Here is a 570,354-nt window from a genome sequence, read left to right as displayed (position 1 = left end):
TTTAACATTTGTTTTTAAAACTTTAAGTTCTAAATTTCTCCCTTCCTCCCTCCCCATCCACCCTCATTGAGAAGGCAAGCCACTTGATACAGCTTATACATGTGTAGTCATGGAAAGCACTTCCATAGTAGTCATGTTGTAAAAACTAAGTATATTTCCCTTAATCCTACCCTGCCCCTCATTTATTCTACTCTCTCTTTTGACCCTGTCTCTCCTTGGAAATGTTTGCTTCTGATTATCCCCTCCCCTAACCTGTCCTCCCTTCTATCGTCCTCCTGCTCTCTTGTCCTTCCCTCCCTCCCCCCCATTTTCCTGTAGGGTAAGATAGCCGTTGCCCTGGGGCTGTGCTCTGTGACTGGAGCTGAGATCAAGCTTCTTTCTCACCTTGGTCACAGACTTTTCCTACTGACCTTCTAAGTTGTCTTTGCTATTTGTCTTGGGCTGGAAATTTGTTTCACTCTTTCTTTTTGTGGGTTCTGCTGCTTTAGAATTTGTTTAGAGCCATTTTTTACATGTATTTGGAGAGGTTTGAGGGAGAGCTCAAGCAAATCACTACTTTTACTCCGCCATCTTCAAAAATGCTGATTTTTTCTGTTGCCTTTCTCAATTTTTCAAAGTAATCGACTTCTCACTTCTCAAAATCTGCATTTCCACATTTACCTTCTAATGAACTATTTCCCTGCTGTGTTTGTAGGTACACATAAAAGGTTCATTAGTAATTCAATGTGTTAAGAAACCTTTGGTTCTTGCAAGTTATACCTGAGTGCTGTGCTGTGGTATAAGAAAAAGCAAAATCTTGTCCAGCTGACCCAGCATTGAATTAGGAGAGAGAGGATCTGGGTTAGAGATCCAGACAACAATACAGCCAGCTGCTTGACTCATTACATTTATACTCATCATCTTGAATCCTAGGATAATTCGGGGGAGGGAAGGTTAAATATTTTCTTATTATTAAAATTACAACCTTCATAAATTTATCAATTACTTTAGAGAACCCATTCTACTTTTTTACCATTTTTTATATATATGTACATATACATATCTTACATATGTATAAGGTATGTACATAAGATTTGTGTGTTCCTATCAATGTGTGTATGTGTGCGTGTGTATTTTCAAACCAACTCTCCCAAGTTGAAATAAATTTCAAAGTTATGGGCACTAAAATTTATTAACAATGTAACAAATTATAACCAAATTATTTACAATGTTTTAGCTGTAAAAAAGCTCATAGTCATAACTAGTCCAGAGTATCACCATAATAGCAGATGACTTCTGATCACTTCCAAGAACATAGTCACTTAGGATACCAATTCAAGTCTCTTCTCAAGAATTCACTTCATCCTCTTCAAGAGACACTATAAAAGTTACATCAGGAAAGATCTCTTCATCCTCTTTCTCTTTGTCCTCTACAGCTTCTCTCAAGCCATAACTCACCAGTTTCTCCAAAATGACAGGGACATTACCAATAACTGAAGGTTCCATCTGGTTCTTCAAGTTACAACAACTCTAGCCTCTTCAGATTCCCTCCCCCAGCCCTTCATCAGGGCTGGTTGTCACTACCATTTTTTATACCAACAGGAATCAATTTATAAACAGGGAAATGACAGGAACTGATCAGAGAAGGAGTTCATTTGAAAATTGGCTTGGGCTGTCAGTGATAGGGACAGTGATAGGCCCCTTCTACACCTTCCCTCTCTGAGAGGAAGGGGAAACAAGAAGTGAAGAGTTTGGAGCGATAATGGTGATTGGCTTCCCCCACCTCTTTGGACAGAGAGGGGAAAAAAGATGCTGTGGCTTGGCTTTTGTGTCTTACCCGCTTCACCCATTGTCACGTCGGCCTTCCTGTTCTGGCTATGTGTTCTACTTATGCCTGACCTGCATCAGGAAACTATTCCATCTTTACTAAGAATCATCAGCAAAGAGAGCTAGAAGGCCCATGCACTACCTGGACCTCTCCTGGTGTCCTGCTCTACTTCCACATTAACATCATGGGCATGGGGGAACTCTGGGTTACAATGCCAATTCAGTGACATTCAGATACTTTGTGAACCATGTATTTCCAGGGTAATGCCATGAAAATTATGAGCTGACGGTTGTAGATATCATCCCCTTTGTACTTAAATTCAACTCAATCTAACCCACTCTTCCCTGAATCTGAGTTGTTTGCTTCCCAAAGCCAGCTGATTCCTTTTTCTTTTTAAGAATAAAAATTATTATTATTGGGAAAACAAAACAAAATAATACATCCAACTCTATTTGTAGTCTTCCAGGCATACTTATCTACCCCTCATATAAGGTGAAAAGCATTACTTCAATTTTTAAAATTGACTCCTTGTAGGAAAGTTCCAAGTTTAGAATTTCTTGCTAAAAGTTTCAACCAATCACCCCTCTTAATGAAAGTTCACTTTGAGGGAACCAGATCGTGAGAATGTGAGAAGGCATGAGAGATAATAACTTAGAATTATGTTTAAAAGCTTAAATTTTGATAGTATTTCACCTTTGAGGTTAGGTTACAAAAAACCCCACAAACAAACAAACTTCTAAAATCCATTGAGGTAAACAGTGCTTAAGTGACTTCCACAAATGAGATCTTTTGCATTAAAAGATGAATGTTATTGACTCAGGCAATCTACTCCCTGGAATTGAGTTGGGGTCTTGACATTTTTTTGAAGGCCCGAGGGCCAACACGTGACAACTTGAACCAGTAGATGGCAGCATAATTTTGATCATGTAAGGACTGATTTTTGTAGAACATTGGCCTCACATGGAATAAGTGACTTTAGGTGGGACCTGGCTTGAACAGCAAGGAACATGTGATCAATTGGAGAGCGAGACGATTGTTTGAGGTCCACCGTATTCTCCTTGTTGATTTGTCTCCAACAAAATGACACCATAGCCTTAAACATTCCCCATGCTATCCCTTCTCAGCTCTGGCCTTCTTGGGATGCATAGGGCATTGGCTTCTCAGAGCTTACTGATGTGACCAAGACAACCACTCAGGTAGGAAAGCATCTTCAAACTCTGTTTCTCCTCACTTCCATCTATTCCTGGCTACAGCAGACACTGCTCAGTGTCTAGAGCAAAGACCAGTGAGTAAAACCACATGCACAATTTTCTTTTCCTTTTCCTTTTCTTTTTTTGGTGTGAAAGACTGGACAGGCATGGATTATGATTACATTATCTCTTCCTCCCTCAAGTTTGGCAAACATGCCCCTCTTCTAAACTTCCACAGTAGGCTCAAAATTGTGTGATATTAATCGTTGACATCAGTGCCTCACTTTCCCCCATGCCACATGTCAAATCAGTTGTCAAACCACATCATTTCTAGCCTCACAATATGTCTTATGTATGTCTCTACTCTATTCACCCAGCTTCTTCTAGTCCAAAGTACTACAATAGATTCCTAATTGGTTCTCTGCTTCTAGTCTTGCTAGTCTGATCCATCCTACACAAGGCTACCAAAATGATTTTCCTCAAGCACAGGTCCGACCATGTCATTGTCTTGATCTATAAACTCCAGTGACTCCCTAATGTCTCTAGGATGAAATATTATTTCATCTTTATTTTCCCTTCTTTCATTTGAATGTGTAATTATCAGTGTAGTAATTTGTGTATGTAATGTATAAATAAACTCATATTTGTAATAATGTGGGTATGTTCTCAAAAAATGTTTACTGATAGGAACGCACAATAAAAACAGGAAGAGACCGTTTTTGTAGAAGAAATGCTAAAAGCCTCATGACCCAGCAGCTCACAGCAATTCTCCCTTCTCACTTGAAAGATACCAGGGAAAGATAGCATTTTCCCATTCATTTCAATGATATATATTCAAAATTAATTCTAACTCAGTGCCCAGTTAAAAAACTTTTCATCATTGCCCAGTTACAAATCAGAAAACAGTTACTGAACATCTGTGCAGCCTCTGATTCTGAGAAAGTGACCCTCTATCATGCCTAGAAGCAGACGTTGAATGTAATGGCACCTAGCATAACATATTATGCATTTTCAAAGGTCTTTGGTCCTCATGGCCTAGTGCACCCAATATATAAGCACAGTTTATATCACAATTTTTTAAAAGAATTTATGTACTTATTTATTTAGTGTTTTATTTTTCCCCAACTACACATAAAAAGTTTTCAACACTCATTTTTCAAATTGAGTTCCAAATTCTCTCTCTCTTGTCCTGCTTTCCACCCTCATTGACAAAGCAAGCAATTTGATATAGGTTATACATGTGTAGTCCCATGAAACATATTTCCATATTGGTTTTGTTGTAAAATAAAACAGAAACCAAAATGAAAATTCAGGAAAAATAAAGTTTAAAAATGCTTCCATCTGTATTCAGATTCCATCAAAATTCTTTCTCTGGGGATGGATGGTATTTTTCATCATAAGTTCTTCAGAGTTGTCTTGAATCATTGTAATGCTGAGAATAGCTAAGTCATTCAGAGTTGTATATCACAATTTCTAAGACTCTTTCATGAGCATTTGCATTTCACAAAAATAAATGTCTACAAAAATTAATAAAGGTGATTCGCTATTTTGTGGTAAAGAAAGAGTTGGAAACAAAGTAAATGCCCATCAGTCGGGGGAAACACTAAATAAATTGAGAGACATGGGTGTTATCAAATACTATTGGAGTGTTCACTATGGAGAATACAAATAGGCATGGAAAGACATATGAACAGATACAGAATGAAGTGCACACAATCAAGCAAACAATATACACAATCACTACAATATAAATGGGAAGAACAACATAAATAGAAAAAAAATGAGCATTGTAACTTTAAGGATCAAGTTGGCCCCAAAGAACAGAAGAAACTGTAAATATGCTTTTCTTCCTTCTTTGGAGAGGGGAGGAATATGAGTATGGAATGTTATATGTACAATCTGACTCAGTTAACGTGTTGGTAAACCTTGGTAAGCTTTTTTGTCTATTTCTTAGTTATAAAGAAAAAGAATAGCCAGCATTTACATGGCCTCTGCTATGTACCAGACACTGTGCTAAGCATTTTGGACATAGAATTCCATTTTTACCCTCGCAGCCATCCTGGGAAGTAGATAGTAAAGTTATAGTCATTTTACAGATGAAGAAACTGAGGTAAAAGGAGGTTAAGTGACTTGTCCATGGTCATGTAGCTTTCAAGAATCTGAGGACAGATTTGAGCTCAGTTCTTCCTGACTCTGGGCCCAGCATTGCATCCACTATGCCACCTAGCTGCCTTTATTACAAAGGACAGCTCACTAAAGTGAGGGGAGGAAATACTTTTTTTTTTCTTCAGAAATTTATATGTACATATATATGCATATATTGTATATATAAATATTATGCACATATATTCACAAATAAAGACGAATAAAACATAACAATAAATGTTTTTAAATAGTTAGATGGTTGTAAAGATAGGTACCATTTTGAAATAATGCTAATATTATAATTATACTAATAGTAATAAATACTAAAACTTTAAGGGTTCTGGGTCTGGACCAGCTCTCTGCATCCTCATTATCTAGAGCCCTTTACCTGCTCCAAGTTTCTGTCACTCTTCCTCCATGTCACCCTTAGGCTTCCATAACACCAAAAGACCATATATCATTGCTGTAAAGGTGCCTTTGGGGTCATCCAGTCCAACCCCCTCATTTTAAACATAAGGAAACGAGACTTAGAATGCTAAAATGACTTGCTCATGGTCACCTAGGTAGGAAGTGATAGAGGCAGGATTGGACAGAGATCCTTCAACTCCACAGCCAGTCTTCTTTCCACTGAAACACAGTGAGGCTATAGTGGTGCACATTAAACATGATAAAAAAAAAAAAGAGAGAGAGAGAAAGTAAAAGTAATTTCCCCTCTGACCCTCAACAAAGAAAATCCTCGAAAGCTCAAGTGATGACACAGATCAGAAGGAAACTGAATGCACATTAAACATGATGAAAATGGAAGTAGAAAACGTGGTCTCCCCCCTGAACAAGTGGAAATTCAGCTTGCCAGAATACAATGCGATGACATCAGCAGCTCAGAATGCAGAGGGAAGCCAAGACAAGAGACAAGCCAAGACTGCAATGTACTACCAAGGGAGAATCAGTGGATTCCAAATGAAAACAGAAATTGTCAATCTGTCCTCTACTACAGTCTAAGGTACCCCAACAGCTAACTCACAGCACTACTTGCACCCTGTTTTCCACATAGCAAGTCTCAAAGGGAAATCTATGGGGCTGAAATTTTCCATTTTACTTCACTATATAAAGAAAATAAAAATTGAGCCCACCTTATTATTAAAAGTCATCCCCGATTCACTGAATATATAGTCATACCAATCTTGTTTTTGATCAAATTTGGTTCTATCTTACCTAACAGGCATGAATCACAGAATACAGGAATGTTAGAAGGGTAAAGTACCTTGGAAATCATATCAGTTCCATTGTTCAGTTCAATAACCTAATCATGGAATGTTCTTAGGTTCAGACATATACACAGACATACATGCATACATATATATGTACATACATGTTTATATACATATATACACACATATATTCATGTATATACACATGTGTACAAATGTGGGTATGCATGTAAATATATATGCGTATATACACATATACATATACATACATGCACAAACATCAATACATCCATATATATATGGATGTAGCTGCCTGTTATAGGCAAGGTACCATGAAAGGAAAGACACAGAGAAGGTATCATGAAGGAAATTACTCTTAAGTTGGGCACTAAACAAGTAAGATGCCGATAGATAGAAAAGTGGACGAAAGCAATTCAGAGACACACAAATACAAGGAAATAGAAGATGGCAGGATGGGACTAAAGTATTCAGATTTGGACAAAGTAAGCTAGAATACTTATCACCTGAGTATTCTTTGAGAAGTCACTGAAATCTGTGAGACTCTTACTTTTTCCTCAATAAAATCAAAATAATATTAGTTTAAACTACCGGGTGTTGACAAGAGTTTGCAGGAAGCATTTTTGAAAACCTTAAATGTCTGCATAAATATAAAGTATTATTATCAATGCAATTATTACAATGGTATAGGCAAAAGTAGATGAGGACAGACACTTTGGTGAATATAATGGGGGTGGAAAGAGCTATTTCATAGGTAACTGATAAGACTTGGTGCTTGTGCTACAATGTGCCAGATGCTGGAGAGATACAAGATTGCCAGGAGGAATTCCTTTTACACACAAAACTTATCCAGAATATAACTAATGGTAATTTAGTTGCCTTTTTACAAATAATCCAGATGATGACTTTTTGATGGTGTCTTCTAAAACTGATGTGGAAACTAAGTAAAAGAAAGCAGAAAGTGAAGGGAAATTACATTCTAAGAAGTGAAAACCACACTCAGCACTATTTAAGAGAGAGTGGCTTAGAGGCTAGATAACTCAAGAAGCTGAGACAAAGGCTCACTGGTCTCCCAGCTCAGCCAAACCCAAACCATCCTCAGTGTCATCATGACCTCCGGGACCTTTTTGCCAGTTGCCCTGGTGCTGCTCTGCTCCAGCACCCTCTGCTCCCTGGGCTGTGACCTGACTCAGGGCCTTCTGGAAGACTTCTCACTTCTGAACCAAATGAGCCCATTTTCCTTGGGACCATGTTGGAAGGACAGGACCAACTTCAACTTCCCAAAGGAAGCCACGGAAGGCAGCCAGCTCCAGAGGGAAAATGCCACAGTCATCGTTCATGAGATGCTCCAGCAGATCTTCACCATCTTCAGCCTGAGTGCCACTCCTGCAGCTTGGAATCAGACCCAGCTCATGCAACTGCTCAGTGGCCTGGATCAGCAGCTGGAACAGCTGGAGAGGTGTCTTGGGCAGGATGTGGAGTGGGAAGAGCCTTCCTTGGGAAGTGAGAACCCCAGGCTGGCCCTGAAGAGCTACTTCCAAGGAATAAGCCAGTACCTGCAAGGTAAAGAGTATAGCCACTGTGCCTGGGAAATTGTGAGAGTAGAGATCAGGAAGATCTTTCTGTTCATGAACAAGCTCACAAGAAAATTCAGGGACTGAGGATGAAGAAATGGACTCCAAGAACACATCAGCTCCTTGACCAATATCATGTTTCCTGAAACCCAGCATTCAAGAGTTAAAAAAAGACTGTAATTTCTGCATCAACTGAAAAAACATCTGAATTCATTGAGTTGTTTTTATTTTTTCTTTTGTTTTCTGTGAGGCAATTGGGGTTAAGTGATTTTTCCAAAAAATATAAGGCCTAAGAATAGAGAGAAGTTTCATCTGTGCTCAGAAGCTGAATAGTAGTAATGTTTTATAATTGATACTGATATTTATTATAGTTATATGATTTTTATATTTATATTATATTTATAATTGATATGTATTTATGCTGGTCAAATTAGTATTTATTGAGGAAAGTATATTTTTGTATAGTATTAATTATATCCCATTCTTATATTAAATGTAATTTTAAAAAATTTTGCCCCATTATTTTTACTAAATAAACTCTCATTGAAAAGCTGACTACATGTTCCCAAGGAATGGATAATAGATTCAATGGAACAATTCAATTCAAGCAACATTTATTCAACACTTACTTTAGAACAAGGCACTAAAGGAGATGCTGGTAACATAGAGAAGAAAAATTATCCAGTTACTTCCCTCAGAAACCTAATAGTCTAAAGGAGGGTTTCTTGGCTTTGAATTCACAAGGTCTGTGGATAAATTTCAAGATGTTCTGGAATCTACATAAGAAAAATACTACATTTTTATTTTCTCTAACCTGTAATTAAAATTTGTCGTTATCCACTATCAAAAAAAAAATTCTGCTTTGGAGTCCATAGGTTTCATTGTCCTTTCCAAGGAGCCCAAAACACACACAGAAATAAAGAATCCCTCACAACATATACCCAATTACACATGATTTAAGAGAAGATGAAATCTAGGCAAAAAGGGAGAGTGCCAAAAAAAGTGGTCCAATAAAATTTTCCGAAAGAGAGAACACCTTTAGCTGAGAGAGTGAAGGGCAGCTTCCTGGAGGAGGCGGCACTGAAACTGGACCTTGAAAAAAAAAGAATATTCTAGAACTATTCTTGTGAGATGTTCCAGCAAATCTTGTTGTTCAAAAACAAACCTCAAAACACAAAAAATGGTTTTTAGAAATTATAAAAAATAAAATTTACAAATAATAAAGAATTTTGTTAAGTTGATTCAGCAAAGGAGGGAGCCAGAAAAGGTGTGACTCCCTCCCCCAAATCTATTTTAAATTTTAAATTAGAGTTCAAACAATGGTGCAAGTTGGGTGGCCTGCACATGGATAGGTTTCTTGAGATATGCATCAGCACACAAGTATAAACATTCAACAAAATTTGGATGTAGCCAAAACAGAAGCTTTTGGGGAGCCCAAAACACAAGCTTTTTGGGTGAACCGAAAGACTCAGGTGAGCAGACCCAAAAGAAGCATGCTGGCTTCCCTGGACAGTTTCTGAGGTCAGCATGACCTACAGTTTGGGGTTAGACAATTTCTAGACACATAAAGCTAGGTTCAAACACCATTAATAAGTAATCAAGTATTTTTCCCAACAACCTTTAAGCATTTAAACCAGAATGCTTCTTCTGCTGCTTGGAATATATTGCTCAGCAGATTGGATCAGCAGTTGGAATAGCCAGAGAGCAGTTTTGAGCAGGAGATGAAGCGGGAAGAGCCTTCCTTGCAAAGTTAGAACCCCAGCTTAGCCCTGAAGAGCTATTTCCAAGGATCAAGTCAGTATTTTAAGATTTAAAAGTACTCCACCTAAGAATTTATCTGAGTCAAAATCAGGGCAGGCACTTTCTGTTATGAGGAAATTAAAGAAGACAAAAACAGCTTTCTAAACATTTCAGTTCCTTAGCTGAGTAAGAAATGAGAGTACAGGAGAGGATGGGTGAATAGTGTGGCTTAGAATCCTTGAAGGGGAACAATGTGAAACAAGATAGATATATGGAGGCAGATTGTTGAAGGCTATAAATGCAAGCACAATAAATTGATATTCTATCCTAATGGCAATAGGGAGCCATTGAAGGTTTGGGAACAGAGGAATGACATCATCAGAGCATTGTACTAGGAAGATTGTTTTGGTATATGGGCTATATGAGCTAAGATTGTTGTCAAGAAGAAAACTCAGACTGCTCTTACAATAGGGGAGAACTGATGAGGGCCTGAACTAGGTGGTAGTGTGACTTTAAAAGAGGGAACAGAGGAGCAAGGATGACCAGGAGAACCTCTGATCAGATGGATGAGTCTCATGCTATTAACCTGGTGTGATTACAGGGAATGGAACTTTGTCAGGAGGTGGGATAACCCCCTACATAGCTAGTTATTGCCCTAGTACCTTGCCTTGTATACACTGAGACATCCTGCTTGGTCCCCAACAATTGAGGTTACCTTGAAGGTGATTAGAAACTGAAAATCAGGGGAGAAAGGATCTTGTCAATGGAACCTCCCTCTGTCTCCCCTATGGTCTGTAAGAGTCAGCAATGGAAACGACTTTGCCCCCTTATTATTTTACTCTGATTTTTTTCTCTCTTGAATTTCTAGGTTGTAGTGCAACAACAAGGGATGGAAGAATTTCTCTTCTCCCCTCCCCCCACCAAACCATGGCAACTCACAGGGAAGCATATAACAATGGCAGATTCATTTGCTGAGATAACCTTGATACTAGAATCCCTCAACCTCACACTTCTAGCTGTTTTCCTCAGATTTTATGTTTCTCTTCCTGAATACAGGTGAGAGACTAGCTAACCGCCCATTCACCCCCACCACCAACTATTCCAGCTTTGTGGTTTCTATCCTCCATTCTATGATTAACAAGCTTATAAACACAGTACCAATCTCTCCCCTGAGTGTCAATCCTGAATCACCAATTTCCTGTTGGATATTTTAAATTGGGTGCAACAGAAACATCTCCAATTCAGCTTGTCCAAAAGAGAACTCATTATCTTTTCTCAAATACCTGACCTTCTTCCAAATTTCTCTGTTTTTGTCAAAGACACCCACATTCCCCTAGCTTCACAAGTTCATAACCTCAGCTTTCTTTGCCTCCTCAATCTGTCTCACTATGCAAATAAAATTCAGTTGAAACTTCCGTTTTTATTCCTCTGTTATGTCCAATCCCTTCTTTGTTGGTATTGTTGCTATTTGTCCTTCATTTTCAAAGAAGACCAATGATATCATGGGGTGATGTCTTAACACTGCCTTAATTCATCCCCTCATACCTCTATCCTAGATTGTTGATACCAATCCTAATTACTCCCCCTGTCCAGAGTGTTCCTCTACTCCAGGCCAATCTTCAAGGCTGCCAAGAGTGATTTTCCTGAAGTGCATATTTTACTATGTCACCCATTACTCAATCAACTCCCCTGGCTCTCTATTGCCTGTAGAGTCACATGGAAGACTCCACTATTTAGTGTTTAAAACATTCACAAACTAGCTCCAACCTACATTTCCATCCTCATTTCACATTACTCCCCTTCCCACAATCTGTGAAAACCAGACTGGCCTTCTCTTTGTCCCTCACATACCATCTCTGTCTCTATGCCCTTGCACTGGCCACTCACCCTCCATGTCCTTCCTCCTCACCTCTGCCTCATAGAATCCTTCTCTTTAAGACACAGCTCAAACACTGTCTTCGATATGAAATCATTCCTAATACCTCCAACTGCGAATACCTCCCCTCCAAACTACCTTGTATTTAAAACTGCTTTGTATTCATTTGTATTTATTATAGTTATATTTATTCTGTAGGTAATTATATACATATATCTTATCAACCTTGTTAGAAGGTAAGTTCCTTAGCAATAAAGATTGTTTCACTCTTTTAATTTGTACCTCCAGTGCCTAGCACTGTGCTGACATGTAGTGGTGCTTAATGAATGGTTTTTGGTTGATTAATGATAATCTTGAGTTTGAGAGTTGAGTTTCGGAGTCTGGCACTAGCTGTGCAGGCAGAAATGTCTTTAATAATATACATTGTTCATATAGAAGGTGGTCAACAGTATGACTGTTGAACTAAAGCCATGCAATGAGGGGGCTAGGAGATCTGAACTTTGCCAACCTTCCAAGAAAACTATTGTCAATTGCTTAGATAGTACAGGACTAAAATGAACATGAAATATCTCTTCAGCAGTCCAACAAAAGGTCTTTATCTTCCAGGAGTAATGCAATATGTGAAATGGGTTGTTTGAATACTTTCTAAGCGGAAGAATGGCATAGTGGATAGAGAGCTGGCCACAGAGTCAGAAACCCTCAAGTTCAACTTCTACTTCTGATTCATTCTGTATTTCTGATCCTGAAGAAGTCACAACTTCTCAGTGCTCTATGCAATTCTTGGAGTCTATAAGCTATAGAGTTGGTGCTTATTTGCACTGGTAGAGGGAATTTATCCACTGGAAATTCCATTTTCCAGTGAAATCTCTGTCCCATTTCAAAATATATCCTGTATTATAGCTCACGTTGGCTTGAAAATCCTTTATGTCATGCATTTTCTGTGATCAAGGAAATTTTTAAAATGTTCCAAACTAATACTCAAATTATACATTGAGTATTTTTATGTAGAATGATCATATTGTCCATATGTAGGGAGAACCTAAATATGAGCTATACTTAAGCTTTGTTTTAGAGGTGTTTTCTTGAGGAAAAAAATTAAATTATTTTCTTATTTCCCTTGATATTCTAGATCTTTTTTTCTTCCAAATGAATTTTGTTATTCATATTTAGCTATGAAAAGTATCTTTTTGGTTGTGGCTTGTCCTTCATTCTCAAAGAGGACCATGAGATCAGGAAGATGATGCCATGACTTGCAAGGGAATTGTTTTTAAGTGAGGGAGGTTGTGCAAAGTCACCAGCCTCTTTTTCTCCTCTGGAGCCATCTGAGTCCAGTGACCAGATATGGATCAGGACAACTGGAGATGGCCCAGGATGTGGTGGGAGACCTTGGCCTTTTTAAGCTAAAATCTTTCTGAGTTCTCACTTTGACAAAGGCAATGCCCATTTGGTGATTAAGGGGTGGCCCTTTTAATAAAAAAATCCAAATGGGAGGGGAAGTTTGATAAGCATGGCATTCAATTTGTAAATTAACTTTTATAATATTGTCATTTTTATAATATTGACACAGCCCAGTCATGAGCAATCATAAGCATTCCTTCATCCATTTAAGTTGGTTTTTGTTTCCCTAAGGAATATTTTGTAAATGAATCTATTGAAAAAAATAGAGTTTCCTTTAATAGATTGTCTCCCAAATATTTTATGTATTTTGATGCTATCTTGAGTGAGAATAATCTTCTTTATCAATGCTCCTTAGAATTTGTTAATATCGTATAGAAATACTGTTAATTTGAGTGAGTTTATTTTGTATGCTAAAAATTTGTTGAATTTATTTAGTTTGGTCAGTTACTTTACTGATTCCCTAGGATTTTCCAAGTAAACTATCATATCATCAGTAAATAGGGTTAGTTTTGTCTGCCCTTTGCCCATCTTTATGCCTTTAATTTCAATCTCGTAACTACTGCTAGTAGTTCAAGAACTGTATCAAACAAAATCAGGAAACGGGGCATCCCTTCTTTACACCTATATTTATTGGGAAATCTGGTAAAGGAGTCCTTAACCTGAGTTTATGGAGAGGAATAAAGTATAGGAATCCTGGAAATAAAGGAAGAAGCTAAGTTTTAAAGTGATTTAAATGACAAATAGAGCATTTTATACTCATATGTGATCGCAGGGGGAATGAGGAGTCATCAAAGATTATTAAGCAGAGAAATAATATGGCTAGATCAGCACTTCAGAAAGATCACTTTGGCAGCTGAATGAAGAATCCATTACAATTGAGAAAGATTTGAGGCAGGGAGAAAAAAACCAAGAGACTATTGTATCAGTCTAGCCATGTGGTAATAAGGGGCTACACTAGGGTGGTGGCTGCGTGAGTAGAAAGGAGGCAAAGTATATGGTAGATGTTGTGATGACAGAAACGCCATGACTTAGGCAAGAGATTGGATATGTTGAATGAATGAGAGAGGGCTTTTGAAGGATACAATGAAGTCACGATTGGGAGGATAGTGATGCCCTTGAGAATGATAGAGAAATTTGGAAGAAAGGAAGGTTTCAGGGAAAAGAAAATTAGTTCTGTTTTGGACATGTTGAGTTTGAGATGCCTACGTCTATTTCTTATTGAAGACATCTAAAAAGGTTTTTGTGATAAAAGACTGGAGCACAGACTAAAGTTTAAGGCTAAATATAAAGATCTATTAATCTTATTCCTGGAGAACATAATGGAACCTATGGGAGTTGATGAGATCACCAGCAAGACAGCACAGGTATTCTTAACTTTCTGTATGTGTCTGTGTGTGAGAGAGGGACAGAGAGAGAAGGATAAACATGGGGAAAATAGGATGAAAAGAAATACACAGTTGATAATCATACCAGTGTTTGTGAATGGGATGAGCTCACCTATAAAATGGAAGCAGATAGCAGAATAGATTAAAACCCAGAATTCCACAGTATTTTGTTTACAATAAACACACTTGAAACAGAGAGACCCAAAAAAGGTGAAAAATAAGGGGCTGGAACACAGTCCTATTATGCTTCAACTGAGGTAAAAACAAAAGCAGGGACAGTAATCATGATCTCAGGCAAAGCAAAAGCAAAAATAGATCTTATTAAAAGACACAAGCAAGGAAACTATATTTTTTTCTAAAAAGTATCATAGACAATGAAGTAATATCAATACTAAACATATTATACACTTAATAGCATAGCATTCAAATTGTTAAAGGAAAAGTTAAATGAGTTATAGGAGAAGATAAACGGTAGAACTATACTAGTGGGCAATCTCATATTTCCTTTCTTAGAACTAGATAAATCTAACTGCAAAATCAACAAGAAAGAAGTTAAGGAGATAAATAGAATTTTAGAAAAGTTACACATGATAGACTGGAGAAAACTGAATGGAAATAGAAAGGATATACCTTTTTCCCAGATGTATATGGTACCTTTACAAAAATTGACCATTCACTAAGGCTTAAAAACATCACAGACAAATGCAGAAGATTAGAAATATTAAATGCATCCTTTTCAGATCACAATGCAATAAAAATTACATTCAATAAAGGGCCATGGAAACAATGATTAAAAAAAATTAGAAAATAAGTAATCTAATCCTAAAGAATGAGGGGGTGAAGAACTAATCAAAGAAGTGATCAATAATTCCACAAAAGTAAGTGACAACAATGAGACAACTTACCAAAATGTATGGGATTCAGCCAAAGCAATACTTAGGAGAAATTTGTATCTCTAAATGCTTACATCATTAAAACAGAGAAAGAACAGGTCAATGAATTGCACATGCAATTTAAAAACAGAAAAAAGAAGGGCAACTAGGTGGCTCAGTGGATAGAACACAGGCCCTAGATTCAGGAGGACCTGAGTTCAAATCTGACCTCAGACACATAACACTTAGCTGTGTGACCCTGGGCAAGTCACTTAATCCCATTGCTAACTAAATTTTTAAAAAATAGAAAAAAGAACAAATTAAAAATGCCTAATTAAATAGCAAATTGGAAACCATGAAAATCAAAGGAAAGATTAACAAAATTGGAAGTAAAAAACCATTGAGATAATTATTAAAACTAGGAGCTTATTGCATGGGGGGAAATAATAAAATAGATTATATTTTAATAAATAACATTCATTTTTAAAACAATAAACAATAAAATTGATTATAGAAAGGAACAAAGAAAACTAAATTGCTAGCATCAAAAATAAAAAGACTGAATGCAGTGAAGATGAAATTAAAGCAATTCTAAGGAGCTATTTTGCCCAATTATATGCCAATAAATTTGACAATCTAAGTGAAATATTTTAATATTTATAAAAATGTAAATTGCCCAGATTAACCAAAGAGGAAATAGAATACTTAAATAATTATATCTTAGAAAAAGAAATTGAGCAAGCCATAAATGAGCTCCACATGAAAAAATCCCCAGGAGCAAATGAATTTATAAATTAATTCTGCCCAACACTTAAAAAACAATTAAGAGCAAAACTATTTAAACTGTTTACAAAAATAGGCAGAGAAGGAGTCATACCAAATTCCTTTTATAATATAAATATGGTATTGATACCAAATCAGGAAGAGCAAATACAGAGAAAGAAAACTACAGACCAATTTCCCTAATTCTGAAACAAAAAATTTTAAATAAATATTAGTAAGGAGATTGCAGCAATATATCACAAAGATCATGCACTATAAGCAGATTTGATTAATACCAGGAATACAGGGCTGGTTCAATATTAGGAAACCTATCTGCATAACTAATCATACAAAAAATAAAAACAACAAAAATCATATGATTATCTCAATAGATACAAAAAAAGCTTTGTACAAAATACTGAACACATTCTTATTAAAAACACTAGAGAGCAAAGGAATAAATGGAGCTTTCCTTAATGATAAGTAGTATCTATCTAACACTATCAGCAAGCATTGCCTGTAATAAGGATAAGACAGAAGTCTTCCCAGTAAGATCACTGATGAAGGAAGGATGCTCACTATCATCACTACTACTCAATATTGTACTAGAAATGCTAACTATAGCAGTAAGACAAGAAAAGGAGATTGAAGGCATTAATTAGAATAAGCAATAAAGAAACAAAATTATCACTCTTTGCAGATGATATGATGGTATGCTTAGAGAAACCCAATGAATATACTAAAGAAAAAAAACAATTGAAACATTTAATATCTTTAGCAAAGTTGCAGGATAGAAAATAAACCCACATAAATCATCAACATTTCTATATATTACCAACTAAGTCCAGTGAGAAGAGATAGAAAGAGAAATTCTATTTAAAATAACTGCAGGCAATATATAGTACTTGGGAGTCTACCTGCCAGGACAAACCCAGGAACTATATGAACACAATTACAAAATTCTTTTCACACCAATAAAGACAGATCTAAACAACTGGAGAAATATTCATTACCCATGTGTAGGCCAAGACAATATAATAAAAATGATAATAAATTACTTTATTAATTCAGTGCAATACCAATCAAAGCATAGAAACATCGTTTTATAGAATTAGAAAAAATAATAAAAAAATTTAATCTGGAAGAACAAAATATTAAGAATATCAAGGGAATCAATAAAAAAATATGAAGGAAGGTGGCCTAACTTTACCAAATCAAAAAGTGTATTATGAAGTGGTAATCATCAAAATAATCTAGTGCTGGCAAAGAAATGGAGTGGTAGATCAGTGGAATAGATTAGTACACAATGCACAATAGTAAATGATCATAGTCACTAGATAGTATTTGACAAACCCAAATATCCAAGCTTTTGGGAAAAGAATTCACTATTTGACAAAATTTTGACCAAAATTGCTGGGAAAACTAGAAAGCAGTCTGGCAGAAACTATGTATAGACCAACATCTCACACTGTATACCAAGATAAGGTCAAAATGAGTACAAGAATTAGAAATAAAGGGTGATGCCATAAGAAAATTACAGAAGCATAGAATACTTTAACTGTGAGATTTATAGACAATGGAAGAGTTTTTGAGTAAACAAGAGATAGAGAGGATCATGAGAAGTAAAATGGGTAATTTCGATTAAATGAAATTTAAAAGCTTTTGAACAAACAAAACCAATGCAACCAAAATTAAAAACAAAGCAGGAGCTGGGTGGAGGGGAGGATTTACTACAAGTTTCTCTGATTAAAGGCCTCATTTCTCAAATATATAGGGCCAGAGCCAGACTTATAAAAACAAGAGCCAGTCCCTAATTGATAAGTAGTCAAGGAATATGAAAATTAGTTTTCAGAAGAAGAAATCAAAGCTATCAACAGTCACATGAGAAAATGCTCTAAATCACTATTGATAAGAGAAATGCAAATCAATACAACGGTGACTTACCACCTCAGATCCATCAGATTGGAAAATAAGAAAAGAAAAATGACAAATGCTGGAGGGGATATGGAAAAATAGGTACACTAATGCACTGTTGGTAGTATTGTGAACTGGTCCAACTATTGTGAAGAACACTTTGGAACCATGCCAAAAGAACTATTAAACTGTGCTCGACACAACAACACCCTTACTAGGTCTGTATCCCAAAAAGATCAAAGGAAAAGAAAAATAGCCTTTATGTACAAAAATATTTATAGTAGCTCTTTTTCTTGTGGCAAAGAATTGGAAAGTTAGGGGATGCCTATCAATTAAGGAATGGCTGAACAAGTTATGGCATATGATTGTGGTGGAGTATAATTGTGCTATAAGAAATGACAAGGGGGGTTGTGGTTTCAGAAAAACCTGGGAAGATCTATATGTAGTGTTGCAAAATGAAGTGAGCAGAACCAGAAGAACATTGAACAGAGTAACAGCAATATTGTAATGATAATCAACTATGAAAAGCATAGCCACTGTGCTTGATACAATGATCCAAGACAATTCCAAAGGACTCAAGATGAAAAATGTTATTCATCCTCATAGAAAGAACTGATAAATTCTGGATACAGATTGAAGCATATTATTTTTCACTTTCTTTATTTTTCTTCCTTTGTTTTGCAACATGGCAAATATAGAAATACTTTGCATGTCTTCAAAATTATAATCAGCATCATATTGCTTGCCTTCTCAATGGGTGGGAAAGGGCTGGAGGAAGGGAGAGAATTTGGAACTCAAAATTTTATATACAAATGTTAAAAAAAAAAGTAATTTTGTTATAGAATATCAATCAAGAGAATTTCTACACCAGCAATGAAACCATAAGATCTGATAAAGACTAAATAAAAACAACAAAATTACCCTGTCACTAAAGAGATTGAGTCTCTATGTTCATTCCATATTCTTCCAGAGAGTTTAGATTAAGTTTAGATTCTGAGAACTGATTGAGAATTGTATTGTGTCTCTACTCCATCTTAGTGTCCCCTGAAACACTCTCATCAGACACCCAGAAGGTCTTTGGTGGAGTTTAAAAGTTGAAATTTTGAGAGCCCCTCCACTACAAAATTCTGTTTTAAATTCTGGATTAATTTTTTTGAATTTATTTTACGTTTAATTGATGGAATAAAACAAGCATTACATAACATAGTATAACAAAAATGATGATTGCACATGAAACTGCAATCTGTTATGTACAACTTGCTATTCCTTTTAAATAAAAATTCCTTTAATTTCACTTGTAATAAAGTTATCATGTAACTTTATTTTTTCTCCTTTCTGCCTCCCATATCCTCTGTAGAGGTGGCTACCAGTAGAAACAAATATTTATATATATGTGGAAAATCATTCTATACATACTTCCATTTTTCAGTTCTTTCTCTGGATGAAGATAGCATCTCATGTGTCCTTTGTAGTTAATTTGGGTATTTATAATAGTCAAAATGGCTTAGTCATTCAAAATAGTTTTCTAAACAATATTGCTGCTGCTTTATACAATGTTCTCTTGATTCTGCTCATTTTACTCTTCATTATTTTGTGCAACCCTATCTATGTTTTTCTAAGATCATCTATCTCAATATTTTCTTATAGCACATTGGTACTCCATCACAATCATATACACAACTTGTTGAGCCATTCCCCAATTGACAGGCATCCCTACAATTTCCAGTTATTTGCCATGACAAAGAGAGCTGCTATAAATATTTTAGAACATATAAGTTCTTTTCCTTTTCCCCTAATCATCTTAGGAAACAGAATTAGTGGCGGTATTGCTGGGTCAAAGGGTACAGGCAGATTAATAAGTCTTTGGGCATAATTCCAGATTGCTCTCCAGAATGGTTGCATCAGTTCATAATTCCACCAACAATGAATTAGTGTCCTATTTTCTCACATCCTGTCCAATATTTATTGCTTTCTCCTTCAATCATTTCAGCCAATCTTATAGGTATAAAATGATATCTCAAGTTTGTTTTCATTTGCATTTCTCTAATCAATAATGATTTATAGCTTTTTTATATGACTATAAATTGTTTTGATTTCTTCATTGGAAAACTGTCTGCTCATATCCTTTGACCATTTATCAATTAGGTAATGACTCATATTCTTACAGATTTTTGCAAAATTCTTTATGTATCTAATATATGAGACCTTTATCTGAGAAACTGTCTATAAAAATTTCCCCCCAATTTTCTGCTTTCCTTCTGATCTTGGCTACATTTGTGTCATTTGTACAAAATTTTTTTAATTCATTGCCTTAAGAAATCAGAAAGCAAACTGAATGTGCAATTATGCTGCTTTTTTCAATTAAGTCTACTCTGGAGTTGTTTTTTACCCTTCCCAAACATCCCCATAATGTAATATCAAGACAGAAGTAACAGAAAAGACTGCTGATGCAAGGGAACTCAAAAGTGAAAGTGAATTCAGTTATGGTGATGAGATAAAGCAAAGATGCAATTTTGGCTCAGAAAGAACGTCTCACTAGTGTTTCAGAGAAGGAAATGCAGCTTTCTAAACAAAATTTAAAGAAATATGTTTCTGACATTACTGAATCAACAGGACTTGACAACAGATTGTATATGCAAGGTGAAAAATAGAGTGAGGAGTCCAGGATAAGATGAAGATTATAGCTCTCTGAATTTTCTCTGTCATGCCATGGATATCTCCTCTCCTTTGAGGTTCACTCTACCCCTGCACTTTTTACCCCTGCAGCCTATTTCTCAAGCTGGCCAATCCTGCATTTCCTCTATTTTAAGGAAAAAACTCATGCCAGTCACGTCTTCATTCCTCTCCAGGCTCCCCTCCTCACTCTCCAAACTTTTCCTACCATACCTTCCCCAATTTCAGTTTCCTTTACAATGTAAGCTAAGAGAGACTGTCTTTATTTTTGCTTATACCTGTATTTCCAGCACTTAGCACAGTGCCTAGCACATAGTAATTGTTTTAAGAAATGATTGTTGACTTGACTTGGTGTCCTTAACAGAAATAGGGAAGTTTGTGAAGGGCCAGGAGGAGGCAATGAGTTCTGTTTCTAAAATACTGAGTTTGAGAACATCTAAAGGATGTTCTCATTAGATGTAACATCTAATAAAAAATGTCCAATAGACTGTTGATGGAACTCAAGAAAGAGCCTAGGGTTGGATATTTATACAAGCTGAGAGTCATCAGCATAGAAAGGATAATTAAATTCATAGGAACCAGTGAGGTCTCCAAGTGAGAGAACAGAGAGAGAAAAAAGGAGGGCCAAGGACAGGGTGTTTGGAGGCACCCACAGCCACAGGGAGTGATATCGCAGCAGAGGAGACAGAATAGGAGCAGTCAAGAATTTGGTGTGGAACCAAGAGAGATCAGTGTGACAACAATGCAGAGGGGCGAGAGTGCCTGGGAGGAAAGGTTGGTCAGCAGCATCAAATGCTGCAGAAAAGTCAAGAAGGCTCAGAATTGAGAAGTAACCATCAAATTTGAGAATTAAGTGATCATTAGGAGAGACTTCTAAGCCACATGACCATAGTAGTAGTAGACTATAAACATTCTCTCTGATCCTTATGACCTCTCAAAATCTTCCAAAATAACAATCATTCATAAAAGATAAAGAAACTGAAGCTCTCTTTACAGACTAAGATACCAAGAGTGCCCAAGGAAGTAAAAACCTGATAATTGGACTGATTTCTAATCCCTAACAAACTCTCTCCTCACCCTCTTCTCTAGGCCCCACACACGTAGGACCAGGACCAAACAAGAGAACCCTTGGTTTTATGCTCTGGGATCCACTCGGCAATCTCCTTGCTACTATTATAGTCTTGGGCAGCATATACAAACCCCTTTCTCCTTCTCTCACCTAAACAAGCAACAAGCAACATATTCAATACTACCCTACCTCCTCACCCCCTTTCTGTTAGAGACAGAGATATAGGAAAGTGGAAGCATGCTTCACTTCAAGAGGCAGCATGGTATACAGTGTCCAGCCAGAGAACTAAAGAATAGATAGTAATATGGGGGATTTAGGAAAGAGGACGTGAAAGGAATTTAGGAAATGGGACAATGGAAATTTAATAAGGATTTATTAATTTACTACCATGTGCCAGGAACTGGGTTAGATAGTCAAGATACAAAAATAAAGATGAAACAGTCCCTACCCTCAAAGCACTTACATTCTATTGGATAAAAATATGCATTCTCATAAGTAAATACAACATCTGTAAAAAAGAAATGGAAAGAAATTTCCTCTAACAAATAGGAGAAGTGCTTCTTGTAGGAAAAGGTGCTTAAGCCTTGAAGGAAGGTAAGGATTCCAAGAGATAAACCTGAGATGGGAGAGTATTCTAGACATGTAGTATGGAGGAAGAAGATAGAACATCATGGACTATGGATGTCAATCAAGCAAGTAGCTGCCTCATAGAGCACGTGAGGAGAAGTAATGAGTAATCAACTTAGAAAGAAAAGATAGAGCCAGATTTTTAAAAGCTTTAAAATGCCAGAATTTTTATTTTATCCTGTAAGGAGTCACCAAAGTTTCTTGAGCAGTGGAGGCATAGGATGAGTTTTGTCCTTTAGGAATATCAGTTTGGTACCTCTTTCCTTTTTTTGCACAGGGTGTTAAACATTGCATACACTGTCAAATCGGAATGACATGTTTGGTTTCACTGAATTGTTTTTTCTCCCTCTTTAAAAAGAGTGTAGGAAAGGCGTATAGTCAGAAATCAATACGATGTAAAAACAAAGTTGTAAAGGAATTTTGGTGTGGTAGTTAAGACTTTGAGGTGGGGAGATCAATGAGGAGGCTATTGGCACTAGTTCAAGTGAGAGGTGTTAAGGCCCTGAATTAGGTTAGTGGACAAGTCATGAAGACTATCTGTACCTCAAGTAGCTATCTACTGAGTAATAGACAGGATCATGAGTCCTTCAGGTAATTCCTTAATGATGGTGACAATAATGATAACTCACATTATATAGCACTTACTCTTTATACATTTCCTTCTTAACCAGCTGAGGCGGTTGTGATTTTTGTTGGGTCATCTAGATCATGCAGTGGTTAGAGCTCCATCAGGAAGACCTGAGTTAGAATATGGCCTCAGATATGCACTAGCTGTGACCTTGTTTGTCTTAGTTTCCTCTTCCGCAAAATGAGCCAGAAAAGGAAATGGCAAGCCACTCCAGTATCTTAGCCAAGAAAAACCCAAAATGGTGTCACAAAGAGTCAGACGCAACTGAAAGTTAAGGTCTTGAACTAGGTAATAGACAGGACCATGAGTTCTTCATGTATTTCCATGATGGTGATAACAACAATAATTCACATTATACAGCACATATTGATTATAGATTTCCTTCTTACCCAGCAATGATGGCGCACACCTATAATCCCTGTTATTGTGGAGGCTAAGGCTGATGCACTGCTTGAGCCAGAGAGAGCTGCAGCAGGACAAAAGTAGGTATCCACACTGTCTATCACTGTTTAGCCCCTAGCTGGGGGTCACCAACCCACCAAAGTTAGGGTGAACTGGCCTGGGTCAGAAATGGACCAGGTCAAAGCTTCTGTGATAATCAACGGTGAGATATGGCCAGCCAGTTCATTTAGCCTGGACAGAATAGGGAGACTCAGTTTCCTTAAAAATAAGTAAGTGCTTTCCTCACAAATACTGTATAAGAAAGGCAGAGGAGTTATTATTTTCAGTTTCTAGAGGAGAAAACTGAGATTTTAGAAGCTAATAAGAGTTCCCCTGTCATATCTGAGCCAAACTAAGGGCACAGAACAGACCAGCTTTCATTATAGTTATGTGGTTACTTCCTTGAGAACTAAAAACAGCTCTGGAAGGTCAATTTTTAATTCATTTGGTTCTGCTCAGTAATTCTTGCTACTGGGCCAGCAAGTAAGGACTTGCCATTCTGTGTGTGTATGTGTTTTCCTCCCATTCTGATTTTGTTTCCTTTTCATTTATTGCATCACCTCATTGTTATCCTCAGCTTCTGTCTTATATTGAAAGTGGCTGATTATGTAACCCCACATTTCCCTTTTTGCTGATTCTTTAAAACCCCAGAGAGAACTTCCATCTGATGTTACATTTTACCTTTGGCTGCTTTACTTTTAGGTAATGACCAGAAACTACTAAAGAGTCTAGAGAAAATTGTACACACATTCAACAGCTGGGGATGGGAAACAAGCAAATGACAAGTTGATCACTTCAAAGGGCAGAAGTAATGAAACTATAAATAGCTAAAGACATAAGGAAAAGTGAAAAACTCGAGGAATCTATTAGAATGGAACAGAAATCAACTGCAAACCTTTCCTTTCTCTCACATTCCCCACAGTTACAGTTGAAAAGTCCAATCCATTTTACTTCATTTTAGAGATGAGAAAAATCAGAGAGGTCTATGGCTTCACTCAAGGTCATACAAATAGGTCTAACAATAGGAACCATGTTTGAGCCCAAGAAGATGAGCCACTGCAACCACTCCCTTTCCATGAAGGGAACCATCTGCTCGGGACCCACACATGTTCTGGATAGTGTTAAGTCCCGAGAAAGCCTGGCCTATAATTAGAGAGGTCAAACTCTCCTCATAGCATTTAGTGAATTACACACCTATCCTGGGGGGGAAATGTTTGATGTTTAAGTTTTCTATTATTTCCAAGACCATCGCGAAAGAGATATAAAGGTCCTCAGTATACAACACAAATCAAATATGGGACAGGTATTTATTTTCTACACACAAAAGAAAATCAATAACACTCAAAATTTCCAAAAAACTTAAACAGTATTCATTAACAATTGATACCTGTAATTATACTCCCCCTGGAAATTGATGCTTAAACCTTATTAGAAGGTTTTAGAGCAATTTGTGGGACTGCCAGATAAGCATTGTTAAATTTCACTTGGGCTCTGGACTGTCCCTTTAAAGTCCATGTCTACTGTCCAACCAGTACTCCTCCTCTTCTTGTCTGTGGCAATCTTCTCATCAGAGAAGTTTATGCATCAGCATGAACTTCCCTTGACCCATCAGAGGGATTCAGGAGCTCTTTACTTCTGTAACTCAAAAAGTTGCCTCCCAATGTGGATATGTCTATCTCAAGATCAATATTTGGTCATCTATTCAGGAAAGGAATCACAAGGAAGAAAAGGCAGACAGGAATCCCAGCTGAAGCGAGCCTAGTTGAGTCCCATTGTTATAGAAGACATGTGCAAGTGGTCACTAGATAGCCCAGAGTGGGAGAAAGGAACCACATCTCTACATCCTGTCATGGGAAGTCTAATGAAAGAGAACTATTTGTCCCATGGGATAGTTGAAAGAAGACAGTGACAGGGGTGGAATCACTCCCATTTAAAAGATCTACTGAAGCCACTATACATGGAGGGTAGCTCTGCATATGTCCCCATTATATAATGAAATAATCTGCCAAGGAGAGACTTCAGAAAAGCAGCAAAGTCCAGAGGGACAGAAGACAAACACATTGAAATGAAAAAGGGAAGGCCTTTAGATGCAACATTAATCTTTTATATCTTAGAAAGGGTCTGAGGTTTGAATAGCAAAAGAAGAGATCATCAAAGTGAATTCCCTCTATAGCTTTGTCTGCAATCTTACCTTTGTCCTTAGCCACTTACCTGTATATGACCCTAAAAGGAATCTGGGAGGAATCTTACTGAAAAGAGCAGGAGCTTCCCACTTCTTGGCTGGAGGCAACAAACCTCAGTCCTTAGGCTCTGAGAGAGTCAAAGAGAAGAAAATTTTTTTGATTCTAGGCTAAGTGTTATTGCCCAGGCTGAAGAAAGCATTGTGTCACCTGGCCAAGATGGTTGATTGGCTCGTTGTTAAGGAGAAATAGCAATGGAAGCTCATAAACTAGTCTTATGAGGAGAGCCATCTATACAGATGTAGCCCTAGTACTCTGTAAGCGGTATCACCTACACTCTGAAGATCCATCTTACCAGCCAATGTGAGTTGGGTAAGAAGAAGGAAAAGGAAATAGCAGAAGTGGGAAACAAAGTCTGACAAGTCTTGGGAGGCTTACCACCTCACCACAGACACAAATATAACAGACCTCTTTATGGCTTCATGATGGGTAATATATAGCTGCCTCAATGCATTTCTGTAAAGAGTCACCAACCTCTACAACCACCAATTCCCTATTATTAGAGACTTGGGCCTTTTTTTCTAATTAAAATGAATGCTGCTAAATTTTAAAATAGAAAAACAATGATAAAAATATTAACAAGTTATTCTCCCTGCCCTCCACTATTCCAGATTCTGGCTACTTTCTAGGCACATTTGAGAAAGGGAGAAAAGTTTTGCTGAAGTTTTCTAAATGTCCAGAAAGAAACTGCTTCTAACTTTTACTTTCAAAATGTGGCTTCTCTTCTCTGAAAACCTCAGAAACTAGCAGAAACTACTTCAGGGACAGAAAGCAAATCTATAGCAAAGAGAAACAGAAGAATTAAAAATGTTCTCCACAAAAAACCACAGCACACACACACACATAAAAGGTTTGAAATAGAAAAGGATGAATGAAAGAAAAAAAAATTTCAAATTGCTATCAGGGAGAATTAAATTATTTACCTTAGTCATTGTAATAAAAATAAAACTAAATGCCTAAGAAGCAGGACATCCAATTTGAAATATCCAATAGGCAGCTGGAGATAGACAACTGGAGCTAAGAAGGGCAGGATTGATGGATTTAGGAGTCATCTGCATAGAAATTGCAATTTAACCCATGGGAGCTAAGGAAGTCAGTAAGAGTAAGAGAATGTGCAAAGGATAAAAGAGGGCCCTGGACAGAATCTCAAGGAATACCCATTTTAGGAGGGATGACGTGCATGATGACCTGGGAAAGGAGACCGAGAAGAAGTCAGACAAGAGGGAGAAGTATCAAGAGAGGACATTGTCACAAAAACAGAGAAGAGAGAGTGTCCAAGAGCAGAAGGTATCAACAACACAAAGTGCTACAGAGAGAAGGAGACTGAGAAAAAAGCCCATTCAATTTGGCAATTAAGAGATTACCAGAACCCACATGTACATCATTATTTGTAGTAGTTTTTCTGTGTTGGAAAAGAACTAGAAATTAAAGAGGTGCCCGTCAATTCAGGAATTGATGAACAAATTATGGCATATGAATGTAATAGAATACTACTGAGTGATGATGAGGAAAGGGATGGTTTCAGAGCAACCTGAGAATACTTGAATAAGCTGATATATAGTCAAGTGAGCAGAGCGAGGAAGACAATTTATACAATTACAACACAATTATGAAGGCCAATAACTTTGAAAGACTTAAGAACTCTAATCTATGTAATGACTGACCATGGTTCCAGAGGACCCGTGATGAAACATGGTACCCATCTCCTGACAAAGAAGTGAGGGACTTACCATAAAGATTGAGACAGATACAGAGCATCCCTGAAAAAGGCTTAGTGCAGTTGTAAGCTATTAAAGCTTTGGGGACCTCCTGTGGGCAATATGGGAATTAACTGTGCATATTTGTTACAAGGAGTTTGTTTTGTTTTATTTTTGTTTGATTTTCTTTCCCCAGGCAGGGGAGAGATAGGAAGGGAAAGAAAACAGATTATTGTTAATTAAAAAAAATTTAAAAAAGATCACTAGAAACTTTTGAGAGTATAATTTCAGTTGAGATCAGAAGTCAGATTAAAAAATGTTGAAAATTAGTGAGGCCATGTATACAATCTATATCATATACCTTGTCTTCTCAGTGAGTGAAAGAAGGGCTGAGGGAAGAGAATTTGGACTTGAAAATTTTCAAATAAATGTAAAAATGTTTTTTAATAAGTAAGAGGCGAGGAAATGGAGGCAACAGTTGCAGACAGTTATTTCTAGTAGTTTAACTGTGAAAGGGAGAAGAAATGTCAAATGTTAGACTGAGGAGAGGGCAAGCTCTAGCAAAGGTTTTTTTTAGGGGGGTGGGCTAGAATTCCAGAAACTTGGGAGTGTTTGTATACAGCAGGGAAGGAGCCAATAGATGGGAAGAGACTGAAGATTATAGAGGAGAATATATGTGGACACAATCTGCTGGGAAAGTGTGAAGCAGATGGAATCAGTGGTCCATGTAGAAGGTGTGGCCTTGCAAAAGAGAAGGGTCACATCTCAGACTTCACAGGTACATAGGCTGTGGCCCACTTTCTGACTCCTCCCCAAAAAACAAATTAAAACAAAAACACCTAGAAGATTAGCATCTACAATAGAATTTGATGTATCTACCTACCTCCTCGAGGAAATACTTGAATAAGTAAGAAAGGATCAATACCCAGGACCTAGTTGCAATTTGTACCAGACAAGTAGAAAAAACTACTGAAGGCCAACTGGCAAGACTAAAGGTGGGGAGGAAACCCAGCAGAAGGCCCACGCTGCCTTTAGAGTTAAGTTCTGGGAGGATTTAAAGGCCCTTCAAGACTCAACTCAGGTGCTGCCTCCCATGAGATGATTTTCCCAATTCCTCCACTTGGGGGTGAATCCTCAACTTCCCCCTCTAAAAAACACATAAAATGAAATATTCTTGCTTTATTTTGCAAATATTTTGCATTTGTTAAATCTATGAATATGCATTATTCACATGCATATAACCCCACAGAATGTTTCTTATTTCATTTTTGTCTTTGTTTCTCGAGCATCTTTGCAGTGTCTTGCATATAGTAGATGCCTAATAAATGCATGTTGAATTGAATCAAAGTACTGTTGTCCCATCCCCCAAATCTCTTTCCACTTTTTTCCCCTTTCCAAAAAAATGCTTTTGAGAAAATATTCTTCACACTATCCTATAATTTGGGATCTGTTGCTCTATGTTATACTAACAAATACAATAGATAGGAGTGTTACTTTAGTAATTTTCAATCGATCGCACTTGTCTTTGTGCATCTATTACATCCACAAAATTCACTCCATAAATTAATTCCACTAATAGGCATTAAGTGCTGACTGAGGTCTTAGCAAGTGGACTGAGAATCAAACCAAAGTAACGTATAGACCTTAATAGAAAGTCAATAGTAGATGACCCTAATTTCCTTTTTCTCCAGTTGCTGGACTGGAAGGAAAGAGAAATGCTGTGTATTTCCAAAAGACGTTTAATGATTTTATTTTCCCCCATAGGATAGTCTTGTCAACCCTACAGAGACATGGTATTACTTTAATCAGAGGGGCTGGCTAATTGATCTGTAAGTCAAGAAAGATATGATAGCTAATAGCCCTAATGAATTGACCAGCCTCTCTACAACTGAGGCTAGTTGTAGGTAAAAAGGTGACATGTACCAACCCCTTGACCTTGGTCCTTGAAGAATAGACTACACATACAGTTACTGGGCTCATTCAAAACCTTCACAACCTGGTAAGACTGAATAGAGCTTGAGACCTATTTACATAATCTTTAGGAACCCAAGGTCTGCTCCACACCCCATCCCACCATGATGAGGTATTGGAATAGAATTTTAATGAATTTCATAGGCAACTAAGCAGGATCATTGATGGTAGATGGATATATATACAAGACAGTTACAAGGACTAGCCACATGTCAAGATCCATAGCCTCAGTTAAGAGATTCAGAATGAAACTTTCCATGCAGGTTTCTATTTCCATAAATACCCAGGTATTTTAGTATCAGTAGAAAAGGGTAACAGAAACTCTGGGAAACACATCCTCCTCTGCCAATAATTGTACAACAAAAAGAAATAGACCAAGTAACCATACTCTTTACAATAGTTGAGGTTGACTCTATGAGTAGCCAATAGACACAAGAAATATTCGTTACTACCCTGGAATGAGATGATGGTGACTACTCATTCAGAAATTCCAGGGCCCAATGTGGGACTAGCTCTACAAGCCAGGGGCAGGGGGTAGGGTGGGTGTGGAGGGTGTAGGATCTACTCCAGATCTCCTCTTTTTGTGAGTCATGACTGCCTGTTGTTAAGGCTGTAGATGTAGAAGCACTTGGTGTCTATTCTTCTTTCTAGGAGAAGTAGAAGTCTGCAAGGAGTCCCTATTTGTATCTTGTCCATGAGCTACAGGAGCAGTTTGGATGAGATCTGTAAGTCAGCTGCAATGACTTTGGAGATCTGTTGTGGTTTAGTCAATTCAGTCATGGCCAATGCTTTGTGACCCCATTTGGGGTTTTCTTGGTAGACACAGTAATGGTTTGCCATTTCCTCATTTTATAGATGAAGAAACTGAATGAAAGAGGGTTAAGTGAATTGCCCAGGGAAACACAACTAGTAGGGTCCAAGGTCAGATTTGAACTCGTGAAGATGAGTCTTCCTGACTTCAGGCCTAGAACTATATCCACTGCACCATCTAATTGCTTTGGAAGTAGCCTGACACCATGAATATGGCCTAGTGGACTATGAGGAGGCAGGTGAATGATGACAATGTCGACTTAGGGGATCAAATTGAACTGTCAACTCAGACACTTGTTGGCTACATAGAATCTTGCCTCAAACACTCAGCAGCTGTGTGACCTTAGGCAAATCATTTAACTTCTTTGAGCCTCAGTTTCCTCATCTATAAAGTGAGGGAGTTGGATTCAATGACCTCTAAAGTCCTTTCCAGTTCTAAATCTATAATTTTGTTATTTTAATCAGCAGCAAATTACTGACCAGCATCTCTGTTTCCTCATCTATAAACATGAGGTGGTTAGACTAGTTAATCTCTAAACTCATCATACATTGGATCATAATTTTAGAACTTGAAAGACATTAGTAGGTATTGTACTTTAAGGTTTACAGTGTGCTTTACAAATATTATCTCATTTGATCCTTGCAATAACCCTGGGAGGTAGGTGTGTTCTTATTAGTATCATTTTATAGATGAGGAAAATGAGGCAAACAGGTTAAGTGACTTGAGCAGGGTCACATAGCTAGTAGGTATCTGAGACCAGATATGAACTCAGGAAGATGAGTCCTTCTAACTTCTGAGTTGGCACTCTATCCACTGTACTACCTAGTGGCCTTCTTTTCCAAATCTTAATATTTTGTGAGTCTAAGGGTCTACATGAAACATCACTATCCTATCTAGTATAATTAAAAGGGAACTACTCAAATTTTAAGTAACTGAACTTTACTCCTTTAATCATTGTAAAATTTTCAAAGAACTTTAAAATAGAATTTTTAAAAAGTTATCCAGCCACATCATTCCCTTCTTAAACTAAATATCCTTAATTTTAGGATCTTTGATTTTGTCCATTTGGAGTAGATCCTGTTGTTTTCGTTCAGTCTTAGCTTGAGTATTCATGATTCCATATGGGGTTTTCTTGGCAAAGACACTGGAACGGTTTGCCATTTCCTTCTCCAACTCATTTTATGGATGAGGAAACTGAGGTAGTAAATAGGGTTAAGTGATTTGCCCAAGATTACACAGCTAATAAGTGTCTGAGACTGGATTTGAATTCAGGTCTCCCTGTCTCCAGGCCTGGTGCTCTATCCACTGCACCACCACCTGCTTCCTAGGAGCAGGAGTAGGTCTACACACCCAGAATTTGGCAACTAGTAAATCACATCCAAACCAAATGTACTTGTATATTTTTTGCATACTGATGGATTTGAACAACTAATTTTGCAAATGAAAATTTTCTTAAGTTAATGTGTTAATATGGAATATGTTTTATGAAAGAAGCCAAAGCAAAATGTCAACCTTGCTGTACTAAAGGAACTACTCTTTATTATAGACAGTATCTCTGTCATGCATGCTTTCACTGAGGACAGTTGATTCTGATAATTAGTTCCTTCTCTGTTATTAAATGCTCACTGAAAACCTACAAAACCCTTGTGGTTTTTTGGTATACTCATGTATAAAGCAGCACAACTACATAAATTTCTAAGCATCTAAGAGAAAACAGCAAAACAGTAGGAAAAAATGTAGATGACATAACAAAAGTGAAAATGAGAACTGAAAAGTGGGAAATTCTTGTGATCAAGAAAAATAGGGATGGCATCTCTCAATAAATAGCTGACACCCATGGAGGAAAGCCATTCACCCTGCAGACCTTGGAAGTGTCTACACAGCCAGCTCCTTACAAGTTCACTATGGCCAACAGCAGTGTCTTACAATTGGCTCTTCTCCTGCTCCTCTCTGCTGCTGTCTCTTCTAAAGGCTCACTTCGCTTCCATCAAAGAAGAACCAATCACAGGAGTTTGAGTCTCCTGAATAAAATGATTGGAAAACTTCATCCAGAATGTCTACCGGAGAAAATGGACTTCAGGATCCCTCGGGAAATTGCACAGCCTAAGCAATGCCAGAAGGAGAATGCCACCATGGTCATCCATGAGGTGCTCCAGCAAATCTTCCTCCTGTTCAGTGGCAAAAATGCCAGCCCTGGTGTGGATAAGACCATCACTGAGACATTCCTCAGTGGAATCTATCAGCAAATGGTGCATCTGGAAATGGCTTTGGAGGAAGAGATGGACCAGGCCAACAACACCTGGGGGAGTGAAGACAGCATCTCGCATCTCAACATTTATTATCAAGGAATAACGAACTATCTGAAAAGCAAAGAGTACTCCAGCTGTGCCTGGAAGAGAGTCCAGGTGGAAATCAGAAAGAATTTTTTCTTCCTTTTCAAATTGACGGAATGTCTAAAGAACTGATGGACTTGGAGTTTGTACTTCAGAAACTAGACAGCATGGACAAATGTTACAAGTGTTGCTGAAACCATCTCTTTTTTGTTTGGAATAGGTGGTATCCAACATATTGGATTTGAAGTGAGCACAGGACATTTTGCAGCTTTATTTATTTTTAAAGTATGTATTTATTTAACAGATGTATTTAAACTATTTTTTTACATTTGGACAATAAATTATTTTGGAATCTAAATTTGTTCATTTGCTTTTTCAACTGAATTCTTTTTTCATTAAGTTTAAAAATATTAGTTTATCAACTATTGTGCACTAGGGATAATGCCTCTGTATATTTTTTTACCTCAGAAATTTCTTATTCTTTAAGCTTCTTTTTCTGGAGCTTTCTGGAGCTCTTCATTTTATCTTTTCAGAGAAAGAAACAGGAGCCATGAATTTAGAAAGCAAAGTCAGAGGAAGTTCTTTCCAGACTTTCTCTGCCATATTTAGGCTCAGAGAGCTCTAAAATGCATATCTATCTTTTGAAATATAAGACATGGTCCTTGCCCTCAAGAAGCTTATAATCAAGGGAAACCTTCTCCTCTCCCCAGCTACTCTTCCACCTTCCCACACATGCTTCTTACTAGTTGAAAATATGGTCCAACCCTTAAGGATCTACAATGTGTGTAATGTACCATAAAAAGACAGAGTTATTATAGTAAAGGGAAGGACAGAAATAAGAAAGAAAAAAGAAGGCTGGTTACCTTCTGCTCAGGGGGCTATGGGGCACTGAGGCTTTTAAGATTTCTAAGGTAAATAGAGGTTGAGAGGTACACTGTCCCATCCAGATTCCCCACAAGTAGCAGATTTAGACTGGCTGGTAGAGAAGAGCAGGGCAGCATGACTCCTGAGCTTTACCTCAGAGACAACCCTTGAAAGATCAGACTGAGGAAGAGACTAGAAAAGGACAACTTGGATTCAAGTCTCTGTTTTGCCAATTGTCATCTGACCTGGGAGAGATCATTTGTTTAAGTTATATGGACCATAATTCCCCCCTCACCCCACAGAAATTGTATGGAATACTTTCTTTACAAGATTTTTGTGAGGATTAAAGAGATAATTCAATGTGCTTTTATAAATAAAGATTTATTTAAATATAATGGCAGGGAGGCAGAGCCAAGATGGCAGAGAATAGGCCTGCAACCTAACTGAACTCTCCCAACATTCCTTTCCAAACAATTTAAATATATCTCCCCAAATCAAATTTTGGAGTGGCAGAGCCAACAAAAAAGTTATAGAAGCTTTAAACCTTGACCACCCTCTGAAGGACTAAAACAGTGCCTCTCTTTAGTAGGATGTCCATCCGCTGACAGTGACCTTAGGACCTCACAGCAGCAGACTCAAGAAAAATGGAGTAGCTAAGTGGCACAGTGGATAGAGCATAAGGCTTAGAGTCAAGAAGACCTCAGTTCAAACCTAGCCTCAGCACTTACTAGCTATGTGATCCTGGGCATGTTACTTAGCCTGCTTGTCTCAGTTTCCTCATCTGTAAAAATGGGAATAATAATAATAGGTTGCTGTGAAGATCAGATGATGTAATAGTTGCAGAGAACTTAGCACAGTTGAGCACTATATAAATGTTGGCTATTATTATTGCCCCAACAACTTCCCTCTAATATTTTTCCTCCTCCCATATACCACTTAGAAAACTGTCTGAGGATTCTAGGAAGATGGCAGAGCAGGTTAGAAAATTCCAAGCTCTCCAGATTTCCCCCACAAAATAGATAATAATAGCACCTCAGGGCAAACATAAAGCAATAAAAAATAAATTAGAGTAGAGATAGAACAGTGGTCCACCTGGGACAATCAGAGAAGATCTGAAGAAAAATCCCGGGATGAGGTTTGGTTACTGTGAAGAGTAGACACCTCCAGGCTAGGTCCACTGAAACAAGGAGGGCTGGTAATTCTGGAAACCTATTTTCATCAGGAATGGGTTCAAGAGAGAACAATACATATACATCTAGAAGAGTACAAATTTTTTCTAAATTCAGAAAGAATTAAAATGCTAAAGGGATAGGAAGGGAGGAGAAGGGAAGGGAGGGATCTTTAGAGGAGAAGGAGGGGATATAGAAGGGTGTTTAGATTAATGGGAACGGGAAAATAAGGAACAGATCCTTGGAGGGGAGGTAGGTTAAGTAATAGGAGGGAAAGGTAGCAGGTAGAAGTAAAGTAGAGGAGTCAGAAAGGATAGAAAATAAGAGATATGCACAAACAAGCTAAAGATTGGGAGTAGAATTTGTTATGGAAAGAGGAGCAAAGGGGGTAATCATTATCTCAGACAAAGTTAAGGCTAAAATAGATTAAATCAAAAGAGAAAATAGGGAAATTACACTGTGTGTCAGCCATATTTATTAACATTGCTTTGAACTATTTAAAACAACTAGATGGTGTAAGGTGGGAATACTGCTATGGTGTATTAAATGACAAGTTGGTGGACTTGGAAAAATATGGAAAGACTTGGAGTGATGGAGGAAGAGGCTATCTACCATCAGAGAAACAGAAGAGAAATAAGTATAGTATGGTCTCACATAGATGCATATGAATGTATATGTCTATGTATGACTATGACTATTAATATCCACCACCTTTCCTGCTGACACTGACCTGTGCCCCCTCAAAGCAGCTTGAAGCCCCACCCATTTTGCCTTGAAGCTACAAAGAATTTTCATGTGCACTGATTGGACAATAAACAAGTATGTAAGCCCCTCTTCTTACCCATACTGCCACTACAAGAGACTTATTGGATCACAGAATCCTACATTATGGAGCTAGAAAGAACTTCACAGACTAAGAAGGCCAACTCCCTAATTTTACAAATAAGGATATTGAGGCCCAAATAATATAAATAATAATAATATAATATAACATATTATAATAATATAAAAATCATAAATCAAATAATAGAAAGAACTATACACAATATAAATGGAAAGAACAATAAAAAACAAATGAAAATGAATGTTGCAGAATTACAAAGAACAAGCTTGACCCCAAAGAACTGATATGAGGTGATACCCCTCCACACACACACATACACATACTCCTTTGAAGAAGTAACAATCCAGGGATGTGGAAGATTGCACATGTCAAGTGGCTTTTTTATGAACTGATTGGTTTGCTGATTTTTTCCCCTCTTCCTCTTTTTCTTTCTTTTTTAAAATTTCTTTGTAAGAAGGAATAATTCTCAGTGAGGGGGAGAAGAAGAACACAGAGGGAACTCTAGGTAGTATGTAAAAAATAACAATAAAAATTTATTTTTAAAAAAGGAGGGAATCCCACGTCTCTGTCTCTTATCCATGCTACTTATCAGCCACATGTTGGGCTTTGACAACATTTAAATATTGTTCTCATTCATTTAGGAACAAGGTGGGGGGGGCAATCTATTCTTAATAATAGCTAGAATTTTATAGTACTGTAAGGTTTGCAAAGTGTTATCTCATTTGGGAGACAGATAATAATAATATTATTATCCTCATTTTGCAAAGGAGAAAACTGAGGCTGAGAGTAGTTAAGTAACTTGCCCAGAGTCACATAGCTAGTGAAAAGTCTTTAGCAGGCTTTTATGACTTCAGGTTCATCCATCAAGCTGCCTTCAATGGAGGTTAAATTGACAAAAGGCATATTTCCTTTAAATTACAAATAGTTCCAATTTTTTGGTGTGTGTGTGTGTTGGCTTACAGAGAAAGTGGGAAATATAAATCTGATGCATGAATAAGTGCATAAATAGTGTTACACAAATAAGGTTACATTTTCAGTAAAGGAATATGCTTTTTTTGTGCTTGACAAGACATTTTGTCTATATAAGCCCTTTGATAAGTGAAAAATAGCTACAGGGGTTTTAGTTATGCATTGACTGAGATAGTGTAAAAGGTTGGATTTGGTTAGTAGGATTTTATTGCTCAGAATTAATTCAGGACAGCTACTCTGTTGGTGTAGTCTGTAAATTCAAATTCTTGATAAATTTGCAAGATCCAAAAAAAGAAAAAAACCCACCAGATGACACACTAAGATGTACCAACAATTTCTTGAAGGGCTATTGACTTTTTAAAAAATAATAATATTTTATTTTTTTCCCATTTTTTAACATTTGTTTTCAAGTTTTGAGTTCCAAATTCTCTTCCTTCCCTCCACCCCCCCCCCCAGGCCACAAGCAATCTGATATAGGTTCCACATGTGCAATCATATAAAACTTATTTCCATATTAGTCATTTTGTGGAAGAACACTCAAGAAAGGAAAGAAGGAAGAAGTAAAGAAAAGAAAGAGAGAGAGAGAAAGAAACAAAGAAAGATAGTATGCTTCGGTCTGTATTCAGACTTCATCAGTTCTTTTTCTGGAGGCAGATAGCATTTTTCATCATGAATCCTTTGGAATTTTCTTGGATCATTCTATTCCTGAGAATAGTTAAGTCACTCACAGTTGTTCATTGTACAACATTGCTGTTACTGTGTATGATGTTCTCCTGGTTCTGCTCATTTCACTCTGCATCAGTTCGTGTAAGTCTTTCTGGGGTCTTCTAAAATCATCCTGCTCACCATTTCTTATAACATAATAATATTCCATTACAATTACATACCACAAGTTGTTCAACCATTCCCCAATTGATGGGCATCCCCTCAATTTCCAATTCTTAGCCACTATTGACTTTTTGAAAACAAAAAAATTAAGTCTTGAAAAACATGGACACAATCCATTATTTTCCTTATCATTGAAAAATAGAGCATCCCTCAAGTCCTAGTGCAGTTTTAAGCTTTAATAGTCACTTGAAAAACTTCATGTATGCTATGGTCAGAAATGCACAAAACTACAATCTAATTCAATTCTGCCTCTATAAACTGCTAGCTTTCTAATTTAATGATTCATTTATCTAACTGTTCTCAGAATCATTTAGAAATCTAAAGTATGGTAAAATAACACCTCCCCTCCAACTATTCTGGGTACAAAAGAAAGTGGAGAGGGAGCCTAGCATGATAGATGGAGGGTGTCCTCAGAGCCAAATTTAAGTCCCACCTCTGATATACATGCTAGCTAGCTCAATAACCTTGGCCAAACACTTAACTTCTCAGGCAACTCTCTTTAAAACTATAGGTGCCAAAGGAGGTACTAACCTGCATTACTAAAGGGAATTTCCTCACTTGGGAGTTCCTTTTACCTATGAAATCTCTGACCCAGTCTCTAGTCCCTATAAAAAAAGCAAACTATTCCCAAATGGCTCGGGAAGCCTGTCCCAGAACTTCCCCAACTCCAGCAGCAACACATAGAGAGTCCAGCAAAAATAGTAATCCAGTTATACATTCTACTTTATTTCTCATTTTTTTCCTAGCTCAATAAATACCATTTGGTATACAGTACTAAGAACCCCTAATAAAAATACTAGCCCTAAGTTGCATAAATAAAGTTTAAGAAGAAAGCCTGACAGAAGTTAAACCATCCACTGAGAAAAAAAGTGACAGCAAATAATGCTAATCATTGTCAGAAATTAGCAGCTTAGGGATTTAGTCTTGACATACATGTGAATCATAAAAAGAAGTTCCTACAGAAGATTATAATCATTACTTCTCAACCTTTTGGCTAAGATCAAGTGAAAATTGTCACTATGCATTTATGAAAGTATGACTAAAAAGCCTCTTGAATTATTAGAAAGATGGGATTTCTTTTTTTTTTTCTGAAGTCCCATGTTGTTAGCAGCTGTCTTAGTCAATACTTTTTAAATCAACCATTAGTGACTGTATTGCTGTATTTTTAAAATGGGAGTATTTTTAATGCAGTTATAAGGCCCAAACTTGATTCAGGGAGGAAATGAGTAGATTTTTAATTTTTAGATGTAGATGTTTTCCCCTTTGCTCTTTTGCTTGCTGCAGTATTTCACACATTAATATGACATACATGTGGCCACATATGTAGCTGAAATGGTTCATGCAACTATGAGGACTAGTCATGGTTTTTGCTTCCCTTCTCAAACAAATGAGAAATAGGAATGCCTTTAGGGACAAATCTTGTTGACTACACTAACCAGTCTTCTCACTTAGGCATCTGGTAACTGTAGCCGCTCTCCATTTAGATGGGGATTTCCTGTCCATAGAAGGAATGCCAGGAAACTCCCATCTGCCCCAGATCTGCCTTACTGAAAAATTTAAAAAATGCATTCTCTCTCTCTCTCTCTCTCTCTCTCTCTCTCTCTCTCTCTCTCTCTCTCTCTCTCTCTCTCTCTCTCTCTCTCTCGGCAGGGAAAAAAGAATCTGTCAGTACCTCAAGCCAGAGATTTCATCATACTGTCTGGCCAATCTGTATTTCCTTTTCTTAACCACTATTCTCACTCTGCTAATAGTATGAAAGTCAGATCAGAAGATTGGATTCGGTTTCCCTTTTTAACTCTGTTGCCAGAGTAATTCCTTGACACTTGCTGTTTTCATTACTGCATGGGAATATTTGAGGTCTCTGACCCTAAATCTGTAAGTAAAAATCCAGAAAAAAAATTTCTTCTTCCAGAAAAAAAATTCTTCTCTCACTTTTTAAAGTTCTTGGGTCCTCCTTCTTTCTTAGGAAAATTCTAAGTTAACAAAAATTCCTGGAGGCAGAAGGAAAATAGAAATATTTAGAGCTAGAAGGGATTCTAGAGACAATCTAGTACAACTTCCTCATTTTACAGTTTTGGAAACTAAGGCAGGGAGAATTTTTTTTTTAATACCTTGCTTAGGGTCACACTAATTAACTAATCAGTGACTGAGGGAGGATTTGTACTCAGGGCTTCCTGACTTCAACTGTAATGGTCTATCCACTATACCAGCCTGCCTCATAAACTATTGAACTGGAAATTTCTGGGGTCAGTTAGGTGGTGCAGTAGATAGAGCATTGGCCCTGGAATCAGGAGGGCCTGAGTTCAAATGTGACCTCAGACATATAACACTCACTAGCTGTGTGACTCTGGGCAAGTCATTTAACCCCAACTGCCTCACGAAAAAAAAAATGGGATAGAAATTTCTGATGTAGATAAGAAAGAAAGAGGCAGGTTTTAAGAGGCACAATGTGAAAGAAAACTAAAGAAAATAAAGTAAGGAAAAAATAAAACTATGTCCCTCCTACAAATTTTTATCATTAGTTGTTCATATGCAGACATAGTCAAGTTGATAAAGACAGACTTTATCAGCACATTCAGTTCAGCATTTATTCATTGTCCCCTATGTGCTTGGCACTGGGAATACAGAGATGAAAAAGATCCTATTTGAAATATGTTTCAAACATATATTACAAAACTGTCCCATAGCCATATTAATGTGTGAAATACTGCAGCAAGCAAAAGAGCAAAGGGGAAAACATCTACATCTAAAAATGAAAACCTCTGCTGGGCCTGAAAGGCTAGAGCACTGTCCACTTTAGTTCTAAGGCAGCCATCTGTTCTGGACCTATAAACATGGCGGTTAGGTTTATTCCTTGGGGAACCTAGCCTCTAATGAAAGGTTTTAGGCTCCTTTTTCTCATACTATTTGGTCTTTCTGTGCCCAACCATGGAGCATTGGGTGGGATTATTTGTAACTTAGATCTGGCTCATGATCTCCCCAAAGGGAGGAGTAGAAAGATGCCCACTGCAAAATATGGGACAGCTACTTATTTTCTACATGCAAAGTAAGTTCATAACACAAGACTCTCCAAGGCTTACATTAACTAAGATTTAAATCAAGCACCTACTATAAGTACTGTTATACAGTCACAGGAAGTTAACTTAAAAACATCAAAGCAATACCTTTAGAGTGACTACTTCAAATGTTGGAGGTTGCCTCCAAAACTGGATACATTTATCTCAGGATGACTGTCCAGTCACCTACAATTAGAGAGCAAGAAAGAGAGAGAGATACTGAGAGATAGAGATACAGAGAGAAAGGAGAAGGGAAGGGAAGGGAAGGGAAGGGAAGGGAAGGGAAGGGAAGGGAAGGGAAGGGAAGGGAAGGGAAGGGAAGGGAAGGAAGGGAAGGGAAGGGAAGGGAAGGGAAGGGAAGCGAAGGGAAGGGAAGGGAAGGGAAGCGAAGGGAAGGGAAGGGAAGGGAAGGGAAGGGAAGGGAAGGGAAGGGAAGGAAGGGAAGGGAAGGGAAGGGAAGGGAAGGGAAGGGAAGGGGAAGGGAAGCGAAGGAAGGGAAGGGAAGGGAAGCGAAGGGAAGGGAAGGGAAGGGAAGGGAAGGGAAGGGAAGGGAAGGGAAGGGAAGGGAAGGGAAGGAAGGGAAGGGAAGGGAAGCGAAGGGAAGGGAAGGGAAGGGAAGCGAAGGGAAGGGAAGGGAAGGGAAGGGAAGCGAAGGAAGGGAAGGGAAGGGAAGGGAAAGAGGAGGATGATGATGATGATATACAGTTCATTTATCAAGCTCTATGTGGTACCAGGTACTGTGCTAGGTGGTAGGAATACAAATGCAAGCAAGCAAGACTCTTGGCCTCAAGGAGCTTACAGTCTAACAGGGTAAGATAACATATAAAGGGAGATAGAGAGGGAGAACAGAGAGTATACACATGTTGGCATGGTGTAGAAATGGCTGGCAAATGATAAGGAGACCTGATTCCAGTTCAAACAAGGCAAAAAATTCACCTGTCAGAGCCCTCTGGTGGCAGAGGGAAGAGGAGGCAGGCCAGAATGAATGCAAGCAGATTACAGACACACAAAGTTGAAATGACAACCAGAAACCCTGAGTGGAGTTCACCTAATTGAGCCTCCTTGTTGCAGCTACCACATGGGAGCAACCCTCATAAGGCTGGGTGGTGGGCAGAGGACAGTAGCATTCTTCCTCCACTCCTCCAGGGATAGACTCAAATAATCCCAACAGAATCATCAGGTAAGAAGAGAGAGTGGCAGAAGAAATAGCTCTTTTTAAAGATCTACATCATCAGCTCTTCCTTCTCGGTGGCCAAGAAGGGAGTTACTTCATCACCTCAAAGAAGAAGTCCTTCACAGCAGATTCACACATGTCCCTGAGGTCCCCAGAAGTTTCATGGTGAGTTCTGGAACACACTTACTGGGATATCCCTATAGGCCCACTCCCACACACGATCCTTAGAGCAAAACTTCCAATTCAATCCACACTACATACATAGTATAGGTAAAAATAAAATAAATACATGGTAATTTAAGTTAGGGATGGAGATGGGAAGAAGGAAATAACAGGAGAGGAGAAGGTGAATCAAGAAAGTGTCACATAAGAGGTGGTGGCACTTCAACTGAGCTTTAAAGGAAACTAAGGATTGCAGGAGGTAAAGATGGGAAAGAAATATATTCTAGGCCAGGTCCGCTTGTACAAAAAAAGAGAGGAAACAAATGGAATGTGACTATGAGGAATATCAGATTGACTAGACCAAAAAGTATGTGAAGATGAATAATGTGTATTAATACTGGAAAGATAGGTTGGATTTAGGTTGTAAAGGGTTTTAAATATCAGAAGATTATGTGATTGTTTGATCCTACAGGGAACAGGTAACCTCTGAAATTAATTGAGCAAGAGAGTGACATGATCAGATCTATGCTTTAGGAATATTATTTCAGCAACAGTGTGGAGGATAAATTTGAGAGAGGAGATACAAAGGCAGGAAAATCAATTAGGGAGTTTTTACACTAGCCTAAATGAGAAGTGATGAGGGCCCAATCTGGGATGGTAGCCATGCGAGTTTAGAAAAAAGGGATAAATGAAAAAGATATTATAAAAGTAGAATTGACAAGACTCAGGAACTGATTGGATATATGGAGTGAAGGAGAGTGCTGAGTAGAGGCTGACTCCAAGGCTGAGAATCTGGGTGACTGGCATGAAGGTGTACCCTCAACAGAAATATAATCAAATCACTCAGAAAACCTTCAGTGGCTCCCCATGGCCTATAATAAAGAATTCCTAATTCTGACATTCAAGGCACTCCATATACTAACTCCAACTTACTTTTCCTGTTTTATCTTATATGAGTGTATAGAGGTAGAAAAATTTTGCTGTAGTCAAAATAGAGGGAAAATCAAGGGTTTATTACTGACATATACAGAATAAAGATGAAAATATCAAATTGTGGGAGAAGGAGAAGGACAATGGTCTTGTTTTCCTCCCTTAGCTTTTCTTCTAACTCCTAGGTTCATTTTAAGTCAGCCACACAAGATCTTGGCGTTAAGGTAAACCTTGGCACCTTTACCTAAGCCTTGTTGGTTTTTTTGGCTAAGTCCCCAAAATGCTTTTTAAGGACAACAGGATCCAAATAAGGGATGTTAATGGTAGTTAAAAGGAATGTCAAATTGTTGTCTGAAACCATAGACTTTGAATCAGCATTAGACATGATAAGCCTGAATCTTTGCCTGGACATTCTTCTTGCTGCCACGCAGGGTGTGCTAGATCAGGGCTTCTTAAACGTTTGCCACTTGTGACCCCTTCACGACCCACAGTATAAGAAGCATGGTAGCTAGATTAGAGCCCTAGACTACACATGAAAAGAGTGGGAGATGCTATGAGGGAGAGACTTTCAAGCTATTGTACCCTAACTAATATAGTGGTAGAAAAACATGTGCTACCCCTGAAGAAGCTAGATGCTGAAGCCCCACAGGTAATAGTAGAGAGCAGTTCTACAGACACAAGATCAGAAGAAATGCCCAGAAGAAAGTGTTAGAAAGTAGTGTGATGACATCATTAAAAGACAATAGCAGCTTTGTAGCATTAGGAGAATGAACTTCCCTCATTCCATATATGATTACAACACACATGTCCCTGTCTATGTGCTCTCTACATGTGTACCCTGGCCATATGGGCCCTTGGCACATCCAATTTCATGTCTTGTTTCTTGTCGCATGTCACATGTCACATGTATGCCCTCCATATACATTCTTTAGTCACGTGTGTGATCTCCCCAGCTGGTGGTATGGTAACCTGTAGGAGGGCATACTCCATTTGTGCATGGGGTAATCTGTTCAATTTTGCTACACTATTTGATTAGATGCCTTTTGTGTTCTACCTAAGTGGCAAAAATAAATACATCAACTGAAAGCTTGTGAGTTCTAGTTTTGAAGGAATAATGACCTAAAGAATCCCTTGAACCTGTATCTTTCCTGAGAGCTCACATGCAAGGTGATACCTTAAGTATAAGCCATTCTTCTTTACACAGTATATATTTAAGCTAAATTTGACTGTTCTTTATCCTCCACTCTTGTCCTGTACTCCCCTATATTCATAACTTTGTTCAAGACATTCCTCATACTGAAAATAGACTACCTCTCCTGACAACCACTTAATTCTCCATAATTATACAGTATAGAAGAAAGTATGCTTTACATTTGGAGACAGAGAACCTATTTTCAAAGCCCGACTCTATCATGTACTCTCTCTGTGACTTTGGACAAGTCATTTATCCTCTATGGGTCTCAGCTTACTAATCTAGAAAATGAAGAAAGTAGACTAGATTACCACATGGGGTCAAGACCCACAGTTCAAGAAGCCCTGGACTGGATAACCTCAAGATCCTGTCCAGCTCTAAACCTATGATCCTATGATCCTTACTTCAGGGCATAACTCAAATGTCAATTACTTCCCTAAGACTTCTCTAACCCTGATCCCAAGTTCTTCAACTTTCTGATAGCTATTTGGCTCCTATCTCACTGTCCCTAATATCTTAGTAATTTATGTACTTGCCCTCTCCTCCCTTCTCTGACATTAAAATAGGAGATCCTTGAGGTCAAGCCCTTTGTTTTCCCAAACCCTATAGCACACATATCTACAAAATAAAGATAACCAATATTTGCCTTCAATATAAAATTTTGTTCAGCATAATTTAAAAGCCGTTAATGATTAGGTATTTTTAAACGTTCATTTTTTAGTTCTGAAGCAGGGAGATAAATAATCTAAGCCAATATATAACCAAGATCAATAGATATGAGCTGGTAACACAGGAAACCTTTGAGATAACTATAAAGATAAATGAAAAATAAGTTCCAAGATCAGTGAACTTCATCCTATTCATCCCAGGATGGAAAATTCTACAATGATAATATTAGAAGAAATAATGAACTGCCTGGAAGTAATTCAGTGTGGGAGATTTGTGCACAATTTGTATGTGAATTTGTGTGCCTTAAGCACATGGCAGTTGAAGGCAAACAACTCTTACTTTATGGGAAAAATTGAGACTATTTACTATGAGCTCCTCCCATACCCCCTTGATGTCATCCCTCACTTTCTCCTCATTTCCCCCAGCCTCTAACAATGAAATGGGCCTTCTCCTTGCCAAAATGAACCTTGTATGTTCCCTTGACCCTCTTTCTTCTCATCTTCTCTTGCAGATTTCAAATTCATTCATCTGGAAGCAGCATGAAGTCAAAGGACCTGACTCAAATATGTTCCTATTTTCCAATTCCCTCACTAGAGACTTCAGGGAATCTCCTCTTAGGTAATAGAGGGGATTCTCTCTACTTATCTTTGTCTCTGTATCTTTCCATGTGTCTTTGCATGTGTAATTCTGTGTCTCTCAGTTAAGATGAGATATTTCATTCCCAATGGGAGAGCTGGTACATAATAATCTGCATAATTTCTTTGATTTCTCTTTTATTAGCTTAGACCAGTGAGGTGTTTTGCTATTTACTATTCAATATTTGTGCTGATTTTTGTCTAACTAGCATTTGGTGGGAAGAAAATCAGGTTTGCATACAGCTTAGGACCCTTCTTCCCCATTAACAGAGAGTGATCAGGAAAAAGAGCTTGAATTTAAAAATCATTTCCCCTAGATTTTTAATATTTAAGGAAGCAAATAAACATAATTCTACCCCAGTATTCTCTCTCTGAGTGGAGCAGGGCAGACCAGCCTCATGACCCTTTCCCCTGCTCCCTTCCAGGCAGGAACAAAGCCTCCCTTGATGCTGGATTATGGTTCCAGATATTCAATCCTTCCTGTCCGCCACATTTTGACAAACCCATCCAACAAGCCCAAGCTCTCCTACCTTTCTCAGCCAAATCCCTAGAAAATAAGTTCATTTCCTCTCTTTTCATTCAACCCTGCTGGTTCCCGACTTTATGCCAAGTGAAATTCTCTCTCTAAAGTTACCAGTAGTCTCTTAATTGTTTAATCTGAGGATCTTCTCAACTCTAAGCTTTCTTGACTTCTCTATTGCATTTGACACTGTTGACTATGCTCTTCACCTCTCCTTTCTGGGTGGCCATGACATTAAACTCCCCTGATTCTCCTCCAACCTGTCTAACCAACCACTCCTCAGTCTCTTTTACTGAATCATCACCTGTATCACACTCCTACCTGTGACTATTCCTGAGTCTTTTTTTTACTTCTCTCTCTCTATTTTCTTTCTTATCAACTATATCAACCTTATCAGCTCCCATGGATTTAATAATGATAGCTATGCCAATGACTCCCAGATCCAACTACTCAGCCCCAGGCTCTCTCCTGGGCTTCATTCTTCCATCACCAGTTGCCTAGGTATCTCAGAGACATCTCAAGCTCAGCAAGTCCAAAGCAAACCTTAATTACTTTTCCTAAAAATTCACTCCTCTTCCAAACTTCACTATTCACAATCATTCTTCCACTCTCCCAGATTTATAACTTTATGTATCTTGACTCTTCAATCTCCCTCACCAAATGTCAAATCTTGCTTTTTCTACCTTCCTGACATCTCTTGCATCTTGGTTCAGGCCCTCATCACCTCTCACCTAGACAACTTCCTAATCAGTCTCCATGCCTAAGTTCTCTTACCACTCTAGTTCACCCTAAACACTGTTGCCTAAGTAATTTTCATTAAGCTCAGAAAGGACCATATCACTCCCTTACTCAGGAAATTCCACTGGCTCCCTGTTGCCTCTGGGATAAAATATAAACTCCTCTACTTAGCCTTTAAATCCTTTCCCAATCCTGGAATGAGCCCATCTTTCTACTCTCATTGTACGTTATTCCTCCTGCCATACTCTGTGATCAAACCAAACTGGCCTTCTCTCTGCTCCTCACACATGAAACTTCATCTCCCATCTTTATGGCTTTGCATTGGTCATCCCATGCCTGAAATGTGTTATTCCTATCACTCCAATCCCATAGAATCCTTTTCTTCCTTTGAGAAGCAGCTCAACTACAACCTTTTACATGAAACCTTACCTGATCCCTCTAGGTAATGCTTTGTTTCCAAACTACCCTGTATTTAAGTATTTTAAATTTATTTGCACTTATTCTCTTTATAGTTATGATGTATATACACTTATATGCATATGTATATATTTCTCTGCATATGGATGTAAGTTCTCAAGAGTAGGAATTGTTTCATTCTTTACATTTGTATTTCCCAGAACCTACCATGGTGCTCAATAAGGGCTTGTTGCTTGAATAGTTGAGGAATAACCAATGATGTAGTGATGGTCTGAGAGGGGATATGGGATGAAGGAGACTGAGATTGGATTATTTAAAGCAAAACAAACTAATAAACAATGAGATAATATAATGGAATGCAATGAAAGATCACTATCCTGTTGCAACTGGTACAATGGATAAGTCCGTACCAGAGGGTTAAGCAAACAGTTATTTTATTCAAATTATATTGCAATATCTTCAGGTAGAAGCAATTCTCAAGATAATTTGAGAGAGATAAAATTATATAAAAACTACCATCAAAGAGGTTTTTAAAAATTCAACTAGCAGGAAGCTTTAAAAAAAATCAGTCAGCATGGAGGTTGCTGGGAATTCCAAACTACTTTTATATTCCTTTTATCCAAAAAACCCATAGCTGGATCCCAACCATCTAAGAGGCAAAATTAATCCCAACTACCACAAGTCTACACCATAACTTCCTTGTTTGCAACCAGCCTGGCTGGGATTGTGGGTGGATGGAGGAGGATGCTAACTGACACTTCAACTGTTTCTGTTCCAAAACAGAAGGAAATACAAAGAGTCCTCATGACTGAATGTTAATGTTATACACTTGCCCATAAAATGAAAAAGGGGTGCAAAACACATTGGAAAACAAAACAAAACAAAATCCAACCAATGTTTCCACATTAAATAAATACATCTAAAACATAAGGAGTCATACAGAGTTAAAATGAAGGATGCACACATAATTCCTTATTCTTCAGAAAGCAAGAATGGGTGGCAACCCCGATTTTGGATTCCATAATTGTAAACTAGATAGCATGAAGAAAGGCAAACAAGAAAGTACATTTGACATGGATAATGAAATAACACAAATGTAAAATATATGTACACTTTATTATACATATGCTGAATGATATGACATCTAAATATTTAATGGAAAATCTAACTATGTAGCAAAACAGTAAGACAATAATTGTAGATATCTTCTCAAGACTCTTTCAGACATAGTGCTATAGTTGCTTGTCCTTCATTTTTTAAGAGAACCAATGATATCACAAGATTATTGTCTTGACTTGTGTATGAACTGAAGTGAAGCAAAATTGCACAAAGTTATCAGCTTCACTTTCTCTTCCATTGAAGTCCAGTGACAAGAAAAAAGCCAAACAACTGGTGATGGCCCAGGATGCAGTGAATGATATTGGTGTGTTTAATGTCTAACCAAGGTCTAAGCCCTAAGCACCTACTTCAGCTGCCTTCATGGCTGTTGGAACAAATTGTTCTCATAGGTCCATTCTGCCAGAGGAAGTCTTCACATGCTTGGGGGAGACACCCCTCCTTCCTCACAGACAGGTTTGGGGTCTATTTGTTATTCTCAACCTGTTTTAGCCTATCTGCTGAGACAGTTTACCAGGGTGTGGCCACTGCTCATACTACAGCTTCTTAGAGCCACAGATGAGAGTTGAGTGCCAAGTAGACATCAAAGGTGGATGAGCAGCCCTGAAAATGGCTTGGTAAGCCCTCAAACCAGAGGCGCTAGTCTTCCTTAAACACTTTCAGGCACAAACAAAAATTAAAAAAGGAAAAAAAAGAAAAAAACTAGATATGTTAGCTGTTTGGCTATTATCAAATGGGAATGTTAAGGACTACACTTGTTTTTCAGCTTCCTATGGCATTATTACAAAAATTATCATTTTCTAGGGGATAAAGAACTCATAAATTCATAAATGCAGAAATATTTTATGTGTTTTTTGTGTATCATAAGACAATAAAAATTATAATCATTAGGAAAATGCAAGCAAAACAAGCAGAGATAATGGAAACTAAATAATGAGGTGATTAAAAATAAACCATGGAAATAATAGTGAGTGCATTAAAGAATGAATTCTAGCAGCAATGAATAATTACATCAAAGAAAAGGATAATAATGAGAAAATATATCATAATTTACAAGATACAGCTAAAACAGTCTTTAAAAGAAAGTATACCTCTGAATACATATTAATAAAAGTGAGGAGGAGACTAATGAATTTAGCATACAATAAAGAAAACTAGAATCAGCTAATAAGTAATTAGCAGATTTGACTTTTTTAAAGAGAGAGTGATGGCGGAGTGCAAAGGAAAGAGTGAAGGGGTTACAAATCAGGAGATAATAACATTTTAAATATGGTAAAATGCCTGTTAGATTTTAAGGTTTGTAACTGCCTGGTAGATTATGGCTAATGCTGGATTTTCTGAGTTCTTTGAGATAATGTTGATTTTGGTATAGGGGTATATAGAATTTAAATTTAAATATAAATTTAAATTTAAATATAAAATTTAAAATCATATTAATGAAGGAGGGTTTTTTTTTCTTGGACCTTGGGAAAAGGACTCTTGTGACTCCCAAAAGGCATTTCCTGTTGTGGAAGGGGTGATCCTCTATTTATGAGACAAAGGAAGTTCTCATACCTAAGCCTTGGCTTTCAAAGATTATCACCAGCACCTTTTGTTCTAGCTTTTGTCTCCATAATGAGATCACTAGCTCTGGCCTTTTGGCTCTGGCCACATCTACCTGGGTTCTCTGTGTTGTTAATAATCAAGAAAAAGTAAACCAAGCCAAAGAAACAGAGGTTAACTGCTATAGGCACTAAATCAAGGGCAACAGCATAGCATGTTGGAAGGACTTTCAACCAATCTGTGGTACTGATCAGAAAATTTACCCCAATGAATGCTCACTTTGTAACTCTAACTTGGAAAAAAAAGATCGAGGAACAGAAAGCTGCGTGATGGAAATTGTAATAAATGTCTGAAAGAAGAATGGTCCATGTGTACCTTGGAATATATACTCCACTGTGGCTCTGATGGCCAAGGTTACACCAATAAATGTGCCTTCTGTAATGCAATTTAGTCATTATTGACAACGCTGAGGACCAAGGACAGCATGTTTCCCGTCTACAAGAAGCTTCCTTGTTTGGACCCCATACATAATCTTTTGGTTACCTCTCACATGGTTTGGACTGTGGTCACTGATATTCCTGACTGTTTGCTGATTTACTACAATAAAAATTTCTCTGCATGAGCAGAGAGAGAGAGAGAGAGAGAGAGAGAGAGAGAGAGAGAGAGAGAGAGAGAGAGAGAATATGAATAAGTAAATATTTTTAAAAGATAAAATACCTATTCCCAAAGAATCTGACCTCAAAAAGAGAAGCAAGTGTGACCTCCCAAAAGGGGGGAAAAACTTGGTTTGAATGGATTTACAAGTGAATTATATCAAATATTTAAATAGCAAGTAATACACAAGCTATAAAAACTATTTGAAACAATAAAATAAGCACCTTACCAAAATCTTTCTATGAAACAAAAATCAAGCAGAGAACTAAAACTTTAATCTCATATGACTAATGAATATTGGTGTAAAATGTCTTCAAATATTTATAAAAGAGCTCCAGAGGGTGGAGAGGGAGAGTGGGAGTGGGAGGATGACCTGAGTGTAGTCAGCATGGTGAGAGGAGAGGTAAAGGAGTGAGAGGAATGAAATGAAGGGTTAAAGAGTAGCCAGATGAAACAATAAAACTTACATGATGTTTCTCACTGTCCCAAATAAGACAATCTTTCTACCTGCTTTGCAGCGTTGTCTCAGGCCAGTCCTAGACTGACCATAAAATCACATTGTGATCTTGGGAAATCCTTTAACCTCTTTGCCCATATGTTTTCTTTTTGTAAAATAAAGATGACACTGCTTTGTCCCTACTTGTCTTCAGACAGCTATTATAATTATTATAAATTATTATAAATTATTATAAATTATTATAAATTATTATAAATTATTATAAATTATTATAAATTATTATAAATTATTATAAATTATTATGCGTTTAGTTTTTCGCGTGTGACTTCTGCGGGGGGGGGGAATAGTATAATAATAGTATATTAAGGATAATATATATATATATATGTCTAAAGATCATTGATTTAATTGCCTCTTAAATAATTGAACTAATATTAATTAAATCTTATCAAAACAATAAGTGTATCCCATATTATCATTTGAGTTAATAAATATGCCTTCAATTCATTCATATAACTTCCCCATTCACGATAAATGAGGTATAATCATTGAATGTCAGTCAACTATTACGTGTAGAAATTCTCTCCATTGATGGAGAGCAGCAACTTATCTGTATCTGATAATTTTACATAGTTGTCTGGGGCACTGAGAAGTTAGGTGGTCACACAGGTCAGTCCTATATGCGTCAGAAGCAGATTTCAACCCAGGTCTTTAATCTTGACTCTAAGACTAGTGATCTATGCACCACATCACAATACTTCTCAAAGTTTTTACTTTACAGGAATCTTCTTTTTTTAAACTTAAGGTCAATATCTCTCTTGTGTTCTGTAAATGTAAATTTAACATTGCCATCATCATAAAATTGTCATTTAGTGATTTATACTAACTCTAACTTTACGCATTTTGGTTACTAAGAGGCACTACAGTATGTAGAATCTGCTTCTAATAACACTAAAATAAATTATGTTAAGATATAGTGAGAAGATCTAGCCAACAAAAGAGGCAATGTTGTATGGTGGAAAGAAATTTGGACCAAAGGTCAAGCAACCTGGGTTCGAATCCTAAATCTACCAATTACTAGCTTGTATGGCCTTGGACAAGTCATTTAACTTTTCTGAGACTCAGTTTTCTCATCTATAAATTGCAGATAATGGTACCTGGCCCTTTCGAACTCACAGGGCGATTATATCAAATAACAATGTATGTGAAAAATGCTTTGAAAACTATATAGTGCTCTGTGAATATAAGATATTCTTATTACCTGAGTGCTGAAAAGATTGTGCAACTGAATAACATCTTTTAAAAATAATAATTGATTCGAATGTCTTCAAATGTATACAGTGATGGAAAACACAATCAAGGGTGTGCTATCTTATTGTTAAATTTTCAGAGTGAGCATTTGCATTTCATTGATTGGCAATTGTGTCTAATTGGGTTTGGTTTACTGTTTTGTTGGTTATCTAGATTTAAGAAAATTCTAGTAATGCAGATTGAACTTAAAAGTATTTGTGCATATATCCCCCTTCACCCCATTACTCTGTAACCACTGCTTGAGCTCAGGAGGTTTATAGGAGAAGGCTCATGGAAAGAAGTCATTGTAGTACTGGAGGCCTGGTGACTAGGAGATAATACTAATACTAATAATAATAATAAGCATTTATTTAGCACTTTAAGGTTTACAAGGTGCTTTGCATCCATATCGCATTTCAGCTTCATAAGACTCCTGAGCACCATGGATTAGATAGTTGAAGATCTAGCTTCTCACCCCAGTTCTACTAGCTGTGTGATTTTGAATAAATTACCTAATTTTTCTGGGCTTCAGGTTCTTCACCTACAAGGAGCATCTCCAAAAGCCTTTCTAACCCTAAAATGACAAATTCTATGAGTCTTATTTGTTCTCAAAAAGTCCAAGTGGAAAAGATTTATTCTAGAATTCCTTGCTAGTCTAATCACCTGCCTTCTCTTTCACCATGCTCAGATTTCAACAATTATGTAAGATTGAAGACAAGGATTCAGGTACCAGTTAGCCTAGAAGATATTCAAGGTCTCTGAGATTCTGTGCTTTGCTTGTTTTCCTGTACAGAGAGCATTATCAATATGCAGTTTTTATCACTGCATTATGACAATTACAAACAACCCCTTCATTGTGACTAAAGAAAGAAGAGGAGGAGAAGAAGGAGGAGGAAGAGGGAGAAGAGGATGAGGAGGAGGAGAAGAAGGAGGGGGACAACAAAAATCTAGGAGTTAATAGAAATAAAGGGATCTAGATTTATGGCCTAATCAAACTACCTAACATTCCAGATAATAATAGCTAACATTTATATGTTGTTGTTCAGTCATTTCAGGCATGTCTGACTCTTTATGACCCCATTTGGGTTTTCTTGGCAAAGATACTGGAATGGTTTGCCATTTCCTTCTCCAGCTCATTTTACAGAGGAACTGAGTCACATAGTTAAGTTACTTGGCCAGGGTCACACAGGTAGTGTCTGAGGTCAGATGTGAACTCAAATCTGCCTGCCAGGCCAACCTGTCCCAGAGAGAGACCTCTAGATAACATGATTCTATGAAAACAGAGATGAAGCTTTGCATCAGCAGAGAACCACATTCCAATTTCATCTGCTATCTAAGTAACTCCAGCTAAATCATTTAACCTCTATGAGCCCCAGTTTCCTCATCTTCAAAATGGGAATAACAATGCCCATATTACCTTATTCATGAAAGTGTTATGAGGATAAAATCAGATATTCTAAATAAAACATATTACATACTTTAAATTTGCGGTATAGAACTGCAATAAGACTTTTGGGACACCCCACATAAATGTAAGTATTATTAGAGGTCTGTTTTTGCTATCTTTTGGCTTGAAGAATTCAAAAGAAATCACCTATCATTTTTATCATGTCATTTAATTTCTAATTAACATTTATTTTTCTACATATTAGCCAGTGAATAGTAGATGAGCACTTATAAGGGAGGGAGGGAAGATCCTTCTTCCTCTATGGGTTGGACTACCTAGCTCCCAAGGTCTCTTCCACCTCTGAAATTCTATTATTCTGTGATTCTTTGTGTGTGGTTCTTTCTACCACTTCCATTCAGTCAGGTTTCTTGATTATAACTTATCTGCACATTTTTCTTTACCCTACTCTATTCATGCTTGCATGGTATTTTAGATTGATACCTTTTTTTAAATGACAAAAGTCCTTTAAGTTAATTTCCAAATTCTGGATATAAAACAAAGAAGAAGGGTATTTACTAAATAAGTCATGAAAAAAGATGTTTTTGTGATACTTAATTCCATTATGGGTTCTGTCTAAATTAAAAGCATGTCTCTATGGCTTTGAAAACCCAAAGAACAACCATGAGTTACAAATCAGAAAATAGAACTGAAAGAAACAACTGGAAGAACATGAGGTTATCATTTTCATGACCACGGGGAGGGGAAGTGGGTTTCCACAACTGACTAAGAAAAGGCTTTACAATGTCGCTAGTATCACTGCCATTGGAATATATTCTTCTGTCGTGCACATGTTGCAAAACAATATATAAATAGATCTTAGTTTCTGTTTGCTGTTCAGCTAAGCAGGTGATTTATTGATCTGAGACTAAGGCTGCTTTGATTGCATGCCATTTAATATTTTACATATGTTTTTAAAAATTGTGTTCTCACAATGATAGTGAAAGACACAGTGGTACTGTTAAAGCCATCCAACCATAAAAATAGATCCCAGAGGTGGCGATGGAAATTCTAAAGAATACAAATTAGAATAATTATAATAACTGACATTTATTTAACATTTAAAAGTTTCAAGACTCTTTACATACATTATTTCATTTCACCCTCAACTGTATCCAAGAGGTAGCGATATATGTCTTATCACCCTTATTTTACAGATAAGAAAACTGAGGTTCATAGAGGTTGAGTGACTTGCCCATGGCCACACTGTCAGCATCAGAGAAAGGATTTGAACCTAGGTCTCCCTGACTCCAGATCCAATACTCTATGCAGTATATCATGCAGCCTCTAATTCAGAATATTGATTAGAATGCACTCTCCCTGAATTTTCAGTCTCTTCCTTAACCTTATTGAATTGTCTTATTTTTCATGCCTATAAGAAATGGTGCCTGAGGTTTTAAAATAGATTTTTTTAAAAAGATGTAGTCTTATGTAATGGTAAAAGCCATGAATTGGAAGTCAGGAAAAGTAGGTTCTAGTCTTGTTCTTACACTTCTAGCTCCCTAAGTGATTTTTTCAAATTACTTCATTCTCTGAGTTTCTGAATCCTCGTTCACAGAATCACAGAACTTTAGAGTTTGGAAGAGGCTTCAGAGGTAAACTAGCCTAGGGTATGCAGTAAGGAATCCCCACTCTGACACACCCAACAAACAGTCACCTAACCTCAGCCTGAAGACCTCCAAGAAGGGAGAACTCACCACCTCTCGAGGCAGCTCATTCTACTCTGGGATAGTTCTGATTGTTAGAAAATTTTTCTTGAAATCAAGCCTAAAGTGGTTTCTTTACAATTCCCACCTATTGCTCCTGTTTATGTCCTCTATAAACAGAACAGGTAATCTCATCCCTCCTCCACAGAACATCCTTTCATGTAATTGAAGATAGTTCTCTCTCTCTCTCTCTCTCTCTCTCTCTCTCTCTCTCTCTCTCTCTCTCTCTCTCTCTCTCTTCTCTCTCTCTCTCTCTCTCTCTCTCTCTCTCTCTCTCTCTCTGTGTCTCTCTGTTCTCTGTCTCTCTCTGTCTCTCTGTCTCTCTCTCTGTCTCTCTCTCTCTCTGTGTATGTATCCCCTGAGTTTTCTGTTCTGTAGGCTAAACTTCCCCCTGTCCCTTGAATTGATCTTCATATGAGAGAAACTCAATGTCCTTCACTATCCTGATTGCCCTCCTCTGGACACTTTTTAGATTATCAATATTTATAAACCCTGGGAAAAAATGACACACTGCCCATATTCAAGCTTTTTCTCCATTAGAGATAGAGTCAGGAAAGAAGGTACATTGTATGTCCATAATCAACTACATTGATATTACCAAGTTAAACTATTGTAAGTACTAAAGAGAATGCAAAATTCCCCAAGAGGTTTGAAGGAAGAATCATTTCTTACTATAGGGATCAGGGATAAAAGAGAAGAGGTCTAATGACAGACTGTAGTGGAGGGGTGATCAACTGAGTTCCCCCCAAGAAAAAGAGACAAGGTATGGTTGTATTCATAGCTTGGAAAGGGCTTGAAGCTTTGAGTGCCCCACATTATTTTGCAGATACTATTTGCAGGTAATAAAAGGTACAAAACTGAGAGTGGTCCATCTTCATCTTGTAAGTGTTTATACTTTATTGATCCTTTAAGAGGTAGTTATCCCTTCTAAATTGTAGGAGAGGGGATGTTAGGGGAGCAGCTCCCCTGTGACCTGGAAAATCCATGTAAAATTTATACCAGAGAATTTTGATTTTTTTCTTTTTCTTTCATGGAGCAAATTTGGGTTGATATCATATAATAGTATACATATTTTTATGCATTTCTGAGTTTCTAAATTTTTCTATGTCATCTGCTGGTTTTGCATGTCATCTGTGACTTCTGCAAAACTTCCAAAAATTTCCATTTAATTTCTTGTATCGACCCATGATATATCAAAACAGTGATGGGAAAGTTGGAAGGGATAACTGTATAATGAAATTCTTCCATCAAGCTTGATTGGCTGGGTGAAGGACCTACCACACCCTTGTTGGCCTTTAAAAAGTAAACTTTCTAGCTCTGGAGTCACTCAGGAGAGCTGCCCCTGAGAGTTGAGAATTGTATTCTGAGTCAAAGTTAAGCTATGGAGAAAAGCAGGTCCAGAATCCCAGCAGAGCCCAGAGATGCTGTACCTAGAGGGAACAGTATAAGAACAACATGAGGAGAAAAAAGTCATCAGGACCTCATAGTGCTGGAGGAATTAGTTGTCTTGGATAAGGATTCCCTAACTAAGTGCCTTTCTATTGTGGTTGCTCGGTCACGTACAACTCTTCGTGACTCCATTTGGGGTTTTCTTGGCAAAGACAATCAAGTGGTTTGCCGTTTCCTTCTCCAGCTCATTTGATAGTTGAGGAAACCAAGGCAAACAGGGTTAAGTTGACTTGCCCAGGGTCATACAGCTAGTAATTGTCTGAGGCCAAATTTGAACTCAAGAAGATGAGTCTTCCTGGCTCCAGGCCTGGATATATCCACTGAGCCACCCAGCTGCCCACTGCATCTTTCTTAATGTACTCTATGTATCTTTCCACTTTTCTCACTGACACTGTGTGTATTTGTTGGACTGTGAGCCTAAGATTTATGGAAGGAATGTTCTATTTCTCCTATTAAGGCTGTGCCATTTGAATAAATGCCTTTTCTTTGTGTTAATTGTGTCATTATCCCATTACTGAGATAATCTTTCCCCCACAAGTAGAAGTTGGAGGAGGTGCTCAGAGAAAGCATTTTCAGAGTTTTGAGGAGACAAGTATACTCAGAGAGCAGGAGGCAGAGTATCCAGAAAAGGTCCTAGAAAAGAGATCAAACATGCAGGAGGCTGATCCATCACAGCCCAGCATCTCAAGTACCACCTCCTTCATATGGTCTTCCTTACCTATTCTAGTCTGCATTTATCTACCTTTCCTTCAAATGCCTATTACACTTACAATTTTTACCAAATAATTTAATACTTAAATATTTAAAAATCTTGTATTGTTTACTTTATTTTGTGTTGTTTTAGTCTTGTCTCTCCAGTTAGATTATAAATTCTTTTCAGGATAATTGAATTTAGAGCTGGAAATGGCCTTAAAGATCATCTAATGCAACTATTCATTTTGCAAGTGAAAAAACTGAGTCTCGGAGGAGGTAGTAAATGGTGGAGCTAGGATTTGAACTGATGTATTCTGACTCCAAATCCATTATTATAGCTACTATGCCATGACAGGAATCTTTATGCTAGGGGTGGGGAACCTGCAGCCTTGAGGCCACATGTGACCCCTTAGGTCCTCACTTGCAGCCTTTTGACTGAATCCAGACTTCAGAAAACAAATCCCCATCATTAAAGGATTTATTCAGTAAAACTTGGACTTAGTCAAAAGGCTGCACCCAAGGACCTAGAAGGCCACATGTGGCCTCGAGACTGCAGGTTCCCCATCTCTACTTTATACTCTTCTACATCCTGGGACAGGTCAGTGGCACGGTGCATAGAGTGCCTGTCCTTCGGTCAGGAAGACCTGAGTTCAAATCCACCTCAGATATTTGCTAGCTGTGTAACCGTCAGCAAGTCACTTAACTCTTTCTCAGTTTTCTCATCTGTAAAATGAGCTGGAGAAGGAAATGGCAAGCCTTTCTAGTATTTTTGCCAAGAAAACCCTAAATGAGGTTAGGAAGAGTAGGACACCGCTGAAATGATTCAACAATAACAACAAAAATCTGGCAGAGACAGCACTCAAGTACTTTAATTCAGCCTAGGTCTCACCTGGAGTCAGTGGGTAACTTGTGAGAATCTCCTATAGATATTTTCAACCTGACTTACTGTCATGCTTTCACAGGGCAGCTGTAAATGCATTCGTTACTAGAGTTAGATGCTATAATTAACACTGTCTCCCTCCGACAGGAAGGAGCTACACCACGGAAAACCGGAACAGACCCAAAGGGGCATTAAGTTGATCTTGGGAGAAACCCAAAGAGTATTGGCAAAACTAGCGAAGGAGTGTTGAGACATAAGTCGCAGAGGAGGGCGAAAGCAATTACTCTATTAGAAAATTCCTTCACTAATTTGTGCAAGATCTTTGCTAAATATACCTTCTGACACTGGCTGCTTATTTGCTACCCACTTTAGAATGTTCTGGTTTCAGCTTTTCCTAGGGCTTTATCTATTTCTCAGAAATAACTGAAGCCAGTTGTGATATGTGAACATAATGGAATGCTGCTGAGTTATAGGAAATAAGGAATATGAAGATTTCAGAGATGTTTGAGAAGTCTATAGAAACTGATGTTAAGTGAAGGAAGCTGGACCAGGAAAACAACACACAATAAGGATTGTAATATAATAATGTCAACGGAAAGAGCAAAAACGTGAAAGCTGATGTTATAATTATCATAACCAAGCCTGTCCCTGGAGAAGAGGTAAGAAAATGTATCTTCTTCCCTTATTTGTAAAAGTAGGAAACTATGTATGCGAAATATTGCATATGCCATCACACTCAGTTGACATCATGGTTAGTTTTGCTGAATTGCTTTCTTTTTCTCACGCTAGTTTATCTTCTTCATAAAAAGGGAAGGCTTGCTGGGGATGAGAGCGAAAAAATTTGTCAAAAGAGGTGAAATAAAAATAAAATATGTAAACGCCTTTTTAAAAGAACTGACTGAATCTGAAATTTACATAAACTCAGGGCAAGGCAGAAAACACATTGGCTCTGAATAAGAGGTTCTGGGTTCAAATTTCCTAACATCTCTAGTTTAGCAGGCTGGGGCTAGGGATGTAATAGAGATTTCCAGCCCCTCTACGTCAGCTTCTTATGAGTCTTTTTTCACTTGAGCAACTTAAAGGGAGGTTGAAATAACACATTATCTCTCTAATGCTGGAGTCTAGAAGAGCCCAAATCTCTCTTTTTTCCAGTTCTCAAACTCCACCCTCATGCAAGCATAAGGCATTTAGTAATCAATGTCCCATCAATGAGGGTAAATTCCCATACAATCAACTGTCTTAGCTAAGGTATACACACACACGTGCACATGCACACACACACACACACACAAACACACACACACACGCACACACACACACACCCCATATATGTGAGTCACAGAACAGAGCAAAAAAGAAAAATAATCTCATCAAATAATGAAACAAAATATGAAAACCTTTAGGAAGCAGCTAAACAGTCATTAGGAAAAAGTTCATATCTCTAAATACTTTCATTAACAAAAGAGAAGAAAAATGTATTCATGAATTGGGCATGCAAGGAAAAAAATTAGAAAAGCAACAAATAAAAGCTCAACTAAACACAGAAATAGAAATTTGGAAAATAAGCTACAAAATGGAAAACAAAATTATTAAACTAATAAATAAAATTAAAGAGTTTTCTTGAGAAAACTATTAAAATAGACAAATAGTTAATTTCATCCAAAAAAGAAAGGGAAATTAATTATTCAAAAATGAAAAAAGAAAATTCAAGGCAGATAAAAGGAAATGAAGGAAATTGTTCAAGTTATTTTGTTTAGTTGTATGACAATAAAATTGATGACTTAAATGAAGCAGATGGATATTTGTAAAACTATTAAATACTCAGAATAAATAAACAAGAAATAGAAGGTTTAAATAACCCATTATCAGAAAAAGAAACTGAAAAAAGTCATAAAGGAACCCCCATTAAGCACTCAAAGAATATCTATCTTCAAATACATAAGTTGTTTACAAAAATAAAGAAACAAGACAGCCTACCAAATTCCATCTATAAAACAAATATAATCCTGATACCTAAATCAGGGAAGTAGAGGAAGAAAACTATACAGCCCAATATCTGTAATGGAAACTGATGGAAAAATATTGAATAAAATATCAGCAAAGAGGCTACAGGCAGCATTGAAAAGATTATATGCTGTGACCAGATTGAATTTATACCAGGAACTTAGAGTTGGTTCAATATTAAAAAATTATAAATGTGGTAGACCATATTAATAATATAAGTGACAAAAATCATATGATTTTATCAACAGATGCGGGAAAAATCTTTTGACAAAATTCAATGCCAATTTATGTTTTTCAAAAACTTTTTTTAAAGCCCAGGAATAAATAGACCTTTCCTTAATATGATAAAAAAAAAAAATCTACGTAAAACCATGAACTAGTATTGTCTGTAATGGAGAAATGATAGAGGACTTCCCAATAAGATCAGTGGTATAGCAAGGATAGAAATGGTCATCACTATTATTTGACATAATTCTAGAAATGCTAGCTATGGCAATGACAAGAAAAAGAAACTAAGAGAATGTATGTAAGCTAAGAAGAAACAAAACTACCACTCTGCATTAGATATCATTATTAATTTAGAGAACCCTAGAAAGTCAACTAAAAATCAATACAAACATTAAAGTAACAGGGTTAAAGTAAAGCCACAAAAATTATAGATTTTCTTTATGTTGTCAGCAAGACCTAGCAAAAGAGATTTTTTTTATTTCTTTCCCTTTTTTTACAATATATTTATTTTTAGTTTTCAACATTCACTTCCACCACATTTTGAGTTCCACATTTTCTCCCCTTCTCTCCCCTCCCCCCACCCCATGATGGCATGCATTCTGATGACCCCTTACCCCAATCTGCCCTCCCTTCTATCACTGCCCCTCCCTTTTATCTCCTTCCCTTTCTATTTTCCTGTAGGGTAAGATAAATTTCTATACCCCATTGCCTATGTATCTTACTTCCCCATTGCATGTAAAAACAATTTTTACCATTCATTTTTAAAACTCTAAGTTCCATTTTCTCCCTTCCTCCCTCCCTACCCACCCTCACTGAGAGGTCAAGCAATCTGGTATAGGTTATTTATGTGTAGTCATGCAAAACACTTTCATATAGTCATGTTGTGAAAGACTAACTATATTTCCCTCCATCCTATCTCACCCCCCATTTATTCTATTCTCTCCTTTGACTCTGTCCCTCCTCAAAAGTGTTTGCTTCTGATTTACACCTCTCCCAATCTGCCCTCCCTTCTATTACCCCCTCTCTTATCCCATTCCCCCCTACTTTCCTGTAGGGTAAAATAGATTTCTACTAATTATGTATGTATGCTATTCCTTCCTTAAGCCAAATCCGATGAGAGTAAGGTTCACTCATTCCCTCTCCCCCTTCCCTTCCAGCTTTTTCTTGCCTCTTTTATGTGAGATGATTTACCCTATTCTACCTCTCCCCTTCTCCTTCTTCTATTACATTCCTCCTTCACCCCTTAATTTTATTTTTTAGATCTCATCCCTTCATATTCAGCTCTCCCTTGCCCTCTGTCTATGTATATATATATATATTCCCTCCACCTATCCTAATAATGAGAAAGGTCTTATGAGTTACAAATATCATCTTTCCATCCTACATGTTTCAAATTTAATAAGTCCCTCATGATTTCTCTTTCCCCTTTACCTTTTCATGCTTCTCTTGAGTCTTGTTTTGAATGTCAATTTTGCTACTTAGCTCTGGCTTCTCAAGAATGCATTAAATTACTGGCCCTGAATTCAGGAGTACCTGAGTTCAAATCCAGCCTCAGACACATAACACTTACTAGCTGTGTGACCCTTGGCAAGTCACTTAACCCCACTGCCTAGCCAAAAAAAAAAAAAAGAATGCATTAAATTCCTCTACATCATTGAATGTCAATCCCCCCTCCCCCCCATTGATTACACTGTTTTGATGGGTAGATGATTCTTCACTTTAATCCAAGCTCCTTTGACATCTGGAATGTCATATTCTAAGCCTTCTGACCCCTTAATGTAGAAGCTGCTAAATCTTGTGTTATCCTGATTGTGTTTCCACAATACCTGAATTGTTTCTTTCTGGCTACTTGCAATATTTTTCCTTGACCTGGGAACTCTGGAATTTGGCTCTAATATTCCTGGGAGTTTTCCTTTTGGGATTTCATTCAGAAAGTGATCGGTGGAGTCTTTCAACTTGTATTTTACCCTCTGGTTCTAGAATATCAGGGGAGTTTTCCTTGATAATTTCTTGAAAGATGATGTCTATGCTCTTTTTTTGATCATGGTTTTCAGGTAGTCCAATAATTTTTAAATTATCTCTCTTGGATCTATTTTCCAGGTCAGTTGTTTTTCCAATGAGATATTTTACACTGTCTTCCATTTTTTCATTCTTTTGGGTTTTTTAAAAATAATTTCTTGATTTCTCATAGAGTCATTAGCTTCCATTTGCTAGATTATAAGTTTTTAAAGGCAATTGGGGTTAAGTGACTTGCCCACAGTCACACAGCTAGTAAGTGTCAAGTGTTTGGTCTGAGGTCAAATTTGAACTCAGGTCCTCCTGACTTCAGGTATGGTGCTCTATCCACTACGCCACCTAGCTGCCCCTTAGATTCTAATTGTTAAGGAATTATTTTCTTCATGAGTTTTTGGACCTTCTTTTTCCATTTGACCAATTCTGTTTTTTAAGGCATGCTTCTCTTCATTGGCTTTTTGGACCTCTTTTGCCATTTGGTCTAGTCTATTTTTTAAGGTGTTTTCTTCAGTTACTTCTTCAGTATTTTTTGGGTCTCCTTTACCAAACTGTTGATTAATTTTTCATTATTTTCTTGCATCATTCTCATTTCTATACCCAATTTTTCCTCTACTTCTCTTTCTTGATTTTCAAAATCCTTTTTGAGCTCTTCCATGGCCTGATACCAATTCACATTTTTCTTGAAGGCTTTGAATGTAAGAGCTTTGACTTCGTTTTCTTCTTCTGATTGTATGTTTTGATATTCCTTATCATCAAAGTAAGAGTCTATTATCTGAGTTTTTTTCTGCTGTTTGCTCATTTCCCCAACCAATTATTAATCTTTTTAACTCTTTGTTAAGGTAGAGCTCTGCTTCCAGTGTGGAGGGAGTCCTATCCTAAGCTTCAGGGGCTTTGTGTAGCTGCTTTCAGAGATACTTCTAGGGACCTATAAGTTTTCAGTTCTTCCAAGGTGGTATGATCCAAGGAGAGGTGTTTATTCCTCTCCTGGCCTGTGCTCTGGACTGTGAGTGACCACAAGCACTCTTTTTTGCCCTGGAACTGTGAGAAGGTTCCCTCTACACTGCTGCCACAAGCTCTACTATGTCAGTGTTCCTCCTTGCCCTAGGACTGCCAACCCAGAACTGCCACCCAGATCCAAGTATAGGTAAAACAACAGAATCCTGCCTCAGTGCCAGCGAAGAGATCCCTGTAATCTCCTTCTGATCAATTGTTAGATCCCCTTACCATCGGTGGGCTGAGAGCTCTGGAAGCGGCTGCTGCTACTGCTGCTACCACTGTCACCACCACCCCTGCTGCTGCCCAGGGCTGCCCCAGGGCCAGCACTTGACTGCACTCCTCTCTCACCGAGGTCTGACAGACCTTTCCCACTGACCTTCTAAGTTAGTTGTCTTTGGCGTGTGTGGGTTGAGAAATCTGGAAACTGCCACAGTTGCCAGTGATTCAGTCCTCTGAGGCCTGCTTCGGGTTTGCTGGGGCCCAGTCTGTGCTGGTGCAGCCCATGCTGGACTATGCTCCTCTCCCAGCCCAGCACAACAGACCTTTCCTGTCAACTATCCAGGTTATCTTGGGCTAGAAATTTGTTTCACTCTGTCTTTTTATAGGTTCTGCTGCTCTTCAACTTGTTTAGAGTCATTTTCTGCAGGTATTTGGAGGGGTTTGGGAGAGAGCTCAGTAGAGTCCCTGCTTTTACTCTGCCCCCAGAAGAGATTTTTTTTTTTTAAGAATTCCATTAAAATACCAATAGAATGCATAAAAAATCTGGGCATTCACCTACCAAGACACACAGATTAATATAACTACAAAGCACTATAGAAGACATATCTGCAGAGATACATTTAATTGGTGGTGGTTAGACAATGCTAATATAACAAAAATGATAGTGTTACCTAAATTAATTTGTTAATTTGTTCCATAGCAATCAGACTACCAAAGGGTTACTTTATAGAGGTACAAAAAACTTATGCAAAGGCAGCTTTGAATCTTTGCACAGATATGTTACTACCCTTAGAGACTTAGCAATAGTTCAAGGTAGCCACTGCCTCAGCAAGGTAGACAATCCATTTTTTGAATTATGAATGTGAATAAGTAAAGCAATTCTTTCTGACATTCATTCCATATTTTACTATCTCCAAAGTTTGTGGGTGATGTGTAGGATGTTATTTCCAAGTTACAGGGTAAGATCTTTCCAATCTTAGACTTTGTTAGGGCAGAAATGTGACTCTTAGTCTGTGTATTTTTTATTTTGTCATCTACATGACTATTCAATTATATTGATTTCTAAGACATGATTGCATTGTTTGGCATTCAGGGCAGGAAACAATGGCTTTGGTGGCATTATCTCTAGCCTGAGGAGTCATGGCACCTGGAGTTATATGCTTTCTAGAGTAAAAAGTATTAGCCACCATGGTCTGAATGAGCACGGACCCACTTTGGAACTGTCACTTAATGAAGGTATTTTCTCTCACATTCTCTTGAACTGATGGAATCTTTTCCGAGTGATGTGTGCTAACGTAACCCACTCTGATAGTGAGCTTCTTGGCTGCCATTTCTAATTGATTCCACTGATCTGATCCCCTTGTGGTACTGCCTTGGTCATTTATCCTTGGGTCTTCAGTGTCCTGGTCATTCAGATTCGGAGTCAATAAATATTTACTGAGTGCCCACTATGTACCAGACACTGTGCTAAGGGCTGAAGATACCAAGAAAGGCATAAGATAGATCCTGCCCTCAAGGAGCTTGCATTCTAATTGGGGAAGATAACATCTAAAATGAAGCTGAAAAGCTTGGAGTGCCATGACACCATGACATGATGGGAAATGACCTGAGGAGTTATGAGTAACAGAGTGGATTTCATTGTGTAGATGATGAGTATCTGGAGATCCTGAAATCCAGGTCAGCTGGGTAGGAAATAATGAGACATGGCAAGTTCCATGGCTATCATCCATGAATCTGTTTATGTGACTATTTGGTTAGAGCAAGTCTCAAGGGTATCTTCACAGATCACCAAGCCACATACAGTTCCATACACTTAGATCACTACTCAAGTGTAGTTCTTACTTTCTAGCATCAAATTCCCTTTTCTAACCTTACTGATCTCTGTGAGTCAGGCCCATTTTTGGTTTGGAAGATCATAGGGTCATAGATTTGGAGCTGGAGTGGATTTTAGAAGCCATCAAGTCCAATTTTCTCATTTTACAGGTGAAGAAAATGAGGTAAAGATTGGTTAAATTATTTGTCCGGGATCACATAACTAGAAAGATTCTGAGGCAGAATCTGAACTCAGCTCTTCTTAACCACAAGTCTAGTGCCCTATCCACTATACGACGCTACCCTTAGGCATATAGGTTTTCCCATGGTGGGATCGATTGGGTCAGTGGTGGGGCCAGAGGTCATGTAGCTTCTCCCTTGCTGCCTCTTCACGTAGTGCACTTACTCCTGATAGGGCTGGGTCTGGCCCTCCCTTAAATGAACGACTTCTGTTTCACTGTAGAAGACTCTTGTTTATACCTCACTTGAAATCACTGTCTTATGTGGGTAGGGATTTTACAGAATCATGAAAACTGAGAGTCACAAGAGCACTGAATGGCCACTTAGTCCAATCCATACACAAAAGAATGCTTCACTATAATATACCCAACAGATGGTTATTCAGCTTCTTCCTGCAAACCTCCAAGGAGGGAGGCCTTCCACTTCTCCCCGTACAGTTATCTACTCCACCTCACAACTTTCCCTATTGTGGTTTTGACACGTCATGGGTTGGCATAAGAAATTAAATGGGAATTTTGGAAGGAGTTTTGCAGAAGCCACAGACAATATGTGAAGGATGACACCAAAAAAGTTTAGAAGCTCAGAAATGCATGAAATATATGTATAGTATTGTATAATATCAATACTGCATGAAAGAAAAAGAAAAAATTCAGACTTCCTCCCTGGTACCAAGGGAGGGCCAAAAATTTGTGCTCCTCATCCCATCAATATGGAAGAAATAACTGTAGTCCATTCTACTTTTGAACAGCTTTAACTGCCAGGAAGTTTTCCCTGAAACAGGAATCTAAATTGTCCTTTTTGCAACTTTCACTTATTTTTCCTGATTCTGCCTTCTGGGACTAAACTAATGAGTCTAATACCTTCTTCACTTGACAATACTTTAAATAAACACTCAGACAGCCATCATATCCCCTCTGAGCCTTTTCTTCTCCAGGCTAATCAAGCCCAATTCCTTCAACATTGAATTTCAAGCCAGATAGTTACGCTGTGTCCTTGATTCTCCTTCTCTGCAGTGAGCAGAGTCCACTAACGTGGCAGGAGTTATTTCTGAAGGTCAGTTTATTTGGTACCTTTTCCCTGGAAACTAGAGCTCCAAAATCTCATTTATTTAGAGCCCATTTGGGAGGTTATGATAGAATCCATTCTACTTGACTTGGGGAGACATTCACCTACAAAATCATAAGCCCATGTGGTGCATAAGAGCCTAAGAGTAAAGCTTGCTGCCCCATAACTTTAATTGTCTTCTCAAGACCCAGTCAAACTGGAGGCCTTTCTACTCTCACAAGAGATTGGGAATACTGCAGTATCTAAACAAGATACTAAAACTTAAAGAACCCCGAGTAGGCACTGGACTTCCCTCTTATTGGTGAGCAAGTCCAGCACTAGCAACTTGCCATGCACAACAGTTGGCATATTCTGCTTTCACCTGCCCGTTGCACCCTTGGAAATTTCACTGAGGTTGCTGGTCCTTAGATTTTCTTTTCTTAGGTTTACTTCCCACCAACAGGCACACATTTGGTGAAACACTGCCTCATGATGTTCCTAGACCAGTCATCAATATAATGACAATGGATAACCAGAAGGCGAAGTTCACTCCCTTCAGAGTCTCCCTAAACTATATTATAACAGTAGGCCAAGTAATGAAGGTCCTCTCAGATAAAAGCAAATTAATTCTCTTGCTATTAGCCAGATAGATGGAGAAACAAATTGGCCAGGTCTCAGACCCTACACCATTCTCTTGGAGCTAGTGTTAGTCTACTGTGTTAGTCATATCTACAACAGCATCAGCAGTCAGGGCCACCACCCTGATGAATTCACTATATTCTGCAGCAAGCCTCCCTAATTCAACTGTTTGGAGAACAAACCATACTGGGTTGTTGTATTAAGTTAGTGGGGCACAGTATTCCAACCACATTCATGTCCACTATGATTCCTGTATTTTCTTTTACTCCTCACAGATTGATAGTGTTTTACATCAACTTTCTGGGATGGTTTGGGTCAATAGAACATCTTTTAATGGATGTCCCACTATTATTAGAATAACCTTAACTGGGACCACCACAATCAACCCCACCCCTTCTCCAATATCTCTATGTTTAGTGTGTGTATACATATATACATATTTATGTGTGTATGTATGTACATGTATGTGTATGTGTGTACAAGTATGTGTATGTGTGTGTGTGTGTGTGTGTGTGTGTGTGTGTGTGTGTGTGTATTCAGTTTGATTTGCCATTATTATTGGGACAAAAATCTGCTTGCTTCCCATAGCTGGCTTCTTACCAATAACCCAGGGTAGTCCTTCCTATAAACCTCCCCAGTTGAATAGAAATGTCTTACTTCACTCAAGTGGGATTGTCCAGGACAATGGTAACCTGGATCTCAGTTTCAAGTAGTCCACTGCAGCCCTGTTCTCTTCCTCTAATTCCCCATTCCACCTGATAAAGACATGTTAGGATAGATGAGATCTGGGAAAAGTGACTGCACCCATCATAGTCTGTTGGCTTGAATTCCCAAAGGTCTAGATAAAGAGGATTTGAGGAGGCTGGGAGGGAAAGGAGATTGCCCTTCTTTTCCTTCTTCCACTTCTACAAGTATTTCTGCTCCAGTGCGCTAAGTAACTAAATACCCATCAATCTCCTTTTTATATATACATTATGTTTAGCAGACCTACAGCTGCTTCACATGCCATCTAAACAATTTCTCAGGATATTTCCCATTCCCCTGCCCTCAGCTACTTTTATCTTCTCCATTTTTTCTAGCCTAGTCTGCAGCCCTTGGCTATCCAGCTTCTAGTTTGCCAAATAGACTACTCCAGGGTGTTGAGAACTAACATGTGAGCCCATGTTGAGTGGGCCTCTGCCGTTAAATTTTGCAACATTGTTCTGGAAGTGAAGAAATCAGTGGGTTGCTCAGGTCATTGTGACCATTCAGCCACACCGTGACTTCTCCATTTAGAAAAGGAAATCATCTCTGATAGTCCATCTCCATTGAAATCGCATTAGGGAGTCACCCCTAGGAGACTGTCTACTTCCATTTGGGCCTTAAGATTAGTGTCCTTGGTGAGGTTTCCTATTTGAATTTCCATTAATTCAGGTGGCTACAGCTCATCCCATGCCCCCATATTTAAAACAGGCAATGGACCAGAGGTTCGCCCAAGTACTGCCAATGTTTCTCCTGAAAATACTTCCACTCTGAGAAAATGACTCTGTAGGACTCCATAAACTTGGAGGTGGGGAGGGGCTTCCCTGACCCTTCTTAAACCAGGAAGCTTCCATTGGCCAAGCCTCCACTATCCTAGCAGGATAGGGAAGATGAATTTTTCATGGAAAATGCCTCCCTTCCAACAATTTGGAACTATGCCCAAAGGGCTACAAAAATGTGCATACCCTTTGATTCAGCAATAGCACTTCTAGGGCTATATCCCAAAGAGGTCAAATAAATGGGAAAAGTCCATTTGTACACATGTACAAAAATATTCATAGCAGCTCTTTTTGTGGTGGCAAAGAATTGGAAATTGAGAGGATGCCCATCCATTGGGGAATGGCTGAGCAAGTTGTGGTATATGAATGTAATGGAATACTATTGTGCTATAAGAAATGATGAACAGGCTGACTTCAGAAAAACCTGGAAAGACTTATATAGTCTGATGCTGAGTGAAGTGAGCAGAACCAAGAGAACTTTGTACACAATAACAGCCACGTTATGCAATGACTAAGAATGTTAGACTGAACCCTTCTCAGCATTACAAGGATCTAGGACATCTCCAGAGGCCTCGGGATGGAAAATGCTGTCCACATCCAAAGAAAGAACTATGGAAGTCGAATCGCTATCACTTATTTTTACCTTCTGTTGAGTTTTGTTTCATCTTTCTGATGGTTCCTCCTATTGGTTTTAATTTTTACTTACAACTTCACTAACGTGAAAATATGTTTAATAGGAACTTAATGTAAAGCCTATATCAGATTGTGCGCCGTCTTGGGGAGGGTGGGGGGGAGGAAGGGGAAGAAAAACTTTCAACTCAAAAGCATATGGAAGTGATTGTTGATAAATCAAAATAAATTAATAAAAGAAAAAAAGAAAATGCCTCCCTTACTTAGGAACTGGGTGGGGAAATGACCTGGCAATCTCTACCAGGTCCGGGGTATCTTGATTCCCATTCCTCCTACAGTTTGGGGGGTTGGGGGAAGGGGGAAAGGGTGGGAGTCCCCTCTGTTTCATCCCACTTGGGGTTTGACCTTCTTCCTCAGAGCTCTTTTGGGTGGTCACTAGATTCACTAATTAAGCATCAACAATCAGAGATCTTTCCTGAAATATTTTATTCTCAGCCCTTGCAAGGCAAGATTCGGAGTTGTGAGGAGCAGCCACGTAACTCTTTTCTAAGATTATTCCTTCCCATCCAACTGCCAATTTTTGTGTGCCCATATCGAGAAACCTTCTTAGTCAGTCATCACCATGCCCACCCATTCTATTGATGAGACTTGTTCCAGACAGTTTCAGACCACCTCATATTACCTTATCACTGTGTATCATATGCTAGTTTATATGACCACCCCAGTAAATGAAGGGTCTTGCCTTCCCTGGTTCCTCCCCACTGCTGGTAGCACAGTGGCTAGAACACTGGGCCTGGAGCTAGGAAGACCTGAGTTCAATTCCAGCCTCAGATCCTGACTAATTATGTGATTGTGGTGAAATCATTTAATCTCTGTTTACCTCAGTTTCCTCAAGTTTAAAATGGGGATAATAATAGCATCTACCTTTCATTGTTATTGTAAGGATCAAATGAGATAACATTTCTGTGACTCCTTTACTCTAATAAAACGATAGTATTTTCTCTTCCTAGAAGTTCCTGAGTGGGAAACATTTTTAGGTATCTAGAGATAGGAGGAGGTTCCTTTTGGAAGAAAGAGAAAAAGTAGGAGAAAAAACATAGGACAGTTATAACTTAGAACAATCCTATGGTTCAGGCTCAGCACTAGAATGAAATGAGACATTCATAAATCATCCACTTTCAAGAAAAGATGAAGTTTACTTAACAATACCATGGAAAGGTTGCTCAACGAGGGTCTAGCACTGGTTGCATTAGATGCAACCCCCCCCATCTTCATATGCAAATGTATCTGGTCAGGAGGGTGTGTTGAGTCAGATGAGTGTGGTGAATCATCAAGGGGGACAGCCCCCAAGTCTGAGGGGCATTTACTCACTGTGGGATGGCTTTTTTATGCCCTCAATGACTGGGAAGCCACATCAACAGCTGGAGCCATAGGCCCCTTAATCAATTAAATATCAAGGAGAGATTCCCTGCCTTTTAGGGTTAAAAAGAAAAATAATCAGATTAAACCTACATAGCAGAGATCCAAGTAAATAATGCTCCTGCCACAGAGAAGAAGGGGTAATAGTCTTTAAAAAGGATGCATCAATCAAACTGAAGACTATTTTTATCTACATCACAATTTTGCAGAAGTAATTCATTCGTTCACTCACTGATTCAACAAACATTTTTCCCATTATATGTCAGCTTTTTGAGAATTTCTTCTTCTTGCATGTTCCCTGATCTCTTTGACAGAAAATACTGAACTAGCAAAAACTAAATCATATCAGAGGAACTTTTAAATACAATTATGCAATAAAGTACAATTAACAAAAACAAAGCCTTGAAATTCGTATCACCAATTTAACAATACATATTATCAGGGAAATTCATCCTTGATTGAGACAAGAACAATTGACAAACTTGTGATAAAAGAAGGATGTAGAAAATTGATCAGAGGGGCATATAATTGGTATGATGGCATTATGATGAAGTTTTTGCTTTCCCAAAATTATAATTTGACTACCCAGGAAAAAGTTTTTGTAAGATAGTTCTCAAATTGAATGTCTGTGTCATCATGTAACGTTGCCACAAGGTGTGTCTTCATTCTTGAGATGCAAATAACAAAAAGAAAGGGAAAAATTGGGAGATTCTGAAAGCCAGAGGATATTGAAAGGAAAAAAATTTTCTGTAAGCACATAAACGAAGAAAATATGAAGGACACGAAATTGGAAGGGCTCTTTAATAAAGACAGAGTTAAATCAACTGTAGAGGCTGTTAGCATGAGCAACCACTCGTTCCTGAATACCGCCGTAGTCCTGCCCTCCTCTACAGTCAACTTCTTTCTGGATTGTCACTTCCTCCAAAGCAGAGACACCTGCAGGATTTACACCATTTGGATACGTTGGGAGGAAATTAACTTCTGAAATCTCTGAAAGACAAAACCAAATTCAAACTCCTCTCGAAAGCTGCCATCATTGACTGGTTCCAAAATAAAAGTGCCTTTGCATCCATCTAGAATTTTCTCAGGCAGGTCTTCAACACTTTCAACATCAATGCTTCCCAATCTTCCTGGAAGGAAGTCCACATCCAGAGATTCCAAAATGGAATTTATCAGCAAACACAACCAGATTGAGAAGTGGATGAAGTGGAAAATGAGGCAGAACAAGTTTACCTTATTTCAGACAGAGGACTTTAGACTGGGCCTAGAGAATTACTTCTAAGAAATAAACGACTATCTCAAGGACAAAAGTTAAAGCAGCTATACCTGAAAAATAGTCTGTGTGAAAATGAGAAGGTGCTCTGCTTTTCTTGATCACTTCATAAGAAGGCTCAGGTACTAAGAAATGAGTAGCATTTGACCGTTAACGTCTGGCCTAGAATAACTAATGTCACTCCATAAGCCACTCCAAAGCAGTGTCATATCACTAAATAATTTACTATTTACTTACTCTTTTCAGATATGAAGTATTAGAAATTCATTTGACTAGATTAAGAATTTTATTTATGTGTTCAATTATGCTCTACGTAATAATGCTATCTGTTATTATTGGAATAAGTGGATAAGAACAATTTATTCCAACAGACACGAAGGCAGCTGAAGCAGGTGCCGTGGAGAGCTTAGAGCTTGGTCAGGCATTCAGGCATCAAAGACACCAAGATCATCCATTGCATCTTGGGCCATCTCCAATCATCCTGATTTTTATATTGCCACTGGACTTCAATGACTCTGCAAGAGGATGGTGAGGCTGATGACTTTGTGTAACTCTGACTCGCTTAAATTCAGTTCACGGCATGAGTCAAGACATAACCCTGTGATGTCATTGGTCCTCTTTGAAAACAAAGGACAAACAACAACAACAACTAATGGATAGTGTTATCACATGAGAGGTGTTATCCCTTTTCATTCAATTAAATATTATTTTAAATGAGATACCGTTTAAGCCTTCTCTTATTGGGTAACTATTTACAAATCAAATGTCCTGGACTGTTAGATGAAATATTCTCATAACTTTCTAAACTGAAAAATTATGATCTCTGGATATAGGTGCAAGTATAACATAACGAAATAATACTGTATTTGGTGTAAGTAAATCCAAGTTTGATTCTAACATTGTACTTAGGAGCTGTGTGACCTTGGGCAAATTGTTTAATCTCTTTGGGCTTAGTTTCCTTGACGGTAAAATGAAGGTTTTGGATTAGATGACCTCTAAAGTCCCTTCTGGCCCTAAATCTATGATTCCAAGATGGCCTGTTCTCATGACTTCCTCTTCTTTGCCATCCAACTCCTCAGTTCTCTACAATTTGGCTTCTGTCTTCACCACTCTACTGAAACCGCTCTTTTAAAGTCACTGATGGTCTGCTTATCACCAAAGGCAGGCCCCTTTCAGGTTTACTTGTCCTTGACCTCTGCATAGTGTAACACAGCTAACCACCTCATTCATCGTCTTTTGTATTCCCTCTTCTCTAGTGTCCATGAAACTACACAATCTTCGTCCTCCTCCTTTTTGGTTCATATCTTCTTATGTCTCTTTATTGACATACCATCCTCCTCCTTCCTTCTAAACACTTATACCACCAAAAACTGTCTCCTGAGCCCTTTTCCTTTTCTCTCTTTACATTCTCTCATTTATTCCTATGGAAGCCTTCATTGCCTTTATGAAGGAATAGGAAATGGATCTCTGATTTCATTGGTATAGAAAACTCCCAAATGAGAAAACTAACTCTATCATTCAGGCCAGCCCTTCTTTGCAACTTACATTCTTAGAAAGTTGCCTATAACATTGAGAGGTTACATGACTTGCCCAGGGTCACACAGTTATATGTGTCAGAGTAGAGACTTGAACCCAGGTCTTCCTGACTCTAAGTCTGGCTCTTGATTCAATACACCTCATTGCCTTTCTATGCAGGTGTTTCTCAAATCTCTCCCTCAGTGAGCCCTCCCCCACTTAAAGCTCTCCCTTAAGTTCTGGTCTTATATCTATCTATTGGATACTTGCACTTGGATATCATACCATCACCACAAACATAACATATTCAAAATAGAAGTCATTAGCTTTCTGCCTAAGTCCTCCCTTCCTCCTTCCTTAAGTCACACAGTCTCAAAACTCATTTGATTCTTCCCTGTTCTCCAAATCTGCCCCCATATCAAATTAATTAGCATGTCTTATAGATTTTATCTTCACAATATCTCTCCTATCCAGTATCTCCTTTCTACTTCCACTGCCACCATCTTAGTTTGGGCCTTCAATACCTCTTGGTAGGAGTATTTTAATAGCCTCCAGGATGTTTCCTCTCAAATTCATTCTTCAAAGCATTTCCAGAGAAATTTTCCTAATTCTTAGCTCTGACCACTTGACTTCCATGCTTAAAAGCCTACGATGGCTTCTTTTACTTGGTCCTCCATAATCAGATTCCATATTTTCCCACAGTCTTATCACATACTATTCAGCTGGGCAGCTAAGTGGTAAAGCACCAGGTCTGGAATCGAGGAAGACCTAAGTTCAAGTCCAGCCTCAGATGTTTACTAGTTTGATTCTGAGGAACTTCTTTTTGCCTCAGTTTCCTCATCGACAAAATGGGAATAACAATAATAGCACCTGCCTCCCAGGGTTTCATGAGGATCAAATGAGATAATATTTGTAAAGCACTTATCACATAATAAGTGTTATATGAATGTTAGCTATTATTATTAATATTATTATCTTCCTACAACCTATTTGCCATCAACCTGAAATACTCAGAATAAAGGATTGGGGTATGGAGCTCAGAAAAGACGTCTAGTCTGTATATATAATTATGATATATAGATCTCTATAGAGGTATTAGTTAGAGTCATGAGAATGAATCAGATTGATGGGGAGAAAAAGAAAAGGGAAGGGAGGGGAGGGGAGGGAAGGGAAATGGAGGGAAGGAGGGGAGGGAAGGGAAGGAAGGGAGGGAGGGAAGGGAAGGGAAGGGAAGGGAGGAAGGGAAGGGAAGGAAGAAGGGAAGGAAGGGAGGGAGGGAAGGGAGGGAAGGGAAGGGAAGAAGGAAGGAGAAGGGAGGGAAGGGGAAGGGAAGGGAAGGGAGGGAAGGGAAGGGAAGGGAAGGGGAGGAGGAGGAAGGGAAGGGAGGGAAGGGAAGGGAGGGAGGGAAGGGAAGGGAGGGAGGAGAAGGAAGGGAAGGGGAAGGGAGGGGAGGGAAGGGGAGGGGAGGGAAGGGCAGGGAAAAGAAGAGTAAGGGGGAGGGAGGAAAGAAGGAAAGGAGAAGGAGGGAAAAGAAGGAAAAGGGAGGGAAGGGGAGAGAAGGGGAGGGGAGGGAAGGGAAGGAAGGGATTTTCAATTAGAAAGTCATTAGTAATCTCAGAGAGAGTAGTTTTAGTAGATTGTTCAGGACAGAAAGCCAATTCCAATGGGTAGCTGACAGTGAAGAAATGGATGTATTGGGCATAAACAACTTTTCTGAGAAGTGTATCAGTGAGGAAGAGGATAGCAATGAAATGGTAGCTGGGGTGTGGGAGAGGAGGAAGACAGGAAGACTTTTTTTCCAATTAGAGAAGCCTAGATTAAGAGGCAATGTGTCAGAGTGGAAGAAAGATCTGGATCTGGAACAAAATTTTAACTTGTAATTTTGATGCCCAGGGCAATTTAATTAGTGATGGGAACCCGGGACACTAACCCATGAAGATGAATATGGGAAAGACAGAAACCCAAAGACAACATGAGAAGCAGGAAAGGGCAGACCATGGAGGAGCCTATCTGGAGTGTGTGACCTTGGCAGGAGAAAAGCACATGCTTTCTGATGGTTTTGTACTTTGCCTAATCATTCCTGCTAACTACAGTAGATGTAAGCTCAGTTGTCTCTTTGATTTAGAAGTTTAAGTGCTGCAAGCACCATTTAAATTTTGACACTCTGCCACAAAGCTCTAGTCATCCTGCTCTAGTCATACTTTTTTTTAAAAAAAAATATTTTAGCGGGCAGCTGGGTGGTGCAGTGGATAGAGCACTGGCCCTGGATTCAGGAGGACGTGAGTTTAACTCCAGTCTTAGACACATAACACTTACTAACTGTGTGACCCTGGGCAAGTCACTTAATCCCATTGCCTAACCAAAAAACAAACAAATAAAATGGAAAAACAATAACTTACTTTAAAAAAAATTTTAAATCATTTTTATGCTTTATTTGTTTTTTTTTAATTTATAGAATAAAGCAAGAATTTCCATAACACTATAATTTTAAAAAAGATGATTGCACATGAAACTGCAAATGTTATGTACAACTTGCTGTTCCTTTTAAATATATAATAAAGTTATCATGTAAATTTATTTTTCCTTCCCCCCCAGTTCTTTCTCTAGATTCAGATAGCATCTTCCTTCATAAGTCCTTTGTAGTTAATTTGGTATTTATAATAGTCAAAATGACTTATTCACTCAAAGCTGTTCTTAAAATAGTATTATTGTCAGGGCAGCTAGGTGGCACAGCAGATAGAGCACCAGCCCTGAAGTCGGGAGGACCTGAGTTCAAACCTGGCCTCAGACCAAACACTTGACACTTACTAGCTGTGTGACCCTGGGCAAGTCACTTAACCCCAATTGCCTATAAATAAATAGATAAAATAAAGTTGTTGTTACCGAATACAACATTATCTAGGTTCTGCTCATTTCGCTCCTTATTATTTTGTGCAAGTCTATCCATGTTTTTTATGTTCACCATTTCTTACAGCACAGTAATATTCCACACAATCACATACCACAACTTATTTAGCCATTCCCCAATTGACAAGCATCTCATTCTAGTTATACTTCAGATATGAAGCCAGGACCTGGATTCAAATCCTGATTCTTTTACTTACTAGCTATGTGATCTTGTATAAGTCATTTTAAATGATTCACATGTACGTTTGAAATTAAACTGGTTTTGAGAATTCCATCACATCTTTTTCAAATAGCTAGAAATCTTAGGTGGTACAAAACCAAGATCTGGAATAATGAATGTGGTGCTTAGTTATTTAAAGTTCTTGAGGCTCTGGGCCTCATTGCCCTTTTGTGAAATCAAAAGGCTGTAATAGATATATTTGAAAGCCCTTACAGCTCCAGAATCTGAGATCTTCTCTACAGGGAGATGGCAAGGAGCCAGTGGTGAGGAAAGTGGTGAAAATGCATGAAAGAAAAAATGATGACTACTTAAGCAAGGTCAAGGAGGAAATAGGAGGCACTGGTAAAGAGATAAGCTTTAATAAAGAGTAAGTTCTTCAGGATCTTACAAAGCTTCAGAGTCAGTCCTATGACTATTTTTGTCATGTAGATGTGCTAATGTGTCAGAGCCTTCCAGCTAATAGAATGCTGAATAGGATAAAAGCTCGCTATTTTTAGAAGTTCTGTTTTCTACTAGGGAAGGCAGTTAATTAAAACCAAATACTCCTTGGCTCTTTACAAGTTACTTAGCACCATATTCATTATTCCAAATTTTGGTTTTGCATCACCTAAGAGTTCTTCCAGTTATATAAAAAGACAAGATAGAATTCTCAAAACCAAAATAGTTTTGATTCACTTTAATTTCAAACATGCATGTGAATCATTTAGTACTGTTAGAATTTAGGAAGCTAGGTCCAAAAAAGCAAACATGTCTTCCCTTCAAATATTTCACTATAATGTCCTTTCTAAGCCTTTTCTTCTCCAGGATAAATATCCCAAGTTTCTTCAAGAACTCTTTGATTGGCATGGATCTAAATCCCTTCACCATCTGAGCCACCTTTTTCTGGGTATGCCCCAGCCTGTCAGTTTCCTTCCCCAAATTTTCTATGTTCAGACCTGTAATGAATTGTCATGGGGAATTCCCAGTGAATGGGAATTCTTTGCCAATGTAAATCAATTCTATAGTATTATAGGGCTAGAGGGCTGGGGCACTGAGGACGTTAAGCAACTTAGTCAGTCTCACCCAACTAGGGTGCTTCAGATATGGGAGCTTTAAACCCAGAACTTCTAGACTCTGAGGACAGCCATCTATCCTCTGGACTAGTGGTGTCAAGCTAAAATAGAAATGGAGGCCACTAAACCATACATATGGATCCCTGTGGACCACATACTGACTTAGAAAACCACACATGTTTACATATTTCTTTTTCTTTTTTATATGTACAATATATCACAGTGGATAGAATGTCAGGCCTGGAGCCAGGAAGACTCATCTTCTTGAGTTCAAATTTGGCCCCAGACACTTACTAGCTGTGTGACCCTGGGCAAGTTACTTAATCCTGTTTGCCTCAGTTTCCTCATCTGTAAAATGAGCTGGAGAAGGAAATGGGAAACCACTCCAGTATCTTTGCCAAGAAAAAAGCAACTGAAATGACTGAATAACAATGATATCAAAATCTGATAGGAATTAACATTTTAATTTAGTTCAGGCCATACTTGGGAATGTTGTAGACTGAACTCACTTAGCAAGCTGTGTATTTGACACCTCTGCTCAATACCATATCACCCTTGGGTGGAGAGACTGTTACCTCCCTATTCTGTATACTACTACTGTTGTTCAGTCATGTCCGACTTTTCATAACCCCATTTGAGGTTTTCTTGGCAAAGATGCTGGAGTGGTTTGCCATTTCCTCCTCCAGCTCATTTTACAGATGAGGAAAAGGAGACAAACAGGGTTAAGGGACTTGCCCAGGGCCACAAACCTAGTGTCTGAGGCCAGATTTGAACTCCCACACTTTATCCACTTCTCCATTTGTTAGCCCCATACTCCTCCTCCTCCTTCTCCTCCTCCTCCTCCCACCACTATACCTGCAAACCACGTTAACTTTTTTGACTATCATGTCATAGTTGGAAAGGACAACAGAAATCATCTAATCCATTGAGTACCTGAGGGCTTCCCTCTGCAGCATACCTGGTGAAAAACATGCAACCTCCCGGAGCAAACCATTCCATGTTGAGATAGCTCAGAGAGCCAGGAACTTTTACTTTTTCTTTAGGCTCAAAGGGGGCCTGTCTATAACTTTCAACCATTACTCCTAGTTCTGAGACCCAACCGAACAAGTCCAATCCTTGTTCTAGGAATTAGAATTAGGGGTGTGCTCGTGAATGTTTAACAATTGGCTTTCAGGGTGTGGGATGCTGTAACGCACAACACACTTTTAAATTTAATCTGCATCCTTAATATTTTCTCCATCGCTTTCTTAAGTCTAGATAATCAACAAAATAACTAATCAAGCCCTGATTTGTACCATTTGATGATTTTTGAGGTATAAATGCTTATACTGAAAATTTAACAATTGGCTCTGTCCAGCTGATTCATGCTCATTCCAATACACCCCTGATAGAATCTTTTGAATTCTGAAACATATTTATTTTGTTCTATCAAGTCTTCCCTTCTATAGGCTACATATAGCTTATTCCTTCAACCAATCTACGCGTGCCATGACTTTGAAGTCTTTCAACATCCTAGTGCCACGCCTCTAGATGTTGTCTTGTATATTAATGTCATTCCTAAAATATGGCACCCTGAACTTGACACAAAACTTCAGACACAGTCTTACAAGAGCAAAGTACATCTGTATTACCTCCTCATTGGTCTGATAGGGACACTACCCTCCCTCAATAGCTGTGTATGATCCATTAGCTTTTTTGATTGACATTCCACATTTGACTTATATTGGGCATCAATTTCAACCCTAATATCTTTTTTAGCTGGGCTACCAACTAGTCATTTCTCCCCATCTTGTACAGGTGCATATCACAGCAAATTTCTACCTTCCTTCCTTATTTTCTAGTTATCCTCAGTCCTTTTTCCATGTCATACTTATTACTTATATTGAGACTGAATCCATTAAAATCCCCAAATAATTTTCACATGCCCTTTTCTCCAGACATATCAACATCATCATCATTAGTAACGTTCACATAGCACTTTTAGAATTTAAAAAGTGAATTACATATATGGATTTGTATTATCATTACTATTATAGTATTTACATATAGTAATATGTAATAGTACAGCAATAGTAAAATTAGTATTATAGTATTTACATATATATAGTATTATCTCCCTTGATCCTCACAACAGATAGATGCTATAATTATCTCTATTTCATAAATAAGGAAACTGAGGCATAAAAAGGTAAAGTGACATGTCTAGGGTCACGTAGCTAGCATCTGAGGCAAAATTTGAACTCAGACCTTTCTCTCCACTGTCTATTTTCACAGTCCCATCTGTTTCGATCCTTTCTTTTCAGATCCAAACACTGATAGTAATAGTTGTCCTTTAAAGTGTTTTGTAAAGTTCTCAAAGCACTTTACATATTTCCTTTGAGCCTCACAACAACCTTTGAGTAAAGTACTGTGTCAATTATCTCTATTTTACAGAGAAAGAAACTAAGGTTTACAGAGGTTAAGAGACTTGCCCAAGGTAACATAACTAGTGTCAGAGGCAGGGGTATGGCTCGTAAACGTACTAGCTTCGGTGGTCATCACATACTTTTCAGTTTAATCTGCATCATTTGGGGGAGGGGGAAACAATTGGGGTTAAGTGACTTGCCCAGGGTCACACAGTTAGTAAGTGTCTGAGGCTGGATTTGAACTCAGGTCCTCCTGACTGCAGGGTTGTGCTTTATCTACTGCAGCCCCTTAGTCAGCATTATTAACATTTTCTCCATCACTTTCTTAAGTTTAGACCATAAAAAAAAACAATAAATCAAGCCTCAATTTGTAGCTTCACATGCTCACATGCAGTTTAACAATCAGCTCTCACAAGCCAGCTCCAGCACACAACTGGTCAGAGAGCTTAATCCAAAGTGTTCCTGATTTCAGGTCTATTATCCTATCTACTAGTCCATGCAGTCTGTATTGTTCTTAGTATTTTTCACAAGTCTCAGAACTTTAATCTTCCTGACGCCATTTTTTTTTTAACAAGGCTATGCTACTTTTTGGTGTTTGACCTCAGGAATGTGACTTTAATTCTGCCTTTTGTACACTATCTTTCTAAAATCCAAGGATTAAATGAGATAATATTTGCAAAGCACTTAGCATAGTGCCTGATGCATAGTAAGTACTTAATAAATGTTTATGTCCTTCATTTCTTCCTTCACTATTCCAAAGGTCAAAATCTAGGGCAGCTAGGGAGATAGAGTGCTGGGCTTGGAGTCAAGAAAACGCATCTTCCTGAGTTCAAATCTGGCCTCAGACACTTACTAGCTGTGTGACTCTGGGCAAGTCACTTAATCCTGTTTGCCTCGGTTTTTTCATCTATAAAATGATGTGAAGAAGGAAATGGCAAGCCACTCCAGTATCTTTGCTAAGAAAACCCCAAATAGGGTCCTGAAGAGTGAGACTTGACTGAAAAACAACTGAACAATTCTAAAATCCAAGTTTCCATATGTGATATTGTGACATCCACTTCTTTAGATAGTTGATCCTTTTCTTCTTTATTGGGATCGTTCAACTCTATCTAATCAGAATTTTCCTCTCAACTTCTTGTATCTTTTGAGCTAATTTTCTGGCTTTTTGCACACCATTTAAAAAATCTACCTATTTTTCCTCTGAACCCTGAAATCTGATATCCCAGTGTCTATATACTACTAAGTACTGGCATTTCCTTATTTGTCAATCACTCCTCCCCACCCTGCGATCCGCCTTTTCACATCACTGAGCGGTTGCTCTTCATGGGTCAATATCAGATCCAGAATAGTCATTCTTTTCCTTATTTAGCCTCACCTGGCCAGGGCTAGGGACAAATGCAGGGATGGGCCCTAAGGGTGGGAGTATGACTGTCTGGGAGATCTGTAGTTAGCCTTGGTTACAAAGGAGAATGAAGCCAAAAACAGAGGTACCAGTGGTTAGAAGGAGCTTTCATTTATGTAGTCTTTTAAAGTTTACAAAAGCTATTTTTTGTTCACAATAACCTTGTAAGATAATCTTGTATAAGTATTGTCTTCTCCATTTTACAGATGAAGAAACTGAGTCCCAGAGAGGTTAAAGGATCTGCCTGTGGCCACGTGGGTAGCAAGTGTTAGGGTCAGGACATAAATCTAGGTCACCCAACTCCAAAATTCAAGGCTGTTTTTTTCTATGGCAGATAGCAAAATAAATAGCAAACGTAATAGAACAGGAGAACAATGAAGACACCGGTCACGCACCAGGTACACAATTCCTGGAATGAAGTTAAGAACAAATCCAGAAAAAATACAAGTAGGTCAAGAAGCAGCCTCAGAACCAGGACTCTTTCCACTGAAGCAGCCAAGGTGCTGCAGCTAGATGGAGTCCAGGTCTTGGAGTCAGCACGTTGCTCAGTTGTCTCAATCATGTCTGACTCTTCATGACCCCATTTGGGGTTTTCCTGACAAAGACACTGGAGTGGTTTGCCATATCCTCCTCCAGTTCATTTTACAGAGAAGGAAACTGAGGCAAACAGGGTTAAGTGATTTGCCTAGGGTCACACAGGCAGTACCTGAGGCCACATTTGAACTCAGGTCCTCCCAACTTCAGGCCCAGTGCTCTATCTACTGAGCCATCTAGCTGCAGCTGGGCCCAAAGCTCTGGGCCTGGAGTCAGGAAGACCCAGGTTCAAATCTGACCTCAGACACTTACTAGCTGCATGACCCTGGCAAGTCACTTTACCCTGTTTGCCTCAGTTTCCTCATCTATAAAGTGAGCTGGAAAAAGAAATGGCAAACCACTCCAGTATCTTTGCCAAGAAAAACCAAAAAGAAGGTCACAAAGAGTCAGACACAACTAAAATAACTCAACAACAACAACCACAACGTATGTGGTCTTATGAGCTCATGCTTCCAATGCTGCACAGCCACTGATATGCTCTGGTTATGGCCCCATTGACTTTGTTCAATGAGCAGAGCTCCCCAACTCTGTTCTTTTTTTCCTATTGCTCAACACTAGCTATTTGCATTTTTTTCATTGCACTCACTTATGTCACATTCCTGTTTGAAACCTACATCTATTGCTAACAGAAGCAAACAAACAAAACCCTACCCTTGTCATGTTTTCCAAACCAAAAAGAAATGATTTGTTAGATTATTTGCTATTTTGTTTTTAACACTACAATTTTATTAACTAAAATATAATGCGTAAGAAAGCCAGTTTAGAGTTCTTCTGTGTCCTTTCAGTTCAATTCAATAAGCGTTTTGAGTTTCCTACTGTGTACATGTGCTAGATGCTAAGATGATGAGGACAAAGATATAAAAATGGCATCTGTCCTTAAGTGAGAGAAATTATTATTAATAACCAATATCTTGGGGAGATTCAGAGCTCTCTCCTCCATCCAAAATCCTGATTACTGCTAATGAGATTGAATTAACTCTCCTGATCTTGATCAGACCCCACCCACTCAATCTTAATAGGAATTTAATTTAAGGTGTGGAAGCCCATTGTGTTCTATTCAAACTTGGGTAGAGACAGATCCTTTTGTCTAGACAGTCCAAGTCTGAGAGTGGTCTGAGTAAGAGAGATAATTTCTCTGTCCAAGGGTGACTGATGTCATCCTCGGTTCCTCATTGAACACCTACTGTATAAAGTGTGAGCCCTGCCACCATGATTGCCTTTGGTCTAAGAGATGGCCAAATGACCATCCTTTTATTAATAACCTGTTGGCCTTACTAATAAAATGATTAAATTACCCAGAAACTATGTCTCTTGAACATTTTTAATTATCATATAAGGAACTTACATTCTGCTTAGAGAAAGATACCATTTACATAGCTAGGTAAACAAAACTAGGTCTGATTAGTGCAAACAATGAGTCCTGTAGCATTATTCAAATTCATATTATTTGTAGTTATTTCATTTTTCCTCGTATTACACATGAGGAGATTAAACCTAATGATCTATAAGGTGCCTTGGGCCTTCACTTCAGCCAGGCAGTCCTTTTAACCCTCCCTATTTCTTTCCTATCTCACTCTGCACAGAAGTTCTTCCAGACTTTCTCTTCCTTCCTCAAACCTCCCACATCTCCTTGCCTCTTACTTTACCAAGAAGATAGGAACCATTTGAGGTGAGCTCTCTCTTCTCCCATTCTCTTCATGTCAAATTCAATTCCCTTGACATCATCTCCAGCTCTCTCTTCCTTTCATCAGACTGATAGAGATGGCCTTTCTCCACGTCAAGGCCAAGCCCTCTACATATGCCCTTGATCCCGTTTCCTCCTCCCTTCTCTAGCAGACTGCATCGTCAATCATCTCTCTCTCCTCTTGAAGCTTCAACCTCTCCCCGTTGCTGGTCTTTTCCCCTCTACTTCATTCAAACACTCTCAATTCCTTCCCAACCTTAATTGCTTCACTAGACTCTACCATCCCCTAAAGCTATCATCCTATATCTCTCCTTTCTTGTTCAAACTCCTTTTTTTAAAAAATGTTATTAGGGGCAGCTAGGTGGTGCAGTGGATAGAGCACCAGCCCTGGATTCAGGAGGACCTGAGTTCAAATCTGGCCTCAGACACGTAACATTTGCTAGCTGTGTGACTCTGGGCAAGTTGCTTTCCCCATTGCCTGGCCAAAAAAAAAAAAAAACAGAAGTTATCTATACTTTCTGATTCCACTTCCTTTGTTCCATTCACTCCTCAGTGCTTTGCAATCTAACTTTTGACCACATCACTCAACTACTTTTTCCAAAGTCACCTGTGACCTTTTCATTCCAAGAGTCTTCTCTCAGTCCAAATTCTTCTTGACGTAAGTGATATGAGTGGTGTTGTTGATCAGTTCCCTGTATTTCTCTCTGCGTTCTCATAACATTACTCTCCCCTGATTTACCTGCTACCTGCCTAACTGTTCCTTGTCTCTTCTGCCTGAATGCCGTTGGTGCTCTCCAAGGTTCTGCCCTAAGCTTTGCTCTCTTCTCATTCTGCTCTATTTTCTTGGTCACCTCATCAGCTCCTGTGGATTTAATGATCATCTCTATGCTGATGATTTCTAGGTCGATCTATCCAGCCCATCTCTCCCCTAAGCTTAAGTTCACCAAATTGCCTATGGATGTCGCAGTAGCATATCAAACTCAACACATACAAAACTGAACACTATCTTTTCCCAAACCCTCCCTTCTTCTAAATTTCTCTCTTTACTTTGAAGGCATCATCATACTTTCAATCTCCCAGGTATACAGCTTGGACTTTTTCTCACTTACCTACATATCCAATTAGTTGCCAGATCTTGCCATTTCTACCTTCCCCACATCTCTCCTATCCGACTGCTTCTCTCCTCTCACTCAGCTCCCACCTGAGTTCAGGTATTCATCACTTCTCACATGGATCTTTGCAACAACCTCCTAATTGCTCTCCCTGCCTCAAGTCTCTCCCTATTCCAGTCCCTCCTATGTGAGGCTGCCAAAGGCATTTTCCTTAAACACATATCTGATCATGTGACTTTCCTATTCAGTCAACTCTGGCTTCCTATTGCCACTAAGCTAAAATATAAAAGCCTCTGTTTAGTTTTTTAAAATGCTATACAACCTGATTACGATCCATTGTCTAACCTTGTTGGACACAATTCCTGCTACCATATTCTGGGATCTAGCCAAACTGTCCTTTTCTCTGTTCCACATACATGAAATTTCCTCTCCAATAGAGGTGGTGAGTGGAGGGTTAGTCTCACAGTCAGGATGGCCTGGGTTCAGGTCCCCCTCCTAAAATATACCGGCTTGTGTAACCTTGGGCAAGACTTTATACCTCTCAGTACCTTAAGTAACTACAAGATTATGACTCCTTCTATCAACGTAGATAGGTAACTGCTGAACAAACTAACAAGCATTATTTAGGCACTTACTATGTGCTAGGCCCTGTGTTAAATGTTGGGAATACAAATATAAGCAGAAAGAAAGACAGTCTTTATCATCAGGGAACTTACATACTAATGGGGAAAGATAAAACATAAAGGAAGCTGAAAAAGGGGTGGGGGAAGGAGGGATAAAAATACTGTTTTCAGATGCAGAAAGTCTGGAGTGCAGCCTGCTGAAAAATGAAAATATGGCTGGCTTAGGTACCCTCTTTAAATGGAGATTTTTTTGGAGGATCGATCTAGTGAAAAGGAGGATACTTCCAAGGTATGAATTTCAGGACTGGAGTTATCTTCTAGGCTAATGAGGTTGCTGGAACATGGCAAAGAGGTCCAGAGTGCAGTCTGTTCTACAATTGATAATCCTAGAGAGTTGTTTGATCCACTGAGGTATATAAGGGGGTTTCACATAGTCATAGGTGTTGGAAACACAAATTGAACCTGCATCATTCCGACTGAGTCCAGCTCTGTATCTACTGATACATCAAGTTCACTGTTGAAGGAATACGTTATACTTAAAAGTAATATTGACAGATAGGTAGCATAATGGAGACAGTAATGGACTTGGTCAGAGAGACCATAGTTCAAATTCTATCTTGGACATTTGCAAGTTATATGACCCCAGGCAAATCATTTAACCTCTCCTAGCCAAAGGTTCGTGATCCATAAAATGGGGATAATAATAGTGTGTTGTTGTGGAGATCAAATGAGATTATTTATTATATATTACATAATCTCATTTGATATGATTATATAAGATATAATCTCATTTGATGTATCAAATAGTCTCATTTGCTTTCCATATAATGTATAGATATTGCTTTGTAAATCTTAAAGCATTATATAAATATTAGTTGTCATTATTATTGAAAATTATTCTACACTTCAAAAGAAGTGAATGTTAGGTGGGGGATACTAAATGGGAAAAAAAATCCTTTTAAATGATACTAGACACTTTTTCTGCTGTGCTATTTTCAAGTGATTCTTTTGGCTAAGTCCAAAGGGTGAAGACACTAGTTCATTCTCAGTATCAGTGCCATGGACTCTCTTTTATGCTTCCCCCTTCCCAGAAATGGACTTGGGGGGGTATTATTGTCTCTGTCCTGTTTTGTTTGTCCTCTTCATTTTCAGGTAGTGATCCCTACTGGACTGGGAGTCAGAGCCATAGAGGATTGCAGGTGGGATGATGCAGCCCTGAGAAGCTAGGGTGCCTGGGATTTGAGCCCAAGGCAGGGTTTGTATTTGAAACCGGGACTGTACTCTATGGAAACTGAGTTATGCAGTGAATTTTATTTCCTTCCTTTCCCTAGAGATGAGATAGTATAAGAAGGTGAGGTATGCCTCCCATGTGTCAGAGGGGTAAGTTTGCAAATTTGTGCTTGTACCTTTCAATAAATATTTCTGTGTAAAAAACTTAAAAAGAATAATACTGAGAAATGTAAAGAAAATTATGCAAGTGGGTTTGTGCTTGTTGCATATTGTTCTCTCAGGCACCCTGCAATGCTCCAGACTCCCATTACATATACACGTATATTGTATATATTATATTTGTATACATACATATGCATATATGTGTGTGCATGCATGCCTATATATGCCTATCCATGTGTATGTGTTTTCTATACATACATGTATTCTATAGTGCACAATATGTACACATGCATATATATTTATATGTATATGTGTCTATGTCTGTGCATGTATATGTATATATTCCTTGAAGATCCCAAGGGAGTCTTCCTGAAAAGTACAGAATTAATTTCTTGAAAGTATTTGGTCACCAGTATAACAAACACATGACTAAGTACTCGTTTGTGTGCTAGATACACATGTGGTAGTAAATGCCTACATGGTATTTGCTTGGAGTATTTGACCACAATGTTCTGTCACATAAGGTAGAAAATCAAGTCAAGGGGCTTTGAAACATCAGCATGTAACATCCACAGTAGCCACCAGGTGGCAAACTAGTCAAGCTGTTCCTTCCAGTGAACCTTAAGTACTTAACCACTCTTGAATAGGTTTCAATATCCCTGATGGTCAGTAGAGGGCAAACAAGTCCACAGAAAGGTCAGCTGCTCCCTTGACCACGGTGGCCCCAGCTTTGACTCTCAACTAAGTTGTGGTGTTTTAATGTCTTTGCTGCTCAGTGTCCTGATCTAGGGTATTACATACAAAATCCTTAGTTTACAGCATTTCATCAAAATTGATCTGTGCCCACATCTTCCTTTAAGATTCTTCTCTCCTCCCAACTTTAAATGACCCATGTCCTGGCCCCCAATGTCTTGTTAAATAGATTATCAAATATCTTGAGGGGGTATGGGGGAATAGGAACTGCAGATTTCACCCAGGGCTGGCCACCTATTAACTGGTACCACTTCTACCCCCTGCTTTGCACCTTGTCAGCAAGCCTAGGGGCTATCTAGCCCTTTGCACAACACCTAGTGACTTTTTGATTTAATTTTTTTACAATTCCTTTTACCCTTACATTTCCCTAAAGTCATCCCCAGCCCTCTGCATTTCCTTTTCCTGTCTGATGACTTCCTAGTGGGTAACAACAGGGAAAGAGATAGAAATTAACCTGGGAAGAGAGGAACAATAAAAAAAGATGGGAGTAGATATACTGCCATATTTTGTCGATTTCCCCAAATCATTTGTCCCAAACCTTCTTAAACCTACAATAGCACTGTTTTTTCTTATATTTCAGGCTAGGTGTTCTTAACCTGGGGTCCATGAACTACTTAAAAATTTGATAACTGCATCTCAATACCATCGATTTCCTTCATAATCCTACACATTTTATTTTATACCTTTAAAAGCATTACTTTGAGAAGGGGTCCATGGACTTTGCCAGATTGCCAAAGGGGCACACACACACACACACACACACACAAATAGTTAAGAAAACATGCTAATGGTATATAACCTTGTCCCATGTTTAATGGAGTAAACTGCAGAGAAGGGATTTTTTTTCATTGAATTCAGAAAATTGAGACTATCCAATGTGAACTTCCTCATCTGTCTTCTCTACCTCTTAGTATAGTATTCTCTATATTCAGAGACATGCTAATAAATGTTCAACAACCTAAAAACCTACAACATACTTTTAAGTTTAATGTTCTTTATTAATGTTTTCTCCATTACTTTCTTAAATCAAAACAATCAACAAAATAATAAATTAAGCCCTGATTTTTAGCATTTTCCCCTTTGCCAGTTTCTTAGGTGTAAATGCTCACACCAAAAATTTAATAATCAGCAGGAGATTCAGTAGATACTGGCTCAAGCACACCCCTGTGTCTCCTCATTCTTCCCTTCTTTCTCAGAGAGGGGAAAAGAAAGAGGTTTCCCTCTCTTCTCAAGCAAACTCTGTCCTCTCCCAACCCATCTTCTTTCACCCCATCTTGGATTTTGGTTCCACAGTTACTCCCTCTGTCTCAGCCTTCAAACGGACACTCTGCTATGACTTCTTCACATAGGCATGGGTTTCCCCATTTAGAAGGAAGAAAAAATAGGTAACTGTGCCAGCTATGATTTTCTTGAGATGGGACTCTTTGCAATGTCCACAGAGACAATTCTAAATAACCTGTGGCTGTGTTTCGAATCAGTTTCTACTGATGGTCCAACCTCCATGCTCCTGTTGGAAACTAGACAGAAAAATATTCAATTTACCTAATATAACCCTGGTTTTTTCCCCTATTACTGAAAAATAACATGGGAAAATCAAAGCTGAATGCTCAACTTTGATATTCAAAAATATTTAGAAACCAACTCCATTTTGAACAGTTTTTCAAGTAATAATTTTCAAGTAATAATCAAAGGTCATTTAGTCTGATTCAAGTATTGTTAACTGAAGAAGGAGAAAAGATATGTGTGGGGTTTTTTTTCCTTCTTCCCCTGCTTCTAGATTTCCGAGGGAAAGGTTGTAGGAGAAGAAAGAGAAAAAGAGAGGATTTAAGCTGAATAAGAAGGAAAAGGAAATTGTAAAGGTCATTATAAGGAGTTTGGACTTCTGAAGGATGCCAAAGATTGGATTTAGAACAGAGAAATTTGGAAGAAATAGAAGAAAAATTGAAGAACCATTTCCAGGCCTGGCTTAGAGGAGATACAGGATTAAGGCTCTGAAGAGAAGGGTTGTTGGTAAGGTAGGTAAGAAAAGGCAAGTAAAACAAATGAGAGATTAGGGATAAAGAGAAAAGGACGTAAGGTATGACTGCAAACTTGAAGTAAAGGAAAGGAAATTTGGTTTGGTGATCAAGTTGTTCAGAGGTGATAAAAGGCTGTAAAATTCTTAAGAGACGTGCTTAGAAGGTAAGGAGTAAATGCTCACAAGTAGAACACAAAAACAAGATTGAGACTCTAAATCAGAGTGGAGACATTACGTTGTTCAGTAATTTATGTTCAGTGTGTGATGTTTGTGTTTCTGCCATAGCCAAGAGTCTAATATCTATGTTCCAAGTATAGGCTGATCTCCTTCCTAAAAGAAAATATGAAAGAACTAAAAAAATACATCCCCCCACTTCAGGTTTTGGGATGGTAGAGGAAAGAAAGACAGAAAGGAAGGAAGGAAGGAAGGAAGGAAGGAAGGAAGGAAGGAAGGAAGGAAGGAAGGAAGGAAGGAAGGAAGGAAGGAAGGAAAAGAAAGGAAAAAAGAAAAGGAAGGAAAAGAGAAAGAAAGAAAAAGAAAGAAAGGTGCTTCAGTGGGAAAAAAAAAGATCTGAAGTAGAAGAGAAACTTGACCCTTGTCAGGAGGTTGGGGACTATAAGAATGTCACATAAAAGAGAAAGGGAAGGGGGAAAGGACCATTGTATGCTTGAAGCTAAAATAAATATATAAAAAAATCTGAGGCTCTTCCTGAAGAGGTAGGAACTGGATGCTCTGAGAAAGAAATAGCTGCTTGTCCCCCAAAGGAATAATAGAGCCAAAAAAATTATCAGGTGAGACAAGGTCTAATAATAGTCGAAAGAAGAGTGGTGATTGGTGTCTCACTATTCAGGGACATCAGGGAAAGTATTTATCAACCTGTTAACAAGGAAAGGTCTGTACTTTCACAGGGTATGTATCCAAAACATAACTGGGAATCTCCCCAAACATGTAGAAGAATGACTTTTAAGCACTTCTAATGAGTCATATGGACACAAATGCTATTGCCAGAAAGAACCTAGAAATTTTTCTGAAAGGTTATTAAGTCTTAGGCAGGAAGGTGGCAGAAGATGTTAATAACTAATTGTACTTTCCTCTCAGCTTCCCATTCAAGGCAAGAAATAAAAGGAAGAAAATTTAATTTAGGAAGTGTAAAGATGATTAAAAGTAAGATTGTGCTATGATTTTTTTTTGCAAACTGTCTCTTTTTTCACAACATAACTAATATGGAAATAGGTTTTATGTAATTATACATATATAACCTGTATCAAATTGCTTACCATCTTAGGGATGAGGGAGAGTAGGGAGGGAGAGAAAAAATTTGGAACTCAAAATTTTATTTTAAAATGAATGTTAAAATTATCTTTACATGTAATTGGAAAAAATACTACTTAAAAAAAGAATAAGGTTGGGTCTAAAAAAGAGAGTTTTAATTTCTGGACTATGGTTTAAAATATAGGTTTGGCAGAAACCTGACCTAAGATGGAGTTCACCTAAAGAATGGTAAACCTGTATCTGCCTGGTGTTTTAAAAATCTAATCAAAATAGATTAAAACTTAAAAGGATTGGAGGAGAAAACTGCCTGTGTGTGTGTGTCAAGATAAATGAGAGATACAGAGAGAGACAGAGACAGACAGACAGACAGACAGACAGACAGACAGACAGAGAATACAATGAAGGAAAAACAATAATAGCTGTGGAAACCAGATCACAGGAGAAAAAAAAAACTGAGAAAAGGTCCAGGAGTAAAACCTGTAACTTCAAATGTCTATACACAAATGGCTAAAGTTAAGGCAATAAGCAAGAACTAGAGGTCCTAACGCAAAAAGGCAAATTAAACTTCCTATGCGTCCATGAGAATTTGTGAGACAAAAATCATGACCGGAATATAGCCCTTCAGGTATACACCTTATTATATCTGTGGACATGCCTCATTCAAAATAAATAGGACACATTTTTTTCAAATTTTTACCATTTTTATTTAAAGTTTTGAGTTCTGAATTCCATCCCTCCCTCTCCCTTTCCCTCTCCCTTCCCTGAGACAATAAGCAGATACAGGTTATACAAGTGCAATCTTGTAAAACATTTCCATATTAGTCATTATGTGCAAGAAAAGTTAAATAAAAGAAAAAGAATGAAAGATAGTGAAAAATAGCATGCTTCAGTCTGTATTTAGACAATATCAGTTCTTTTTCTGGAGGCGGATAGTATGCTTCATCCTTAGTCATTTGGGATCGTCTTAGATTATTATATTGCTGAGAATAGCTAAGTCATTCACAGTTTTCATCATACAATGTTGCTGTTCCTGTGCATAATGTTCTCCTGGTTCTGCTCACTTCACTCAGCATCAGTTCATGTAAGCCTTTCCAGCTTTTTCTGAAATCATCCAGCTTGTCATTTCTTATAGCACGGTAATATTCTATTGTAATCATATACCACAGCATGTTTAGCCATTCCCCGATTGATGGGCATCCCTTTGATTTCCAATTCTTAGTCACTGCAAAAAGAGCCTACTACAAATATTTTTGTACAAATAGGTCCTTTTCCCTTTTTTTGGTTGTCTTTGGGATATAGACCTAGCAGCAGTATTGCTGTATCAAAAGGTATGCACAGTATAAATAGAATATATTAAAGGGGTGGGGTAATATTGTATATAAGAAGGTACACTTGTGAAAAAATCCAGAAACCCAGAAGGAGGAAACATGGTAGAGAGCGTGTGGGTATTTTCTCTCTTTGTATATCAAGAGAGTGCAAGATTTATTTAATTTGTAATAAGTGCAATTATTAAAAAAATGAATGAGTTATCAAAAATAAAGTATGATCTATCAATATTGGCATGACCTGAGTTGCTGGTCATTATGAATAAAATACGTCTTTGGCAATATGGGGGTGAGGGGAGGAGATCAACAGAGGCAGAAAGAAGTGATTTTGTCATCTGAGTATAATTACAGACTACTTGGACAGAAAGAGGAAATAGATTAGGAGTTTTGGAAAGAAAACACAAGCCTGGCAGAGAAGCATGATATAGTAGCAAGGCTAGACTTCTTTATCCAGGTATCTACTAGAAGATGAGAGAGAGAAAGAAACATGCAGGCAGATAGGCATAGAGGCAGAGATACAAAGAGACAAAGAGAGAAGCAGAGAGATTCATAAATAGACACAGAAACAGTCAGAGACTCAAAGAGACAGAGAGAAACAATGAGAGACAGATGTAGGGCAATTACCACTTCCTCCTAGAGAATGTGACAGAAGGGAAAGCCAGGAAATAGTCTGACATAAATCTTAGATTATAGGAGAGCAGATTTTGAAGAATTCAAAGGATACTTCAGGAAGACCCCGTGGACTAAAATTCTACAGAAGTCCACTAAAGAAAGATGGAGAATCAGTCAAGAATGAAGTTCCAAAAACACAAAGGGAAACAATTCCAACAGGAAAGAAAATGAAAAAGAAAAAGAGTAGATGTCTACTATTGGGTGCCCAGGGAACTAAACTAACTGTGAATTTTTAAATATAGATATAAACAAAGGAACTAAAGTCAGGTAACAGAAGATTACTATAAGAATGCATCTGCTCTATTTAAAAAAAAATAGAACAGGGAGTGCTAAAGTCCCAAATGAACTGAGTCTGTAGAAGAAAACTGAAGAGAATTTAAAAAGGGGGTGAGGGGTTTTAAGCTATTTAGCTTAATTTAACTAGAGCATTAAATAAAGGAGAGAATCACTGCTTTAAGTAGTGGAGATAACTGACAACAGAAAGAAGGTAGAGCTACTGAATTCTAATTTTGCTTGTCTTCTTTGCCAAGGAGAATGAGCTTGGCATGGAAATGACAGAACAAAAATGGAAAACAGAGTTGCTACACAAGATAAATGAGGAGATAATAAGAGGGTACTTGGCTGATCATACCTACTCATCCCTAAGCTCCCTGGAAGTAGGTGTCCTCATTTTCACCTGGGACCATTTCTCACTCTGACATTACACACGTCACACCCCTCCAATCCCCATTCCCATTATCCACCTCTTCCTCTGGGAATTGTAATCAAATCAAAACTCACATTGCCTCTTGAAAGGGCCTTATTTGTTCCATTTACTATTTAGGTGTCTTCCAGGGGTGAGGAACCTGCGGCCTCGAGGCCCTCTAGTTCCTGGAGTGCGACCTTTTGACTGAATCTAGACTTCACAGAACAAATCCCCTTAATAAAAGTCTAGTCAGACTAGGTAAAGCAATCTCCCCTGATCACTACTCCTTAATTTGTGAAGTCTTTCTCCTGCTGGAGTATAAGATCCCTGAGGGGTAGGGACTGCTTCATTTTAATACTTGCATCTCCAGTGTGGTAGGAGCAACACCTGTTTTATGTAGGCTGGCCCTTTAAAGGGGACGGGAAGAAGAATAGCTGTTTTAACCAGGATCAGCTGGTCCTTTGAAAGGACAAGCCATTTTGCTTCCTTGCCCCCTGGAGAGGTATAAAAAGCCAAGCCCAAGAGGAGTTGAAGTCAGAAGCTTTATCTTACCTGTCTTGGCTCCCGTCAGAGAAATGCTTTCCTGACTATTTGATGTATTGATTCTTCAGGAAGAGCTAAGTGACGTTCTTTTACCCTTATACCTTTTTGAATTGATTCTTTTAATTCTCACTTAGTAAAGTTGGTTTTGATTGTGCTTTGTGCTCCAGGAAAGCTTATCGCGTTTTAAAACTTGAATTTGCTTGAGGCTTGGCCTACAAAACCCCACAGTTAGCACAGTGCTTGGAACGTAGTAAATGCTTAATAAATGGTGTTCATTTATTCATGATTTCAAATCTCCAGAGCAGCTACCATAGGGAGACAGGGAATTTTCAGAATACAGAGACAGTTTTGAAGAAAAGGTTCTCTGGTTTTGGCTATAATGATAAAAGGCTGTCTGAATTCAGCCAACAGAAGTATTAACATTTCTCCAAGCCAGTGGGAACCACTTCCTCTATAAAAATTGCCCAGTGGGGCAGCCAGGTGGCGCAGTGGATAGAGCACTGGCCCTGAAGTCAGGAGGACCCGAGTTCAAATCCAGCCTCAGACCAAACACTTGACGTTTACTAGCTGTGTGACCCTGGGCAAGTCACTTAACCCCAATTGCCTTAAAAAAAAATTGCCCAGAGAAGTTTGTGACTCCAGGTAGCCCACTAGAGGCAAGCTAACTACAAGGAAGCTGACATTGCTAGACTCTTAGAAGCTTCTAACTCAGACCTGCACAACTTGTAAACTTCTTTGGGCACAACTAGGATAGACTAGAGGCAGACTGACAATGGTTGGTTGCCATAGATCATGTGACAAACAGGCGTGTGCAGTGGCAGCCTTACTTCCTCCCCTCCCCCACAGAAAGCCTGAAATCCTATGGCAGGCTACTTGGGGCCATATATTGTGCAGGTCTTCTCTGACTGCATGTGCCCAATGATGCCAGAATATTCTTCAACATGCAAGAATGCTTAACCTAGGGTACATGACCTTTTAAAAATATTTTGATAAGTATTTCAATGTAATCAGTAACCTTTATAATTTTGTGTATTTTGTTTTATGCCCTTAAAAACATTATTCTGACCCACAGAAATCATCAGCATTTCTATATATTACCAACAAAGCCCAACAGCAAGACATAGAAAGAGAAATCCCATTTAAACTTACTGTAGACATTATAAAATATTTAGGAGTCTACGTCCTGAAACAAACCCAGGAACTCTATGAAACACAATTACAAAACACTTTTCACACAAATAAAATCAGATCTAAATAACTGGAAAAACATCAGTAGCTCATGGGTAAGCCGAGCTAATATAATAAAAATGACAATCCTACCTAAGCTAATTTACTTATTCAGTGCCATACCAATCAAACTACCAAAAAATTATTTTATAGAGTTAGAAGAAATAATAACAAGATTCATTTGGAAAAACAAAAGGTCCAGAATATCAAAGGAACTAATGAAAAGAAATGCAGGGGAAGGTGGCCTAGCAATTCCAGATCTTAAATTGTATTATAAAGCAGCAATCATCAAAACTGCTTGGTACTGGCTAAGAAATAGGGAGGCGGATCAGTGGAATAGGTTAAATATGCAAGACACAGTAGTCAATGACTATAGTAATCTATTACTTGATAAACCCAAAGACCCCAGCTTCTGGGATAAGAACCCACTCTTTGAAAAAAAACTGCTGGGAAAACTGGAAAAGAGTATGGCAAAAACTAGGCATAGACCCAAATCTCACACCATATACCAAAATAAAGTCAAAATGGGTTCATGACTTAGATATAAAGGCTGATACCATAAGTAAACTGGGAGAACAAGGAATAGTTTACCTATCAGATCTATGGAGAACAGAAGAATTCATGACCAAACAGAGATAGAGAACATTATGAAAAGCAAAATGGTTAATTTTGATTACATTAAATTGAAAAGTTTTTGTACAAACAAAGCCAATGCAACTAAGATTAGAAGGAAGGTAGAAAATTGGGAAAGAATTTTTACAACCAGTCTCTCTGAAAAAGACCTCATTTCTAAAATATATAGTGAATTAAGACAAATTTATAAGAACACAAGCCATTCCCCAATTGATAAATGGTCAAAGGATATGAACAGACAGTTCTCAGATGAAGAAATTAAAGCCATCTATAGTCATATGAAAAAATGCTCTAAATCGTTATTGATTAGAGAAATGCAAATCAAAACAACTCTGAGGTACCACATCACACCTATCAGATTGGCCAACATGACAAAACAGGAAAATGATAAATGTTGGAGAAGATGTGGGAAAATTGGAACACAAATACATTGTTGGTGGAGTTGTGAAATGATCCAACCATTTTGGAGAACAATTTGGAACTATGCCCAAAGGGCTACAAAAGTGTGCATACCCTTTGATCCAGCAATAGCACTTCTAGGGCTATATCCCAAAGAGATCAAACAAATGGGAAAAGGACCCACATGTACAAAAATATTCATAGCAGCTCTTTTTGTGGTGGCAAAGAATTGGAAATTGAGAGGATGCCCATCCATTGGGGAATGGCTGAGCAAGTTGTGGTATATGAATGTAATGGAATACTATTGTGCTAAAAGAAATGATGAGCAGGAAGACTTCAGAAAAACCTGGAAAGACTTACATGGTCTGATGCTGAGTGAAATGAGCAGAACCAACGGGACTTTGTACACAATAACAGCCACTTTATGCGATGACTAATGTTTAACTGAACCCTTCTCAGCATTACAAGGATCTAAGACATCTCCAGACGCCTCGTGATGGAAAATGCTGTCCACATCCAAAGAAAGAACTATGGAAGTCGAATCGCTATCACTTATTTTTACCTTCTGTTGAGTTTTGTTTCATCTTTCTGATGGTTCCTCCTATTGGTTTTAGTTTTTAATTACAACTTCACTAATGTGAAAATATGTTTAATGGGAATGTAAATGTAAAGCCTGTATCAGATTGTGTGCCGTCTTGGGGAGGGTGGAGGGGAGGAAGGGGGAGAAAAACTTTCAACTCAAAAGCATGTGGAAGTGATTATTGATAAATCAAAATAAATTAATAAAATTATAGTCTCAAAAAAAATTTAAAAATAAAAACATTATTCTGAGAAGGGTCCCACAGGCTTCACCAGACTACCAAAGGGTCTATGACACAAAAATGATTAAGAACCTCTAATGAATAGGCTGCTATTTTTGCATTTCTCCTATTGCTGGAAATATGAATTTATCTCCATTCAATAAAGTTTTTTTTTAAGCACAAAAATCATTTTCACTATCCTGGCTCTCCATTTCTCATGGCAAAAAAGTGGAGCTCCCAAGATGAGGCCATGCCATCTTTGGAAGTAAAAAGAATGGAAAAGGAAAAGGGAATTTCCTATAAATTAAAATAGAAAAATTATATCAGTCATTTAGCAACAGTGCCTGCTCATGAGTAGAAACCTTTTACATCCTTGTGTGACTGATGCGGACCTTGGAAACACAGTTTTCCATACTAAATTTACCCTCTAAATTTCCATACTAAATTTAGCACAACTAAATTAAATTGTTACCTGGAAGGCAATGGGAGGTGGGGGAAGGGGAGTGTAGGAACTGAGACTGGGAAATAGAGCCATAGAGCTGAAGGCAGAAAGGGGTTTAGGATGGGTCCTACTTACTGCTTTTTGCTGCCTCATTGAGCACTTTCCCAAAACAGAGGGAAACTAGCCTCCCCTACTTCAGGGCCAACCTAAAGGAACTCGATCTGGGAAAGAGGTCAGGGGAGAGCTGAAGGCAGAAGGGCATTAAAAAAAAGTTTCTTTTGCCATCATATTGTGTTTCTTGCTGTCTTACTACTCCTATGATTTGGACTCAGGTTCCCTCTGCCCAAGACTACAACTACATCCTCAAGTACTGAAAAAAAAATGGCAGTCAAGATTTTTTAAAATATATTTTATTTTTTTCTCTAATTACATGTTAAAACAATTTTTAACATTTGTTGGTTTGGGGTTTTTTTTAGGTTTTGAGTTCTGAATTCTATCCTTCCCTCTTCCCTCCCTAAGAAAATAAGCAGATATAGGTCATACAGGTGCAATCTTGTAAAACATTTCTATATTAGTCATTATGTATAAGAAAAGTTGAATAAAAGAAAAAGAATGAAAGAAAGAAAGAAAAAAAAGAAAGAAAGAAAGAAAGAAAGAAAGAAAGAAAGAAAGAAAGAAAGAAAGAAAGAGAAAAATAACATACTTTAGTCTATATTCAGACAATATCAGTTCTTTCTCTGGGATCAGATAGTATGCTTCATCATTAGTCTTTTGGGATTGTCTTGGATCATTGTACTGATGAGAATAGCTAAGTCATTCACAGCTTTTCATCATACAATATTGCTGTTACTATGTACAATGTTTTTCTGGTTCTGTTCACTTTACTTTGCATCAGTTCATGTAAGTCTTTCCAGGTTTTTCTGAAATCCTCCTGCTTGTCATTTCTTGTAGCACAATAATATTCTATTGTAATCATATACCACAGTTTGTTCAGCCATTCCCCAATTGATGGGCATCCCTTCAATTTCCAATTCTTGGCCACCACAAAAAGAGCTGCTATAAATATTTTTGTACAAATAGGTTCTCCTTAACTATTTTTTATAAGGCAGATGAGATTTTTAAGCCAATGTTAGAGGTATTTGAAAGACTGTACAGAATGAGAGAGGTACCTCAGGCCTGGACATGAGCAAATATTTTCTTGAGCATCAAAAGAAGGAAAAGAACAGATTCCACAAATTATAGACCGATGAGCTTGGCTTCTGTTTCTGGGAAAATTATACAGACTGAATCTTGAAAAAAGTGATTAGTAAACATTTGGAAAGGAAGTGATGATGACAAAAACCAACACAGATTCATTAGGAAGAAGGCATGCTAGACTTACCTTGTTTCCTTTTTTGCAGAGTGGCTGAACTGGTAGATTAAGGAAATGCTAGAGATATAGTTTACAGAAACTTTAGCTAAGTATTCAAAAGAATATCATATGCTATTTTTATGGGGGAAAGATGGAGGGATGTATGGGTAGATAAGAAAACAATTAAAGTGGTTCAGACCTGGTTGAATGACAAGACTCAGAATTAAGGGTTGCGTGTCAACTTGGCAGACAATACATAGCAAAGTGTCCCCTGCTATCTGTTATTTTACACTTTTATTGATGACCTAAGTTAAGTTATAAATGGCATGCTTATAAAATTTGAAGTGATACAAAGTTGGGAGGGATAGCCATCACATTGGATGACAGATTTGGGATCCTGAAAGATCTTGAAGACTAGCACAGGAATTCTTAATCTTTTTTGGTGTCATGGACCCCACTGGCCATCTGACAAAGCCTTCTCAAAATAATGTTTTAAATGCACAACATAAAATATGTAGCTTTGCAAAGGAAGCCAACTGAACTTTTTAAAAAAGCTCACGTACCCCCAGGTTAGAAAACCTTGGACTACAATATAGGAGGAAATCTAATAGGATGAAATTCAGCAGAGGTCAATGTAAAGTCTTATGTGTGGGTGCCAAAAATCTATTTCACAAGTAGACAAGTGGAGGAAGCATAGCTAGGTACTATTTGGTATGAAAATTATCTGAGAGTTTTAAGTGGACTTCAAGTTTCAAATGTAAAAAAAAAAAAGGCAATTTTAGGCAGTAAAAGAGACATTGCTTCCAGGAATGAAAAAGATGATGGTACCCTCTATATTCTGTGACATATAAGATATGACAAATCACATCTTAAATTTTGTGTTCACTTCTTGGCACCTCCTCGGCAGGAGGCATATTAAGCTGAAGTGTGTCCATAGGAGGATAACACATATGGTGAAGGATTTTGAGGCTGTATCATTAGGATTGATTGAAGGACATAGCAATATTTAGCCTAGAAAATAGAAGATTGGGGGGCGTGGGGAAGAGAGGACATGATAGCTGTCATCAATTATTTAAAAGACTTTTGCGAGGCAGACGAGTTACATTTGTTCTGTTAGCTCTCAGAGAACACAACAAGCAACAAAGAGTGAGCATGATTCTGTAATACAGATATATATTGTAACAAGTTTTGTGACATAAGTGTAAAGACTACGCAACATTTTTTTTTTCAGTGAATTATGTTTTCAGACTGAGGGAGGGTCTGGAGTGTGATTTCAAAGGTATATTGAGTTCTTGATGAGGAAATGTTCTCTACAAATGCAGATCAACCATTATGCAATTCATAACCTTGGAGAATTTTCCTCAGTCATTGAGAGTTAAATGACTTGTCAAACCAAACATAGCCAGTATGTGTCCAAAAAAAAAGGACTTGAACCAAGGTCTTCCTGACTCCCAAGGCCCAATAACTAACACAATAATTCCATTAGTACTGCCATTCTTTTTCTCAAGAGTAATAGTTTCTTTGTTTTTATAATTAATTTATTTTTATTTTTCAACATTCACTTCCATAAGCTTTTGAGTTTTAAATTTTCTCCCCCTCCCTCCCCACCTTTCTCCCCAAGACAGGATGCAATCTGATATAGTCTCTACATATACATTCATATTAAACATACTTTCATATTAGTCATGTTGCAAAGAACTAGAACCAATAGGAGGAACCACAAGAAAACAGAAACAAAACAAAACAGAAGAAAGAAAAAAGGAAATAGTACATTTCCATCTGCATTCAAACTCCATAGTTCTTTCTCTGGATGTGGATAGCATTTTCCATCATGAGACTTTTGGAGATGTCTTAGATCCTTGCATTTCTGAGAAGAGCTAAGTCTATCGAAGTTAGTCATCACACAACGTGGTTGTTACTGTGTACATCATTCTCTTGATTCTGCTCACTTCACTCAGCACAGTCCATAAAGTCTTTCCAGGTTTTTCTGAAGTCCACCTGCTCATCATTTCCTATAGCACAATAGCATTCCATTACATTCATATACCACAACTTGTTCAGCCATTCCCCAATTGATGGGCATCCCCTCAATTTCCAATTCTTTGCCACGACAAAAAGAGCTGCTATCAATATGTTTGTACATGTGGGTCTCTTTCCCATTTTTATGATCTCTTTGGGAGACAGCCCTAGAAGTGCTATTGCTGGATCTAAGGGTATGTACATTTTTATAGTCCTTTGGGCATAGTTCCAAATTGTTCTCCAGAATGGTTGGATCAGTTCACAACTCTACCAACAATGCATTAGTGTTCCAATTTTCCCACATCTTCTCCAACATTTATCATTTTCCCATTTTGTCATGTTGGCTAATCTGATTTTTTTTATGTGATGTGGTACCTCAGAGTTGTTTTGATTTGCATTTCTCTAATCAATAGTGATTTAGAGCATTTTTTCATATGACTATGGATAGCTTTAATTTCTTCATCTGAAAACTGCCTGTTCATATCCTTTGACCATTTATCAATGGGGGAAAAGATTAATGGTTTCTTAAAGTAGTAATTTAGTGGCTTTAAATTTAGCACAATTTAAATGGAAATTATATGTATGTATTCAAAAAACTTTTTTTATAAAAATTTGGTTGTGTTTTGGTGAAAATTATTTGAAGAGTTATATGGTTTTATTGGGACTAAGCTATAGATGAGAGGAAATAGAGCAAAGTTAAGATTTTTGCAGCCTACAGTCAGAATTAGAGCAAAGAGTTCTCCAGATCTTTAGGCCATGACTTTAACTCCTGAGACACTCCTAAGCCGAAATGTGTGTAAATCTGTATTTAAAATTAACCACAGTTGCTAGATAACTAGGACAGTCAAAAAAGATCTCATGTAGAGGTTGGCAAGAGGAAATATCTAGGCTTCAGTTCAGTTTCTACCTTAATAAATGTCAATTGAACTGGATAATAATAATTTCTCATACCAAGGTCCAAAAAAAAGTTAAAACAAATTTATACAATGTTTGGAGCATAATAAATACTAGAGTAAAGTACCACGTCTAAATTGTTGTCAGTGTAAACCAGCTGTAAGTTTCTGTGGAGTCTTTTGAGGACTAAGAGATGTCTGTTTAGACAGAAAAGCAAAACAGTGCTAAGAGAGCGATGTGAGAAACTTAAGACCTCTACACAAGAGAAAAATGAGGTGGAAAAGAAGCCTATATTGCCTTCTACCAGAAAAAAAAAATGGTATTCAAATATTCCTTGAGGGAAGGAGGAGAGAACATATGGGGTTCGCAACAATCCTAAAACAGTAAAGTAGGAATATGGGAACAGCAACCCAAATAATCCCAAACTACAGGCAATTCAGAAATTATTTGTTTTCTTTTTGAATATGTTACATGATTATTTTGTTGGATATTTATCTTTCTAACTACATTTTTATAAACTGGTATTTAAAATAAAATAAAATTCATACACTGAGTTTTACTTCAAGGGTTCTTAACTATTTTTGCATCATAAGCCCCTTTTGCAGTCAGAGGAAGCCTATGTATCCCTTTTCAGAATAATGTTTTTAAATGCATAAAATACGTAGAATTACAAAGGAAACCAATGATATTGAAAAATAGTCATCAAAATATTTTTTTAAAAAAACCAATCATGAACCCCAGATTAAGAACCTCTATTTTACTCAAACTCGCAGTAGCATGGAGGTAAATCAGGGCTTTTTGAAAGTTAAATCAGAGGAGCATGAGGTCTGGAAAGTTTTGCCATGCTGGAAAAGCTTCAAAAGACTCTTAATAATAGACCTTATCTGTTCTCTGAGGACCAGCTTCACTATGTACAGAGTGTTTCATCACAATAGGCTGGCCATTTGGTGACAAATTATCCCAACATGGCACTCTCTAGGAATAGGGTCTCAGATTTGTAACTTCACTAATAAAGGGAACTCCCAAGTACGGAAACTCCTTCTACAAATATAGGTCAGCACTCTTTCTGCAACCAAGTCTGCAAGTTGCCTAGAAAGTATCTTGGTTAGACTCACATAGCCACTACATTTCTTAGGTCAGGACTGGAACCCAAGCTCTTCCTGACTCCAAGGACATCACACAACACAGCTACATGTCCAACACAAAGAAAAAAATAGCCCTTGTCCTGTATGAACCCTTTCTGCCCCAATGATGGCAGTGGCAATAAAAGGAGATAGAGGGTGCTACAAATCAGAGCTTTTCTATTACTCATAAGCATTCATTTGACTGCTGATTTTGACATTCTTGTTCAGTGCCCAATTAGTGAACATCCTTCTGGAGAACGGAATTATGTAAATCTTGACATTCTTGCTATAAATTAAACCAGAATATAATGAATGAATGAAAAAACACTTATCAAGGGCTTGCTATGTGCCAAACACAATAATGAGTTCCATGTTACAAATACAAGTACAAATATAAGCAATATAATATAGTCTTTGCCCTCAGGGAATTTATATTTTCATAAGGGAAGATAAGACATATAGGAGAGTGATGGTCAAGGAGCAATGTTTTGGACGAGGAAGTCAGAGAAAATGGTGATTGAAGTCATAGGGCACATGATTGACATGTCCTCTCTACAAAGTCTCTGGCTTCCTTTAATCCTCTAGTCAAATCTCATAGGTAGGAGGCTTTTTTCTGATCCCCCAACTGCTAGTGCTTTCCCTTCTTCTAATCTATATATAGCTTGCATTTACCTTTTATTTACACAGTGTCTTCCCCATTAGAATGAGCCCCTTAAAGACAAGGATGGGTATGGAGAAGGATTTTTTTAAAAAGTTAGAAAGTATAGTTTTGGAGTAAGAAAAAGATATTAAAAGCTTATATATTATACAATCTCATGTCTAATCTAACAGACAAAAGAAAATACTTCTCAGACACTTGACACTTACTAGCTGTGTAACCCTAGGCAAGTCACAACCCCAATTGCCTAAAAAAAAAACACCTAATTACTAATGTGAGAGCCATTTCCTAATCAATAGTCTATATATGATCATACTGTTGACTTGTTAAAGCAAAGATCAAAATCAATAACAAATTAGAAAGGCAAATGGGGCAACTCCAATGTGACCTATTTAAACCAGCAATGAAAAATGGGAAGTGAACAAAAGAACAAATATCAGCAAAGACTTAGGATTTCCTAAGAAAATTTAATCAATGTAGATAAATCATCACAACAAGAAGATTAGACGAGCTCATAAACTACCTCAGGAAGCAAGCATCTGATGCTTTTCCCAAATAGATACGGCAACCAAAGGCAACACTAGTTTGGAATATAAGCTTATTTTGAAATCTTATGGAGGAAGATGACAGAAGATGAGCAGTGTTGTTTCATAATACAATCCAAAACAGTGTTGGAAAATAAGTTTACAGAAAGCTTAGTGAGAAATCCAATTAAACTAGATAATCCTGAGAAGATCTGAAGATAAAACTGCAAGGAATTAAATCCAATTCAACAACAAATATTTGTTAAACTCCTACGCTATGCCAGGTATTGTGCTAGGCACTGGGGTACAAAAACAAAATGAAAAACATCCCTGCCGTCATTGTAGTGGAGAAAACTACATACCCCCCCCACACACATACACATAAACACATATGTATGTATAAATGCATATTGTATATGTGATAAAGTAATTATTAAAAATATACAAAGTAATACTGTAGGGAAAGCAATAAAATATAAATTGTATAAAAATTTCTATATCAGACTCATTTTCTCCATCAATGTCAATGAAGTTACCACATTTAGACTTTTATATTAGTCCCTGATTAAAAAGCAGAAGTAGTACTAAGAAAAAAAAAAGTTGGGAAGAACAGCTGGACTAGACCAAGTATACACAGAGGAAATTCATTCTGGAGGCAGTATAATTTTGAGGCTTTTGATCAAATCTCAAGATATGAGACAAAGAAGAGAATACCAATACTTAGAAATATTCACGTATTGCCAAGATGGAGGAGTACAGACAGCAACCCAGTTGAACTCTCCCAACATTCCCCTCTAAACAAGTTTAAAATAACTCCTCAAATAAAATTTTGAAGCCACAGAGCCAAAAAAAGGTCAGAGTAAGACATTTTTCCAGCCTAAGACAACTTAGGGGGTCAGTGGTGGGGGAAGGGAATGTTGGAAGTGGCCACACCTGTGGCAGCAGCACCTGGGAGCTCTCAGCCCAGACTTGGTAAGGGGGTCAGACAACTGGTCAAAAAGAGATTACAGGAGACCCCTTGCTGTTACTGAATGCAACTAGCACTGATTAACAGCTCTTGCCCATAAGCTGTTATGACTCAGTTCCAGAGTGGAGAGGAGCACTTGTAATCTGTCACAAGGAAGCTGGGGGCCGGTCATCATTCCAATGGAAAGAAGAAGACTGGCACTTGTAGCTGCAGGAGAGCAAGGGACCTGGTCACAGTTCCAGGGCCAAGAAGAGCACTAGTGCTTGTGGCTACAGTGCTTGTGGGGAACAGGGACCCCTCCTGGGTAAAAACCAGAGCATAGACCTGAAGAGCAGTGACCACACCTCTTCCCATATCACTGAAGCTTGGAAGCATCAAAAACTTGCAGACTCCCAGAACTAGCTCTGAAAACAGCAGCCCCCCCAAAAAAGCCTGAAGCTTGGGAGAGTGGCTGTCACACCCACAGGTTAGCAGAGCCCAATTTTAACATAAAGTTTAAAGTCAAGAAATAGGCTGGGAAAATGAGCAAACAAGAAAAGAGCTACTGTAAAAAAGCTACTACAGTGGTTGGGAAGTCTAAGACATAAACTCAGAAGAGTTTCACATATTAAAAGCTTATGTACAAATATAAGCAATATAATATAGTCTTTGCCCTCAGGGAATTTATATTTTCATAAGGGAAGATAAGACTTATAGGAGAGTGATGGTCAAGGAGCAATGTTTTGTATGAGGAAGTCAGAGAAAATGGTGATTGAAGTCATAGGGCATATGATTGACATGTCCTGTCTACAAAGTCTCTGTGAAAACAATGTGAAAAAATAACCAACAAAGCCTCAAAGAAAAATGCTAATTATACACAAGCCCAACAAGAAATCCTAGAAGAGTTAAAGAGAGAACTAAGAGTGGTAGAGGAAAAATTGAAGGAAGAAATGAGAATGATGAAAAAAAAAATTATGAAAAGAAAATTGATTGTTGTCCTTTGTGCTTGAGAAGGACCAAAATTACATCACTACATTTTGGTCAAGGTACAATGTGTCCAACTGCAGCTGCTCAGACCAATATGAGCTAAGTCTCTACCACAGATCAGGCACAAATAGTCTGTATGAACATTTGGAGTGGAGATGTCTCTAATTTGCACATCTCACAAAAAGAAAATAAATAGCTTGATAAAAGAGGCACAAAAAAAATACTGAAGAAAACAACACTTTAAAAAACAGAATTGGGGGCAGCTAGGTGGTGCAGTGGATAGAGCACCAGCCCTGGATTCAGGAGGACCTGAGTTCAAATCAAGCCTCAGATACATAACACTTACTAGCCGTGTGACCCTGGGCAAGTCACTTAATCCCATTGCTTAGCCAAAAACAAACAAATAAATCAGAATTGGCCTAATGGAGAAAGAAACACAAAAATTCACTAAAGAAAAAAACTCCTTACAAAGCAGAATTGCCCAAAGGGAAAAAGGGGTACAAAAGCTCACTCAAGAAAATAACTCATTAAAAAGTAGAATTGGGTTATGAAAAAATGATCTAAATCACTATTGATTAGAGAAATGCAAATCAAAACAACTATGAGATACCATATCACACCTATCAGATTGGCCAACATTACAAAACAGGAAAATGATAAATGTCGGAGAAGATGTGGGAAAATTGGAACACTAATGCATTGTCAATGGAGTTGTGAAATGATCTAACCATTTTGGAGAGCAATTTGAAACTATGCCCAAAGGGTTATAAAAACATGCATACCCTTTGACCCAGCAATAGCATTTCTAGAGCTGTATCCCAAAGAGATCACACAAATGGGGAAAGGACCCACATGTACAAAAATATTGATAGCAGCTCTTTCTGTCATGGCAAAGAATTGGAAATTGAGGGAATGCCCATCAACTGGAGAATGGCTGAACAAGTTGTGGTATATGAATGTAATGGAATACTATTGTGCTACACGAAATGATGAGTGGGATGAGTTCAGAAAAAACCTGGAAAGATTTATATGGACTGATGCTGAGTGAAGTGAGCAGAACCAGGAGAACATTGTATACAGTAACAGCCACGTTGTGTAATGACTAATGTTGATAGGCTTAGCCCTTCTCAGCAATGCAAGGATCTAAGAAATCTCCCAAGGTCTTATGATGGAAAATGCTATCCACATCCAAAGAAAGAACTATGGGGTTTGAATGCAGATCAAAGCATACTAGTTGCTATTTTTTTCTTCTGTTTTGTTTTATTTCTCTTTTTGTGGTTCCTCCTATTGATTCTAATTCTTTGCAACATGACTAATATGAAAATATGCTTAATAGGAATGTATATGTATAGCCTATATCTGATTACACACCATCTTGGGTAGGGAGGGGGAGAAAAATTAAAACTCAAAAGCTTATGGAAGTGATTGTTGATAAAATTAATTAATAAAAAAAAAGTACAAACAATTAAAAAAAAGAAAAAGAAAAAAGGAGAATTGGCCAAATGGAAAAGTAGTCACAAAAGCTCACTGAAGAAAATAATTCCTTAAAAATTAGTGTCATGCAAGTGGAAACTAATGACTTTATGAGATATTAAGAAATAATGGAAGTCAAAAGAATGAAAAAATAGAAGAAAATGTGAAATATCTCATTGGAAAAGCAACTAATCCAGAAAATAGATTTAGAAGAAATAATTTAAGAATTATTAGATGACAAGAAAGCCATAAAAATGTCTAGACATCATATTTCTAGAAATTTTAAAATAAAACACCCCAATATCTAAAATCCAGAGGGTAAAATAGAAATTGAAAGAATCTGCCCATCACCTCCTGAAAGATATCCCAAAATAAAAACTCCCAGGAATATTATACCCAAGTTCCAGAGCTCTCAGGTCAAGGAGAAAATATTTTGAATAGCTAGAAACTGTTGAAATGTCATGGAGCTATAGTCAGGATTACACAAGATTTAATAGTTTCCACATTAAAGAAGCAGAGAACTTAGAAAATGAGACAAAGGAGCTAGAATTACAACCAAGAATAACCTACTTAGTAAAACTGAGTAGGATTCTCTTTTTTTTTTTTTGGCAGTTGGGGTTAAGTGACTTGCCCAGGGTCACACAGCTAGTAAGTGTCAAGTGTTTGGTCTGAGGTCGGATTTGAACTCAGGTCCTCCTGACTTCAGGGCTGGTGCCCTCTCCACTGCACCGCCTAGCTGCCCCAAACTGAGTAGAATTCTTCATGGGGAGAAATGGATATTTAGTGAAATAGAGGACTTCCAAGCATTCTTGATGAAAAGACCAAAGCTGAAGGGAAAATCTGATATTCAAACACAAGATTCAAGAGAGTAATGAAAGAGTAATCAGAAGAGATTCAATAAAGTTAAACTTTTATATTCCTTTATGGGAAGATAATACATGTAACTCCTTAGAACATTATCATTACTAGGGCAATTAGGAGGAGTCTACATAGACAAAAGGCATGAGTGTGAATCAATTATGTTGGGATGATCTTAAAAAAATGAATCTGTAAGAAAGAGAGATGAACTAGGAGAAAGGAGCGGTAAAATATTAAAAATATCACAGAAAGAAGAGCTTTTATAGTTGAATAGGAAAATGGCATGGTGGAGAATGCTTAAATCTTACTCTCATTGGGATTGGTGCAAAGAGGGAAGAATATATATATATATATGTGTATATATATATATATATATATATAATATATATATATATATATATATATATGCAGATTCATTTGGGTATAGAGTTCTAATAGAGAAATAGTAGTGGAAGGGGATAATAGTCAGGGGAGTGTGATAAAAGTGAGGATGGATTAACTGAGGCAGTGGTCAGAAGCAAAACAGTCTTTTGAGACAAGAAAAAAGGATGGAGGGAAATATTCAGTAATCACAACTGTGAATGTGAATGGGATTAACTCACTTATAAAATAGAAGCAGATAGCAGAATAGATTAATTAAAAATTAGAATCCAACAGTATGTTTTTTAAAAGAGACAGACTTGAAACAGAAAGACACAGAGTTAAAATAGCGGGCTGGAAAAGAATCTATTATGCTTCAGCTGAAATAAAAAAGGCAAGGGTAACAATCATAATCTCAGACAAAGCAAAAGCAAAAATAGACCTAATTAAAAGAGATAATCAAGGGAAACTACATTTTGCTATAAGGTACCATAGAAAATGAAGTAACATCAAAAAAAATTTATAGGAAGTTTCTCTGATAAAGTTTTCATCTCCCAAATGTATAGGAAACTGTGTCAAATTTATAAAAATAAGACCCATTCCCTAATTAATAAATAGTCAAGAGATACGAATATGCAATTTTCAAAAGAAGAAATCAAAGCTATAGTCAAATGCAAAAATGTTCTGTATCACTAATAATTAGAGAAATCAAAATTAAAACAGTACTGAGGGGCCACCTAACACCTATCAGAAATGGCAAATGCTGGAAGGGATGAGGGAAAATAGGTATACTAATACACTTTAAGTGGAACTGTGAACTGATCAACCATTCTGGAGAACAATTTGGAACTATACCCAAAGAACTATAAAACTTACATGCCCTTTAGCCCAGCAATACCACTACTAGGTCTTTATCCCACAGAGATTAAAGAAAAAAGGGAAAGGACCTATATGTACAAAACTATTTATAGCAGCCCTTTTTGTGGTGTTAAAAGAGATGGACATTTAGGAGATGCTCAATTGGAGAATGGCTGAACAAGCTGTGGCATATGATTATGAAGGAATATATTGTGCTATAAGAAATGATTGGTGGAGTAGTTTCAGAAAAACATGACTTATATGAACTGATGCAAAGTGAAGTGAGAAGAACTGAGAGATCATTGTGTATAGTAACAGCAATATTGTAATGAGAATTAACTGTGAATGACTTGGCTACTCTGATCAATACAATGATTCAAGACAATTCCAAAGGATTTATGATGAAAAAAATACTGTTCACCTCCAGAGAGAGATGAGCTCTGAGCGCAAATGGAAATATGCCTTTCACGCTTTCTTCAGGGGTTTTTGTTTTTTGCTTTTTGTGATATGGATAATATGGAAATATATTTTGCATGATGTTTGCCTTCTTAATGGGTAGAGGAGTGTTAAGAAGGAGGGAGAGAATCTGAAACCCAATTTAAAAGGGAAAAAATGTTTAAAATAAGCAATACTTTTTAAAAAATTCACATACTGATATTTGTATTTCTCTTTTATGGCAATAAGTTTGGACTGATATACCTACTTTCTCATATCTACCAAAATCTATGTAAGTAGAATTTGCACCCATATCAAGGGCATCTGTGAAGAAGGTATGAAAAGAGGACAGGCATTTTGTAGTCAATTTTCTCCAGCAGACATTTTTACAGTCCCGCAATTGACTAAAAGAAGCAGATCCCACCATAATCTTTATTTATTGACTGTATTGATTTGAGCAAGCAAAGCACTGACTTATACACTATTCCTGTCACAAGATGTCTTTTCTGAATAATATATCAAAGTTATACAAGATTACTCAAAAAATTTAACAGTGACAATTTTGTTCACAATAAACAGAGTGGACATAAAAGGAATTATCAAAAACTGTTCTACAGCAGGATCTATCATACCTATACTTTTTAAGGTTTTAAAAATAGAATTTAATTTCATATTTTGTCTAAGACTTTTTTCTGTATCTGTTGAAATAATCATATGGTTTTTGTTGTTTATGTTATGATATGTGCCAGGAAAACTAAGAATTCATAGGAAGTAGATGAGTATCTACAAAAATATAACACATCCAAATTAACAAAAAAAAAAATCATATAATCTCAGGGGGGAAACATCAAGTAAGCCAGAAATGGACTGCCAAAGGGTGGGGTAAAATAACCAACACCTAAGCCAAAGAAATTTATAATCAAATTCTCTAAACATTTAAAGAGTAATTAATAGTTATGCTTCATAAATGGTTCTCCAAAACAAGGTAAAAGGCACACTACCAAACTCCTTTTATGAGACAAATATGACCATATGTAAACAAGGATGAGACAAAGCAGAGAAAGAAAACTATAAAGCAATAATACTAATGAATATTGGTACAAAAATTATAAATAAAATTCTCACAAGGAGACAATAGCATTACAGGCAGAAAATTGTTCACTAGTACCAACTTGGATTCATATTGGGATTGCAAGTGTAGCAAGTATTCTCTGATTCTCTTTTCCAGAGCCAGGCCTGCTGCATTAACCCTCAGAGTTCTAAGGTATCTCTTTTTCTGCTATCATTGGTTCAAGGCTCCACCAGCTCTGTTCCTTTCTCCCTCCTTCCACTCCCGCACTGTAAGGAGTCAGTGAGTCGTCTCCCAATTCTATTTAACTTGACACTTGACACCTATTATCTTTTACAAAGGATATTTATTTAAAGATATAGCCAGACAAACATAGGTCTTCCCCAATACTTCAAGAGCATCCTCTCTCATACACTGCTTCACTCCCCAAGGGGAATAAACTCAGACTTAGCTAATCCCATCAAGTTCATATCCAGAAGTGACATAGCTTCCAGTTGAGTCCTTGGCTCAGCTACCATTGGGCTGGGATTCCGATGGTAACTCTCAAAAGACCATTTCTTGTTCTTCAAGGCATCATTACAGGGTTGGCTATAAAATATGGCCTCGATACTAACTCCAGGATTCCTGTGGCTCACTCTCCTTACTTACAGATTAAACTGCTTTATCTGAAATAGAAAAGAACAAATATGGAGGCCAAGGACTGAGGATGATTTCTCTAAGCACATGATCTTGATGGAGAAAAGTCCTTTACAACTTTGTTTCTCACCTGACATCATTAGCAAAAGGAATCTAACTACAGAGTAGCTGAAAGGACTGAGGCAAGAGAGATGGCAAAAGCTAACTAATTTTTTGAATGCCTTCATGGCCAATCAAAGAGTCTCCCACCATATGGTTAGCAGACCAGAACCAGTGACAGAATCCCTATGCACACTCTAGAGAGCCTCTAAGGCATTTTCCTTACATATTATTGTGACTCTCTCAACATCAGACAGCATCTCTATGTGGAAATCACCATTCAAGGCACCCTGTGCATGTACTAGACTTCCATTTCACAAGGATGAATCAACATTAGGAAAACAATTAGTATAATTAATATTATATTTGATAAAATTAAAAACATATGATTACTGTAACACATGCAAAAAAGTTGATAAAATATATCACTCAAGTATTCTTTAAAATCCATAAATAAAATGCATGACTACAACAATGTAAATGGAAAGAACAAAAAAAACAAACAAAATTGAATGCTGCAAAATGAAAAGTACCAAGCTTATTCCCCCAAAAAAAGATATATAAGAAAACTTCCCTTTGCTTCTTTGAAAAAGTTGGGGACAGGGGCAGGTGGGTGGTGCAGCAGATATAGCACTGGCCCTGGAGTCAGGACAGCCTGAGTTCAAATCTGGCCTCACACTTGATACAAGCTGTGTGATCCTAGACAAGTCGCTTAACCACATTGCCTAGCCAAAAAAAAAAAAAAGTTGGGGATAATGTGAATGGAATACCACATATAACATCATACTTTTTTTTTAACTTGTCTTGTTTTGCAGAATTTTTTTCTTCCTATTTGAAAAAAAAATCTTCCTTATATAACCCAGGTTTAAGCCTAGAACATTTGGAAAAAAGCAAACAAACAAACCCAGAAGCCTCTTCTCATTGGTGCAGAGACTGATGGCAATGCTACACATGCTTCTGTGAGAGCTACAGTTGGAGTGAAAGCATTTAAGAGGGGATGTACTTTCCATCCCTTCTTCAATAAAGAACAAAACATGGCTCCAGACTCTCTTCAGAAAGACATCTGGGGAGGGGAGAGAACAGATTTGGGAAGGCAGACATGTAGGAGAAAGCTACCTCCTCAATATGTGTACCTGATTTCTAGCTTGCCTTACTAAAGACTTCAGAGAATTTCTCCTTGGGTGAGATCAAGGCCTCTCTCACTCACCTGAGATGAGATATCTTACTTCAGTGGCAGAGTTCATTCGCTCTGTGCATTGTGTGATTTATTCCAATCTGTATAACCTCTTTGATTTCTATTTGCTATGTGCTTGGATAAATGGGTTTATTCATTATTTGTGATGGTCTTCTGTATAATATTTGATGGTACAGACTCAAGCCCTGTGGATGTAAACTTGAGGTACCTTTTTCTCTTTAAGGGATAGTGACCAGGAAAGTTGTTTAGTCATTTTTCAGTCACATCTGACTCTTTGTGACCCCTTTTGGGGTTTTCATGGCAAACATACTGCAGCAGTTTTCCCATTTCCTTCTCCAGCTCCTTTTATAGATGAGGAAACTAAGGCAAACAATGTTAAGTGACTTGCCCATGGTCACACAGCTGGCAAGTGTCTGGGGCCATAGGTGAACTCAGGAACTCTTCCTGACTCCAAGCCTGGCAGTCTATCCACTGCATCATCTAGCTGCCCCTAGGGAAGCAGCTTGAACTGACCAGAGATACTGCTTAAATTTTAAAAGAAAATCATTCCCCTAAATGGGCAATATTTTGTGGGACAGAGATATGTTATTATAATCTAATACCTTTCTCTCCCAGAGAAGAATAGAGTAGCCAGCTCTCTCTATGTAGGAATGAATATCTCCCTGGAAGAATGATAGACAATATTCCAGAGATATCTCTTCATTCCTCCCCATGAGCTACATTTAGACAGCCAACATAGTCATGTTTAATCTACATGAGCAGCACATACTCTTACACTTAAAAGGGAGGACTCTTTGGAAAGGGAGATGAGAAGGACACAGTGGGAAATGTAGATGTCGTAAAGATGAGATATCAATGAAAAAAGGATTTTAATCTAAAAAATATAGGCAGGGAAGGGCACTTTAGTATAATCAAAAGCATAGTGTCTCTTCTGAATTGTTTGTAATGAAGAAGCACTATAAAGTTGCCTAGTTCAAAAAGGTTAAAGCACAGAATTAATCTTCTCTCCACTATTATTTAACATAGTTTAAGAAACTTAGCTATAGCAACAAGGTAAGAAAACAATGTTAATGGCATGAACATCAACAAATTGGTATAACATTGTTCCTATTTGCAGACAGCATCATGTGGCACTTTAGGATAACCCCAGAGAATCAGTAAAACACACACACACACAAACACACACATGCATGCACATGCATACATACACACGTAAAACAGGATATAAAATAAGTTAATGTGTAAAGGAAAGCACTTTGAAAACCTTAAAATAATATGCAAATGCTAGCCATAAAATAAATTTCCAGCAATCATTAGCATTTCTATCTAAAACTAATAAAATTCAGGAGGGAAATGAAAAGAATAAATCCATTCAACATACTGATAATACATATAAAGTATCTGGGAGTTAACCTGCCAACACATGCATAAACACACACACACACACACACACACACATACACACATACACACACATACACATACACACACATGGTTTACAAAAATACAATTACAAAGGTCTTCACAGAAATTAAACAATTATTTAGAAAGAGATTTACTGCTATTGGGTTGTGCCAATATAATAAAAATGACAATGTTATAGAAATTAATTTGATGGCAGTGTTACCTTAAAATTATTGAGGGGATTCTTTATAGTACCAGCCAAAAAATAATAAAGTTCATTTTGAAGAAGAAAAGGTCAAGAATCTTCAGCATCTCTGTGCTTTAAACTCTCACTCACCAAAACTATTTTAAAAAAAAAACAAACAGAAAAATAGATCAGTGAAATAGATTAATTAAGCAAGACACAGAAATAATCAAAAATAGTAGCTCAGAGTTTGATAAGCCCAAGAACACAAATAACTGAAAAAGAATTCCCTTTTTGATAGGAGTTTCTAGGAACTTGATAAATAGTCTGACAGAAGCCACATTTAGAGCAATATCTTACAACATATAATGTAATAATCTTAAAATTGATTCAAGAGATTAACCTAAAAGTACATCATACAAAAATTTTGAAACAAGATTACATAATTTTTTTCTAGCTATGGTTAGTGGGAAAATTCTTAACCAAAAAAGGACAGGAAAAGAAGAGAAACTACAGAATGGGAAGAACATTTGTATCAAATATCATCAATAAAAATCTGGCTTCTAAGATATGGAGAGAATTGATAAAAATTATAATACCAAGAGCCATTTCCCTCATAAATTAGGGATCAAAGGATAAGAGTAGACAATTACTATGGCATATGTGAACAAGACATCACATACACAGAAAAACATTAGAAACATAGAAATGATGTATGTGATGAATACAGAGAAGCATGAAAAGATCTACACAAACTGATGCAGAGTGAAGTAAGCAGAACCAAGAAAACAATATACACAGTAACTACAACAATATAAATGTAAAAAAAACAACAACCAAAAAATTAAAAGTAAATGTAACAAAATTATGAAGTTCAAGTGAGATTCAAAACCTATATGATGTATAAGACACTTCTAACCTACCACTTTATGGAAGTGGGAGTCCGTAGGTGTTACATATTGTAGATTTTGGGGCTTTTTCAATGTATCTATTGTTTGCCCTTTTTTGTCTCCAAAAAATATTATGTGTCATATGGAATGTCATATAGGAGGGAGAAGGAGAGGGATACATGGGATGCTATGGTGATATAAGAAATAGAAAATATCAATAAAAATTATTTAAAAAAACTATATTGCCTAGTGTCTAGTGATCTCTCCTTTTTTTAGGCAAGTCACTTAACCAGACTGAACCTCAGGTTCCTTATCTATAAAATGAGAATAAAAATAATTATACTATTTCATAAGGTTTTGAGGATAAAATTTAGTTTACATGTAAAATGTTTTGTAAACTACAAAATGTTATTTGTGAATATCAACTAGTTTTCTTCAAATTTCTTCCATTACTCTCTTATGTACATACAGTGTTCTAACTTACATTGTCCTTCCTAGCAGGTTGCAGGTTCCTTGAGAAATATGTCGTTCATCTTTGATTCTCTAGCAATTAGCATAGTTCCTTATACATAGTAAAGCAGTGGGATCAAATTCAAATAGAAATTAATCTGGGCTGATTGACTTAGATTGACTTAGAAAACCTCAAATTAATATTATCTATGTTGTATTGTATCTTTTTACTTGGTTAAGCATTTTCCAGTTACATTTTAATCTGGTCCCAACAGCACTCGGGAACTTGAGAGTTTGATACCTCTATAGTAAATGGTTAGAAAATATTAGTAGGTTAATTTTTTTTTAAAAAAAATACCTATTTTAGAGGGGAAAGAGTAATAAGGTCCTCTGTGTATTAGGCCAGGAGTCCGCTGTTAAAGACAGAATTTTTCTGTCATTTTTCTAGACCATTTCTTCCCTCTGGTTTAGACCTGTGAAGTTATATAACTGTGCAATATCATACAGTTTCAATTGTTCAAGGACTTCAGCAAACATTAATAAGCAGGATTAGCTTTGCATATTTCACATACTGCCCCTTGTATTTTTCCTTATTCAAAAGACTATTGTAAATATAATAATATTGCAGTTCTGTTGTGCTGAACATATTGTTCCACCATAAGCAAATTCTTAAACTCCTGTTTGCTGTATTTTTAAAGTCTCTTATCTTAAAACAACAAAAGCCAACACTTCCTCAAAGGATGCCCATAGTATACTGCAACTAATTTTCCAAGATAAGAAGGTCAAGTTCTTTTTTAAATGTTCCTATGAACATCTCAACATGATTCATTATTTTAAAAAGCTAAACATTTAACAAATAATGTTCTTCATCAAAATTTATTTGCTGTATTAACTGCCTGTGTGTTACTGCTTTAAGAAATATATGGTCAAAAAAAAAAAAGAAATATACGGTCAATAAACAGACATGAGATAATCTTCTAAAAACTTTCATTTTTTTAGAAGACACATTGACATGGGCAAAAGATAAATGGACTTATAATCATAAGCAAAATAAACCTAATTAATCATATGGGAAAAGAAAACATTAGCAAATAAGCTTTGAACAGGTACAGAAAATGAGCTTGTAAGATATGCAAGAGAACTGGTGAGGTGTTCAAGAAATATCTTACAAGACATGTTAGGCTCAAATAAGAGGACGTATGTAAAACACTCTGGGAAATAGGAACCATTATTATATAAGGAAGGCAGAAACCTGTAGAAGAGATGTAGCTTACAGTAATGCAGAGAAAAGGGCACAATCCTATCTTTATCTCTTCAAAGTTGCTAAGTGAAGTTCTGGAATAATTTGCATGGCCCTGGTTCTAGATAAGAGGGATATGATTGGAGTTTTAAGGAATTTTCCCATCCAGATCCAAATATTAGGTGGACCTTGACCTCTTGCTAGGGTGAAATAATGTCAAAAATACAGATTTCACCTGAAGAACTCTGGCATAACCTGTGGGCCTGACTCATAAAAGTGCCAAAATGGCCCTAGGTATGGGTTATTTCTCAAAAGAGCTATAAATACTCCCTGTGGGGATGAATTAGTTTAGCAGCCATAAATAGCTCAGTAGAAACAGAAGAAACAGTTCAGTAGATTACATAGTACTCCAGTGCATATAGTAGCAGCTCAGTAAAGATGCAGCTTAGCAGCTGATTCAGAGGTAAATAGTTATTCCTGTTGGAATGCAATCCTAGGAGCACAAATTGTTCAAGAAAATCTATTCTCTCCATTGATAACATGGGAATTCATGGGAGACTGTCACTGTGCAGATGTTTCCCCTCTTGTTTTCTACTTTTCTATTCTGTTTAAATGCCTTTTACTTTGAATTAATGTATAAACATCACTTTTAGAGGGCATCAGATAAGAATTTATGAGCTCTATATTTGAATAAAAGCTATTGCAAAAACTCCCCTGAACCTGGGTATAGCTTTCAAGGGGACCACATTAAAAGGACCTCAGGCTATTATTATAGAATTTAACCTAAAAAAAATATTACGAGGAAACAGTAGAATAACAGGGGCAAAAGGAAAACTGATCAGATTTGCCTGAGGGAGGAAAAAAGGGAGAGTGGAGGTTAAAGGGTGTAAGACGCATAGGGGCAAATCAAGGGATAGTCTAAGAGCAGAGAATAAGAGCTCCTGACCTAGAGGAAATTAGCATGGTTGAATCTGGCATGATCAAACAAAAAGCAGAGAAGTCTCTATTAGTAGCAGTGTATAGATTAGCTGGAGGTAGATGGTACTAGATACTGAACTATGATGAAGAAAGAAAGAGGATTGGAGTAGGAGACCTAGATTTGGATCCTGGCTTTGCCACTTGCTATCTGAGACCTTGGAAAAGTCACTTCACTTTCACAGGGCTTAGTACTCTTTTCTATAAAATGAAAGGGTTGGATGGGATGCTATTTAAGGTCTCTTCAGCACTAAATCTACAATCATATGATTCCCTGAAGAGAGTGTAATAGTTGGGGGCCTCTATAACATGGGCCTGGATTCAGGTTATAGTTGTTTGTATGAAGGGGGAAAGGATTTAATTAGATAATTAAATCTGTCAAAAAAAAATGAGTGCTAGAGGAGATAGAAAGGAAGTGCTTAGAGGAGGGCAGTGTTATGGTGCACTCTGAAAATTCAACCTTTGCCCTGAAAAACTAAAATAAATCTGGAGCTAAAAGTTATCTAATTAAAAGCAACACCACAAAGTGGATTATGGTAGTTGCTACACTTGCCTAGAGACCTTTGCCTTAATCAAATATCATATTAAGTAATTGACAACGGTGTTCAAAAACACTGATCTTATTAACAAGAAACAAAATGTCTAAGTCGACAAGGGACGCGATAATTACAGAAGCATGATAGATGGGCAGATAGCAAAGAGCCAACAGTCAAGGCATTCGTCATGCATGTTCAATTCACATCAGATTCTTGTGAAGATAATCTGCTTTGTGAATTAGCTATTGTAAATTTTTAATCCTGTCAGCCTATTTTTTCCCCTTGCCACTCATTATTTCGAAGGCTATTACTTTCCAATGATATTCACTCAGAAATGCAAATTAATTTTAAGCATTAGCCTAAGGAAAACCTAATTAGGCAAGCAAACCTGCTTTCCAAAAAATCAAATAATTCACTACCAAGTCAAATATAAATTGCTTTGTATTTTAATAATCAACTACATTATCAAACGGTTGGAATTATAGGTAGTTCTTCCTTTAAATTCACATTGTGCAAATTTGATTTTATGTGAAGAATTCTGAAAGATACTATTGCTTGCTATCATCAAATACATGAGAGGAAAAAAAGAGTCACTGTCCAAACGTCTTAGGGTAGCTTTATTTAAAAAGCTGCACAATGACTATACATGTATAACCTATATCAAATTGCTTGCTTTCTCAATGAGGTGGGGCAGGGGAGGGAAGGAAGAGAGGGAAAAAATTTGGAACTCAAAAGGTTTTAAAAAATGAACGTTAAAAATGTTTTTATAAGTAATTAGGGGAAGTAAAATATTAAATTTAAAAATTAAATAAAAAAGTTGTACAGACAAACACTAATGATGAAGGTTAGGTGCAGTGGGTGGGGAAGGGGCAACATACTACATGCCTATGTTAACTTTACTATACAGGACTGTGCATACTTTGTCATTAACTTTACCTTTCATTTCATAATTCTGTTTATCATGGTACAGTATATAATTTTGGTATATTTTATGGCTTGTATAAAGGTATTGTTTTATATATGCTTTTGTGAAATGGGTGGGTAAGGCAAATTTGCATTATGTAAAAATCACTTTAGGTAGAGGTCTGTGGAAGGGTTCACTCACCTTAAAACTATTGGTATCTGGGTCACTGGTTCCTTCTGGGCAATTTCAGTCTGTCGGTCAACAAATATTAATTAAGTGGCCTACGTGCAAAGCCTTTGCTGGGATCTAAACGGCAGAAAAATAGCATCCTCTACCATCAAGGAGCTCACATTCTACTGGTGGAAATAACACATGCACAGATAAGTAGATACAAGATAGTTTGAGGATGGGTGGAACAGTGACAGAGGTGGGAGGAGAATCACAAAAGGCTTTAGCTTAAGACAGTTTCCTCAAGTTCACTGTGCGCAAGTCCTGCATGAAACAATGGCCAAGATTATTGGATATTTCTGGTACAGCACTTCCCGACACACAACCAGATTTTCCAAGGAAAACAAAATTCAATTCAAAGTCAAGAAAAGCAAAACTAAATCAGTGAGATCACCTCAACTTATGGTGAATACAGCTGAGGGATTATTAAATAAAATTTGTGCAAATTAGGGCATATGAGTTAGCATGTGTTGAATCTCAAAGACAGAGTGATCGGAAATCATCACCTTCTATCTGCATAAGCTGATGACACAGTTAAGTTTTATTGTCATGCTATATGCTGCATTTGACCACTAAGCATGTAAACTCAAAGTTAACAATCAGTGCTATACCAGTTACATTTCTCAATGCCATTCATCTTGATAAGTGTAATCATGGAAATCAATTGAGTCAACTAGATTTAATTAGCTTTTTGAAAGGGGTATTTATTAGTAGTATAGTAGGAATAGTTGTTACAAAGCATTGCCCCCCAAGTCTATGGCATAGTATCCCAGGACTATTTGCAAAGTCCAGAGAAAAGTGGGTTAGAGTTTGGAGCACATGTGACAATCATCTCTACTCCACTTTAAGTAACTAATTAACAAAATGCTTCACCTTGATACCTTAATCCAGTGAGAACACCTCTATTAAACCAATCAATTGAGCACTTTAGATTTGAACAGTTTCAGAGTTCTTAAAAGCCACTGAATGAAAGGTGACATTGCCCAAGAGGCCATCTTTGGAATGGTTAAGGACATTTGGTCACAGCCTATGGGGCTTGTATAAAACCAGGAAGATGGTTTGAAATTGAGCGTATTTGACAGCACAGACAAGAGCCTATCCAGCCAAGCCTCTGAGACAGAATCGCTGTGGGTTTGGGGAAGTATATTAGTGAGCCTCAATCTCTCCACCCCTTTGACTAGAAGAGGACCTTGTGAACTTTGGAGGGTTGGGGGATTTGCACTTCTTGGCATCTTAGCAGTGTCCTTGTGACAGTAGTGGCCAGCAACAATGTTGGCATTGGGAGCTGAGGACAAAATAGACGCACCAAAGAACTACAGCTTCAGTGCTCTACAAGGAGTCTAACAGAAAAGCAATATAATACTCACGGGGAACATCTTGAGGTCACCAGCAGAACCTTTTTACCACTTTTGGAAAAAAACACATCTGTGACATCAAAAGAATTACTTGTTTCATATAACACTGACTACCAAATTACTAAGAATCATTACGTCAGATTTATTAAGTACTTGCTATATGCCAGGCACTCTGCTAAGTGCCAGGAATACAAAGAAAAGCAAAAGCATAGTCCCTTTTCTCAAAGAGTTCTCAAGGGGAGACAACAAGCAATTAACCATGTACATACAGGTTATAGATAGCATAAATGTAAGGCATTGTCAGAGGGAAGGTCCTGGGTAAGAACCAGGAAAAGCCTCCTACAAAAGGTAGGATTTGAGCTGATTCTTAAAGGAAGCCAGGGAAGCTGGAGCCAGAGGTAATTAAAAAAAAAAAGCATTCCAGGCAGGGGGGACAACGAAGGCAAAGGCATAGAAATGAAGCATCATGTATGAGGAACCACTGGAATGTATTGAGTAGAGGGGAGAATGGACGTGGTCAGACCTATACTTTAAGAAAATTAATTTGGCATCTGAGTGTAGGTTGGACAGTAGTGGGGAGAGACCTAGAGCAAGGTCAATTAGGAAGGTATTACAATAGCGCAGGTGAGAGGTGATGAGGGTAATATGGTGGCTATGTGAGTGGAATGAAGGGGACATGTATGAGAGATGCTTCCAAAGTAGAAGTGCCTAGATTGACAGCAGATTCAGTATGTGGTGTGAGGAAGAGTGAAGAGTCAAAGACGACACTGAGATTGTGAGCCTAGGGGATTGAGAGGATGGCAGTGTCCACAATAGTACTAGGAAAGTTCAGAAGAAAGGTATGTTTGGGGGAAAGAAATGAGCTCTATTTTGGGTAAGTTGAGTTTGAGATGCCTATAGGCCATCTAATTTGAAATGTAGAATTGCAATTGGCAAGGCAGAACAGCAGTTTAGAAGAGAGAAAAAGGCCTGATATATAGATCTGGAAACCATTTGCTTAAAGATAACTGAACTCTTGAGAGCCAATGAAAGCACTAAGTAGAGAGAAAAGATACTGGATTCCAGGACAGACACTTGTGGGACACCCACGGTTTGTGGCCATGACGTGGATAAAAATCCAACAAGAGAGAAAAAAAGGAACAGTGAGAAAAGCAGAAAAACCAAGGGAGATGAGTTTCATGACAAACCTAGAGAGGAAAGAGTACACAGGAGATCAGCAGTGTCAAAGGCTTGAGAAAGACCAAGAAGGATAAGGGTGTAAAAAGGCTCATTTGATCTAAGAAACATTTATGTTACCTGCAGTAATAGATATGGTCAAAATTATGCTTGGAAAATCACATGGTCAATTGCTTGAGAAACCAATATCTTCCTATTTTACACTACAAGTGGATGAAACACACAGCACATATACAGTATGCTAGTAGTCTATATACAGTATGTTAAAACAGATTAAGGAAAATTTGTTACTTTGCAAACCTATTGGTGACAATGCCACATCAAGGTAAATTTGCAATATGACTAATGGAAACACAGGTTTTTATCAGTTAAAAATGTAGCCTTTTGTGCAATTTGGACCATTGAATGCTTCAGACAATCATTTATATTGAGAAATATCAGTGAGAAGCTACATATAGATTTTCAGGGTCTTACAGGAGTAATGCTTTAAAAAAGCAACCCATTAAAAGTATGACAAAATTGTGCAATGAAATGAAGGCAGATTGTGGGGCATTCCCATATTATTACAAAACACTGGCTTTCTTTTGCCTAATAACTCATAAGGGTATTTGAGCTAAAGTAACAACAACAACAGCATCTGACAGACATAATCATAGAGCAAATTCATTTTAAAACAGAAATTTCCTCTGGAAACTTGCATAATTCTTGGGTATTTTTGAAAAACTGAGTATTCTAAATTAGTGCCAAGTCCTCAAATGCATATTCTGATCTGCAAAGATAAAATGAGTATATTTATGAAAAAGTTAATTGTAGATAATAAATTTATAAAATAACACTTTTATTTCTCAGTGTAAAAAAGCCTGTCCCACACATGAGATAGAATTAAAATCATTTCACCTTTCTACAAAAGCAGTTTTGTTTTATTTTAAAGTCCTAGATATATAAATACATTTGGTCTTATTTCATCTGAACAAGATTAGTAAAGAGATGTATGTTAAAAAAAAAAGGTATTTGAAGCTAAAAATGTTCATTTTTAGCTACAGATGTTTGTCAAATTGCATTACCATTCATAATAATTATTGTGTGAAACAATTTCAGCTATATTTGTTTTTAGACAAAATATTTCTCTCAATTAGGGTTTGAAAATGAGATATTTCACACAAATATGGAAGATGGAATGCTAAGTTAGGGTGACAGCTAATAGTCTAGTTAGCGATAGCATAGCTCCAACATAAAGTACACAGAGGGAGGATATGGAATAAAACTAGAAAGGAAAGTTGAAGACAGATTGTGGAGGATTTATAGTATGGACTAAGGAGTTTTGTACTTCAGTCTAGAGCAGGAGTTCTTAACCTGGGGTCCATGAACTTGGTTTTTAAAAAATCTCTTTTGACAACTATATTTCAATATAATTGATTTCCTATGTAATTTATTTTGTGCATTTAAAAATATTATTCCAAAAAGGAGTCCATAGTCTTCACTCAAGCTGCCAAGAGTCCATCACACACAAACATACATACATGCACAAACACATGTTAAGAACTCTGATTAGAGGCAATATCTTTGTAAAAGCTTTTTGAACAGGGGGATAACATGGTCAGAGTTATACTTTAGGAATGAATTTTGTTGGGGATTCAGGAGTTGTGATTTCACTGGTATGGGAAACTTCTGTTGTGCCTCCACTAATGCAAATCAACAACTTACCTGTGACAAAGTCTGTTGAATTTATTGCACTACTTATTGATGAAATGACTTGCCTATCCCAAAGAGATAAAAAAAGAAAAAGGACCTACATGTCCAAAAATGTTTATAGCAGGTCTTTTCTAGTGACAAAGAATTGGAAATCAAAATATCTCATCATTTGGGGAATAGATGAACAAGCTGTGGCATAAGAATGTGATGGAATGCTATTGTACTATAAGAAATGATGCTGGAAAAACCTACGTGAACTGATTCACATAAAGTGAAATGAACAGAATCAGGAGAACATTGTACACAGTAACAGCAACGTTGTACAATTATCAATTGTGAATGACTTAGCTATTCTCAGCAGCACAGTGTTCCAAGACAATCCTAAGATGAAAAATGCTGCCCATCTCCAGAGAAAGAACTGATGTAGATTGAATGTAGATCAAAGCATATTTTTTAACTTTATTTTTCTTTTTGTTTTGGTCTTTGTTTTCTTTTACAACATAACTAATATAGAAATACATTTTACATGACTGCACATGTATAATCTATATGAAATTGCTTGCCTTCTCAATGGGGGGTAGGGAAGGAGGAAGGGAATTTGGAAGTCAATTTTTTTGATGTTAAAAATTATTTTTACATGTAATTGGAGAAAAATAAAATATTAAATCATTTTAAAAAATAAGTTACTTGATTATGGTCACACAATTAGTATATGTAACAGAACTGAACCTAGGTCTTCCCTAACTCAAAGACTGGCCTTCTACCCATTGTACCATTCTTCTTCACCCTAGGAAGATGATTTTATCATAACTGAGAACTTACCCTTTATCAGGCAGAGTTGTACCAATGCATTTATCTTTCCCAGTTAATTTCTGTGAAGTTTTAGCATACAAATGTAGCTGTTTGACTGATTAATTCACCAAGGCTGATAAGGTCCTAGTGTATACAGCATATGCAATATTCTCTGCTTGGTACTACCCCATGTAAGGTTGCATCTGGGCATGCATATTGGGGATCATCCCTATGTGCAGATATTCTCTGTTTTCTGATGGCTTTCTCTGGGATGATGAAGAGTCTTTTAATTGTTGCTGAGTGGAGCCAAATGTACACACAAAACGCAGGAACAGATGAAATTCTCTCTCTCTCTCTCTCTCTCTCTCTCTCTCTCTCTGTCTCTCTGTCTCTGTCTCTCTCTGTCTCTGTCTGTCTGTCTGCCTGTCTCTCTGTCTCTCTCCCTCTCTCTCTTTCCCTACACCAACTGAGGAAGATAAAATGCTATGGATCTTCAGTTTAGGAAAGAGATAGCAACAGCTTCCAAAACATATCTGTTGAATCCCTTCAGTATGCTAGATACTGGGCTAGATAGTGTGGGAGGACACAAAGCTTCATAAAATGTTTGTGACATAGAAAAACTTTTAATCTAGTATTCCCTATAATCTAAGAAAATAGCACAAATACAAATAATTACAATGAAATACAGTATTTGACAAGTACCATACGAGAGGGAAAAATAGGATGTTATAGACATTTAGGCGAGGGAGAAGTCACCTATGGCCAGGAAAGCCTTCAAAGAGGAAGTGACATTTTAAGTCGGGCCCTAAAGAATGGGTAGAATTTTTTAAAAGGGGTTTCAGGCAGAAGGAATGACCTAAGCAAAAAACATGGAAGTCAATAAGTATTAGGCATGTTTAGGAAATAGTAAGTAGGCCAGTTTATATGGAATATAGACAGTTCTTGCTTTACATAAGTGGACCATTTACAGACCTCTACTTAAAGTGATTTTATATAATGTGAATTTGCCTACCAACATGGGAAAGGGAAGGAAAAAAGGAGGGGCCCAGCACATAGTTCTAGAAGACATGGGGTCCAGGGACAGAGAAGTGAAAACAAGAGGACCACTGAAGGGGGTGGGAAAGAGAGGCTGCAGATGCCTGGGGGCCAGACACAGACAGATGGACTACATGCAAGGCAGGGGCAGATATGTGGTACCCAAGTGCTTATTGAGGGAAGACAGCCATTCTGGTGGGTGAAACGGGCAAAGGTCTCCTCTCTCTGTGCTGAAAGTCTCAAACTAAGACCCCAACCAGAGAGGAGGTCATGGTCTATTCTTCTGTTTTCACTTGGAGAGTTTTTTTTTTTGTAGGGGGAAGAGAAGGGTCAACGAATGCCAAAGGGAGTAGCAGGAGTGAAGAAAGAGAGCATAGTAATGTACAATAATGTAAATATTGGCATTTTTATGGAATACAGATTTCTTTCAGAATTCTTTACATAGTTAAGTTTGTGTAACGTGAATTTACATGAAGAGAACCGTCTGTATAGTGTTTGTATAAGGAAGTAATTGGAAATAATATGAGTCCACAACCTGATGGAAGTGGGTGAACTAGAAAGAGGTGTGGCAGTCATGCTCACAACCACTCCAGCACATCCTATACAAGAGACTATATCCGTGACTCAGGAACAGTTGCATCACACAGATACTAACCCTATCCATAGTACTGCAAGATCCCAACATTCAGGGTTCTCCTAGATCGTCACAGATACTGTGATGATCTTAGGAGCACAGAGTGGCTATTGTACGTCACGCACATTGGTATTGCCTTTATTTGCCATTTCCCCATCCTCCCATCACAACATGAGTATGAAGGGAGTATTAGATTATCATCTCATTCTTCTCACCTATTTCAATGGAGTTCTCATAAAAAAACAGTCTGGGAATTATTACATTAGTAGATAAAATAACTGTTCTTTGTAATTGAATTAATATTGAGAAGTAAACTCATCTTCTACAGGGTTACTCAAAGCATTCTCTGTGCAACTCCAATAGCAGATAAGATAACAGGAAAGTGTACCTCATCCTACTTTCAAGTGTTTTTTTATCTCCTCTTTTAGGTCTTTGTGATTTTAATGTTTTTTTTTTAAATTTTATCCCATTTGGAGATTGAGTATTTGGGATTCTGACACCTGTTACAATATTTTTCCTAAGTTTCTACAAATTGATGTCACACCTGGCTAACTGTGGAAAGCAGTTCAATTTGTGATAATGGTCCAATTCTAGTATATTGATTGAGTTCTCTAGGACAGAGGTATCAAATTCAAATACAAACATATCAGTAAAGGTCAGATAGTGATGTAGAAAACCACAAATTCACATTATATATGTTGTATTATATTTTTATTTATCTTGCTATACATTTCCCAGTGAAATTTTAATTCTCTTAGCCTGCACTTAGATATTTTGCAGGTCTCAGGAAGGAAGTTTGGCACTTTTACGCCAGGATATTTTGAGGATTGTATTTATACCATGGTGGGTTATTGTCTGTGAGTCCAAGATAGTGAGCTTCTGCGCTATAATTCTGGCTGATTCTATAATTCTAGATTGTACTTTGCTAGGTATTCAGTAGATGCCAAATTTTTACAGCTTGCAGTAATGTGTTATTCTGTTTCCTTTGTGTCCTTGCAAAATCTACGCTGATCACTAAGTCTGGGTTCCCTAAGAATAATCTTTCCATAATTTCTGGTAGAAATGACCTGGTCCTGAATTGCCATGAGAAATTTCTCCATTTCTAGACAAATTCATATAACTGAACCATTTCTTTAATATTTGTTGTTGGTGTTACCCATGGAGGACTTTTTGATTTTACTGTTGCATCTTAGTTGTTTCATAAGCTCCACCTGGGAACAAGCCATTTTTCTTATTATATTTGACAAATCCAATAACATGTGCCTTTACAATTTCAGCCTTTACAAATATTTAGTAAGATGATATCTGCTTATTCCAAAAGTTTTGACTTGCTTCTCATATACTCTAAGAATGCTTATCAATCCTCTTCCTCTTTTTTGGTGTGGAAATACTACTCTACCAATGCTTCAGGGCAATGAGATGTGTTTTAGTAATTTCATATGGATTTTCAAATCTGTTATGGTCCATATTATAATTCTAAGAGTGTAAATTAAGACTGCTACTGCATAGATGTTAATGGTTTTAAATGTGTTCTTCACATTCAACTTGGGATGCCAGTATGCCTCTTTTATTTATTTATTTTTTTTGGCAAAGCAATGGGGATTAAATGACTTGCCCAGGTCACACAGGTAGTAAGTGTCAAGTGTCTGGTCTGAGACTGGGTTTGAACTCAGGTCCTCCTGACTTCAGGGCCGGTGCTCTATCCACTGCACCATTTAGCTGTCGCTAGTGTGTCTCTTAATGTAGTCGGCTACAGCTTTTCTCCTCAATATCTTTATGCTTGATGTATCCTGCTTGGAGGAGACCAGAAATTGTCTACCCTCCTTCCTTCTGATTTCTTTACTTTCTAGCCTCTGAAATAAAGTTTTTGATTAATATCGAATTATTTGTGGTGTTCTTCGCACTTGTCTTCAGGGGGGTTTCCACATCTGCTACAATGAACCACTTAAAGCCTAAGAGTGAGAAGCAATTACTTGCCTAAAAACAAGCTCCATGTTCTTTCCATAAAAGCAGCCCTTGAGGAGTTTCCATGGGCACCTCAGAATCTCCTTGCTCAAGCAATAGGATAACCTGCATTCTTTGCCCAAAGGACTCACAGCTGAGTGACAAATCTGTATGACTCTGAGCAAGTCACTTACCCTTGTTCAGCATCATATTCTGCATTTGCAAAATGGAGATTAGAGTAGTACCTACCTGACAGGATTATTGTGAGGACCGAATGAGATGATATGTGGAAAGTGCTTTGCAAACCTTAAAGTATTAACTGTTCTTGTTGTTGTTGTTGTTGTTCACCTGGGGACATTAACTCAAACTGCCTCCATATCTATTCCACTGTGTTGTAGCTTGCAGTAACACTGGTTGATGTGGTGGTGGGTTGAAGAGGGACAAAGCATTAATTCAATCTGCCGTAGATCTGCTGGTGTCCTGGTGCACAGATCCAACTCCTTGTATCACCTTATTTTTTTACTTTACTTTCCATTGTTGATTAAAGGAATCTAAAATTTCTAGTATGCTTCCTTCCTCCCTGTCCCCATTCTTTTGCACATCTTTCATTTTATTATCTTTAATTGGGCAACATGGCATTCAAACTTTCTATTGGCCATTCTAGCCAGACGCTGATATAATAATGTTCCAGTCCTGCTCTGCAGATCTTTAATAACCTCCTCAGGTTGCTTCTGACATGATGGTTTATGATCCCTCTCCTTAGGGGTATTCCTGGATGATTCCCTCTGGATAGCTCCTTCTATGTTCTTACCACAGTGACAGCTACATCTATTGTGTACTAGTTCTAAAATGCTTTGATATTTTCTGTCAAATACAGTGAGGATAACATGTTCATTCATAGTGGTTATAGTAGATACCAGGTTTTTCAAACTGCTTTTTTTTTTTTTAATAATTAGTCTTAAACTCCCTCCCAAAAAGGCTTTTAAGAATTCCAGTCTAAGTACGCCCATTTCCTTTTCAAAATCCTTTGGAACTTCAATGCCACTTTTGTCATCTGTTTCATTATTTGGTTTCATTTTTGGAGTTTATATTAAGTGAGGATTTTTCAGTCACCTGAGATTCTTCAACTTTTCTCTCTTCAGATTTCAATAGCTCCTAAATTTAATATTTTATTTCATCTAAAATATGCTTAAGGACGTAGTTATTTTTATGATTGCCCTACAGTAGTCAGTAATATTGTTGTTACTTGGAACTGAGGGCATTGTTGAAACTGTCACAAAATTTTCTTGACCTCTGGGAGAAGTATATCTGTTAGCAGGGGTCCTATGATTGTGAGTCTGGTAAGAGTACAAACTAAAAGTAAAAAGATTTATTAGAATGCTAAGGAATCTGCTCTTGCTGATAGCAAATTCAGATTCCTGGGGTACAAATTTGGTTTTTATAACCTTTTGGGTCTGTTTAGAGTACATAGGCAATCAGTAACATTCTATGGCAACTTGGGGTAGAAAGGTAAAGCATTTCACATGAGAGGGAGGGGGTAGAGACAAGTGGGATCAGTGAAGGGATAAAAGGGGAGTACTTAGAATGTAAGTGGCAAGATTTATTATCAGAATAAAAAAACATTCCTTGTTCAAGGGCAGGAGACAAAGAGAAGAGATTAAATACTTTTACAATTGCAAAAGCAGTCCTTTTAGCAAAACTGTAATATCTCCTATCTGAGAGCAGCACAAGAATAAATGACGCAATCCATTTTACCAAGTCCTTCCATAGGGGTTTGGGAATTTCTAAAATTAGCCCACCAGGTGGTTGGAGGATTTATACATTGTTAGTAGAAATATATCAAAATTTTGCAAATAATTCTGGTTCCTATTTTCCTATATAAAACAAAGCAGGATGAAGCCCTTGCTTCAAGATGAATTTTGTTATTATATAGTACTGGTACTAGAGTGATTTACAGTGGGGATTTTGAATGCCTTGAAACCCCAGTGGTTGCTGTGAAAGCTTGGCAGAAATCCTCAAATGATGGTGAATATATTGCAACCACATCTGGCTAAAATTCTTTGGAACAAAACAGAAATACCAATACTTAACTACTGGAAATGCTTCAGTACAGATGGCTCTTACAACTAAAGTGGGAAAACCATGAGTGCAAGTGAAATGGACCAAATACATTTTATCCCTACTCCTGTAGCCCCTGATACTAGAAAGTCTGAGACTAGTGGATCTCATGAGTTTAAGAATTTTGAGCTGCAATAGGGCCAAAGCTGATAGGGTGTCTGAACTAAAATTGGCATAATATTATTAGCTCTTAGGAGTAGCAGAGTGCCATCAGGTTGCCTAAGGAGGGGCAAACCAGCCAAGATAGCAAATAAATCAGGTCAAAGCTTCCGGGCCAATCAGCAGTAGAATCAGGCTTATGAGCGGCCATTAAAACCAGCATAGGCAAGAAAGGAAGAATCAATCTCTAAAAATTTTTGTAAAATGTATCTGGCTTTCTTATGGTACCAGAACACAAAAGAGCACCAATCTCTCAGCTTTTCTCCACATTAGGCTGATCATTATTTGTAATCAGGTGACTTCTACTCACTTCTAGTGATACACAGAGGTCCAAAAAATGCTTCCAGGAATAATCAAGAAAACATTGGTAAAAATTATAATGTCTTGGGCAAGGAATTAAAGATCTTAGTGGCATAGGTGGTGTTTTCATCAGTGTTGCCCATTGAAGGCAAGGGCTTTGGAAAGTCAGATTTGGGAAGCAACAACCACTTAAGGAAATAGAGTTTTAGAAAGAGATTTTGACATTTTGATTTGAGCTTAAAAAATGGAATATCAGGTACCTGACAAGGGTTAGTAAGAATATACTTTCCTGGAGTCTTACAAATCTAATCAAAGGGACTTTAAACTAAAAAGGAAGGGGGGAGGAGAAAATTTCTAATGTACAGTTATCACTTCCATATTGCAAGGATTTGCCCTCCCCACCCCTCCAATCTTCAAAATCCACATAAAAATTTTTGGCCCTCCATACCAAAGAAGAAATCTGAATTATTATAGCATCAAAAGATAAAATATGTTGATATTATCGGATGCTATACATACATTTTATGCATTTCTGAGTTTCTAAACTTTTTTGTGTCATTCGCTGGCCTTTGCATGTCACCTGCGGATTCTGCAAAACCCCATTTAATTTCTTATGCTGACCCACAATATATTGAAACTGTGATGGGGAAAGTCACGATATGGAAGGGATAATTGTACATACGTCAAGCCAGACACCATAAAAAGTAGACGTAACATAGGAAAAATAATAGCAGTAGAGATGCCCAGAAGTTCATAGAAAACAAACTCTAAGGAAAGAGCCTGTTGTGAAATACATGGCCTCAGATATCTATATACAATTTAGTTTAGTTCAGTTTAACTAGCATGCATTAAAATACCTGCTACGTGCTAGGGACTGTGCTAGGTACAGGCACAGAAACAAAAACGAAATTCTTTTATTTCAAGTTTATTATATTTTATACTGAGAGGAAATGACATAGGTAAATAATAACAATATTAGGCAGGTCAATATGAAATACATACACGGTAAATACAAACTGAGTGGGGAGGGGAGGACAAGAGCACCAGCAATTAGGAGGATTAGGAAAGGCCTTCTAGGAAGTGACTGAGCTCAGGCATAAAGGGCACTAGGGAATACTGTCACTTTTGATTCTGTTGCTCAATCTCTCCTCCTTGAATCTCTCTTGTCTCTACGTTTTCAGGACATCACTCTCTCCTGGTTCTTCTCCTACCTATCTGACCACTCCTTCTCTGTCTCCTTTGCTGGATCCTCCTCTAGATCATGCCCTTTAATCATAGGTATCTCTCGGGGTTCTGTCATGGGTCCTCTTCTCCTTCTTCACTTGGTGATCTCATCAGTTCCCATGGATTTAGTTACCATCTATATGCTGATGATTCTCACATCTACCTTTCCTGCTCCAGTCTCTCTACTGACATCCAATCTCACATCTCCAATTGCCTTTCAAACATCTAGAACTGGACGTCCAGTAGATGTCTTAAACTCAGTATGTCCAAAACAGAACTCATTATCTTTTCTCCTCAAGCCCTTCCTTACCTTTGCTGTTACTACAGAGGGCAGCGCCATCCTCCCAGTCCTTCGGGCTTGCAACCTAGGAGTCATCCTCAGCTCTTCCATGTCTCTCACCCTTCCATGTCCGAGGCATTGCCAAGGCCTGCTGATTTCACTCTTGCAACATCCCCTGAATATGCTCCCTTCTGTCCTCTGACACTGCTACAACTCTAGCGCAGGCCCTCATCACTGATTACTGCAGTGGCCTGCTGCGGGGCCTGCCTGCCTCAAATCTCTTCCCACTCTAATCTACCTTCCATTCAGCCATTAAAGTGATTTTCCTAAAACACAGATCTGATCATGTCACCCCGTTCAATAAACTCCAGTAACTTCTTATTGCCCCTAGGAGCAAATACAAAATGCTCTGTTTGGCATTCAAAATTGTTCAAAATCTAACCCCTTCCTACCCTTCCCATCTTTTTTTAAAAAATTTAGTTAAATTTATTTTGTTTTTAATTTATGAAATAAAACAAGCATTTCCATAACATAGTAGAATAAAAAAAGTCGATTGCACATGAAGCTACAAATCTATTAGGTACAATCACCATTCCTTTTAAATATGTAATAAAGTTATCATGTAACTTTCTCTTTTTTTCTTTTTTTCTTCTCTCCCCCCCACCTTAGGCTACCATTAGACACAAATATGTTTTATATGTATATAAAATCATTCTATATATAATCCTATTAATCAGTTATTTCTCCGGATCCATATAGCTTCTTCCTTTGTATGTCCTTTGTAGTTAATTTGGGTATTTATAATAATCAAAATTACTTAGTCACTCAAAGTTCTTCTTAAAACAATATTGCTGTTACCATATACAACTTTCTCTTCATTTTGCTCATTTTACTCTTCATTATTTCATGCAAGTCTACCCATGTTTTTCTAAAATCAGCATGCTCATCATTTCTTATAGCACAGTAGTATTCCATCACAATCATATGCCAAAACTTGTTCAGCCATTCCCCAATTGACAGGCATCCCCACGATTTCCAGTTCTTTGTTATCACAAAGAGAGCTGCTATAATTACATTAGAACAAATAGGGTTTTTTCCCTTTTTTCCTAATCATCTTTGGAAATAGAACTAGTAGTGGTATTACTGGGTCAGAGGGTATAGAGCCCAGGGGTGGGGAACCTTCGGCCTTGAGATCACATATGGCCCTGAGGGTCCTCAAGTGTGACCCTTTGACTGAATCCAAACTTCACAGAACAAATCCCCTTAATAAAATGATTTGTTCTGTAAAACTTGGACTCAGTCAAAAGGCTGCACCCAAGGACCCAGAAGACCACATGTGGCCTCCAGGCTGCAGGTTCCCCACTCCTGGTATATGCAGTTTAATAACTGTTTGGGCTTAATTCCTGATTGCTCTCCAAAACGGTTGAATCAGTTCACAGTTCCACCAACAGTAAATTAGCATCACAATTTTTCCACATCCCCTCCAACATTTGTCGTTTTTCCCTTCAATCGTTTTAGCCAGTCTTCTTTCCTGTCTTCTTATACCTTACACCATGACATGTACTCTTTGATCTAGTGACACTAGTCTCTTGGCTGTTCCACAAACCAGACCCTCCATCTCTTGGCTCTGGACCCTTTCTCTGGCTGTTCCCCTGTGCCTGGAATGCTCTCCCTCCTCATCTCCACCTCCTGGCTTCCCTGGCTTCCTTCAAGTCTCCTCTAAAATCCCACCTCCTACAGGAAGCCTTCCCCAATCCCTCTTAATTCCAGTGTTTTCCCTGTTAATTATTTCCTATTTATCCTGTAGATAGCTTGCTTTGTATATATTTGTTCACAAGTTGGCTCTCCCATTAGACTGTAAGCTACTTGAGGGGCAAATGTCTTTTGCCTCTTTTTGTATCCCTAGCACTTAGCACAGTGTCTGGAACATAGGAGGTGCTTAATAAATATTTATTGAATTAAACTGAGTTGAAGTGAGCAGTGAGGTCATTCCAGGTGTAGTGTATAGCCTGTATGCAAAAACGAAACCAAAAACTACCGAGTTAAGAACTGATGTGTAGAGGGGAGCATCAAGCTGGCCAATTAGCAGGAATGTAAAATTTTCTGGGCGGAGTGGATAGAGCACTGGACCTGGAATCGGGAAGATCTGATTTTAAGTCTGACCTCAGACACATACCAATTGTGTGGCCCTAAGTCACTTAACTTCTATTTGCCTTAATCCACTGAAAAAGGAAATAGCAAGTGGTTTCTTTGCCAAGAAAATCCCATGCAGTATCATGAAAAGGTAGACACAAATGAATGACTGAACAACAACATGGCTGATAGGGAGCCACTGATGTTTCATGAGTGGGGATTTACGTGGTCAAGTGAGAACTTTTTATAGATGGGGGAGGCATGGGCATGTTTGTAGGCAGTAGGAAAGCAGCCAGTAGACAGAGAGAAATTGAAGCTAGTGAGAGTAGGAATGATAGAAGAATCATGATGAAGTAATTCATCTTCTGGCAGAGAGGTGACGGATTCAGGGATATGGATTGAGACGTGTGTTTTTTTAGATATGGCCCATGTGGGAATTAGTTTTGTTTAACCATTCAGATTACAAGGGTTTTGTTTTTCTTTTATTTTTTTCCAATGATGGGCACATGGGAGGAAGAGAATATAGATTTTTGTTCAAATTTAATTTAAAAAAAAAACCATGGAAGTAGAACACTTGTGGTTGATGACAAGATCAAAGAAAAGGCCATTTCTGTGAGTAGCTGAAGTAAAGTGGAAGTGTATGTTGTGAAAAATTAATAACTTGAGGAACTGGTAAGTTAAGGCATTTGAGAGAGCATCAATATACATGTTAAAGTCCCCTGGCATGAGGGCAGAAGTTGGGATTGAGCCAGAGATGGTAAACCAGGCACTGAATTCATTGAGGGAGGTAGACTCATGTCCCGATGGGCAGGTCAATAACAACTTCTATGATCTTGATTGGCTGATAAATATGAATTGAATGGACCTCCAAAAAAGGGTTGTAATGGGTTATAATGATATAGGTGATAACTGTGAACAATGAACATTCTAGCTCCTCCACTACAAAGTGGGTAGGGAGGAAGGCAGAAATGAATGAAATTCAGTGAGAGCCAGAAGATGGAGGGAGTAAGAAAGGAAAGGCTTAAGATGAAAGCACCTTTAACGGGAGCAGGTGTGCCAGAGAACACAGTGGGAAGATGAATAGATCTAATGGAAAGCATTGCAGGGGGTGAGAACAATGAGAGTATGGAAAAATGCAGTGAGGGAATGGGGAATAGTTGTGACTATGCAATGACAGCTGGTGGTCTAGACATTCAGAATCATGAGTGGGAATAAGTTAATCACTGAGGAATGAGTCCAGGCAAGTTTTCTGTGGCTTGAGTGAAGTTCATTGAGAAAGGTAGGTAATTAGATTGTTCAAGGTCCTACTTTAATGTCCAACCTTGTGGCAAGTGGTAAAGTTAGACTTGTAAGGAAAACACTCATAGCAAGTAGAAGCAGACAGCCTAGGAGAATCCAAACAGGGAAGGGGAAGGGAACAGGCATTTATTAAACAACTACTGTGTATCCAAGGAGGCAGAAGTGGCACTTCCAGGTCAGATCTGATCCTGGAACAGCCTCTGGAACACCCTACACCATATCCCTTAGGGATCTGCTGTTTTCAAGGATTCAGAGATCACCTGTTGCAGCTGCCTCTGAGAAGCGAGATGTCCCATAGGCAACCTCAGCATGTCCAAAATAGAACTCCCAGTTCCCCCAAACCCTCCCCTCTTCTGAACTTCCGTTATTACTATGGAGGGCACCACCAATTTTGACAGCCACCCATACTAGCAACTTTGGTGCTTTGAAGGAAGCTAGGGATTCTTAGAGGCAACTGAGGAGAGAATGCATTGTAAGGCTAGGGGTACAACCAGTGGGGGGAGGAATGGAGAGAGAGAGAGAGAGAGAGAGAGAGAGAGAGAGAGAGAGAGAGAGAGAGAGAGAGAGAGAGAGAGAGAGAGAGAGAGAGAGAGAGAGAGAGAGAGAGAGAATGAGAATGAAAATGAACTTCTCATGTCAGAAACAGTAAATGGCTTTAAAGGCCCGGAAACGGGTGTTCTTTAGCCGGTACCTGCTTTCCACTCCCTACCCGTTTTAGCTCAGAGCCCTTACGATTTCCCAGATTCCAAAGACGAGTTTGGGACCTCTCTCAACTTAAGATCTTTGGATGGACGATCCATCAAAAGGAAAATTCTCAATTGCTGTAAAATGCACTGAGTTCCTCAGAGAAAATAACTACATAACATCACCATTCACAATCCAATGAACCCTAGAGGAACGAGGGGATTTGGGATTTGGAGCCATTGTACGCCCTGATATAGGGGGCCCGTACATGGGATTACAGGTCATAGATTTAGTCCCGCAAGAGACCTTGGAGATCCCTTTACAGAAGATTTCTTAAATTGTTGTTAGACACTGAAGAGCCAACTTCCCTCCTCTGGAACGAGGAGAGAAGAAGAAATGCCAGCCTCCACAAAACCCACGCTGAAAGTCCAGCTGGTGGGGAGGGCGGCGGGGTGCAGCGAAAAGAAGATGAAAAGGCCCTTCCTTAAAGATCGTGGAGGAGGGGAAGGTAGAGAGGCTGAAGGCGGCCACAAGTTGCACAGAGGGTTCTTGGTGAGGCTGGAGCTAAGGGAAGTGGGGAAAGGAGACAAGGCTGGGCAGCCCGGGGCAGGGGCGGGGTCACGGAGTAGCCCTAGACGCTCCACCTCTTCCCCTACCCTGGACTCCTCTCCTCCCCAGAGGAAGGCAGAACCGAGTCAACAGAGCCCGAGGCAGTGACAGCTCGACCCTGAGCTGGGCGCAACAGGTCTGGCTTTGGGGGCTTGGGAGAGGGTAGGGGAGAAGGCAGGAGAAAAGGGGAGGAGAAAAGAGGACAGGGCAACCCACACAAGGAAGGGCAGAGCGGGGTGGGGTGGAACTGGCTGGGCTGAGCTCTTTGAGGTAGAACAGCGTCGGCCACTCCTGTGGAGTCCCCAAAGTATTAGTAGCCTTCTCGTGAGCAATATGTCTTGAAAAGAGGGGGCATGAGAGAAAGAAATGAAATCTAAGAATGAGCTGAAGCAGACAAAAACAGGCGTAGAGCACAGACTTTGAACTGGCATCTTGGATCAGGATAAGCTGCCAAAATGCTTCCTGCCTCTTGACAGTTCCAAAACCTATCATCCATACCCCTCGCCAAGCCTCCGTCTCTCATTATCCTCCAGGTTGGGCTTTCTCCAGCCCTTCTGCACTTTTAGGCCAAGAAAGCCAGAGGAAGTAGTGGTCCTGGGAACGGGGGAGAGGGTGGGGGGGAATGAGGAGGAGTTGATACTTCTGACAAAATAAACTGTTTCTGGGGCTAAGCAGATAGTGTGAGATTTTTCAGAAATAATGGCCTTTAGGCTTAGTCACTGTGTCATCTGCAAGGGGTCAGCGAAGGTTTGGCACAAGCAAGCCCCTGGTTATCCAGATCTGAACTTACCTGAAGCTAAGTTTCCTATAGAGCCCTTGTTGTCCTGGAGTCCTGGAGTCCTAGTTGGGTTGTCCAGGATAACAGCTCCCAGTTTACACTATCATCCAGTAACTGCTACCACACCATTTACCTTTGTACTCTTATAATAAATGTCTTAATTATTTCTATCCCATAGCCTGTTATTGATTACCTATATTTCTCATAGTATCATGGATTTAGAGCTGGAAGGGGCCATGGAGGCCATTTCATCCAGCCCTTTCATTTTACACATGGGGAAACCGAGTCCCAGAGAGGGATAATAGGATGATACAATTTCCACAGTCATACAGGTAGTAAGGGGCAGAGCTGTGATTCAAACCTAGGTCATTTGATTCCAAATCCAGGTAGTTTTCACCATACTATGCTGTCTCTTTGGCACACCTTGAGCTCCAGGCTGTGTTTTGCTTGTGTTTTAGAGTTTTGGAGGAAAGGAGGGAGAGATTTCTGGGCTCTTTACCTTGCTCAGTTCATATATGACTAATAAATGAAAAATCGTTTTCATATCAGTCTTATCAAAACTCCCTCCACTGATGCCAGAGATTAAATACACTAAAAATAAAAATAAAAATGTAGTACATTCCAAAGCCGTGTATGCATGTGTGTGTGTATGTGTAGTTTATGTGTATATGTACATATTAGGAGGACATATATATGTGTATGTGTGTGTGTATGTGGTTACTGTGTTTTCTACTGTTTAAAGATGTTCTTAATCACAACTCCTTTTTATTTCCATGTGTAATCAATAGTTCATAGGACCATAGATTCAGAACTGAAAGGGACCTTAGAAGCCTTCTAGGCTCACCCTCTATAGATAAAACAAGATTCAATGACTTACCTGAGGTCACACAGGTAGCAAAGAGTAGATCTGGGGACTTTACTCAATTTATCTTTTTTTTTTTATTAATGCCTTTTGGGTTTTTTTACCCTACATCTGTTTCTGAATATATCCCTTTACCCTGCAATCCATGCAAAAGAAAAAAATATATTTTAAAAGAGGAAAAGAAGTGATTCAACAAATCTAACAACACTCAACTGTGTCTGAGAGTATACGAATGCATTTTCTTTCATGTCTTCATATCATAGTCATAAACCAGTCAAGTATTTATGTAACTCAATACTTACCAGTCTAGGAATGGTTCCAACAGGTATTTATTTGCCAGGTCTTCATGGCATGACTTTTCTAAAGTATTTAATGTCTCTGTTTAGTTGTAACAACTTTAGAAAATGTTTTTGTTTTGTTAAATTCTCAGTGAACTGCAAGAGTAGACATTTATCAAGGATTATGAAATAATGTCGCAATGTTCTTAGAATATTTGTGTTTAAACAAACCTAAGCTATTAGAAGGTTGTCAGGAATTATTCCTCTTGCTACCACTGCCATTCACCACAACAGCAAAAGCAGAGGCCCATAGAATTAGATCTAGAAAGTACCTAGAGGTCATCTTGTCCAATCCTTTCATTCTACAGATGAAAACCGAGGCCCAGAGGGCATGCGTGACTTGTCCAAAATAATACAAGCTGCGTGCAGCAGAGCCAGGTCATCTGACTCCAGATCTATCGCTCTTCTCATTGTCCCACACTACAGCTTACTTCAGGAGATCTATGGTGGCTCAAAAGAGACTAATCTCATAATCCCCTCAGAAAAAAAAAAGGAAATGAATGAAGAACGCATATTGCCAACAGCAACAATAATAATAATAGAAGAACAACAATATCAACAACGTAATAGTAGTACCTGTTAGGAATCCCTTCAAAAATTGGTGTGAAATTTGGAGTAACAAAGTGAAAGGTGGATTCAAGATTATTTTTCAAATGAATGGTCTTCTTTTGACATAAACAAATATGATTCCTCTAGCACAATTATTTTGTGGTATTTATGGAATGGGGCAAGCAGGGTTCAACTGCTCCTATTTGCCTTTCTTCACTCTACTACTGACCACTACTATAGGATACCTACCTACCTTTTCATCTATTATATAATGTAGTTCTATCAATACATGTGGATTTTTTTCATTTGGAAAAAAAGTAAGATTCTCATATAATTTTTTAAAAAGTTTACCTTTTCATCACATAGAATTCCTGTTATAAATGGAAGTTATATCAAAGGACTTGTTCTTTCCCCCCGGGTCAGAATCTTAACTCTAGCAAAACACCTACATGCTAGCTCCCATCTTTCTCTTCCCTGGGGATGTTTTCCCCTCAATTGTTCTCTTTTCCCACTTAGTACACTCAGACTCATTTAGGCCTGTGGTTAACGTTGTTTATAAAGACATAACAAACATTTTAAACAAATAAAAGTAAACAGACTTTGTGGTCCCCTCAAGGAAAAAGAAGCAGCCTTCCTAGAAACCTGGCTGGCTGTCTATTGTTATTTGTGAGCCTCTTCTTCCTCTGGCCTCAGCTACAATCCTTGATTGGACTATTGCTTTATTCTTTCAGAAAGAACAAGGATAAATTTCAGCTTCCTTAGTATTTTACTTCTAAGACCTCTCATCTCCCAGGCAAGAAGCTAGAGGCCTAAGAAATCCCATTAAGACAATGCCCTTTAGGCTTAACCTTCATTCAATAACCCTTCTCAGTGCCCTAATGAATGACCTAATCCTAACTCATGGTGGTTTGTTAGTACATTTCCCAGATCTTCATCACTGTAGACTAGGCCAAAACCAGGCAATGATGATACAACTTCAAATGCCCAAACCAAGTCTGGAGTTCAAGATTACCCAGTTTTTTAAAACTTTAAGCCTCTCCTTTTAGTCCATGCAAATAAGTGAATGGGAAAAAGTTAGAGTCAGTCCATACCCAGAGCTTAAATTCATTATTTCTACTTGTAGTTCAGCTGCTTTAGTTTTCACACGAAAATGGGTTACTCAAAGTCATATCTTTTGCATGGTGAGAAAGAGCCTCCTCAAAAGTTTTAGCTCCTTCACAAGGTGCAAATTGATCCACTCATATCTGAAAGGGTCACACTCTTCTGCTTTTTCCTCCATTTTTTGGGAATTTTTCTAAATAAAAATTTTAATTAAGCTTCTCTGTGTTCACAGGTATAGGATGAACACCTACCTTTTCATTTATTATTTAATCCAGTTCTGTGGACACTCATGGATATTTACAAATATGACAGTCAGATTTTTTTCATTTGGGAAAGGTAAGATCCCCAGATTATTTTTTTTAATGTTTACCCTTTTCACATGTTCATATCACACATTTTTTCATTTCTGTGCTCCTCACCTTTTAACTTTAAATGTCTCTCACAAGCATATTGTCAGTTACTACACTTTTCCTCAAAAGTCAAACTTTTTTATTTTGCCCTTAAAATGTCCATCAAATTCAACTGCTTTATGTGTCTCCCTCTTGATCAGGGAATCTGCCAGCATAAAATCAAGTCACCTAGGTGATGCCGTGGGTGGAGTGATGGAGCTACAGTCAGAAAGACCTGGCTCAGATCCTGATTCAGACATGCACAGGTTGACCCTGTTCAGGCTGCTCAACTCTGTTTACCTCAGCTGTAAAATGAGAAGAAGAATAATAACACTAACTTTCCAGGGTTGTTGTGAGATCAAATAACATAGTAATTATAAAGTGCATGACACAGTGCCAGGCACATAGGGAAGTAAGTCTACATAAATGGTAGCTATTATTATTAAAACTGTATATCAGGAGTTCTGCCCTACAGCCCTTTTATCGACAGAATTAGAGAGAACCTTAAAAATTATCTGGTCCCCTTCTTGAGAGAAGACGAGAAGGGAGTAATCATTTAAATCCTCATTGTACAAATGAAGAATCTTGGGCCTAAAGAAGTTATAATTTTATAATCATAGCTCACATTTGCATTACATTTACAAAGTGCTTTTTGTATACTCTCATTTAATAACAGTAGCTAGCATTTATGTAGCACTTTAAGGTTTACAAGGCACTTTTTATATACATTGTGTGTGTGTGTGTGTGTGTGTGTGTGTGTATCAGTTGATCCTCACAAAAGCCCTATAAAGTCAGTGCTGTTATTATCCCCATTTTGTGATGTTGAATCTGAGCCTAATAGAGGTTAAATGACTTGTCCAGGGCCATAAAACTAAGTATCTAAGGTAAGCTTTGAACACAGATCTTTCAGATTCCAATCCAATGCATCATCAGAGGTTCCCAAAGCAGGTGATACCACGCCCTTGGGGGTGCTGGAATGATCCAGGGAGGGTGGTAGTAGCCTTGGGTGCAGTTGGGGGGTTTTGAATAAAAATAAGGGGGTGGTGGAAGCATAAGGAAAAAAAATAAGAAAATTTTGAAATACCATTCATACATGTTTCATCTGTTGTGTAACAGAGTTAAAGTCATAGTGATTACATGATTTTCCAAATAAACACACAAAATGCAAGTCATAACCAATCAGCGGTCAAGTCTGCTGACAGGTCTTAACAAGCATGTGTTAGCAGGCAAGCATATCATGCACTGTCAGGAAGTCCAGGATGAATAGGCAGGAATATATGCATGTAATGACTTGTTTACAATACGATACTATATGGTTACATAACACAATATTGCATCATCAAAATTTCAATGCAGGGAAAAAATCCTCAAATTTATAACAAATTATTAAATTTAAGATGTGTCATTTTAAAAATTATATATATATACATATATATATATATATATATATATATTTGAAAGAATGAAAATTTTTTTAAAAACCATTGAAGGGTTAAAGAAAGTAGATTTTTCAGGAGGGTGCTAAGTAATTTTTTTTTGAAAAGGGGACAGTAGCCTAAACAAGTTTGGGAACCTCTGATACAGCCTAAGAGGTCATAGTATCCCTATTTGCATGGTGATGTTCAGATGAGTTTAAGTGATTTGTCCACATAGCCCATGGCATAGACAGAATACAAGTATCCTTCTTTCAAGTTCTTTCTACTACATCCAACATCTTACCCTTCTTTTTTGGGCTTGAAACTAAATTAAAATAAGAGCTAACTATATACATATATAATTTCGGATTTGTGGCTGACTTCCTATCTCTTTGGGAGAACTCAGTTCTAACTCAGTATTATTAATTATGCATGCTCAGGCACATCATTAACTAGCCAGATCTTTCAGATCTAACTTATTTCCTAAAATTATGTATAAATATGTCAAGTAACCAGAAGTAGTGCCTCAGATTCTGAAAGACTTACTGCCCACTCTTAAGTCCTTGGTTTGGTCCTTAGTTAGCAAATTCTCACTGGAAAAATGATTCATTATTTGTGGGTGATGTACTATAATGACTAATTACATGAACACACTTCAGTCATTAATGCTAACAAATAGGCTTTCCTAAAAAGCAAAGACACTAGTTTTTGGCAGCATTTCAGGTCTTTAAAAAATGGATAATTTAATGACTACAATAGTTTAGCTTCATTTTGGGCTCCACAGGGTAAATGCTGACATAGTTCACAATGCCATGATAATCTTAGGGTTGTATCATTATCTATAAACAAGCATTTATAGTGCACATTTCTGCTAAAACAGTAACAGTGATAAGGAGAACCCTAGTGAGTGATAAAGGATATCTCTGGGTCTCAGTTTCCTATCTTTAAAATGTATATAAATATACTTATCCTGTACCTTCAGAGAGTTGTTAAGGGGAAAATGCTTCCTATACTTTAGAGAAATGAGAATTATTGTTTACAGAATGTAAAAATTAAGAATAAGAAATGTGAAATGTACAAAGCTCTCTAGTCATTCTTTCTTCAGGGATTCTTAAGATGTTTAAACATTTTGAATGTGAAGAGTATTGAATATGAAGAGTTTTAATTCTGAAATATTCTCCAGCCCTGTAAAATGATAATAATAATAATAATACCAACATGATGATGATGATGATGATGTTAATATTTATAATAATCCTATAGTTAGTGTTTATGTGGCACTCTAAGGTCTGCAAAACGCTTCACAAATATCCCATTTTATCCTTACAACTACCCTAGGAGGTAGATGCTTTTATTATCCCCACTTTATTGATGAGGAAACTGAGGGGTTAAGTGACTTGCCCAGGTCACATAACTAATAAGTGTCTGAAGCAGGATTTGAACTCAGGCCTTCTTGATTAGAGGCCTAGTGTTCTATTTACTCTCCCAACTAGCTGCCTACTGTCGCAATTGTGTAAAAAAGTATCTGCCAGAAGGTCTGTTGGAACTTGTAATTCAGCATCTCAGGAATACCTCTCTTCAACAATAAGACCTTGTGGTGTCAGTCTTACTTGACAAATAGCCAGTAAAAATACTTTCTGAAAAATTTCATAGATTTGTGTTTTAGTGTCCAGTTTTATGTTTTTCTATAATTTTTAGTAACTATATTTTTCATTCTGGGGACAGATTCTATGGTAGATACTTTCTATGCTATTGGACTTGTGATGCGCCTTTGCCAGTCCCTTTCTCTGTTGGAGCTGGTGCACATTTATGTGGGGATTGAATCAGATCGCCTTTTGCCCAGGTTTCTGCAGGTATGTTTTAATTAAATCTTTAGAGAATTTAGAAAAAATCTGTTTTATATTATGAACTTCTGCCATTGAAATTGTTAGAAAATCAATCATTACCTTAAGTCACTGCTAACTGGAATTAATTCCATATTAAGTCAAGTCAGCAAACATTTATTAAGAGCCTACTATGTACCCAATACTGTGTTAAGTCCTGGGGAGGTGAAGAAAGGCAGAGACAGTCTCTAACGTCAAGGAACTCACAATCTTGTGGAGGAAGACAACATGCAAATGATAATTTACAAACAAAAGACATAAAAGGTAAGTTGGAGATAATATTGGAGGGAAGGTGCCAGTATTAAGGAGGATTGGAAAGACTACTTGTATAAGGTGAGATTATATCTAGGACCTGAAGGAAGCCAGAAATGAAGAGGAAGAAATTTCATGGCATGGTGGACAACCAGTGGAAACACCCAGATGAAGTGTTGTGTTCAAGAAATAGCAAGGAGGCCAGTGCCACTGGAGTGCAGGGTACCTGGAAGGAACTAAGGTGTAAGGAGATTGGAAAGGTAGGAAAGGGCCAGATTATGAAGGATCTTAAAAGCCAAACAAAGGGCTTTATAATTGATCTTGGAAGCAACAGAGAGCCACTAGAGTTAATTGAATGGGGGTGGGGATGGGGAATGATCAGACGCATACTGCAGGAAGATCCATTTATTAGCTGAGTAGAGGATGCATTGGAGTGGAAAGAAACTTGAGGCAGGAAGACCAAAATCAGAAGGTGTGAGGTGATGAGGGCCCAGGGTCATGGCAGTGTCAGAGGAGATATGCCTTCATTCTAAAGTAATGGCTTTTGGTTGGAGTAACCACTGGGATGCTAGTAGAAATCTTAGCCTGCGGGGCAACAGTAGATGTTGCTTTCTGAATATACAGTTGAGTTGATATGTTGGCCTGCGCAGGAGAGAGATGTTTAACAACCATTTCCACTCCATCTTCTCTATCCCTACCTACTATATATTCTGAGAATAAAGTACCCTTCTGTTCTCTGTCACCAAGCACCCCTTCCTCAGTGAAGTAATGGGCTTTCAGGGCAGAATGGAGAATATCATAGAGAAGTATTAGCTTTGAGTAATGGGAATACAGCTAGAACTAGAGAGGTCATATACACATATCCCTTCCACATCACAACTTTCACCATCACAGTTTCAATATATCATGGGTTGGCATAAGAAATAACCATAAATGGGAATTTTGGGGGAGTGTTGCGGAAGCCTCAGTATTTTTACATAACATCGACCTACATATAACCTATGACCAAATACTTAAACCAAATTTTACAATAAAGTACTGTAAAAACTCCATAAAAGAAAAAAATTCAGACTTCTTCTCTGATACAAAGGGAGGGCCAAAAAATTTCATAAAGATTTTTCAAATTCTGGGGGTACACACCCCAAGCCCCGGTGATGTGGAAGGAATAGCTGTAGTCCAAATTTCTCTTTGTAGAGCAAAGCCCAGAAAGGGGAACTGAGTCTGAGCAATGTCACTGACAGAGGCAAAGCATCACAAACATGATTACATTGCTCCTTTTTGCTAAGGATAGGAGGGGAGAAAATTGAATGACAGTGTTTTCACGGAGAAGGAAGGAGACTGGAAGGAAATGTGAATGTATGCATATAATATGACTAAAACTAATTTGAAAACTAGCTTAGAGATTCCCCTGGGAGTGGAATGAAGGGTAGAGATAATAGATAGGAACAGAGACTGGATCTGTGATTTCACCAGAGAACTTGTAGCTGAAGAAACTCCCTCTACCAGTTTAGGTAGACATCTCTGTAATCTCTACAGTCTTAAAGAGTCACCTAGAGCAATGAGAGATTAAGTTACCTTGCCCAGGGTCACACAATGAGCATGTGGCAGTGATAATGATGTTTTGAATAAGAAGAGGAAGAAAAGGAAGAGAAGGAGGAGAAAGAAGAAGAGGACGAGAAGAAAGAAAAGAGTGCCAGTGAAATATTTCTAAAAATACACAAAAAGAAGGAAATATAGAAGCTAAGTCAGACAAGAATGGTAGTGTGGGTACTACACAGGAAAATTTAATATATACTTTTAAAAAACAAACTGTATGTGATAGAAATTCACACTTTCATATGCAATCATCATTTCTTTGTATATGGAAATTTTAATGTTTGATATTTGTCAAGTTCTTGATTTAAACAATTTTAAACTGACCAGAAAAAAAAAAGATTTTGAGAGTATCCTAAGTTGGGAGAGAGAGGAATCAAAACATATTAGAATTCAGCTCAGTAATAGATCATGGCAGAATAGGTATAGAGTTTTTGCATGTGAGTATCACTTGTGATATTTAAATATTCCTGAGAAATTATCAAAGGATTGGAAGCTATATAAAGTAATAAAATCCTAGAGAGTTTATGACACTTTGTCATTTCTAATCTGTGGAAATTTAATTTTAGAAATCTGCAGAAATGATGTTTTCTATGACATGCATTTCAACTGTTGACATGTAGGAGTAAACGTATAAAACAAATATTACATCAATGTCAAATACGACTATCCAGAAGCTAATTCCAATTAAGAAATATTCTTTAGCTAAGTCAAATTCAGATGTTGTTCTCTTGAATCTATTTCCTTAAAAAAATTATAATTGATATAGATCTGACACAAGAGAGTGATGCTTTATAAAATTTAATTTTACTAGGGTTGTGACAATCAGGTCTCTTTTGCTTTGAAATAAGACAGAATAGAAAGCCTGCCTTCATAATGATGGTGAACATGATTAGTGACTCACGTTATTTAAGAGGCAAACAGCTATTCTATGTACTTGCCTCATTCAGTGGTAGGGAAAAGGAAGAAATATTATTCTAATACCACATAATGATACGCTGCATTTTAACTGTTTTCTATGGCTTGGTTTTTTGGCAGTGTAGTAGAATAATTATGTTATTTTGGTTTCAGAGTAAAGTCACATTTTAAAAATTCAATAGATGGATATATTACAGGTCATGTATATGTAAAGAATATACCTTATACCCTTAAATTGCTAAGTTTTCATTATATTCTCCTATACTCTATTTTCACATTTAGGCTCCTTGGTGGTTGTTTTTTGTTTGTTTAGTTTTTTCTTAAGAGATCAAACTTTCCATTACTACCTAGATAAGTGTTAGGGAAATATAGTTAACCTTGTTATATTGTGTGCCAACCACTTTTTGTATTTTCAACATCTTCTGACTAGCATTTGGGGAGGCAGGTGTTGGTCAGGCAGTCAATAGGCATTTATTTATTATCTACTATGTGCTAGCAGGGTCAGGGAACCTGTGGTCTCTGCCACGTGTGGCCCTTCTTGGTGCTTCGGGGCCATATGTGGCCTCAAGGCCACAGGTTCCCCACCCCTGTAGGTAGGCACTGTGCTAAGCACTGGGGATACAAAGAAATGCAAAAATCAGTCCTCTCCCTCAAGAAATTAACAATCTAATGGGTGAAGAATAGATGAATGAATAGGATGAGAGAAAAGAAAATGAAAGGAAAAACAAGGTGTAACCTTTGGGTTAGGGGGGAAAGAACATTTTCATTATTAGTAGTAGTAGTTATAATGATAGATTTCTATGGTGTTTTTAAGTTTGTAAAGTGCTTTATATATGCTATTTCATTTGCACCTCACAACTACCCTGTGGGGTAGTTGCTATTATTATCTCCATTTTACAGATAGAGAAAATGAAACTGGCAGAGATTTAGTGACTTGAACAAGGTCACAAAGCTGCTAAGTCTGAAACAGGATTTGAATTCAGGTCTTGCTGACTCCAAATCCAATCCTGCTATGGACTGTGCCAGCTAACTTCCTTGGTAGAATATTAACTTTTTAATGGTTCAAGTCTTCTTTGAAAGTTTTCAAATTGACATGAGGCATGGTTAAGGTTTTGCCTTTTCTTCCCCCTTTATTCACATACTTCACTCCATGTTTTTTAGCAGAATGAAATAGGATCTGGGGAAAGCATAAACCATGATTTCCTCGGCAAAGCTTCCCTCTTTTCCATTATTCTAAGAGCCATAGTTGAATGGAAGACTCACTGCTCTACTCCCTGTTCATATGAAATATGCTGAGAATTGAGGCAACACTACACCTCCCTCCTTTTTTAAAAACAGCAAAATTGTGTAATAGTTCTTAGCTACTCCTATTTCCTATTTCTTTTAAAAGAAAAAAAAAGAACAGATATTGGTTAAGTTATTTGTGTAAGAGTTAATCATACTTGATTAGAAAATTACATGGGGCTGGTTAATTTCAAGGAGTAAGCAAAATAAGTCATTGTAATTGTTTTTAGTAGTTGGCATTTAAATATAAGATAAACCTTTGCTGTCTAGCCTTTGTGAGAACTTGCAAAAAACCCAAGGTGAGGCACTCTGTCTGCAGTGTTTTTTATTGTATTTTCTAAGAAGCCAAAGCTGACCCTAGAAATGAAGGCCCCTTTGTCATCTGGTAGAGCTGCCAGATGTGGGTTTTCTTTCTTTACTTTTCAAAGGCCTTACTTTATCTGACAGCTGGGGAAAGCCATTATGACTTTCTAAAATTATACTCAATTTAAATAAGTGTTCTACAGCTCGGTAGAGAAAAAGGGAAACAAAAAAGCCTAAACTTAGCAGAATAATCATCAATATATATTTCATGAGTTTTTTACATGTAGGGATAAAAGAGTCATTTGCAAAACAGATTTTTATTTTGTGTCTTTTCATGGCCTGAAAATGATTTAAAGTAGTATAACATAGCAAGTATTGCACTGGCCTAGGAGTCAGGAAAACCTGGGTCCAAATCCTTCCCATGATGCTTCCTTTTTGACTATAGGCAAGTCACTTCACATCGTCTAAGAGTTGCTTTCTTTATCTTTAAAATTAAGACAAAAATAATCATAATGATAATAGCATTTATAGCACCTACTATGTGCCAGGCACTGTGCAAAGTCCTTTACAAATATTACTTCACAACAACCTTGGGAGGTGGGTGCTATTATTTTCCCAATTTGAGGAAACTGAGGCAATTAAAGATCAAATAACTTGCCCAGGGTTACATAACTAGTAAGTGTCTGAGTCTGAATTTGAACTTGGATCTTCCTGACTCTGGCTGAGTGCTCTATCCACCATACCACCTAGCTGTAGTACCTGGTCTTGTGGTTGCTATGAGGCTCAGATAAGATAATACATGTGAAATATTTGGCCAACCTTAAAGCACTTTGTAATTGTCAGTCAATGTAGCTTATCATTTAAATATCATTGATTTGTTGATCTATAATTATAAATAGCCAAATTAACTACAAAGAAGCCACTATCTGCATCCAGAGAAAGAAAAATAGTTAAATAGAAGTATGTATAGAATGACTTTGCATACACACACACACACAATACTTATTTCTAATGGTAGCCATCTCTAGGATGGGAGAGGCAGAGGGAAGAAAAAAAAGGAAAGTTATATTACAACTTTATCATATATTTAAAAGGAATAGCAAGTTGTATATAATAGATTCGCAGTTTCATTGCAATCATCTTTTTAAAAAATTATACTATGTTATAGAAATGCTTATTTTATTTCATAAATTAAAAATAAAATAGCAATTTTAAAAGAAAAAAATACATTGATACATCCTCATTTTACATCATAGTGACATCATTGAAATATGTAAATATCTCCCTACTTCAAAAATTTGTGATTTAGCTCTACTGGTCTCCCTCTACTCCTACAGCTTTTGAGCCTGCCACAACTTAGTAGAGCAGGGGTTCTTTACCTAGGGCCCATGAACTTTAAAAAAATATTATGATAATTGCACTTCAATATAATTGCTTCCCTTTATAATCCTTTTTTGTTTTATTTTATGCTTTTAAAAATAATATTCTATAAAGAGATTCATAGGCTTCACCAGGCTGCCAAAGGGTTTGCTGGTAAATGTTTAACAAATGGCTCTTTGGGGGGAAAAAAAGTATGCTGGACACACTTTTAAGTTTAATCTACATCATTAACATTTTCTCTGTCACTTTTTTAAATCTAGGTAACCAACAAAACAATAAATCAAGGCCTGATTTGTAGCTTGCTAATTTCCAAGGTATAAATGCTCACACTGAAAATTTAACAATCAGCTCTTAAGAGAGAAGATAAACCAGCTTGGCACACCTTGACACACAAAAAAAGGTTAAGAACCATTAGAGTAGAGAGTGAGGAGTACAAGTTGTTCATAGAGATCTTAGTAGAGATCATTGCCGTGTCCAAGAAAACTTCACCACTCTTAGGCCAACCTGATGATAAGCCTCTCTGAGCTTAGCCAGACTGATCCTCAGATGAGAGACATACAATTCTTTGCCAGGCCTGAGCTTTAGATGCTTTTTCAGGTGTTAGGAATTGCTGAAGTTTGGTCTCTGCTGGCATAGCCTTTAAAAACCCAACATTGACCTTCTACCCCCAGTGACACCTCTTAGTAGGGTGTTAATGCTGAGTCATTTGTAAGAAAATATCACATAGCCCCGGGCATGGAACATGCCTGTAATTCCTACTAACTAGAGAGGCTGAAGCTGAGGCTAGTGGCTCACTTGAGTTTAGGAGTTCTGAGCAGTAGTAGGGCTAAAGCTTACCTGGTATCTGCTCTGTCTGGAACCTTTTTGGTGAGCCTTTGTGGTCAGGGTGCCATTAGGCTGCCTAAGGAGGAAACAGCAGATCAAAGGGTCTATGCTGATCAGTAGTGGGATTGGGCTATGAGTGGCCACTGGGCTACTCTTTCAGGCTGGATAAGATAAGGAAAGCAGGAAGGCAGGAGCAGGAAGGAAGAAGGAAGGAAGGAAGGAAGGAAGGAAGGAAGGAAGGAAGGAAGGAAGGAAGGAAGGAAGGAAGACAGGAAGGAAGACAGGAAGGAAGGAAGGAAGGAAGGAAGGAAGGAAGGAAGGAAGGAAGGAAGGAAGGAAGGAAGGAAGGAAGGAAGGAAGAAGGAAGGGAAGGAAGACAGGAAGGAAGGAAGGAAGGAAGGAAGGAAGGAAGGAAGGAAGGAAGGAAGGAAGGAAGGAAGGAAAAAAAACCACACATTAGATACTTGATTTAATTGTTAAAATAGAAAGCAAAACAAAAGGTTCAAGAGCAGCAAGTAATCATTAGGAGAAATGTTAAAAAATAAAAATGCAAGTGGAAATTTTTAATATCAATTTGCATTTGTATACTTTAGGAAAAATATATTTTCCCCCTTCTTTGCAAAGATATGGGACCATAAGTGTAGAACACTGTATTGTATTGTCAGACTCCATTGATTAGTTTTCTCAATTTTTTTTTCTTTTCTGCATTCTTTGTTATGAAGCATGACTCTCTCAGTGGAGGAAGGACGTATTTAGAAAGGAAGGTGATGTTCTGGAGAGCAGTTTGGAACTATGCCCAAAGGGCTACAAAACTGTGCATGCCCTTTGACCCAGTAATACCACTAATAGGTCTGTATCCCAAAGAGATCAAAGAAAAATAAAAAGGACATATATGTACAAAAGTATTTGTAGCAGCTCCTCTTGTGGGGGCAAAGAATTGGAAATTGAGGGGATGCTCATCAATTGGGGAATGGCTGAACAAGTGGTATCAGATGATTGTGATGGAATACTATTGTGCTGTAAGAAGTGAAAAGCAAGATGCTTTCAGAAAAACCTGGAAAGACTTAAGTGAATTGATGCAAAGTGAAGTGAGCAGAACCAGGAGAACACTGTACACAGGAACAGCAATATTGTATGATGATTAACTATGAATGATTTAGTTATTTTCAGCAATACAATGATCCAGGGCAGTTCAAAAGGCCCTATGATTAAAAATGCTATCCACTTCCAGAGAAAGAAAGAACAGATGGAATCTTAATGCAGATCAAAGCAGACTTTTTAAAAATTTACTTATTTTTCTTGGGGTTTTTTGTCTGTGTTTTCTTTCATAAGATGACTAATGTGGAAATAAGGTTTGTATGCCTGCACATGTATAACCTATGTCAAATTGCTTGCCTTCCAATGAGGAGAGAGGGAAGGAGAATTTGGTACTCAAATTTTTTTAATGGTAAAAATTGTTTTCACATGTAGTTGGAAAAAATAAATTATTTTTAAAAAGGAAGGTGATATAAAACTCCAAATATATCAACAATATTTTTAAAAGATGTGATCTTCTGTGAAAAATTGTCTGAGAGCATGAAGAATGCTTACACCTTTCCCACATTTTCATCAAGGATAGCTTTGATTGAAAGCACAAACCATTTTCTAGGAGATTAAGTTTCAGTTGCTTCATTCTTGGTGATAGTACTGTCTAGACCCTTTTCAATTCTTTTGAGAACTCCTCTTAGATATACCTTGAAAACTGATCCCTGAATGTTTTTAAATTTGTATTATCTCAGATCTCCTTGTCTAGCCATAAACACTCCTGGCTTCCAGTTTTGCATCTCCAGTTACCCAAGATATCTTGAATTAATGTCCCATAGACATCTTAAGTTCAACATATCATTATCTTTTCATCCACACGCTCCTCTCCTCCTAACTCCCCTTTCACCAGCACTCTTAGTCACCCAGGCATCATCCTTGATTCCTCATTCTCTACCCTACCTCATATTCAATCAGACGTCAAGTCCTATTGTTTCTACTTTCATAAAATCTCTCTCCTCTCACACTGTAACCACTCTGGTACAGACCCTCCTTACCTCATTTCTGGACCATTGCAATAGCCTACTGCTTGGTTTCCCTGCCTCAAGTCTCTCCCTAATCTAATCCATTCTCCATTCAGCTGTCAAATCAATCTTCCTAAAGTGCAAGTCTGATCACATCATTTCCCTATTCAATAAACTCCAATGACTCCCTATTGACTCCAGGATCAAATATTTGACTTCAAAAGCCCTTCATCACCTTTCCACTTCCTATCTTTCTGGTCTTTTAAACCTTACTTTCCTCCAGGCATTCTACAGTCCAGTGGCATTTGCATCCTTACTGGTCTTCCAACACGATACTCCATCTCCTGATTCCCAGAGTTATCACTCGCTGTCCTCCTCTCAGCCTCCTCGCTTCCTTGGCTTCTTTCAAGTCTCAACAGTAGTCCCACCTTCTGCAAGAAGCCTTTCCCAATCTTCCTTAATTTTAATTCCTTCCCTTTGAGAGTGTTGTTTTGTTCAGTTGCTTTTCAGGCCTGTCCAACTTTTCATGATCCCGTTTGGGGTTTTCTTGGCAGAGATACTGGAGTGGTTTGCCATTTTTTCCTCCAGCTCATTTAATAGATGAGGAAATTGAGGCAAACAAGGTCAAAAGACTTGCCCAGGGTCATACAACTAGTAAATGTCTGGCACCAGATTGGAACTCACAACGATGAATCTTCCTGACTCCAGGCCCAGTGCTCTATCCACTGCACCACCTACCCACCCCCCTCCTCAAATAATCCTGTATATATCTTGCTTGTAAATAGTTGTTTGCATGTTGTCTCTCCCATTAGATTGTGAACTCCTTGAGAACAGGGGCTGTTTTAGCCTTTCTTTTGTGTTCCCAGTGCTTAGTAAGGCCTTGGCACATAATATGTTCTTAATAATGCTAGATTATTGATTATCTCCAGCAGGGATTCCTTCTGTGTGTACTTGTTTTAGATTATTCAAACTGATTTATCTTCTTAGTTGTAATTGCCATTTCCTCAAATAGTACATTTGATAATCAGGTTTTCGAATCCAAATGCAATGGTTTGAGTTATCATCCCTCATGAGAAACCCTAGTAGGTCTATTTCATTTCATATCTACTTGTGGTCCTTCTGTTCCACCTACAAATTCTCTTAGGATAATCTAGTTTAACTAGGTCTCATGCCAAGTTCTCCGCAGGCTTGTTTCCCCCTCATCTGCTTTTCATTGTTCATTGATTTGTGAGGTGGTACTGTACTTAATCTTCCATCTTTTTCCTCCATAATGTTTTGAAAATATCTTGCACTCTCAGTAATTGTTGCCTGGGGCTGCCATGTTTCTCTGCTAATTTAATTTAATAAGGAGATCCAGAATTTACTGGCTGAAACAGGTCCTGGGTCCTTTCTGCTTCCTTTTTGTGACAATTGTTTTGTGCCAGTTAAAATGATTTGGTGATATTTATATTGCCTTTACTTTTGTCCATTTCTATTTTTGTTTTACTCAACAGCTTATTTAGATACTTCAGGTTAAACTCTGCTTTCCCTCATCTTTATCTTTTTCCCCTAATTTGTCTCTTATTTTTATCTTTGTTCTGTCCAATCAATGATTACAGAGAAGTTTGATTATGAAATTACTCCCATATCAGTAACCAGTCATTTCCTGTTGATTAATATATGGCCAATACCATTTTTCATATTCTTGCTAAGTGCTCACCACAAAAAGTATCTGATATACAGGTGTTGGCTTTTGAATATTCTACAAACTCTTCCCCCTCCTTTCTTTTTTAATCACAAACCACATTTTACAATATAAGTAGCATAAAGTCTGAGGGACCATAGAATCTAACACTTTAAGAGATCTTGAGGCCAAGAGAAGAGAAGAGAAGTTATTTTGCCCCTAATCACACAAATAAAAGATAACAGAGCAAGAATATGGATCCAGGTCCTTTTACCCAAGTCAGGCCTATTTTAATCCTCTTCTTTCCCTCCCTACCCAAAGAACCAACCCTCATCATCATTTATCCGAAAGGAAGACCTAGCTTTTCAAATCACTAGGACCCATCCACCCTAGCAGCTCCCTGAGAGATCCCACATCTGGTCAGGGCTTAGGAGTTCAGAGGGAGTAGGACCTCATCGAGCTGGTTAGAGACCTGAGTTCTAACTGTGTGATAAAATCCATCTTATGGCCTTGGCTCCAGAATATGACCCATGCACCTTCAGTGCTAGAACCAATCTGTCTTCTTTCGTGCCCTTTGGAAGACATTGTCCTTCCTTCTCTTCCTCTTATTTTATCTTTTCCTATGTTTCTTCTTTCCTTTCTTTCCTTCTTCTGAATTCCAGGATCTCTTCACTAGGATGAGTAAAAGGTCAACATGTAAGGGATTGAGAATGGGAGCAGCAGCTATGGTGTGAAGGATCTTGGTCCTCCACTGAGTAGCCTCTCAAAGCCTATGGACCTTTTGATTTGCTGAGGAATTTTTCAGGATGAGGCCCTTATACTCCACTGATTATCCAGAACCGTGAAAATACTAAAGGCAGCAGATCCTGTTTGATGATTTCCAACCACTTCCATGGTTTTTGCTATTTTATCCTCTACCCACCTTTCCAATGAAACTACTGAGTATCAATCAAGGCAGGTGTTGACTGAGGCTGAAGGACCTTGTCATGTTCTTAGTAGATTTTATGGATTTTCTGTGTTTCTTCATCTTCTAACAGATGTTGGCATGGAAACTACAATTATCTTCATGGCAGTAGTGTTTACTTACGCTCAAGGTGAGCACTGCAAAGCATGATGATGAAATGTCCCTTAAATTTTTGTTCCTTATTACCTTTGAGTGCTTAGCAAAACCAAATTTTTCAACTTCTCTATTTTAGGGGTTAAGGAAAATCCCCAAACCTTCCAATTAGCTACCACAGCTTTGTGATTAGGGTTTCATTTGCTGTGAAATTATCAATATGGATATAATTCAATTGCCCAGTAGTATATCAAATGGTTAGTCGTTGGACAAGGATCTTAAATTCACAATCAGAGAATCTGGGAACATCTATTCCAACCCACACCTGAAGAGAAATAGCCTTTACTACAATGTCCATGACGTGGTCACTCTCCCTTGAAAACCTAGAACCTATGGAGGCAGCCCATTGCACTTTCAGAGAGCTCTAAGTATTTCTTTACATCAAACCTAAATTTTCCAATTTGTAACTTCTACCCATTGTTCCTAGATCAATTCTCTTAAGCAAAGCAGAAAAAGATGAATCCTATTAAGGGTTTCAGTTAAATGAATATTTATTAGAGATTCTAAAAGCTGTTATGCTTGACAAATTGTTGTTGTTGTTGTTGCTAGCAGCACTCTTTGCCTCTTCCTTCTCTTTATAGCCACTGCCACTATCCACATAGAAGTGGCAGTCACAGTAGGGGTCAATGGGACTGAGGGTTGTTTCGTATTTTCATCTCTTTCATGGGTCTCTGTGTCCAAAAAGAAAAAAGTCCATTACTTGGATAGCCCACCTTCTGGTGATGCTTCTTGGCACTGATCTTCCAACGTTTGACAGCCTAATGCTTCTCTGGGTTAGTAGATTCTGGCAAAGCTTACATTCAGCAAAAAGGGTTTTAAGAACTCAAAATCTCCATCATAACCTCATTAGTCAACAGAGTAAGACATTTGTAGAGGCAACATAGTAGAGGAGAAATACCTGGGTGGTTAATATATATATATATATATATATATATATACACACACACACACACACACACACACACACACACATATATAATATTATCTATAAATATATAATATAATAATATATAATATAATCTATACATATAATGTATATGTATATGATTGGATTATTAAAATGATATTTATGTGCAGAGGAAAGTAAAGTAATTGGCTGATTGATTTGAAGAGCCAAGGGAAAATGACCAAGTTACTCATTGAAATAACTTAGGTCACACACCTCCCCCCTCCAAAAAAAAGGATGCTTTCAACTCCCTACAATTGAAATATCATTTCGTTCAATAGATAAAACATAAGATATTAAATGAGATTTATGCAGCAATAATTCATCTTTAGTCACTACTCACATCCTTATCTTCAAGTTCCCCAGATGCAAAATGTTTAAAATGCAAAATACTTTTATTGCTGTCGTAATTTTAGGTAGGAAACTGCTGTGCCTTTGCACAGGCTGTCCGCCTTACCTGGACCATTCTCCCTCCTCATCTCTGGCCCTTAGACCTCTAGCTCTTGTCAAGGCTTAGCTCAAGTATTACTTCCTAGAAAATAGCTTTCCTGATTCTTCCAGTTGTGAAGGTTCTTTCCCTCCCTGCCTCCACTTCCCAAACTATTTTTTGTATCCATTTTGTATTTAGTTTTCTTTGTTCATGTTGCTTTTCCACTGGTAGAAAATAAGATCCCTGAGGGCAGAGACTGTTTTGTTTTTGTCTTTGTATTCCCAGCATTTTGCACAGTGCCTGACACAAACTAGCCACTTAATAAATGTTTGTTAAATTTAACTAAATAAACTGCTATATTTTAATTTTGGCCTAAGTTTTAAATTTAATTGTCTACATTAAAGTGTGGCACTGGGATCATTTTAACATCAATTTGAGTTATACTGAAAATATATACTTTTCTTCATTTTAAGATATATTGCTGATAGGATGTATATAATACATAGCTGGTTAATGCTAATTCAAGAGAATCAATATGTTATATCCCTTGGCTAGAGAGACTGCTACCAGTATGCATTATATCAATGGCTTTTCTTGGTTTTTCTGTTTCAGTGTTTGGGAGAGGACTTTGAACAGAACATGGTTTAACTTGTAGTTGGGACACTGAATTAGCCTCAGAAATAAATAAGTTGGCAGAAAAGTAGATTGATTTAGCAACTTTGCCTAGCCTAATAATGGATCTAATTTGTTTTGTCATTGCACAATAACATTCAATGGTTCTGTAACCACTGAAAAATCTGTTTCCTTGTCAAACTAATTTTTGTTGCATGTTATTTTTCCTGATCCTCTGTGCACTCAGTTCAATGACTATGTAGTGGATAGGATCCAGAAGAGCTATAACTATCAATTTTGGTGTTTGGGGCAAAGAGGATGAAACACAGACTGGGGAAAGACCAGAGGTTATGTGTGTGGGAGCAGGATGGACTATGCCAATGTAGAACAACCCTTGGGGACAATTGCCCTCTGGCATTGAATGTGCTATCTGGTAGCTTCTTATTTTGACTAATTATTCCTAAGTGCTAAGCCTTGTCTCTAAGCTGAATTTCTGATTACAAGTGTTATTAGTTTATTTTTATTTTTGTTTTGTTTAAATTCATCTCACAAAGGCAAAGTCCCAGTCACCCTGTCCTAGTTATTGTCTGGGTTACATGACCAAAATACCAGAAACATGAAGTGACTTTTTTTTTTGACCCAACTATTCTTCATTATATAGTTTCATCTTCTGCCTTTTAGGACATTTCTTTGACTATATTTATCCCCACTAAGGAACAGATTAGTAGCTCAGCAGTTTCTCATTAGTCTTTCTTTATAAGAAGAAAGGCATGTCAAAAAATGTAAAGTACTTCCCCTTTTCTGAAACAGGGTGTTTTTTTTCCCTTATCCTGAACTCTAGTCACAACCATAAATGTTATCATTTGTGGAACTCCACAAACCTTGTTTATAAGAATAGCTACTCACATTTGTAGGGCACTATGCAGTCTTCTAAGTATTTTCCTCAGAACAGTCCTATGTGGGCAGATAAATATTATTATCCTCATTTTGCAGAAGAGGAACCCGAAATTCAGAGAATTTAAGTCACTTGCCTAAGATCATATGACTTAGTATGTGTCAGAACTGGAATCTAAACCCAGGTCTCCGGTCTCCAAGTCCTATGTGCAACATGGTATAGTAGAGTGGTTGGCTTGCAATCAGGATGACCTGAAAAGCACCCCATGGCTGGTGCTCTGTTTCATCCATTTGTCCCCAAAATAATATTCTCTACTCCTTCCTTGCCCCAAACTAGGAAATGCTCCCCTATTTTAGGCTAAAACAGACTAATAGTTTTTTGACCTTAACTTAACCTCCTGAACTTCAGTTTCCTCATCTGTAAAAATGAGATAATAATGTAGTAGTTACAACACAAGGTTGTTGTAAAGTTCAAAGGAAATGATGAATGCAAAGTGCTTTGTAAACTTTTAAGTGTAGTATAAGTGCCCATTATTGTTATTTCTACTTCAACAATTCTGCCTCCTGAACAGAACAGGCTCTTATAGTGTTGGACTTGGAGTCAGGAACTCAGGTTTCCGCTTGTTGATTGCTGTGTCCTCTTGGCAGACTTAAAATCACAGCAATTGTGGCAGGTAGGTGGTGCAAAGGATTTGGAATAAGGAAGAGCTGAGTTTGAATGCTGCCTCAGATCCTTATTAGCTCAGTGACCCTGTGCAAATCCCTTAGCCTCTCTCAGCCTCAGTTTCTTCATCTGTAAAATCAGGACAATAATAGCACTTACCTTAGAGGGTTGAGGTGAGGATCAAATAATATCATGTAAAGTGAATTGTGAACTTTAAAGCACGTATAAATGCTAGCTGTTATTATTATTATTGTTATTATTATTATTATTATTACAACTGCATCAAAAATAAACTCTAACAAAAGAAATAAAGATGAATTGAGTTCCTATCTTTCTAGTGATTTTTAGTAAGATGTAGGCATCCTGAATGTTGGTTATTAGTTTTTGTAGTAGAATTACAGCAGTGGTTTTTCATATCATTAGTTATGGTTAAACTTAATATGAAAATCATGATACATTTTCTACCCTTGCTAGATATTTTATTAGTATTCAGTTTTGTGACTTCTGCTTCAAAATCATCTCTGGTTTTTGGTGGTTTGTATATAGCTGTTAGTGGTAAGTCAGAGTGTGTTATTGTGGTTAGTTTTGGTTGAGCCTTTGAAGTTTAATTGCATGAGTGGTTGGGGGTGTGGAGGGGAGTTGATATCCAAGTCTAAAGGTGGAGGAAAAATTTTTTTTCCAGTGTGATGCATGGGGCCACATCTGATGGCCATGGCAATGCCCTCTATATTGGTGGTCAGCCAGAGCTGAATGGGTCCTTCCAGTGAGGTTGAAGTATTTTCTTTCATTGATGGGCTTTCATGCAGATCCAGTCTCCCAGCCAAAGACTGTGACAGGGAATGAAGCAGTAGGGGCAGGATTTTTTATATACCTATTGGCAAATAGACTAAACATATTTCATTAATGCTTTTCGTTAATTCAGCACAGTTTCATATATCAGCTGGAGATCTATTTAATGTGGTACACATGGAATTCTGCCTAGAATTCACATAGGGCAGATGACGAGAATCTCATATAGTATAAGTTCATGCTTCTTGTTCACAGTGTTTTTAATGTGCATGAAAGCCATAGGCAGAATATCAGATCACTTGAGGCTAATTTGTGCACAAATTTTATGTGTTTTTATTTTAGAATTCTAGCGTTCAGTATCTCCATTGGATTGTGGGTAATATGTATAGTGTTGATTCACACTTCAGAAAAATGGAGCCTAATCTTGCATTCCATTCTTCTGAACTTTTGCAGCCAACATCCTGATATGCACGCACATGAATCACAGGTCAATTAGCAGAACCATCATTAGCATCATCACCATCAACAACCCATTAAATAACCATTCATTACCACTGGCTACATTATCTCCATCTTCTACTTTTACTTGATCATCTTGCTGATACCTCAATGTAGCAGTGAAAAATTTAAATATCTCAGCTCCTGTCACTGTCTAGAGTGAGTAGTAATCTAAACAGGAATGAACAATTCCTTAAGAAGTTTCTTAGCAACAGTAGTTGAGCCTACCAACAGTAGGCTTCCATCCACCATAAAAACATGGAAGTAATAATGCCGGGAGCACCTGCGTCCCCGGCTGTGGTCTGATGCCGGCAGAGTGTGAAGAGAGAAAGAATCACGGGCCAGGTGAGAGCAGTGAAGAACAAACTCTGTTTATTGATCTGAGGGCTCAGGCTTATATAGTACTGGACCAAGCAATAGTAACATTATTATTCATGAAAGTACAAATCTAATTAAGTGATTTCCTTACTTCCTTGTACCTTGTCTGTTACATTCTTTCCTGTGTCCTGTCCTGTACCCCATCCGTTTCCTCCCTTCCTGCATCCTGTTCTCAAGAGACGGAACAGGGGGGTGGAGCCGACATCCTGAGTTTCACAGCTGTCAGGCTTAGTACAAGCTGCAGGTAAGACCCGGGCTGGCCTAAGACCTCCAACTCCCAAAGCCAGCCCTTTACATAATAACAAGAAAATGTCCATAGATAAAACACGTAAGTATCTGAATGAAGTCAACCCACAAGTTCACACCTGTTCCCCATCATCAGAAGAGTAAGTCTGCAAGTCTCAATACTAAGGGCACTTGTGAGCCATTTGGTGGCTTGACTCATAAGTCCTTTGGGCTAACTGTTAAAATCTTGGGTACAATGTGTGCTACAGATTGGTGCAGTTGTCCTTATTGTATGTTAGTGCATGTCTACCACAATCTTAAAGGACTTGGGATTTCCCAAATTCCCAGCCCAAGGAGCATCTAGCTGCCTACTATGTAAGCCATCTCAGCAGGGGGTTTGAAGTCTCAGGTGATGAATATTGCAGATTAGTGTACTTTTAGCAGCTGTTTGTCTGCCTTTCCTAGTGTGTCTTTGGGTTTATGAGCTGTTTCTTGGGACCCTGGCTCTCCTTAGCAGAGCCTTACTTGAAAGGTGGCTGGGAGAGAGAGCAGATGCCCTGAATAAACCTTTTGCATAGAACTGAGATGGGGAATAGCCACAGCTAGTTCCAGCTTCTACTAAGGAAAATCCATTAAATGATATATTTGACCATTATTGTCCCTAGATTGGAAGTTTCTGGACAAATGGAGGTATTACATGAGGAATGAAACCCCTAAGCAATTCCCTGAACATATTCTTTTAATAAACTAGGATGTTTATGGGGAGTTCTTCAATCCCTTGAGTCTAAAGATCATTCCCAATGGAATCCCTGATTTCGATTAGTCTACAGAATCAAAAGCTTCTATGTATTAAACCAAGTCCATGGCCAATCCTCTTTTTCTTTTCTTCTTTGGATAGGAAAACATTCATGTTGGTGATGTTTGTTAGGTTCATAATAATAAAAGTTCAAATAATTATAATAAAAAAGTTAATTACAAGTAAAATTTATTCAATATTGGCAAGATGAAGTGAGAAAATCAATAGGTCAACAGAAGCTACTGAATAGACAAAGATTCCTTAGAGTGGTTGGTAGTCTATTCATTTAGTACTGGCCTCTTCAGTCAAAGAGGATGGGAGTAGTCCAAAACTTATATAACTTATCTGAGGGAATGCTATATCAAGACCTGGTAATCAATGATGTTGACTAAGTTTCCAAAACCTCTAAACCTGATTTGTTTTGCAATAAAGAAAAAAATTACTAATCTAGTACTATTATATTAGAGCCAATCATCACCAAGTAAAGATGCAAGATGATTGAGGTGAGGGCAGTGTGGTCTATTCTTGTTCATGTACCGAAAAGTAAGTAGAGGGTGCCAATGTCTGCATGGTTGGTTGAAAATAATCATTGGTTACTGAACATGGGTAGAATGACTGAGCAATCACTTTTTTTGTAACCATAACCACAGTTTTTATATGAATGTAGGCTTGAAGAACAGTTGAACCACTGCCAAGATTTCTCAGTTTTTAAAAAAGGGTTGGGGAGATTCTCATAAATTAAAGCCAATTGTCTGTGGTGTTTCACTGTTAAGTAAGAAGTTGTGGGATCATAACCCACCAATTTAGAAAGACAGCTTAATAAGAGTGTCTGAGGGACACAAAAGAGAATTCTGTAATTTGATCTAAGATTGAAATTAGAGTTAACTTTTGTCATGTGAGGCAACTCATTCTTGAGCAAAATACCTTGGGTTACTTCTGTAACATAAAAGTGAAATAGAGCAAGTCTAAGATTTACTGTGAGGACTGTTGAACTGTGTTAGTTGAAGGTGAGAGGTTTGGGGCTTGGATCAAGGTTCACTGATTGGTAAGTCATGCATTATTAATAAAGGCAAGTAGTAGTAATATAGATGGCTTGTGGGGTGTGTGTGTGTGTGTGTGTATTTTTTTTTTTGCAAGAAAGGGGATCAAGGTTACTGAATTAATTTTGGATCCTATTCAGGCCATCAGTTGGTAGTTACTGAATGCAGTTAGCATTGTGCTTGTGAGTAGGCTTATTATAATAGTTGATACAAATGGAAAAATTAGTATGGAAAGAGAAAAATCCAATGTTTCCAGGGTATGGACTCTGTACTTTAATTTATTTGACCTCTCTAGAATGTGATTGATATAAAGGGGAACACAAAGCTTTTTGGAAGTGGATTTGTAAGCATATTGAATTCTTTAATGAAAGTTTGATTCCTGTTTTTTCTAGAAACAAGGCATTGAAAGCTATGCTTTGTTTTGTTTAATTACATCAAGATAACTTGTCAGATATATTTCTTAAAGTTATGGTGGGAAAATGGATAGTATAATTGTGCTGAGATATCACATACATTGGGATAGCAAAACTGGTGAAAAAAATACAAACAATTATAGATGGTATATTAGTAGATAGAACCAGGAAGACTGGGTTCAAATTCTACCTAGACTTTTAGTAGCTGGGTGACCTTCCCCCCAGCCCATATTGCTGACTCCTCTCCAGAGTACTTTTCCTACCATGCCATAGAAACCTCTTCCTCCTGAAAGCTCACTCTATCCGTAGACAACTTCTCACGTTGGAGGTACCCTCCTACAGTTTCTCCCTGTCCAGAACTTCCATTCTAAGGAGGAGGCCCAGGCCAAGCAGGTTTCATTTTTCTTCAGGCTGCCCTGATGACGCATCTCCATAGGACTTTCTTCATCCTGCCCCAAGTCTTCGATGTTCTTTTATCCAAATTGCCCTGTTCATTTCTCCTTTAATTGTTGTCTTCTTTCCATTAGAGGCAGCTGGGTGGCACAGTGGATAGAACACAGGACCTGGAATCAGGAAGTCAAATCTGGCCTCAGACACTTACTAGCTGTGAGACCCTGGGCAAATCACTTAATGTTTGCTTCAGTTTCCTCCTCTGTAAAATGAGCTGGAGAAGGAAATGCCAAACCATTTTAGTATCTTTGCCAAGAAAACCCCAAATGGGGTCACGAAGAGTCAGACACAACTGAACAACAACATCCTTCCATTAGAATGTAAGCTCCTTGAGGGCAGGAACTGTCCTTCTTTCTGCTTATGTTTGCATTTCCAGCACTTAGCACAGTACCTGGCATATAGAAAGGTGCCATAGTAATAGTGTCTTACACATATATTCCCATTGTGTAAATTAGGTAGGTCATTAGGTAGTGTGTGGATACTTATAATAAATAATAATAATTATAATGGAATCATGGGTAAGATGCTTGGATTCATAGAAAATCCCTGCCATCACTATAATATTGAATATGAAATTGATCACGGTAAAGTGGAGAATATTGGGATTGAAGGAACAAAAGGTAAGCAGCGGGGGTGATTAAAAGGAAGAAAACAAATATTTATTAAGTAACTACTCTGTGCCAGGTACTGTGTTAAGCGCTTTACACATATTATATCATTTAATCTTTCTTAAATATAAGTACTATTATTCTCATTTTGCAGTTGAGGACGCTTAGACAGAAAGAGGTTAAGTGACTTGCCCACAGTCACACAGTTATTAAGTTAGATTTGAACATGGGTCTTCCTAACTCCAGTCTCAGCACTATACACTTCGCCAGCTGGCTTATTGAAGAGGACAGCAAAGGAAGCACTCTAATTCACATAAATATAGAGTTAAATCTTTTTCTTTGTTATCTTTTGTTTTTGCATCACTTATATTTTAAAATATAAAGCTCTCCCCTGTCCTGCCCAGAGACTATTCCCTTGTAATAAGAAATAATAAAGAGGGAACATATGCACATGCACACACAGAGTTGAGCCAGACTAGTCACCACCCCCATTATCTGATAGTACATACAATGTTACACACCTGTAAACTGCCCCCCATTTCTATACAGAAAGGAGGAAAGCGCATTTTTATTATTTCTTTTTAGGGGCAAAGCTTGGTCATTATGACTAAATAGTGCTGTTTCTTATTGTTATTGTTCTTACAATTTACATTATTGTCATTATGTATTATTTTCATAGTTCTCTTTATTTTATAATTATGATTTCAAAAAGAGTTGAAACTCTGGGACTGAAAATGAGAAAATCTTATGTGTAACTTGGCAGAATAATCACCCCAAATTCCGAAGTCCATCTTATTGTTTCTCTTGCAGCTGACTGAGAGAATAATCATACTTTTTGTGGTGATCACCAGTCAAGATGAAGTCCAAGGAAAATATGTCGTGTGCGTTTTATTCTTCCTCTGGAATCTGTTGGATGTGGTTAGGTAAGAAGTCAGAATTATCTCGAAAACCAAAGCCAAATTGCTTCATATGGGAAAAGCAGTTTTACATGCTTATGTTTGGTTATTTTGAAAAGGACAGAAAAACATAACCCTTATGTGAATTATTTTATCTTGATATGAAAATGTATTTTTAGTGCTTTCTATAATGGGCACATCAGAGATAATTAAAACCTCTCAAGATATTACAAAAGCAAATCACTGCATTCAATTTTCCAGAGCAAAAGACTTGGCATGACACCAATTTAGAAAAAAAAAACCTCACAGCTGTTTCCTAATGAAAGGCATTTCTCACTAATGCTCTGGTGCATGCGGCTTCAATAAACAAATCATGGCCTTTTATTATATGTTTCATACAGAAATTTAAAACCAGCTTTCTATTAGTTTAAAAATATTGAAAATATAGTGTCTCATCTTCCCAGTACAAAAGAGCCTTCTCATAGCATAGATTTATTATAAGTATTTGGGGAAAGAAAACTGAACTAGGAAAGTTGAAGCTAAATTCTTGAGCTTACCATTCATTCACTGTCATCTCGAGGAAAGATGCAACTTCTCTGAGGCTCTGCTGCCTTATCTGTAAAATGAAATTTCACAATGGGCCCATGAACTTGCATGAAGAATGTATTTTGTTAACTGCGCTTCAGTACAATTATTGCCTTTATAAGCCTATGTGCTCTATTTTGCTGAGTCAAGTCAACGAGCATTCAGTAAGTGCTTACTATATGCCAGGCATTGTGTTAAGAGTTGGGAATACAAATACAAGGAGAAAGAAAGACAGTTCTTGTCCTCAAGGAGCTTACATTCTAACGGGGGATGACAGCACATAAAAGAAAAGATGGTGGGGAAGAGATGGAAGAGAAAACCTGGATAGTCAAGAATGTTTCCTGGAGAGGGAAGTAGACATGGCACCCTGGTCATCATCCTTAAAGTGGAGGTTCTGGGAGGAAGCTGCCAATAATGCAGAGAGGCCACAGGGGTGTGTGAAGTCCAGGGGAGAGGGAACTTCCAGGGGGAAGAAGTTTCTTTAGCATAGCTGCGAAAGTCCAGGAGAGTCAGGAGCACAGCCTAGAGAGATTATCAGACTGTCAAAGGGGTACTATGACACAAAAAAGTGAAGAATCCTTGCACAATCATTTCTTCTTCTAAGCCTAGGCATTTAGATTTCTCTTAATATACATACATACACACATATGCACATGTATATATATATATATATATACATATATATATACATATACACAATACATATACATATATACATACATACACACACATATAAAATAACCTGACATAACAAGGTGATATCCCAATAACAGTGGCATAAAGGAGTTCTATGTGACTCGGTTTGGAGTAGTATGTAGTTACTTTCTAAAGTAATTAGCACTAGTAAAAGAAATTCTAAGTTTAGAATAATGGATGTATTCCTGTTTGTTGTGTTTACTCTGAAAGATCTGGGAAAGTTGATTCTCTCTTTTGTCAGACAAGTGATGTGGAAATTGGTGTCTCTTTGACCAAGATTTGAGTGATCCAAGTCACTTACCCCAAGACCCTCACTGTAATATAGCCCAACCTCTCATTGTAATATTCATTTTCTCATTAGTTGTTAACCAATCAGAGTTGATTGCCACCCTTAGGAACACCTCCTCTTCCAAGGGTATATACATTGTAAGCCCACCACCATGAGGAGTCTTTGGTCTAAGAGACAGATGGCCAAATGACCATCTTTTTCTTAAAATGCTGGTATTATTAATAAAATGATTAAGTTACCCAGAAATTATGTCTCTCAAATCTTTTTAAATGCCGCACCAGTCTGCTTAATTAAATCCATGTGAATCAGTTAAACTCATTTATAAGGCCCTGAAAAGCTTAAAAAGCTGTTGTAGTTCCAAGTCATCTGACCTACTCCTTTGAACTTAGGGTTTCTCTGCCATGAAATCACAGTTTCCTAGTTAGAAGAGACCTCAGAAGACTATCTGGTCCAACCTAGATCTACACAGAAGTCTTCTCTGTTGAATCCCTGATAAATCTAGCTTCCATTTGAAGAACCCTAATAGAGGGGAATCCATTACTTCCTGAGGTGGCCCACTCCCACTTTTGAATTGCACTAGTTGTTATAAAGTTTTCTCTTATATCCAACTTCATTTTGAAGGCAGCTTCCAGCTATTGCTTCCTGAGGCAAGGCAGGATAGGTCTGATCCCCCTTTTCTGTGACAACTGTTCAGATGCTAGAAGCTGACAATCACATCCATCCTTGGTCTTCTCTAGGCTAAATATACTTACTTATTTCAACTGATTCCTCAGAAAATATACTCTTAATCCCCCTCACTATGCTTGTTATCCTCTTCTGAATCTGATCCACTCTATCAATGTCCTTTGCTGCTCTTCTCAGATCCTTCCCTTCCTAGATCTCAAATCTATTCCACTTCTTGAGGTCAAAAATATTGTCTCTGCAACCAACCAAATCTGCAACTGTTCATCTCCTTCCCTGAAATTCCATTTCTAAAAATCTAGTCCCTTTCTTTTCTGGGCACAGAGCCCCATCAGCTCCACTTATTTTTATATCTGCTCTAGTTTTTAAGCTCTTCTTTAAGAAGAAGAGTGGTCAGCTAACATATTCTCTTTTGACTACATAAGCAATCTTAAAAGCTATATATCAACATGTATGCCAACCCTTTTTCACATACCCTTGTTTCCACTCCCTTCTATCTTCTCTGGCAGATTGCTGTACCTCTCTAATCTTCAGTCTGGCCCTATTTACTGATTCCTTCCACACTGCCTGCAAACATGCCCAAGTCTCCACTATTCAAGGGTAAGAGTGGAGTCAAAACCTATCTCATTAGATTCTGATGCTTTGACTAGGTACAAACACATTTTCTAAATTAAATTAAAAAATCAGAAGAACTAAGGGAACAGTACCCATGCACTTTTTTATATCAATCAAAGCCACTGTATGAGACATTGGGTCATGCCCTCAGCACTTTATATAAAATGGAGAAACTCTCAAAATATGGGAAGAATTGATTCTGAGCACCTGTATTTCAGAGATTGGGGCAAACATGGAGCAGGAAACTACATGGACCTTATGGGCTATTATAATGTCCCCCAGGCTTAAAATGATCTGATTATTGTAAAGGGTGTTACATATTTTTAAAAATGTATCCCCTCACTAGATCCTATTATCCCCTCAAGTTATTATCATACATAGCTCCTCCCTTTCTCACCCAAACTCTTAGGAAAAGCTATCTAAATATACTGGCTTCTATTTTTCATCTCTTGTTTCCCTGGGTGGTGACTCCTTGTCCTGGAACACTATTTCCAGAAAGCTCCACCATTCTTTACTTCACTCTTTCCTCTCTGGCCACCCCCTACAAAGCCCCCTTGCTACTGCCAATGGCGTAGCCTCCAAGCAAGTACCCTTTCTTCTTCATCAATGTTTGCTGTTTTAGAACCGAGATCAAATTAAGTCCTGCTGATGTGTCAATATATTCCCTGATGGCCCAACTCACTGTTTCTGTAAAGTGCTTCTTCCCGGCCACCACTCTTCTACACGTCTTGTTTCCCCCACTGTAATGTAAGTTACTTGAAAGTAGGGATTCTCCTTTCATTTTTGTATCCCTACTCTTTAGCATTGTGTTTAGCACACATAGTAAGCAGCTAGGGAGTGCAGAGGATAGAGCACCAGGCCTGAGGTCAAGAAGACTCATCTCCTTAAGTTCAAATCTGACCTCAGACATTTACTAGCCGTGTGACCCTGGGCAAGTTACTTAACCCTGGTTGCCTCAGTTCCTCAACTGTAGATGAGCTGGAGAAGGAAATGGCAAACCGCTCCAGTATCTTTGCCAAGAAAACCTCAAATGGGGTCACCAAGAGTTGGATATGACTGAAATGACTGAACAACAATCACAGTAAGAACTTAATGAATGGTTTTTTGTTCATTTGTTCAATAATAGCTTACATTTGTAATTACTTAAATGAAGGCATTCTTATCAAATTTTTGAATGACATGATATTGGAAGAGATAATTACTCTAAAGGATGATACAATCAAGACACAAAAGTATCTGAACAATCTAGAATGATGGGTTAAGTTGAATAAGATGAAATTTAACAAAGATAAATATAAATGTCTGTATTTGGACTTAAAAAATTAACTATATAAGCACAGTATTGAGGAAATGTGGTTAAAATATAGTTCACATGGAAAAAAAACCCCAAGAGTCTCAGCTTATTGAGAATTTAACATAAGACAGCAATATGATATGGCAACCAGAAATATTAATGAGCATTAATTGTAACACTGTCCCAAACAAGGGAGATTGGGTCCATATCTAGAGTAATGTCCAGTGTAGGGCAGTGGGTTAGTCACTGAGTGAACTAGCATATTTGTGTTAGTGAAGGAAAATGTAATCAGGATGGTGAGGGAAACTAAAAATCTATATCATGATGTGAAAGAACTGGAAACATTTCAAGAGAAGAGGGAGAGAAGAAGGGACCATGTCAACTGTCCCAAGTACATGAATGGCTGTCATATGGAAGACAAATTAGACTTATACTGTTGACTCCAGAAGACAGAACCAGAAACAATGGGTAGGTAGCAAAGAATCTGATTTGACTGGATAAAAGAAAAAGTTTCCCAATCATCAGAACTGTCAAAAAACAAAATAGTGAGTAGTGAATTTCCTATCCCTGGAGGCCTTTAAGGGGAAAGTAGATGACAGTTTTTCAGAGATTTTATAGATTTTCATATGTAGATTAGACTAAATGACCTCCGTTATTACCTCCAACTATAAGATTCTGTTCTTCCCTTCGATTCTGTGATTGTAGTGTTTTGTAATGTACCTTACATACATTTATCTCAATAATTTTTAAAAAATTAACTCCTTTACTAGAACCAACATTAAACATCAATGCAAATCAGTCCATAAGCATTTATTAAACTGCAACTATGCGCCAGGCACTATGCTAAGTGCTGGGAATACAAACAGAGGCAAAAAATAGTCCCTGCCCTTAAGTAGCTCATAATCTAATGGGAGAGACAATAAACAAACAAAAAGGTGTACACAGGATAAATAGGAAATAATCAAAAGAGAAAAGGCGCTAGAACAATGAGGGGTTGGGAAAGACTTCCTGTAGAAGGTGGGACTTAAAGGAAGCCAGGGAAGTCAGGAGGCAGAGATGAGCAGAGAGAACATTGCAGGCATAAAGGACAGTCAGAGAAAATGTCTGGAGCCAAGAGATGGAATGTCTTATTTATGGAACAGCAAAGAGGCCAGTGTCACTGCCTTGAAGAGTATGTGAGGTGGGTGTAAAGTGTAAGATTGGAAAGTTGGGTTGGGAAAGGATGAAATAAAGGGGCTGGGGCAGTAAATTATAAAGGGCTTTGAGGGGTAAACAGAAGATTTTGTGTTTATTCCTGGAGGTCATAGGGAACCACTGGAGTTTATAGTACAGAGTGACATGGTTAGACCTATGCTTTAAGAAAATGACTTTGGGGGCAGCTAGGTGGAACATGCACCAGCTGTGTGACTCTGGGCAAGTCATTTAACCTTAATTGCCTCACCAAAAAAAAAAAGACTTTGGCAACTGAATAGAGGATACATTGGAATGGGGAGAGACTTTTGACAGGCAGACCCACCAGCAGGCTATTGCAGTAGCCCCAGTATGAGGTGATGAGAGCCTGTACTACAGGAGTGATAGTATCGGGGCAGGATATATTTTAGAGATGTTGCAAAGGAGAAATCAGCAGGCCTTGGCAAACACTGGATATGGGGACATGGGGATGGGTGCTTGGTGGTGAGAAATAGTGAGCTGAGGACGATGCTTAGATTGTAAGCCTGGGGGACTGGGAGGATAGTGGGGCCCTCAGTAGTAATAGAAAAGTTTGAAAGGGTTTAAGGGAAAGACAATAAGTTCATTTCCGAATGTGTTGATTTTAAATGTCTACTTGACACCCAATTCAAGATGTCTGAAAGGCAAGTGGAAATGTGAGACTAGAGGTGAACAGAAAGGTTAGTACTAGATAGGTAGATTTAAGAATCAGCAACATAGAGATGATAATTAAATTCATGGAAGCTGATAAATGAAGTACGTATAGAGGCAGAAGAATAGAAGACCCGGTATAGTGCCTCGTCAAATACCTACAGTTAGGATGCATGACCAGTAAAAGTAGCCATACTTAACTTAATAACTATTTATGTTTAAATTAGTTTGTTTCAGTGTATAAAATACTATAATGCTTTCATTTTCTCTAACTTCATATCAGGATTCTGTTTCCATTCATTCACACTCACTTTCTTCATATGATCCTTGTTAAGATGTATTTCATCCATCTGGTTCAGTATTATATTGCTTTGCATTATTTTATCTCATTTAATCTTCACAGGTGAAACAGTAGGGTGTAATAAACAGAGAGCCAGCAGCAGTCAGGAATACCTGTCTTGCCTCTAAGTGGCTGTGGAATTCTAGAAGGGCTGTAAGCTACAACCAAGTTATCTAGGACTGCTGCTGTGGTAGAAGCTTCCATATTAGGAGTTCCCTAAACTCATAAAATCACAGTTCCAGAGGGGAAAAAAAGCAGCAACTCCCCCCCCAAAAAAAAACAAAACAAAAACAACAACAAAAACTCTTTTATGTTATAGAAGAGAAAATCAAAGCTAAGAGAGGTGAAATGCCTTGCCAGAGGCCACTGCCACCATACTGTTGGTGGATTGGAATCTGGGTCTTACAACTTCAAGTCCAGGTCTCTTTCACTGGTGTTTCCTATGGTTATGTGGCATGTGAAAATAAGTCAGTCTCATAGAACCTTTCTTTGAATTAGTACCCAATAATGTGATTTTTATGTACATAAGTGTGAATGTTGAAGAAAATTTGGAGATATGTAGAGTGAGAAAATGCTTGATATTTCTAGAAATAGTAGTATTACCTAGATTGTGGTAGTTTAGTCATTGCCATTCATGACATTTCAGATATGGATCTGATTTAGTTTCATTCATGCTGTTATAAACATTAGAGACTTCTTCCATGTCTGTGTATTTTCTTCATGTATTCCAAGTATGAGAAATAGCAAGTCCCCCCCTTTAGACACTACTAGTGTATTCTTCTTTTTAATCTTCTTTTTCTCCTCTTCAAACTCAGAATAGAACCAACTCATCCCCAAGACCTCTGTTTTTCTTATTTATCTCCCTCAATATCGTTGGAAGGCATTAAGGTCCTGAAGGGACAGTAGTTTCGTTTTCCCCCTATTTAGAATGATAGCACTACCCCATCATACAGTTTCTTCCGATTCCTCAAATAAATTTATCTTTCTAGGTTTCTTAGGACTCTTGTGTTTGTATTTCAAAGATCCTACTAAGCTCTAGTCTTTTCATCAGAAATGCTTGAAGGGTTTCTATTCTATCAAAAATCCTCACCCCCACTCCCACCATAGGATATTCAGTTTTGCAGAGTTAGTTATTCTTAGTTGTAAACCTACATCTTTTACCTTTTGGAATATTGTATTCTAAGATCTCCTTTGGTTTTTAGTAGAAGCTGACAAGTCTTGAATAATCCTGACTAGTAGTTTGGTACACAAACCATTTCTGGATGTTTGCAATATTTTTTTCTTTGACTTGGGAGTTCTGAATTTTGGCTATGACATGCCTGGGACTTAATATTTTGGGGATATTTTCAGGAGATAATTTGGTGGATTCTTTCTATCATATACTTCCAGTAGATCTTAGCAGTTTTCATTTGTGAGTCCATGAAATATACAACCCAGCCTTTTTGTTTTAATCATGGTTTGTAGGGAGTCCAGTGATTCTTATGTTATATCTTGACCTGTTTTCCAGGTCAGTTGTTCTTTATACCCTACTCCTCCTTCTACTTTCTTTTCTTCTCTTTTGTTTTAATTCTATTATTCTTGCTGTTTTATGAAGCCATTGGTTTCTGTTTGGTCAATTCTAGTTTTCAGGAATTCCATTTCTAAGATGAGGTTTTACCTCCTTTGTCTTTCTCATGATTTATTTTCCAATTCTTTCCTCGAGCTTTTATTTTATTTTTTTTTAACCTCTTGCTTCCTTTCTTAAAGATATTAATGTAATTGCTGTGGAATTATTTTCCTTTGAGTCTCTGTTCCCAATTCTTATGGAGCAAGAGATACAATCATTTTTTTTATACTGGTTGGTGTTTTCTTTGGTTTATTCATCTCTCCTGCTTTAATTCTTGAATTAGGGCTTTGTGCCCCCTGCTGGACTTTTTTTTTGGGGGGGTCAGCCCTATCATGGTCTCACCACGGATTCCCAGGGTTCTTGTACTAAACTCCTGAGGCTAGCCCCCCTGTGTAGTTGAGATTCCAAGTGCTGGCTCTTCTGTTCTGTCTTTGGAATCTCACATTGAGTGTTAGGGACCTCAGATACTCTGGGCCAGGGCTGTCTCAGGCTGCAAACTATGGCACCTTCCTGGGTGGCAGTGCACTAGTCACTGTCTGCTGCTACTCTTCTGAGCTTCCAAGAACCCCACCTTGGAGATTTATGACCAGCCTAGGACTTTCTCAGGGAGCCCGTTGCTCTCTTACTGCCTCGAGATATAGTCTTGGAGGCTGCATGCATCCCATCTTTGGTTATGCTGGTGCTCATTTAGCTGGAGGTGCCCCTTTCCTAGTGGGCTTTGGGCTGACTTTTTATACAGTTTGAGTTGGAAGTAATTTACTATAGTTTCTCATTAAACTTCTTGACCACTATTCAATCTGATACAAATTTCAGGGTTTTGCTGGAGCTGATGTGAGGATGCCGCCTCTCGTTTAGGCAGCATTCTTGTCTGGAAGTCCAAGTGCTGTTTAAAAGTTATGGTTTTTGGGGGGCAGCTAGGTGGCACAGTGGATAGAGCACCAGCCCTTGAGTCAAGATGACCTGAGTTCAAATGTGGCCTCAGACCAAACACTTGACACTTACTAGCTGCGTGACCCTGGGCAAGTCACTTAACCTCAATTGCCTCGCAAAAAAAAAAAAGTTATGGTTTTTAGTCAATAGAACATGAATGTAAATTGAGAAAAAACTCATTTATAGTCTATCTTTTTCTTATTGTTGATTATTTCAAATTAAGCATTTCCATCCTAGTCAAAAAAAAGGACATTGCGAGGGTGGTGGGGTAGTGACGGTGGTGGTATGTGAACGTGTTTATAGCAAAGCAAATAGATTTTGTCTCTTAATTTCAATGTTTATATGTAACACAGTGAACATTAGCTGAGCAAAATTAATACAGCTTCTTAATGTAGTGTATCACCCGGAAGTTTAAGTTAATAGAAAAATAAAGCAACATATTCCAATCATATGTGTAGATAGATAACAAAGCAGCAAAATATTTCCTTATACCTTTTTCCCACAAATACCAAACCAAAACATGTTATAACCATACTTTTTCCTTTCAGATACACATATAGCATGTTATCGGTGGTGGGAATTTACTACCACATTTTGACATGGCTCAGTCAAACACTCTGGATGTTCATTTATCCTCTCTGTGTTCTTGCTGAAGGTAAGGAAACAGTGGTTCATTTTATCATCATTTTTCTTAGTGTAGTCTAGTTATCATAGTTTAATTTTTTAGGGAATTAGATAATGTTTTGCCAACATTTCTGTCCTGGCACATTCCTTATCTTGTTTTAATCTTACCCAGATTCCTTGGTACTACTAGAAACAAAGTGCTTTCCAGTAAGCAAAACCATAGGTTTTTATAATCTCAACTATGTTTATGTCCACTTTCAAAAAACAGCCAAATTAACTTCATTTGTGGAAATCTAAGGACTAGAGGTATTACAGAGAAATATAGATATTATGCTTTTCTCGCATTTCAATGTATTACTATATCAACTTTTAGATTCTATATCTAAATTGTATAATGGATAGAGTGCTAGTCTTAGTCAGAAAGACCTGGGCTTAAGTTTGATCTCTGTCCCTTACTAGTCATGTCATCTTGGGCAAATTACTTAACTCCTTATTTTTCTCATCTATGAAATGGAAATAATAAGTCCAATAAAAACACTGTTACAGGATTATCATGATGCTTTTCTAGATAGCCTCTCTCACAGACTTCAGTGTTACTGTAGCTTTAAGAGAGAAGGAATAGAATCTTGAAGACTGACAATTTAATTGACTTCTTGAGAGAGTCTAATTGTCATGGCTAAGGGAGTCTGTGAAAGAGACTGATGACTAAGAGAATTGTTTTCCTGAGGAAACTTAGAGACACTCCACTTAACTGTCATAGAGAGTCTGTGAGTGACTGGGTGGGTTGGATCATCCTTGAGGGAATCTGTTAGAAACTGAGTGAGAACTGAGTTAAACTCTTATTCTGTGGAGCAGAAACCCTCAGGAGAATTCTGGAGACATTTTGACAGCCATCTAGATAGATCTGAATTGTTAGACTGTAATTTCAGTGTCTCTGGAACAGTCTATTCAAGAGAATGGTTAGAGGTGACTGTGATCACACACACACAAAACTAAAAACTACACCAATACGCCAGAGGGGAAATTTTTACATATGTACGTATACACATTCATATACACATACATAGCCCATGTGTTGCCTCAGTCTCCACTTTCATGCTCTAAAGTTGGCTTCTTAACTGACTACAGTTCCTCAAATCAGAGCCTCTTGGTAGATGACTCATATTTACCTTATTAGTTAATACTCATAACATCTCTCTGCTGGGTATGATTAATAATCCTTCATGATCTTCCCATCAAACCCAATTATTTAAATTATGATTCTATCAGTTATAAACTTCAAGATTCAAAAAACCGTCATCCGCAAATGAGCTGATGGACCATAATGTTCTACAGCCTTCATTAATCCAGTCATTTCTCTGCTTTCAAGTAAGTCCCCTTAGTACACAAATCTCTATCTGGTCCTCTAAATAGTGCATGTCTTTCCTCAGCATTTTATCTGAGAGATAAGAGTTTCTTCATAAATAGATTCCATCAGTGTTCTGTATCCACATGTTCTTTTTCTGACCCTTTCAGCAACCACATTATTCACATATGAAAAGGGTGTTATCTTACATATCTTTACTGAACGAGAAGAGGCTTACAAGGATAGATTTTCTGTTGTTTTTTTTTTAATAAAGTCAGAGCTAAACTATTGAGATAGTTCATAAACTATGGCTTTAGAGCTAGAAAATGGAGGCTATCAAATTTAAGCCTATCATTTTCTAGGTGAGGAAGCTGAGGCACAGATAAGTTAAATGTTTTGCCCAGGACTACCCAGAGTGAGTGGCTGGAGCAGATTTGAACCCAGGTTTTTCTAACTCCAGGTAAAGCTCCCTATCCACTATACCTTGCTATCTCTCACTTTCTTAATTTGTGGTAATTGATTAGGTAATATAAAACATACCCCTTGATTGCCTCTAAATTCAGTATGAGAGAATTAATATGTTAATCAATTAAATAGCAAAGTGAAGTGTTTGTTCCCAAGAGCATCTAAGAGATGTTGCTTTTGTAATGAGTACCAAAACCTCATCCATGGCATTGCTATGAAGGGTGGGGGTGGGGTGCCACAAACCTTGCTGCAAATGTAAAGTTCTTTGTGAACTAAAAAATCCTTGCTACTACTGCTGCTGCTACTAATACTGCTTCTTCAATATTTGCACACCCTTACCAATAGTACTCTATGACTTTGTCTACTACAACTTGGTAGATTTCAATTAGCTGTCACTGAAAAATTGATCATCCTGTACCTAACCTAGTGTAGATCCTGCACTTAGCTGGCATGGAGAACCCAGTAGATCCTGCACTTAGCTGGCATGGAGAACCCAGAACTGCTTTTATGCAACAGTAATCATAGCGGGAGGTTGCTTCTTAAATCTTAGAAAATATTTGAAATAATGCAAATCTTACAGCTTGAAAACTAAGGTATAGCCTCCAAAATTTGCAATGTGACAGCTGTAGTTAAGTATCTGAGGGAGGAGGAGGGTAGCAGCAGGTGTGCTGAATCTGAGAGAAGACTCTCCCTCTCTTCTTACCAAGCTTGGAGTCAGGAAGACCTGAGTTCAAATCTAACCTCAGAAACGTACTAAATGTGACCCGGTGCAAGATCTTCATTTGTTTGCTCCAGTTTCCCCACCTGTAAAATGGGCATAATAATAGCACCTACCACCCGGGGTGATTGTGAGGATCAAATGTGATAATAGTTGTAAAGTGTTTTGCACAGTGGCTGGCACACAATAGGTTCTGCATAAAAGCTGGTTATCATTATCAATTCATTTAGGCTTTTTCTACAGACAAAATAGAGCAGCAGGCATGTGAGACAATACAGCACAATATGCTACTTTTCTTTCTTTCTTTTTTTTGTGAGACAATTGCAGTTAAGTGACTTGCCCAAAGTCACACAGCTAGTGAGTGTTATATGTCTGAGGCTGGATTTGAACTCAGGTCCTCCTGACTTCAAGGCCAGTGCTCTATCCACTGCGCCACCCAATATACTACCTTTTTAACAACCATGATAGTTTGAAAAATCAGTGACTGATTTGCCAAAGCACTAGCCTGCTTTAATGAAATTTTCTAAAACCCCTTTTTTCTTTGTAGTCTCCTACCATACTATGGAGACATGTCAAGCACAGGTACTTTAACATGACTTTTTTTTCTATGTTAACAGCATTTGTGAGCTACCAATCACTGCCTTATTTCGAAACCTTTGGCACTTACTCCACCAAACTGCCCTTTGACATATCAATATATTTTCCATATGTTTTAAAAATATACCTCGTGGTGCTTTTTGTAGGTAAGTTTTTCCTCAGTTTTTCCTCTGTGTTTTGCTGAGAGGTTGGGTTCTTGGTGGTAGAGAAGTTTAAAAAAAAATTTAATTCATGGGCAATTTGGTCAAGGTGGGAGGAGAATGTTCTTTCAGGGAGAGAGCAGGATAATGATATCTATTCCAATGCTTCCCTAAATAGCATGAAAAGTTTGATTGCTCTGGCTGGGAAACCAAGGTAAATAAATTCCTGTCCTGGCAAAGCAGTTCTCAACTTCAGCTGCCTGTGCAATCACACAAAATGTTATTTTGATGACCTTAGAAGCCCAAGTATACTCACCATCTCAGAGATGAAAATATTATCCCGATGGAGAACAGATAAATGTTATATTTTAGCAGGGGGAGGAAGCCATCCCAAATAGGGGAGACAAAGAAATGCTTAGCCCATTCAGATTGTATCACTAGAAGGGGGGAAAGGGGGATTTTCCCACTTGCAGAAAGTCTTGTGAAAACTGCTACTGTAGGTTAGCACCAACTGAGAAATAACCATAGTAACAGCAGGATATCACCAAAGCACTTATGCTATCTTTTAGAACTCTTTCAAGACAATATGAATGGATACTCAATTTTCCTTGCCTTTGCTATTTCTCCCCCCAAATCAGGCATGTATTTTACCTATGATCATCTCTACTCAGAAAGAAAAAATATCCTCAAAACCTTTCATGCCAAAGAGAAGAAAAACTAAGGCTTTGTCATGAAGACCATCTTATGCAATATGCTGCTGCTAACATACCATGTGAAGTACTCAGATTGAAAAAAATGCCAAATGTTTGAAAAATAGCTAATATTTTTCTTAACTTGGAATGAAATGGAAACCCTTCAAAGAACCCTGGGCATTCAAATATGATTGTTCTCTATTTCATACACATTTTGCATCTAATATATGCTTCCTGCCTCACCACCACTGTGGATTTTTGCTGTTGCTGAAAGTTATATTGGATATTTTTGTAGAAGCTTGTTTTTTTTCCCCCCTTGTAAGCTAAACAACTGGAATAAATTCAACTGGAATAGAGTCGCAATTCATTTTTGAAACAGAGTCTAACAGCCTAAATTACTTCCAGTTACATACATGTTTTTCCTTTGCATTTTTTTTTCATGTCTGAGTTCTCAAAGTAAAAACATAGAGCCAGGACAAGTTGAGAGCCAATGTATACGGAAGACATTCATGAAACATATCCTGCTCTTGTCTATATAGCAAACCACTTTATGGGTATGTTTCAAGTTTTCCACAGCTAGTAATCTAAACTCCTATCAGTATTAAATTCACCTGGAAAAGGCTATGCTAAGTAAAAAGAGCAAAACCACTGAATATCCTTCACTACAGAACTAAGAGTTTAAGTTATTTATGGCTAATACCTTGAAGAGATATTTAATTAACCATTTGTCACTTCAGCAAGACACAAATGATATATCTTGTTATATCATGTTACGACACCCAAGTACCACTTACTAGAAAATCAGTTTTTACTTTTTTAGAAAGAGAAAGTCAGTTCAACTGAATTAAATATTTGATAAGAAACAAGCAATTATGCCATGTAATTAAAGATACTTGACTTGGTCTCTGTCAACTTTCAGTTTTCTAGGCATTTTCAAATGGAGAAATATTAATCATCTCATTTAAGATAACAATGTCATCTGTTTCACTTTTCAAATCAATAAAACTTAGCCAGTGACAAAGGGGAAAAAAGGGGGGCTCTAGTAACTTTGTAGGATTCAAATCATTTTCCTGCCAATCCCTATGGGTTCAGTGATCACTTCTACAAATGACTACTCCAACTATAGACCTAGCCTCCATCTCTCTTCTGTGATCTAGTCCCAAATCTCCAGTTGCCTGCTAGACATATTAGGATGGGGAATGGTACTCATTTCACAAAATCACGTGTTTGAAATACCAAAGGAATCTGAATGTGCCTTTGGCAATCCAAGCACATGAGAGATGGATAGCCAATGCTGAACTTCTCATCTTCTCCCACAAGTCTTTTTACCCTTTCTTTCAACTTCTGTATTTATACTGGTAGCATTAGCATCTCTTTGTCACCTAGTTCCAAAGAAAACCACCATTTTTGACTCTTCCCTTTTCTGCATCACCCCATCACATCAGTTGTCAAATCTTATTGGTTATACTTTCACAATCTGTCAGACCTCTAAGCCTCTCTCCACACACACTGCCACTATCTAGATCATGCCTCATTAGCTCTCGCCTGGATTACTTTAACAACCTCCCTGGTCTCTATGCTTCCACTCTCTACTCCTTCATGGCAAAATAATCCTCCTAATATAAGAATAGGGATGGGACAGATGACTTCATGGATATAGGGAACTCCCTAGTGAGGAAGTCAGCATCTTCTTTGCAATTTATATCCTTGGAGAGCTGCCTAGAGCACTGTAATTTAGGTGACTTGTTCAGGGTTAACAGCCCATACAAGTCAGAAGCAGATCTTGAACCCAGGCTTTCTAGCTTTAAGACCAGCTCTCTATTCATTACTAGACCAAGCTGCCTCTCCTTTCTAATATACCTATCTAGAATCACTGAGAGTTAACACTATGATTTCAAGGGGAAGTAACTGGACAGGATTTATTCACAGCTTCATTTCTCCTTATGTACAGTTTTAAGGGAATATTTTACAAATAGCTCACCAGAGTCCTTTCAGAAACGTAAAACTTCTGGAAGAACCAAAGACAAAATAAATTCAACTTCATTTAATCTTGTAATGGGATGAAACACTGAGTTCAGTCCTTTAGATTGTCTTTGTGGGGGGAAATCAAAATGGATGTGGCCTGAATATTAAAAATATAAAATATTAAAAGAGAACCTGATTAGAAGAGTACTTTTCACCACTATGCATAGATGGCAAATTCTTAACCAGATAAGGTAATAGAAACAATTATAAGCGATAAAATAATTTCATTTATATGAAGTTGAAAGTCTTTTGCACACACAAAAAAAATTAATGCGACTAGTATAAAAAGGGAAGCAGTCAACTGGGAAAAAAAACTAGATCAAACATTGCTAATATCCAAGATATATAGGCAACTAACAAACATATTAGAACAAAAGTCATTCCCCAATAAAGTGGTCAAAAAATGTGAACATAACTAAAAAAAACCAAAACTACAAACTATTAACATTCATATGAAATACTCCAAATCATTAATAATATGAAAAATTCAAATGGAAACAACTCATGTTTCATGCCACACCCAGCAAACTGGCAAAGACAACAAAAAAGGTAATAATCAATACTAGAGGGGTTGTAACATTCATACATTGTTGGTGAAGTTGTAAACATATCCAAACATTTTTTAAAAAATCAATTTGGAATCATATGAAGAAAGTGACTAAAATGTCTATACTTTTGACCAAGTGGTGGTGTTCATGATGATAGCATTTATATACTGCCTGTTACGTGCCAGGCACTGCACTTCACAAATATTATCTCATCCGATCAAAGTAGATTCTACTGCTAGGCATATACACTAAGGAGGTCTGTGGTAAAAAGAAGGGCCTCCTAGATACCCATATATATACTTACAGCAGCATTTTTTTTATTATAACAAAGAATTGGAAATAAAGTAGATACCCATCAATAAAGGAACTGCTAAACAACTTCTGGTACATGAATGTAATAGAATATTACTGCAGTGTAAAAAATGATGAAAGCAATGAATGCAGAGAAACATAGGAAACACGAGCGGATGCAAAATTAGATTATATGCTACAAAAACACACATGGAAAGATCTACAAAAACAAAACAATCAAAACTGCATGCTATGGTCAAGCTTGGCCCCCAAAGCCCCTTTTCTGGCTTCTTTGCCAAAATGAATTTTAGGTCAACATATAAATGAATGAATGAAACATTTATTAAGTACTTACTATGTGCAAAGCACTGTGTTTAAGTGCAAATAGAAAAGATAGCCCCTGCTCTCAAGGAGCTTACAATCTAATGGAGGAGAAAACACATATGGAAGGTTTCAGCTGCAGGTTAGATGGGAGTATCTCTTGGTCCTTAAGGTATAGTAGTAGCAAAGCAGATGTTGATGTCTCTTCTTTAATGTCATTATTTAATGCCACTATTCACAAGGCTCTTGGCTCCAAAGTCCTAGGTTGTCACCAACAAGATCTGAGGGGAGATAGTTCCTTGATGGTCACTTGACTTGCCTGACACATGCTGCCTTCTCTTTCAGGGTACTTTGCTGCTTCACTGGGTGGGCTTGCTTGCCCTTTGTGTAGCAGCTGGTTAGGATGGCTGGCCCTTTCTCTACAGGAGTTACTTTCCCAGATGACACCTGGGGGCTGGGGCTGGAGGAAGCAGGCATTAGAGAGAAGGGAAAATTTGCAACTCAACTTTTAAAAAATGAATGTTTTTTAATTTTTTTACTAATTTATTTTTATTTATCAACAATCACTTTCATTAAGTTTTTGAATTTTAAATTTTTCTTCCCCTCCTTCCCTACCTCCTTCCCCAAGATGGCACGCAATCTGATATACGCCATACATATACATTCCCATTAAACATATTTTCACATTAGTGATATTGTAAGGAAGATCTAGAACCAATAAGAGGAACCACAAGAAAGAGGAAACAAAACAGAAGGAAAAAAATAGCAAATAGTATGCTTTGATCTGCATTCAAACTCCATAGTTCTTTCTTTGAATGTGGATAGCATTTTCCATCATGAGACCTTTGGAGATGTCTTAGATCTTTACATTGCTGAGAAGGGCTAAGTGTATCAACGTTAGTCATCACACAACATGGTGTTACTGTGTACAACATTCTCCTGGTTCTGCTCACTTCACTCAGCATCAGTCCACATGAGTCTTTCCAGGTTTTTCCGAAGTCCACTTGCTCAACATTTCTTATAGTAGAATAGTATTCCATTACATTCATATAGCACAATTTGTTCAGCCATTCCCCAATTGATGGGCATCCCCTCAATTTCCAATTTTTCACCACCACAAAAAGAGCTGCTATAAATATTTTTTGTACATGTGGGTCCTTTTCCCACTTTTATGATCTCTTCGGGATACAGCCCTAGAAGCGCTATTGCTGGGTCAAAGGGTATACACATTTTGATAGCCCTTTGGGCACAGTTCCAAATTGTTTTCCAAAATGGTTGGATCATTTCACAACTCCACCAACAATGCATTAGTGTTCCAATAAAATCAATGTTAAAAACTGTCTTTACATGTAAACAGAGGAAAAGATTATTTTAAAAAAAAAGAAAAAAAAATTTTTTTTTTAAATTACCACTGCTATTCCAACCTTCGGTAACCACCACCCTGATCAGTTAGCAGCCATCAATATCAAGGCATGACTCTCCACCAGCAAAAGGATAACGACTTGCTAAAGGCTTAGATGATGGTTAGCATTTTAGCAATAAAACATTTTTAAAAATTAAGCTATGTACATTTTTAACAATATAATACTATTGCACACTTTATAAACTACAATGTAGTGTGAACAAAACTTTTATGTGCACTGGGAAATGAAAAAATTTGTGTGACTTGCTGTGTTGCAATATTCACTTTAATGTGTGGAACAGAACTGCAATATTTCTGAAGTACACCTCTATTTCAAATATACTATAAACACATGAAAGAGAATATTTTAAATATTTACAGAGGATAGGACTTAATATTTTTCTTTTCGGTTTCAAACGTTAGGGAGAAATTCCTAAGTCTCAAAATAATCTTCAGCACTTATGCTAATGAGCAGTATTTACCATATCAGTGACTGCTGCTGGGATCATGGAAGGGGACGAGTGATATCAAAGTCAACTCTGGATATTTCTTTTTAGTTTCCGTTACCTAGCAAATCCCTTCCAACCTCACATTTCATAAGTGCTATCATCACATCCATTCAGTTTCTCCATTAAGAAGGCAGTGGACTAAAACTTGAAACTATCATTTCTTCTAATCTATGATTTTTTTTCAGTTTCAGGAAATGCATTTTTACTTTGTTACACTTATTCATGATATTATGTCTTTGAATTTAAATATCTGATCAACAAATATTTAACCTTAGTTTTAACTGTCAGATAGTTAAGTTCCATAAAGACAGGTGTCCTATCCTATATAAATTTGATACTTTCTTCAGTGCTTAATAATTAGAATCAGCATTAAAGCATCTTGAACATACATGTGCATGTGCAGCAGAAAATGATCACATAAGGTCGTTCAAGAAAATCCATTACTAGACAGTGGAGAAGAAATCGAATTCTTCAGACCAGGAAACACTGAAAAGAGGAAGGATGTATTTGGTAGTGAGTGAATGTTCACTTTAAATCTGAATTGGTAATGTAAATCATAACATTGTAAATATTCAGATTATGTTCTGAAAGGAATGGTTTTTTATACTGGTAAAAATGTTTAAGAAAAAAACCACCTTGTACACATTTCTTTATGTATATATAGACCTTAAGTACATGGGTCTGAGTTTCATGGTGCAAAATATAAAAATACTTTAAAATTCAAGTGAACTATTCAATCAACTTTATTTTTGCCATGTTATCTTCTTCGTTTTCATGATTATTGTTTCTCAGATGTCATATCCGTGTTCTTGTTTTATTGTATGGTCTTAATGAATCTCAATTTTGTTAAGACTTCCTTCTTAGGGGCAGAAACTATTCCTTTATGTGTTCTTCACATAAAGGAGGGGAAGCTAGGTGGTGCAATGGATAAGAGTACCAGGCCTGGAGTCAGGAAGACATCTTTCAAATCTGGTCTCAGATAGCTGTGTGATCCTAAGCAAGTCACTTAATCCTGTTTGTCTCAGTTCTCTCATCTATAAAATGAACTGGAGAAGGAAATGGAAAACCACTCCAGTATTTCTGCCAAGAAAACCCCAAATAGGGTCATGAAGAGTCAGACACAACTGAAATGACCAAACAAAAACACAAAAAAGAGGCTGCCAAGAAAATGACATGATATTTTATGGACACCAGTGAATATAGTTCTCTGTTCTGGGGAGGCAACCACTACAGCAATTTGTTTTGTTTATATAGTTGTTTTAAAATGTCGAATAAGATTCTTGGAGTTTTTTTGTTTTGATTTTTTTTTTTGTCAATGGGTGACTACCAAAGATTTATATTCTAAATGACCAAAGGATGCAGTAAGCTTCATAGGAAAGCAGGTTTCAAGGTGCTCCAGGCAAAATTCATTTCTAGGGGATATCCCTCAACATTAATCTCATAGTCATTAATTTGTTAACAATGTCTTGGGCAGTTTCTCTGCTTTCCAAAAGAAACAAACAGAAGAACCAAGACTACACATATTGGAGATTTTCCTTTTGTTTATATTGTGGAGAGACAGCATTTTATGGTGTAGGAAGTGAGCTGGCCTTTCTCAGAGCTAGAGACTTGAACTCTGTTCAAGTTGGCAATGTGACTTTTAAAATCATTTAAAAGTTATTGAAGATCTCAGAGAAATAGACAACTCCATAAAAATTTAAGTTTCAAAGGTGACAATCTGGACTGAGAAAATTTTATTATCTGGGAGTTCCCTATATTGACCAAATCACAGGCCCAGTCCCTCACCTTATACATTTTGAGATCTCCGATTTGAAAACTATTTAGAACAAAATGAAGTGCCCTAAAGGAACTCCCTTATTCATACTGATAAGTGTGTTCAATAGTATTATAGTTAACTAAACAGAAGGGCCTGGCATATACAATGATATTTGATGTGCTTAAGGATATATTCTAAAGGTCTTCACAAACAGGAAATCCTAAGTCTGCTGTACTCTACTGAACTGTTATGTCTTTGGGGTGGGGTTTGGGCTAGGGGAGTAGAGTGGAGTTAAGGGGAGTTGTTCTATGAAGTTTGGAGTCAGTCAAAGGGCTGCACTTGAGGACCTAGAAGGTCACTTGTGGTCTCGAGGTTCCCCACCCCTAGGTTAGGAGGTACACATGCATTTTCATTTTCTTTTCATCTCTGTCTTTCCTTCCTCCAATTCTTCTCTGAGGGAGTGGAGCAAATTATATGGTAAAACATTGGGGATACTGGAGAGGTTGGACCAGGCTAGTCTAATGTGATGTCTGGCTTGAACGTGGAAAAATGAAATGTCTAGATCTCCCAACTAATGCTGTTATTGTAACACAGGTATAGCAAACCATATAGCATTGATTTTATTGACTCACTGGCTGTTGTTGGGGCCTAGGTAAAATCAAAAAGTAGATGACTTTAGCCTTTATTGCTCTGTCACCTTCTGCCTTTCCTCATCCCTTGGGAATAATCAGTGTTGGAGGCATGCTGTCTTCTGGTTGTCCAAAGTCTCCAAACCCCATACTTAAATTTTAAAAGGCTACAGTTAGTTAACTCATAGAAATGTGTAATTCAATGGAGTATCAGTAGGTATGTTTTTGTGGCCCCTTGCTTTTTCTTCGATGTTTAGTCTTCTAGTATAAAAGCTGTGCAATATCCACCACTACCCCCCAATCCCAATAGAGTTACATGAGGCCCTGAATGCTAAAGACTGCAGTACAAGAAGTAGGAAGGATTAAGGCCTTATAGTTACTTTAGGCATCAGCACCAAAGAAGGGAAGGCGGGAATAGGAAGGTTATAAAGATGCACTGAAATACTTCACCAACAAGGCAGGTTAATTGTGAGCAGGGGCTGCACAGAATCCATGATGGTTTTTCTTGAACAGAATTACTGTGTATCCTATACAAAAGAGAATCCAGTTTTAAACCACGACAGGGCCTGCTAATCCAGAGCACAGACAAGAGAAATGACCAGGCTAAGCATCAGCTGAGTCTGTCAAACTCATATGAACACCTCAAAACCAGAATAATAAAACTAAGCAGCACCATGTGACCTAGGGTAAAAAGCACTAGACTTTTGAGTCAGAAGATACAGGCTCAAGTCCCAGCTCCAACATTTCCTTGCTATCTGGACATGAACAATTCATTTGGACTTCTCTCAGTTTTAATTTTCTCAGCTATAAAATGGGAATAACAATAATTTGCCTTATCTATCTCAACAAATTATTGTAAGTACTTTATAAACCTTGAAATGCCATATAAATCAATGATTATTGCTGTTATTACCAACAACAATAGGCATTTTTCAAGTTATCCCATATTAGTCCAACCATATATTGTTTTTATCTCTTCCACCTATGTATGAATATATTTGCAAACAGATATAGGTATATGTAAGTATGCATATTAGACATAGGCATATATTTTAGGCTAAAAATATAACACTAGCTAATACATATAGAAAGAACAGCTATTAACTTTTTCTCTGTATAAGATGAACACAGAATGTTTAATTAGGAAGGCACCTTTCATATCATACAGTCCAAACCCCTTTCTTAATAGATGGTAAAACTGAGGACCAACCAGAGAGAAAAAGAGGTTGCCCAGGTCACCCAACTAATAGCAAAATTTATTATCAAAACAGCAATATGACCTAGGATCTAAGTCTCCCAATTTCTAATCCAATACTCCTTCTATAATAACATGTGAGCCCAGGTCCCTACTATGATATTGTGGAAATTTAAAAAATATTTTTCAATGACTAAAACCACTGGCGATTCTAATCAAGGCATAATTCTCTACTTAAATGATTAACCTTTATAATAATAGCGCAAACTGAACCAAACAATGAATTTATCAAATGCCCTTCCCCAGTTAAGCCAGTTCAATGTGCATTACTTAATATTTATACTTGTATGTTAATTCAGATAAAAGAGTATTTTAATCAATAGGAATCAGACATCTTGTCTTAGTTAATCAAAGCCATTATAGAGTATATAGGAAATGTGGGTAAGAGACGACACTGCCATCTACCTTGTAACCTGGTTTTTTGCTATTCAGTGTTGAAGTGAAAAACTCTTCATATTTTCCAAATAAATATGATTACATACAATAAATCCACAAGATTACTTTCACTTGGATCTTGAGTGTTATATTTTAAGGCTTTGTAAAACAAAGACTCTACAGTTTGAAATCTGTAAAAGTTAAGGAAAATATAATCTAGGATTCCAGTCCAAATTTGGTCTGTTAATCAAACTAGTCCATGGTGATTCCTGGTATGTATCTTCCAAATATCCAGGCAGCAATACATCATTCTGCTTTCTGCTGTAAGTCTGGAATGGACAAACACTAAGCTTAAGTTTTCTCCTTTTTCCAGCTGAGAATGCTGACTTCTGGCAGAATGGTTACCAACCATATGCCCTGGACCACACTACTTTCTTCTTAAATTCGGGGAAAAACCTCAAGGCCAGAATTGTAGCTAGGGAAACAAAAAACACAAAGCATATTATTGCATTTTGTGGACCTGTATAAGTCAGTTTTTATCTAAAAAGGTACAGGAATAGAACCTGTCCTTTCCTTCTGCAGTCAGCTTTGTTCAGCTTCTGTTTCAATCCCCACTTAGTTCCAGTTATAGATGTAGAATCAGAGTAAGGAAATACTCTAAGGAGAGAAAAAAACTGAACTGCATAGAAAACTTCTTTAACTCTGTAGTAGCAGAAAGAAACAAAGTTGCAGGATCAGAGAGTTAGAATTGAAAGGCACCTTCAAACCAAGTCCCTCATTTTACATGTGAGGAAACTAAGACTGACCTGCCTGTGGTCACAAAGCTAATAAGTATCTTAGACAAAATCTGAACTCGGGTCTTCTCAACTCCAAGTTCAGAGCTCTATCTACTGTAACACATAAAATACAGGAGGAAATTTCTGAGCCATGTAGCTCCATACACTTAGATCATGTTTTTGATAGCTACCTGAGTGACCAACAAGCTGATATGGCACCTAGCATTTGGGTGATGAAAGCAATTTGTGAGAAAGGGGATTATTGTCATTCTAACCTGGTAAGATCCTCACTACTCTGGTGGGGGGACTTCTGCTTCTGGAACCAAGGGCATGTCTCTCTGAAGCATGATGACAGGGGTGGGGAACCTTTGGCCTTGGGGACACATGTGACCCTTTAGGTCCTCAAGTGCAGCCCTCTGACTGAACAAAAGATCAGACTTGAGGACCTGGAGGGCCACACATAGCCTCAAGGCCACAGGTTCCCCAAACTTGCACCACGGGAAGCACAGAAAGCCACGAGCAGTGACATTTCTTCCGACTTTCATCATTATTGCTAATGTTCCAATATCCTCTCATGACCTTAGTAAAGGCAGAATTAACACCATTATAGGCAGTTAGTCATGCAGTACATAGAGTGCTGGGAATGGGGCCAGTAACACCTGAGTTCAAATCCAGCCTCTGACACATAAGCTGTGTGACCCTGGGCAAGTCACTTACACCTCTTTGCTTCAGTTTTCTCAACTGTAAAATGTGGATGATAATAATAGCACCCACCTCACAGAGTTTTTGTTGTTGTGAGGATCAAATGAGATACTTGTAAAACACTTAGCACAGTGCCTGGCACACAGTAGGAGCTTATTAAATGCTTACTGACTTCTCTTCCCTTCCCCCATTTTCCAACTGTTCATTCTTGTAAAATCTGGTACGTTAGGCCCCCTTCAGGTCTACTTCACCCTCATCTGACCTTGTTGAAGGCCAGAATTGCCATTAAGCATTGGCAAAATCTTAATGACCAATAGAGAATCCTACAAAAATGTTGCATAATCAGATTACAAAGTAATGATTGAGGTACTCTAACCTGAATTTAAATAAAAGCTATCACTTTAATTGAACTGATCAGCGGACCAGGTTTGATTATATTACACTGTTTACTCACATGACTACAAATACACATCCTTTTATAACTATTAATACAGGATCTTTCAGGAATCAGTATAAATTAAGGCAGCCCTGCCATATCCTCCTGAGTTAACCTTCTAAAAGTTTTCTTTTAGCCTACGACTCCAAGCGTTTTAGGTTCCCTCGGTTAATTAAGATTCTTTAAAATTTCGGTGTGAGGGCTGTTGAGCCGTTATAAAACCAAGAATACAGCAGTGGCTGAACTCAACAAGTGAATCCAAGTAAATATGGACTTCCCTACAGGAGTTTTCCATGTACCTGACACATACCAGCTGTTGGTTGGTGTTAACGCCCTGAGGCGATATTTGTTAGGGGTAAAAGACTATGGGCCAAGCCTATAACTATTAAAGTAAAATCCAACTCTAAGAAAAATGGGAAGACAAAATCTAGGCTTCTAAGGATAGAAAAAAGTTAAGAATATTAGCTAGAGTATCACAGATTCTCAGCATTGGAAGAGAACTCCTAAGTCTTTAATTCAATGTCTACTTGAGAAATGAATCTCTTTCTAAAAAACCCCTGAAAAGTTGTCTGCCTGAACACTTTTGATGAGGGGAAAGAATTCAATTCTGTTTTTGCACAGCTGAAGTAAAGTCATATTCTGTGCTCCATCAAGCAAAAAGGCCAAAGGGGGAAGATTTTCTCAAGGTAAGTAATTCTGGGCAGCAAAGGCTTATGGATAATGGTAATATTTTATGTCATGACACTGGCACCAGAAGTTTATCACTGCAACTCCCCACAACGTCAGCTGCTGGAAAAACACACGTGGACCACTAGTATTAGAATAGAAACACCTATAAAATTTCAAAGGAAAGGTCCACCATCTTTGCACATGTACTCCTCTGATATGAAGTACAGAGGTTTCTCCAATTAATAAAACTAATCAATCAATCAATTAACAAGTATTCACTAAGCACCTACTATATGCCACCCACTGGTGCAAAAAGCCGGGGATACAAAAGCAAAAATCAAAACAGTCTCTGTTAACAACACATACCCTTATCTAAGTACAGAAAAAAGTAGATCATAAGATGCAGAGCCATCTGTAGCTCATGTTTCCGGATTATAAAGTCGCACTGTGGGACTGCTAAATCTGGTGATATGAGTAGGCCCCAATTAGTGCAAATAAGTGGCACTACCCCTAAAGTGGTCACATCATTCAAATCTGTACTGTATCATTTCCACTGGAGTGCAATAAATTATCCTGTTTTTATACAATTATAACTTTGAATAGTGCACATTTGAATATATAAGACCACTATTTACACTAATCCGTACCTACCTACTGCTGAAAAGTAAATCTAAAACTAATATATTTGTATAGTGATTCACAATTTACAAAGTACTTTCTTATATATTTTGCTTCCCCAAAGTGAAATCAAGATCTCTCTTAGAAAATACTGTAAAATAATAAGATGGAGGACATCATGAGACACCTAATGTTCTTTATCCAGGTGATAGAGAAAGTATAAAAAACAATACCTTTCAAGAGATCTCTGGAACTCGATGAGAGTGCTTCTTGAGGACTTTCCATAATACTGAATAGCCAATCAATGAACTAGGGTAAAACGAAACCTCGTATTAGTGAAGAGATCTCTGCCATCAAGAATCAATTACTTGGGACCAGACAAAAGCCAGAATGTTAACAAACATGAGGATATTTGAGCCTCCCAGCATTCTGAATCTGGCCAATATACAATGCTGGCATGTGGTCAAATTGGCTGTTTCATTCATGAGGGGAACTGACTGTACCAAACTTAAATCTAGTTTCCTGATTCACTAAATTGCCCAGTAAACAGTTGTAAGCATTTACAGCTGGGTGGGCAGAAGCGACCAACTAAGCCAGGTTGATCCTCCAGCCGTGCTCCCATCTAGCTTGTCCAGAACAAGAACAAGACCATAGAATTATCATCTTCTTTCAAAAAGAAAATTACTATTTTATTACAAACTTGACAAACATCAACAAACAACACCATTCCAATGTATAAAGAACATATAAAGTTTATGTATGAAATTGTGAACTTCTGTTACCCTGTTTATTTTTTAACTATATTCAATTTAATGAAAGACAAAAAAGTACCCTACTTGTCCGTGTTCCCTTTTGAACTCTGGCTTTCTTCTGAGTTGAGTACTTTTGCAATATTTCACTGAAGCTCTGTTTTTGCTTTTATTTTTTTTTCCAGCACTATTACTATCCACTAATTCCCTACAACCAACTCCTTCCACCCCCCTCTCCAAATAGAAGCCTTCCTACGTAACAGATGAATACTAAGTATAGTCAAACAAAACAAATTCATACATTGGCCATGTCTCAAAACATGTCTCCTTCTATTCCTCTAGTCCAGGGGTGGAGAACCTGGCCTCAAGGCCACATGTGGGCCCCTAGGTCCTCGAGTGTGGCCCTTTGACTGAATCCAAACTTCACAGAACAAATCCCCTTAAGAAAAGGATTTGTTCTATAAAACGTGGACTCAATCAAAAGGCTGCACCTGAGGACCCAGAGGGTCACACGTGGCCTTGAGACCACAAGTCCCCCACCCCTGCTCCAGTCTATCACCTCTCAGTCTCAGAGGCAGGACATATGCCTCACCATGAGTCTTCTGAAGTTCATGCCTGGTCATGGCATTGGTCAGAGTTCTTAAGTTTTTTAAAGTTGTTTTCCTTTATTGTAGTCACTCTATAAATTATTCTCCCGGTGCTGTTTATTCAAGTTAATAAGTGTTAGGTACCTAATACAGACATTGTGGCAGGCTTACTTCACTGCATCAGTTCATACAATAGATTTCTCTATCCATTTGTGGTAGGAGCAACATCTTCTAAGGCCCTGAGAAGCTAAGATAGTTTTCCCCTAAGAAGCAGGGAAGCTGTGCCTGTGACTTAATTAGGTGAAAAGGCTACGGCTCAAGCCATTGATATGACTTCTGAAAAAGGCCAGTGCATGAAGGGTCAGTGCCACTCAAACCTGTTGGACATTTTATTGCTATGTGAGTGAAGCTATACATCCTGATGCCCAGGACTGATTCTAAATGGACATAAGGGACTGGTAACATCATGTCCTGGACCTGGAGTCAAGAAGATCTGTGTTTAAATCCTGCCTCTGACACTTATTAGCTGTGTGACTAGGCAAGTCACAACCTCTACTGGCTTTACTTCATCAATAAAAATAAAGGGTGAGACTACATGGCCTCTCAGATCCCTCCCAACTTAAATAAGTCTATGTTCCTATAGTCTACCCAAACCAGTTCTGTATTCTTCCTGAATATCTTTTATATGCTATTTTAAAGTAAACTGGTTTTTTTGTTAAGTGTTTTGGCCAAGATGGCAGAGTACAGAAGCACTAAGTCAAGTTCTCCCAATACTCCCCTCCAAACAACTTTAAAATGACACCTCAAACAGAATTCTAGAGTGACAAAGCCAATAAAAAGTCAAAATGAGACATTCTTCCAGCCCAGGATAACCAAGAAGGCTGGAAAGAGAGATCGGTGACAGAGGGATAAGGGTGGCTCAGAGTTCATGTGGATGAAACACCAGTGGTGATACTAAGTGGTAGAGACAGAAGCAGCAGAAACTTTGGGAGCTCTCAAGCCAGAGATAGTAAGACGACCTGGCAACTAGTCAGAAAGAGATTACAGGGTATGCTTGTGCTAGGGCTGGACACTGTTTGGCAACTCTATTGCCTATTCTCACTCTGAGTGACAGTTCAAGGCCAGAGAGGAGCACTTTTGGGCAAAAGTAGAAGCCCTTAGGGGGTAGTATTACTTCAAAAGGATTACAAACCTTGAGGAATAGTATTGTTTTTAGTCCCAAAGGAGGAGGGGCCCTGAGAAGCAGTATTGAGTGCAATCCCAAGGGACCAGGGGCCCTTCTTGGGTAAAGACCAGACTGCAGACCAAAAGAGCAGGGACCATACCACTCCCTACATCGCACCACCTTGGAAGCTCCGAAAACTTCTAAACCCCTAAAACTAGCTCTGAAAACAGCAGTGTGAAAAAGTACAAAGCTTGAGACAGAGCCTCCTTCTTACCATGCCAGGAAAAAAGCCCAATATTAACATAAAGTTGCAAATCAAGAAAAAGCACAGAAAAATGAGCAAATGACAACAAAAAGAATCTGACCATAAAAAGCTACAAAGGTGACAAAGAAGATCAAAACACAAACTCAGAAGAAGACAATGAAGTCAAAACAGCTACAAGCAAAGCCTTAAAAGAAAAAAAAATGTGAATTGGACATAGCCGAACAAGGCTTCCTAGAAGAGCAAAAACATTATTTTCAAAATCGAATAATAGTGGTAGAGGAAAAATTAGGTAAAGAAATGAAAGCAAGGGAAGAAAATTGTGAAAGTTATGAAAATTAAAGACAATTAAAATCTTGAGGCAAAAAAAAGAGGCAAAAAAATACTGAAGAAAACAACACCTTAAAAAAAAAAAAGAACTGGCCAAATGGAAAAAGAGGCACAAAAATTCACTAATGAAAGTAACTCCTTAAAAAGCAGAAATGGGCAAATTGAAAAAAAAAGGTACAAAAGCTTAAAAATTAGAACTCAGCAAATGTAAGCTACTGACTCCATGAGATATCAAGAAACAATAAAATCAAATCAAAAGCTAGAGAAAAACAGAAGAATATGTGATACATCTCCTTGGAAAAAACAACTCACCTGAAAAATAGATCCACGAGAGATAATTTAAGCATTAATGGACTACCAGAAAGCCACAATCAAAGAAAGAACCTAGACATCATATTACAAGAAATTGTCAAAGAAAATGGCTCAGATATCCTTACACCAGAAAGTAAAATAAAAATAGGAAGAATCTACCAATCATCACCTCAAAGTGATCCCAAAATGAAAACTCCTAGGAATACTATGCCCAAATTCCAGAGCTCTCAGGTCAAAGAAAAAATATGCCAAGTAGCAAGAAAGAAACCATTCAAATACCATGGAACCACAGTCAGGACCACACAAAACTTGGCAGCTACCGCCTTAAAGGAGCAGAGGGCTTGGAATATGATATTCTGGAAGGCAAAAGAGCTGGGATTACAATTAAGAATAACCTATCCAGCAAAACAGTATGATCCTTCAAGGGAAAAAATGGACATTTCATGAAACAGAGAACCACCAAGCATTCCTGATGAAAAGACTAAAACTGAATAGAAAATCTGACTTTCAAATAAATACTCAAGGGAAGCACAAAAAGGTAAACATGAAAGAGAAATCACAAGGGACTCAGTAAAGTAAAACTGTGTCTCTTTCTATATGGGAAGATGATACATGTATCTTCTAAGCACTTTCTCATTATTAAAGCACTTAGAAGGATTTGACATGGAAAGAGAGTACAAGAGTATGTCAATTATGTTAAGATGATGTAAAAAAAGTGGATGGACAGCAAAGACAGATCCCTTGGGTGAAGGGAGAAGGGAAAGGAGTTGTAGGGAAAATGATCTCACAAAAAAGAGATATGCCAGAAAGAGATTTTTGCATTGGATAAAATGGGGGTGGGATTGGGGCAAGCAATGCTTGAACCTCACTCACATACCTTGTTTCAAAAAGGAAATACACACACACACACACACACATACATACTCAATTGGGTACAGAAATCTATCTTACCTAACAGGGAAGTAGAAGAGGAATGGTATAAAAGAGAACAGATAAAAGAAAGCAGTGGTCAGAAGTAAAGCAACTTTAGAGGAAAGACAGGATAAAAAGAGAGAAAAGGATAAACAGAAGACAATAGAATGGAGGGAAAAGCATAGTCAGTAATCATAACTGTGAATATGAATGGGATGAACTCATCCATAAAATGGAAGGACAGCAGAAGGGATTCAATACCAGAACCCAACAATATGCTGTTTACAAGAAGTATGTGTGAAGCACAGAGATACACACAGAGTTAAAATAAAGGGCTGAAGCAGAATCTATTATACTTCAGCTGAAGTAAAAAGGCAGAGGTAGCAAGCTTGATCTCAGATAAAACAAAAATAGACCTAATTAAAAGAAATAAACAGTGAAACATCTTGCTAAAAGGGACCATGGACAATGAAGTAGTAATATCAATATGAAGCATATGTGCAACAAATGGCATAGCACCTAAATTCTTTAAAAAAGTCAAAAGAATTACAGGAGGGAAATAAACAGTAAAAATATACTAATGGGAGACCTCAACTTTCCCCTCTCAGAACTAGATAAATCTACCCATAAGGAGATGACTAGAATCTTAGAAAAGTTAGACTTGATAGACTTCTAGAGAAAACTGGATGGGAACAGAAAGGAGCATACCTTTTCTTCAACTGTACATGGTACCTTCACAAAAACTGATCATGTAAATAAAAACCTCACAGCCAAATGCAGAAAATCAAAACTATTAAATGCACTCTTTTCAGACTATAATGACATAAAAATGACATTTGGAGACTAAATAATCTAAGCCTAAAGAATGAGTGAGTCAAAGAACAAACCATAGGAAAAAATCAATAATTTCAGTAGAGAATGACAACAATGAAATAACATTCCAAAGTCTGGATAATTTTTACATCTCTTAATATATACATCAATAAAAGAGAAAAACAGCAAATCAATAAATGGGCATGCAATTTTTTAAAAAATGAAAAAAAAGAACAAATTAAAAATCCCAATTTAATACCAAATTGGGAATCTTGAAAATCAAAAAAAGAGATTAATAAAATTGAAAGAAACCACTGAACTATAAAATAAAACTGGGAGCTGGTTTTATAGAAAAAAACCAACAACAATAAAATAACTGTTGGGTAATTTGATTATAAAAAAAGAAAGAAAACCAAATTAATAGTATCAAAACCGAAAAGGGTGAATGCATCACCACTGAAGATGAGATTAAAACAATTGCCAGGGGCTATTTTGCCCAATTACATGCCAATAAATCTGACAATCTAACTAAAATGGATGAACATTTACAAAAATATAAGTTGCCCAAATTAACAGAACAGGAAATGGAATACTTAAATAACTTTGTTTTAGAAAAATAAATTCAACATGTCATCAATGAGCTCCCTAAGAAAAAATCCCCAGGACCAGAAAGATTCAGAAGTGAGTTCTACCAAACATTTAAAGAACAATTAATTCCATTACTATATAAACTATTTGGAAAAATAAGCAAACAAGGAGTCCTACCAAATTACTTTTATGACACAAATATGGTGCTGACACCTAAACCAGGGAGAACAAAACTACAGAGCAATTTCCTTAATATCAATGCAAAAATTTTAATTAAAATATTAGCAAGGAGATTACAGCAATATATCACAAAGATTACATACTATGACCAGCTAGGAGTTGTACTAAGAATGCAGGGCTCACTCAATATTAGGAAAACTATCAGGATAACTGACCATATCAAAAACAAGAGCAACAAAAATCATATGATTATATCAATAGATGCAGAAAAAGCCTATAACAAAATACAACTCACTCCTGTTAAAAACACTAGAAAGCATAGGAATCAATGTAGCCTTTCTTAAGATGATATGTAGTATCTATCTAAAACCAAGAACAAACATTATCTGTAAAGGATAAGCTTGAAGCCTTCCAATAAGATCAGGAGTAAAGCAAGGATGTCTATCATCACCACTATTATTTAGTATTGTACTAGAAATACTAGCTAGAACAATAAGAAAAATAAATTGAAGGAATAAAAATAGGCAACAAGAAACCAAAACTATCACTCTTTGCAAAGGAGATGATGGCATACTTAGAGAGCCCTAGAGACTCAACTAAAAACTAGCTGAAACAATTAATAACTTCAGCAAAGTTGCAGGATACAAAATAAATCCACAGAAAACATCAGCATTTCTATATGCTGACAACAAAACCCAGCAGGAAAAGATAGAAAGAGAAATTCCATTTAAAATACCTGTAAGCAATATAAAATATTTGAGATTCTAACCGTCAAGACAAACCCCAAAACTATATGAACACAATTACATAACATTTCTCCTACAAATAAAGACAGATGCAAACAACTGGAGAAATATTAACTGCTCGGGTAGGATAAGCCAATACAATAAAAATGACAATTCCATCTAAATAAACGTACTTATTTAGTGTCATACTAATCAAACTTCCAAAGAACTATTTTACAGAGCTAGAAAAAAATTGGAACAAAATTCACCTGGAAGAACAAAAGGTCAAGAATCTCAAGGAAATCAATAAAAAAAGTTAAAGGAAGCAGCCTAGCAGTTCCTGATTTTAAACTATACTACAAAGTGATGATCATCAAAAACAATTTGGTACTGGCTTAGAAATAGAATGGTGGAGCAGTAGAATAGATTAGGTACACAATGCACAGTAGCAAATTATTATAGTAATCTAGTGTTTGATACACCCCAAAATCCAAGATTTAGGGGTAACAGCTCAACATGTGACAAAAATTGCTGGGAAAACTGGAAAGCAGTTTGGCAGAAAATAGGCATAGACCAACGTCTCACACCATGTACCAAGATAAAGTCAAAATGGCTAAATAAAGGATGATATTTTAAGTAAATTAGGGGAGCATGGAAAAAAGCACCTGTCAGATCTATGGATAAAGGAAGAGTTTATGACCAAACAAGACCAAACAGAAACAAAATGAATGTAGCCAAAATTAAAAGAAAAACAGGTAGCTGGGAAAAACATTTTTTGCACTAAGTTTCTCTAATAAAGGTCTCATTTCTCAAATATATAGGCAACTGAGCCAAATTTATAAAAATAAGAGGCATTCCCCAGTTGATAAATGGCCAAAGGATATGAACAGGCAGTTTTCACATGAAGAAATCAAAGCTAACTATAGTCACACGAAGAAATTAACTAAACCACTACAGAAATGTAAATTAAAACAACTGTAAGGTACCACCTCACCTACCAGATTGGCTAACATGATAGAAAGGGAAAATGAAATTGGGACACTGATGCACTGTTGGAATTGTGAGCTAGTCCCACCATTTCGGAGAACAATTGGGAACTACGCCCAAGGGGCAATCAAACTATGCACAGCTTTTGATCCAGCAATACTACTACTAGGTCTGTATCCCAAAAATGTCAATGAAAAGGGAAAATAATCTATTTGTACAAGAAATATTTATAGCACTTCTTTTTGTGGTAACAAAGAATTGGAACTAAAGGGGATGACTATCAATTGGGGAATGGCTGAACAAGCTGTGGTATATGATTATGATGGAATACTACTGTGCTGTAAGAAATGATAAAGGGGATGGTTTCTGAGAAACCTGAGAAAGCTTATATGAACGCAAGCAAAGTAAAGTGAGCAGAACAAGAAAGAACACTGTGCATAGTAACAGCAACGTTATAAGGATGATTAATTGTGAAAGACCTAACTACTCTGAACAAGATTCAAGACAATTCCAAAGGACCTATGACAAAAAATGTTATCCACCTCCAGAGAGAGAACTGATGAACTCTGAATGTAGACTGAAGCACTTTTAAAAAAACACCAAACATTATTTTTATTATTTTATTTTGTTTGTGTTTTCTTTTACAAAGTGGATAATACATAAATGTATTTTGCATGATCTCATATGTAACATCTAAAACCAAAATGCTTGCCTTTTCAAGGCGTGGGGGAGGGATGAGAGAGGGGGAAAAAAGTTAAAATTCAACAGGTTAAAAAATGATTGTTAAAATTTTTTTCCCATGTAATTGGGAAATACATAAATAGATAAAAAAAATTTTTTTGAAAAGAGCATAGGGTGGTTTCTCAGTGCTGTTTGGGCTAGTCTGGAATGAAAAAGCGACATCCCTGAGCAAAAGGGTATGTACAGTTCAAGCACTTTGGGGCTATAGTTATGAACTGCATTCCAGAAAGTCTGGATTGTTTCACAGCTCTATTAACAGTGTATTGGTGGTGAACCTCCCATTGCTACTACAGTCATTCCTTCCACATTGAAGGGGTTAGGAGTGCAGCACCACTCCCTCCCCCACCTCCCTCTACTCCCAGTGACCTGGAAAAATCTGTGTAAAATTTTTTGGCCCTCCACACCAGAGAAGAAGTCTGAATGTTTTCTTTTTCTCTTATGGGGTGTTTACAGTACTACGTTATAAAATTTGGGTTGATATTATACAATACTATATACATATTTTATGCATTTCTGGGTTTCTAAACTTTTTCTGTCATCTGCTGGCCTTCATGTGTTGCCTGTGGATTCTGCAAACCTTCCCCAAAATTCCCATTTAATTTATTATGCCGACTTGCAATATATCGATACCAGAATGGGGAAAGTTGCAATGTGGAAGGGACAACCACATAACAAAACCCTATCTGCTTTTGTTATGTTAGCCGATACGACAGGGGTGAGGAAGACCCTCAAAGATGATTTAACTTGCAATTTTTCTTATTAGTGATTTGGAGCATTTTTAATGTGGTTGGGGATAGCCTGAATTTGTTCTTTTGAAAACTGCTTGTTTATATTGACCATAATCTATTGGGCGATGGCTCTCATTCATCTACATTTCTATTCGTTCCCTCTATATCTCAGATCAGACATTTATCAGAGAAACTTGACATAAGAGATTATTTGTCATCTTTTTCCCTTCTAAGACTAGCCACTGATTTTTCTTTTGTGCCAAAGCTTTTTAATTTAATACAATCAAAATTGTCCACAGTCAATTAAAATAGAATGGAAATTACTTAGGACAAGCATTAATTTTGATAGTTTCATTTTGTGACAGCAACAGTCATGTGTGAATGCTTTCTACATTAAGCTGATTCAGAACATTTAAACTTGATCAAATGAAATAAGACTGAGTTAGGTTCTCCAAATTTAGTTAGTTCTCATCAGTTGAATGATGGATTTTGTCCAATACACACATGATTTATTGCTCTCTTTTGTTATGTTTTAAATTCAATGGTTTCTAAGAATAGACATTACTCCAAAAAAACATGAAAAAGTTGTAGCTTCTAAAGACAAACTTCAATGACCATTAAAAACATTGTAGTGGCAGTTGAGGTGGGGAAATTAAATGTTTCAAGGATCATTCAAGACCACAATGAAATAGGGTCAATTTCACTGAAGAAAAAATGGAAAGTGTGACCAAAATAAAAAATAAAAATAAAATAAAAAAAGAAAAAAATGTTAAGAACTGACAAACCATTGCTACAAAACAGCTTAAGTAATTCTCAGAAAAGAAAAACTTTCAGATAGACCTGGCAGCTGAAGGAGTTGTAACTGTCCCTCTATAGTGTGCTTCCTGAAGTTGGAGGAACAGTGAGAACAGTAAAAAGCAGCTGCTAACCATTGCTATGATGAATAAAAAATGCTTATGGGGAAGATAACATAATAAGATAATAAGATAACATAAAGACTGGGGTACTTCTGATTGGAAAAGGGTATTTTTATTGACGAAGCTCACTCTTTTATTCAAGGCTTCCTACCAAAACCACTGTCTGAAAAAGTTCAGGTGAGCCTGTATGATCTCAGCATATTTATCAGATTGTTAAAAAGTTACTAATTTGAGGGATTTTTTTTGCCCTTGCAATGGGCCCAAAAGTCTTGTCCAAATTGAAGAAATGAAGAACTCTCTCTAATAAATATGACATGCTGAGAAGCAGAATTGTTTCAGAATTATACAAATTTCCAAACGGGGATGGCACACAGCAATACAGCCTAGAACCACACCATACATCACTATTCCAAGTGTCCAAGAGATGGAGATAAACATGCTTCACTTGCTATGGAAACTGTATGATTTAAAAACCACTGAAAACATGGAGCTAGGTGGCAGTTAGAAGAATACTGGGCCTGGAGTCAAGAAGAACTGAGTTCAAATCCAACCTCATACACTTACTAGCTGTGTGACATTGGGCAAGTCACTTAATCTGTGACTGCCTCAGTTTCCTCAACTACGAGAATAACCCCATATCTTTCTATTTCTATTTAATAGCCAGTACCAGATAGTTTTGATAATTACTACCTTATAATGTAGTTTAAGATCTGGTACTGCCAAACCTCCTTTCTTCACATTTTTTTTCGTTAATTCCTTTGACATTCTTGACCTTTTGTTCTTTCAAATGAATTTCATCATTATTTATTATTCTTTCTAGCTCAATAAAATAAGTTTTGGTAGTTTAATTGAGACGGCATTGAATAAGTAGATCCATGTAGGTAGAATTGTCATTTTTATTATATTGACTCTGCCACCCACCCACGAACAATAAATATTGTTCTAATTATTTAAATCAGACTTTATTTCTATAAAAAGCGTTCTGTAATTATGTTCATGTAGTTCCTGGGTTTGTCTTAGCAGGTATACTCCCAGATATTTGGACTGTTGTTTTTGACAGCAGGTATATTACATGTTCTAATTTTTTCAGTTTTTTGTCTTTGTTCAAATATTTCTTGTTGTCTCATGGAATCACTGTGTTGGCTTGCTACAATTCTATTTTTTTCAGAAAGTCTACTACTTGACTACTTACGGGAGGTTTTCTACTTTTTGTTCCAGTCTCCTTCCTTAGGAGCTGTAATTCTTTTTTTTTTTCCACCTCTTGCTTTGTTTTTTTCACATACTCTGGGAATCTTTGTAGCCAAGTCTCTCTTTCTTTTTCTTTTTTTTTTTGACGCTCTACTTGTACTTCCTGTGGACATCTCTTTTCTTCTGGTTTTATGTCTTGGTTTTCTCTTAGTCCATGGTATTTCATTATTGGATTAGAAGGTCTTTTACTATTTACTTATGTTTCTATGCTCAGTTCCTACAACTCTAGTCCCCTTTCTTGCCCTTGCATGGGGTGCTTAGGCCCCAGTTTTATCCCTTTGTCAATTTAGATGCCACTGTCCCGTCATAGTTCTGAATGGTATGGAGTGGTCCTGGTTTTCCTCAGCCTTCTCTTTCACAGCTCACCCAGGTCAAGGATTTGGGCATGGAGAAAGGCCTTGCCCCCAGCCTAAGTCCCTGGTTTCTGCCTGTCTCTCACCAGCCTCATTTCCCACCTGGCTGTACTACTTTGGAACTCCTCTGATTTCTCCATCACACTCCAAGAAGCTGGAAAATCTCATCTTGCAATCTAATCAGCCTTGCTCCTTATGCCTCACCATTACTCTCTGCACCTCTGACTAGAGGGCGGAGCCATAAGCTCCAAAGCCTCCACTTAAGGAGGAAGCTCAGATCACATATCTCTTCATTTTCCACCCGGCTGCAGGACTCCTGGGAATTTTGACTTCTCCACCATACCTGCCACCTCCCCTATACCTCCTACCCTCTAACTTCCTTTTGTGCATTGTCTTCCCATGTAAGACTGTAAGGTCCTTAAAGGAAGAGACTATCTTTCACATGTATCCCTAGACCTTGGTACACAGTGCCTGGCAAACAGCAGGCATTTAATAACTATTTATTGACTGCTGACTTGCCCTTATCCTTGTAACTTTCTCCTTATGGGTAAATCATTTTGCAGGGCTTTGTCCCCTACCGTGGCTCTGACTAGAAACTGGAAATGATGTTGGTTTTTTAGCCCTTATAGAGAGTTTCACCAGCAAAATCATTAGATGGTGAGCTACTAGAAAGTAGGTACTGCTGCTTGCCTTTCTTTGTATCCCCAGTATTCCTATATCAGGCATTTAATAGATGCTTGCTGACTTGCCTGGGAACTGTCCCATTTCTGTCCCCTTAGGCATACTTTCTCTGGGAGCTGGCTCTGTCCCCTGCTCTGGCTCCTCTAGGCCAGGAGTGAGCTCTCACAGGTGTTCAGGCTTCTACCCCACCCGCCCAGAGTACCAGCGAGTCTGTCTTCTCGTACAGCCCTAATGGAGATGAAGCAGGTTACTGGAGTTACTCTTTGGTTTTAGTCAACACTGTTCCATCTGCTGTTCTTTGCTGCAGAGTTTCTTAGGGAGTCAGCCTTGGCTGTAACACTTCATGTCACCATCTTTGCCAGCCTCTTCTAGATATTATTTTATTTCTACCTTAAGGTTTCAAGATTAAGTATGTGTGTGTATGTGTGTGTGAGCATGCACGCTCGTATGTGCATATGCCTTTAATACCACACAAGATAGATGCTGCCTGTTTTTTCAAAAATATGTTTTCTATTATCCCATTTACCAGATCACAGAGCCGCTACATTTTCCTGGCAATGGGGGAAGGTTGCATAGTATAGCCTCTGCTTTGATCCAAGTTTCATTTAGGCCACCACAGAGCTGCTCCCCAGCAGTGACTGCCGAGGGAAAAAAAAGGCTGCCAGCCTTGAAGAGGAGATGACTTTCAGCTTTACCTTTTGTGTCTGCTCCTTCCACGGCTCTTTGCTTAGCAGAAGCGGCATGCTGCTGGGAAGGAGGGTGAGAGCCTCCTGCAAGGTGACCCTGTTGATTGGACTTTGGCCAAGATAAGCAGGAGAGAACCCAGCCATGCCTCCTTCCTGGTGCCATGGCAACCAGCTGGCACTGAGTCCAAGCAGGAGAGGGGCATCGTGGTCACCCCATGCAACCACAGACGCTGCAAAAAGCAGCAACAGGAAGTTGATAGCCTAAACAGGAAACAGGCACAAATTGGGTCAAGTGTTTCAGCAACTCAAAGATAGAGGCACACATACACACCCGCCCAGACTGTTCAGTTCAACACTCTCCTTCACCATCCACAAAAAAGGGGCTCAACTATAGAGGAAATGGAATTTCTAAGGCTAAGGGAAGACAAGTTCTGTTATAAAGACAGTTTAGGGGTTCACTTCTTCTTGGGAAAAAAAAAGACTTGGGCATCCCAGTGAAATGTTGCTTAATTAGAAGTTACAAAAAAGCTAATGATACATTTGAAGAGATGTTTTGTAAAAAAATTCTAATGACTGCAAGGCAGAGTGAGAAATAAGACTTGCTTTTTTTCCCCCCCACCAGAGTAGAGTTATTTTGATTTTAAAAAATGAAAATAAGCCGTATCTGGGGGAAAAAAAAAAAGGAGACTCTTTTCGACCTGTATAAAACACCTAGTATCACTTCTGGAAATTTAGAACACAGACAGAGAACTCCACAAGAAATCCTGGCACTGGCTCAAAAGAATATCCTAGGGCATGTGGTTTTTACCCACTTAGCAAACATGATGCCAAAGAACTTTACCAAGAGTAAAACATACTAATAAAACCACACAAAGGAGAGCAGAGTCAGAGGAATGACAAGAAGTGGGAAAGAGTTGCCTGCATTTTATCTGGGGAAGGGGGAACACAGATTCAAATCTGTTTCTTCTATCCATGTTAAGAAACTAAAAAAAGGGTAAATCCCAAGTCCCTGTGCACCTACCACCTAAGCCTTTGTCAGGTGCACTGACTTTAGACTTGGCCTCTCACTGCTTTTATTCCTTAAGTGCTGCTGTCCTACCACAGGCCCAGAAGTCTGTTTCATTTAAAAGATTTTCAAAAGGCAGCTCTGGATAATTTAAATAGCACAGTGAGAACACCCACTTTCTTCTGGCAGCAGTGTGATGGCACTATTGTTTTTCAAAAATAAAAGGCAGGAGGAAAACAAAAGCAACAAGGCATTAAACATTCTCTCTTTGGAGCACAAATACAAGCCCTAAATTTTAAGGAAGCTACAAATTACTTCTATAGATTGTACCTCTTCAAGAGCCACATTCTCAACAGATGTTGACTTGTAAGCAACATTTCTAATGTAACCCATCAGTTCCAACAGCCACTCCATTCTCTTCAGCACTCCTGAAAAGACAAGGACATTTTCTGACTAGGAATAAGGGTAATAGTTTTCCTTTGAAATGCAAAATAGAGCAGTAATAACCATGGTAACCAAAAAGGAACACCTGGTGAGGACTCCATCATACAATCCCAAGTTCTCACTGTAATAGTGTTGAGCTGTGACGGGACAAAAGCTATTTCTCTGACACTGTGAACATCAGGGTTTTGTTACTAATGTTTGAGGAAGATGGTTGGCTTGGCTTTTGTTAACTAATTTATTCTTTAAATCTACTGCTACTAATGCTACACTATAGTTGAAATTAAGTTACTGACATTTCTTCCTTAGTGTTAAAAAAATATCAAAGTACTCTTTCACTAGCAGTAAAACTTTGACTCTTGGAGTCAAAACCTTGCTGGGGTTAAAAAAGATCAATTCATTCATTTTAGCAAAAAAACAAAACAAACAGCTACTGCAGGGGAAATGAATAGCAAAAACACCAGCATGGAGTCTTTTTTTTTTTTTTTATAGTAATGACTTGGAGACAACAAAGACGTCTCAGGCTCAGCCAGCTTTTCCAAGAACTCAGTCATTCTAGATCTTTTGATGAGTTGTTCTGCCACTTTCTTGTATGTTTATAAGGAATGCCTGTAGAGCCAAAATGGTTGAGTAGATAAAGAGTACTGGAACATTTAAGGCCTGCCTGTGACACTTATTAGGTAAGTGACATTGTCCAAGTCACTTAACTTCCATGTGCCTAAGGCAACTCCCTAGGACTTATCTCATAGATGCGTAGCACTCCATTGGCGTAGGGAGTTCCCATACTGGAAATTCCCCACATTGAATGAATTATATATCTCTCATATTCCAATGTGAGGGATGTCTACTGTGTTTGTCTGGCTAATAAATGTCTGTTTTTAGGTGAGAAATACAGTATTTCATTACAAGTTCATTGGGTAAGCACTAAAACAGACACTGTTGTCAGTCTCATAAAGAAAAGCTACCAGCTTCAATGCCATTCCTGAATGCCACAGCTGGCACCTCAAGACTTATACTAACAAAATTAAACCCCTCAGATCTTCCAAAGCACACTGTAATCACATTTGCTGATTTTTGCCCCATACATTCAGTAACATTTGTAACTGACAGAAAATTGCGACAAGAAAGACATATAGAGGGCAGGTAGGTGGCGCAGTAGATAGAGCATCAGCCCTGAAGTCAGGAGGACCTGAGTTCAAATGCGGCCTCAGACCAAACCCTTAACACTTACTAGTTGTGTGACCCTGGGCAAGTCACTTAACCCTAATTGCCTTAAAAAAAAAGGCATATAGAACCTGTTTAGTACCATGAGATTTAGTCTCTGACATTCTAGGTCACTCTTACTTGCTTAAATCATTCTCAGTATTAAGGCTAAGTCTAGAAAGGGGTTCCTTACTTGACAGCTGTGAAGTTGGTTTTTTTTTTAATATTTGATAACTGTATTTCAATGTCATTGTCTTCCTTTGTAACCCTATGTATTTTATGCATCTAAAAATGTTCATCTAAGAAGGGGTCCCTAGGATTTACTGTACTTACAAAGGGATCCAAGCCTAAAAAAAGTTAAGATCTCCTGCTCCAGGAGTTATTAAAAGAGAAACATATGGCAGGGAAGGTAGAAGAACTCTTTGCATTAGCCAAGTACCTTCTACTCATGTGATGATCCATGTGTTATATTTGTCTAAAAAAAAAACATTTGGTCTAAATCTGATGCACATTTGGGCGTTTTAGAAGGTACATTTTATGAGTCAATCATATGGCAGTCAGATTCTATACCAATCACTTCAATAGCAGCCTTTGATAAGACTGCTTGCTTTATAAATTAAAAAAAAAAAATCCAACCCCCAACAGCCCATATAGCAATGGAAGCTATTCAAGGTTTGAAAATATAAAATGCTACCCTTTGATCCAGCAATAGCACTTCTAGGGCTATATCCCAAAGAGATCATATGAATGGGAAAAGGACCCACATGTACAAAAATATTCATAGCAGCTCTTTGTGTGGTGGCAAAGAATTGGAAATTGAGAGGACGCCCATCCATTGGGGAATGGCTGAGCAAGTTGTGGTACATGAATGTAATGGAATACTATTGTGCTATAAGAAATGATGAACAGGCTGACTTCAGAAAAACCTGGAAAGACTTGTATGGTCTGATGCTGAGTGAAGTGAGCAGAACCAAGAGGACTTTGTACACAATAACTGCCACATTATGCAATGACTAAGATTGTGAAACTGAACCCTTCTCAGCATTACGAGGATCTAAGACATCTCCAGAGGCCTCGGGATGGAAAATGCTGTCCACATCCAAAGAAAGAACTATGGAAGTCGAATCGCTATCACTTATTTTTACCTTCTGTTAAGTTTTGTTTCATCTTTCTGATGGTTCCTCCTATTGGTTTTAATTTTTACTTACAACTTCACTAATGTGAAAATATGTTTAATGGGTATGTAGACATAAAGGCTATATCAAATTGTGCGCCATCTTGGGGAGGGTGGGGGGAGGAAGGGGGAGAAAAATTTTCAACTCAAAAGCATATGGAAGTGATTGTTGATAAATCAAAATAAATTAATAAATTTTTTTTAAAAAAAGAAAATATAAAACACTAAGCAGAATCACTTTGTACATGACCTGTTCAGAAAGGTGAGGGTAAATGGCTATCTGCTCTAAGGTGCAGAAGAAAGAGTCCTCGATTCCACAGCCGAGAGAGCTGGCTTTTATCATTCTAGCTCTGTCACTTCCTATCTCTGTAACTCTAGGTAAATCGATTAACCTCTCTGAATTCCCTTATCTGTTAAACATGGAAAATAATACTTGGACTAGCAACTCTCACAGAATCATTTGATCCTCACATAGGACAATAAAGTGCACTGCAACAAATAAAGCACTATAAATTTAAGTTTTCATTAATCAGCTTATAATTATATAAATACAGAATTATATAATTAGCTTATATTAGCTAGCACTTATATGCTGGCAAAATGCTTTACATACATTATCTCTTATGATCCTCACAATAACCTTGTGAGATAGGTGGCTTTATTATTTCTATTCTACAGATGAGGAAGTTGAAGCTGAATGACCTTAAGTGACTTGCTCAGGGTCCTAAGTAACTATCTGAGGCAGGATCTGAACTCAGGTCTTTTCCCTCCAAGTCCAACACTCTCTCCCTGTGCCACCTAGCTGCCTCAACATTAGTATTATCATCTGATAAACTAAAAAAGTGAAAGCCTTTCACATGGATATTTTCCACTTCTAATCCTAGAAAAGACTGATCATAGATTCAGATCTGGAAGAGATATGGAGGTCACTTAATCCCAACTTCTCATTTTAGAGAATAAGAACCTGAGGAAAAGAGAGGTTAAGTGACTTGCTCATAGACACATAGCCAGTGAGTATGTGAGGATCTGAGCCCAGGACTTCTGGACTCCACATCCAGCACTCACCACTGGACCACACTGCTTCTCCCTGACAGCTTCCTGAAGGCTGGGGTTTTGTCAATTTTCACCTCTATCTCTCCAATCACTGATACGATGCTCTGAACAGAATAATCACAAATAAAAGTGTACATTCCTGTGGTGCTCTAATATTTAGAAAATATAACCCTGCAAAGCAGGTGATACAAATAATATCCCCCTCATTCTTTTCACGATGAAACAGGTTAAAAGAGGTTACTGAGCTCCTTATTTACAGTCACATAGTTAGGACATGCTATAGCTGTTACAGGAAACCCAGTCTCTTGACTCAATTCAGCACAGTTTCAAATGAATTGAAAATAACTGTTCCTTTCTATCTGATGTTTTACTAATCTGCCTAATTAGCATGACCAATCTGTCCCCCATTCCTGGAGAGTTCTCTCTCCTTGTCTCCAGCTCCTGGCCTCCCTGGCTTCCTTCAAGTTTCAGCACAAATCCTACCTTCAGTGAGATCTCCCAGGCTCAATGCTAGTGACCTCCCTGAGATTACCTCCAATTTACTCTGTACGTCACTTACATGAACATAGTCATCTGCAACATTACAATGTGAACTCCTGGAAAGCAGGGACTGTTTTTGCCTCTATCTGTAGCCCCAGCTTTTCACACAGAACCTCCCAGAGTAGCCACTTAATACATGCTTGTTGACTTGACTTAATACAGAAAAAGAAATATAATCTGGGGCCATCAAAAATTCATGAAATCCTCCCATGTATGAGAAGCCTGAACCTTGTCTCCAAAGGACTAAGTATTCCTTTAAGTAAGTTTAAGATAAAGAAACAATATACAAATTAATTTAAAACAGATGATAGGGGGATCCATCACTCACCCTCTCCCTTTAAAAACAAATAAACTTTCTTTTGCTTCAATGTGCCCTCACCTGTGTTTGTATGGCTTATAATCCGTGCATGATATAAACCATGCAACATCATCCAAGCAACTGTTTCTTTGTCTTGACATCGAACTGCGGCCTCAATCACATCATTCCAGTGCATCAGGGGAAATCGACCTTGAGAGACTAAATACACTTTGACAAAGGCAGCCTTCTTTATGTTGTTCTGAAAATGGCAAATCATTTAGCTACCATTAATTTAATCTATCTCTGTTTTTGCTGTGCCCCCAAGGGCTAGGCTAAAAGCAGAGGGGCCAACTCTGAAGTTGGCCACCACTCCAAATGCTAGGACAGTTTATTCCTGGCAGGAGGCTACACTGTGTTTCTGTCTTCTATTAAAATTGTCCATTAGAGATGGTAGGCATTATCTTTCTTCGTAGATATTATAAATGTGTTCAGAGGTTAATTAGTGAGAACATTTGATAAATACATCCCAGAAATAATGAATCCTAGTGTTTCCAGTGCATGACAGGACAACAGGCTCTCAGAGGGGCACAATAACTCTTTTGGGCCATTTACTCCACTGTAGTGGTCACGAGCTAATAGTACTCTAGGGACCTAAACGGGTAACATGCCAACCGTAAGGCCTTTTACTGCCAGGAATTGCTCTAGACACCACACCTCCAACAAAATTACAAGGCTGTGAAAGACAAGGGCTGCATCTCCTATTTCTTTTGTGTCCTTGCAAAGTGCTCAATGCAACTTCTATGTCCAACAACTGGGAAATGGCAGAATAAACCATTGGTTTATCAGCATAATAGAATATTATTGCACCATAAGTAATGATCTCCATGAAGAACTTTCAGAAACACAAAAAGACTTACACAAAGGGTCACAGAATATAAACTCAGAATGTACACACTGACTACAACTATATAAAAAACAACAGCACTAAATCTGAGAACGAAAGGGGAGACAGAAGCAAACAAAATGTTGCTGTTGATATTTTTTTAAAAGTTTATATAGTATATTTAACAAATTATAATAGCTGAGAGTTAATAGAGGCATCTATAATTTTCTTTTAGTTTAACTGTTTTTGGCTTATTAAGTTGATAAGAAAGTTATTTTTAGAAACAACACCAAGTACCTAATGCTTATTTTTGAACACAAATGTCTCTAAAATGTTTGTGGCTTCTGACAAAGCTGAGGACAATCGGGCTAATGAATCTAGATTCTTATATTCAGATGAGAAACTGAAGTCATTTTGAAATTATTCACTTAAAGGCTGGAAGCAAGTCAGCGTCAGCCAAAAAGAGCCACCACTGCACTGATTAACCAATTTGAATCTTCAAACCAGCAAAAATAAATTTGAAGAAATTACTTCCAAAGTAAGATTCTGATACCATTACCTTAGTAATACGGGCAATGCGATCTATCTCAGCATCTGTCATCTCCGAAAGGCATTTTGCTGCATTGATATACAGGTCGACATCACTTCTCTGGCAAACAAATTCCAAGCATATAAAAATGCATTTAGGCACTAGGAGAACAAGTCTATTTCAAATCTTTTAAATAAGAGAAAAACCACAGTCTTTTTGGTATTCCTTTGTACCTATGAATAGATCTGTGAAGATTTTCCACCTTAATCAAATACAAGAGAATTGATAACCCTGCTTTTTAACTGTATTTAATTTCCCCATTGTGCAGTCAGAGAAAAAATAAGTGGGCTCTGATATTCTTCGTTCCTTTGTATATTTCTGACATCTAAAAAAAATGGCTTCTGTCATCTGTGGGCAATTTTTTTTTTTGTCAATCTAAAGAAACCAAGATATAGGTGTGTCTTCAGCCTACCACTATTTTGATAGTATTCTTCCTCCTGAAATTTCTTAAAATATGCATACTTATGGAAATATTCTTGCCTGAATATTCTCTAGGCTTTCCTATTTTGTTTCTAAAGTCAGTTATTCTGCAAAGAGACCTTGAGTGAATTCTCTGGCTCAGCACAGGATGATCTATGTCCAGTCTGCACAAAACCATGGTTCTAAATTTGGAACCTCAACAACCCAGATCTTGAAAGAGAAAACACTCCCAGTAAAGAAAAGAATGTGGCCATTTCTCATTAATTCCCCACCCACTTTCTTAAACATTTACCTCCTTGCCTTGCCAAAAAGGCTGTAAAAAAAATTCCTAAATGTAAATTATAAAGGAATGCAAATATTTTTGCTCCTTACCTGAATCTTGTTTGGCAAAAGATCAAAGATTTTCTCAGTAGCACAGCAGAGGAGACTCCAGAGGTATTGAGCTGGACTGGGCAGCTTCATAGCCTGGCTAAGTCCTTGTAAGGCACTCTGACATAACTCATGATTCTGGACAGCGGGAGTAGCTTCAAAAAGCTGCACCATAAACACTTCAGTGAAAACCTGAAGCTGGTCCTCAGAAACATGTTTCATCCACAGGGGCAGAGACACCAAAAGGTACTTCTTGGTTTTCATCTGGAAACAAAACAGGGCACTTGATGTAAACAGTAAAGACCAGAGTCGAAGGCCTATATTACACAGAACCCTACATTCTGTCAGCTAATAGATGCAATGAACAGTCACAGAAGTTCATGGCTCTTCTTGTCTATCAACACGAATATCTCCAAAACAGTCTTCTTATTGTTTGGATTTAGTTTTCCCCACAGTTTCAAAAATCAGTGGAGTCATTGACACAGGTATATAGGTATAGTTGTTTTTTCCTCTCAGTAATACTGACGTGCATGTGTGTGTGTGTGTGTGTGTGTGTGTGTGTGTGTGTGTGTGTGTGTAACAGTTTTAGCTATGAGTTACTCAGCTTTAAACATATTCTCTTTTTGGCCAGTGGAATAAAACAGTGTTATTGCCAGGCACGGTGGAGTACACATGTAATCCTGTTACTGGGGAAGGCTGAGGCTGGTGGATCACCTGAGTTCAGAAATTCTGGGCAGCTGTAGGGCTAAAGTCTATGAGGTATCCATACTAACAGAGTGAGAGCACACAGAAGCAGAGTGCCACCAGACTGCCTTAGAAGGGTCAAACCAGCCAGGATGGAAAAAAGGATCAGGTTAAAGTGTCTGTGAATTTCCAGCCTGGGAGAGTCCAGGAGACCTAGTCTCCAAAAGGAGAAAAAAAAAAAGGAAATGGAAAAGGAAATAAAATATTGTTTCTCAAAGAACACAGAAGTCGATATTCTCTTTAGTTTGGAAAGGCTACGCTTTCATGAAAAAAAATTCCCTGGAAAGGAAAAGGTTACACAACTCAAGTCCCCGGTTGTCATGGTCATTATCATCATCATCATTAACATTTATATAGCACTTAGGATGTACCAGGCATGGTACTAAGTGTTTTACAATTATTATCTCATTTGATTCTCACAACGACCCCGGGAAGTAGGTGCTATTATTATCCACATTTTACAGATAAAGAAACTGAGATAAAGAAGTTAAGTCTAGGGTCACACAGCAAGTAGGTATCTGAAGTTGGATTTGAACTCAGGTTTTCCTGACTCCAAGAACAGCACTCTACCCACTGGGGCACCTAGATGCTTTCTATTACAGTTTGCTTTTTCTTTATAGCAATATTACTGCAGATGATAGTGTTCGCTCTTTAAATTGAAACATATAGGTCTGGAAAAAATGGATTTTGACCTAGCAGTATTTGAGCCATCTACTGTTTCTATTAAAGAACAATAAGATATCTTGTCAGCAAAGGAACAGCTGTCCTTTCTAACAACTCTGAACAAACCAATGTTGACTAAATGAGATTTTTTGGTAGTAAATTTTGTTTGAATATGAAAAATATGACAGTCCACAAGAAGAGACTCTTAATTAAAGTTAGGCACAGCTCCTCAGATTACCCTACATTTAATTTCTTGCCAAAGAACACAAATGAAGTTGTCAGCTAATTCTTCTAGGAAGAGTCTGCCTAGGGTGGGGTCTAACAACAGTCTTTTAGCTGATCTTCCCTTCTCTATTCTCTCCCTTGACCTCCAGCAAGGAGGTCGAGTGTCCTGTATAGTGACACCAGATTCAATTTTTCTAGATTACCATGTATCGCTCTTCTACATAAAAACTCACAATAGCACAAGTTAAAACCTGACATTTTGGCATTTGAGGCTAGACACGTTTGGAAAACAATGAAGTTTTCAAAAATCCCATACCCATTAAGATTTTTTTGTGTCTCCTTCGCCATTAAAAACTGTTAGAAAGACTTGGAAATATATTTTCAGAATGATTAATAAACTATTAGGAATAAAGCCTTAGGATGCTATCCAGTCACTATTCCCCTAAAGTAGTTTCTAAAAATTAGGCATTAAGATGTGTATGACTTTATAGAAAATGATCAGCTACAGATGATTATAATTTCTGCATATGGAAGACAGGTAAAGTTCTTACATTTAGGAAGAGCAAAGTACAATTCTACTAACAAGGGAGCATTCTGTTTCATAAGAGATGGAAGGAAGGAATGCTTTCTCTAGGTATGATTTTTTTTTTTTGACTTCTGATCAAGAGGCCAGTTAGTCAATAAACATTTAAGCATCTGCTATTTACCAGGTACTGGCTAAGTGATAGGGATAAAAAGAAAGGCAAAAGACAATCCCCACTCTCAAAGGGTTCACAGTCAAACTCATAAACTATGTACAAAGAAGAAATATACAGGATAAATTGGAAATAATCAACAGAGTTAAAAGGCACCAGTATTAACAAATTGGTAGATACTCTTCTATCCTACCTAAGGCCTTAATAGATATCAACAACCATTAAACTCTGTCAAGATTAGAAAAAGAGCTTAATAAGTTGCCTTCTCAAAAGACTCAGCATAGAGAAAAATAGAAGCAAAGGTCTTTAAGGGAAGTTGAGACCTGGTTCCTCCTGGCCATGAGAACTTGAAACCCACAAAGTAACTGAAAGCATAATTATTAATCATAAAAAGTTTAAATTTTCTGGAATCAGATTATTAAACTGTATTTTAGCAATCAAAAAATAAAATAAAATAAAATAAAATATAAATAACAGATATACAATTACATGTTACGTATAAAAATGTAACATTATATAATAAGCAATAAAATAATGAATAAGATCAAATTATATTTTAGCTTGCAAATGAAATAACCTATGTGAATTCTATGTGAATCCAACTGCTCTGACATTTTGTGGGGAAAAAAATGTGATGAATCTTAATAGCAAAAAAAGCTAGAGAACGCCATATTCTGTAGCTGAGTATTGATATGAAAACTAGCCACTAAAACATTGTTTCCATTTCTGTCCTTACTTTAAACACCCATTAGTTAAGCATCTAGTATTTGGTTTGTTTGTTTGTTTTTTTGGGGGGGGGCTAGGCAATGGGGTTAAATGACTTGCCCAGGGTCATACAGATAGTCAGTATTTGTCTGAGGCCACATTTGAACTGAGGTCCTCCTCAATCCAGGGCCGGTGCTCTATTCACTGTACCACCTAGCTGCCCCAAGCATCTAGTATTTGGAAGACACTGTGTCAAGTACTGGGCCCCTCAGGGAACTTACATTCTCAGAAATATTGTGAACCCAATGGGTAGCATTTAGAAACATTTCCAGGGGCAGCTAGGTGGCGCAGTAGATAGAGCACTGGCCCTGAAGTCAGGAGGACCTGAGCTCAAATCTGGCCTCAGACCAAACACTTGACACTTACTAGCTGTGTGACCCTGGGAAAGTCACTTAACCCCAACTGCCTAAACAAAACAAAACAAAACAAAAAAAGAAATATTTCCAATTATTCATAAGGTAGTAAGCTCCCCATCACCACAGGTCCTCGAACAGAAGCTAGATGTCCAGGTACTATGTTAAGTGACAGGCAAAAAAAGAAAGGGACCAGACATACTCCAAGACTTATAATGAATATTGAGGAAGGGCTTTTTAGTCAAGGAAGAGTTAGACTACTTACTGAGATGAGGTTGTTCATTAACAGAAGCAGTGTCAGATAAACCCAGTTTAAAGAGAGCTTGGCAAAAAACAGAACTTAAGTCATCTTAAGAGTACTTCAGAATGAAAATTGAAAGATAAAAAAATAGAAAGATGGAAGAGATATGCAACTATTACTATAACAAATTGATTTTACCATAATGGACAGTGGAAACATAATTGGACCCTAACTGTACAGGCTTGAATTGTGCATATAGAGGATGAAGAAATATCATGAAAGAGAAGAAACATCAAAAGGGCAGCTGAACTTGACCTAGGATATAAAGAAGAGATCTGTGCTAGAGGAGACTGTGAAAGCACTGAAGGATCAGCTGAAGGATGAGAGGTATAAAAAAAGACAACCAAGAAACCTTCAATAATGACTACTCTACCAGCTACACAAAATTTTCAGGACTATCTATACATAAATTGATAGCACTGTTGATGAGGATATTAGTAGGAAAAAATAAAGCTTGAATCACATCTTAACATTTTTTAAAATTTGCTGAAAAAAGCAGAAAACGTAAAGTGTCATTGTGGTCATTGTTCACTGATCATGAAAAACCTTTTAATTCAGTAGCGGTAATGCTTTAAGGGTTCCTTTCTAATAGCGCGTCTGCCATCCATCGAAGTTATTCAAAATTCCTTAAAAGATATGATGAGAGAAATTCCTTAAAAGATATAATTACAGAAAAGATATGACAGAAATAAAAGATACAATGACAGAAATAACCCTGTTCAGTGATCTTGAGATGAGGAATAAAACAGGGAGATATATGCTTACCTAAGATGTTTGCCACTGAATTTCAGAGATGCAGTGTAATGTCCATATTGAAGAGGATTTCTTTGTGGAAGTGAGGTCATATACACTGTCCTGTTTACAAATGACTGCACACTGGTTGCAACTAGCCCTGCAGAACCTCCTGTTAGTTAGAAGTGCTCAGAAGAGCTGGGTCTTACTATCTACATAAGAAAGTATATATAAGTAGATAAAGAATGTAGCCCATCTTCTGTTCATTTTGTTTTCTCTTTCTGGGGGTTCCTCCTATTGGTTCTAATTCTTACTTACAACATCACTAATGTGAAAATATGTTTAATAGGAATGTATATGTATAGCCTATATCAGATTGTGCACCGTCTTGGAGAGGGTGGTGGGGAGGAAGGGGGAGAAAAATTTTAAACTCAAAAGCATATGGAAGTGACTGTTGATAAATCAAAATAAATTAATAAAAAAAATAAAAAGAATGTAGGCCAGACTACAACCTGCATTCTGAAAGAAAGCGTAAAGAGTCTATCAACATATAATAAAGTTGGTTAAGAGTATAGGACAGGAAGTGGAGACTAGGTTGGATTCCTTTCAGGAAATTACAAAGCTCCTTTAATGACCCCTCCACCCCACAAGTTTCCCATGGATATCTGTTGTTGTTGTTTTCAAATTTTTTAAAGTTCTAAATTTAAACACCAAATAAAATGAACATTTCCATATATGTAAAGTACATCAAGAAAAGAGTGCATACAAAATTAGAAATCTCAACTATGTACAGCTTGCTTTTCTTAATAAGTTTATGATAAATTTAACATTAACTTGAAAAGCTACACTTTTTATCTGTTTTTTCTCCAGCCTTTATACTGTTCTCATCTGTGCATTTTAAAAGAATCTTCAATTACTCTCTTTTTTTTTTCCCCTGGGAAATCTCTCTTAATTGAGATGGGAAAAATAAAGAAACACAAGACCCTTCTAACACACATGCATAGTGTCAAGCAAAACAAATTCTTCTTGTGCTGAAAATGTAGGTTTTCTTCTGCTCTGTGAGTCCATTACTTCTCTGAAAGGAGATGAGCAGCATGCTTCACCAATGGTCTTCTGGAACTGTGGTTGGTTGTTACATTGATTAGAGTTCTTAAGTTTAAAAAAAATTTTTTTTAACAATATTGTTACTGTATAAATTGTTCTGTTGGTTCTGCTCACTTCACTCTGCATCAGTTCATACAAGTCTTCCCAGGTTTCCAGAAACTATTTTGTCATTGCCTACAAAGGCACTTTTTTAATATGAACAATTTACCAGTGTTGTTGTATGGTAACAAGAAGTGGAATACACTAGTCTCTGAAGAATTTAGGGTAAATATCACACTGTGCAATGGAAAGGTAATGGCAGGTGCTGGTAGGCTGCAACATGGGACCAATAACGAACTTCAAAAAAAGAACAGGAGTAAAAGACGTCATCAAGGAAATGTACGATAGGAAGATGGGCTGTTCACATGGCAAAGGCAAGGGATGACAAGTGAGTAGGCAAAATGGTTCACTAATGCCCTCATAATGTCAAGAGAAAGCGAAGAATGTCTCTAGCACATCGGGTAGAACCTGCAAATTTATAAGTGGACATTTCCTTCCAGATGTAAAATTCTCTGATTTGCTATGGAAAGATAGAATTATGGCCCCAGGCCATACCTCATGTTGCATTTAGTCACCCACTGGAAAACCAGGGCCTCCCTGAGCATCTTGCTTTTTGTTTTCTCACTGCTTCCTTATACCCACCTACAGATCAACTCTCCAGAGACAATACCCCTCTTCCTTACCCCTACTAGTTCTGGAACTGTGCTATATAGCTAATCTGTCCTTGATTGACGGGTGAATGAATCTACTTTGAGCAAAAAGGGAGCCCAATCATCCTTAACATCCCATTCAGCCATCTACCAGGAAATTAAAGGCTACTTGGCAATTCTGCCATCTCCTCTGACACACAAGGCACATAACATCTCTTGCTTTGGTCCCAACCTACTTTCTACCTCTTACTCTTAAGCCTATCAAATCAATACAACCATTACCAGTAGAAAGGATGTGACAGTCAAGTGCCCTGCAGCTTCACTCACAATCCCTGTGCATCTCCAGATCAACGCTCCCTTTCCTGGCCACCATTCCCTTATAAGTGTGGAACTGGCCACTACTTTAAAATAGAAGTGCAAGCCTGCACCACTTTATATTTGGATTCCCAGACTCTAGCACTGTGCTGAGTGCCTTTTTCACTCATTCATTAATTTGTTTTTAATAATATTTTACCAGTGTTTTATGGAAACAGGAAATAAAAGAGAATAAATTAGTTGTAAAATATGTATGATTCTATGTTTTTTATAAATAAGGATGCAGTAAAATGTTTCTTTTGCTGACTAAAAATGCAAATACACATGAGAATTCATAATTGATTACGGACATATATATGACCACAATATAAACCCCACAGCAATGAGACATGTGGAAAGAACAGGTACTATTCTTGGAGTCAGAGGATCATCTGTGTCACTACTGGCAACACACACACACACACACACACAACACACACACAAAAAAAAAAATCACCTGAGTGAGCATCAGTCTCTTCAGCTGTAAAACTAGGATAATAATGTTTTACATGTTGGAGATCCAGAGTCAATCAATCATTTTGCCATCTGCTACCTAACATCTGGGAATAGAGGACCCTCTGATCTTTTTTTTTTTTTTAAGATATGCCTGTCAAATGCCAACTTTGGAAATTCTTTAGAAAGGAACTAGATTCTCTAACGGCACCCAAACTCTTATTTACTACATACACTCAGACTGTGGATTAGTGGTGGTACTACCCACATCCCCAACAGCATAGCTGCATTTTGAGATGATTGTGCCTGGGTCACCATAATTTCAATGGACAACTGCTGGACTTCTTCACCTAAAAGAGAAGAAAAACCCTTAACATAGTATTTTCTCCAATGACTTAAGACATTTCAAGTTAAACATATGAGACACAATTTTAATTCCCATAGACACAAGGAATATCATTTAAAATGAATATTCCAACAGGCCTTTTGGATGGAAAAAGAAGCCATTTTAAGCACATTCTCAAATCAATATACAACTGGCAGGGTCTCCTTGCCAACAAGAAGGATTCCATGAGATCAAGAATCTTGAACCCAAAATTGCCTTAGACGCTTGATGGAAGAAATGTTGGCCTTAAACCACGAGGAGTTTGACACCTTGATCTTACACCAAAGGGTTCCTTAGCAGTAAGGTTTTGGTTGTGCCTGGAATCACTTAAATATGGCCTCCAGATTCACACATCAGCATAGCTGTTTCCTCATTTCAATTTCTCTGAATTTTGTTTTAAACTAAAGCTGTAACACCTCTCATTCAGGATTTAAGGACTCAAATTGAATAATCCAAAATTAGACATATTCAACACTATCTCCAAAAAATTATTGTGTAACTTAGGGACTGTTTAACCTACAGTCTGTGAAAAAAATTTTTAATTGATAATTGTATCCAAAAATAATTTGTTCTTCTATAATCCTGTGTATTTTATTTTATGGATTTTTTAAAAATGTTGAGAAGGGGTCCAGAGGCTTCACTAGATTGCCAAAGAAGTCCATCGATGACACAAAAAAGGATAAAAACAGTTGGATCTAGATTACTGAGGTGTCAAATTTGCTGCCTTTCAAAAAATTCCTACCAGAACCAGATTAAAATGTCATTGTGAAAGGTTTAATAAAATAAATAAAAATATAACACAGACAATGTAAATTTGGTTTTCTAAGTCAACAGCTCTAAAAACCCACCAATGACCATCAATGTGGCCTAGCACATATCTCACTAGTCAGGTCATACTGCATGCAATGCAGACCATGGTACTCTGAATGCATACTTACCAAAGTTTAATCTCATAAGAGGGGAAAGAAGGGAAGCCCAATTAACAGGAGGGTACTGGTGACTTTCTCCAACAGTTGCTATGGGTTTCAATGCTACTTTTACAAGGGAAGGAGGAACAGACTCAGGACCTAGAACAAAGAAGAAACAAATGAATCACCAACACTTCCTCAAAGAAAGCAATGACCAAAGAGATCTGTAAGAAAAAGGAAAGTAGAAGAGAATACCTCTTCTACGAGTTTCTTCCTTGTACTGAGCAACACTTGCCCCCACTCCCTCCCCCAAGCCTTATGACAGTTTGGAATAGAGAAGTAATATCCAAAGTAAAGAAGGGTGGTGAGTGGCAGGCAGCTGCAGCAGTACTGAACAAATGTGTCTTCATACCCTGTGGACCATCTGGGAGAAAAAGGGCCAATTTGGTTGTCACTGAGAGTCGTAAGAAAGTACCAGCCAAAATACATATTCCCAATATTTCTCTGATACATATTCCTCTAAATGGAGATTCACTTACATTAACAAGCTCTTTTGGGCAGAATTCCAATACACCCACCACCAGGGTTAAAGGTACCATTTGTTTATGTGCTAATATCTTAGGGGATATGAAATTATTTATCTGTGGTTACACTGAGTTAACTGTAGACAGCTAGTTGGAGCAGTAGACAGAGCACTGGGCCTAGAGCCAAGAATACCTGAGTTCAAATTAGGCCTCACATTAGCTGTATGACCCCTGGGCAAGTGACTTAACATCCACTGCCTCAGTTTCCTCACCTGTAAAATGGGGATAATAATAGCAACTATCTCCCAGATTTGTCACTTAGCACAGTACCTGATACAGAGTAGGTACATAATCAATGCTTGTTCCCTTCTATCTTCTCTCTCACTTCCCCCAAGATTAAAACATAAGCCTCCCAATCCAGAGCTCTTTCTACTACACTATATTTGCTCTATCACCTCTGTGGCATTGCCTTATCAAGTAGAGGAATATTTTGGATAATTCTACTTCATTCAAATGGGGATCTATGACCCAACCAGACACTGGATACCTTTAAAGAAACAACAGGTATAAAAAGGCAGTACTGAGAAATAATACATGGGTCATTTTTCTCCAGGTTTGTACACAGTAAGTGCTTATTAAATGTCTTTCCCTTTCATGCTTTTCAAATATGGGACTAGAAAAAGAGGTGAGTTAGTCATGTAGCAAGAATGAGTACATAATCCATAGACAAACAGACTGAGTACCCTATGGGTATGAATGAAAAAATCTAAAAATTCTAAAGCAGCTCCCAATAAAACTGTCGGATGCAGTATGGCCAAATGATGTCCTTCAGGAAACAGGATGGTACCTCATGTAAGTGATTTAAAAAATGTAGAAAGAATAGCTTCACCTGATACAAAGAAGACTTTTACTATTGAGACAAGAAAAGAAAAAGTCACATTGGATAAGAGAAAACATGTAAACATTCAGAATCATGAATGGAGGTCCTTAGAAACAGCAGTCTTGTTGTGCCTGGGATTGTTTAAATGTAGTTCTATCTAAAAGCAACAGGCCTCCCCACCACCTCAGGTACTAGAAATAGCTTTCAAGTCTTGACGGGGTCAATTAGATAAAAACCTGAGTACTTCACAGGAGGTTCCCCTCTTCAGAAATAAAGACTAATTGACCAAAACTTGGCTGCCCAAAGAACAAAATGTTTGTTAACCCATCTGCTGCTGGCACAGGGCAAATAATTCACCATATGCTTTTCATTCTTTAAATTACTAACATTAAAAGTAGATAGTCTTCTAGTAGACAGGCGCAGGAAGTCATCCGATAGTTTCTTCTGTTCTACTCATGCCAAGAATGATGTTTTTATCCTTTAAAAGAGTTTCTTCTTCAAGACAGCTCACCAAAGTTGTCATCCTCCCTACTATAGCCCTGCTAGGCTTTAGTGAGTGACATCCAGACATTTTAATTCAAAGCCTGCTACAGAAGGGAGTTATTAAAATTCAAATGAGCTGAGCATATTGAAGAAGAAAACACTGGTTTGCATGCACACCTCTGTATTTGGCCATCCCATTTAGTCCCTAAGAACAGGGTTCTGTTTTGTTTGTTTTAAATGGGCTTCTGAGGCTGAGGTCAGCCTCCCACGGCCCCCACGCCTCTAAGGTCATCATCAGTAATTTGGAAGGCTGAATGGATTTTCTACTGAATCTAGTCAGCAACTTCGACAAGGAGGCAGTTCTCTCCCACAACCCGTAAGTGTGAAACATCTGATTTCTTTTAAAAGAGTATTTATTGTACCTGTTTTCAAATGGGTTGCAAGCTGAGAGTACAGGACAGACACCAGTTCAGCTGTACCTGAGATATAGGCATAAAGGAGAGCAAAGTTGCTGGTTTGTGCCTTGGCTGCTCACAAAGGATCATGGATTTCCTAAGAATTCACAAATGGATCCAGAAAGTAAATCCTCTCCTGCAAAGCAAATATATATTTGGGCAGCCCAAAGGAGAAAATTCCATTTGCTTAGGATAATAGTTTATCCTTCTTTTACTCTTACAAATTTTTTGCCTCCTTCTGCAAATAAATTCTTAACATCATCATCATACTTAAATCAGAAGCAAACGCACATTTGCTTTATTTAAAAAGATAGATGTGAAAACATCCCATGCTCTTAGCTTTGTTTTTGTCACATCCATAAGCTACTTTGGCTACGTTTAAGACTTTTAATAATTAAACCAGCTCTTTTATAACGTTTTGTTCAGGGCGCTAAACAATGCTGCCATTAGTGATAAAAACTTTTTTTTTAATCTAGGAAACATTAAAGCAAACAGTAACATATCATGGTGAAATAACAGGTTTTCTATACGTCCAGATATCTGAAGTGATTTTTTTCTTAAGCATGTCAAAGTAGTTCACAGTTTGGGAACTTACTTGTATCATTAGACAGACACTAGGCTTTTAGGGATTCTTACGGTGACTGTGAAGGCTGGGGAGTTGACCTCTAAAGAGCCCTACTCAACTCTAAGATGGTATGACCTCTGGAAGCCACATCCCTGGCTGGACAGCTTTCTTCAAACTTCATCTAATATGAAAAATCACATTATTTTCTTGTAAGCCTCAGATTTTTTCAACTCCTTAAAAAAAATATACAGAGCTGTTTTTCCTAGAGCAGTCAAGTCCAGATAGCAATCCTCTTTAATGAAATTCATCCTTCAGCCAGGTTAGTATTCAATTCAACTTATTCCAAAAGCCCTTAATGGAACATTATTATATTTTTAAAAAAGCATTTATTAAGTGCCTACATGGCATTATTCCAGCTGCTGTATAAAGTAACAGAACCAACTTCTGAAATCAACCAGCTTATGATGGAATTAGACTAAGACAAGAACAGACAGAAAAGGTACAGAGGATAGAAATGTGAATTTAACAAACTATTTACATATCGACAGGCATTAAAACACAGGGTTTCAATGTGATAAAAACTGACAATTGACACTGAATACATGTTGATTGACAGATTATGTGTGGGGGATGCAACAGAGACTTTGCTTATAAAGGGAGGCCCAGCAAAACAAAATGTACCTGATATATAATCTCCAACTAAATAGCACCCAAGATTAAGCTGGCAAGAAAAAGAAATCTCTGTTGAGAATTTTCAGTGAAAGTCCACCAAGCCCCAGACACTGTGTGTGTGTGTGTGTGTGTGTGTGTGTGTGTGTTTAAGCTTTTATACAGAAAGATTCTTCGCAGGCTTTCTTGGAAGAGTAGTCTAAGGTTTAAGGCAAGGGAAGACATTTCTCTGCCTCCCTCCCATCCCCCACTCATCATACCCCCCAGAAACTCTATGCTGTTTGGCTCTGGAGCAGCACACTTTTGAACACAATTACTTACTACGGTACATAAGTAGAAAGAAAGATTAAAAACCAAGGAATTTGCTCTCTTACCTTTCTTCCCTCCTTCAATGATAAAGTCAACAGCTGCCCTAATAAAGCTGTTCTCAGGCAAATAGCTAAAGTCAGCAGGAACTGCAGAGACAGAAAACCATCAAATTAGCCAGTGAACTTGGCGGGACTAATGAAGGAAAGATAATGATCTCCTGCTGCCATTTCAACCTAGAGACAAAGCTGAGATGTTTATGCCATTAATCTCTGCACAATACTCCGTGGCTGCGACTAATTCTATTACGTTAAGTGACTGATGTCCAAGTAATCATTTAGGCTTTGCTAGCAAATTAAAACAATGGCAGAAGTTGTGAGGCTGCCAATCACAGAGACTGGATCGTTTTGGTAACCCACTGAGGAGGGTGTGTATTGGAGTAAACACCTCCTTAGTGCCCCACCAATGAGCTCAACAGGGTGACCTCTTAGAGGATGGAAGGAAATTGCTAAGCTGCATTGTTGAAAGCACTGTCAAGTGGGCCACTCTAGGACACAATGAATTGTACATATGACACATGGAAATGCAAAACTTGTATCAATACCAACAACTCATTTCATAAGGTGTAGACAGCTAAGTGACCAATACTAGCTACTGACATGGAATGGGAAGTCACTGACATCTATGCTGGTAAAGTCCTAGGAGTCTCCTAATTTCTTTTTTCTCATTCCCCCATAATTGTTTTATCTAATGGTTCTCTCGTTGCCATGAATGACTCATTTGGAAAGTTCCATTATAAAGAAGGCATCAGTAGCTTTATTTTATAAATGGGTTATAAGTTTTAGAGCTGGAAGGGAATTTAGAAATTATCTATTCTAACCTCATCTGGCATAACAGTAAATTCTATTACAATTCATCACTGTACAAAATTGAATTTGCTATAGGTCAAACACATTCTCAAGAATATAACAAAAAGAAGCCTAATTAAAAAGTAAAGGCCTGATATAGGCTACATGTTATATGTGGATAGTGTTAGATCCATTTCCTATCACTAATCTTATAAAACTTTTCTGACATTCTTACAGTTAACTATTCTAAGAAAGAGATATATTTCCCTGTAAATAAGGAAAGAACCTTAGTGCAAAGCAGAATGGATGAAAGAGGGAAAAACTTATTTATGTGGACTCTCACTTAAAAGGCATTCATTAGTTATCCTCAAACGTTGTGTTTCTTCTTTGTCCTCAGATCCCAATGGCCTAACATGGTACCTGGCTTAATAAATACTTAGTGATTAATTTATTAGGGTACATGTTACTATATGAGAAGTGAAATTAGGTTAAAAGAGTAACTTCTAGTAACAAAACTCATTTAGGAATTGAGTTTGAGGATGCATCAGCACCAGATTCCATAAATAGTAGGTTGGGTTGTGACTCCCTAATGTATTAATGGTGAAGCCATTAACCTAAAATCACATAGCATGAGCCTAAATAAATGCATGAGAACTGTAAGGCTTCAATAAAAAAGCTAGAAATAGAAAATACATGTCAAATTAAGGTCCATAATTTTATCTCAAATGCAGACAAGCTTCAACTCTTTAAATAAATTTATCCCATTATTTTACTTAGTGGAACAAAAAAATCCCACACAAAACAGGACCATATGCAGACAGTTTACGAAACCTGGGGACACTATGAAATCTGAACTACAGCTCAAGTACTCTTACCAGATGTTCTACTCTGACTTGAGGACAAGCTGGATAGATGAAGATGTCCAAGAAGCCAAGCTGCATTTGTCTGAAGTCCAATCACTCCAGAGAAACTGATGACCTATAGAGAAAAATGCAGCACTTCACTAGCAAGACAAATTACAAATGCCTAATAAAAGGACACTCACAAAATGCCACTGCTGATAATCATGGTCACAGCTTCACCATGACGGAAAAAATAAAGAGAATAAATTGTAACATCAGAGAAGGAACTCTGTGCCAATGAATGAGTTAGCCTTAAAGGAATTTCTCCCCATATTTCCCCCCCCCCAAATATTAATAATAAAATAAACAGAAATCCACACAAGATTATAATCCCTGTGATTAAAATAATCCTTCAAACACTAATTAGGGATTATCACATTGTTAATCTATCTTAAGAAAGTATCAAAATGGATTTGCCCATCTATATGCCAACTACTAGTCCCTCCTGATCTTAATTGGTTTTAATTCTTTGATTATCCAGTTATCTTTTCCTTGAGGTCTCAGAATTGTTTCCCATGTTAGGTCTGTAAGAAAAGTATGTATGTGGGAGACAACACTAGATTTAATCCTTCATACATGCCAGTTGAGGGCCCTTAGTTTTCTCCCCTCCCAAACTCTACTTCATTCTTTTGGAATTCACTCAAAAGAGTAGCATACCTAAAATGAAAATCCATTAGCTTGAAACCTGAGCTGGCACACATCACAAAGAAACTGTCTAATACCAAGTAGGTGAAAGTTCAAAGACCTATCTTGAAACATCCTCCAAAGTTTGCATCAATCACATCAAGAGGTTCACATTTTCAGCAAAACGAAAAAGAAAAAAAAATCAATTTGCAGGTAATAGGATATAGACTGAGAAGAAAACAGGTCTTGCCCAGAGGACTCTCAAGTCCAAGGAGAAAGCTCCCATTCTCACCTGAGTTATGGTTCTGATTACTTCATTAAGTTGACTTTGAATGTGAGAAGCCTGAATTGTTTCTGATTTCAGCTATAAATGAAAAAACAAATTAAAGCACGGTTAGAGTAAACAGTGGCATTCCAGATGCATTTACTATCATCTGATAAGCTAGCAGATGCTTTCTGTTTATGTTCTTGCTTCCAAACACAGCATAACATCTCAAAAAAGTTACCAATGAGAAACATCAAGTATAAAGACAAGAGGACAATAACAAAGCAAAAATATTAGCATGAAATGGGGTTTCCCACTGACGGATCTTAAGGTTCTTGTGCTTTGCATTCAATCACCTTTTCTTAGGTCAACAGGCCAGCACAAAGTTTACCAGATTTCAGCTTTACAAACCCAAATAACAAATCATTTTACATTTTTTTTTCATTAGTGCCTTAAATCAATCAATTCTAATAGCAAGAATTTGGCATGCAAGGCAACGTTCCACTCAGCAGCACTCTGGACAGCTTGGCTCATCTGATCCATGAATGCAAGTAAAAAGAAGAATCTTCTTCAAACATTATCTTCAGATTTGTATTTATTTTTATTTTTTTGTTAAATGTATGATTTCATCAGTGTAGAGCATTTCCAGTGAGGAAATTTCCTCTATCAATGGAGATCAGTAACTGTTGGAGACCACGTAGGTCTGGAGTTGCTGAGGGCCAGAGCTAACATATATATATATATATATGTGTGTGTATATATACATATATATATATATATATGTATATATACACACACACACACACACACACACACACACACACACACACACACACACATACATACATACATATATATGTCAGAGGCTAACCCTGAAACAGGCCTTCCAGACTAAGAGGCTGACTCTATTTACTATGCCATTCTGCCCATGTCCTTATGGCTTTAAGAAACCATCTATAAGTTCTCCTTTCAGAGTTGGAAATTCTGAGTCAGCTAGGTAGTGCAGTGGATAGAGCACCGGCCCTGGAGTCAGGAGGACTTGAGTTCAAATCCAGCCTCAGATACATGATACTCACTAGCTGTGTGAAATTGGGCAAGTCACTTAACCCCAACTGCCACACACACACACAGGTTAGAAGTTCAAAAAGATCTTGTCTATCTCAAAAATGAAATAGATGACATTTATCTCCTTGACAGAGGAACATACTGCTGATGCATGCGTATGTGTCCCTGTTTTTTTTGTTTTACCTGCATGATTGCACCTTCAGAACCAACCAAGGCAACCAGACCGTTAACAGCTGCTAGGCACTGCATTGTGGGAGAACCCTAAAAATCAAATAATAAAAAACTTCAAAGAACGAAAATAGTCAAACGATTGAGATTTGTTAAAACTTGACTTACTCATCCTTTTAGAAAGTCACTCCATCCCAATTCCTTGAGCTCATTATCTTACCTGACTGTACAAATAAGCAGCTAATGAAAAAAAAGCATCAGGACTAAGTCAGACAAGTGACAAACTAAAAGCTGTTAACATCTATCAAGTAGGAACCTTTCTAAAATAACAAGAATATGTTCAATACGTTGTGAAAAGTGTAAGAAAATAGAGCACCTTGAACATTAATTTCAGCAATGGACTAGGGTCACAGTTGATGAAGCAGAACAATCTTATGAAGAATCTGATAAAATCTGAAAGCAATAAAGATTTTTCAAAACATAACTTGAAATTTGGTGACTGTAATACGCAGATGAGCACCAGGAAGAATAGCAAAAAGATACATATGCTGGGAAATATGGTTCAGATTAAGAAATAAAAGAAGCTGAAGGTTAAGACTACTAAGAACTCTCACAAGCGCATGTCAAAAAGAGTGGCTTCAAGAAGAGATTTGGAAATTTCCAGACGTGAACACTCAACATCACAAAATGTGAAACTTGCTATGATATGAAAGAGTCAAATTCAACAGCAGTTTAGAAGGAAAAGAAACTGGATGTAATCACAATAACTCCAACCCAACATGTTTAAAATAAAATATTGCCTCTAAAAATGGAAAATAGATAAAAGCAAAGACACTAAGATTACTGCCCTTTCTTAGATGTTTAATCAACAATGAATCAATCAATGGAAAAGCATTTATTAAGTACTGTGCTAAGCACTGGTGACACAAATGTGATACAACCCCTGTGCTCAGGAGCTCATATTCTAATAGAAGACGACACATATAGTGGACCAGTGTTTTGGTTTAGCAAGTCACCAAAATGGTGAATGAAGCCATAGGGGAGTTGATTAACACTCTCTTTCTGGCAGCAAAGGCAAACCTGTTTGGATTACTACTCTAGTGTTAGGGGTGGGAGGTAGGGAGAAGAAATGTATGTTAATGCTGTGCATCTAGGATGGATGGCGAGAAGATAACATAATGGAATATGAAACATAGCTGGGGCTGGCCAGAGATATTATCTTCTGTGTAACACATTCAAGGAAGAAGCACTCACTCTTTACAAGCATAGCCATGATAGCTAAAAACAACAGCTAAGAACCTAAGTTCATCTGTAAAATATTCCACAAGAGTTTGATGGGAAACCATAAGCCGTATTACTTCATAAAGAGTAAAGAAAGTAGAGGAAATGGGAAGAAAGCTGTTGAAACTTTGGTGTGAGACCAGCTAAGCCAATTCATCACATGAATATTTGTAGATTAAGCAAGATAGGAGACAATAAACAGCTGTGGAATGACACAGACTTAGTGTTTCTATAATGAGCTATATACTCATGGTCAATCAGACGATCACAGAACTGTCAAATTTGTATTTCACTAACTTTATATATGACTTGCTATGAGGAAAGGGCAATGTCACTTAAGAAGAATAATGCAGGAAAATAGCCGACCCTAACAAGTGCACATATGAAAACATATCCATGCTGGGCTAATACAATTTTAATGGAACTCAGAGATCAATTTTTCAAGATATTTCAAAAAGGGAAAAATTCTACAAGAATGTAAAAAAATGCTAGATAATATAAAAAAAACAAGGAAGAAAAGCCACTAATGCCTACTTCCTCATCTCTCCAAAAACTTGATGAGACTGGTCTATGTGTACCACACAGGTGTCCTTAACATTAGCACAAGAAAGAAACAGGCACACTTTTGTAGATGATTTCCCAGTAATTTTTTTCACATCATCACAATTATACAGCTAGCTAAGGTATGTAAATAAAGAACTCACTAGGTTGGTTTGCTAATTCTAAAAAAAATGACTTTGTCTTAGTGGAGTAACCCATTGCCTTTGGGTGTATTAAGATCATATAAAATTACATGAAAGATGTGATCACAGAGATTACTATTAAATAATTCTCATTTCATCAAAATCAGGTGAGGCATAAGAGAAAGACCTTCTCACTAAAGGTGTTAACAACAGGAGATTGGATTATCTACAGATTATCTTATCACTCTATTAAAGGGCACTGAGCTCTAACACACTACAGAGCTTCCTATGTGGGCCATGATAGCTGTCTTCAAGTATTGAAATATTGGTTATATGGAAGATTTGCTCTACATGGCCCTAGAGATTAAAAGGAGGAATAAGTTTCAGAGAAGACACTTTTTTTAATGGCTATAAAAAAACAGTATAAAAATAAGCACTATTCAAGAATGTGATGAGCTGGCAGAGGAGGTGGTCAGTTCTTTTTTACTGGAAGTCTTCAAGAAAAGGGTAGGTGATCACTTGTAAGGAAATTATAGAAAGGTTTTCTCAGATGTGGGCTGGAATGTGAGGTCTTTCTTTTCTTTTTTGAGATCTCTTTTAATGTTAAGGATTCTATCATTCTATAGTGATCCATAATCACTCAAAAGAAGTAGGCGAAGGCATCAACAAAGGAAAAATTAAAGAACAAATACTGCATATTTCCCAAGTAAGAGCATGAAGTTGGAAGGTTCAGTGAATTAGCATGGTAGTACACAAATCATGGAAAACAGGATTAGAGTAACTAGTCAGGTATTCATGAATTATCAAAAGAACCAGATAAGAGCTTCTAGCATGCTGAATGGATCTTCTGTAGAAGATTTACAGGAAGACCAATAAGAATTATATGGTATAAGAAAGAGTGGATAAGTTTCAATCTTTACTGATGAAAGAAGCAGCGGTACTAATAAGATCAGGAGGCATAAGTAGATTTGGTGATTAAATGTGTTTCTTTAATTCTTATTAAAGTTTGAAAATGTCACTTTACTACAGTGTTGTATAACTTAGCACCTTCAAAATGTTTTAAGATGGTCACATCCTGTGTGATTTTTTAAAAATACTACATAAGAAATGACTCCTACCTCTGTAAGAACAATTTTTATCCATGCAGGAAGTAGTCTGCTGCTTAAGTCTTCTGCTTTTCCATGTCCACAGACTGACAAACCATGAACAATGTTCCCTAATGCCAAGGAAAAGCCTGAATTCTGTTGGATTAAAAAAAAAAAAGCCAAGGACGGAAAGGAATAGAAGAAAGAAGTACAATGGCATAGATTAGAAATGACCATATATAGTAACAGAGACATTTTCCAGGGCCTGAACTTCCTATCTTTCCATAATTATTTCCTACAACTCCAGCTAAACTGGATCAGTGGCTGTTCCCCAGTCTCATCCTGTTATCTCCTATCTCTATATATTCACGCAGATGGTTTCATTTGCCTGGAATGTACTCACTCTCCATCCCAAACTGGTGAAATCTGTTTTTTTTTTTAAATAAATATTCAGCTCATGAAGGTTTCTTTGATCTCCCAAAATGAGAATCTTCTCTGTATTCTCAAACTTTCTTACATTTTGCTCGGTGCTCCTCTAAGTCTCTATCTTGTATTCTACTTATCTGTATAATTATCATCTCCCTACTCCCTGCAGACTGGTAATGGTAAGCTGACTGTAAGAGTTTTTGTGTTACTTTCATTTTTGTATGTCTGGTGCCCAGCACATAGATGCTTTGCTGCTGCACCTTAAAGAACGTGGACTCTACCATCTGACTTTCAGGGGAAACCTTCCCTATGTATTGTTTCCCCCATTAGAACCTAAGCTCCTTGAGACCAATACTTTTCTATTTGTAACCGTGGTTTTCACACACAGTAAGCACTCAACAAATGTATCATTCATTCCTAGGTTCTTAAGAAATGTTTGTTCAATTCAACTGAAAAATAGTGAGAAAATCAGCAGTTAACAGATGTTACAGGGTGTAGACTCTGGTTCGTAACAGAAACCACACAGCTTAAGCACAAGGAATTTAGCTGTACTAAGTATTCTGTTTTCAGGAAGTAACACTGTACTGTCAGAAGAGCCTAAACCAAACAGGTTTGAATGGCTTAGTCTTCAAAGGGTCAGAACAGACTACCAGGGTGTGCTCTGCCAGGCAGGCTAATTCCTACACATAATTAAGAGAGGTGACCACAGCAATCACAGGGTGACCCTGAAGGCACACTTCAACATTCTGTTGTTACAAGAATCAAAGAGTACATGGGTGAATGGGCACATGGATGTAAAGAGGGGCAGTAGTTACAAAAGGAAAAACAGTGAATTCACCAATGCAAGCTGCAAACCAGCAACTCTTTCTTTTTTTCAAATTTACTTTAAAAAAAATTTTTTTTTTTACTTTTTAGGCAACTGGAGTTAAGTGACTTGCCCAGGGTCACATAGTTATTACGTTTCAAGTATTTGATCTGAGGCCGGATTTGAACTCAGGTCCTTCTGACTTCAGGGCTGGTGCTCTATCCAACGCACCACCTAGCTGCCCCCAGCAACTCTTTTAATAACCAGTGTGGCCCCTGATCAGTATTTTGAAATAATGTATAAAGGAACCAGAATGGATCTATTTTTATGTCTGATAATGCAAAGTACTGAAATACTTTAGAAGTTTTTAAATATCAAGACTATATACAATCTTTCTTTTTTTCAATTTGCCTTTAAGAAGAAAACCAAAGAAAACAAATCTTAAATAATGGAAGGCAATAAGGTGCATTGGAAAAGGTTCTGGATTTGGAGAATAAAGTCGTAGGTACAAATCTCAGCATATGAGTGACAAGAAGTAAGTCACTTAATCTCTCTAGGCCTCAGTTTTCTTATCTTTAAAATGCAAAAATTGTACAAGATGACTTCTGGGGTCCCTTCTAATTCCAAATCCAGTGAGTAAGAAAGTACTAAACCTATGGACAGGAAGATGGCAAGAGCTACTTGTGATATAACCTGATCGTGACCTAATCATTACCTACTGAAGCTATTTATACTTAAAATTATTCATGTAACCAGTCTGGTATCTCTCTCAGCTTTAACAGATATTCTGAAGAGTCTTGCAGTGGTAGTGAAAACAGCAATGGAGTAGGTGTCAGAAGACCTGAGTTTGGATGCTGCCTTTGACATTCATGGGGTCCCTAAGAATAGTCACTTTGTCCGTATCCTCATCTGTGAAATGAGGTAGAATGCAATGATAACTCAGGCACCCCTTCTGGCTCTAGCTCTAAGAGCATTACAATATTTTGTAGAATTCTTACATTCTACAACCAAAGAATTTAAGATTTCAGACATTTTAATCTAACTTTTTTTTTTAATTCTTCAGCAATGCTTGGGAACATGAAAGGCCTTTTAATTCTCTTTCACGTGAAGACAAACATTACTAGGAAGGTATCAGGAAGGCAAAATCTTCAGTGATGAAGTACCAGGCTAAGAAGTAGAAGAGAACCACTATGAGAGGTTATTATGAACCTCAGGATTCTTATCGTTAGATTTCAGGGTGGGGTCCATGAAATTTTGTTTTAAATTTTGCTCCCTGTATTTCTCTTTAATTAGTTTCCTTTGTAATCCTATGAACTTTATTTAATGAATTTAAAAACGATATTGTGAGAAAGGATCCATGTGCTTTACCAGATTGCCAAAATGGTCCATCACACATACACACACACACACACACACACATACACACACACACACACACACACACACAAGATTAAGAATCCCTGCTTTAGAGTGATACACAGGAAAACACATACAGTAACAGAGAAGTCTGAAAATGCAATTAAACTTCCTCAGCTATTTTCTGGATTTAAAGAGATCTCCATTGTAACTTTAGCACTCAAGGAAGCTTAAAATATGCATGAAGGCAGACACCCAAAGAAATAAATAATTCTGAAGGAATCCAGGATATAGCCAATGACCTGTTGGTTATTTTCAACTAATGTCCGAAGCTTATTCATAATATCTTCAGCCTCCACTGCCTCAATAATTCCAGCGCTGAAAGCTGAGGTGCACACACAACTAAGAGAGTAGGCAAGGACCTAAAGAAAGAAAAAGGGAGAAAATGATAAAGATAACTAGAAGAATTAAAAAGGACCTAATTTAATCCTCAGAAACATTCCACCAAATGACTCAACAGGCTAAGGTAACATAAGCATGTAACCATGACAGAGCTCCCTCACAAACAGGGAACTTTATGAATGCTTCAGAAAAAAAAAAAGGCAATGGGGAGAGGAAATAAAAGACAGAACATGGTACATTACATTTCCTCTTTGGTTTGCTGTATGATTTCCTTTATGCCCTAGGCACGTAATATCTCTCTTCATGGTTAGGTTAACACATAAATATGCACATCGTGCTTCAGTGCTTCAGTGGAGCTGATCTCATTGATGAAGGCATTCCCTCCAATGATAATGATCACCAGTCATCCATATCGGCCCAACCTATACCACTGTTGTTCAAGTCCTCCCATGAACGCTCCACAAGATCCATCTGATGTTACATGTATGTTGTATAATAAATAAATACTGGGCAGCTAGATGGCGCAGTGGATAGAGCACCGGCCCTGAAGTCAGGAGGACCTGAGTTCAAATCCGGCCTCAGACCAAACATGACACTTAACTAGTTGTGTGACCCTGGGCAAGTCACTTAGGCCCAATTGCCTAAAAATTAAAAAAATAAATAAATAAAAATAAAAATACATACATTTGGCCAGTACTGTGAAGCCTTATGGATACATACATAAGGCCTACGCCCAGTCACACAATCTTACTATTGAGACAATAAACCTAAAAAAAAGTACAATTAAATAACATGTCATGGTCATGACAAACAGAGAACAAGGAAATTGTAAGCAAAGGCTAAGGGCAAAAAATGATTATGCTTTTGCACAATAATTTGTTACAACCAAATTATAGCTAGAGGGAACGGTTACCTTTCTCAGATCACATTTACTACAGTCAATATTCTGTTTTTATTTTCATACCCTTTCTATATCTGTTTAAAATAAAATGGAAAATTTGCTATAGCTTGCAATTTTTCCAGCACTACAAAGTTCCCTGATTTCTAAAGCTAAAAACTGGACATCGTTCTAGGGGAAAAAATTAACAATTCACTTGAGGCTTCATAAATGAAATGATCTAAAGAAACAAAGAAATTAACAGCAAGACAGCTGCTTTAATTGTGAAAACCATGTTTTCATTTATTAGTTAAATTGCTCCTCTATCTGAAAAATGTCTCCTTTCACTTAAAAAACAATATTATTAAATCACCCCCTACACTCCTTTAAAAATGGAAATGGAGTGCATGTCCTAGAACAAAACTTCAACCCTGTGTGTCCCAAAGAAATTCACCAATTCAACAGAGCCCCATTGCTGAAAGCAGAGGAGCTACCCAGGGAAACACAGAAGCCATTATGCACTCATCAATAGCTCATGGGGCAGCCTGGGATAAAAGAGAACCTGCTTTAATGAGTGGGGAATCTGGCTGGTCATGAGGTCATCCCCTATTCCTTCAAGAGAATGGCACAGGCTCTTTAGTTCCACCTGGGTATAACAGAGGCAGGCATTAGAGAATCCCAGTATTAGCTTTCCATCTAAATATGGTTAACATATGCAGGCTGTATGCCCCATGGACTGCAATCCCTATACCTAAGTTATATACAGGGCAGTCCAATAGGAATGTTTTCACAATGCAATAGAGAATTCATAGTTTGTTGGACGGCAAAGGAATTCCCTGATATTTCTCACATTAGTTAGTTTCATAAATTAATAATTATTTGATCTGCTGTATGTTTGTCTCATTCACAGCCTTAATTTTTTTTCCTGCTTTTCTTTAGGGGTGGTGGTGATGGTAGTAGTTATATTTTGCTTTAGCACAATTCTGAAAAGATACATTTTAGCTTCTGTCCAGATTATATCTCTTCTTACAGAAAGCATCCTGATGAAGCTAACTGAGGCTTTTGCTTTCAATGAAGACTCTCATCTTAACCACCATATTTAAAACTAAGTTGATTTTAAGGGCCAAAGAACTTTAAAAAAAAAATGCATTGCCTAAACATAGCCTGGTGACCAGTCCATGTTCTCTTATATCACAGAGAGCAGCAAGTAAGAGAAGCAAAACATTAGCACAGAAAAAAGAATGAAAGGGCAAAGTGAATTGTAAAATGTAACCCTAAGCCTCTTACCTCTTGAAATGTTCTGCTTTGGTACCCACTCTCATCCAGGTATGCAGAGAGCTTTCGAAGAGATGTAGCAATGTGTACCCGGGACTCAGTTTGACTGCTGTGGCTCATGAGGGAAAGGACAAGTCCTACTCCAAGGATGCAACCAGTGCTTGGAGAAAAGAAGAAAATATGCTCCAAACACAAGAATTCAAGGGATTCTCATTAGGGAAGTTCTTAATGTTGGGAATACTAGGAAAGGAGACTGGATTCTAATTCTGCTGCTTGTAGCGGCTAAGAGAGCAATATATAAGGTCTGGTAGATTGTACTCAAGTTAAGAAGGGCTTTGAGTATGAGCTTGAAGACATATCATTGGAAAAATAACCAAAGTTTGGAGAGACTCCTCACAATAAGTTAAGAGACTGAGGAATATATTTTTTGCCACAGCAACTCATTAAACTAGCTACTATGGCGTAGAAGACCTGCCATCTGCATTAGTATAAGGGGAACTCACTTGAATCAAATCTTTTAAAGCAATGAAGTATTTATAAGTACACATTTTTATACTCTATCCACTATCTCCTGCTCCTCCCATGGACACATTCCCCCTTCCTCAAAAGGCACAGAAAAACTGATGTTTGTTCCATTCAATTAATTGTGTTTATCAAGCACTTACTATGTGCAAAACAAATATGCATTGCAGGAGACATAAAGTTTAGAGAAGATAGGTTTCCTCCCCTCACAGAGCTTACAGATTTATCAGGGAATAAGACACAAACACAGATAATTGTACAACATAAAATCTTGTATGATATGTTCATTACAGAGTCATAAATCAAAAAAAATTTCGCAAGGTCCAAGTGGAGAGGGTGTAGGGTTCAAGTAAGCTTTCATGGAAGAAGGTCAAATGTGAATTGGACTTAAAAGGTGGGTAGGAATTCAAGAGGCAAAGGAGGAGAGGAGAAGCAACATAACAGGAAAAAACAAAGCATCACTATGGGTTACTCTTACATGTTTTGTTTTTTCTACTTATATTTAACAGCTAGAAAGTAAAGGGTAAAGGGAAGAAGCCATCATTTCCTCTGCACAGACGTATATCAATCCTTCTCCACCCTTTGCCTTCTCTGGTTATCACTGAGTCAAAAAATCAACTGAACAGAATACTTGGGTTTGTCACAAGCCAATCCACATGGCAATTCTGTTGGTAGTTCGTACTTTATACTGCAATTCTCCTTTAGAGTCTTGAGCTGTCCTCTTAAGAAAAATAATTAGCATTTTAGAGTTGGCAAAGCACTTTACCTGCTACCTCATTTGATCCTTACAACAAACCTGTGAAGTAGGTGCTATTAGTATGCTCATTTTACAGATGAGGAACATGAAGGTTGAGAGAGGTTAAGGGATTTACCAAAGATTACAGTTATTAAATGTCTGAGGCAGAATTTGAACTCAGGTCTTTCTGACTCCAAGTCCATCATTCTATCCAATATGCCACCCAGATACCATGACTGGTATGATCATAAGTCTGTGAAGGGGATGAAGTAACCATTGGTAATGTTGAACGTTTAAAAAAAAATTGAGCTCACCAGAAATCTTCCTCATTCTCTCAATTTCCTCTTCAGTGATCTGCTTGAAGACATTTTCCAAGGCATTTCTCCAATAGCCAACTTTAAAATACTTATGTATTATATAATTTTACACTAGAATAATACCTATTACCTAAGCACTGATATACTTTTAAAAAAATCATTTTATGTATTTACTAGCTACTTCCCATGATGTCTCTGAAAAGCAATGCCTTAAATACCTTGTGAAAAGAAACCCAAGGGGGGAGTTTTGACAGCCTAGAAATGCAGCTCACCCAAGGTCATACACTGCATTTATAGCACAGTAAGTACTAGAACAAATGAGCCTCTGATTCCTAGCCTTCTGCTCCATATGTCACACCAAGGCACCCTCTTGGTGCCTGTCACGACTCTGTATGGGAATACTTAAGAAAAAGGAACATTCCGAAATGTAATGTTCTTGTCTCAATTTAGTGTGTCTATTTCAGAACAATCTGGCAATCAAAAAATCCTTCAAAAACAAGCTAATGCATCAGTTCATCATTACTGAAGCACAACTGTTGTTAGAATTTACATGAATTAAACAAGAAGCTCAACTAAGATAATGTTTTTGCAAGCAGTTTAATCACCATCTAACATCTGAATGCTGCGTACTTTTGAGACAAATTACATTCTGCAGAGAAAAACAAGAGCCAAGGGCTCTCGTTTAATATGGATTGCAAAAACTCCCTTCACTTTATTCTGAGATCTAGAAAAAAAAACATTTTTGACTTCCATACCAATGTAGCTACAAGCATAAGGATTGAGAAGAGTATCCAACCCCCCTACGAAATTAACTGTCATGTAAAATTTGACAAATATTACACACATATATATTTGATAATTATTTGTATTTAATATTACCTAGTTAAACAATCTGCAGACTTTATGAAGAAAAAAAATTGGAAAAATAAAGTCTGATTCTAATCGCTGGAATTTCCCACCATCTGATAAGCACGGGAGGATTATGCAGAACTTTATTTGGTAAAGTTGAACTGATGATATTGGGCGGGGGGAATAGGGGCACTAGATCTGAGGTTTTATTGGTATAGGTAACTTGAAGGGTAGAAAGTCCCTCTAGAGAGTGGCTGGGACACCTAGAGTTTAAAGATTTGCTCAGAGTCACACAGCCAGAATGTGTCTGGGGCAAAATTTGGACCTAATCCTTCTTGACTCTAAGGTTAATTCCCTACCTACTATAACACCGACTCTAGTGGCATGGTGAACTAAATCAATTAAAAATAAAACTGTATTTATACTTTGACAGGTTGTAAAAGAAACAAAAGAATAGTTAAGTAAAATTTTGGGCTGTAACCCCAATTGCTTCTTTAGTTTAAGCATTCTTAAGCAGCTAAGGTGGCACATAAAATAGAGAGCTGGACTTGGAGTCAGGAAAAAATTAAAATTCTGCCTCAGACACATACTAGCTGTGTGGCCCTAGGTAAGTCACTTAACTGGTGTATGCCTCAGTTTCATCATCTGTAAAATGGGGATAATAATAGCTTCCAACCTCACAGAGTTGTTTTGAGGATTAAGTGAGATAATAAATGTACAGTGTTTTTCTAACTTTTATGTAAATGCTAGTTATTACTATTATTAACCTAACTTCATATATTACACAAAAACATGATTAAGAAATGCCCCCTCTTGGGCTGAAATGATGAAATGAATAAGAAAACATTTGGTATAGGTCCAGTATGTAATTTCAACATCAGGATAAGGGGAAGAAATAAGGTAGACAGCTAAGCATTGGTTCTTACAGTTGTTCAGAAAGAAATGGAGGCAGATATTTAAGAGAGATTTCACTATTCAAAGTGCTCAAGTGAGAAATGCTTCCCCCTATTTCTTTCCTGATGTAAGAAAGAGTAAGTAGCACAGAATTTATAGACAACAGGTCTCTCCCACTTCAAACCTTTTAACCAGGTAAAAGTCAACGGCAGTGATAACAAAAAAAAAGCTGGTTCTTTGAGAAGATGAACAAAATTAATAAACTTTTTACCAATGTGATTAAAAGGACAAAATCAAATTGACAAAATGGCAAAAGAGTAAGATGATATTACAACAAAACCAGAAGAAATAAAAAAGAATGATCAGAATCTACTATGCAGCTATATGCCAACATAATTGAGAACACAAAAAACCAGAATTATTTCAAAAGTAGAAAAAAAATTCTAAGGAAACAGAAAACCAAGAAGAGATCTTAAAAAAAAATCTAGTCTCAAAAAGGAACTAGAGCTATAAAAGAACTACCAAAGGATGAGGGGCGAATGGTGAGGGAAGGGAGGATGCAACTCCTGGTCCTAATGGACTCTGAGAAGAATTCTATCAAGGTTTTAAAGAACAATTAGCACCTACCAAACAAGTTATTCTAAAAAACCCTGAAAGAAGGCACTCTACCAAACTCCTGCTATGAGACAAATGCAGTCCTAACTATATCTAAAGCAGGGAAAGATAAAGCAAAGAAAAAGAACTATAGACCAGTGTCATTAATGAATATCGACTAAAAAATTTTAAATGAAATCATCTCAAAAAGACCAGAGCAATTTATCCAAGAAATCATTCATTATCCCCAAGCTAGATATACCAGGCATGTAAGAATGGTTTAACATTACAAAATCAGCATGATTAATCAACTTAAAAATAAAAACATCCAAAACTGCACAATCACTTCAATAGAATCAGAAAAGGCCTCGACAAAGTACAACCCTCATTAATGCTTAAAAAAACAAACAACGCTACAAAGCATTGATATAAAGGAATCTTTTTTAATATCACAACAAAAACCACCTCTTTAAAACTAAAAGCAAATATTATATGCAATGAGGATTCACTAGGAGTTTGCCCAATAAATACAGGAAGAAGGCAAGGATGGACTTTGCTCTCATCATTATTTTATGAAGTTCTAAAAATCTTAGAAAGATGAGAGAAAGAAATCAAAGGCATAAAAATAAGCATTGAGGAAATTAAACTATTCCTATTTGCTGATAAGATGATAGTTTACTTAGAAAATTATAAGGAATCAATAGATAAACTAAATGGGGCCATTATCAACTTCAGCAAAATTGCAGGCTACAAAATAAACCCTCAAAAATCAAACAGTATTTCTACATATTACAAAATACAGGATGCGATAGTGAGGTGGGAAATGAGTATAAACTGCATAAAATATTTGGGAGACAATTTAACAAAGCACAATTAATGTGTATAGATTTAATTAGAAATTGCTCCTTAAAGAAATAAAGAATAACTTAAATAATTGGAAGGAGAGTCAATGTCCATGTACGGACCATACTAATACAATAAAATTAATTTATATTTTTAGTGCTATACTAATCAAATTATCAAAAGTACATTGCAACAGAACATCAGAGTCGCATTCCCTCTCTTTGAATGTCAGGATGACCACTTGTTGGGAGATTGTATCATAGTATCACAGACTTCTAGAAATATCTTCTGTAAAATTTTCTATAAATCTGTGATACTATGATACAATGCCCAACAAGCGGTTATCCAAACATTCAAAGAGGAGGAATCTACTGCTGCTTGGATAGCATATTCTACTTTTGGATGGCTCAAATTATCTGTAGGATTTTTTTTCAATCAACCAAAATCTGCCTCTTTCAAGTTTCTACCCCTCTCACTAGTTTTGATCCTTGAAAATAAGTAAAATAAACCTAATCTCTCTTTTTGAATGATAGCAGAGTTATAATGTTTTCTGCCTTTGTTTTCTCTTCTTTAGGCTAAAAAATCTTCAGTTGTTTCAACTGATACTCAACTGGCATGATTCCTCATACTTTCACTAATCTTCTCTAGATAGGATTCTATTTGTCAATGTCTTCTTAAATAGGGGCTCCTAAAATGAAACATCATCTTCTAGATATGGTCCAATCATGGCAGAGTAGAGTGTATCGCCTCCATTGCCTAAACTCATGTTAACTCTCTTAAATGGCTTATCTTACTGTTGAAATATTGAGCTTTACAGCCTTTCTTTATATCCTCAGTGCTTAACACAGTGTGCCTGTGCACACAGTAAATGTTTAAAAAATGCTTCTTTGTGAAGTGACTCAGCTTGAAATTAATTGAAACATCCAGAATATTTTCGAACACATTGTGGGTTAGCTATTTATTCAAAATCTAAACTTCTTCAGTAAATTTCCTGAACCTAATTATGGAGTTCCATACTGATGTTAATAAGTTACCTTATTATATTTGGTTCATTATTATAGGCCAAAAAGATCTTCCTGGATCCTAAAACCACAATTCAATCTATCTCTCCTACCTTTGGGTCATCTTCAAATTTTATAATGATGTTACATATTCCTTCATTGAAGTTACTGCTGCAGAACAGGATAAATAAAACTATGAACTATTGTTTTAAAAAATACTTACTGAAGGGGCAGCTAGGTGGTACAATGGATAGAGCACAGGCCCGGGAGTCAGGAGGACCTGAATTCAAATCCAGACTCAGACACATAACACTCACTAGCTGTGTGACGCTGGGCAATTCACTTAACCCCGACTGCCTCACCAAAAAAAAAAAATACTAATTGAAATTGATAAACTATTAGTTGACCTGATAAAGAAAAAAAGAAGAAAACAAAATGAACAAAGCTAATTAAGAGAGGAGGAGTGGAGTTAGATAACCTTGGGGTTTCAGAAGACAGAAGCTCAAGACTTATCTCTCTCTGACATACACTATATGACCTTGGGCAAGTCATATGATCATGTAGTATACAAAGCAACTCTATAAGGCAGAGCAGGCAGAAATAGGTCAATGATACTGGTAGATGGAATTTCCTCCCTAAGAGGTCCACATACAAAGGAACTCTCACCCACATATCCAAACCTCAAATAGAAAAGTAAGTCAATGAAACAGAACAGATAAACAAGAAAGAGATGCAAATGAAAACAGTTCAATTTTTAATAAATCCATGAGCATGAAGTACTAAGAGAAGGGCTCTCTTTGATAAGAATAGCTAGAAAGCAATCTGGCAGAAATTCAGTTTAGTCCAATATCTTGCACCATATACTATAGTATGCTCAAAATGGGTATGCAGCCTGAATCAAAAAGTTTTTTTTTTAAACTGATAAGTGAATGAGATCAAACGTAAAAGCCATGGCTAAGAGAAGAATTATTGACTGATCAAAGGAAGTCATAAAACATAAAACAGGCAACTTAGACTATATAAAATGTAAAAGCTTTTCACAAATAAAATCAATACAGCATTAGAAGAGAAACAATGGAAAGGAAAAATGTTTATATCAAATATCACCAATAAAAGTATGATGTCTAAAATGTACAGGGAATTGATCCAAATATATTAACACCAAGTGCTATTCCCTCAATAGTCAAAGGATATGTCTAATTACCATTAATGTGTCTTTCTTCCTGGAACTACTTGTATTACTTTGCAAAATCCCAGAAGTTCCACAGAACAATTTCAGAAACAATATAGAAAAAAAGTATTTCACTTCCCTACAAACTGATAAATGTCTAAAATGGATTCTGTGTTACCAAAAATACAGAAAAATCTGAAATTTATATTGAAATTTCCATTGTCCCGTATGAAATGGGTACATCTGCCCTAAGACCTGCTTCTATAAACATTTTTTCTAATTCTAATTTTCCTAAAATTCAACAAATTATGTTTATTTTCATAGTCAATCTCCTCTATGAAATCATTCATTCACAAATACGACCTTCTAAGTTATGTTTTATGCTTATAATCAGTGTTCATAAGGAGAAGAGCCTCAAATCTTGATTTCTGAGTTAATCTTGTCTAATTTCAAGTTCCCTAATACCTTAAGGCTTTTATTTTTGTGTTAAGGCATTCGGTTTAACATTAATACTCAATTGTCTGTTTCCACCCTCAGTTTCCTATTTTTGCCAGACCACACACAATTTGGACTGATTTTTGTCCACAGATGTCTCTGTCCCACAAGAACAAAGAGCAACCATGTGTTGATGAATGAGCATCTTAGAAAGAACAAAATATGGTCAGAAAAAGTACAGTAAACAGACAATAGTGGACCTTATGATTGCTAAATTGAGTGTTCTATAAAAATACTAATTAACAAGGATCCAAGTCTCAAACTGTACCAGATAATATGCCAGCAACCACTTAAATGGTGACTTTAGTCAGCTGAAGCACCATCTCTACAAAAGAAGTCTAAGGGCTGACAATGCTGTGTAATCCTTATATGTATGCAGTTAATATCATATGACACAATAAAACTTTTTCCAAAATGACCAAGGCAAGAATTTGAACATCAATCTAACTCTTAATTCTCGGCAAATAAGCCAACAAAATATCTACGTAAGGGCTCAATAAGGAATTAATCAAAATGTACTCAATTCAGCAGATAGTATAGAGACAGAACAGAGCATGTGCAAAAGCATCCTTTCTAAATCTGGCACAGCACATGTGTTAGTTCAGGACTTGGGTGTTTTGGGGATGACCTAACCCCCAGCTGTTTCCATTTGGCTACGAGTGTGACTCAGAGTTGAGCAAGGCTTGGTACTTGGGAGATGACAAAGCAATCCTTTATTGGCCGCTGAACTAGAAAAGCAGACTTAATGGACCCTGAAAAAGGAAGTGACCACCACTGGTGCTGTTTTTCCCTAGCATTTTTTGCTTCTGGAAAGTAACTCAAAAATAATAAACTGCCAAACACATAATGGCGAAAGCTCGTGTCCTGTCTAGGTGAGCCTGTGTTTGATGTTTCCTGATCCTGGGTGAACAGATATCAAGGCTGAGATGGACATGTCCCGCTTAGAGAACACTCAGGCAGATCTGGTGGTCTTGGGTCTTTCTGCAGGAAATGACTCGTGCTAAGTGGAGGAATTCCCAGAAACTACTCCAGATCAGACAAACATCAAAAAGAGAATGAATCCAACTGTGGCTTGGTTTGCCAGAAGACACAGACCTTGAAAGAAACAGTTCAGAGCTTAGGTGGAATATAAAGAGCCCAATTAGCAGTTTTGAAAACTGCTGTATTTTCTGAAAAGGTTAAGGTCTTAGTGTCCTAAGAAAGTCAATCAATCAGTAGGGAAAATAAGTGCCTACTATGTGCTAGGCACTGTGTTAAGGACTGGGGTTAAAAAGAAAGACAAAAGACAGTCCCTTCCCACAATCTAATGGGGTAGAAAACAGGCAACAAAGTATATAAAATAAGCTATATATGGATTCAGTCAATCAATAAACATTTATTATGCACCTACTAAATAGGCAGGCATTGCCCACTGGGGATATAAAAAGAGGAAACAGACAGTCTCTGCCCTCACGGAGTTCACAGTCTAAAGAAGAGAAGCCCTTAGACTTCTTTTGTAGAGATGATGCTTCAGCTGACTAAAGTCACCATTTAAGTGGTTACTGGCATATTATCTGGTACAGTTTGAGACTTGGATCCTTGTTAATTAGTATTTTTATAGAACACTCAATTTAGCAATCATAAGGTCCACTACTGTCTGTTTACTGTACTTTTTCTGACCATATTTTGTAATTATAAGTTACAGAAGCCTTTAAATCTTTCTGTCAATGGGTGCTTACAAGTGTTTTGCATTTAGTATTTCTTTTCAGGGTAAGGATTAAATATCAGCTCTATACCTGATTCACAATATATACCAGGTACCTCTCTCCTCCCTCACTTTGGGCAGATCCTAGCTATGAACAAAACCTAACTTTAACTAAATTGGTCCCAGGGTACTGGGGTAGAGGTTTAGGGAGTTGAAGAGCATGAGAAAAAGGAAGCTAGCTCAGTTCATGAAAAGCCAGAGTTCCCCCAGAACTGAGCCTGGTTCAAAGCAGAGGGTCTCCTTAGCATAGATGGGGAGAAAGACTGTCCTGCTCCTACTGCATTCAGTTGTGGTTATTATTATTAGAGAAGCATGACTTCCATCAAGGAACACAGTGTGGACCTGATAATAGAACTCTTCTTTCCATTTAGAATCAACGGTTATAAGGACACGAACAGTATCATTAAGTTTCCAGTAGATGGCACTCAGCTATAAGCTATATAACTACACTTTCTAAAAGCCCAGGTTCTCAGTGATGCCAGCAGGAGCACTTCTATTGAAGCATGCCAGATTTGCTCTGGGTGGATTCTGAAATCACTCTCTTGCTCTCTCTGGAGTCTATTAAACCCTTCATAGAACCTTCCTGCAACCTCACTAAAGAGGAGATCTTCCTGGATTCATACAATCTCATTCACATGGGGGATAATGTGCTTAGTTACAATGAGCTTATCAAGACCTGAATCCTCAAAAGTTGACTAGAACTAAAAAGGCCCAAAGGGGAGGAGGAGGTATCTTTTGTGGTAGACCACACTGTTTTAATGGAAAACAATAAAATATAGTATCACGTTTTGAATTGCTTTTCTTATTTAATCATGTTTTCCCTAAACACACCTTACACAATATATTATTACACATTATAATATACATATATGCATTTGTATACATGCATATGAAAAACACATACACACACACACACACACACACACACACAAATCAAGAACAACGAAGGGCTAAAATGAGTAATTCTGACTGTGACAGGAATTCAGGAGGGAAAAAATTGGTGTGGCTGGAAATAAGCAGTGCATTTTGTGGAGAGGATAAGATGTTCCCCCAGGTCTTTGAGGATGAGCAGGATTTGGATAAATGGAGATGCTGGAAATTTTTTGATAAACTTCAAGATCTTCTTTTCTCTCTTCCACATAGTTTCAGAACAAGAAGACCTACTAATCCAGGCCAAAGATGAGGAAGAATCAATTAAGAAAGCAGTACAAAGCAACAAAGAGAAATATTTTAAAAGATTTTAATCTGAAAAGTGCCAAATAATACGACTGTACCTTTTTTTTTTAATTTAGTTGGGCAGCTGGATGGTACAGTGGATAGCATGCCTCGCCTAGGAGTCAGGGAGACTCATCTTGGTGAGTTCAAATCTGCCTCAGACACTTACTAGCTGTGTGACCCTGGGCAAGTCCAGTAACCCCGTCTGCCTCAGTTCCTTATATAAAATGTATCTTTGCAAAGAAAACCCCAAAGGGGGTCACAAAGAGTTGTACATGACTGAAACAGCTGAACAACAACATAATCTTACTTTATTACTTATTCATTTTTGGAGAGAATTGCATTGGCATAGACAAGGCAAAAAAAAAGAAAAAAGAAAGAAAAAAGGCATTTATTAAGCACTTACTCTGGGCCAGGCACTATGCCTGGCATATATATAGTAGTTATCTAATGTTTCTTGACTGTGCCTCAGTTTCCTCATATGTAAAATGGAAATAATAACATCACCTACCCCTTAGAGTTTCTGTGAGGATAAAATAATATTTGTAAATCTCTTTTCAGACTTTAAAACACTACATAAATGCTATTTTTTGTTATTATTACTATGACCTAAGAGTTGTAAACACACCCTATATGAATCATTTCACTAAGGCATGGTGTGTGGTAGAAAAAAAAATTGGGTTTTGAGTAAGAAGACTTGGGTTTACGTCCAGAATGCCAATGACCAACTACTTAATTTTACATGAAATCTTAGCTTCCTTTTTCTTCTTCACGGATTTGAACCTTTTCCTGGCCATCCCTCACAGACCATGTAGACTACTTCAGATGTCATCATTCTGCTGCCACCCCAGTCTGAGATTGCTAAAATCCTACACACCCACCAGGAAACATTTCTGATGCTACCTTTCCTGCACGAAGTCTTACTATCTGGAAATTATCACCTTTTGGGGCAGCAAGGTGGCGCAGTGGATACAGCACCAGCCCTGAAGCAGCCTGGAGGACCTGAGTTCAAATCTGGACTCAGACCAAACACTTGACACTTACTAGCTGTGTGACCCTGGGCAAGTCACTTAACCCCAACTGCTTAAAAAGAAAAAAAGAAAACGAAAACGAAAAAGAAAAAAATTAGCACCTTTCCTCAGAACTTTCACAGTGCTTCCTTTGTGCCTCTGTTGTGCACTAATGTTCTTTTTTGCACTAGAATTACCTGTACACACTTTTCCCTACCAGATTATGAGGTCAAAGATCACATCTTATTTCTCTTTGCCTATTCACCAGCATTCAGTACGATGCTCTGGACATGACAATGCTAGTGTGTTCCCTCTGAGATGACCTCCCATCTGCTCTGCATCTATCCTGCACGTACTACATGGTTGTTTGCATAAAAGTCTTCCCTATTGGAATGTGAGCTCCCTGAGGCCAGAGATCGTTTTGCCTTTCTTTGTATCCTGATCCTTTAGTACAGTGCCTGGTACACAGTAAGCACTTGACAGATGCTTGCTGATGACTGATTAAAAGCTGCTTTGCTGAATTTGAACTCAGATTTCCATACAAGATATGTACTATACAGGAAGTTCGTCAAGGGCTAAGTTATTCACATTCTGATATGCAGAAGAACATTTCGATTTCACAAATTAATGAATTCTAGACGTGACACTGTAAAGACTTCTATGTCAGTTAAACACAACAAAAAGACCTTAGAAAGATCAAATTTTATGTATGTATATAGATAGATAGATAGATAGATAGATATTCCCCAAGTCACTCCATTTACAAGATGCCAAAAATGAAATGTAACAATGAACCAAGTACTTTGAGTCACAAGACTCAATATCCTGATGATCCAATATACAGATAAATTCCTAAAAAACATTCCTTAGGAAGACCATAATGCTTAGCTTTACACTATACTCAAGTATATTTACTCAATACTCTTCAGCTTGATGTAATGAAAGAGATGCTGCATTAAGGGTCCTTTTTACTCTTAAATCTTATGCTTTCAAATCCTACTTCTTAAAGTCTAGAGACTTCTCTCATGCCAAAGAATATACTTTGAGTAACATCACGAAGCTTCCACTCTCTACCCTTACTCAAACTATTCCAAAAATTCCAGTTCTTCCACTGAAGTTTTCCTATCAAAATGGAAGAGTAATGACAGTTTCCCCAATTTTAACTCCATCTGAGCAACTCCTACAATCACAATCCACCTAATGCACTCAGCCACTTTCCTCCCAACTGAGATACTGAATTTATCTATTTGTGTCCATTGCTCCTTCTTCTGTCTGATTTTAATGTATCAGTCCATGTGATGGTTATCTAGACTGAAAGCCTCTGAAAGGGAAGGAAGTACATTGATTTAACTCTATTTCTATATCACCTCATCTTGACTAGAATTTAATAAATTTTTGAATGGTGATCTTAGGGGTTGCAGAAAACCTATGATCACGTAGGGTTTGCTCCTATTTTGGTCCTTCTTTGGTATATGTATTGTTACAAACTTAAGGACCCTGTAGAATTTTCATACTCAAAAGCCGAGGCCTTGAAAAGATCAGATCCTGTGCACATATTCCCCAGGGAACAGTTTTCAAGAAGACACGCTGAAGTATAAAAAGGAAGTAAGTACTTTTGAGTGAAAAGAGTGGAAAGAGATTATGAGCAGGTAAAATTTAGTTAAAACAAACTTCTGTGTTCCTCCCCAACAAAGTACAAATCTTTTTGTACAAGTGGACCCCATATGTTAGCTATTATAGTCTAAAAATTGATAAAAGGAAAGTTTTATAATTTCCTAATAATGACAGACCCCTATAAACGTTTTACTGTAACATGCAAGACTTGCAGCAGCATGGGAAATCTTTAGCATTGAATTTGTGATGTAGAGGTAAAAGAAATAGCATACTTGTATTCAAGGCTGGTATCAAAGCAGCAGTTTTCCAGAGCATCCAAAGATGTCATCAGAAGAAGGTTCAACTGTTGGCCAGATACATCACTGAAAAGGGGTAGCAAAAAAGAGATAATCACTGAAAATTATTTCACTACCTAAACACTCCTTATATATTAAAATTTACTGTCAGTGCTCTGCTAGAAGAGCTAAAATAGCTATAAAAAATTGTTCCCATAGAATAAAATCTAGTCCTCTTTGTAAAGAGAAAATCACATAGGAGGCCTTAATACACCTGAACTTTACAGGGTTTATGAGCTATCTGATTCTGGGCAAGTCACTTATCTTCCATGTGCCAGAGGCAACTATTCTCCAGGACTTCTCTCCTAACAAACAGACAAGCTATAGTCTGTGTGTTGGCAGAAGGTCACCCCATGTTAATGAAAACACAGATCTTAAAAAATTTCAAGATCATTTTATTTTTACGACCACGAAATGAATAATAAGTCATCACCACTTGCTTTTATGATTTCTTCTTTCCTTCCTTGTCCCCCTCTCTTTATTTTTTTTACTTTCAAATTAGGCCTGTGATTTCTTCATTTTCTAGGAGCAATTAGTGAGGGTCCAAGGTCACACAGCCAGTATGTGTCAAGAGACAGGACTCAAATCTAGGTCTTTCTGACTATGAGATCAATCCTCTCTCCACTTTGCCATGCTGTTATCATTTTGTTTCACGTAGTCCAACAAACCTTCAAGCTCTTACTTTTGCTCAGCTTCTCCATTCTGAGGAGAGGGTGGCTGTTTATTCAGTTTCAAATCATTGAAATCTGAAGACCAAAGTAGAAGTCAACCTGTAAGCCAACTAATAACCTCCAAGTGAAATGCTATTGGAAAGCTACCAACCTCCCTAGGCTGCCAATCCCCAAGCCCACCTCATGCCTTCCGTTCCCTATAAAACCTACTAACGCCAATTTCAACTTTTAATATGGCAGTCAAGTCTTAGAAAAATGGGGAAAAATTGAAATAACTTGTCTAACTCTCTGCTTTTCAACTTCTTGCAACTTAAATAATGTGGTTCCAAAAACAGTACTGGTGAGCATGAAGTCATCCCTGGTAACTCAAAAACTAAAATTAATTTTTTACTGCCTTCTTCTAGGCAGCTGGATTTTCATCAACACTTGTATTGTCAAGGGGTCCTTTCAGCTTTACTCTTATCCTTGCCTACAACCTTCACTGTGATTTATCACTTACAAAGCTGACCATGATGCATTCTTAATAATTTATTCACAGGCTAGGAAACAGGTGATTTTGCTTGAGGCAGGGTATTTCATTTTTCAGGAAAAGATCCATGCTCTGTTTCTCTTCACTTTCAATACGCTTAACTAAGAATTAAATAAATCTTAAGGTTGTCTGTTTTTTTTAAATAAGACACTATTGAGCATCCTGAATGAATTCTCAAGGGGCTCAACCTGCAAAACCTATTTGCTAATCAACTGATAGCCTCAGGAGGTTTTAATGCAAAATTTCAGAATCCACCTTGGAGATTTTTATAAATAAATTCCAGAACAGTACTTAAATTTTAAGGGGCCTTCTTTCATAGAGACAGCTCTCAGCAAAAGCTGCTCTGTGGACAAGATTATCTTTATATGAAATTGACTTTTGTCCCTAGCAGTTAACATCATGTTCTAACCCTGTTCCCCCAAGAGGCAATTCTGGCTTTCAAGCAACCCATTTGATATTACTGAGTAATTACGCACAGACAACAGCCTTCAAAGTTTTCTGCCTTTAGAAAAATGGAATTATTTTGCCATATAATAACTATGTGCTCCAAATTGTTTCATTTGTCTTTAATGAAGCAAGAAGGTAAAAAAAGTATTAGAACCAAAAGGTAGGTCCTTTAGATTAGATTAGTTAGAAATTAGAAAAGAATTAAAAATCACATTTCCAGCTAGAACATTAATACTAATGCAGAGAAACTCAGAATGAAAAGGAAGAATGTATTAAACAAAGCAAACACATGAACACTGTGGCCAATGCTGTATAAAATCTGTGATTACCCTAACAACGAGAAGTCAAGGATGATATAGGATAGAATACTGGGACTGCGGAATGGAAGGCCTGAGTTCAAATACTGCCTTAGACACTTGGCAGTTATGTGACTCTATGCAAGTCATGTAACCTGTCTGCCTCAGTTTTTCCATCTGTAAAATAGGGGTAATAATAGCATTTATACCCCTACCCACACCCTCTGAGTTATGATGAGGATAAAATGAAAAAACTATTGGCAAAGTATTTTGCAAGTATTAAAGCACTAAATAAGTGTTGGCTATCATTATTACATGTTGCCTCTGGAAGACTGCTTCCTGGTAACATTTCCCAAGATATCCTGCTAATACAAGCTAAGCAAGCTTATGAAGAAGCAGAAGGTACTATGTCAACCAGGGTCTAGTCTAAGGCCATTAATTCTGAGCAGGTATATCCATAAAACAATAAGAACACAATCCTCTATAATAATAAGTCACTAAGTATCTCATCTTAAAGTAGAAGCCACTAGTGTAGCACTGGCTGCCCAGAGATGAGTAATAATTTAATTTTAAGATCTGTTGTTTTAAAAGACCTGAAAAAAACCAGAGAGGGAAGCTAGGTGGGCCTGGAGTTAGGAAGACTCATCTTTTTGAGTTCAAACCTGGACTCAGACATTTACTAGCTGTGTGACCCTGGGCAAGTCACTTAACCCTGTTTGACTCAGTTCCTCTATAAAATAAACTGGAGAAGGAAATGGCAAACCCCTCTAGCCGAGAAAACCCCAAATGGGGTCACAAAGAGTCAGACATGACTGAAACAAATGAACAACAAAACGAGAGGGACAGCATGGCATAGTGGAGAGAGAGTTGGCCTCAAAGGAACCCAGGAAAACCTGAGTTCAAATTCTGCCTCGAACACACTCTAGCCACATGATCCTGGAGAAGTCATGTAACTTTTCAGCAGCATGTCAAAGAACCGCCTAAAACGTATAATTTGAAGAGAAGGTGCTGATCTTCAGAGTACAGGAAATTTCTCACTAAGAGCTCTTTACATCAAAGAAATCACAGGTCCAGTTTGAAAAGAAAGAGGAATGGAGCAGGGGGAGGAGGAGGGAGAGAGGAAAGGAGGGAGGGAGGAAGGAAGGAAGGAAGAAAGAGAAAGGAAGGAAGCCATAAAAATGAATGATGATGACTCTTTGCTATTAATTTCATAGCTGTAAAACAAAATCACTTTGAAATTTTTAAGATCTGTTATAACATCAGCACGAGGTAAATCGTCCAGCAACACAGACCACAATCTGCCTAACACTGAAGATAGGCCCTAGAGAGTTGCCTCTGACACACAGAGGTTAAGTGCCTTGCCCAGGATCACACAGTTAGTTAACAAGTGTCAGAGATAAATCTGAAGCCTGGTTCTTCTGACACCATTCACTATGTCACACTGCCTCTGAAATTTTTAAGGCTTAAAAAATGTCTTCTTTCATATACAGTGACTTATCTAAATCTTCTAATTCATATGTAAAGGCAACTTTATCACTCAACAATTAGGTGAATGTAGACTCCTAAGATAATTGAACCATGTTAAAGAAATAACATCACTCACTCCAGCTGGTCCAGCCACACTTCACAGACTCTAAAACTTGAACTGGTATTCATGTATAATTAAAAAATTACCCTAGATAAACTAAACCAACCAAGTTTTCTACCTGTAGTTCATCCACAGTTAGACAGGTGGCCTTAATCTTTTAATTCAACTTTTTTCCCTTTTTCTAAACTAGCTTTTCTAAAAGCTCAAACTTATTATTTAAAAACATGAAATGCTTCCCCTAAATTCATTTGTTCTTGTTTGTTCCTCAATATTTGTTAGTATATATGTAAATTGAGGACAAAAAAGTTAATTATTTATTTCAAACAGAAAATTCAAGTCAGTGTAACATCATCTATTTAGTTCATCCTGATAAAAACAAAACTGAGCTTGATGGCTTACACAATAAGTAAATCTTGTGTTCTATTAGATGCCCTTAATCTTTATCTTCGTTCAAAGAGAGTGTCCTAAATTATCTCTCTCAATCATCAAAATTTTCATATATTCAGAGTAATTGGCTCTGATTAGCCTAGATTAGTAGATCTCTGGGTATAATCTACAGAGACAGGGCATCCCTGAAACCCTTTTCATGGGTCCATGAGGTCAAAACTATTTTCATAATAATACAAAGGCACTATTTACCAATTAGAAATACTTATCCCTTTCCAACTATGTATCTGTGTGAGGCTGGATTTTCTTCATATACTCCAACCAAAACAACATTATCACAACAGATTGAATATGGCAGCAAATGAGAATCTAGCTATCTTCTACTAAGGTAGACATTAATTTTTTTTTTGCAAAACTATGTAAAACAATGCCACTCATAATTTGCTTTTGTTTTAGAAGATACAGTTATTTTTTCATAAAAATTTTTTATATTAATGTATAACATTAATGTGTAATGTTTTAAAGAAATTAAAATATTTAAAAATTTATCAGTTCTAATTTCTAATACTGTAAATATCAATAGAGATTAATCCACATAAATAATAAGATATTTGGGGCAAATAATAATTTTTAAGCATATAAAGGAATCCTGAGATCAAAAAGTCTGAGAACCACTAATTTTGATGTACAAAGGTGTACTACCCTAGTGTTTGCCTAAAAACAAAGAATCTGTTTATATTAATATGAAATCAGAAATGACTATTCCTAGGAAAATTTTCCTACTTGGTGGAATTTTCTACATGAACCTTGGATCTCTCATGAACTCCTTTATTTAAGAGCTGAACTGACTGTCCAAAAGAGATTAATCAAGCTGAATAAGGCATAGAAACTCTTTACCTAAGGATTACAAAAATGTATATGGAATCAATGATTTAAAAAAAAAACATATTTATCATGTAGTTCTTTTGTGACTCACTATAACACAAAACACTGTAGTAACTGGGGTACAGTAGAAATACATGCTTTGATGGTACACTATGCAGTTTCAGTCAGTAACTGTGCCCCTAACTCTGAATTTACAATGATATTCAGGATACAGGCACAGTTGCCACACAAAGGCTATGAGAACTTTCCTTAAATTAGAGACTGTGTTGTGGTTATCAAATTGATATACATTGGGCTTATATCTAAACATATAAAGTGATTTTAAAATGTTAAATTATTTAGATATCTGCATACTTCAGGATATCTCAATTTACAAGAGAGTAAAACCAAAAAGTTGGGAGTGAAAGGGTGTTAGCTTCCTCTTTGCTGAAAGGTTAGAGCCTCTGAGTAGAGCAAAAAAACAGCTGAACCCTTAGTTTTATTACATACAACACAGACACATATATGCAGATGGATGGATGGATGAGAGGCAGCATGACACAGGGAGAAGAAAATTGACCTTAGGGTCCAAAAGACAGGGGTTCAAGGCCAGCTTCTGACACATACTAGCTGTGAGACCAAAGGGCAACTCATTAACCTCTCAGTGCACTAGGTAACTCTAGGACTTATTAGTTACAGGTAAGCTGCTGATTGACATTAGTGAAGGGAGTTTCCAAACACAGACAATCTCTACTCTGATGAAATCACAGACCCAGACCAACCACTGTCCGCCCTCCTTCATCCCAACTAACAAAATATACACAAATACTAAATTACAGAGGGGGAAGCAGCAGCATTTGAATCAACCATACCTGACTTTCTCCTCACACAAACGAGAGATAAACATCCCCAAAGCAAGGCCCATGTGGATTTGAACAGCCTGAGATTCATCAGCACTTGGTTTCCCAGGTAACCTAGCAGTCAGCATACTCAAGACTTCCTCCACCTTCTCCTTGCAAGACAGAATGAAAACTGGTACGAGGAGGGACAAAGCCATGGCAGCACAGGAACGAGCAATGGCACTCGCTGTGTTTTCACCAGAGTAGGATTTCTAGGGTAAAAGAGGAAGGGAGGAAGGAAGGGAGGAAGGGAGGAAGGGAGGAAGGAAGGGAGGAAGGGAGGAAGGAAGGAAGGAAGGGAGGAAGGAGAAAGGGAGGAAGGGAGGAAGGGAGGAAGGGAGGAAGGAGGAAGGGAGGAAGGGAGGGAGGGAGGAGGGAGGAAGGGAGGAAGGGAGGAAGGGAGGAAGGGGGAGGGAGGGAGGAAGGGAGGAAGGGAGGAGGAGAGGAAGGAAGGAAGGAAGGGAAGGAAGGAGGGAGGAAGGGAGGGAGGAGGAAGGAGGGAGGGAGAGGAGGAGGGAGAAGGAAGGAAGGAAGGAAGGAAGGAAGAAGAAGGAGGAAGGGAGGAAGGGAGGGAAGGAAGGAAGGAAGAAGGAAGGAAGGAAGAAGGAAGGAAGGAAGGAAGGAAGGAAGGAAGGAAGGAAGGAAGGAAGGAAGGAAGGAAGGAAGGAAGGAAGGAAGGAAAAGAAGAAATGAAGGGAAGGAGAGAAGGTAGGAAGGAAAGGCGGGAGGGAAAAAGGAAGGGAGGGAGGGAGGAAGAAAAAAAAGTTAGGTTAGTTATCTTTAGGTCTTTAGGTGGAAGAACATTTTCCTCATGAAAGGACTATATGGCATGACAAATCTTTAATGAAAAGGGCTCCTACAAAAGCCCCAATGTATTTCTGTGGAACGGTTTATTTTCTCACTCACAACTATAGAAAATTAAAACATAGAGCATTTAATACTTATTTGAGAGGATATTTGGGGTCTGTTTTGATCCCCAGTAAATGAGTACCCACTTTCTTATTTGAAAGGCAAATGAGAAAAAGAAAATTTCCTGTACTTAAAAGGTGTGAATTCATTTGCTGTCCAACTGAGGACAGTTTGCATCATATTTCACAGTTAAAAGTGTTTCTGTAGAAAAAATAAAGAGGAAGAGCAGCTGAGCAACCCATACTTGGAGCAGACTACTAATCCATATAATAAATGGAATTCTATCAAGTCAGCCATTTACTGGGAACAACAACAACAACAGAAAATACTACAGTAATAGCAGGAAGAGTTCATGGTTAGTGTGGAGAACTACTGGCACATCTCCCAAAATTTTGGTGGGAACGATTTCCAGTAAGTAGATGGATTACTTCCTATAAAGACTTAATTCCTTTTAATTAAAAAGAAAACAGAAATCCTAAGGGCCTCTAGTTACAAAGGAACAACTATTCCAACTGGAACTTAGAGTTATGTACACTACATGCTATATGTAATTATGGGGAACGAAACTGATAATAATGTAAATAAAATGGTGGAACAGCCACATGAGAACAACTATAAGAAGTCTAAGATAATGGGGTTTATGAAATTATATAGATTCATAAATACATTTCAAGTGGAAGGAAAAACAGGCTCATTTGTCATTTTCCATGATTTTATGCTCTACGTTTTCAGATACAGCCTAAAGTCAACATAGTCCCTTGCAGTTATAGAGTAGTAAGAGATATTCTCTATCTGATGCTATTTAGCCTGTAAGTTTACAACACTTTATATAAAGGATAAGAACCTATCAATAAGCATTAATTAAGTATCTCATATGTACCAATCACTGGACTAGGCCTTAAGAACACAAAGACAGAAAACAAACACTCTTTGATCTCAAGCAACTGATGTCCTATTAAGGGAAAACAATATGTGCACATTAGTAAATATAAACGGTACCCAAAGTAAATACAAGATAATGAATCAGGAGGGCAGAAGGGCTAGTAAGGAGGACCTTGAAAGAAGGCAAAGGCAGGCCTCAGGTAGAAGCTAAACCTTGAAGGAAGATGAGAATTCTAAAACACAGAGAGAGGTGAAGAGAAAATTCTACCAAAGACAGAGTTCAGATAGTGTAAAAGCACAAAGATGGTCCATGGAATGCCATGTGTGAGGAACAGTAAGACAGTCAGTTTGGCCAAGAGGAGTAATATTAATAAGTTAGAAACGGAGGTTGGAAATCAGACTGTGAAAGGCTTTAGATGGAAAGCTGAAGAGTTTGTGTTTTATTTCAGAAGTAAGAGGGAAACACTAAAGATTTTTTTTTAACAGGTCAGGCTTGTGCTCTAGGAATATTAATTTGGAAGGTATACAGAGGATAGACTGGATTAGAGTAATGGCTGTGTGAGCAGAGAGAAGGAAACAGGTGAGAGATGACGCGAAGGTAGAATAGACAAGAGTTGGCAAGTGATCAGATGCAGGGAGAGATGAGGGTGAGGAGTCCACAGTGATTCAAGAGACTGTGAATCTATGTGATTGGAAATAATTGTGTGACTGGTGCAGTTAATAGAAATGGGGGAATTAGAAAGAGGGGTAGGTGGGAGGAAGAAAGATAATGAATTCTGTTTTGGACACGATGAGTGTGAGATGAGGAAATGTCAGCATGAAGATGCTGATGTGGGACAGGTCCTCAGGAGAGAAACTGGGGCTGAAAAAGTAGATCTGAGAGCCATCGGCTTGGAGAGGATAATTAAATCCATGTGTGTGGATGAGACAGAGAAAGTAGGAGAGGAAGAGAGAGAGGGAAAGAGGGAGAGGGAGAGAATGAGAGAGAGAGGTATAAGGAGATAGAAAGGGGCTGAGGATAGAGCACTACAGAACACACTGGTAGGGTGTAGGCTATGAATGACAGGTAGAAGGGGTGCAAAGAGAGAAGGGTTGTGGAAAACCAGGAGGAGAAGTTGGTAAACAATGTCAAATACTATATAGGTTAAAAAAAAAAAGATGAAGCTTGAGAAAAGGCCTTTGGTTTCATTGGTAACTGGAGACAGCTGTTTTAGCTGAGTGACAAGATAATGGGAAGAAGTAAAAGAAATTAGTGTAGACAGCTTTTTCCTATTAGAAAATGAAAAAGAATACAAATATAATACAGTATATAATACAGGTGTTGTGAAAAGGATTACAGATATAAGACAGTAGTCTGAGGGGATGCCAGGGTCAAGTCAAGGTTTTTTAAGAATCGAGAAAACCTGAGCATATTTGGAAGCAAAAGGGATTAAGTCAGTAGATAGATCAGAGAGTGAAGATACATAGAGAGAAGTTAACATGGCCACTCAAGGGACAATTAGGTGTCACCGGCCCTGGATTCAGGAAGACCTGAGTTCAAATCTGGCCTCAGATACTTGACACTTACTAGCTGTGTGACCCTGGGCAAGTCACTCCACCCCACTGCCTCACAAAAAAACAAAACAAAACTAAATAAACATGGCCACTCAAGAGAGAACTATTCAAAATGACCAACTCTAAGACAGTGGGAGTGAAAAGGGTGACTTTTAAAACAGGGGCTGGGGCAGGAGAATGAGAGAGAAAGCAAAAGCACCAAGTTTTACATTTGTAAAGCACCCTGGAAGAATACATTTTATTTGTTCCCAAGAAGCCTATGAGCGTTCAGAATGTTATATGCATTAAAAATTTTGTACAACATCCTGTCCTTGCAAGAATGTGAACCTGATAGCTACATCAAAGAAATCCACATAAGCTTCTAAACCTTTCTCTCGTCATTAATTAAAGCACTAATAGGAACATTTGTAATAAAAAAACAAGTTATTAGGAAGGAATGTCCTTTCTGAATAAAACTGGCCTACCAACTTCGGCACTAACAAATAATTCAATTTCTCCCTTCACTTCTGAAGTCCAGCTCCAGAGCCAACTCTGAACATGAGTACACACCCAGCCCAACTGAAGGCAGGAGGAGTAGAAATATGAAAAATTATACAAAGAACACAGAAGGTAACAGGACTTCAGGTTAAATTCATGATCTTAGCAACAATTTAGAATCTGTTCTCTATTTTTATCCCAACCAGCTGCAATCCTCTCTGCTCAGCTGTTTGTCCCATCACTAAGATAATTCTCCAATAAACGAATGGGGATGAGCTGAGACTAAGATATGTTATTCAGAAAGCAACACACTACCAGCTTGCATAAATGCTTAGGTTTCAACAAAAGAGAAAGCTGAGGAATTAAAAGGTTATGGAGAATGTTTCATTTTGTGACTCTTGATAAGTAACAGGTAACAATGATAAGTAACAAAGTTTGAATTTCAAGGCCCCCAAGCTTGCTTTAAAATTTTTTTTCTTGTTTTCACACATACATGATAGAACCAGGAGAAGACTTGTCCCTTGGGTTGGTAGTGGCTATCCACAATTACCAGCAGGGTATTGAGAACCATAGAAATCCACTGTTTCATGGGAATGAAGTCAGGTTCAATCTAGAGACAAAGGGGGGAAAAAAAGGAAAATTCAGAATAAGAATGGGAAAGAAGAAACAAACCCAATTATTAACTTTTATAAAATCTAGAAGCAGGTGACAGCTCCAGCAGAATTTTAAGTTTAACAGCTAAAGCCTCAACCATGGTGGAAGTCTAAAATTAAGAAGAATAAAGTGAAATGAATTATTGGTTACCAGATGCCCTCACCAGTCTCCATCAGGAAGATGATTTGGTTCTCACCCAACAGAGTCTCTGTTTTGTGAGGGAAAGAAGCTAGGAGTCTGTTATATATATGGAGTACCTTTGAGTCCCAAAACATGTGGCGAAGAGGAGTGTGGATTCAATTCGATAAACATTAAAGTTATTAAGAACCTACTAAATCAAAGGCACTGTGGTAGGTGCTGATGACACTAAGACAAAAATGAAATGGCCCCTGCCCTCAAAGAGATCACATTCTACTAGGAGATGCTCCTTCATAGAAAAGTAAATCAAACAATATAGGCAAAATACTTTCAAAAGCAAGAAAACAATAACAACTGGCATGAGGAGGGGACAAATTTAGTCTTGGCATAAGGGAAAACTATTAAAAAATGGAACGGGCTACCCTCAGCCAATAGTGGGTTGAAGATTCTCCCATCACATGAGTTCTTCAAGCAAAGGCTAGATGACCACTTTTTCTAGATTATGTAAAAGGGATTCTCATTTCAGTTATCCTTTTTTTTTTTTGGTTAGTTGCACCTTGACTAGATAAAAACAGAGAAGTTCAAAAAAGCCAGAAATATGCCTAGATGGTGAGGTCTCGAAACTGAAGTCATGAAACTTCAGGGTTAAGTAGGACAGCCAAAGTAAAGCTCAAAAAGACATTTCATTTTCCATCTGGAGGCATTCATTCTGAACTTCTCCAACTTGTCCACACCTTGCACGTGACAGGTACCTTTCCCATTCCCCCTACTTTTCAGCTTCCTTTTGTACATTATCTTCCTCCATTAAATTGTAAGCTTTTCCCCCTATTTTTTATCCCTTTCCCTTAATACCATACCTGGAATATAGCAGGCAGAAACTTAATAAATGTTTACTGAGTTTTTAATTTTCAAAATGGCATGGTCAGAAAAAAAGAAAATGTTTTCACTGTCCCTTAACTCACCTCTGGTGCCCCATCAGTTTCTGAGGATAGGCTGCTCTCATGTTTACATACAACAACGGCAAGACTGGTTAATGCCAGGAGTGCATTCCCTTTGACCACTGGGCTTTCCCTGTTGATGATAAGAAGATCTAATGATGACTCTAAGACATTAAGTAAGAGGCAGAGAAGGTGCTCCTGAGGACAGAAAAATAGGAAGGGTGAAGAAATCAAGGAAGCCCTTTTATGTTCTCTTGTAGGTTCCGATGAATAGATTTATTTTCTTCCCACTGCCTATTATTGCTTTCCATGCTTGAAGAAGATGATTGTTTTTCTTTTTTTCAACACAAGCCTATGTGTTTTTGTGATTTTTCACTGAGAGAAAAACTAAAACAAAAACTTAAAGTGCACATTTTCTAGTCATTACTTTTTGTTTTGTTTTGTTTCTTTTAATCTGACCAACTTAATGTTTACCAGCAGAGAGCTAGTCAAAACAAGATGACCTCTACCTTTTACTAGTACACTGGTGTGCTGAACTATTGTATGTTGGGCCACTTCAGGCACAAAAACACACTTGTAACTTGACACTTTTCCCAGTAATTATGGTCCTTTCTTTTCCTGTCAATATAGCTCACAATTTGGAGACTTTGGATGAGATGTATAAATGACTCACTTACAGAGTATTAGGAAGTGCAGGCTATACCTCATGCCATTCAAATGGTAATTTTTTATTAGCTATAAAGTCTTAGATTTGACTTGTGAACTTAATGTTGCAGAAAAATGGTCTTTTGTAATCTATCCAGAGCTTGAAAAAGCATTTTTCTTAGAATTCCATAGTTATCACCCAGAAGAAATGCTCACACTGATTGTTAATACTGCTGAGATGTTCTTGGCCTTAAAATAATTGTTTTTGGGGCGGTCTGATGTGGTCCAGAAAATATTCACCCACCATTTCCCCCAAACCAAGAGATGGTAGTTTTGAGTCCCCTCTAAGATTCTGAGTCAAAATCAGTATAGTAAATGGGAAACATAATCAGTTCTACAATTACTCTATGGTTTGAGCTCTGGACTGAAATGAAACTTTGGGCCTAACCTACAGATAGAAGGCCCAATTGTGCCATCCTATACTGCCATGCAGGCCTGGAAAAAAGCCAGTCTCCATCAGACAAGAAATGCTCTGATGAGAACTCAGCTACTTGCCTGTTCCACTCCAGTGGTCAATGATCCATAAGGCTAGGACATAAAAACTTTAAAAATGTAACTCTACATTGCTTCTGGCCTAGTTCTGTGATCAATGCCCATACTGGGAAGGGGCTGGGAATTTTCAAGTAAGTTTCCAACTTTTTTTTTTTGATGATGAAGCAAAATCACAGCACAGGAAGTTTAGCAAAGAATTTAAAAGTCGACTCTTTCTAATCTTCCAAGGCATCACTTAGCTCAACTGGCAAACACATATTGCTAATGAGGGCAAAATCGTCAATATGATCCCCATTCGGTCCAGTTAGCTTCACTAAATGTAAATCTGCTGAGGATCTTTGCAGTGTGCTGCTAATTGTAGCTATGCAGTTCCCCAATGAATAGTGTTGCTAACAATAGGCACAGGTTAGCAACTATGAATGGAATAATAAAAAACTATCACCATGACAAATCAAACAACCAAATGAATCAAAAGTATTCTGTATTTGAAGAAAAATATGATTATAGTATTATTCTTGCAAGCATCTCCATTGTTCTTTTTTAGTGGTCAAGGGAAAATTCGAATAAATTGTATTACACTAATGAAATGGGAATATTATTGTACCATAAGAAACAATGAACAATTCAAAAAAGTTCTTAATTTTTCATGCATCCTTTCACTCAAACCTAGACTATTCCTTTGATGTTATGAAGAACAGCTTGGTGAATTGCTAAAGGATAAACAATTTTGTGAGTTTTGCTCCTCATATACACAATAAACATGCAGTGAATAACTACTAAACAATCCACAAAATAGCTTAAAATCAGTGATTTCCTGCTTCTAATGTAAAAAGTATTATTTTTTTCTTGTAGAAGAAAGTGTATAATGAGTTAGGGAAGAGTCACAGTACAGTGTAAATGACTCTGTGATATAAAGCCAGTCTGTGGTTTCAAATCTCAAATGAAAAGGCTTATGACTATGTGAAGACTAGGTCACTGTAGCAATTTTAACACTGAATCAACACGGCAATCCTCTTCAGTTGTACCCAATCAACAAGAGAAACATTAGGTTCCTTTGACCTACATCCATATTAGCATATGAATATTTTCTCCATCTCCTCTCCTTTATAGGGAGGGATGGAAGCTTCCTCATAGTCTACGAATCCTTACATGCAAAGGAATACAGGTAGGACAGTGGGTAGCACAGATGGCTGGGGTGGGGGTAACAGTAGGCATGAAGCCAACTCCCTTTAGATGTGCACATTTAATTGAACTCCTGGATTGTTTTGCTCTTATCCCAGTCCTACATGAAGGCATTTCTGCAATGACCTATGTGTGCCCATGGGTACACAGAGGTATGTGTGCATATATCATATTAAGGAACCAAGCTCACTTCTCTATTCTACTACTGATCATGTAAGCTTATGTTAAATGAGTAGTTCTCAAAGTGTGGTCTGGGGACCTATGGAGGTCCTTGAGATCCTTTCAAGGGATCCATAAAGTCAAATCATCATCATATTGGTCGACATCATCAGATTTATCTCTAATGTGGTAAATAATGATAGATATAACCAATAATAACAAAAGCTTTTTGTGGGGATTCTCAATATTTTTTAAGAAGGTAACAGAGTCCTCTGACCAAAAAGTCTGAGAACTAACTGTGTTAAACATTCAACTTTTCTCTCACTCCACCTGCAAAACCCAACTTTCAATATCTATACCTGATAATATATGGTGAAAGTTTACTTGGTTGAAAAAAAATTTTTTAAATAAATATAATGGCAGAGTTTTTAAACTGCCTACTATAAGAGAAATAGGACGCACATACAAGTGAACAATATAATAAAGAAACACAGGACAAAGGAGGGGATTAACTATAAAATGATCCTTTTACAATCTCTAACTGATAAATAAGTCTTACTTCGAAGCTGATTTGATAATCTGGTCGGTCAACATGTCTCTAACCCTGTAATAAAAAAGAAAACATTTATTACACCTCATACTATAGTTAAAATCTGTTTCTTCTCTTGTTCTTCAACCAATAAGCACAAGCTGATCTTATCCTTGATTCTTAAAACAACTCATGTATTTAGTGTACAGTGATATGGTTATGGTGATGCCATTAAGAAGGGTTTCATTTTCAATATCTGTCTTTGGCTTAATTATACCAAGAGTTATCTTCAAAAAGCTCCATCCTGACCTTTCCAATGTGTGCTGGGAAATGAAAATCTAAAACAGTTTGTATTAATCTGATCCTCCTGCATTTACAGAAAGCTTTCCAAAGCAATAAATATACTAAAATCTAGTGTCCAAAAATAAAATGGATAATGTGAAAATTGATGTAGCATTTATTATACTTTAGAAAATAACTGGCTAAGCTATCATGTGCTATAATCATATGAATTTATTGGACCAAGGGCCACTGAAGTGCTCACATCTCTTAAAACATTTGAGTAATCACTTTTCAGTACACTGCAGACTTGCATTTGATTCAAGACCAGGCTAGTACTCGCTTCTTACACTGCCACGTGCCCCCATGACAGCAATATGAAAGAACAGCCACATTATTATATTAAAATACAACTACCAATTAACCAAAATTATACCCATGTTTTAGGCCAAATTTCTTAAGGGTAGAGTTTGAAGTTATGTGACAATACTGTCAATAAATAAAGATCAGGTTTAGATTTTTTAAAAAAAAGGCAATTTTCATTCAATGTGAATTTTATGTCTAATTTAAAGGCTTGGCTAGAATACACTCTCTTTAAAGAGTGGGATGTTGTAATTTTTCATCTCTGTATCCCTGGTTCCTAAGATATAATGGGTGATTAATAAATGCCTGTTGCCTTGAACTAAAAATAAATGCCGAATAAATGCTTTTATATTTCAAACTTAAGTGATGTATAATTTACTGCCTTCTCCATATTATTAGAAAGATAAATTTAAGCAATCTCAAGTAGGTAAGGGGATAGAGCGTGGGGATGTTTTTAAAGGTATATAAGTAGGGTTCTATCAATTAAGTCATCGGTCTTTCTCATAGAATTTTAGAACCTGAAGGGGTTTTTGTGGAATTCTGCTAAAAAATAATGAGCTCTTTACTCTTCCTTATTTCTTATATCTCCTCTATTTGAGAAAGGACAGTCACACAGTAGACATAGTAAGAGACTTGGAAGGAAGACATGGGTTCAAATCCTGCCTCTAATATTTACTAGCTGTGTTATCATAAGCAAGTCATTTAAACTCTCTGAGCCTTGGTTTCTTCATCTGTAAAACAGGAATAATAATACCTGAAGAAACTAGCTCAAAGGACTGTTACGTAGTTCAAATCAAAAATAAAGTACTCTGTAAACCTTAAAGCATCACATCTATATCAGCTGTTATTAAGGATAAAGATCACCACAATTAGCAATGCATTTAACGTTGTTGTAATAAAATATGAAATAAGTCTATTGCTGTGAACAGAGATACTCTGTCATAAGTCTGCACTTCAAAACCAGATCTATACCAGAACCTTCTATTTTTTTTAATCTACAGATTTTTAGTAAATGTGGAAATCACAACGAATCAAAATTAACTTCTATATACACCTTTAACTAAAAGTGACCACTGGTCACAAACAAAGCTGCTAAGACTCAGAGTTACATTTGGGGTTGTGCTCAGTAGAACTGCATGACTTTGATTGGCTCCTTTTTCCAACACAAGTTAACAATTTTAACTGCTTTTCATATTCCAGTGCTGATATAGCCCACAAGCAGAACAGTCCAAATTCAGTAGAGTTCTTCTAGACCTCTCCAAAGAAATGGAAGTCTTGATGTGGTACAGCTGTGCCTAATAGACAAGGTTTCACTCCACTGGAGGAAAAAAAACTTGACTAAATACGGAGTGTGAGGCAGTGGTGGAAGCAGAAAAGGTAATGTTCATTAAAGAGCACGTAGAATAATCTCAGTCATTAAAAAATGTCCCTTTTGAGATCTTGTCCAACGTTTCTTAGAAAAATGTAAACAATGAATGAATCTACACTTATAATGTTATGTGTGGGGGAGGTTTGAGTTTTTGTTTCTAGTAAGAATCATCTCGCAGGTCATCTGAATTTTTCTGCATAACACTCGTGCAGAAGTTACATCCCACAACATTAAAACCTCTTAAGTAGCTACCTTTCCCCTAAGTTTTTGCTTCCCACTACAAATGATGAGGAGAAGAAAGTCATTTCCTTACCAGAGCCAGGCTGTAAATTTCTTGTACTGTATCTCCTCAGGAGCATCTTTTCCGTGTTTTAATTGCATGTCCAGCTCTGCCTGTCTTCCCTGAAAAAATCACAGGATAAACCATGAAGAAAACTTTACAGCTGAAATATGCTTAAATTTCCATGGAAAGACTTGAATAATGGACGTAACCCTTCCCTTGAGGGCAGCTTCATAATTGGATCTAACTGTTCTGGATAGATATTTTACTTTGAGAGATCGTGTATTAAGAAAATAGAATTACATTACTATACAGTCATTCCTTAATTTACGTAATGGGTACAGTCTTGAAACACTGCATATAAAGAAAAAAGTCTTATCTAGGAGTTTACTTTGGAGAGTCTCAGTAAAAGCTTATACTATAAGCTTAGTTGTCCCTTCTATCTTCCATCTCTCTTCTCCATAGCTATCGTGACCACACAAATATATATGCACAAAAGACATTCAAACTGCTTCTTTCTAGCTGCTATTTCGAACTAACATGTTATAAAAACAAATATTCTGCTAGGGATACTCTGCAAATTCTACAAAGCAGTGCAATAAATATCTGGAAAACGTGTCATGATCAGAGTGAGTAATACAATTGTTTTCTCTACACATGGCTCAATTAGTAATTTTTCACACATTAAGTTTACTAATGAGAAGAGATAATAAGCACATTGAACATTAAATGATATTTCCAACACTTTGCAAGCTAAATCTTTTTTCAGATTTGCTAGTTCCTTTTAAAACTGATACTTATTTTGGGAAGATAATGCCCAACTTGATTATGGTGAAATTAAAATGTTGGGTGAGTGGGCAGGGCCTGAGTTTTTTGTTTTCTTTTTTTTTTAACAGATGGGAACTTCTTTAGAGGAGTACATGGTAAGAGATACTGAAAACTGTTGGGATAGCTTGAGCCATCAACAATATGGGTGCCAGAGACTTCAATCCTTTTTAAAGAATACTATAAACCAAGGGGCAGCTAGGTGGCGCAGTGGATAGAGCACTGGCCTTGAAGTTGGGAGGACCTGAGTTCAAATCCAGCCTCAGACCAAACACTTGACACTTACTAGCTGTGTGACCCTGGGCAAGTTACTTAACCCCAACTGCCTAAAAAGAAAAAAAAACTGCAAAAAAAAAATTTCAACTTATTGTCTTTGAGTTGAGAAGACCAAACAAGAACATTCTTCGGGCAGCTAGGTGGCGCAGTGGATAAAGCACTGGCCCTGGATTCAGGAGGACCCTGAGTTCAAATCCAGCCTCAGACACATAACACTTACTAGCTGTGTGGCTCTGGGCAAGTCACTTAACCCCACTGCCCAGCCAAAAAAAAAAAAAAGAATACTATAAACCAGAAGAGTAAATGGATCAAATCAATAGTTGATCCAGTTCAGTATTATTTTTTAATAATACATTTTTATTACTTTCGTTAAATATTTCACGACATTGAAAAAAAAAATTTTTTTGAATTTTGAGTTAATTCTCTCCCTCCTTCCTGCTCCTTCCCCTCCCCTTGAGAAGGCAAGCAATATGACACTGATGGTATATGTGAAGTCATGCAAAATACATTTCCACATTAGCCATGTTGAAAAAGAAAACACACAGACACAAACCTAAGAAAAATAAAGGAAGTGGGAAAAAATATGATTCAATCTGCACTTAGAGTTCATCAGTTCTCTCTGGAGGTTGATAGCATTTTTCATAATGATCCTTTGGAACAATCTTGGATCATTATCTTGATTAGAATATGCTAGGTCTTTTATAATTGATCATCTTTACAATACTGCTATTACCATGCACAATGCCTTTCTGGTTCTGCTCACTTCACTTGGCATGAGTCCACATAAGTCTTCCCAGGTTTCTCTGAAACTATTATGCTCCTCATTTCTTATAGCACAATAGTATTCCATCACAATCATATACTACAACCTGTTCAGCCATTCCTCAATTGATGAGCATCCTCCTTCAGTTTCCAATTCTTTGTCACCATGAAAAGAGTTGCAATAAATATTTTTATACAAACAAGTTCTTTCCTCTGTTTTTTTATCTCTTTGGGATAGAGACTTAGTAGTGGTATTGTTAGATCAAAGGGTATTCACAGGCTAACAACCTTGGAGGGCAATTCCAAATTGTTTTCCAGAATGGTTGCAGTTCAGTATTTGTGATGACAGTGGCCTCAAGAGACAGAAAAAAAGCAGTTTCCTTAACATGACAACAATGCCAAAAGGTTAAGAGCATTCCCTAAATATCCATACTTTCCTTTTAGAGAGCACTGTGGAAGTATCATGCATTAATTATCTAATCCTTTCTTGAAACTATATTTCTGTAATATATTATTGCAGATAGTATGTTCCAAAAATGTATTTACCTGACTTAGTAATGTAGCAGTAACTCTTATTTCCCTTAAATTATTCTATTAATCTTCAAGGATGCTCTCAATTTCCAGATTCTGTGATTTGTTGAATATTCTATCTACATCCTTCAAGATTTTGTATATACTTTCACGAATATCATCTTTCAGCCTTCATCCCTACAATATCAAGAACTATAATCTTTCTCATCTGGTATCATACAGAAATTCCTCTATCCCTTTGAACAGGGAATCAAAGATAGGCAAAATGAACTCTCACAAATATTAGCTTTCTATTTTAAATATTCTTTAGTAGTTTACCCTCCCCATCCCCAAAAAGTAAGTTAAGGGGGCATCTTCCCCAACTCCTTTGTATAAGTGGAAGGTCCACATAAGTAAAACATTAAATATATTTCCAGATTTTTTTTTCATATACTAATCATTTTTGCTTTTTTTTTTCTTTCTTTTGAAAATATTCTTTGTTAAATGGGATGGCTGTCTGCCAGAGTTTCGTCCTCCTGGCTTACCCTTTAAGAAAAGCTCAAGTCACTTCCATGATAGGATGAATATTCAGGTAAAATTTCTACATTTATTTTCTGTTTTAATTCTTGGCAGATAGACACCACTAACTGAATAAGGCAATACAATGCAAGAAAGTCCCTGTAACTTTTTAGATTTTGGTTCATTACAAATACAGCTCTAAATCACTACTGATTATAGAAATGCAAATCAAAACAACTCTGAGGTACTACATCACAACTATCAGGTTGGCTAACATGACAAAACAGGAAAATGATAAATGTTGGAGAAGATGTGGGAAAACTGGAACACTAATGCATTGTTGGTGGAGTTGTGAACTGATCCAACCATTCTGGAGAGCAATTTGGAACTATGCCCAAAGGGCTATAAAAATGTGCATACCCTTTGGCCCAACAATACAACTTCCAGGTCTGTATCCCAAAGAGATCATAAAAATGGGAAAAGGACCACATGTACGAAAATATTTACAGCAGCTCTTTTTGCGGTGGCCAAGAAATTGAGAGGATGCCCATCAATTGGGGAATGGCTGAACAAGTTGTAGTATTTGAATGTAATGGCATAACTATTGTGCTATAAGAAATGATGAGCAGGCAGACTTCAGAAAAACCTGGAAAGACTTATATGAACTGATACTGAGTGAAGTGAGCAGAAGCAGGAGAACACTGTACAAAGTAACAGTTACACTGTGCAATGACTGACTTCGATAGACTTAGCACTTCTCAGCAATGCAAGGATCTAAGACTCATGATGGAAAAAGCTATCCCCATCCAGAGAAAGAACTATGGAATCTGAATGCAGATGGAAGCATACTATTTGCTCTCCTTTTCTTTTGTTGTTCTATTTTGATTCTTTTTTCTCGTGGTTCCTCCCATTTGTCCTAATTCTTCTTTACATCAGGACTAATGTGAAAATATGTTAAATATGAATGCATAAGTAAAGCCTCTATCAGATTGTATGCCATCTTGGGGAGGGGGGAGAAGAAGGGGTAGAAAATTTTAAACTCAAAATCTTATGGAAGTGAATATTGCAAACTAAAAATTAATAAATCGTTTAGGGCCAGCTAGGTTGTGCAGTGGATAGAGCACTAGCCCTGGAGTCAGGACGACCCGAGTTCAAATCTGGCCTCAGACACTTGACACTTACTAGCATGACCCTGGGAAAGTCACTTAACCTCACTGCCTAGCCAGACAAACAAATAAATAGATAGATAAATGAATAAATAAATAATAGAATAACAAAATTTATTTCCTGGAAAAAAAAAAGACTGTCTTAAATGGAACCAAGAGAGGTCATCTAGTTCTCTCTTATTTAGAAAAAAAATCATCTGTCTATGCTCTTTAGTGGACCTATTAAAAATTAAAAACTTTACTGAAGTTATTTTTGATGGATCTTATTTTTTTGTACTGAGTTAGACATTTTGTGAAATTTTTTATAATGTTCGTATGCCACATTAAATAGGTCTCTGCCTCTCTTGAAAAAAAGAAATTATTTCCTCCCTTTGTGCTTTGCTTACTTCACTGTCTCCTCCTGGAGTGGTCTTCCCAATCCCTTTCCACCAATCTGCATCTACTACTCAAACTGCTGTTCAGTAAGTTTTTAGTCACATCCAACTCTTTGTGACCCCACTCAGGGTTTCCTTGGCAAATATCCTAGAGTGCTTTGCCATTTCCTTCTCTACCTTATTTTACAGATGAGGAAACTGAAGAAAATAGGGTTAAGTGACTTGCTCAGGATCACACAGCTAGTAAGTTTCTCAGGCCAGATACTACTACAGTTATGACCTAACATAAAACTCAGCTCCTTCAAGAAGCCTTCCCTAATTTCCCTAGCAAGAATACTTCTTTACTTTGGCATCTTCTTAGCATGTCCACATACAATTTAAATTATACTTGGTCATATATTGTTTTTTTAATTATTTTGGTTTCTATATATGTGTTTCACTAAATAACTTGTAGACTCAAGTAAGAAGACTTTGTAATCATTTTCTATGTCTTTCTTCGACCTTAATTCCAAAAAACCTAAAATGATATCGAGTACCTTAAATAACAAACATTTATTAAGAGCTTATTATGTGTGAGGCACTGTGCTAAGAATTGGGGGGGGAAAGTGAAGCAGGCCCTGACATCAAGGAGCTTACATTCTAATAAAATAAATACGTGATTATATGTAGAAAATAGAAAAAATGGATACAAAGTAATTTGGGGAGGTGGGCTAACATCTGTAAAGACTAGAAAAGGTTTCACAAAGAGGGGCCTTGAAGGAAACCAGGAACTCCAAGAGGCAGAGGTGAGGAGGGAATGTATTACTAGCCTGGAGAACACAGTGTAAAGAAACCAAGATGGGCAATGGAACATCAGATGTGCCCAGTAACAAGAAAGGCAGTATGGCAAGAATAAGGAAGGCGAGAAGATGAATACTGAAAATGCAGAAAGGAGCCAGACTGTGAAGAGGCTCAAATGCCAAAATGAGTAGTTACATACTATCCTAGACATAATAAGGAGTAACAGGAGTTTGACTATGGAGGGTGACATGATCAAACCCGTACTTTAGGAAAATTCCCTTGATAAGATTTGGAATTTAGTAAGACTGACTGAAGTGGGGAAAAAGCTTGAGATAAAGAGACAAAAAAAAATTCAAAATAGGTGTGAAACGATGAGACCCTGAATTAGGGTTGTGGCAGTTTAAGTGGAGAAGAGGGAACAGATAGTCTAGAGATGGAAATGTCAAGATCTGGAAAATGAATGAATATGTGGGGTATGTGGGAGTTATGAGATGAGGCGGACATAGAGATCGTAGGCTTCGGTGCCTGGAAGAATGGTGGTGCCATTGAAAGTAACACAGAACTTTGGGAGATGAAGAACATGAGGGTTTCTGTTCTGAATGCATTGAATTTGAAGTGCCAACAGGGTATCCAGTAAGAAATGTCTAATAGGGAGATGGAGATTTGAGACTGGTGCTCAAGATTGGATGAATAGATTTGGGAGTCATCTGCATAAATATGATAAGTAAATCCTTGGGAGCTGAGAAGAAATCAGGAGAGGAAAAAAAGAAGAGAAACAAAGGAAGAGTTGGCTTACTAGAATACAAAAGTATCTAGGAGAGAGCCTTGGGGGATATTCCACTGTTACTGGGAATGACACAGACTATGAATAAGCAAAGGAGACTGAAGACTGATCAAAAAGAAAGAAGGAAAGAGGCTCAAAGGAGAATACAGACAGAGCAAGAGCAATACCCTACAAAATACCGAAGCTATTTGCAGGTCATGGTGGGGACATAGGAGACACTGAGAGACAAAATAATAATAGACTGTAATCAGATAAAGGAACTTACAAATTCCTGATCATGAAAGTGGAGTTCTTGTAAGTGACAGCAATATCAAGGCTACGACCATCTTCCTGCAGATGAGGTAGAGTGAAAAAGGTCATAGTGTTTGGGGATTTGATGAAACATAAATATGCAGGTTGAAGTTCTCCAGTGTATAGGCAGATGCTTCTGTGCAGAGAGCTACTATGTAACAGGTACTGAATACACTGAGAAGGAAGATGAGAGCATCTTCCTGGTTGGTAGATAACAGAAACGTTGGGTGACACATTTGAAAAGAATGAACCTAAGGGAGGTCACTGAGTTACATTTAAAGTAGAGGGAAGGTATAGAAGTGGAGATGGGAAATGGGCAAGGAGTATGCAAACTCCCACTAAAACCAGCGAGTTGGGGGAATGACAGAAGGTACAACCAGCACTGGAAAGGAAAGGCTGGGATGCAATGCATGCAGGAGGACCCAAGTCTCAAAGAAGGGCAGAAAAATGGAAGAAGTATGAGAGCACAAGTTCTAACGTGAGGGGATATTTCTTAATTACATCAGAAGTTCCACAGACATAGTTGAAGAAGCTGGCAGGAGTAGAACATTCCTGGCAAAGGTGGGGGTAGGGAAAGATATGGGGAGGCAGAGGAGCTGTCAGTACTGAGGGTAACTGGAATCAGACAACAGGCAATAGGAGTTGGAGATGAGGGTTTTCTATTCACAAGTCTCAGGCTCATTATTACAAGGGGAGGCAAAGTGAGGGAGTGAGATTACGAAACCACTGGTGAATTTGTCCAGGTAACAGTGATTGAAACGAATTATGCTGCTTAGCACAGTGCCTGGAACACAATAGGCAATTAATAAATGTTTACTGACTATTAATGAAGAATAATTACAAATTATTCAATAAAAGAATATGATAATGTAACAATACATATTCAATAAAATTTTAAAAATCATAAATATAATACGAAGAATTCAGTAAATGTTAATAAATGTAGGCTAGTTCTGCAATGGTAGAAGATCTAGGTTTTAGTCTTAGGTCCACCTCTTAATAGACACAAGGACATGGGCAAGTCACCTGACCTCACTAAGTCTCAGTTTCCTCATCTATGAAATGGATATTTACACTAACCACATCTCACAAAGTTTGTTCTGTGAAAAGTATTCTATAAACTCTAAAACCCTCATAAGGGGACTGACCAAAACACCAAGTTGACAGGGAAGAAACAGATAATGATGGATGCAATGAAAGAAAAAGCACTTATCAAGTGCACTGTGGCCCAAAGAGAAAAGCCAGACAACCCTGTTCTCAACAAGTTCCACTCTAGTAGAGGGAGACAACACACATAGGAGGGTCCAACTTCAGGACAATTGGGAAGGCCTGATGACCCAGATGGCAAGTAGTCCAGTTTGGCTGCAGTGTAGAGGAGAGAAAAGGCTGATGTACAAGCATGTCATTTTAGCTGATAAAATGGTATCTGTTTCTGTCATTGAACCATTTGACAATGGCAAGGATTTTTTTTTGGTGGATGGGAACTTTCATTTATGAGTCTTTAATAGCTATGGTTACCAAGGAGGCAGGGACTATAGCACAGACAAAGGTGATTGTTGGACACCACTGCCACAAGGGATGCTCCCTAGATAACTATGATAGAAGTCTAGCCTAGAAGCAGGGTTGAAGGCCTTGGCAGCCACTACCACTTAAAAGATCCCTGGGTACAGAGTCCTGGGACAGCCTTCAATGGGGTCTGGAAAAAGTAGTCATCATGGTGGTGATGGTTTGGTTGGCCTTGTTCATGGACCTCTCTTCTCTTCTATGGCACTTTCTGGAGGCAGCTGGTCAGTGGCTAATGCTGACTGGCACCAGAATCTCTACAAGGGCTGGCCAAATCTCCCCAAGGGTTGCTCCCTTGGACAACAGTAGCCGTGGCTCAGGCTGAAGGCAGAGCCAATGACATACTGAGCGAATGGGTGGGTGGGTGTCGGTATTGCTATTCTTGGAACTCATGGGCTAGAAGCATATTGGAAAGCAGAGAACACTGGTTTTATAAAGAGTTCAGCCTAGGAACACTCAAGCTCTAGGAAACAAGAGTACAACGAAATACTATCTCCTAGGCTAAATGTATCAAAAGTTGTTTGCCTAAATAATGTCCTAGTCTAATACCACAAAATATGTCTGACACAAGCTTGCAAAAAGATTGTAAAGCCTCTAAGGAGGGAGTGTCCTCTAGGACAGAAATCCTTGGTACTGTGGAGACAGTGAGTCTAGACTGCCCCAGCTCTACTAAATACAATAATTTCTACATGCTAGTTTCATTTAAAATGCACTTTGTACTTCTAAACAACTGTGGTTGCTGTTAGATTCCTTTAATCTTCTGAATAATACTTCCATTGTCACAAATATTACTGCAGATTCAACCTATTAAAAAGAATAGCAAAAAGGTATTCTCTTAAAAAAGAGTGGTAAAAGATAGTTATTTCACCTTCTCAACTAAATCCTATATATAGCCTATTACAGTATCACTCACAACCACAGGGATATAAAAATACTGACGAGTACTGCTAAAAATATTCAACTAGGTTTTCACAAATATATTCAGTCCTAAAATGTCTGTACCCTTTGACAAAGATTCCACAATTAGGAATATACCCAAAAGACTTCAAAGAGTGAAAGGTCCCAAATGCATGCTTTTGTGGTAGCACATAACTGGGGGAAAACAGATTGCCATCAAACTGTGGAATGGATGAATAAATGTAGCAGTACATGAATATAATGGAATATGTTACTATGCCATAAAAACAATGAATACGAAGAATTTGGAGAACCATATGAAAACTTATATAAACCAATGAAGAATATAACGCAGAAAAAGTAAAACAAATATATACAACCATAACAATCTAAATGGACAGAATGAAACCTAACTGAAACATTATCTTCATCTCAAATCCCTTTGCCATTATCTTCCACTCTTTCCTATCTTTCCCTAGTTTGGCAAAGAGATGGCCTTTCTCCCTGCTAAGGCCAACATATATGTGCACTTGATCTCCTGCCCTCTCCCACCCCACCCTCACTCACAATTTTCTCCAGCACACAGTATCCTCAATCAATTTCCGTCTGTCTCAATTTCTCTGTTGCATCCTAACTTCTTTCTGTCTAATAGTTCCTTTCCTACAATCTTTAAATATGTCCCATCTTTAAAAAACCTTCAGTAGACCCTACAAGGTCCCAAGTTTATCAGCTAAGTAGATTAGGTGAGAGTGCTTAGCAAACTTCAAAGTGCTATATAAATGCTAGCTGCTATTATTATTATTATTATCCTTTATCTACATTCTTTCTCAGCTAAGTTTCTCTTTTTTTAATTTTACTAATTTATTTTGATTTATCAACAATCCCTTCCATATGCTTTTGAGTTTAAAATTTTTCTCCCCCTTTCTCCCCACCACCCTTCTCAAGACGGCACACAATCTCATACAGGCTATACATTTACATTCCTATTAAACATATTTTCACATTAGTGAAGTTGTAAGTAAAAATTAAAAGCAATAGGAGGAACCACCAGAAAGAGGAAACAAAACAAAGCAGAAGAGAAAAAAAATGATAGCGATTCAACTTCCATAGCTCTTTCTTTGGATGTGGACAGCATTTTCCATCACGAGGCCTCTGAAGATGTCTTAGATCCTTGTAATGCTGAGAAGGGTTCAGTTTATCAATATTAGTCATCACACAACATGGCTGTTACTGTGTACAAAGTTCTCTTGGTTCTGCTCACTTCACTCAGCATCAGACCATACAAGTCTTTCCAGGTTTTTCTGAAGTCAACCTGTTCATCATTTCTTATAGCACAATAGTATTCCATTACATTCACATACTACAACTTGCTCAGCCATTCCCCAATGGGTGAGCATCCTCTCAATTTCCAATTCTTTGCCACCACAAAAAAAGAGCTGCTATAAATACTTTTGTACATGTGGGTCCTTTTCCCATTCACATGATCTCTTTGGGATATAGCCCTAGAAGTACTATTGCTGGATCAAAGGGTATGCACATTTTTATAGCCCTTTGTGAATAGTTCCAAATTGTTTTTCCAAATGGTTGGATCATTTCACAACTCCACCAACAATGCATTAGTGTTCCAATTTTCCCACATCTTCTTCAATATTTATCATTTTCCTGTTTTGTCATGTTGGCCAATCTGATAGGTGTGATGTGGTACCTCAGAGTTGTTTTGATTTGCATTTCTCTAATCAATAATGATTTAGAGCATTTTTTTCATATGACTATAGATGGATTTAATCTCTTCATCTGAGAACTGTCTGTTCATATCCTTTGACCATTTATCAATTGAGGAATGGCTTGTATTCTTATAAATTTGTCTTAATTCTCTATATATTTTAGGAATGAGGTCCTTATCAGAGAGACTGGTTGTAAAAATTCTTTCCCAATTTTCTACCTTCCTTCTAATCTTAATTGCATTGGCTTTGTTTATGCAAAAACTTTTCAATTTAATGTAATCAAAATTATCCATTTTGCTTTTCATAATGTTCTCTATCTCCTGTTTGGTCATGAATTCTTCTGTTCTCCATAGATCTAATAGGCAAACTATTCCTTGCTCTCCCAGTTTGCTTATAGTATCAGCCTTTATATCTAAGTCATGGACCCATTTTGATTTTATTTTGGTATGTGGTGTGAGATTTGGGTCTATGCCTAGTTTCTGCCATACTCTTTTCCAGTTTTCCCAGCAGTTTTTTTCAAAGAGTGGGTTCTTATCCCAGAAGCTGGGGTCTTTGGGTTTATCAAATAATAAGATTACTATAGTCATTGACTACTGTGTCTTCTCAGCTAAGTTTCTTAAAAAATGCAACTTATAGCCACTGCCTCCACTTCATCTACCCTCTCACTCACTCCTCAAACTTCTAGAATTTAGCTTTCCAACCTTAGCACTCAATTGAAACTGCTCTCTCCTGATGATCTCTTAAAATTGTCAACTTTTTTTTTTCTCAGTCTTCATCCTTCTCAATCTATCTGCTACATTTGACACAACTGACCAGACTCTCCTCTTGGACACTCTCCTCAACCTGGGTTATCTTGGCTTGCCTCCTATCTGTATGACAACTCCTTCTTGGTCTGTGTGGATGAGTCATCATCTATATCATGCTCCTTAAATATGGGTATTCCTCAAGTTTCTGTACTACACCTCTTCTTCTACAATCTATCTTGGAAAATTCATTAGCTCACATGGGTTCAACTATTTTATCTATGCAGATGACTCACAGACAAATAGAATATATAGCTTATATTTATCTATTTGTCTGTGAGTCATCCGCATAGATATAATAGCTAAATATGAGAGTGTCTGTATTTTCGAAAGAGATAGATTAGAAATATAGGCATTTCTGTCCAGTGTAAGTCTCTTCCGAGTCTTACATCATCTATTAGACATTTCAAATTGGATGTCCCAGAGACATAACCATGTACCACTACATTTATTTATCCATTAGTTGGTTTGATGACAATCTATTTCCCTCCCAGTTATTTGCTACCACAAAAGCATGTATTTGGGACCTTTCACTTTTTGAAGTCTTCTGGGTATACTCCTAATGGTGGATCTTTGTCAAATGAATATGACCAAAACATAATTCATTATTGCACCCTCTCCATTACCACCATCTGCCAAATGCCATCCTCTCCCAAACTTCTCTCTTCACCATCCTTTCAGACTCCCAGATTGGTAACCTTTGTCCCACTCAATCTCCTTCCTGACTCTGTAACATCTTTTGCATCTGACTCCTTTCCACTACTCACACAGCTACCACTTTGGTTCAGGCCCCCTTCACCTCTTCCCTAAATTGTAGAGCTAATGATGGAGATTCCTCTACCTTCCAGGTTAAAATAGAAACTCCTCTGTCTAGGTGTTAAAGTCCCTTAAACTAGCTCCAATCTATTCTTCCAGCCACATTGGGAATTACACTCCCTTCCACACTCTGTAATCTAGCCAAATTAGTTCTCTCTCTCTTCCTCATATATGATATTCCATTTCCCATCTCAACGCCTTTGTACTGACTGTTCTGTATCCCTGGAATGAACTCACTCCTTACCTCTACCTCATACCGCCCTGTTCTTCTTTTGGGACGTGGCTCAGGCACATCTTTTATATTAAGCTGATCCTGATCCCATAACTCCTAGGGCCTGCCTGCCTTTACTATCTTGAATTTAACTGTATTATATTAATTTGTAATTATTCACTTTATACTTGTCCTGTATGTGTTTAAATATGTACTTGTTTCTCCCATTAGAATGCAAGAGCCTTATGAGTAGGGATTATTTCATTCTTTTTGCTTATATCCCCAGGTCCTAGTACAGTGCCTAGAAAACAGTAGACATTTAATAACTGCTTGTGGTTCACCTGCTTGCTTCATTATAATGCCCAAACTTCTTGTCCCAAAAGACATGAGAAAACGAACCTCTATTCCTCTGTTGCAGAGATAGGGAATCAGGAGTACAGAACACTGTATATATTGTCGTTGTATATAGTGATGTATTTATTAGTCTTACAGATTTTTTTTTCTCTTTCAAAATTCTTTGTTAGAAGTCTCAATGAGTTAGAGAGGGAGTGTGTGTGTGTGTGTGTGTGTGTGTGTGTGAGTGTGTTGGAGGGAGGGGGGTTGTTCTTGTCCTGTCCAACCCTTCCTCAGCAAAGACTTAAGTGGCTTGCCATTTCCTTCTCCAGCTCACTTTATACATGAAGAAACTGAGGCAAACACGGTTGTGACTTGCTCAAGGTCAGATACCTGGTAAGTGTCTGAGGCCAGATTTGAACTCAGGAAGATGAGTCTTCCTGACTCCAAATCCAGCACTCTATCCACTGTGCCACTTAGCTGCTTCAGTGTGTATATATGTATGTGTATATATATATTTGTGTGTGTGTGTGTGTGTATGTGTACACATACTGAGAAATGAAAATTCTGTAACAACAAAATATGTCAGTAAAACTTTTAAATGGAGGGCACAATGTATATGAACATCAATCCACTTCAGGAATTTTTTAAGCTATTTGAATTACTATGACATTAACACTGAATATTAGTGGATATCTTTTTTTAAAATGCACTAAGCATCAAGGGTGAGAAAGCCATTCATTCAACAACCATTTATGAACTCCCTATTATTTGCAGAGCTCTGTGATCTAAATAAAACATATAATCTACTGTTGAAAAATAAGCAAATTTTAATAGATGTTGTTCAACTGCAAATGCAATGCCAATAACCTCAGATTTTTTTCTTTTTCTGTTGTAGAGAACTGTATAAACCTATAATTGAAAAGAGAAACAGAGAACTGATAAGAAAATAAAAACAAATGTGTTTTTAAATGATAATACCAACAAATGATTTAAGAGTATTCAGGGAAACACACAGAAACATAATGTGAGTTGTAATCTCAACTCATCTGGATGAGAACTAGAAATGGCAAAAAGTAGGTTAGATAAGGTTAAAGAACAATAAAGAATGGTGAGTTACGGAATTGGCAGCTAAATCAGAAATGATTATGCTAAACCACTGAGATCTGTATTCACAATTGACGCAGAAAATATTTGAATGGATGTATGTTTTATCAATATGGATACATTCTCTAACAATAGAGATCATAGTCTACCTCTGCCTTCTCACCCTTTCAAACTTCTGTCTATCTCTGTTTGTAACTCCTCTACAAAGGGTCTACCCAACATTTGGGGGGCCTAGGTCGGTTTATATTATGTAGAATGTCAATACAATACATACACTGCCTATATGTTAACCTTCAGTTTAGGTACATGACCAGCCTTTTCTTATATCTCCTTTTCTTATATCAATTCGATAAAAATGTTCACACTACTTTTGGAAAATTATTTTACCTTGCTAATATGCTATAGCACATTTCTGCCCACCATGCCTCTCTTCCTTTGATTTAAGGGATCCAGATTTTAATCCGTTTCAATTCAACAGACATTAAATGTCTCATTAAGTGTTAAGGCAGGAGCAGCTATGTGGCACAGTGGACACAGGGGTGGGCCTGGAGTCAGGAAGATCATTTTCCTCAATTCAAATCCAGTCACTAAATCCTGTTTGCCTCAGTTTTCTCATCTGTCAGGTGAGACAGAGAGGGAAACGGCCAACTACTCTCGTATCTCAGCTGAGAAAACCCAAATGGGATCATAAAGATGTTGGCCATGACTTTAAAACGATTGAACGACAAGTATAAGACAACGAAGATACAAACATGTGTCTGCTCTCAAGAAGCTTATATTTTTTGAGGCAATACAATGTATAACATACACAGATACAAAAATATAAGGAATTTGAAGAGGGAGAAAGAAACAACACCTTGGGAGAAGGGTAGAGATCAGAAAATGATTCCCAGGGGCCACAGCTTATGAGACTTGAAAGAAACTGGGTAGTGATGAGGACCTTCTACATGTATAAAAGTGCAAAGACACAGAGGGAGGAGATGAAATATGAAGCTTGGGGGACAACAAGTAGTTCAGGTTAACCAGAATATAGAGGGCATAAAAGGTTACAATATAAAAAAATCCAGCAAAGGTAGATATGAGTCAGACTGCAAAAAACCTTCAATGCCAGGTTGAATTATAGGAACTCACTAAAGACTGTTGAGCAAGCAAATATTCTAGTCAGATTTGGGTCATAAGAATATTACTTTAGCAGTTGTGTGGAAGAAGAATTGGAAAGTAAAAAGACTAGACACAAGTAGATCAATTAAGCTACTTTGATAGTCAAGGTGAGAGGTGGAATAAGACAGAGGCCATGTAAAGGAGAAAAGGAGACAGAGGCAAGAGAAGCTGGAAAGGCAGGATTTAAAACACCTAGCAACTGACAGATACATGGGAGAAGGAAATAAGAATTTATTAAGCACTTACTATTTGCCATGTACTATGCTAAATACTTTACAAATATTATTTCATTTGATCCTCATAACAATCCTGAGAAATTGGTGTTATTGCTCTTGTTTTACATTGAGGAAACTGAAGCAAGCAGAGGTCTACTGACTGGCCCAAAGTCACAAAGCTAATAAGTGTCTGAGGCCAGATTTGAATTCAGGATTTCCTGACTCCAAGCTCAATATCTGATTAGCTGAGCCACTTGGTGGTGGAGTAAGGGAGAGGTAGAAGCAAGAGTCACGGGTGACTCTCACATTGCAAACTTCAATGACTAAAAGCACTATAATGTCATCGATAGAAATAAGGAAGTTTGGGGAGAGTGGTGGGGTTAGCAGGAGAAACAATGAATTCCATTTGGGGCCAACATTCAGGTGGAAATATCCAGCACAGAGTTGGTGATGTAGAGTTATAATAATAATATATAATAATTGATTTAAGGGAGAGAGAATAAGACTAGCTATACAGATGTGAGAGTCATCTGTCAATGATAATTAAACCAAAGGGAGCTGATGAGATCATGAATGGATAGTTTACAGACAGAAAAAAAAAAGACGAGCCAAGTATCAAACCACTAAACCATCAATAAGCATTTAATAATCCATGACAGAAGCGATCAAAAAACAAATGGTTGGTTTTAGCTTGAAATCCCTTTAACAACAATATTATTATCACTTTTAACATTTAATACTTAAAGCCTGTTTGACAAGTAAGACATCTAGGGCAATATGACAAGACACAACATGTACTTGTGACATGAAAATAAGTCTAGGGCAGAGGTGTCAAACATGGAGTGCAGCCTAACCAGATTAAAATGCAACTGGGAAATATTAAACAAAATAAATTAAAATACTATAAAACACCAATAATGCTAAAAGTGGTCTTCTTAAATCAATGTGTGGTCTACAGGGATCCTTATGTATGGTTTAACATCCCCCTATTTGACTCTGACACAAGTATTCTGGGGCAATGACAGAATCTAATTGCTACCAGGCTACTTTTTAGTATAGAAAGATTTCCTTCAATCAATCAATAAGCATTTATTATTTATTAAGATCATGTTATTATTGTTTCATATTTTTTTAATTAAGTAAGTCCTTTCTCCACTACAATCCTACTCTGGTGCCTGATCACAGCACTGAGGGAATACTGAGTTCTCAAACTTTATACCAATAAGATAAAAATCTTCATGAGTCCTAGAAAACCTAAAAAATTCTTCAACATAAACCTAACAATGAAATATCTCTGTCACTTGAGGAGTAGACTTATTAATTTAGAAAGGTGACACCAAAAGGTGACAAATGGATCATGGTATTTTTCAGTCACTGCAACTCATGAAAACCTTCAAACTAAGGCACAGAGGGACAGTGATCATTACCCTGATAAAATCTTTGATCCTCGATAAATAAAGCTTTATTTCTGGTATTTTAAAAAAAGCTACAACAAAGCGTACTTCACTAATCATCCAAAGCTATCATCCACTAAATGACAAGGGAATGAAAATCAACAGAGGGGCATCTCACTGGCATTCATTTCAAAATGCTCTTTCCCAGAAGCAATTAGGTTCACGAACAAGGAAATAAATACTGCTTACTCAAGGATAGGAAAAAAATATTCTAAAACAGACATTAGATTCTTTTCTCTAATGAGAGCCTCAAGAATGGCTAAGTGTTAACAAATAATCCTTCTAGAACTTTTAATCAAAAGAATACTCAAGTGCAGAGAGAGAGAGAGAGAGAGAGAGAGAGAGAGAGAGAGAGAGAGAATGCTCTCAGATCCTGATGGTCTATCTACAGTCTACATCTTCTGCCCTTTCCTCAAATAAGGAAAAGGGGAATGAGGGAGGAACAAATGAAGATTAAGGATATAAGCCACACAACCTGACATGGCCAATTCTCTATCATCAAATTATCAACTGAAGTATCACCTACTTATTTTTTATCTCCATATTTTACCAGGACACCCATTTCTTCAAAAGGTATTGCGAGAGACACTGGGAATGGGATTTAAACAGATCTGGGATGGATCTAAGCCAGACCAGTGCTAAGAATTCTTGGTTACTTCCAGGCAGGAAATAGTGAGTTTTCCAGTGAAACTTCACTTGAGAGCACCATGCTTCACATTTAGTCGGTCAACAAGCATTTAATCCAGCATCTACTCGGTGCCAGGGACTGTGCTAAGCCCTGGATATAAACAAAGATGAAACAGAGTCCCTGCTCTCAAGAGTTCCCAGTCTAATAGCAGAGATAACATGCAAACAACTATACATTAGATAAATTGGAGATAATCTCAGAGGGAAGGCACTAAGATAAAGGATGACTGGGAAAATTCTGCAAAAGTTGAATTTAGGAGTTACTGTTTCCCTAATTTTAAAGCAAAGCATTTATTTCTACTCTCTATCTCCTACTTGCTAGAACTGCTTGTAACTCTAATTGTAGCTCATCCAACTACCACAAAGACTCCGTTTGAAATTCTCTGGAGTTTAAATGGGGGGGGTAGTTTTTTTCTTTCCTTGTGCTAGATGAACAGCATTCCAATTTCTTTTAGAATAATTACTTCCTTTAGCCTAGAACACTATCACCTGTTCTGAATTCAACGAAAATTTCATGTTTGTTTGTTTGTTTGTTTTCTTAAAAAGCCTCATCTGACACCTCCACTAAAGCCTTATTCTAGTGTCTCACCTTAGATGTGAAAGATATCCTGGGATTGTGTGGGTAATGCCAGAGAAGAACAGCTCTAAGTGGTTCTACCAAGTGGGAGACGCTTTAAGCAAGGGCCATGAGAGCAGCCTCTGTGACTAAAGATTGAGCTGAGATATGGTCAGAGAGGCTCATCACCAGATTGGACAGAGGGCATTTTTTTTTAACTGCAACTCTACTAAGATGGCTACTAAGTTGCAGAGGGATGGTCAGGAAGCCTTGGATTCAATTTCTCCTAATGAGAAGTTTTTGGCTTTGCATCTTTTATCAAGTTAACTTGACTTCTCAATGCCCATAAGCCATTTCCTAAGATAGAGATCGAGATGGGCTGGTCTGCATTGCTTTAAAAAAAAATAAAGCTTCCCATCAGCCATACTGATTAACTCAGAGGTCTAATAAAAAAAATCTGAAAATTGTTATTAAAAAATAACTCATATTTACTATTTTCACTTAGCTTTAATTTATTGAATAAAACAAGCATTTCCATAACACAGTATAATAAAAAAAGAGATGATTACATATGAAACTGCAAATCTATTATATACAATATATTTCTTTTAAATATATAATACAGTTATCATGTAAATTTCTTTTACATTCTTCAGTCCCTCTCCATTGCTCTAGAGATGGCTACCATTAGACACAAATAGGTATATATAGGTAAAATTATTCTATACATATTTCTATTTATCAGTTCTTTCTCTGGAAACAGACAGCATCTTTCTTCATATGTTCTTTAGCTCATCATTTCTTATAGCATAGTAGTATTCCATCATAATCATATACCCCAACTTGCTCAGCCATTCCCCAACTGATGGACATCCCTGCAATTTCTATTTCTTTGCCACCACAAAGAGAGCTGCTACAAACATTTTAGAACATATAAGCTCTTTTCCTTTTTCCTTAATCATCCTTGGAAATAGACCTAGTAGTGGTGTTGCGTAACTAGTGCACTTGAGTCTATAAAGCAATTACTTCAAAATAATCCTCAGACAGGTGGCACAAGGAAAAAATGTGCAGAACAGACTTATTTTTTCATCAGTGTTGAAAAGTCCAGGAATGACAAATCCCTCCACTGATGTAGATTAGCAACTCCTCTGAAACTTACATAGTCTTAAAAGATATGCATAGGGCTGAGAAAAGTCCTGTGACCTGCTCTTGGTCATGATATGCTTCAGAGATAAGACTTGAAGCAACATCTTCCTGTTTCCAGATGGCTAGCACCCTCTCCACTATGACACCATGCTGCTTTTTCTTGAGTGTTATAGTCTCCTTTTTATAGATGACAAAAATGAGGCTCATTTGGATTAAATGCCTTGCCCAACAATCACATAGCTAAAAAGTGTTGGAGCATAGATATAAACCTCAGGCTCCTTACTTCAGATCTCCTTAAGCTATGATATGCTGCACACATCTCCAATATATCAGTGACTCAAAAGAATCATTACAAGGGGCAGCTAGGTGGTGCAGTGGATAGAGCACTGGCCCTGAAGTCAGGAGGACCTGAGTTCAAATCCAGCGTCAGACCAAACACTTGACACTTACTAGCTGTGTGACCTTGGGCAAGTCACTTAACCCCAATTGCTTAAAAATTAAAAAATTAAAAAAAAAAAAGAATCATTACATTTTTGACAAAGTTAGTTTTCCAAATGAGAGCTACTTGAAATATTTGAACTAGTATTTGAAAAATGACAAAGTATCATTTCCCCCTACCTACAAAGTGCCCCACATGTTCAAATACCTGTAAGACTGCATGGTACGTTCTATTCATAAATCCAAGCCATGACTGTGGAAGCAGGATTGAGCGATGCCACTCTGATGGCTGGATGTTCACCTGGATGACAAATTAATCACAACGTTAAGTAGAGGCATTTAAATGCAAAACTATTGCCATAAAATCATTTTAAAATGATTTTACCTAACCTTTCCCTTCAAGTATAGAAATCTTGAACTCTAAGCTTACTAACAAAAGAAAAAGAAGAAATATCTAAATGAAAGTAGTACAGATTTTTTAGGTTAAAAGAAAATAAGCTCAAAATTAAAGGGAAGTAATTCTATAATGAAATAAATTAAAAAAAAAAGAACCCAATATAAATCTGTTCTTGAAAATAAGGGAGAAATTCTACAAATAATGAGCTAATGTATATCAAATGCATACAATGTATATAAAATGCTGACATTCTGCAAACTTTAAAGTGCTGTATATTTATATATTTTTATTTAGCTATTATTTCATTAAAGGAAGCTAAGTGTTGTAACAGATGTAGGTGGAGAGAAAGCTGGGCCCTTGTTAGCTTTTGCGTCAGTTTCTTTAACTGTAAAATGGGGATAATGGGGCAGCTAGGTGGCACAGTAGATAGAGCACTGGCCCTGGAGTCAGTTCAAATCCGACCTCAGACACATAACACTTACTAGCTGTGTGACCCCAGGCAAGTACTTAACCCCATTGCCTAGCCAAAAAATAAAATAAAATGAAATAAAATAAAATAAAATAAAATGGGGATGATAATAATAACATCTATCTCCCAGGTGTCTGGCACATAGGAAGTGTTAAAAAATGCTTGTTTCCTTTTTTTAATAGCCCCTTTATGCCTCAGTTTCCACAATAATGGGAAAACAACATTTGCACTATTTTTCTCACAGGACTGTTGAAAACAAAGTGCCTTGTTATCTTTAAAGCACTATCTAAATATGAGTTATAACTGACCTCCTTGGAGGTCTTTAAGCAAAGGCTACACAATCACTTGTCAGTTGTGTTTTAGTGGGGATTATTTTCATATATGAATTGAACTAAATAGTCTTTGAAGTCCCTTTAACTCTCAAGTTCTGTGAGATTACTAGCAATACATTTTAGCCTCTAATGAAGAGAGAAATGAAGCAAATTATATACTCTAAACTTTTTTTTATTTAATTCCATAATCATGATAAATATTTACTTGTTTCTTTCTTCCCCTGTTCTTTCCAATAGAATATAAGCTCCCTGAGGATAAGGGCCATCACATTTTTGTCTCTTTATCTGCAGCACCTAGCACAGTGGTTGGCATAAAACAACTGCTTAATAAATGAATTAAAAAGCATTTTCTATATGCCAAGCATGTTCTATGTGCTAGGAATGCAAATAAAAAAGTGAGAGCCCCTAATTTCAAAGAGCTTTCATTCATTCAAATAGGGGGGACAGGGGGAAGAACACAAACACACGGGAGGAAGGGAGTGTCTGAGGAGTGCCCAGAACGGTAAACTGATACATAGGGAGGTCAAATAACAAACTCTTTCTATGAAAATATTGGCATGATAATGTTGATTTAATTTCTGAGAGAAAAGAGGGTCGGGGAGGAGTTTGCAGGTAAGTGAGAACGGCAAGATGGCCATGGTAGCAAGTTGGATGGGGTGTGAAGCCTGGTGGTTTAGGGCTGGCTAGAGATGGCAGGCCAGCTGACCTGGTGCTTGTTCAGGCTCTTTCCTATCAAGACAACTTTGCTTGGGGCTAGAGTTCCAAAACTGAGTTAATTAACCCTGCTCCTCCCCTCTAGTTCTCATCCCCCCTATTCTATTCTCCCCTGGATAGGGACTGAGGTCACCTTACTGAATGAAAATAAATGGGTTATTTCTGTAAACTCATGGGTCATGTAACTAAAATTCTACTCTGAATTGCAGTTATTTGTGTACACATTTTATTTGCCCTATAAGATATCATAAACTCCTGCATATTAAGGACTGTTGTTTTGTTTTTTAAAACACCCTCATAGCCCAAACAGATAAAGCACAACGCCTTACCTCCAGTAGGCATTTATATAACATTTATTTACATAACAGATATTTATATAATAGATATTTGCTTAATGAATGAACATTCAAAAGCACCAAAACCTCAAGTTACTGTACATTACCCAACATAAACCTATAAAAGTATCTCACCTTAAGCGAACAGTGAAATTCCAGGGAGAAGGGGAGCAGGGAGTGCTTAAAAAAAAGGTCAAGTTCTGGTTCTGTCACTTCCTATGTGATACTAAGCAAGTCACTAGGCATCAGCTTCCTAATCTGAAAAATGTGGGTACTGGACAAGACAGACAGGTTTAAGGTGACTTCTAGATCCAATATTCTATGAACGTATGGATCTGATTAGTTAGACGAAAGCTTGCCTAGATTTGTCAGCAATTTTTCTCTCTTCCTAACTTTTCAATTCCAGCAAATCCTTTTAGATGTGTTTTAAGGACATTTGATACTAATTTTTAACTGTGTGTCATTTATTCTATTTGTTTAATTTTGGTTAAAACCAGTCTAAGTGTTTTCTCAGCTTATAAGATGGCTTTATATATTGTTTATGATCTAATTAGCATTTTTTCCTTTGCCTCTTTATTATTTTTTATTTAAAAACTTCTTTTGCATGACTAGATGGAAGAGAGTTGGCAATAGAGAAGAATAAGCAATTAGGGGCAATGTCGAATAAGGGGAAGAAGCATATCTATGTTTATTATTACACATCTCCCCAAGAAAACACTGTCAGAAATATAGTTTGGTGATTTTAGGTACTCCCTAATTACTATGTGATGTATGAATTGCTATGGTAACTGGGTTTTTTTTTTCACCCTTCTATTAAACAGAGGAGTAAATGGCTGCTTAAAATGTGATCGAATTGTTAGTTCACAAGCTAATACTATACTAGAGAGAGGGCCCAATATAATATTTAAACAAATGGTCAGAAATGCATCTATGTGGAAATGGGTGCCATTTCATATTGGAATGATTTTCTCTTCACTATCCTTCTGGTGCCTACACCTAAATCCCACTTTCCTAAGAACAAGAATAGGGAAAATTGTTCTGAAAATAAAATTGGTAGAAGAAAATTTTAAATGTGGCATTATTTCAACATAATTACCAGATATCAAATGTGTTTAATACCATAGGCATGCTGCTTTCTTTTCTAGAGATGGAAAGTAGGTGATCACAGAACCAAATGTGGTATCTCATAATATTTTTTAATACTGTGTCTGTAGCACAGCTGAAAGCAAGTACTTTCACTCTCTGGATAATAATATGTACATCAAGGGAGCATTAACATGCCTTGTTTTATGAGCTGTGTGCTTAACATTAATGGGGAATGCTTTGCTTACCTGTGAATTTTTATTTCACTGTTAACCTCTGATTTCCTCCTCTCCCCCTCCCCATTTATATTTGCTGTCCTAACTATATGATTTCCATTTCTGGAGGTCTGCTTTTGTTCTTCTGAATTAAAGAACCTTGCTAAAAGTTTTCCTTAATGGGATTTTTTTTACACTACTGAAGTATGTTGTAAATTTGGTAATTTTCTTATAAATGGCTTGAGTGAAATTGAGTACACGTATAATGTAGAAAACCTAAATTCATTTCAGGGCAAATATCTTGACAGAACATTATTAAATCAGATAATCACATAAACCTTAAAGGTGAAACATCCTTCTACAAAGGAGAAATAGGGAAGCTTTTCATCCCTTCCCCCTGTAGACTTCTGATGGAGAATTGCTGCTCCTGAGTAGGACGCTTCATGTTGAGCAATGTCATTCAGGTGCCACCTAATTGGAACCTGCAGTTCTACGTTTTCTGAACAGCTTAAGTATCATTTATGGATCTGCAGAAGATAAAGGTTTCTTAATACCAGCTTTTCATTATGATTGTAACCTAACTACAGCTGTCCAATGAAATGTCTACCTCTTGACTAATATACTTAGAAATGTACACTTTTCAAGATTCTGGGAGTAGAAAGTTAAATAAGAAAATTGAGGGAGATGATATGTACATAGACTGGTATGTGGAAGATAGATTTTGAAGGGAAGAAATTAGCAGTTGGGGGAGACTAGTAAAATGCTGCCTGAAAGAAGTCACTCGAGTTGGATCTTAAAGGAAGCCAGGGATCCTAAGAGGCAAAGATTAGGAAGGACAGCATTCTAGGCATGAAGAATAGCCAGGAAAATGGCACAGAAACAGAAGATGGAGTGTTGGGGGTAAGAAAGAGTAAATAGGGGCAAGGGGGAGGTGACTGCACTGTGGTGGAACAAAATTTTAAAAGACTGGAAGGGTCTTCTTAAAGGACTAGATTATAAAGAGCTTTAGAAGCCAACAGATCTCCAGTTTATAAATGGTCAAAGTATACGAACAGGCAGTTTTCATATGAAGAAATCAAAGCTATGAAAAAAATATTCAATCACCATTGATTAAAGAAATGCAAATTAAAAACAACTCTGAGGTACTACTTCTTACCTACCAGATTGGCTAACGTGACAAAAAAAGTGAAATGACAAAAGCTGGGGGGGGAGGATGTGGAAAAACTGGGACACTAATACACAGCTGGTAGAGTTGTGAACTGGTAGAACCATTTTCAAAAAGAATATGTACTAATGGGGCAGCTAGGTGGTGCAGTAGATAGAGCACCAGCCCTGAAGTTAGGAGGACCTGAGTTCAAATCTGGCCTCTGACCAAACACTTGACAAGTACTAGCTGTGTGACCCTGGGCAAGTCACTTAACCCTAACTGCCAAAAAAAAAAAAATTTGGACTACCCTCAAAAGGTTGTTAAACTCTGCATATCCTTTGACCCAGAAATACCACTCTGTCTGCATCCCAAAGAGATCAAAGAAAGGGGAGGAGGGGAGAAGCTATATAAATACAAAAATATTTACAGTAGCTTTTTTTGTGCTGGCATAGAAATGGAAACTGAGGGGATACCCAACAATTGAGGAATGGGTGAACAAACTGCGATATATGGTTGTGATGTAATACTAACTGCTTTAAGAAATGAGGAGTAGGATGATATCAGAAAAACCTAGAAAGACTTACATGAACTCATGCAAAGTGAAATGAGCAGAACCAGGCAAACACTGTACATAGTAAAAGCAATATTGTATGATGATCAGGTGTGAAAGGCTTAGTTACTCTAATCAAGACAATGATCCAAGACAATTCCAAAGGACCCATGATGAAAAATGTTATCCACCTCCAGAGAGAGAACTGATAAACTCTGAAGGAAGACTAAAGGACATTTTTTTCACTTCCTTTATTTTTCTTGGTTTTTTTTGCCTTTTTTCCCCCAATATGATTAATACAGAAATGTTTTACATTAAAAAAAAAAGAAAAAAAAAGAAAAGCCAAAGAGAGGAGCTTACATAAAATCCTACAGGTAATAAGAAGCCCTTGTAACTGACTGAGTAGAAGACATGGCTAGAGACCTTTAGGAAAGTCACTTCAACAACATCTTAGCAGGTGTACTGGATCAAACAGAGGTTTCAGGCAGAGAGATCAATTAGGAGGCTATTAAAGTAAACTAGGCAGGAGGTGATGAAGGGCTGAACAAGAGTGACAACTGTTTGAGTGGAAAAAAGAGGACAGGTTGAAAGATACAGGCAAAAAAACCCCCAAAAAACAAAAACTATAAGATTCGGCACCTAGATGCTTATGGTGAGTGAGGTATCAAGAATGACTGTAGATGGCACAGTGGATAGGCCACTGGCCCTGGACTCAGGGAGACCTAAGTTCAAATTCAGCCTCAGACACTTGACACTTACTAGCCGTGGGCAAGTCATTTAACCCCACTGCCTAGCCAAGAAGAAAAAAAAAAAGAATAACTCTGAGGATAACATGGCTAGTAAGTGTCATAGCCTTGCTTTCTCTCCTATGTCTTTATGTACTTGTACTTCTCCCAACCAAATTGTCAGGTCTTTCAGAGCAGGGCCTCATTTTGCTTTTTTGAGGAGACAGGGGTTGGGGGGGGGGAAGAGTATTCCCAGTGATTAGCAAGGTGCCCAGCACATAGAGGAGGGAAAGGAACAAGCATTTATCAAGCACCTTCTACATGCCAGGCATTGGACTAAGCACCTTACAACAATCTTATGTGATAGTGAGCGCTTAATAAGAAAGCAAAGTAACATGGTAATAACATAAGAGGTATTTGCCTGCTGATAGAAGGATTGATGTGAGCAAGTTATACAGCTTCTCTGGGAGTCAGTTTTCTCATCTATAACATGAGGAAGGGAGACAAGATGACCCTTTCGGCCCTAAATCTAGGATTCTAAGTGCAAAGGAGAGAGAGCCAGTCAAAGTACTTTGAGTCATTTCAGGTGCTTACAATTAATTTTTGTCTCTTTATTTACAAATTTGTTTGGACCCATTCCTGGCTCTATTCACAGCTTTTGATAGTTGGGTGTTATAGCTACAACTAGAAAGCTGTCAGACTGCCATGAAAGTGTAGTACTTCTAACCTGTTACAAAGTAAACCACAGCTAAGATGGCCTGGCTGCTGGCCCTGAACAGATGAGCCAGAAAATGGGAGCAAGCGGCAATGCCCAGCAGAGACTACCACACTCAGAAGCCAATAATGAGCCATAAAGGTTAGTAGAGCAACTCGTGCCACAGAGAGATTCAGATCAACAACGTGATCTCACCAGAAGCTCTCAATGGTGCTGACTCATCAGCAGGAATCAGAGAACACTGGGTTCAGAAATAGCAACCCAGCTATATCCCCAATTTCCAGAAGAGTCATGTGTCCTGGAGGCAGCCTAGGATGGTTACATATGAGAAAAGGAATCTCCAACATGGGTCCCCTCCCCACCTGTGACAGACTATTTCCTGTTATCCCCACAATTGTCACCTGGTTCCAGTTCCACATTAAGTGACACTTACTTATTGTCTCTCCCTCTCCAATCCATTCTTCATTTGCTGCCAGAATGATCTTCCTAAACTCGATTTCCTTGTTCAAGAAACCATCATGGCTCTTTATTGCTAGGATAAAGTCCAAACTTGTTGGAATGAAATTTAAGGCTTTCGATGATCTCACTCCACTCTCCTTATCAGTCTTACTTTCCTCTCCTCCCCTACTGGAACCCTCCATGCCACTCAGGCTGATTTTCTCCTGTCCCCCCACTGCCTATGAGTGTCAGAAGTACCATCATCACCTCATTCAGTCTCACAATCTAGGTGTGTGATCCCTGATTCCTCATTCTTTTTCACCTCTCTATATCCAATTTTTTGTTAAGCCTTCTTGATTTTTCTCTTTGCAACCTTTCTTAATAGGTCCCCTTCTCTCCTCTGACACTGCTATCACCCTGGTACAGAGGCTCATGACCATGCACCCAGATTATCGCTAAGTCTTTTGGTCGGTCAGACTGACTCAAAACCTCTCTCCCTTCAGGCCACACCCCACTCAGCTGTCAAAATGACCTTTCTAAAGCACTGATCTGACCATATCACCCCTCTATTCAATCAACTACAGTGGAGCTCTTTCACCTCCTGGATCAAACAGAAAATCCTCTATCTGGCATCCAAGGCTCTTGAACGATCTGCTCCCTTCCTACCTTTCCAGTTTTCTTACACCTTACTATCCTCCACATACTCTCTCATCCAGTGACCCTGGCCTCTTTGCTGTTCCTCACGTAAGACAAACTCCATCTCCTGATTCTCAGCATTTTAACTTGGCTGTCCCCCATACCAGTCATCTCCGCCTCCTGACTTCCTTCAAGTACTGGCTAAAATCCTGCCTTCTACAAGCTTTCCCCAATCCCCTATTAATGCTGGTAGCTTCCTGCTGTTGATTATCTTCATTTTGTCCTCAGTACATCTTGTCTGTACATCATTGTTTGCATGTTCTCTCCCCCACTAAATGTGAGCTTGTTGAAAGCAAGGATTGTCTTTTGCTTTTCTTTGCATCCTCTAGTGCTTACTAAAGTGCCTGGCACACAGTAGGAGCATAATAAATGCTTACTGACTAAATAATTTTGACCAATACCACAACATCTTCAAATATTATCACTGCCTGTGCTGTACTCTCTCAAGACTGCATTCTTTGTACTTGTATCCCCAGTGCTTAGCATAGTTCCTGACACATAGTATTCTATTAATAAATGATTGAGTGATTGCCTATTCAAATTCTACTTGTGTTCTGAGGACCTGCTCAAGGGGTAACCTCCTCCAAAAAGCTTTCCTTAACTACTCCCAAAGCCTTAGGATCTTTCCCTCTTAACTCCTCCAGTACTGCCATATGTCCTATACAATTTAACTCTTAATTAGACACTATCTCATGTTACTTGTATACTTGCCTCCTCTCAGTGTGCTACTCTTTGTAATAAGGAGTATTACTGACACCACAAATTCAACAAGTCTAAAACCAAACATCTTCTCCTCCAAAACCTGCCCCTTCTCCAAATGTATTTCTGTAGGGGGTACTAGTTTTGTTCCAACCTCCCCACCACTACCCCCACATCCAATCATTTGCTCGGTTCTGTCAATTCTACTTTCACCACATCTCACACATCCATCTTCTTCTCTACACTGCCATTTCTGAAACTCTAGTTCAAGTCCCCATCAACAAGGGTATTGTAACCACTTCTGAGTTGGCTCACACCATCCACTCTCTTGCCTCTCCAATCTGTATTATACACAACTGAAAATAATCTTTCTAAGGTACATGTCTGATCATGTTGTTTCTCTGCTCAAAAAATTGCAGTGGCTCCCTATTGCCTCTAATATAAAATAAAAATCCTCAGGTTGTTGGTTTTCTTTTTTTGTTCTACACAATTTGGCTTAAATTTTCCTTTGTATCACTCCCCATATTGAACTACAAGCTACTCCCTAAATATTATATTCTATATCCTGCCTCTCTACAATCTCATATGATAAAATCTCCCTCCACTCCCCCAAATGATATTAATTCCCTCTACACCTCTACTTCTCAGCCTTCTGATCATTTTTAAGGCTCAGTTCTGAAGATATTTCCTCCTCAAATCCCAATCTCTCAATTATGTTTTCTCTCTATCCTAAAATACTCTTCATTGTATTTACTTATCTTCACATATGTTGTAACCTTCTCATAGAATAGGCAAAGACTTTGTTCTTTGTCTCTGTATCCCCAAGTTCTTGTATGCAGTGGTTACTTAATAAATGTTGGCTGAACTAAGCCAAATGCTTGTTGAATTCCTGAGCTCAGCCATCCCACACAAAAGAAGCAAAGAAAAGGAGAGGATAAAGTAAGAGAAAGCTGGAAATCAAGACTCGCATATAATAAGGACCCCTATCTTGAAGATCTAATTCTCTCTGTATTTTGGAATTTTCTAAGTCTTGCTGTAATATGTGCAACATGACTAGCTTCCGTAGGAGACTTTTTTGGGAGAGTGGGGGTTCCTAGAGACTCCTCTCCTGTTCTGAGAACATTAGTGAAATCAACTCTTTCAGATGAATTTTTCCCAAAGAAACACTAAAGTTGTCTCCTAATTCAAGTCAGGAGGAAACCTTGAAGAGAAACAACTTTTTTTGAATATTTTGTGCTTTAGCTTTGCAAACTCTGTAAATCTCTACTGGCAAGTCATTAGTAAAATTTTAAAAATAAAAAAAAAGCAAAATGAAAAGGCACCAAATTTTTTGATCACTATACCAATGGAGAATACAATGATCAACTGGGCTTCTCCTCTCCCCCATCCTCCTACCCACGTGCCCAGTTCATAGAATTTTACCTCACCTGCTATAAGGAAGTTCTTTACACCTCTGGATAAAGCAATGAATTGGAAAGAAAATCTTTTGAACAGAGATCTGTTTAATTTAAAACCCAGTTTCTGGCAGGATGAGGAAAAATAGCTGGCAAGGGAGGAGGGCTGAATTACAGGTCCTGTTAAACTGGTAGCAATTAGGATCATATTAAAGGTAATTCAATTCAACTAACATTTATTAAGTACCTATTAAAAGTGAGATATTACATAAAGCTAGACAAAGACAAGAATTTAACATTATCAGACCTCAAGGGGTTTATTTTCTATTGGGGAGGATCAGAACAGGCCTCCAGTGGAAGGTGGTACTGGAGTTGTCCTTTAAAGGAAGCCAGGGATTCAAAAAAGCAAAAGTGAGAAGTGTCTGCCTTGAAGAAAGGGGGAGCAGTCACTTATCCCCCCTGGGCTTTAGTCTCCTCATCTGTAAAATGGAAGAGTTAGAGCAGATGGTTTCTGCAGTCCCTTCCAGCCTTAGATGGAAGAGTCTGTGACCCGCACAAAGGCACTGGAACATCTTGTACACAGAGACAGTAGGCTAGTTTGACTGGAACAAAGAATGTGAGAAATACAAAAAAAGACTGGAAAGGCAGGAGGGAGTTTTGATGGTAATCTCAACAAAATAATGCTATCTGGGTTTGGAATTAAAAGTTTAAGCCTAGATGTTCTGTGTATACACCTCACCCATCATATCTCTACAATTTTTTAACATAAAATTACAAATGGCCATAATAATCCTTTGAATTCCATCCCTTCTCCCTTACATGACACATAGTCTCTCCTTCCTCACGCTGATTTATATCTCTGTTTTTTTTCCCTCTCTCTCTCTCCACTAATAATGATCTCATTAGCACTCATGGGTTCTGTCATCTCTATAAAGATGACTTCAAATGTATATATATCCAGCCCTAACATTTCTCTAGAGCTCTCAGCCAATATCCCCAACTGACTATTAGACGTCACAAGCTGAGAGTTCCCTGGATATCTGAGACTCAACATTTCCAAAACAGAATTCCATTCCTATTCCTAACTTCTGTATTTCTGTTGAGAGTACTGCCATGCTTCCACTAACTCAGGTTTATAATCTCTATGTTATCTACACCTTCTTGCTTCCATATCTAACCAGCTGTCAAGTCTTACTGATGGTACTTTTTTGGAGAAATGAGAGCTAGACATGAGAGAACAGAGTTGCAGAACAAATAGTGAGATGAGAGAAAATGGGAAGAAGACCGTGGAAGTTGTAAGGGTTGATAACAGCAAAGTACAATCAGTAGTAATTTTTAATCATCTGTTTTAAACTAGAAAAGAGCTGGAAAAATTTACACCTGGAACTTAAATCTCAATCTCTTTTTTCAACAACCTGAACTCAGATATGATGAGAATAAGGTGCAAGAGGAGGAAAGAGGCAATTCTAGCTGTAAGCCTCACTGGGGTCTTCTACACTTTTCTCTGCATAACCTAAATGTGACTTTTTAAAAATAAAAACAAGTGTCTTAGAAATTCATCTCAGTGTCTACACAGTTTCTTTCTGGATCGATCACCTTGCTATCAGATATCTATTTAGAGAAAGGGGGAAAAAAACCTTCTTTGAAAAAAAGGAAGAAAATATGGCAAAATGCAGCTACTGAGTTCAGAATGTAATGTTCAAACACCTAATGAATGTTCAATTTTCTCAAGAAATGTTTGAAGAAAGCAAAGGCTGAATACTGTACAATGGCAAGTTGATATGTTTCTGTGTTATTTGATATTGCTAATAAATAACATAGTCATTAACAGTGATTAAGTCTAAGTCTACAAATTAAAGGCCTAAGATAGAGAGAGAGGAGAATCTTAGCCCATTACAAAAGAAATTTCCATGGTTTTACGCTGGGTAGGGGCCAGTCAATTAGGGAGAGAATTTTTATAATTTTAGTTATTTGCCAAGATTATTCAAGAACAAACCCACCAGACTTCCTTTGAAATCAGAGTGAGACAGAATTAAGGAGATGAACCAGTAGCAGAATAAGGTCTTCCCTATTGGTATGGTCTTCCCAGACACCTTGCATCACAAACTCACACTACAAAGAAATATACTTATCTGGGTGTTCCTTACAATGTCAGAGGAAAGCAAGTAAAGTCCCTTGTACACCGGGTTTGGCCCCCATCTCAAATTTATAAGACAACACAGACAACAGGAACTTCACAATCATAGAGACTGACAAGTCATTCAGTATTTTTGGAAATTTCACCACTTCTATTATTTGATTTTGTTCTGTGCAGTGAATAATTCTATTGATAAAGTAGTTTTCTGTTTCCTAGCTTATTTCACCCCTGCCTACAATTTGGAATGATCAAATTTCTTGTGTGCTATAAGAATACCAGATAAATTCAATTCTAACAGCTGCTGAAACCAAAGTATTTTTCTAAATCTTTCAAAATAATGTATCCTTATTTAACTCTGTTTCTTGTTAACTTCAAATCACAACAAAAATTCTAAAGCTGGTGCTCTGCAAGTATTATCCAAAAAAATTACAAAGAACTGAACAGTTCTTTGAAATGAGAGTCTACTTTCATAGAGTATATAATACTCTATATACAAAGAAGTATTATTTTGCAAGTCAGAATACAGTTAAATGTATAAGTGGCATGAAAGGTGCAAAGGAGGAAATAGTTCTCATTAGGAACCTGATCCAGTTACAGGACCTGGTTTCAAATCCTGGTTTACTTTGGGAAGATGTTTAATTGCTCCAGAGCTCAGTATTCTTTATTTGTAAAATATGGTGGTTGGATTAGATTACAGGAAGGACCTTTCCAGCACTATGACTCTATGAATGGGAGGAGTGTAGGAGTAATCAAGCAATTAAAAAACATTTATTAAACACCTACTAGGTTCCAGGCACTGTGTTTAGCACTTAGGAATACAAAAAAAAAAAAAGACTAAAGATAGTCCCTGCCCTCAAGAAGCTTACAACTGAATGGGGGAGCAACACACATACAAATGTGTGTGTGTGTGTGTGTGTGTGTGTGTGTGTGTGTGTTGTGTGTGTGTGTATGATAAATAGATATCAATTAACAGAGGGAAGGCACTGGAATTAAGAGGGGTAGGTGGAGTATTCTGGTAGAAGGTGGGATTTTAGGAAAAGACTTAAGGAAGTCTTAAGGAAAGAGTAATAACAGCTAATCAGTGAAGCAATTAGCTCTTCAGTAAGTTGATAAGTATTTATTAAGTGTTTAAGATACCTAGGTATTGTGGAATACAAAGAAAGATAAAAGAAAGTCCTAGCTCTAGAGAAGCTCACACTCTAATGGAGGAGACAATAATGTAAACAACAATATACAAACAAGATACAGACAGGATAAAGGGAAAATAATCAAGAGAGGGAAGGCACTAGAATTGAGAGGGATCAGGAGAAGCCTCTGGTAGAAGGCAGATTTTAGCTGAGACTTGAAGGAAGCCAGGAGGTAAAGATGAGGAGGGATAATCATTCCAGGCAAGGGGGACAGCAAAAGAGAATGCTCAAAGGTGGGAAATGGAGTGTCTAATTCCAGGAAGACTAAGAAATAAACTGTCATTGAGTTTCAAAATTTATTGGGAGGGTAGGGACTAAGGATAGGTGTAAGAAGACTAAAAAAGATTGGGGAAATGAAGCGAAGGGCACATCAGGTTATGAAAGGCTCTGAATGCCAAATCAAAGATCAGCAGACTATATTTTATTTGGTGGGCAAAAGGGAACCAGTGGAAGTGTTTTAGTGCCACTCCAATGTAATGATAATATTTTGATAACAGCTGACATGTATATAGTGCTTTAAGGTTTACAAAGCATTTTACAAAACAAAATCTGAGCCCCCAAACAACTGTACCTAAGTTAGGTACTAGACTAGAGGTTTTATTATCTTCCTTTTGTAGAAAAGGAATCTCAAGTCACGAGGTGAAATTACTTGCCCAAGGATACACAAGTTAACATCAGAGGCAGATTCAAACCCACTGACTCCAGGTCAAGAGTCTTTTCATAAACGACACTGCTCCATGGTGTTAAGAATGAATTGGAGAAGGAAAAGGATGAGAGCCAGGGAAGTATGTAAACCAGTCAGGAAATCACTACAGGTGTTAAGGCCAGAGGACTTAGATGGTAGAATTAGAAAGCAAACACTGTGAATTGAAATGCCTGGGAATGGCCTTTCATAGCTGCCTTCTTTAGTGACTGTTATAGGGCAGAATTCAAGTTTGAGCAATGGCAAGGCTAAAAACAGCCCTAGAAATAAGTTAGAACAAATCTTCTCATTTTACAAGTGAGGAAGCTTAGATCCACAGAGAAGAAATTAATCATCCCAGGTAACATTGCTAGGAGTTGCAAAGCCAAGATTCGAGAACATATGTTCTAAACCTTTTGGCTCCAAACTCAGTGCTCTTTGCACTATGCCTTCTAACACAATCCCCCTGTCAAATAAATGTAAAATGAAAAAGCCCAGTAACATATATCCACAAAATAGATGGGGTGCACTTACCTCATGTATAAGAGCCACTAATATCTGCTGGAAACTCCGCCCTCTACTGGCCAAAAAACGATTGATGGGTTTGCCATCTTTACCCACATGGATTGGAAGATCATAGCAAAGAAGCATCCCAGCTACATAAATGGGGTGAGAGCATGATTGAAAAATCATAAATACAGTAAAACCTCACTCATTCAGACTCTCCCCTAATTCATACTTAGTCAAAATGGATGGAGATAAAGGTGCCTTTTGCGTTAGGAAGAAAGGCTTAAGTGAATGAATCATTATAACTACTATCTTCACTATTATCTTGGTTGTTCAGAGGCCTTCTTTGCTTACTTGTAGAATTTCAATTAAATTTCAGATAGATGAAGTGATTTCTGAATTAGTGGAGAGCCACTATGATTTAGGCTTTTTCCTGACTTCATTTTTATCTCTGTTGTCATGGGACTGTGCTGTACAAATTAAAAGACTGTCTCTGAGATGAAATACAAGAACATTATACAGAAATAAAATGTTTTCAATGAATAAACAAGCACAGATAATTCAAACCAGGAAATCACCCCCAAAATCCTTTTTTTTTAAAAATCATTTAAACTAACGGGCATATATACATATTCCATTCTTACAATCCTCCTCCTGGCCCCCCAATACACATTCTCCCTTTCTTTATCTGTCTCTTACATGTACACTCATGTCATTGCTCAGGACTACATCCTTCCTATCACTCTCTTAGAACTAACAGCAACCCTGGTGATATAACTAGATAGCAAAAGAAGACACTTATATGCTGCTATTGGATAGTTAGAAGGACTGGATAGATAGGAAAGGATGAAACTATTGGGAGCAGGGGGAAAGAAAAAGGATTAGTATGGGAAGGAAACTGATGTCAGATTGGAGGAATTATGTGCACATGAAGAATACTACATTTTAAAAGCTAAAATTAAAACACAATCAGTATTTTACCTGCAAGGCCAGGTTTCAGGCCTGGTTGTTTGTTTTTCTCATACATTTTCAGCATGAAATTGGGAATTCCTGCTATTGTTTTCCCTTGGTCTGAACGAGAAGCACCTCCTCTTAATGCAGAATAATAAATACCACGGGGCATATTCACCATCTCCTGTTTCACAAGTGATACAAAAAATTCTTCAAGTGCTGAAAAAAAGGTAAAAAGATGAAAAGAAGTCATGATGGCAGAAATAATTAAGGACAGGAGAAACACTCACATGAGTCCAAACAAACTGTACTTCAATGAAGTTTCACTTATTCAAATGAGCAAATTCACATTTAAAGCAAAGATCAAAAGTAATAACAGTGACAACAGCTGGCATTATTTCGATCTTATCCTTTTTTCACTTAGTTCATATAGGAACAGTCTGGGGCAAGGTGCTACATTGCTAGTATTTTTTTAATACTGAATGTGTTGTGAATTATTGCAAGGGTAGATTAAGCTACTGGGGTTTTGCTTTTTTTTTCTGTAATTGAAGTATTGTTATCATAATTATTTCTACTCACCTCCCCCTCTTCCTAACTTAGCAAAATCTTGTTGAAGTTACCAAACAATAATCCAGGTTCACAAACTCAGTCATCCCCTGCTCTCTCTCTTCCCTCAGTGTCCAAGTCTTGATGATTCTATCTCCACAACATAACTTGTGCAACCTGCTCTTCACTCACACAACCATCACTTTAGTTGTTCAAGTCCTCATCCTCATCAACCTTTCATCTGATTATTGCAAGAGTTTCCTAATTGGTGGTCTTAGTTCCTCCAGTTTCTTCTCTCCAATAAATATTCCACAAGGCTGCCAAAAAGAGATTACTAAAACAGAGGTCTGACCACGTATCAATCATCTGTTTAAGAAGTTTCAGCATTATACAGCAGCTCTTTTTGTGGTGCCGAAAAATTGGAAATTGAGGGGATGCCCATCAACTAGGGAATGGCTGAACAAGTTGTAGTATATGAATGTAATGGAAGACTATTGTGCTATAAGAAATGAAGAGTAGGTGGACTTCAAAAAAACCTGGGAAGACTTGTATGGTCTGATGCTGAGTGAAGTGAGCAGAACCAGGAGAACGTTGTACATACTAACAGCCACACTGTGAGATGACTAATGTTGACAGACTTAGCCCTTCCCAGCAATGCAAGGATCTAAGACATCTCCAAAGGTCTCATGATGGAAAATGTTATCCACATCCAAAGAAAGAATATGGGGTTTGAATACTAATTGAAGCATACTATTTGCTCTTTTTTTCCTTCTGTTGTTTCCTCTTTCTGGTGGTTCCTCCTATTGGTTCTAATTCTTCCTTCCAACATCACTAATGTGAAAATATGTTTAATAGGAATGTATACGTATAGCCTATATCAGATTGCGTGCTGTCACGGAGAGGGGGAGAAAAATTTAAAAACTCAAAAGCTTATGGAAGTGATTGCCGATAAATCAAAATAAACTTTTTTTAAAAAAAAGGAAGTTCCAGCAGTTTCTACTTATCCCTAGAATAAAACACAAAGTCTTCTATTTCACTTTTAAAGTTCTCAATAATCTGTCTCCAGTTTACATTTCCAGACTTGGTGTGCCTTACTATTCTTTATGCACTCTAGATTCTAGTCAAACTATCTTGCTTCCTATTCCTTGGACAGAATGTTTCATTTCCTGTTTCCATGGCTCTGAACATTCTATGCCTAGAATGAATCCTTCACCATCACATCACAGACTCACTAGTTTCCTTGAAAGCTCAGCTCAAGGGACTTCAGCTTAAGGTGGCAATGGAAAAGGTCCTAGAGAAGCCCAGCTTTCCCACAATAATGTCCTGTAAAGTTCTTAAAATGTAGCAAAAGTTAGAATGATAAAACTAAAGAAAAGAGGCTATAAGTTCCTCCCTCAACCGATGACTGTGAAAGACAACTGTCAGAAGCTTGCAAATACTCAGGGAAAAGCCAGGGGAAGGGAGGAGGGGAATAACATGGGTGGAAACCACAGCACCCTGGGCAGCCACTGCTAGAAATACAGCAGCAAAACCGCAGGGGTCTTGCAGAAGGCTTGCTCCCAAATGAATCAAGTCCATCCAGGTAAAGTCCACAGCAAGAATCACAGCAAGGGAGAGAGTCCAGTTGGAGACTATGTAAAGAGAAAGAGACAAAGAGAAGCCACAGAGGCAAAAATATCAGTGTAGACAGAAGACTAAGCCAAAGGTTAGGGACTGCTGCTGAGGGTGGGACCCTTCATCCAGAAGAGCACAGATATCACACAGATAGTAAGGGGAGGACAGAAACAAGCAAGGCTGGATCACCTTCACCCAAGGGTGCAGGAGGAAAGGGAAAAGCCTGATGGGAGGACAAAGTTTTGATCAAGAAACTGAGCCTGGAGATACAGAGAGGTAAGTAGAAAAAAAATGAAAACATGATTAAAAAATACCAGGAGAATACAGAGGGTTGAGAGAAGCCCAAGAAGTAAATCTACAAGAAGAGAGTAACTCCATCATAAGATAAAGTAGAAAATCAGAGAAAATAATGGCATTGGCCAAAAGGACTATGGAAATAGCTGAAAGAAATGAAGCAAGGGAGAAAAAATGAATGAGAATTGAAAGCAAACTTCAACTTTGGAAGGGTAAATCATGAAGGAGAATTAAAAGGAGAGGGGGGAAAAAAGTAAGCTCCAGTGATTGAGGTTTGATCTGGTTGAAGAGAGAAAAAGCAGAGCAATAGGACCACTTCAATTACAGATTACTAATGCTGATGACATTCCTTTTATGATAATAGCACTGAACTCACAGGATTGCTGTAGGGCCCAAATAAGACACTCTCTCTCTAGATAGATATAGATATAGATATAGATATAGATATAGATATAGATATAGATATAGATATAGATATAGATATAGATATAGATATAGATATAGATATAGATATAGATATAGATGTAGATATAGATATAGATGTAGATATAGATATAGATATAGATATAGATTATAGATATAGATATAGATAGATATATAGATATATATGTAAATAAAATGCCCTCTGAAAACCTTAAAGCACTACAGAAGTGCTAGCTATTATTATTTTTCTTCCTGACCTTATTCTTTTCGAAAGAGGATGGGAGAAGAGAGGAACAGGACAGTAACAAAGAATAAAGGATATGATAGAAGGAAAAATATAATAATCATAACTGTAAATGGAAATGGGATGAAGTCACTCATAAAATGTTGCAGAAAGGATTAGAAAACAGAATTTAAAAAAATGTTATTTGCAAGAAATGCCCTTGAAACAAAGATTGACATAGATTTAAGATGAAGGCTTGGGGCAGAACTAATACCTGAAGTGAGAATTTTAAAAAGAGGAATAGCTACCCTAGTATCAAAAAAGATAAAAGCAAAAATACACAGGGTTGGAAAGATAAGTAGGGAGACTATATTCTGTTTAAAGAAATCATAGATAATGAAGTAATATCAATATATACATATGTATGTATGTATACATATCAAATAGCACAGTGACTAACTGCTTAAAAAACTAATCTAATTACAGTGAAAAGCTGACTGAAAAATTATAATAGGTAGAGATGTTAATGTGCTCATTCAGAACTAGAAAAGTTAATAAAATTCTTAAAAAGATAGTGGTTAAGAATCTGAAGATAATTGTAGAAACATTATATATATTAGATCTCTGACACTTACTGAATGAGAATAAAAAGAAATATACTTATTGCTAAGCTGTACATAGCACCTTCACAAAAAATGACCATGTACTAGGGCAGGGATGGGGCACCTGCAGCCTCCAGTCCACATGTGGTCCTCTAGGTCTTCAGGTGTGGCCTCGAGGCCACAGGTTTCCCACCTCTGTATTAGGGTATTACAACCTCATAAAAAATGTTGAAAAAGCAGAAATACTAAACACATTTTTTACTATACTCAGTGCAATAAAAATTATAATCAACAAAGGGCCTTTGAAGAAAGAATTAGAACTTAAAAGAAAAAAGCAACACATTTTTAAAAATCCATCTAACATGGAAAGTTTGTAAGCCAAAGATGACTTCGACAAAATAAAATATGCATTGGTAAACAGAAATATATGATATTTGGAAAATAATAAAATAGACTGCTAGCTGATTTCAATTTTTTTTTAAAAGAGAGGGCAGCCAAATTACCAAAATCAAAAATAAAACAAGAAAAAAAATGAAGAGAAAAGGCCACTTTTTTATTTAATTATATGCCCCCAAATTTCTATCTTAAATGGATAGATGAATATTTGCAAAAATGCAAACAACTCACAATAACTTAACAAGAAATAAAAATTAAAATAAGCCAAACTCAGAGAAACTGAATTAGCCATAAATGAACTTGTAAAGTAAAAAGCCACAGAACCTAATGGATTTAAAAGTAAATTCTATCAAATATTTAACAAACAACTAATTCTAATTTGTCATAATTTGTTTGTAAAAGCAGGGAAATATGGCATTCTATAAAACTCCTTTTTTAAGACTAATGGATCTGATACCCAAATTTAAGAGAAATAAAACAGAAAAATCACAAATAATTATTTTAAATGAGTATCTATTCAAAAATGCTGAATTAATACATTAGCAATGAATGCACAGCAACACATGAAAAACATTAGAGAGCATTATCAAAGTGGATTTATATCAGAAATGTAGGTTCAATGAGTTCAAAAAAGAAAATTATAAGTATAAATCTATTTAAAACAAAACCAGTATGATTCATATCTATCAATAGAAACAATAATTTTAACAAAATAAAATAACCTTTTTCATGAATACTAGAAAGTATAGCAATAAAAGGACCTTCCCTTAATATAGTCAACAGTCTGTATAAAAATACCAAGAGTTAGCATTATTTGTAATTGATAAATACTAGAGGCTTTTCCAATAAGATCAAGAATAAAGTCAGAACAACTACTGTTACCTCTACTTCTTGACATAGCTATAGCAATAGACAATAAAAGAAACAGTGCACAAGCAAGGAAGGAACAAAATTGTCACTTTTTGCAGGTGATATGGTTTACTTAGAGAGCTCTAGAGTTTCAATTGAAAAATTAAAAGAAACAAATAACTTCAGTAAAGTAGCAAGCTATAAATACATCCACAAAAGTACCAGCCTTTCTCCATACCAATAAAACCCAACAGAGAGAGAAAATGAAATTTCATTAAGAGTAACACATTCTAGAATGTATAAAAATATCTTACAGTCCACCTGCCAAGATTCATACAGGAACCTGTGACTATAATTACAAAATTTCTTTACAGGAATGAAGGAAGACGTAAATAACGGGAGAGGAATTAATTACTCATGGTTACTACCTAAATTAATGTATAGATTCTGTGCCAAACCAAAGGATTACTTTATAAACCTGGAAAAAATCAGTGGTGAAAATCATCTGGAAAAAAAAGGGAAAAAAAAGTAAGAAGTGTCAGATCTCAAAGTACACTACAAAGCAATAATCATTGATACTATTCAGTACTGGCTAAAAAAATGAAGAGTTGATTAGTGGAGCAGATTGGGAACACAAGATCACACACGTAAGAGCAGAGTGTTCTGAGCTGCTGCAGCAAGGACTCCAGCTCGTAGAAAGGGACACATTACTCTACAAAAAAAAGGCCAGGAAAAATAAAAAGTGGCCTGGGAGAAATTACACTAAGACCAATACTACCTCATAAACAACAACAGGATCCAGATGAATAAGTGATCTACACACAAAAGGTCATGTAAAACAGGTATGTGGAAGAGTGAATGGAAACACTGGCCCAGAGTCAGGAAGACATGGGATCAATTTCTGCTTCTGAAACATACAGGCTGTGTGGTCCTAAGCAAGTCACTTACCCTCCCATACCTTAGCAAACTCTATAAGGCAATAAGTTGCAGAGAAAAGGCCAATCTGCTGGGGGAGGGGGTAATCAGAATCAAGCACTTCTGAGGAGGGACAGGGTCAAAAGAGAGAACAGAATAAATGGGAGGTGGGATAGGATGAAGGGAAATATAGCTAGTTTTTCACAACATGACTACTATGGAAGTGTTTTGCACGACTACACATGTATAACCTGTATCAAGTTGCTTGCCTTCTCAATGAGGGTGGGTGGGGAGGGAGGAAGGGAAAGAATTTGGAACCCAAAATTTTAAAAACAAAATGTCAAAAATTATTTTTACACACAACTGGGAAATAAGATATGCAGGCAATGGGGTATAGAAATCTATCCTACCCTACAGGAAAATAGAAAGGGAAGAGGATGAGAGAAGGGGGGGAGGTGACAGAAGGGATGGCAGATTAGGGGAATGGGTATTCAGAATGCACGCTATCTTGGGGTGGAGGGAGGGGTGAGATGGGGAGAAAATTTGGAACTCAAAATGGAAATGAATGTTGAAAACTAAAAATAAATTAAATTTAAAAAATTAAAAAGAAAAAGGAAAGGCCTATCAGCACCAGTAGGGATATTTTCTTCATCAGAAGATTCTCTGTATCAGTGAGACTGGAGGTCTATTCCCTATCCCCTTTACTGAATAAATGAGAAGGACTGAGAAAGAAATATCTTTCACAATTACATGGGAATCATATGTGATTTGGGAAGAGTTCTTAATAAAAGAATACAGATAGTCATAGCAATCAAACTGAAATGCTTTTGCACAAACTAAATCAATGAAGTCAGAATTAGAAAGGAAATAGTTAACTGAGGGATGGGGAAAGGAGGAAATTTTGCAAAAGATTTCTATGATAAAGGTCTAAAATCTAAGACTTACAAGGAACTAATTCATATATGAACAAGAGCCATTCCCCAACAGATAAATGATCAAAGGAAATGAGCAAGCAATTCTCAAAAGAAGAGATGAAAGCTAATATCAACATGTGAAAAATGCTCCAAATCACTAATTATAAGAGAAAAATTGAAACAACTCTGTGGTTCCACCTCACACCAATTATTATGCCACAAGAAATAACAAAAACGAGGAACTCAAAGAAAATGGGAAAACATGTATAAAATGATATAGTGAAGTGAGCAAAAAGAGAATGACTTATACACTGACTGTAATATTATAAAGGATAAGAACTTGGAAAGATTTAGCAACTCTCATCAATACAATAACTAACCACAGCTCCAGAAGACTAAAGATAAAGGATGCTTCTTACCTTTTGATAGATGGACTATTAGGTAGACATACATTCTCAGATACAACCAATAAAAAAGAAATTTTCTTGATTATACATACTTATTTGTTACAACAGAGGGCTTTAAGTTGAGAGGAGGGATTATTACTGGGGGAGTGAAACCATAGAGATAACGTCTCAAAAAAAATTATCAATGAATCATATAAAAATACACAGAAAAGATAAAAAGATTAGAAAAAGCAAGGGCAAAGAAAGCAGTGACGGCATGTTATATTTGATGTACATATTTTTTAAAGTGAACACAATATGTACTTAAAGAATAAATACATTTTACTTCAAAGATGCTTTCAACTCAAAAAAATTCATTGAATTGAACAATAAAACCCATATTTATATACTGCTTTAAGACAACACGCTAACAACTCTGTTTAAAGTATTATCATTTTTTTTTTACAGCTAAGGAAACTGAGGCCCAGAGAAGCTGATTTAAAGAGCAGTTGTTAATCAACATGAAGAGTCAACTGTAGGTTTTTAGATGTGGGTTTTGGGGATAGTCATAGGTCAGCTCTAGTGTTGTGAAGGTATGTCAAAGGATATTAATAAAATAGGATCTGAGGTAATTTTTGGACTGAATCAGATCTAAGTTATGGGGAAAGGGTTACACATCATTATTACACACACTGTATATAAGGTAAGATTGGAGGTGATCTGGGCTAAGCTCAGAGGTTAGCTTTAGGGAAGATTTAGAGGTTGGCTATAGAGAAATATCAAAAATCAATCTTGGATTGTAGTTAGTGGTCAGTTATAGGCTGGGAGCAGAGTTAAGCTATGAAGAGAGTAAAAGATCAGCTGTACGGTAGAAAATTGGGGTCAGCTGTGGGTCAGGACCCAAGTTCACCTGTGGGCTGGGTTCAGAAGTGCCTTATAAGGAAGGGTCAATGATTTCACAGTAAAATCTGGGGTCAATTGTAGGGCAAACTGTTGAAGTCGGCCACCAGATAGATTTTGTGGGCACAGCACTCATTCTCAATACCAAGTTCATTCACACTCAAAGGCTGGCTCAGAAAGCTTTGAATAAGTGATGTCAGATGTTTTAGCTCAGTTTAAAAAAAAACTGCCCTCAACCATCTAAGCTGTTGATCGATATTCCTTTTGTATTACTATTTTGTAACAAATACGGATCTATAATAATAAGACCACTCTGCAGAGAAATATAATTTAGTTTTGTCAATAAAGAACCTTTTTAAAAAAGTGTCTTTAATATAGGTAATCATTAAACCCAATGCCTACTCCTCAATTTTAGGAATCACAGAGGTATGTATTATTTATAAGGCTGTGGGTGCTCTGAGGGGCCCTGGGTTTTCAAGTTCGTGCTGTGTTTGGATTGTAAAGAATTAATGTCATGTTATTGTACTTGGCTGTGAAATCAGAGCGAAGGAATCTTTATGGCCAGTAGATGTGGGTGGTAGTTGGAAGAGAAGGTAGGAGGCTTCATATTTCTGCAGTCCAACATGCAGCCCATATTAGAGCAACACCTACAGGACTGCGACAGGGAGAGAGTTTGTTAGCACATCTATTAAGTAGTGATTTAAAAGAATTTATAACTCAAGTGTTTTATATTAGGACAAAAAGTGTATGCATAAAGGGAATGTAGACATAAATGATTTGCTTTGCCAAGGAACTAGAATCCCTATGGGATGACAAATAACTCACTGTTCTGATTATTTTATGATCACTAGCACACTTCAGGGAGGGGCAATAAGAAAGAGAATATTAGTTCCCTTGTTTGCGGTGGTGCTTCTAATTAAGCCTTGTACCCTTCATTATTTGGTATTTTGGCACTATGAAAGATGGGGAAGGAGGAAGGAAGGCATATTGTAGAGTGGAAAGAAATGGATTTAGGGTCAAAGGAAGTAGCTTAGACTTCCACCTCCACCACTTAACACCTGTGTGACTTGAGTGAAGCTGCTTGATCTTTCCAGTACTCAGTTGCTTCATCTGTAAAATGAGGGGGTTCAAGTACAAAACTTCCAGGGTTCCTCCAAATTCTAAACCTATGACCCTAAGACGCCAATCATCTAAGATGACAGGGTAGAATTGTCATTTCCTTCAGCACCACTAGAGGGTACTAGACACAGAAAGAGAAACTAACCGACCAAAGAAGAAAATGCAGAGCAGACCATTTAAAATGGGAAAGCACTGTTCACAACCTTTGCAGGCACAATAAAGCAGGGATTTTCTTAACTGTGTTGAAGTCCTTGAGAATCAAGGACCCCCAGGTCTAGGAGTTTATTTAGAATGGGAATGATTTGACACAATGAGGATTCACTGAGTACTCTCTATATGCCTAACTCTGTCCACCACATACTCCCACTACACTAACAACAAAAAAAAGGTTACCAACTCATTGCCCATAGATTAGCTAAGAAAAAAAAAAGTTGAACTGCAGCCAACATCAGTCTATATATATCCTCCACTGAATGTGTGAATATTCTATTCAAATAATATATATTCACATTAGCAATGTATTTCGAGTTTGGCTAGTACATACTTACCTCCTTTTTTTTGGATGTACCCACTGATTGTGGGGAATTGTGCTTTTATGCTTTTTTCAAAAATGGCCCTGTTCCTATACAACACAGAATAAAGAAGACTAGATTTTGGGTTAAAAAGACCTGTGTCCAAATCCGGGCTTCAACACTTACTACTTGTCTAACTTTGTATATGACATTTAACCCTTTGGGGCCTTGGTTCCTTCATCTATAAAATAAGGTTAGACCATATGATCTCCAAGATGCCTTTCAGCTCTAACTCCTATCTAGATAGATATGAGCAAAAGCTAAGTACACTTATTCATGGACACACAGGCCAAGGGGGAAGGGAGGATTTAATCCAGGCATAGGAATATATTCAATCTGTCAAGTTCTTGTGTAAATAAAACTTTTAGCCATCTTCTGCCCCATTAGTAACTCAACATACCAACGTGCTAAGCAATGGATGGAGTTGACTTAATTAACCTAAACTTTACCATCATTAAGCTGGTGAACTTATCCTTTACCATCTTTTAGCTAACAAAATAGTTTTTTTCTACAACTTTTTTTTCAGCATGTCCTTATATCTTATGTCCGAGTTCGAATATGAAAATAACTCTTCAGCATAGTATAGCAATGTGAAGTATAAAGAGAAATAAGTTCAATTCTTACTTTGCTGGTACACTATTCCCAGCATTTACTGCAGTGTCTGGCACACAGTAAGTACTTAATAAATGCTTGTTGACTCAATATTGCTGTTTGTTTTGCCAGGGACTGGATTTAATTATGTTAACTTAAATCCAGTTTGTTTGCGTCAGTGTTTAAGTTGCCTGATGGGTTGCGTTCATTTCACTGTCTTTTTTAGAGGATAGAGCTTTAAAACATTCACGTTTGTGTTATTCTTTGTACTTGCATCCTCAGTGCCAAGCACAATGTCTGGCAATCCTTAATAAATACATGTCTTTTGTTTTGGGGTTTTTTTAAATGGGGTACAGGGGTAGACTGGATAACCCATATGGTTCTAAATCTATGATACTATAATTCTAGATTAGAGGGTTCCATTCCTTTCAAATCTACACTTCTGAATCTCCAGACTGTCTTTATCATTCTATAGAAGCCTCTCAACCTTGGAAGCACACCCCATCCTGGACTCACTCCACCACTGAACTAGACCATCCATATTTTCATTCCACTCTGTGATACACTCCTAACTCTCAGAATATTCTCTTTGACCACTGACCTATCCTATTCTTTCTATCTCCATTTTTATGCACTGTCATCTCTCTTCTTGAGAGGAGGATCTGTCTTTTCTTTCTCTTTGTATCTGTATTCCCAGTGCTTAGCACAGAGCCCAGTAAACATTAAGTCCTTAATAAATGCTTGTTCCCTGATTATAGAGTAAATCATTATGTACAACGCAATCACAACCTCCCACTAAACAGGTTCATCTATACATATGACGTGGCATATATTAACATATAGCACATCCTCACATAAGGTTCAATAGGCACGGTGAACAGATCCTGTGCTTGCTATCATACTCTACTGACACAGGGAAATATAAGATTAAAAAAAATTGAATTTGCACTCAAGGTTTGCCTCAAACAATGAATCATGCCTTCGTCAAGAGCCAGAAATGCCAGAACAATCAATGAAAGCTCATGTGAGTGAGGATCCTAAGTGTCATCACTGAACCTGCAAAAACCCTTCCCTCTTCAGACTCATTCATTAATTTTTTTTCAGGAGATGATGTCAATGAGACTGAATGGTAGTTGAATTTAATCTTCTTACAAAAGCATCAAGTTTACAGTTATTTTAACAATCAACTCTATATATGAAAGCCAGTCTATAGACTAAATATCACAGTGGCAGCAACCTACTTGATAATTTCATCAAGAAAAAAGGTTGGGTTTTTTTTTTTTGGTCTCTTTTCCCATACTTCAAAGGCTCTTAGTTCCAATTGCTAGATATACTCCTTCCAGTGATGTAGATTATATGTCCTCTAGGGCTAAGGAGATCATTTTCTAGAGCTAGTTCAGCTCTAACTAGTTCAGTTCTATCACCTGGTGATCAAGCTTCTAGCATTGGTCCTCTGGGATCTTAGCTTGGCTTATCATTAGATAAAAGGTTTATTTATTTTTTTCCAGTTCAGCAGGATTTTACAATGCTTCTTCCTCACTGTTCTCCATAACCTTCCAGAACTGAAGAAAAAATTTCATACCATGATGAGGCATCAGAGGAGGCCTTTAGTGAAGGATTTTGTCCCCATACAATTTTAAATGTATAAACCCCACCCATTATTTCAAACAACATCATCCTTCCCCTGCCTACAAGTTCTGCTGAAAGTTTATGTAAACTAAAATTCTATTACGATGCAAATGCTGCGCTGAAATAAAATGCCTGATAAGTTAACTTTCCCATACAGTTTAAATCAGATTACTTTTCACTGAGGTTTTGTGTTATTAAAATAATGAATAAAGTAAACAAAAGCACATAAATTTAATGAGTAGGGTCTGCAGTTACAGAAATCACTAATAAAAAAGGAAGCACAAAAAGAAAAATTTTAAAGGAAAAAATCAATTGAAAAAATTTTGAAAATAGGTTTGATAATTTTTTTAAAATACAGGTGAATTGATAATCCATTCCCAAATTCAATTAAAAAGAGAAAAATCAAATGATCAGAATCAGAAAAAAAAAGACAAATCACAGATAGAGAAAAATAACAAAACCACAGAAAATGTTACATACACGCAAAAAAATGCAAAAAAAAAAAGCCAAAACAAAATCTAAGACTACAAAAGAAAAAGGTAGTTTTTAAAATGCTAAATGCCCAAGTAAACTAAACAGAAAATAGGAAACCTAAATAAACCAATTTCAGGAGGAAAAATTTCAATTATAAGTTGAGATGAGTAAATGCTTTCAAAAACTCCAGGAATCTGTAGTACATAAACTTCTTCCCAAATCAGAAATAGATAGTATCCTGTCTAATTCATTCTATGAGAGAAATGTGGTTTTTAATCTCCAAGCGTGGCAACCATACGACAGGAAAAAAAAAGGGCTATAGGCTGATATTATCTAATCTTAATATAAACTATTACATAAAACTTTGGCAAACAATGCAGACGTATATACAAAATTTCATTATGATACAGCAAGATTTATACCAGAAATAGAAGGTTGGCTCAATAAACTATAAAGATGAAAAATCCTGATCATAAGCCTCCCACCCCCCCATCCCCCAAAAAATGTTCCTGGTGAGATATCCAATGGAATGAATGCTGGATTTGAAGTCAGAGGACCGGGTTCTTTCCAATCCTGGCTTTGCCACCTATTCACTACCTCTTGGTAAGAGCTTGGAAAATCTCTTTAGCCTCGTTGGGCCTAGTTTCTTCACACGCAAAAATCAGAGTTGGCTAGATGATCTCAGAAGATACATAAAAATATGAAGGCATAGAGAGATTTTTCTTCAACACAAAAATAAAATTAATCAAGAGCTGACATTACAGGTAATAGAGAATCCTAATCAGAATAAGCAGATGGTCAGGATGTCTACTCTCACCATTACTATTTGATACAAGTTTTAAGATTATACATATACCAAAAAGGCAAGAAGAAAAATATTAAGACTGTAAGCAAATACATAACCTATAAAGAAACTCTAGGAGACTTGGGCAGCTAGGTGGCGCAGTGGATAAAGTTCTGGCCTTGGAGTCAGGGGGACCTGAGTTCAAATTCGGACTCTTGACACTTACTAGCTGTGTAACCCTGGGCAAGTCACTTAACGCCAACGAAAGAAGGAAAGAAGGGGGAAAATAATATTTGTACTCTTTTAAAATATTATATAAATGAATCATCATAATTAATGGCGTTAGCAAGATAGTAGGATATAATAATGTAAGAAAATCTATGTTTCTGTTTAATGTTAACTAATAGAGTAATACTATTTAGAATGCAAAATGTGTCACGTGTCATCAATAGCCTAGTGAAAAAAAACACACATAAGACCTAAAGATGGATGGACACACACATACATACACACCCTCCTTATATCATACATAATTATAAACTCCAAGTTGATCAATGACTTAAATATGTAAAAGAACACTAGGAAATGAAAGGAAATGGAATGTTTTATCTATTACAATTGTGATAAGGAAGAATATCCTTTATTATATAACAAATTTAAATGAGCAGATTTATGTAATCACATAATAGTAAAAATTTCTGTAAAACAAATTAATAAAATAGGAGAAAAAACCCTTTATCAAAAATATTTCTGACACCAAAAGCTGTCAAGAATTGACAGAAATTTATAAGCATCAAGATTTATACCCCAGTGGAGAAAAAAGTATATGAATAGGTAGTTTTTCATCCAAAAACTACAAAGTCTTCTGTATCTTGGGAAAATTGTCCAAACTCTCTAATGATAAGAGAAATGCAGAGAACTTCTGAAATTCAATCTTATGCACATAAAACTCGATGTTTGCTGGAATCTGGAGATACAGAAATATTATTAAACTGTGGGTAAAGTTGTGAATTGTCAACTTTTCTGGAAAAAAAATTAGAAAAAATAAGAGCTTAAAAAAAAGCTGCTCATATCCTTTCGCTCAATAACCTCTCTATATCATAAAGCTGTTACAGAAAGGGAAGAAAGATATATTTGCAGAAAAATTTTCACAGAAGTTTTATTTATAAATAGAATTTTTAAAAAAAGGTTTCCAATGACTGGAGCAATAGCCTTCTAAGCTGTTCTGCCTACATCAAGACTGTCCCCATTTCAATATAATCTCTGCTCAGCTGCCAAAGTAATTTTCATAAACATAATTCTGACCCTGTCATTCCCCTGCTACCTCTGGAATCAAATATACAGTCCTTTGTTTGGAATTTAAAACTCTTCCTAACTTTACTCCTTCCTGTTTCCAATCTTTTTACTCTTGCCTCCCCTCTGCACAAGCCATGAGTGAGCGATCCTGGCCTTCTTCCTGCTCCTCTCTTCTCCTAGCTCCATCCCTGCGTCTGTGATTGCTGCCTCCCATTGCTGAAATGCTCTCCTCCTCCTCACCTCCAGCTCTCCATCTTCCTTGGAGTCACTCCATCCTCAGTTCAAATTCTACCATCTTCAAGAGGCTGTTTCCTGTCCCTGAGCTACTGGTACCTTCCACTTTCCATCTACTCTGTAGCCATCTTTTATGTAACCCCAATCCCCCCAGTTAAAATGTGAATTTCTTACCAGTACAGACTATTTTTTCCTTCATGTGTACCCTCAGCTCCTAGTACAGTTATCCCTTCCACATTGTGGTGGGGGGTGCATGAGCTCCTGTGATCTGGAAAATCCGCACAAATTTTTTGGCCCTCCCTTTTTACCAGAGAAGTCTTATTTTCTTTTTTCTTTTTCTTTAATGAGGTGTTTATAGTACCTTACTGTAAAATTTGTACTAAGTATTTTTCAGAGTTGTCTGCTGGCCTTTGCATGTCATCTACAGCTTCCACAAAACTCCCAAAAAATTCCCATGTAATTTCTTATGCCAACCCATGATATATCAAACCACAATGGGGAAAGTCACGATGCAGAAGGGATAACTATACAGTGCTTTTCACGTAATAGGTGCTTAATAAATGTCTGAGTGACTGATAAGTGATGCACATTGCAGAAATAAAAAATAGTAACAATAATAAATTATTTATTTGAATATTTATTCTTATTGTTGGTCACTACATTTAGACTAAGAAATAGTAACCAAAGCACTTTTTACAATGCACAAGTACAAATGTATTTTTAAAGTTTCAATTTCACCTGCCTTATTCCATTGAAAAGAATATAATCTCCTTGAGGACAAGAACTGTGTCATTTTTCTCTTCTCTGTACCTAACACAAGACTTAGCACACAGTAGGTATTTTAAATGACTTGACACATAGTAAGCACGTTAAGTGTTTTTTTTACATTGAACTGAATTTAGTTTTTTGAGTAGAAACTCTCTGGTATATAATGTGTATGCATGTGAAAGTATAACATTCGAAACCACAGGCTAATAAAGTATATCTTTTCTGAAAAAAGAAATCACCTGGAAAGACCGAAGGAAGAGTGAGTGGAAGTAGTTTGATATAAGAAGAACCAGGGACAGAAAGGTCTACCTCCTTCTCTTCTTCTTCTTCTTCTTCATTTCCATCCAACTCTTCAGGGGGATCGATTTCTGGCCTTACCTAGAATAATAAAGGCATCACCATTACAAAGAGGATGAATACAATAGGCATATAAACCTGTGAGTGCCCTCATGTGTGTGACAAAGAGAGAGGAACAGAGATAGAGAGAGAAACAGAAAATTTAAGGCTTTATAAATAGGTTGCTTATTTATTTTTTGGTACCTGACCAAAAAAACAAACACACAAACAAAAAACACACAAAGAAACCAGAGATTTCAAAGGGAAGGAAGGGAAATCAGACTAATTGTCTTCCTAAGCTGATCAATTATTTGACTAAATCAATCAACCTATTCAATCAAAATAGATTACAAGTTGTCTTCTTAAGACACAGAACCAGGTGATTAAGCAAGAAAATGTTACAACAATAGTAAAAGAAAATATTACATAGGTATTCATGTTCAAATCGAAAAGTTAGCAAATGCAAACACCAGAACATTCAATTTACTGAGTGATTTTCTGACTTGTAACCAGAAATTTGCTTTATTCAGACACTTTATTTTAACTTGCAGGTTTCTAACATTTTCCTTTATGCCACCATTTTAGACAACTCAGTGTGAAAGGAAGCAAAGAATGGGGAGAGACTGAAATGCTTCACTTCATTTTTGTTGAGCTCAGTATTTTGTAGCTCTACTGAATAGGCATAAGAAGGTCCTTAATTGTACGGCTCTACCTCATTAAAGCTCATTTGCATGAATTTGTGATTATTTTGGATCTGTTACATTGGGTTCTATCTATTTTTTTTTAAAGGATGAATTCTATGGCAGCTTCCACAAGGTACAACTGTTAAACAATTAATTACATTTTTTAATACTCTCGATGACTAACCAATCTAATGCCCACATGGAGCCAATTAAACATTAGCGAAGGAAATCAAAACATACAAAAGTGGTGACCATAACCATAAAGTGCTAGAGCCCAGCCATTAAAATGAGTCTGTCTCCTCATGTTATTTTTAGAAATAATTAACAATTCCTGCAGACTGACTTCTTCATGGGTCCCTAAAGCATTATTCTGTTTTGGAACTGCTCTGAGTCAGGATTCTTGTCAGGGGGAAAATAGAAGGGAAATGCTTCTCTTAAGTATAATAAGCTCCCATTCTAAAGAAGCCATTCAACCAGAACCAGTGTTTGCTTTATTTGGTTTAAAGAAGCACAAACGTACCAGCACTTTCCTGGACAAGATTTAGTTCCACTCAAAACCAAAGACCAAATTCTAACACAGAAGAGCCAGCCACAACCAAAGAGGCAAGTTCTGATGCCTCTCTAAAAGGTTATTCTTATATTTGCCCATTTCATTGTGCACCAGTGATTCCCAGATTCCTGAGGCAACACATGGCTTTCACAAGCCAGATCTCCAGGTGCTGCAGCCCACACACGGAGCCTCCACCAGATTTCAAGGCTTAGTAAGCCGGGGAATCTTCCTCATAGTGATCCTGAAAAGCCAAACTCCAGTGATCGAGAAGTTCTCAGGACCAAGAACCAGTCCCACAGCTTTCATGACAGAGGAAGCAACTAGGTGCTAGGTTACAGGGTTGTCAACCTCGGGCCTAGCTCTGAGGAGGACCAGGACCAAACCAGATTAAAATGTAATTTGGAAATGTTTAACAAAGTAAATAAAAACACAATCCAACAGACATAACATTAATTTGTGGTTTTCTAAATCAATATGCTGCCAGGACCTGTTTTTGTTTTCTTTTGCCACCATTGGTACAGTGCAAGGAGTACTGGACTTGGAATCAGAAAGACCTTCTTTCAAATCCTGCCTCAGACAATAGTTGTGCAACTGGGGGGGGGGGTGCTCACTGAACCATTCTTCAGCCTTAATTTTTTTTATCTGTAAAACAGGGATGATAATAGCACCACAGGTTACTTGGGGGAATCAAATGAGATAGTATAAAAATGAAGAATAAAAGTGTCTTGCAGCCCTTCAAGCATTATACAAAGGCTAGCTGTTGTTCTTATTATTAGGATGACACTTCAGAACTGGAAGAACTTCCCAGGTGGAGTTCACACCCCTCATTTTACATGTGAGGTTAACCAAGGCTGAGAGGTCTGGTGACTTGCCCATGGTCACATGGCCAATGTCTGAGGCAGCATTTGAAGCTAGGTCACCTTCCTGACTTAGGCTCCAGTGCTCTAACTCAGGAGGGTTCCAGGACACCCCACATTTACACTCAAACTGGTCAGGTGCCCAAAAGTTGCACGAGTCCTATAGCGCAAAGAGCTTCAAATTGGCTCAAGCTCTGGCATGAGCCACGCCAAATGTCCTGATGGCTTTGATCTAGAATTTATAAAAATAAGTATTGCCCAACCAGATGCACACACATTCTTCTCCTTCATCCAGCCTCCTACTGAACACTGTCCCTGGGTGGTAACCAGGACCTGCCATCAAACCTTTCCCAGAGTCACTATGAGTCTATTGATAGAAAGACTAGAAAAGGCTCTCTCAGTGCCCATTTGTTATTCTCTAATCCAGCTAGGTGGCGCCACAGTGCACAGAGCACTGGGCCTCAGTTCAACTATGGCCTCGGACACTTTCTAGCTGTGTAATAGCCCTGGGCAAGTCCCTTAACTCTGTTTGCCTCAGTTTCCTCATCTGTAAAATGAGCTAGAGAAGGAAATGGCAAACCACGTCAGTATCTTTGCCAAGAAAACAAAACTCCAAATGGGGTCACAAAGAGTTGAATACAACTGAAAGGAATGAACAACAACAATAATAAATTCAAAATTTGCTCAAGTTCATATTTCCACTGACTTATGCATACACAACTTACTTCTATTTTCACTTCAATGCTGCTATAGTGAATAATTATAAATCTGCATGTTTCATACAGATGGTGCATTTTTTTTTAGAAGGAAACATTTTCAAGGCATTTCACATGAATCTCATTTAGGTCCTCCATGAGCAAATGATCTGGGTTTGAATGTGACCCGACATTCTCAAAGGCTATGCCAGTAAAGGATAAGATCTGTCCAGTGCCTATTATCAGCAGCAAAGCTTTGAGTATGGACTTAATAAACAATAACAACAACCATAACAGATATCATTTACATAGCTCTTTCAGGTTTACAAAGCATTTGACCAGTATTACCTCATTTGATCCTCCCAACAACCCCAGGAAAGTTAGACACTATTATTACCCCCATTTTAGAGATAAAGAAATTGAGGTAAATAGAGGTTAAGTGACTTGCCCAGGGTCACACAGCTAGTAAGTGACTAAGGTAAGATTTGAAATGAGGAATTCCTGACTCCAGGTCCCAAGTTCTCTCTCTTACCTCACTGCCAAAGGGACTAAGTCATTCATTCAAAGACTAGATTAGCTAAGTTTAGAGACAGCCATCACTAGAAGGCTGACTACTAGTTCTGAACATTTCTGGCTACAGTAACTGATGATATGTCAAATGGGTATAACTGTATTAGTAGCAGGAAGATCATCACTGGTGAAATCATGGATATTATGAGGAATAATTAAGCACTGGTAGAGAACGTCTACAAATAAGAGTTATAACTCTATTAAGACCTTTGAACATGATCTTTATGAGCTGCACTCAAAAATATTTACCATGTGATGGCCAATCTCCTATGAACAAGGCTGTCAAAACATAGCTAGACTGGAGCTCAGACTATAACTATACAAGTCTGGGAAAACTATTCATCTAGTGCACCACTGGAAGCAACCAGGGATGCAGTGGATAAAACACTTGGGCTTGGAGTCAAGAAGACCTGAATTAAAATTCTGCCTCAGACACTTACCAGCTGTGTAACGTTGGGCAAGTCATTTAACCTCTATTTGCCTCAGTTTCCTCAACTATAAAATAGGGATAACAACAGCATTTATCTCCCAAAGGTTGTTTTTAGGGTCAAATGAAATAACATTTGTGAAATCCTTGGCACAGTGCCAGGCATGTACTAGGTGTTATATAAATGCATATTCTCTTCCTTTCTCATAGACATAGCTGTAGAGAATTCAAACTCTATCCACAACAGGATGTGATATCGAAGTAGAACTTCTGAGGAGACACATTATACCTATTTATAATGATGGCATTTCTTTGTTCATTTCTATTATCCAAAGGGAAGGAGTTTAACTTCTTCCCATGTGATTATTTGGTAGCCCTAGCTCACTCATTACCTTCACTTCTACCCTTGAAAATAGTATTTCTTTTCTCCTTCCAGTTGTCCTGTGCTCATCATATGCTTGTTCTTTTCCCTTGGGGTGCTCTATAGAGTGTTTGTACTGTACTCTGGACAAACAAAATGAATCTGACCATAAAGAGGAGGAAAATTTATACAGAAGGATGCCTATAATAGGTGCAAAATTAAAGCAATTACATTCCATTAGCTACTGAAATACACAGAAAGGAGATAATATATACATTTTTTAAAAACTGAACAGCGAATGTGGTGCTAGGCTTTTTTGTAAAAACTAAAGCAGAGACATAGATGAAAAATATAGTTATACATGAATTAAAACTTGATTTCAACTTAAACACTGGAAGCCTTGTTAGGAAAAAGGTGCAACTAAAGCTTCTAAGACATAAAATTATTTTCCATATTTCTATTTATGAACTCTATGCCAATGTATTCACCAATACATAAATGTCAGTATCACATATAGACAATTCTCAGTTATCTATATGTCTTTGATATTCAGAAAGAAAATAAAAGAATTTTTAATAAAAGCAGTGGTATTCACTTAAATCAAAACCAAATGGAGACTCCATATTTGCAACAACTTGGACACAAAGACAGATCCTTTAAAATAACACTCATTTCCAGAACTGACGAAATTTGCACAAAATAACACATCTTAAGATCTCTATAATAAAAGGAGTCTAACTGAAAGACCCAAATCAGAGGGGAAAGTTAATGTATTACTTAAATGTTTATCCTTTGCTAATGCTTTTACCAGGAAACCAATCCTTTAGTTCTATTGGTTCTACAACAGATTGGGAATGACAACAAAGAGCAAAAATAAAACCGAGCTGAAAATAACAGCAACAGCAATGAATGGGTAACCTAAGAAGTTCCCAAATACTTATGCCAGGATTCAATCTGGAAATTTAAAATGACTATCAATTTTCTATTTGCTATGTCTATGAGCCAATATGAAACCTCTGCCCTTAGCTCTCTGAAAATCCATCAGATAAAAAAAAAAAGATGACAACTCAACAAATGTGGTTTTTAAATTCCTGAGCATCTGAAAGTAGCATCTTCATTCTGTTTCTGCTCTCCACTTAGGCCTTTATCACTGGCACTACTTCAATCTCGGCTTCCTCATCTTTGAAGTACTGCTCTTACTCCACCCTCCTTCCACACCCGCTAACTCCTCTTCTTGATCTCTGTCTGCTCTGCAAAAACGGGTTAGTATATAGACAAGTTCTATTGAGAGTACAAACACCCCAGAGTTTCACTAATATGTTTTAATATAGGTCTACACACATTAAAGCTACTTCAGGTAGCTACAGGGAGCAAGTGGATATTAGTGAAGTCATTGTCCCATAGACTTCTGCCAAACAGCTGGAGGGAGATCATTCAACACATTTATTTTGGTTCTATTTCAGAAGGTGAGAAGGAAAGGAGGTGGAAGTACTTTCACAAGAGTGAGATATGCAAGTAATCTCAGGCTTTGGGGAGTATGCCAATTGCCCTCAAGAGGAAAAGGTCCTCCATTGTGTATTTATCACAGGAGCCACCAGAAGGCAGCTTCTGCCGATGCAATTCTGGAAACAAAAATAAAAACTGTTACTGACTAGCTATGTGACCTTGGCTAAGTGAATTCTGTGGGCCTCAGTGTACTCTTCTTGTAAAAGGTTGGTTTTTGGACTAGGATAAGAGGTTTTACCTCATGGCTGGCATCTGTGAAGTTCACTGCTGGTAGACTAAGCCTCGTGGGAAGTTTGTAATTTAAAGGTACACTAATGTACAGAAAAGTTTGTTCTCTGAGAAGTGTAGTCCAGTCATGTTCAAGCTTGAAGAGCTAATGCACAAACTTTGCTGAACACGTGGGCAGAGTATATGAAACTCCTTGAGCGCCCTGCTCTTGAACCACTTCGGTGAGAAATCACATATACCTTGTATGTATCAGTTCAATTCAACAAACACTGAACAGAACTGAAAACATTAAACTTCGTGATAATGAAAAGTAGCATCTGATGGCATGAGAAAGCCATGCATGAGTATGAGTGTAAAGTTAACTCAGTAAAATTTTTCTTATGTCTCATTTCCTATTCATAATTCTGTATGACTCATCGAGGTGGTGTCTAATCCACTTCTGACATACTCTGTTCCCCTCAAATCTTCATCCCAAACACATGCATGTGTAGAACTTAAGATGCTTTAGAGATCATCTAGTCTAGGGGGTCTTAATCCTTTTTGTGTTATAGACCTACTTCTCTGTCACAAATCTGGTGAAAGCTATGGATCATTTTTCCAAGTTATGTTTTCAAATGCATAAAATAAAATACACAATGTTACAAAGGAAACCAATTATACTGAAACATAGTTATACAAATTTTTTTTTAAATTAACAGACTAACCTCCCCCTCTTCCCCCATTAAGAACTTCTGATCTAGTACAAACCTATCTTTTCACAGGAAGAGTAAACTGAGGTCGGGACACACAGCTTGTCAGTAACAAAGGCAAGAACTGAATAACAGGAACAGGAATTCAAATGCGTAGCAATAATCTCTGGATAATCTACTTTTAAGAAATTTCCTATGTATTACCGGTTAAGTTCAAAAGACCACAGATTTATAAATTAATGATTTATACTAATTCAAAGGGATGCTAGAGGTCATCTAATCCAATCCCTCCCCCACCTTTTTTTTCCCCTTACAAATGAGAAAACTGAAGATCAAAGAGGTTATATGATTTGCCCAAAGTCATACAGGGAAGAATGATGAATGAATGAATGAGAAAAGCATCTGTTAAATATTTACTATATGCAGACCACTGTACTAAACTCAGAAGATACAGATGGAAAGGAAAATAATTATTATTAATATGGAAGGAGACAACACGCAGGTAACCAAGGAGAGTGTTTTAGTTTGGGAAGTCTTGGGTATAGTGCTTGAGATCAGTGGGGAATTGATCAACACACCTTTTCCAGTAGCTCTGAGAGCAGTGGAATACCTATGGCGTACAAAAGAGAAGATGTGGAAAGAGGAGTGGAGGGCAAGGGTGAGTGCCACTGTGATGGGGACAGCGGAGGACAAGAAGGTGGCCACAGCGGAATGTGAAATATAACAGGGGCTGGCTAGATACAGTAATTTTTGCCCTCAATTAACTTACAAAATGGAACAGCATGGGCCACAGGGTGGAAGTTCCAAAGATGATAGGGTCAATACCCCAGAAGAGGATTGGCACTGAATCTGCACGGTCATTACAGCGATTCATGTGATATTATTTAGAGGTGTAGTGGTCCAGGGTGTGCTGCTGCAGAGCATACTGCAGGAGAATGAAAGAGGTGGGATTTGAACCCTAATTTGAACCTCAGCATCTAAATTTGGTGTTCTTTGTGTTATAGTATGCTAAGTTATGTACTTTACTCACTTTTTCACAGATTAAGTAAAAAAATTAATATTTAATTTTATCTTTCACTCCACTTTGCATCTGATACCCTGCCTGGTTTCAACTCCACAGAATAAGATGCCACTCTCAGGATAAGCTCATCACTTCTAAACTCCCCACCATTATGCAAACTCAACCCTTGATTGACTTTACCTCCCTCTGCCTCGTCTCCGCTCCACTGTCTCCCCCTTTAGATTGTAAGCTCCTTGAGAGCAGAACTATCTTTCTTTTTATTAATTGTTTCCCCAGTACTCAGCCCAGTGCCTGGTATATAGTGAGCACTTAATAAATGCTTACTGGATTGTTTATTGGATTGGATCTTTAACAGTTGCCATAATGGAATGACCACTGGACCTGTTGCAAGGACCCCTGAGTTACATTCCATCTCTACCATTTTTTAGCAAATGATTTGCTTGTCTCTGAGACTCTTTCCTAACATCTATAAAATGGGGATGAAAATAAAAACCTGGCATCAAGAGCTTTAATAAGGAAAAGAGCTTTTGTAAATCTAAAGTGTAATGGAAATCATTTTCATTATTATTATTATAGATAACAAACCTGGAGTTATAAATACATCAGAAGGATAATCTCCAAATAGAATACAAATACCAGTCAAAAATTCAGCAACAAAGAAGCATAAATGAAAAAGCAGAAACACCTACCTCTTCAGGGAGATGAAGAATGGTGTGCTCTTCTGAACCAAATGCTGACAGAGATTTGTACGCAGCAGTTGCCACAAGAGGGTCCTAGTAAGAAGGGGGGGGGGAAATGTATAAATCAAGAAAGACTAATGAATAGTTTAGAGAATAAAGTATAATTTAAAGGAAATCAACCCACATTCTCCCCTACCAAAAAAAATGAATGGATGATGGAATCTCCCCTAATTTCTATAATTGGTATTTTCACAAATGGTGTTTTTGGCTTTCCAGATGAAAGACATAGCTTTCTGATCTCAGAAGAAGGGTCAAGGAATTTCTAATTACGATGTTGTATGTGTCAAAGTGATAGGACCTAAGGAAGGACAGAAAGAAAGTTTTATTACTTTTATACTCCTCGGGAGAGACTGATTCCTTTGTAAAAGGCTCCAAATTAGAGGCAACGGCACTTCAAGGGAAAAGAACTAGTTAGGAGAATTAATCAGGCATCCAGAGTCCAAATTATGGTTTCACCATTAACATCTCAAGAACTCATCATGCCTCAATTTTCCCACTGGCAAAATAAAAATAATAACTATGTCTTTGCTAAATCACAAGATTATAAAAACAAATAAAATAATGTACATAAAAGTACTTTGAGTTCTTCAAAAGAAACAAGGGGACTTTATAGAAATAGAAGACAGCAATATTATTATTCAGTCTTCAGATGTGAAAAATTTGCTAAAAAGTAAATATACTTTGAAGGGGAAGAATATGGCACTAGGATATACATACCCACATATATGTATAGGTGCATATGTACATATATATACATATATATATATACATACATATATATATATATATATATAAACACACATACACACTCAGATGATTGTATGGTTTTACGGAGTTTAAAAATATTGCAAAATAGAAAAATCAGGGAGAAATTACAAAAGTCAAATTATGTATTTGTATCCACATATCTTTCTGGCCACCTCCCACTTCCCCCGAAATAAATAATTTGAAAGAATTCTTTAAAAACCCCTTAGCATCATTTTCTAACATTTCCCCATTTTTATTATGCTTTCACTGGTACTGCTGATATTACCTTGCTTTGAGAATGACTCCAGAGGAAGCTGAGAACTTGAACTTTAAAATTCTGCAAAATCATCAAAAAAGGGGATTAAATTTTTGTCAAAACAGACAAAAAGTCAACATACAGATCACTAATTAAAAATATGTGCTTGTTTATGCATGTCTACACAGCAACACAGACATACAGTTGGGGTGAATGAATGCTTCTGGACTGATTTATCTTCTTTTTAAAATTTTATTTATCTCTCTTTTTTTAAAATCCTTTTCATATTCAAATATAACTCTCTATCACTTCTTACCCACTGAGTCACCTCCCACCATGACAAAAAATTTTTAAAAAGAAAAACCAACACAGGACTGAATCTGAAAGGATGGGTAATCAGACCTGTTGAGAAAACTCTCAGTATGGAAATTTCTTTTACTGTTACAGATCTGCCATTTCCACTGAGGAGTTTATTGTCTTGTCTAACACAGAACATATCAAAGGACAGTCTTAAACCCAGACCTTCCAGGCTTAGTGAGTACAAACATAGGTAAAGTTACAAAAGTTCAATTATTGTAAAGTGGGAATAACTCTCAGTTTGTATTTCTACAGTACCATTCCCTATGGCTAGAATCTCCTCCCTCCTATCTCTGCGGTTTCATATTCTACCCATTCTAAAAACTCAGATCAAACTCCATTTCTTCCAAGAAGTCTAGCATATCTAATCTCATGCCAGTTTGTGTTCCTTTTATGCACTGATCATTTTCTAATTTGCATTCTGTTTATCTCTGGATGATTCACTGTCTTGATTAAGTTGTAAACTTCTTGGAGACAGTGACTTATCCTTTAAATCACTCAGTACGTAGTAGACATTTATAAGTGTATTAAATTTGTTGAAATGAATAGTTGGAATGATGCCATCAACTTGTCGTAAACAGAAAATCTCAAACAAGTCCAATCTACCACTAGAATGTAAGCTGACTATGGGTAGGAATTGTTTCATTTTTGTGTATTTTTACCTTCAGAACCTAGCACAGTGCCTGGCCTAGGTGGTTAATAAATATTTTTCTGACTGACAGATCCACCATGTGGAAAACAAATGCAGTGACATCAAAAACTTATCAAATTCAGAAGCATTTTTTTTCAATGTATGAGAAGAATTTCTCACCGAGGTCCAAGTTCACCTTCCTCCATGATGCCTTATTTGATCCCCAATTCTTACCCCAAATCATCTGTGATCCCTCCCATCTCTGAATATTTTGCTGATACTCCCTCTCCTGGTACCAGACACATTCAGCCTTGCATTACAACATACCTGAATATACACTGTATGTACATTTTATTTCTCCCACTGGCCAACAGAGTAAGAGAAGAAGCATAATGTGGAAGACAGAAAGTGAGGTTGGAAGACAAAAACACCTGCCTCTGGCAGACATTAACTATGCGACCCTGGGCAAATAACTCAGACTTCTTAGTGATCTAGATAACTCTCAAAGTTTTAAGTTACAGATTTGCCATCACATTCACAAAGGGAATTTATGCACTAGGAGTTGCCTAGGCCAATAAAATCAAATATCTGAACAAAAAATAAAAATATAAACAAGATTCTAAGCTCCTTGAGAGCAGTCTGCATATTTTTGCATCCCCCATAGCATCTAGCAGAGTATCTTGCACTTGGCACACAATACATAGCAAATCAATGCCAAAAGAACGAATGAATGAAATTGTAAAGCTTAAGATACCAACTGATTACAAGAGCACTGGCTTAATAGTAAATCTAAACTTCAAGTCATCAAATTTATTTTATAACTGATTAAATAATTTCAATAGGAGTCAAAAATCATGAAAAAACTCAAAGGTCATAGGAATCATAGATTTAAAGGAAATTACTTTCTTTCTAATATATTTACAAACTCAGAAGCCATCTAGTATAACCTCCTCATTTGAGAATTGAGAAAACTCAGGCTCACACTTCAGCTTGTTCAAATCCTAAGACTGCCATATGCCTTTATAATGTTTTGTAATTTTCAAAATGCTTTTGTAAAAATAAGCTCATCTGAGTTTCATCACAACTTTGTCGAGTAGGCAGGGTAAGTATTATTATCCCCATCAAATGATAGGGAAAATTTAGAAAAGAGAGTAGAGGAACCACTTACAAGGAAAAAAAGAAAAAATTCAAAGTGAGTCAACATGGTACCCAAGCAAAGGAATGGGAGAGACTATTTCAACAGCAAGTTTCCTGGGGCCAAATCAGGTTCCTTAACTTTTACATGGATTACAATCAATAAACTGCAAATATATAAGTCCCAAAGCGCTGATAAAATTTACTCCACAAGAAAATTCACAATGTTGGAGGAACACACATTAGAAACAATGAATGCCTGAAGCCACTTTACATATGTCTCATTAAAACTGATCAACTAAAAATATAAAGATGCAATTTTCAGCTTCAGAGAAGGAAAGCAAACCAGCCTGCCTCCTTCTCTTTTTTTTTTAAGTATGATTTCCTTCAATTTAACAATAATTTAACAAACATCTGTTAAGTAGTTACTGTGCAGAACACTGAGCAAGGCACTGGGGAAGATATAAGATTCAGATAAATCAGAATCCCCTCTGATGGAATCCAGTAGGAGGACCAGACAAAAACACAGATAAATGCAATGCACATTATTACATGGTAAGTGCATTAAAGAGGCACAAAGTATATTTTTTCTCCACAATTCTGCAATGACAGGCTGACAACTTACAGAATAGAGGATCTGAACTGAATAGCACAGGAGGCAGATGAGGCAACTAGGTATGAAAGGGCAAGGCGTGGCTTTGGGCAAGACATTGAACTGCTCAGGGCCTGAGTAGCCTTTTAAATTAAAGGTGGCTTTCTCAAACAAGAGGGAACTTGGTGTCATAGATACAGTTCTTCCTGTGACACATATTGACTGTGTGGCCCCCAACACGTCATTTAACCATTCAGTGTTCTAAGCAACTCCCTAAGGGGCAAATAAGGTGCTACCCAGCACTGAGAAAGGCAATTTCTTCACCAAGGAGTTCCTATACCGACAAGGTCATAGGTCTAGTCTGCCACCCTAAGTGGCTGAGCTCTGCATGATTCATTAGGAGCTCTCCAGCTCTAATATTCTAAGAATGGCACCATTACAAAATCAGAATGGGAGAACTTCATTCCCAAATTGATACAATTTGGCATTAAAGACCTGTATGAGGGCCATAGAAGGCTTGCGTCTTAATTCCACTTGGCATACTAGCAGTGTCACCCTGGGCAAGTCAATTAGGCTTTCTGAGCTTCACACATTAAAAAGAGGATAATAATAAAACCTACTTTACAGAGTCCTATGAACATCCAATTAGAAACCTTAAAGTGCTATAAGAATGGGAATTGTTTTTTCGATCGGTATTAGGTTAAGCCATCAAGTCAAAAGTATGGGCATGAAAAGAAATCCATAGCATCCTTTATGTTCACTTGGAACATAAATATAAATCTTCTTTTCTTTCCTTTTTAATATCCTGAACTTAATAAACACCAAATGAATCGAACAAGCATTTCCTTAGATTATATTATAGAACATACTGTATTATAGGGCATAAGGAAAGGATTATTCTCCAGGTTCTGTACATCTAAGTCTCTCCAGGTTTCTCTGAAATCATTCCTTTCATCAGTTCTTATGTCACAATAATAATAATCTATTATATTCATAGATCATAATTTGTTCAGTCAATCCCCAATGGACATTCCCTTAGTTTCCAACTTTTTACCACTATAAAAAGAGTGCTATAAATATTTTTGGTCATGTGGGCTTATTTTTTTCTCTTTCTTTGATATCTTTGGAGTATAGCCTTAGTAGTGGCATTGCTAGGTCAAAACATATCTGTCAGTCAATAAACATTTATTAAGCACCTATTATGTGCCAGGAACTGTGTTAAGTGATAAAAAAAAAAATGCAAAAGATAGGCCCTGTCCTCAAGGAACTCACAAGCTAATTGGGAAGACAATAAGCAGATATGGACAAACAAGCAATATATAGGATAAAAAGGAAGTAATAAAAAGAACTTTCCTCTAGAAGATGGAATTTTAGTTGGAACTTAAGGAAAGCCAGTAGGTGAAGATGAGTAGGTTAAGGTGGCTCAGTGAAAAGAACACGGGAACTGGTGCCAGAAAGGTCTGAGTTCAAATCCAACCTCAAATATATATATTAACTATATGAATGACCCTGGGCAAGTCATTTAACATCTGCCTCAGTTTCCTCGACGGTAAAATGGGGATCATAATAGCACCCACTTCACGGGGTTCAAATGAGATATTTATAAAGTGCTTAGCTCAGAGTCTGGCACACAGTAATCATTTAATAAATGTTTAATTTAAAATGTAATACACGTTCCCTCATTTCCTAATGGAAGGTGAACTATACATGTTCCCTCATTTCCTAATGGAAGGTGAACTAACTCCTTAATGGCAGAGACTGCATCTACCCTGAGCACAGCAAGTGTTTAATACATGTCAGCTGAATTGTTAACTTCCCAAGTTAACCTGAACATCAGCCCTGCTCCCACCCATTGGTCTCGCCTGGTAGACATAGCTATAAAGTGGTTGCCAAAAGAACTGGAAAAATTAATTCACACCTCCACCAACAGTGCACAAATGTACCTGTTTTTCCACAGCTCCTACTACATTTGTCATTTCCCTTTGCTGTCACTTTTGCCAAAGAGTGTTAGAAGGAACTTCAGAGTTGCTATAAATTTGCATTTCTCTCCTTATAAGTGGTTTGGAGTTGTTTTTTTCATGCAGATGTTTACAACTTGGACACCTTCTTTAAAAACTGCTACCTTCAGATTATTAATCTACTGGGGAACTGTTCATGTTCTCATAAATTTCAATCAGTTCCTTACACATCTTGGAAATGATACTTCATCAAAAAAACCTGATGCAAAGTTTTCTGCCCCTCCCACCACATGCCCCTAGGTAACAGTTTCCCTTCTAACTTTAGATGTTCTGGTTTTGTTTGTGCAGAAACTTCCCAATGTTATGTAATCAAAATTGTCAACTTTATCTTCTGTGACCCTCTCTATTCACTGTTTATTCATGATCTTTTCTCCCATCCACAGACACAAAAGGTAATTTCATCTTTGCTCCTCTAATTTGTTTATGGTATAACCTTTTATGTCTGGGCTATGCACCATTCAGAGCTCATCTTGGTTGAAATGTTAGTCTACACTTTAACAGCTGCAAGACTACATTCCAGCTTTCCAAGCAGGGGGCCCTTATTCTAATAGTTGGCATCTTTGGATTTAACAAACACTATACCAATACTGTTTTTGTTTCTGTCTGCTGTGTATCTCTTTCATCCATTCCACTGTTTGGCTTCTACTTTTTAATCAGTACCAAATAGTTTTGATGACTACTACTTGGTAGTATAGTTGGCAATTTCCTGCTACTGTAGACCCCTTTCTTTCTCACTTTTTTTCATTATTTCCCTTCACTTTCTTGGCCTTCTGTTCTTCTAGATTTATGTGGTTATTTTTTCCCCCTAAGCTTTATAAAGAAATCATTTGATAACTTGATCAATATGGTACTGAATACATAAATTCAGATAGTACTGTTATTTTAATTAGATTGGCTCAACCTAACTAGGAGGAAATCACGTTTTTCCACTTATTTATATCCATCTTTACTTCTGTGAAAAGTGTTTTATAGTTATATTCATATAGCTAGTATTTATATAGAATACTTCAAGGTTTGCAAAGCACTTTACACAGGTTAGCTCCTTTGAACCTAACAACAACCCAATGAAGTATATGATATATTATTACCATTTTACAGATGAGGAAATTTGAGGCTGATGAAGTAAAACAGTGTTGGAGGCAAGATTCAAATTCTTCTTAATTCCAGGTTCAGCATTCTATCCACTAAGCCACCTAGCTGCCTCTATGCGTCTTGGTAGGCTGAATCCCAAATATTTTATACAACCTTTAGCTATCTTGAATGGAATTTCTTTCTATTTCTTCCTGACTGGTTTTCTTGTTAATATATTATAACTTGCTACTTATTAACTATATCAATTAATTTTAACTATCTAAAAAAATAATAATAATTTTGTTTCCTCTTTGTTCATGCTTATTTTTTCAATTTCTTTTTCTTATCGTTATAGTCAGAATTTCCAACACTGTATCTAAAATAATAGTGATAATAATGAACATCCTGGATTAATCCCTGTTCTTACTGGAAACCTCTCAAATTTATCTCTAATACATATAATTCTGGCTCCTGATTTTAAATAGATGCAAACTGCCATATTAAGAGAGTCAATTGACAAATGTATCTTCAAGTACTATATTCTACACAGAATTAACCTGAACTTAGAAACAAATCTTCGCTTTTAAGTTATCTAATCATCATTATTATCTCTAATATTTAAGATGCAATACAGAGAAGCCTAATGGGCAGAGATGACAGACAGCAACAATATGTTAAATACCAAGTAAAACAAACAAGTTTCATTCTTTAAGACAGTGAAATAAAATTTTGTTCTTTCAGCTAAAAGAAAAAAAGATTAGGTGAAAAGAGAAGGAAGAAGATGGCATGTAGAAACAGACACATATGCAGGCTTTTTACAGCACAGCACAGAATGAAATATGCTGGCTTACAATCAGGAAGAACTGGGTTTAAATTCAACCTTTGACATTAACTAGTTTTGTAACCACAGGCAAAACATATAAGAAGTCTGAGCCTCAATTTCCTCATCTGTAAAACAGGGATGATGATAATAATAGATACCATCCCACAGGGTTATTAACAATTTCAAATGTGATAATATACACAAAACATTTTATAAGCCTTAACGTATCCCATAAATGTTATTTCTATTATTATTACTTTATCCTCATTTAGCTATATAATTTTAATAAAATGTCAACAGTAGACGAATTGTATAGAAAGGTACCTTCTATCTCCTACCAAATATTTCAGCTTCCTACATCTAAAGAATAGAGCGATTACCTAAATTCCCCCTCTCTAGTAAAATAAATGTTACCAACCAAGTATGTATGGCAATAAAGAAAAAACAGACATGTGGCCCTGAATTATTAGGCCAACCAACCCTGCTTTATATGAGGACTTTAGGAATTATTTAGAATTGAAACATTTACAAGACGAATTAAAGTTATTAGCAAACATTTTATGCACCAGATTATTTTAAAAACTATTTGGGGCTTCTTTTTTCTAACATAATTATAAAAAGATTGGTTTTGTTGCACTGATGACTAAGATGCCAATTTTCCTTTACTTGTGGTCAAGATACTGGATGAATACAGATAAAAAAGTGTCATATATTTCAGACTCTGTGGGGGGCAAACCTTTGTTTTCAAAACGCTATTTGCTGAAGAAGGGAGAAAAAAGCGATTATATCAAAAGTTGTGACTACATACACAACCATCCCCACAAAAAAAGGAAGGACACTGCGGGTCCCCAATACATACCTCATATTCAGCTGTGTTCACTGTCAGTGACGGAACTAGAGCAAACAGCTCACTGAGAGTCTTTAATATAAGAGGACGGGTGTCACAACTCAGCTTTGGAGAGAGGGCACTCCATGTGGAACGAATGCAAACAACCTGGAAAGGGGGGAAAAGAGACTCATTAACAAGAATAATCTCACCTCAACAAGAAAACCATGTGGTTGAAGACTTTTCTGAAAACATAAAGGAAAAGGTCAAGACTCCCAAAGGGGGATGCAAAATTTAGCATCAGCTAAAAACATTTTTTTTTCAAAATTAGCAAAACCCTAAATATAAATTAAACCAATAGAAACTGAGAACAGTTCAACACAGACTTGGAAGGTGGGGGTGGGGAAGGTTTGTTACTATACTAGTCACTGTTGGACCAAGAGAATATGTACCTGTATATGTCTGTCTCTGCCCCTCCCGCCCTCCCAAATCAACTGCACATTATCTCCATATGAACCCAAAACTATTCTTTAGGACAAGGGTGGAGGGAAGTGATGCTGCCTCGTCCCTAAAGTCATTTTTTCCTACTTCCTTTTTTTTTTTTCTGTTCACTTATGGTGACACTCCTTGACTTGACATTTGTATTGTGAATAGATCTCTCTTTCAAAGTATGTTGACATTTCAAAACTGGTTTTGAATGCCCTTTTATCAGAGGAACCTAACAAGCAGACTGTAATCCATTAACCTGGGAGATCTCCAAGTTTGACATCATAGTTTCAGCTTCCTCACTGTAGTATCCATAACAGTGAATCCCCTCAGCTACTAGTGCCACTACCCCCTCAAATTACCTTGTATTTACTTTGAATATGTGTGTGTGTGTGTGTGTATTCAACCTATCAAAGTGTTTAAATGTTATTTTGCCCAACAAAATGCACATTCTTTGAAGACAAGGCCAGTTTCATTTTTTTTCTTTGAATAACCAATACTTAGTATAGTGCCTAGATAGTAAGTCTTTAATATAAATTGTTGACTCAAATACAGCTTCTTGACTGACTGGTTAAGGGTTTTACCCTGAGTACCACAGGCCAAATTTATCACTATGTGGCTGACACCCTAATAGCAGAAAAGAAGATAACCAACAATAGAGATGGGGGGGAGAGGGGTTAACGGGGAAATAGAGGCTGATTTGCCAATCACTGACTTAAAGACAGCCATAAGGTTGAGTCATAGAGGAGACCCCATGCAGACACAAGAGGGAACTGAAAATGCAATTTTTACTGGGATGCTCACATCTGGGGTACTGAAATAATGATAACACTGGAGCTAGTCTATCAGCAGGAGAGTGTTCAGACAACATTAAAGAAAAGCTGAAAGAAGCAACCAAAAACATCTTCAAGGAATTACAATAAGAGAAGAATTTGTATTTTGAGGACTGTTAAGTGACTGGGATTTACAAATGAGAGTTGCTCATTTATCCTTATTGTCTGAGGGCTCTATTTTAGGTATTATTTAGTTTATTTTTAATTAATTTTTAAAATTCAGAACTTAACATGGCCCAAATAAAACAAACATTTCCATATAGAACACATAATGATGGTTATACATGAATCCACAAATCTATTTAGCTAGCAAGATTTTCTATTGTTGTTTTATTGATGCCTATTGGTTTCTTTATTGTTTTGGGGGTTCCCCCCCCTTACATCCAAGATATTTCTCAATAGCCCATCTTACTGCCATCCCAAAGGAAATAGTTAAGCAAAACCAATCAAAAGAACAAACTAACAATATGTACAATAGTCTACACCAATAGTTTTCCACATCTCTACCAAGAAGAGGGAGGTGTGTTTCATCATCAGTCTTTTGGAAACAAAACTGGTCACTACCTTCAATCTGAGTTCAACTGACCATTACTATTACTTTCATTTACATTAATTGTGCAGGGTTTTTTCCCCTGGTATTGCTTTCTTTGACCTGTATCAGTTCATACAAGTCTCCCAATGCTTCTATGAATTATTTGGATTTTTTTTTCAATACAATTACCATCTAAAAATAGAGAACTGAGTATGTAAGTACATATAAGGGGAGCTAATGTGATTATTCTGGGTAGTGTTAAATACTGGTTTTCTCATATTGGGTAAAGCCAAAAGGAAGTTAAAAATTCCCTTGAAATATACACAGGGTCGTATCTATTTTGACTGACACAAGCTTACAATTAATCTGAATGCTCACACTGAGCGTTTTTTATAGGAGGGACGATTTTTTTTTCCCACTTGTGATTTCTCTCACCAGATGCCAAATTAGTTTTACAAGAAAAGCAGCCTCCTCTAAAATAAATCAGATTGCTACAAATATACAACGAAACAGCAGTTTAAAGTGACAAGCTTGCTAAAGAGACTGTCTGCCTCAACCAATGGAGGAAAAATATGATTCCCAAAATAAACAATGTTTTTGCCAGTAATTCTTGTGCTCCAAGTATGGCTTTGTTCCTTTGAAGAGGAACAGACAGCTATCTTTTAGCTATCTTTTTCCTCATTGATAATTAAAGCTATTTCTAGAAATTCATGAGAACAGCTTAATTTTTTTGTCCCAATGCTTCTTCAAACAAAGTAAAAGCTTTATTAAAAGATTTGACAAGGGAAAGTTGTTTCTTTTAATGGGGAGAAAATTTCTTTACCCTTTTTCTGGTATCAAATGAAATTTCTTTCACAATTAAGAGCCTTAAGTCCCCCATACCTTTCTAGCTTGACTTCATCCTACTTTTCTCTGGACAAACTGCCAGTCTCTCCCCATCAAAAGCTCTCCTGTTTCTATGCCTCTGTTCAAACTGTTCCCCTATGCCTGATATGTCCTTTCTCCTCAGCAGCTGAATTTCTACTCTTCCGCTTAAGAAGATAAATAGTCGTGTGAGGAAATCCAGGAACCCAAGAAAAGCAGCATGGTAAAGATCACTGATTTGAAGAACAAGAGAGTGGGAGAAACATTTTGAAAGAAAATTGTAAGGGGAACATAGCACAGACTATTAAATAGAATAAGAAAACAGACAAAAGAGTTCAAGAAAGAGATCACAAGCTTACAGTAGAGGCATGATAATAGATCTTCAGTTTCCAGCTCTCTCTATCTGAGAAGCTACATGCTGGGGTCCAGGCACCCTTGGATTTCAGGCATTCTCTGAATGTGGATGGGAAAAACTACATGTTTGCTTCAAATATATATGGTTGCCATTGCAATCCCATTTTATTTTATGAATTTACAAATATTCTGAGTAGGGGGTCCATAGATTTCACCAGATTGCCAATGGGGTCTAACACAAAAAGGTTAAGAAACCCTGCTTTAAAAGACAGATACCCTGCTTTAAAAAGTGGAGACAATTCAAGACTTTAATATGACCAAGGATTAGAAGCATTGGGGGCTTTGGGGAGAAGCAATCATCTGACTTTGGCATTTCTTAAAGAGTAGGAGGAAAGTTTGCTAGTCAGACATGCACCCTGGATATTGCATAATTTCTATTCACTGGGGAATGACTAAAACTGTGGTACATGAATGTAATGGAATATTACTGCACCATAAGAAACAACTAAATGACATGTGGGAAGTCTTACAGGAACTCATGCAGAGTGAAGTAAACAGAACAAGGAAAACAAGACACACAATGGCTGCAAATGGGAAGAACAATGAAAGGAAACTAAATGCTGTTGAAGTGTAATAACTAAGGCTGGCCCTGGAGAAAAGAGCTAAGAAAATATACCTCCCTCCTCTCTTTGCCAGAAGGGGAGGACGGCCCATGGATGCAGAATAGTGTAAGATACTCCCAGACACAGTGTGCTGATTGACTTTACTGAACTGCCTTTTTCCTTCTTTCCCTTACAATTTTACAAGGGATGGATCACTGGGTAGAGGAAGGAAAAGAATTGTCTTTAGAAATTAAAATGAGAGAAAAAGATATCATGGAGATTTTATAAAGAAAGGAAGAAAAAAGAAAAAGACATGGATGGGTTACAAACTACATCCTAGATGGGGTATGACTTGATCTATCAAAGTTTTAAAGGAGGGGAAGGTGGAGTCAAAGAGGCTGAGCCAAGATGGCAGAGTAAAAGTGGTGACTTACTTGAGCTCTCCCCCAAACTCCAACAAATGCCTGTAAAAAATGACTCTAAACAAATTCTAGAGCAGCAGAACCCACAAAAAGATAGAGCGAAACAAATTTCCAGCCTGAGACAATGTGCATGGTTGACGGGAAAGGGCTGTTGTGCCAGGCTGGGAGAGGAGCACAGCAGTTCAGTGTGCGCCATGGAGGTAAAAGCTGGGCCCCAGCAACCCTGGAGCAGGCTTCAAGGGACTGAATCATTAGCAGCTTTGGTGGTTTCCAGACTTCTCAATCCACAAATGCCAAAGACAACTTAGAAGGTCAGTAGGAAAGGCATGTTAGACCTGGATGAGAGAGAAGCATGGTCAGGCTCCAGCCCTGATGAAGCTCCAAGGCGGTAGCTTGGGTAGCTGCTTCTGGAGCTCCCGGCCCACAAATGTTGGGGTATCAAGTAGCTGATGAGAGGGGGATGGCAGGGATCTCTTTGCTGGAACTGAAGCAGAATTCTCTTGCTTTGCCCATGCTGGGATCTGGGTCACAGTCCTGGGTGGTTACTTTGTTTGAAGAAGCATGGGACAAAAAAATTAAGCTCCTCTCATGAACAGGGGTACTGGTGTGGTGTGGTATGGTGTGGTGTGGTGTGGTGTGGTATGGTGTGGTGTAGTGTGGTGTGGTATGGTGTGGTGTGGTGTGGTGTGGTGTGGTGTGGTGTGGTTCCAAGGCAGAAAAGAGTGCTTGTGGTCACTCATAGACCAGAGCACAAGCAAGGAAAGGAGGTAAACACCTCTCCTTTGATCATACCACCTTGGAAGAACTGAAAATTTACAAGTACCTAGAAGTATCTCTGAAAACAGCTACACAAAACCCCTGAAGCTTGGGAGAGTACACCCTCCACACTGGAAGCAGACCCCTACCTTAACAAAGAATTTAAAAGTCAAGTAATGGACTAGGAACATGAGCAAAAAGCAGGGGAGAAAAAACTCAGACTACAGAATCTTACTTTGGCAACAAAGAAGATCAAAACACACAACCAGAAGAAGACAATAAGGTCAAAGCTCCTACATCCAAGACTCCAAGAAAAATACAAATTGGTCTCAGGACATGGAAGAGCTCGAAAAGGATTTTGAAAAGGAAGTAAAAGAAATAGCGGAAAAATTGGGAAGAGAAATGAGAGTGATGCAAGAAAATCATAAAAAACAAGTCAACAGCTTGCTAAAGGAGACCCCCCCCCAAAAAAAAAATAATGAAGAAAATAACACTTTAAAAAACAGACTAACCCAAATGGCAAAAAGAGGTCCAAAAAGCCAATTGAGGAGAAGAATGCCTTAAAAAGCACAACTGGCCAAACGGAAAAGGAGGTCCAAAAGTTCACTGAAGAAAATAATTCCTTAAAAATGAGAATAATTGGGGTGTGGGAGTTATGGGTTCATATCCCAGACGAGGCCCCCCAAAAAATTAGAATGGGGGCAGCTAGGTGGCACAGTGGAAATAAAGAAAAAGCTGTGGATTGGTTACAAACTACATCACAGAGGGGGTATGACTTGATTTATCAAAATTTTAAAGCAGGGAGGGGCAGAACCAAGATGGCAGAGTAAAAGTGGTGACTTACTTGAGCTCTCTCCCAAACTCCAACAAATGCCTATAAAAAAATGATTCTAAACAAATTCTAAAGCAGCAGAACCCACAAAAAGACAGAGTGAAACAAATTTCCAGCCCTAGACAACCTGGATGGTGGACAGGAAAGGTCTGTTGTGCCAGGCTGGGAGAGGAGTGCAACAGTTCAGTGTGGGCCACGGAGGTAAAAGCTGGGCCTGGATTTAGGAGGACCTAAGTTCAAATCTGGCCTCAGACACATAACACTTAGTAGCTGTGTGACCCTGGGCAAGTCACTTAACCCCATTGCCTAGCCCCCCCCAAAAAAAAAATTAGAATGGAGCAAACGGAAGCTAATGACTTTATGAGAAATCAAGAAATTATAAAACAAAACCAAAAGAATGAAAAAATAGAAGACAATGTGAAATATTTCATTGGAAAAACAACTGACCTGGAAAACAACCAGGAGAGAGAATTTTAAAAATTATTGGACTACCTGAAAGCCATGATCAAAAAAAGAGTCTAGACATCATCTTTCAGGAAATTATCCCCAAAAAACTGACATTCTAGAACCAGGGGGTAAAATAGAAATGGAAAGAATCCACCGATCACTTCCTGAATGAGTTCCCGAAAGGAAAACTCTTACAGCCAAATTTCTGAGTTTCCAGATCAAGGAGAAAATATTATAAGCAGTCAGAAAGAAACAACTCAAGTACTGTGGAAACAAATTCAAGATAACACAAGATTTAGCAGCTTCTACAGTAAGAGATCAGAGGGCTTGGAATATGATATAACAGATGTCAAAGGAGCTAGGATTAAAACCAAGAATCACCTACCCAGCAAAACTGAATATAATCACAATGGTGGGGGGGGGGGAGAGAACTTGACATGCAATGATATAGAGGAAATTTAATGCATTCTTGAGAAGCCAGAGCTAAACAGAAAAACTGACTGTCAAAAACAAGACTCAACAGAAACAGGAAAAGGTAAACAGGAAAAGAGAAATCATAAGGGATTTATTAAAGTTGAACTGTCTACATTCTTACATGGAAAGATGATATTTGTAACTCATGAGACCTTTCTCATTATTAGGGTAGATGGAGGGAATATAAATATAGACACAGATATTAGATATAGATATAGATATAGATATAGATATAGATATAGATATAGATATAGATATAGATATAGATATAGATATAGATATAGATATAGATATAGATATGTATGTATAGATAGATAGATAAATATACAGAGGGCATAGAGAGAGTTGAATATGAAGGGATGATAGCTAAAAAAAAAATTAAGGGGTGAGAGAGGAATGTAGTGGGAGAAGGAGAAAGGGAAAGGCAGAATAGGGTAAATCATCTCATATAAAAGAGGCAAGAAAACGCTTTTACAATGGAGGGAAAGAAGGAGGAAGTGAGAGGGAATGAGTGAACCTTACTCTCATTAGATTTGGCTTAAGGAGAGAATAACATACACACTTAATTGGGTATAGAAATCTAGCTTACCCTACAGGAAAGCAGGGGGAAAGGAATAAAAGCAGGGGCAATAGAAGGGAGGGCAGATTGGGGGAAGGGTAAATCAGGAGTATACACTTTTGAGGAGGGACAGGGTCAAAGGAGAAAACAGAATAAATTCGGGGCAGGACAGGATGGAGAGAAATATAGTTAGTCTTTTACAACATGACAATTATGAAAGTGTTTTGCATGATCACACGTATATAACCTATATTGAATTGCTTGGCTTCCTGGGGCGGGGGGAGAATGTGGAACCCAAAGTTTTAAAAAACAAATGTTAAAAATTGATTTTACATGCAACAGAGAAATAAGATACACAGGCAATGGGGTACAGAACTCTATCCTCCCCTACAGGAAAATAGAAGGGGAAAGGGATAAAGAGAGGTTGGAGGGAGGGCAGATTAGGGGAAGGAGTATTTAGAATGCACTGTCTTGGGGTGAGGGAAGGGAAGAGACGAGGAGAAAATCTGGAACTTAAAATCTTGTGGAAGTGAATGTTGAAAACTAAAAATTAAATAATTAAAAAAAATTTTAGGCTTAAAAAATTAAAAAAGAAATAATTTTTAAAAGTTTCAAAATAAAAGTTATAATTAAGTGTAGAGGTACTCTAACTATGTTGGGTTTTTTTGAAAGGGTATCTGATTTTTTGTAATCGTGTTTTTATTTTTATCTCTGCTTTATTCAGATTTGTCATGATAGTTACAGATTATTTAAATGAAGGAAACAATCAATATAATCCTTTTCTGGTTTAGGTTTATCAAAGTTTCTCTTTTATTCTATCTCATAACATATGCTCACTGAAAGAGAAAGGAAAATAAACTCTACACCACATAGTCATAAATGCCTGTAAAACTGAGTAAAGGATCAATACTCAAGAAGTTGGATTAATGGCAACCTGGAAGGATGTAGGAGGCACCCAGATGGTTCAAAGGATAGAGCACTGGGCCTGGAGTCAAGAAGCCTTGAGTTCAAATCTAGACTCAGACACTTTCGAGCTGTGTGACACAAGTCACTTAACCTCTGTTTGCCATAATGCATTAGAGAAGGAAATGGCAAACCATTCCAGTATCTTGACCAAGAAAATCCCATGGACAGTATGGTCCATGGGGTCATCAAGAGTGAAACACAACCACACACTTCAACAACGATGATGAAGACAGAAGGACACGAGAAGTATTTGGAAGGCTGTGCTCAAATAGTTTTTATAGGTTAATTAATCCTTTGGAAGAGAAGGCATATTCATGGAGTTTGCAGCTAAATACATGGGTACACTAGCAACCAGAAAGCCAGGATTTGAATTCAACTCAAACTGCAAAAGTAGTCAAAAATAGGCAGAATTAAATTCATGAAAGGTAACAATAATGAGGTAGAATACATAGGGAAGAAGCAAACTATACAAATGTAACAAAGAGTAGGAATTGTCACATGTAAGTACAGAAGAAAAAGAACAGGGATTCCTGACGGAGAGACAATTAGCAAAAAATGAACAAGGCAGTATGGTAATTTTTAAATTTTAAAGGTAATACTAGGATATGCTACTGCCAAACACAGTAACTATTCATATTTTCAAAATATTGATAAGTATGTGGTACTAGGTAAGTGATAGATTTAGAATCAGAGAGACCTAGGTTTAAATTCCCTCTGAAATTTACTATCCATATGTAAGAAAGTTCATTAACTTCTCTAATACTGAGGCGACTCTTGAAAACTTACCTACTAAATTACAGGTGGTTTGTGATCTGCATAGGGAAAGGAGACAGAATCATAGCTCCAAAATACATTGCTAATAATTACTGGTCCTCTATATTTGTAATGCCTAGCTCCATGACAAACAGCACATTTGAAACAATAAATGCATGTTCCCCTTTCTCACCTTTTCTAATCCCCCTTAAAACTAGTGCCTTTTCTCTAAAATCATCTCCAGGTTATCCTGTCTATGTCTTTTATCTCTGTCTATGTCATTGTTTTCATTCTGTCTCCTACTGTTAAAATGTGAGCCCCTTGAGAGCAGGAATTGGGGTGGGGGATACTTTTCTTTGCATCTCAAGCATTTAACATGATGCCTGGCACATAGCAAGTGCTTAATAAATGCTTGGTGACTTGACTTGATAAGACACTGTCAATCAACAAGCACTGATGATAAGCTAGTATCACAGAATTATGTTCAGTTCTGAAATGTACAATTAAAAATTATGTGAAGAAGATTCAAGAATTCTAGAGCTAGAAAATAAGAGAAGTTTCCCGGTTGATTTGCCCTAGAAAAGCAGAAAGGGGTGATGTTATAATGATTATTAAGAACTCCTACACTAATTCCGTTCAAGAGCACAATAAATACTTGGGGATGATTTTAATGTGGAAATGTTTGAAAGATTGTCGTGCAGAAAAGGCATTAGACTTACCCTACTTGTTCCCAGAAAAAAAGAACTTGAACTAAAGGGAGAAAGTCACAGGAAGGATGATATAAGGAAATCAATATAAGGAAGAACACTCTAGAAGTGATGAGACATTGGGGAAGGTCTTTCACATCAAGTTTGTAGAACTGGCTCTAGGGAGTTTTGTTCTGTTGTTTTTTAAAAAAATAAATTGGTAAAGATTGACAAAAAAAATGGGGGGTTCATGTCTGTTACAGGTTGTTTTGATGATGTCTGAGGTCCCTTTCAAGTCTGTATTAATTTCTTAACTACTAAATCCTTTCCCCCACAAAAATGGGAAAACCAATGCCACATGAACAGTTTCTGGTACTGATGTACAAGCAAGGGTGCATGAACACTTTTGGCTCACCTTGCATTTTTATCAAGGGGTAGTGCCAGATGTTAGGAAGCAGTGTGGTACAAAGAAAAGTAGACCTCAGTTTTGCTACTTCCTCCTCATAGGACTTGAGCAAGACCATTCATTTTTTACACCTCAGTTTCCTCACCTATTTAATGAGGGGGCTGGGCTACTATGACCTCCCAGGTCCCTTCTAATTCTAAAATTATGAACCTATGCTCTTTGGTCCTGAGGTGAATGGAAGGCACATGGATCTATCATAAGGAGAATGACAAAAATGCAAGAAGGAATTTATTAAAGAGAAGGACCCATCCTCAAACACCCAGCAGTTAGAGATATAAAATCTCCTCCAGTCCCCCGTTCACCTGCACTATCCCCCACAAAAAGATGTAGATTCTCTGAGGCATCTTAGTATAGGGAGCAGTGTCTTCTAACGCATATTACATCAATCTACTTAAATAATCTCACAGTGCTTCAGCAAAGAGTTCTATGTAGGAGAGTTTTTCAATTGTGCAGCATTTTGCATGGATTCATTAGCAATTTTCAGATACCTCTGTAATGTGCACCAAAATGACAATGGTAAGAATATGTAGAAAATATCCTTCAATGTGGAAATGGCTACAGTCATAGCATAGACTCCAATGACCCCCAAATGACAGGTAATTTTAAATGCTACTTCAAAGATTGGAAATCTATTAAAATTAGCAAAAATGCCACAAAATCACAACCCGAAAAAAACAATTTAAAATCCACAAAGTCAACCTGCTGATAACGTTGTTTTTTTTTTTCAGCTGACATGAAATTAAAAGTAAGGCAACCGGAATCTCCACCAGCAACAAGAATCCAATACTATCCATCAAAGCTTTAAAAAGGGCTGAAGGGATTGTTATGAACCTATTCTATAAAGGGATTGTTATGAATTCCATTCCATTGAGGAATACAGTTTAGTGCCATTTTATATTGAAAAATCAGCATGCTGTGTATCAAAAGTAATTGCTGAATTAAGCAGTCACTTCAATGGCCCCGAAAACACTTTAGAGAGCAATTTTAAACTGTAAAAATGAAGCTTTTAGGAATACCTATTGAGTTAAGTCCATTTTATGAACAGGCTGCTCCACGAATACACTTTCAGTATAACCAATGTTGACGGCTGCTGAAACTGAACCTGATTATATGTTTGATGAAAATGACCCTTCCCATCTCCTGCCCAACCATCAGCAACACAAGAGATTTTTAGGAGGTAAAACTGATCCATTTTCTTTCATGGACAAAGACAAAATCCATTTTCTGAGATTGGAATAAGTTATATAAATTTAGTTAGAGACAGATCAGTAACATAGTAAGAAGTCTAATTCCATAGAAACAAGAGAAATCCTCCTGAAAAGAGTCATGGGGTCACAGAACCATCAGATTTCAAGTTGGAAAGAACCCGGAAATTATCTAAATCCGATCCCTTCATTTTACAAATGAGGAAAGCTGGAGCCCAGAGTGGTTAAGTGACCTTCCTAAGGTAACAGGGGTAGTAAGTAGGGAAGCCTAAACCACTCACGTAAACAAAGGAAAACTTGAATAGGTAAAAGAGAAAATAATATTCAGGTGAACCATTCCACCATCCTAGAAAGTTAACAAACTGTAGCCGATCCTAAAATAATCTTCAATTGAATATCCAAAGGATCAGTGATTAATGACAGCTTACTAACGAGACTGAAGTAACTGCTTGACTGATAGCTGGAAAAATCTCAATGATGAGAAGAATTTCCCTGTAGAATCTCAATATTTAAAGACCACAGATCCCAACTACTATAATTTAAACGAGAAAACTGGGGAGCACAAAGATAAACTGACTAGCCCAAAACTATAAAGGTAGTTAATGGTAGGATTAGGATTAGATTCCTTTTTCTAGGATTAGATTAACTTTTACTTCAAAAGTTAAAAGAACAGAAAAGATAAGATCCACTACAGCTTTTTATAATTATTATTATTATTATTATTATTATTATTACAGAGATAAAAGAATCCTTGCCTAGGCATTTAAAAACCAAAAAGAAGAAAAGAATCACTCTGCAGTTGCACAAACTATTGATAAAGTGAATCACTGGCAAAATGAAACAATGTAAGCCCACTTATTACCTCCTTAGGAGTGACCATGCATCATAACTATGCATACCCCACTAAGCTTTATTCATTTGTCCCATGAAAAGACCACATTATACAAACATTATCAGACTCAGTCAGAGCCATGGGAATAGTGTTTTTAGACACATTTCAAGAATCATGATGATAATAAGTAGAATACTAGGAACAATTAATTTACCTAGGAGTTCAAGGGTAGGAAGGCATCTTTTCCCGGACGTCTTATAGGCATCTCAAACTCAACATGTACAAAATCAAACTAATTATATTTCTTCCCAAGCCACCCATCTTCTAAAGATCTCCATTTCTACTGATGGCTCAAGTTCACAATCTTACGAGTTATCTTTGACCAGATTCCTTCTCTCTCGACCCCCACATGCAATCAGTTGCCAAGCTTCACTGATTCTACTTTTAGGTCTCTTACATTTGTCCTATTGACTCCACTCACATAGCCTGTATACTAGTTTATGACCTCATCAGCTCTAGCCTGGACTGTTAATAGGCCTTCTTGCTTCTAGTCCTCCCCAATCCATTCTCCACATGTCTACCAAACTGATATTCCTAAAACAGAGTGTCTCTAACAAAAAATAAAAAATTCCTGGCCTAGATTTTAAGGCTTTCCACAATCTGGCTCCCACATAACTTTTTTGTCTAATTTCATATTACTCCCTTTCATGCCCTGTCTTTTATAACAAAAATGGCCTGCAAGCTATTCCTAACATATGTCATTAAATCCTCCACTTTCATATTTTTACATAAGTAGTCTCCCATGTTGAAGAGGCATTCTCTCCTAAACTTGGTCTCTTGGATCCTGAAGATACAGTTTATGGGGCCAGGTTTTTCCTTTCCCCCTCTCCATCCAATTTTTAACATTCCCTTTCACTCTCCACCCCCAAAATTACTTTGTATATATTTTGTACATATTGTATATGTGTGTGTGTATATGTGTGTGTGTGTATATTACATACACTTAATAAGCCTACATAGAATGTAAGCCCTTGGAGGGCAAGAACTATTCCATCTTTGTATCTCCAGCATCTAGCACAAAACCTGTACACAGTAAAAGCTGAATAAATATTTGCTGAATTGAAAGGTCAGCTGAAACTAGGGTTAACCATTAAATTTGTGTCTTTAGCAACTGGACATATAGCAATGGAGTTGGTGCAGGAGAAAGGGGGAGATAAAGGATAAGATGTTTGCCAGCATAATAATAGGATTTATTTATAATAGGTTATAGAAGAATATTAATGATATCACTGTGAAATGAAGTGTTAACAAGACCTGTGTTCAAATCCCATCTCTGTTCCTTACTTGATGTGTGGCCCTGGGCAAGTCACTTAATGTTTTTGAGTCTTAAGTCTCATGATCTATAAAATAAAGAATATCAATACCTATAGCACCTACATTTGGTAGTTGTAAGGATCAAATGAAATGTGTGTAAAATACTTTGCAAAGTTAAAAGCATCATTTATGATGTCAGCTATGACTATTGTATAAAAACCCTACTTAACAGACTAACTTTTTCCACAAACATAGAGGCAAAACAAAGTAGGGGTGGGAAAGAGCAGTTAGTCTCAGAAGATCAGTGTTATGTAGGAGACATATTTCAAGTGTTTTAAAAAAGACTGTAACTACTTGGAGAGCAGGGACTATCTTCTTTATCTATTCATATCTTCAACACTTAACAGTACTTGGAACATAATAAGGACTTAAATGTTTTTTTATTCATTCATTCAAAGTACTTTGGAATAAAATTTTAAAATAAGATTAAAATAAGATTTTAATCAGTAAGATATGAAACAAACATATAATTAAGGGTTAATAGATGGCTCTGCTTCTTGAGGGCAGGGACTATCTTTTACTTTTCTTTTTATCCTCAGCACTTGGGATAGTGCCTGGCTCATATTAGGTGCTTAATAAATGCTTACTGACTGTCAGCTGTGGTCTAGAAGCCAATCTGAGCCTTGATGGATTGCATCAGTATTTCCAGACAGAACTATGATCAGGAATTCTTGGGTGTTGGATAAATCTAGTTGAGCAAGATTTGGTGGGGATGAGTACAGAGCACAGTCTGTCCTGGACTGACACACAAAACTGGCCAGGTAGTGGTCTACCTCCCAGAGAGGCTAGCCCTTGCTCCTTACCTATATATCCTTATCTGCTGGGAGGAGATGGCACAGAGGAGGCAGTAAGTAATGGGGTATACCAGTGGAGTAAAAAAAGAAAGTAGCTACATACTGATCAACACAACATGAATAAAAAGGCCCACAATATTTTTGTGGAAAATATGAATAAAGAGATTGGCTATCTTTCTGAGGAATGTACTCAGAACATGATAGAAAGCCTCCCAAGACTGGTCAAGCTTGAAAACCCCTATATGCATAGACATAGGGACAAATGATATTTTCGGAAGGATATTAGAAAGCTTTGCTAGTGATTATGAAATCCTGGGCAAGAAACAAAAGACCTTATGGGTGCAGGTGGTATCTGCATCATGACTGCTGACTGAAGTTAAGGGCTTCAGAATAGAAAGAACCATTTCAGAAGTGAACAGCTGGTTGAGCAGATGGTGCCTGAGAATGGGATTTGAATTTTTGAACCAGGGCTTAAAATATAGGAATGATGGGCTTTTAGCCAGCTATGGAGTATGCCTAACAAGGATGAGTAAATTTATATTTGCCTGGACTCTTGCGAATCTAATCAAGAGGGCTTTAAAGTGAAAAAGAGAAGGAAGAAGAAACAGCTGCTGGGTGTCTACCTGCCAAGCTAGAAACCACAGACATTAGCAGGTGCATCCTACACCAATGCACATGCAACCTGTGACATCATCAGTACAAGCTACTAAGACACAACACAACTCCTCTATGATGTAGAAAGTCTTCAAAAGTTCCTGAAAATCGCACCACCTCGCAACCAATACAATGACGAGTCTCTCTAAACTTAGCTACGGTGACTGTCAGATGATAAACATATGGTCCATCACTGTCCCTATATTCAAAACCATTTCAGGTCAGGAGGACCTGCCTCAGCTTATGCTCTGTGAAAAACAACATCTGAGAAACCATGAATAGCTCCACTCCAGAACTGGACACAAGAAGAAAAGCGCCCATATGGAGGACTAGTAATTCACAGGAGACAGGAGATAAGAAGAAAGCCAAAAGTAGAACCCAAGCCCTCAGATGAATATACATAAATGAATAAAAGAGTGGTAATCATCATAATCTCATTTATAAAGTGCTTTAGGGTTTGCAAAGCTCTTTACATATATTAACCCATTTGAACTTCACAATGACCTCTTACTCTGTATAAATTTGTATATGATCTTGATGTCTAGACATCTGAATAAAAAGTGCCTTGTGAGGAGGGATGGTTTTATTCACTACATTTGCATCCATACATCTAACAAAGTTTGCTGGACACAAATCATACCTACAAATATTTGTTGATCAATCTTTTGATTCCCTCAGGCTTTTCTTGTGGCCCAACTGCTCTCACAGGAAAGTTTTTTTTGTTTTGCTTTTGTTTTTTTTTTTTATTTTGGTGAGGCAACCGGGATTAAATGACTTGCCCAGGGTCACACAGCTAGTAAGTTTCAAGTGTCTGAAGTCTTATTTGAACCCTGGTCCTCCTGACTGCAAGGCTGGAGCTGTGTCTACTGTGCCACCTAGCTGTCCCTCCACGGCATTCTTTTAAAAACAATTAATTCTCTCTTCTTTTTTTCCCAGGATGGTTAAGTGAAGTATCATACTAGAAATCTTGAGACAAGGAAGCAAATTGTTTTGTGTAAAAAATCACTGACCACAGAAACACTCTATTCTGAGAGCTAATCATTGTGGGACAAAACCCTGGGTCTTCAAAGGCTATGGAAGAGGAATCTGTAAACTCTGGAAGGTTCTAAGTGAGTTAGCAGGGAAGTCTTGAAAGTATAGCCCTAGTTATTACAAACTGGCCTGCTGTTCAAGGAAAAGCAAAGTGGCTCGTCACCAGTTTGGTCAGTAAGTGATCAATTCTTCGACCACGGCAACCCACAAAATATAGGACAAAAACACAATTGCCCTTACATAATAGGGGCTTTCTTCTCCCCCCCCCCTTTCCATTCATGCATTCACTCATATCAATATTGACTGGGCTCTGCTCCTTATTACCTTTATGACCTTGAACAAGTTACTCAAGGACTCAGGACCTCAGTTGTCATCTTCAAAATGAGGGGATTGGATTAGATGGCCTCAGAAATAACTTCTAAGTCTAGATTTAGGATCCTATGACATTCTTACTATAATGAATACTGGAAAACATTAAGAACCTAGATGGAGGAATGGCTCATGGGTTTTTTCTTTGGAAAGATAAATAAAAGTATGAGATTCATCATGCATCCAAAGACTATAAGGAAACATCCTTTCAAGGATATCTGGTCACCTAGCCTTGTATTATTCATAGTGGTAATAAGCAAAATGACTATAATTATGATTTATTTACTAATATCTACTGTAGAGGATGAAGTAAAGAAATTCTATGAATATCTTGACAAGAATTCTTCAAAAGATTTCTGATCTATGTATTTACTCTGAAAATATCAGTGTTCAAAGATGACCCAAATAGCCTGGATACTTCAGCTAAGAATAGGGAATATTTATTTATATTTACATACATTGTTCACCTCAACAGCATGTAAGCTTCCTGAAGGCAGAGACTGTTTCCTTTTTTAATCTGTGTTCCCAGTGCCTAGCACAGTTCTTGGTACCTAATAGGTGCTTAATAAAATCTTGCTAATTAATTTACTCTTATTTTTCTTGCCTCCTTTCCTATTTCCTCTTTCTTTGTTACTTGACATTATTAAATAACCAATTTACAAGACTTCACATGTACTAGCTGACTTAAAACTTAACTCATAGGCCTTTTCCCTTGTTAAATTCAATGAGGCCTCACTTCACTGGTAGTAACCCCTTTTTTTTTTCCCCTCCATCCTCCACAATGTAGAGTTCATATTCCAAAAGGATTCTACACAAGCTACAGGGAGTTTCATCATTTGGCATCGCTCCACTCACCAGTACAAAACTTTGCACATATTAGGTGTGTATGCTGGGTGGTCTTTCATTAGCCAGTGCCTTATTTTGATAGCTGTGACCCACCTCACAGCTCAAGGTGCTACTGGTACACATAAATTTCTACCTACCGAGGAAAGAATAAGTAATAGACCAAACCTCTACATTTATTATTTACTGTATACTGAAGTATAAATCACAACTTAGGAAGTCTCCTTTCCTAAGTAAAAAGAAATATTTGTATTAAGTATTGTTTATCATAATTATTTTTGCTTGTGACTTGAGTTAAAAGTTTTCTTTAAGCATAGCCACTTGTAATGTTATCATTCGCATGATGAGTGAAACTTTTTTGTAATATTTGTAAAAGGCTTTCCCTCTCCCTGCTCTCCAATATTTCAGTAGCTTTTTTCCAAGTCATTATTTTTATTTTTAAAATGACATTAATGGTCTATTACTCATTAAAGCCCCTCCTCTCTCCTCACTCCAATTAGAGGCCCTCCCTTGTAACACATATATAGTCAAGCAAAATAAAACAAGACATTGGCCATGTTTGAGAATGTATGTCTTATTCTGTAACTCTAAGTCATGACACCTCTCTATCAAGAGGTAAGAAGTTATTTTATTATCCATCTTTTGAAGTCATGACCAGGTGCTACTTCACTCAGATTTCTGGGGTCTTTCAAAATTGATTCCCCTCACATTAAATATTGTGGTCACCATGTAAATTGTTTTCCTGATTCTACTCATTTCACTTTGCATCAGTTCATACAAGTCTTTCTATATTTCACTGAATCTGTCATATCCATCATCTCTTAAAGTACAAAAAATCCTTTTTATTCATATATACAATTGGTTCAGACATTTCACAATTATGGGCACTTATTCTGATTCCAATTCTTTTCTACAATAAATGCTGCTATATTCCTGTACACATCTTGCAAGTTGTATACACAAGCTGTCCCCTATATCTGGAACACACTTCCTTATCACCTCTGCCTCAACAAACCCTTCTCTTCCTTCAAGGCACAGCTCAAGCACTGCCTTCTATGGAAAGCCTTTCGTAACCCCAGCTACTGCTCTGTATTTATTTGCCTTTATTCTCTTTACATTATTCTGGATATACTTACGTATGACTTTATTTCCCCCCTCAGTTGGAATGTAAGCTCTCTGCAGGTAAAGATTCCTTCATTTACTGTATTTGTATCCACAGCACTTAGTGAAATGTCTGGCACAGAGATGGAGCTTGGGAAATGTTTGTTGACTGACTGATTGACTAAGCTTACATCAATCTTTGATTTCCTCAGCCTTTTCCTGATGGTCTAGTCATTTAAACAGGACAGTTATGAAGGCATTAGAAAACAAGGTTGATATTCTTTCTCTCTGTCTCTGTCTCTCTCTCTGACACAGCTAAATGAAGTGTACTGTTGTATATGGAGACAAACCTGATCCCTGCAGGAATGATCTGAGTGATTCTAAGACAGAAAGATGTAAAGACATACTTACTCTCTCCATAACAAGGGAATCTGTTACACTGTACCAAGAGGTTTCTTTGACTGGTGTGTTTTTTTTGTTAAATGCCATATTTACCCTCTGAAGATTAAAAATGCCTGCCAGTAATGACACACAGGATCTCGTTAGGGTAAGGAGAGAGTCATTTGGTTTTCTGCATCTATCCCATGGAGTTACAAAAGTATGATCCCATAAAAGAGTCTTGCCTAATGATTTCTACAGTGGTATAGATGGCCATTACACAGGGCTCTTTGACAAAATTAACCAAGGCCCAAGTTGTCATTCCCCCTATTATTTTTACTAAAGATGTAGTAGATCTGGCAGCATCTACAGATTGATATAATATTCACGTTAGCACATCCAGACCTAAACAAAGACAGACGGGCATTGAGGTGGCAGACCTATCATTTCCAAGAGGACCAAATTATATCCTTAATCCCATCATATTCAGGCAAGAAGGTCCCCTTTGGGAAGAGTCTAAATTCTTCCTACACCAAGGAACTGTTGCCATTCTCCCACACAGCAATCTCAGGTCCCTAAACTCTGGTCAGTACTAAAGAAATTACGCTGTTGACTTATGAGGATCCCCAAACTAGCAAAATACCTTTCACATGGCATCAATCAATCAAAAAGCATTTATTAAGTATCTATATATGGCAGGTATTATGCTAGGCACACACAACATAAAAAAAATGAAACCATCTATGCTATGGAGGAGCTTACGTTGTAACAGGGGAGAAAATGATTACATTTATAAAAATATATACATCATAAATATAAAGTGAATAAATACAAATATGTAAAAGTAGTTAAAGACAAGGTGTTTGGTATAGAGGGTACTGGTGTTTAGGTGGTTCAGGAATGGCTTAGCAAAGAATAGAGTGCCCAAACTGAATTTTAAAGGAAGAGAGGGTCCATATGCATCAAAAAAGATGGGAAATAGGTCAGGGTAAGTGTTAAGTGTGAGGAACAGAGAGAAGGCCAGTGTGGCTAGACTGATTCTGGTATCATATTCTGTCTACTTAATCAGGATGTGAGCTTGACAACAGCAGGGATTCCCCCCCACCTTTTTTTTTCTTTTGCCTTTCTTCATATCCTCAGTGCTTAGAACAATGCCCAGAACACAATGAGTGATTAATAAATCCTTGCTGAATGAATAATTGGTTGGCTAAATCACACAAACTTTCTAGCTGTAGGAATGAAATTGGGGTCAGGTAACACCTATATTCAGATCTCATGTTGGGCATTTATTATCTAGTTCCAGGGGCATGGGCAAATCATTTCATCTGTCTGAGCCTCGGTTGTATCATCTGTAAAATGGGTACAATCCAAACTGTTGTACCTATTTCTCATGATTATTGTTAGGATCAGATGAGATATAAAATGCCTTACAAATCTTAAAGCTAAGATAAATAAAGTATAAAGCTAAGTATCAGTTATTATTATTAATATTAAACTGAGCAAAATCATCTTAAATGTGTAGTAGATCTCGGAAAACTGGCTCTATAACCTACCTACAAAGATAAATTCCTGAACTCTTCTGCAACTCTGCACACATACAAAACCAATCATTTTCTGGGGAGGTTTCACTTAAGAGTAGAAGAAATGTGGTTTTCTCTGAAACAAAATTTTTTTTTATCCCTCGTCTTTGTGCATGGCAAGAAAGCCTATGAACACAAGTTGAGGAAATTTTTGCATTAAAAATAAATTAATTCATTAACCCACACTCAGGAAAAAATTTGATGAGATGCTATGGGTTAGATTCCATAAATGACACAATTTACTTAGTGTTTCATGTTTGTATTTAGGGAAAGTTTAAGTAAATGACTATTCTGCCAGAACGGCAGCGTCCCAATTAGACTTCCAGCTCCTTGAGACAAGAAACTGTCTTTTGCCTTTCTTAGAATCCCCAAAGCTCAGCACAGGGCTTGTGTTAGTGCTCTCTTCTAAACCTTCATCTTCTCAGTATGTGTACAGCACACTCTGGATATGTATTTATTTATTTGTGGTTTATTGTGCTACTTTTCTGCCAACACATATCACATAGTAAGTGTGTTCTGAGGGTAACCCACAGGACTCAAACCGACTGGTGAGTCAGAAGGATGTCTGTGAACAAATCCTAAATCAGAACAGAGCAAAGAAGAAAGATTATTAAAATGACAAGTTAGCTGAAGCGTGGCACAAGAAACCACAAGTAAATAAATACCCAGAGAATGCAATACAAATAAATATTAAGAAGATGGAGGCTTAGAAGAGAAAATTACTAGTCTCACAATTCAAAGGTGAAAAATCATCCACATACATCAATGCCTGTCATTTCAGACTGAAGGTTAACAATGTTTTCTAAATGACTAAACTTCAAACTAAAAAAATGTTGTCTGTTCACAGCTTAACATTCTCCCTTTGTACGAAGTTAGGAAAGGGGGGAAAAAAGGAAAAAAGAGAACATAAATACTGAATTTTCATTTCTGTGTTATTGATACAAACCATGTTTTACATAGTTGGCTTATGTTTTATCCCCAATTCCATTGTGAGTCTTGGACTATTTTAGGTAGCTATGTATCTCCAACAGTGCCTGATACACAGAAGGTGATTAGTAATTGTTGATTTGACTTGATTTATTATAAATCAGCACCAAATAAATGCAGTAGTCTCCAATGCCTCAACCAATCCTAGGAAAGCCACAGCAGCCATTAGCATTCTGTGGGAGATATTTATTGTTCTCCCCTATCTATTCTCTCTCTCTCTCTCTCTCTCTCTCTCTCTCTCTCTCTCTCTCTCTCTCTCTCTCTCTCTCTCTCTCTCTTTCTTTCTCCTTTTATCCACAACTTCTTTTTAACCTCTGTTTGAAAGCTAAATTTGAGGCTACTAAGGAACTCCTATTACATCTGGAAGTGGGGGAAGAGAAAAGCAGCCCAAAAGTTATGAAAAAGGAAGACGTGAGGCTTGGTGATTAAAGGCAGATTACAGAGGTAGGAATCCTGCACTCTAATAGTTCCCAGCTATCTAAAGGGAAGGATAGTGAAAGGTCTCATTTCCTTTCCTGAAAATGAGTGAAGGTTAACTGATTGCACTTAAATGTAATATGCTTAGTGATCCAAGAATGAGGAGAGTCGGTAATAATAGCTGGACAATCCACTGCTGCTGAGCCCAAGTCACTTTCTGAATAAGAGGGAGGCCAAAGACCTATGCCCAGAGAATACAATGCAAAAGGGTATACCTTGGAATCACAGGCTCATGGACCATTAGAGTTGAAAAGGACCTTACAGATCATCGAGCCCAGGGGCTCTTAACCTGGGGTCTGTGAACTTGGCTTTTTTTTTTAAACATTCTGATAACTGTATTTCAATATAATTTGTTTCTTTTTATACTCCTCTGAATTTTATGCATTTAAAAACATCACTGTGAGAAAGAATAGGCTTCACAAGAAGTCAAAAGGGTCTGTGACACACAAAAGGTTAAGAGTCTTCAGTCTCCTTAAGATCCTTTTTTCAACTCTAATAAGCCTGTGATTCCAAGGTATGCCCTTTGGCACTGTATTCTCTTGGCAAAGGTCATAGTCACATGGCTAGTAAGTGTCAATCAAGAACAAGACATGAACCTAGGTCTTCTGAGAGTCAGTCCAGTGATCTTTCTATTCTATAACTTTGTCTGGAACTTATATCATCTCTCCACTTCAAGCCAAGGGGTCAAGTCTAAGTATAAATAGACCTAGAATTGTAAGACAGATATCAAACCCCAGGTCACCAGTCCTGATAACCAGATTAAAATAAGACAGGGAAATGTTTAACAAAATAATTGAAAATACAACACAGACAATGTAATTTGTAGTTTTCTAAGTCAATATGCAGCAGCGGGGATCCATTTCTATTTGAGTTTGACAGCCCTGGTCTAAGAGATGCCCAAGAAGATAAAACCAATTGTCTGTCCATCTACCGATTCCTTCACTCTGGCGAACGATACTTCCTAGATTCTTCAAATCTCCTACCAACAGACTCACCTAATGGTAAAGTTCAGGAGGATGTGATAGATACAGTATAGATAAGATATGGCCACTCCATTTTCTCACACATTTTTATAGTTTCTATAAAGTAGCCTAAAAAGCAGGTAAAAGACAAGGAAGTACACTCCTACTGAAGCCCTAAATGGGAAATAAATAAAACATGCTCAAAGACCTCCTTTTGTTTCCAGGAAGCCAGACTACTCCAGATGAAAGTCATGTAATCCTGTCACCATCCTAAGCAAGTAAATTGCTCCAATGACCATTAACATCAGGTAGCAGCAGTAAGCTATACTGTTCTTTAGAAAGAGAACGTCTTATTTAACACCACAGGTACAATAAATACCAGGATAGCTGCTGTTGTTACAAGGAGAAAGAAGCCCAACATTTATGGAGGCTCAAGGAACACATAAGACATGAAAGTCCTCTCACCACAAGAAACAAGTTTAGGTCCACCCAAGAAAGGCACAAAGCTTTTAAACTGAAATCCAAATAGAGAATCATTCCCTCAACTATAAGTGTGTTCTTGACATCCTCTAAAAGTCTTCTTGAACCTTCTTTTAAAATAAAAATAGTCTCAGATTTAAAAAAGCATCAACAACTTGGTTCATTTATGCTAGAGAAGAGTTCTGTCTAACTGCTCCTTAACACACCTGTGCAAATGTTCCTTAGCATATCCTGTCAAAGTTCTGCTATATCCTAATTCCTAACACTTCTTGGTGCAAATTCTCTTCCCTTTGCCAGTGCCTACAACATGTGGAATGCATTAAAGGATTAAGTGACAGCAAGGTCTATCCTGGGAACTTCTACTTTTGGAACTCCACCTGAGCTTTCTTCATGGTATCACCACACAGATCACACTACATATAGACACACCTATGTGAGTGTATATGTATGTATGCATATGTGTGTCTATATGAATATAAACATACATACGTAAATAAACTGTTGGGAGGGAAGTGAGGGCCCAATTTTTTTTTAATCAATGCAAGGATCTAAGAGATAAAATAAGTTTAAATGCCTCAGACACGATGTCACCAGACCACAGAATGCTACTCTGTTCTAGGTCTTTTTAAAAGATGAAAAGGAACTATATTGTAGGGGTTTTTTTAAATAGGTCTATTAATTTCCTTAGTAGTACCAAAATGACACTCTCAATCAAAGGTTCAAATTCCCAAACCATTTCAAAACATCAATGCAATCAAGTTTGTCGCCTTCCTTCACTGCTTCTCTCTCTTTACCCACTACCCCCACCTCTTCCTTCACCAGAAGAAAACCCTACACCCACATATAAGCTTAAATCAATATTCTTAATTCACTGGAATAGCATAATGGCACACAATTATCATCATTTGAGTCATTACATTATTTCCAGCTCAGTGCCATTCATTCAGATGAGCATGATTTGCGGCCACAGACCCTGGCTCCTCTGATGTTAACTGGCATAATTAAAATCCTCCCAGTGTCCGTCTCCGTTTGATCTTTTAAAGAATGCCTTCAGCAAGTGATTGAGATCCGGAAACTCACTGCTGGAAACCCTGAACAGTGTTCATGTTGACCCAGAGCACTCACACAAGCATTTTTCCATCATAAGCAGATGGTCCAATCAGATTACTGCCTAATAACCCACTGAGATAATTATTCCAGTTCAAGTACGAAAACTATTCTTGCTGCCATTCTTTAAAACCAACATAAATGTGATTTGTGCTAAAGAGAGAAACTGCCTTCCATTTAGTCATCCATTAAGGGAACAGCTTCAAAAGTTGGGGTTCCAAAGTACCAGAGACCACAAGGTCTATAAGAGGGGTAAAAAGGAGAAACAGAGATAAAAGAAGAATTTCAGTACATTCATCTGAAAATATTTCTATTATCAGTTTCCAGAATACCACTCAACTTTACATGACCTCACTGTGCTTTTTAAAGTACAAACAAGTAATTAAAGAATAGTGAGAAGTCAAAGTCACTTGCCTCTACCTTTTCTGTTTAAATTCTTTCAAAAGTATTTTTGCTTCTAAGCATAGATTACTCATTCAATCCTCTGTGAGAAAATCCATATGCAAGTTAAGTTCTATCTTGGAAACTCAAAGTCTTTCTCCTCCAAAATACTTACCAATAGGTTTTCATTTTTAATGCAAGAAATGAGGACGGGGTGAGCATTTATAAAAATATACACCTTACACTAAACACTTTTTTCTTTCTGAAGTTTAAAACAAGGATGAGGTGCAAGGTCTCAACTGAAAACAATTCCTGTGCAATGTATAAAGGACTTAGCAATGAAAGAGATTTGAAAAGCCTTAAGAAGAGCACTTTCATGTCTACGAATATGAGAAGGATGACACAGAAATTAAAACACATCTCAACTACAAATAACCTCTAGTCACAGTACAGGAGAAAAGAAAGTCCATTCTCTGGTGGATTACAAATCAGATTTAACACACAGACTTGCAAAGTCACACAAAAGGGCCACCCTCAAAGGCCCCCACAAACAAAACAAAGGCAAAAGTTTTCCAGAACGTAATAAATACTGAAGCCACAGCTGGTGACAGAAACATTACTGTATACAGCTGGGGAAACTGGCCATGTAGCAATGGATTACATTTCCATAATAAATGATTTTTATAACCCTAAAAAAGTGCCTTAACAAAAACTAGAGTTGCACTTGGCTGCTTTTTACAAGGCACTAACTCCCTTAAAACATTCTCACCCAGCCAGCGCCCCATTGAAAAATCGCCCCCTGCCCCCCATGGTGTTCTGAAGGAGACCCATGGACAATGAAAGGGTTAGGGCAGTATAGAAGGAATGGGGGGTAGGGTGGGGGGAAGAACAAGGAAAGTTACTTTCCCCTTTTAATTCTAAAAATAAATAAATATATAAAGTAAGAATAGCACTTAAACACAAACACACACACACACACACACACACACCCCTGGCATAGGGCATTTCCAGGGAAAACACTGGCTGTGACAAATGGCCTCAAGTGAACTCTTCCAGCCGGTCATGAATCCCCAGGAAATGCCCTATCCTAGATATCTATTACTCAATTATACAATGCTCTTCTTTGAAAATACAGCACACTCTTGGAACTGAGAAAGATGAAAGAGCTTTTCTTCATGATTCTGAGACGCCTATTAATTTTTCCCATTATAGAATCACAGCTGATAAACTGGGGAGCGGGGAGGGACAGGGGAGGAGAATGAGATAGTTCAGCACTCCAGCAATCCCAAGCTCAAGTTTCTGGGAGGGCCTTCTTTGGTGTACTTTGGTATATTTGTTTTCATCTTTTGATGTACTGTAAGGTGGTTGTTTTTTTTTCTCCTTTTCAACATTTATTTAAGGGAACATGGCAAAGCAGATAATGAGCTGGCTCTGGTGTCTGGAAGGCCTGGGTCCTGGTCCACTTTCTGACACATGGTGGCCATATGATCCTGTGTAAATCATTTAACCTCTCAGGTTAATCTAACATGATTTGTTGCAGAGAAAGTTCCCACTTGCATTGGTAGAGGGAGTTACCTCACTGGAAATTGTTTACCAATAAAATCGCAAATCAGGGTTAATTTTTTTAAATTTTCTAGACAGAATACTCCATTATACAACTGAAACATAGTCATATACCTCTCCTCCCTAAGAACCACTGGTAACAGAATCCCTTCAGAAATATCATAATTCATTACTGGCCAACATAACAACCATTTAAATACAGGTATAAAAACTTCAGTTTAACCATAACATCAGATCATCCATTATCACAAACACTGGAGTCCACTAGGAGCAGAAATTTGATAAAATGTTCATTTGCAGAACATTCTTCCATCTTTATAAAAAGAGGCTTTGGAATGACAGAATAGACTATAAATCGCCTTCAACTTTGTCACAGTGTGTCACACTCAAATAAAAAAGGGCACTACTCAACCATGACTACGGATCCCTGATGGCTGTAGGTTAACTTAGAACATATTAACATTATTTATGTCCTACTGTATTTTTATTTTGTAAAATATTTCCCATTTGCATTTTAATCTGGTTTTAGAGTACTGTAGGCAGTGTCTGACACCTTAGATATACACAAATATACAAGAAGCATGAAAGCAGATAGAACTTTCTGATCTGTTAAAGGTACTAACTTTGGAGGCAGCTAGGTGGCGCAGTGGATAGAGCACCAGCCCTGAAGTCAGGAGGACCTGAGTTCAAATGTGACCTCGGACCAAACACTTGACACTTACTAACTGTGTGACCCTGGGCAAGTCACTTAACCCCAACTGCTTAAAAAAAAAGGTACTAACTTCTAAGAGTCTCAAATAAAAGGATCACGGATAGAAGGGGATACAAGGGAATAGCACGGACTGGGCCATACCTAAGCAAAGTTATTTAAAAGGCAAAGTTTGCCTTTCGCACTCTCCCACCTTCTTTGGCAGTGCCTCTTCTTCCCTTTCCTGATGCCCACATACTTACTCGGTGTATTCCATTCTTATTTTCAGATAGCTGTCCCATCAGGTCTTCCAATTAATTACTAAGCAATAATTAATAAACAAACTATAGCTAACAAAATTTGAGTGACACAGAAGACCTTCACTGAGTATCTTCAGAGTTGTGTTGCATACTGTTTTTAGCTTATTAGAATTAATACATCAACAAGCATTTATTAAGTATCACTAGGGCTACAAGAATAAGAATGAAACAGACCCTGCCCTCAGGGAGCTTACATTCAATCAAGGGAGACAACACATATGAAGGTACATATGTATTTACGTACTATGCATGTATGTATAAAACATATATGTATGTGTATCAAATAAATACAAGGTGATGGGGATGCAACATTAGTAGCTATGAGAATCAAAAGAACACTTCAGTAGAAGGTAATGCTTGAGCAGAATTTTGAAGGAAATGAGGGCATCTAAGAATCGGAGAAATTGGAGTGCATTCTAGCAATAGAGACAGAAAATGGAATGCTATTCTATATGAGAAAGTCAATTTAGCCAGATATCCATGAAGGGCAGTAATGTACAGTAAGGCTTCAAACATAAGTTAGGGGAAGGCTGTGAAGAGATATCAATGCCATGGAAAGAAGTGAGGTGAAAGCTGGAGGAGGGGGACAGGTATGAAATGTTGTGGAACTAGAAATGACAAAATCTAGAAACTGTGATTCGATAAGTGGAAAGACAGACTGAGGAGTTGAGAATGATGCTGAGGCTGAGAACCTAACTGAACAAAATGTGGTACCCTCAAAAGAAACAAGGAAATTCAGAAGAGAGGTGGGTTTGGGGAGCAAAAGATAATGAGGTTTTCTGGACATTCTGAGTATGGAATGCCTAAATGGGACATCTGGTATGAAATGTCCAAATGCTAGTTGCTGACACTGATTTCTGGATTAGGAGACAAATTAGATAGCCAGTGATTCAGCAGAAATATGGATACAACATCCTCACACTAGAACTAAGGCGGGGGGGGCGCAGACCAAATTAGGGCTTGATTTACATATCTGAGAATCATCTTCATAGAGTTAACAGTTAAATCCATGAGTGCTGACAATGTCACCCATTGAGAGAGAGAGTATAAAGAGAAAAAAGAGAAGAGAGTCCTAGACAAAACCTGGGAGTACACCCAGTTAGGGAGCAGGAGTGATAGGGATCCAGGAAAGGAGACTGAGAAGGAACAATCAGGCAACAGAATACCAAGTTGCAAAACCCTAGAGGATTAAATATCCACGATGAGAGGGTAGTCAACAGTGTCAAATGCTGCTGAGAGGTCAAGAAGAATGAGAACTGAGAAAAGGCCCCTGGATTTGGCAGTTAAGATATCACTGGTAACTTTGGAGAAAGAAGTTTCCAGTGAAGGACAAAGTTGGAAGTCAAATTCCAAAGAGAATTTATTTATTTTTTTATTTCCTTGTTGTTCACTCATTAATTCATTTCTGGATTTGAAGACAAATTAGATAGCCAGTGATTTAGCCAAAATATGAATACAATGCCCTCATGCTTGCCATGTAATATGGGGGCCTGGTGTTGGCTGAGAGCAGACTATAGAATAGGCAGATGAGCTTGATCCAATTGGGTGACTTCTAAATCACCGTGAAGATTTTCTGGTGTAAAAAACCTCATTCTGTTCAGATTCCCCAATGAAGATGGATGCTTCCTGGCCCAAGGCAAACATGAATCAAGCCAGACTTTGGAAGCTCTAGCTAGCAAGAATAATTTAGAAGTTTAGTATCAGGCAGTTTGAGAGTGGGTAGTTTTGTTTGTTTGCTTGTTTGTTTTTCCTATATTTCTAGGTGTCTTACACTGGTAGGCTAGTTTCTAATTTGTATTATCTTTTATCCCTTAGTAAATAAATCTTAGAAAAACTATTCTTGGGTGTCCCTCCTCCATGTGGTGGACAGGGTTAAGAAAGAAAGAGTGGATGCCACACTTGGGTATCTAGCTACAATAGTGGCAGAAGAAAGGGTAAAAGGTGATTGATTAGAGAGCAAATACAGTCCATCTCTGAGCTCAGGGAACCAAGTCAGCCCTCAGAGAGGAAACCCAGAGTCCCCAAATCCCAAACCTCGGGATCACTCCTCCCTTCCCCACTCCTCCCTTCCCCAACACTGGTAAGCCAGATATCTCCAAGTTTCTGCTTTGCTAGGCAGCCATAGCCACTTATATCACTCGGATGAACAGAGTTACAAACTGTAATCACTTTGGTAAGAAAGAAGACCACCAAGTCTTGCCATCTGGCACCTACAACACTATCTGGTTAACCAGATTCTACATTCTATCTTGCCTCAAAACACCCAGATTCCTGGACAATGTCATCTGACCTGACCAGTGCACCCTAATGGGCTCTGCCATTCAACCCACAGGACCAACCATACCTTTTCATGTAGTTGTCCCCTCCTAGCCACACTGTCTACCCCAAATAGGATATGAGCTTCTTGAAAGCAGAAACTGTCATCCATGTTTTGTTCCCTGGTGCTTATCACACAGTGCTTGGCATATAGGAAGCATTTCATGAATGCGTTTTCCTTGACTGATTGATTGATTATAAATATAAACTGGCACAGAAAACTGAGCTAACAAAGGACAATGATTCCCAGGCTCATAAGTTCTGAGAGCTAAAACCAACTTTAGAAATGAGAGCTCCCTCATTTTATAGATAAGAAGACAACTGAAGTCTAAAAAGGGAGGGTCAAAGAACTAGTGAGTGACAGAGCTGGGCCTTGAACCCAGGTGGTCTGACTCCTAGTTCCATGCTCTTACCGCTACACTAAAGAATTTACAAGATGAAAAGAAACTACACTGAGGAAAAATTATGTCCTTAAGTAGAATAAAAGGAAATTTACTTCTCATCACAACTTAGTCAATTTCTATCTTAACACAGTTCACTGAAAAATCTATTTTATATATGTGAGGGTCAAGAAGAAAGCAATAAAGTATTCAAGAATAGCATATAAATGGGCATTTTAAATAAAGAAGACTCAGTTTAGCACTACCCAATAAAGTAGGATAAGCTGACTCAGCTGGACCTAATATGAAATTAGATTCTTCAAGGAGCTGAGGAAAATAATGATTTGTCAAACTAATACAGGATTTCATATAAATATTTTTGTAAAGAAAAAAAAAAGGAATGAATACAATGCCTACTTCTAAAAGTCGGCAGGGTTCCTTAGCAACATGAACTCCAGTTTGTCATTCATCTATTCATTCAACAAACATTTATTGAGTGCTCTATTGAGTACTGGGGGTGGCATAATGATCACTAAGTCCCTAATCTTAAGTAGCTTACACATGGATCTTTCAAATACCAAGCTCAAAGAAGTTGAGATGAAGGAAATAGAGATTGAAGGAGTTTAAAGATGGCATCGACAACAGTAATTCCAACTACAGCCCACTAGCATACGTTGCTTTGTAAAGTATGGAATGTAAGTGTGGAACTTACATTTCCAGTCACATATAGGTGTCTTCTGCACATTGTAGAGAACAATCATATGGGCACACTCAAGTCTTCTGAGTCTAAGTACTAATGTCAACTCAAATGTTCCCTGTGATACAAGTACTCGCGGCAAACAACAGCCCTGTGCTATGAACAAAGTAGTTTGAGACCCAATGGTCTAGACAATGGAAATACATAAATCCAACTTCCTGATTTTTGCCCTAAAAAACCTTTTTCTTAAGGTTCTATAGGCATCATAACCAAGTAGCAAGTCACATTCTCCAATAGGAGGGCAAAATAAACAATGCAAAATAAACATTGGGGAGCCAGAGGGGATAGGCAAGCTATGTGAACAGTCCCAAAATGCAAATTAAACATCTTGCATGAGAAAAATAAGGTTTTTTCATGCAATTTCAGTAAATGTCAGGGTCAAATGGAGACAGACATATCACCATGAAACATTTCTAGTGGCTTTCAAGTGATTGGAAGCATTTTGCTTGTCTCACATAGACAACACTTTCAAAATGTCATCTACAGAGAAATGCTATTGGGGGAAGGGAAAAAAGAACAGAACATGCAGGCTCCCCTGTCACTTTATATGCTTTTGGTAAATTGCCCTGCAAGAAAAATTCATAAATGGAGGTACTAATTTTCCAGGATCCCCACATACAGGTATTAAGAGCCATTTAGGTAAAAGGCTCTAGAGTGATAAATGAGGCATCTCTTAGAAAAGAAGCTCTTCTGCAGGCAAACAGAGACAACATAAAACACCCTCCTATACAGCTTTTGTTTGTTTTGTGTAACATCTGACCTGTGAAGCTAAGAGCACTAAAGTATACAGTGGAGAGTCTTCAGTACAACCTTCTGTAATTAGGGCCTAAAAAAATAAGAAAATCAAAAGTGGCAAGAAAAGATGAGGCCACTGAAATGTAAAAGGGAGAGAGAAATGAATGAAAGTACACTGTTTTTCTCACTGGAAAACTGCAAATCTTTGGTTTGGAATTTAAGGAGACAATACCCACACTGGACAAATGGAAATTCTTTCCATTCTAAATGAAATCTACCAATTCCTAAAGCAAAGCAAAAGACTGACCCTAAGAAACACATTTTCACATTGCCCAAAGTCCAAGAAACTTTAAATAAAAACTTTTATTTACATTCCTCACTGTACTACGCTAGGATACCCAGAACCAGTCTTTCTGTTTGCAAGGAAGAACTTGGGAAGTATCACCCTTCGTGGAGTTAGCAACTGGCCATTAGCTTTCCTTTAAATTTCTCATTTGTGATGCTGGTAAACGATTAAGCAACAACATTTGTAGGTTTCTCTGATATGAGCCAAGGACAAACGAACATTCCTATTATGATCTCTAAAAGGATGAGGGACAAAGAGAAGAAAAGAAAGAAAAACGATGTAGGCAAAAAAAATTTTCTGGCTTGTGGACATTACTTTCAAAGAGCAGATGAAATCCTATAAAAATCTACTTCTTATAATGTATCAATTTTATGTGTATTGCTTAGCATAATAACAATTTCTTTATAAAGTTAGATTAATATAATTTTTTATCCACAAAATTTTCTTATTTAGGATGTTCTCCTGCTTTGCTTCTTCAATTTAGCAGTCCAAGGCCAAAGACATAAGGAGATAGAGAGAGTTAAAAAAAAAAAAAGTAAGGTGGAGACACACATTATTTCCAGAAACTGCTGGGAAACAGATTAGAAACTACACTGAACATTTCATTCTTGAAACTCACTTGGCCTACATACAATGCTTCACACATGATATCAATTAGAGACCAGAATAAATGGCCCCATAGAAAGTATGCTGGCTTCTGTTGAAATCATGTTGGCAAAAAAACAAAAGATTAGTCCAGAATTTTACAACTCCACACACATTACATACAGCAGATTCACGAACACACACACACACACACACACACACACACACACACACACACACACAATGCCTCAGAGACATCAAACAATATAGGAAGATCTACAATAATCTTTGAAACTCAGATAGGAACAAAGCGCTTAAGATTTTTTTTAATGTACCTTAAGTTATCCATTACTAAACAGATGTAGAAGAATGTCAATACCAAAATTACACATTCATATAGTCAGCACAGGTAACTCCAGAGCACAGTGCTTTAGTCATTTCTAAATAATATTACAGTAAATTATATTGAGCAAAGTCCCTTAAGAATCAATAAAATAGGGGGCAAGCTAGGTGGCGCAGTGGATAGAGCACCAGCCCTGGATTCAGGAGGACCTGAGTTCAAATCTAGCCTCAGACACATAATACTTACTAGCTATGTGACCCTGGGCAAATTACTTAACCCCATTGCCTAGCCCAAAAAACAACAACAACAACAACAACAACAATTTAAAAAAAAAACCTTGAAGAAGAGAAAGTCAACTTTCCCAAAAAATTACTTATTTTTAGTTTTCAACATTCATTTTCACAAGATTTTGAGTTCCAAATTTTCTCCTATTCTCTTCCCGCCCCCCACCCCAGACAGCGTGCATTCTGAATATCCCTTCCTCCGATCTGACCTCTCTTCTATCATACCCGCCCCTTCTCTTATCCCGTTTCCCTTCTATTTTCCTGTATGGCAGAATAGATTTCTATAATCCATTGCCTGTATATCTTATTTCCCAGCTGCATGTAAAAACAATTTTTGACATTTGTTTTTAAAGCTTTGGGTTCCAAATTCTCTCCCTTCCTCCCTCTCCACCCACCCTCATTGAGATGGCAAGCAATCTGATATAGGTTATACATGTGCAGTAATGCAAAACATTTCCACAGTAGTCATGTCTTCCTTTTTACCAAAGTAAGAATCTATCATCTGACTTTTTTGTGCTGTTTGCTCATGAGCCCAGTCAATTATTTGACTTTTAAAATCTTTGTTAAGGTAGGGGTCTGCTTCCAGTGTGGAGAATGTACTGTCTCAAACTTTGGGGGTTTTGTGCAGCTGTTTTCAGAGCTATTTCTAGGGATCTGTAAGTTTTCAGTTTTCCCAAAGTGGTATGATCAAAGGTGAGGTGTTTACCCCTTTCCTGGCCTGTGCTCTGGTCTGTGAGTGACCACAAGCACTCTTTTCTGCCTTGGAACTATGAGGAGGATTCTTTGTTCACTGCCACTACAAGCTACAATCATGCCAATGCTCCTCCTTGCCCCAGGACCACATCCAAGCCCGGGCAAAGCAAGAGAATCCTGCCTCGGTGCCAACAAAGAGATCCCTGCAAGCCCCCTCTGATCAGCCACTCGATCCCCTCCACTGTCTGTGGGCCAAGAGCTCCGGAAGCAGCCACAGCCCCAGGCCTACGCAGGGACTGGGGCTGTACCAGGACCTGGGATGGACTGAGTTCTTCTCTCACCACAGTGACAGACCTGGGTTAAGAAGTCTGGAAACTGCCACAGCTGCCCATGATGATTCAGTCCCCTGAGGGGGGCTGCTCCAGGTTCACTGAGGCCCTGTCTTTGTGAGGCCCATGCTGAACTGTGCTCCTCTCCCCGCCTGGTGTGACAGACTTTTCCTGCAGGTCGTCCTGGGCTGGAAATTTGTTTCACTCTTTTTGTGGGTTCTATTGCTCTAGAATTTGTTTAGAGCCATTTTTTGCAGGTATCTGGAGGGGTTTGGGGGAGAGCTCAAGCAGGTCACTGCTTTCACTCCCCCACCTTGGCTCCACCTCAGAAACCCAATTCTGTAAGAAGTTTTAGGAAAAACTGGATGGATTAGTGCAGGTTTTATGAAAGAAGGCACTCTAGAACTAGACCTTAAAGGAAGTTTAAAAAAAAATTCAAGAACAGAAGAAAGTGGGGAGGTCCAGTAGAAGCACTAGAGACATATATGGCAAAAGCATAGGGACATTACAGGATAAGATGAGAATGAAGAGCAGCACCTATTTTGGTCTAGCTAGAACACAGAGCATTTGTAAAGGAGAAAATTATGAAATAATGCCAAAAAGATCAGCATAGAAAAGACTGTGGGGGCCTTGGATGACAATATCAGTAACTTGCATTTGATTCAGCAGGCAACGGGGAGCTGCAGAATATTTTTTGAGGGGGAAAAAAAAAGAGTGACACAATCCTAGTGTTGCATTAGGAAGATTATTAAGGCAATAGTATGAAGGATGGATTGGAGACAGAAAAGAATACAGATCAAGAACACCAGTCAGGAGGCTACTAATATAATGATCCCATGAAACTATTCCCCAACTTGAGCCCAAGGGAGATGGCCACCCTAGGATCAAGGTAGTCTAGTGACCATACTTCTAAAACTACAGTTAGCAAACCCCTACCTGTGCATTTACCTTTAATGGTCAGCCAAAGGACACAATTAAATCAAAGAAAAGATATTTGATGAGATGCACTGTAAGACCACTAGCAAAACACCTCAGCCCTATATAGCTGGGGGCACAACTTCCCACAAATACATACAGCATCAATGGGAAAAGTGGGCACAAAGACAGAGTATACTAGTAGAGAGGCACACACATGTGGCCACAACAAGTCATGCCTCTAACACTTTTAGGACACCAATGTCTTTCTCATAGGGTTCTCACACTGCTCTCTCTGAGCATAGCATCTCTGCTGGGAATTTCAAACTTGTGGGATCTTTGTGCCTCCTTCCTAAATCGTTATCCCTCTCCAGGGCACACTAATAACTCATGACCATAAAACTTTTTTCTCTACCATGCTACAGAAAACTCTTCAACTTAAATCACTCTACCCCTAGATTACATGCCACATTGGAAGCTTTCTCCACATGTGAAGTCTAACCTCGTGAGGGACTGGTTTATCCCAGAATCTCCAAGATAAGGAGCAGGCCCAGGACAACTGTGTTTTTATTCCTCTCTAAGTACACTGATGCCTCATCTACACAGGACTTTCTCCATTATGCCCCAACAGTGTGTATCCCACCCCTCCTCAGCTCTTTTTAATGTGCTGTCTTCCCCCATCACAATGTAAGCCACTTGAGGGCATGTCTTTCTTTCTGTTTGTATTTGAATGCCCGTGCTTGGCACACAGTAAAATGACTGCTCTTCATTCACAGTATCTCCTGTTAGGAAAGCAGCACTAGTAGAAGATGCCATCACTGACTGGACTCTGGGGTAGGAGGGTAATGGTGACAAGTGAGAGAAAATTCCCAACAAAAGTCAAGAGTGAGCTCCTTCAAAGGCCATACTTATCCATAGCAGGTTATGCTCTCAATTGCTAAAGTCTACATTCCTCAGACCTACCTCCTGCCTCAACACTCTCTATTTACATCAAGTTTGACTGAAGAATTTTTTCATCACTAGTAAGAGATAAATAAGTGTTGATACATCTTTGTACTTTAGTTAAGATAGTAACACCTTACTGTCTCTGTTATATATTCCTAAATATTCAAATTGATGATGACCCTAAAACCTTGACTTCTCAAGTATAGTCATGTCCTCTATATAACTGAATGGTCACCTACTAGGCCTTACAATTTCTGGCAGGAGCATTATGTCTAAGATCTTAAATTGTAAAATTACACTGTCCAATCACAACCCTATATCCTTCTACCAACCCCCTTGTTCTCACAAAATATATTCTTCTTCTTTAAGACTTCCAGGCCCTGGGGAGAACCAAGATGGCAGAGTAAAGGCAGGGATCTGCCTGAGCTCTCCCCCAACCTCCAGCTACCTTTAAAAAATGACTCTAAACAAAATATAGAGCAGGAGAACCCAAAAAAGGACAGAGTGAAATAAATTTCCAGCCCAAGATAACTTAGAAGGTCGACAGGAAAGGTCTGTTGCACCAGCATGACAGAGGAGCACAGTCCAGCATAGACCACACCAGCATAGACTGGGCCCCAGCAAACCTCAGAGCAGACCTCAGGGGACTGAATCAGTGGCAGCAGTAGTGGTTTCCAGACTTCTCAGCCCACAGACTCCAAGGACAACTCAGAAGGTCAGCAGGAAGGGGCTACTCCACCTGGGTGGGAGTAGAGTGCAGTCCAGTGCAGGACACATAAGCACAGTCCCCCCAGCAAAACAGAAGCAGGCCTTGGGAGTGACTGAGTCAGCAGTGGCAGTGGCTGCTTCCAGAGTGCTCAGCCCAGACAGTAAGGGGGTCAAACAACTGGTCAGAAGGAGATTACAGTGGTCTTTTTGGTAGCACTAAGGAAGGACTCTGTTGCTGTGATACTCAGATCCAGGTTGCACTCCTGAATGGCAGACCCAGGGCAAGAAGGAGCACTAACATAGCAGAGCTTGCAGCCACAGTAGAGGGGGAATCCTCTTCACAGTTCCAGAACAGAAAAGAGTGCTTGTGGTCTCTCACAGACCACAGCACAGACCAGGAGAGTAGTAAACATCTCTTTTGAGATGATACCACTTGGAAGAACCAAAAACTTACAGGTCTCTAGAAGTATCTCTGAAAACTGCTGCACAAAATCCCTGAAGCTTGGGACAGTGCACCCTCCACCTTGGAAGCAGAGCCCTACTTTAACAAAGAGTTAAAAGTCAAATAATAAGCTGGGGAAATGAGCAAACAATGGAAAAAAAATTACGACTACAGAAAGTTATTATGGTGACAAAGAAGATCAAAACATTCACTCAGAAGAAGACAACAAAGTCAAAGCTCCTAAATTCAAAGCCTCCAAGAAAAATATGAATGGTCTCAGGTTGTTGCAGTCTGGGGATGCTGGGAACCCCGAAATACAAGGGTACAGGGTGGGAGTCTGCCTTGAAACATTTCAACCACTCAAGCTTCCTTTCAGTCAAAGTAGTGACTTTATTATAACACCAACAGAAGTGGGCCAGACTCCTAGTAAGCCAATACAAGGGGGCTACATTCTAAGAATCTGCGCATTTAATGAGAGTAAGATGGATATTTTTATACAGAAAGACTGTGGAAAGATCTAGATGGGATTAAGGAGTGGCAAGTAGCCTTGGGTGGGCCAGGTGCAGATAACTGAGGGAGTTATGTAGCCTGAGAGCCAAAGGGCAGTTAAAAGATTATTGACTAGGATTGGACAGGTGCCTCTGGCAAACACCAGAGATCCGGGTTTAAAGGCTCTAGGGTCCAAATCCCAAAGACATGGTCTTTTCCTTTTAGGGCTCCAGATTCCATCCTCATTAAGGCCATGGAAGAGCTCAAAGAGGGTCTGAAAATTTTTTTTGAAAAAAATAAGAAAGGTAGAAGAGAAATTGGGAAGAGAAATGAGAGTGATGGAAGTGATGGAAGAAAATCATGAAAAATCAAGAAAATCATGAAAAACAAGTCAACAGCTTGCTAAAGGAGACCCAAAAAAAATACTGAAGAAAATAACACCTTAAAAAAGAGACTAGGCCAAATGGTAAAAAGAGGTCCAAAAAGCCAATGAGGAGAAAAATGTCTTAAAAAGCAGAACTGGCCAAATGGAAAAGGAGGTCCAAAAGCTTCCTGGAGAAAATAATTACCTAAAAATTAGAATGGAGCGAATGGAAGCTAATGACTTTATGAGAAATCAAGAAACACTAAAACAAAACCAAAAGAATGAAAAAAATAGAAGACAATGTAAAATATCTTATTACAAAAAACAACTGACCTGGAAAATAGATCCAGGAGAGATAATTTAAAAATGACTGGACTATCAGAAAGCTATGATCAAAAAAAAGAGCCTAAACATCATCTTTCCAGAAACTACCAAGGAAGACTGCCCTGATATTCTAGAACCAGAGGGTAAAACAGAAATTAAAGAATCTACCAATCACCTCCAAAAAAGAGATCCCAAAAGAAAAGCTCCCAAGAAAATTATAGCCAAATTTCAGAGTTCCCAGGTCAAGGAGAAAATATTGCAAACAGTCAGAAAAAAACAATTCAAGTACGGTGGAGCCAGAGTCAAGATAACACAAGATTTAGCAGCTTCTACATTAAAGGCTTGAGATATGATACCGTGGAATGCAAAGGAACTAGGATTACAACCAAGAATCACCTACCCAGCAAAACCAAGTAGAATCCTTCAGGGGAAAATGTAGACATTAAATGAGATAAAGGACTTTCAAGCATTCTTAATGAAAAGAGCAGAGTATCAGGGTACTTAGAAGGAGTACATATAGACAGAAGTCACAGGTGTGAGTTAAATATGAAGGCATGATATCTAAAAAGTAAAATTAGGGGTTGAGAGAGGAATGTACTGGGAGAAAGAGAAAGGGAGAGGTATAATGGGGTAAATTATTTCACATAAAAGAGGCAAGAAAAAGCTTTTACAGTGGAGGGGAAGAAGAGGGAAGTGAAGGGGAGTGAATGAACCTTACTCTCATCAGAATTGACTAAAAGACAGAATAACATACACACAAAATTGGGTTTAGAAACTATCTTACCCTACAGAAAAGTAGAAGGGAAAGACGATGAGAGAAACAGGGGTAGGGGTAAGAAGCAGATTGCAGGAGGGGGTAATCAGAAGCAAAACACTTTTGAGGAGGCACAGGGTGAAAGAAGAGAGAGAAAAGAACAAACGGGGGGAGAGGAGCAGAATAGGACAGAGGGAAATACAGTTCTTGTGGTTTTTCCCTTTCCTTCTGATTCTTTCTTCACAAGATAACTACTGTGGAACTATATCTAATAGGATTGAACATGGACAGCCTATATCAGATTGCTTGCCGTCTTGGAGAGGGGGGAGAGGAGGGAGGGAGAAAAAAAATTTGGAACTCAAAATCTTATAAAAGTGAATGTTGAAAACTATCTCTATATGTAATTGAAAAAAAATACTATTAAATGGAAAAAAAAATTCTAATTCTTACTCACCATCCCCACTCCAACTCCATTTGCTTTCATACCGAGCCCTGATCCCATAGTTGGTTGGCTATTTTCGTGTTTTACTAGCCTCTACACTTAAAATCCTTTGCCATTCTGGACCTACAAATCCTCATCTACAGAAATCATCCACCATTCAATTACTCCATTTGTGATCCAAGGTTCCTGAGTATCTCTGAAGAAAATCACAGTATCAATGATATTTCATCAATTAAAAAATGAGATGATCTAACTGGGAGCTGGGCTCCCAATAATACCTGGTAAGTTTTCTGCTGTCCTCCAAATAGCTGCCTACCCCTTTTTTCCCACAAGGAATGTTTCAATCCTTGCTTTATCTCTTCTGACTCGAAATTGCCTCCCAAACCCCCACACAGCTGATAACCTAGTTTCCTAGGTCAATGAAGAGATCAGGACTAACAGATATTCTTGGCCACAGGCTTCTATCCCTCAAAACTTCACACCATTACCCTCCTCTTTACTCCTTCTCTAGGACTGTATAGGAATTATCCCTTCTAAGAGTGATGGCTAAAGTTTAATCTTTCTGCTTATACATATAACTCCATCCATTCTCACTTTCTCTAGCACTTTGTTTCAGCAGCCATGTCCTCACTCTTATGCATCGTTTCTCATTCCCATCTGCCAAAAGTCTTCTCATGATCTTTTTTAGGTCTGTCTAACTATCCCTTATCTATCACTCACTGCCAAAGTCCTTTACCAACAAAATTTCACTCCCATTACTTTACTGAAACTGTTTTATACAAGACAGCCAATAAGCCCCAAATCAATATACATAAATAATGGTAATTTTTTTCAGTCTATATCTACTTTTATCTCTGAAGTTTTTGCCATTCTTCACTAAATTATTGTATTCTCTAGGTTATGCTTTCTCTTCCCTTCAAAAAGAATATACCTTCCTAGTTCGCTCACTTGTCTGATTGATTTTTCTGTCTTTTTTTGTTCTTTCCTAATCTCTTAAAATGTGCATTCCCCAAGGGTCTGTCTTTATCATTCTTGTCTCTTCATATGTTCTCAAATGGCAATATTATAAGTCTCACAGCTTCATCTACCATCTCTAATCAGATATCTCCTAAATCTCTAGTTTTGACTTCTACTCCAGACACATTTCTCCAGCTACTTACAGGAAAAATCTACCTGTATGTCCTACCAGGAGTACAAAATTGCACTTAGTCACCATTACCTGCTCCTCTTCCCAACTTGGCTATTTCTGTCACTGTATCCGCCATATTCTATCTCCTATGTTTATAAGCTGAACACAATCTGTCAGTCACCTCCAAATGAGTTACACAATCATCCAAAAAAGTGGCATTTCTGCAGATTCCATCTCTACAACATCTCTCACATCAATCCATTTTTCTCTATTTCCAATGCCAGCAAACTAGTATAAGTTCTGAATTACTGTTTCCACCCTATTGCATCATCCAGTCAATCCTTTTTGACAATGTCTGAAAAAATCTTTATTTGAATAAATCTGGTAATGAATTTGATAAATCTTATCACTCACTCAAACATTTTCACTGGCTCCCTTTAAGCTTGGTGAGTAAAATTCAAACTCTCTTTTCCCACCAGCCAAGGCTCCTGATATCTGACAGCACCCTATATTGCCAGGATTATCTCATATTACTTTTTCCCTGATTTTTTTTTTACGACATTGTAGTTAAACTAGACCCTCTGATAAGCTATCCCTACCCTTTTGCTTATGCTGCTATTATGCTAAAAATTCACTCTCTCACTACCTTTACCTAAGTTCAAGTCTTTTTAAAAATATTTTTAATTGGGGCAACTAGGTGGCACAGTGGATAGAGCATTGGCCCTGGATTCTGGAGGACCCGACCTCAGACACATAACAACACCAGGGGTGTGAACCTGGGCAAGGCACCTAACCCCACTGCCTAGCCAAAAAAAAATATCTATATTTCTATATATAGAGAGAGAGATAGATATTTTTTTTAATTGTCTTGGATTACACTACAATCTTTCTGAATACTCCTCTTATTTCCCTTATAACAAGACTTTAAGCAAAACCCAAATGATAAAGTTGTCTTATCTCTTATTATATATACCATTCCTAGCATACCTTAAAAACTGCAAATATAATCATAAAACTTTCATTTGCACATTGTTTAAAAATGCAAGAACATGCAAAACATGCACATCCTATCTTTAGTAATGGAGACTCAAAATCACCCTATTCTCCATGACCCTCCAACTGCTTTTTTGTGTACTTAGCTGAATCTTGCTGCCACTATTGCTGCTTTCAACTCCATGATTGTCATTAGTGTATTTTGTTATTTGAGTTCTGCTTTCTTCATTCTGTACCACTTTATATAAATTCTATACTTCTTTGAATTGTTCGCATTTGTCATTTTTAGAGCACAATAATACCATGTGATATTTATATGCCATAATTTATTTAACCAAGCCCCAAACACTAAATACACAGCAAAAAACTAGAAGCAAGCAATTACAAATACAGTAATTAATAATATTTTGGTACAGATATATGTTTGTTAACAGTATTGCTTAATTTTATTAATATCTCATCTTTTGAAGGTTTGTTATTTTATGCTGATTTAGTGTGTTAATTTGTTTAATTTCTAATTTTTAAACTGTAAATTCAATTTATTAATCTTCTCTCTCATTAACACAACATTCAGAGATATAAACTGGCTCCTGAATTGCTTAAACTCAAACCCATAAATATTTATATGTTGCATTAATGTTGTCATTACATTTAATATAACTCACATTGTTTGCATAATTTGGTCTTTGACCTAAGCAATTTTAGTATTTCATATTTCAGGTTTCTATTTAGCTTTGTATCTATTGATCACATATGTTTTTATTAATATTTATAGTGCTATGGGTCCAGAATTGAACAGGGAAAGGATAACAAGCTATATTGCTTGATTCTTATAACAGCCCTAAGCTTTTCTAAAAGAAATGTCTAGCTCTTTAATATCAATATTTTTTCCAGTGACAATACATAGCTACAAGTCTATATTCTCTGAAGAAGTGAAATTGATGATCATTCAAAGAGCAATAGACAAAAACATGGTGAACATTAGCAGGCTGCAACACACAACCAATGAGAAACTGATATAAAGGATACTGGGAATATGGCTGACCAACAACAACAACAACAAAAGATAACTGCTTGATAGTTCATGTGCTCACTGGCAGACACACAGTGTCAAGAGAAAGGGTGCCGAGCAGTTTCAGTAAACTCTAGTAAAGAAGTTTTCATAAGTATGGTGTTACTGTGCTCTGTACCCTGAAAGGAGACTGATCATTGAATGCTGCAGTATATGTCTATAAAAGCGGTATTTACATTTTCTGAATTTCAGAATCGACATTCGTTATGCTCTAGGGTATGGTTGCTTGTATAAACAAAAGTTAACATTAACATAATGATATAAAGCTGGTATGAATAATTCTTAATAAAAACTGTATTCCAAACTATTTTAGTTCTTATCATACACTTAAATTCAATTTATTCAGCATTCTATTGGAGCTCTTTGTTTTTCTTAATCTAAAATTTGCTGCATTACTTTACTAGAGGCGGCTTAAGTCTCCTTTTCAGATATTACTGTTTTTCTGTTTATAGCTTTTTAAATAAAGTTCAAGTAACTTCTTTCCCTAAAATGCTGTTAGGTAAGTATACATTTAATACTGATGTTTTTTCAATGACACTGTTATTTAGTATATGCTTAGATTTATATGGAAATCTCTTAATGGTTTCCAATTTGATTCCAATTTTTTCCATCATCACCTGCACAACTCATGATCTTCTAGATTCTGGTGAAACACAATAAATTTTATTCTATCCACTTATTTTAAATATTTGTGTCTATGTCTTCAGTGTGCTTCCCTTAGATAAGATCCTGCAAAACAGAATTTTCAATCTGTTCCACAAAGATTTCTTCTTTTTATAGGAAAATTAAAATCCATTTATATTCTTAATATACATTATAATATCCATATTATATTCATAAGTATTGCACTTAATTTCTTTTATTGAAGTTGTTCTAGCAGAACTTTGATGACCACTTTTTAGGAAGTCACAAAGGGGATGTTTAGTCAGGTACAGGTTAGACTATGTGGTTGCTGAGTATTATATTATTCTGAGTATTCTGAGCATATATGCATAAGCTCATATTACATAACTTACCTTATGAGCAAAGATTATACTAATACTAATCTAATATCAATCCTCTCACATCCACACATACCCCAATGTAGGTGGCTAGTTTATATAGTTTATATATCAAGAATACCTGATTCAAAATCTATTTCAGATGCACTTATTACGTGACTGTGGCCAACTTACATAACCTGTCTGAGCCTCAGTTTCTTCATCTGTACAATAAGGATAAGTAGTGAGCACCTACTTCACAACATTGTGAGGATCAAATGATATAACTATTGCTTTACAAACATAAAAAAGCTACATAACAGCTAGATATTATTATTATTGATTTTTCACTGAAATTTTCAAATTATATAATTTCTTTTTCAAAATTTTCTAATTCTGGCCTCTGCACTATATGAAAAAAGTATTGTTCTGGGATTATCTTCACTCCCTCCTTTTTCTCCCCCACCCTTTTTCTTCATTTATGATACGGGTAATCAAGTATCCCTTGTATCCCTCTTATATTAGTAACTGTATAAAAAATTTAATCAACATAAAATATTCACCAATCCTGCACACCTCCTTTTCAACTCTTGGTCTATCTTTCTGACCACCTGTACTATCTTAAATATTTATATTTTTGGACAAGTTCTATGGAATACTCATTTAGATGCATGTTGAAATCTAGGCAATAGACACATTTCATCCATTTTGGCATTCCTATGTGGATGGAAAGGCCAAACTCTTTTGCATGATTACAGATCTCTTTCTCATGCACAAACAGGTGCATCTGGATTCCTTTTGGGGAATTGCAAAGTACTTGTATTGGCCTCAACCCTCTGATAATAGCAAAGCTCATCTTTTCAACACAAACATTTTATCAGTGTTGCCATACGCCAGTGAAATTTGAAATACCATTCCCTCTGAAGCATTAAAGATGGGTATCACACAAAACACAGTAAATGAACAATAATAACTGACAATAAATGATAGGCACCAATATCTAACCATTAAGGAACCAAGAAAGAACAGGAGTAAAGGATGTCATCAAGGAATTGTATGACAGAAAGAAAAGATGGGACATTGGGGTACAGGGAAGACAGAAAGAGAGCACCCAGATAGATGGACAAAATGTTCCACTGGTACTCTCGTGATATCAGGAGGAAATTGGGAAGAACTCCAGAACTCTGGGAAGGTACTATGTGGCTAACTTCTGGGAGTACATGGAAAGAGTTACAAAGGTAATCAGGCCTGGATGGGTTGCTAATGATGGACCCCTAAAAGGCCCTGGACTTTCCCACAAGACCCAGGTCCCAGGCATTTGCCTGAGGCTCATCTCAGTATAATCCTTTCAACTGTCCTTGCATTGTGGCTTTGACCGTGCTCCAATCTCCAACTCTCTTTTACCTGTAACCTAGCCCAGCTCTTCATTGCCTGTTACCTCTGGATCAGCCATGGCTACTTCCCACTCTTAATTCCATCTAGACCCCTTCTCTGTTACCTTCCAGTCTCCCCAGACTACTTGGCAACTCTTAGATCATATCCAGACATTCCCAGAGTCTTTCTGAATAAAAGGTCCATCTTGCCTCCATTAAAGTGATCAGATTCTTAAAATGTGGCCATTCGTACAGATTCTTAAAATTCTGCCCACCTCAAACCGTGTTTTAATAAACCTTGTCTGACTGAAACAAGGCTTGAGTTGAATTCTTTTGAGGCAGGACCTGTATCTTTTGGCCTTGGGATTCCCAACACCCCTAGACTGCAGCATAGATCTGTATCTATGGAAGTAATTCTTAAACTCAAAAGATTACATATCTATTTGAGGTATCAAATATTTATAAATGTTCTATTTTTTAATGGAAATTTATCCGCACTAGTTTAAGCTTATTTATATCCTTTAATTATTATTGAAAATAATGTTTTCAACTTTTATCCAACCAATATCTCCCTTTATAAAGTTTACACTTTGTTTGTTAAGCTAGACAGATTTGTATATTTGTTAATCTAGCCAAAACTACCATTACATTGCTCTCACTATAAGTTGATGACAATGGGGTAGTATTGAGTGATGATATTTAGTCATATCAATACGTCTATTATCTTCTTGTCCACTCCCAAAGTGGTTACCCTGAGATGACCAAAATAATAATCCAGCACTTCTGAAACTGTGGGTCATGACCACAGCCACAGTTTAAAAAGCACTGAAAAGGTCAGGAATGTAAAAAGTTTAAGAAACCCTAATCTAAACAACTTATTATTAAACTGCTATCCTTGAACAAAATTTTCACTGAGTACATTCATAACTTTAAAGTTTACTTAAGAGTTTACCTAGCAGTTCTACACAGTTGATTTGCAAGTCCAAGAATTTTTGTGAAGTCTTAAAAGACTATCTTTTGTCATGGTCCATTCCAGCATTATCTACAATTCTTCACTTTTGGACTAAAAAGCCTGTACAATTACATGATATTTATCTTCTTGGCTGACTGCAAAATCAATTCTATGTCACTGTCAAACAGCACAACTTATAAGAACATGCCTGTTAGAGATGAAACTCATGTTCATAACTCTTGATATCTCGTGGATTTCTCTCACTCTTTCCATAACTGTAGAAAATTTTGTCCTTTGAGTTCCTGAAATACAGTGCTCAGATTCTCTTTTTTCACTTTTCCTTCTCAGGGAGGGTAATAACTTTTGAATTAGCTTTCTAAGTTCCGTACTCTTAATAACTCCAGTTACTGGTAAGGTCATTAGAGGCAGCAAGATACAGTGGAACTGGAGGACTAATTAGAATCCAGACTTGCTCTAATTATTTGTGTGAGGCAACAAGGTATTTGACTTCCACAGACTTCAGCTTCCTCTCGTACTAGACAACCTCCAAGGACTTGTTAAACTCTAAATCCATGAACTGATCGTCAGATTTTCTTCCAGTTACATAATGATAGTTTTAGCTTCTATTTTATATTTTTCTGCTAATTTGTCTTGAAGCTGATCAATTTTATCTCTCAGTAAATACAGGCTGTATTAAAATTATGCACAAAAATATCAAGTTAAGTTGTATCATACTTTTTTAATTTTTTCACTCCTGTCAGTTCCTTCCCATTGGCACCAAATTAAAATTTCCTTTAGTGTAAACCATGATAATAATTCTTGCAATGAACAGCTTCATTTTTAGAAGCACTGCTGATGATAATTCATTGGTATTTCCTCTAATGTCACCACTTCAGACTTTTATTGCATAATACTTATTTGTATTATTGTAGCTTTTTTTCTTCTTTTCTTTTTACGTGAAGTGATTTTCTTATGAGATATTTTGGAGTAATTTTTTGTCTTTTTGTCATTATTTACTGTATTTGCAGCCTTATTTTCAGGGGAATATTGGAGAACTGGACCCTTCTGATCTAGCATTCATCTTCTTGCTCTGAGACCCTATCCTTTAAATGCCACCTCCTCCATACAGTTTCCTAGGCTTCCCTCTACTCCATAACAACACTCCTTCTTAAACTTCACTCAACTCTGTAATTCAAAGTACTTCAAAGATCTATAATTTCTTCAAAGTATATACTAGTATATACTCCTTCATGTTTACTCTACTCAAATGTATATAATTCTTAATCAATGTAGATAGCAATCCCTCTGTGCTTCAGTAGTTTTTATGAATTCTAACTGAAAAAAAAATTACCCAATGAGGTTCCACAAATTTAATGAGCCTCAAATTAGCCTCAAATCTATCACCTCAACTGATGGAAACATAGTCCATCACTAGTCCATATTTAAAATTCTTCCAACTCAGGCTTTCCATCTACTAACTTTGCAGCCACAGCCACTGAAAATCTCAAGTCACCTGACAACTCTGTGAGGAAACAGAATAAGGCTTTGAGGGAAAAGATCTTATCTAAAATTTGGCTCTCCTCCAACATTCATGTTGAAAGAATGAAGGTGATTATTTTACAAAATTCCCATTAAACTCTATTGATGATGGCAAAGTCATCCACTATTTTAATCAGTCATGTAACTGAGGAAAAACATCAGGATTTCAGTGACTTTTTCAGGGTACTCAAGCTGGATGATCACTTCCAAAAGTCAATAAAGATCTTCTCAGAGTATTAAATGCTTTTGTAAAATCAATGTATAAAATTTATGTGGTTTGGTTGTGACTTTCTGCATTCAGGGAGAGACTGTGCTGGCCATCTGTAGCACCTGGAAGAGCCCTGCAGAGGTTTCCAGCAACAAAACTTTAGAATCCGATTTAAAATCCTAGGTCTAACAGTGACTCATGTCTCCCATCACATCTCTAGAAGAGCACAGATACTCTGCTTATCTTCAAGGAATTAACAATTTTTCCTGGATGTAAAACTGATCCTGGTTCAGTCCACATTTCCCTTCCACTGATCACTAATGCCTATGCTAGGATTAACCAGTATCTGAAGTGAATTCATTAAAAGTACTCTCAACAAAAGTTTCCATTGTAACCTTACAAAAAGAACACGGAAAGAAGAAGGAAGGAACAACAGAACAAGAGGATGTAGTCCGTCGTTATCTTTGGATCTGATGCCTAGTCTTCCATCGAGGGCCAGCAGAATCTGGAAACTTGAAGAAAAGCCACATCAACAGGCAGCACAGATTAAGGGCTTTACTTGGAGTCAGGAAGGTTTAAATCCCACTGCCAACTCTTACTAGCTATGGCAGGAGGTGTCACTTAAACTCTCCAAAACCTCATTGTTACCTCTATTCTGTAGGGAAAATCATACCTGAAAGAATCTATCTTGTAAGACTGTTATAAGGCAAAAATGAAATCATACAAGAGTCTCTGAAAAACTTAAATCATGAAATGATCATTAATAAATGATCCCTTTTTCTCTATTGTGTACTAAAAAGTCATTGCGAAGTGGGTTTGTTCACCTTTCTGAAAGGGTAACCTAAGAAACACCTCTCTAGGGGGCAACTAGGCAGCACAGTGGATAGAGTGCTAGCCCAGGAGTCAGGAGGACCTGAGTTCAAATCCAGCCTCAGAAACATGACACTCACTAGCTGTGTAACCCTGGGCAAGTCACTGAACCCCAACTGCTTCACAAAAAAAAAAAGAAAGAAAGAAAGAAAGAAAGATTTCTCTGCCCAAGTACTCTATTCTACAAAGTTCCCCAAAACAACTCAAAAGAAGCCTACCTCGGCTTGACAGAGTGCATGAAGACCTTGCAATACTAAGGCTGCTGGAGTAGCTTGATCGGGCTTTGTGCATTCATTCAACACCTGTGAAATGGCTGCCAACATATCTGCCCCATGCTGATATGGTCTATTGAAAAATCATGGGAAAAAGAAAAAAGGAAAATGAATCAGTGTTAATACTCACATGCCTTCTGCATATAATGACAAGCATTAATGCTGCAAAGACTGCTTCATCACATCTGTGCTTAATCCACTTTGCCTTTCCTAAAAATTGGCACAGACTCCTCTTCTATTAACATCTTACCTGCTTCCATCCTAATTTTTCACACTGGTTTTGGCTGTGAAAATATTTTACAAAAAAGAAAAGGCAATTTTAGACTCCAATTAACTCAGACAAAAGTCTAGGACGAGAGAGGAAGATGGGACCAGAGTAGGTAAAGCTATGCCTCTTTTACCTGGGGTTATACTTTTTCAATTAAGGCCAACTTCCTGTTTTGGGGGGTAGTAGAGCATCTAGAGGAAGACAAAATAGTCGTGAGATCTTACAGCATACATCACTGCCAGGTCCTACTTCTGTCTTAGAGGAATTTGAAAACATTCATGATGGCAGACTATTAAATTATAGAATTATAATTAGTTTTAAATAGTATCTAATTTATTCTCCCCACACACACACATATTTTTAACAGCACAGGAAAGAAAATAAGCTGTTGAAAAATGGAATGTCACTAAGTGTAATTTTGTTATGTGAGGGAAGGGGGAAGGAATGTCAACCACTCTTACTTTATTTAGTTATAGAGAAGAGAAGTCATCTCCCTGATTCCTCCATGTCTAGTTTTTAAAAGCACAGAATATCAGTAACAATTCCAGGCCATTTTCTTTTTAGTTATCAGCCACAAACAATTCCTTCCCTGATAAAATCCCCATAATTACAGATAATTAAATAATAAGACATTAAGGTAGAGTGAGTAAAATAATTTGTGACTACAGTCTAATACATCAGTTTCAAGGCTCTGAACTTAGAAAAAATAAGGATGATCATGTTTTGCATTTTGTGTTCTGCAAACAACATTTGTATGCAGAAAAATTATCTAAGAGTTGTAAAATGAATATTAATTGGGTCTTACAGTTAGCCACAAACCAAAAAAAAAAAGTCAGGTTCAAATTACAAAGTGAAAGTAACCTCCTCAGATTTTCTTGCAAGTACCTAAACAATTCCTCCTCCTCCTCAGACAATACCAAAATACTGTTAAGCATGTTGGCAGATGTGATTGCAAAATCACTGTCAATGATCTTGAAAAGATTGAAGACAATAAATAATAGGATTAAAGAAAGACATCTGTCCCAAATTTTCAAAAGAGAAAAGAACTGAGTCAGCAAATTATGGTCACTTAGCTTGACTGATTTCTGGCAAAATTCTAGGACTTATTTTGGTAGGAGTATAGTTAGTATCTGCCACAATCTATTTTTTTTAAATATGGTTACACTATCAAGGGAATAACAGAAATTTTGTTTACCAAAATTTTAACAAAGCTTTAGACAAAGTCTCATGTTATTTTTTGGGACAAGATCAATAAATGTAGGGTTAGATAATAGTAAAATTTAGGTATATTTGGAACTGGTTGAATGAGTGGACCCAAAATGCAGTCATGAATGGTTCTGTTAGCATGGAAGGAGATCTCTAGCGGAACGTCCCGATATGTTTGTTTGGCTATATATTACTTACAGCACAGATGGCAAGAGAGATGACATGCCATTTTGGGAAGAAAGCTGGACTTGAAGTAAAGAGAGATATGGGGCTCAAGTCAAACTTGGAAATGTATTAGTTCTGTGACCACAGGCAAGCCACTTAACTTGAGCTTATTTGTATATTTACAAAATGGAGATAATATCTCTGATAACTACTTTGTCAGGGTTCTTTGAAAGGATTAAATGAAATAATTTCCATAAAGTACTTTGCAAATGGTAAAGTACTAGATAAATATCAGTAGGTTAGGTGGTGTTATTGTTTTTGTTTTTGGCAGTGGGGAGGAGAGAGGGAGACAGAGAAAGGGTGGGTGCTAAGACCCTCCACCTAATTTCATTAGGGTAGGGCACTCCCCAGTAAGGAAACTCCTTCTACCAATAGAGATCAGCAAGTGTTCTGAGAAAATTATTTCTCTACCTGGGGCATTGATAAGTAACTTGCCAATGTCACACAGCCAGGATATGTCAGAGGCAGGACTGGAGATGAGGTCATCCTAACTACAAGGTCAGTTTTTTATTCACTCTAACACACTGCCCCATATTTTAATTACTATGAATACATGCTTGTCCAATGTGCAGACGATACCAGGAGGCGTAACTAACAAACGGGTGGCAGAGTTGGGATGGAAAAAGATCTTGCCTTAGAATGTTGGACTGAAATAAAAAAGGGGAAATTTAAAAGGAATAAATGTAAAGGCTTAATAGTTGAGGTGGAAAAAACAAACCTAATTAAGTAGTACAAAGTGGGAAAGGGATGGCTAGATAGCAATTCACCTGAAAAATATCTGGGGGGGGGGAGTGAGGGGGAGAAGAGTTTAGGGTAATGTACGCTCAAAGACTCAACAACAATAGCTAAGCAAAAAAAAACCTAATGTGATCTTTGCATTAAGGGAGGCCTCACATCCAGGACTGGGAAGGTATGATCCCTGTGGTCAGATCACACTTGAAGCAGTACTATGCTTAGTTCTGGGTGCCATATTTTAGGAAGGATATTAATGAACTGGATAGTGTTTAGACAAAGGTGACCAGAACGGTGAACAATCTCAAGATCATGCTATAAAAGGACTGGCTAAAAGAAGTAAGAGATTATATTGTAGATAGCACACAATAAGAATAATATGTTACATACTATATAGTAATATAGATGACATAATATATATAAATATATTTAATCTATAAATGGGAAGATTTAGGAGACATGCGACAGTTGGCTTAAGCTCTTGGAACCACTGTCATGGAGAAGTAGGAAAAAGGAGAGGAACAGAAATAGGAGGCAGATTTAGGTTCAATATAAGGCTAAACATCCTAATAATTCGATCTATGAGCAGAATAGGCACCTGAGGAAATAGTGGGCTCCCTCTCCACCCCACCCCCCAGAAGTCTTAATCACAGGTCACTTGACAGATGTCATCCAAGGGATGTTGTGTTGTATTAAATCACAGATTCTTGTAATCCTTTGGGCGTCAGGTAAAGCCTATGGACCCCTTTGGAGAATAACTTTTTAAATGCATAAAATGAAATATATAGGATTTCCAAAGGAAACCAATTATATTGAAAGACAGTTCTCAAAGTATTTTTTTTAAAAGCTCATAAAACCCAGGTTAAGAACCTCTGTACTAAGTGATCTCTGTCCACTTCAACTCTCAGATTTCATGATTCTAGGATTCCTAGCACCAAGAATCTAAAATCCAAACTCTATATGCTTGTATAAGTATACACACTTGTATGGACACTGCATATTACCTTTGTCTACATATATCCCTGATGGAGGCTGCTTTGGCAATCAGTTTCTCCCACTGGGTCTCTTTGCCCACAGATAAAGATGGCACATCTGACAATGCCATAGACCGCTGCAGTTCAGGGTACACACGATCCTAGGAAGAATTAAATTTATTAGAAAGAGTTATTTTCCAAATCAGATTATAATTATTATTATAAAACTTCATGGTGTTATAAAATGCCTAATCTTCATCTCTTCATCTTGTCCCAAAAAATAACGTGAGACTTTGCCCAAAACATGGCTAAAATTTTGGTAAATGAAATTTCTAGCATTGCCTCTCTCCTGGATACTCTCTCTTCTCTGGGTCTTCACGACCCTATTCTGTCCTGGCTCTTGTCCTAATTGTCTAATAGATTTTTCTAAGTTTCCTTTACCAGAGCATAGCAGAATGTATGGCCCCTGAGGGCAGAAACTGTTCTGTTTTTGTCTCTATATTCCCAAATCCTAGGACAGCACCTGGCAGGATCAAGAAATTTAATAGATTTTTTTAATGGAAGATGAATTATAATTTACATTGACAAAACATTCCACTTCTGAAACAAAAGACTTTCACAGCAGTTTATCTGGAGCTCACCTGTTTCTCCCACAAAGATGTCATTAGGCGTAAAGTGACAGCTCTAAATTGGGGAGTATTTCCCAGAACCTGGATTACTCGCAGTATTTGGGCAACACAAACCTGTAAAATATGGCAGCAGTTTAAGGGACTGTTCTCAGATTGATTACTTTAAAGTAACCATCACACAATAAAGGACTTTAACGTTTGCAAGGTGCTTTATAAATATTATATCCTTCTAAAATGCTAGACGTTATTATTTTATAATTATAAATGATAATATAATTTAATATTTTGTATTACATGTTTTATTATGTATTTTGATATTATAATATTATGTAAATATATAATATTATCTCAGTTGATAGAGAACTATGCCTGGAATCAGAAAGACCTGAGTTCATTCAACCTCAGACACTCACCAGCTATGTGACCCTAGCTGTGTCACTTAATCTATGTTTGCTTTAATTCACCGGAGAAGGATGTACTCCACTATCTTTGCAAAGAAAAACCCACATTGGGGAAGGACATTGGTGGGGGCTAGGGGTAGGGGTGTTCAGACATGAATGAATAACAACACTCATCATTTCCTTATTATACCCCAGATGTTGTCATTTTTATAATTTTCTAGATGAGGAAACTAAGGCAGAGCAGAGGTTAAGTGACTTGCCCAAGGTCACACAGCTAATAAGCGTCTGAGGCTGAATTTGAACTCAGATCTTCCTGATTCCAAGTTCAGTACTATATCTACAATGCTACCTAGCTGCTTAATATTAACTTTAAGAATGTAACTGAATGAAGACTGCAGCCCATAGGCCTCTGAATATCTGCTTAAGGGTTAGGTGAATGCAAGGAAACCAACCATCAGGTTTGATGAATCATCTTGTGTTTACATTTGCCATGGCAAAGCTTGAGATCAATCTCTACTCCACCACCGGATTCAGAGTGTGCAAACCTCAGTTTTAAATTCTCACTCTGCCCCTTATTAGCTGCGCAGCCTTGGTCACATCATTTCACCATTCTGTGCCTCGGTCTCCTCAACTAGAAAATGAAAGGGCTGAACTACAGGATCTGTGCTACTTTTCATCTGTGATTCTCATGAACCACTGGCCACCTGTACAATCACAGGAGCGGAGATTTAGAGCTCCCAGGGAAGTGAGAAACCATCGAGGCCGACTCCCTCATTTCATAGAGGAGGAAAATGAGGCCGAGAGAGGTTCGGTGATTTGCCCAGGGTCACAGAACTAGTAAGTATATAAGACAGGACATGAATTCAGCTCTGGCTCTTCCTGCCTCCAAGCCCAGCGCTCTATTCACTCTGCTACCCAGATGCTTCTAAGCCATCTTAACCTAACAAGATAAACAATGCTCAGTACTCTGAAGAATTTGTTAGATTTGTTCATGATAGAAAATTGGTTTCAAAATGTTGTTTCCTTTATTAAAAACAAAATTCCCAAAACAGTGAAAGATTTTTTAGAAAAGGTAATTCTGTTAATATACTAACCTTATGTACACCCAAAGTAGGTAGAGTATATAAAATATGAATGTATGAAAGTGATTCCAGTGGTCTTCCAAGCTTGAACATCAAAACAGGGACGAGATTTGGTACCTAGAACAAATATAAAGGGTATTTTAACTATGCTACTTACCTAGATAATAATAGTACAAATGCCATTTTTCTTATCCCCAATGAATTGCAAGACAGAAATTAAATAATAAATTTTTATGTAAACTACTGAGAATATCAGTGTTGGCAAGTAATAAAACAGCACAATTAAATAACTTACTGCTAATGATTGTCCCATAACTCACTTCCTCCTCCCTCCTTTTCTCTTCCAGCTGAAAAACATTTATTGAGCAATTATTCACCTAATGATGCTCCAAGCTAATAAGAAAGGATTAATTCCAAAAGCCCTCAAGAAACTTACAATCTTATCATAGAACAAGTCTATGAATGAAATGAGCAGCTGGGAGGCTCAATGAACACAGAGCTGAACCTTAAGTCAGAAAGACTCATCTTCCTGAGTTCAAATCTGATCTCAGACTCTTTCTAGCTGTGTGACCCTGAACAAGTCACTTAATTCTGTCTGTCTCAATTTCCTCATCTGTAAGATGCACTGGAGAAGGATATGGCAAACCACTCCAGTATCTCTGCCAAGAAAACCCCAAAAGGGGTCACAAAGAATAGGAAATGACTGAACAACTAGCATAATCAATCAATAAAGGACTACTGTGTACTAGGCACTATCCTAGGCCCTAGGCATACAAGTACGAAGAATAATACAATTCCTACTCACAACGAGCTTACATTGTAATGGGGAGACAAGTACATAAAAAAATTAACAAGTACTTAGCATAAATACAGAGAACATGAATATAAAATGAATAAATACACAAATATCTGTTTTGTGTATTAACATGGAAGAGTTACATTCAAGATACTATGGGGGGGGGAGCTTGGCAGTGCAGTGGATAGAGCACCAGCCCTGGAGTCAGGAGGACCTGAGTTCAAATCCGGCCTCAGACTCATACCACTTACTAGCTGTGTGACTCTGGGCAAGTCACTTAACACCAACCGCCTTACCAAAAAAAAAAAAAAAAAAGATGCTATGAGAAGGAAAGCACTATCAGTTGGGGAAGTAGGAAAAGCTTCATATAGAAGACGGTATCTAATCTACACCTTCAAGGAAGAGAAGAACTCTATAAAGCGGAGATACAGAAATACATTCCAGGCAGTAATGTCCATCTCCATAAAATCTGGAGGTTGAACTGAATGATCCATAAGGTTCCTTCCAGCCCCAACACCTTATAGGTCTATTAATTAGAAGGCAACATAGCATATAATAAAGTACTAAATTGTGTGGTACAAACGGTAAGACAGCAATTCAGAAAAAGAAGTGGTTAAGCACCTCTTTCCCTCCCTGAACACATGCTAACAACTTAAACATGAGAAAAGTAAAACAGAAGTAACCAAATAATGTGTTTGTGATATTTTTAATAGATATTCCATTTTGCAAGCACTGATTGGATGAATAGGTTTTTGCCTACTTGTTAATTTTTTGTTTTTATTGTTATTACTCTCTGTGTTTGTCTGTCTTAGAAATCCATACTCCTGGAAAGCACAGCCAAGTATTTGATTCATTCCTTCCTAAGGGCCAAATAGAATACTAAACACTGAGCATTCATTCAGTAAGCATTTCTTAATGATGAGGATACATCATAGAAGAGTTTGATGTCATGGATTTAATGGCTACAACCTTACAAAGTATAAATTTGGGGAGGATTTATGCTTTTTCCACATCCAATAGAGTGATTATTGGAATAGAACTTCGACCACCTTCACTTTCAGCAATTGAAGACAAATTTTTTGTGTTGGATTCTCAATCCCCATTTTAATTAAAACCAAAGGTTACTATAGATTGCCTTCCCCCATGTCTCAATGAATTATCCTTCTTGAAAAAGCTTTACCAAGATACTCTGACAGACTCTTAATTCTAGAAAGGAAGTTTGGAAAATTTACTAGCATCTTATAAAACAATATATTTGGACTTGTAGCCTTTAAGCAAATATTTTAATTATACTTCGGGGAATGAAACAACAGATATCTTTCCTTAATGTGCTCATCTGAGAATATGGCTGGCGTTTCCCTTCTTTTGGCTAGGTTTTGTTGCTTTTTCTGTGTGTGTGTGTGTGTGTGTGTGTGTGTGTGTGTGTGTGTGTGTGCGCGCGGGGGGGTTTGGTAAAGTGGAGGCTGGGAAGACAGATCTGGGATACACATACATACATACATACATACATACATACATACATACACACACAAATAACTATATTCATAACCACCAAATCATCAATCCTACTACTAAATATATATTCCCTTCAATTATGTCAATTGACACAAGGGTCATTATAATATATTTATACATTTTTAATTCTATATTTTAAAAATTCACAATGGGACTCTGTGATAGCAAAAAACAAAACAAAACAAACTAGAAACAAAGCAAATGCCTATTTATTGCAAGACTACTGTGAAGATTATAGGAAAGGAATTTCATGAACTGATGAATGTGTGGGATTCAGAGAAATAGAGATCAGTATGAAATGACAGAGTGAAGAAAGTAGAACCAAGGCAATGACAACTATTTTTTCTTTATGATAAAGGGAAATAATGTTAAAAATTAATTAAAATTTTATTTTCTTTAAAAGAAAGCACATTCCTAGATCCACAATTTCCTTCACTATTAAGTAAGAAACTTAATAAATAGGAAAAAAAGTCATAAATATTTTAAATTCATGAACGCTATCTTACAGATAGGATGTATCTTGCAGGGGGGGCAGGGAGGGAAGAGAGGTATGTATGGTGGTGACAAGGCCAATACTGTGGGCCTGTGAAAAAGCTATGGAAAATGGAAAGGAGAAAGTACCATCTGTCCTACACTAGTATTCATAGGGGCTAGCAGCAGGATACCTGATAATACATTTCTTTCCAAAAACACATCTCCCTAGCATCCTCCTAAATCTTCTCAGAAAAACTTTTTATACTTCATCTGGATGAAATGTTCTCGGGGTAAAGGCATCAGGGTGTTTGGTAGATACAGCATGGCCAGAAAAAAATAGCCCACAGAGTAATAAATGGCTAACAAGGGTACCTACCTTCAGTAAAATATTTACTTTCAGGAAAAAAAAGAAAAAAACAATTGCAGGTTTCTCCCAAACCAGTCAGTGATCTGAGTAATTACTGTTTGAATACAGAGCTAACTTGGTTGAGTGTCCCTTGTATGACACCCAAGTGAGCTGGAGTGGGAGAGAGAGGCACTGAATTCTAATCCCATCCCTGCTGTTTACTAAGCTGTGAAACTTAGCAGGTCCTTACCTATCTTTTGGGCTGAGTTTCCTCTTTAGAAAAATGAAAAAAAAATTAGAGGTTTAGACTTGATCTTTATGTCCCTTCCAACAATAAATCCAAGATCCAAAAACCACACACACACACACACACACACACACCCCTTCATTTGTTACTCATTAAATGACAATAAAATATAGCCTCATTAAGAGAGCAATAAACAAACCTGGTCAGATAACTCTATTAACACAAAGACAATCACTCATAGAGTTGAGAGGAAATAATAAAGCAAGTTTCCAAAAGGTTTTCTTCAACATCTAATTATATTCTATTTTGAAATATAGTAAAATCTCAACTATCCCAAGTACTTAGTACAGTACTTGGCATATGGCAGGCAATAAGAGCTGACCACCTGATTAGCCAGGATGCAACTAACCAAAAGGGCTAATTAACTGAATTTTTTTCCCTGTATTTGGCTTTTAGGAGAATTAAATAATTTATGAAGAGAGGGGAAGGGAGAGGAGAGATGAGAAGAAAGGGTAGAGAGTGAGGGATCTTTTTTTCTTATTTTGATATGCATTATTTTTATATCACTTTTATTTCTGAAAACATCCCTCCTTTCTCCCTTTCCTATCAAGCCATTTCTTGGAACAAACATTAAAAAAGAAAGAAAAAGAAAAAGAGTTCAGCAAAACCAATCACACCAATTGTGTCTAGCTGTAAATGTAATATTTCACACCCATATCTCCCCATCTCTAGCAAAGAAGAGAGGCAGATGTATTGTCTCCTCTCCTCTTCGGGGACAAGCTCAGTCATTATCAGGGATTTGTTTTGCAAATACAACAACTTCAAGGGTAGGTACTAAGGTCAGTACAAAGACAGTCTAATTGCTCTTGCTTATTGGAGTCTATTATCCCACTGAATGGCATGTCCATGATCACAAAAATATTAAGTGTTTCAGAATGGATTCGAATTCAGATCTCCTCCCTCCAAATTTTGTAGACTATCTACTACTCCATAAGGATTTCTAAGATGCCTCAGATCTAAAATTCTGTAAGACTATGCTTGACAACAGAGCATGTAAATCCTAGCCCTCAGATCTTGTTAAAAGAAGCTATTTCAGTAAGATTCCTGTGGAAAGAGTATCTCCACATAAGCAATGCTAATTTTTCCTTAAGGGATGAGGACTAGATTTCACTGACAGAAGAAACACCAGGGTGAGGTAACTGTCTCTACAATTGCAGGTCAGGACTTTCTCTGCAGTTCATAGCATTAGAGATCTTAAAGTTGTCTAGAGTACTGAGAGGCCAACTGATTTTCCCAGGGTCATACAGAAGCATATGGAAGTTGAATGGAGGTCTTCCTGGCTTTAATGCTGGCTCTCTATCCACTAAGGCAACTAAACCTCTCCACTGAAACAATTCTCAAGATTTAATTGTCTCAAAGACAAAAGGGTGGTTGTGGTAACTTCCTGAAGTTAAAAAAAGCCAGGCCTCCCACAGTCACCTACTCCTCTTTCAGGTTTCTGGCTAGTAGACAGACCATCATGGGAAACACAAAAGCAAGGGAACTGCACCCAAACAGATCGATTCTGTATCCTTGCTGAATATCCTCTCCCTACCTGCTATGGCAAAGTAAACCTCTTTCTGTTACCTGTCAGATGTTCTATGAGTGTTCCAGTCTTGAACCTAAGCTAGCAGAAGAGTATGAGTGAAGCCTGGCCTATTACATCTAGAGATCTCATCAATATGGCACTCCTTCCACTGGCATAACCATAACCATCCATTTCTTCTTATCATATGAAATTCCTGTCAAACTCCATCCATAAATCTTCCACAAAATGCAAGAGAACTTCCTCTAGGTCATTTAATATTTTGTACACATCAGTGTAACATTCAGTCTACTCATCAGGTTTGGTTGGGTTATTTTTTCTTCTATTTTTTTAAAATTAGAAACGCAAATATAAACATGAGTATTTCAATACGAAAAGAAAAAGATACTGAATATAAAATAGTGAGTCACTATTATATACCAATTGTTGTGTACGTGTGTCTGTAAATTTAATACAACAGTACCCAAAATGCCCTGTCTCTGTCTCTGTGTGTGTCTGTGTCTCTGCCTCCTACTGAACTTTCTTCTGATATTTTCTGTGTATTTTTAAAATTGTTTCATTGGTGCTCCTTTCTTCTGTATCACTGTCACTACCATGAGTGTGCTAGAGTCAGCTCATACTGGTTCACAAAAATCTACTGTTAAATTTTCAGTCTGAGTAGTCTACCTTTGGAAATTGGCAAACACTACAAATGAGGGCTTGATTTATTTTTTAATAATTATTCTAGATCGAAGAAAGTGAGGGGGAAATGTTAATAATGTAGGTTAAACCTAAAAGGGTACTGTTTCAGAAAGCTGGATATTAACATTTAGCAGCACATCCTTGATCACTGCCTACCCACAATTCTCCTCTCAAAAAAAGGGGGGGGAAGGAAACAAGCCCTTCCTTGCTAAGGTTATACATTAGGTTTGCTTCATTCTTCACCTCTAGTCCATCACCTACAAGGAGCTGAAAAGCATGCTTTATCATGGGTCACAATTACTGCACTGATCAGATTTCTTAAGTCTTTCAAAGTTATTTTCCTTCATAATGCTGTAGTCAATGGATAAACTGTTTTCCCAATTCTGCTCTCTTCACTGAATTAGCTCATACAATTCTTCCTAGGGTTCTCTGAAACCACCTCTTTTGTCATTTATTATAGTGTAAAAATATTTCATTTTATTCATACACTACAATCTGTTCAACCATTCTTCAACTGATGGGCACCCTTTTTTTTTTTTCAATTCTTTGCTACAAAAGTGCTATGATAAATATTTTTGTACATATAAGCCTCAATACTTTTCCATTAATATGTGTGTGTATATGTATGTATATATATGTATATATATATATATCTCTTTGATGATATCTTTTATGCTACTGAGTTCACGCATTCTTGTTGCCATTGGTAATATACTAAAGCAATGGAAAGACACATGGTGGGCATCAACATATTACCAGGGATGACTTACATGAAATAAGTAGTATCAAAGGTATCACCCAAAGACACATAGTACTGGAATAAAGAATATAAGACAAAGGGACTGTGCTGTTCATTGAATGGCAGCCACATGGAATCAAGAGGAGAATATCAATATTAAAAGATATGTGGTAGGCTTTGGGTACAGGAAACAGCTTGAGCTCATTAAATGTGATGCGTAATTTCCCAAATGGAATCTAGTTCACTGTCCTTCCTCCTATTAAATTCTGGGTCCAACTCAATGACTATGTGCAGTGTCTGTCCAAGACACATGTACTAACAAACTATTACAATGGACACTGCATCCGAATATATGTGATAATATGGAAAATATTCAGTCTTCATAAAACTGGTTTGTCTTGGGTGGATTACTAGCCCAATCTCTACTGAGCAGTCAAAAATATCATTGTGGAACAACTTATGACCACATAAGTTGATTAACTAGATGTTTATGCCATATCTAGGTCTGCCCATAAGTTTATACATCATTCATGGAGAAAAAACTTCAACCAGAAGTTAAGTGGGTTTTAGTCCCAGCTCTGCAAGCAATCAGGCAAACCACTAATCCTCTTTGGACCATAATACTCCCCATAAAACGAGGGAGTTAGACTAGATGATCTCTAACATATTCTTCAGGTCTTATCCTATAGCTATGTTTCCCCAAAGATAAGGAATTACTGACACATTCTTTAAAGTTCTCAGTTGCTTTACAGAGGAACTGGACATAATAACCTCTAAGATCTCTTCTAGTTCTCTTTTGTTAGGGGGGAGGGGAGCAGGGGACGGGGGACAGGGAACAGAGAGAGAGAAGAGGTCCCTGTTTGTGATTTTATTATTATGGGAAATACCCAGTGAGCAAACTTCCTCTACTAATTCAGACTGGAAACTACTCTGTAACTTTTAAATTTAGAGACAAACATATAAACCATAACCCCAAAATGTAAAGGTTTGTTTTTTCATTATTAACTGCTAAACTAGAAAGAGAACAATAAAGGAATTTATTATATTACCTATGAAAGGGTTTAAAAACAATGAATATTTAAAGAACATCTATTATGTGTGAGACATTTGTTCCACAAAACCAACATCCCCATCCTACAGGATGCTAAGCTAGCAAAATCCTCAAAAATTTATATTGGTTAATCTCTGTTACAGGAAATACTGGGACACCAGAGATTCCAAACTAATGTTGGCATGCCTCGAATAATAGCTAATTTGTTTTCAGCACTGTTCAATACAACAAAATTAAAAATAGTATGAGTCCCTCTTTTTAAATCACCGCAATAAGTCCAACAGAGCTTTCAGACTGATCTTAGTATTCAGAATCCTATTCACATAACATAGGAATATATTCTTCTGTTTGACTTATGATATTCAATCATGGGGGCTGACCACTTCCAGGCAAAAGGCAAAGAATCAGGTCAAGAGTTAAGCTCCTTTAAGGACCCATATTTCTCCAGCTCTCAAAATAGATTTCCTTTAGCAGAACATGGCATACACATGGTTCAATTGAGATATGCCTGGAGAGGAAGGTGGCAACTAGTTATCATTCATGCTGAAAGGCATAAATATTTAAACTAAAGCATTACAAAAAAAATTGTTTCATTTGTACAACAGAGAACAGCTAAAATATACTTCTGGCTGCTCATTACTGAGAACTTTATTATGCTTTCAATCCTGGCCCACTTTACAGAATAAACCAATGCTCAATACAGCCTAATTTGAAGGGCAAATAATGGCAGGACTGGTCCAGGTACTTAGAAATGCTAAATGTTTGGGTAAATCTTACACTGGCTTTTGAACAGTCTCAAAAAGCAGACATGAAGATTCATTAGCTCTTAGCACATAGGAACCAGCTCAGAAGGCAGCCAAGTGAGTTGCCTAGCAACAGTGTATTTTGCATCTCTCCTTATCCCCAAAGATGCAGCAGCAGCAGCAGCTAGGTCAAGCCTCTCATTAGCAACCTGACAAAGGGCTTCTTGCTCTCATTTTATAAAATTATTTGTATTTTTAAATGAAGCTCAAGAATCTAGGTATTATTAACAACAATTACTATCATTGCTCCATTCCTTCCTCCTCTCAAGACCCACTTCAGTAAATAAGTTTTAATGCATATAGCAAACTGTTTACCTGTAACGAAAGCAGCCCCTGCCAAACCCAGCAGGATTTATATGACTATTCACATTTCTCTAACTGTTTTGTGTCTTTTCAGGTATATAATAATGAACCTATGGGGGGGAGGGGAGGGCAGGGGAAGAGATAGAGATGCTGGAATAAAATGACAATAAGAAAAAAAATCAGCTTTATCAAAAAACAAACCCACAAATATGAATTTAAATCTTTCCAGAATTTTTTTCCAAATTAGTTGTTATACCATGACTATTCCCTCTCCTCCTCCAATCAAAAAAAGGGGGGGGGGAGTAACAGAAGAGACTCATAGTCAAGATACAAACAGACACTAGAGAGCTAATAGACTGCAGCCAAATAGGTTTGCAGTTTATAACGAAAGTAATCTATTGGCAAGGAAATTCAGTTCCCAATTTAATAACCATGTTACAGAGCTGCACCTCAGATCAATACCAATTCATTCACCTCTGTAAAGATTCCTTCAAGTATGTACTCTGTGAAAAGCTTGCATTCTGTTAGATATAAAATATTTTAATATGATAATTCCCCCTAACCTAAACCCAAACACTCTTAAAATATACAATGAAAAATTAAAAAGAAAAATAGTTTTAATCTAATACCATAAAAGTGTTTAAGATCAAGACTGACCCTACCCTAGTGTCTGGAAGGAAGGAAGAAACAGAAAGAGAGAAAGAGAGAAAGAGAGAGAGAGAGAGAGAGACAGAAGTAATAAATACACCATCAACACTCTCTCAAGAGAACATACTACAACTAAACACCCCAGCCAGCAACAGCATTAATAGATGCAGATAAGCATGGTGTCATGAGAAACATTTCAAGGCAATTTTCATCAAGCCAAATCAAATGTGATGGATTTTTCTAACTTGACTTCTACCTGAAGAGAACAATGCAAACAATTAGTTCCCTTTTTTTTTCTTCCTCACTCTTTACACACTGAAAAATAGCAGAAAATGAATCTTCAGAAGGATTTTCCAGAAGGGTATCATTTACCACTAAAATATTTCATTTCAGAAGTTGAAACACTATAAAAGGGGTGAATGTCCTCCAGAGCCTCTAGTAATGGTAATACATCTTCTGTTACTATTCATAAGTGATCTCCCAGTGAGATGATTTAATTCACACACACACACCACCACCCTCCTTGCCCCCCAGCCTCTTGCTTATAGTAGGGTTGGCTTCACACACAATGTAATAACAATTTTTGCACAACAAGACAATTCATTCGATTAACGATACAGTGGGACTGTATTAAGGTTTTTGTGAATAGCATGTACCACTGCCTCTTCAGCAAGTTTGATTTAAACCAAACTAATAAATGTATGCATGATCATGTATACACTTTTCCATCTTTAAAAAATAAAATAATTCCACGACTTTCTTCTGGAATGTTGCTGCCTGGGACTTACACATCCCTTAAGTCAAAAAGATAACTAAGAACTGTGTAAGGATCATCACGTGTTGTGAGCCATGATCGGTCTCTGCTAGACAACAGAGACAGGTATATTGCACATACTCCCAAATGGTTTAAATGAAATCCCATTAGTGTCTTGAGGGGGAAAAATGAAGAGGGACAAAATAGACCAAACTGGTTATTGTGATTAGTTTTCTGCCTCACAACATTTCAACAATGCACCATTAATTATAAAGAGAATCCAGTGCCTGCCTAGAAAGGTTATTCCTGGTGTTGAAATGTATACTACTGTTTAGAAAGCCAAGAAGGACTCAGACAATTTGAGAAGGGAAAACAATGCAAAGGTGTGAAATGATATAAGGCTACCTAGCACAACAGTATCCATGGTTAAAAATAATTATAATAATAGCAAAAATAACAACGGGAAGCAGCTTAGTACAATGGGGAAAACACTAGCTTTGGAGTCATGGGTTCAAATCCCACCTCTGAGCTTAGGACCTGGGGTACCCTGGGCAAGACACTTGAGGCCTCAGTTTCTTTATCCATAAAATGAGGGAACTGGATGAGATGGCCAAGTTGTCTTCCAGTTCCAAAATGATGATGCTATAATCTATTGACATGTATATAGCACTTTAAGGTGTGCTAAGTGATTTATATTTGAGCCTCCAGCAGCCCAGTGAAGTTGATGCTTCAGTTATCAATAGCTTTAATTTATAGACGAAGAAACTGACTAAAAGTCTTTCTCAGTTGAAGTCACAGAACTAGTAGATGTATACGGTGAGATTCAAAACCAGGTGTCCCTGATTCTATCCACTATGCTACTAATTAATGAAACAGCAACGTGAAGCTCAATAAAATACCCACAAAAACCAAAAGCCATCCATTTTCAAGTACTTGTCTCTTTCCAGAGACAATTTACCTTCTTAGCTGATTAGATTAGTACAGTTAAATGGTCCCAAAATCCTTCATAAAAGCTAGAGGACTTTACTTGGCAATTCTTAACACCTTGAGTCTTAAACCATCTATATCTCTGATGATTCTCTGCAAATACCTAACTACTCGGTCCATACAACCTTAAATTACAGTAGGAAACCTGACTCTTCTCACTTTTTGAACCTTGCCAAGATTTTCATCAATAGAGTGAAATAACAAAGAATTCAGATGGCCATGGGGGCTTCAGAGTACTCCTTCAGGGGTAGAAAGTCTGTTGTAATCACGCATCCCTCCTTGAAAGACTTCTTTCTCTTTAACCTAGGACACTGAGTAGTTGCCCAGTAAATACTAGTTGAAGTGGATTGGTTAGCACCAAACATTCCTGAAGGAACTCTGAGCTATGGGATACAGTGATTTCAATAATCCCTTCTTTGCAACAAAGGGGCCAGGAGGCATGCCTCTTGAATTCAATCAGTCCCATGAGATTCCTATATAACTGTGCTTTAAGATACATACATACATCTTAAACTCCTGCAACCAAGGAGTAGCTTTGTGGACACACAACTAATTAGAAGACATACCAAAATCTTTTTTTTTAGGGGGGGCACCCCAGGGAACAGGAGGAGAAGAAGAGGAAGGGTCTAGGGAAATAACTCAGAAAGGGGATGAATAACGACAGGGACATGATTACATGGTTATAAGGAAAATGGAAAACTCCCTCTACCATTGCAAATTGGAAATTTGTCCAAAACTTGGTCTTAGCTACAGAAGCTTTTAATCTTAGTTTTTTCATGGACCCTTCGGGCAATCTGGCAAACCCTATGGATCCCTTTGCAGAACAAGCTATTTAAATGCATAAAATACATGTTTACAAAGGAAACCAATTATATTGAAATATAGTAGTTATCAAAGTATTTTTTAAAACAATTTTACTGGCACCAAGAACCTCTGTCTTAGACAGTCACCCAGGGCATAATATGCCCCTAGGGTCACAAAGCCAATATGTGACCCAGGGAGGACTTGAACAAAGATCCTCCTAATTCCAGAAGCTGGCTTTTTATCCACCATGAAACAAGGCCTTTCCAGGAATGAAATGCAAAGACAAAAAGGTGCTGACTGGATGTGAGCAGTCAAAAACAACAACTGAATATTCGCCATTTACCAGTTACTTAACTATAGGGAATTATAAAAAAGAAAATTGGTTGCTGGCTACTCAAAAGACGATCAAACATCATTATCGCTAAAAGACATTTGCTGAGCCCTCAATGTATATAAATGTATATGTTCTATGGGTTCAGGGGCCCAGTCTAGTCAGGTTAAGATGGCCAGAGCTTAGCACCTGGCACACTGTAGGTGCTTAATAAATGCTTACCAACTTACTGACTTCATGAACAGCTGCAGAAGAGCCTAGTTTTCCCACATGTACTCCCTCCCCAAAAAAAGATATATAACAAAATAATAAAAAGATATAAAACAAACATAAAACCAAATAACAGTCAAGAAATCCAAAGAAAAACTGTAATGAGGGCCTCCTCTCATCCAGCTCTGTATTGCCTAAAAAAAGAAAGCAAGACACCTGTGGGCACTGGGAAACAGGTCCCATCAGAAAAGCCAGTGAAAGCACTGGTAAAAATGTGGCAAGCTTCCCAGTGAATGGACAAGAGACTCTTCAGAGGCACAAGAAGCTTGAAGCAATTATTACCTTGGGCAAAAAGCCCAGAGTACTCTGATGAAGAAGCTCCAGAGGGGTCAGAAATCCATACTACTCTGACAGCTCTCAGCAGCAGTAGTGGGGCCAGGAGTCAGCAGGGCTCAAAACAAGATACCCAAAGGACAGGAAGTTCACAGTACCCTAACCCTAAATACAAGATAGATTCCTAATGATACAGCAGGGGCTGAAATGTGCCAAGCTTCTAAGTACACATGAGACAGAGAAAATGGAAGCCAGGGGTAAGAACGCAGGAAAGCAATGTTAGGACCACATACACAGGAGCTCTGGGGAGGGAAAAAATGAAAGTATAATAGCAAAGAATGGGAGGCAGAAAACCTTGCCCAAGTAACAAACTCTCTGATGATTAGATTGGACTAAACAAAAATCAAGAATCTAAGAATCAAGAAGAAACATTCAAACAAAATCAAAATATGGAAGAAGAAAAAACAGGAGAATCAAGGACAAGACACAGAGACCACAAAAAAGGAGGAAATCAAAAAGTTTTGGTCATCTACATGATCACAGAAAGATCAACACAATGAAACTTGAAGTGGGTCCAACAATACAAAAAAGTTTACACACAATAAATATAACAAATGGCAGAAAAGGTTCATCAATGGAGCTTACTGAAGCTCTATCCTCATTGCAAAAGTAGAAAGTGACTGATTTAGATATCGCTTCAAATGCTGCAGAATGGTACATGAATTACTAGCAAGATACTTTATCTGCTTCCTCTCAGACCCCACTTTTCTTTATTTTCTCTTTTTAAATTTTTATTTATTTTTAATTCATGGAATAAAACCAGCATTTCCACAACATACTATAATAAAAAAGGATGATTGAACATGAAAACTCTAAATCTATTATGTACAACTCGTATTCCTTTTAAATATATAATAAAGTTATCATGTAAATTTCTTTTTTCCTTCCCCTGCCATGATTTACCATTGGACACAAATATGTATACATATGTGTGTGTGTGTATGCATGCATGTATATGTGTGTGTATGCGTGTGTGTGTGTGTGTGTGTGTGTGTGTGTGTGTGTGTGTGTGTGTGTAAAATCATTCTATTTATACTTCATTCCCCACTTTTCTTAGGAGATATCACATATTTATTGTCCAAAGGTAAGAACACAAGTAACCCTTCCAAACATAAGCAAATTATGTGTTTGTGTATATTATAAAAAGCATTCACAGCACATAACAATCAAAATAAATTTGTGAACTCATGCATGAAAAAAATATATAGGACAATGAGCTAAGTGCATCAAAAAACAACCTAGAATCAATTTTCTAATTGTTGAACAATCTACTCAAAAGTAATTTCATATACATATTGCCTCTGTCTATATGAAAAACTGTTGTCTCTTTAAAACATGCCACCAATCAATCAACAATAAGTAATAAGTGCCCACTATGCGACAGGACTTATACTAGTTTGTTAGAGATGTAAAAGCAATAAATTAAATGATTCTGCCTCTCAAGATATGTATGAATGTATACGAATATTGTTGTTTTTCAGCCATTTCAGTCATATCCAACTCTTTGGGACCCCAATCGGGATGTTTTTTGGCAAAGATACTGGAGTGGTTTGCCATTTCCATCTTCAGTTGATTTGACAGATGAGAAAACTGAGGAAAACTGGGTTAAATGACTTGCCCTGGGTCACAGAGCTAGTAAGTGTCAGAAGACAGATATGAACTCAGCAAGAGGAATCTTCTTGGGGCAGCTAGGTGGCACAGTGGATAGAGCACTGACCCTGAAGTCAGGAGGACCTCAGTTCAAATTCAGCCTCAAACCAAACACTTGACTCTTACTAGCTGTGTGACCCTGGGCAAGTCGCTTAACCCCAATTGCCTAAATAAAAAAAATAAATTAAAAAAAATTTTAAAAAAAAGGAGTCTTCCTGACTCCAGGCTCTGCACTCTTTCCACTGAGCCACCTAGCTGCCCGTGTATATGCACACAGACTGAATTAAAATATCAGAATAAACATGTAAAAGTAATAATAATAAAATGCAAAGTAATTAATGATACTAAGCACTGGGGAATTTGGAAAGGCATAGTTTAGTAAGTGATATGTGAGCAGCATCTTGAGGAAAGTTATGGAGGTGAAGGTGAGGATAAGAATACAATAGAAGCAGATGGGGGAGGAGGGACAAGCAAATACCACAAAAGGATGGAGATGCAGGAGAGAGCGCCATACTTGAGGAATAGCTAGAAAATCAATTTAGCTGGACTGTAAAATTCACAAAGCAATAATGAATAATGAGGCAAGAAAGAAAACTGTAACCAAGTTATGAAGGCCAATAAAAACCAAACAGAAAAGTTTATGTTCAGTGCTAGAGGCAACAGAGAGCCAGAGGAGTTTATTAGGTAGGGGAGAGAAATGGTTAGCTCTACAGTGAAGATTTGCACACTTTGGCAGCTATGCAGAGAATGGACTGGTGTTGGGAAGAGATGAGGTAAAGAGACCAATTAAGGGGCCATTACAGTAACCCAGGTAAGAGGTAATGAGGGTTTGATCCTAGGTGCTAGCTATAAGAATAGAGAAAAGTCAGATGCAAGACATCTTGGGACGACAAAAAGGGGAAGACTTGACGACTGATTAAGTAAATGAGGCAAAGGAGAGTAAAAAGTCAACAGTAATGCCAAAGTTACCAATCTAAAAGACCGGAAGAATAAAAGTAGACTCAAAAGAAACAGAGAAGTTTGGAAGACAGATCAGTTTTGAGGAAAAGATAATGGGATTTTGTTTTGGACATGCTGAGTTTAAGATGTATAGAGGACAGCCAGGCTGCAATGTGCGATGGGCAACGGGAGCTCATGAGAAATACTGAGACTAGAATAGGGCTGTGAGAATCATCTAGAGAGGATGATTAAACTGAAGGGAGCTGATGAGGAAAAAAACAAAGAAAAGAGAACTCGGGCCAGCCTTGAGGTACACCCACAGTTAGTGGTCATGACATGGAGAGACTGAGAAGAATAGTTATGTGGCTAAGAAGAAAACTAACTGAAACTGCTCTCTCCAAAATTCTCAGTATGTTACTCATGATTCCTTAAAGGCCAAATTCAGTGGCTTTTTCTTGATCCTCAAACTTCTTCATCCTATCTCCTCCTGGGATTTTCTCTGGGTCATCAAAACACTGTTACCTCTTGGTTCTCCTCCTACCTGACTGACCACTCCATCTTAACCCCTCTGCTTGATCATCATCGGTGTCATGCTTACTAATCATAGGTATTCTTCAAGCCTTTTTCTTGAGCTTTCTTCTTTTTTCACTCTATATTAATTATTTTGATGATTTTGTCAGCTCCCATGGGTGTGATTATATCTATGCAAATGATTTCCAGATCTATACACCCAGTCCTGTTTTCTTTCCTGAATTCGAATCCCACATCAACTTTCTTTTGAACACTTGGAACTGAGTGTCCCTAAGGCATTTCAAATTCAACATATCCAAAACAAAACTCTTTATCTTTTTTCCCAAAATTGCCACTTCTTCCCAACTTACGAAGAGAATGAGAGCCTTTTGATCACTCAGAGGAAAGATGGAAGGACAGAAGCAAGTTAGGACAGAAGGAAAAATGGAAGGGAAAAGAGGGGAGGACAGGAGGACAGGGAAGGAGGAAGAAGAAAAAGGAAGAGGAGGGGAAAGGGGAAGGGTAGATTCAAAGATGACTAAAGTTGTGAGCCTGGGTAACAGGGAAGATGGTGGTATACATAACAGTACACAAAAACTTTCTCCCTCCCATCCTTTCTCTTTCCTTTCTTCTTTCTTCCCTCCCTTCCTTCATTCCTCTGAGTGATCAGAAGACTTCAGGTTCTAATCACCTGATCAGGCCTAATACCTGCTGGCCCCTCCTCTTACAGAAGTAGGAAGAGGTATAATAAAGGTAAACTAGGGTCTGCTGCCTATTGTCTTCCTCTGGTGTATGTGTATGTATATGTGTATGTGTATGTGTATGTGTATGTGTATGTGTATGTGTATGTGTATGTGTATGTGTATGTGCATATGGGAATGGAGAACCAGTATATGAGAAAATACAACCTAGATTATATGGGGGGGAAGGGGAGGTTGTGAGTGTTAGTCTTACTATTTCCAATTAGGATTTGTGAATTATAGTTTTCAGTGGGTTAATCAGTCAATAATCAAACAATCAAATCTATAAGCATTTCTCAAGTAACTATTATATGCACTAGAACTGAGAGGGATTGGGAAAAACTTCCTGTAAATGGGAATTTAGCTGGAACTTAAAGAAAGCCAGGGAGGTAAGGAAGAAGGCAAGCATTCCAGGCATGGAGTACAGCCAGGGAAAATGCCTGGAGATGGGAAAATTAAATTATTGATCCTGTATTTCATATTACATTTCACTCTGTAATTAATTCTGTTCTGTAACTCTATTCTATATCTGATGTAAAAACCCAAGCCTTTTTTTTTGTCTCTGTGTAGAAGCTCATGAGTTCAAAAGTTCAGTCTCCCTCTCTCAAGTTAGATGCAAAGGTTTAAGCTCCCCATAATCACTGTTAATTAAAGAAAAACTCTGAGCTAAGTTTAAGAGGTTCAATACTCTAATGAAACACTTTAATTCTAAGGGAACTGTTATCTCAGCACCACGTGCAAATCACTTTGCGCCAAAGAAGCTTGTTATCCCTCCTAACTCCAGCTCCTAAGAAACTCCATATCTGTGTGCTATCCTTCAGGCCTGACAAGCTGTCCTTGTACCCTCTTAGCCTCAATGTTGCAGGAGGGGAGACGAGGGGAGACGAGGGGAGACCAGGGGAGGGAAGGGGAGGGGAGGGGAGGGGAGACAAAATAATTTTTTAAAGGTCTTATCTCATTCCCAGTTATTTGCCAGTCTGCTGCACTGGTCTACTATCAGTGACTTCAAGATGCAGCTGGGCCACATAAATTCACAAAGCATTCCTTTAAAGCAGAGAAGGGTAGTGTGGGTCCTTTGTTTGTATAAACTCTTTACCTTAATGTAACCAGTCATGATCCCTCACCTCCATGATGCTGCCAATTCCATAACCAATGATAGTGATTTCTGTCCTGTTCTTTGTTCCAGGCTTATAAAAATGAGCTGTATCTTCAATTCTGGGCCTTTGGCTAGAAATTGAGCCACTGACTTCTTTATTATCAGGTAGTGCCCCTGTTAATAAAGGTTATCTTGCTCAGAGAGAAACTTGCTTCAGTCTACCTTTTTGTTGAATTTCCTTTCAGTCAAAGACAAGAGACAAGAGTGCCTAGTGGTAGAGTACACTCTAGGTTTTTGAGGGAAATGTTTTGTTACTACAATTCTTTCAATGGTATCTCAGCAAATGCCTTTATTTTAAGCTAACTATTTCTACTGGCTGACCAGTAAAGGTAAGCACTTCAGTTGGGGCTCATGAGCCTTAATAACTGCAGACCCAAAGAAAATTTTGAACCTGACATAACCTCGTCAGGGGATACAACCTATGAGTAAAATTGGAAGGAGGTATAACATATACAGTGTCCTGGTGGCTTTGTTATATTGAGTAAATGTTTTGAATTAGAACCCCAAAACAAATTATTCTTTTATTCTAGCTATATCTTCATAGCACTTTTAATAATTTTTCTGCTTTTTTTTTTATTTCCAACCCCAACAGGATATTATGTTCTTCCTAAAAGAAACCATTCCTTTGTGGAATACACTTATACTCAGTAAATAGTTTCAAGAATGACTACCTCAGAAATGGAAATACAGACAATTCTTGCTTTCCATCTATGTAAAGAGATTTTTACATAATGAAAATTTGCCAGTGGACTTGGGGAAAGAAAAGTATGAAGAATGGGGTGTGGAGGAAGGGGGCTGGTACATGGTTCAAGGACATGAAGGACCAGGACCAACAAGTGAAAATAGGAGAAGGAACTTGCACAATGGGGGCCTGACCAGAACCAAGAGGAAGAAGAGGGGGAAAAGGGGGCCATACAAAAGAGCTGGACACAGACAAGTGAGGACTGGTGACATGCAGGGGACAGAGACAAGACACTTGGTACCCACAGCTGGACAGAAGACAGACACATGCCAGCCAGATACTGGACAAAGGTCTCTTCTCTGGGGGCCTGAGGTCTCAAGCCAAACACCTGATTCTACTGCCCCAGTGGTGGTGGGTGGTCTCTCCCTGCATCACTTCCAGGTTTTGGGGTTGTTGTTGTTGTTTTGTGGGGGAGCCCACAGTACACCAAGTAAAGCAGAGGAGCAGAGAGAAAGAACACAGTACTGTACAGTACAGTTAACATAGGTTTTTTTTTTAAAATGCAGATTTCTTTCAGAATTCTTTCCATGAAGTCAAATTTGTATATCTGTCTATAAACAAAACCTTGTTTCTATAGCCTTTAAAAAGCCAAGATTCCTTTTCTGGCTATTTCAGCTGCTTATATCTGAAATGACTTTCCAATCCAGTCTCCAAGATCATTTGTCCATTCTTGAAGCAACATTATTTCTTTCAGCAAGCATGGCTTCTTTTTTAGTGTGAAGTTCCTCAGCAAAAAAGAAAGTTATCTTTGTTTTTGTCATCTTTCCTCAATAACAATATGGGTTTTTATTCAGGTCAGGCCTAGCACCCTCTTCAATACCACTGGTTAACCTTTTTAAATGATGATCTAAATTTTTTTTTTATTTACTGAATGTTATTTTCTCAAGATAAATTAAAATATTCTTTCCTTGCTAACAGTTGAGTTTAGATCATATCTAAATCCTGTCACAGAATATAAGTTATCTAGAAAAATCAGTCTAATGCTCATGTAACATACATACTCAAAAATCATAATGCTGTCACCAAACGATTTAGATTTGAAGAACATGACAGCACTGACTTATAATAAGTTAAAACTGAACAACATGCCTGAGTACATTTAATCCAGAAAAGTGATAACAAACATGGGCATACCATTTCATGATTATGCAAACAATACATAAGAGAGTCAGCTGGTTGCTTGGAATCCAAAGCAATTGCCTTCTTTATATATTTTCCCATTTCAGAGCCACAAAAGCAAATTTGTTTTGTTTTGTTTTGTTTTTAATCTCAATGAAGACCTCAAGCAAAGACATGTAAAAGCAATAGAGAAGGGAATTGTTCCAAATTCCCAGGACACCCATTCCTGCCAAAAGGGTTCACAGATATCTGTTTTAAATTAATACCCCATAAGACCTTTCAAAAACATCTGCCAACTGCAGATTCCAGGGAGAGAAGCGGCCCCATTTTGAGGAATTATTTAGTTACTGTCATCACTTAAAACTGTATGTGTTACAAACTGGTTTTCTATTTCAGAGAGGAGGGGGGAACTATATTAGGGACCAGATGTAAGACATTAAAGTTCTATGTTTTGTTCTCCTTGCACTATGGGAATTCAAAGCTGCTACTTTGATATTTCATCTTTTCTATGCTTTATATTTGGGGGAAAAAATTAACCACAAAATCAGTAGGCTCACAATTTAAACCTAACAAAGCCAAGTTAGAATTAATCATAAAAAAAAATAAAAGGACCGTGCAAAAGGGAATTTAGTTGATGATTTAAGTGTGAAGATATAGAGGGTTTAAGGAGTTCTTAACCTTTTTGCATGTCCTGGGCCCCAGTGAAGTCTGGTGAATATATGTAAAATAAAATACACAGGATTTCAAAGGAAATCAAACACTAGTAAAATGAAGATGTATTTTTCCCCCATTCAAGTTCACAGACTCATTGAAATCTAAGAACAATCCTTGGACCCCTAGCGTAAGAACCCTTAATTTAGAAGAATATAATCATCACACTTTTGTGCTATAAGTTCAACATAAATGATGGTAACACACTTAATAACTTTCTAAGAGGGGTTTACATCTTTTATAGTTTTATATCCAGTTATTCTAGCAACAACCCTGTAATGTATCACAAGACAGAAACACAAATAGATAACTCTTCCAAGAACCCACAGGCAATCTATGGTAGGATACGAAAAGCTGAGGAATCATAACACCTTCTCAAGTCTTTCAAACTGACTATCTAGAGATTCCAAATACTCACTTATCTATGATATTCTCAGTGTGAGCATTACCACCAACCATGTAGATGCAACTCGAGGTTTTTAATAGATTAAGAGAGAGTCCCTGAAACCCCCACATACAGCTCTGGCAGGTTCTCCCTGCTGTTAGTGCTTTCCCCTCTGAGATTAGAATCCATCTTCTGTCTGTCTGTCTGTCTGTCTGTCTGTCTCTCTCTCTCTCTCTCTCTCTCTCTCTCTCTCTCTCTCTGTGTATGCATGTGTGTGTATCTTGTAGGCATCTAGTTATTTTCATGCTTGTCTCTCATTAGAATATGAGCTCCTTGAGAGCAGCCTACATGTGCTATTGTTTTTACCTCCGGTGCTTAGCACAGTGCCAAGTTCAATAGTAAGCACTGAACAAATGTTTTGTTTGTTGACTGACTGACACAGACTATCTGTATGGCCCTAGGCAAGTCATTTTACCTCATACGCTTCAGGCAGATATCTAAAACTATAACTTATAGAAGAAACAGTCTCTCACAAGCAGGACTTTTCTTACCTAGATTAATGAAATTACAGATCCAGTCCCAGAATTCCTATAATTTTCAACAAAAAATTCAATTCTATGAACAAAAGTCATTAAGTTGCCATAATCCCTACCCAAAGGAAGTTGAATTTCACTAACAAAATAAGAATTTTTTTTAAAGGAGAAAGGGAAATCACAGCGGACAGGAGCAACCTCAAATGGATCAGTAATCTCATCAATTTAGGTGTTTCCTCCCTGCTTCTCCTTTTTGACTCATGGCCAAGTTTTCCAACTTATTCACCAGGAAGATTTTATTCAGAGTGCTAGGATTCCACCCGATATTGAGAAGATACCAAGAACTCCTGTGCTTCACTTCCATATCCCATCCAGCCAGACCATGTGCTTGTGGTCCCTCCCCACCTAGACCAGCACCTTTCACACACTGATCTGGAACTCCCCACCCTGAACTCTAGAATCCATGCCAGAAGACCAAGGGATGTTAACCCACTCATTTTAGTAGCTCCCAAACTAGGTCCCACCCTATCTGATCAGTGATTAAATGAGAGCAAACTAACCCATTCAGCGCATTATGTCACCTGGCTGACCCTAGACAACAGACCATGCTCTATCTTCACATTCCATCAAGCCATCCAGCCAAGTCATCTCGCCATATATCTCTCTGTGCCACCATGTGGCACAAACCCTTTCAACCCAACCTTTTCAACCAGCCTCAAATACTTTCAACCCAACATTCTGGGTACAGTATTTAAAAAAAAAAAGAGTAGTGCCATTATTAATGATATAGATCAATAACGTATAATAATAATCTCTGTGACTTCTCAGACCAAAACTAGTTTCACTAGCCACAACAACCCTATATGTGCTATTTTCTCCTCTTAAGATGCAAATTTCTTGAGGGAAGCGACTGTCTCTCTTTTTTTATATTTGTATCCTCAGCCCTAACTAAGCACAGTGCCTGGCACATCATAAGCTTAAAAGCACTTTTTAATTCATTCATTGCTCTATTTTCCAGCCTGCTCATATCTAAAAGCATCCCTCCATTTTCTTCAGTGTGATATTCACTCTTAATTCTTCTTCAACTACGCGAGTTCCACACAACAACAGTAAAACATTAATATTAAAAAGTTAAGCATTTGTTAACTGGAACAAGTTTGTAGCAATTAAATGAACTTAGCAACTCTTCTTGATGTAGCCACCATCCCCCAAATCCTTTTATCAGATCATAACTTTTTTTCCAAAGGCTTACTAGACCCAGTCTTTATCTCTACTGAGATGACTTGAACTATATCTTCCCTAAGTACTCTCCTTCGCTGTCATCCCTACTTGAACATCACTCGTCCTAGTTTTCTACCCTTGACATCATAGCTAACCAGTTCAATTTTACCCTCTACTCTTGAGCGCTTTGCCTTATCATCCTATTGATGCTTGCAGCTTGTAGAAAACTAAAGCTATATATTATTCCAACCTCCTATCTCCTAGATTACTCACATATTGCTGAAGTGAGCAGGAGGAAATCACACAACCAAAACAACTAGGTTCAGTACATTATCAACTGTGCCCTCATTGCAGTAAGACAATCCTTTGACTCTTCCCTACGTGATCCCCTATATTACTTCCCACAGAGGCTTCTCTAAACATTCTCTTCTCACGCCTACCAAACCATTCCCTCCTTCCTCCTTCTGAAGGCCTCATTTCATACCTTATTGAAAAACAGATATTTACCACAACCTCCCTACGCTTGTATACCTCTCAAAAACCCTAGGCGTGTCATCCTGCATGTGGTGGGAACAACAGCCTAACCCCTTCCACCCTGCAAGTTAGGCTAGTTTTTCCATAAAAGGTATTGATGCCATCCTCCAGACTTGATTGGGTCTTCATGGAAAGGTTCATTCTATTGACATCAGGTCATCTGAGTACAAAACGGCCACAAGGAGCCACATTTGGTTAACAGAATTGTGGGCACCTTAAGCAAGGGAGTTTAGTTCAGCTGAATCAACCTGAAGTAACCTCAAAGCATATCCTTGTTGAATAACTATCACTTGCGATGGCCAAATAAATCTTCATTTTTTTAAACCTTATTTTGTTCCAATATCAAACAAAATTACAAGAAGGCTGGTCTGAGTCGGGTCAGGCTTTTTCACTCCAGTCACTGATGAAGAGGTGATTAGTCTACCTAAAGGCCAAATCTTCTACATATACCTAGATCCTATTCCCTTCCAACTCCTCTGCAGACTGCTCCCTATAATGATCCCTTCTCATTCTCTAATCCTGAATGTCTTACTTAGTACTGGTTCCTTTTTTGCTCCTCCTAAGTCTCTGCAGTGCTGAGAAAATACTCACTAGATTTTGAAGGCAGGGACTATTTCTGTTTCTTTATATCTCTGGTGCCCATCACATAATAAGCAATAAATAAATGCATACTGATTAATAACCAATCAAAACTGATCATCTTTTTTCAGTCCTCATCCTTTTTGATTTATCTGCTGTATCTGATACTCAATCACCAGAAGGAAGGTGGTACTCTTCCACCTATCTGATCACTCCATCATTATGTCCTCTACTATGGGTATATTCCAAAGCTCTATGCTGGGATCTCTTTCCTTCTCTTTTTTCTGTATACTCTCTCACTAAATATATTCATCAATTCCCATATGTTTAAAACCAATATGCAAAAGAATCAGATCCATCCATCTAGTCACCTAAATTTGAAATCCTAGTAACAGCTTCTTGAAACCCCACATATCCAGGAAACTTTCAAATCTTGTCATTTCTACTTTCACAACATCCCTTGTATCTGTCAATCAATAAGCAAGGAGAGAAGGAAGAGGAGGGAAAAGGCATTTGCATAGCACCTACTATGTGCCAGGCACTATGCTAAACACTTTAACAATATTATTTCATTTGATGCTTACACAACCCTGTGAAGTAAGTGCTATTATTATTCCCATTTTACAGCTGAGGAAACTGAAGCAAAAAAAAAAGTGGGAGAGGGAAAAAGGATAAGTGACTTGCCCAGGGTAACACATCTAGTAAGTGTGGCCAAATTTGATATGAGACCAGATTTGAACTCAGGTCTTCCTGGCACCAGGCCTAGCACTCAATTTATTGTACCAGCTGCTCTGACAACAAGCATTTATTAAGTGCCTCCCATGTACCACTGTGTTAATATGCACTGAGAATACAAAAACAAAAATAAATGGCCAACACCCTTATTCAGACCATCATCACCTTCCTTCTAAACTACTGTGACAGCCCCCTAAATGGTCTACCAAACTCATCACTTCCCTCTCCAGTCAGTTCTCCATACAGCTGTCAAAGTGATTTTCCACATGTTTGTTCATGTAAAAGTGCCCACTCAAAAAATTCCAATGGCTCGCCATTTTCTATATGATCAAACATGAGCTTCTCTTCTGGGCTTTTAAATTTTTTCTTTTCTTTTTTTTATTTTATTAATTTATTTTGATTTATCAACAATCACTTCCATATGCTTTTGAGTTGAAAATTTTTCTTCCCCTCCTCCCCAAGACGGCGCACGATCTGATATAGGCTTTACATTTACATTCCTATTAAACATATTTTCATATTAGTGAAGTTGTAAGTAAAAATTAAAACCAATAGGAGGAACCATCAGAAAGATGAAACAAAACTCAACAAAAGGTAAAAATAAGTGATAGCGATTCGACTTCCATAGTTCTTTCTTTGGATGTGGACAGCATTTTCCACCCCGCGGCCTCTGGAGTTGTCTTAGATCCTTGTAATGCTGAGAAGGGTTCAGTTTAATAATATTAGTCATCGCATAATGTGGCTGTTATTGTGTACAAAGTCCTCTTGGTTCTGCTCACTTCACTCAACATCAAGCCATATAAGTCTTTCCAGGTTTTTCTGAAGTCAGCCTGCTCATCATTTCTTATAGCACAATAGTATTCCATTACATTACCACAACTTGCTCAGCCACTCCTCAATTGATGGGCATCCTCTCAATTTCCAATTCTTTGCCACCACAAAAAGAGCTGCTGTGAATATTTTTGTACATGTGGTTTTAAATCTTTTCACAGCCTGACCCCAATCTACCTATACAACCTTATTATACATTACTTCCTTTCCCAAAATCTATGGTCCAGCCAAACTGACCATTTTGCTGTTATTTACACAAGCCACTGTACCTCCCCTCTTCATGATTTTGCACTATCAGTCATCCACACTTGAAATTCATTCCCATTTCTCCCATACCTCTTAGTTGACCTAGTTTTCTTCAAAACTCTGCTTAAGTTCTACCTCCTACATGATGCCCTTCCTAATGCTCCTAGATGCTACTAGTATCTTCTCTTGTGCTTCCTTCCTATCAAAAAAATTACCTTGCATTTACTTTATATATACATACGTGTGTGTGCACGCGTGTGCACGTGCGAGTATGTATTCTAGCATGAAAGACTAGAATAAAATTCCCTGAGTTAGGGGCGCTTCACTTTTGTTGTTACATCCCTAGGACCTACAACAAAGCCTAACACATAGTAGTGAAGTGTTTGGTGATTGATTAAATGCAACTCAGCCCACTCTCATTTTGAATTCTCGGCCCAACTGTCAGTCTTTCCTCTTTACTGATTCCTTTCCTACTAGCTCCAAACTTACCCATGTTTCTCAAATCCTGGAAAAACCCTCATCTGATCCTCCCATTCCCATCATTGTCCTATGTTTCCTCTGCCCTTTGTGGCTAAACTTGAAAATGTCATATACAACAGGTGACAATACTTTCTCTCTTCTCATTCTATTCTTAAGCCGTTACAAGCCAGTTTCTGATCTCATATTTCACATGAAACGCTCTCTACAAAGTTACCAAGGATGTCTCTTCGCAATCCACATTCTCTCTGACTCCTCTGCAGCCTTGAGCTCTGTTGACTTCACTCTTCTCCTTGATACATTCTTCCCTCTAGGTTTTCAGAACATCACTCTCTCCTGGCTCTCTTCCTACCTATCAGATTGCTTCTGCTCATCCTCCTTTGCTGGAACCTCAACCAAATCTTGCTCTCCAGCCACTGGTGTCCCACAGGGCTCTATCCTGAGCCCTTTTCTCCCTCTATGCTAACCCACTTAGTGATCTCATCACCTCCCATAGATTTAATAATTATCTCTTTACTTATAATTATCACTCAAATATGCCTATCCTGCCCTTTTCTGTCTGCTAACATCCAATCTCGCATCTCTGACTTTCAGACATCTCAAACTGGCTGTCCAGTAGACATCTTAAACTCAACATGTCCAAAACAGAATTCATTATCTATCCCCCTAAGTCCTCTCTATCTCGTCCCTTCCCTACTACTGTGAAGGGCAATGCCATCCTCCCAGTTCCTCAGGCTCACATCCTACAAATCATTCTTGACTCCTCACTATCTCTCACCACCTATACCATATCCAATCTGTTGCCAAGGTCTTTCAATTTCACCTCTGAAATATCTTTCATGTAAGCCCCCTTCTCTCTTCTGACACTGTCACCACCCTGATACAGATACTCATCACTTCACACCTGCACTACTATAATAGCCTACAAGTGGGTCTACTTGCCTCAAGTTTCTCCCCATTCTAATCCATCCTTCATTCAGCCACCAGAGTGATTTTCCTGAATCACATGTCTGATCATGTCACCCTCCTACTCTATAAACTCTAGTGACTCCCTATTGCCTCCCAGAGCAAACACAAAAGTCATGTCTGGCTTTCAAAGCCTTTCATATCCTAACCCTTTTACCTTTTCAGTCTTCTCACCTCTTACTCCAGTGACACCATCCTCCTTGCTGCTCCACAAACAAGACGCTCCATCTCTCAGCTCCTGGTATTTGCTCTGGCTGTCCCTACTGCTGGAATGTTCTCCCCACTCATCTCCACCTACTACGCCCTTTGGCTTCCTTGAAGTCCCAAATAAAACCGCATCTTTTACATCTTTTTCCCAACTCTTCTTAATTCTAGTGCCTTCCTCTGATAATTATGTCCCATGTATCTTATTTACGGGCAGCTAGGTGGCACCGTGGATCAAGTACTGAACCAGGAGTCAGGAAGACACATCTTGCTGAGTTGAAATTTGGCCTCAGACACTTACTACCTAGGTGACCCTGGGTAAGTCATTTATCCGGTTTGCCTCAGTTCATCATCTGTAAAATGAACTGGAGAAGGAAAGGCAAACCACTCCATTAGCTTTACCAGGAAAACCAGGAGGTCACAAAGAGCTGGACATGACTGAAATGACTGAATAACAACATATCTTGTTTATAGCTCATCTGCACGTATTTATTTGTTGTCTTCCCTATTAGCTTACAAGCTCCCTGAAGACAGGGACTGTCTTTTGCTTCCTTTTATAAGCCCAGTGTTTAGCACAGTGTCTAGCCCTAGCACATAAAATACCGTCTAACTGAATGACATTTATAATGTCCATCCCAGATAAATATGGCAACAGACTTTGTTCACCCACATTTTTTCCCCTATATTGACATTTAAGACAACTTCCTAAATGGTTTCAGATATCATCCAAAATATGTGCCATGTTTTGGGGCTTGATACCACCAACATTGTCAATACAAGCATTTGGAGAAACTCAACATTCAAATGGGCTTACAGTTTCAGTTCAATTTTTTCAGTTTTAATAAGATCTGAGTACTTTTTATACATTTAGTATCTTTCATTCCACTTCAAAAATCTTGTAAGTATATCCTTCAGTATTCTCAAAAATGTTTCTCCTCTAGTAGAAAATCTTTTCTATAGTATATGGGCTTGCCCTGACCCACCTTCCTTTCCCATCTTTGTTTTCTTCTATGACATTTTTGCCTCCATTATAACTATATCTGTGACTGTGATGTCAAAGTAAAACAGTGAAAGCTCTAATGTCCTTGATGTTATCTTAAGTTTGCTATAAAAACTGCATAGATCTATTTTTTCCTTTCTTTGTTCTCCTTCTACTTTCATCTTTAAGTCACTCAGGATGACTTTGCTTACTTGTATATCTTGCCAAGTTTTTCTTTAACTGAAATTACCCTCCACTACTTCTGTTTTATCAGGCAATACTGCTCATAATCTTCCATCATCTTTCTCCATAAGATGTTTTTTTAAAGAGTTTATATTCTAAATGAGTGTTGCCTTTGGCTGCCATCTCTATCCACTTGCCAAGTATGTCAACTGTTTACTGATTAAGATGCTTTCTCCAGCATTTTTGGTCTCCTTGTTATGGCAATTGATTTATATCAGCTTAAACTTCAGTAGGAAACTATTACATTCTGTGTTTATGATTTTTTTCTTACTTTCATTACCCATTTTTCATTTCAACAATTTGTTTAATATGTTAGGATTGAATTTCAGCTGCATGCCACATCTTTTTTTTTTTCCTCACTCACATTGCTCTAACAAGTCAGTCGTCTGACTATATAGATGCATAATTCAGGAGTCAGTCCTACGTTATTTCCTGTTCAGTAAAATAATTTCATTTTTCGTGATACTATTCATTATTCACCATGTCCAGTATCTGCAAGTTATTTCCTCAAAGAAAATATTCAATTTATAGCCATGCAACTTCTATCTAATCTAAGAGTCTTTGGAGGGTCTTACTCCATTCCCAAGCCAGGTTTTTCAATCTATGACTAGGATTCTCACCTATCTTTCTACCTTTACTTTGAAAAATCAGCAAATATCAAGATATATGCCAACTTAATTTGAAGGGTCTTATCAAATTCTAGGTAGAAATTCTCTACTTCCTCATCCACTGCAAGAAATGTTGATGCAAAATCTATTATTTTCACAGTTGTATTTGGCAGATACTTATCAGAAGCAGTGCAACATGAGATGACCAAATGTCCCATGAAAAAAATGTTCTTAATGCTCTGGGACATACAAGAAAAATAACTCTCTTGATTCTTTCATATGCTTCTCCAAGAGAAAGCTATGAGTTATTCTTCTCCTTACTTGCAACTTCCTTATTTCTTCTGATTTTTGTAGCAAGAACGCCCAGACTCATAATCCAGTTTTCCTAGGCCATTCACTAGTTACTGGACAAGGATGTCATATTTAGGGTACCAACACCCAGTTAAAAGTTTACAGACAGGCTAAAAATGAAGTGATTATTAGTAACCTCGGCCCCCTTTCCTACCATTCTACTACTGTCCCTACAAAACTAGAAAGCATACACGTAGGCATAAGTGCCATTTTGAATTTTTCTTTGTTTCATGGGTGTTGATGACCAAGGAACTCACCACCAAGTGGCCAGGCTACAGGTGATTAGCCTCTCTACACTTAACAGAATAATATAAAGTAAATAACACACACACACACACACACACACACACACACACACACACACTATAATTAATTTTGATAAAAGAATCCACACATATTTACATACAGAGAAATAGTTTGGGCTAACATTATCAGCAAAACTTCCCAAAAAAGCTTTCTTACTTGTTTATGAATGACTCCTAGTAACCATTGAGCAAATAACTATTTCCTATGCAGCTACAGACAGCTCAAAATATGCTGCTGATTTTGCACAGCCAATGGAATAAAGTTCAGACTCCTTTGCCTGGCACTCAAGGGCCTTCATAATCTAATCATAGCCAACCATGCCAGCCTACTCTCAAGAACTCCATATATCAGCCACATTAGTCCACTCTCTGCCCTTCTAAATATACCCCACACTTTCCAAGCCTTTACACCAGCATTTCTTCTCACCTAGAATATTCCTCATGTGGAAGATGTCTCCCCTTTCCCTCTTCAGCAGCTGAATTCCCATCCACCCTTTAAAAGCCTATTCAATACCATCTACTCCATGAAAGCTTCCCTAATGCCACTTACCAGTAATGAACTTTCCTCCAAGGATTTCACATTATACTTTGTTTTTCATCTTTCTAAATGTTCTTGTCATGCAATACTGTATATTCCTAGATAAAGGTTACCATCAAAGATAGTATAATATGTAAACATCTAGGTAGCTAAATAGATGCTTACTCAGTGAACACAACAGTGAAAATGGCTTTTGTCTTGTAAACACTAACAGACTGATAAAAAGCCACACTCATTAGGAAGCCATGTGTGAAACCTCAATACAAATGACCCTTCTCCACTGATGAAGGTTCTAAGGTGTTTCAAAATGTCAAGAATGTATCGAGAAATAACTCAACCCAATGATAACCGGTGCCATGAAGGGGCATGAAATTGTCATCAGAGGTGCTTCTTTGAAAATGAGCAAAAAAGAGGTCCTTTCTCTTTCATGCTTGGCCTAGAGTCCAGATGATCTGGGCTCAAATCCCACCTGGGACACTTACCAGGCACATGACCTTTGGCAAATTACTTTACTATTCTGGGCCTAGGTTTTCTCATCTGTAAATTGTGGAGGTTGGGCTCAACAGCCCCAGTGGTCCCTTCTAGGTCTAAAGCTATGCTATTGTCAAACAACAGAAACCACTGTAGTAAACAAAAGGCCTGGTGGATTTACTCTTTGGGAGGTCACAAATGTGGTAAAGATGGCTCAGCAGTTCGTGAATAGCAAGATCAAAGCTGATAAGGTGGTTGTCTTCATCAAACCCACCTGCCCTTACTGCAGAAAAGCTATGGGGCTTCTCAAGCAGCTTCCTATTAAACCGGAGTCCTTGGAATTTGTTGACATAACAGCCCACAGTGATACAAATGCGATCCAAGATTATTTGCAACAGCTAACAGGGGCAAGAACCGTGCCTCGGATATTTATTGGTAAAGAGTGTATTGGCGGAAACTCAGATCTCACAACCCTGGAACAGAATAGCCAGGCTGCTACAAAAGCTTCAACAAATTGGAGTGTTACAGTAACTTCCAGGTACTTGGAAAATGGAATCTTATAGGATGTGCCGAAACACACACCAATTTTGCTTCTCTTTCAATGCCTCCTATACTGCCAGAACATTTTATTTTAATTTCTAAAATGTTAAACCAGAAAAAAAAATTTTTTCCTTCTGGAAATGTTACTTCTCCTATTATCTTTCATATTTCCAAATGATCTAGTATCTTATAACTTCATAGTGAGATCAATATTAAAAGGGCATTCAGTTCACCCCAAATCCTATGGAAGAACTTCACAGCACATTACTCTAGTCCACTATTTTCTTCAGTCTCCATCTTGTAACTCCAAACATTATGATAAAAAAAATTCTGGTTTAATCTTCTAGCTTCTAAAGGCTTTTACTAGATTTTGACTTGGGATGGAATGAGTTTAAAATCAGATTTATAGTTTGGAAGCTGGAAAAGGCCCCAGAGATTTAAATGACAGGCTGAAGGATGTTCTTGAAAGTGCTTTCTCCTGTTCTTCACATTTTCTTTCCATCTGCTAGGGTTCCCAGGCTGTCGTTGCATAGGATCACAGATTTAGTGACCTGAGAGGCCACCCCACTCACCTCACAGATGAACTGAGTGTTGGGAGAAGATCAATCTTGTAAATGGGCTAACATTCTAAAAACCTTATTTCAGTAACCATAGGTTTTTTTGGAAATTGAGAATCCTTCAACTTAAAATTGTGTTTTTGTTCTAACATTAACAAGCACTGATACTAGTCACAATTCTGAGGAAAGTGGTTTTGTGTCCTTGAACTTCTTGTTCTAGAGGTGATCCACTGCTGGGTCAAATTCCTATCAGGTTCCTAAAATCATGGTCATAATATACAGTATAGAAAGGTGAATCAAATGTATAACTCAGAATTATAAACAAATGAAGTCGTATAATTTCAGTGGGCACCAACTAAAATGATACTTTGGGTTCAGTTTTATCTTTAATAATCATGAAATAAAAGATAATGAGTACACTGTCAAAAAAAAAAAAGGCCTGGTGAAAAATATTCCATTCTACAAATCATCAGATATGCACAAAGACATACATCATACCCAAATACACATAATGCCAAATGGGGTGGATAGGCCATTAGCCCAACACCTGGAAGTTTTTCTCTGTTTACTTGCCTCACACTTAACACACTCTTCTTAACTTCACTCCCCTGGAATAATTGATGCAATAGCTAGAGAAAACAGTAGCAAAAGAGTTCTTCATTAATAATGTTGCATTTTCCGTTCTCTTTTTCTTGGAGTGGATAGATTTACTTCAGGGGGTAAGAAATCAGTTACAATAGAACAGAGGGCAATCTGACCAGAGACTCTGTCTGTTCTCTTTTACATAATGTATTTTCTCATTTTCTCACAGCAGTTACTCAGAGACTACTAGAGTTCATACATTCTAAAGGTTTCCTAAGCTAAAAAGTGGCTTATGACCCTGCAGAAAAGCCAAGCAGGAATCTACAATTTTAATAGATCGAGAACCATCTTTCCACCTTTGATAAAATACAGGAATAAAACCAGCCAACAGGACATTAGTTATGAGCCCAGTCACACAAATGGTTTGAATTCAACCAAAAATGTGAATGTTTTTACAAAGTGGAAAAAGCAGACAATGAAAAAGTCACAGAGGATAAAATAAATTAGAGAAGACTTCTAAGGTTTCCATCATTCGTGGCACATGAACCCAACACAAAAAGGAAAGATTAAACACCCCTTATTTTAAAAAGAAAAAAAAGAATTGGGAGAATAGGGAAGGGTTAAAGGAAATTTTAAGGAAATGTATGCTATTCAGGTTGAAGTCTTCAACTTCTGATTTTCAGAAAAATATAGTTGGACTTTCTAAATCCATTTTACAAAGAAAAAAATAAATCTGAATGCTAAGTACAGAACATTTAGAAATGGCTTCTCTTCACACAGAACAGTTATCCATTTGTCACATTGTCTCACATAGTTACAACTCTAGTTCAAGTTCTCATCAACTCTCATGTGAAATGAACCTTTTGAACAGACTGTCTGCCTCAAGTTTCTCCCTCTCCATTCCATCCTCCACTCCTCTACCAAGATAATTTTTTCTGAACCCTGGGTCTGACAAAGCCACCACAAAGCTCAAGGTGCTGCAGTGGCCTCCAATTACTGCCATGATTATATGTCAATTCTTCTCACATTAAGTTCTTCACAAACTGGCTCCTTTCTATTCATCCATTCTTCTTACATTCTCCCTTCCATCCCTTCTACAACCCAACAACACTGGCCTTCTTGCAGTTCCCCAGACATGATCCTTCATCTTCTATCAACTGGCCCTTGCCTATGCCCCCCATAATTAGAATGCTGTCGGTTTTCCTTCCCCTCTTGAGGTTTCATCAAAATTTGGCTCAAATGCCACTTTTTGTGGAAAGTTCTTCAACTGTGAATACCTTCCCTTCTAAGACAGTTTTCCATCTATTCTGTATTGGGCATACCTAGTTATTTATATGTTGTCTCCTCCATTTGCATTGTTTGGGGGCTTTCTTTGTATACCCCGAACTTGTAGCACAGTGCCTGGCACATAGTAAATGTTTAATAAATGCTGACTCTCTAACTGATACCTTCCATGACTAGTCCTTGACCCTCATATATGAATACGAAATCAGGTCTCTCTAGCAGAGTGCCATAATTATTTGTTTGCCCCAAACTATTTAATATCTTTTAGCAATGAGAAGGATAAAGGCAAGATAATAATGCTCATCAAAATTTAAGGTGTCACAAAATTTGGAGGGATAGCTAACTTGGGATACAAAAATACATTAAGTTTTGCAGGTGCTTTCCTTACTATAAACCAAAAGGAGATTGAAAAAGTCTCTTATAACATCCTTATGGACAATGACTGGGAGATAAGGGCTAAATGAGGTAGAAATAACTTAGCTGAAAGACCAGTCTCAAAGACTTATTCCTTATATGGGAACTTGAAATCAGGTCTCTAGCAAAGTGCCATAGTAATCTGTGTTTGTCCCAAATTATTTAACATCTTTATCAATGACTAGGATAAAGGCACAAATATTAATAACACTCATCAAAATTTAAGATGACAAAATCTAGAGGGACAACTACTCTGTTAGAAGTCAGGATGCAAAAATACTTCAATAGGGCAGAATGCTGAGCCAAATAGGAAAAGATGACATTTAATAAGAATAAGTGTCAGGTCTTATACTTGGTTCAAAAAAATCAAGGAAAGTTAAGGTTAAAAATCAATTTGTCTGAAAAAGATCTGGGGATTTTTGTTGCTCTGGAAGCCCAATATGAACCAACGATGCAACAAAGACAGATTAGAGAGGCAGAGTGCCCGGAACTGGGCCTTCTACACCCTATTTAAGTCAAATCACATCTTCAGTCTAGGAAACTTTTAAGATTGAGCTGGATAAGCTAGAAAGCATTCAGAAGAGGAACATTAAGGGTGAGCTGTCTTGAGATCATGCCATACGAGCAGAAAAAATTGAGATAATTCACCACAATTCACCCACTCAAAAAGGGATAGCTGTCTTCAAGTATTTTTATAGAGCTGTCATGTGGAAGAAGGATTAATCAAGGTAGCGCACGGCAACAAGCAATTGATTACTATTATTAAACTATAATTATTATATTTAATAACATAATAATATAGTGATTTAATTTATATCTGTTATAATTAACAATGGTGATGATAGTATTTATATAGCGCTTCACAGCTTGCAAAGTTCTTTGCACATCTTATCTCACTTTATCTTCACAACAACTCTAGGATATAAGTGCTATCACTATCCTTATTTTACAGATGAGGAAACTGAGGCAGTCAGAGGTTAAATGACTTGCCCAGGGTCACATAGTGAGGAAGTGTCTAAGGCTGAACTTGAACTCAGTTCTTCCTAACTTCAGGATCTATCCACTGAGCAACCAGTAAGCTTTACTATGTGCCAGGCACTGCGCTAAGCATTGGGGATACAAATCCAAGCAAAAAGAAACACAGTCCTTACCCAAGAATTAGTACTATCTGTTTAGCTCCAGAGGGCAGAGCTAGGAGCAATAAGCAGAAATTATACAGGAGTAAATTTTTGTTCAGTAGAAGGAAAAACTTCCTAAATACTCAATCTATCCAAAAGTAGGACAGGTTGCCTCAAGAGGCAAGGAGGGTTCCTCCTCACTGGAGATTTCTGGTACCTCTTCCCTGGAACCTTGAGGTTCCATCCTATCCCTACTCAGCCCACTCCAGCCCAAAGATCACTACCATCAAAACTGTCTTGCTTAAACTCTTGTCATCTCTCACCCAAAGAATACCAGGATTTTAAAGAACATGGTTTGGTAGCAACAGAATTCCTGAGTCCCAAGTAGGCATATGATCTGACAAGACAACAAGTAAAATAACCATTCAGACTCCAACTGCTTCTGCTGCCATCAAAAAGGAAGGCTCTAGGCAGTAAGAGTGGTTTATAGCCATTCGAATTTAGAAGGAAAAAAAAGTACCTATCATATTGCCCATAGTTTCTGAAAGCCAGAAATGGTACTTGAAACATAAATACTAAAAACAGATGGATCTCTCAACTACCACTCTGAGATAAAATACAATGGGTACTAATTTAAGGAAATAGAGAGAGATCGCATTTACCAAAGCATGGCATATTTATGATTTTCAAAACCTCTTTTCTAAATAAAATTAAGGCTTTTAAAACTTTCAAGTCAACCACAGGAATTCACACAGGAAGCTCAGTTCCTGGATCACTAACCCAGAATGCTCTCGGATGAACTCCCCTCCAAGAAAACAAAATGTCTTTGAACTTTTGCCAAGAGCTTGTGTCTGGGCTTGTGTCATCCACAAAGTAAACCCAATGCGATGTGGGAGTCAAGACTTTGTCATGACTGTTAACATTTCTAGGAATGACGAATGAGTTTCTTCAAAATATAATTTTTCAAGTATCATCTTTGCATTAGCATTGTTTTTGCATTTTAACTACCAAGCATTATTAACAATTACTTCTGGCTGATTTTTATCAAATGAGTAAAACATGATGGCAGTGTTGCCAAAACCTCAAGAGACCTTGAAGATACATGATTATTAAACCTTGAATGGAGATTATCCAAAATTTATTTTTAAAAGTATTCAACTTTTTGAAACTTCTTATCTTTTGTTATTATCTCACCTTTTTTTCCCCAAATATACCACAACCCCTTGAGCTATCCCTTGAAACAAATTCAATTTAATAGACATTTAAGAGGCACCAACTATGTGCCGTATTTGGTGTTAGGTCCTGGAGATAAGGAGAAAAGGCAAACCACTTCCTCTCCCCAAGAATTTTATACTACACCTAGGAGGAAACAACATACACACAGGTAAGTCATTCAGGCAATAAACATTCATTAAGCACTTACTATGTGGATGTGGGAAGCACCAAAGACTGGGGGAAATCAGGAGAGGGATCTTGCAAAAGTTCTTGAGATGGTTCTTGGGATGAGCTTTAAAGGGATTAAGAGTATTGAGCACCTAATTCTAATAAGTGCATAAGAAATATGCTGAGTGCTATAAGAGTCCAGAGAAAGAAGAGATATTTTTAACCTAAAAAGAGGTGATGATCAAAGAAGGCTGAATTGAGGAAATTACATTTGGATTGAGACTTACAGGATAAGTAAGAGGGTGAAAAGATAAGGGGGGAGGGGAGGGGATGGGATGGAATGGGATGGGATGGGATGGGATGGGATGGGATGGGAATGGGATGGGATGGGCCACTGTATGTAGACAGACAGAATAACAAGCAAAAGCCTGGAGGACAGAATGATAAGGAGTCCTTTCTGGCTGCCTCTAGGGTACATGAGTAGGAAAAGTGAGAGACAACATTGCAAAGGGAGGTTGAATCCCATTCCTGTAGGGGCTTAAAAACAAGGTTAAGGAACCTGAAATGTATTCAGTTGGCAAAGGGGAGCCATGAAAGGTTTTCAAGGAATATAATATGACATGATAAGAGCTATGCATACGGGAAGATTAATATGACCTCATACGCAGGATACTCTGAAGGGGAATGACAGAAGCAGGATGACCAGCTAGGTAACTCTTCAGCAGTCCAGAGTTGTGATGAAGGACTATACTGGGGGCGGGGGGGTGTAGAAGTAGTACTAGAAAGGAGGAGACAGATAAAAAGATACTGCAATGTCAGATTGAACAGAACCATGTGAGGAATAAAGTGGAATCAAAGACTACACTGGGATTTTGAGCCTGGATGGCTAAATAAAAAGTGTTAAAAATAAACAAAAGAAGCAAATCCCTATGAAAAATAGATTTGTCCGGCAGGTTCACTTCGGGACATACTGAGTTTGAATTTGCCACCAGCCATTCAGGTAGAAATGTGGTTGGTAGGCAGTAGAATTGCCAATTAAAAACTAAGGAAAAAGGTCAGTGCTGGAGAGATAAATTTTGGAGTTATCTGCACAGATAAAATCCTAGGCAGAGGAAACAATGGCCAACGGAGACCATGTAAAGTAAAGAGACAAAGGGCTAAGGATAGAACCATAAGAAAAACCTAAATTAAGGGATGAAAAAGGAAAAAGAAGAATCCGTAAGCGTTGAGAAGGAATGATCAAGGAAACAGGAGAGGAACTAGGAGAATGATATGATACAGAAGCCAAGGGGAGAATTTTAAGAAGGAAATGGTCAAGCATATGAGATGATGAAGAGATCCAGGAATATGAGAAATCTTGGGGGTGAGTCTTTGGATAAAATGAGCCGTAGAAAGAAATGGCAAACCACTCCAGTGCCCTGGCCAAGAAAACCCCAAATGTGCAAAACAACTCAACAACAAAAGTGACCTCAAAGATTAGTTCCTATGGAATGCAATGAATGAAAAATGCTTTGTTCAATGTCTACTAATGTGCAAGGCACTGTGCTAAGCACTCGGGATATACATACAAATGTAAAACAATACCTGCCCTCAAAGAGTTTAGTTCTAAGAGCAGAAGACAATAAACACCTGGAAGTGCTGGCCAGGGAATGAATTGGGAGTCACAGGGATGGTGAATTGGTTCAAAAAGTACTCAACTGAAACTGTCCAGAAACAATGGTAATATTGGCTTGATCACTGAGCTCAGCACAAGACTTGGAAATTGGGGGAAATGCAGGGAACAACTAGACGGATGGTCTCCTCCGGTGGTATGAGGCCCACACAGACGTGATGGATTGCTGATGCTCATTCACTCACTCGCCAATCAAGATGGCCCAGTGCAGCATTGCAAAAAGTTAAGTGGATTAACTCTCCCATACACCAAGCAGATTTTCCTGCTGTTCCAAGTGGGGAGAAGTAGTTGACAAAATGGCCCAGGTGAATACAAAGATAGCATGTCAAGCATGGTCACGTTTAGTGGTCTAGGGCCAACTGCCTTGGGTGGACTGGTTGAGTTTATGTTCTTTCACTCCAATCTAATCAAATCCAGTCCCATAAACATTTTTTAATTGCCTACAATGTGCCAGGAATTGTGCTAAGCATTAGGGATACATTAACTAAAAAGTAAGACAGTTCCTGGTCTCAACAAGCTTAGAATATAAAGGCAGAGACAACACACAAAAGGAGGTAAGAAAGCCAGACACCAAAGGGTATCTTGTTCCATGGGTTGAAAGCAGGGAGGGCAGCAGACACAAGGTGGAATGATCTGAGAGTCCAAGTGCTGTCCTCTATAAAGGCATAGAGAGAAGTGTGGTATGCAGCCCTCCAGGCCTTCAATCAGGGGAAAGAAGAGGCTGAGGGAGGTGTTATCAATCAAGGCTTGACTTTGCCGCATGGTGGTGAACTTAGACTTAATGAGCTCATCCTGGACAGGTCACGTTCTTCCATGTAGTTGAAGCTAGACAGAGCAGCAGATGCAAAGTGGCATATATTCACTCACCAATCAAAATAGAATCAATCAGGTATTTACTACTATATACCAATGACATTGACAAAACAAACAAAAAACAGTCCATGCTCTCTGAAGCTTATATTCTAGCAAGTAAGACAAGTACGTAGATATTATAATAATAAGTATATACAAAAAAATATGAAAATAAATAGAAGATAATTTATGGGCAAGGCAACTGCGGAAACTCCACATGTAGAAGGTACCGGTCGATTCAAGGAGGCAGAGGTAAGGATTGAAGACAGCCAATGCAAAGATACAGAGACAATCAACCGTAGTATTGCAGGATCCTTAATATAGTTGGCAGGTACCATCTAGTTCAACCCCCTTATTTCACAGATGATAAAACTAAGACCCAGAAAAATTATGTTGTTTGTCCTTAGTTTTCAAAGAGGACCAATGACATCAAAGGTGATGTCTTGATTTGCCTATGAGCCGGGTTTAAGTGAGGCAGAGCTGCACAAAGTCATCAGCCTCACTCTCTTCCAGAATCATCAAAGCCCAGTAGCAAGACAAAAGTCAAGACAACCAGCAGTGGCCCAACATGCAAGCACGTAACCGTGGCACCTTCGATACCTGACCCAGCTCTAAGTGCTCCACAGCGCCTGCTTCAGCCACCTTCATGGCCACTGAACAAATTGTTCTCATCCACCTATGCCACCAGGGGAAGTCTTCACGTGCTGGAAGCAGCCATCCACCTAACTCCACAATCAATTTGAGCCTGTCAGTTAACCTCAGAGAAATTAAGATACTTGGCTCAAAGTTACAAAGATAAAGAGTGGAAAAGCTGGCATTCTAATCCAGATCTTAGGACTCCAAAAGCAGTGTTCTTTCCACTAACAATCAGACTGTACGCTGCTATAGAGCAGGGACAATCTTACACCTTTCTCTGTATCTCCAGTGAGCTTGATAAATGCATACTGACAAAGTGACTGATTAAACCACAATCCTACACACCAGGGGAGAGGTTGGGACTGGGATGGGAGAACCAACCCTCTACCCCATTACTGCTGATATTACCACTTCGGACGTGCTCCTGGAGGGAAGTAAAAGGGGGTGAAGTGGGGGAGAGAGAAAAGAAGTTAGTAAGAGGCATGGCAGGCCAAAGTTGAAAGGGAAAGAAGAAAAAAAGGAAGGCAAATTTCTGTGGTCACCTGATGGGTGGTTGTTCGTACATAAGAGTCATGCATCATTTCAGGTCTACCTCTACAGCAAAATTCTAGATAAGAAAGCAGAACTGCAGAAGTTAAGGGAAAATCAAAATCAAACAACTAGCAAGTGAACGGTCCAATACTTCAACTATAGTATCTGTAGACTAGATATTATATTTTGTCTAGTAGAGTTTTAGACTTTTCTACACTTTATCAACTTCCAAGTTTAATTTCATATGATGGTACTTTAGGAATGGGGGTGGTGAGGTGGCACAGAGCATAGTTCAGTCTGGAAGTAGAATCAGGAAGACCTGAGTTCAAATCCAGCCTCAAACACTTACTAGCTGTGTGATCCTGGGCAAGTCACTTAACCGTTTGCCTCTACAGTTAAGCTGTAGAAGGAAACGGCAAAACACTTCAGTTTCTTTGCCAAGAAAATCCAAATGGGGTCATAGAGTCAGACACAATTGAAACGACTGAACAATAATAACTTTAAGATTATCCCCTCTTTGTTAAATAAGAAAGAAAAAAATACCTATGAGAGAAATATATTTAATCTTTCCTAATAAAATTGCTAGATTAAAAAAAACTGTGCTATATTCATTATATGATTAGAAGTGAGTAAAAACATCATCAAGATCTACTTCTACAGCTGTACACGCAGCTCATTTCTCCCAGAATTATAGAATCTTAAAAAGGGCCTTAGGGCTCATCAAGTCTAATATCCATCCAAATAGAAGAACTGAAAGGACTTCCTAAATATCATTTACCACTGCCCCACTTCAACCAGATTTCCCTTCATAAGTGTGTTTTGATTAGGGTGGAAAAATGTATTTGTATCTCTGAGAAGAAATAAATTTAAGACTGCGGAACACTGGGACCACCTTGAACACGGGCCATAACAAGCAAGTCAGGCTAGGATTATTTTTTAAATGTTGCAAAGGATAACGTACTAAATGAAACATTCAGAACCCCATGATCACGAGTTAGCTGCCTCCTTGTCTGTGAAACTTACCTGAGAGGAGTCAGCTTTGGCTATTTCCGTGGTGGCCTTCAGCACGCTTCGAAGATTCTCTCCTTTCTCTTGAACCAGCAAGTAAGCCAAGAGGAGGAAAACATGTACAGGAACATGGGTGGTAATGGGTAGCAATGATTTCACAGAAGACAGCCAATCGCATACTGTGGACTCTTCTTTCATTTGTTCAAGGATTCTCCAGGTTGTAAACATTGGATAATACATGCTGGTTACAGGGAAAGCAAGCTTGAAGGACATCTGGAAAATAATTACAAAAGCTAATGAAAAAATGGAAAGGAATTTCAACAGTACTCTATCACAAAGAAAAGTATTTATATTTCAAATTAAATTATTAATATTACAGCCATCAGCAGAATGCAGTGAGGAAAGAACTTCACAAAACTTAAAGCACTATATCCATGAGCTAAAACTACAGGCAAATGACAGCCTCACAGAGTTTCAGTTTCTTCATCTGTAAAATGGGGGAGACAATATCTGTCCCTATCTACCTCACAGGTTTGTAACGGGACTGAAAGGGAAGAATGTATACTAAGTGCTTTGCAAGCTTCCAAGTCCAAATAAATGACAGCATCTAATACTTTTGTTGTTGAAGAACTCTTCCCCTCCTTCAAAATAAATTTTAAAAGTTTTTCCAAAGTTTGGAATTTGAATAGCCTGGAACTGAACTATAGGTTAAAGTAACAGAATGCTCTGGAATTTCCTGGAGGAGTAGCCAGCCACAACCATTCCTCATAATTAGAACTCTACTTACCAACTGAAGTAGAGATAATGAGAACTAATTACAAATAATTATCAAAGGCAAGTCACTTTCATAGGAAAAAAATCATCATTGAAAAAAAAAACACAATTACTTTGAAAGAAAAGCCCTGGTTTAAGTTCTTGTTAGGAATCAGCTTAAGTTGGAAGGTCTTGTTGAATCCATCATTATCATCTGGGCATGAAAATCTAAAAAAGCATTCTAACTATATACTAGGGGAGTAATAAGTACATAATTTCTGAAATGGAAAACAGAATAAAGGTTTTACACAAAATTTAGGGAGGAAATTTCCCATTAGAATTGGAGTTACTTCTGTGTACAAACAACAGTCTGATAAGGCCTAATAATAAAAAAAAACTTTGTCCTTCTGAATCTCTCTTTAATGCTCTTATCATTATCTCAGAGAACAAATGAAATATAAAAGCACTTTAGAACTTAAATTACAACAAGTGTTTGTATTTTTATCCTTTTTTCTAGAATGAACATAAGTGAAAATGTTTTAAGCAATTCTGTACTGAATACACTTAAAGAACAATAGAGCATTGTGCTCTATAGATTACTAAAGACAAGTTCCTAGTTTGGAGAATCTGTGATGTTTTTAACTCTTAGAAATTAGAAAAAATTTAAACATTTTTCTTAAAGCCTTTCAAACTTCCATAGATACAGACAGATGCATAACTACACAATCTAATTATATACAAAATATTTGATATAATAACCAGGGAATAGTGACTGTAGTTTCAAATGAAACACCAGAATTCAAAGCTCACCAATTTAAAGATCAAAGCTCACTGTTTTAGGGCTGGTAGGGACCTAATAGGCTATCTGGTTCAATTCCTTTATCAGATAGACGTGGAAACTGAAGCTCAGAGCGACTTGTTGATGGCAAGTTAGTTACAGGAAGAGTTAGAATTTGAACCCAAGTGCTCTGATTCCAAATCTATGTGCTGATTAGGGCAAAGCTGAGGAGAGTAAAGGAGTAAAAGAGAGCTGAGTTTTTAGAGAGACATCTCTCATTTACAGAATAGAGATGGCCCGAGCAACAAAAGTAATATGATCCATGCTATACTTGCCATAAACAGTCATGTTCAGATGCCAACAATATGCATTTGAGCTCAGCTTAAATTTTAACTCTTTAATAAATAAAAGGGTGGCTATAGAAGCCCTATTCAAATAAATCCCCAAGAAACTGGCAGAGTATCATAAGCTGTGTATTTATGGTCCTAACTGCAGTGCTTTCTCCAACCCCACTTTACTAACCATTAAAGAAAAAGTAAAACTATTATCCTGAATGAGTCATCATTCTAATACACCTGATTAAACAATGACTTAGCAAACAGGCCCTGGATGGAAGCTTATTCTCAGTAGATATCACTTGTGATTCTGAAAGTCCCAAAACTGTCCAACATATGTGACTTCCTCCTGCCTGCAATCCAGAAATCAATCAATCACTGTTTCATGTTTACAACTGAGGGGGAGAAGGAAGGGGAAAGAGAGACAGAGAGAGACAAAGAGAAACAGAGAAACAGAAAGAGAGACGGGGAGAGACAGAGACTTTAGGCTTCAGATCGGGTTGTTTTCTTAATTATATTTTCCGTTTTCTCCTCACAGTACTACTGAATCCAAAAGATGGTTTTCCCCCACTTTCTGTTTCTCCATCTCTCACGTTACAAATAAACTATGTATTACAAATTCTAAAGATTTATTCTATTAGGATTTAGGAAGCCAAAGTATGTATTCAATTTCTCTCTAATGGCTAATTTCCGTTGCATGCTGGAACAAGGAATAATAAATGGCTTTATCCCTCTAGTACCTTTAAGCATCTGTGATTAAAGCCACATCCGCCTTCACAGAAAACACAAGGACAGTGATAAGGCCTTGTATTTGTGTAGCTGCCTCTCTCCAAGAAGCTTTACCATGCTTTACCTGCATTATCTTGTTTAATCCTCACTCAATCCCTCTAAGGGAGGAAGCTGGGAGGTGAAGCTACATTTCACTAATGGAAAAGGGGGGAGGGGGATGTGCAAAAAAAAAAAACTGGTAAAGCTTGGAACAGAACTTGAATCAGAGCTCAATGCACTAAACCAGAGATCAGCAACACAGTCAAAAGAGAGAATTACAAAGGATAACCTAAGAAGAGGGAGCAATAACAGCACTGCAGTTCCTTGCTCAGACAGATGCAGCAGTGCAGAGGGATAGCACATAGGAAAGGGATGGTGTGCTGGGGAGGAGAGCAAAGAATGACACTCTCAACAGGAGGACTGGCATTTCCAAGCCCCTGCCCTCAACCAAGCTGCATTCAGATTTGGTTTAAAACCAGAAGTGACTACTCCTGAAGAACGGAATCTCTGCCTGCCAAGTCACTAATCCCACAGCGGTCCTTTGTGTAAGAGAAGCAAAAGTTCATGCATTACCAGCTGTTTTTGTTCTTTGCAGCCCTCTTCTTGCACCATTTTCAAGAGGGTTATAGCCAGCTCTTGCCTAGAGGGGCTAACGTCATCTCCTGAGATACAATCCTCCAAGGCTGTAGATGACAAAATCTGCAGTAGTGGCATCACCAGCAGCAGGGATGAGGTTGCAGTGCTCTTGGTCCCAGCAGAGGAGAGGAGTTTCAAAGCTATTCACCAAAGAACAATCATTTAAGCCAAAAAAAAATCAATATAACAAAGAGATAAGAAGATACTCAGTGTAACAGTCATCTATCACCTTTTAAGGTCAGAGACAAAACGACAACCAAAAGACAAATAATGCTTGCAAACATTTCAAGTCACCTACTATATATCACTGAAGAAAAATCTATTTACATCCCTAAAAAAGAAATTCAAGCTTAACCCCTATTTGCCACAAAACATAGTACAAGAAACAGTGCTGGATTTAGAATCAAAGAACTTGCATTCAAAGCTTACCTCTACTATTTATCACCTGTGTGATCTTGGGCAAGTAATTTCATTTAACACCAATTTCCTAATTTGCAAAAAGAATGGGACTAGATGATGCCTAAGGTCCCTTCTACCTCTAGGTATACAATGTTATCATCCTAAAACCTTTGCCCCACAGGCTTCTCAGTGGTCACAAGCAATAGCACTTCCCATAGAATGATGATTAAGGTGGTGACCCCTAATATGTAGCAGTTCCTTTAGTCTATCAGGGGTGGGGAACCTGCAGCTTCAAGGCACATGTGGCCTTCTAGGTCCTTGGATGCCGCTTTTCAACTAAGTCCACATTTTATAGAACAAATCCTTTTACTAAGGGGATTTGTTCTGTGAAGTTTGGATTTGGTCAAAGGGCTGCACTTGAGGGCCTAGAGGGCCATATGTGGCCTCAAGGCTACAGGTTTCCCACTGCTGGCCCTAGGCAAAAAGCCTAGAGAAAGGGCTAGCAAGTTGAGGCCAAATCATATACATATACATTTACATATATGTGTGTGTTTATATACCTCTGTGTGTGTGTGTGTGTGTGTGTGTGTGTGTGTGTGTATAAATATGAATGACTCAGTTGTATATATGCTATGCATCTATAAATATAGAATGAATAAATATCTATAATATGTTATATATACTATATATGACATATATACTTGTCCCTTCATTTAAATATAAACTTAAAGCTAGTAGGGATTATCTCATTTTTGTATTTCTATCCTCAGCATTCAGCTTCAGCATGTACCAGGCACTTAATAAATGCTTACTGACTGACTGATGGGCTGATTGATGTGAGGATCATATATGATTCAGCAGCCACAACGATAAAGAAGCAGAGAGCGTGAAAAATGGTGTTCCAGAAAGCAATGGCTTATAGTAGCTATAAAGGTTAAGAATAACGTACCCAGAAAAACTGAGTAAAAAATGGGGAACTGAAACTTGAATGAAATAAGAGGACTTCCAACATGATGAAAACACAAGAACTGCATAGAAACTTTCAAATTCAAAAACAAGATTCAAAAGGAACATAAAAAGGTAAACATGAGAAAACAATCAAAAGAGGCTAAACAAGGATAAATTATTTACATGTTAATATGATACATGCGGTCCTCTGAACATGTTCATCTTCAGGGGTCACAGAGGGAGTCAAATTAGACAAGAAAGCCTAGGGGTGATTCTGCTACATTATGATGATCTTAAAAGCATAATGGAAATGGAGGAGAAGAGGAATACACTTGGTGAGGAAGGAGAGAACAGAATGAAAGATTAGGGAAAATTATCTCACATAAACTGGGTGGGCAGTCACATACTTATACAAACCTCACTCTCATCTAAACTGGTCAAAAGAGGCGAGAATTCCCACACACAGTTGAGAACAGAAATATATTTCACTAAAAGAGGGAAGCAGAAGAGAAAGTGAAGATGGCAGAGGAAAGAACAAGAAAGAATTAAGGGACAGATTACTCCAAAGCAAAACAAACTCCAATTAACTCTAATCTATAACATCTCTCTTTTAAAAAAAAATGGCAGTTGGGGACTGGCTGAACAAGTTATAGTATATAAATGTGAAGGCATGTTATGATGTCATAATAAACGAAGGGGATAGTTTCAAAGAAACCTGGGAAGACTTGCAAGAATTGACGCCAAATGAATCGGGAAACAAAGTCTACAACAGCAGCAATATTGTAGACAAACAACTTTGAAAGACTTAAGGCTCAGACCATCACAGTGACTAACCACAATTTCAGAAGATTCATGATAAAACATGCTGCCCACCTCCTGAGAGACAGGAGATGGACTCAAGAGAGCCACATGACACATATATTTTTGGACATGTCCAACAAGGAACTCTGTTTTGCTTGACTATACATGTTCCCAACAGGAGTTTTGTTTTTCTTTCTTTCTAGGGGGTTGGGGAGGGGGGTGGCATAGAATAGAAAAAGAAGAGAGAAGGCAGATATCTATTCATTGAAAAATAATAAAATCTTATTTTAAAAAATGTACAAAAGATGGAAGGGCAGGTTAAGTGAGGATGAATATAAGAAAGAACATGGCATGGCACTATAAAAATAGTTTCAGGAATGCTAAGGCTCAGAAAAAAAATGGGGCTGTTAAAGGAAGTTAAAACAGCTAGTATTTTCTTAGATGTAGTGGGAGAAAAAAGAAGATCAAAGAAGAGAGAAGTCTTTGCTTGGACATTATCCTAATTACTAACAACAAAAAGAAGGCGGAGCTACTAAATTCACATCTGGCTTCTACTTTCTCTGCCAAATGGATGATCGCTGTTCTGTGAATGGCAGGGAAAAAATGGCTAAACAAGATGGCTAACAAGAAACCAATACCCATGAGAAGTAAAAAGATCTAAGAAAACACCTGCTAGCCTTTGATGAATTCAAGTCACCTGGTCTATATGAAGTACCACCTCAGTTACAGAAAGAATAGGCAGAAGTGACTGGTAAGCTACTGTCATTAACAAATGAAAGGTCACAGAAAACAGGAGAGATGACATAAGGTTGGAGAAAGGGAAAAAATGCTCAATTTTCAGAAAAGGGAAAAGAACAGAGTATATAAACTACAGGCTGGTAATCTTTATTTTGATTCCTAGGCAAATTCTACAAGGGATCATTAATAAAGAAATTGTGATTTTGCAGCAACATTAAGAATAAGTCACATCAAACTGTCTGTATTCCCTTTTCTGACACAGACATTTAATTGGTAGAATAAGTAAATGCCACAGACATACTTTACTTGGATTTTAGCAAAGAATTTGATACTGTTTCTTATGCCATTCCTTTGGAGAAGACTGAGAGATAGACTCAATAATCTGCTTGGATATATTCATAACTGGATGACTAGGCAAACTCCATTAGTAGCTATTACCTATTCAGTGTTGACATGGCAAGAGGTTTCTAGCAGAGTACAATAGGGATGTGTGCTTGGCCCTGTGTTTTTAACATCTATGTCATTAACCTGAGATGTTTATAAAGCACTTTGCAAAATTTACAATACTAAATAAATTATTATTAATATTATTATCATCATTGGTTAGCCTGGAAAAGAAAAGACTCTTGGGAGCATGAGGAACATAATAGTTGTTTTCAAACATGTGGAAATGAAATCAGACTAATTCTGTTTGGCACCAAATGATAGAACCAGGACTACAAGTGGAAATTGCAAAGAAGCAACTTTGGATTTGGCATCAGGAGAAACTGGTTAACAATTTCAGCAATCTACAAATGGCATGCAGAGCCACTTCAAGAGACACCAACGGAGACTGAATGATCATGTGGCAGCTACATTATAGTGGGCATTTCTTTAGGGCATGGGTTAGAGTCAATGGCCCCAGAGATCCCTTCCAACTCTCAAGTTCTGGGATTCACATCTATCTTTCTTGCTCCCACAAATAGCACTGTGCCTGGCACATAATAAGTACTTAATAACTGGGGCAGCTAGGTGGCGCAGTGGATAGAGGACCAGCTCTGAAGTCAGGAGGACCTGAGTTCAAATTCGACCTCAGACCAAACACTTGACACTTACTAGCTGTGTGACCCTGGGCATGTCACTTAACCCCAACTGCCAATGAATGAATGAATGAATGAATAAAATTAAAAGTGCTTAATAAAAGGGGGTTTTTTTGCTGTTGCTGGGGAAAGAGCAAGGAAAATGAGAACCAAAATAAGTCACTGTCTTTGGCAATCAGTTGGTTATTTTTTAATTCATTTATGATACAACAGAAGCTTTCAGATGTAGTAACAGTAACCAGTAATGTCTATTTTTTTTAAAGTACAAATGGTTTCTAGAAGTAAGGATTATAAATCTTCCAGATATCACTGGAGCCCATATGAGTTATTTAAAAACCAGTTATAATGATTTGAATGCCTCATTTTTAATTCACTGCTATAATTGTTGTGGGTTTTTTTTTAATCTGACAATTCAGCAATTTCTTGATCATTCTATCCCTTTATTTTCCTCTTTTTTTTCCTCCAGCGTACTAAAGAATAACTCTTCCTGACTCTACAAAGCAAAACCATCAGGTTCAACAGCTTCAGGCATGATTCTTTAATTCTGACATGATAATGAGGCAACAGAAATCAGAAGTGCCATTTCAGAAAAGAAATTCAGGCTGCTTGCTAGATAAATGAAAACAAAGTATCCAATCATCAGATACTAGCATCACAGCACACTGCAAAAGACACACCCAAAGGTTTGCTGGCTTTAGAGCACTGGTACCAAAGAAACAGAAATCCATCCCTTGTTTGTTGAATATTGACTTAGAAAACCACAATTTAATATTATCTATGTTACAGTGTATTTTTATTCAGTTTGTTAAACATTTCCCAATTACATTTTCATCAGGTTCAGGCCTCCAAGTAGTTATACTTGGTGCTATTGACGCTTCTGCTTTATATAATCAAGTGTGGCTGTCCAAAAAAAAAAAAAACTTCGAGTTTTATTTTAAATATTAATAATTATATTTTGTACATCATCTTTAGATGTATAAAACACTTCATATACATTATCTCATCTGATCACTACAACAACCCAGTAAGTAAAGTAAGTATCATTCAAATTATTCCCCTTTTACTGAAGAAGCAACCATTAGGCTCAGGAAACTTACATCTTTCAGCTATGGTCATGCAACTAAATTGCTAGAGGTGGGATTCCAATAGAATAAGAATGGTTTCCAAGAATGAAGTGAACTATCATTGTAAGGCTCTACCTGCCATGAAATGAAAGAAGGAGAGGGACTGGGGTAGAAGACCAAATAGATGGAAAGCTAACAGAACAAAAGAGCATATGGCCAGAAATTTAATCTAGGCTATGTTACAATCATTGGAAATGATCTTCCTCACCACCAACTGGTGGAATCTCTAGCTCCTTTCAAGGAATATCTCAAAAGCCACTCCCCTGGTTAAGAATTTTCTGACTTCCTCAATTATCAGCGCTCTCCCCTCACCAATCTATCCAACATACTGTGCACGTATTTTCTACCTCCTAATATGTGTCTGCTTTGTTTCCTCCCAGTAGAATATAAGCTTCTCCCCAGTAGGGCTTTTTTCATATTTGTCTGCATAGGGCCTGGTATATAATAGGTGCTTAATAAATGCACAGAGAATTGTAATTGTTTCTGAAAATTAATACCATAGGAAAGTCCCCTCTCCTACCAGTGCTTGAAGGGAAAAGCACAATGGATTTAAGAGTCAGAAGAATGTAAAGAGAGAGGACAGATTATTTCATTTCTTGTATTTGTATCCCCTGCATTGTACCTGGTATATACTAGACATAATAAATACTTGTTAATTGGTTAAAGACAGGATAAGATCCAGAACTTGCACCTGTGTAACCACTCTGGGCTTTACTCTCCTCATCTGTGTGTATGAGTTATCTCCCTAGATACCTTCCAGTCCTGAACCTATGATTCTATGATTTCTGATTTTAGTCTAAGATTAAAACAACAGTTGCAAGTAAGGTTTGTGCTTGTTGGCAAAGTTGCAGCCAGGATGAAAGCATGAGAAAAGGTCAGAGCTTTTAACACAGACCATAAATATTTAATATTCATTTATCAATCTGATGCTTGCTATTCCTTCCCAACCTGATATATAATGATGACTATAACTGTCCATCTCTCTGCAGGGATATCGATGCTATTTTTGTTAGAATTTAACTTCCAAGACAAAGTGGAAGGATGGGATCCTCATAACCTATGCTCCAAAGCCTACCTAAAATGACACCTCTTCCATGAAATCCTACTTGTTTTTTTTTTAATAGAGGAAAGAAAGTCTTCATCCGATCCAAGAGGACTTTATGACTTTGTGAAACTCAAAGGAGTTAATGCTTGTAAAGTGCTTGTAAACCATAAGCACCATTTAACCATAAGCTATAATTCTGTATACATGTTTTATCATCCCTCTAGAACTGATCTCACCCTAGGGGAGGTAATTTATTCACCACTGAGGCAAACTCTGGAACAGAACTGATCTGGCTGAGGACTAAAGAGTAAGAACCTCCCCACCAAACATGCCTCATCCCCTCTATTACCATTCAGGCCCCAAAATTCCACTGGTCCCTGCCTTGACCATCATCCAGGATCAGGGACTCATCATTTATCCTGTGGCTGCAAGTAGCTGCTTTACTTTTGCATCTGCCTCCAAATCTGACACGATCCTTTTGCACAAAGGAGGTGCTAAATAAATGTTTGCTGACTGCTGTTGTCATTTATTTTTACCAATCTAAAAGGGGGTAAGTATGAGGAAAGTATTTTATAAGCTTTTTAGGTAATTTATAAATGTGAACTAGGGAAGTTAGATGGTGCAGCGGATAGAGTGCAAGGCTTAGAGTCATCTTCCTGAATTCAAATCTGGGCAAATAACTTCATCCTGTTTGCCTCAGTCCTCATCTGTAAAATGAACTGGAGAAGAAATGGCAAACCACTCCTGCATCTTTAGTCAGACATAACTAAAAAATGACTGGACAACATCAACAACAACAAATAAGAACTATAATAATAATAATTATTATAATTATTATTATTATCAAGATTTTACCATGGCATGCCAAGGTAGGAAGGGAATAGAGACGGGGCCTTTCATTTCATTGTAGGGAACTCAAAAGTGAGAAAATTTCTTCTACAAATACAAGTAGATACCTTCTCCACAATTTACATTCTTAGAGAGTTGCTCGGAGAACTGAGAGGTTAAGAGATTTACCCACTGGCAGAGACAGCAGATTCAGTGCCAGGGACAGGAATTTAACCGAGGGCTTCCTTGGCCTTGAGGCCAGCTCTCTATCACTACACTAGCCAAGAATAAGCTCTATTTGAAGATAATGAAGTAGGAAAGATATGAAGGGAAAACAAAAAAAAAAAGCCCATTCCTGATGAAATAGAAAAAGACAGCGCAATACTTCTGCTAAGGTTCATGCTATATTCACAGTTTCCTAAGGAGGGGAATTCTTACCTAGTTTTAAGATGGGCTTCTGCTGACTTGTAGGTGTCTGTAGGATTAGTAAACCTATTCCAATTATGGCTTGTTCAACAGGAAATCCCTAAGAAAAAAGGGAAAAAATCTTTAAAATTTTTGAAAAATCCTTAATATTATATCACGCACACTACAAATATTCCCAGCACATTCAAACATCATAGATTTATAACATGGCACAGACTTTACAAAATGACTACAATATCACACACCTATACAAATATTTTAGAAGCAGCTGCTTGGCATAGTGGATAGATGGCTGGATACCAACATGAGTTCAAATCTAGCCTCAGACACTCACTAATGTGCAAACTTGAACAAGTCATTTAACAGCTCTGACTTGGTTTCTTTATCTGTAAAATGAGGATAATAATTAATAATAGCACAACTACCTCCCTGGGTTGCTGTGCGAATAAAATAAGATAATATTTGCATAGTACTTTGCCAAACTTAAAGCACTATACAAATACAGGCAATTATCATTATTACATTAATTCTTGAGTCAAGATATATATATATAGATAGATAGATAGATAGATAGATAGATAGATAGATAGATATAGATATATAGATATATGTGTGCGTGTGTGTGTGTGTGAATATACATATATATGTGTATGTGAATATACATATATATTCAAAATACTATAACTATATTGATATTTGACAAGGATAAGCTATACTTACTGCCTACAATATTCTCTTCATGATTACTAAGATAGGTTCATTTAATAAACAACAGCCTTAAATTTTAAGAAAATTTCCTTTCAGGCAAACTCTACTCCCTAAGAAAGACCCCCCCATCCCCCAAACTATGCCATACAAGGATCAACTGAAGTAACTGGAGAGATTTGAGAATGCCTAATGTGAACATAATAGTAATCTTCAAATGTTTCATAAAACTATATATTTAGAACTACAAAGGACCTCAGAGATCATCTGGACCAAATACTGAGCCCAGTTTTAAAGGTGAGGGAAACTGAGGCCCAGAGAAGTTAATGGGTGCCCTAAGGTTACAAGCAGAGTCAGGATGCAAACCCAGAGATCCTGGGAGTCAGCATGGTACAAAGAAAACTATGCTGGACCTGGAATCAGAAATCTAGGTTTAAAATCAACCTCTCAAACTTGCTATCTGTGTGAGGCTGGGCAAATCTTTAAACTCCATGCGCCCAGCATATAATTACATCACGTTGCATGCTTTCTCGATCTGAAGATAGGATGGGAAGGAATTTATAACTCAAAACTTTTTTAAAAAAGTTAACTTTTTTTACATGTCATTGAGGAAAAAATAAAATGTTAAAGGAAAAAAAGGAAAAAAAATTAAGTTCATGTGCCTCAATTTCATCACCAGTTTGAAAAAAAAAATGAAGGGGGTTAAACTAAATAGTCTCTGAAGTTCCTTCTGGCTCTAGGTCTATGGGGAGGAATAGCTCCCATCAAAGAACTTTCCCCCTGAAGTCAAAGTTAACTCAGGCATAAAACTGGCCATGGGAAAATTCCTTGGCCTCTCTGGACCTCAATTTCTCATCTGTAAAATGAAGTGTCCAGATTATATGATCTCTAAGGACCCGTCTGGCTCCAAGTCTATGATGCAAAAAACTTCTGATTACAAATCCAGTATTCTTTTCCGTTGTATGAAGTGTGTGTATTTGAGGGGCTGCTGTGTTGAAAAAGAATAACACTTAAACTGGGTGCCAGAGGGCAGTAGAAGATCAAGTGGCCATGACTCTGGAGACAGATTTCACTTCGTTATAAGGAAGACTTTTCTAACAATTGGTAGTGTCCAAAACAGAATGAGCTGTCTCCAAAGGTAATGAGTTCCCCAACACTAGAAATCATTCATCAGGGATAGAATGACCAATTCTCATCGATATTACAGAAAGGACTTCTGTTCTAAGTCTATATTGGAATATATGATAAGAAAGGTCTTGAACAATTCTTAGATTCTATGATTCTATGATTCTATGAAAATCCAGCTGATCTGCTCAATGAGAGCAAAGAACAAATAATGACAAAAACAGACAATAGGTTTATTTCATTCCACTGAGCTTCACCTAAAAACAGAAAACATATATAAACAACAGGACACACCAAACTGAAAAGTATTTTCTACCAAAAGAATTCAAAAACTAATTTTGTCAAGCTTCCTCCTAGACTAAGTTAACAAACCTTCTTTTAAAAAGTACTTTTAAAAAAGCCAAGCATTTAAGCTGCACTCTTTGTCTTTCTGCTATGAAGACTATTAAAACAGTGAAAAAGAATGAGAAGAATAGAGATGTGCTCTTTTGTCAAGGACATCATTTCTCAATATTATACACTGTTTTAAATGAAATTAAGTCTGACACTGGTGGCTCAATTTTGTGCTCTAGACATGCACAGAATGTTAGTGCAAGAAATTAGAATATGCAATTTCTGATGCACTTTTGGCAGCAACCCATTATAAAAGTACAGGCTTAAGATGTCTAGTGATATAACAGTTTCAAAAGAATCACCTTTTGAATTAACGTCAAACAAAAGAATGTTAAGACAGATGTTCAATTGGCTAAAGATAATAGCTCTGTGAAATATTCAACTTGTGAATGTGAAACACTCTAATCAAGAGAATAACTTGTTTTTACACTTTCCACCAGATTTAAATCCTTTTCATGACAGTTCTATAAAAATTACAGGTAGGTAATAAATAGAATACTTAGTACCAATTATTATTTGGGTGTTACTGCTAACCCAGTTTGTTGACAAATTAAAGGTACTTATAATACAGAAATAACCAAAACACCCATGGCCACAGATGTTTATACATATAGATATCAACTTGGGGAATTAAACACAGTAAACTAGAAAACTTAAAGATGCAAATTCAACTGATATTTGTTGGGAAGGGAACCATGACTAGCATATGGCCAGAGAAAGATAAACCTTATCAAAAAGAAGAGCACAAATTAAAAGGGGCAGTAGAGTGACAGTAAATACTACAATAGCTACAATGTGAAAATAGCAGTAGGAATTCACAAGAAATAAAATTTTTAAAAAGGGATTATCAATAAAACTCATGACCAAAGAAGTCCATACACAAATCTGCAATATATGCGTAACAAAGATAAACCTAAGATCCTAAGACAAGGAGACAGATTTGACCTAACAGATACTAACATAGCTTTGGTGGGATAAGAGCCACAACTAAAATATACTTCTAGAAAGTTAGCCATTATTCAAAAGACATGGTTCAGGCTAAAAAGGAGTGGGGAGAGACTATTCAAAGATTTACTCATATAGAGAAATACAGGAAAAGCTTAGTGGACAGCATCTGAATAAAGATCAATGGAGGCAGAAATACAAGCAATTATTGTCATCAAAGTTTATGACAGACTGCCTGAGGAGGAATCTGGGAAACATATCACAAGCTGAACATGAAGGCATGATATAATAATAATGGAAATCTTAAAGTATCTGGGCATGTGCCAAAAGCAAAGCAACTAATAACGAGAGAGAGAGAGAGAGAGAGAGAGAGAGAGAGAGAGAGAGAGAGAGAGAGAGAGAGAGAGAGAGAGAGAGAGAGAGAGAGACAGAGAGACAGAGAGAGACAGAGACAGAGAGAGACACAGAGAGAGAGAGAGAGGGAGGAAGAAATTGGTGGCTAAATTAGAATTGCTGGGAACCTTAGGAGGGAGTACATGCTTCATCCTCAAGCTAGAAAAAGAAAGGACAGGTGGGCATAATTCGACATGAGCCATTGATTTTGGGAGAGCAGTTTTCCAAAAGTTCAGAGAAGTAATACAGAGAGGAAAAAAAGAGATAAAAATGATGTTCTAACATTTCTTAGCCCACGAGGGATAAGGAACTCAAGAAGGAAATTGTGAAGATAAAAATTCTAATGAATACAGGAAGAAGGAGCTGTTTCAGAAGACTAATCTGAACACAAAGGGAACTCAACAACCAACTTAAAATTTTAAAATACATACCTAATAAGAACTGAAATAGAATGAAGTGGGAGCATAAAAACTACATACACAACGGCTAAAATAATGAAAACAAAACAAAACAAAACAAAAGATCCTGAACATTGAATAATTATAATGATCAAGACTGGCTCCTAAGGAGATAAAGAAAACACACCTCCCTCTCCTCGCTACACAGGAGGGCATTAAGAGCAAGGGATAATGGACATACCAGGAGATACAGTTCATGTATTGGTTGGTTTTGCTAACATGCACCTTTTTATTGTAATTACAAGGGAAAACTTACTGTACAAGAGAAAATGGAAGACTATATATGTAGAAGAGGCTTTGGTAAAAAACCATAGAAATAAAAATAAGATTAAAAAAAAAACGAATAGAAAATAAAGGCAAGTAAGGAAGGATAAAGACAAAAGAAACAGTCTTACCAGAATAGTGTCAGGAACTCTAAAGTGTAAAATGAAGCGAGTTTGACAATGAATAATAAGAACAACAAAAAGGAATTGTTTAAATTACGTGTAGAGGCAAAAAAAAATCAAAGAAGGGAAGAAATCAATGACCTAGTTAAAAGAACTATGACAGAACTATTCAATTTTTAATTTACTTTCATTTTTTATATCAAGAAAAATGACTGCCAGATTGAAAAAGAGAAAATAAATACAGTTTAATAAAAAGATATGAAAACCAAGATAAGTGAGGTAATGTGTAGAGTGATGAACTACCTCAGGGTACTGCAAAAAATGGTGGAACAACTGTCAATGATCCTAAAAAAAAAAAACCATAGAGATAGAAGAAATGACAGAACTGGAGACAGGTGCTTTCCAAGTTTTCACAAAAAGTTTTCAGACTGTAATTTTTTTTCTTTTTCTTTTTTTTTGGGGGGGGGCCCTAGGCAATGGAGTTAAGTGACTTGCCCAGGGTCACGCAGCTAGTACGTGTTATGTGTCTGAGGCTGGATTTGAACTCAGGTACTCCTGAATTCAGGGCTGGTGCTCTATCCACTGCACCACCTAGCTGCCCCCCCTAATTTTTTTTCAAAAAGGAACTGAGGTACAATTCCTGGAAAAACTGTATACAAAATATTTTAAAGGAATAGTTTGGAAGTATCACGAAAGGGAAATGGTTATCCCTAGCAAGCAGCACACCTTCAATTATTTTTAATTGAGGAATATATTTTAATGTTTAAGCATTTGAGAACTTACATAGGGACAGTGACATGGGCTAAACCAAAGAAAATTTCATTTAAGTATGACATTACTAACTTTAAAATCTTCATGTCCCAGACGTTTCTTTTCTTTGTTTTTCTGGGGTTTTTGGCAGAATACTGGATATCTGATCATTGTAATCTGGGCAGAGCTGTCCTGACAATATTATATTAGGACTACAGCTGATTTAGCATCAAATACAGCCAAATACAAACACCTCTGTAAGAGGCAAATTTAATGAGGCACAAATTATGATACTTATAGGAATAAATCTCAGAAAATCTAGTTCTATAACCATAGTTTTCAGAGATCCTAGAATTCCTGACAGCCCAGTTTGTACTGAATATGAGGAATTCAGCAAAATACGGGAATATCTGCATGAATTAAAGTAGTACAAAGAAAACATAACCAAAAGAACAATGATTACAATAATATAACTGAAAAAACAATAACAGAAAGCAGAACATGGAATATTTATAATAACCAATCTTGGTCCTAGAAAACAGATAACAAAACATAGATACCTGCTCTCAGCCAGACACAGGGGAAATGGGGACATGTGTGGAGGAAGACCACACAGTAAGATGTGGTCATTTTATAACCTAACTATATAGAAAAAAAGAATAAAACAGTTTTTAAAAAATATTTCATGCCAAACTCACTTGGGGGGGGGCACGCACAATTGGGGTTAAGTGACTTGCCCAGGGTCACACAGCTACTGTCAAGTGTTTGGTCTGAGGACGCATTTGAACTCAGGTCCTCCTGACTTCAAGGCCAGTGCTCTATCCACTGTGCCACCTAGCTGTCCCTCACTTCATTTTTTTTAACAGATGTGGAAGCATATTAGAAACCTCCTTTTTAGTTCAACTATTAATTACAAAATATTTTCTCTAGTCTAAAACCATTTCCAGAGTTGTCCCTTTAGGAAAATGAAACCTAAGGCATTTCTTAGCAAAAAGAATTAAGAGTGATAAAATAAAAAAACTTAATTCTTGTTAAGATAAGATAATTGTCTCCTCTTTTGCACAAGGTTAATATATTGATCAAAGAGAGTATTCCCTTTTCAGTTACAGACTAGAATAGTTCAGGAAGGAAGTGAGTGATAACATTTTGGAATAATGTTAACCTCAAATCTTCTTAGGACAGAAAGACATGTCATAGGGCATGGGTGAACTATAAATTTGGACATCTTTCTGTTTCTCTCTCCAAGTTAGAAATACTTAGATAAAAGATTAATGTTAAAAATAAAATTGTTTCTAGCAGTCCAGTTCATAATATCCAGCAGAAATATGTTTCCTGGGGCAGCTAGGTGGCGCAGTAGATAGAGCACCGGACCTGGAGCCAGGAGGACCTGAGTTCAAATCTGACCTCAGACACATAACACTTACCACCTGCGTAACCCCAGGCAAGTCACTTAAACCCAACTGCCTCACCAAAAAAAAAAAAGTTTCCTTCCGAACAGGGTTATTAGACTAGTAGACAGGTCAAGTCAATTCCATAAACACAGTATACTTAGATTTCAGAAAAATATTCCAAAAAGTCTCCTGTTATCCTTGTAGACAAGTCAGAGATATGAGGCTATAGTGAAATATAGGTAAGGGATTAGAAATAGGTAGAAATAGCACATACAAAGGAAAGTTATTAACATACTGTCAACTTCATGGAAGGTACCTACCTACTGGAATGCCCCAGTGAACTGTCCATGGCTCTGTGCTATTTATCCTTCATTAATGACTTGAATAAGGGCAAAAATGGCATATGTATCAAAACTACATATAATATGAAGGCAAGGAAAACTACCTAACACCCAGAATGACAAAGTCAGAATCTAAAAAGATAACCAATCTGGAACCAAAAACAAAATCTAATAAAATAAAATGTAATCATGATAAATCTGAAGTTTTACAGTTGAGTTTAAAGAATCAACCACACACACACAGGATGGGGGAACTGTTGCTAGATAATAATTAATGTGAAGGTATCTGAGAGTTTTAGTATAGATTGCAAGTTCAATGAACCAACAGTATGACAGCAATCAAAAAAATGAATACACTAGTAAACTGCATTAATATACACACAGTGTTAGAATAAGGGACATGATAACCTTACTATATTCTGTCTCAGTCAGACCATATCAAGAGTATTTTATTCAGTTCTAATATGTTATAAACCTTAAAGCACTGTGTGTGTGTGTGTGTGTGTGTGTGTGTATATACATATATATATATATATGTATATACACACACACACATATATACATACATATATTAACTTTTTATGTTTAAGAATGTTCGTGTATATAATGTAAATGTCAGCTATTATTATAATTATTCTGGGTGGCATGTTTTAGGAAGAACATTGAAAGAGCATAGCAGGAAGAGGGCAAGCAGAGTGATCATGGGACTGAAGACAGACTCATATCAGAAATGGTTGAGGACCTAAGGACTTAAAGAAACCTGATAGTCATCAAACCTGATAGTTACTTATAGGGCTGACAAAAGAAAGACTGGACAATTATTGCTTGAGTCCAGGGGGCAGAACCATGAGCCATAGGAAGAAGCTACAGAGAAAGAGATTTCAAATTAATATTAGAAAACACTTCTCAATAATTAGAGTTGACCAAGGGAATGAACTCTCTCAGAATGCACAGTGCACCCCATGATGGGAGGGCAACTGGATGTCTCGATTAGGCTTTTGTACTTTTTATGAAATTCACAGCATAATAATTGTACAGTATAAATAGAATAAAATAAAACTGACATGTAAAATTCATGGCAAAGGCACATTCAGTGTAGTGATTGTAGGGTGCAGTCAATGAAGCAGAGGGCTATGGGGAATATTATTTTATATCCATGATAGTGGATGAAAGCTACCATTTGTTGGGAGGGAACAGGTTATACAAGAAACAAAGCTCCTAGTAATTTGTTACACTATGGGAGTGTACACTTTTTGTCCTGTTAGTATAAGGCTGCCTAATGGAAAGCAAGTTTTAAGACTGAACTGTGGGAAGAGCAGGTAATGAGATATCTGTTAGAAAAATGGATAATGCATCTCTGGATGCAGCTGAGTAGACTACAGTGAAGTTTAGCCACATACTTTCTTATGGTCAGTTAAAACAGATTTCGAATAAAAGAGCCTCTACACAAAAACAGGCTAAAATAGAGCATGAGCATGTGGACTGCCCTTTCATTTAACGTATATGTACCACTCTAGTTTCTGCAACTGGGACACTGTACTTACCACTTTCAAAGGACGGGCTTATCTGGGATGTCATAGAGTAGCTTACTATTCAGACTAGGGATTCTAAACCTGTTTTGTGCTGTGGACCCTTTCTAAGAATAATGTTCTTAAATAATTGAAGGAAATGCTAAATTTCAAACAGAGTTGAATAAAAATAAAGATGTAATTTTTTTTTCCTTCCAAGTTCAAGATCTCCTGAAATATGTCCATGCACCCTTTGGCGATCCAAAGACTACAGGTTAAGAACCCCTGGTTTGGACAAAGGTTTAACTAAATAACCTCTACTGTTTCATCCTACTCTAAAATTCTGGGAATATCAAAATCAGTAGATAGACACAACCTACCCAATTATTGAACGAAATTTATTAAATACCTACTCAAAAAATGATCCATCGATCTGTTTTTTAAAGTAAATCTTACCTCTTTCAGAAGTTCAAAATTTTGTTCTAAAAGGTGAATTAAAGATGAACATTCTCCAGTTATCTTTAGGCTTAGTTCACAAACACACAGAATTTGCAGGCTTAGCTTGACAAGCTCCTCTTCCCAGAAAACAGGGTGGCGCAAAAGACTCAAAAATAATTCTTGAAGAAATAATGTCACTTCCGTTGCCTGTACCAAATCTTTTACCTGTACCAAAATAATAACAACTATTAAATCAAAATTAAATATTGCAGGATAGCATATACCAAAAAGATAAATTAAATCTTGTTTTAAAAGCCTTTGGATCATTCTTTTATGAGCCATTAGGTATCTGAAAGAGAGGGAGTGAATTAGGATGACCTGAGTTCAAATCTAGCCTCAGACTCATTAACACTCACTAGCTGTGTGACTCTGGGCAAGTCACTTAACCTCAATTGCCTCACCAAAAACCAAAAGAGAGAAGGGGGGGTGGAGTACCTAGCTAAAGAATTTACTGCAGATTCCAAAAAATTCGACAACGCTCATCAATGCCATGATCAATCATGATTCCAGAGGAGCAATGAAGAAACTGGTTACCCACATCCAAAATGAGACATATATTTTTGAAGAAAGCCAATACAGGAAACTGTTTTGTTAATTGAAAAAAAATTGAATTTTAAAAAGAACTTATGTAGGCTAAAAGCTTTATAACTACACTTTCTGCTTTTTGTAATTTACCAAGATATATTCTATGTTAACTGTTTCCATCACTACCAGCCAATACACATTCAGTTGATTTATTTTCTGAGGTCTCTAGGCATAAACATTTAATCAGGATAAACTTTGCATTAGTGCCAGCACAGCCAAAAATGTTCAACAAGGGCTAGGTTTGACCTGTCCAAATTACTTCTCCTCCATGGTTATTTTTTAGGATTCAACACAGGTGTCTCATGGCAATTACTCAGCCTGTTATTCTAATACACCACTAACTACTTTGTCTACAAACGATTGGCTCTAATAACCTCAAATCAAAGCATCATTTCTCGATTTGGCAGATACAGTGAAAAGCTACTCAAATGGAAGCGTGTCTTCTCAACAGGCTACTATAATGTTAGAGAGGAAGGACCTGGTACTCTTGAAAATTCCAATTCAATTCAAGCCCAGCTGTTCTGATCAAAATTCTGGAGCTGGAATTAAGGATAAGGTCCCGATCTCAGTCATGTTGGCATTTATTCCTAGAGATTAAAAACAATGAACCATCTGCTTCAATCAGGAGCCTTGTGTCTATTAATTGCATCAAGAGGAAAGCCTACAGTTGACCAGCTGTACCTTTCACCAGTGGTTACTACTATAATAACCCACCATGGCTAGTAAGTGTTTCAAAGTGAAAGCAACATAGAGAACTACATTAGTTCCTAGAGAACAGAGAAACAAATATTAAAAGGACTGGGACGGAGGAGCCAAAAGAAAATGTTCTATTATAAAAAGAAAAGCGAATGGTTTAATGCCAAAATTCTTTTTCAATTTTGCAAAATATATAGTGACAAAGTCAAAGGAAAGATACTAAAACAAAGTGAAGCCCCATGTTAATTTAAAAGAGTACTGGTATGATCATCTGAAGACTTATTTTCTGGCAGAAAAAAAAAAGAACATGTAGTGCAACTTTCTTAATAGAAAGGAAGCTACTATTAGAATATTTTCAGCCAAGTTCATCCTCGAAATTCATAAATATCCAATTTCAGAAAAATCAGGAATCAATTCCATAATGCAAGCTAGCTACTATCAATGGATCAAAAGGATCAATATGTTAGAAACCCATTTAATAAGAAACACAATAATCAAACATTTACTTACCTCCTACTGCATGGTAAGTACTTAAAAAAAATAGATATGCTCATGTTCTCCCATGAAATTTTCTACCTTTTAAATGCGAGAATTTTTTTAACCCAACAAACAACGTAGATCAGTGTTAATACAGGTGCTTTTCTAACCTCCATAACCATTTTTTAAAATAACCATAAAAAGAAAACAGTAAAGGAAGTTTAGTTTCTTGTTTCTCAAAGAATACATCTGGTAGATTAGCCAATGTGTGAGGAGACCAAATCCATATCGAAAAAGAACACCAGGGGACAGCTAGGTGATGCAGTGGATAGAGCATTAGCCCTGGAGTCAGGAGGACCTGAGTTCAAATCCAGCCTCAGACACATACCACTCACTAGCTGTGTGAAGTCACTTAACCCCAACTGCACTCACAAAAACAAAACAAAACAAAACACAGGATTGAAAGATGAGCTGAAATTAATGTGATAAAATTTAACAGGAATAAATGTCCTGTATTTAAGTTGAAATACTCCACCGGTAAAGAATGGCTATGTGGTGTTCCTATGGAAGACAAAGATTTGAGCTGACCACAAGTTCACAACAGTGTAATGGGCCTCATGTAAAACTAAGACCATATTAACAGAAGTGCCCACACTATGCTAGATAACCACCCTCACCTTATTTATCACTGATCATAGCACACCCTGAGTATCTGTATTATTTCTGAATCTTACACTTTGGAGAGATATTGACAAAAAAGAGCATCCAGCAGAGGACAATCAGGCTAATGAAAAAGCTAAAAACCACATTATAAAACCCCCCTCCCCAAAAACAGGCAGTTAGAAGAGCTGGGTGTGTTTAATGTAGAAAAGCAAATAAATATTTAGAGAGTTCATGAGTAGAGTCTTCAAATACCATAAAAGTTGTAACACAGAAGAGGGGATATACTTTTTCTATGTTGCTCCTGAAGATAAAACTAGATCTAAGTTGTAAGAAGATACTTTTTTTTAATTCAAAATAAGAACTTTTTAACAAAAAAGGAAATGGTACACTACCCAAAATAGCATGTTCTTAAACAGGGGGTCGCCTGAATCAAGAAAGAGGTTGGACTGGAAGAACACCAAGGTCCCATCCAGCTGCTGTGGTTCTTCTATACTAGTTATGCCTAGAAGTGGTTTCATTTGACCAAGTCACTCATGAAGCTCTCTTCCCAACTATGATATACTTACAACATAGGACAAGCAACAGACCTTAAGATAGGAGTTAACTCAGAAACGTATCACTGCAAACACCCAAGGAAAAGTACAGAACAAAGTATGTGGATGAGGGACTCCACAAAAGTGAAAAAGGGAATAGGTCACTGCACAGGAAAAGACAATTACTTTTAACAACATGGAACTCTGAATTCCAGGTGCATTTTTATTTTCTCAGCATACTATAGAGTCTAAGAAATATTTCCCCAGAGTCCACTTCTCCTGGGACTGCAATCTTGGGAGTTTCATTTGTTTGAAAAAAGCTTATAAAGGGAAAGGCATAGCTATATTACCTAATAACACAGGATATGGTAGGAGAGGGCAGGTGCTAAGTGTGTCAATAGACAGACTATTTCTTCCTTGAAATTTTTTGCTGCCTGTTAAATGGGGAAAAAAAAATTTTTTAACCCCATCAACAATGTGGACAAAGAAGGTAAAACACACCCTCTCAAGATCCTCTGCATAGCCATTGCTTTGTCTCAGATACAAAACAAACACTTTAGAAAAGCTACAAGATAATTAATTTTAATTAACTTTCCTTCAATTTGATTATAGGAAAGCCAGTTTACTAGAAACTAGAAATGGAAAATTCATTCCAGTTGCTTGCTTAATGCAAACTTAAAAATAGGTCACATATGATATCAAGCTATCCCTCTTCTAAAAAGAATAAAGTGTTGCCTTCATTAGCCAAACAAGATGGCTCTCAAATAAATTCCAAGAAGAAAAGATGAGTTTATGAGCTACCCTAAGAAGACTATCACTACACAGTAACCTTTATGTGCCCAGAAATTCTAATTGCTAGATTGCTGTGAATACTTTGGGTGTTTCCAGCCTGAAACATGTAACTAATTCTGATAGAACCTTATTTTTTAATTTATTGATATATTTGTTTTAATTCAATAGACATTTCCAAACATTATGTCCTATTATTACAATGTTTCTGGGATCTCATTAAGGTATTACCTCCAATTATTCAGAGCATAACCTATCCATGCCTGCTCTGAGAGGATTCTCACCCATGTCCCTCCTTAAGGTTTGCTATGGAGAGCTGGGGCGGAAGAGCAGGAAGAACCTCATGTTTTCCTTCTTTTCTTTCTTTCCTTTTTTTTTTTTGTGAGGCAATCAGGGTTAAGTGACTTGCCCAGGGTCACAGCTACTAAGTGTCAAGTGTCTGAGGTCAAATTTGAACCCAAGTCCTCCTGACTCCAAGGCTACAGCTCTATCCACTGCACCACCCAGCTGCCCCAACTCACGTTCTCTTAACATTGGAAGGACACCTACAGAGCATCTGAATTTTCCAGAAATTCTCCCTTGCTCTAACTATAAGACTACTTATTTTTTTTCCAAATCATATATTTTTTCGATATATTTGACACTGTATATATTCCTAGGTTGTCCTTTGCTATACATATTACCTCACCATCACCTCTCCATCTCCTTTTGGGTAACTTGCAACTACTTCAATTCTTCAGAGACTGTAATGTTCTATGACTCATGGCTATACGACATTAATTTACCATTAGGGTGAAAAAAAAAAGGCAGGCCTTTGTTCAAGGAAGAAGCCTATGGTTTTTAAAAGAACTCTATAATTTTCCAGAGGCAATCTAGCACATTCTCCCCTGTTTCATTCTGAGCCTAGCTCACACGCAGTTCATTTGTGTATTTCTCCAAAATACAGGTGTTAATGCCAAAGCTCCCCGGATTGTGCAGACAACCACACATTATAATCTGGACGACAGGTATTCTTCATCCACTTGGTGTTTTCTGTAAGCACAGTCAGGCCAAACCCTTTTGAACAGTTATGGATCTCATTTAGGAAATTTTACAATTCGCTTGGGCTGAATGCAATGTTACCTGCGATATGAAATATCAACTGGACCTCAAAACTTGCTTTTAAATTGGACTCTGCTGGACTGCCTTCATAATAAGGCAAAGGCAAATGTTTGGCAAGCACACATTTCCTGGTTTATGTTTTGCTTGATATTAATAATGGGAGGGTGGAACAGAATTAATTTTGTTGTTACATCTTTCAAGGGCCAATACTGAATGAAAGAGCTTTTAAGGCAGCCTTGTGCTCTACTAATCAAAATAACTTTTTTAGTCAATGAACAATAAATACATTGAGATATTAAATTCTTTACAAATTTAAGGGAATTGTAAAACCTGTCTGCAAAAACCTGCTTGTTCCTTTCTGAAAGTCTCATCAAGAATGCCTTCAATGTGTGCAAAGATTATTCTCATAAAAACTATATATAGTTTGGCATGGAGGTTGATGGTTATGAAATTCTCTTGGTTACTTTTTTTTTTCCAATTCCATATTATCCTTCCCTCTTTCATATACCAAGGAAATCAATCCTTCAATATCCTCAAAATTATGTCTCCTTCTACATAACTATATATATTTAGTCTGAGTTGCTTTTCCCACACTGCCCAAACAAACCCCTTTACAGTGTGTACTCCCAGAACCAGTAAGATTATTATTAACAGAAAAAAAAAGTGCTGTTTCACTTCTGGCAGTAAAGCCCTAATATTTATGGCTGATTATATCAAACCAGAAATTAGTTGCCTCTCAGTATGATTTTATTCAAACAACTGCAATTATGCATATTTTTCTTATCTCTCTGCTTTCTTTTCTCTGCATTGCTTCACACTTCTCTCCTATCTTTGAATTTCTCATATTTGTCATTCATTAGGGTGAAATGCCACACTATTATATTCACATTCCATAATTTATTCAACTATTACTTTCCTTTCATTTTTGCCAAAACATATGAGCCCTGTTTTCAAGGACCAATTCAAAATTAACCTCTTCAAGGAGTATTTCCTTCTACTGAACGAAGAAACACTTACTGTCTACTCATTCCACTTTTATGCATGCTGATATGTGTTTTTATAGAGTTTTCCCCAAATATTATATAATACAATCTAAAAATCTGTAAATGAAAAGTTAACAGAATTAAGCAAAAGTAGAAAGACAATTAGCAATAGAGGGAGGAAGGAAAGCGAATAAACATTTTTATAGTGCCTAATGTGTGCCAGGCAGTATGCTAAGTATTTTATAAATATCTCATTAGATAAAAAAGATTTCATACTCCAATAACATATGATATAAAGGTATGCAAGAAGTAAGTTATTATCTCAAGCAGAATGGTATTGAAACTAGTTTGGGTAGATAAATGGGAACAAAAATGAATGGAAAAGTAGGGAATATCCTTCTACCCCAAATACACATGGAACATTCACAAAAATCGATCATCTTCTGGCACACAAAGAAGTTAAAAATAAATTCAAAATTCTAGCTTGTTTATACATGTGAGCACCTGGAGAAGAGGGAATGTCTTTTACCTTTCTTTATATCCCCCATGCTCAGCACATAGCAGACCCTTAAGAAATGTTTATGACCAATTATACTGCAATACTGCATACATAATGTGAGAGATAACAGAGGAAGAAGAAAAGTCTTACCTGTAAATATGGAACCAAGTCACAAAACATCTGAAGGATATGTTTTTCCAGTAATGAGGGTTTTTCTTTATCACAAGCACCCTGAGGTTGAAGCAACACTTTAAGCAAGCCCATTCTCAGCTTGGAATACTCCTGTAATTGGGATGGCTCACAATATAGGTAACGGAGAAATGGCGCCATGATAGAGAGGCAGGAAATCTCTGACCTACAATACAAATTACACATTAAGGAACATTGCACTAGGCAGTCACTCCATATTTACTGAATATTCATGTGCAAAGTATCGTATATCAGAGTATACCAATAACCAAGAAAAACAAGCTCTTGCAATAGACTTATATGAACAAATCAAAGTAGACTATCCTTTATGATTTAATGCTGAGGATTATCTACCATGAAGCAGATATCACAGTACAGATAAACCTAACCTAAAATCAGTAACTTGTGATTTTGAAAGGCACAAGACTTGAGCCTGAGATTTCATTTGTATAGCAAAATCCCTACTCTTCTATTAAAGTAGGTCCACACCTTATCGGCAATTTATACTCTTTAAGAGTGGCTACTGAGGCAGCTAGGTGGCACAGTGGATGCAGCACCAGCCCTGAAGTCTGGAGAACCTGAGTTCAAATTTGACCTCAGACACTTGACACTTACTAGCTGTGTGACCCTGGGCAACTCACTTTGCCCTGACTGCCTCACACATACACTCACACATACACTCACACAAAAAGAGTTGCTGCAGCATTGTCAAGTAATTTACCCAGGGTCTCAAAGCCAGTAAGCATCAGTAGTGGGAAATGAACACAGATCTTCGTGGATTAGACACCATCTCCATATTCATAATGTCATAAGGCCTTTCACAAGTGAAATAATGTTTCAAAGAGAAATTAGTTCCTGAGAAAGGACATTAACAGACAATCTTTAAACAATGTTGCAGAGAGGTTTTATAATTTGTGAACAATGTTACTATAAAATAATACTGATCAGGGAAAACTTATGAAGAGTATGATTATGGATCATAAAGTACAGTAATCGCCTTTTTTTTAGTATCATTCCTTACACTGCAGTCCACCATGACCTATCCAGATCTTGGATTCCTCATTTGAAAAATGGGAATAATACCTAGGTCACCTGAAGGAAAGTGTCAGATGAACCTTAAAGTGTTTTAAAAAAGGAAGTTATTGGCACCTGGAATGTTTTCCAGTTTATCCTTGTGGCCATTACTTCCTCAAAACCAGTCATTTCTTATACCACCCTTTAACTGAAACTACTCTCTCAAAGGTTACCAATGAGCTCTTAATTATTAGGTACAACGGCCATTTCTAAATCTTCAACTTTCTTGAGCTTTCTGCAGAATGGGATACTTGTGAACACTCCTCTTTTCCTCTCTCCTGGTTCTCATCCTATTCTGATTCTTCCTTCTCAGTCACCTTTGATGGATTATAATCCACATCCAAATACCTCTGCCAGAGTGCAGAGGGCTCTGGCCTGGATCCTCTTTCATTCTTTCACTCTCTCTGAGGGATCTCCCAGGCACCCACCTCACAAAGCATATGACTCCAAAATACACACCATTAGGCAGCAACTCTCTCCTCTGCTCCTCCCCTGCATCCTCAATTGTCCGCTGCACATCTTTAGCTAGACAGTCCATAGTCATATCAGACTGAATAAGTACAAAACAGAATGCATTATCTTCTCACAATCTATTCCTCCTCCTAACTTCTTATTTCTGTTGAGGTTTACTATACTTCACAGCTTCCACATCATTTGTGACACTTCACTTTCCCACTAACCTAATCAGCTGCCAAGTCCTCTGAATTCCCTAAATTAGAGAAATTCTCTGAATAAGATGGCAAGTTAAATAATAACTGCTATCAGGGCAGCTATGTGGCACAGTGGATACAGCACTGGTCCTGCAGTCAGGGGGACCTGAGTTCAAATCCAGCCTCAGACCAAACACTTGACACTTACTAGCTGTGTGATCTTGGGCAAATCACTTAACCCCAACTGCCTCACCAAAAATAATAACTGCTGTCCTTATTATTATGGCAACAATAAGAGCCAGCATTTATATAGCCCTTTAAGGTTTACAAAAAAGCTTTATAAATATTATTTTATCCTCACAACTACCCTAGAAAGGAGGTGCTACTATTAAACCCCATTTTGCAAATGAGGAAACTGACTTGACATAACTAATGAGGGGCTGAGGCCAGATCTACACTTAGGTCTTCTCCAATCCACTTGCAGCCCTCTCTCTACTGTTAACACTTAGTTGCATCTAGCTTCTTCAGTGGTGTCCCAGACTCCTGTCTCTACTCTATCCAATCCATCTACCCCATGACAACCAGATGCATATTCTGAAAGCAAAAGCCTGACCTTGTCAGTTACCTGATCAAGAAGCTTCAGTGGGCTTTCTTTCGCCTCCATTTCTTTGGCACTAAAAGCCCTTCACGATCTGTCTCCAACTCATCTCACGTGACTCCCCCTCACACACCCAGATAAAGTGACCTTCAAGATATTCCACCTCCTGTCTGTCTCTGCGGCTTTGGCCTCCCATTCTATCCTTTATCTCTGTATGTCTGTTGTTGTCATTCAGTCGTTTCAGTCTTGTCTGACTCTTCACGGCCCCATCTGGGGTTTTCTTGGCAAAGACACTGGAGTGGTGTGCCATTTCCTTCTTTCCTCATTTTACAGATGAGGAAACCGAGAAAAATAGGATTAAGTGACTTTCCCAGGATCACACAGCTAGTGTCTGAGGCCAGACTTTGAACTCAGGAAGATGAGTCTTCCTGACTCCAGGCCCAGCACTCTATCCATTGCGTCACCAAGCTGCCCATCTCCACATCTTAACTCCCTTCAAGGATCAGAAGGGCCACATCCTGCCAAAAAGGTTTTGTGATTTTACCAGTTCTTAGTACTCTCCTTCATCAAAATTACTTTCCATGTATTTTGTGTTTATTTATGGGTACAAATGGGAAGATGGGTGTCACAGCAGAGAGCTGGCCTTGAAGGTACATAGACTTGGATTCAAGTGCTGTCTTTATGACTCTGAGGAAGTCGCTGAACCTTTTAAGTGCTCTAGGAAAATTTCTAAGATTTTTTAGTTACAAAAGCAAGTTCTGATCTAAATAGAGGGAGGTTCCTCACCCATGCGATCCCTAAACCAATGAAATCAGAGGTTCAATACTTATCCCTAATGTGTATACCAGCTGCTTCCCCTCAGAAGAACATAAAGTCCTTGAGGGCAGTAACACTTTCATCATACAGAGCCTGGCAAATAATAGGCATTTAATAAATGTTTGTTGAATAGAACTGCTGCATAAACTAGCTTAGACAAACACTCATCATCACCTTGGAATTGCCTGCCTGCTAAGAGAGGTCCAACGTCTCTGCTTAGAGCACAATGACTCCTCATTCCACAAGACCTCATTGGTATCTCTTCCTGGAATAGAAAAGGACTAACAAATCTTTCCATTTTAATACCTCCAGATTATGCTTGGTCTAAATCAATCTAGTTATTCAGGAGTTTTATACATACCAGACCACCCACTGCAGTGACCACACAAAAAGTTTACAATGCCCTATAACATCCAAAAGTATGTGGTGAGAAGTCATTTGTGAGTTCAAGAAGCTCTGAAAAACATTAAAGGACAGAGCTATCCTAAGTGAATAAACATTAAAGAATATCTAAAATATCTAAAAATGATCAGATCAGAGCTATATACTCATCCCACCAAAAAAGGCTAAATCTCAAATGCTGGTACATTTATGAATTGTCTAAGTCAGAAAAAATCTGAGCTCTTCATTTCTCTAGGCGCTTATTGTAAGTTCAATGGCCTCACTACTGCCATTGCACAAAATAAAAAGGGCTCACTGATCATGCAATGATCAGATCAAGTAATTTCTGGTCTTCAAAATGAATAGTGCATAAAAAGACAGAGTTAAGGAAAGCATGACTCCATACATGTTTAACCAATAGAATAAGAATCCTCATTACACCAACAGTAGCCAAGGACAACTTAACTGCTTTCTTTTGTCTGAAATGCTGACAGTGAAGTGAAAGGCTAATATAATAAAGTAAATTAAGAGGCTCTTGAGATCTCATTATGGAAGCAGAATAGAGAATATATTCTAACATATGAAGTATTATTTTAAATTGTCCTTTACTTAATTTCTCCTGATTTTAAATACATCCCTTACATACATCTAGCTCTAAAAAAGAATACTTCCTTTGCATTATCTGAGAAAAATAAAACTGGGAAATAGAGGATTAGAAGACCAAAACTGATTGTATTTCAAAACTTGCTTGTGTTTTAAAGGTCTCTCTCTCTCTCTCTCTCTCTCTCTCTCTCTATATATATATATATATATATATATATATATTCCTTCTTACTTTTTTGACATCGAATTAAATAGTGAAAAAGAAAGTAAGAGTAACTGCTAGTATTCACACAATTCTTAATGCTAGTGCTTCCTCTACTGATTACCGCCAATTTATCCTGTCTAGAATTTGTTTGTGCTCAGTTGTTTCCATATTGTCTCCTCCACTAGACTGCGAGCTCCTTGAGGGAAAGAAAATATCTTTTGTCTCTTTCTACATAATCTGTCCTTAGTACAGTGCCTAGCACATAGTAGGAACTCAAAAAATGTTTACTGACTTTAAAGTTTGCAAAGCCCTTTACAAGTATAATCTCATTCAATCTTCACAATAACCCTTGGAGGGAGACGCTATTATTATCTGCATTTTACAAAGGAGGAAACTAAGGCAGACAGCAGTTAAGGGACTTGACCAGGGTCACATAGCTAGGAAATGTCTGAAGCTGAATTTGAACTCAGGTCCAGCATTCTCTCCATTGTACCACCTAGCTGCCTAGATAACAAAACTATGAGTCAGAAAACTGTGTTCTGGTCCTAACTTTGTAACTTACCAGTAAAGAAGAGGTATATATGAATACGATTATGATCTTTTTAAAAAAAAAAGTATAAATCATGCTTATTCTTCCTTAATTTGGTAAAAAAGAAAAAACATTAGTAAAAAATCATCAAGGATATACTATAATCTGAAACTTCCAAATGTTTATGTAAAAATTACCAATAACATTCAAGACTGAGATTTTAAGCTAAATAAATTAATCAACAGAGCTCAATGAGCCAATCTTTTCAGGGAAAGTGCCAAGTTTAAAGTCCTAATGCCTTTGAAAGAATACTACAATAATTCTGTTTAAGTATTTAGATTTTGAAGTTTAACCAGATGATAAATACTCACTGTCAGATGAAACAGTGAAAATAATAAAGTGATCTATTCCTAAAAGTCAATCTAAAAGTGAATAATAAATGTGAGAAAGGTTGCAGAATAAGCACACTTATATATTCTTGGTGGGGATATAACTGATCTAGTCATTCTGGAAAGCAATTTGGAATTATGCTTTTTTTTTTAAAGCCAATAAAATGTCCACAGGTCTAGAACCAGAGACACTGCTGCTAGGCATGGTGCTAGAAGAAGTCAAAGACAGAATAAAAGGATCATTTATGCATCAAAATCCTTAAAGTAGCATTTCATACTGGCACTGAGCTAGAAACAAAGTCAATGCCCACTCGCTGGGAAACATAATGGAATAGTACTGGACTGTACAAAATAAAGAATACGAAGAGTTCAAAGAAACATGGAAAGACACGACACAATGCAAAGTGAAGTAAGCAACGTTATAAAGACAACATGCACAGTGACAATGAGTTATAAGGAAAGGGGAGGGGAAAAGAGAAGAGGGAAGAGGAGGAAACTGGAGTCCCAAGGATGAGAAGGGGAAAAAAACTCCCTTTCTTCAGTACTTTGAGATGGTGGAGAACTATGTGTATGGCACATTATACAATCAGAATTGGTCAATCTACTGGCTGGTTTTGCTGAACTGCCCCACCAACCCCCTTTCTACTTAATTCTTTTTTTTATATGGGATGGCTTGCTGGGTTTGGAGGGGGGAGGATATATTTGCAAATGAAAGTGGCATAAAAGAGAAATCATCAAAAGATATCAATAAAAATTAGTTTTAATTCCTATGAAGGCAAAATCAACAATACAAGCTAAAAATTGGCAATAACTTTAGTCAATTAGTCCTAAGCTGGTCTTGAAAAGAAAGTCTTAAAATGAAAATTAATTAACCAAACACAGATTCTTAGAGATGCTTGTGACATAGATAACTACCTCCTTATCTAAAGGTGGTTTTAAAAACTTGTGCTTGGGGCAGCTAGGTGGCACAGTGCATAGAGTACTAGCCCTAGAGACGGGATGACCTGAGTTGAAATCCAGTCTCAGACACTTGACACTTACTAGCTCTGTGACTCTGGGCAAGTCATAACCCCACTGCCTAGCCAAAAAAGCAAAAAACAACAACAACAAAAAAACCTTGTGCTTGTTAAATAGACTTTTTAATAGAGGTTTATTAAAATAATTAGCACCCTCCCTTGCCATCTCCAGTTGTCCTGATCTACATCTTGCCACTGGGGCCAGTTGGCTGCAGGTGAGAATGTGAGGTTGGTGACTTTGCACAGCCCTCCCTCACTTAAATCCAATTCCTTTGCAAGTCATGGCATCATCTTCCTGATGTCATGGACCTCTCTGAGAATGAAGGACAAACAACAACAACAACCCTCCCTTAAAATTACCATATAATGAACTATTTGTATATATTTGTATTGTTTACTTCATATTTATGCTGCATATATATGTATTATGTATATGTTATACACACACACACACACACACACTTACTTATACTTGTCTCCATCATTAGAATGTACTGGAGGCAATGGAGTGTTTCAAGCTATGTTCCCCATATTCCTACTACCTAGCATATAGTAGGTGTTTTTAAAATGTTTGCTGATTAAGTGACTGACCTTTGGTCAACAGCTATTACCAGTGGTAGATCGTCACCACTTAATGCTAGGATTAATCAAATTAGCTACTGATTCTGAGATATCCTAGACACTTAAAATCTGCCTACAATATATTCTGTCAAGAAAGACAATGAGGAAGGACTAAGTATGGCCACGGAAGCATTAATCTAAATAATTTTACCCAAAGAAAAATTGGAAAACTCAAGATATTAAAACTACATGAGATATACAAAGAAGATAGTATAAGCAATATATTTAAACCAACACAGTGGCTACCATAGCTACAAAGCACAACAGTGCTGATATCACAATACCAGGCTTGATTATTTAATACAACATGGCCCAGTGCCTAGGCCCTGCCAAATCAGTGAACTTCAGCAGGGTTAAAGCAATTGCACATATGGTAGCTAGTTATTCCCTGAACACAGCTGTACGTGATCCAAAACAGTTCCATTGAAAGAGACCTTCTAACTCTGGCAAAGGTTCAACCCACTGGACCATTTCCAAGGGGCAAATATCTCACATGTATTTTCTAGTGGTTTACCAAAGATTTCAATTCAACTACCCCAATCAATTAACCAATGTTTCATTTCTTTAATAATGGTTTTCCTTGTGTTCAGTATTTCTATAGTCAATGAGTTTGGGTTTTTCTTCCCCCTATACTTAAGAAACAGCAAAAAACATTTTGCTCTTAGATATTCCTTATGTCTAATGTCAAAGGCTATCTTTCCAGAACTAGAGGACAAGTTGCAAGGTAAATATTCAACCATTAAATATCATCACTCCAAAACTTATATAATTCATTTTACCTTTCTGGGCACTGCTGAAAAAAAGCTGTAAGCTGCTGTAGAAGAACTGGCCAACAATCTGATCTATTTTCAAGCACAGTGATGAGAGGATGATGACGGTTTCTGAAAGACAAAATTAAATTTCAGAAATTAAGTCATTTGGAAAATTAATGGATAAACAGTTCATCAATAAACATTTATTAAGGCACTACTCATAGACTAGACACTGTGATACACACTGGGGATCATGGTATACAGAGAAAGGCAGAAGCCAAAGGGGCAGACAACAGAAAAAAGAAAGCTGAAAGGCACCGTGGGGTTACTCTTATCTACTTTATAAGCAACACTCTTGTTATGGAGCTATCATTCTTTAGAAGTTAAACTATAACTTCAGAACTTCAGGAACTACATTTTCTCCTTTTTGTAACTGCCCTTGAAATCTATGTAACACACCCATCATTTAGGGCAGAGACAGTGTCCTAAAGTCAAGCACTTATTAAGTGCCCACAGTGTACTAAGCAAAGAAAGGCAAGAACAAAAAACAGTCCTTGCTCTCAAGAAGCTCAAGTCTACCATGGAGATAACATGCAAACAACTATATATAAACAAAATATAGGCAGCACTTGAAGAAAGCCAGGAGGCCAAAATGAGGAAGGAAAGAATTCCAGGCCTAGGGGACAGCCAGTGAGAATGCACACAGTTGAGAGATGGAGTGTTTTGTGCCAGAAACATCGAGGAAGCCAGAATATGTGGAGAGGAGTAAGGTGTAAGAAGACTGGAAAGGTAGGAAATTATAAAGAGCTTTAAATGCCAAACAGAGGGCTTTATATTTGATCCTAAAGGTAACAGGGAATCATTAAGATTTCTTAAATAGTTGGGGTGTTATGGTCAGGTGTAAGGGGCAGCTAGGTGACACAGTGGATAGAGCACCGGCCCTGGAGTCAGGAGGACCTGAGTTCAAATCCAACCTCGGACACTTATTAGCTATGTGACCCTGGGCAAGTCATTTAACCCCACTTGCCTCCAAAAAATAAAACAAAAACAAAAGAAACAAACAAACAAAAAGATATGGTCAGATCTACTCTTTAGGAAGATCAGTTTGACAGCTGAATATACAAGGATGGCCAGAAGTGAGGAGATATTTGAAGCAGGAAGACCAACCAGAATGGTATTGGCACAATCTAGGGATGAAATGATAAGGACCCGAACCAATTGGCATAGGAAAGAAAAGGGGATATATATCAGAGAAATGATATAAAAGGTAAAGTCAAAACAACCAAACCTGGCAACTGGAAAAGTGGGGTGAGAGAATATAAAGAGCCAGGGAAGACTCGTAGATTGCAAGCCTGGGTGACTGGGTGGATGGTGGTGCCCTTGACAGCGACAGGAAAGTTAGGAAGAGGGGAGGGTTTAGGTATTTAAATATAAAAGGCCACATCACAAATTAGAAAAACATGGATTTTTTTTTGATGCATAGAAGAAAAGTTCACAACAAAACAACTAATAGAACCACAGAAGAAAAAAAATGAAGAATTTCGATTTGTTGTTGTCTGGCGTTCAGTCATTTCAGTCATGTCCAATTCCTCATGACTCCGTTTGGGGTTTTCGTGGCAAAGATAGTGGAGTGGTTTGTCATTTCCTTCCCCATCTAATTTTACAGATGAGTAATTCTGATTATATAAAATTAAAAACACAAACAAATCAAACACAGCTAAGATTAGAGGGGAAGTAGAAGGAAAAATCTTTGCAGCAAGTTTTTCTGTTAAAGGTCTTATTTCCAATATACATGATGAACTGATTCATATTTATAAGAAAAAGAGCCATTCCCCAGTTGATAAATGGTCTAAGCATATGAACAGGTAGTTAGTTCTCAAGGGAAGAAATGCAGGCTAACTATAGCCTCATGAAAAAATGATCTCTACAATGACCTTTCATGAATCCAGCAGACCAATGAGGAACCATGCTATTCATTATAAAGAGGTGATAGATTTATGATACAGAATGAGACATATATTACTTATATTAATATACAATATATTACTTATATTTCTGTATATAGCCATCGAGGGAATTTGTTTTGCTTGACTTTGCCTATTTGTCAGAAGAAATTTGTGTTTCTTTTCTTTTTTTCTAATACAGTAGGGGGTGAAAATGGGAATGCAAAAAAAATCAATTTCTGTTCATTTAAAAAAAAGAAGGGGGGGGCTACAAATATAAAATGTACATGCACTTATTAGTTTTACCTAACTGTTCTACTTTGCTCCAAAAGATTTCTCATGAAATGAGAGTAATCTATAAATGTTTGTAATGGGGGGAAAACCTACATCATGAACTTTAAAAATTTAAAAAGAGAAAAGGCTATTAGATTCGGCAATTAAGAGGTCACTGATAACTTTGGAAAGAGCTGTTTTAACTGAATAAGGAGGTCAGAAGCCAGAGTGCAGAAAAAATGAGAGGAAAGGAAGAGGAGGCACTGATTTCAAACAAGCATTAACCCACAAAACCAAGGCAAGATAAAGGATGATAGTTATCTGGAATGGACAAGGTGTAGTGAGGGGGTTTTGAGAACGTAGGAGATATGGGTATGTTCGTAGGCAGTAGACAGGTAGTCAGGAAGAGACTGAAGGTGAGTGACAGAATGATAGAGTGTGTGAACTGCTGGAGAAGATAGGATGGAACAGAGTCACTTGTGCACACAGAGGGGTTTGCCTTCGAAAGGAAAAAAGCTACCTCGGTTTCATGTGAGACAGGTGAAAGAGGAGAAAGTGATAGAAGGCATCTGAATGATTAGGAAGGGTGAAAAGGGAGCTCATAGCAAATGGCTTCATTTTTTACAGTAAAATATGAGCCAAGGTTGTCAGCTGAAAGGGTGGTGACAGGAGGAGCCTTATAGGAGTTGTAAGGAGGGAGGAAATATTTAAAGAAGCTATTGCTGGGAGGGCCCAGTTGAGGGCATGTAACATAAACGTGTACTGTGTCTAGTCAGTGTGGTTTTATGATTTTCTCTAGCTTCATTCTGCAATATGTGAGCATGAACAAAGGTAGAAGATGGTGGAAGTGACCCAAAGCTGAGGTGTGCCAGGGCTGGATCAGTGATAGAATAAGGGGGGAAAGGACTCAAGAAAAAGACACTACAGTATAGAGCTGAAGTCGTTTACCAAGGGGTCAAGATGGCTAAGGGAGGCAAGGGTAGCCAGTATAGGGGTGAACGCTTCAGAAAGGGGTGGAGGGATTGGAGGTCACAGTGAGGACAGAGAACAGAATTAGAAGTTGAGGAGGAAAAGTTAGTTTGGGGAAAACATCTCTCCAGAAAAAGTAATCTTAAGGTCAAAGAAGAACTACAAGATTGTATAAATAGACAGATCCTACTCAGGCAAGGCCCTACTGATTTCTGCGTTCAAAAAGGCCTCTACTATCTTAGAGATTTCCTGTTCCACCAGGACACTGTGATAAGATTAACCCCAGAGAAATGCATTAGCCCATTGGAACAAACCTGGTCTTTGACAAGTCCTGAGACTTCAAGGTCTATTCTAACTGCAAAGTTAACACTTTCTCCCCCAAATCATTTGACATCCTGTCCCTATTACTGAACCTCCCAATTAAGGAGAGTGAGATGAGCAGCCTCCTTTTGAGGTCAATAACATTGCACTAAGGCTGTGCAAAATCCTATATATGTGTCTTTCTCCTTTTGTTATGAGGCCAAGCAACTGGCCATCAGCAGATGCTAATTAAACTTTTTTTTTAATCTTCTAGCCCTGTGTCTTGAATTACTGACCAGCAGTCATAAGAATCAAAAATAAGACAACTGCTCTCCAGGAGGATCTTAGGATCTCAGAGTTGAGGAGTTTCCCCCAACAACATTCCATCTCTCCCAACTCCTTACATTCAAACTAGCTATTCATCTCCCATGGCCTGGATGTTCTCCTTTTACATCTCTGCCTCCTGGCTTCCTTCAAGTCCCAGATAAGAATCCTTTCACAATCCCCTTTACTGCTAGTTCCTTCTTGCGGTTTATATTCAAGTTATCCTGTCTATATCTTGTTTGTACATAGTTGTTTCCATGTCCTCCCAGTTAGACTGTGAGGAGGTGTTTTTTGTTTTTCCTCTGTATCCCCAGCACTTAACACAAGTGCCTGGCATATAATAGGCACTTAATAAATGCTTGTTGACTTGACTTCTTTAAGAACATCATAAAACAGGGACTTTCATACAAAAATAATACTGAGGCAGGCAAGCCTGTTATCTAATACAAGGGGAAGTTTATAACAGGTTGTGAAGTCTTTCACCAAAAACTAGAGGTTTAACACATTGTAAAGTCTTTCTTTTAAATACCTCAGCAGACTCTGCTACATACTTTATATTATTATGATACTAATTCATTATTAGCTCCACAAGCCCAAGCAAACTGATGCACTAAAAGATAAAGGTGTGTTTCTTTTAGAATTCTGCAACGTTGAAGATCATAAGAGGCAAGAACCAGAGAAAATGAAATGTAAGGGTGAGGCCCTTTCAAGTCCCCTTAAATCACTCCATACCTAGCAGGGGAACTGGAGACTTGAAGCAGTTCATTTGCACATGAAAAGCCCAAATGACACAATAAACTTGCCCAGCTAGGGCCTACTATTGCCTACCTACACATTTCAGGATATTCATTTGCATAGACCTCCAAAAATAAATTAGAGCTTTTAAAAATTGAGGAACTCCTTACCCCAGGACTGTTTGAAAATTCAGCAAATGGCCACTACCTGTTCATTGCCTGGCCTGCAAAGATTAGTATTTGAGAAAATGTATTGGCTAGTGATCACAAGTTATAGTGAGGTCTCTCTAGCCCAGAAAGAGGAAGAGCTACAAAAAGGGGAGGGTTTAGAGGTAACTAAGACAAATGATAGCTCTGATTAAAACCAAGTTACAGGCAGCTAGGTGGTGCAGTGGATAGAGCACAAGCCCTGAAGTCAGGAGGACCTGAGTTCAAAAACGTCCTCAGACCAAACACTTGACACTAGCTGTGTGACCCTGGGCAAGTAACTTAACCCCAAATGCCTTAGGAAAAAAAAAACAAGTTACTAAAGCTGCTACAGTTGCCCCCAAGCACCTTTTCAAAAGCAATAACAGCTAGCATAAGTAGCAATAAGGTTGCAATTGTTATCTCCATTCTACAGATGAAGAAACTGAAGCAAATAAGAGATTTAAGGGACTTGCTCAAGATCACTTAGCTAATAAGTATCTAAGGCATAATTTGAGCTCAGGTCTTCCTGACTCCAAGTCAAGAGCCATTCACTACATTACCAAGTTCCATATCCCTTTGCTAAGAAACCCCACAGTCAGACCAGATTACATTCTGGCTGTCAGGGACTATTAAGAAAAATATATTAAAAATCCTATTGTCCCACTACCTCAGCTGAACTCCCAGATTGTCAAGGTTATGTCAATCATGTTGGACTATAACCGCCAATTAAAACATATTGGGTAGCACTTGTAATTTTTACTTAAATATTGGCTTTTCTACTAACATGACTCATACTTAAGTAAAGAGTATAACACAGGACAAATCATTTCACACAATCTCTTAGATACTTCATTTGGCTAATGGTGGCATTTATAACTCTTTAAGGGAGAAGAAATCTAACAAGAAGCATCACATTTTTATAAGGTCATAAAGATCACTCCAGGGCTATAATGCAGATCATTTCCCATTCTATCTCCTCCAAAAATTGTGTGAATGTCTTTGTTATCAGCCAGATTTCTTGAATACACAAGAGACAGGTTTGTGCAAATCAAGCCAGGGTCAAAAAAAAAAAAAGGCAATACTATTTAAACAGAATTAGAAATACACAATGCAGAGTTTTAACTACATTATAATGCATCTGCCTATTCTGCATTTGGATGGGAGGATAGGTTTAAATTAGAGTTGCTACTTGGACAAAGGTCTTTGTTCAACTAGAAAATGGCATAGTAGATTCTGTTTAGCATCATGGATGGATGGACTTGACAATAAGCGGAATTGAGTCAAATAAAAACTATCTATATTAAATAAAAATCTAGCCATCTGAATAATCAACATTCCCTAAAACTGCATGTCAGTTGCAAGTTGTATGATTATGATTATATTAGACCCTTCAAAAATGAATTGAGGCTGGAGTGAGTTTTCCTAGCAATTAAATTTTTAATAAATTAGCTAAATACAATTCGCCCAAATTTAGTAATAACATCCTCCCAACTAGCCTTCTCTTATGAGTCATTTGGCTTAATGTACATAAAAAATGCATAAGATAAAACAGAATGTTTTTGTTGAACCCCTCCAAAGACCCAGAACTGAATGTTCCAAAAACAGTACAATTCCATAAACGTGAAAGCAAATCACTGAAATTAGATATGGTCAAGGTCATTGGATCATAATGATGAGGTCCTGTTACCACTCTGTATACCAAAGCAAAAGATAGTGGGAAATAAAAATTTTTAATAAAAAAAAATCATTCTTTTAGTTAATATAGACCACAGTCCAAAACAATTACCATTTAACTAATATTTCTTCTTATCACAGAAAATGGAGGTTTTTCCTATCTAAAAAAATATTATAATCAGAGCATTTTTAAAACCTCAAGATCCTAAATATAATTAATTCTTTATTACCCAGGTTGGGAAAGATATGGATTATTCAGGAATTTCTTCCATTTCTGCATTTTTGGACATTTAACTGGTTATTAAGTACCTCTAGGAAATAAGGAAAACAAAAGGAATTAAGAAGAAACTAATTTAATCTTACTCAATTAAAAGCTCTGATAAGGAAAAAAAGATTTGGTGTGAGAAGGGACAAATATCAAATCTAGATAAAATCAGTAGATTTCAATTATCCCATTTACCAACATAAGAGATACTAAGTTTATTGTATTTCCATATTCATATACATAGAGATAATTGAACCCTTGGGACCTGCTGAAATCAGAGAGAGAGGAGGGATAGGGAAGGAAGAAAAGGGTCTAGGACAGAGGCTTTGGGTATACCTGTGGCTAGGGCATGGATAATAATCCCTCAAAGGAGAATAAGATTATACAAAACTAATCCCTCTTCCCCAAAACAGCCCTTCAAATGCTTAAAGACAACTATCATATTCCCCTTAAATCTTTTCTTCAGCTGGGTAAATTTCCCTAGTTTATAGCCAAGCCTCATGATCTCAAGACCCCTTGCCATCCATTGGACACTCTCTGGTTTATTAGTGTCCCTCCTAAAATATGGTACCCAGGGGCAGCTAGATGGCGCAGTGGAGAGAGCTCTGGCTGTGGAGTCAGGAGAACCCGAATTCAAATCCAGCCTCAGACACTTGATACTTACTAGCTGTGTGACCCTGGGCAAGTCACTTAACCCTAATTGCTTCACCAAAAAAGCAAAAAAAAAAACCCAAAACACTAAAATATGGTACCCACAACTACATACTAGATGTGGTGTGATCAATAGTACAGTGGACCTTATCACCCTGGACATTACACCACTGAAGACTGCAGAGGTAGTAGCACATTTGGCTTCCAATCACATTGCCGACTCCCCATGTGCTGATAGGCCGCTAAACCCAGAGGTGCACCCTGGCGCCAGCTCACACCAGCTCACAAGACAACTGTTAAATTTTCAGTGAGAGCATCTGAACCTCAAGAAATTGGCGAATGCTACAAATCAAGGCTTGATTTCTTGTTCTGTTGATTGCGTAGGCTAAGAAAATAATGGAGAAAATGTTAATAATGAAGATTAAACTCGAAAGTGTGCCTTGTAGAGTGTTTTTAGAGAGAAGGTGCTAAACATTTACCAGCATACCCTTGAGTAAAATTCTCAGATCCTTTTCAAACAAACCTGACTGGTCACACTGCTGTGTCGTCTGAAAAGCTGACAAACATGCCATTTTATCAATGGCTTGCACTTTAATTCACTGACTGAAAGAAAACATTAAGCAGCAAAGAACCAGCAATGATCCCTAGGGTATTTCACTAGAAACCTCCCATTCTAAATTGATACTGGATCATTAATTCTTCTCTTTAAACCAGTTTCAAAACCACTTACTATACTAATAAACACCTCTCCATCTTGTCCACAAGAACAGCAGGAACAATTTTATCAAATATTTTCCCAACATCTGGAACAAAACATTTCTTTCACCTGCCACTCTGGAAATACTATCAAAAAAGGGAAATAAAGTCAATCTAGAATAACTTATTCCCAGTGAAGACAAGCTGGCTCTTTATGATCACTGCTTCTTTTTCTAGATGACCAGTGACCATTATTTTAGCAAGATCTTCTAGTAATGCTTCCAGGAATCAAAGTCAAACTCATTGAAGAATAGTTGACAGCCTACATTCTAGTTCTTCTTTTAAAAAAATTGAGAAGAATTTGTCCTTCTCCATAATCTTTCAAATACCATAGACTGTGGTTTAGCACTCACATTTTCCAGTTCTCTAGGGATCCTAAAATGTTCATCTAGACATTTTCACTTGGACTCATCAAGGAAATCATCGAGGCACTCTCTTTCTATTTTCTAGCATATCTTGGGTTTAAACTCCACATTAACAATTTGTGTCCTTTCCAATCTAAAGATTATTCTCATGGGCATAAAACAAAAGCAAAGTAAATGTTGAGGAGCTCTAGTTTCTTCCTCTTGGAAATCACCATCATACCATGTACCCCAAGCAGCAATCTTATCCTTCCTTTGAACTTCAGTATAATTTAGGAGGACAGGGTTGAGGAAGTGAAGGGTCTTTGCTTTGTGTGTCCTTAGCTTTCTGATTAGCTGTAGCCAAATGTGGACCTTAGCATACCTAACACCATACTTACAGATCTATGCAATAATTTCACAGTCACCCTTGATCTCTTTTAGACAATTCCCCTGTTCTTCTTTATCAGAATGTTTGTCTCCTTGTGTTTTCATAATTTCATTCTTGAGTTTCCCATCCTTCAAGAGCTACAGAATTTTTGGCCATGAGTTCATTCTCATCTAGTCTCTGTACCCACTGAAATGTTCTTTCCTTAAAGAGTAGAAGCAAATCAGACTATACCCTTTTTCCTTTCTTCTATCACAAATTCTGAGATGTCCAGTAAAATGACCTGGAAAAAGAAATGTCAGACCATTCCAGTATCACTGCCAAGAAAACCCAAATGCGGTCATGAAGAGTCAGTCAGACACAACCAAAAAACAGCATCAGCGTGACATAGATGCCTTTTAAAAAAATGTATTTTTAGTTTTAAATATTCACTTCCACAGAGTTTGAGTTCTAAATTTTCTCCCCCTCCCTCCCCTCCCCCTGCCCAAAGATGGTGTGCAATCTGATAAAGGCTCTACACACACATTCATATTAAACATATTTTCACATTAGTCATGTTGTAAATAAAAATTAGAACCAATGGGAAAAATTACACGAAAGAAGAAACAAAAAAAAAGAGAAAGAGCAAAAAGTATGCTTCGATCTGCTTTCAGACTCCACAGTTAACTTTCTCCGGATGTGGATAGCATTTTCCATCACGAGCCTTTTGGAGGTGTCTTAGATCCTTGCATTGCTGAGAAGAGACAAGTCTATCAAAGTTAGTCATTGCACAATGTTGCTGCTACTGCGTACAGTGGTATCCTGGTTCTGCTGACTTCACTCAGCATGTAAGCCTTTCCAGGATTTGCTGAAGTCTGCCTGCTCATCATTTCCTATGGAACAATAGTATTCCATTACATTCATATACCACAACTTGTTCAGCCATTCCCCAATTGATGGGTATTCCCTCAATGTCCAACTCTTTGCCACCACAAAAAGAGCTACTATAAATATTTTTGTACATGTGGGTCCTTTTCCCATTTGTATGATCTCTTTGGGATACAGACCTAGAAATGCTGGGTGAAAGGATATGTACAGGTTTATAACACTTTGGGCATAGTTCCAGGTTGCTCTCCAGAACGGTTGGATCAGGTCACAACTCCACCAACAATGCATCAGTGTTTCAATTTTCCCACATCTCCTCCAACATTCATCATTTTCCTGTTTTGTCAGGTTAGCCAATCTGATAGGTGTGATGTGGTATCTCAGAGTTGTTTTGATTTGCATTGCTCTAATCAATAGTGATGTAGAGCATTATTTCATATGACTATAGATAGCTTTAATATCTTCATCTGAAAACCACCTGTTCATATCCTTTGACCAATTTATCAATTGAGGAATGACCTGCATTGGTTTTTTTTGTCTTTGTTTTTTGGTGAGGCAACCGGTGTTAAGTGACTTGCCCAGGGTCACACAACTAATGTCAAGTGTCTGAGGCTGGATTTGAACTCAGGTCCTCCTGACTCCAAGGCTGGAGCTCTATCCACTGTGCCACCTAGCTGCCCCAATTACCTGCATTCTTGTAAATTTGACTCAATTCTCTATATAATTTAGAAATGAGGCCTTTACCACAGACTCTGGCCATAAAAATTGTTTCCCTACTTTCTGTTTCATTTCTAATCTTGGTTACCTTGGCTTTATTCTTGCAAAAATTTTCACATTAATATAATCGAAGTTATCCATTTTGCATTTCTAGATCTCTTGCTTGGTCATACATCCTTCCGTTCTCAAAAAATCCAACAGGTAAATTATTCCTTCCTCTCCTACTCTGCTTACAAGTATCGGCCTTATATCTAAATCGTGTTCTTATTTTGACTTTATCTTGGTATACAGTCTAAGACCTTGGTCTATGCCTAGTTTCTGCCAGTTTTCCCAGCAGTTTTTGTCAAATAATGAGTTCTTATCCAAGAAGCTGGAGTCTTTGGGTTTATCAAACACTAGATTACTACAGTCATTGACCACTATGTCTTGTGAACCTAACCTATTCCACTGATCTACCACTCTATTTCTAATCTAGTACAAAGTAATTTTGATGACTGTTGATTTATAATACAATTTAAGATCTGGTACAAATAGGCCACCTTCTCTTACATTTCTTTTCATTAATTCCCTTGATATTCTGGATCTTTTGTCCTTCCAAATGAATTTTGTTATTATTTTTGCTAGCTCTATAAAATAAACTTGGTAGTTTGATTGGTATGGCACTGAATAAGTAAATTAATTTAAATAGAATTGTCATTTTTATTATATTAGCTCAGCCTACCCATGAGCAACTGATATTTTTCCTGTTATTCAGACCTGACTTTATTTGTGTGAAAAGTGTTTTGTAACTGTGTTCATATAGTTCCTGGGTTTGTCTTGGCAGGTAGACTCCCAAATACGACTACAGTAACTTTAAATGGAATATCTCTTTCTATCTCTTGCTGTTGGGCTTTGTTAGTAATATATAGAAATGCTGATGATTTATGTGAGTTTATTTTATATTCTGCAACTTTGCTAAAGTTGTTCATTATTTCAAGTGGTTTTTTACTTGATTCTCCAGGATTCTGTTAAGTATACCATCATGTAATCTGCAAAGAGTGAAAGCTTTGTTTCTTTACTGCCTATTCCAATTCCTTTAATTTCTTTTTTTCCTCTTATTTCTAAAGCTAACATTTCTAGTACAATATTGAATAACAGTGGTGAAAATGGACATCTTTGTTTCACCCCTAATCTTACTAGAAATGCTTCCAGCTTATCCCCATTATATATCATGTTGCTGATGCTTTTAAATAGATGCTACTTATCATTTTAAGGAAGACTCCATTTATTCCTATGCTCTCTACTGTTTCTAATAAGAATGGATGTTATATTTTATCAAAAGCTTTTTCTGCATCTATTGAGATAATCATATGATTTTCCTTAGTTTTGTTTTTGATATGGTCAATTATGCAGACAATTTTACTAATATTGAACCAGCCATGTATTCCTGGCATAAATCCTACCTGGTCATACATAGTATTCCATAGTAAGTTGCTGTAATCTCTTTGCTAATATTTTATTTAAAATTTTTGCATCTACATTCATTAAGGAAATTGGTCTATAAATTCTTTATTTTGGTTCTTCCTGGTTTAGGTATAAGCACCATATTTGTATCATAAAAAGAATTTGGTAGGACTCCATCTATTTTCCCAAATAGTTTATATAGAAATGTAATTAATTGTTCTTTAAAGGTTTGATAAAATTCACTTGTAAATCCATCTGGCCCATTGATGGCTTGTTCAATTTCTATTTCCAAAATGGGATTATTTAAGCATTTTATTTCCTCTTCTGTTAATCTGGGCAATTTATATTTTTGTAAATATTCATCCATTTCACTAAGACTGTCAAATTTACTGGCATACAGTTAGGCAAAATAGCTCATAATTATTGTTTTAATTTCTTCTTCATTGGTGGTAAATTCATCCTTTTCATTTTTTATGTTGGTAATTTGATTTTCTTCTTTCTTTTTTTTTTAAATCAAATTAACCAAAGGTTTATCTACTTCATTGGTTTTTTTCATAAAACCAGCTCTTAGTTTTATTTATTAGTTCAACTGTTTTTTTTTTTTAATTTCAATTTTATTAACCTCTCCTTTGGTTTTCAGAATTTCTAACTTGGTATTTCATTGAGGATTTTTAATTTGTTCTTTTCTAGCTTTTTTAGTTGCATGCCCAATTTACCCTCTTTCTCTATTTTATTCATATAAGCATTTAGAGATATAAAATTTCCCCTAAGAACCACTTTGGCTGCATCCCATAAGTTTTGATATGTTGTCTCATTATTGTTATCCTCTTGGATGAAGTTATTGTTTCTGATTTGTTATTTGACCCACTCATTCTTTAGGATTACATTATTTAGTTTCCAATTAATTTTTAGTCTATCTTTCCATAGCCCTTTATTACATGTAATTTTTATTGCATCATGATCTGAAGAGGATACATTTAATACTTCTGTCTTTCTGCATTGGATTGTGAGGTTTTTGTGCATGTGACTCTTTAAGTTTTGATCCTAAGGCATAGGTCTGACTACAGCCCTTGCTTGGTGACGCAACTTCACTGCCTGCCTATTGCCTCTAGGATAAAATAGAAACTCTTTTATTATCATTATAATGCAGTGCTGTGCTGCAGCTAGCTTTGTACTAGCACCAGAGAGCTGGCTGTTAAATTTTCAACGTGAGCATTTACACTTTGGAAGCCAGCAAATCCTCTAACTTGGGGATTATGTTCTTGATTATCTAGACTTAAGAAACTGATGAAGAAAATATTATAATGCAGATTAAATAAACTTTAAAATGTGTTATGCAAAAAAAAAAATTCTAAGATGGCACCATTACATTCCACCCATCCCAAGACTTCCATCATTCCTATTCCAGCAAACAATTCCTCCTTTTTGTTAAGAATAAGATCAAGAACATTGATCTTCATTAGTGCCTTTACTTTTAGAAGTACAAAATTATTATTAGAGCAAGGCAAGAAGCTATTAGTTGCTCTGTTCTTGGCAGGGAAGGAAAGCTCCAGAGGATGTCTGAATAACTAAAAATTGAAAAAAACCAAGATCCACATCCATTTCTTCTAACCTCGACTCTTTATACCAACTACATCCTTTATACACAGTTGAACCAAAAAAGAAAGAAAAGAAAGAAAGAAAATCCTGCATTATTTTCTACATGTATATGTACATATTACATATACATGTATTGTTGATTTAGTTTAAGTTATAGGTCTTCTCTCACTAACTAGACTAAGTTTATGGAGACAGGAACTGTCTTTTAATTCTTTTTGCAACTCTGCCCATCTCCCACCAATACCTAGTCTTGTCTAGAATATTCAACAAATGTAGCTGACAGAAAAAAAAAAGCTAAAAGAGATAAGGACAACCTTTTTTTAAAAAAAAATAATTAGGCCAGGAATTCCAGTGTTATGGAAAAAAGACTGGGTATGGAATAAGACCTGGCATGATACTCACTAGCCACATGACAACTCTAGCAAGTCACTTAACCAGGATGAATCTGATTCATCTATAAAACAGAGATAAGAATGACCCTACCTCACAGAGTGGTTGTGAGGATTAAAAGAGTTATTGGGTACAAAGTACTTCCTACCACTTTGTATCACTCCAGGATAGGAAAGAAGCAGTGGTACCATAGAGAAGGGGGGTAGTATTTACACACAAGAACAAAGCACAAATAATGAAAACACTAGTAAAGAAAACAGAGGGACCCCTGTTACAATGTGTCCTTATCCCCACTGTCTTGAATTCTTGCTTTGATTCTGAACCTCACTTCATGGCTCATCCTTACTAGATATATTCCCTTGGACCCAATGCCCACCGCCACTGAGTTCTCCATGTCTGGATAACCTGGTTGCAGTTTCTGTTCACATTATCTCATCTCTCTTATTAGATACTTCCCTGCCCTTTGCTTCGTCTCTTGATTGAGTTCAGGTGTAATGAAGCCTAGACAAAGTCTCTGCTTTGAACAGAGTAGGGACACTCTTCAAGCAGAACTACAACAGCAGAGCCTCATCTCGTTACTCAATGGGTCAACCCTACATGGACTGCAAGCACCCAGAAGACATGGGATATGCTTTATTTAAACTCAGAACCAATCACACTCCCTCCCACACAGCACTTCCTTACTTGGATGGATCTGCTCCCTCCAACAATACAGAATCGAATTACTCCTGCCCGCTCATTAGGTCTGACTCTAGTCTATATATTCCAATAAACCCCAAGAATCCGCCCACCATGCCAGCAGCGTTCCTCCTCTAGTTCTCCCCTTCTCAAGTTCACAGAGCTCTGAGGAAACATTTGGCCATGGAAGAAAGGTCAGACATAGTATTTCAACAGTCTTCCCCCTCGATGATATTGCCAATACAAAACACTACCATCACTTTAACTGAAAAGGTGGGGGTGGGGAAAGAACCTAATAAATGCTAAATTTGTAGCTCCACTTGAACAAAGGCAATGATAAAATAAGATATGTAACTAGATTCACCTTTCCAAGTGTAAATACATCAATCTTAATAGAAAGGGGGGGGGAGAAGATTAGTCTTGTAGTAGGCAACTATGAAAGCAGAAGTTATTTGTAACCTTTAGGTCACCTCGACCTTTTTTGTTACATCTCTGAATACAAGAGAGCTATGATTTGATTTACATCATAAATTCAATGACAGACACAGATTGCTTTTTCTGTATGAGGAACAATGCCTGCAGTCACCATGCATTTTCATGTATGCAGCTGTGACCCTGGCTCTTTCAGAAGCATGGCACAGCACTCTACTACATCAAACATGCATTTTAAAAGCATTTTCCTACCTGCTCTGAATTTAGATTTGAAAGGGCTGGTTGGAAGCCAAAAAAAGAGGTTTAAAAAAAAAAGCAGCTCTTCAGAATTGAAGACCCCCCAAAAAAATTATGTAGTTACTAATTATTATGGAGAATCAGCTATACTAATATGGAAAAGTAAAACACTCACTGGGCAGAAAATTAAGGTGGTTTTAAGGACAAAGAAAATGGAATTTAATGGCTAACAAAGCTATGTACAGTATAATCCCACAAGAATGTATTTTATCCTTCTCACACCAGCTCCTAGAAGAAGGGGACTTAAATGTGATTTTCTACTTGACGTTTTTATGGCAGCATTTTTCTTTGTGTCTATGGTAAAAATGGAGTAAAAGAATACACTTTTCTTTGTCACATCAGGTTTGTCGAGCTGCTAAAATGCCACTTGACTTTAATAAATGTATAATTAGAACAAAATGGTTCCCTCCTTTTCCTGTCCCCAAGCCATCCTCAATATTCTTATTTTGAGAACCAAGGTTTATGTTGGGTGTCTCACAAAACCAGACCATTTAGGAACTAATATAGACATCCTTGGCTGAATGTTCCTGAGACATTCAATACTTTTCTGGCCTTATTAAATCCCTAATCAGAATGACTAGAAAACATCTGTATGACCTGAGTCAAAAGTAAATCATTTTTCATAGTACTCTGAATACAGTTAAATGATTAGAAGAAAAATACAATTTATTAAGGGACCATAAAATATGTTACCAGTAGATAAGCAGGTTTCAGCATGAAAGTTTGAAAACACTGAGATTCTAAAGTATCTGAAAAATGCATCTTGATTACAATTACACATCGGTACCTAGCTCTCGAAAAGCAGTCAATGTATGCATTTCTAATTGCAGAAAAAAATCATGAAGTCAAATAACTCCAAATGGTCTAGCCCCTTAAAAAAGATTTTCTTTTTTTTTGGCAATAGAAGTCATCTGACCTGAATGAAGGACATGGAGATTCCAGTCTTCTGATTCAACCTGAAGCTGAGCCCTAATTCCTAAAGGCATCAAACCACAAAAACAAAAGTCTTATTAAATGTCTAAAGAATGGTTTTTCTTTTTTTGGGGGGGAGGGGGAAGGAAACCTCTGTATTAGCAAAAATACCATATTATCAGAAAACACTTAAATACCTGTGAAAAAAAAATTGCAAAAAAAAGAATAATTATATAAACACACAAATATCCTGCTCTCTAGAAGTTAAAAATATAAGACAGACAATAAGGACAAATGACACAAATAAAGACATTTGAGATACAGTATTTAAAAAACATTAATCAATACACATCTCAACAGCAAAATATTAACTTCAAACAGTCATAAGAGTACAAATCTAGATGCTAAGATAAAAGACTGCCAAATTTTAGTTTGTGTAAGACTTATTCTGCCATAGTGGATGACAACCATAACTGTGTGTTAATAAGCAGCTACCAGGGGCAGGTAGGTGGCACAATGGATAGTGCACCAGACCTGGAGTCAGGAAGACTCATCTTCCAGAATTCAGATCTAGCCTCACACACTTACTAGCTGTGTGACCCTCAGCAAATCATCTAACCTGTTTGTCTCAGTTCCTCATCTGTGAAATGAGCTGGAGAAGGAAATGGCAAACCACTCTAGTATCTTTGCCAAGAAAAACCTATACAGGGTCACAAAGACTTGGACATGACTGAACAAAAAAACATTTTTTTTAATTGGTCAGATTTTTTAATTGGTTCAAGGGGTACTTGTGACCAGATAACCTGTTTTTTGATTTAAGAAAATTTAGGGGGGGGAAAATCCTCTACTGATTATTCCTCCAAATCTTCTAAGTCAGAGTTTTCCATTAAATTGCCACTTGGTATTTTGTGAGAGAAAAGTACAGCACACATGTGTAGTATAAAACTACAAAACTGTAAAATTCTCCAAAACCCCCCCAAATTCTGTACTATCTACACCAAATGCTCCCACTCTAAACCAATGACCCTATCTACTACTTTAAGGGGAAAAAAAAATACTGTGATCAAAACAGAGTAACTCATATTTTCTCTCTCCCTCTCTATATGCCCATCCTTACTTTCTGCTCCTGTATATGGGGGCGGGGGGGGATATTCCTTTCTCCTAAGCCTAATTCCTCTGCTTATACTCAATTTACCCCCTTGGCACCCACCTTCTGTGACCTTGCTCCACCAATACTAACCTCTCTCCAGCATCTTCATTCCCTCCCCTATTTATCTCCTTACCCAACTACAGTACAATTAGGAATTATCCTAGAAAAGTCATTAGACTCTGATCGAACAATACAACTAGCAGCCCCAAAGAAGTCAAAGACAAGAGGTGAAGAATTTAAATATATAACAATATTTGTGGCAGCACTTTCAGTTATAACAAATAACTGAAAGCAAAGTGTGGGCTTTATCAATTAGGGAATGGCTAAAAAATATATGACACATGACCCTAATGGAATATGATTACACTATGAGAAATGATGAAAAGAATGGATTCAGAGAAATCTGGAAAGACATTAATTAATACAGTGAAGGGAAAAGAACCAGAACAATTTATATAGTGATTACAATAATACAAAGGAAAACAACTTCCAATGACTTTAAGAACTGATCACGGCAATAACCAATCGTTGCTGCAGAACACAGATTATGATACATGCTTCTCCTAGGGGTGTATAATGTTACATACATTTCTAGGCAAATGTGTTGACTGTTTTGCTTGACTAATCTTATTTTGTCAGAAGGGAAAACTTTTACTAAGGGGAGAAGGGATAAGTGGGTGGCAGTGATGCAAAAAGAAAAAGAAAACAACATTAATGAAACAAAGGAAGTTTGGAAGGGGACACGGGCATGGCAGTGTTGGTACTAGTATATCAATCAATCAGTAAACATTTATTAAGTGCCTACGATGTGCCAAGCACTGTGAAAATCCTTTTAAAAAATAAACAGGGTATTGGTTTCATACACAACCTTCTTTTTCTGTTCATTATATATAGAAATTATATATATATATACAATTATATATAAAAATATATACAATATATTATATATAATATATAATTATATAAAGAGAAAAATATATACAGAAATTAATATATAGAAATACTACAAGCTTAAGCTTATAATAAAAAGGAATATTTAAAATGAAAAAAAATCTTCAGTGGGCCAGTAACTACCATCCTATTTCTCCTTTCATTGTCAAACATGTTCAATGTGTATTTTATGGCTACTGGCTTTACTCTCTAACTCTCTTAATCTCCTTAATCCTCTGCCATCTGCCTTCACCCTCTGCACTGTAGTCAAAGTGCACTCTAAAAGGACTGCCAATATTCTACTCAGATACCTAATTCAGAGGCCTCTGACTCAGTCTTCACTTGCTTTGACTTTGTAGCACTTGACAGTGGTGACCACACTATCTCCTTCTAAAAACACTCCACTCTCTTGGTTTTTTCTTTAATTATACCCCACCCCAATTTTCTTCCTACCTCTCTAACTTCTTCAGTTTGACATTTCTTATCTTCCCCAGACTTTTAAACATGTATTTTGACCCAGAAAAAATTTTTGGTCCTCCATTCTTCCTTGTCTCACTCTCCCTTAGAGAACTTATCTCTCCTTCTTCAAAAATGTACTTCTCTTTTCATATCATGCCCCACAACCTCCATCCATAGAACACACGCTGCTTGTGAGCTGCCACTATTCAACTGTGGAGGGCAACAATAACTCAGACTTGTATAGCATTTCTAAGATATACACAGAATTTCCTTTAAACAACCCAGTAGGGCAGGTAATATAAGTATTCCACCTTTTTATAGAAGAAAACTGAGTCTTGAAGAAATTAAATGACTTATCCAGAGATGGAATTCAACATGTCTCCTGAATTCAAGTCTAACATTCTTTCTACTACTCCATAATGCCATGCAGATGAATACCAAAAACTATCTATCTAGTCTTGACCCCTAATCCAACTTTAGATTTATATTTGCAGCTCCTTAATACATATCTCCATTTGGATAGTCTACAAGCCCCTCTCCAATATGTCTAAAAACTAAGCTTCTTTCCCCAAAAACCTCATCTCACTTTTGATTCACAGATTTCTGTTCATGGTGCCAGCATGAAGGTATCAGCATCACAGAATGATGAGTGGTAGGCCAAAGACATCACCTAATCCAATATTCTACCCATGGCAAAAATCCCCTGTGTAACATCCATCAACAGTCATCCAGACATTACTTGAATACTTCCAGTGATGGAAAGCTCAGAGAGAGACCAGCATCTGAATGTTATAGTTACAGAAATAAAGAATTTTGTCCTTGCTGGGCTATTGAGCTCAGTAACCTCAAGGTCCCCCATTCAAGATTCTATGACTTTGAAAGAATGGTACCATGAACAAAAATCAGGTCATTCCATTTTTAATAGTTCATTGTTAAAAAGTTCTTCCTTGGGGCAACTAGGTGGCACAGTAGATAGAGCACCAATCCTGGAGTCAGGAGGACCTGAGTTCAAATACGGCCTCAGACACATGAGACTTACTAGCTGTGTGACCCTGGGTAAGTCACTTAACCCTGACTGGCTCACCAAAATTTAAAAAAAAAAGTTCTTCCTTAAGACTTATATGAACTGATGCAGAGTGAAGTAAGCAGAATCAGGACAACATTGTACATACTAACAGCAATACTGTAAGGATTATCAACTGTGAAAGATTTAGTTACTCTGAACAAGACAATAATCCAAGACAATTCCAAAGAACCCATGATGAAAAATTCTATGCATCTCCAGATAGAACTGATGAACTCTGAGTGAAGATTGAGGCTTTTTTTAACTTTATTTTTCGGGGGGGGGGGTGCGTGTGCACATCTATGTGTTTTCTTTCACAAAGTGGCTAATATGGAAATATGTTTTGTGTGACTTCACATGTATAATCAATGCATTGCCTGCTTTAACAATGCTGGTGGAAGGTCAGGAGGAAAAGAGAGAATTTGGAACTCAGAATTTTAAAAAATGAATGTTATAAAAAATCTTACATGTAATTGTAAAATATTTAACTAAATAAATAAAAATATATTTTTACCAAAAAAATTTTAAACAGAAAGTTCTCCCTCAGTGACCAGAACTAGGAGAACAATTTATATAGCAATAGTAACACAACGATCAACCACAATTCCAAAGGATTCATGATGAAACAAGCTATCCAACTCCAGATAAAGAACTGATGAACTAAGAGTGCAGACCGAAACATATTTTCCGCCTTTTCTTTAGCTTAATTTTTTTTTCTGGGGGAAAGGTGAGATGGGAGTAGGGATATATAGCTAATCATGAAATTTGTTTTACATGACTGTACATATTTGTAACTGGTTTTGTTTTGCATACTTTCTCAATGGGTGAGGGAAGTGAAAAGGGAAGGGAGAGAATTTGGAATTGAAAATAAAATTGAATAAAAAAGTAAATAGAAAGAAAAAAGAAAGTTCATCCTTACAGTAAACAAAAATCTACTTCCCTGAACCCACCCATTTACCTCTACTTGTCTTTGGTATAACACTGAACAGGTCTAATTCTCCTGCCTCCTTCTACCTAAATATTCAAATATTTTAAATGCTGCAATTAATCAACAAGCATTTCTCAAGCACATGTCAAGCCTTGTGTAAGGTGATAAGGATAGAAATACAAACAGCGAAACAATCCCTACTCACAAGGAGATACATTTTAATGGAAGAGCTTACAGCTATCATGTCTCCTCCCATAATATGTTTTCTTTTTTTGCTTCAGTTTAAACATTTCCACTTTGTTCAAATGTTTTCTAAAATAACTTTGTTTCCAGAACTTCAGCCATCCTAAAGCCCTCTTTTGGACACTATCACTCTCAAACTGTGGCGTGTTTCAGAAAAGAATACAATATACTAGAAATGATCTAACCAATACAAAACACATTCCTTTTTCTGAACATAAAAATCTAATAATATTAAGTCATTTTTTTTAATAACCAGGGCACACTGTAGTCTTTTATTCAACTTGTCATCAACAAAAATCCCTAAGGCTTTATTACCATAAAGTGCTAAGCTAGTTCTCCCCATTTTCTATTTCTACTGCTGATTTTGAAAATTTAATCACAGATGAAAGACTTTAGAACTTGGATCGACACAATGACAAACTGCAAGACCAAAAGAATAAAGATGAAACATGACACGCACCTCATGAAAATAAGATAATAAACTTAAAATGAAAAAACAGAAGGGCTGCTAGGTGGCACAGTGGATAGAGCACCAGCCCTGGATTCAGGAGGACCTAAGTTCAAATCCGGACTCAGACACATAACACTTACTAGCAGTGTGACCCTGGGCAAGTCACTTAACTCCCATTGCCCAACCAAACAAACAAACAAAAAAGACATACATACATTTTCGGACATGGAAAATGTGAGGATTTGTTTTGCTACACTATGTAGTTATGTGTTTTATTTATTTATTTTTTTTTCAATCAACAAAAATCAATCTTTCTCTCTCTCCCTCCTTCCCTCTAACTTTCCCTTGACCATTAAGAAAAAATAATAAAACCCCCACTCATACATACACATATATATACACAAACATATACATACACACATACACACACACACACACACACACACACACACACACACACACACACACACATATATAAATATCTCCACACAAACAAACAAAAAAATCCTACACTGGCCATGTCCAAAAAAATATATCTCAATCTATATTCTGAATCCATTACCTCTCTGTCAGGAGGTGGGTAACATGTTTCATCATGAGTCCTCTGCAGTAATGATTGTCCATTATGCAGCTATATGAATTGAAGGCTTTATTTATTTGCTTTATTGGGGGGAGGAGAGTAGTGGGAGGTACAGATTAAGTTAAAAGCAACAACAACATGGGAAAAAACAAATTCTGAGGACACCATATTAGAGATCTCTCACTAGCTTGAAACCATTTTTGTCCAAATGGATCTAGTCAAGAAAAAGGATATTTTCTCAAGCTATAAAATAGCATGTTACATTATTGGGATGAAAAAAAAATTTCTCCTGGCAAAACCAGTAAGTACCTATAACCTTTTACAAATGTCATCATAACAAACTGTTGTTCTAAAGAACAATCTAAACTGTTGGTACTCCAATCATATTCAAATCTTAACTTAAAGAGTATGAAGTTTATTTCACAAATGGGTATTTGGCAAAATTGTTATGTACTAAACTGACTTTTCACAACATCACAGTCTATCACTACTGTACTGCCAAGCAATGATACAAATCATAAAACATAAGATATTAGGGTTAAGAGGGGAAAAAAACTGAATATTATCTGAACCTCAAAGTCTATCACTATGTGCTTCATAAGTAAGCACTTAAATAATGATTGAAAAAAAACTTAAAGCACAGAACTATATTCACCCCTATTCAATTTCAAAACCCTGCTCAACAACAGAGGAGTAGAAAGCCATTTAATTTATGAATTCTGATAACTCATTGCTAGAACCCACTGACAAGCATATCTTTTGTGGACCCAATAGGTTCTTGGTCCTTCAAGACCAGTCATTCAAGGTTGTTTCAAGGGCAACCACCAGAAAGCCCCTTAATAATTAAGCTCACTCATGCCTAATTAAAGTTCGCAACCCACCCCCTCCCCTTAAATATTATAAAGGAAGGGGATAGGGGTAATCTGTACTAAATGTTAAAAACTCTAGCAAGGCATTATCTGACCACAAAAACCCTAGGACTTTTAGTTCTTCCCCAGCCTAGAAAAGAAATTAATGGGGCGGAGGATTTATAGGTACAGCCTATAGTGGGGAGAACTTTCGAAGAAATGAGAAAGAGGGGAGAAGGAAGAGGATGCAAGTCATCCCTTGGTGGCAGCAGGACCATGGCAGCTGCTGATGTCTAGCACATCTACTCATCCTAAAGAGATGATCTCTACTTGGACAAGGAGAGAGATGTGTGGCAGGTGACTGTATGTTTTATGAAGAGCACTTGCTCCAATAGCAGAAGCATTAAGGAAAAAACCCAGAAAAGGAGCAATCAGTCTCTACTTCACTACTGCCTCACTTCCTCTTAACTTCGGTTTTAAAAAATCCTGTTAAATAATACATTAGCTGGACCTGACATTATTTCTCATAAATACCTCTAGTTGACCATGTTGTTATATTGCCTAGTGTTCCTTTGTTTGTGGCAAGAATGTAAACTGGGCAAAGGATCTTGAGGGATCTTGAGAGGCAGCCTTTGACACCAGTTGAATAAGGCTGAGACAGAGAAAGGGGACCTCTTATTATGACTAAGATGATGGAAAGTGCCAGACATTGTGAGCAGGGATTCAGACACCTCACGAGCAGATCTTCTCTAGTCATGCAAGAGACATTTTCCAAACCCTTCCCACATCAGAGTATGAGCTATGGAGGAGAGTTTTTTCTATATCCACCCACTCACAGTGTTTGTGCTTAGGCTGTTTCACTGTACCTTTACTAACTGTTTTAATACAGATTAAATATTTTATTTTTTAAAGAAAAGAATGCAAAATGGGAGTCACACTAAAGGGGACCTTTCCCTTCCCAGAACTGGAAGCACAATGACCAGCCCATCGTTAAACGGTGCTGTGCTCTGGCCTAAAACAAGCCACTTTATCACCATAATTCCAAACCCAGAATTGTTACAAATGTTGCTAATATGTTGTATCTTCTAGACAAAAAAGCCTGAGAATAACAAGAGGTTACATAAGTATACTTCCTCATACTTCCTCTGCCCTAATAAACCAATGTCCACTCCCAATGCAATGCAAGTACCTGAAAAAGATTTAAGTTTATTTAAAGGGGGGGGGGCAGCAATCAACAAGTAGCCACCTCCCCCTCTATCAACCTTCTTGGCTTTTTTTCAATCCTCCAAAGACTGATTAAATGAGCAACATGACACTGCTGATCATCCTCTTCTCCTTGATACTCTCTTCTCTCTAGGTTTTCAGGACTCCACATTTCTCCTCATACCTATCAGACTGTTCCTTCTGCCTCTTTTTTGCTGGATCCTCATAGGTATCTCACTGGGATGTCCTGGGTCCTCTTCTTTTCTCCCTCTACACTTATTTCACGTGATCTCATCAGCTCCCATGAATTTAATTATGATTGCTATGTTGATGAACCTCAAATCTACCTATTTTGTTCTAACCTCTCTGCTGACCTCCAATCTCACAACTCCAACTGCCTTTCAGACATCTCAAACTGGATATCCAGTAGACATCTTAAACTCAGCATGTCTAAGACTTTCCCAACTCTAAAACTCCCGATCAGTGTATAGAACAACACCATCCTCCCAGGCACAGACTCACAACCTAGTCATTCTTGACTTCTCACTATCTTTCACCCTCTTTGTTTAATCTGTTACCAAGGCCGGTCAATTTCACCTTTGCAACATCTCTTTTCAATAAATCCCTCTCCTGGGATGCCCATCAATTGGGGAACGGTTAACATGGCATATGAATGCAATGGAATACTATTGTGCTATAAGAAATGATGAGCAGGCAGATTTCAGAAAAATCTGGAAAGACTTATATGAACTGATGCTGAGTGAAGTGAGCAGAACCAATAGAACATTGTACACAGTAACTGTGTGATGATCAACTACGGTAGATTTAGCTCTTCTCAGCAATGCAACGATACAAGACAATTCCAAAAGATGCATGATGGAAAATGCTATCCAAATACAGAGAAATAACTATAGAGTCTGCATGCAGATCGAAGCATACTATTTTATCTTTTTTTATCTTTCTCATGGTTTTTCCCTTTTGTTCTGATTCTTCTGTTACAACATGAAATACGTTTAACATGATTGTATATGTATAACCTATATCAGATTCCTTGCTTTCTTGGGGAGAGGGGAAGGAAGGGAGAGAGGGAGAAAAATTTGGAACTCAAAATCTTATAAAAAGGAATGCTGAAAACTATCTTTACATGTAATTGAGAAAAAATAGAATACTATTAAGAGAGAAAAAGAATATGTCCCCCTCTCTCCTCTGACACTGCCATCACCGGCCCTCAAATCAGCCCATGCTTGGACTACTGCAAAGGCCTGCTGGAGGGTCTGCCTGTCAAAAAGTCTCTCCCACCCCAAGCCTTCCTCCATACAGCCACAAAAGTGATTTTCCTAAAGCCCAGCTCTGACCATGTAACTAATACAGAAACACAGGACACTCCATTTATTGGATCTGAGCACTTTCTTTGGGTATCCCCCAGGCATGGAATGCTCTTCCTCTTCTTCTCTGCCCACTGGCTTCCCTCAAGTCATCAATAAAATCCCATCATCTACAGGAAGGCTTCCCTCTTAAGTATTTCCTATTTTTCCTATAAATAGCTTGTTTGTGCATATCTGTTTGTTGTCTCCCCATTAGATAGTAAGCTCCTTGAGAGCAAAGTACTGTTTTTTATGTCTTTTGGCAGCCTCAGCACTTACCACAGTGCCTGGCACACAGAAGGCACTCAAGCCTACACTTCTCCATATGGGGCACTGTTAACACAAAACTACTTGTGGACTTTATTCCCCAGGAGGTTGGTGCCTGGGGACAAGGATATTTCACCATCATGGAAGGAACCAAAACCAGGAAGGAGAGAGAAAAAAGCTTGGAGAGGACAAGATGTTTTACCTATAGAGATTTTTTTACTGTGCACCTCTATCAGTAAAAATCTGGGGGACATGTACCCCCAGCTTTTACACACACACACACACACACACACACACACATACATACTTGTACATATTTGCAAATTACATGCATATGCTCCTGAACAAACATATGATGGTACATTATAAACCCAACAGGAAAAAAGTTTAAAATTAAATAAATATTTAAAGATAATTTTAATTTTATTCAGATACAAAAAAACCTTGCTCTTATATTTTTAAAGAGATAACTGCAACTGAATATGCCTTATTATTTTTGAAACTCTTGTGTTAACACTTTGTGATAGGGAAATCAGACAGTGTGGTCCTAATCTGATTGCTTCAAAAGAGTTGTGGTGGGAAGGGTCTATACTCAAATAGGAGAAATCGATCCCTCTTTATCATTCTATATCTGCCATCATTCAACTGTTTCCCCTATAGTGTGAGTTAGATTTGTCTTTGACTCCTCTCTCTCCCCCACTTTCCCCAGTTATCCAATTAGTTACCAAACTCTTTCCACTTCTTCCTCCATACCATCTCTCTCATCCTTTCTTTCCATTTACACAGCTACCACCTTAGTCCAGAACCTCGAAACTGGACTTTTGCAATAACCTCCTCATTGGTCTGTCTACCTCCGATCTCTCACCACTCCAGGGCATCTTAGATATTTCCTCACATGAAGATCTAACCATATAACTCAACCAACTCCAGTGGCTTCCTTCCTATTGTCTCTAGGATAAAACATAAGATATTTTATTTACTTTTTAAAGCCTTTTACAACCTGGCTCCAACCTGTTCTCCCAGCCTCTTTTCATATTACAGCCCCTCCCAAACTTCAATCCGGCTAATCAGCCTTCCCTTTGTTCCTCACACAGCACACATTCCATCCTCTACTTCCCTGACTTTGCTAACCCTCCTGGAATTCATTTCTTTCCTTAACTCTACCTTTTAGGGGGTTTTTTTCCATTTAAAACAGTTCAAGCACCATCTTCTTCCTGAAGCCTTTTCTGATCACCCCAAATGCTAGTATCCTCCTTCACAAACTAAGCAATATTTAACTTCTTTGTACAAAAGTCTATTCATTAATTTTATATTTTCACTGTTATGTTTTATGTATGTTATATTTGCCATTAGAATGTAAACTCCTTTTGAGTTGGGATTATTTCATTCATTGTACTACCCAAGGTCTAAAACAGTCTCTGGTACAAAGTGGGCCCTTTAATACTTGCTGATTTACTATGTTACACCAGATATTCCAAAAGTCTTAGTGCAGTTTTAAGCTATTAAATCTTACATTATTTTAACAGCTCACTTAAGTTACTAAAGTTTCAAACTGCACCAAGACTTTTAGGACACTATAAGCTACAACTGAATTTGCTTTAAAAGGCATATAATAAAAAAAAAATAGATGGTGAATAAAGTACTTGAGTTCAATAATGCTGTTAAAAAGTCATCTTCAGAATTCTCTATCCTCTGGGTATTTAAACGTCTAACATTAGTTCTGCATTCAAGTAATTTCTATGTATTATATCTCTTAAACACTGCATAAGCACTCCTATTAGTTTAGCTGTTAACTTCAAAGAACAGTATCACAAGAATATGCATTAAAAGAAAGTATTTTTCTATCTCTAAATCAAACCAATCCAGTATCACAAACAATGACTAAGTGAACAGAGACGCATAAATTCTGGAACAGGTAAGTTACTGTTCATGAACTCATTCATAAATAGACGACAGAAGGTTTACTATAATATGAATAAAAAGAAAAAACAAAAACTAAAGCATATGATAAAATGGCGGGCAAAAATGTTGGCAGTATCCCTGAGGGGAAACTTATCAAAATTTACAAACTTTTGCAGATTTCCACAACATTCCTTAGTTTCTGTCTCCCCAGGAACCTCCCTCAGAGCTTGGGGCGTCCTTAATCCAATAACATCCCTCCCCATGCAGCCCCTTTACCCCATTAAGAAGTTGCTCCAGGGGCCTCTATTTTGGGAAGGGCTCAGCTGTGCTTCTGATTTTGCAAATTCTGTAACTGTATTTCTTGAACAGGTACTTTGGTTTCCTGTTCCCTCCCCCCATCCTTTTCAGCTCTCTTTTATAAATTATCTGCCTCCATTGGAATATAAACTTCTTAAAGGCAGGATCTATCTTTTTACTTAAATTTGCTTCCCTGGTATTTAGCACAGTAGTGACACAACTTAATAAATGCTTGTTGCCAGCCTCCCTGCATATACATTAGGAAATTCATTCAGGTTATTCTGTCTTGTCATCAATAAAAAAAACTTACAGGCACCCCCTACTGCTTGCTCCACTGTACCATGTGAGATTTTGATTTTTAATTATTTAGCTAAAAGCTAGTGCTATAAACTTTGATTTAAAGAAATCCAATAAAAGGTAATAATGCAATTAGTAAACTCTCACTTAATTCAAGCCAACTAAAGAAAAACACAGTCTGAAAAAGTAAAAAGTGTCAATCACAGATTATGGTTAATACTACCCTACTTCAGATATCTACAAGGATATGAAGTATGCTAACTGTAATTAGTACCTTTTCAAGACGGTATTTCTACACAAAAATTATTTTTGAACACTGCCTCACAACCATGTTTACATTATTAATTTGCACTATCTGTGAAGGTAGGGAATACTACATAACTTCTTAAGAATTACTGATTATTCTGAATTTGGAGGTCTGTGAATTAATAAGGCCTTCCTAGCATGACAAACATATAGCACATTAACATTCACTGATATTCAACACTAAAAGTACCAAAGCCTATTCAATGCCTGGAAAACACAATTATTCATAATAATGGAGCCTTGCTTTAAATGAATCCTCAAGTATGACCAGAGCACATGTCTCAATGGAGTTTTAAGATTTTCATATCCTTTTATGCTTTAATATACGGCTCATCAGTTGCCTCTCCAAAGCTTGATGATAACTGTCACCCCAACACACAAGCAAAAGGGCTATAAACCAGCACGACATTTCAGTGGTTGAGTCCCATAATTGCAGCTCTCCTGAGGGGAGCCACTCTTCAGACTCACCTCCCCAGCGCTTCCACCATCAGCACTCCCCCTTGAAGGCTCTAATACCCTCGATTACACTCCACTGATTTACAATGCCTAGTACAAAAGCCTTGCTCACACCTAAGGGCACTTCATAAACATTACAGAGGTTATGCTGACTGCTGTAATTGATTCTAAGTCCCATAATGCAGTGGTTTTTCAGACTTTATGCAGCATCACCTTACACATATCCTTTAAAAAAAAACATCACATGCACACATTTTCCATAAAATAACCTATACAAATAACTTACTTTTTTTATTTTTTATAGCAGAAATCTTAAACATATGCAACAACAGAAAGTATTTATTTCTGAACATATATGTAACCTAAAATAATCACCAGAATACTACTGATGGGTTGGATGGACTTGTTTGGGGGGTACAAAGTTTCTTAAAATATGACATCACTGAAGATATTGTTATTCATTATTCTTTTTATCGTTCTTTTTAAACTAAATTTGTTAATATCTCATTTTCACATCACCTACATTTTCAAATGTATCCCTTCCCCCACCTCAATTCAGAGAACACCATTTATAATAAGGTATGAAAAAAGGAAAAATAAAAATTAAAGTTTTGCAAAACTAAGGTACATAACAGAAAAAAATTGCTATGATATGCAGCATAACATCATGTGCCTCAACTTCTGCAAAGGAGCAGGGAGCAATGTCATCTCCCATCTCTTCTCTGGAGCCAAGCTGAGTCATTACAAATTTTATTACAGCATTCAGTTTTGATTATCTTATTGTGGTTGTTCTTTCCACTTATATTATATTCATTTTCCTGGTTCTGCTTACTTTTCTTTTCATTACTTCATTGAAGTAAAAATGATGGATACTAATTAGCATAGAAAGACATATGAATATAATATTTTTAACAATGAGATCAATGTTTTCTGTTCATAAGAGCAAAAAAATCTACAGAAATAACATGTTACAAAAAAATAAACAAACATTTTTATCATTTTGTTTGATAAACCAGACAATTCTTTAGTCACCTTTAGCCAAAAGTAAAGTGTTGGGGGTTTTTTAGGTTAAGATACTTATTTCAATATACCTTCACAAGAAAAGTCTGTCATTCAGTTTTGTTCATATGGAGTACAAAGAAATGTGTCATATTTACCAATAGTAAGCAGGATTCTTATCCTTTCATATTCAGAGATATCAAAGTTCTTAAACTAAAGTGAGAACTATTTCAGTAGACAACTGAGTAAATAAGTAAGTCTTTAATTTTTTGCAATGAGATTTGTTTTGTTTTGCCCAGAGTCACACAGCTAGTGAATGTTATCTGTCTGAGGCCGCATTTGAACTTAGGTCATCCTGACTCCAGGGCCGGTGCTCTATTGAATGCACTACCTAGCTGCCTCTTGCAGATTTTTAAAAGTCAGAATCATAAAAATATTATTCTGTAAATTTATTATAGATAATTAAAATTTTTATAAATTCAATAACCTTACCTTTTTGGGTCAAGAAATGACCTTGCATTAATTTACAATATTCAGTTTTTTCAAACATAACCACTAAATAGACATATTTTAAGAGAAAATTTTTGTTACAAAATAAATTTGCTTTGTCTTTATTATGACCACTAATAAAAATGGGAATTCCTTCTCTAGAACCTTCCTTTTAATGCACCGATGTTTTAAAAGCTGATTACTCTTATTTGACCACGTAGCTCTACACTCATATTTCTTAATACAACTGACTGACTATAAATAAAACATGCAACAGGTTAAAAAAAAAACCCACAAGGGGTCACATTTTTAACTAGTGCTTGTAGATCTGTGTCTCATCCTGATATCAGCTGAGTTCCACCAGTATAGAGTTCAATACAATTTATCTACTTTATGTAATTTTAATTTTTAAAATGCAACAGTTATATTTAAAGTTTATCTTGAAGCAGCATTGCCATCAAGAGGTTACCAAAACAATCAATCTTCCTGAACCTCAATTTCAACCACTTGCACATGTGAAATCAAATCAATATCTATATCTATAGTTTTATCCACAATGCAGTACAAAACTGGAAAATTTTAGTTTCCCAAAAATATTACTGCATCAGTAAATGAAGGCATTCATAGCTGTCTGCTCTGATTTGCCAAATATTATTTGTTCCATATTAATACATGCAAGTAGCATCAATGGTTTTCCCACTGAATAGACCTCTTAAAATTAGGAATCCTGTAAGTGACCCTAAATGACACATAAATCCTTATGACATCACAGATTTTCTAAAGGCAGCTTTTGCTTACTAATCACATTTTCTTTTCTCTACAGAACTTCTCATTTTGAGAAAAAATAGAGCAAAACAAAAGACTCAGTACAGTTTTAAGATATTAAAGCTTTAAACTGCAGTAAGGCTTTTGAAATACCCTACATTCTAAAATACACTGTCAAGATATCCTTTCAATTTGTTAAGTTCCATACTCTCTTCAAATAAAGCAGTCGGAGTAAAAAGAAAGGTCTTTCTCTCCATCAATAACAGTACTTGGGAATGTCAATGGTAAATACTATGTCATTATATTTTCTGGATTTGGATATTTCATTGTCTTATCTTTCCACTAATAAAAAATCATTATTTTTGTTTATACTAATTTCAAGTGCTCCGATGGATTTTTTCTTCAAGAAAGTTATATATTTATCTACCACAAAAGAATGCTATTTTACTTTTTTTTAGTGTAAAAGAACTTGATTTAAATGTAAGAAACATTTCAAACAATTGTCTGTAATTGCTCACAAGTTATTTCAATGCTCAAAAAGTTAGAGGATTTTTAGGAACTAAATTACATTGTAAATCTTAAAAAGAAGAAATACAGTAGATACTGTGGTCCATTTAAATTTCACTCAACTGTTCAACTTTACCTACTTTACATTCATATGCTGCAAAAAAAGAGACTATGCAAGTCATCTGTGAGCATGATAACATCAGGCATCAAGATTTGATATGTACCAATTCAAATCTGATCTGACTTATTCATTCTATATTAAGTAATCACTGCTTGTTTCTGTTGGTTTTGATTTATATTTTGTCTTCACAAAAAAAATTGGTTGTATTTATACATCAAGAGAAATTTCTTCATATTCCAAATGACTGCAGGTTTCATATTTACATGTACAACTAGAAAAATTATCATGGAACAAAACACAAGTGAAATAAATATTTCTTAAGCACTCGCTAAGTGCTGGAGGGGCAATGGCAAAATAGGCATACCAACGAACCTTGGTAAAGCTATGAACTCCTCCCCTCCCATCTCACATAACCCAGATGCTTTCCATCTCACATGAAATGGTATTCTACATGCAAAAGTGAATCCCATCCTATCCATCCCATCTTCTTCACCAGACTGCTTCTTACATCCCCATTCCCTCACTTATCATCAATCTCTTCCAGTCTACTGGATTCTTCTACACTGTCAGCCAATATTACCCTGTCTTCTCCATTCTCAAAATACCATCACTTGATCCAAACCATCCCACTAACTATTGATCTATATCTCTCCTCCCTTTCATGACTAAACTCCTTGAAAAGGCCCACTACAATCAGTGCTGCAACTTCCTATGCTCTTAACTCTCTACATTCTGGTTTCCAATCTCATTATTCAACTGAAATTACTATCTCCAAAGTCACTAATGATATCTTAATTGCAAAATCTAATGGTTTTTCTCAATTCTCATTCTTCTTAACCTGTCTGTAGCTTCTGACATGGTTGACCATCTTCTTCTCCTTGATACTCTCTTCCTTCTAGGTTTTTTCAACATTGTTCATTCACCCTTGGTTCTCCTCTTACCTATCTGACCACTCCTAAATCTTCATCCAAGTTGAACCCACTAGCCACAGGTATCCTCTAAGGCTCTGTAATGGGCCCTTTCTCTTCTCCCTCTACACTATTTTGCTTAATGATCTCATCAGTTCCTCTAGATTTAATTATCATCTTGACCCTGATAATTCTCAGTATGTTTATCGAGCTCTGACTTCCATTCTCCCATCTAAAACTGCCTATTGGACATGTCAAACTGGATGTCCCATAAACTAATTTTAAACTCCTATGTTCAAAACTAAACTCATTATTTTTAACCTCAAACCCTTTTTTCTTCCTAACTTTCCTATTACTGTGGAGGGCACCACCATTATCCCAGTGACCCAGGCTTACAATCTAATTGTCATCCTTGTCTTTTCATTCTCTCACCCCCGATATCCAATCAACTGCCAAGTCCCATCCATTCTTTCTTTGTAACCTCTTTTCCATATAGCTTGTCCTCTCCTGACATTACTGTTGTTCAGTAGTGTTCAGTCATGTTCAACTCTTCAAGATCCAATTTAGGGTTTTCTTGGCAAAGAAACTGAAGTGGTTTGCCATTTCCTTCTCCAGCTCATCTTAAGAAGGCAAACAGGTGACCTGCCCAGGGTCACATAGCTGGTAAATATCTGAGGCCAGATTTGAACTCAGGAAGACTACCTTCCTGACTCCAGGCTTAGCACTCTACCCATTGCACCACCTAGCTGCCCCTCCTGACATTACCATACAGTGGTTCAGGCTTTCATCACCTCTTCCTTGGACTACTGCAATAGCCTTCTGGTTGGTCTCTTTGCTTCCAATCTCTCCCCACTTCAGTCATCCTCTACTTAATATGTCTTGTTTCTTTCTTTCCTTCATCTCAGCTGCCAAAGAGATCTTCCTAATGGACAGGCATAACCATGTTATACATCAATTCAGGGGCTCCCTACTCCCTCAACCATAAAATATAAAATCTGTTGTGGGGCTTTTAAAGCCCTTCACAACCAGCCCTCTTCTTACCTTTCCTATCTTCTTATAATCTGCTCCCATCCATATACTATGTGAGGCACTAGCCTCTTTGATGTTCCCTGAACAGAACACTCCACCTGGTTAGTCCATGCATTTTCGATGGCTCTTTGTCCCCCATAACTAGACTTTCATTCTTTTTCTTCTTAGTCTCCTGGTTTCCTTCAAGATCCAGCTAATATCCCACCTCCTGCAAAGAATCCTGCTAATGCTGACATCTTCTCTCTCAGATTATCTCCAATTTGTCCTGTGTGTATCTTATTTGTTCCTAGTTGTCTGTATGATGGTTCCCAATGGCTGGGAGCATCTTGAGAGAGGAAACTTTTTTTTTTGGTCTTTCTCTGTATCCCCAGTACTTAGCATTGTGTACTATGACAGAGGCACCTAATAAATGTATGTTGACTTGACCTGACTTGGCCTGAAAAACAATTTGAAATTATAATAGAAAAGTCACTAAATTATACATAACCTTTGACCCCAGAAATAGCACTACTAGGCATATTTCCCAAGGATAGTACCTAAGGACTAAAACAAAAGTGGGAATCCACTGCTAGCTAAGGAGTGAACAAACTGGTATATGAATACAAAGGTATACTGTTGCACCATAAATAGAAAGATTCAAAGAAACCTGGGAAATCTTGAAAGAACCAATATAAAATGAAGTAAGTAAACCCAATTTAACAATGACAACAATGATATAAAGTAAACCAACACTGAAAGTCTTCATAACCCTGCTCAGTGCACTCACCAAAAGAGATTTCAGAAAACTGATGGTGAAGCATGCATCCGAATTCTCAGCAAAGTGGTAGTAGACTAAGTGTATGGAATAGGGCATAGGTTCTTGCCATCAGGGCAGCCAGGTGGTGCAGTGGATAGAGTGCTGGGCCTGGAATCAGGGAAGACTCATCTTCCTGAATTCAAATCTGGCCTCAAACACTTACTAGCTGTGTGACCCTAGGCAAGTCACTTAACCCTAATGGCATAAGTTTCCTCATTTGTCAAATGAGCTGGAGAAGGAAATGGCAAACCACTCCAGTATCTTTGCCAAGAAAACTCCAACTGGGATCCAGAAGAGTTGGACATCACTGAAATGACTAAATAAAAACATTTCAGGAACAGCCAATGTTATAAGGGAGAGTTGTATATTTTATATAAAATGAGAATGGATTCAATATAACTTTTTCTCAAATAAACAAAGATCCAATCATGAAAATGCCCTTAAGCTATTTTCCGATTAGTTAAAATGCCCATTTGCTCTGAACCAAAAAACCCCAACAGAAAGGACCATTAATAAAATCAAATTATTCTCAATATAAGTCTCGGCCTATTAACTAACTTGGATGATTTTTGGAAAGAAGATTTTATAAAAATCCACGAGTCAAAAGACATTAAGATCTACTCATTTATCCCCCTTAGGAGTTTTATTAAAGCCAAGATGATTTACAATGTAAACCCTTGGTAACCTGAAATAAACCAATCCATGAACCAACACACACTAAAAAAGAGCCATATTTATCACTATTGGAAACTAAACTTTGCATGTTTCCCAAGCTTTTCCAAATGAATCATTATCAATTTTATTTCTCATTCCAAAAAGTCAGAGGTACTCTGCCATTTGGAAAGTGACCATGCTTCTGAAAGTGGGAATTATATACAACTCTAATTAAAAGGAGAGCTAGGCAATAATATATGAAGATAGTGTTTCCTTATTATAAAAAGAAAGCACCCTTAATGATTTTATTTAATAGAAATCCTCATGCTTATACTTAATCACTATCAGCTGTGGGGAATCTACAGCTGGAAACACAAGATATGCTGAGAACTAAGGTGCCTGAATCCTCAGCAGAAGCTCAAAAGCACTGAATTTACTCCCTCTGTTGTATCACTTCAGCCTAGTTCAGTTGTCTTTTGCAAACATGAAGCAAAGCCCTTTTTATCATATCACGTTCTCATTCTCTCACTCTCTCCCTTCTTTGAAGGACGGCACATTCTGGATGCTCCACTGGGCAGAGTTCCTATGGCAACACATATTGGTTACAAGGCAACTACAGAGTCCCACTGGTCACTAAATGGGGTCTCACTTCTCAGTGACGACCTCTCAGTCTGTAATGAAGTCCAGTTTTATAAGCAGAAAAAATTTCCCAGCCCATCAGGATGTTTTTTATTATATTTTTCTCTTTTAGATCAGCCTGCTCTCCTACCACATTATCTGCTACACTCTATGGACTATACAGCATAAAAAAAAATCATTGGGGGAGGGGGGAAGACGGTGAACCCAGAGTGCAACCTCTGTCAAACCTCTTACTCTCTCTGGGCCTCCGTTTCTTTATCTTTAAAATTAGAATGCTTCCTAGACACTGTGGCACACACCTATAATCCTTGCTGCTCAAAGAGGTTAAGGCTGGTGGACTGTTTAAATTGAGAAGTTATGAGCTGAAGCCAATCCTATGTCCACACTAAATCTGGCACCAATATTGTGAGCTGCCAAGGGAGAATGGAGGTGAGAGGGGTGTGAAACAGGCTGCCAAAGAAGGGGAAACTGGACTAGTTAGAAACATAATGGGTCAAAGCTTCTGTGTTTTCCCCATCAGCAGTGGGGTTGACCCTGTGAGTGGCCTCTGCACTTCCAACCTGGGTAAGATAGGGAGAACTCAGTCTCAAAAAACAAAATAAAATGAAATGAGGAGAGACTAAAACTTCCTATCTAAATCTAAAGTCTATGAAACATAAAAAAAAATCAGTATTCTTAACTGCTGTCAATAAGCTGGGCACACCAAAACTTATTTAATCTCACAGTCAGGAAGCTATGACTAATATAAAATTCCTCCTGCTTTAAGCCTTGATCTCACTTTTTAGTTTTGAAGACACCTTGGGATAATAACATGCTGCAAGATAGTAAATGTTACCTTCATTTGGACTACTGGTATCAAACTCAAATATAGACAGGGGCCAATAAACCATAACTGAGGATCTCTGCACGTCGCAAACTGACTTAGAAAACCACATATCAACACTATGTTTTATTGTTTTTACATTTTGTTACTTATTTCCCAATTATACTTCAGTATGGTCCAAGGGTGGGAAACCTACAGCCTGAAGGCCATATGTGGCCTTCTAGGTCCTTGGGTGCAGCCTTCTGACTGAGTCAAAGTTTTACAGAACAAATCCTTTTATTAAGGGGATTTGTTCTGTGAAGTTTGGATTCAATATTAAGGGGATTTGTTCTGTGAAGTTTGGATTCAATCAAAGGACCTAGAGGGCCACATGTGGCCTCAAGGCTGCAGTTTCCCCACCCCTGGGGGAGTGTTGTGGGTCACATGTCTGACACCTCTGATTTAGACTACCAGCTCCTATTTCCATAGAACACACACATAAAATCAGCCATGGCTCAACACTGCATAACTGGCTCTCCCCTTTATAAGCCCAAAGTCTCTTAAACCTACCAAAAAGGAAGAGACTCTTTAACCTCAGACACAGAGCTATCACTCTGGGTTACTAAGCAGAATCTTAAAACATCCAAAGAACTCCTTGTTAAAGTGCACTTTCCAGAAACAAGTAACCAAACTACCTAATAATGCAAATACTGATGAAATATTTCACTTCCCCTACTTCTATGGTTTACTGATAGTTAAGAAAAAGGATGTGAACTTAAACTTTGATGCTGTTCAGTCATATTTCAAACATGCCCAACTCTTCATGACCCTATTTTGGGTTTTCTTGGCAAAGACACTGGAGTGGTTTGCCATTTCCTTCTCCAGCTCATTTTACAGATGAGGAAACAGGAAAATAGGGTTAAGTGACTTGCCCAGGATCACACAGCTAGAGTCTGCGGCTGTATCTGAATTCAGGTCTTCCTACCTTCAGGCCACACACTCTACCCACCATACCATATAGCTGCTCCAAAACTTTGATCATAGATTTTATAGGCTTTCTTGAGGGAGGTTTCCCTAGTTTACTTCAAGTCCCAGCTAAAATCCCATTTATAAAAAGCCTTTCCTGATTTCCCCCTTGATGCTAGTGCCTTCAATTTGTTGATTACCTCCAGCTTCTCCTGTATAAAGCCTTTTTGTACGTAGTTGTTTTCATGTCGGCACCCTCAACAGATTGGGGGATTTTGGGGAGCAGTGACTGTCTTTTGCTCTTTTTTTTTAATCCCCAGTGCATAGTGCCTGGTCCACAGTAGTTACTTAATCAATGCTTGCTTACTGCCTGATTGGTACAGAAGAAAATAGCATTGGCTTGAGAGTTGGAGAACCTGCATTCCAATCCTACCTGTGCGATTACTACCCATGTGACTGGGAGCAAATCACTCAACTTCCTTGGGCCTCAGTTTCCTCTCCTATAAATGACTGATTATCTGACTCAATGAACGACATTTCAGAAGTTATACAGAAGTGAAAAAAAGGAGGAAAAAAACTTACCTGATACCATACAAATCCTTAACAGCCTTTGCTCCATCTTTTCCTTCTTTGACTGCTTGCATTTGTATTAACTTCACAACAGCTTTTACCAAGCCATGTGTATTTCTGCAAAACAATATGAATGTCTACTAAATGATGGGCATACATACAACATAGTATCAGGGTGGCTATTTAAGTCCAAAGCAATTCAGTTCACATTTATTGAGTCCTTGCTATATGACAGGCACAGTATTTAATGTCTTAGTGTGGTTAAACTTAAACCCTACATATTGATAGAACATAAATGCTAGTCCACATAACCAGCGGAGAACAAAAGAGAAGATGGAGAAATGCAGCAGCAAAAGAAGAAATTAAATTATATTCACATCTTGAAATGCTACTGCTATACAAGCATTTTGAATGATATATATATAATTTCACATTTAATATTCTGCAGGGGGAAATACCACTATCATGGAAAATTTATCACAGAACCCCTATGCATATCACAGAGAACTCAATTCAGAAATACTGATTTATCCTACAGACAAGAAAGCTAGGAAGTTGAGGGAACTGGGAAATTAAGTATCTTCAAGGACGTGATAGGGAATTATACAGGTATGTTCAATCTAAAGTGATGAATAGGAGGGAAAACCTTCCTCAGAGTATGACCCTCAAGGGGTTATGACCAGCAAGTTATGAAGCATCATTCCCTGGAGGAAAGAAAAGATTATAACTACAATCGGCATACTTCAATGAAATCTAGCCATCCAATTATCACTGTCCTTCAAGGCAGAAGGTAAACTGACCCCTAAAAGTCAGCTCTAGCATTATGATGACAATTTCTTGAATACTAGCTTACATATACTAAGGGATCTAAAAGAATGGCTTATAAGCAATATAATGGAAATCTATGTCATGGTTATAATTACCACTATTATAACCCTCACTAAAGTTCTAGCCCAATGTATATAGCCATGGTATCAAGGTGACAGTCCCAAAAGCCATACAAATGGACACAAATTGTGGCTGGTTTTACCAAGTCGGAAAAGCTTCCAGAAAGGACCTGATGATGGTTTAAACACCTGCCACCTCAGGACCAGCCTGGCTAAATTCTGAGAGTCTTGTCATTAGGCAGGCCACAGAGTGAGGAATTTTTTTATCGGCATTTGGATATATCAGATTGTTCAAAATGACACCCCAACAAACCCCTTGGTAGGGTGTGGTCCCCAAAGAAATTAGACAATACCACCTAATAATGGGATGGCTAATAATGCTCCATTTTCTTTTCTCTTAACCTCCTAAAGTCAATTTTTTCTCTTTTTTTTGCATTTTTCTTTTAATTTATTTACTTTTAGTTTTCAACATTCACTTCCATAAGCTTTTGAGTTTTAAATTTTCTCCCTCTTCCTCCCCTCCTCAAGAGAGCATGCAATTTGATATAGGCTCTACATATACATTTATATTAAACATATTTTCACATCAGTCATGTTGTAAAGAAGAATTAGGACCAATGGGAGGATCCAGAAGAAAGAAGAAACAAAACAAAAGAGAGAAAATAGTGTGCTTTGATCTGCATTCAGACTCCAAAGTTCTTTCTCTGGATGTGGACAGTATTTTCCATCATGAATCTTTTGAAGATGTCTTAGATCCTTGCATCGCTGAGAAGAGCCAAGTCTATCAAAGCAGTCATCGCATAACGTGGCTGTTACTCTGTATAATGTTCTCCTGGTTCTGCTCACTTCACTCAGTATCAGTCCACATAGGTCCCAAAGTCAATTGTCTAAGCTATACAGTTATTACCACCTCTAATGAAAGCACAGATCCTGAAGTAGAATTATTCCCAGTAGATACTCAATAAACTGATATTGAGGGGTGATTCTGGCTATTGATAGTGAAGTGGACAATACAGATAAGTTTCTGACCCTCACAACTACCCTGTTAGGTAGGTGTTATTATTATAGCTATTTTACAAGTCATGAAATTGAGACTGAGAGGCTGAAGAACTTGCCCATGATGACCCAACTACTAGGTATCTGAGGTCCCTGAGATTCCAAACCCAGTGCTCTATCTGCTAGGCCACTCAGCCATTTCCTCACACCGTTAACTTCCTTTTCTTTTTTTACTTTATAGAATAAAACAAGCTTTTCCACTTTCTACATTTTTATTGTTTATTCACTGGAAATAAAGTGTAAGTACCTTGAGGGAGTCAGCACAGCATGGGAGAAAGTTTGCTGGATCTAGAATGCAAAGATCTGGGTTCAAATCCCACTTCAAATTATTTAACCTGTCTGGGCCTACATTTTCTTGTTCATAAAATGAGGGCATTAGGCAAGGTGACCCCAGATTTCCTTTCAGTTCTGTAATCCTATCCCAAGTGCCAAGGACAGTGCTTAATAGGAAACATTTAATAAATGCCTGGTTAATTGATTAGTATGTTACCAACACCAACCACCATACAGCAGCCATATAGCAGATAGTTTTTTATCTTTCAGGGGGTGGGGACTGGGAGTGGGGGAGCATGGTGTACTGGATTTTGAGCCATTGGACTTAGGCTTATATCCAAACTGTCACAGTCTACCTATGCAACCTTGGGAGTCATCTAGCTTCTCTAGGCTTCAGTTTCCATTTTTGTAAAATGATGAGATGGACTAGATAACCTTCAAAGTCCCTTTGAATGTTAAATTTATGATCTTATATTCCTAAATATAGTTTTCCCCTGTTTTGGACCAATGATAAATAGGAGGGAAAACAAGGTTACAAGTACATAATTGATGCACTAATCAAATAATAAAACAACTCTCCAGTTGGTTTAAGTGTAATCCAATATATAACATTAAAATCAATTTCAATTTCCTGAATTGAAAAGGTAAAAAAGGTAAACACTCAGTAAACAGAGATTTAACTGCAGAGATAACCACGTAACATACAAACAAATCTCCACATTATGGAAAACTAATTCCCAAGCGATTAAAATCTTGGGAGAATTAACCTATTCTGCCTTCTAACCCCAGCAGTTGTAAGAGTGCCCATTTGGAAGAGGTATTTTTCTCTTTTCCTCTGTTCTTTTATTTGTTATGCGTGAAAATCCAGCAGCACCAAAAGAGATTTCAAAAAGTGTGCTTATATTTCTCCCTCTATCAAGCTCTTGAAGATTAGGATCCCAGGAATCAACCTCTGACATGATGAAATAAGGAGGAAAGAGAGATAAAATACAAATCCTGGCCTTCAAACCCAAGGAACTTCTTTCCAAGCCATGTTTCTATCATGAGGCTGAGCCGTTCTATCAATGGGAAGCTCTATTAGCCACCATTTAAAAAAAAAAATCTGTCGTAAGCTATAGGCACTCAAAATCAAAGCATCACATAAGAATACAACATCATCATTTTAAACTTACATTACAAAAATGCTTGTTTTATTCCATAAATTAAAAATGAAAATTAAAAAAAAATTTAAAATAAAAAAAAACCCACCTTATATAGATATATCCATTGCCTGTAAGGACTAGGAAAATGTGAAAGTGTATGAGGTATGGGAATGGAATGGATTTCGTATGGAAATTTAAATTTAAATTCATATGTCAGGTAGGTTAAAAATAGGTTGGTTCAAGATCAAAGACCATTTTGGTGGCAAAATTCCGAATAAGATGTTAAGAAGCACAGGTACACAGCCACGCAGGCAAAAAACACCTCTGTGAGGCTTTATAAGATGCCTATACCTGACTGAAAGCAAATGGAGCAAATCATTAGGCAAAACTGTTTGGTCAAGTCAACAAGCTTTTATCCAGCACCCACATTTCTGTCGGTTAAGTACTGGGGATTAAAAGAAAAGTAAAAGGCCCTCTCTGCTTTCAAAGAGCACACATTCTAATAGGGAAAACAATATGCAAACAACTATGTGTACAGACAAGCTATAGACAGTACAAATGGGAGGTAACCTCAGAGGAAAGGCACTAGTGAGAGGGGACTAGAAAAAGCTTCTTGTTGAAAGCAGAATTTTATCAGACACTTGAAGGAAGCCAGGAGGCAGAAATGAAGAAGAAAGGAGAACATTCCTGGCATGAGAGAGAACTAGTGAAGAGGTATGGAGTCCAGAGATGGAGTATCCTTCATAAGGAACCACAAGGAGGCCAGTGTCGAAGCATCATGGGACACACAGAAGGGAATACAGAATAAAAAGTTCACCTTCAAAGATACCAAAGGCAATGACTAGAGAATCAGAGCACCTAGATTCACATCTGGCCTCTCAGACCTCCAACTTCCGTGCCTGGGCAAAATTCACTTAAGCTTCCCTCATTTGTAAATTAAAGGGTATGGCTTGCGTAACCTCTGAAGTCTCTTCCATCTTTAGCTTTATGGTCTTATGTTTCTTTCTCCACTTCCAAGGTCCTGCCGCCTGAAGTAAAAGTTAGCTGAATTCGCCCAATAAGAAACTCAGAAAATGTTGAAGTTGGGTGAAATCTTAGAGCATTTAGAGCAGGGGTCCTTTAATTGTTTTTGTCATGGAACCCTTACAAAGTCTGGTGAAATCAATGGAAAAACCCTTCTCAAAATAATGTTTTTAAATAACTGAGTTTAATTATTTAAAGGAAATGCTAAATTTCAGTTAGAAGTTAGTGAAAATAAAGACATGCTTTTTTTTCCATCCAAGTTCCAAAGAACAAGGTAAAGAACCCCTGAATTAGACCCATCCTTCAATTCCCAGATAATGGAAATCAAGCAGCACTGAGTTGACTTCAGCAAATCCACATCTATTTCAAACCTTCTCTTCTCAAGACCACATCTGCCTCCTTCCTCTCAGCAGAGCACCTTAACTCTTACTTCACTGGAAAAAAAAAAAAAAAACAGACCATCTAACAAGAGTTCCCTCTTTTCCCCAATTCCAAACTTTCAAATTCCATTTCATCCCCCCTTCTCTCCTGCTTTGCTCCAGTGAGAGGTGGTCTTTCTTGCCAACTCCAGCCTATGTATCCCCTTGATCTTATCACCTCCCATCTTCTCCAGGAGCTTTCCCCTTTGATCATTCTCTCTCCCTCTCATTTTCAACCTCTTCTGATCCATTGGTTCTTTCTCTGAAGCCTACAAACATATTCAGATCTCTCTCATCCTTAATAAAAAAATCTTCATTAGATACTACCATCCCCTCAAACTATCAATTTACATTACCTCATTTTCACATCAAACTTTCCTACCAAAAAAAAAAAACTATTAATGCCAATTACCTTCACTTCCTCACATCTCACTCACTTTTCAATCTCTTGCAATCTAACCACGTCACTTCTCTGCTCAAGAAGCTTTAGTAGATCCCTATTACCTTCAGAAGAAAATATAAATTCTTCTGTTTGGCATTTTAAAGACCTATATAATCTGACTTTAGTCTTTCTTTCCAGGCCACATATATACTATTACCTTTCATGTACTCTATTCTACAACCCAACTGGCCTCTTTGCTATACTCTGTTTATAAAATACCACCTCACAACACCATGTATCTGTTCAAAAGTCTTCGATGCCTGAAATGGACAACAACCTTGTTGGGTTATGCAGAGCACATTCTATTCATTTGCAGATGAGGAGATAGGCATAAAGGTTGTTACTTTCCTGAGGTCACATGGGCAGTGAGTGGAGGAACTGAGACTTAAAACTGTATTTCCTGCTGTCCTTTATCTGCAAGATTACATGAGGGACACATTTTAGAAATGTGGAAGCAGGGCACAACTAGGTGGCACAGTAGATAGAGCTCCGGCCTTGGAGTCAGGAGGACCTGAGTTCAAATCCAGTCTCAGATACGTGAAACTTGCTAGCTGTGTGACCCTGAGCAAGTCACTTAACCCTGATACACACACACACACACACACACACACACACACACACACACACACACACACACACAAATGTGGAAATGATCAGTACTTGGCAAAGCAACAGAGTGGATCCATTCTTCCCCATAACCCAGGTCTGTGGAGTTATTTTGATATGGAAACTGTGATTCTCCAGCATGGTACCTTGTCAAGAAAGGTGAATTAGTAGTCAGAAGACCTATGCTCAAATCCCAGCTCTGTTACATAATATTTGGGTGACCATGACCAAGTCACTTCACTCCTACAAGTCTCCATTTCCTTATTTATAAAGTGGTGTTGGACTAGTTGATTTCTAACATCCCTTTTAGCTCTCAAGTGATGACCCTATTATCTGCCAAAGACTCTGACCCACAAACATCATATATATGCAGAGCAGAAAGTCTGGGACAAATACCAATATTAGTCCTTCCAGCTGTTATACACCACAGTTTAGATACACTAATTAGACTTTCTGATACAGGTAGAAGCTTGTGCTGAGAGAGAATTTTTTAAAACCACAATTCGGAATTGGCTAAAAAGGTACGAAAGGGAAAGAGAAGCTGAGCTAAAAGACAAAGTCAAGAAATCTATAGTAGTCCTTTGTCACTTTTCAAACAAGATATAACTAAGGGAGGGCAGCAATGCAAATTAAAACCCACAAACGTAAGACAGAACACAGCTCATTTTTGAATCACTGCAGACTGCAGCTAAAATCAGAGTCTGAATTGTTTTCAATCTGTGGTGAGCGATCTCTCCTCAATCTTGGCAGGAGCCCCAAACAGGTCTCTCTAATTGGTTCCCCTCGTCCTACGAAGTACAAGAAAATAAAGGGCTGCAAAGGGCTGAACTCAAACTAAAAACAACAATAATCCAGCAAGGTAGGAAGCCCCCAGCTCTCCTGGGTTGCTGGCCAAGTTCTGTAAGGCGCTTGTGTTTCAGCCAAAGCTTTTATCTGGGAACGAGAACACCAGCCTCCCTCCCCAAAAAACTGGATAGAAAATTGATTTCTCATTCAATTATCCATAATCCTAGGTCCATGTAATTCACAGAGATAGGAGCTGTGTGACACAATCATTTTTAACAACTCCACCTTCTGCCAAAACTTGGCAACACTGAACCCAATCACTTTAGCTAAGATCCCACAAAAGGGATTTTTAATGCTCTGGGCAAAATTCTGCAAAGGCCATCCCTGAGAGACTTGAGGAATCTCGGATGAGATGCTTTGATTTTCCCAAAAGCAGAATGCACAAAATCACATGCCCCTTCCTGCAGAGCAGCCTGTTGGGGAGCTCAAAAGGCAAATACATGAAGTGCCTACCCAGTTTATCTGGCACATAACCCTCCTACCAAGCACCAAGGGGGGAGGGGGAGGAAAGGAGGCAGTTCAACCAAAATTACAGGCTGTCATGACACCTCAATATCAAAAACTGAAAACCTTGTTCCACAAGAGACCAAGGTTTTTATTCGCAATCCCGTTACTAAGCAACTATAACAAAGGCTGCTGGAGGTTTCTGGATCCCAGTGCAGTTAAGGGCAAAAATCTGACAGAAGGAAAAGAGGAGACTTCTCACTTTGGGAATCTTTAACATTAGGAAAAAGGCAAAGCATAGAATGTGGGATCAAATGGCCAAAGTGTGTGGAGGGAACGGGAGGGGGTAACAATTCTTTAGAAGTTACAAAAGACACATAAAATTACAGCTTCCACCTTGGTTTCAGTTTTGACTAAGTTATAAAATATTTGGCACACAATTGGTAATAACATTTTCCATAATTTGTTTCTTAAGGTGTTCCTAATTCCATCCCTCTTAATGAGTACCTTTTTCAAAGCCTTTTTAATGATTTTTTAAAACTTACCTTCCCCTACCCCACCCCCAAAAAAATTTCTCAAATCAAATTCTTTGTTTACAGAAGCTACTTGTAAATTAACTTGCAGTTGTTATATGTGGATTCAGGATTGAACCCGGATGGAGAAAGAAAGGACACCACTGGATAACAGACTGTTCCTTTGAAGAGAATGGTCTCAGGAGCAAAGTGTATACATTCCCAGCCACTCCCTGAAGTTCAGACAATGACAGCTTTGCAAATGTCAGTGCTTTTTTTTCAAACTCAGACTACACAATGTGGCTGACTGGAGACCAGGACTCCTCAAACAGTGGGTTAGGAATCCTGGGGGTGGTGAGGTACAGGAAACCAGGCCAGGACAGGATGGTCAAGCAAGTTCCAAGGGAGTTACAGGGACCAGAACTGTCAACCTCCAAGATGCTATTTGGTACCAGCAGCCCACAGGAATTGGAAGAGCTTTCCTCTTCCACTTCTGTTCCATTCCCTCTCTCCCGGTTGTCAAATTCTGCTGTTCTGCTGCAATGTTTAAAGACTGAGACCACAAAATTTACCCTGCTGTTCTGAAGCAGCACTTCTTCTATTCGCTTTTTTTTGGGGGGGGGGGTTGGGGGGGCATTACATCTCTAAGCTAAAAAGGTGAGACAGGAAACACGGAGTGGAAAAAAAACTTACCAAGAAGTCTATAGGAATTGGAAAAAAAAAGCCATTCCTGCTTTACATACATGTGGTGATTTAAAATTCTCAGAGCAACATTTTTTAGATAAGTAGTTTCTTAAACTTGAATTTTTCTTTAAACGATTATTTTTTTATTTTGTACTTGACAGATACCAAAAATCTGAGTATTTCTACATGTAAAAAAAAACAGAAAAACAATTAGCTATGAAATGAGGAATTTCACAATGTATGCTTATTTTTAGTTTTTTCACATATACTTATAGTCAGCATATGAAGTGACCCACTTTGCCTGATTAACCTCTAAACTTATTTCTGTTCTCTCCTGTGCCTTTTATCCAAATGCTTCACTGAAGTTCTTTTCTTTTTTGTTTTGCTAAAACTAGCCCCTCATCTTTCACTCCATCTCCCACGGCTCACTTAAAAAAAAACCCTCTCCCTTGCAACAAATTAGCATATTCACACAAAACATACGCAACTATTGGTCATAAGTTCTTTTTGTTAATATCAGCTGATGAAAGTGTTTAGTAACATACATTTTTTCCCCTAAAGATTACATTGGCTACATAGCAAAAGTCTGGGTATATATGATAGCTTGGTATTTTTCTTCAATGAAATTATCATTTTGAAGATTTGTTCTCTGGTCTAATGTTTTTAGGATTAAATTATTTATTCTACTTTTAAGATTGAATCTTTTCCTCAAAGGACCTTTATTGATTACATTTATTGTGTTGTGGCAGTATAAGATATACCAATATTTCTGCTTTTCTGCATTTGTTTTATGAGATTTTCATGCTTTGATACATGTTCAAAATCTGTAAAGGTGTCATATACAGCTGATGTACACACATATACATATGTATGTGCATGTATAAAGACATGTATACACATACACACACACACACACTATTTTTTATTCCTATTCAGGAACCTCCAGAAAGTTAACATATCTAATTTATTTAAAAGTTCTACTCACAAACTTAAATTCTTTTATTTTTTTCTTAGATTTGTCAAGGTCCTGGAGGAGTGCACTGAAATCTCCAACTATTAAAATACGTGTCTTTGTGTGTGTACATATAATAGTACTAATATTTCATTGTATTTCCCCTATTTATCTTTTAACCAGATCTGTTTTTATGCTTGCATTGGTTGAGATGATTGCTAATCTCTGCTTTTCTGAGTTCATTTACAGCACAATATATTTTTCTATAGTCCTTCATTTTAACCCTTTGTGAACATTTATGTTTCAAATGTGTTCCGTGTTAACAACATGTCAGGTTTTACTTTCTATTTCATTCTACTATGCTTCTCTCCATTTTATGGGACAGTTCCTCCAATTTGAGTTCACAGTTATTATTATTGTCTTTCCTTCTATCTTATCCTTCTTATATTCTGTCCTCTCTTTTCCTTTCACTCTATTCTTCACAAAGAGACAAAAGTGGTGAAAAGGAAAGAATGTTATTAAGGCTAGTAAGTTGTAGATGGGAATAAGCATTTATTAAGTGCCTCCTATCTGCCAGGCATTGTGCTATGTGTGCCTTTCCTTTCCTTCACACAGAAACCAACACTAGTTCTTACATTTTTGCCCCTTATACTCCTTATTTATAATTCACTCCTCATTCTATACTCGCTCCCTATCCACACACAATCCTTTGCTGAATTTAACATATTACTATACCAAACCCTTTGTGTATGTGCATGTGCATGTACATGTGCATATGTGTGTGTATCTGCTCAACCCAACTTTATCTGGTGTGTTCCTGCAATTCCTTACACATGACACTCCATCTCAAAATTCCATACTTGACCAATGGTTATTCCATTTGCCTAGAATGGTCCCCTTCCTCATTTCTACCAACTGGCATTCCTAGTTTCCTTCAAGAATCAGCTCAAATTTCACATTTTGCAGGAGGCCTTTCCAAGCGTTCCCCACTGCTAAGATTACTTTCCACCTACTCTGCATATATGCTATACATACATAGTTGTTATAATGCTGTCTCCTCCATTAGAATATGAGCTCTTTTAGAATAGGAACTGTATTTTTGCCGTTTTGCATAAATTTAGCACTTAGCATAGGCACATAAAAAATGCTTGTTGAAGGGATAAGTTAAGACTCATGTGATGCTACTCCCTCTTTCCTCCCTATTTTTATGTTCTTCTCACTCATCCTAATTATGAGACATAATAGATAGTACCCTGTTCTTCTTCATTTATTCCACACTCTATAATTGCTCATTAAAAAATTTTTTTTCAACTAACAAGCATTTACTTTCTTTCCTCTGCGTCACCTCTTTGCGCCCCCCCCCCACCAAATTTAACAAATATGCATAGTTTAGCAAAACAAATTCACACATTGGCCACGTCCACAAATTCATATCTCAGTCTTCATCTTGAGTTCATCCCACCTTTGGAAAGAGGTGGGTAATATACTTTATGGTCACTCCTCTAAAATCCTGGATAAACATTAAAGTGATTATAGTTTTTAAATTTTTCCAACTTGTTTTTCTTTAATACCATTACTGTTATTATATTGTTTCCCTAGTTCTGCTCCCTTCACTCACATACAAGTCTTTGCAGGTTTCTCTGAAACTGTCCCTTTCATCATTTCCTACATACAACATGGCACAGTGGATACAGCATTTGATTGGATACAAGAAAACCTGAATTCAGATCTGGCTTCAGGTACTTAGTAGCTATGTTACCCTAGGTAAGTACCTTAACCTCTCATCTGCATCAGTTTCCTCACCCAGAAAAGGAGAATAATAACCCCTACCTTTCTAGGTTGTTACAAAGATCAAATAAGTAAAGCACTTTGCAACCTTAAAGCACTATACATATATAAATGCTACTGTTGCTACTAATAGTACATTGTGTAAATGTGCAATATATTATAAAATAACATATGAAGATACATATACAAATGGTAGCTATTGGCTGTCATTATTATTATATTCACATACCACGATTTGGTGTTTTCTAACTGAAAATACTTTGCCTTTTTTCTTTTTCTTCCTTTTTTTTTGCAACTACAAAAAACACTGTTCTAAATAATTTGGTATGCAAGGGGTCACTTTCTCTATCTTTAATCACTTTGGGTAGTATGTTTCTTTTGCCTTCTTTTTCTTTCCTACCTTAAGACCATCAATAGAGAACAAAAATACCCCCAGCCCTCTGTCTTATTTTAAAAGCTTTGGCTCCTGGAAGGGACTAGAAGTCTGAAGGGTCACTTCTCTCTTTCTTCCCAATGGATTATAAGCATTCCATCATTGCTCCAAATGAACTGACCTTTTTAGGTTTCTCTTGACTCCTGTATTTGAATTGCAAAGTCTGTATTATATTTTTTTGTTTTTATTTTTGTTTTCATCAAGAATACCTAACAGTCTGGGGCAGCTAGGTGGCACAGTGGATAGAGCACCAGCCCTGAAGTCAGGAGGACCTGAGTTCAAATCCAGTCTCAGACCAAACACTTGACACTTACTAGCTGTGTGACCCTGGGCAAGTCACTTAACCCCAACTGCCTTTAAAAAAAAAAAAGAATACCTAACAGTCCTCTATTCCATTGAAGATGTATTTCCCCCTCTCGGTAAGATCATAATCAGTCTTGCAGGTTAAGTTATTCTTGATTCTAAGTCTTTAATAATGCTTTTTCATTACTGTATCTAAGATTTACTCTTTTTCCTTATGACTTCTATAGTTTTGTGTCACCCCAATTGTGGATCCTTGGTACTTCAACTCTCTCTTTATGGCTACTTGCAATATTTTTTTATATGACCTTTAAATTCTGGGTTTTGGCTACAACATTCCTGGCTGTTTTTATTTTGAAGTACATTTCAAGATGTAAACCACTGGTTCCATCATTACATTGACCTCTGTTTCTAGCAAATCTAGGAAGTCTTCATTTATGATTTCCTGAAATTGTTAGTATCCAGCTTTGCTTCTGGTATTTTCAAGGAATTCAAGACTTAATTTTTCTTTAATCTGTTTTCCTAGTCAATTGTTTCTGACAGAGATTCCATTTTCTTCTATTTTTTTAAATCTTCCGATTATTTTTTAATGTTGCTAATGAGATCATTCAGTTCTCTTTGCTCCATTCTAATTTTACAGAAGACTTTTTTTTACACCTACAAAATTCATATTTCATTTTTTTATCCCTTCATTTCTTCCAAGTACTCATATTCCTTGTGGCCAAACTCCATCCTCCACTCTCCCTGAATATTTAATTTACAGTTGTTGTATCTGCTGGATTTTCCTTCTGAGGTAACTTTTGTCTTCTTCTGTTTACTACTATCTCCAGCCTCAGTTCCTGATTCATGACTTAGTGCCAGGGTAAGCCTCCACCCGATACCAGGCTCTTAGATGATGGTGGTCAAGCTTAATTTGGACCTGATTTCTATTTCTTGGGATGCTGTAGCTTTTACCTCCCCTGGTATATCTTTTCTTAAGAGTGTTTGCAAATGGTAGATTTCTGAAAAACCTAGAAAGACTTACATGAACTGATGCAAAGTGAAGTAAGCAGAACTAGGGGAACATTTACACAGTAACAGCAACACTATACAAGGATCAACTATGAATGACTTTGCTATTATCAGCAATACAATGATCCACAACAATTCCAAAGGACTCACCAGGAAAAATGCTATTTACATCCAGAGAAAGAACTGATGGTGTCTGAATGCAGATCACAACACACTATTTTGACTTTATTTTTTGTGTGTATGGTTTTTTCTTTTGGTCTATTACATCTTTCACAACATGACTAATATGGAACTGTGTTTTACATGACTATATACATATATATACATATATATGTATATATATATATACATATATATACTATATATATATACATATATGTATATATACACATATATATACGTATATATATACATATATGTGTGTATATATATATACGTATATATATGTGTATATGTATATATATGTATATATATATAAAATCCATATCAAATTGTCTGCTGTCTTAGGGAGAGGGTGAGGTAAAGGAGGGAGAGAGAAAATTTGGAACTCAAAAAAAATTTTTTAATGAATGTTAAAATTTGTCTTTAAATGTAATTGGAAAAAATAAAAGACTTTTTTTTTAAAAAGTGTTTGCAAACTTCAGGTGTCCCCAGTTAGAACTACTTAGTTGGATATCTCTGGTCTAGGTACTATCATTGTCTTTCATTACCTATAAGGCTCCCATTCCCCCTAGAGTCACGGTGTTACTTCAACCTTCTGACCAGTTCATCCAGCTTCATGCTGGGTTTCTTAGCAGTCCCTCTCTTCCAGGGCTGTGGCTTCAGACTATCTTTTTTGCGTAACCCTAAACTGGATTCAGAAGCTTGCTAATGTTTTTCTTTGGATTTCTTAGTCATTTTTCAATCTGATGCCCTTTTTAGATCACTGCAAGAGTGTATACGTAGGAAAACTACACTCCTTAGGGGTAGCTAGGGAGCACTGGACAGAATGCTGGGCCTGGAGCCAGGAAAGCCTGTGTTCAAATGTGGTCTCAAACACTAACTAGCTGGGGGACCCTAAGCAAGTCACTTAAACCCTCTGAGTCTTAGTTTGCTCATCTACAAAATAGAGACAATAACTAAACCTACCTCCCAGAGTTATTGAAAGAACAAAATGAGTTATATTTGTATTCACACATTGGTTGGGAGATACTAGGTGTTATATAAATGCTAGCTATTATCATTGTTATTACTGTTGTCATTATTATTATCCTCTGTGCCCTTTTACACCACTATATTGACAACAATCATTTAATTACTCCTAATATTCTATACAATATTAAGTTGTATACTTAGAATACAGTTGGACTGTTCATAACTGGTTTTCTTTCTAGTAGCAGACCTTTAACATATATGGTCACCTCTAACACTCTCCTCTTGTTAATAATAAATAATAACAATTTGTACATGTAGGGTGACTCTTATCTTAGGCATCCTATGAAATGAGATTAAAAAAAGAAGCCTTTTCTGTTCCTACTAATCATTAAACTCCTACAACATGCTTACTTTACTGAAATAGCCTCTTTATGGTCTCCCTAGCTCAAATCTCTCTTCATTACAATCTATCTTCCACTCAGCAGTGAAAGCAGTTTTCCTAAAACAAGATTCTGAAGTCATACGCACCTCTCTCATTCCATATTGCCTCAAGAACCAAATGATCAAAGTTTATATTCCTCAGTTTGACATTTAAGGCTCTCAACAACCTAGATCCTTCCTAGGTTTCCAGTCTTCTTTCACTTAATTGCCTTCTCAAGCACCATGATGGAATCATACAGGCCAAGATACTTTTCCATACATAACACTCCATCTCTCATCTCCATCCCACTACACTAATGGTCCCAAATGCTTGAAATACATTCATTCACTCCTCACCTAAACCTCTCGGAAACACTTCAAGACTTAGTCCAAGTATCGCCTTCACTATGATGCTTTCTGGGTCCCCTCACCTTGCAAGAACACTGCCTCCCCAAACCATACCTCATTCACTTGGCATACATTCTGGATCTACTGATTTGTATACGTTGCCTCCCTTCCCTGGAACATAAGCTTCAACAGGATAAAGGTCATTTCATGTTTCTTCTTCATGGACCCCATGCTTAGTTAACACAGGGCCTTATACCTTGATCAAGTGATCAGCAACTTTCTTTCCTTGAGGGTCTTTCGGATGCATCAGAATTTAGTTTCTGATCAACAGAAGGGCATGGAGCAGATATTACCCTGAAATTTCTTCAAGCCCTGAGACAGCATTACTCTTAGACTACAAGAGAACTGGTAGTAGAGTCAGGAAGACCAGTGTTCAAATCCTGCCTCAGTGCCTTACCAGCTCTGTGACCCTGGGTAAGTCATTTAGTGTCTGTTGGACTCAGTCTGTCTCTTCAACTCTAAAATGAGGATCACAATGGCACCTACACCTCCCAAGGTTGTTGTGAGTATTTGTAAAGTGCTTTGGAAACTTAAAGCTCTAGTATGAGTATCTGTATTTCATCTTAGTACCACACATTTCCCTTGTATGGGTATTCCTTCCATTAATACAATCTATAACTACTTTATAACTTGGGAGGTGTTGTACCTTTTACATGAACAAACACACACACAACAAAACCATATTAAAGTGGAACAATCAGAAAGAAAGCCACTTGAAATTATAGTATACTTTCTTTTTGTTGTTGTTGTTTTTTGTTGTTTTTTGCACAATTCCAACACTGAGTAGCAAATTAATGAAGTTCTACTAAAAAAGATAGCAAATCTATACATCTGTCAGCAAAGGAAGGGGAAAAAAAGAGAAACATTCAGTATATGCCCAGATTTAATATGAACCAGTGTCTTTTTCTTGAATAATCACAACATGGAGCTTAAGGAATCAACGACAGCAAAAGAATACCTGGTCGAAGGAATGAGGTTGAGTATCCCGTTAAGAACATAGGTGAATTCGGCATGATTCTGTACCACAAGTGCCACCAGACCCTCGCAGCAGGCAGTTCGAACCACAACATTGTCACTGCAACACTTCTCCCACAAGAGATTCAAAGCAGGAGTCTGAAATCCAAAGAACATTTCCAAGGGATGTCTAATGAACAGCCCACATGCAATTTCCATCCAGATGCAATTCACGTGCATGCATTGTGCCATCTTATCTACCACTTATTAGGATGTAAGCCCCTTGAGGGCAAGGACTGTTTTGTTTTTGTAACTCCAGCGCAGTAACTTAGTGCAGCATCCAACACACAGAAGGAGTTTAATGTTCACTGACTATGACTACCCGAAGGCAATAATACTCATCTATCAACAGCAAAACATGTCTCCAAGAGTAAGCAGATTCATATTCATCAAGCAAGAGTCTCTCCCCTGCCTCAAGTTTTACCACGTCAACCTCAATAATATTATCTCTTCCTAGTCTTTCTTCACTCACTGTTGTCTCCCTACAAATGCCCAGGACACCCTCTGGTTTCCCGCCTTCGTGCCACTGCTTCTGCTCCTACTATCCAGAATGCCCAGATTCCATTCCAGCTGACTCACATACTCTACCCATTAAGGTTCAAGTCAAATGAAGCCTTCCTCGTTGAACACAGCTAGAAGTAATTTTCTTTCCTCTGAACTCAGGATACTCTGTACATTTCTCATAGCACTTATCAATTACACAAGGTAAAAGAGCTTTCTGGAAACATTATTTTATCTTCCCTTGTAAAGTGTAAGTTCCATGAGAATAGACACCAAGTCCTATTCTTTTGCAGATCTCCTAGAATACCAAGGACAATAGATTCATATGAAAAGGGGATAACAGGGCAGCTAGGTGGTGCAGTAGACAGAGCACTGGCCCTGGAGTCAGAAAGGCCTGAGTTCAAATCTGACCTTAGACATTTGACACTCACTAGCTGTGTGACACTGGGCAAGTCACTTCACCCCACTGCCTAGCCAAAAAAAAAAAAAAGAAAAGAAAAGTTCAACACAGACCTGGTTTGTAGATTGGCTGATCTTTTCAGATAAACTATTTTCCTTCAATACTGCAGCAATAAGGTGACTGACAGCCTAGAAAACAAACACGTAAGTCTAATTAACAAAGAGGTTCTTTCCAAGTATCCTTCTTACCTGAAGATAACACCAAAAGGTATAGTGGAGCACTGGACATAGAATCAGACTTCAAATGGCACCTGACACATTGAGGACTAGTTTTATGTGTACATAAACAAGTCATTTAACCTCTCTGAACCTCAGTTTCTTCCTCTATAAAATGGGTATACTACTACCCATAATACCACTTCATGGGACTGTTGTGAGGCTTGAATGATGCAATCTATGTAAAGCACTTTTCTAAAACTCTTATTTTTTCCAATTTTTAACATTTTTACTTAAAGCTTTGAGTTCCAAATTCTACCCCTCCCTCCAGCTCCCAGATGGTAATCAAGCAGATATAGGCTATACATGTTCAATTAACTAAACATTTCCGTATTAGTCATTTTGTATAAGAAGACTCATAGAAAAAGAATGAAAGAAAGTGAAAAATAGCATGCTTCAGTCTGTATTCAAACACTATCAGTTCTTTCTCTGGAGACAGATAGTATGTTTCATCATTAGTCCTTTGGGATTGTCTTTAATCATTGTATTGATGAGAATAGCTAAGTCATTCACAATTCTTTATCAAACAATATTGTGTTACTATGTACAGTGTTTTCCTGGTTCTGTTCACTTCACTATGCATTAGTTCATGTAAGTCTTTCCAGGTTTTTCTGAAATCATTCTGCTTATCATTTCTTAGAGCACAATAATATTCCATTACAATCATATACCACAGTTTGTTTAGCCCCCAATTGATGGGCATCTCTTCGATTTCTAATTCTTAGCCACCATGAAAAGAGCTACTATAAATATTTCTGCACAAACAGGTCCTTTTCCCTTTTTTTTTTGGATGTTTTTGGGATATAGACCTAACAGTGGTATGGCTGGATCAAAGGGTATGTACAGTTTTATAGCCCTCTGGGCATAGTTCCAAATTGCTCTCCAGAATGGTTGGATCAGTTCGCAACTCCACCAACACTTTATTAGTGTCCCAGTTTTCCCACATCCCCCTATAAAGCGCTTTAAAACTATTAAAGTGCTGTGTTGTTACTATTATCATTAGGGTTAGAAAGAACATTGTAAAATTTATTTGCCATCACAAAACCAGTAACATACATTTCATCCATCTTGTTGATAAATGTCTCCTCTTTTATGTATTACTAAGAGTTGTCATGATGTAGTATAGTTTTAAGTCCTTCCATTTTATTCTGCCCTTGCTAAAACTGTATAAGAAAATAGCCTCAGTTATTTGGATCTTAAGCCAACATATACTTGAACTGGTGAGTCAATTCATTACAATAAATACTGTGTCTCCTAAATGCAAGATACCATGGTAGTCACTGGGGAGACAAAGGGGAAAAATCAGAAATCAGTCATCACTTCCATCACAGAATCTACGGGGGGGGGGGGGGAAGGGACAGATAAAAACATCTATGGTAAGTATGATACAAGGCAGAATTTGATAAGTGTAAAGGAGAAGTCCAGATAAAATATTATGAGAAATGTGCAAAAAGATTACTTTCATCTCAGGAAGGAAGGAAGGAAGGAGGGAGGAACAGATTTGTTACACACTTACTATGTTCATACTAAGTGTATATTACATGCTCACACAGTTCTAGGCACTGTTCTAAGCAAAAGGGATACAAATACAACCAAAAAGGACAGTATCTATCCTAAAGGATCTTACCTTCCAATGAGGGCGCACAGGGGAGGTAGAAAGTAGGGGGCATGGCAGGAGAGGATAGGAAGGGAGTGAAGAATAGAACGAAGAGTGAAATAAGCATGGCCTGGGTCCTCGTAAAACAGTGATCTGGACCAGGGACTTATGAATCAGAAAAGAGGGCAAAAGGGTCATCTCAACCATGTCAGCAAAGTGGAGAAGCACAGAAAATGAGGAACGGAGCCAGGAGAGAGGCTGGCATGGCCTAGGAACCTCAAAAAATGGAATTCTCGGCCAAGAACTCATCAAAGAGAAGACCACATGGAGACATGACCAGGGTAAAGAGGCTATTGATAGGGAGGCAGACTACAGGAAGAGGAGGAGTGTGAAATAAGGCTGGAAACCAAGACACAGAAGGCTTTGAATGCCAAAATTCTGAAGTCTGCCTCTTTTTTTTCACTCCATAGGTAATGGGGAACAACTGAAAGTTTTTGAACAGGAGTATGATCTGCAGATTAAAAAATATTACTTTGGGAGCTGTCCGAAGGACTACTAGAAAACAGAAAGCTGAAGGTAGGTACTGTTTTCATTTTTGTCTTTGTGTAACCTAGCTCTAAACACAGTGCTTGTCACTAAATGTTTCTTTCATTGGGGGAGAGAGGAATGCTTCTTAGATTGGATTGGACAGATATCAGGCAAGAAGATCACAAGACTGAAAAATAAAACCAGAATTAAAGAACTCAAATCTCCAAATGGGTCTACGATCTCATCAATTTGAAAGTTCCTTCCAAGAATGCAGATCACCCCATCCATGACTGCCCATCCTTTGCAATTCTTGTGCATATCTTTCTTTTTTTTTCCACATTGATTTATTTTATTTTTAGTTTATGGACTAAAACAAGCATTTCAAAGGTTCCATCCCTCTTCAATTCTTTGTGCAGATACCAGCAGAGTACCACGGCTCTGCATCTGCTGTCCTTTGCCCTTGACACCCCGTAAGTCCATCTTCTCTTACTAGTGCACAATTCCTCGAGGATATCTTTTACACTCATTCTTCAAAATCCTTCACTGGTCACATGTTGCAGCCTGCTCACATTTACTAGGCTTCTTTTCATTGCCTCCGGGATATTAATTTTTAACTCTACGGACACAGTTACATTCCATCTCTTGCTGCCATAGAGCAACAGTGGTAGAATGTTATTGAAAAGTTGAGCCTTTGCTTTCATGATAAGCATGGTATCACTGAAGCGGCTCTGCAATGTTCCAAGGGTAATCTAGCCTGCTTTTCTCCTCTTGTTCAGATCCTCAGCTCAAACTGTTATCCAACTGTCCTGTCTGTCCCAGTTTTACAAACTGTCGAACAAACTCTCATAGGCTGTCCATCCAAATACATACTGTAAACTGGGAAACAGACATTTTTTGTCAACCAGGACTTTCCGATACAGATGCTCAGGCCAAATTACTTTAAGTGATTTAAGATCTTGGGGGTCTGCAACCTAAAAGGACTAAATATAATCAATGGTATTATCTGTAAATAGGAGAATCTGGAGAACTTCACCACTCTCACAGAATTACTCCTCAGTACTACTTTGCACTGCATCGCTTCCATCAGAATGATGGACACCTTTGTGAGCATACATCCCCATGTTTTATTCCTTGCCTGATTTTTCTGATCCGAGAATCATTGATTGTATTTCTCTTGTTAGGTCTTTAAAGGAATCTTGAATGATTTTGATTTACATATGAGAGACACTTTGTCGAAAAAGTTTATAATGCAGTGTTTTATTCTGCCAAATAAAACGTTTTTCCATAGCCAACAAACAATAAACATAGTGGTGCTTACAGTCCCTACATCTTTCAATTATTCATGATATGATAAAGATGCAGTCCATTTTAAAATACTATTCATGAAAGCCTACTTGTCCTCTGCTAATATCTTCATGGATGATGCCCTCCCTTTACAAAGATGACTCCTAATAATTCTGTATAGCTGGTAGAGTAGGAGAAATATAGGCCAGAAAAAAAAAAAGAAATATAGGTCAGCAGTCATTACTTTTCTCTTCCTCACCTTTTTTCCGTATTAGTAAGGCCTGAGAATTATTATCTATACCTTTACTGTCTCCCTTCTTCAGATATCTCATATATCAATCCCTCAACACCCTCACAATTGTGAGGCATCCAGCATGGATCTTCTTTATACATATACATGATCAATACCAGCTACTTTTCCAATAGTCTTTCTCTTTAGTATCATTCCTATCTCCCAATAAGCACATTTAGATCTGTGATGTTATAGTGTCACCACTGTCTTTGGTGGGAAAAAAAAAAGGTTACTGTCACTTTTACATATTCCTTCCATTTTCCATTTGTTTTTTGTTCGCCATTCATTTTTGTACTTAAATGTATTTAGAACGTCTTTGCTTAGTCAGATCTCTTGCCAGCCTATCTTTGTACTGGTTTTGCCTGTACTGCTTCTGTCTGCTTTTTAAAATGACACTGCTCACAATCATCCATTAGTCTTCCCCACAAAATTTCACAAACTTATATTCTAACCTTGTATAGCCTTTGGCAACAATTTCATGCCACCAGCAACAAAGTCATATGTTTGCTGCCTAATAAGCATGGGGAGCTACGAGGTACAGTGGATGGAATGCTGGATTTGGCATCAAGAAGACCTGAGTTCAAATGCTGCCTCACATTTTCACTAGGTCTGACTTTGGGCAAGTCATTTAACTTCATCAACCTCAGTTTCCCATCTGCAAAATGTGGATAATAATAGTAATAATCTTTAATAGGATTAAATGACATATGAAAAATGCTTTGCAAACCTCAAAACCCTACATAAATGCTGGCTATCATTTAAACCTTTGGGGGTTTTTTGGTCACCTTATCCACTTCCCATTTTTGACAGTCAATTGCTACTTAATTAATTCTGCACTGAATTGTTTAAAATCTTTTTTTCCTCATTTTTTTTAATTTCTTATTGCCTTTTACTAATTCTGATCTTACTTCTGACAAGTCAGTGGTCTGACTACATAGACAGCTGGCTCAGGGATAAACCCAAATCAGTAACAAGTCTTTTCTTTTTTCACTCTTTGGTGAGGCAATCGAGGTTAAGTGACTTGCCCAGGGTCACACAGCTAGTAAGTGTCAAGCATCTGAGGCTGGATTTGAACTCACATCCTCCTGACTCCAAGACCAGAACTTTATCCACTGTACCACGTAGCTGCCCCAATAACAAGTCTTCTCCTGACAGTTCAAATATAATCAATTGGCAGAGGGAGCAGGTGGGGGTGTTCAATATCAACTCTTTTCTGAAAGAAAGTGTTCATGATATCAAAGGCATGAGGCTTCTGGGTAATCTACAAGCCTCTCATTCATTCTTCCTCAATCATGCCTTCCCACATACTTCCCTCTATCTTCATCTTTTCCAAATTTTACAATGAAGTCACCAAACATCAGAGTACATACATTGATTTAATTTAGAGCAGGTCTTCTTAAACTTATTCCACTTGTGACCCCTTCAGCACTTCTTAAACTGTGGGTCTCGACAACCTTCAGTGACTCACAGTTTCAGAAGTGCTGATTTAGAGCATCTTCTCAAATTCTTCACAGAATGCTTCTACCTCAGTAATTTAGGTTAGTGTATAATCTATAATCATTTTTTAGGAGTCTTTTTGCAAATACTTTGCATCAAGCCTTCAGTACAAAACATCAGCTGTACAGGTATCAATCACTAGAAAGGGGCTGCCCATCCCTTTCCATGCCTCAAACTATCTACCTCCAATATCCCAGATCAGATTGTGGTTTTGGTAGACACCTCTCTAAAGGAAAGCTCTGGACTCTGGGGCAATGACTAGAAGCTTGGCCTTCCTTCTTTTCATTCTGTGTCATCTTTGACTCCTCACTCTCCCTCACCTCCCATTGGCAGTGAGCCAATCTTTCTACCTCCAAATCTCTTTGATCTGTCTTCTCTCTACTTTCACAGCCCTCAGCACATCCTACCTGGACTACTGCAATAGCTTCCTATTTAATCCCTCTAACTCAAGTGTTTCCCTTCTCCAGTGCATCCTCCACACAGATGCCAAAGTCACCTTTCGAAAGCGCAGGTTAAATTACACCATTCTCTTATTCAATAAACTCCAATCACTCTCTAGTGACTCAAGGGTAAAAATGTTATTTTTTCTCTCTCATCCTTCCAAAATTTCTATTTCTCTGTGTTTTATAATATCCATAATCAGTAGAGTAGTAGATTATATAATCCACATATAAGTAAATATACATATATTAAGAGTGTGTGTTTAACAGTGTTTTACTGACAGAAGTTCACAATCAAAAAAATATGGAGGGACAGTTAGGTGGTGCAGTGGATAGAGCACTGGCTCTGGAGTCAGGAGGATCTGAGTTCAAATCCAGTCTTAGACACATACCACTCAATGGCTGTGTGACTCTGGGCAAGTCACTTAACCCCAATTGCCTCATATTAAAAAAAAAATTTTTGGAGACTACTACCCAGCTATGACTACACTAATGAGGGCCATGATACCTGAGTCAGGTTGACCTTCCTTCCTGTTTGCTTTCCACTGGAGGCAGGGTTTATAGAACATGAGAGACTAAGGAGTATAGATAAACTATTCTGGTAAATCTTTCTAAAATGTTAGCATATTTTCCTTTTTTTGGCAAATGTAATACCATGATCTTAATTCAATTTGTCAATTATGTAAGATCCAGAGACTTTTTAGTGATCTCAAAATGTGAGGACAGCCCCTCTCTTACTGTCAACTGTTAGGGTATGGGTAAAGTATTTCCCTATTGTAACTTACAGTGATTGAATTCAAGGGAAGAGGAAAGGGAAAATGTAACAATTATGCAGGTACATGTAAGCACAGCTTTGGAGAGAACCAAAAAACGTGGTGAAAATTAAGAATCTTAGCCAGGAAACTAAGCTCATCTTCTATTCCAAAACATATGCCATCTCACTCCTCAGATAGGAAACAAGAATTTAATGGAAGCATTAAAGAGAAGAGTTAAGCTTTAAAAGAAGAAAAGGCAGAAATCCTATGCTGGCAAAAGAATCAATATAATGAAAGTTTCAGTGTTAATGGTACTCAATATGAAGACTAAATGGCCCCAAGGGACTAGATCCAAAGGCTAAGTTAGGCAGCAGAGTGGATAGAGCACCCAGCCTGGAGTTTGTAAATCCTCAAGTTCAAATCCAGATTCAAACACTGCCTAGCTGTGTAACCCTGGCCAAGTCACTTCACCTCTGCCTCCCTCATCTGTAAAATAGAGATAATATAACACCAACTTACAAAAATTGCTCTGAGGATCAAATGAAATTATAATTGTAAAGCACTTGGGGTTTGGTTCAGAGTAAGGGCCATATAAATGTTAGCTACTATTATCTAATTAATTATCAGAACTACAGGGGAAAAAAAGTCATGCTTCAGATAAGGGTATAAATAGCCTAGTAAAATCACTTCAGATCAGAGACATCAAACACACTTCCCACAAGCCACATGCGGTCCTTGAGACTCCCTAGTGTGGCCCAAACCAGATTAAAATGTAATTGAAAATACTTAACAAAGTAAACAAAAATACAATAAAACATAGATAATGTTAATATATTATTTTATTAAGTTAATATATGGCCTGCAAGGAACCTTATGTCCAGTTTAGTGGTCCCCATTTCTATATGAGTTTGAAGGGCAGCTAGGGGGTGTCAGGCCTGGAGTCAGGAAGATTCATCTTCCCGAGTTCAAATCTGCCCTCAGACACTTCCTAGCTGGGTGACCCTGGAAAGGCATTTAACCCTGTTTGCCCCAGTTTCCTCATCTGTAAAAATGAGAAGGAAGTGACAAACCAGTATCTTTGCCAAGAAAACCCAAAACAGGGTCACAAAGAGTCAGACAAGACTGAACAACAACTTTAGACAAACCAGACAGAAAGAAAGGGGTCACAGGAGAATTTAAGACCTCCGAGTCCAAATCCACTAAGCCTTCTGAGAAAGAAGCAAAAGGAGGCAGATATGAAGTAGGAACCAACACCCAAGGAGGACTCTCTAGGGACGGATAAGGAATCACTTTCTTCCATTTAGGAAGTCAAGCACCAAGGAAAAATCCAAGAATACTACTACTGCTGCAGAAAGGAAGCAGAATATAACCCAAGATCAGAGATGGGACTAAGAATAAAAAAAGATCTAAACTCCTCAATAGAATGTTAGCTCCTTCAGGGAAGGAGCTCATTTTTGTCTTTGCATCGCAAGTGCCTAGTATAAAGGAGGTGCTTAATAAATGCTTGCTGAAATCCATTAGACCTACCAATGGTATCAACACAAATCCACTTAGGGTTGAGAGTCAAAGAATCTTGGGCTGGATTACACCAAGTAGAACAACAACCCAGAAGCAAACAAATAAAACAGTATCCAATAAACCCCAAAACTCCAACTACTGAGAAAGGGTTCCCTATTTAACAAATATTTCTGGGGAAATTAGAAAACAGATTGGTAGGAATTAGCATTAGGCCAAAATCTCACACTGCATACTATAATAAGCTTCAAATGTATTTGCGACCTAAATACAAATGCTCACATCAGAAAAAAAAAAATCATAGGAAAAGAGGGAATGCAAAGCCATGGCTGGGACACTTCTTAATCAAACAATGGACAGATATGATCACAAAATATTTAGAGAAAAAATTTCTGATTACATGTTTTGTTCTGTTTTTGCAATAACAAAATCAGTGAAGCTTATGTCATAAGAGAAAGTGTTGATTGAAGAGAATGCTACAAGTACCTCTGATAAAGGGAGGTATCTAGGATATGTGAGGAATTGATATATTCTCTAATATGCAGATATGTACAGGGAGTTCTTAAGAGAAGAAAGACAAGCTATCCACAAACATACAAAAGTGCTCAAAATCATTTATAATAACAAATGCAAATTTAAAATATCTTTGAAGTTCCACCTCAAAACTATCAGTTTGGCAAACTGGGCAAATAAAAAAAATTATGACTTCTTGGAGGAGATGTGGGAGGATAGCAAAATTAATACACTTTTGGTGGTGGTGTGAAATGGTCCAATCATTCTGATAAGCAACTTGTAGCTATACTGCAAAAGTCACCAAGCTGTATATTCCCTTTGACCCAGTGATAAAATAGAAAGGAGTCACACACACAAAAATACTTAGAACAGCACTTTTTGTATTTTAGCAAAGAACTGGAAATAATATGGGAACCTATCAATTAGGAAACAGCTGAATAAATTGTGGTGTGTGAATGGAATAGGGAATATTACCCCGTCATAAGAAAGAATGAAAGGTATGAATTCATAGAAAACCGGGGAAGTCTTGTCTGAATATTACCGAGAAGAACCAGAAAAACAATTTACACAATAACCATAATAATATGAAACAGAACTATAAGGAAAGACATTAGAATTTTGAGAAATCCTCTGACCAATTATGGCTTCAGAGACTGATGAGAGTGTGATTTTTTTTCTTCTTAGCAGAGGATTCTAGGTGTGCAGTGAGGCAGATACTGCAATGGCCAATATGTATATTTATTGTTTATTGTACTTTTCAACTATAAGGAATGATACCACAGGGGTAAAAGCAGGGAAGAGGGGCAGTCATTAAGAAATGACAACATTGTATTTTTTTAAAACAACAAACATTTTTAAAGCCCTTATTATGGCAATGCCTAAGAACAAATAAAGACAAAATAAATAAAAAGGAAATAAAAGTTTGCATAGTTGTACTATTGCCAAAATAATAAAAAACAAATGAACTATGGCAAAACAGAACAAAATCTGGGCATTCCTATAAGTTGCATCAGGGTCTAAATTTTATTTAATTTGGGACAAGAAATGGACCAACAAAGTTTTTCTCTCCTTATACTTTTGATTCCTTTACATGAAGGCTAACTCCTAAGCCAGAACAAAGAGATGGGTCAGGGAAAAGGACCTAGGTCCTTTTTAGATCACCATCACAGGACTTAAAGATTTCTTATACTTCCTCCATGTTTTATTATTTTAAATCTGTTCATTTACCTATGGTAACTAGAAACAACCTTTAGAAAATCTGAAATGGGCTGTATGCTTATTATGGAAGTAGCAGAGTAGGAAGACAAGTGTAACCTGCACCCCCATTTGAAGACAATCAGAAAGAACTCCAGAGAAAGAACAGGTGGGAATAAGAGACCTCACAGAGAAGAAAATATATCACAGCGTACTGACCTAGGACTAGTAAAACACTGCACATGGTCTCAAAAAGGATCATTCTGAAAATTAATTCTTTTTGTATAACCACAAATATAGAACATAAGACATTAAGATAAATCTGAAAAAAAAAATAAATTAAAAAAAAGATAAATCGGAACTCAGTCCTGGATATACCATTAAAGTTGCTTTTTTGAAAAAGTCACCAATAAATTGCTACTTATTATTTCATTAGGACAAAAATGTAAAAAAGAATGCCTATTTGGAATAAATGTGAATTAATCAAGGTTCTAGTGGGTTAAGAAGGGAACTGTGATATAACAAAACAGTCCAAAGAAAGTGATCTTTTTAAGGTAACTATTTCCTTAGGCAGTATATTTCTAATGAATTTCTCATGACTTTGGTTTTGGCTTTTTTTTTTTAAGGAAATGTTCATAAGCAGGGCAAAACTATTTAAAAGCCAGAAATTCAGAAGTTTTATTAAGATGACAGTGAAATTTACAGGTTGCCAACAAGATAATTACCTGCGACTGGATAAGGGAATTAGGAAACTCAAACCTTTTCCTTATATCCTCTGACATTTTTGCTTATCATACAAGACAGAATGAAAGAACCTGCAAAAGATAAGAGAATACTTATTAGCACTAAAAATAGAATTCACGGCAAATTAATTATTCCTTTGAGGAACAACCCACAACCCTAAATTAATAAAGCAATTCATTCAGAAGACACTGAAACACTTGAAACAAAATGTGTAACTTTTCAGCATATTCTGTGATGTGCCCCTTCTTATTAACCACTTAAGTGTTCTGGTGCTTTGATTAATGAATGCCAGTTGAATGCCAGTAACTCTCTAATACTAAGTAATACTAAAACAGAAACATTGAAACTGAAAGGGCCAACAATACATTAAAAAATAAAAAGACCAAATAACAAAATAAAAAACAAAAAAAACCCTTAACTTCGACAAGACTAGATGAGGCAGAAGCATTTCATTTTCATGTAGATTGAATTCCTCATATTTCAGAGTCAAATTCTCACTTTGATAACATACTTACTGTTCACAAGACAAAAAGAAAAATCCATCTCCTGTCACCATGTCTTTGCATAGGCTGGCTGTCCCCTTTGCCTGGAAAGCTAGCCTTTCTTACTTTCTCATTTTGGAACCACTAGAACCCTTCAAGGCTCATCTCAAATGCTACTCCCTTTAAATGCTTTTTTCTGATTTCTCCCACTCCTCTCCCAATGCTACTCCTGGCTTCCCTGTTCCACCTCTACCCGAAATTACTTTGGGTGCACATTGCCCCCTATCCATAATATAAGGTAAGCTCCTTAAAAGAACAAGGCTCTTTTGGGGCAGCTATGTGGCGCAGCAGATATAGCTCCAACCTTGGAGTCAGGAGGCCGTGAGTTCAAATGTGATCTCAGACACTTGACAGTTACTAGCTGTGTGACCCTGGGCAAGTCACTTAACCTCCATTGCCTCACCAAAAAAAAGCAAAAAAAAACCAAACTTTTCGTTTTTGACTCTCTATCCCAAATGCCAAGCACAGTGCCTAGCTTACAAGCAAATACTTAATAAAGGCAGGATGAGTTTTTCTACCCATCATTTTAGTGGTGTCATTACTCCATCAACCAATATGGATCACAACCCCTCCAATATCTTATCATCTTGTATAAATCTTCTCAATCTTTTAAACTAAAATTCCTCCATAGGAGAATCTACTTAATTGACTGAACAACTTCCTTTTATTCCTTCAGTACCTCAAGGATAACCTAGACCGTCTATCTGTTGATTCTCATTACTACATTCCAGGTCTACTTCTTCTAATCATATATTTCCTCAATAACATCTTTTATGACACTTCTTAGGTCCAGGTCATCCTTGGCAGAATATTTCACCTATTTACCCTGACTATGTAGGTTTCCATTGCCCTCTATGTTGTCATTTGACTTTCAAAGGAAAATCAAGATATCAATCTTTAAATACATATCAACTAGTACTAAAAGTGCAAGGAAAAAAAAGTACCATCCTCAAAGTTTCTAGGGCATCTAGGAAGCCTGTTTTTATACACATACATACACACACACACACACACACACACACACACACACACACACACACACACACCCCTCTCTTGAAAAAGGAAAGAAACAAGTGCCTACTATGTGCCCCTATGCTAATCCAGGAGGAATATAGTACCTACTGTGTAGCAGATACTAGATTAAGATCTTTACAAATGTCACAACAACCCTAGTAAGTGCTGTCACTATTAGAAACTGAGTTAGATAAAGACAGGATTTCCCCAGAATCACATAGCTAGTAAGTGTCAGAGGCTAGATTTGGACTCTGGGTGCTCCTCAAGGTCCAGTACTCTATCAGCTGAGCTCTGTCCATCTAGGTGCCTGATTCATATAATCTTACCTCTGAAAGGAACCAGAAAGATCATCTGTTCAGTAGAGACTATAACATACATTAGAGGAAAGAACATCCACAGTTAATAATCATAAACATGAATGTAAATGGAATGAGTTCAGCCATAAAATGGAAGCAGATAGCAGAATGGATTAGAAACCAGAATCCTACAATATGTTGTTTCCAAGATACACACTTGAAACAGACACAGGCAGACTTAAAGAGATGGAATAGATTCTATTATGCTTCAGCTGAAGTTAAAAAGGCAGAGGTTAACAATCATGATCTCAGACAAAGCAAAAGCAAAAACAGACAATTCAAAGAGACAACCAGTGAAACTACATCTTGATAAAAGAAATCACAGACAATGAAGTAATATCAAAAGTTTTTACAGAAAGTTTTTTCTGATAAAGGCCTCTTTTCTCAACTATAGAGGGAACTGAGTTAAGTTTATAAAAATAAGAGCCATTGCCCAAATGATAAATTGTCAAGGGATATGAACTAGCAGTTTTCAGGAGAAAAAATCAAAGCTATCTAGAGACATATTTTTAAAATGCTCTAAATCACTACTGATTGGAGAAATGCAAATTAAAACAACTCTGAGGTACTACCTCTCACCTACCAGAAATGACAAATGCTGGAGGGGAAAATTGGACTGCTAATGAACTGCTGGTAGAGTTGTGAATTGGTCCAACCATTGTGGAGAACAATTTACAATTTGAAACTATGCCTAAAGGGTTATAAAATTGTGTATATCCTTCTACCCAGCAATACTAGTACTGGATCTGTATCTCAAAAAGATTAAGGAAAAAAGAAAAGGACTTATATGTACAAAAATATTTATAGCAACTTTTTATGGTGGCAAAGAATTGGAAATTGAGGGGATGCCCATCAATTGGGGAATGGCTGAACAAGTTATAGCATATGATTGTGAAGTAGGACTATTGTGCTATAAGAAATGACAAGGAGGATGATTTCAGAAAAACATGGGACGATCTATATGAACTCATACAAAGTGAAGTGAGCAGAGCCAAGAGATCATTGTACACAGTGACAGTAATACTGTAATGATCAACTGTGAAAGACTCAGCTACTCTGATTAACATAATGACCCAAGAAAACTCCAAAGGACTCATGATGAAAAATAATAGCCGCCTCCAGAGAGAACTGATGAACTCTGAGTGCAAACTGAAGTACAGTTTTCTCTTCTCTTCATTATTCTTGCTTTTTTGTAATATGGTTAATATGAAAATATGTTTTGCATGATTTCACATGTATAGTTAATATACTGCTTACTGGGTGGGGAAGAGGTAGGAGGGAGAGTCTGAAACCAAAAAAAAATTTTAAGAACATTAAAAGTAAATAAATTTTTAAAAGAAAAAAAGAAAAAGAAATATTTAGGTATATTATTTTCTAGTGACTATATTAACTAGAATTCAATTACAAATAAAATTCAAGTAATTGGAAGCCCTTTGTCTTAAGTAGCTAAAAACATTCCTAATCTGTCTTATTTCACATTATACAATATACAATTTTTCATTTTGGTGAATTATAAAGGATGTGCCTTTCAAAAACTTGAATGTAGATTCCAGGTCAGCCCTATATGATATTTTGCTGGGGAGCAGCAGCAAGGGGGAAGAAAGGTGGTAGAGATAAGAACAAATCTTAATGATTTCAGCGTGCTATGGTTTGGGGTTTTTTTTTTAACACTCAATTGGCAGATCTTATGACAGCTACCCTCCTAATGCACTATATGTCCAAGAACACCAAAAATTCATCATCATCTTTCTACGTTTTCTATGTAAAGAGCATTTTTATACAGTGACCCACAGACATTACTTAGAAATCATTCTACATCTTCCTCAAAAGAAAAAGAATAGAGTCTGCAAACTCAGCCAATGAGCCTGACTTCAATTTCTAGAAAAATTCTGGTATATATTATTATTAAAGAAATAACTAGTGAACATCTAGAAAAGGAAGCTAATTAACAGTCAAAAAGAGACAGCATGGCTTTATCAAACACAGGTCATGACAGATGAAACTTACTTCATCTTTTGACAGGGTCATTAAGCTACTAAATCAGAGGAGTGCTGTAGACATAATCTGGCTACATTGTAGCAAAGTTCCTGATGGTATTTCATGTATCTCATATTACTTCTGTGAAAAAGAGAGAAAGGTGGGCTAGGCAGCATGGAATCACATGGAATATGAGCTGGTTGAACGGTCGAACTCTAAAATTAATAATTCAATGTCAAATTGAAGAGGTCACTAGTAGTGCACAACAAGGATTTAACCTTGGCCCAGTGCCACATAACATTTTTACAATGACTTGGATTCAGGCATAAATGGCACATAGCAAATTTGGAGCTGACACAAAGCTGGGAAAGCAGCTAATACACTAGATAACACCCCTAAATCACCGATGGCAGGTCTGAGTAAGACAGGATAGCTTCAAATGTGAGTCCAGTGACAGAATGTACATATGTCATCTGGGAATAGCCTACCTCAATTCAAATGAATTCAGTTCAACAAGGGGCAGCTAGGTGGTTCAGTGGATAGAATACTGGCCTGGAGTCAGGAGGACCAAAGCTCAAATCTGGCCTCAGACATATAAACTTACTAGCTATGTTACCCTGGGCAAGTCACTTAATTCCATTGCCGACAAAAAAAAAAAAAAAAATATATATATATATATGTGTATATATACACACACACATACACACACACACACACACACACACACACACACACACACACACACACAAGGACCCAATTCAACAAATAATTTATCATAATACCTATGTGCAAGGCAGCATTCAGAGAACCTGGTCACGGGGGGGTGATGACTTTTCTGCCAAAGCCACTCAAGAACACTACTGCCCCTCCTCACTCCCAATTCCCTGGGCACCCAGGAAGAATAATCAGTTCCTACCCCAGGTGAGACAAGGCAGTGAATTACAGAGGCACAGTGGATTCAAATTCAAATTCATATATTTATTAGCTTATGTGATCCCAGGCAATTCAGTTACTCTATCTGAGCTACCGTTCATTCATCTATGATAAGGGGAAAACAACAGCATCTACCTCACAGGGCTACTGTACTGATCAATGAGAGTACATATGGAAAGTGCTCTGCAACAAGTTAGGATGGAGAGGAGATGGTTCCGATGGTTATTATTAAAGAAGTAACTAGTGAACATCTAGGAAGCTAATTAACAGTCAAAAAGAGACAGTACGGCTTCACCGAGCACAAGTCATGACAGATGAAACTTGCTTCATTTTTTGAGAGGGTCATTAAGCTAGTAAATCAGAGGAACTAGATGTTCACTAGTTAATTCTTTAATAATAACCACTGGAACCATTAATAACATTTCTCTAGTAAACTGCAGTTACAAAGAGCTTTCAAATACATTATTTCGCAGGATTTTCACAGTAACCATCTTGTGAGGTGGGTGCTGACATTTTAGATGAGGAACCCAAGGTTCAGAGACATCAGATGATTTGCCCCATGTCACACAGCCACTTCTGACTTCCAAGTATAATACTTTTTCCATTATATTATGCTGAGACCTCTAGCGCTATGACGTGGCAAAACTTTTAAAAAAAAGAAAAAAAAAAGCTATTACCTTGAATTTTTATTTGTTTTCTAGATCTATATCCCTCCAAAAGCTAAAAGAAGTTGTTTTCATCCAATATATTGAACACTCTTCTCCAAATTCTTTCTCATCATCTATGCTCAGCCTCAGGTATTGGTAATTTTAAACAGAGCTTTCTGAAGCACATAGAGTGCTTATTTTAGCATGCCATAGACTTTAAGTAGCATACAAATGTTAACAGTGAAAATCATTAATAATCAAAAATAGTTAATAATTATTAAATTAAAATAAATAATAAATCATTAAAATTATGGTGTCTTTTAATACTATATTGGATTTTAGATACTAATAATTTGCTCAATTTGGGAAGTCTTTGTGCCTAGTTTTCTGTGTGTTCCAAAGTCTGTCACACCTTCTGCACAACCGCAATAGAATGGAATTTCAACACAGGCAGTGAATGGAACATGAGAAAACACTGAACAACAGCAAAAGGAAATCGCAGAATCTCAAAGAACTATTTTCAGCAACTAAAAGCGAAGAAATGTCCCAGTCAAACTTATTCCAAGTTGCACCAGCTATCCATCAGAACCCCAATCATCTGTGTTGGTGGGTTCAGTCCCACCTCTGGCTCCTAACAGTCCTCCATCGTTCAGGGCTGGCCTCAACGACAAACTGAACAAGCTTCCACAGTATGATCTGATAGATACCAGGAAAATCATTAGATTAAAACAAGAAGTTACCTTAACAGTTATCTAATTCAGTGGTCTTGCAAAATGGGGACCATAGCATGACCCTAAGGGGCGGTGATCAACAGGAGGAAGGGAGGATAGGCGGCATTCCATTCTCCCAGAAAACGGCAAAAATAAGACCTCATTCCCAATACAGTCACACTTAACCCTATTCTCCAACACTCCCCTATTCAATGTTCTTCTACTCTGTAATCTCTCAGACTCAATTTCTTCTATGTCAGGTGCCAGTCCTTCACGGAAGTTCCAACCTAATCATAAACCTGGGAACCCTACAGCAACTGGAAAGGGATCGTTGGGAAAATTACTCCCACCTTGAAGCATAGTAACCCCCTGCACCCAGATCAACTGGTGGCTGCAGCAAACATCCTTGGACAGCGGTCACCAGTGAGTATGAACCCCTTCATAATAGACAGAGAACTGAGGAAACAAATAGCCTCAAGAAGTTTATATTCTAATAAGGGAAAGGTACCATTTAACAGGGAGTTGGAAGAGATATGAGGTTATGCACAGGAACATGGTTTGGAAATGATGGTCAGGAAATGGCATGGAGGTTTTGGGCAAGCTCACCTTTCAGAGGCTATGGTGGTTCTGGGGCAGGATCCAAGGTTCTAGTGGAACCAGAGAAGAATAACAACTAGAATGCAGATGGAACAGAGCAGTGGTAAATTTGCAACAGAACCAAAATTATATCATGTTATCCTTCTCCCAAATCCTACTCTTTCAAACTTCCATATTACTTGCAAAGGTGTTACCATTCTCCCAATCACCCAGGTCCACAACCATGGGTTATCATATTTGACTCCTCACTTTCCCTAAACCCACAGCCAATCAGTTGCCAAAACCAACTGTTATCTCCACAACATGTATGTCTCTTTCTCACTACTTAGATGGCTACCATTTTACTCCAGCTCCTTATCACCTCTCACCTGTACTACTGTAATAGGCTTCTAATTGGTCCCTCTGCCCCAAATCTCTCCTCTCTCCAATCTACTCTTCCCTCAGCTGCCCAAGTCACTTTCCTAAAACGTAGGTCTAACTCTACAGTTCATTTTACAGAAGAGAACCAAAAGCCTGGGAAGGGTACAGGAAATAGTATCAGAAAGCTTTAAGGTAAAATTTCATGGCTCCAAACAAATCATCCCTTAATACTCAAAGAGGGGAAAATGTCACCATCTGTAATGTTTCTGTCTTACCTATCTAGTCCTCTTTTTAAAAAGAGTAACCCATGAGAAGTCCTTAATTATTAGTGAAGGATGAAATATCAACGCCTCTGTTTGGCATTTCAGGTACTTCACAATGTGACCCCCAAGTACCTTTTGAGATCCATTTCACAATGACTCTTCACACACTGATCTTCAACATCACATCTCTCATCTGATGATGACTTGAGTATGTACATGTCTGTCTCAATAATGTAAGAGCAGGGACAGTCTCATTTTTGCATTTGTATTTCCAGGGCACTTAATATATGTTAGCTGATTGAACAATAGTGCTTTTTGTAATGTTTTTCACCCTGATGGGAGAAGCAGTATGGGAATACTAGATGGGGAAAAGGATGACAGAAAGAAGGTTTTAAACATGAGACTTGGGTGGAAGAGCTAGAAGTGTTCATTGCCTATCACAAATTGTATTTGGATCAGCAGGCCTTCTGCCCCTTACTTCTACTCCTAACCAGTGTTTCTGTTCTTGATTCTACTTTAAATCAAAATTTACCCTCAACCTCCAATCTGCTTTAACTCCAAGTCTTCTATCCACAATGAGTCATTTCCCTGGGCTCTTTAAGGCAAAAGTAATCTACACTCTTGAAAATTTATAGATCTTTTGACCTTTCAGCACTAATTTCCACTAAATTCTGTCAAATGAGAGGCCACATGTTTTCAGATGTGAAATTTCTATATATTCTGAAGCCAAATTTGGACAGTAGAAGAGAAATTTTTTTTGTATGTTGTTCATAATACAAAATTGGGAGTGAGGAAAATGAAATATATATAAGCTTTTTAAGGCTCCCTTTATTTTTTTTATTTTTTTTTTATTTTTTTTTTCCATATGCTTTCGAGTTGAAAATTTTTTCTCCCTTTTTCTCCCCCCGCCACCCTCCCCAAGACGGCACACAATCTGACATAGGCTTTACATTTACATACCCATTAAACATATTTTCACATTAGTGAAGTTGTAAGTAAAAATTAAAACCAATAGGAGGAACCATCAGGAAGATGAAACAAAACTCAACTGGAGGTAAAAATAAGTGAGAGCGATTCGACTTCCATAGTTCTTTCTTTGGATGTGGACAGCATTTTCCATCCCGAGGCCTCTGGAGATGTCTTAGATCCTCCTAATGCTGAGAAGGGTTCAGTTTAACATTCTTAGTCATTGCATAACGTGGCTGCTATTGTACACAAAGTCCTCTTGGTTCTGTTCACTTCACTCAGCATCAGACCATATAAGTCTTCCCAGGTTTTTCTGAAGTCAGCCTGTTCATCATTTCTTATAGTACAATAGTATTCCATTACATTCATATACCACAACTTGCTCAGCCATTCCCCAATGGATGGGCATCCTCTCAATTTCCAATTCTTTGCCACCAGAGAAAGAGCTGCTATGAATATTAAGGCCCCCTTTAAAGCCCAGATGTCAAACACATTGTTCAGGGCTACAATGCAACCCACAATAATTCCTAGTGTGGCTGAAACAATATTAAAATGTAACTGGGATTTTTAAAAATATTTTTTAAAAATAAAAACAAAAAATAGACATAAATGAAGGTCCATTTTAAAACTAAGTAAATATGCAGCCTGCAGGGAACCTTATGTACAGACTGGCCCGTTTCTGCTCGAGTTTGACGCTATTACTTTAAAGCATTGTATTACTTCAACAGATCTATGATCTCATCAATACAAATACTTCACACCTCCAACCAAACAGATCTCAACCTATAAACACCTTCTTATCCTAGACAATTTTTTTTCTTTTCCTCCCATAAATCCTATCCAGGATGTATCCAACAAAGCCAAAGGCCTTCTTCTAATCCAGGCAGTCTTTAAACCCAGGATTCACAAATTTGTTGGGTTTTTTATATATACATGTACATGTACATATACATATACATATATATGTATATGTATGTATGTATGTATGTATGTATGTATTTTGATGACACTATGCCATAGTCCCTTTTTACTAAAACAAAAAATAGTAGTTGCTAGCTCATCTGGTTTCCCTCATCTACTCAAGAACTGTTTCTGGTGAACAGAAACCCTAAAGCAAACTCAGTGATGCCCACAATTCAAGGGCATCATACTTGGCAAAATCTATACTTAACAGCTTTTCTCATTGCTTACTCCATACTTACTCTACTGATCATCTGCCCACTTCTATGTCAGTTACCCAGATCAATCACCATAGGCTCCCAAATCTTCATCCTCCATACTGTTTACTCTTAGGCAAATTCCCAAATTTGACTTAGGCCCCCAAGTTTACTTCCCATCTACCTACCTATATTTGGATAATAACTACCTCTCCTTCCATTTTCCCATGCTCACAGCACCCAGGGGCTTCCAACCACCCCATGGGAGGAAGAGAAGGGGGGAACCACTACATTTGATGTCAGAGGACCTGGCTTTGAATCCCAGCTCTGCTAATTACTCTGTACGATCCCAAGTAAGTTAGTTTTCTCTCTGGATTTCAGTTTCCTCATCTGTAAATTGAGGAAGTAAACTAGTTCTCCAAGGTGTATTTTAGTTCTAAATCTATGATACTAAGCATTAAAATCATTCATTTCCTTTTCTAAACATCCTTTTAAAAATAAGATCTTCCCAAACAAGGAGCAGCTGTCCTTTCTTTACCTCTCAGCCCACAGGGTCCATCCGCAGGCCCGACACTCTCTGAGGGAAGAAAGAGAACTCAACTGGGGAAACAGCTTAACAAATTATGACACATGAATGTAAAACTATTGTGCCATAAAAAAAAAATCACAAAAATGAGTTTCAGAGAAACCTGAGAAGATATATATGAACTGATGCAGAAAGAAGGGAGCAGAGGAACGAAGAGAACACACACAGTAAGAACACTGTGAAGAAAAATAATTTGGAAAGACAAAATAATAATGACCAACCACTATTCCAGAGGACCAATGATGAAGAATGCTACCCACTTCTGGACAAGAAGGTAAAAAACTCAAGATAAAAAATGAGACACATTTTGGATATGGCCAATGTGGGAATTTGTTTTGCTTCACTATGCATATACATCACAAAGGTTTGGTTTGGTTTTTTCCCTAATAGGGCAAAGATGATGGAAAGAAGAGAAAAATAAATACTTATTATCTCTTTTTTAATTTTCAAAGAAAAAGACTGCTTTGCCCTTGCAAGGCAGCATACTTTTTAGAAATAGGGCCACTTGGATTCTATGACAATAATGAATCTTCAAAGAAAATTAATATGCATTACCTTTGTGGCCATGGCCCAAATACTTACATATCATCACTTTCAACAGAGTTGTAGGGAGGGAGGTGCTTTTTAAAGGTAAAAGGACTAAAGAAATACATGTTTTATTTATTCCTGGGCAAAAAATGTTGTGTTGCGTCTCTTTGAAGTAGAAGCACCCCACAGGAAGGCAAGAAGACTATAAGCTCCTGAGGGTAAGGGCTGTTTCATCTTTGTCTCTACAACTAGTACCTAGCACATAGCAAGTGTTCAATAAGTGTTTATTGAATGGGGTAGTGGACAAGTTGGAAGAAAGCTCAGAGGCCATCTATCTAGTCTAACACCCTCATTTTACAAAGCAGGGAAACTATGGATCAGAAAGATGAAAGTGACGACCAAGGGCATTTATTTTGTATGCACCTATACACACATGTGCAGTCAGCTAGGTGGCTCAGTGGATAGAGCCCTGTGCCTGGAATTAAGAAGACTTGTGTTTAAATTTGACCACAGACTCACTAGCTGTATGCCCCTGGGCAAGTCACTTAACTCTGTTTACCTTAATCCACTGGAGAAGTAAATAGCAAACCACTCCAGGATATTCGCCAAGAAAACCCCACATTGGGTCACAAAGAATCAAACACAACTGAACAACAATATATGTATGTACTTTTGTCTCCTCCAAAAGGTTTTAAGCTCCCAAAAAAATAAATTTAATTTAATTTTAAAAAATTAAGCTCCTTTAGGGCAGGCACTATTTATATTTGTCTCTGTATCCCGACTGCCCAGCAATGTGTACTGGCACAGCTTACTGATTGCCAAGAGGGAAAAAAGGACTCTGGTAAGTTGTGGAAGTACTTGATTGCCCACACTTTGTCAACTTTCTTTCAGGTGGCCTGATTCTCTAACCTCCTCTCAAAGGGCTAAGTAGTGTCAAAGGCCCCCCTAATCATTCACTCTTTTCTCCTTTCTCACTAAAGTCTGTCCACTCAAGGTTAGAGGTATCCATTTAGAAGTCCTTTCCATCGCAGTTCCTTCCTTATGCTCAGATTTCCTCTCAGATCAAAAAGTATAGTGATCAGCTCCTTCACAGGCAAAGACCTCATTTTGGCTACTTTCAGCCTCTTCCCTCAGAGGACTCTGGGACACACCACTCATTCACTCTTCAGGCTCACTCCTTCAAGCCACATTTACCTGCGCCCACTTTCTTTGCTCATGTGCCAATTTCTAACAGGCACTAGCAAGGACTCCCAAGCTCTCAGCCTCTATCAAAAACTGTAACCACTCTCTCATTACTCAAAAAATGCACACTCATCTATCTACACACACAAACATGCACAAGAGCACACCCCCCCCAAAGTACAACACATTTCTTTTCCATACTCCTGTACTTATAATATATAAGCTAGCTTCCAACCACCTCTGTCAAATACACCAAGTATTCTCTATGTCCAGTGAACTAATAATCATTTGCTCCCCTTTCCAACCACCCCCAAAACGGCAAGAAGGAAAACGTTGCATGAGGGGCAACACCTGCAACGTTCTGCCCACCTCAGTACACTCCCACCACCCCAGTATTCTGACCTCAGAACTTAGGATCATTGGAAAATAGAGTTAGAGTGGGAAGGGATATCAGAGATCACCTAGGGGCAGCTGGGTGGTGCAGTGGATAGAGCACCAGCCCTGGATTCAAGAGGACCTGAGTTCAAATCCGGCCTCAGACACATAACACTTACTAGCTGTGTGACCCTCGGCAAGTCACTTAACCCACTGCCTAGCCAAAAAACCCAGAGATCATCTAGTCCAATTCTATTATTTTACAGATAAGGAAACTGAGGTCTAAGGACTTCAAATTACTTGCCCTTGCAATCTCCCAAGAAACTGACTGGCTTTATCCTCCTATCTTCTCCAGCACACAATAAGAACTTACTAAGTGAATAATCACATCAACTTAAATCTATAATGCTTGATCAAATTCTACTTCAAACATCAGGCATGTAGTCAAACACATCTACCCTTGTTGTTTGTCCTCTGTTTTCCAGGAAGAAGATGTCATGACTTGCAAATGAACTGGATTTAAGTGAGGGAGGGCTGTGTAGTCACCAGCCTCACTTTCTCCTCCAGAGTCATCAGGGTCCAATGGCAAGATATAGATCAGGACAACTGAAGATGGCCCCAAGATTCAGTGGGAGACTATGGCCTTTTTAAGCTAAGGTCTTTCCCAGGTCTCAGTTTGTCTGAGGCAACACCCATTCAGTGATTAAGGCTAAGTAAGAAATGAGGCAAAGAATGGCCTCTTTTACCTAATTGAAAAAATACACGTATCAATCCCAGAGGGGAAGATCTTCTGGGTTTCTGGTCCTGGTAAATGGAAAAAAAATTGGTAGAGGAGATACATCAATAGGAAAAGAAAAAACTAAAACTAATTTATGAATCTAACACTTAATCTTGTATATGTACCCAAAGGTTAGCAGAGGGAAACATACTGAGCCTCTCCCCTCTCAAATCCATTCTCCACTGGGCCGCCAAAGTGATACTCTGAAAGAAAAGGTCTGACCATGGTCACTTCCTAAATTAATAAATTCCAGTGGCTCCCTAGTACCACTGGATCAAAAACAAACTGTTCTGTTTAAGAATCTGATATCCTTTCTAAGCTTTATCTGATTTACTTTTGCAGCCTTCCCCTGCAGCTGTCCCCTTCCCAGGATTCACTGCCCAGCCAAATTGGCCCCCTTGCTGCTCCTCACCCATGATATTCCATCTATTTTCTCTGTTTTGCACAAGCTGCTCCCCATGCACTTCTTCATCTCTCCACCTCTTGAATGAATGAGCAGTTATTAAACACTTGCATGCTAAGTACTATACTAAGCAATGAAGATGCAAATAGAAAAAGTAAGACAGCCTCTGCTTTCAAAAATATTGGACAAAACAACATGCTAGAGAAAGTTCCCCTGTATGGCAGATGTAAAGGACCCAGGAGTTCTAAAGGTTCAGAGAGGGGCAGGTAACAATGCCGAGAAGTCCTTAGGCTAAGACAGTAGGTCAGAGGATAGCGCAAGTCTGCAAAGCATAAAGGTACAGGAGATTGTAAGACCTGGAGGAGACAGTAGCAGGGCCCTGATAATGTCCTCCATCTCACCCAAAAGATACAATTGGTAGGTAACTCATCTCATGTAAGCCATGTAAGCAGCCAAATAGCCTTAACAGGTTCTGGGAGGCCCAAAAGGGCCTAAGCAAGGAGGGAAAGACAGCCCTTAGGGCGATGGGCCTTAAAATTCCCTGCCCCTTTCAAAGCTACCAGCCTTTCTTGATTTCTTCCGCCTATCCCCCCAATCTACCTGCTAGCACCTCTTCCCTTATTAAATTAGCTAGTATATATGTATTTGTACGTGTGCTTGTTGCTTCCTTGGAAATTGGATCTGTTTCATTTTAGTTTTTGTCTCATCCCGTCGTGTCATCCGTGTCCGTCCGTCCCCCCCCCCTTTGGCACATAGAAGCATAGTAAATGCTTATTGAATGTCATATAAAAGCAAATAAAGTAACAGTTATGAGTGTTGTTTACATAGCTTAAATTCTGAATTCCCTCTAAACTAAAAAAAAAAGATATGGGTCCATCAAAAATAATGAAATTAGTATAGACTTTAAAAATTGTTATCTATTATTAAATGGTGAAGTTGATTACTAGTTTCAGATTTTGACCTTAAAGACTGTCTGGTCCAACATCACTTCACAAATGAGGAAACTAAGTTGAGGAAAGTGAAGAAATTTTATCCAAAGTCACACAGGCAACAACTTGGCCAGGATTCAAAATCTGGGCTTCAGATTTCAGCTTCTGTCCTCTTTCCTTCATCATCATCAGCATCACTGTCACGCAGACAGCACTAAAAAAACTTTACATGAGTTATCTCATTTGATCCTCATAATGATCCTGGAAGCTAGGTGCTATCACTATTGCCATTTTACAGATGAAGAAACTAAGGCTTAGAGAGATCACGTGACTTGCTCAGCCAGCAAGTGCTGGAGGCAGGATTTAAACTCAATTCTTCCTAACTCCAAATCCAACACTGTCTACCTACCTGCCTTACATAAAGGTTCAAACAAAGCATATACTTTTTCCCCATTTTGCCTTATATAAAATCTAGCTGCAGCCTACTATTTATGTTATTTTCAACGTACAAGTATGTGCTTTTTTCCCTTTCCAAGAGATTTCATTTTAGGGGTATGACCTATATTTAGGTCAACAGGTAATGGTGGCATGCCCGACTATATAGAGAACAGGCAATCAGAACCAGGACCCCCTGGCATCAAGTGACTCCTCTGACATACTGGCTGTATATAACTGTGGCCAAGTTACTTAACCTCTGAGTGCCGAGAAGGTGAAAATCTGCACTGCTAAAGGAAGTTCTTCACTCAGAGTTCTCTACTTGCACCAACGAAATCACAGCTCCAGTCACTATATCTCTGTAATTTATACAATTATATACATACATTTCTAAAGATATATGTGTGTATGTATGTATGTATATACATACACACACACACACACACACACACACACACACACACACACACAACACACACACAGATGGGATTGTGAACTCAGCACAAAACTTAAAAGATGAAAGACAATGGTTCAAGTCTAGATTCCAAAACTTATTAGATATGTGACCTTGGAACTCATTTCTCCTGCCCCCTTCAGTTTCCTTAGCCGTAAAATGGGGATAACAACCTCAATACCTATCTTGTAACAATGAATCAATAAATAAATGCATGCTATTATTACACATACATAATAGTAACCATCCTTTAGGTTAACTGGGATTAAGTTCAGTCTCAAATAAGTTCAGGGTTTTGGGTTTCTTTTTTAAAGTAGTATTATTTTCAAGTGAAGTACATACAAAGACATGAATTAGGCTAAATGAAGTTGACACCTTTTGGGACCTGCTTTTATGAACTGACAAGGATAGATATATAGTTAACATAGATATTATTTGTATGCAAATACTTCTACACTGCTCGGCAAGGGTGCTCTCTTAAACAGGTTAGATATTCTTTTGAGATTGTCTAGTATTAATTTCTTCAGCAAACGCTTTTACAGCATTGCATATAAACTTTTCAGGCCTGTCCTCATTCTGAACTAAGTTAAAATCCAATGTTTTATTGTACAGTTAGCCTAAAGGTTCAAGGAAATATTTTAAAACTACAGTATGGTGCAAAGCCAACCATCACACAAATTAAAAGCCTAGGAAATTTCACACCTCTTAGAAAAGGAAGTATTAATGGGATGAAAGAGCTTTGCATAGTAGCTAAGATCATCACTTTATTTTATTTCTTTTTGTTAGTTAAACCAAACCTCCTTGCAATGAAGTAAAGAGTTCTTAGAACTAGGACATATCAACAATCCTATTACTATATTTTTTGGATGAAGAAATAACATCTTTAATTTTCTCACAATTTTTTCATCCTAAAAAAATACTATTCCAGATAACATTCCATTTATACTTTCTCAATGCTGAACCTCCCTAAGTTGATCTTTTTGAAGAGTGCTCAAATTAACAACAAATCAAACTCAACCATTCTAGGAGTCAAATTTTCTCAACCTGAATCCAAAAAAAAAAATGCAAGTCACAATCTAGTATTCCTTAAATCACAAGAAATGAACAACTTATTTATCAACTACTTTTTAGACATACTCTAGCAAGTCTGAGGGAGGGGAATTAATGACACTCCTCCAGCCTGGACATCTAGCCTTCTACCACCTCCAGACCATTCTTGAGGAAGTTAATCCATTCAGTTTTGAAACTGAAATTCAGCGCAGCAACTGAGATGTCCTGATTGGCAAATAAGTGCTAACTCACCTAACCTACTACAGCTAACCAGTCCCTAGACTTTGCTTCACACAGACCCACAACTTGCCCTCTATTCTGCAACCTCACAGAAACTTTTTAACTCTTGCTCAGTGAACAGTAGTAACTAATTCAACAATAAAGACAACATAAGTTGACTGCCCTATGCCTCCACTCACCATTCCTGTGACTCCACAGACTAAAACTCCCTTTCCTAAACACCATACTCCTCTCCATACACTATAATGTAAGCTTGTGGAGGGCAAGAGTGGTCGAACTTTTGCATCTGTATCCCCAATACCTAGCACAGTGCTTGGTACATAGTAGGAGGTTAATAAATGCATCTTCATATAGTCATTTGCAAATATGTTAAGTTTTAATAAAAATTATTTTCAGAAATATTTATATTAAGTTTGGAGGAAGAAAAAAAATTGTGACTGGATAATTGCAGAAAATCCACAAGTTGACTGGACCCAATTCCTACAATTAAGAGAAGCATCACAGGTACATTTGTAGGGATTAATAACCAACTAGTAAATATCCATCAAAGTAAAGGTTTTAACTATCATCAGTATGGCTGGAAGTACATTAAAAGTGTAGTAAAAACAACACTAACAGGCTCAAATAAGTTTGCCCCTAATTAAGAAAACAGTTAAATTAACAAATGGAAGTGTGTGCATGTGTGTGTACATACACATATATACATACATATATACATATACACACATATATGTTGACTGAATTTACCTAATACACAGTCACTAGCAAATGACAGGGCAGAAGTTATGAACTGAGAAAAATTCAGAGTATACCTGAACACTAACTTCAAAATTTATTATTGTTGTTTGCACTTATAACACATTTAAATAGCAAATTCCTAAAAATAACATAGTAGTGAACTCAATCCTTGTGTCCAACAGAAATTTAAACAGTGGCATATCAGAATATTAGAAAGGCACTTTTTTGTCCATTAGAATTTTTGCAGACACTCAGTAATTTAGGAGAGCATACATCTAACCTGCCAACAAATACAGAATCACAAAATAAATGGGACTTTAGACAGGATATATTGCAACTCTCTAATTACAGCCCGGAACTTGGAGTCAGGAAGACATCAGTTCAAAGCAGACCTCAGACAAGTGTGTGATGCTGGGCAAGTCACTTAACCTCTACCTGTTTCAGTTTCCTCACCTGTAAAATGTGGATAATAACAGCACCTAACTCCCAGGGTCCTTGTTGAAGATAAAATGAAGTAATATTTGTTTAAAAAAATTAGCATATAATAGGCACACTATGCCTGTAATGTAAAAGGGAAGAGGAATAAGCAACAATTAAGTGCCTACTATGTGCCAGGCACTGTGCAATGCTTCATAAATGCTTGTTTAAAACAACGAGGCCCAGAGAATTGAAAGGTCTTGTCCAAGGCTGCACAGACGATTAGTTTAGCAATGCTAAATATTAGTCTCAGCTCCCAGTGCTGTGCTTTTTTGATCTCCCTCCAAATCACCTGAGTCATCCCAGGCACCACTAAATCACTCTTCCCACCGCTACCTTTTAGGTGTTTTTGTTCTAACCAAGATTTCAAAATTGAAACCCCATATTAAATGAAACTCCCAATGCCAAAAACTGGTTATTTCAACAGTTTTAAGTCCATGAATTGATTTGAACCTATCCCAGGTCGTCACTGGTTACTACTAATGGATCAAAAAGTCAGAAGTGAAACGAAGGTCAACATGCCGTCTCTCAGATGTCTCAGCAATTAAAACAGACAGTATGCATTTAAAATGCAATTCTCCCTACACTACACCCTCCAAAAAAACCATGCTAGCTCCTTAGGGAAACTGCTGCAAAGGGAAAACACAGCCAACTAACCAGGCTGCTTTGCAAAGGCTGGGCCTCTCACCCAGAAGCCTTTGCAAGGCAAGTAACACGATTTTGGAAAACAGTGAGCTCTAAGACAAATGCAACTGAATTGAAATATTCAGGAAGGATTTCCCACCTTGGAACCTAGGGAACCTACTTTAATCCCGGTTATGAAACAAAGTTACACATAGCTGGGCGGCAACCTGATGAAGCCAAAGGGAAAATCAATAAAGTTTGCTGAGTTTGCAAATCCTATACGGGCAGAGGGCACCCACTGCAGAGCCAGCTTCCATCCCAACCGGGCTTTAAATGCAAACACCGAAAACGGCTTCCGGCGCCAAAACCGTGCAACCGGCGGCCAAGCTGCAAGGCTGGTCCATGTAGGGATCCGCGGACTCCCCGAACGCCACGCGCCGCCGCCCGCCCTTCCTGCACCCCCACTCTTCCACTCCCACCCCGGGAGCCCCGGAGGCCGGCAGGGGGTCGGGGGTCCGCTCTCCAGGAGGAGGGGAGTACAGCGGTCAGTCCCGGGCCGCTCCACTTACCTCCGTCCGGCCACAAGCTCTCGCCCCAGTGCCGGCCCGGCAGCTACGTGGCCCGCCCCCGCCGCCTCGCAGCCTTGTGGGCTGGGAAAACGAGAAGCGACCAATAGGACGCGACCATTGGTCCATTCCGCCACACCCCCTACTTCAGGTCCCTTCTCCCTCCTCTGCCCTGAGCGCTGGTGCTCCCGCGCACCAGGGAAGAAACAGGCTCTGCAGGGGGCCTTTAGCTGCTTCCCCTGCCTTTCCTGCCAGATGCTCTGCTGTGCACGCGCCCTAAGTGGAGGGGGTGGGGGGGGAGACGTGAGGCAGGGGGAAGTCTCCAAAACTTAGGTGGGTGGGATGGGTTACTGGAGAACCTGAGCCCAAAAATGAAAGTATAGCAGTGGACAGTTTATGAAAACTTTGCTCTCCGCCCTTTCAGTTAAAGGGACAATCTATATAAGTCTGAACCTTCTTGGTGACAGAGGGTTGGTGCTAGTTTTGCATGAAATGCAGCGTAGTTAATGGTGTTTTATTTAGTTTGCATTTTTAGTTTATATTAAATACAAGCTGAATAGAACTACTCTTCTCCTTTGCTTCAGGACATTTTCTGTTTGAGGCTGCCTGATAGCCTACATTCTTTACAATTCTCGGTGGAAGTAGACTAACTCGAAGCACAAAATCTACTAGGTATAGCTAGCTTTTTTTTTTAAACATACATTAATTTTAACACAATCGTATTAATACTGTCCTGATTTTCTATGTCCTCTTCTGAACTTTCTTCTGTTATGTGTATTTTTAAGGGTTTCGGAGATGCTTTTAATTTGGGGGGGTATTAATATACTGCCTCCTATGACCTCAATAACTTAAGCCTCTCCCCCCCACAAAAAAGTCCTTCATTATATAGTCAAGCAAAACATCCATGCAATAATTGTGTCTAAAAATGTGTATCTCATTCTCTAAGTCCATTACCTCTCTGCCGAGAAGTAGGAGACCTATTGAATCATCAGACTCATAGGAGTAATGATTGGTCATCACATTGATTTCATTTGCAATATTGTAGGCCCTATATAAATTGTTCTTATTCTACTCACTTTACTCTGTATCAGTTCATGTAAGTCTTTCCGGTTTCTCTAAATCCATCCTATTTACCATTAGTGCCGGCAAAATGACTCTATTACATTAATAATGGGGCTAGACCATTGGCTCATTGTACCATGCTGCTCCCTCAGCTTCCTTCCTCCACACACACAATTTGCCTTCCCCACAATTTGTTCAGCCATTTCCCAATTGAGGGACTCACACTTGGTTTCCAGTTATTTGCTACAAGAAAAAAGGGTTCATATAAGTATTTTTTTTAATATGGGTCCTTTCCCAATGGTTTTTTCTTTTTAACTTTTCTGGGTATATTCCTAGTAATGGTATTGGTGGGTCAAAGGGAATACACAATTTAGTAGTCTGTATAGTTTCAAATTGCCTTCCAGAATGGGCCATTTCACAGCCACACCAGAAACGCTTTAGTGTGCCAGTCTTTTTACAGTGTCTCTAACAACTGTAATTTTCCCCCTTTTTTGTCACCTTGACCAATCTGATAGTATGAGGTAGAAACAAACAATTGTACCTCTTGTTAGTGATTTGTAGCATTTTACATTGTTAGTTTGCATTAGTTTGCTTTCATTCCCTTAAGAACTATCCTCTGACCACCTAACTACTTATTCTTATACAGTGTCCCAAAAGTCAAAGTGCCCTAAGACTTTTGGGACACCCTATATATTTGCATCATACATTTCTATATTTTCATTATGCATGTATTTGTATATGACATATGTGTAGCATATATTTGTATATTATGCATTATGCATTCCGTGTATATCTTAACTATAAGAACTCTCTGAAGCACTTAATACTATTGATTACCTTCTGCCCTGGAATACTCATTCCTTTCTAGGTTTGTATGACATTGCTTTCTTGGTTCTCCTCCTACCATTATCGCCACTTTTCTGTCTCCTTGGCTGGCTCTTCATCCATGTCATACCCACTAACTGTGAGTGCCCCCCAAAGCTCTATCCTAGGCCCTTTTCCCTTTCCCCTTTATACTTTGTCACTTGGGGATGTCATCAGCTCCTATGGGTTCAGTTATCATGACTACACAGATGACGTATATAAATATAGATATACATATATATACACACAAACATTTGTGCTATCATACATCCCAACTGCCTTTTAGACATATCCAAATGGATACCACATAGGCACCTCAAAATCAACATGTCCAAAACAGAACTCATTATCTTTCCCCAGCAACCTTCTTTTCTTCTGAACTTTTCTATTACTGTGGAGGGCATCCCCATCTTTTCAGTCATTCAAGCTTACAATTTTGTTGTCATTCTTAGTGCTCACTCTCACCCCACATATCCAATCCTTTGTCAAAGCTTGCGGTTTCTATTTATATCACCCCTTTCTCTCCACTTAGACACCCACCACCTTCGTTCAGTCCTTTGTCTATTAAAACAGCCTTTTAACTGGTCTCCGGATCTCAAATCTCTTCTCACTCTAATCCATCCTCCATTCTGTTGGCAAAGTGATTTTCCTAATGGATAGTTCTGACCATATAACCTCCTTATTCAATAAACATCAATGGCTCGCTATTACCTCTAGGACCGAATATAAAGTCTTCTGTTGGCATTTAAAGTGCACAATCTAGCCCCTTGATACATTTTCAGGCTTCTTATACTTCCCTCTCCACATTCGTCTTGTATGATAGATACTCAATTTCCTGTGTATTCCTCTGTTCCTGAAATGTTCTCTTTCCTCAATTCCAACTCTTATTTTCCCTGGCTTTCTGCAAGACTCATCTCAGATTCCTCCTTCGGCAGAAAGCCTTTCTTTCTCATCCCTCACTTCTCCCCTATTATTTTCTCTTCTGAGATAGCCTTCCATCCAGTCTATATGAGTCTTGTATATACCTTGTAATCTACATATTGTTTGCCCAGTTACACTGAGGTCCTTGAAAGCATGGACTATTTTGCATTTATTTGTATTCTCAGCACCTAGTATGGTAGATGGCATGTAACAAGCCCTTAATAAATACTTGTTGACTTTAAATTTTCTACCAAGACTTTTTATCAATTCATTGTTAACCTTTTTAAGTGCATCAATTTTTGCACAAAAATGTTTTCATTTTATGTAATGAAAAATGTTCAATTTATTTCCTGTGATCATCTCCATCTCTTGTTTAGTCAAATTGGTTCTTATTCTTAGTGATAAAAGGTATCTACTTCCTTTGTAATTTGTGTTTGATGTGACATTTTATATGCGGGTTGTCTATTTAGAGCTTATTGTGGTATATGATGTGAATTAACGGTGTAAGTCTAATTTCTGCTTTCCAGTTTTACCAGCAGTTTTGGAAAACATGAGTACTTGCCCTAGCAGTTGGCATCCTGGGGTTTGTGAACACTATGCTACCATGCTCAGTTGCTTCTTAGCCTTGTGCACCTAATCTCTTACACTGATCAATTTTTCTTTGTTTAATGCATACCAAATAATTTTGATGTTTACTACCTTGTAGTTTGAAATCTAGTACAGTAAAAACAAAAACTTTTCTTTTCATGTTTTTCCATTGTTACCTTGAGATTTTTGACCTTTTGTTGCTCCAGATGAATCATCTTTTCTAAATCTATAACATAATTCTTTGGTATGGCACTGAATAAGTTAATTAATGTGGTTGTATCATCATTTTTATTATGTAGTCATAGCTCAACAATGCACAACTAATCTTTCTCTAATTATTTAGCTCTTTATTTTTGTAATGAGTGTTTCATAGTTGTATTTGTATAGTTCCTGTCTGTGTCCCAGTATGTGGACAACCAGATATTTTATATAGTCTACAGTTATTTTGAACAAAAACTTCCTCTTCCATCTCTTCCTTTTTTCCCCTGGATTTTATTGTCAATATGAAGAAAGGCTGAAGATTTGGGGTTTCTTTTCTATCCTGCTATTTTACTGAAGTTAATTGTTTCTATTATTTCTGTTGAATCTCTGTGGTTCTCCAAGTGAGCCCATTTATTTTTTTGATTGAGTTAACTATTTGAAGGTTAAGAAGAGTAGACTCTGATTAGAAAAGTAGCCAGGCTTTGAGAGCCCAATTCTAGGGGTGGAGAGTTGTTCAATCTATCTTTCCTATTCACCTAACTGTTCCTAACACCTAGTAGCAAATCTCTCTAAATGTATAGTGTGGAGTATGTATTACCACTGAGCCACTAAAGAGTGAAGATTTCTTTCTTTTTTATTCCTCTCTACAAAGGAAGTCTTGCTGGGGAGTGGAGAGGGAAGCATGTATTAAGAAATGAAAATGATGTAAAAATGGAAAATATTAATAATTTTTTAAAAGTGAAGGCAGAGTCTAAGGTTATAAGATATATCCAACTCTGGTTTATTGAAGGGTATGGCATAACCACTCAGATCCCACTATGATTAGTGTAATTACCAACATAATGAATATAACTGCTGTTACTATTCCTCCCATGCCTTCAATGAACCTTCATGTCTCTATACCAACAGTGAGTTTCCATATCAGTGGAAAACAGACAGCAGTGAATCTTTGGCAACAGTGCCGATTGCTTCTGGATTATTCTTGCTTATGTAAAAGGCATTTCTAAGCTTCCTGGATGTTGACCAGTAGCAATAGATCAACGAGGCCACAGAGAGAGCTTAACTCAATGCAAACCAAGAAGGCATGTAAAGGACACAAATTGGCACAGGTCTCCAGTCTCTGATGCCTAACTGTACTGGCTGAGCAATGAAATATATTGTATTGAAAATCAACAATTTATCAGATGCTTAACTTATAGCAGAATTAAACTTTTGAGCAAATGTCCAGATAATTTGTCTCTTACTACTATTTTGTTTTATTACTTTTACAGTCTGGGTGGAGTAATGACCATGGGAATGGAAAGCAAGGGGAAAAAAATCAAACAGATGTGAGAGAATTTTAAAATTAAAATATAACAACACTTTCTCAACTAATAGAGTATGATCAAAAAGAAACTAGGAGGAGGGAGCTTCATGAAAATAAGTCTCAACTTTTTCAATCCACAGTTTGATTTAAAAACACCAAAAACTATTCATATGACTCCCTGTTACTATTTCAGAAAAAGCCCAACCTCAGTGTCTTTGAGATTCCCCCATGCTTGTCAAATTGTACAGATAGAACCTGGACTTGGTAGAAGGAGCTATAGGTTTCAAGGGGGGATGTGGTGATAAACAGATAGTGAAATTTGAGTGTCAAATATAATCTTCAATCTTCAGTGATCATTTTATGAATACTTGCTTGTATGGAGAACCAATCCCCTAGGTTCTGGAAGAGATTCAAAACTTAGATAAGCCATGGTCAGCTAATAAGGCAAAAACAGATAACTGTAATAAATAATGTTACGTGATAAGGGCAGTAAAGAGTTACAAAACTATTTGAAGGCTGAGACAAAAGGATATTGCTGACAGGGAAATCAGGGAAAGCTTCATGGAAGAGATAGCATTTGTGAAGGGCTTTAAAGAGGCTTAAGGAACAATGTGAGCAAAAACAGACAGAAGGGAAATTACAGGAGCCAAAAAAAGGAAAAAAAACATCTTATTTGTCTACAGCCTCCTAAGCTGTTAACCTAGGGCCTGTGAATTTGTGGTTTTTTTTAAATATATATTTTCATAACTCTTTCAATATAACTGGTTCCCTTTTTAAACCTATGTGTTTTATTTTGTGCATTTTAAAACATTTGGAGAAGGGGTCCATAGACTTCATAAAAAAAAAGTTAAGAATCCCTAGGCTAGAGCAAAGAATGTGTAAATAGAAGGAATAATATAAGCATTTATTAAGTGCTTATTAGTTGCCAGGCACGGCGGTAAGCAAATATTACCTAAATTCAACCTCACACCAACCCTGGGAGATAGATGCTATTATTATCTTCATTTTACAGTTGAGGAAACTGAGGTATACAGAGTGACTTGCCCAGTGTCCCACAGCTAATAAGCATTGGAAGTCAAATTTGAACTCAGGTCTTCCTGATTATAAACCAAGCACTGAATACATTGGGCCTCCTAGAAAAATAGGATGGTACCAGATTGTGGAAAGCATTGAAAACTAGGCGAGGGAGTATGAAATTTATTTGGTAAGCAATAGGGAGCTACTGAAGATTTTCCAACAGAAGAATGAAAAGCTTAAGTCTCTGTATAAGAAAGGCTGAAGAATTAATTGAGAGGGAAGGTAAGATCTGTATGGAAAGTATTGCAACAGTCCAGACCAGTGGTAATGAAAGTGGTGACAGTGACTCTAAAGAGAATAAGATGGAGGGCAGCTAGTTGGCACAGTGGATGGAGCACCAGCCCTGGAGTCAGGAGGACCTGAGTTCAAATCTGCCCTCAGACACATAACACTCACTAGCTGCGTAACTCTGGGCAAGTCATTTAACCCCAATTGCCTCACCAAAAAAAACAAAAAAAAAAACAAAAAACCAGAGAGAATAACATAGATTTGCAAAATGTGAAGGTAGAATTAACACAATCTGAACACTTCTCAGCAATACAAGGATCTAAGACATCTCCAAAGGCCTCATGATGGAAAATATTATCCACCAAGAAGAAAAAACTATGGAGTTTGAATGCAGATAAAAGCATAGTATTTGCTACTTTTTTTTCTTCTGTCATGTTTTGTTTCTTCTTTCTGGTGGTTCCTCCTATTGATTCTAATTCTTACAACATCCATAATGTGAAAATATGTTTAGTAAGAATGTATATGTATAGCCTCTATCAGATTGTGTGCTGTCTTGGGGAGGGAGGTGGGAAGGGAAGGTGAGAAAATTTTAAAATTCAAAAGCTTATGGAAGTGATTGTTGCTAATTCAAAATAAATTAATTTTTAAAAAAAGAATTAACAGAATCTGGTAATTGGATATTAGACGTGAGAAAGGTAAAAGTATCAAAGATAACACCAAGGTTTAAGCAGACAGCTTAAATGAAAATGCCACAGAGAAAAACTTTGTAGTCAAGAGGAGAGCATACTTAAGAAGGAAACAATAAATTAAGTTCTGGACATAATGAGATTAAGGTGTCAGTGATCTATCCAGGTACAGTTACTAATTACCCCTGAAACCCGTGTTCTAGTTGTGACCTCCCTCTACCACATCCTGTAGAGGGTTTGAGTTTCAGGATTGTGTAGAGATAGAGACTTTCAAAGATACATCTAAGAAGCATTTTTGTCCTTATGGACTCAACTCAGTTCGATTCAACAAGCACTTACTTATTGAATTTATTAAACACCTCTTACATAGCTGGAACTGCCCTAGATTCTAGGGATTTGCAAATAAAAATTAAACAATCCATTCTCTTAAAGGGTTTACCTTTTACTGGGAGTGGGGAGTGCGGTGGGAAACAAATGTATGCACAGATAAGTAGATATAAAAACATACAACAATAAGTAGCTATAAATACATGCAAAGATAAGTAGGAATAAGTGCCTACAAAAAAATAAATACAAAGTAATTTTGTTGAGAGAAGTGGGGAAATCCTGAAAACTAGGGAAATAAATATAGACCTCTTATAGAACAGAGCACTTTAGCTGAGCCTTAAAGAGAGCTAGGGTTTCCAGGAGGTGAGAAAGAAGAGCATTCCAGATATGAGACAGTCTGTGCAAAGGCGTGAAGCAGGTTATAAAAAGTTATATGTGAGATGTAACAAGTAAGATACCTTGAGTGAAACATGCATACATGAGGTAGAGTAATGAGTAATCAACCTGGAAACATAGATTGGAGCCTGTCAAGGGTTTTAAATGTGACTCGGGGTTATTCAATTTAAAATGATCATATGATTGGTCATAGAAAAGCCCAGCTCCCCTGTATAAACCTCAGAAAATATCTGAAAACATCAGCAGAAATACTAGTGATGAAAAAATAAAAAAAGAAATAGGAGTAAAGTGTAAATGGGGAGGTAGCTAGGGAACCAAAGATGCTAGTGCCAGCTCATATAATCTCAGAAGTTTCAAAGTCAGAAAGAGATAATGCTAAAGAAATCAGTGAGAATTCTGCTTACTGAGCTAGAAGCCAGAGGTGGTGAAGAAAGGAAGAGAGCCAGCAAAGTCTCCTACAAACAGATCTGAGGCCAGGTACTATGCTAAAGAACATCATAGGCCAGCACCATCCCCAGTAAACAGGCATATAAACTTAGATGCCTAGTCTGTCAGAGCAAAATCAAAAGAAAGAGCCTTTGTAGATCACTGCATAGGGAAATGGAGTACTCTTATAAGCACTGGAAGCCGCAATGAAAGATAGAGCCATCACCTGGATGCCAGAAGTGGAGGGGGCTTGGGGGAAGGGAGCAGATTGAGGAGGCCTGAGAAGAGTATTGGTGATTGTACCAGTCACAGCAGGGGATGGAACCTACTCCCAGTTCAGGATTATGCAAATGAAGGAAAAAGAGACCAGTTAACACACCTGAACTCACAGGCAACCACCATGAAAGAGAGATAGCAGTAAAGGATTGAGTCAGAAGGTGGGGCCTACTACCAGCCACCCTGTCTAGATCAGAAATGTCAGAAACATCCAGGCTATATGAATGGGATCAAGCCAGGCCTGCCCAAGCCATCTAAGAGTACCAGACAGAGACTAGACTGAACAAAAATCCCAATCCAAGAACTGAAGTTGCAAATATGAGTAAACAGAAGACCTTCAAAACAATGAACAAATAATATGAGGTAGGAGAAGTGGGAGAGATAGACCCAGAAGGAGAGAATAACCTCCTCAGGAAAAAGAAAAATTTCTTGGTCACAAAAACTATAAAGAGTCCCTAGAATAAATGAAATGAGAAATGAAATTATAGTTCAAGGGAAAAAAAACAGAAGAATAAATAGCTTAGTATAAAAAGTGGGAAATATTACCAAATGGTAGACTCCCCTGAAAATGGAATGGAGAAAACAGAACTCAATGGCCCCTATAAGACAACACAAAATTGAATAAAGTTAATAAACCAAAAAATTTAGAAAAACTTTTGAAGTGTCTACTATCAAAAACAACTAACATGGAAAAAGAGACCAAGGAGGGAATATTTAAGAAGCACTGAACACTATGAAAATCAGAAATAGACCAAAAAACTGGATGTAATATTTTAATAAATTATAAAAGAAGCCAGAGGGCAAAAAAAAATTAGAAAACCTCCACTAGACTTTAGTACACTCAGCAACAAAATGATCAAACATGTTTCTAGAGAACAAATAATGAGAAATGCTACCTACCTCCTGACAGAGAAGGAAAAGACTGAATACATTGAATTTTTAAATTTGGCCAGCATGGGAATTTATCTTGCCTGAATATGAATATTTGATATAAGAGTTTTGTTTTTCTTTTCTCTTTTGGTAGGGAGAGCTAAAGGGAGAGAAAAATAAATGTTTGTCAATTGAAAAAATAAAATTTAATTAAAACAAAAAAAGAAATGTAGCTTCTGAAAGAAACCCCAACCTGAAAACGCCTCAGAATGTTATAGCCAAAATCCAGAGTTTCCAGATGAAAAAAAAATACTGTAAACAATCAAGAAGAAAGAGGCCAAATAAAAAGGGACTATGGGTAGGATCACACAAAACTTGGCAGCAACTACCATAAAGGTGAAAAATCTTGGAATATGGTATTCCAAAGGGCAAAAGAGAATCCAAATAGATCACAGGTCTAGATATGCAAAGTCTTGTCATTGTCAGTGAACCAGACTAACTCCAGTCACATAAACCAAACAAAAATTTTACTTGCTAACAAAAAGTGATAATCACATTGCTCTGACAACTATTCCAAATAGTCAATGCATAGATATATACTATAGTTTTCTGGGTGAGTGTTAAGCCATCAGCAAGAAAAATATCTGTAATAACAATTGAAACCTTCTAGAAGTTTTTGGGTCATATCAGGAAACAGAGAAGAGGAACAGTTCCTGTTTCATTTTGCTTCATATATAATTTCTGTGACTGACATTGCTAACAAGATTGTTTTTACTTTACAGATATTTGTTCAACATGGAGTCACTTTTGCTGTCCTTTATTCTTATCATAAACAAATTCAAGGAACAGAAAAGGAAATATATTTCATAATTGTCATTAGGGGAAAAGTTCATGACCAAACAAGGGATGACAGGAGATAAGATTGGTAATAAATATTTTAACAATACATAAAACATAGCAGAAAGAAGTTTAAAAGGGGACATGGATAAGCAGGACAATGTTGGTACTACCATGTTAAATTTATATGCACACATACACACACATATTTAAATAATCTGTATCTAATAGATTCAAGATTTTATACGCAACCACCCTTTTCTGGCCTTCTTTGTGGATGGGCATGGTCATATTTATTATCTTCTATTTTGTTATTTAAGCAAAGAAAAATGTGACATTCATAGGAGAAGTTACATCTTCATACAACTGAGCTCAGCTTGTTACAGCTTATACAGAACTTCCTTTTATTTCATCGCATCCAGTCTTTGCTCCACAATTATGGATTATCTTATGGATTTCTAGCTTTATCATAAGAATCAGGATCTATTTTTCCAGCTGTCTTCTCATTCTGTGGTTACCTTTACTCCTCTTCATTCAATCAAGAATGATTTTTGGTTTCCTTCTATGTCCTTGAGATAACTTATTAGAAACTGTATGTATATTCTTAAAACAGTTAACATAGTTGTTTAAGATATCAAGGGATTTTCTACACTGTCTTTGAGGCAACTGAAGATGTAGGTCTAGTGTTTAGAAAGATATCAAGACTAGAGACAGAGATTTGAGGGATATCTATTCTATCTATGTATCTACACACAAACATACACATGTATATATACATATATATGATATATATACATATATCACACAGACATATATGTATATATGTGTATATGAACATATATGTGTGTATATATGTGTATATATATGTGTATATATACATATATGTATGGAGACAGAATAGAAGAGAAGGGCAAGGACAAAATTCTTGGTTTGATCTACATTAAAGTGTCAGGAAGAAGATGAAGATCCAAGGAAGGATATTGAGAAGGAGTGATCAGAAAGATAGGAGAACTAGAAGACTGTGGTGACACTGAAACTAAAGTCAGATAGTATATCCAGTCAGAGAGACTGGTTACCATGTCAAAAGCTTTAGAAAGATCAAGAAGCATCAGCACTGGAAGAAAAAGAAAGGCATTTGATTGAATGACTAAGAAGTCAATTGTGACATTTTAAGAGCGGTTTTTATAGACAGAAGAGGCAGGAATCAGAGTGCAAGCAGTAGAAAGGACAGGAGTAAAGAAATGGAGATAACAGGCGATGACTACTTTTTTAAAAAATTTCCTCAGTTTCCTCATCTGTAAAATAGTGACAATAATAACACCTACCTCCCAGGATAGTTAGTTGTGATGATAAAATGAAATATTTAAAGGTCTTTGCAAATCTTAAAATTCTATTAAAGTGCTAGCTGTTATTGTTGTTGTTATCATTATTATTTAAATTTTCAACCAAGCTTGGTGGCTTGGCTGTAATCTCTGCTGCAGGAGAGGCTGAGATTGGTGGATCCCTTGCATTCAGTTCTGAGCTTCAATAAGGCTAAAGTCAAGAAGTATCCACCCTGACATCAATTTGGAGAGGCCCAGGAGCAGGGGGCCACCTGGCTGACCAAAACAAGGACTAAGGGGCCCTGGTTGGAAAAACAGAGCAGATCAAAGCCCCCACGCTCATCATTATTGAGATTATGCCCATTTGTGGTCATTGATCTCCAGCCTGAGTGAGATAGAAAGGCTCTTTCTCAAAACAAAGAAAAAATAACCTCCCACCAAAACAGAACAAAACAAAACAATTTCTTAACAAAATTACCAACAAATATGAAAACTTCAGTATACCAAAAAGGAAAATAGATATGAAAATGTGAACTTCTATTATATATTAGTTTTTTAAAGTCTCTATTAAATCTAAAATGCTAGTAACAAAACTATTGTGTCCCCTTCTGAATTCTATTCTCTTTTGTGTATTTTTAGTTTTTTCTTGATCCTCTTTTCTTAAATGTTTTTCACTACTCACTAATTTGCCGCTCTTCTCCCAACAGAATCTCTTAAATAACAAATCAGCATAGTAAAGCAAAATAAATCAACACATTGGACATAATGAAAATGCTTGTCTCAAACTGCACGTTTAGTCTATAACCTTGGTCAAGAAGTGAGTGGCATGCTTCTTTATCACTCACCTCAAGCCATGATTGGTCAATGCATTGAAAGAGTTCTGCAGCCTTTCGAAGGTGTTTTCTTTTCTATTAATATGATAATTATATACATATGTATGTATATATGCGTATATGTGTATATATATATATATATGTACATACATATATTCTCTTAGTTCTTCATATTTCACTTTACATCAATTCATACAAGTTTTCTCAGGTTTCTTTGAGCCCATCATATTTTTAATTGAATTGTTAATTTAACCACTGTGTATCATGGAGTTGTTTTCTTTTTTCCAGAAGCAATTTATGAATTCTTTCAAATTCTCATTTCCATGTTTAGAAGTTCTGGGCATTTCTCTTTTATTATTTCCTGTGTTCTAGTACCAAGGTTTTTTTGTCCTGCTGTGTTTTTCTGGGAGACCTATGATTTCTAGGTTGTCTCTACACATTCTGTCATCACAATGAGTATATTTTGTTTGCATGGTGAGCATACTTTCTTTTAAAGGTTTTTTTTTCTTGCTTATCTTCTAGACTCTCTTTCACTTCTGTATATTTGAATTGCCTTTTTTGTTTCTTTGTTGAGCTTGTCATTGCAGATTCTTGTTTTTCTCTTCTACCCATTCTTTTTGTTTTGCAAACCATAAAATCAGCTCTTGTAATTCTCATTTCTCTTTTAAACCACTCAAGAATAGCATGTTGTGGTTCCATGTCCTCAAATTTCACAGGATCTTCTGTATTATCAAGTGTTGGATTATTTTCCTTGGTTTTACAGTATTTATTCATAGATGCCTGAATTCATTTACTAGAGCTGTAGGACACATCTTTCTGCTGTTAATGATTTCCCTGTTGATTTAGGGGCTTATGTTCAAGATCTTTCAGTTATCTTCTTCTGAGAGCTTTGATAATTTCAGTCTCTCCCTCCCCTGTCTTTATTTTCTCTGTCTCAGACCCCAGTGATGGTGGTTTGCTTGGAAGCTGAATCTCAAAGCATCTCAGTTTCCTTCCATTCTGGGCATTTCACACACACACACACACACACACACACACTCCCTCTGTTCATCAGTTCACTGGCCTGGCACCAGCAGTTCAGATAGCTGCAATACTGGTACTACAGGTTGATTCATGGAATTTGTGTCTCTAAGGAATGGAGGGTGGGATGTGGTATTGACCTCTATTTTAAGCCCAAACACATGCCCTGCCCCTTTCCCTCTGTTCCTGGCTTTCTGGTACCAAAGAGCTGGCTACAGGGGGCTGGTTATGTGGCCACTGGCATCTTCCATATTCTGGAGCACTGCAGAGGCCCATTGGCTATCTGGTCTGGTTCAAGCAGATTTCCACAGCCTGGAGCCAAGATCTCCAAAGGACTAGAAAATGTGCTTGTGTTTTGTTGTAGCCTCTGTGGGCTCACTAGTGCAGCCTCTATGTTGACAGCCTGAGGCATCTGGAGGGATACTAAGTGACCTCAGAGTAGATATCAGTTCATGATTTTGTCTGTTTGTTTACCTTCTTTTAGACTCTGGCTACCCTAAATCATGGAGATAGCTGAAATTTCTTTATCTTTGGTGCATAATTTCTTGTAGCAAAATATTGTCCTTCATATACCATGGATAATGGTATACTCACATTGTTTCCAATTCTTTGCTACAAGAAAAAAAAGTACTCCTAAAAATGTTTTTGTACATGTGTGTCTTTTCCTTTTGTGTAGACTACTTTTGCAACAAATTTGTTGGCAAAAGTGATGGTAGCTTATTGGGATAAAAGATTGGGGAAAGCTCTTATTGATTTATTTGTTTCTTAGAAAAGATTTAAGTATGTTTGTTTGACAGACAGTAGCAACACAGTAGAAACAGAGAAATTGAAGATGTGGTGGGACTAGGGCGAGGAATGGAGAGGGCTGAGTAGGAGAAGAAAAAAGTCTTAAGAGGTAAGAGGTTAAAATCAAGAGAATATGGTTTGGTGATAGGTTCATTTTCCTTTGAATAAAAAGGGAAAGAGGGAAGGAGAGTTGAAGATGCTAAGAAATTTTTCTGGTTGCAGGTGGAAATCTGAGGGAAATCAGAAAGGATGATCTGGATTTTCTCAGTGAGGTCACTTAAATTGATGTGGATGGTGGGGAAGGGGGTTGAGAGTTTGATAATAGTGGAGAAGTTTAAAGATAAATAAAAACAGAGGGGAAAAATAGTCTGAAAACACTGAGGGCTAACTTGAGGTTATGTAGGATATACTGATAACTAATGAAATCATTCAATTTTAAGACTTTCCCTAGCATTGCTTAGCAATGCAAGTCCAATTTGTAGGATTTTTTTTTATTGAGATTCATTTCCACTGAAATTTTTAAAGTCCAAATAAACAGGCTTTAATATTTTAGAAGTTCTACTTTCTTTTAAAGGAATTTCACACAGTGTAGATATAAAAAAATTATGGTAACTTCCTAATTAATGTGATACGTTTGTAGCATCATTTATGCATTGGATTTTTGGAAATGTAATTAAATGATCTGAGTAAGGCTTTTGCTGGGCATTGAGAAAAGAACTAAGTAGAGACTGAATATATTTACTTAAAGAGAAAATGCCTTAGATAGAGCTTGGCAGGATCTGCCCAAATTTACAGGCCACTGGAATAGATTTAAAGAGCCCTGAGTCATTTCCACATCACAAAGGAAAATAAGAGAAAGAATTTAGTGACCTCCAAACTGAAGGACAAAATTTTAGGCAAAGCAATAATTCGATATTTTGGACCTAAACAAACTTTTTAATCCAATGATCTCCTCTTCTATCCCCATTTTATATTGCTTTAGCGATTGCCTTATCGGATGGTGATAGAAGAAATGTGAATGTAAACAAATAAAATGTATGCCAACAACAATCATTCCTTGTTACCACAGGGCACTTTACTGAAAAAAAAAATGGAGCAATACTGGTAGCTATTGACACTTTGTCTATTAAATTGAAAATTCGTGAAAGATTTTCCCTTCGTACAGGCATGTAATTTTTAATGGATCAACCATTCACTTAAAATTGGAAGAATTCACTTATTACATGTGTCACCTTGGACAAGTAATTTAACATCTCTGGGACTCAGTTTCCTCTTCCATAAAACCAGAAGGCTAGAGTGGATGATCTCTCAGGTCCCTCCCATCTCTTGATCTGTGATCCTGTTATTCTATGATCTCCCTTAACTCTCTAAACTTTCTTAACCTACTTGTTAAAAATGAAGCAAGTAATCAAGGTCATATGATTCTAAAGTGTTCATTGTTAAAACATTATAACTGTTCAGTATTAAGTACATAATAGAGAGAAAGATAAAATATATGACTGCATTTTAACACTTTATTCTAAGAGCTGCTTAAAACAGATATAAAAAACCAAAGAGATTTCCACTATATCCTGCTAAACAAGGAAATGTACTTTTCCACAAGAAACTATAAAAACAAAATCTTGTTACAAGTGGAAACTCTTTACAGAGTCTTAACTCTCCCAGGATGATTAACAGAAGTACATGCACTCATCACTGACTAAACACACTTAAATCCTTTCTAATTGTATCTATAAGAAACTGAAAAAAATAGCAATCAAGCTCCACTGCTCTCCTCCAAATCAAGAGAATGATCTCTTTTGTAGCTGTCTGGAAGGAGAGAGAATCTAATCTCTTTCCCTAGGAGGATGGAGATTTTTGCTGTCTTCCCCCTCCCCCCTGGAAGTCCAAGGTTATCCACACACAATCTTACTAGATGCATGACAGCTGAAGCAGTACACCCTATCACAACAGTAACCATGTCCAAAAGGCATTTAGCTGTCAATTGTAAAGCACCTAAAAAGATAGTTGGAATTTCCATCGTGGTTTCCTTGGCAACTCCTTTATGTTTTCCTGGGGATGCTCCAAGACTCTAGTGACATCCTAGAATGGAATGAAAGAGTCTATTGTCATGGATATAACCAAATGGGTAGGATTAAGGTTGGTATTAGAACACAAGAAATGAATAATTTATTGGCTACCTTCTTTGCAGTTTAAATTCTCAGCTATAAAATTAACCAACACTAACTTGGGCTTCAGCCTTCCTTCTGGTCCAATAGGTCATTAGGCTCAAGTTCTGAACAATTTAACTAACCATTTCCTCTCTGTAGAAAAGTAACTTTGTTCGAAAATCAATATAACCAATATGCTAAAAGCATGACTGATTGAACTCTTCTCCTAGTATTTAACTGAAGGTTACTCAGCAGACAATTTTTTCTTGAAATACACAAGGTCATGAATTGAGAGCTAGAAGTAATTTTATCGTCTAGTCTAAACTTTGAAAAATTTTAAAAATGAAAAAACAAGAGGTGTTAAATCCATATCCTTTGTATATAGATGGCTAAATGTATAACTTACTACATTAAATAACTTGGAGAGGTATGGGTCTTAAAAATGAACCTACTAACAAATAACACAGTAAGAACCAAATAGAACATAATAGCTATGAATTAAATATAGAGTCATTTGAGTAAAAGTAAGTAAATCCAGGGGAAATAAGTATGATCAGTTTTCTCTGAACTTTGAGTTGGTTACTTAAATATCTAGAAATGAAGTAATTCTACAAAGTAATAAAGAATAGAAAGTAAATAGTAATAATATTAGTAATAATAGCTAGCTTTTCATAGTGTTTCAAGGTTGTCAAAGTGCATTATAAATATCATCTCATTTATTGCCACAACCATCCTAGGAGGTAGGTGCTATTATTCTTCCCATTTAACAGAGAAAGAAACTGATTTCTAGGTGTCTTCTGTTCTTATCCTCTTTCTTGAATCTGCAAAATTGGTAAGATGATTTTCATAAATTTCATTCTTGATCACAAGGAACTAGACAGAGACTACTATTTATTATTGCCTTGGCTCTTACATAGTCATTAAAAAAATCAGTTTGGGTTATTACTAACCTAAGATTATCTCTAAATCTCATTAAAAAGCTCTTTAGCTACTCAATACTATGATATGGAGGATGTAGAGCAAGAAAGTGTTTGTAAAAAAAAATTGAAAAGCACTATTGTTTTGTTTAAAGGGGATGGGTCACATACTCTCTCACTCTTCACTAAGGAAGTCCCTTTCAGATCTGGATCCATGTATATAGATTAAGTTCTGTGTAGGGCCCCTAAAAAAAGGAAAACCTCCATATAGATGATAGTTATCTCTCAGTCTTTCTTCTCAGGAAAGTTCTAAATTTAGTTCTCTTATAGTATTTCTCACAGACTTCTTCCACCATTGCGGTTAACTGTCAGTCCCTCAATGTTCTGTTCATTTTTTAAATTTAGCATTCCAAGCACTTAGCACAATTCCCAGCAAATGGTAAGCCCTTAATAAATGTTTGTCAAAAAAAAAAGTTTGGCAACTGACTGACTGATAGTATGAACTAACATTAAACATTATATTTCACCAAAGCTATTGCTTACAGTTTTGGGACCCTGGTCAAGAAACAAGAAACTCCATCAGAAAGCTAGGAAGATTTCTATCCAGAGAGGTGCAGGCTAGTGAAGAGAACTCACATTTTTTGTACTCTTTAAATTACAATACCCATGAGCAAAGCCCTGGTCACCCTATTATAGGCATCATGACTGTTTTTGGACAAAGGCATTTTGCTGCTTCTTGTTGATTTTCTTTTTTTCTTTTTTAAGTCAATTTGTGTATCATTTTTTGGCTTTGCTTTCTTCATTGTCCATCACTTTATATATGTCTTCCCATGTTTTTCTGAATTCTTATTCAATATTCTTACTTAGCAGTAATACCTCATGAATTCATATGCCATATTCTGTTAAGCAATTATACAATTGCTGGCCATATATTTTGTTTCTTAGGTTTTTGTTATTATAAATGATGCTGCTATGAACATTTATGAATGTAAACTTTTTCATGTTGTTCTTTGGGATGTTGTCTCAGTATTGGAATCTATGGGTCAAAGGGCATGAAAAACTTAGTCATGTTTGTTTTCATACTTTGAACAGTTTAATCAATTTACAACTCCATCAGTTTTCTCACCATCTCTCCAACATAATTGCCCCATTTTTCAATGTTCTGCTTTTTACAAATTTAAAAAAGAGATAAAGTATTTGAGGAAATTCTACAAAGAACTCATTAAGATTCTCCAAACTAATATAGATTATCTACCTGGTGAATTCAATGTAATAGAGTGCATGAAGAAAGGTATCTAAAAATATGTTGGAAGGTAAGATTGAAGATTAAGAAGCAAAAGAGTCCAAAAGCATGTATACTAATCAGACATCTCCTGCCAATATATCATGAACATATTAATGAGAAAATCAGAAGGTGTGATGTAAAGATGGTGCACATTGAAAGAGATTTAGCATGTAATCACAATTTTAACCTGGTGAACTTAAATGAGTTATTGATACCATAAAGTTGGATATGAATAAAAGAAAAGAAATGGAGTAAAACTAATATTTCTTATAGAAGTTGAGTCGATGCAAAGCAATTATCACAAGAAGGACAAATGAGTCCAGAAATTGCACAGAAAACATGATCTCCTTACTAAGAGAGAAATTAGCAACCAAGGGCAACATGTTTAGATTATGAACTCCTTTGCAAAATTTTACGAAGGAAGATAGTGGAAGAATACAAGAAATAGCATCTCATTAAACAGTAGGACATGAAAATTTTCAGGAAACTTGGCACAATATCCAATTAAACTAGTTCCTCCCAAGAACATTAAAATAAAATTGGAAGGAGAACAGATGAAAAATGGAATAATTGATCTAACATAAAGTCTCTACAAACTCTTTCCTTCATCAATGATGAAGGAAAGCTATCACATTTGAACTCTAACATCTCAGTGCTACATAAGGAAGTGTAAATGGTTCTAAAGAATGCAAAGATAGGAAAAGCAACTGGACCAGATCAAGTATACATAGAGGAGGTCCACAGTAGAGATAAGAAATGTCAGGATATAGAAGAAATGATTATCGAGATTTCTGAAAGACGGAGAAGATATTGAATAATTGGACAAAATCGTAGATAAGAATGTTACCCTAAAAGAGTAACCAAGGAGAGAGAGGGAGAAGAAAAAGAAGGAGGAGGAGGAGCATATTTCAATGTTAGGCAGAAGTTAACCAAAAGAGGATCATCCTGATTTATTTCCTGATGGTAGGGGAGATATGCATTACAAAAGAAGAAATGTAACTTACATACTTCCTGGGTCTCTTGTTTTGCAGTAAGTTCATTTTCAGGACAAAGAGAGTCTTGGGAGTGTTGTAGGCTCTATTACTCCAGCCTTCAAAAATCTCTTGATAGTTTTTTTCCCCCCAGAGGGCAGAGTCCCTAAAATAGGTGCACATTCAGAGGTTGAACACAAGTTTCAAAGTAGATTTTCAACAAATAAAAACATTGAAATATACAAGTGTAAAATGACATGTAAAATGGCTACTTGTGCTAGCTTGATTCTTGGACACTTTGGGGACAATGAAACTTCTAGCTATTTCTGGCTTCAGTATTGAAGGAGTTGGGTGCTTTGGGAATGATGAAGCAATCTCCTTATTAGCCACTGAGCAGAAAGAACTGCTGACATGGATCTTTAAAAGGGAATGATTTACCCTACATTGTCTCATTTCTAATCAAGTTTATTCAGGTAAATTCCTGGGGCAGAGCTGGGGCAGGGAGGCAGAGAAGAGAAGACAGCCACACTTTCTCCCAAACAGTTAGGATCTAACCCCTCAGAATGGTGACTTCCCTATGTGACTCTTGACTGCCTTTCTTATTCTGTTTCCTTTCCTGAATATAATTAACTGAACCACAATCCCCAGATAGACACTTCTAGGTTTGGAGGTGACCTTGTGAGTTTGAGAGGTTGGAGATTCTGAATCCCCTGACAGAGATGACTGGTGACAGGGGAAATCACTACATTGGAGAGGAAAATACCAACAGGTAAAGGCCAGCAGATATTGACTTCTGAGAGAGACAATATGGAGTTGTGGTGAAATTAAATAATGCCTACTCAACTCTATTTATGGTGGCAAAGAATTAGAAACTGAGGGGATGCTCACCAATCGGGTAATGGTTGAACAAGTTGTGGTGTATAAGAGATGATGAACAGGTTGCTCTCAGAAAAACCTGGAAAGACTTACATGAACAGATGCAAAGGGAAATGAGCAGAACCAGGAGAACACTGCACACAGTAACAGCAATATTATATGATAATAAAATGTGAATTTAAAAATATTTAATAATTAAATATTAATTTAATTTAATAATTAAAAATTATCTAAAGAATTGTTGATATGTACATACAATCAATCACCAACATGTATTAAGTATCTATTTAGCAAGAACTGTGCCAGGTACAGGGTATACAAAGATAAAAATTAAGTAGGTCCTACCTTCAAAAAGCTTATATGTTTTCAGTGAAAAAAACCACGTACCTGTATATATAAACAAAATATATGCAAGATAATTTAAGGAGGAGTAGAAAGCACTGACAGTTGAGAAGAGTTAGTAAAGAGTTCTCATGAAGGTCTGAGGTTTGATAGACAAAAAGTATAATTTAGAGTGGGCATGTGGACAGGAAGTCAGGGATGCCAGTCACTTTACTCCTCCCATTCTCACCTTAGTAGGGGCTGGCACTTCCCCAGACTCATAAACCCCGTCGGGGCAGAACTTTCTATCCACTCTCTCACCTTCCCTGCCCCAATCCAGCTCACATATAGGGCCACCAATCCTTTCAAACCCACTCTGGCCAAGAGGATCGTGTTAGTATCTGACTCACCCCAACCAGCCATCACATTGATTGTTGATTTTAATTCTAGGGAACACCATTATTCTCTCTGTTCTGGGAAGTTGTTAAAACAATCACTAAATTCTCTTTGATTTTAAAGATGAACCCCCAATGAATAGTACTGGTAAAACAGTGGTTTTAAACCTCCTTCGCTTCTGAGTTTGCCAACCACATCCCACACCTGTTAACATTGCATTTAACCACTGGAACACACAGTTTAACAATTAATCATGATTTTAATAGTGTAAGAATTAAGGCAAAACTTAAAACTTCCTCACACCTGGACTTCTTTATCCTAAGAGGAGTGGCAGGCTTTCTCTTTCTTCCTGGGAGCTGTGAAACCAGGAAGCAGCTGAATAAATAAGTGTAAACTGAGGACATACAACTACTTCTCCCCTCAGAAGCCCAGAAGTGGTGAGTTTTCTCTTGTATTGCCACTTATGAGCCCCATCCAGTATGCTTCCCATTATTTTCAATTAGCCAGACAGAATTAACTAGTTAAAAAAAAAGGTATATTTATAAGTCAGTATAACAAGAACAGGTGTGTATGGAGTGTTTGGGCGAGGGGAGAAGACTATCATCTCTGGTGTGAAGGCTGCCAAGTGCTTTTCAGGGCTGCTCATCAACTTTCGGTGTCCACCTGCCAGTAAGCTCTCATCTGTGGCTCCAAGAAGCTGTAGCATGGCCACACCACTGTAAAACTGTCTTGGCAGGTGGGCTAAGCCAGGTGGAAGGTAATCAACAGGCCTTCGACCCATTGGTGAGTTAGAAGGGTGTCTCCCCCAAGCATATGAAGACTTTTCCAGCCAAATAGGCAGATGTGAATATTTGTTTCAACAGGCCATGAAGGCAGTGGAAGCAGGCACTGTGGAGTGTGGAGTTTGGTCAGATGCTGAAGACACCATGGTCATCCACTCCATCCAGAGCCATTGCCAGCTGTCTGGACTTTTGTCTTGCCACTTGACTCTGGAAGAGAGAGTGAGGTTGTCTGCTTCATGCAACTGCCTCACTTAAATCCAATTTATGCTCAAGTCAAAAGATATTACCCATACCATTTTACTATTTCATTATTTTGCTATTCAATTGTTTTATATATTTTTTTCATTTTACTATTTTATTATTTATTACATCACTCTTTTACTATCTTACTATTTACCTACCTTGAAGTCCTGTGGCAAGGAGCCAGTGACTAAGCAGCAGGTGTGAATACCCTGAAAGCTATATTTACAACCCTGCACATATGCTGCCCAAGCCTTAGGGTGATTTTCTCACTGGACTGAAGCAGCAGTGAGACTCATCAGCTTTCTGGGTAATCTGAGCAGCCTTCTTTTTTGTCTTTTTCTTTTTTTTTTAATTTCCCTATTTACAAGTAAAGACAATTTTTAACATTCATTTAAAAAACTGTTAAGTTCCAAATTTTCTCCCTCCCTCATTTCCCCCCTCTCTGAGACAGTAAGCAAGTTGACATGTTCAATCACGTAGAACATATTACCATATTAGTAGTATTGAGAAGAAAGAGACCTAAAGGGAAAATACTACAAAAACATACAGAAAATGAAAAATAGTATGCTTTGATCTGAATTCAGATTCCATCAGTACTTTCTTTGGAGATGGACAGAATTTTTCATCTTGAGTCCTCTGGAATTGTCTTGGATCATTGTATTTCTGAGAATAGCTAAGTCATTCACAGTTGATCATCTTACAGTACTGCTGTTAGTGTGTACAATGTTCTCCTGATTCTGCTCACTTCACTTTATATCAGTTCATATAAGTCTTTCCAGGTTTTTCTGAAATCTGCCTGGTCATTATTTCTTATGACATAGTAATATTCCATTACAATCATATACCGCAATTTGTTCAGGCATTCCCCAATTGATAGACATCCCCTTGATTTCCACTCCTTTGCCACTACAAAAAGAGCTGCTATAAATATTTTCATACAAATAGGCTCTTCCTCTCTCCCCCTTTTTTGGATCTGTTTGGGATGCAGACCTAGTAGTGGTATTGCTGGACCAAAGGATATACACAGTTTGATTGCCCTTTGGATATAGTTCCAAATTGCTCTCCAGAGTGGTTGGATCAGTTCATAACTCTACCAACAGTGTAG

General features: G+C 37.5%; 4 protein-coding genes and 1 pseudogene across 7 annotated transcripts; 4 read left to right on the top strand and 1 right to left on the bottom strand.

Moving 5' to 3' along the window:
- The first annotated feature begins 7,477 nt into the window (after positions 1 to 7,477).
- On the top strand, positions 7,478 to 8,029 carry LOC110199249 (interferon tau-2-like). Its single transcript, XM_020974008.1, has one exon. The coding sequence runs from the start codon at positions 7,478 to 7,480 to the stop codon at positions 8,027 to 8,029; it is 552 nt and encodes a 183-aa protein (XP_020829667.1).
- A 23,897-nt stretch (positions 8,030 to 31,926) lies between these two features.
- Positions 31,927 to 32,511, top strand: LOC110199212 (interferon beta-like). Its single transcript, XM_020973952.1, has one exon. The coding sequence runs from the start codon at positions 31,951 to 31,953 to the stop codon at positions 32,509 to 32,511; it is 561 nt and encodes a 186-aa protein (XP_020829611.1). The 5' UTR covers positions 31,927 to 31,950.
- A 104,797-nt stretch (positions 32,512 to 137,308) lies between these two features.
- Positions 137,309 to 179,446, top strand: HACD4 (3-hydroxyacyl-CoA dehydratase 4). Of its 2 annotated transcripts, XM_020973977.2 has the most exons (7): positions 137,309 to 137,415; positions 141,140 to 141,243; positions 144,437 to 144,564; positions 165,528 to 165,640; positions 175,058 to 175,164; positions 178,279 to 178,404; positions 179,037 to 179,446. In XM_020973977.2, exons 2-7 carry the CDS (start codon positions 141,147 to 141,149, stop codon positions 179,117 to 179,119), a joined length of 654 nt encoding a protein of 217 aa, XP_020829636.1. In that variant the 5' UTR covers positions 137,309 to 137,415; positions 141,140 to 141,146; the 3' UTR covers positions 179,120 to 179,446. The 2 variants fall into 2 exon arrangements, with proteins under 2 accessions (XP_020829636.1, XP_020829637.1); XM_020973978.2 differs by lacking the exon at positions 141,140 to 141,243 and having other exon boundaries at positions 137,320 to 137,415.
- Positions 165,536 to 547,351, bottom strand: FOCAD (focadhesin). Of its 3 annotated transcripts, XM_078153058.1 has the most exons (45): positions 547,286 to 547,351; positions 528,377 to 528,466; positions 517,875 to 517,949; positions 516,805 to 516,959; positions 501,079 to 501,183; positions 462,966 to 463,067; positions 455,266 to 455,470; positions 448,748 to 448,954; positions 439,909 to 439,996; positions 432,446 to 432,648; positions 429,254 to 429,511; positions 388,234 to 388,338; positions 386,751 to 386,852; positions 386,140 to 386,270; positions 382,651 to 382,777; positions 334,040 to 334,174; positions 326,585 to 326,635; positions 325,501 to 325,584; positions 317,128 to 317,266; positions 301,390 to 301,578; positions 300,436 to 300,557; positions 286,195 to 286,287; positions 266,622 to 266,710; positions 264,328 to 264,372; positions 261,255 to 261,363; positions 259,994 to 260,110; positions 255,652 to 255,890; positions 249,935 to 250,024; positions 236,670 to 236,817; positions 234,406 to 234,525; positions 231,550 to 231,672; positions 228,483 to 228,560; positions 227,262 to 227,333; positions 226,319 to 226,421; positions 224,664 to 224,744; positions 220,744 to 220,872; positions 219,655 to 219,770; positions 212,346 to 212,606; positions 211,524 to 211,613; positions 210,163 to 210,340; positions 205,703 to 205,800; positions 204,376 to 204,627; positions 191,636 to 191,711; positions 166,171 to 166,229; positions 165,536 to 165,623 (listed from the first exon to the last, which is right to left on the bottom strand). In XM_078153058.1, exons 2-44 carry the CDS (start codon positions 528,431 to 528,433, stop codon positions 166,174 to 166,176), a joined length of 5,403 nt encoding a protein of 1,800 aa, XP_078009184.1. In that variant the 5' UTR covers positions 528,434 to 528,466; positions 547,286 to 547,351; the 3' UTR covers positions 165,536 to 165,623; positions 166,171 to 166,173. The 3 variants fall into 3 exon arrangements, with proteins under 3 accessions (XP_078009184.1, XP_020829626.1, XP_020829628.1); XM_020973967.2 differs by lacking the exons at positions 165,536 to 165,623; positions 166,171 to 166,229 and adding an exon at positions 188,334 to 188,676; XM_020973969.1 differs by lacking the exons at positions 165,536 to 165,623; positions 166,171 to 166,229; positions 191,636 to 191,711; positions 204,376 to 204,627; positions 210,163 to 210,340 and having other exon boundaries at positions 205,709 to 205,800.
- LOC110199225 (glutaredoxin-1 pseudogene) lies at positions 418,843 to 419,278 on the top strand (annotated as a pseudogene).
- Positions 547,352 to 570,354: the final 23,003 nt, after the last annotated feature.

The sequence above is a fragment of the Phascolarctos cinereus genome, unplaced genomic scaffold, assembly GCF_003287225.1.
Source record: "Phascolarctos cinereus isolate Bilbo 61053 unplaced genomic scaffold, phaCin_HiC Scaffold_4;HRSCAF=312, whole genome shotgun sequence".
Taxonomy (NCBI): domain Eukaryota; kingdom Metazoa; phylum Chordata; class Mammalia; order Diprotodontia; family Phascolarctidae; genus Phascolarctos; species Phascolarctos cinereus.
The sequence above is the reverse complement of the archived record's forward strand: the minus strand, read 5'-3'. Positions and strand labels throughout refer to the sequence as shown.

What these genes read in the sequence shown, in the direction of transcription:
- LOC110199249 (XM_020974008.1), top strand. Translation starts at nt 7,478, where the DNA reads ATGACCTCCGGGACCTTTTTGCCAGTTGCCCTGGTGCTGCTCTGCTCC.
- LOC110199212 (XM_020973952.1), top strand. Translation starts at nt 31,951, where the DNA reads ATGGCCAACAGCAGTGTCTTACAATTGGCTCTTCTCCTGCTCCTCTCT.
- HACD4 (XM_020973977.2), top strand. Translation starts at nt 141,147, where the DNA reads ATGAACACCTACCTTTTCATTTATTATTTAATCCAGTTCTGTGGACAC. An exon ending in ATTTTTTTCATTTGGGAAAG is followed by an intron (nt 141,244 to 144,436) that starts GTAAGATCCCCA and finishes TTCTGGGGACAG; the next exon opens with ATTCTATGGTAGATACTTTC. An exon ending in TCTCTGTGTTCTTGCTGAAG is followed by an intron (nt 175,165 to 178,278) that starts GTAAGGAAACAG and finishes CTATGTTAACAG; the next exon opens with CATTTGTGAGCTACCAATCA.
- FOCAD (XM_020973967.2), bottom strand. Translation starts at nt 528,433, where the DNA reads ATGTCAGAGGATATAAGGAAAAGGTTTGAGTTTCCTAATTCCCTTATC. An exon ending in AACCTCATTCCTTCGACCAG is followed by an intron (nt 501,184 to 516,804) that starts GTATTCTTTTGC and finishes ATTGTTTTGCAG; the next exon opens with AAATACACATGGCTTGGTAA. An exon ending in TTTTGCCAAACAAGATTCAG is followed by an intron (nt 211,614 to 212,345) that starts GTAAGGAGCAAA and finishes TTTGTTTGCCAG; the next exon opens with AGAAGTGATGTCGACCTGTA.